The 559493-nt window shown below is 39.9% G+C and overlaps 11 protein-coding genes and 1 long non-coding RNA gene across 26 annotated transcripts; 5 read left to right on the top strand and 7 right to left on the bottom strand.

Annotated features, from left to right (window-relative positions):
- Nucleotides 1-42768: 42768 nt before the first annotated feature.
- On the bottom strand, nucleotides 42769-61133 carry SAAL1 (serum amyloid A like 1). Its single transcript, XM_058158506.1, has 13 exons — nucleotides 60729-61133; nucleotides 59208-59372; nucleotides 57482-57577; nucleotides 55382-55465; nucleotides 53878-53957; nucleotides 51776-51835; nucleotides 50609-50724; nucleotides 48519-48702; nucleotides 48131-48216; nucleotides 47843-48031; nucleotides 46325-46521; nucleotides 44797-44889; nucleotides 42769-43339 (listed from the first exon to the last, which is right to left on the bottom strand). The coding sequence occupies exons 2-13, from the start codon at nucleotides 59331-59333 to the stop codon at nucleotides 43247-43249; spliced, it is 1404 nt and encodes a 467-aa protein (XP_058014489.1). The 5' UTR covers nucleotides 59334-59372; nucleotides 60729-61133; the 3' UTR covers nucleotides 42769-43246.
- Nucleotides 61134-63184: 2051 nt separating this feature from the next.
- On the bottom strand, nucleotides 63185-109970 carry HPS5 (HPS5 biogenesis of lysosomal organelles complex 2 subunit 2). 4 transcript variants are annotated; one of them, XM_058158467.1, is made up of 23 exons: nucleotides 109698-109970; nucleotides 107629-107774; nucleotides 105675-105785; nucleotides 105003-105067; nucleotides 103998-104190; nucleotides 103146-103279; nucleotides 99057-99272; nucleotides 96635-96706; nucleotides 95562-95650; nucleotides 94223-94401; nucleotides 92515-92673; nucleotides 90315-90474; nucleotides 88304-88427; nucleotides 80231-80371; nucleotides 79687-79758; nucleotides 78201-78847; nucleotides 76586-76706; nucleotides 75749-75904; nucleotides 75223-75342; nucleotides 72356-72469; nucleotides 70193-70299; nucleotides 68872-69148; nucleotides 63185-65289 (listed from the first exon to the last, which is right to left on the bottom strand). In XM_058158467.1, exons 2-23 carry the CDS (start codon nucleotides 107725-107727, stop codon nucleotides 65229-65231), a joined length of 3417 nt encoding a protein of 1138 aa, XP_058014450.1. In that variant the 5' UTR covers nucleotides 107728-107774; nucleotides 109698-109970; the 3' UTR covers nucleotides 63185-65228. The 4 variants fall into 4 exon arrangements, with proteins under 4 accessions (XP_058014450.1, XP_058014466.1, XP_058014475.1 ...); XM_058158483.1 differs by having other exon boundaries at nucleotides 109702-109970; XM_058158492.1 differs by having other exon boundaries at nucleotides 109710-109970.
- A 207-nt stretch (nucleotides 109971-110177) lies between these two features.
- Nucleotides 110178-138362, top strand: GTF2H1 (general transcription factor IIH subunit 1). 4 transcript variants are annotated; one of them, XM_058158440.1, is made up of 16 exons: nucleotides 110179-110499; nucleotides 110712-110788; nucleotides 114812-114970; nucleotides 116944-117136; nucleotides 118094-118256; nucleotides 120311-120404; nucleotides 125661-125810; nucleotides 127113-127192; nucleotides 128054-128184; nucleotides 129600-129687; nucleotides 129783-129871; nucleotides 130982-131099; nucleotides 131721-131811; nucleotides 132633-132748; nucleotides 133606-133698; nucleotides 134299-138362. In XM_058158440.1, the coding sequence occupies exons 3-16, from the start codon at nucleotides 114817-114819 to the stop codon at nucleotides 134383-134385; spliced, it is 1647 nt and encodes a 548-aa protein (XP_058014423.1). In that variant the 5' UTR covers nucleotides 110179-110499; nucleotides 110712-110788; nucleotides 114812-114816; the 3' UTR covers nucleotides 134386-138362. The 4 variants fall into 4 exon arrangements, with proteins under 4 accessions (XP_058014430.1, XP_058014423.1, XP_058014414.1 ...); XM_058158431.1 differs by having other exon boundaries at nucleotides 110708-110788; XM_058158447.1 differs by lacking the exon at nucleotides 110712-110788 and having other exon boundaries at nucleotides 110178-110499.
- A 9789-nt stretch (nucleotides 138363-148151) lies between these two features.
- On the top strand, nucleotides 148152-164452 carry LOC131185671 (L-lactate dehydrogenase A chain). Its single transcript, XM_058158419.1, has 8 exons — nucleotides 148152-148287; nucleotides 151668-151802; nucleotides 152934-153051; nucleotides 155282-155455; nucleotides 155982-156155; nucleotides 161220-161337; nucleotides 161827-161950; nucleotides 163726-164452. Exons 2-8 carry the CDS (start codon nucleotides 151677-151679, stop codon nucleotides 163888-163890), a joined length of 999 nt encoding a protein of 332 aa, XP_058014402.1. The 5' UTR covers nucleotides 148152-148287; nucleotides 151668-151676; the 3' UTR covers nucleotides 163891-164452.
- A 4358-nt stretch (nucleotides 164453-168810) lies between these two features.
- Nucleotides 168811-207953, bottom strand: TSG101 (tumor susceptibility 101). 3 transcript variants are annotated; one of them, XM_058158405.1, is made up of 10 exons: nucleotides 207781-207952; nucleotides 205365-205449; nucleotides 203724-203789; nucleotides 197340-197503; nucleotides 196736-196862; nucleotides 192589-192655; nucleotides 189371-189468; nucleotides 176880-177082; nucleotides 173463-173702; nucleotides 168811-169140 (listed from the first exon to the last, which is right to left on the bottom strand). In XM_058158405.1, the coding sequence occupies exons 1-10, from the start codon at nucleotides 207820-207822 to the stop codon at nucleotides 169051-169053; spliced, it is 1182 nt and encodes a 393-aa protein (XP_058014388.1). In that variant the 5' UTR covers nucleotides 207823-207952; the 3' UTR covers nucleotides 168811-169050. The 3 variants fall into 3 exon arrangements, with proteins under 3 accessions (XP_058014388.1, XP_058014369.1, XP_058014379.1); XM_058158386.1 differs by lacking the exons at nucleotides 168811-169140; nucleotides 173463-173702; nucleotides 176880-177082 and adding an exon at nucleotides 183092-185920 and having other exon boundaries at nucleotides 207781-207953; XM_058158396.1 differs by lacking the exons at nucleotides 168811-169140; nucleotides 173463-173702; nucleotides 176880-177082 and adding an exon at nucleotides 183092-185917 and having other exon boundaries at nucleotides 207781-207953.
- Nucleotides 207954-218706: 10753 nt separating this feature from the next.
- On the bottom strand, nucleotides 218707-242946 carry UEVLD (UEV and lactate/malate dehyrogenase domains). 2 transcript variants are annotated; one of them, XM_058158364.1, is made up of 12 exons: nucleotides 242800-242946; nucleotides 236365-236485; nucleotides 235056-235121; nucleotides 233149-233312; nucleotides 231208-231343; nucleotides 227307-227425; nucleotides 226782-226887; nucleotides 226068-226238; nucleotides 224145-224318; nucleotides 220935-221013; nucleotides 220553-220676; nucleotides 218707-219786 (listed from the first exon to the last, which is right to left on the bottom strand). In XM_058158364.1, exons 1-12 carry the CDS (start codon nucleotides 242839-242841, stop codon nucleotides 219622-219624), a joined length of 1467 nt encoding a protein of 488 aa, XP_058014347.1. In that variant the 5' UTR covers nucleotides 242842-242946; the 3' UTR covers nucleotides 218707-219621. The 2 variants fall into 2 exon arrangements, with proteins under 2 accessions (XP_058014347.1, XP_058014358.1); XM_058158375.1 differs by having other exon boundaries at nucleotides 236401-236485.
- A 36111-nt stretch (nucleotides 242947-279057) lies between these two features.
- On the bottom strand, nucleotides 279058-301085 carry SPTY2D1 (SPT2 chromatin protein domain containing 1). Its single transcript, XM_058158286.1, has 6 exons — nucleotides 299095-301085; nucleotides 289856-289970; nucleotides 284971-286392; nucleotides 284190-284355; nucleotides 283450-283527; nucleotides 279058-281423 (listed from the first exon to the last, which is right to left on the bottom strand). The coding sequence occupies exons 1-6, from the start codon at nucleotides 299152-299154 to the stop codon at nucleotides 281327-281329; spliced, it is 1938 nt and encodes a 645-aa protein (XP_058014269.1). The 5' UTR covers nucleotides 299155-301085; the 3' UTR covers nucleotides 279058-281326.
- On the top strand, nucleotides 298214-309907 carry LOC131185645 (uncharacterized). The gene is made up of 3 exons (XR_009152203.1): nucleotides 298214-298882; nucleotides 309174-309243; nucleotides 309788-309907. It is a non-coding gene; the product is annotated as an uncharacterized LOC131185645 (long non-coding RNA).
- A 10373-nt stretch (nucleotides 309908-320280) lies between these two features.
- Nucleotides 320281-470327, top strand: TMEM86A (transmembrane protein 86A). 6 transcript variants are annotated; one of them, XR_009152199.1, is made up of 5 exons: nucleotides 320490-321090; nucleotides 369755-370019; nucleotides 370802-372251; nucleotides 374939-375002; nucleotides 470281-470327. XR_009152199.1 is itself a non-coding variant. In XM_058158330.1 (3 exons), exons 1-3 carry the CDS (start codon nucleotides 320427-320429, stop codon nucleotides 371227-371229), a joined length of 714 nt encoding a protein of 237 aa, XP_058014313.1. In that variant the 5' UTR covers nucleotides 320281-320426; the 3' UTR covers nucleotides 371230-373369. The 6 variants fall into 6 exon arrangements, 2 of the variants coding, with proteins under 2 accessions (XP_058014313.1, XP_058014290.1); XR_009152200.1 differs by lacking the exon at nucleotides 470281-470327 and adding an exon at nucleotides 402925-403389; XR_009152201.1 differs by lacking the exons at nucleotides 374939-375002; nucleotides 470281-470327 and adding an exon at nucleotides 402925-403389.
- IGSF22 (immunoglobulin superfamily member 22) lies at nucleotides 392178-441989 on the bottom strand. The gene is made up of 22 exons (XM_058161406.1): nucleotides 441878-441989; nucleotides 438548-438679; nucleotides 436385-436521; nucleotides 436040-436139; nucleotides 434508-434547; nucleotides 432030-432201; nucleotides 431072-431185; nucleotides 428550-428712; nucleotides 427453-427725; nucleotides 425050-425334; nucleotides 423289-423413; nucleotides 422347-422488; nucleotides 420024-420320; nucleotides 417473-417775; nucleotides 416194-416367; nucleotides 412511-412639; nucleotides 410855-411151; nucleotides 408223-408311; nucleotides 405229-405421; nucleotides 403663-403962; nucleotides 398133-398459; nucleotides 392178-396743 (listed from the first exon to the last, which is right to left on the bottom strand). Exons 1-22 carry the CDS (start codon nucleotides 441987-441989, stop codon nucleotides 396676-396678), a joined length of 3972 nt encoding a protein of 1323 aa, XP_058017389.1. The 3' UTR covers nucleotides 392178-396675.
- On the bottom strand, nucleotides 451146-522963 carry PTPN5 (protein tyrosine phosphatase non-receptor type 5). Its single transcript, XM_058158294.1, has 16 exons — nucleotides 522692-522963; nucleotides 520849-520927; nucleotides 519280-519418; nucleotides 493500-493681; nucleotides 493049-493168; nucleotides 492692-492733; nucleotides 489710-489793; nucleotides 486975-487213; nucleotides 484944-485133; nucleotides 478485-478569; nucleotides 475862-475941; nucleotides 474940-475077; nucleotides 470928-471038; nucleotides 465944-466104; nucleotides 453603-453716; nucleotides 451146-452204 (listed from the first exon to the last, which is right to left on the bottom strand). Exons 4-16 carry the CDS (start codon nucleotides 493659-493661, stop codon nucleotides 452108-452110), a joined length of 1623 nt encoding a protein of 540 aa, XP_058014277.1. The 5' UTR covers nucleotides 493662-493681; nucleotides 519280-519418; nucleotides 520849-520927; nucleotides 522692-522963; the 3' UTR covers nucleotides 451146-452107.
- A 934-nt stretch (nucleotides 522964-523897) lies between these two features.
- On the top strand, nucleotides 523898-548916 carry LOC131187091 (uncharacterized protein K02A2.6-like). The gene is made up of 3 exons (XM_058161287.1): nucleotides 523898-524001; nucleotides 546855-547721; nucleotides 548874-548916. Exons 1-3 carry the CDS (start codon nucleotides 523898-523900, stop codon nucleotides 548914-548916), a joined length of 1014 nt encoding a protein of 337 aa, XP_058017270.1.
- Nucleotides 548917-559493: the final 10577 nt, after the last annotated feature.

Below are 559493 nucleotides of genomic sequence, written 5' to 3'. Positions count from 1 at the left end.
CTTGGTGCGTATGGCTTGGTGGGTGTGGCAGGGGAAAGATACTGTAAAATCTCCATTCCCACCCCACTCCAGGGGAGGGCTACTGCAAAATCTCCATTCCCTTCCCAATCTAAGGGAAGGTTACTGCAAAATCCCCATTTCCTCCTGATCAGCTGGGACTTGAGAGGGGTGGGGTCAGTCAGAATTTTTACTACCGGTTCTCTGAACTACTCAAAATCTCCACTACCGAACCGGTCAGAACCTGCTGAAACCCACCTCTGATTTAATTGTGTCCAATTCTCAGAGACTGCCTGCACTGGTCCATGCAGTTTTCTTGACACCGTTTTTCAGAATTGATGTGATCTTGCCTATTCTAGAGCAGGGGTCTCCAACCTTGGCAACTTTAAGACTTGTGGACTTCAACTCCCAGAAACCTGGGAGTTGAAGTCCACAAGTCTTAAAGTTGCCAAGGTTGGAGACCCCTGTTCTAGAGGGTTGAGACAGAGTGACTGACCCAGGCTGGCTTTCTGCCTAAGCTGGGATTAGAACTCCCTATCTCCCTCTTTCTAAGGGTGATGCCTTAGTCACTGCATCTGATGCCTTAATCGCTATAGCAAACTGCTTCTTAGTGCATCTACTTTATCCCAAAGCTATCTACTCCATACAGCTGTTCTGGGGTGAACATAGATATTGGAAGGCAGAGAGTTCAGTATACTATCCTGAGTATTTGGAAGAAAGAAAGACTATAAACTTAACAATAACACATTGTAGAAAAATTACTATCTACTATTATTCTCACAGGCGCACATTTGGATGGATTTGGGTTTAAATCTATGGAACCACTCAGCTAAGTAACTGAAAAATGATGACTTATCTAAGCAACCCACTGAACACCAGACATGATAAAGAAACTTTTCTTATGTCTCCATCCCATAATAATAATAATTGATTCCACCTTCTTTCCCTCAGTCCCATCCTCTGAACTGTTATAATGCAAAAGTGATCATACGGGTGAGTCAAAACCTGAAAGCCAAAAATATAATTTCAGCTCAGCTACTTGAAGAACAGGATGTTCTCCACATCTTGCATTAGAAAATGCACTCGCTGAAATAGAACTCAGTTGATCCTGGAACCACATCTTAACTCCCTGACAGACAGGATGCAGAGATGCAGAAGCACTTACGTTCACTGAAATCACCTGGAATGCATACGTATTGTTCCCTGGGCATGAAGAAATTGCTTTATGAAATCCATTTGTATTCTCTTCTCTAGAAAGTATGATTTTTTTCCTCACAGATGGAAAAAAAGAAGGGAGGGAGGGAGGGAGGAGGGAGGGAAGGAAGGAAGGAAGGAAGGAAGGATTTCATATCATTTTTTTGTTGTAGGATCAATATACTTGCACATTGTTGTTCTTGTTTAATCATAAGCCAGCCAGCCAGCCAGCCTGCCTGCCTGCCTACCCACCCACCCACATTGACCCACGGTGGTTTGGTTGGGTCACTATTATTATATTTTCAGTCATCCCAGTGGCCACCTCAAGTGACAGAGCAAAATTAGAAGCTGCAGAGAAGAGCTTTTATTGCTTCTAGGTGCCCTACGTTCACTCAATGTCAAAGGCCTGCTTCATAGTGGCCCCCATTCCTCTCTCAGGAAAACATAAATATGTTCCCTGCTTACCACAGCATTGTCATGTGGACAAATTGGGGACTCCTCAAAAGAGAAATGGGGCAGGAAGAAAAGAAAAAATGCCAATCAGCAGTTTTAAGGTTTTTCTCCATCTTTCTCTTCTGCGGTTCTCCTTTCTTTATAAAGAAGGTTAGCATGAAAATCAATTTCTCGCCAAAATTGCCGATTGTTATTTTAAGATATTGAAAGGAGAAATTAGAGCCAGAAATTACCTGCCAAATGGTCCCCCTCCCAAATTAGAGCAGCGATGTGCCTAGCCTGAAATTTTGTTCTTCCTGTTCAAAAGTACTCATTGAAAGCTTTATTCCTTCAGGGGATGCATACAGATAGCCTCAACTTATAACCATCCATTTAGCGACTGAAGTTACAATAGCACCAAAAAAAGTGATTTTTGAACATTTTTCACACTTACGACTGTTGCAGAATCCTCATGGTCAAAATTTGGCAACTGGTTCATGTTTATGACAGTGTCCCGAGTCACATGACTACCTTTTGCAACCTTCTGATGAGCAAAATCAATGGGGAAGCCAGATTCTTTTTTTTTTTTTTTATTCAAAAAGTTTTACAAAATTTCCCCCCCCTTTCCCCCCCCTCCCCCCTCCCTTCGCAACCCCCCTCCCCCCCCCCCGACTTCCCGGAACGAGCACAAGGTATAGTTAAAAATAAAACAAACATATGCTAAAAATTTTCGTCCCAACTTAATTATACCCTACAATCATCAATTCCTAACTTCCCCAAAAGCAATCAAAATAATACATCATAATCATTCAAAAACAGTCTGATAACTCTTAGTCTGATATCTACGTTGAATATAGTCAATCCATTTTTTCCATTCCTTTAAGTATCTTTCTTGCGTATTGTCTTTCAAAAAGGCTGATATCTTCGCCATCTCAGCCAAATTGGCAACTTTCAATATCCATTCTTCTATTGTTGGTACTTCTTTTTTCTTCCAATATTGTCCTATTAGTAATCTTGCTGCAGTTATTAGATTTAAAATCAATTTAGTCTCAATTACTGTACAATCCGTAATAATTCCCAACAAGAAAAATTGCGGCAGGAACTTTATCTTCTTTTTCAGAACATTTTGTAAAATCCACCAAATTTTTATCCAAAAGGCCTTTATGTCCTTACAAGTCCACCAAATGTGAAAATATGTAAAATATATGGGGAAAATATATGGGGAAGCCAGATTCATATAACAACTGTATAACATCTGTGGCAACTGTAAAACAACTGTATTAACATCTGTGGCAAGAAAGGATGTACAATGGGGCAAAACTCACTTAAGTCTTGCTTAGCAGACTTTGGGCTCAACCTTAGTCATTAGTCAAGGACAACCTATATTTTCCCAAAAGCTTTTGGCACTGTTTCTCATCCTTTTTAATGCCGCTGCCAGCTTATCTGAGCTTTCCATCAAGATTTCCATACCAACAGTTAGTGAGTAATTTGCTGTTTAGTCTTTGTTTAGGACTTTGATTAGAATCAAATACATAGACAAAATAAATAGATAGGAATAAGGCAAATAGGAGGACATTCCGCTGGCATTATCTTGCCCAACTCGGAATACATTCAAAAATTGGAGCCTCGGCCAATTTTGTCCATATAGGTTCTGCCCAAAGCCAATACTGCATAACAAAAGAATTGCTCAAGAAGAGCAATTTTCAAAGAAAATCTCAAGCCAAGCATTTCACTGAATACAGGTAGTCCTCAACTTACAACAGTTCATTTAGTGACCATTCCAAGTTACAACAGCACTGATAAAAGTGACTTATAACTGTTTTTCACACTTATGACCACTGAAGTTGAAGACTACCTGTAACTACTGGTAGTAAATAGATCAAAGTCAGGTGATCAAAAGTCAGGTGATCAAAAGTCAGGTGATCAAAAGTCAGGTGATCAAAATTCAGACACTTGGCAACTGACTCACATTTATGACGGTTGCAGTGTCCTGGGGTCACATGATCGTCTTTTGTGACCTTCTGACAAGCAAAATCAATGGGGAAACCAGATTCACTTAACAACCGTGTTACTAACTTAACAACTACAGTCATTCTCTTAACAACTGTGGCAAGAGAGGTCATAAAATGGGGCAAAATTCTCTTAACAACTGTCTCACTTAGCAACAGACATTTTGGGCTCAATTGTGGTCGTAAGTCGAGGACTACCTACAACCCTTTCTGGGAGAAGTGAAATCAGCATTTGTGATCTAGAATAAAGCATCACATTAACATTTTAATGGTTTGTATGGGTGGAAGATAGGAACCCCTTTTTCAGGATGACTTGAGCTATTTTGTTATTACAGGTAGTCCTCAATTTATGATTGGTCATTTAACGACCATTCCAAGTCGGAAAGGGGGGGTGTAGCCCATAAAATATTTCAACCATCACAAAATATCTGCCTTATGACTGATTTCCAATTGTCCCATTACCATTTGCAATCTTTTCTGCTGGCTTCCCCAGAAAATCAGTGTCTCTGCTTGCCAAGATGATGCCCTCTTTGCTCCGGAGGATGGCTGAAAGAGCCTGCCAAGGAACAGAGAGGAAAAACAAAGCTAAAATCCCAAAGCTCATAGCTCCATTCCTGCAGCCCACTGAAGCAGTTGTTTCCATTCTTGGAAGGGAAATAAACTTGAACTGCCTGGTTCTTTCTCTCCATTTGCTTTATGACCTGAGAGATCACTTAGCAACCATAATTGAAAGTGCCAGGATTGTGATAGTAGAACAAGCAGTCATGTGGGCATCTCGCTTAATGACCACTTTTCTCAATGGCTAAGATTCCAGTCCCCAATTGTGGTCATAAGTTGAAGACTACCTGTAACTACTGGTAGTAAATAGATCACCTACAAACCCGGCCTAGGAACAGGTTTTGATGAACATGTCATAACCATATTCATCAGGTAATTTGAAAGTCTGTAAGAAGACGCACAATTTACAGATCGTATATTTTAATAATCTAAAAGGTTTTCACATTAGAAACTGGGGAGGCGGGATGAAAAGACAGAGACAGAGATTTCTGTAGTAGATGAAGGCATCGCAGCTATTCCTGTGCAAACAGAAAGACACAGGAGTCATCCTTATGGTGTTAGAAGGAGCTGTTCTTTTTTTCTAGGTTCTGAAATTGTTTCTCAGTCGTCATTGATTGCAATCAACCTAATCAGTGTTCTGCGCAAACTTCAATTTATATATTATGAAATCGCTGTACTAATAATATAAAGTAATGAATCTGTGGAAAGTAATTTATTCTATCAGTAAATGTTTTGTGTGTATAAAAGTCATTACTCTGCACCCCAGCTTTATTCTCCCTTTGCGTGATTTGCTTCCGTTTTCTTTAAATATTAATTTTACTTCCCTTTCCTTTAAATACAGCTATGTCAACAGTGAGAAAATAAGGCTCAATCAGATGCAATGTTTGCTCATTGATATGAAAATGAAGAGCAAACTAGTTACCCATTACAGCAAACATCTGTAATCCTAAAAGCATATCCTGCTACGTAGAATTTTCTGCCACTCACTTTGAAGCTAATGGGTTGGCCAGTTGGCTGAACAAAACAGTAGACTTCTGCAGTCTGTTGTTTCCCAGATGTTTAAGACTTCATTTCCCATATTCCCCAGCCAGAGGCCATGATATCTTAGAATTGAAAACCAACACACCTGAATATCAGTAGTACCAGGCTGAGAAAGGCTGAGAAAGAAAATGAGATGAAATATGTCCCCTGAGTCCTTGAATCAAATTAATACAGCTAAAAGGTAGTCCATATAAGCATTTTGGCTCACTAAATAAATATTAGCCACGCATGGGGGAAGATTATGAAGGGAAGAGAATTTCAAGCCCTTAATGTAATGCTGAAAATTTATATATTTTACAGAAGCATGAACATATAAGGTGTATACATTGTTGTTAAGATTTATATAGCATTTGATTCAAAATGAGTATTGGGCAGTTCACAAGTAAAAACATAAAAAAACAAGGAAAAATACAATAATAGACAAATTGAAGAACAGGTTGCAAAGATGACAAACAGTAACAAAAAAAAAATTCACGAGAGCCTTCACTCCCCTCATGTAAACAGCCAGGTCTTCAAGGCCCTTTGAAATGCTATTCCTATGGGAGTCATCTGGGAAAGGTACCTCACCCCATGTTGTAGTCTGCCAGTGGCCAGCAGAGCTGGAAGCAGATTCAGACAATGAGGAGGTTGGGGAGGAATGTGGACCAGTCCTGGAGTCTGGGGAAGGCTTGGACGAGGGTTCTGCGTCAGAGGCAGAGAGGGGGCCAGGGCCATCTGGTAGTTATGCCTCCAGAGCCTCCAGAATCTGACGTCAGCGAGGCAGAAGAACAGGGGGAGCCTGTTCCCAATGTGCGCGTGCACAGAGCTGCCAGGAGGCAAGAACAGCTAAGACAAAAGGGGCAACTTGGGAGTAAGGCTTGGAGATGATTGGCCTCTCCCATAAGACATAAGAGAGCAGCAAGTGGACATGAGCCTTTGCAGGAAGCAACTTTGTTCATTCTGGGTGGTTCAAACTCCGAGAAGCTCTGTTTGTGCTCCATTTGGCCTTGCAAAACTAATTAGCAATTAGGTCTCTGGCAGCATTTCAAGGGAGATAAAGATGGGTGCTTATCAGTATTATCTTGAAAGACTGTGGCAGACATCTGTCGAACTCTTCACAGAATGTTTGTGAATTAATACGGGCTGTGAATGACCCTAATTCACAGCCGCTTAAATAAAAGAGGGTTTTTTGGGACTAAGCGTGTGATTTAAGCTTTCTCAGGGAACCTAGGTCAGAACATCCCAGAGGGTTAGTGCTGCTATGAAAAGGTGTGCTTCTGGGTTCCTGATAGATGACATTGCTTGATTGAAGGAATCCAGAACATGCGAACACTGCAGATTGAATTGGCTGGGCACATATTAGATGAGACAGGTATTATGATCATTATTATTTTTTTAAAAAGGCTTCATAATAAGTAAACGTTTTTAAAGAAAAAAGAGGCAAGTGTCTTTTAGGGAGTGCCCCCCAGGCATGTCAGTAAATCCCTCTGCAGTAATACAGAACCATACTTATAAAGCACATGATTCAAGGACCAAGGGTAGATAAATATGTAGCTTTATTGCAGATCCCAAGTAATTCTCATGTCAATGAAAATCAGTTTCTCTAGGAATCTAATTCAGATATGTCCCAGGGTTCTGATTCAGAGTTTTGTTCTCCTGCTCCTTCCACTTGCTGTCTGCTTCTTACACTGGACTGTTGATGACTCCAAGCTGTGCTTACAAAAGAGTTTCTCCTATGTCTATAAAACAAACCTTGTTTTCTGCCTTGTCAGCTCCCATTCTCATGCCACATTTTCTTTTAAATTAAAGTTATTTAGCATACTTAATTCATAGATTGGTTTATGAATAATCATGTTGTTAAAAATTGGGAAGGTATTTCTTAAAGGATACTTTTAATTGAAATGTTCACATTGCTAAGCCACAATTTGGTTTCACTGTGGTTTGCTGAACAAGTCAAAGAGGTCTGATTCACACATAATATTAAACTATAAACCGTGGCTTACAAATTGTAATAATGTAGGTAATTCACACATTGTTGCTATCTCAACATAAAACAAGCTATGTTACAGTTCGTATAATGAATCAATCTAACTATTATTTGGGCAGAAAAAAAGCCATTAGCACATATGATATTTATTTTCATCCAGAATAGGGAGGTTGTTTCCTAGCATAGAAACATTCTTGAGCACAATCCACCCACATTTGGTTAAAAAAAAAATCCCATTGAGTCCATGGGATTTATTTAAAAGCTATCAAATGGACTCCTTAGAGTAACTTGAAACATGATTTGGCTCTCAACTAGTGGAGACCATCACATAAACACTGAAAAGTGCTTTTAAAATTGAGTTTTGAGAGTGGTGAGAGATAAAGCGAGGCCTTGTTAGAACTTATATTTTTAAAACCATAATCATATTCATTCAAATTACACCTGATTTTGAAAAAAGGTAATTTTAAATAAAATTTGATGATCCAGTTTGTTTATTAAATTTATGTACCGCCCATCTTGTCTGGAGGCATCTAGAAGCAACAATCTACAGAAAGCAGGAAAAAATTATGAAATTCACACACACACAAACAATCTAGTGGGAAAGTATCATCTTACTATCCATCAGAAAAGAAAGGAAGGAGACGCTAGTTACTGTCTCTTGAGCAATGTACTTCTCTACCTAATTGATCTCCCAGAGTTAGAGCTTTCCCCTCAGCTAGTAATTTCTTTTCTCTATATAAATTCATATGATCCCCTGCATTTTGATAAAGCCATTTCTACTATTGTTTTAGACCATCAGTCTTGAGTATCCTCACCCTAATACTATTAAATATAGTAATAATTAATAATGATTAATAATAATAATAATAATATAGTAATAATACAATTAAATATAGTAAATACTATACTATTTAACACTACCAACAATACAGCTACCCTTCAAAAAGACCTTGACTTTGTGTCAGAATGGTCAAAAATATGGCAACTCCAAATCTCAACCAGCAAATGCTCTGTTTTACACATTGGAAAAAAGAATCAGAACACTAAATACGAGCTTGATGGAAATTACCTTGTAGATGACCCTCACCCTGTTAAAGACCTTGGAGTTTTCATATCAAATGATTTAAGTGCCAAAGCCCACTGCAGCTACATCGCAAAAAAGGCTTTAAGAGTTGTAAACTTAATCTTACGTAGCTTCTTCTCCAGAAATATTACAATACTAACCATACAAACCATTTGTAAGACCAATTATTGAATACAGCTCGCCTGTCTGGAACCCACACCTCATTTCAGACATTAATACAATTGAGCGTGTCCAGAAATATTTTACAAGAAAAGTTCTCCACTCCTCTAAATACAACAAAATACCTTATACCACCAGACTTGAAATCCTGGGCTTAGAAAATTTAGAACTCTGCCGCCTTCGGCATGACCTGAGCTTAACTCATAGAATCATCTATTGCAATGTCCTTCCTGTTGAAGACTACTTCAGCTTTAATCGCAACAATACACGAGCACACAATAGATTTAAGCTTAATGTGAACTGCTCCAATCTTGATTGCAGAAAATATGTCTTCAGTAACAGAGTTGTTAATGCCTGGAATGCACTACCTGACTCTGTGGTCTCTTCCCAAAATCCCCAAAGCTTTAACCAAAGACTATCTACTATTGACCTCACTCCATTCCTAAGAGGTCTGTAAGGGGTGTGCATAAGAGCACCAACGTGCCTACCGTTCCTGTCCTAATGTTCCACTTGATCGTATCCAACTCGTATAATTATTTCATGCTTATGCTTATATATATGCTTATATGTGCTATAGTTATTTTATGCTTATGCTTATATATACCGTTGTGACAAAATAAATAAATAAATAAATAAATAAATAAACAATCTTTCTAGAATCTAGGTCAGCTACCTGATCCACCTGATGAAAAACAAATTTCTTTTACATGTGTGCCAGTTGGGAAACAGAGGATTTGGTCATAACCCACAACTAACACCCTTCCTGAGGTGGGTCAGTAGCTTTGCTTCTAATTACATTAGCTTTGATGCTCTCGTGTGAAAAGCCTCCTTTCTTAACTCCTTTTCCAAAATGTCATGATTTAGCTGCAGAAGGACTATCACTGCTGACTCTTGATCCATGGAAAGACCTTGATAGCCTAGTGTTTATTAAGCAACACTCATTTATACAACAGAACACTTTAGCCATTTGTACTTCTGCACTTAATATCAGTAACCCAATAGCAATTTTTTTAGTAAGTTGGAAAATAAACTGCAATTAGGGTTAGGAAACTGCCTTGGCCCATTTAGCCCAGTATTGCTAATTGTGACAGCCAGTCTCAGATAGCAGTTTCCCCATAAGGTAATCTTTGATCCATTCAATGACAGAGATTGATTCCGAGACCTCCAGCGTACAAAGCATGTATTCTAACCCACTGAACTCATGATTCTTCAAAAATTTGTTAAAAAATTATATGGTTTAGGAACATTGTAACAGCAACCAAATCCTCATTCCAATTTTCATTTTTTATATCATTCTCTTGAGCTTCACTCAACCATAGAATAGAGCTACATGTTGGCAGTGCCTTCTACGTCACATCCAGAGATGGGTTTCAGCAGGTTTTGACCAGTTCTGGAGGACCGGTAGCAGAAATTTTGAGTAGTTCGGAAAACCGGTAGTAAAAATTCTGACTGGCCCCGCCCCCATCTATTCTCTGCCTCCTGAGTCTCAGTTTATCAGGAGGAAATGGGGATTTTGCAGTAACCTTCCCCTGCCACACCCACCAAGCCACACCCACCAAGCCATGCCACGCGCACCAAGCCAAACCCACAGAACCAGTAGTGAAAACTTTTGAAACCCACCACTGGTCACATGCTGAATTACAACATCAAGTTACAATAAATACAGATCTGTGTAGATAATTCTTGAGATCTTCAATAACTCCCGTTTTGCCCTGGTCCTTAGACAGATGGGATCTCTTCCAAGTAATTCCTTCATACATACATTTATAAAGTTGCAAGTGAAAACAACATATTTAGCACAGCAGATAGCCTGGCCCAGAAATTCTCTCCATAGCATCCGTCTAATCAGTTACAGTGTCAGATTGCCAAGTATTGAAGGAGTTTATAAGTATAATAAAAGCAATGAATTAAACATTGTTGCAATCAATGAAAAATATGCTGGCATAAAGGACCAATAGAACTTTATGTTTTTCAGATTGTAGCTTTTCTCCAAGACTTCCACAGTTCACAACTTTTCCTAACCTAAAATTCTCATTTAGTATTCTGGGTGTCACATTCATGGATAGTTGAAGAAAGAATACATTTTATTAAATTTCACATCTATTTAATTTAATTTAAATGCAGTTTCTGTCAGATAATATTCTCCAGTCCCACAAATTTCTTATTTTGTCTCCTTAGAATTCAAATTTGACAATAGATAAAACAATGACTGGGCTAAGACCAGAGATTGTTTAGAATCTGAGTTTTAAAAGCAGTGAGTGGTATTAGAGAACCTTATAAGAAACTTAAAAAAAAAACAATAAACATTAGATTCCTTGTTTATTTATTACTCAAAATGCCAAAGGAAAATTAGCTCTACGAAGGCCAGTTTCAAATAATTCCTAAAGAACTTCAAATGTTAGCTCCTCACCAAATCTAAAACAAGGCAGGTAGTCCTCAACTTACCACAGTTCATTTAGTGACTGTTCAAAGTTACATCACTGAAAAAAGTGACTTATGACTTTTTTTTTACACTTATGACCATTGCAGTATCCCTGAGGTCCTGTGATCAAAATTTGGATGCTTGGCAACTGTTCGTATTTATGATGGTTGCAGTGTCCTGGGGTCACGTGATCCTCTTTTGCAACCTTCTGACAAGCAAAGTCAGTGGGGAAGTCTGATTCACTTAACAACCATATCACTAACTTAACAATTGCAGTGATTCACTAGCAACTGGGGCAAGAAAGATTGTAAAACGGGCAGAATTCGCTTAACAAATGTCTCACTTAACAAATTTTGGGCTCAGTTGTGGTCATAAGTTGAGGACTACCTGTATCTGAAATCAAAATGTAATACAGACTGTTGAAAAAGTAATGTTACAAATACTTCTAGTAACCATCATATTGCTAGTTCGTTCATGTAGTATTTTCAGTAATGCAAATCCAAATTTATCAAATGAGAGAAGGAAAATGAATATAAAGCAGATAAACAAGCTATCTTCTGAATTTAATTATCAGAGTGCATACTGTTGTATGCCCCAATATACTCTATTTTCATCTCCTCCATCCCTCAGAAAACAGGACCAAACTTTAACCAGAAGACAATATCGTGTCATGAAATGCCACAGACAAATTAGCTCCCAGGAATTTGGGTTCTGTATTTCATTTAACCCTTCTATATATGTTTATCTTTCATAACAACATTTATTTTGAGTAATTGTTCTACAATATTTTTTATTATGTTGCCAACTGAGCTAATAATGATTGCTTTTGCCTTTATAATATTTACCGAGCTTTAATAACTTCACTTTTGTTCTCTTTGGTTTGAATTTAAGAACCTGCTGTAAATACCAGATTATAACAATCCAGTTGATTCTGAATCTTGTTAAATTACTTCAAGATAAGTCCAGGATTAAAGACTAAAGGCGATCATGTTTGGTCAACCTGCATGTAATGTATTTTGAGGCTGGACTCTTTGGTTATCCTAATCCATTAATTCCGATTAAAAACAAGGGACTTTGGGACTTTCTCTCTCAAGCTACATTGAAGCTGGTGAAGCTTTTCCCTTGATAGAACTAACTTGAAGTTCTGTCAAGGCTAAAATGGAGATTCCCCAACTGCACCAACAACGACCTAACATATATAGATTTCACTGAAGAAAATGTTGAAAAAGCTCTTCACAAACTGAAACCATCCCTATCTATAGGACCTGATGGACTATGTGCATACTTCTTAAAAAAGCTTTCCACTAATATAGCAGAACCCCTAAGCATAATCTTTGGAAAACCCTTCACGACTAATTCCCTTCCCAAACTTTGGTCCCTAGCCATGGTCATCCTTGTCTTCAAAAAAGGAGACCCCAGTTTAGTTGAAAATTACAGACCAATCTCTCTATGCTGCGTCACCTATAAAGTTATGGAATCTATCATCAACCAATCCATTATCCTCCACCTAGAAACAAACAATCTACTCTCTAATAAACAATTTGGTTTCAGAAAAAAAACTATCATGTAACTTACAACTTCTTCACTGCAAAAACATATGGACTACAAATCTTGATCAGGGCAAAATAATAGATGCAATTTACATAGACTTCTGTAAAGCTTTTGGCTCACTGGTACGTGACAAACTTCTCCTAAAACTAAAATCCTATGGCATCTCCGGACCCCTCCACAATTGGATAACAGCGTTCCTGTCAAACAGACAATAAGTGGTCAAAATAGGAAGTGCCCTATCAAATCCTGTTCCTGTCAACAGCGGCGTTCCCCAAGGCAGTGTTCTTGGACCAACACTCTTCATATTATACATTAATGATCTCTGTGACCATATTAAAAGTAATTGTGTTCTTTTCGCTGACGATGTCAAACTATTTAACACTACCAACAATACAGCTACCCTTCAAAAAGACCTTGACTTTGTGTCAGAATGGTCAAAAACTTGGCAACTCCAAATCTCAACCAGCAAATGCTCTGTCTTACACATTGGAAAAAAGAATCTAAACACTAAATACAAACTCAGTGGACATTACCTTACAGATGACCCCCACCCTGTTAAAGACCTTGGAGTTTTCATATCCAATGATCTAATTGCCAAAGCCCACTGCAGCTACATCGCAAAAAAGGCTTTAAGAGTTGTAAATCTAATCTTACGTAGCTTCTTCTCCGGAAATATTACAATGCTAACCATACAAACCATTTGTAAGACCAATAATTGAATACAGCTCGCCTGTCTGGAACCCACACCTCATTTCAGACATTAATACAATTGAGCGTGTCCAGAAATATTTTACAAGAAAAGTTCTCCACTCCTCTAAATACAACAAAATACCTTATACCACCAGACTTGAAATCCTGGGCTTAGAAAATTTAGAACTCTGCCGCCTTCGGCATGACCTGAGCTTAACTCATAGAATCATCTATTGCAATGTCCTTCCTGTTAAAGACTACTTCAGCTTCAATCACAACAATACAAGAGCAAACAATAGATTTAAGCTTAATATTAACTGCTTCAATCTTGATTGCAGAAAATATGACTTCTGTAACAGAGTTATTAATACTTGGAACACACTACCTGACTCTGTGGTCTCTTCTCAACATCCCCAAAGCTTTAACCAAAGACTATCTACTATTGACCTCACCCCATTCCTAAGAGGCCTGTAAGGGGCGTGCATAAGAGCACAAACGTGCCTACCGTTCCTGTCCTATTGTTTCCTTTCATTATATCCAATTAATATAGTTATTACATACTTATGCTTATATATATGCTTATATATTATATAGTTATTTTCATGCTTATGCTTATATATACTCTTGTGACAAAATAAATAAATAAATAAATAAATAAAAATGTAGTTCAGCACTAAATGTGCTGTCTTTCCCTACTCCTCCTGTTGCCCCAATTAATCATCTATTCACTGGAAGATAAGATTAATCACCCGCCAGCTATAATAAAGAAGGAAGCTAATCAGATAGCTGTAAAATCTTCCCAACCCTCTCAAGGTTATTTGCGTTGTGTAAGCTTTATTTCACTTTCAAAAGAAGCCACGTTGTAGCATCCTTCATTTTATTAATATAGTGTTTTGTGGTTTAAAACGTGTTGTCGTTTATAAGTTTCCAAGCTGCCTAGGGAAAACCTTATTCCAAATATTATTTTTTTTCACCCATAAATAAATTCTGTCAGAAGGGAGCAGGCTTTGGGGGTTGTTTTGATCCCTCACTTTGTACATACAGTACTTATCTTTTTCAGCCTAGAGGAGTGGCACATGAGTAACTCGCTGTTTACGAGCGATTGCGTGCTCCGGCCCCCCAGGAATTTCCCGTGACCCGAGTGGCCAGGATAATCGGGACCTGGGCCTCCGGCTGATGTTATGTAATGCCAGGTCCGCGGTTAATAAAGCCCCCCTGATTTCAGATCTTATTCAGGAAGGGACCGCGGACGTTATGGGCGTTACGGAGACCTGGTTGGGCACTGAAGGGGGGGTTCCCCTAGTGGAGATGTGCCCACCAGGCTTCCGAGCATTCCATCAGCCGAGGGCCCAGGGTAGGGGTGGAGGGGTGGCGGTTATCATCAAGGAGAGTCTGGAGCCGAAGGAGACCACTGTGCCTCAGATAGCTGGGTGTGAATCCCTCTTCGTGAAGTGGGGTCGTAGAACTCAGGTGGGCTTGTTGATCACGTACCTGGCTCCTTGCTGCGTGACTACAGCCCTGCCTGAGTTGTTGGAGTTGCTGGCCGGGTTGGCAGTTGAGACCCCCAGACTGCTGGTCATGGGGGATTTCAATTTGCCATCAGCCGGCGTAGCATCCTCAATAGCTCAGGAGTTCATGGCTTCCATGACGGCCATGGACCTGATTCAGTTAATTGACGGCCCTACCCACGTCGGGGGAGGTACCCTAGACCTGATTTTTATCTCTGGCCAGTGGTTTAATGATCTGGTTTTAAATGATTTAGTTGTGGAACCTTTGTCATGGTCAGATCATTTTCTCCTTCGTCTAGACTTTCTGACCGCTACCCACCATCGCAGGGAGACGGAACCAATGCGTTGGTTCCGTCCCAGGCGCCTGATGGACCCGGAGAGGTTCCTGGCGGAGCTTGGGCGTTTCCGAACACCTGTCCCACGACTCGACTGAAGAGCTAGTTGCGGCCTGGGAACGGGCGCGGCTGGAGCTTTGGACCGTGTCGTGCCTTTGCGGCCTCTGACCCGGCGCCAGTCTCAACCAGCTCCTTGGTTCTCCGAGGAGCTGAGGAGATGAAGCGCCGGAGAAGACGCCTAGAGAGTGCCTGGAGATCCAGCCGCTCTGAGGCTGACGGACACTAGTTAGGTCCTATAGTAGGACCTACCTAGTGGCAATGAGGGCTGCGGTTGCCCACGCTTCCTCCCTCATTGCGCCGGCAGATAACCGCCCGCCGCCCTGTTTGGTGACCCGCTCGCTCCTCCAACAGGAGGGGCGGAGGACCCCTACAAGGCGTGCCGAGGAGTTTAACGTTATCTATACGACAAAATCGTTCAGCTTCGGGACGGATTGGATCAAAATTGGGTAGATCCAGGCGAGGGTTCGAGGACCGTCTTGTTGAGGTGGTTTGGGATGACTTTGATCCTGTGACTCCGAGGACATGGACAGGTTGCTGGGCAGGCTGAGCCACCACATGTTTACTGGATCCGTGCCTCCTGGTTAGTACTGGCTACTCAGGAGGTGACACGAGGCTGGCTCAGGGGATTACAAATGCTTCTCTGCGGAGGGGTCTTTCCGCGGCCTTGAAAGAGGCTGTGGTGAGACCCTCCTCAAGAAGCCTTCCTGGACCCAGCTGTTTTAGGGAACTACCGGCCAGTCTCCAATCTTCGCCACGGCGAAGGTTGTAGAGAGTGTGGTGGCATGTCAGCTACCCCAGTACCTGGATGAAGCTGTCTATCTAGACCCGTTCCAGTCCGGCTTCCGGCCCGGATACAGTACGGAGACAGCTTTGGTCGCTGGTGGATGATCTCTGGAGGGCCAGGGATAGGGGTTACTCCTCTGCCCTGGTCCTATTAGACCTCTCAGCGGCTTTTGATACCATCGACCATGGTATCCTGCTGCGCCGGTTGGAGGGTTGGGAGTGGGAGGCACCGTTTATCGGTGGTTCTCCTCCTACCTCTCTGATCGGACGCAGACGGTGTTGACAGGGGGCAGAGATCGACTCAAGGCGCCTCATGTGTGGGGTGCCACAGGGTCGATTCTCTCACCCTCCTGTTCAACATCTATATGAAGCCGCTGGGTGAGATCATCAGTGGCTTTGGGGTGAGATACCAACTGTCGCTGATGACACCCAGCTGTACTTTTCCACCCGGGCCACCCCAGTGAAGCTGTCAGTGTTGTCCCGGTGTCTGGAAGCCGTGCGGGTCTGGATGGGGAGGAACAGGCTCAAACTTAATCCCTCCAAGGCGGAGTGGCTGTGGATGCGGCACCTCGGTACAGTCAGCTGCAGATGCGGCTGTCTGTCGGGGGTGAATCATTGGCCCCGATAGAGAAGGTACGCAACTTGGGCGTGCTCCTGGATGGCGGTTGTCCTTTGAAGACCATTTGGCGACCGTCTCCAGGAGAGCATTTTATCAGGTTCGCCTGATCCGCCAGTTGCGCCCTTCCTGGACCGGGATGCCTTATGCACAGTCACTCATGCCCTTGTTACCTCTCGCCTGGACTACTGCAATGCTCTCTACATGGGGCTCCCCTTGAAGAGCACCCGGAGACTTCAGCTAGTTCAGAACGCGGCTGCGCGGGGTATTGGGGGAGGGTCTCGGAGCTCCCACATAACACCTATCCTGCGCAGACTGCACTGGCTACCTGTTGTTTTCCGGGTGCGCTTCAAGGTATTGGTTACCACCTTTAAAGCGCTCCATGGCTTAGGACCGGGCTATCTACGGGACCGTCTACTGCCGGCTTCTATCTCCCATCGTCCGATACGCTCCCACAGAGAGGGACTCCTCAGGGTGCCGTCAGCCAAACAGTGTCGACTGGCGGCCCCCAGGGGGAGGGCCTTCTCTGTGGGAGCTCCGACCCTGTGGAACGAACTTCCCCTCGGACTCCGACAATTACCTGACCTTAAGACCTTTCGCCGCGAACTTAAAACTTATTTATTTCATATGGCTGGACTAGCCTGATTTTTATTTTTATTAGATGGGTTTTTAAAATTGTGTTATTTTATAGGGGAGTATGTTTTTAACGTTTTGGGCATTTAAATCAGTTTTTTAAGGGTTGTTTTAAATTATTGTGTGTATTTATATTTTATCTGCCTGTTCACCGCCCTGAGTCCTTCGGGAGAAGGGCGGTATACAAATTAAAATATTATTATTATTATTATTAGGTGAGAAAAGGCACAAAAGGCCTTTTCTCTTGCACAACTGGCTTTGAATTCATCCTTTCACTAAGACCAGATTGCTGGAGATTGTTCAATACATTAAAGATAAACAAACATAAGGAATAAAAGGAAATCCTAAGCAATTTTTTTTCTCAGAGTCCAAGTCCCAATGAGTTTAGGAAGGGTTAATCCAAGTGTAATGTACTTTTAACACTCCTCTAGGTTGTACTACTTCCCACTTTACAAGTTCTTCTATGAAAAGAAGTGCATTTTGCTCTTTGGTTGTACATTTCCCTCAGTGCAGTACTTAAAAACAATAGGCAAAATGAAACAATTATATATATTTTTATATATATATATATATACACATCTCAAAATCACTGTGGAAATGGGAAAAAAATCATATATATATGATTTTATATATATATATATATTATATATATATATAATATATAAAAAATTATATATTTATTTATTTATTTATTTATTTATTTATTTAATCATATTTGTATACCGCCCTATCTCCCGAGGGACTCAGGGCGGTTAATATATAATTATATATATATATATAATATATATAAATATATATATATATATATATATATATATATATATATATAAAATTATTTATCTTTGGCAAGCAGAATTGTATACTGATCAGATGTGAACACAATGAATAAGATAGTTAGATTATTCAAAATAGTGTAAAAGTTTATTGCACATAAGGAGTCAGGGTAGAGTTCCCTTCCTCAACAAAGAGGAGAGATCAAAAAGAGAATTAAATGTGGAAAATTAAATAAAGCAGTCAAGTGGGAAGACAAACAGAAATTGGTTTTAAGTCCTGGCAGCGGAAATGCAATAGAACAGAAGCAGAAATAAAATTGTTCTGCGTTTTCTCAAAATGAGCAAAATAGGCACAATATTGTGGTCTGATAAGAGACATCACATCATCGGGGTTTATTTCACAGATGAAGCAGAAGTGAATGTAGCCAAAATATAACTAAGACATATTTTAAAAAGCAATATATCAAGCAATTGCATGTATAGGAACAGAAATTAATGGTCACCCATATGCATCTTTGTAATTTCAATTAAAAAAAAAAAAACCTCAGTTGCAGGCAGTAAGAGATTAGAATGCATAAATTAGGTAAATGGATAAATTGTTGCATTCTTGGTGGGATAAAACCTAATTCTATGGAAATGAAATAGATTATTCATGGTTAATAACTATAGACTGATAATAACTGGTGTTGTCAATCAAAGAAGAGAGACATAATATTAACCAAGAAAAGCACATCTACTCATGCCCTAATCATTGTTTGCACATTTGCCTTTGCAGCTGTTTGAAGAAGTAATTCTGACCTTTTCATGTGAAATAAAACAATCATTTATACAGAAATCAAATACCATTGGCACTGATTAGTGAAGGAACTACTCAGAGCAAACAAGTACATAGTCTATTTAATCACTGGCCAAGTTGCATGTTTTCTAAAGTGGAACAAAGGATTGGATGTGATGTGTGTTTTATAAAGAAAACCTCCATTGCTCTAAAGGGAAAAATAGTGGAAGGTGACCCAAGAGATAAATAGAATATAGGTAGTATCTGAACACACTTCTATTATTTCTCCCCAGCCACTTCCTACAACAATTGGCATCCATATATTTTAGGCACTCTATTGGGTTCTTGGTGCTTTCTGAAGTAGGTGTTTCCCTGATGATATTATGTAGTTTGGTAATGAAACATCTGCAAGAAAACCAGCCAGCTCAGAGAGCACTAAGGACCCCACAGCTCAACCCTGACTTACAAATATTCTATTCTATCAATAAAGCACTCCTTCTGTTGGAATTAATTCCGTTTCTCTGTCAAGACCATGGTAAGTCACAAAAACATATATGCTATGAAAAGTCTTTCTTAATTTTATTCCACTAGTTTGCCAATGGACATTGGTTGAAACAGTTTCCAGACACAAAAAGGATGGAGGTAATTTGCCCACCCTCAACACCTCCATAACATATACATATGGTTAGTTTGGAATCTGCAGGGGGAAAAGATAAGAAAATGTCTTATCTTTTGTGGACCTGGAATCTGGCTGCTTTATTTGCCTCATGCCTCATTCTCGTCTCACTTTGATTCAGTGTGTCTTGCTAGAAATGTCAAGAAGCAAGAGAAAGATGAAGAAAATCTTTTGAGGTGAGTATCTTCAGAACATGATACCATTATGTCAATAGGCAGGGAAGTAAGAAATGGCTACATTGTGATTGATGGCCTAAAACTGCCTTAACACACACACACACACACACACACACACACACACACACACACACACACAGTGAAGAAATAGAACATGAACTGGGGGGGGGATAGAATAGAATAGAATAGAATAGAATAGAATAGAATAGAATAGAATAGAATAGAATATTCTTTATTTGGCCAAGTGTGATTGAACACACAAGGAATTTGTCTCTGGTACATAAGCTCTCATTGTACATACAAGCAACAAAGTGATAAATCAGAAATCATAAGATGCAATCATAAATAATAAGATACAACCAACAAAGTGATAGTCATAACATACCAATAGGAGTAGGTAATAGGAAAGATGAGAAGGATAATAGTAATACAACCTTACTACATGGTTAGATATCCTTAGGCATAAGACAGTCCTATGGGAATTATGTGTATAGCAGAGTGATGGCATGGGGAAAAACTGTCTTTGTGTCTAGTTGTTTGGGCATGCGATGCCATATAGCGGAGTCCTGAGGAGAGAAGTTGAAACATTTTATGTCCAGGATGTGAGGGGTCCAGGATATTTTCTCAGCTCTCTTTGTGGCTTGTGCAGTATGCAGGTCCTCAATGGAAGGCAGACAGGTTGCACTTGTTTTTTCTGCAGTCCTAACTATCTGTTGAAGTCTGTCCCTGTCCTGTTTGGATGCTGTACCAAACTAGACTGATTTCAAGAAAAACAAAATATGAAGTTTAAAAGATGAAACTGTAGCTTGAGAACTATGTCCAGAGTAACCTGAAATATTTTTTCAGCCCACTCTCAATGCCCTCTTGATTCATGCAGCTCTTTTTCAGAGATGCAAAATAATCAAATTCATAATTACAGTAAATAACAGCTGCCGAGTGTTTTGCTGCAGTAGCCAAGTGGAAAATGTAAGCTGCTTATTAACATCAAGAGAAAGACGTTACAAGCATTGTGCAATTGGTCAGCCTTTGTAGTTTAAAAGATATGAGTAAGCAGTTTGGGGCTGCTCAGAGGGCTTTGAACAAAGGATAAGCTTCCTTGTTTTCATGTTCAGCTCCTGGTTTGTGTCAGTTCTTTTAGATTTAAACTTTAATCAACCCAAGTGGTTTTTTTTCTGTCTTTGCCCTACCCCACTCTCAAGCCACAATTCTGTACTGTCTCTCTGGCTAAGTATTCAGAGAATCTTTTTTTTTTTTTTTACATTTATATCCCGCCCTTCTCCGAAGACTCAGGGCGGCTTACATTGTGTAAGGCAATAGTCTCATCCTATTTGTATATTTATATACAAAGTCAACTTATTGCCCCCCAACAATCTGGGTCCTCATTTTACCTACCTTATAAAGGATGGAAGGCTGAGTCAACCTTGGGCCTGGTGGGACTAGAACCTGCAGTAATTGCAGGCAGCTGTGTTTAATAACAGGCTTCTTACAGCCTGAGCCACACCACAGCCCTTGCCTGTGGTCAAACACCACAAAGATGTCCTTCCTGTGTTTATTACCACCTCTCATGCTAACTTTCAGATGAACAGAGCTGAAGAAACATGAACTGCCAACTGTAGAATACCTATCAGAATAATACCACAAATAACAGGATAGCAGAGTTGAAGGGACCTTGGAGGTATTCTAGTCTAACCCCCTGTTTAAGCAGGAGACCCTGTAACCGTGATGGCACGCGGAGCCATATCTGTGGGCAGATCCAGTGTGCATGCACGTGCTGGCCAGCTAATTTTCGGACTTTCTGGGCCCACTGGAAGTCAGGAAATGGGCCTTTTCTGGTCTCCAGAGGGCCTCTGGGGGGTGGGGAAGGCCATTTTTGCCCTCACCGGGCTCCAAGAAAACCTCTGGAGCCTGGGGAGGGTGAAAAATGGGCCTACTGGGCCCACTGTGCCATCAAGTGCCAAAAGCAGGGGGAGTGCAGGTGGGGTAGCTCACACATGCACAGGGGATGGGGCACATTGAATTATGAGTGGGGGGCACGTGCATGCGCGACCTCCCCCATGCTCCTTTGCTTTTGGCACACGATGGCAAAAAGGTTAGCCATCACTGCCCTATACTATTCCGGACAAATGGCTGTCCAGTCTCTTCTTAAAAGCCTCCAATGTTGGAGCCACTCATAATTTCTGAAGGCAAGCTGTTTCACTGGTTGATTATTCTTACTGTCAGGAAATTTCTCCTTAGTTCTAGGTTGCTTCTCTCTTTGTTCAGTTTCCATCCATTGCTTGTCCCAAAGGTGCTTTTTCAGGAGGCAACTGGACTTTATTGTTTTTTCTTTTGAAGGCGTTTTGCTTCTCATCCAAGAAGCTTCTTCAACTCTGACAGGATAGTGGGGAATGGAAGGATTTATATTCCTTGCAGACTGCTGGTAATCTGCATCCTTTTGGAGGGTCGTTGAAGTACTTGTGTTATGGAATTTATGGATACACAGAGAATTCCTGGGTGAGCAGAACCGGTTTATTGTGCAAGGTTCAGTCGCATGAAAGATAAGCAATTCTGAGGTCTGATAGAGACATTCTTATACTCTTTCAGGTACAGGAAACATACAGGAAACAGGTAAGAGAAAAACAGTTTTCTATATATGGTTATACGGACACTTAACATATCATGACTGGTTATAATGTAGACAGCCCCCTGCTGTCCCCTTGTTGCCCCCCGTTGCCCCCCTTGCTGCTGTTCTCAGAAGCTAAATATCTTGTGTCCTATTACAAGCAAAGCTATCTAAATTTCCATCTAAGTAAATTTCCTGTCGTGCTGTGGTTAAGCTATGTGTGACTTTTGCTTCATGATGGTGAATCTGACAAACATGTTTTTGTCTGTCTCCTATAAGTCTTATATTAATGAGAGTGAATTATATATTAAACTATTGTGCCCTTTTTCAGCTTATTTCCATCTTATTCCATGTTATTCCATGTTATTCCATCTTACTTGGAGGTTTGTCTATGTCCCAGGGCCACCCGAGTAATGCTCCTGGTTCCTGTAGTCTGCAATTTTTCTCTAGAAATCCATTCCTACTCCCAATTGCAGATTACAGGAACCAGGAGCACTACTCAGATGAGAAGTGAAACATCTTCAAAAGAAAAAAAAGCAAGAAAGGTCCAGTTGCCTCCTGAAAAAGCATCTTTGGGACAACCATGACCTGGATGACTGAGAATCTCTACAGAATCAAAGCAATCATATCACTTCCAGTGCTCTTGATTCTAACCTTCTGTTAATTCAGCCTAGGATTGCATTGGCTTTTTTGGTAACTGCAGCACACTGCTGGCTCATATTTAAGTGATTGTCCACTAGGATTTCAAGATCCTTCTCACAGTTACCATTGTTGAGCCAAGTTTCACCTAACCTGTACCTGTGCATTTGGTTTTTCTTGCCTAAGTGTAAAACCTTACTTTTTTATATATTGAATTTCATTTGGTTAGATACGGCCCAGTGTTTGAGTCTATCATCCATCGAGAAATGTTAATGATGCACTGTATGGTAATGTGCAACAAAATTCTGGGCACTTGTCAGGTTTGTAGCCCCAAAGATTGAGCTTTTGCTTCAGTCTGCATCAGTGGTGAAATCCTAGTTTTTTTACTACCAGTTCTTGGGCGTGGTTTGGCGGGCATGGTGTTGCTTGGTGGGCATGGCTTGGTGGGCGTGGCAGAGGAAGGATACTGCAAAATCTCCATTCCCACCCCACTCCAGGGGAAGGATACTACAAAATACCCATTCCCACCCCACTCTGGGGCCAGCCAGAGGTGGCATTTGCCAGTTCTCCGAACTACCCAAAATTTCCACTTCCAGTTCTCCAGAACCTGTCAGAACCTGCTGGGTTTCACCTCTGGTCTGCATCTCATGTGGGTCTTTCGGCTCTTCATGGGAGTTATTGGAAATATATAGAAGTTACCCTTCACCACAGACACAAATCAGCACCTGAGAAGACATCCTCAAGGAACCTGGAGGGCATAGATAAGAACCTGGGAAATGTCCCAATGTGTAAATGAGCTCATTTTTCACTTGTGTTACTGTTATTTTCTCTTGCAATTCCAAATTTATGGATTTTTGCATTTTGTTTAACACTGTGGTTTAAAAGGGTTTTGGAGAGCTATGTGATGAAAAGCAGTAAAAATTGTTATGCTTTGTGCATCCCAGCTCTTGAAATGAAATATTATGTGATGAAGAGTAAGATGAACTGTCTCCAAATCTGAATGAATGAATGAATGAATGTGGAGTTTTGGAGGTCAATGTTATAAATTAAATAGCCTATATGCCATTGTATGCAGATGAAACATTTATTTGCTTAGAATAAATAAAGTTACAAAGCAAAATAAATAGCAAACATCAAAAGGGATAAGAGGCATTGGCACCCACCCAATTCCTAGTTTTCAGTATTTTTTTTAATCATTAAGACCAATGCTAATTGTAAGTCAGTTATAGTTACACAATTTAATCTAATTTCTTACCTTAGCCAGGATTTTATAATACCAAGCAATTGTTCATTTAGTCATTAAAATTGAAATCATTTCATGTAGTCATTAAAAATCAAATCATTTTTAATCATTTCAATTGAAAATGAAATCAGAAAATTGTCCTGTCATTAAAATTAAATTTTTTAGCAACAATGATTAAAAAGGAAGATAATGTGTTGTTATATTGACAAAGTTCAATGATTTGAAAAGTTCTAATTCATTTATTTTTGTTCCATTCTCTATAGATGCATCCTAGGAACAGAGGTTAATTTCGTCTTGTTATATTTACATTGTCATAAGAATTAGACAAGTTTTTTTAATGGGACAAATAAGCATCAAAGCAAACCTTTCTCAAAATGTGATGCAGAATGTAGTTCACAAAGCCGATTAGAAGGATTTGCCAGGTTCCTTTCAGCACAGGCAAAAACACATCACGAGAAACTCTACTTCTTGTTTTCAAATGACCAAAGTGGGACCAGTCTAACATTCAATGAAAGTGCAACAGCCTTGGTCCTAAAACCACTTATTGAATCTAGGAATGCTAAAGAATTGAATTAGCCTTCTAAGTAATTGAATGCATATATGAGTCATGCGTATGTAGCTGTAATTTATCTTCTTAAAATCCTTTGCCAGTTCTGAACAGTTCAAGAACAGGGCATATAAGGAGTCCTGGATCAGTTGATCCATAGAATGACTGAATTCCTTTTGGATCTAGTTTCTTTTGTGAAACAAGTAATTTGGGCTGTATTGTCTATACCAGGGGTCTCCAACCTTGGCAACTTTAAGACTTGTGGACTACTCTGGGAGTTGAAGTCCACAAGTCTTAAAGTTGCCAAGGTTGGAGACCTCTGGTCTATACCAGGGGTGTCAAACTCAATTTCATTGAGGGCCACATCAGGGTTGTGTTTGACCTTGGGGGCATGGCATTGCCAGGGGGCGTGGTCAGGGGCATGGCCAACTCGCCATCACTAGTGTAAGGGGCACCTGTGGTGGCCTGGACAGGACTGGGGGGATCCGGGAGAGCACCAAACCCTTGCATTCTGCTGGTGGCCAAGTGCTAAGGCAGGACTTCCCTCCCTCCCTCCCTTTTTCTTCTTTTTCCTTCCCTCTTCATTCTCCTTTTTTCTTCCTTCCCCTCTTTCCTTCTTTTCCTTCCTTGCTCTCTTCCCATCTTCCCTTCTTTGTCTTTCCTCTTTCCCTTTCTCCTTTCCTCTCCCTTTTTGGATACTCAAATGGAAAAGGGGAAGCCAGTAAAAACAGAGCATAAGTGCATGTGGCCCACCCAAACTCCATTTTTACAGGCAGCAGCAGCGCCAGGGAGTCCTTTGCTGTTTCCAGGGTGGCCCCAGGGGCCAGATCTAAACACCCCGTGGGCTGGATCTGGCCCACAGGCCTTGAGTTTGACACTCCTGGTCTATACATACATACTAAGACTACCAGATCTGCAAAAGTCCTGGCAACTACTAGGTGGTGACACGGAGATACAACAAACTGTTTTTAAAAAATAATTGAATTGTTATCTTGGATTTTTGCCATCTAGAGTGAGTAGCCCAAATACATACAATCTTGATCATTAAGATAAGCTCCTGGAGGTACTTAATACAGGAATCCTGTGCAGATCTGAGTCTTTATTTCCATCAGTGGCAAACACACACAATATAGAGACGAGGCAGTGGCAATATAAATAGCCACTTTGCTCTCTTAAGATGAGACTGCTCCACTATTTCAGGAGTATTTAACAGTCCTTAAATAAAGGCCTTCTTTCTATAAAAAATGGATCTAATGTAAGAAAATTAATTTATCAAATACAAAACTGCCATCAACCCAATGTCTGCCCAATTAGTAATTATATTTTAGTTTTTTAAAGTGTACCACCAAAAAAAACAACTGTAATTTCACCCCAAATTCTATTTAAAAATCGAACAGACTAGACTTTTCCTGTCAGCCAGTTACCAGTTGTCCTTCTTTATGATGCGATCCCAAAGTTAACTGGGTACATATTTACAAAAGGAACAGCATCTCACTGATATTTATTGCCAGCTGCTATATCACACATGCTCGTAGATTTACGGAGCTTATTTTAACATGTTCCTGCGCCCTGTTCCTCTTCGCCCCATCCTTTACGCATGTTGCACCTGGACGTCATATTTCCTTCATTACTCTTGCTTGACAGGAAAACAAAAAGCAGGGCTCCCATTATTTATAGCTTCTTTGTCATCTCCATGAAATAAGAAAGGGACTCGGACCATGTAAAGACAGGAAGGCTTTGTTTAATTTTAATTAATTCAACTTCTTTCAGATCTGAGTAAACCCCAGAACCAGAGCAACCAAGCTAATTATATTGTGAAAGCTCTCCTTCCCCCATTTTAGAAAAGGTAACATGGGGCTATACAGCACTTGACACGTTCCTCCAATGGTGAACTCCAGAGGTGGGTTTCAGCAGGTTCTGACCAGTTCTGGAGAATCGGTAGCAGAAATTTTGAGTAGTTCTGAGAACTGGTAGTAAAAATTTTGACTGGCCCTGCCCCCATCTATTCTCTGCCTCCCAAGTCCCAACTGATCAGGAGGAAATGGGGATTTTGCAGTAACTTTCCCCTGGATTGGGGACAGAATGGAGATTTTGCAATATCCTTCCCCTGGAGTGGGGTGGGAATGGTGATTTTACACTATCCTTCCCTTGCCACGCCCACCAAGCCGTGCCACACCTACCAAGCCGCACTCACAGAACCTGTAGTAAAAAAATTTGAAACCCACCACTGGTGAACTCGAATTGTTTTGAGTCTAAATAAATATTCCATCACCAAATTCTGCAAGGTCATTTTCCAAAGCAGGAGCTGATAACAAAAATCATGCATTTTGCTGATCCACTTAAGACCCACAGTCACAGCCTGATTCATGAATCTTCGGATACTTAATCCTGCATTCTCAGTACTGTAATTAGCTAACAGCAGAAGGTTCACTCAGTAAATTTATTTATTTTATTATTTATTTATCTATTTATCTATCAACTGTTTCTTTCTTTCTTTGTTTGTTTGTTTGTTTGTTTGTTTCGTCAAGCATGTATTAGATAACAGATATATGTATAAGCATGATTATGAATACATGAAATGGATATGAATAAAAGGGAACATTAGGACAGGGACGAAAGTTTCATTACAAACAAGAATTTGTCATATTCACACAGATTAACATTAGAAATTTTCAGAATCCAGGCATCTATATATGAGTGCATGTGTTAGCCCTGATTTTAAATCCTAGGTCTCTTTCTCCTTTCGTAATATTTTTGCTGCTTTTTCTAGAGTGGGATGTGGAAGGAATCTGCCCCACAATGACATAGGGTTTGTCTGGATTGAAGGTTTTTGTTTCCCTCCTTGCTAGCTTCAGCACTGATTCATTCCAAGAATACTGCATTAAAAATTAAAACTCTGAACCTAAATATTTCATCATCACCACCCTATCTCACTGCTAGCCTTTGCTTTCTATAATGGAATATCCACATAGGTGTACACTGTGTGTCTGCCCAACTAGCAATTTATATTTTATATTTTTAAAGTGTACCACAAAAAAAAACTTCTTATTTTTTAAAACAGGGCACATGCACCTTAATTTTACCACTTATTTAAATTAACACTTTCTATCTATGAATGGACCATAGATCTTTCATACTAATTCATATCAACCGGAACGCCATTTTCAATTAACACAAGTGACATATATTCATGTGAAAAGATAGAGGGGATTAATATTAATGGGTTTAGTTGTTAGACTTGTAGTACACATAATACAAATATTGTTTTCTATATTTGTAGTGATGTGATGGTGACCAATTTAGATGGTTTTAAAAGGGAGCTGGACAACTTTATGGAAGATCTGATTCTGATTCTGGAGATGGTTATTGGTGATTATTGGACTTCTTCACTGTTTGCCATCTCCAGAATCAACAGCAAGGCTGACAGGAACCAGCATTGGAGGAGACCAATCTCTTTTTTGCCTGTACTGGTGAAATTTGAGGGGTTACAAAGTGATATAGATGCTAGACCCATGATGGCAAACCTATGGCACGCGTGCCACAGGTGGCACACGGAGCCATTTCGGTGGGCATGCGAGCATTGCCCTAGCTCAGCTCCAGTGCGCATGCGTGCACTGGCCAGCTGATTTTCGGGCCTTCTGGGCCCACCAGAAATCAGGAAACAGGCTGTTTCCGGCCTCCAGAGGGACTCCAGGTGGGGTAGAAGGATGGGGAAGGCCATTTTCACTCTCCCCAGACTCCAAGAACGCCTCTGGAGCCTGGGGAGGGCGAAAAATGGGCCTACTGGGCCCACTGTGTCATTGCATGCCAAAAAGCAAGGTGCATTGAATTATGTGTGTGGACACATGCGCGTGCGACCAACCCCGGGGTCCCCCTGCAAAAAAGTTAGCCATTCCTATGCTAGACTAACAGTATTATCCTTATGTAGCATCATATTAATAACCACAAAAAGTACTAAAACATCTAGAGGACCGATGGCGCATCTGAATGGAGATAAGATTTTTTTTTTAAAAAAAAGCCTGTTCTGGTATTTTGAGATCATGACATTGTTCAGCTTACAGCTGTGAGAAACAATCATTCTGTATTAGGAGAATATGTATTTATTTGTTTATAAAATACAAAATAAGTTTAAAAATAGGGTTCAAATTTACAGACCTCACCTGAAATAGTGCACCCATATCTAGTCACACCTCAGATAAGATATTGTGAAGTTGGGAAAAATGCAGAAAAGGGGATGACAAAAATGATCAAGGCACTGGAATTGTTCCCTTCTAAATCACAAGAGCTGGGACTTCTGCATATACAAAAAGGGTGAATTGGGGGTAAGTTGACTGAGGTTCATAATAACATAGATGGATGGATGGATGGATGGATAGATAGATAGATAGATAGACAGACAGACAGACAGACAGACAGATAGATAGATACCCTGTTTCCCTGAAAATAAGACATTCCCTGAAAATAAGTCCAATCGCGCTTTTGAGCGCATGCGCTAAAATAAGCCCTCCACAAAAATATTTAAATGCATGCACAGCTGGTCCGTGCCATTTCATCTGGTTAGGGTTAGGGAGACAGAATGGAAAATCAGGCAAAATATGGCAAGAGGAACTCTGTCTTGCTCCACGAGCCCCAAAATAATAAGACCTCCCTGAAAATAAGGTCAAGCGCTTATTTCAGGGTTCAAAAAATATAAGACAGGGTCTTATTTTCGGGGAAATAAGATAGATAGATAGATAGATAGATGAGAGAGAGAGAGAGAGAGAGAGAATATATAGATATATGGTGTGTGGGTGGGTGTAGACTTTCATATATCCTCATGCCACTAGAAGTCAGAATTGACACTTGAGTTTCAAGGACAAACAAAAAGATTGCTCCGTCTAGTGAGATTGATACTTTACCCTTTGACGTCATTAGCTATTGAAGATTTCGCAGAAGACTGCATCTACAATGTAGAACAGCTGAACTTCCTTGTATGCACATCTCATTACCACCCTATTGACAGTAGTTACGGAAATTGTGCTACGAAAGCAGACCGGGAAATATCAGGTGAAGCATCTGATACAAAACACTTCCCTTTCAAGGAGGAATAGCAGATGGCCCATTAAACATATAACCATCCCCATGCACATGTTGTATGATAACAAGAATAATATTGATGAAAGCTTGGGGTTGTATTAAAGGGTGGCCTGTTGAGTCTCAGTTGGGACTCGGTTTCATTGCAACAAAAAATACATTTGATCATGTCTGAATTTTTATGGAAGAATTTCAACATGGAAAATAATAACACCAATGCTGAGCAGAACCAGAAGGAAAAACACCACTTGAAACAGTCTGATAATGTCTGGGTATTCTCTGACAGACTTCTCTTCTCTGGGGAAACACTAAGCAGTCTTTTTCTGCATCAAATGTATGTCTGCTCTTTAAATGAAATGCCAATCAAAAGGAAGTGAAACATACACACTCCAAGTTTAGCATACCTTTTCTCCCTCTCTAGGTGCAACTTGGGGAAATGGGTCATCTTTTGGTGCCAAGAAACTGTATTTTGATCCTTCCCTAATATGCATTCTCTCCTTCCCCAAATAGCAAAAGGAATTTTTTTTATCCCAATGTTCGTTCAAGAAATGAGGATGGTGAACATATCATTCTTTCCTCCCATTTTTCCTCTCTCAACAGCAATGTTTTCTTTTTTGATTGTTTGGCACAAAACAGTTTTAAAGTCCATTATATTAAGCATAAAGTTACCTCCTTTTCTAGGAAATATAGCTAATCAACTTAACTTTATATTAAAGCAATCTTTCAAAAGCATTCATGCAAACCATGTATAAGATAACATTGGGGAAAGCTAAAAAGCTTTAAATTTAAAAAATTAAATTAAAAAAATTAAAAAGTTAGCACCGGTGTTTTTAATTTCCATTTGTGTTCAAAGCAAAGACTACAAAGGTACCTTAACTATTAATATTTTATATATATGGAAAACTTGGATGCAAGATGATCATAAAGATTCCTTGTTGATCTGATATTTGTAGGTTTAATTTTTTTTACTCACAGAAACAGAAATCAGACTACAGGTAGTCCTTGACTTACAACAGTTCATTTAGTGACCGTTCAAAGTTACATTATTGAAAAAAGTGACTTATGACCATTTTTCACACTTATGACCATTGCAGCATCCCCATGGCCATGTAATCAAAATTCAGGCACTTGGCAATGGACTTATATTTATGATGGTTGCAGTGTCCTGGGGCCATGTGATCACCTTCTGCCCTTCTGACAAGCAGTCAATGGGGAAACCCGTTTCACTTAACAACCAGGTTACTAACTTACCAACTGCAGTGATTCACTTAACAACAGTGGCAAGGAAAGTCATAAAATGGGGCAAAACTCACTTAGCAAATGTTTCTCTTAGCAACAGAAATTTTGGGCTCAGTTGTGGGGGCGTTGAGGTCTACCTGTATTTTCATGTAGATTCTAACATGATATAGATTCCATAATATCTACCATGTTTCCCCGAAAATAAGACCCTGTCTTATATTTTTTTTGAACCCTGAAATAAGCGCTTGACCTTATTTTCAGGGAGGTCTTATTATTTTGGGGCGTGTGGAGCAAGATGGGGCTCCTCTTGCTGGCTTACATGATTTCCAGCTCTGTATTTAAATATTTTCAGGGAGGGCTTATTTTCGGGGGGGGGGCTTATTTTAGCGCATTCGCTCAAAAGCCCGATTGGGCTTATTATCAGGGAATGTCTTATTTTCAGGGAAACAGAGTACTAATACCATAACAAAGTGACAATTTGTAACAACGAGCTGCATGGGTACAGTGGTTTGAATGCAGTACTACTGCAAGCTACTTCTGCTGACTGCCAGCTGCCTGCAGTTTGGCAGTTCGATTCTCACCGGCTTAAGGTTGACTTAGCCTTCCATCCTTCCATGGTTGGTAAAAGAGGACCCAGATTGTTGAGGACAATATGCTGATTCTGTAAACCACTTAGAGAGGGCTGTAAAGCACTGGGAAGCGTTATATAAGTCTAAGTGCTATTGTTATTTCTCTTAGTGGCATCCCACAAATATTACATACGAAATTATATGTCAGGTTTATTTAACGTACACTCCATTAGCTTAGGATCACTGGAAATTCTATCTGACAGGATCGGTGCACATAGCTGCATAACGTATTCAAAAATTCTCAGGCTTTTTCTCCCCTTAACTTCCTTTAGCTTCTTTGTGGTACCTCAGAGGTATTTGGGAAATTGCATCATGTCATGGACAAATGAGTCTGGCTGAAGTAAAGGAAGCAAATTTCCCTCTTGTCTAAGGGTTGTTTTTCATATATGATATAATTATTTTTTGACTCATCACCAAATAGACTAGAAAGGATGGAATTCTTAAGCTGTTTGAAGAAGTTATGAATGCTGTAATTTTGACCAATTAATATTAGCAGGAGGTTGCCTTTGAATTTAAAAGGCAGCTTACTTCACTGCAATGCCCAAGAGCTGGTAGCCTATTGTATTTGCCATTAATCACAATGAACTGAACTTGAAGGAGTGCTACAGATAAGGGATATAGCCCAATATTATGAATGTTTTCATTTTTGACATTTTAGGTTCAGGCTCCACCATCTCTATTTTTCTCAGCCACTTGAAATGTTTAGCATATTCCCATTTGAATTTCTCATTATTTTTCGAACTGGAGTACAACTCAATTGTCTGCTGAAAACTACAATGACTGACCCAATTCCTGTGGCTTGTTTTCAGTATATATACATGATAGATTAGAACATCCATCTTTCTCCAAAGTTACGAGTGTAACCAATCCAGGAACATTAGGCTAAGCAGGACAGCTGGCTTCGCTTAAAATATATGGGACCTCCAGTTTCAAGGAATAAGGAAATCCCTTATTTAAAAATGTGTTGTTACTCTCTCTGGCAGACACGATACATTGTAAGGTTAAATCAGAGCAAATTAAAATCCCTTATTCTTGTCTACAAAATTTACATCTGTTACTATTTTTATTATATTTTTATCACACCACACACACACAAACTTAAGATGGTAAACATACACAATTATTCATGCCTATTTTCTCTACAAGAACAACCTTGTAAAGTAGCTTGGGCTGAGAGTGACTGGTCCTGGGCAGTTCACTTTGATATCTAGAACTCACCCTCGAAGGCAAGCACCTTCATCATATATTTTTCATCGCGTGTCATCGAATGGCCCCTGGTGGCCTGGCTTGCTCCATCGTATTTCCCTTTGTGGCCTTGGTGGCCTGGCTTGCTCCATTGTATTTCCGCCCCCCCCCTTACCGGACTATGGGTCATCTAAACTGGGCGGTCATGCATGTCCATCTGTGGGATATGGAGTGGATTGGACTGGATTGGACTAGCTTAGACTGGTCTATGGACTCGGGCAGACCGATAGCTACTTCTACCTGATTAAGTCCTATTGTAGAACTGTTCCCCATAGGCACACTATGGAGACTGCCGGCCTGTCTGTTCCTGTTTTATCATCGCTATCCGGTTCCTGCTCCATCTGTCCTTTTACCAACTGGACTCCCGCCGGAAGATTCACCATTTTTATTACTCTGGGATTTTACCATCTTAGCATCCCTCGCCGATTCGCACTTTTCTATGCGCTACACTGTACATGAACTCTTGCGCCTGCGAGGTGCCCCCGCCTCGCAGGAATGGCCCATATCGCTACCAAGGGCCGGCCTCTATGACGGGTCTTGGGACCCACAGAGGTGGCATGCGAGAAGAAAGAGCCTTTGGGGGTTTTTAGACAGGGCATTTTTAAGGGGTGGGAGGGGTAGGGCGGGTGATGGGGGTAGCCCGTCGGGAGGGAAACCAGTTCCAGCACATGCTCGTGGCGATTATCAAATGGGTTCGGAGGTTATGGGGGGGGAGGGTGTTCCTTTGTGTGAGGGTGAGTGTTGTGACCCAGGTTCCTGGACCCGGACTCCTGGACTCGGATGATTCAGAAAGTGAGGGAGAAGACCTGGCCAGCCCTGCTTCTCTTGAGCCCTTTCCCTCCCTGGCACCCACTCAAAGGGAGGAGGAGGGGCCGGCACAGCCTGATTCCATGGAGCCTCCTTCTGATTTGGCAACGCCCCAAGAACAGTTTTGGAGCAATGCAAGGTTATGTAGACGGGATCGCCGTGCGCAGCAGCGGAAGAGTTGGGACAAAGCCAAGTCATAATTGTCATGCAGTGACATCGGCAGAGACTATAAATAGGAGGCGGGACTTCCTGGTTTTTTGTCTTGGACAAAGTAATGAGTTGGCGCGAGCTAATGAATTGGCGCGAGCTAACTGTTTCAATGGAGGGAAGAATATATTCGTGAGTAATTCTGGCCTTATCTATAATTTCCTCGTTATCTCCAGAAACTTGGCAGGCCCGTGGGTAGACGTGGCCAGGACATGTATCTATGTAAATAAAAGGAAAAAAGGAAGGCCTCTGACGGACTCTTTGCTGGGAGTATTGGGGGAAGGGAAACAGAACATTTTGTCCAAGACCTGACTAAAACATCTTCCACCAAAGATGGATCAGCAGCAGGTACAGCAGCAGTTAGAGCAGCTACAAGCGGCTAATCAACAGCTCCAGCAGCAAGTGGCTCACTTGGCAGGCCAACTTGCTGCCAGGAATGTGCCTGCAGCCCCCATCCTCCCACTCCTCCTCCTCGTCGCAAGTGCCCGATAACCGTGCGGATAAGTTTTCTGGGCAGCCTGAGATGTTCCCGACCTTCTTGGGACAGTGCCAGCTCTACATGGCTATGAGGCCAGAGGATTTCCCAGACGACCGGGCTAAGGTGGCCTTCGTGATTAACCTTCTTTCCGGCTCGGCTGCTCGATGGCCACGCCCTCTTGCTCCAGGACAGCCCCTGCTGGCGGACCAACAGCATTTTGGCAGCACCTCGCACCATGTATGAGGACCCGTTCGAATGCTGACGGCAACCAGGCGCCTTAAGGAACTCCGTCAAGGAAACGCCCCTGCAGGAGTACATCGCTGAATTTCGTCTTTTGTGCCAGGACTCTGACTGGAATGATGCAGCGCTGGTGGGCGCGTTCAGGAGGGACTCTCAGAGGAATTGCAAGACGAGCTGGCCCGCGTGGAGGCGCCGTGGACCTCGACAACTTGGTGCCCTTTGTCTCCGCCTCGATGCCCGTCTGCAGCGGCGACCATCCCGTCGCACCCCGGGACCCGCCGTCGACATCTGCACCCCACTTCCTGCACCACCAGCACCCGGGTCGCCCCACGTTTTGTAACCGCTGCGGAAGAGCCCATGGAGTTGGGAGCGGCCAGACCTCGCCTGACAGCCCAGGAGCGGAACCGAGGCGCCAAGGGGATTGTGCCTGTACTGTGGAGAGCCCGGCCGCCGCTTCTTGCCCCAGAAAGCGGGGCACGCACGCCGGTCCCGAATCACAGCGTGACCAATCGAATGGAGCAGGCCCGACCTCGGGAAACCCTAGGTCGGGCACGTACTAAGCCCCACTGGGCGTTGCGGAAGTAGACTCTGGGCCCCTCGGCATCTGATTCTGGACACACGGATATGGTTGGGGAACCAGTCGGACGGGCTCCAGGCGCATGCGCTGGTGGACTCAGGGCCACAACAAACTTTATGGACCAGGCCTTTGTGACCCAGTTTGCGGTCCCGTGGTTCCGGTGGACCCTCCGATGCGGGTAGAGACAATTGATGGGCGAGAACTGGTGTCCGGCCCCATTAAATTCGCCACCCAGCCTTTGCGCCTGGCTATTGGGGACCATGAGGAGGCGATCCAGTTTTATGTCACGGCGGACCTTCATTTTCCCTTGGTCCTTGGGTTGGCCTGGCTTGGACCCACGATCCTCAGGTGGCCTGGTCGCGAACGCCATCTCTTTCCCGAGTCTGCAGTGCGTCGATCACATCCGCCACACCTGTGCCGCCAGAACGCCCCACCGCTGCCATCACCTTGCCTCCTGAGCTGACGGACTTCACCGGCGTGTTCAGCGAGAAGGAGGCGGACCGACTACCCCGCATCGGCCCCACGATTGCCCGTGGACCTTCTGCCCAACGCACCACTGCCTGTGGGACGCCTGTATTCCATGTCGGAGCCCGAGTTGGCCGCCTCAGGGACTTCCTGGACAAAAACCTGGCCCGAGGGTTCATCCGCCTTCAAAGTCCCTCTCTCGGCCCCGGTCCTCTTGTGAAGAAGAAGACAGGGACTTGCGCCTGTGCTGTGATTACCGCCGGCTAAATGCCATTACGGTGCGGAATCGCTACCCCTGCCGCTCATCCCGGAGCTACTGGAGAGGTTGCGGAGGCCACGATCTTCACCAAGCTCGATCTCCGGGGCCTACAACCTGGTGCGGATGCGAGAAGGAGACGAATGGAAGACGGCATTCGGCACCGATACGGACACTACGAATACACTGTCATGCCATTTGGGTTGACCAACGCTCCCGCCGTTTTCAGCACTTCATGAACGACGTGTTCCGAGACATGTTGGATCGGTTCGTGGTTATCTACCTGACGACATCCTGATTTACTCCGGTCCAGGAAAGCCACCTTCGACACGTCGGTCTGGTTCTGCAACGCTTGCGGGAGCAACAACTCAATGCGAAGCTGGAGAAATGCGTCTTCTTCCGGACTTCCATAGAATTCCTCGGGCATATCATCTCGCCCGAGGGCATAGCCATGGACCCATGTAAAGTAGAAGCTTTGTGTAGCTGGGAAGCCCCTCGTCGGGTGAAGGATGTTCAGCGCCTGCTGGGCTTCGCCAACTACTACCGGACCTTCATCCCGGGCTTCGCCACACTGACGGCTCCACTTACCCAGCTCCTCAGGAAGAAGGTTGCGTTCCGGTGGGGTCCCCCGCAGCAAGAAGCATTCACAGCCCTCAAGAAAGCCTTCGTCACGGAACCCGTCCTGAGGCATCCCGACCCGCTCCGGCCTTTTGTGGTGGAAACGGACGCGTTCAATGTGGCTCTGGGAGCGGTGCTGCTACAGGCTCCGACGAATGGTGGCACGCTTTTTCCCTGCGCTTACTACTCCCGGAAACTCAATCCTTCCGAGCGCAACTACACTATCTGGGAAAAGAGTTGCTGGCTATCAAGGCTGCATTCGAGGCTTGGCGACACCATCTGGAGGGCCCGACATCAGGTGGAGGTCGAGCGGACCATCGGAATCTCGAGCACCTCACCACAGCTCGGAAGTTGAACCAGCGGCAGATCCGGTGGTCGTTGTTTTTGCCCGGTTCAACTTCGCGTGACCTACATTCCCAGCGGTCACAACCGGAGGCGGATGCCCTGTCCCGCAAGCCAGAGTACCTCTGCATCAAGGACCCCTTCCTCCACGGACAGTGCTGCCGGCAGAAGCCTTGGCCGCAGCAAGGAGCCAGTGGACTTGCGGGCCCAGGTGCGAGGCGCAGCGCCAGGACGCCTGGTCGCAGCAAAGGAGAGCGGAGGTGGGCCCCACGTCTCCTTGGACCTTGGAGGAGGACTTACTCAAGTTTGGGGCGATTATATGTGCCCACAGGACCACTCCGAGCCCTCGTCATGACCCAGTGCCACGACAACCCTGCAGCAGGACATTTTGGGTTCTTCAACTCCCTCCACCTGGTGACACGGACCTTTTGGTGGCCCCGGGTGCGGCATGATATTCATGCCTACGTGACATCCTGCGTACCGTGCCGGCAAGCCAAGACCGCCACGGGGCACCTCCCGGCTCCTCCAGCCCTTGCCGACACCCGACAGACCCTGGGGGCGATCTCTATGGACTTCCTGACAGACCTGCCGCTGTCCACTGGGTACACCACGGTGCTGGTGGTGGTGGACATGCTCACCAAGATGGCACACTTCATCCCATGCCGCGGACTGCCCACAGCCGCAAAACGCCCGCCTCTTTCTGCAGCACATCTTCCGCCTCCATGGTCTACGGACAGGGTGGTTTCGGACCGCTGAGTTCAGTTCACAGCCCGCTTCTGGAAGAGCCTGATGGCGCGTTGGAGGTGCAGGTGTGTCTGTCGTCATCGCACCATCCGGAGACCGACGGGGGTACAGAGAAGGTCATCGGTATACTGGAACAGTATCTCCGTTGCTTCATCAACCAGCAACAGGACAACTGGGCCGACTACCTGTCCCTGGTGGAGTTTGCTTTTAACAACTCTCAGCACACCTCTACTCAGATGACCCCATTCTTTGCCAATGTGGGGTACCATCCGCGGCTCTTCCCTCTGGCACCACCGGACTCTCCTGTTCCCGAAACGCAGACCTTCCTGACGGAATTGCATGCGGTCCAACAGTTGGTACGTCAGCAGCTGAATCGGGCAAAGGAGGACTACAACGGTCCGCCGACCGCTCCCGACGGGCAACGCCCCGCTGGCAGTTGGAGACCGGTGTGGCTCTCCACCAAACACCTCCCGTCCGACCGCCCAGTAAAGAAGTTGGACCACCGATTCATCGGCCCGTTCCCTGTCGAGGCAGTCATCAACCCGGTAGCCTACCGACTGACCTGCCACGATCCATGCGGATCCACCCGTTTTCACGGTCCCTTCTGGTTCCTGAGGCCACACGAGTCCCTTCGGTGCCCAACAGCACCCGTCACTGTCGCCGAGGGCGGATCGGAGGAATCTGAAGTCCACAGCGTCTGAGACTCCCGCTGGCTGAAGGTCGTTTCCAATATTTGATCGCGTGGAAGGGATACGGGACTGATTTCTCCTGGGTAGATGCCTCCGGCGTTCATGCCCTGACCTGGTGCAGGCCTTCCATGAGCAGAACCCAGCCCGACCGCATCCCGATCGTCAGCCCGGGGAAGGGCCCTGCGGTGAGGATAGTGTTGTGACCCAGGTTCCTGGACCCGGACTCCTGGACTCGGATGATTCAGAAAGTGAGAGAAGACCTGGCCAGCCCTGCTTCTCTTGAGCCCTTTCCTCCTGGCACCCACTCAAAGGGAGGAGGGGCCGGCACAGCCTGATTCCATGGAGCCTCCTTCTGATTTGGCAACGCCCCAAGAACAGTTTTGGAGCAATGCAAGGTTACGTAGACGGGATCGCCGTGCGCAGCAGCGGAAGAGTTGGGACAAAGCCAAGTCATAATTGTCATGCAGTGACATCTGCAGAGACTATAAATAGGAGGCGGGACTTCCTGGTTTTTTGTCTTGGACAAAGTAATGAGTTGGCGCGAGCTAATGAATTGGCGCGAGCTAACTGTTTCAATGGAGGGAAGAATATATTCGTGAGTAATTCTGGCCTTATCTATAATTTCCTCGTTATCTCCAGAAACTTGGCAGGCCCGTGGGTAGACGTGGCCAGGACATGTATCTATGTAAATAAAAGGAAAAAAGGAAGGCCTCTGACGGACTCTTTGCTGGGAGTATTGGGGGAAGGGAAACAGAACAGTGAGTCTATTTGCACAGTAAGTGGGAGGGGCAGATATGGCGGAAGGGGGGGATCGTATCGACATAGGGGGTCACGCGTTCGATGTATGCAGGCGATCGCGTGCCCCGATCCCCCTGACTTTACCCGTTCCCCGGATGGTCAGGACCCTCAGAGCCTGGGCCTTCGTCTGATGTTATGCAACGCACGGTCCGTGGCCAATAAGGCCCCCCTAATACATGATCTGATTCAGGGGGGTGCCGCGGATATTATAGGCGTTACGGAGACCTGGTTGGGCACTGAAGGGGGTGTGCCCCTGGTCGAGATGTGCCCACCGGGTTTCCGTGCATTCCATCAGCCGAGGGCCCAGGGTAGGGGTGGAGGGGTGGCGGTTGTTATCAAAGAGAGTCTAGAGCCGAGGGAGACCACTGTACCTCAGATTGCCGGGTGTGAATCCCTCTTTGTGAGGTGGGGTCATAGATGTCAGATGGGCTTGCTGGTCGCTGCCCTGCCCGAGCTCCTAGAGGTGCTTGCCGGGGTGGCGGTGGAGACCCCCAGACTTTTAGTCATGGGGGACTTTAACCTGCCATCTGCCGGCTCGTCATCGACGGTAGCTCGGGAGTTCTTGGCTTCCATGACGGCCTTGGACCTGACTCAAGTAGTGGATGGCCCCACTCACATCGGGGGTGGCACACTGGACCTGATTTTTGTCTCTGGTCAGTGGTTGAGAGATCTGGACTTAAAGGAAATAGTCATTGAACCCTTGTCATGGTCAGATCACTCTCTCCTTCGCCTGGACTTTCTGACCGCTACCCAACACCGCAGGGAGACGGAACCATTACGTTGGTACCGTCCCAGGCGCCTGATGGACCCAGAGAGGTTCCGGACGGAGCTTGGGCCATTTCCTGAGGGTCTGGCTCACGGCACGGCAGAGGAACTAGCTGCAGCCTGGGAACGGGCTGCGGCTGGGGCTTTAGACCGTGTCGTGCCTTTGCGGCCTCTGACCCGGCGTAGATCCCAACCGGCTCCTTGGTTCTCCGAGGAGCTGAGAGGGATGAAACGCCGGAGAAGACGCCTAGAGAGTTCCTGGAGGTCCAGCCGTTCAGAGGCTGATCGGACACTAGTTAGATCCTATACTAGGACCTACCTAGTGGCACTGAGGGAAGCGAGGCGTTGCTACGCCTCCTCCCTCATTGCGTCGGCAGATAACCGCCCAGCTGCCCTGTTTCGGGTGACCCGCTCCCTCCTTCACCAGGGGGAGCGGGATGACCCGTTGCAGGGACGTGCTGAGGAGTTTAACGGTTATCTATACGATAAAATCGTTCAGCTGAAGGACGGTCTGGACCAAAATTGTGGCGATTCGGACGGGACGTCTGAGGGCGGTCTTGGTGATGTTGTTTGGGATGAGTTTGACCCTGTGACTCCCGAGGACATGGACAGGTTGCTGGGTAGATTGAATGCCACCACGTGTTTACTGGACCCGTGCCCCTCCTGGCTGGTGCTGGCCACTCAGGAGGTGACACGAGGCTGGCTCCAGGGGATTACGAGTGCTTCCTTGTTGGAGGGAGTCTTTCCGGCCGCCTTGAAAGAGGCGGTGGTGAGGCCCCTCCTCAAGAAGCCTTCCCTGGACCCGGCTGTTTTAGGTAATTATCGTCCGGTCTCCAACCTTCGCTTCGCGGCGAAGGTTGTAGAGAGTATGGTGGCATATCAGTTCCCCCTGCACCTGGAGGAAACTGTCTATCTGGACCCGTTCCAGTCCGGCTTCCGGCCCGGTTACAGCACTGAGACGGCTTTGGTCGCGTTGGTGGATGATCTCTGGAGGGCCAGGGATAGGGGTTATTCCTCTGCCCTGGTCCTATTAGACCTCTCAGCGGCTTTCGATACCATCGACCATGGTATCCTGCTGCGCGGTTGGGGATTGGGAGTGGGAGGCACCGTTTATCGTTGGTTCTCCTCCTATCTCCCCGACCGTACGAAGACGGTGTTGACGGGGGGGCAGAGGTCGACCCCGCGGCGCCTCACTTGTGGGGTGCCGCAGGGGTCGATTCTCTCGCCCCTTCTGTTCAACATCTATATGAAGCCGCTGGGTGAGATCATCAGTGGCTTCGGTGTGAGGTACCAGCTGTACGCTGATGACACCCAGCTGTACTTTTCCACACCAGGCCACCCCAATGAAGCTATCAGTGCTGTCCCGGTGTTTGGAAGCCGACGGGTCTGGATGGGGAGGAACAGGCTCAAGCTCAATCCTCCAAGACGGAGTGGCTGTGGATGCCGGCATCCCGGTACAGTCAGCTGAGTCCGCGGCTGACTGTCGGGAGCGAGTCATTGGCCCGATGGAGAGGGTGCGCAATTTGGGCGTTCTCCTGGATGAGCGGCTGTCTTTTGAAGACCATTTGACGGCCGTCTCCAGGAGAGCTTTCCACCAGGTTCGCCTGGTGCGCCAGTTGCGCCTTTCTAGACCGGGATGCCTTGTGCACAGTCACTCACGCCCTTGTGACGCCTCGCCTGGACTACTGCAATGCTCTCTACATGGGGCTCCCTTGAGGGGCATCCGGAGGCTACAGTTAGTCCAGAATGCAGCTGCGCTGGTGATAGAGGAGCCCTCGTGGCTCCCGAGTGACACCTATCCTGCGCAGGCTGCACTGGCTACCTGTGGCCTTCCGGGTGCGCTTCAAGGTGTTGGTGAATGTCTTTAAAGCGCTCCATGGCATAGGGCCGGGTTACTTACGGGACCGCCTGCTGCTACCGAATACCTCTCACCGACCCGTGCGCTCTCAAAGAGAGGGACTCCTCAGGGTGCCATCGGCGCGACAGTGTCGTCTGGCGACACCCAGGGGAAGGGCCTTCTCTGTGGGGGCTCCCGTCCTCTGGAACGAACTCCCCCCAGGACTTCGTCAACTTCCGGACCTCCGAACCTTTCGCCGCGAGCTTAAAACCTACTTATTCATCTGCACTGGACTGGGTTAGTGTTTTAAGTTTATGGGTTTTAATGGGTTTTAGTTTTAAATTTTAATTGTGGCCAATTTTAATAAGTTTTTTAACTGCATTTTAATTTGTATTTATAGTATTGTATTTTTACTTGGCTGTGAACCGCCCTGAGTCCTTCGGGAGAAGGGCGGTATACAAATTTAAATAATAAATAAATAAAATAAATATATCGGTTGTGACCGAGGCCCAAGACCAAACACAATTCAGTCCTGAACAAACTTATTTTATTAAAACAGCTGAGAATTAATCCATTCTCAGCTTAGTCCAAAACAAATTCTTCATAAACAGTCCTGCGGCCTTATCACCAATCTTTGTTGTCTTTGGCAGCCCGCCAAAGGCTTTTCTTGGCAAAACCCCATAAAATTCAAAAGACTCTGACAAGAAGCAATGGAATCAATGTTGCTTTTCCATAAAGAACCCAGCAGCTCGTTGGTGCTCTTTTAAGCCTTAGGGGAGTGACCTTCTGACCTTACTCCCAAGTCATCCTTTTTGCTTCAGCTGCTCTTGCTTTCTGGCAGCTCTTCTCATGCATGCACTAGGAACAGGCTCCTCCTGTTCTTCTGCCTCTCTGCTGTCTGCCTTTGGAGACTCTGGAGTCCACGCATCGCTCCCAGATGGCCCTGGCCCCATCTCCGATGCAGAGCCCTCATCCGGGCCTTCCTGACTCCAGGACTGCCCATTGTCCTCCCCAGCCTCCTCACTGTCCGACTCCACTGCCATGTCTGCAGGCTGCTGGCAGACCACAATATCTAACCAGGTTTTTGCTACATGTTATGTATATTATATGTTGTGTACTATATGAAAGTCATATGAACCTTCCTCCAATACTGCAATTTCCATACCAGTGGCAGTGGCAGAGAGTAGCTATTGCAGGTTGTTGCTGGCACTAGAAGACCTGTGACACATCAGTATAGTTGAATTATAATTTATTAAATGTAACAAAAATAATGCACAAGCAGAACATCTGTTGCATAGGTCCAAATATTGTTTATTAGTTATAAAACTCTCCAATTTTAGATGTTACTATAACTAAGCTTCACCTTGGTATAACTTTTTGAATTATTTTACTATAAGACAAACAAACCAAAGCAACCCAATTATTCTCTATAAAAAAATCTTAACTATCATTAATACAGGAAAAGGATGACCTTTTCAGACTTAGATGAAGGATTGCTCCTTTTTAGCTGAAATTTACAACCTAAATAGTTATTAAGATATAAAATTACATTGCATTTTGTCACCACCTATAGCACTTTAAAAATGCAGAGCTGCAGATGCTAAACAGTCTTCAGGGAGTTTGTTTTTCCAGACCATTTGCTATATCACCTCCATTTTAAAAGAATTCTCATATAGGTTTCAATTTGCTTGAAATTCTTCACTCATTGCTTTCTTCAAAGGGAAACAAATTATACACAGTCTCCTTGCAGCAAAACAGACACATGGACCTATGCCTGGAGTTTCAAACTTGGGAAGCTTTTACTCAAGTTGTCAGCAAGAGTCTGATCTGCTCCATGCAGCACTTCAAGAAAACTCTCCACCTGAAAAAAAAAGAGAAGTATATTTTGTCATATACTGTATAGCAAGTTGAATAAGGTAAAACATGGGAATTGCTAAGCAGAGTGAACTTATTTTGTCAAGCATCTTGACCCGGATATAGATTGTTGTCTAATTTCATGATGACTCTTCACTAGTTTACGGAACATCAAATAATAATTTCTACAGTTATATACACAAATGCCTTCAAAGCTTTCTAGGTTTTGAACTTTCCAAATATCAGTCAATATCACTTCAGTGACAATGGAAAAACTTCCTTTGTAATCTATTCACTGATGCTCTTCTACATATATTAAAGGTATGGGGAAAGCATTGTGTAAAGTGTTTCTTGGGTTAGAAAACAAAACAAACAAACAAGATTAAAATATAGGTAGTCTTTGTCTTTGAACCACAATTGAGCCCCAAATATTGGTTGCTAAGTGAGACAGTTTAGACCTTTCCTGCTACAGTTGTTAAGCAAATCACCGCAATTGTTAAATTAGTAACATGGTTATTAAATGAATCTGACTTCATTGTTTTTGCTTATTACAAAGTAAGTGTAAGCCAGTTGCCAAGGGTCTAAATTTTGATACCATGACTGTGGGGATGCTGCAATGGTTTTAAGTGTGAAAAATGGTCATAAGTCACTTTTTTCAATGCCACTGTAACTTTGGATGGTCACTAAACAAATGGTTGATAGTCAAAGACCTGTAGTTATTTCACCAAATTTATAACCCCATTTCTGAAGAACTATAGGCAGCAATAAAGAACAAAATTACAACACCAACGTGACAATAAAAATCCTCTAATCTGAATACCTAGAATTGATGCTCTCAGTCAAAGGGATTGGTGAAATTCAAAAGGTAGAAACTCTGAAGGCTATGTATGATTGTAGAAATTATACTAGAATTTACCCCCCAGGACTACAAGAAATCCCTCTGTGATCTGGTAGCTTATTCATCAACAGTTTTTCTGGCACTAACATGTTCCTTTATTTTACCATTGGGAACCCTAAAATATTGGCACAAAAATATATTCAGGGAATTTATTTATTGATAGATATCCTTACCTCTGGTTCAGGAGCTCAAAATTGTAAGACACCCTCCTATTTTTCCCTCACTGCAACAACCCTCTGAGCTAATTTGAGCAGAGGACTATAACAGCCCCAAATCACTTGGTGAGCTCCCCTGGCTGAGGGTGGACTCAAATATGGGTTTTCCCAGTAACAGCCCAACATCTTAACAATTTTTAAGGCATAGGTTATATAACTTGAAGCAGGGAGGGGAAGGAAGAAAGGAAAGAGAAGAGAGCCAATTTTTTATTCTACCAATAAAATTTTACCAATCATATTTTTGAATACAAATCTCTTTAAAAAATTTAAATGAAGCCACATGTATCAGAGATATTTATCCTTGACAACATCTCAGACATAGCTTTTGCTTATTTCAGAAATCATACATACCGAAGATGAATAAAAAGGAAGGAGATTTTGAAATGCACAGGAGCATTTCTCTTCATTTATATGACCTTGCTTGAGCCCCTCCAATATATTTTCCTAAAAATACCAGCAAAGAGTTAGATGCTGTTTGAATAAAGATTTTTTAATAAAGCTTAAGGTTGGTAACTCAACTGTGAAAGACAAACATAAACAGTATGTTCCAATAAAAAATGTGAGTCATGGCAACCCAGTGATCAAAGAAAACATTTTAATATTAATAACAATTCTGCATATGAAGAATGCTAATTGTTAAATATTGAACACTGAACTATTTAATATTCCACTGTGTTTCATGTGCAGAAATCAATCTATGAATCAGTTTGGGTGTAAAAAATGTGTTAAAAATGTAATATATTGCTAGAAGGGTTCTGTAGGGTAGTTTTATACAACAGCGGAAAAATAAGCACTTAAAACAAAAGGATGGATATATCTCAAACTAAAACAATTTATTTCATTAAAAAAATACTCATCTCACAGTGGACTGACATTCGGGGTCTACAATAACAATTTTCTACTGAGATTCTTGCACAAATTATAAAATGCAAGCCAGCCAGAGTTTTCCATCATTTTTAATATGGTGAAAATGTTCTATGCTTCTTACATGTATATGCTAATACACATAAAAATATAGGTTCCATTCCTTTCCATCCTAGAAGACAATTTTATAATTAGTAAGAAAACAAATGCTTCAAAAATTATTCAGAAGAACTTCAAAAAATGCGACAGGGCAAGTACAGCTCCAATATAATTACCCATTTCTTTTTTTAAGCATCTGTATGGCCCTTGGGGGACAAAGCTGCTTTAATAAAAAACACATTTTTAAATATTTCATAGCAGTTTTATAGCTAGAAAACAGGAGACCATGAGTTCAAGTCCTGTCTTAGCCATGAGTCAGCTGGTGTCAGGTCCAAGAAATAAGAAGCTAGGATACACTTCAAAAGTACTACGAGTTTATTCCTTGCTACCTACACAAAAAAATCTCATCTACTGTCAGTGAAGCAAAAATTGTGATAGATAACTGTCAATGTACTTCAAGGAGAACTGGACTTTTTTTTTATTATTATTTGCATTTATATCCCGCCCTTCTCCAAAGACTCAGGGCGGCTTACACTATGTCAAGCAATAGTCTTCATCTTCATCATCAGACTTAGCTCTCTTGCAAGAGCATAGTGAGTCCAAACTGATGATGTGTTTTACCCCACCCTCAATTCAGCCTAGTCATCTCCTACTTTCTCTTTCTCTCTCTCTCTCTCTCCCTCCCTCTCTCTCTCTCTCTTGTTGTAGTGGGGAACAGGAGCAGGATGATATGTTGGATATGTTTCTGGCCTTGATTTATTTGTAACAATAATAAAGGCAGGATATAAATAAATAAAACATTAAAGATATATTCCTTTACTGCATACATGGATACTTATTACTACACTACCATAGTGATAAAACCTGGGTTGAAACCATTCCTTAACTTTCAAGTTTATATGATTACTTTTTATACCTCTGATAATTCCTGGAGCATATTGGAGAGTAATTCACAACAGATGTCCTTCAAGATTTTTAAATGGAAATCTTCATCAACTACTTCCAATTTCTCACACTCTTCTGTCTGGGATTTCTTTGCGCTGTCTACAGATCTCTTCTCACATTCATCCATATTTTGTAACACTCTAATCACGCTGTCAATCAGAGCCAGATCTAAAATGCAAAAAAATTTAAAATTATGAATGAAAGTATTTCGGGGAAAAAGAGGAATTCCTAGTAGCGAAGTAGGTTTTAAAATAAGTAGACTTTGGAGTCATTGATGGTATCAGTACAATCTAAAAAAGATCCAGAACAGACAAAAGATGAACAAAGAGAAACAGTTCTTTCTTCACAAATTAACCTAATAACTATATTTGATTATAGATCAAATGAAAATATTTCCCATAAATATTTACAGACAAAACAGACCATTTAAAAGAAAAAAATATTAGAGGAAATGCACACGTCTTATAATATTCTATATTAAAAAGGACAGTGTCAATTTGTTAGAATGTTATCATTTCAGTCAAAAATCTATGGCCTCAGGCAAATTGGATATTTAGCATACATATTTATTCAAATAGAATATAGGAAAATTAACAACAGATTCAATTTATGTCCAAATGACAATAAATAAAATATTATGAACTATTTTTCTTTTAGTTCTTGAAACTGCAGAGAGAAATTTTAGATATTGGGAGATAAAAATGGGACCCTTTTACATCAATCTTTTCTCTTTTAGATGTATTGAAAAACATGTTCTTTAGAGAGATTTATTTCATTAAGCTTACTCAAGTACACAGTGGGCTATATCTCTAGCTCATTAATCAATTTTATAGATGTGCAAGTTGCTAGTTTCATTAATGCCGATCACAATCCAATAACTGTAAGACTGCTTAGAGGAACTTCCAGACCAATGAGAGTAGAGGCTGAATGGCCTATTATTATTGCAATTCAAGTAAACCGAAGTGCTAATGTGAATTAAGAGATTCTTACAAATCAGTTTACTTCTTGAGATTTCATAATCGACAGAGTGGGATTGCAATAAAGCATTCATGAGAGAACTGTTTATTTCTTTGGCATGAAAGAAAAAGAAAAACATTAAAGAACAAAAAAGCATATTGATGAATGAACTCAAGCAATTATAATCAAGATATAAACAGAATCCAGTCTTAAATTTAGAACAAAGTGATTCAAAATCAATTGGGCATAAAGAAAACGAATTATACTTACAAGATGATGACTTTTGCTAGCAGAAATATTAGGAAATTAATACCATTAAAAAAGGAACAACTCAAGCTACAGCAAATTTACCACTTGTGAGTAGCAATAGTCATGGTTCACGTGTAAACTGAACTGAATATAGTCCTGCAAATTTTTCAATTATCCAAACTCCACTCTGACCTATGCCATCCTTCAAATACTCCATTTTGAAATTCTGTGATTATATTCCCCACCATTTCGACTTTTGTAATATATCAGGTATAACACTTACTCTTTCCCATCTTGACATAGTCCTGATCTGTCCGTGAAGCAAAAATGGCTGATAGCACAGATAAAATAGAAGCCAATAGGGTCTTCTGTTCTTGAACAATAATTGGTGGATCATCTGGCTGGCAGAGTTCATTGCAAAAGAGATTATACAGCAAGCTCCATGTTTCCTTTCCTCTATCAGAAGATTTGACTGAAAAATGAGGAAAAAATTAGGCAATCTCTGAAAAAAAATTCTTTATTAAAGGACTCTCTACAAATACTTTGTCATTACATGCTTTAGAAAACATACCAATTGTTTGAATGCCTTCATCCACTGTAGTGAGCAGCTGTAGAATATGCATATAAACTTCAAGTCCTTCAGAATTGTTATCTGAGCTGCAGTAAAGCATTATGAATTTTAGTTAGAATTATTCATTAAGAAAGATTTGTGTGTCTCTGTATCCATATGAGAAAACTCAGAGTTGAAGGGGGACATTTTGCTGAAAAAAGCAAATATTTATTGAAATCTTTCTATCCCATTCAGTGATCTCCAAGAGAATAAAACTCCAACATTTCCATTTTAAAATCGACATGATTTGGTGGTCTTTTGCTACAAAAGGCAGGTAAAATGAACCTGAACATTACTTGTCCAATATGAAAAAGTACCTTATATTGCATGCATACTGATAGATGCTTACCAAACTTGTTTTGCAGCTTCAAGCAGACAAGGTAGAATTTTAAAATCAGGAACATCATCTGGAGAATCATCTGTGGGCTGTTCCGCTGATGGACAAGAATCTTTTTTAATCCAGTTTATCATTAATTCTTCATCCAAATCAAACAATTTATCAACCACTTCACCCACTTTCACCAGCAAGTCCACTGAAACAAAAATTAAAGTACAGTTAAATTAAGACCACATAAAATACAAAAGCAAAATATTTTAGTATGCTCTAGTATACTACTGTATAGTATTTACTATATTACTACTGCAATATACTACTATATTACTAATAGCAATTTGGATATATATGCTGCTTTGAGAATCTTTACACAGTATTGGTAAATCAAATATAATTTTATTTTCAGCTAAATAAATACAAAATGACCAGAAGTGTAACCCAAGTAGTGGTTTTTTCCCCCCTTTTCTTAACTTTTATATTTCTTTTTTCAACTCACTCTGCAGGAGTGTTAAAATAAAGCATAGCATTAAGAATTAGAATGTGGATTTCCAAACATCAGTTTAATGCTATTACTAAATATCAGAACAGCACTTTGGATTTCAAGGCCAAAATGTGCTTTGGAGTATGAAAGGGCATGCATATATCATCTATCTACAACTTTTCAATTGGAAATGTTACACATTTTCCTTTCATATCTTGCACTCTTCCCCTTTTAGCCTATGTTTACCTTTTAAAATATATTTAAGACAATTCAAAAAAATCAGAAAATCTGTGCCACTTATAGCACTCAAGGTCGTTTTACCAAAGACTTGGATTGCTAGAGATTCCAGAAAGATGTTTTCATTGTTCCTTCAGTTTGTAAATTTAATGCCAAGAGTACTTTATGAAGATCTAATCACATTCCTATTTTATATTAATGTAAATATAGCATGTTATGGACAACCCAAAGGTATTATAACCGTAGGAAAAGAAGGCACCAAAAACTACTCCACTGATTCACATGGTTTTGCCAAGGGTGAAATCTAAAAATTTTCCCTTCTGGTTCTGTGGGCGTGGCTTAATTGGTGGGTGTGGCTTGGTGGTTAGATGACTGGGTGGGCATGGCCAATAACAATAAATAATAAAAATAATAAACAAAGTATAAAAAACAATAAGAGGTACCAAAAACCAACTTTCACACTTTACACACACACAACACAACCCGACACACACACACACACACACACAAAATACTACATACAGCTTTTTGAGATTTTGTGTGTTTGTGTAGTTAGAGTGAAACACTACAGAAACACACCAAATCTCAGAAAGCTGCACAAATATTTTATTTTTTTATTTTATTTTATTTTATTTATATTTTTTAGATCAGGGGTCTCCAACCTTAGTAACTTTAAGGTTTGTGGACTTCAATTCCCAGAGTTCCTCAGCCAGCAAAGCCAGCCAGCATTAGCTGCTCAGTGATGAAATAGATTAGCTAAACAACTGATTCTGTCTAGTGCTGAAAGTGAAACTGGGGCTTTCGGGCTGGGAAAAAAGCCATGCGTTCGATCAGTAATTAGGCAAGTGCCTTAGAATCTCTTAAAAGGAGGTTTTCTAAATGTTTTCTACAGAAAACATGTTTTTTAAGGTTCTGCTGATGAGGAACTCAGGTGAGATCGTCAGAGGAGCCTTTAAATTTTTTTTTTAAGTTTAAAGGCTCTGACGATCTCAGCTGAGGGGCAGGATCCTCAAAGCCTATTTTTTATTTTTAAAGGCATGTTTCGGCTGAAAAAAAACCTGCTTTTAAAAGTAAAAAAAAACCCTCTGCTGATAGTGCAGCTCAGCAAAAGCAGGGGGGTGGGGCCAGGGATTTTTGCTACCGGTCCTCCGAACCAGCAGCCGCCATCGCTACTGGATCGTGCGAGCCAGTCCAACCCGGGAGCATTTCACCCCTGGGTTTCGCTATATCATGGATTCTTTGTTTCTTAACTAAAAATGCTTTAAGCCAAGTTTTCCCTACAAGTAATTTAAAAATAGTTGATTCCTGTATTAGGAGTTGTGTATTTTTCCTTACTTTAAAAATGCTCTATGATGCAATAAAATACATTCTTCATGTATTAGCATACCATTTGTAGAACTAGACATGATAAAGCAGAAACAGTTATAGACGGACAGACTTTGTTTGATTCTCTCCACCCATATATTAGCCACTTCAGATTGACAGAGGCAAGTCAACAGTAATCTAAAATACAAATGGAAATGTAACGTGAGATTTTTTTTTTTTTGAAAAGCCCAAATTTATATGCCAGCCCTATAAGCATCAAAAGTAAGCTCATTAAATCTAGTTCTAAGTTAACTTGTATAGGGTTGCACTCTTCAGTTTTTATCATGGTGTATGTTGATTAGATATACAATTAAAATTAGAATCCAATAAATGATATGTGAAATCAATTTAATTGTGAGGACCAAGTAAAGGGAAGGTAAGAATAACGTACAGAAGTCCTGGAAGCATCTTACTGAGTTCAGTAGCACTTCTCCCAAGTAAAATTAATAAAAAGGGAATCTACTAGTTTTCTAATTGCTGTTTAATTTGTATTGCTAATGGAGACTAAAGTAACAAATTGCTCTGGGACCAGTGGCCATGAGGAGGTAGGACCATGAAAAACAACAACAGATCATTAAAATCATTTACTGAAAGGAAGATTAACTAGATTCCTTACTTCAGCCTTTTTGCCAGCTAGAATACACAGATATCCATGACAGTTGCCAAGGACTGGAAGGATTAGAAGCAGCAAACTCCATTATCAGAATAATAATTCTAATACTATCTATTGTTCAAAAGTATAAGGACCAAAAATAGCCACTTCAGCAAGGCCTCTATGCATAGAGTAAACATATTGGTACTTTATTTTACTCAGACATTTGAACTTTAGAGCATTAGAAAATGGCCTCATTTACAAAATTATGGTTAACTTATAATCAAGAAGCAAAAATTCCATCAGTGGTTTATCTTTATAACCAATGCAGGCATGTCTGGCTTGTAATCTGTAGAAACAACTGAATGAATGAAACAGAAATCTTGGTTTGTATAAAACAACCATAAAGTTCACCAAATCAGAGAACTGCATTTCACTGCAACAGAAGCTACAAGAATTTAGCATTTACAAACTACAAGCATACAAGCGACTATTTCCAGATAAACCAGAACTCTATCATTCTAGCTTACCATTGCCTCTTACGCTAAAGGTATTTTAATCACTCAGAAACAAACAAATAAACAAAAACAAGCTTACCTGCTTGTTTCAAGCAGAGTCGGGGAATCAGAATCACATAAACGATGAAGCATTACTTGTCTGGAAAAATCATGTATCGGTTAAGCAGCATACAACATGAGACAAACATTATTTTCTATGCCTTTACTCAGATATCTGTCAATGTTCCCTGAGCCTTCCCGTGCTTAATATTTAGAGTTGCCAAAATCAAGTGCAATGGAGGATATTTTACTACAGGTAGTCCTCACTTAGCAACCATTCATAGTTGTGACAGACCCCCCCCCAGCTACTTGCGACTCAATTCCAGAATTCACATGCACACACAACCTGAAGTCACATGACTATTTTGGTTGCTTGGCAACCAGCCCACCTTTATGGCCAGTTGCAGCATTTCACGTGGCTGTGATTTATGACACTTTTTGCCAGTTTCTAGTCTTTACAGCTGGTTTCCAGCAAAAAAAAAAAAAATATCCACAGGAATATATGGATTCACTTAACAAGCGCCCCCAAAAAAGTCATAAAATCAAGCAAGGTTGTGTGTATGTCTTGGTTTACAACTGTCATGACTAAAATGCCTCGATCCATTACAGTCGTAAGTGGAAGATTACCTGTATAAACTACAGAAGGCAAACTTTTTCAAGTCTAGTCCCAATGTGCAGATAGTACATTTCTATCTGCACTACTATTAATCATCTCATAGTTCCCATCACCAATCTCTTTCCACTTATGACTGTATGACTATAACTTGTTGCTGGCAATCCTTATGATTTATATTGATATATTGACCATCAATTGTGTTGTAAATGTTGTACTTTGATGAAGGTATCTTTTCTCTTATGTACACTGAGAGCATATGCACCAAGACAAATTCCTTGTGTGTCCAATCACACTTGGCCAATAAAAAAATTCTATTCTATTCTATTTTTGATCTACAGAAGAATGCTTAAAACTGCTTTATAAATAAGTCTTCGAAGGTTAATGCCAGTTGGAGTTTTTAGACTGCTACTTTTTATTTATTATTGCTCATGCTGAATGAGATGCTCATGATGCTGTAGGGAACAGGGCCACACAAGTAGTGGCTGAGCATGCAGGCACAGCTCCACTTGTGCTCCCACCCATCACTTGTGCAAATGGACCTGAGCCCGCTTGTGCACCCGTCTGCCACTCACACAGAGCCATCTCCTCTCCCCCCATCAGGCCGCCAAGCCAGAAAGGTTGGTGATCGCTGCTATTTTTTATCCCTAGTTTGATTACATTGATTGGAGCAGCATACATTTTTATTAATACATACTTGACTTATTGAGTGATTCAGAGAGAATGATCTACAACATCAATCCAAGTACCCGGTTCTACACAAATATACTTGTAACATTTCTAATAAAATCTGTAGCAAAGCCATTCAGGAAGAAACAGTAAGATTTACTGCTTCTACTAATTAACAATTCAACAGCAAAGACATTGTCCTGTTTTGCATAATATCTTATATAGGAAACTGAAACAGGAATACAGGTAGACATCATTAATAGAGTTGCGTAGGGTAGGGCAGGGCAGGGCAGAATTCTTTATTGGCCAACTATGATCGGACACACAGGGAATTTGTCTCACAGTGAAGAAGCTCAGTGTACATATAAACAACAAGTAGTAGGTAATAATAGCAATAGCAATATCACTTAGACCAGGGGTGTCAAACTGGATTTCTTTGAGGGCCAAAACAACATTGTAGTTTTCTTCCGCGAGCCAGCTGGGGAGAGAGGAGGCGGGACAGATGCCTCCTGCAGCATCCTGCTGGCCAAAACGGGGCATGGGGGGGCCCACACGCAACCCTCCCATGCTCCATTTTCAGTCTGGATAGCATCCTGCAGCACTTTGCAAGCCAAAATGCCACCCCGTACCCCATTTTGGCTGCCAGAGGCACCATGGGCCAGTCCTTTGCTATTTCCAGGCCGGCCCCGCAGGCCAAATTAGGCACCCCGTGGGCCGGATCCATACCTTACAAACATTAACATCAAGTATATTTTTTTCTTTCATTCTACAGTATATTAATAATGTGTGTGTACTAAATGGTGTTTTAATAGCAACAGGAACTAAAACTGGAGTCTGAAAATCATGAAATAAAAACTTACCCCAGGTTCTCATCTTTACTAATAGATATGCACGTGTCTTGGCAGCAAGCCATATTTCCCAGAATACCTACACAGATTTCCTGCAATGAAAAATATAGTAAGTTAACCAAGTTATCATACATTAAGGCAAACATTATCAAGGAAGTATATGCTTAGGTGTTTTCTCAATATATGCAGTATCAATTTAAGCAGGAATCTAATACTCTATGCTCTCGTTTTTTACTCTCAGCAAATAGCCAAATCTTTTAATAAGGTTTAATAACATATTTATTAAGTATTACATTTCTCATACTGATAGCCTTTGCACAATACGACATTTTGGTATATATATTGTCATTTTCTACAAGCTGCATTACCTTATAAGCAAAGGAGGAAGTGCTGCATATACTGCCTTGAGCTCCTAAAGGAAAGGTGCAATAAATCTAACAAATCAATCAATCTCTTGCTAAGAATGTGACATGGTTCCACCTCTATCAAGATACTCCTTATTTTAACTATCCCATTGTGTAATTTTTTTATTATATGACAAAGAAGAAGGGGCAAGCAAAGCTCTACAATATCAAATCTGATCCAAAGTTGAACATACAATTGAAAGAAGCTGTGTTGGTCAGAGTAGCACGAAGAGCACTTGCTATTAAGACACTAAAAGTGGACACAACTAAATGGTTAAAAACAACAATTTTGGAAGTCATATTCAGGTCATTCAAAACCTTAGTTATGCCAAGTCATGGCCCATCGGGATATGTCAGTTAGTATTTTTTAAATAGAAGCACAGAAGTACACAATCCTGTGGTTCTATAACTGTTACTGTTTCTCAAGATTAGTAACATTAAGATCTATGAATGACCCAGAATTCTCATCCTGTTCCTGAATCCCCTGACGTTGAAAAATACTGCTATAACCAGTGATAAAATATTTAGAAAACTACAGAAGTATACTAAAAGTAATGGATCAATAACAAGAGGTAGTAACAACTCAGAAATACTAGCTGCATAGCTAGTCCTCGACTTACAACAGCTCTTTTAGTGACTGTTCAAAGTTGCAATGGCACCGAAAAAAAGTGACTTAGAAGTTTTTCACATTTACGAGTTGGCAGCACCCCTATGGTCACATGATCAAAATTCAGATGCTTGGCAACCAACTTATATTTATTACGGTTGCACTGTCCCAGGGGCATGTTATGCACATCTTGCACCCTTCTGACAAGCCAAATTCATTTAACAGCTGTGCTACTAACTTAACAGCTGCAGTGATTCCCTTAAAGACTGTGGCCAGAAAGGTTGTAAAACAGTACAAAACTCACCTAACAACTATTTCGGTCAGTAACACAAATTTTGGGCTCAATTGTAATCGTAAGTTGAGGACTACTTGTATTTAATGGCTTTCTTCTACTTTTTAAGATTGTATTTTTATTTGCTGTTTGTATTTTATTCAACTGCATAATTCATATAGGTCCAAATCTCAACTACACAAGTAATAAACATAAATTCATAATAGAACTTACAGTAAGTCGTGGACATTTGGACTTTGCAAGAAAAACCATGAATATGTCAGGGGCTTTAAATTCTTGTAAAAATAAAGCAACATCCTGAAAGGAAGAAAGTTGGATTGTTGATGTACATGAAACAAAGCTTATTTGGTGAGGAATAACATAATTTTTAAAAGTTCATTTTGGAATTCAAACTTTTCTGCTAGCACCATCACAAATATTTTTTTCTATTTAAAGTTTGAACTTCTATTGATGTTATCTCCTTTCTCTATTTATTCAAAAGACCAGCTGATCAAAAAAACAAATGATCTGAACATTAATGAATAGGTAGTACAAGACAGGTTATTTCTTTTGGAAGAGGTATATCAACAAAACATTTCAGTGCTTAATTTAAGATATGATCTGGAGAACACAGAGAAAATAAGATCATTGTGAGGAACTTCACATAGATTTAATAAACAATCTATGCCAAAGTTTCTTGGGCATCAATATGTCACTGCTAACTCACATAACAATAAATCTGGGTAGAAAATTATGAGTAAGTTTTACAGGGGCCAGGTTGAGGAAATAATAAATATACAACTTAAAAATACATTCACTTTTAATAGTTTTAATATGTATATCTCAGAGATTTTTAAATTTATTAACTTGTATAGGTAAAATGAGTAACAAAGCACGGAAAAAGATTTCATCATATTCCAATGCTGTCTATACAAACCTGATCAGGTGTAAAAGAAAAAAAAAACATTTTGAGAATCCCTGTCTCTTACAAGCAAATTTTGCTTAAAATCTTGCAAAGAAAGTTAGAGCAAACCAGACAGAGAAATGCCAGAAAAATAGGTGGGTTTCAGAGTAACACAACCCGAGATGGATAATGCCAAGAATGAAAATACCAAAAAAAAATTGACTTCATTGACTACAGCCAAAGATCATGTAGATTCTTATAATGTGAAACGTGTTAAGATGAAATGGCATAACAAAACATCTGATCCTCCTTCACAAATATTTAAAAATAAATTAGATATTACTGTAAAATTCTGAGTTTGCAATAAAAACATTGGAGTATATTAGACAAGAATGCATATCTTTTCCATATTTAGCAAATATATTACAAGAATGGAAAATTAGAAGAACTTAGAACTGAAAACTAAACTGGAGATAGACAATTTGAGATCCACAGAGGGTAACATTTTCTTAACCAAAAGTAAAAAAGATTTTTTTAAAAGTTGTTTTTGAAAGTTAAAAATGGAATATGAAATACCTTAAGTAAGACAAAGATAATGTCATCTGGCATGCTAAGCGAACTTGCAATTAACAGTGATAAAGTGAAAACAGGTAGTACACTGGACAATTAGAAAATCTGATACTAGGAAGAAAATGACAAACATAAGGCAAAATCCTGATGGAAAAAGATATTTCAGAATAGTGAAAACTGGCTTTTTTGGTTCTAAGCATATGAAAGCTGGAAATACCCTAAGAAAGAACAGAAAGAAGATACATGTTTTCAAATAATAATAATAACAACTATGGAGAGAGTTACAAAGAGAAACAAATAAAGGCAGATTAGAAAGCACAAGTTCATAGACTTTGGCATATGATAGAAGCAGATAATGGCCTACAAAAAAAGAATACCTGAAAAATTGAGGGATATAGAAGAATGGCAAGAGATTAAGAAATAGACCCTATCAAGGATATTACAGGATTGCTCTTGGAAGAATGACTAGATATTAGTAATTAAAGACAGACCAAGACACCAAATATTTGAATATGCAGAAGCTAAAGCCAATTTAAAAACATCTGCTTAATTCTAAAAAGTAATTCCATACATTTTCAACTTAAACTTTTCTGAAGTTTTTTCTGAGAGAGAGAGAGAGAGAGAGAGAGAGAGAGAGAAAGAGAGATGGATGTAGATAGATATAAAATAAATATATGTTTTTGCTTGAAAAAGATACCCCCCTCTCTGCAAAAAATTATTTCAGGAATCTTTAATTTATGACTAGCAATCTATCACAATGTCATTTCCATGGTTTTAATAGTTTCTAGTTAATATTATATATACTCAATTCTATTCTCAAATGATTTTAATATTCTACAGAACGTAGTTTTAACTAATACCTTATCCATTGACATGTCCCATACTTTGCAAATATCATTTTCCATCTCTTCATCTAGTTCCATTTGTTCTTCTTCATTGTTCAGTTTTGAAGTATCCTTTTAAGAGTTAACCAAGTTGTAGAGTAAATAAAAACATGGATATAAAATTACAAAGTAATTTTGAAAAGCCTACCAGTAGACGTAAGTAGTTATTATAACAATTATTGTTTGCTACACAAAGCATAACAAATATTTATGGTGCAATTTTTTTTTTTTTTTTTTTTGTTTACATTTATACCCCGCCCTTCTCCGAAGACTCAGGGCGGCTTACAATGTATAGGGCAATAGTCTCATTCTATTTGTATATATTTACAAAGTCAACTTATTGCCCCCCCAACAATCTGGGTCCTCATTTTACCTACCTTATAAAGGATGGAAGGCTGAGTCAACCTTGGACCGGGCTCGAACCTGCAGTAATTGCAGGCTTTGTGTTCTTAATAACAGGCCTTACCAGGCAGAGCTAAACCGGCCCCTTAAACTACTTAATTAAACTACTGTAGCAGTTATGGGAATGTTATTCATTGCAACCAGAGTCCACCCAGGTTATTAAAAGATCAGACTTAATTTCAATGTGATTTTTTGTTTTACATTTTATGTATTCTATATATAAAGCTACGTACGTATCCTTGCATCTATAACTCTTAGCTATTGACCTGGAGCACTGTGGCTCACATGGTTAGCACGCACGTTTGAGACTTGAGTGCTGCCATAGGGCAGAGTTGAGCTCCTATCCTTCACCAGCTGGGTGTCCCCCAGATAACAGTAATGTCACCGGCTAATCCTTTCAGCCTGGAAGTGCCTCCGTGTTTCTGACAGAAGTGCAGGCAAGCTATTAGCCAATGGTGATAATCAAATGATATTTATCACCTTTAAGATAATAGATTAGGTTTCATGGTCCTGTGCCACCCAAATTAATCTAATTGAGGATTACAAATAACCACAGATATGCTGACACTTTGTTAATGTGTACTTTGCTTACATATTCTGCTACTCTGTCTCTCTTTGTTCAAAGCTGTTACTGTTTGAAATAAGAGCATTTATTGTTTTTACTCCTATTGGTTCAGTTAATTAAATTAAAAGGAATTTCTCTGGAAAGTCCCAAACTTTACCATATCTTTGGACTGTTGACATTCACGCTTGATAAACCCAGGGTTGAAAAGTTTGAAGTTTACATATATATTAATATTAGTGCCATGATAGGAAATCACCTAACAGTTCAACATGTCTACGTCAGCACTACAGTAATGTACTACAGCACTACATACAATGGTTATCTTTTACCTAGGCCATCTGTATTTTGTTAAACAATTAACTCATTTAGAATATGCCCTGTGGATTTTTCTTTGTTTTGATACATCCTGAATTAATCATTGAATAATTGAATATTTTTAATTTATTTAACTTCCATTCAGTTTCTCCCATTAGAAAATTGTTCATGTTTTGACTGACCTTGTTCAAATTTTAACAGAAGACCCTTGGGTATCATTTTTTAACACTGATTACATCTTCACTATCTGCAAACTTGAATGATAATTTAAGCTATTTCCCAATTAGCTATTAAACACCTGTTCCCAGGGTACTGACTCTGATGTATAACCTGCCTTATATTTGCCACACTCCTATGAAAAGATTAGTTTCACATTCAGCATATAAGAAGTGCACACAAAAAAGATAATCAATAGAGTACCTCAATTAATTTCTCAAGCACACCAATCAGCCAGTGTTTGCTGTAAACTGTATTTCCAATGGAATCCCCAGCAGCCACGTCTTCCTCCTCTGAATCACTTGAGGGGGGTGAAGGATTTCTGTCCATATTTGTGCAATGCTATCCTATTAATAGATTAAAAGATTCCTAAAGAAAGGGTAGAAAACAAGAGTTCAAATGTTTTATTTTGAAAAGAGAACTGTCTTAAGGATAAGGCCAAAAAGCATTAATTTCATTAGCAAGAGATGTGCACTGGTTGAAGATATCCGTGGTCCCTCTCAATTTTAACTTTTCAAATTCCTGTGAATGATTTCTAAGTAATTTCCTAGGAAAAAAGTGCTGTTCAATATAACTAATTACAGGTAGTTCTCTACTTACGACCACAATTGAGCCCAACATTTCTATTGTTAAGCGAGGCATTTGTTGCGAATTAGGCCCCATTGGTGCAGTGATTAGAATGCAGTACTGCAGGCTACTTCTGCTGTCTGCCGGCTGCCTGCAATTTGGCAGTTCAAATCTCACCAGGCTCAAGGTTGACTCAGCCTTCCATCCTTCCGAGGTTGGTAAAATGAGGACCCAGAATGTTGGGGGCAATATGCTGACCCTGTAAACTGCTTAGAAACGGCTGGAAAGCACTGTGAAGTGGTATGTAAGTCTAAGGGCTATTGCTATTTTACAACCTTTCTTGCCACAGTTCTTAAGTGAATCATCAGTTGATAAATTAGTCACAGGTTGTTACGTGAATCCAGCTTCCCCATTGATTTTGCTTGCCAAAAGGCGATCACATGACCTTGGGACACAGCAACGGTCATAAGTAGGAGCCAGGGGATGCTACCATGGTCATTAAGTGTGAAAAATGGTCACAAGTCACTTTTTTCAGTGCCACTGTAACTTTGGACCGTCGCTAAATGAACTGTCATAAGTTAAGGGCAACCTGTACAAACAAATATAAAAGTGGAAAAGGGAAAACAAAGTCATAGAAATTCAAGGGAAATGCTAAGGGAAAGATAATCTTTGGGGTTTTTTTTCAACCTCTGGGGCAAATTAAGAGCCCTAGAACCGAAAACAGGTCTGAGCGGAGGTATCAGTTCAGTTATTGAATTGAACTATCAAGTTAAAGGCTTGGCCTCCTAGGGATTTTATTCATCCTCGGCCTCGTCTTTAGGAAAGTCCCCTTGCCAGAAAACCAATTTCCACAAGCACCAGATACGTGGACTCGCTTCTCCCGCTGTCCACGCCAACCTCCGCTAAAATCCCAGCGCCGCCACGCACCTTCCAGTTTCTACCTTATAACCCCACCCCCACCCCGTCCCCCGCCTCCGGCGTGCGCAATTTGGCTTCCCGCCGTTCCGGTGGCCGATTCTGATTGGCCAGTTTCTTGTTTTGTTCCTAGATGACTCCACCTCCTTCGTAGCTTCCCTCCTGTTCCCGCCTCCCCTGTGGGCTGAACCAACCCATCAGCGGCGTCGGGCCTGGGTTGCTCGGGCGGGCGGGGCGACAAACCTCGTTCCCTCCCGCAGTTGGAACAGAACCCGGGTCGGATCTGGAGCGGCTCCCGGGGCCGCCGCTCTTCCGGCGGTTGAAGGGGCTTCCTCTCGTAAAGGCCAGGATTTGGTAGCGTCCCCGTCTCGGAGAAGACACGTCCCGTCCTCGCACGCACGCAGCCCTTCGGCTCTTCTGACGCAGAGGCGAGGGCGGCCGCCCCCAGACGTTAGCGCCCTCCGCCGGCTTTCTCGGTGCAACTTCTTCCTCAGGGCTTTTGCGAGCGAAGCGCCGAGACGCTGGAGGACGGATGGCAGGTCGAATGCGACTCACACATTCTCTCCGTTCAAATGCCACGGCTTGGTTGCTTTAGAACAGGCGTCTGCAACCTCGGCAACTTTACGCCTGGCGGACTTCAACTCCCAGAATTCCCCAGCCAGCAAAGCTGGCTGGGGAATTCTGGGAGTTGAAGTCCGCCAGGCTTAAAGTTGCCGAGGTTGCAGACCCGCTTCAGGAAGTGACGGCGCTCGGCCCACCTTGAGTGCCTTCCAAGATATGCAAGGTTGCTTGGCCTCGTTAACATCTGGATTAAGGGCGGGGCGGGGGAATCACCTGGAGATTTGAAAAACAAAACGACAAAATCTCCTGGGGGGCGGGTGGGGGGAAGGCAACGGTAAGCCTAAAGCTGCCAAGCAAAACTATATGGTGGCAAGCACCTGAAATGTAGGTCAATTCAAAGCTTTTACCTTTGTATTTTTTTTACATCAAATAAAGTTGGAAAAGCCTGTTGAGTAGTGTGGCTTTTAAAAAAATTGTTCTCGGCTCCTTAACTGTAACTCCTCTGGGTCAGTCAATTCAAGGGTTTTTGTTTTTTATTAGCTTTGAACTTGTTTGGTTGCTTTTTTTTTTAACACATCAAATAAGGTAGGAAAAGCCTGTTGAGTAAAAGCTTTTAAAAATGCTTCTTGGCTCCTTAACTGTTAACTCTTCAGAGTCAGATGGTCAGGAAAGGTAAGAAAGATGAAGGTCCAATGGAGAAGCTGATAACACTGGAAGTCTATTCAGTTTCCTTTCAGGATTGGATAGTGGTTTTTCTTTCTCTGTAACCCTTATCTGGATTTAGCCCATTTTCAAACTTGATCCTTTTTTCCCCCCACTGGCTTCGGAGAGCAATTGAAACCTGACTCTTGGAAAATGTTGCTGTCTTTATTGCATACCCAAGAATCACTTATTGGGAATTTTTTTTTAAAAAAAAAACCACTTCAGACTAAGGCCACAGCAAACAGGTTCCATACATTTTCCAAGAAACCACCATGGGCATGTCTGTAATCAACCAAGTACAAGTAGTCCTTGAGTTACGACCCCAAAATTTATGTTGCTAAATGAAACATTTGTTATGCGAGTTTGCCCATTTTACAACTTTTCTTGCCAGTTGTTAAGTGAATCATTTCATTTATTAAATTGGTATCTCTGGTCAGCATCTCAATCATTTTCCACATCCATATACACACTTTAAGCAAGGAAATGAAAGATTAGGGATATATGACAAATAGATCCAGATAACACTAAGCAAATAGTGGAAGTAGCATTTTATTTATGTAATATTTTATCTATTTTTTCCTACATATATTTTATAATTCAGGTTACCCACTCATAAATATATTAAGTATATACTAAACAGGAGAGGTGTGAAAGAACTGATGTTAAAGCCCCTTCAGTCCAAAATGGGAAACTCAATTGCCTCCAATCGTATAGTTTAAAGCAAATCTATATATGCATAATAAATAAAATTTAGAAATATGTTATAAAAGATTGCTATTGCATCAAATCCAAGAAAATGTTTAACAATTAAAAATATTGGGAGAAGTGACTTGTTATTCACCTGAAAAAACCCTCAAAGCGGTCTAACAGATGTTCTTGACTTTAGAACAGTGTTTAAAAACTATGTTAGCAACTTTAAAATGTGTGGACTAATTCCATAGGCAGCCATGCCGTATTTTAAACTTGCCAAGATTGGGAAATACTGCTTTAAAATAATAAGATATGTAAGAAGAAATTTTCACATCGCACAGGAAGAAAAAACTTTTTAAGGATTGCAATCATTGCTTGGTTTCTTAAATTCTTCTCTTTTTATTCCTTAATAGATAACCACAGGAAAGTTTCTGATTTAGCTGCCACAACACAAAGACCAACTCTGGCATTACACATTTATTTGGAAGATTTGATTAAAGTCCAAGTGCCAAAATAAAGCTTTCTCTCTACTTTCTCTCTCTTTTGGGGAATCTTCGCTGAAAAGTACATGAATTTCAGTTTCATCAATTCTAAGCTTTCTATGTGATTAAATTTATTAGTCTTATTTAAGAAAAGTGAAATGTTTTTCAATGAAACACTTACATACATTATAAAAAGGAACTAAATCTGACATTCTATGATAAAGCTTTATCATTGGAAGTCCTGAAAAATAAAGAAGCAACAAGGAAATTGTATTAACTTTATTAAACATCAGGTTAGGTAAAAAAACAGAACATGATTCCAGATTTCTGTTAATATCAAAATGCTTACAAGTAATACTGAGTGCTTGTTAATCAATAGTTTCTTGTAAAAATAGAAGACAGATAAGACATACACTAAAAGTAATAATTTTGAAAATAGAATGCAGTGCAAAATATTCGTACTATTTCATGAACTCCCTGTGCATATGAATCAGTCTTAAAACAAACTTGAGGTAGTACTCATTTATACAACAGGGTGAGCCCAGATTTCAAGGGTTAAACAGTGTGGCTCTAGCTTACCCCCTGGTTCCATCAAAAACCTCCCCAAAATAAAACAATAAGCTGCTATGTGTCTATGGAGATGAAGCATAGATCAGCCACTGCATGTGGGAATGGGATTCTTTGGATTGTGGCTATAGTAATAAGGTCTTTTTTATTTAGCGCTCTGTAACAAATTTCCTTTCTTTTGCTTTATTCAACCTAAGAGAAAAAGACATTACTGCACACTTTCTACCCTGAAACACATAAGTAGGAGAATGAAATGTCTGTCCTTGAAATGCTGTAAACTAGACAATAAAGATGGTGCAAATTTAATTCAATTTAATAAAATGCAAGACTAATCATAATAAATTTATGATTAATCTTTCCCTTCCCTAGCTACCAAGACCAAAAATCATTACCTTAGCAACAAACAAAAATTTGTACAGTAGTACATGGTCCATGTCACGGATCATATAAAAGCATAATTTAGATGCTTATTCAAACCATTATAAGTGCATACATGAAAAACACAATCATATGCAAGGTAAGAAAGTTTCATTTATCTACTAGCAATATCTTCAATTTTTCGAAAATCCAAGTAAGACAAGTCCTCTTTCCTACCCCACCTCTCAGACATGTTTTTAGAAAAATGTGGGTATTTTTTTTCCTCATTCCACAGTGAATTGTACCAATTCACTAAATGCTGAAATAGGCAAATTATAAATATATGTAAGTTACATGAACGTCTGTTTGGAATTATATTAGTATTGCTGCTTAATTCTATTAATTACTTCTTTCATTTTTTAATATAACTAGTAACATATCACAATATTTTTACATATGTGGAATGTTAGATACAATCATAAAATGCTTAACTGAACAATGCACCATGCCAAAGGTTTCAGTTTAATTCAGAAAGTACATGTTTTTTAATGATAAAGTGGTTGTAATTATATTCATTTGCAAGCTGTTTTATTTAAAAATAAAACAGAAAAGTTGATAATAATTCAGTATTTTAATATAACCAAATGTAACACTTAGTACAGTGATGGTGAATCTTTTCAGCACCAAGTGCCGAAAAGAGAGAACATGCACGTTGGCGGCACCAAGTGCCAAAAAGGGAGCCCTTCGAACACGCTCATCAGGCCCACAACCAGGAACAGGAACTGCCCAGGGGGCATTCGCACGCCGGATAAGGTACTTCCGGTTTCCAGAGGGGGCGCATGCACACTGGCCAGCAAGTCGTCTGGTTACTGCCGCCCATGCGCAGGTGATGATCAGCTGGCCAGCATGCATGTTCACACCAGAAAATGGAAGACCAGCTCTTCCAGTTTCCAGCACTGCCACATGCACAAAGACCAGCTGATTGTCACATGCACAAGCGCATCAGAGAAATGTGCACATGCCAGGTGACATGGCTCCGTGTGCCACTTCCAGCACACGTGCCATAGGTTTGCCATTACGGACTTAGTACATATATAGTACATAATAAGAATAAAGAATTTCATCTTCATCTGCCTGTTCGCATTAGTTGAAAAAATACATATAAAAGCATATAATGATTTTCCGTCTTTTTCATAATAATGTCATGCAACACAACACTTATAAATAATTGGGAATATACTCTCTAATATTGAACAGATATATAATAAAAAACAAAGCTTTATTATATTCATTACTGCGCCTTTTCTATACAGGAAGATTTTTCTTTAAAATGATGCAACGTAAGAAAAATGATTCTTGTCAATCTTTACAATCCAGGGTGCTTTTATGCTTGTTGAGACCACAGAAATCGGTCACATCTTTCTAGCATGGACTGGATCAGGGCTCTGCCAACAGAAGTGAAGAATAAAAGGGGGAAATGGTAAAGAAATAAGTTATTTCCTCAAGCTAATTGACCCAGAAATATAACATACTTGTCACTACCACAGCTCCAAGTTTTTATGTGCTTGTAAAACCTTTCTATTATCCTCTGCTAAATTAAATAAAAATCCTAATTCAAAGTACTTTTTTAAAAACTCACAAAGAAAACACACAAAACAAAACTTCCTTAATTTTCTTCAAAAGCGATATATTTATTTAATCTCGTTTGAAGAAACTATAGCCAGGAAAGGCAACTTTCCATATTTTGTTTAATATCAAAGGAAGAAACTCAGTATTACATCAAATACAATAAAGTATCTTGGAAGTCTTTCCAAAGTATGGGCACTGGATTTGAGAATTTTTATAGTGAGTCATCAGAAACTGTCTATAATAGTAATGCTTAAATATAACCTTTAAAAATTACATATCAGTCAAAATCTTTCAAGACGTCTGGTGACAATACCTGTTTAAATATTAACTTTGATCAAATATTTTTCAGAAAATTGGGAGGGGAAATCACACAAAATTTCCCAAAACGTAAATCATAAATTTATACTCTCTTCAGAGTTGTTGAGGCTTGAGTTATTTTGATTGGCAGATTTATTAAACTGAAATCCTGGAAAACTTTCTTTTGATCAATGCTATTAAAAGTAGAAAAAATTCTAATGGAAAAAAATTGCCACAACAGGAAAAAAGCACAAAAGTGGGATTATTTTATTCGTGCAATTAAAGCAATATATCAGAAGCAAACAGCACAAATAATAGTAAATGGTGGGTTAACAGAAACTTTTAAAATTGAGAAAGGGACGAGACAGGGATGTCCCTTGTCCCCATTACTTTTTATTTTAACTTTAGAAATTCTTCTGAATAACATACGTGGTTCCGATCGAATAAAGGGAATTAGAGTTAAACATCAAGATTATAGATTAAGAGCTTTTGCAGATGACCTGGTTGTTACTGTATCTCAACCAATATACTCAGTAACTGGTTTAAAAGATATAATTGGTCAGTATGGTAAAGTATCTGGATTTAAGGTGAATCAGCAAAAGACAAAGATGATAACTAAAAATATGAATATACAACAAAAAGAAGAGTTAGAAAGAACTTCAGGTTTTGAAATCGTTAAAAGGTTAAATATTTAGGAATATATATTACAGCTTCAAATGTTAAATTATACAAAAATAATTATGAGGTATTGTGGCAGAAGGTATGGAAAGAAATGGAGAGTTGGAAGAAGTTACAACTATCTTTGCTGGGAAGAATAGCGGCTATAAAATGAATGTTTTGCCCAGGTTTTTGTTTTGTTTCAAATGATACCGGTGTTTAAGAATGATATTAAATTACAGGAATGGCAAAAGGGATTAGTAAATTTGTATGGATGGGCAAAAACCAAGAATAAAATTAAAAGTAATGCAGGATATAAGGAAAGGGGGTCTTAAAATGCCTAATTTAAAATTGTATTATGAAGCAGTTGTTTTATCATTTATTACTGATTGGATTAATTTAACTGAGGAAAGAGTTCTGAATATAGAAGGTTATGGTTTGTTATATGGGTGGCATGCCTATTTATTATATGATAAGAAAGTTGATAAAATATTTAAAAATAATATAATTAGAAATGCATTATTGAGGGTTTGGAGGAAATATCAATACAAATTAGATGGAAAGATTCCAATATGGGCAAACCGAGACACATGATAGAAAATATAAATATATATCAAAAGATGGAGGTAGTTACTTATAAAGAACTTCTTTGTATGGAAAAGGGGGAGTTACAATTAAAATCTAGAGAAAAGATGGGGGAAGAAGGGAAAAATTATACATGGTTCCAATATGGACAACTACAAGCTAGATGGAAATTAGATCAAGAAATAGGTGTTAAGCAAATTGAGGATAATTTGTTAAAACAAATGAGAGATCAAGGTCAACAGCATATTAAGAGGTTGTATAATGTATTAGTAGAAATAGATTCAGAGACTGATTTGGTTAAGGATTGTATGATTAAGTGGGCACAAAATTTTCAGCAACCAATAATGTTGGAAACTTGGGAAAGAATTTGGGTGAGGAATGTTAAATTTACACAAGCGCAAAATATGAGAGAAAATTTTTATAAGATGTTTTATAGATGGCATTTAGACCCCAAAAAATTGTCATGTATGTATCCTAATGTACAGGCTAAATGCTGGAGATGTGATTGTGAAGATGCTACTTATTATCATATATGGTGGACTTGCAAAAAGTTAAAGCATTTTGGATTAAAGTATGGTGGATCATGCAGAATATTTTGAAAAGAAGATTAAGTTTACCCAGTTCTTTTTACTAGGAATAATTATGGATTGTACAGCTATAGAGACTAAATTGATTCTGAACTTAATAACAGCCATAAGACTTTTGATTGCTCAATATTGGAAGAAAGAAGAATTACCTACAATTGAAGAATGGACTCTTAAAGTATCAAATCTGGCAGAAATGGCAAAATCTCTGCTTACTTGAAAGACTATACACAAGAAAAATATATTTTAGAATGGAAAATGTGGATTGATTATATTCAAAATAAGTATCAGATAAAAAAATATCAAATAGCATATGAGTAAATTTAGGAAATAATTTGTATTAGATATATTTTTGAAGGAGAGGGGAATTGAGAGTGTGAATAAGCGTGGAGAGACTAGAGATTATAATTTAGGAATTATTTTAGATTATGATTGTTAGTTTTGATACCCTGCATTTTGTTCTGGGAAGTCGGGGTGGGGGTGGGGGTAAAGGGAAGGAATTGGGGGTTGAGGTTAGTGATGGAGTGATGGTTAATGTACAGGGATTATTGAAGATGTATAAATATAATTAATGTAGGGTCGGGTCTGACCAGTTGCCAATTTAGAACGGTGGGGAGGGAAAAAAGAGAGAGTAGGAGGTAGGAAAGAGGAGAAGAGGAAGGAAGAGGGGTAGAAGAGGGAGAAGAGTGTAGGGTGGAGGGAGGAGAGGAGGTAGATAAGAGAAGGAGAGGAAGGTTTGGAAAGTAAAAGAAGGTAGAAGAGGGAAGAAGGTTAAAAAGGGGGGTGGTGACTGGGCAGGCCCGACTAATTGTATATAACTGTACATTGGATGAATTATTTGATAAGATTGTAAAAATAAAACTTTTTTTATAAAAAAAAAAAAAAAAAAGGAAAAAAGCACAAAAGTAAAGAGACTTGAATTATTAAATTACATATTGTTTATTCAAATTTGCTTTCTATTTTTAATTGTTTAGTCTAATGAACTAGTTTTGCATTTTTGGATAGAAATATTGAATATGAAAATGTAATAGTTGTACATTTGTCTTTAAAAGAAAAATGCTCATGCAACCAAGTAGTTCTTTCAAGTTTTGCTTTTGCATTTTATTATTTCATATTCTATTTGTCAGGGGAAAAAACATAGTACCAAAACCACTGAAATCATAGTACTTAAGAAAATTGATTGTGAAGCACTGATCTGTTGAACTGTTCACATTTCTAAATCATAATACAATATTCTGGATACAGTTTGTGAGAAACAATTCTCATAACACCTACCTTTGCCGTTTTTCAGCAATTCTTAGTATCTCACAAATCTTGGCAAATCTTTCTGATAATTCCGCTATCAAATCACATTCCTGTAACATCTGCAAAGAGCGATCTGGACCAATTATTCTGGCTGCAAGGAGTGCAACATTTTCAACAGTAATAGAATTTGACCATTCAGGAGTACCATTAGTAACAGCTGTGTCCCTTTGTGAAACATGGATGTTGTGATGACTCTTCACGAGGCAAAGAAGGAACTTCCATTCTTCTATTGTCTTCGGAATGGTTCCTAAATACAGATTTGATTATGGAAAAAGTTATTTACAGCAAATCACTTTTATTTTACCTGATGTGCAGCAAATACCTTAGTAACTCTTTGCATTATGGGACATGTCTCTCACTACATTCTGATCTAGACAGCAGTCAATGGATTTATAAAGTCCAATACACATCAGTGGAAGATACAAAGCCATACTAGCAACATGTTATCCTATACATCTTATCCAATGTATAGGATAAGATGGAATATGTTCAATTTCATTTTGCCTCTATATAAAGGAATTGATGGAAGGAGGGCCATATTCAAATCATAGTGACTGCTTTTTAGTTGTTGAAAATTGGAAGGAGACATTAAAATGAATTTGTTCACGATTTCCAAGTTAACACAGAAGATATGCAAATAGTCCTTGATTTACCATCACAATTAAGCCCAAAATTTCTGTTGTTAAGTGAGATCGTTGTTAAGTGATCTCAGTAATCTGGGGTCATATTAGATTGCCAAGGATACATTAAATCCTACATTTTTACATTTCCTCAACTTAAACAGAATGGAATGAATGTTGACTAATTAAAAGTAGAATACTGGATGTAACTTTTTTTTTAATACTGGACCCTAGAGGGAAGAATGGCAAAAAGGGACATCATCACCAATTACCACTTACTACAATTCTGGAGCCAGATGATTGATTTTATTTCTATAGCCGCCCATTTCAACAAGTGCCTCTGGGCAAGTTTTATAGCAGAACTATATTTTTTAAAAATCACATTGTGTGCAAAATTTATGTTCTAATGTCTCCTTAGATAGAATTCCAAAAAAAGGGGGGGTTTTGTTATATGAAATTGTTTTATTTCAGTGTTAATTGAATTAAAATGCAGGCCTTAGATCAGGGGTGTGAAACCCAATCACATCATGTGAGATAGCAGGATGTTTTCTGCCTTTGCTGAGCCGGGGTGGGTGTGGCCTGTGCGGGGCGTGTCTAGCCCATGGGCTACCAGTTTGATAGGCCTGACTTAGATACTTAATATTCATAATTGAGTCATAAATTAAACTAACCGTCTTTGGTATTCAATAACTCCATGTCATCCAAATGAACAATTTTTGTAAATACTTCTGATCTTCTATCCAACTCCAAACAGAGAGAAAGATATCCAGGCCAGAAGCTATAATAGTAAAATGAAACATTAGATTATAGTTCTAAATGGACATTCTCAACTTAAAATAACAAGTTGAAATAATTTATTTCTAATTTATTGCTCCAATTTATTAATGTCTGTGCATTTGACAATATATGGTATGATTTGTGATCTGTACTCTGAAGTTATATATACTATTAGATGAAATAATTAATGAATTGGAGCATGGAAATCATCTGAAGAATATTTCCATGGGGATAAAAGTGGAGGGGAAGGCAATATCATCATGGGAGTTTATTATAAATTGTCTGGACAGGTAGAAGATATGAATGAAGACTATCTGTGCCAGATGATCAAGCTTTCAAATATGTAGTATTCCACTGCAGTATTCCATTTTTACTGACATCTGAAAATCTACTCTGCCATAAGGCAGAGGTCTCAAAAATGTTCAGAAGGTAGAAAAAAGAATAAGGGGTCTGCTATCTTGAATGAAATCCTTACCAATAGAGGAACTGGTTGAAGAAATAAAGATGATGAAAATAACCATGTTCATATCAAGGGGAAGAACAGAGGAAAGTCAGATTTATATACTGGATTTCAGAAGACTGCAGTTTGGTCAACTTAGAAGGTAGGTAAAATCTAGTGGCTTGAAATCCTAAAGGGGAAGTGTCCAGAAAGGATGTGTTACTAAAAGTGTAAATACAAACAATTCCCACTAGAAAGGAAAACAGAAAAAATCTAAAGAGACAAGTATGGCTACAATAGGAGGCTTCTAAAACATTGTAAAGAAAAAGAGATATCTAGAAAATGGAAGGAGGGATATATAAGCAAAGGATACAAGGTAGTTGCCAGAAACAATGGAAATTTGATGAAAAAGACTACATTAGAAACTGGGATAATCAGCCTTAGGAGAAACAGGTGCTAGCTTTTGATTTCCAAGATGGCAACTCGGGACGCTGAGCATTGCACAAGTACTGACCATCTCCTTTATAAATAGGGATCATTTAAGTATTGATGCTGATGATCATATGTTAAAGAGTGTTTTAGATCAGATGTATTTTGTAATTTCCTGAAAAGGACTATGCTTTTGAGTTTTAGCCGTGTTGCTGCAGATAATTTGACTGTATTTAATTTTACAGCCTTGGAAAATTTCCTTTTTGTCTGTATTGGTTATAGCTCATGGCCTTACTGAGGCAAGTTTAATGTTATAGTACAGGTGGTGACAGGGACAGTTCTTTTAAAGAAAAAACAAAGAAGGAAATCCAAGAGATTGAAAATGTCCCTCTTTATGTAAGAAATAAACTGACTAGTTATAACAGGAAATGACTTAAAGTACGTACACTTTATAAGTAAACTATAACTATCTTTATAAAAAGGAGAGTCCAAACCAGATGCTCTCTTCCAAAAACATATTCTTATTGTATACTTTTGAGTGATCCACTAGAGAAAAAATATCTCAAAGTTCATTATCAGATTAAGAAATTAGGGTACAATGTAGTCCAAATATTAGACCCAACTGAGAGAAAGCAAAGGAGCTGAGAACCATTCATGTTTTTTCAGGGTTTTAGTTTTTACAGGTAAATTTAATTCAATTTTCAAATTTGGTCAAACTAAAATAGCAAATTACTGTATATAATTCAATAATATTTCCTTCCTCATTCTATTCAGATGCATCCAGAGAAAATCTATCTAGTTAAAAGTTGACAAATGGTTACACAAAATCTATTCAGCAACCATAATCAAGATTTCCATATATCACCAGCCACAAAAGAAATTCTACCAATGGCAATTATGGGCTGATTTTAAAAAATCTGCCAAGAAGGATGGAGGAGAGAGGAAGAAAGACATGTTTGTTTTAACTGATTTAATAAATTGTGATAGGTAAAGCAGCCAGATATTGTATCTGAATGTTATTAAGAATACAGAATACACAGAAGCAAATTAGTCACCATTAGACCACAAATATATAAGGAGAATGGTTGTGCTCAAGAATAATGCATATCATAAAAAAGGACAAAACAAATATACAATCATTATATGATTAAAATGAAGTTTTTTCAAGAATGCTTTAAGAAAATATTACCCATTGCTTTGACATATATCAGTCATTTTCTCCTTCCTTACAACATCAGTCGGAAGATTAAGTAAAAGTACAATCAGTTGATTATACCCCCAAGTAAACAAATGAGAATGTGGCCTGAAAACAATAATTGAAAATTATATTACTTTTTTTGGAAAAAAAAGAAGACTTTTGTAAATAATTGTAATCAAAATCTACACTGACAATATTTATTTATAGTTTTAATACCCTGCTCTAATCAGAAGACAGGTTGGATTACAGTGGAATAGGGACATGTTGGCTATTTTTGAAATGCTAAAAGAGAGGGAGCTACATTTTCCTGGATCCTGCTATCTATATCACCAGGGTGTATAAATACTATTAATACCTCAGATCAAAATTAATAGAGGAAATATTTTATGCTACCATTAACCAGATTAACCATTAACCATTAACTGGAATGCACTACCAGACTCTGTGGTCTCTTCCCAAAATCCCCAAAGCTTTAACCAAAAACTATCTATTATTGACCTCACCCCATCCCTAAGAGATCTGTAAGGGGCGTGCATAAGAGCACCAATGTGCCTACCGTTCCTGTCCTAATGTTCCCTTGATTGTATCTAATTTCTTATAGTTATTACATACTTATGCTTATATAAGTATTTAGTCAGCCACCAGTTGTGCAAGTTCTCCCACTGAAAAAGATGAGAGAGGCCTGTAATTGTTATCATAGGTATACCTCAACTAGGAGAGACAACATGAGAAAACACATCCAGAAAATCACATTGTCTAATTTGTAACGAATTTATTTGCAAATTATGGTGGAAAATAAGTATTTGGTCAATATCAAAAGTTCATCTCAATACTTTGTTATATATCCTTTGTTGGCAATGACAGAGGTCAAACGTTTTCTGTACGTCTCCACAAGGTTTTCACACACTGTTGCTGGTATGTTGGCCCATCCCTCCATGCAGATCTCCTCGAGAGCAGTGATGTTTTGGGGCTGTCGCTGGGCAACACGGACTTTCAACTCCCTCCAAAGGTTTTCTGTGGGGTTGAGATCTGGTGACTGGCTCGGCCACTCCAGGACCTTGAAATGCTTCTTACGGAGCCACTCCTTCGTTGCCCGGGCAGTGTGTTTAGGATCATTGTCATGCTGAAAGACCCAGCCACATTTCATCTTCAATGCCCTTGCAGATGGAAGGAGGTTTGCACTCAAAATCTCATGATACATGGCCCCATTCATCCTTTCCTTTACACAGATCAGTCGTCCTGGTCCCTTTGCAGAGAAACAGCCCCACAGCATGATGTTGCCACTCCCATGCTTCACAGTAGGTATGGTGTTCTTTGGATGCAACTCAGCATTCTCTCTCCTCCAAACACGACGAGTTGAGTTTCTACCAAACAGTTCTACTTTGGTTTCATCTGACCATATGACATTCTCCCAATTCTCTTCTGGATCATCCAAATGCTCTCTAGCAAACTTCAGACGGGCCCGGACATGTACTGGCTTAAGCAGGGGGACACGTCTGGCACTGCAGGATCTGAGTCCCTGGCGGTGTAGTGTGTTACTGATGGTAGCCTTTGTTACGTTGGTCCCAGCTCTCTGCAGGTCATTCACTAGGTCCCCCCGTGTGGTTCTGGGATATTTGCTCACCATTCTTGTGATCATTTTGACCCCACGGGGTGAGATCTTGCATGGAGCCCCAGATTGAGGGAGATTATCAGTGGTCTTGTATGTCTTCCATTTTCTAATTATTCCTCCCACAGTTGATTTCTTCATACCAAGCTGCTTGCCTATTGCAGGTTCAGTCTTCCCAGCCTGGTGCAGGTCTACAATTTTGTTTCTGGTGTCCTTCGATAGCTCTTTGGTCTTCACCATAGTGGAGTTTGGAGTGTGACTGTTTGAGGTTGTGGCCAGGTGTCTTTTATACTGATAACAAGTTCAAACAGGTACCATTAATACAGGTAATGAGTGGAGAACAGAGGAGCCTCTTAAAGTAGAAGTTATAGGTCTGTGAGAGCCAGAAATCTTGCTTGTTTGTTGGTGACCAAATACTTATTTTCCACCATAATTTGCAAATAAATTTGTTACAAATCAGACAATGTGATTTTCTGGATGTGTTTTCTCATGTTGTCTCTCCTAGTTGAGGTATACCTATGATGACAATTACAGGCCTCTCTTATCTTTTTCAGTGGGAGAACTTGCACAATTGGTGGCTGACTAAATACTTTTTTGCCCCACTGTATATGTTTATATATCGTATAGTTATTTCATGCTTATGCTTATATATACTGTTGTGACAAATAAAATAAATAAATAAATAAAATAAAAGATAAAATACTACAAAGGGGAACAGAAAGAAGGAACATGCTTAAGGAGAAAATAAAAAAAAATTACTGATAAACCTTTGAAAGCAAGCCTTGTTTTTAACAGCTTCCCATTACATGTGATCTAGGACAAATTATTTACAGGCAGGAAATATTCTGTTGGAACTTTTCTTTTAATCAAGCCAAACTTTTAGGGAACTAGTTTCAAACAGCTTTTTCTGTTTGAAGATAAAAGTGGTTTCTGATTCATGCAGTCTAGGATATGCAGTTATTTGGACTAGCGCTATAAAAATATTTGGAAGAAGATAGGGGAGCTTTTACTTCAAATAGTGGCATAGTTTAAATGCATATTTAAAAGCAATGGCTTATTGCAGCTCTATGATATTCATTTATCACTGAGGAGAAATTAAAAATGAGCAAAATATAACTTGTACATATTTTGTTTCCTAACACTAGGATTGCATTATCCAAACTGTGCCTTAGGAAAAATGTGTAAATGAAATCTAGGAAAAAGACTTTTGGAGCTATATAGCTAATCAGAAAAGCTAATAAATTACAACCGTGGATTTCCTTGAGCATCCATTGTGCTTGTTTTATGCGGGGCATCATGACACATTGCCAAACACAGCCACTCCAATTGTAACGAATCAGGATGGAGAAGAGATCTAAGGAATGACAAGCTAGAAAAAAAATCTATAATTAATTCATCTGCTTTATACTATCTAATTAGAACTCACATTTTTTTTTAATCTGGATTCAATATAATGTACCGTATTTACATATTTAACTAGCAAAAAGAAGCAAATATTACCACACTAAGTTTATTTAGTTTTAAGAATTCTGGAGTTTATAAAAACAAAGAAAATGCATTGTGTACTAGTAGTATTAGCTTAGCATATCTTTTTCAGCTGACAAAATAACTAGATCATAAAACTAATCAATATATTTTTTTCCTCTCAATTACTTATACCAACTTAGTACTACTTTCTTTCCTTAAATGTTACTAAAATGGGATTAATATTTATCATGTCCTTGTATCCCCATCCCTTGCATCCCTTCTCCAAATTAAGGAAACATAATACATACCGTTCATCCTCAGCCTTTGATTTTATAAGGCTGTCTAAATATGCTAGAAAATGTTCAGGATTATTTTTACAAATTTGCTTGATATCTGAAGGTCCAATCAAAGGGTAGAACCGGGTCAAAGGCCTTAGAGAAGTTTCTCTGAATTTTTTATAAAGCCTACATTAAATAAGACACAGAAGATAAAATTATTTAAAATACAATTCTTAGAGGAAGTAGCTTTAATAAATTTCTTGCACTACTTATGCAAAAATGATCAAAATAAAGTTTGCTTAAATATAATTTACAAAAATGTAAAGGAATATGATGATAACTCTACTGTTTGCAACAGCATGCTTACAAAAGTACAAGATTTCTTCAAAAACTACACAATTGATAATGGATCTTGAAAAGAATATGATTTTTTTCTGTGTAAATACCTAAGAATTAAACTACCGTATATACTCGAATATAAGCCGATCCGAGTATAAGCCGAGGTCCCCAATTTTACCCCAAAAAACTGGGGTAAACTGGGGACTCGAGTATAAGCCGAGGGAGGGAAATGAGGCAGCTACCGGTCAGGGAAAGCCTCCCTCCCTCAGCCGAGAAGGCTGGCGGCTCCCCCGCCCCGCCCTCTCACTGCACCGGCAGGGCTTCCCCGCGCTAATGCAAAAGCCCGCCAAGTTTGCACCATCCGGTATAATGTGAAAAAAAGAAGAAAAAACAAAACTCGAGTATAAGCCGTATATACTCGAGTATAAGCCGAGGGGACGTTTTTCAGCACAAAAAACGTGCTGAAAAACTCGGCTTATACTCGAGTATATACGGTATATGCATTCAAACAACTCTAATGCTTTATACCTTTCAGCATGTGCCAGCAAAACAGGAGCATCCCAAGGCCCTAAATCAACTAGCAACTTCAGTGTTTTAAACATATCTCCGTTTTCAAGGGCCACTGTCACAGGGCTAGTCAAAGTCAGTTCTGAAATCAATAATTGTTACAAGCATTATACTTAACAGCAACATTAGGAAATACAATAGTGCTAATCTTAAAGCAACTTTGCTGAAAAGGTAAGAATTTTTGTATTTTCAAAGTACATGTTTCATTGCAAATCCAAGCTATTGTAGTTACGATAACTAAATTATGGTCATACATACACAGCTACAATGATGGCTTCTTGAGTCCTAGCATTATTAATCGAAATGCATAGTATTATTTGAGATGATTCCCAGTCATAGTGGAATTTTATTCATTCCCCTCTACATCTATAAAATCTATTTTAAATTATTCCTAACCAAAGTATAAAGGAATATGGAGGAGCAAAGGAAAATTGATGTATTAGAAGTAGAGGTAGTCCTTGACTTGCAACCACAACCAAGTCCTAACTTTCTGTTGCTAAATGAGACAGTTGTTAAACGGATTTTGCCCCATTTTAAGACTTTTCTTGGCACAGATGTTAAGTGAATCACCTCAGTTGTTAAATTAGTAACCTGGCTGTTAAATGAATTTCGCTTCCTCATTAATTTTTCTTGTCAAAAGGTCACAAAAAGTCATCACATGACCCAGGGACACTGCAGCCGTCATAAATATGAACCAGCTGCCAAGCATCTGAACTTTGACCGGATGACCATGGGGATGCAGCAATCATTGTAAGTATGGAAATGGTCATAAGTCACTCTTTTCAGTACCATTGTACTGAACAGTCACTGAAGAAATGATTGTAAGTCAAGGACTACCTGCAGCATTTTCTTTGGGATAAGGATTGCACTTGGCTCTTGAATGGCATTCCTAGATTCAAAAAAAAAATGTGTAGGCTCAGAATTAAAACTGAATTGAAATTATTTAAGTAACTGAATAAATAAACTGAAATATTAAGAAAAACCTAATATGATTATATTTAATCTCTCCTTCATATCTTTGAGTCTGAGATGGTAATACAATTGGATCACCCCTTGGAATCAAACCTCTGCTTCAATCTAGTGCTTCCATCAAATCAGTCAATGGATTTTTGTATGTGCACAATATACGGTATTACTGACAGCTTTTCAAGTGGCAATTTCAAGTCACACTAACAATTTGAATTTGATTATTTATTAGCGACTTCTAATTATTGATTGATCAGTGGCAACTTTTAAAGATATTCTGGAGATGGGGGGATTGCACATGACACCATTCAGATCAATGTGTGACCATTCTCTCATAATTTTAATGAGTTTCATAGGAAAAAAAGACATAAAGTTTAGATGTAGGTTTCTTGCACTCACAATCATAGTGTGTACTTATATGCATTGGATAACAATAAATTTCTTCAAAGAATCCTGAACATTATAATTCAAATCAGAAGAAATTCCAAGGCTAGTGTGGGAAACTGCCAGTCCACAGATCTAATTCCAAAGATTTTCTACAGATTTCTCTGCAAGACACAACTCTACCAAATGGACAGACACCACATACAAGACCCTGAAAATTACTTGCCTTTCAGACCTTCCACATAGACATCCCAGACTTCAGGATGATTGTTATGACAGGTAATAATACACCTCTTCAACCTTTCTAAATCAAGGAGGAAAAAATAGTCTCTAATGAACTTAGAAGCCAGGGCACATGAACCATCGGGTAACACACCTGGCTCATTATTTACTTGTGAACTTTCATATACATTTAATTCAAAACATAAAGTTGTCAGCTCTGTCAGGTCTTTTTTAATGTTCTGTGCTATAAAAAATGGGGGATTAATCTGGTACGGCTGATTGAAAATGGTCTCTGTCCTCAAAGGCTGTTCGTGTAGTACATTATCAGCCTGATAATTTGTAACTGAATTAGTATTTTCTTCCCTAGTTTCACCCTGTACTGTATTTGGATTTTCACTTTCACCATTTATTCCCAATACTGTGTTCACTTCCTTATCTTTGGGCTCATTGTGTTGATCCTTTAGCGCATCTTCTTGAAACGTTCTGTCTTCAGATTGAAAAGGCCTTTCTTTGTCTCCCTCAGTTGTCTCGTTATTTAAAATAACAGCTGTTGTTAATCCACAGGTTTCTTCAAGAAATGGAATCCAATCCAGCAAAATTGCCCTCAAGTTTTGTGGTTGTAACAAAACAAGTGGATCCTGGAGTCTGGACCTTTTAAAAAATGAAAGAATATTCAACTTGTAGTTTAATGAATACAAAATTGTTGGCAAAGAATTCTGTTGAGCTAATACTGCAATTCTATTTCAGATTCTTCTAATGCACTACAACATTCAAATACCTTTTTTATTTTCTCTATCATAATTTATAATTATTCAAATAAACACAATTATGAAGCCTGCCACATTTTTTTCATTGACATTTTACTTATACTTTAATTATTGCAATTGCAATGATTGTAAATTGCAGATCAGCACAATCTGGCTACTACATGTAAAATTTCAATGGATGGATTCTCAAAGCCTCTGTAAAATATAGAAATTTATTTTTCCTTCTTTCTACAGCACTGAACTATCTGTGCAACTTCCATATTCTATTATGTGAAAATTACGATGAACTTCCATACTGCCTGCAACTTACAGAAGAAATTGAACTGAAAAAAATCTTTATATTCAAGCTGAATATTCAAGTTGGATTAACATCAAAATACAAGCCCATACAGATAGAAGTCCTTCTGTACTTCTGTTCAGAAGGGAAAAATGCTTTTTGTCAATTCCACCATCTCCCTATAAGCTATATACATGCCAGCTATCTGCAATCCGCTCTGAATGAAGAGAATTTTTTAAAATCATCTTTCCCCCCTTTTCTTCTAGCAAACATCTCTGCTGGATTGGAATTCCTTCCACAGAAAGATGTAGTTCATCTGTATGCAGAACATATGTCTGATCCCACCCAATATACCCTACAAATAAGTTTATTATATTTAATCTGTCATTACCCAAAGGAATACATAGCAATACACATTTCATTTTAAAAGACCTTGATTTACTTACAGAGTTTCTGTAGTTACTGCTTTGAGGTCTTTAAGGTAATCCTCTTCCGGAGACTGGCTCTGTAGCTCAACTCTTGACATTTTAATAAATAATAGGTGCATGTTAAAAATCCTCTCTTTTGTTTCATTTCTGTACAGTTCTGTAGCATTTAGAAGATCAGTCTGGTCTTGTGATTACTTCTACATTCAGTCTCTCACATTTCAACAGTACAAATACAGAGTTTAAAATCCAAATTTAAACATGCATTCTTAGAAGCGTTCTGAGTAGAGATTTAACCATGTTTGTTATCAAATATCTATTTTGTATGCTTGATGCTCTGCACTTATATTGCAATGTATTTTTTTTATCCCAGTTCAATTCCCACAGTAATTTTAAATGGCATTTTAAAATGGATAAAAATAAGAACTTTTAAGCATGCATCTGCAATATGAGAAGTCTAGCAAGGTTCTCAATAGCTAACTGATAAAGCAGTAGTTTGCCTAATTCATTATCATACCAAAAGAAAAAGAAGTTTGAGGACAGGGTGAAATATAATGGGACTCACTCTTTTTCCAGAGGCTGAGCTTCTAATCTGGTAGGCATTTCTGAGAGTGGCTCTTCATCTTTAACATCTTGTCTTATTCTATCAGGATTCAGATGACGAGTACCAATCTTTTCTGTGGTTTTCCGTACAAAACTAGAAACACTAAAAATCAAAATAAAAATGGTATGATTCTCAGAAAGAACAAAATGCTAAATGAAAGTGGATATCTTCAACACCACATTTGTTTTCACAGGCCATTAAGCAAATACGAAGAGAGTTTATTAAGTATTAGCATAGATTCTGAGTCACTAAGAATCATCCAATTTTCAATTATTAAAAGCAAAATATAGAAAAAAGCGCTGGTTCTACAATTAAGATGTTTAGCATTCCTTGATAAACGGCTGCTATCTTTCATCTAAATATTTAACAAAATGTCAAAACTCCACTATGAAAAATTAAAATACTAGCCAACGTATTTACGATATAAAAGCCACTAAGTCTTTTCATTATTTCATTTCTGAATAACTTGCTTAAAATCTAGTCTATTAAATCTAATTGCAATTTTATTGTAATTTCACATTTTACTGTTTGGGGGTGGGGGGGCTGGACCAAACAAAATTAAATGGAATACTGCAGGCAACAACTGCCAGAATTAAGTGCCCTACTTCTCTACCACTCATATAGATTTGTTAAACATGTATATTTTCTAAAATACACAAAAGTTGCCAGTATGTATAGATGTCCACTGTATTAATTTAAAAAGCAATACTACTAGCAGTATTGCCATCTATAAATGAAATAGCAATGATTAATATTTCAGTGTTTTCAGAACTATTCTTAGGATTTAAAGCTATATGACTGGAGGGGAGAGGTTAGAGAGAATGAATACTGGACACGACAGGACTATTTCAAAGTCTGAACTGTATGCTCAGCTAGACATATAGAAAAACATAAAGACTTCATTGACTGGATTTGCTGAGTGTAAAATATCCAGTAAGGATTACTTGAAAGGAGAGGGAAAAAACCTGCTGCTCATCTTTGGAAAAAAATCACCAGCAGTTTCTTCCATATACTAGAGTTAGATCTAAATAATTGTTGGTGATAATCTTTTCAAAGAAAAAGCAGTTGATGCATTTATTATAGCTTTCAGAAATAAAAGAATTAACCATGATTAATTCTGAGCTCAAGAACATACACTGTATGCAAATCAAAAAATAAATTCTGTAATTTTAGGTACACGCAAGTAATTAGATATCACTTTTATTACAACCGGTAAAAAAGTATTTTTTTTTCAAACAACAGCAAAAATAATAAAACACAGCAAAATCTAAAATAATTTGTTACCATCCTCAAAACAGCATATCACTATTTAGAGGGGGGGAGTAATAAAACTTTAGTTTCATTTTAATTGTTAAGTCACATTCATTTCCTATGTGGTTTCAACTGTTTGGTCTAACTGAATAGAATAGATCCAAAAGATAGCATACATGAACAGAGAGGAACTTCCATTAGGAAGTATCACCATATTCTTCTAGTTCCTCCATTGCTGCAGTTCTGACATCCATAACATATTGCGGTTTCTCTGACCTTCAAAGTCAACTTCTGGGAGGCTTTAGTGCATGGGGAAGATCTCATTTCCTCGTTCCATCACTAAACTGAAATGTCTTGAAAGTCTGTGGGGCATTACTCCATGAAACTAAATGATAGGAAGTTCAGAACAGATAAAAGGAACCATTTACTCTGCACAATTCAGCCAGCTTTAAGTCTTAATGTATGGAAGATAATTCTATTAAATAGTCATGAGAACTACGCTTCATACCAAGTAAAAGTATTACAATATTGATAACCTGTTTGTGAGTTTCCCGTTGACATCATTTGGTCACTAGCAGATCAGGGTCTGATCAGATGAATCTTTTTACCTTTTTAAGCTTGGTTTTTTATAGCCATCTTCTCCTATTAAGACTGTCTCTTCTGCCTTTATAATCAGGTTTTGGGTATATTGTAATGGAATTTGTTCCTGGAATATTTTTCTTTGGAACTGGTACAACTTGCTCTTCTGATTACATTCCATGCTCCCAAGTGTTTTGTATGTAGTATCAATCAAAAAGCATTTACTTATTTTGGTCTGCTTCCTGTACCTTTAACATTAATGTTTATATTATGGTATATTCTTTTGATCATTGGCCAAGAACTGATTCTTACTTGAGAATAAGACAAGAAGAGAATTGAAAGTGCTACAGAGAGTTGTTCCTCACAAGAAGACTGCAAGGCAGCAGTCTTCAGCCGATTTAGAGCTTTGGTTGATGAGGAAATAGCCAACTTTGCGCAAACCAAAGTTGCAACCTTTATGGACATTGGTTTTGCATACTTCCTTTTCCAATTACTTTTGGAAATTGCTTGTTAATTGCTTTGGATCAGCCCGTTTTACAGCACCAGATGAGTTTCATTCAATCCTTAGTGAAAGAAGTTTTAAATACAAATTTAAGAACTTTAAAACATTCTCTTTTTTTCAGAATTAAAGGGTTATTAAAACACTGATTTTGAAAAGTAAGATTTCAAAATTAATTGTAAGAATCCTTACCATGGAAAACTTCTGAGTCCTTAAAAAAAACAATTGAATGGGATCTTGAAAGTTGAATATTAGATGGAACCAAGAAGGAACTAAAAATTACAATTAAAGAACACTTAAATTTGACTTACTAATACAGAATAGGACAAAATACTTTAAACATTGGACATTACAGAAGGATAACTACGACTCAGAACTTAATTTTAAGAGTGCCTGACATCATACACAGATTATGTTTAAAAGATGTTACGAAAGAGGAACAAATTTTACTGGAAAAGACGGAATTGATCTGAAGGTGGATTTAAAAAAGATAGGCTACAAGAATGATATGGAAAAAGATGCTACTCTAGATATACAAATGAAACTGGTTGATGCCTTAATAATTAAAAAGGATATACAAATAACAGATGAAAAGAGTGAACTGGATAAGTTTCCTATACTGGATTTACAAAAGAGACTTCTTCAATTATTTTATGAGAAGAAAAAAGAAAAAGAAAAGATGAACTATCACGTTCTAGAACCTTATTTGAAGGGATTAAAGATCAAGACTGTTAAAAGTAAAAGGAGGAATATATTTTATTTTATGTTTTTATTTTATTTATTTTGTCACAACAATATATATAAGCATCACACAAAAGGATTATATAGTATATAAACATATATATGAGGAAATATTAGGAAGTATAAGCATATATATATATAAGAAGAAGAAAAAAGAAAAACAATAGGACAGGAATGGTAGGCACATTTGTGCTCTTATGCACGCCCCTTATGGTCCTCTTAGGAATGGGCTGAGGTCAATAGTAGAAAGTTTTTGGTTAAAGCTTTTGGGATTATGGGAAGAGACCACAGAGTCAGGTAAAGTGTTCCAAGCACTGATGATTCTGTTACAGAAGTCATATTTTCTGCAATCTAGATTAAAGCGGTTAACATTAAGTTTAAATCTATTGGTTGCTCTTGTATTATTGCAATTAAAGCTGAAGTAGTCTTTAACAGGAAGGACATTACAATAGATGATTCTATGAGTTAAACTTAGGTCTTGTCGAAGGCGACGGAGTTCTAAGTTTTCTAAGCCTAGGATATCAAGTCTGGTGGGATAAGGTATTTTGTTGTTTTCAGAGGAGTGAAGAACTCTTCTTGTAAAATATTTCTGGACACGTTCAATTGTATTGATGTCAGAAATGTGGTGAGGGTTCCAGACAGGCGAGCTGTATTCTAAAATTGGTCTAGCAAATGTTTTATATGCTCTGGTTAGCAGTGTAATGTTTTTGGAAAAGAAGCTACGCAAGATTAGGTTTACAACTCTTAGAGCCTTTTTTGCTATGTAGCTGCAGTGGGCTTTGGCACTTAGATCATTTGATATGAAAACTCCAAGGTCTTTAACAGGGTGGGGGTCATCTGTAAGGTAATGTCCATCAAGTATATACTTAGTGTTTGGGTTCTTTTTTCCAATATGTAAGACTGAGCATTTGCTGGTTGAAATTTGGAGTTGCCAAGTTTTAGACCAAGCGCTTAGATTATCAAGGTCTTTTTGAATGGTAGATGTATTGTCTGTGGTGTTAAATAGTTTGACATCATCAGCAAAGAGAACACAATTACTTGAGATATGGTCACAAAGATCATTTATGTATAGTATGAAGAGTGTTGGTCCAAGGACGCTGCCTTGAGGAACACCACTCTTGACAGGAACAGGATTTGATAGAGCATTGCCAATTTTGACCGCTTGTTGTGTGTTAGACAGAGAAGCAGATATCCATTTGTGAAGGGGTCCTGAAATGCCATAGGATTTTAGTTTTAGGAGAAGTTTATCATGTACTACTGAGTCAAAAGCTTTGCAGAAGTCTATGTAGATTGCATCTATTGTTTTGCCTTGATCAAGATTTGTAGTCCATATGTTTTTGCAGTGAAGAAGTTGTAAGTTACATGATAATTTTTTCCTGAAACCAAATTGTTTATTAGAGAGTAGGTTGTTTGTTTTAAGTGTAAGGTAATGGATTGGTTGATGATTGATTCCATGACTTTGCAGGTGACACAGCACAGATATATTGGGTCTGTAATTTTCAACTAAGCTGGGATCTCCTTTTTTGAAGATTGGGATGACTGTGGCTAGTGACCAAAGTTTGGGAAGGGAACTGGTCGTGAAAGCTTTATCAAAGATTATGGTTAGGGGTTCTGCTATATTAGTGGAAAGTTTTTTTAAGAAGTATGTACATAGTCCATCAGGTCCAATAGATAGCGATGGTTTCAAGTTATGAAGAGCTTTTCCAACATTATCTTCTGTGAAATCTATATGTGTTAAGTCGTCATACTCATTGCTGGTATGATTTGGGAATGTCGGATATGTGTCATCGCTGTTAACAAAAACTGAGCCAAAGAATATGTTGAAGAGGTTTGCTTTAAGTGTTTCGTCATTGCATTCTTTGCTGTTAGAATCTTTTAGTGGTGGGATGGATCTTGAGTCTTTAAGTTTATTGTTAACAAAATTATAAAAGGCATGATTGGAATTTGTGCGCAGAAAGTCCTCTTCTTGCTTGGTGTGGTAATTTGTGCATTCAATTTTTATTTGGTTGCATATATTTCTGTAGCAGTTTTTGAAATTTGCTACATAGCCTTTTTTGTTTCTTCTCCAGAGGGATTTTTTTTTTGATTGAAGCTTTTTTATTGATATGGGTAGTTTGCTTTTCCTGATCTTGGTGGTCGTTTGTGGTACGTATATTTTAATGAGTCTATTGATTTCAAGTAGGAAAACTCTATAGTGGTCTTCAGCAGTTATACAGGTTGCGAACAGATTTTGCCAGTCCAGAAATGAGAGATCTTTTTTTATAAGGTCATAGTTGGCTTTTTTGAAGTTGTAGTTAGGAATACTATTGTTATGACGATTTATGTAAGGGCGTATATTGAGACGAAAGTCAATCATGCAGTGGTCGCTGTTGGAAAAGGGTTCTTTAATTTGTAGTCCATAAGTTGAGTTTGTGTTGTTGCAGAAGATGAGGTCAAGGCAATTGTTGAGTCTTGTATTGTTAGTTACAAGTTGTTCAAGACCTAGGTTTGTAACAGCGTTGTATAGTGTAATATGGATTGGATCAGTTGTACATTCATTAATTATCCAGTTAATAAGAGGTAGATTTAGGTCACCCAGGAAGATGAGAGGATATGGGCAAGAGGTAGCCCATGTTAGCAGTGAGGTTAACATATTTGCATGACTAATGTCGTAGTCAGGGGCTCTGTAGCATAGTAAGAATCGAAGAGTGGTGTTAAGGGATAGGTCGCATACAATAGTTTCAGGAAGAGAAAGTTTATGTACAACTTGAATGTTTTTTAGATTCAGTGACTTTTTGTAAGATAGCCACTCCACCACCTCTTCGGTTTTCACGATTTGATCGATAAACTTGATATTCTTTGTTTGAGATAATGGAGTCAGGAAGGGATGAGTTCAGCCATGTTTCACAAACAAATATGATATCAAATGTACCACTGTTTAACAAGAGGATAAATTCAGGTAATTTGTTAACAATGCTTCTTGCATTTATCAATTTGCATTTGAGATCTGTAGTGATTGGTGTTGAAGAGGTAAGGGGCGTGCACACCTAGTTTTGGATGTTAGTTGGTTGAGGGTTGTGTACAACAGGTGGTTGTATAGGTGGTTGGATGGGTGGATGGATGTTTTGGGAGGAGAGTTGATTGTATAGTATAATATAATATTATAGAGTTGATTGTAAAGTATAACCAAATAAAACAGGCAAATTGTTATCTCTGGTAACCCTGAATGGACTTTTGCTGATCAGGGTTGAGCAATGAGGCTTTAAGAAATTGTTTATAGATAAGGTTGAGATATGGGAAGAAAAGATCATTTGTTGTATTTTAACAGAAAGTGATAACTTACTATAAAATTGTTTATAATTGTGATGAAGGGGGAAGCCATTTCTTTATACATTTTTCTTTTCCTTTACTATATTTTTCTTTTTCTTTTCTTTTTTTGTTTTCTGCACTTTCCGGTTTTTCTTTTTATTCTTTTATTCTTTTAGTTTGTATTAGTTTTTTATCTTTTTAATTGTAACATTTAGTAAAATCACTGTAAAAAAGGAAAGATGAGCAGTACAGAATAAAAAGTAGAGAAAAAAGTGTATGTTAAGAGACGTATCAGTAAAAAAGAAAAGTATTATTCCATAAATAAAGGTTCTTACCTCTAAAATAACTTCTATATTCAAGAAAATGTTCTTGTTAAAAAAAAATTTCATAAAATTAGCCATCTAGGTAGGGACAGTGACAGACTACTTCCCATGCCAAAAATATTATACCAGAAAAAGAACAGAGAAAAGGGGCACACATATTACGTGCAGCCTTGTTATCTGCAGGTTCACATATCTGTAGTTGTCATAGGCCAAATCTCACGTCAAGGTTTGCACAGTTAATGTTTTTGGTCCTATTTATTGTTACTTTACAAAATTCATAAAATGGCAGATGGGCTTTTGGAAGGCATAAAGTACCTTTTTCAAAGGATGTGCTCTTCCTACTACTCCATCAGGAGTGGCAGATCTTCCTGAGTCAGTCTAGTCACAACGTTCCATGCAGCCTCCTTGTGGCAGAAGATCATGTACTTCAAGGCAATTTACTTTGCTGGTGACGGAGGAAGTTGCTTCACTCACACCAGATAGTTCACATAGACTTCTCTAATTTGTGCAACTTTTTCACAATCTGGTGAAGGAGTGTCTTAATCACATCACTAACAGAATTAGTGCTGCCCACAGACCACTGGCAGCTTGTTCTAAAAATCCTGAGGTGCTTGTGGTTAGGACAGTCCTTTCTTTTGAAGTCTTTAATCACAATATTAGTGATGGTAGAAAGTCTATATTTAGCAAGCACAAGATGTAAGTGGGGAACTCCCCTTATCGCCAGCTAAACAAGTTGTCTCAAAGAAAACTAGCTAAACTATATAGTTTCAAGACAGGGTTGACCCACTGAAATTTGTCACAACCAAGCCAGAAGAAAGGAAAAATGGTACAAAGTACAGGCAGCTTCTCATGAAGGATGTTGATTCTAATCCCTATATTTCCTAAAGGCTCAAGATCTTTTAACTATTTAGTGATATCTCAAAACTCATAAGCAAAATACACCTTGGAGAAATCCATTGCTCATTCCACCATTGTGACATCTTTAAAAGAAATCTTAAGTCTCTATTACCCTGTTTCCCTGAAAATAAGAGTCAACTGGAAAATAAGCCCTAGCATGATTTTTCAGGATGCTTGTAATATAAGCCCTACCCAAAAAATAAGCCTCATTTAAGATTGTCAGCCAGACGAACACATTTAGTACCATATTTCCCCAAAAATAAGCCCTAATGTGTCTTTTGAAGCAAAAATTAATATAAGACCCAGTCTTATTTTCGGGGAAACACAGTAGCTAGCTTTGGGCAAGTTGAAAGCTAAGTTGGAAAAAAGAAGATATGGATTAATATGATATGTTTAAATTAAACTAAACAAAAAAATGTGATGTAATGGATAAAAAAATTCACACACAATTTTTACCTGTCCTTAACAGCTTGAAGGGAGACGAGAGGAGATGGGGAACGGAATGACAATGGAATACTGAATGGAAGAAAAGTCTCATTCCGAACATTGTCCACCACCAGAGAAGCATGAGATATGCTGTCTAATGAATAAAATTAAAATGTAAAGTCATAACATAAAACAACATTTAGGAATTTTGTCAAGTGATTTGACTATAATGTTTAGGAATGGTCACATGACATTCCCCATTAGTTTTTTCAGATTGAAACAGATTTTCAAAATAGCCACAACTGCCACCTTTTAAAATTACTATGGAAACAGGTCATTCATTTTGAATCTCCGAAGAATAGAGTTCTGAGAAACTTTTTCCCCGCAGAATGGTATGATTAGAATATGACAAACCATAATGGGAAAAAATCAACAGGATTTTCTGCTAGAATTCTTTCATTTTTATATGTCTCACAATGAAAAATGTCAGGAATGTAGTTTCTTCTTCATATTATAATTTATGCCATCTACACACCAATTATTAAAAGACTTTTTATATTCTAAAAGGAAGAGATTCAACTGAAACAAAAATAGAAACAATTTTCCATTGCCCTTTTATAAGAGAGCAGGTCTACATGAATTTGTATGTATAATTTTATATAGAAACATGCAAATCCTAGTTATCAATGAATTTTCACATTAATTATAATATATTATAGCTTACAAGATGATAGCACATAGCTGTCCTTATCTTGGTTTGAAAATTAGTCAGAGTCAAATCTAATTATTACTTGGATGGGAAAGCTACAGAATTCGTACAGACTCTTGACTTATTATATAAGCAGCCACTTATTATATAAGCAGCCACAAAGTGCTCACAAAACACAAATTAAATGTGATCTTACTCTATTCAGCAATTTAGGATTATGATATAACAAATAATTCAAACATATACAACACTACAGAAGATAGCTGACCAATCAATTTTTATTAAAAAACAGCTGTTGTGAACTGCCATTCAAATATCATATGTGGTTGCTTAAGTGAGGTGAAGCTCATGAAAGCTTATGCCTTTTAATAAAGTTTGTTAAACTAACAAGATGATACTAGACTCCTTTTTGGCCATGATAGAGTAACACATTTCTCTGCCAACAATGTATACAATTCTACAGTGTATTAATCTTGTTCAGCATGGTCCAGAGAAGAACATTACATTCCAGAGTTCTTCGGAATCAATGAGTTCTTCGTCAATCTATGGATTTGGTATTGATCTACTGGTGTGCAATGTAGATTAGCCTCCTCCAGGTACAGCCCTGGACAACGTTAATTTGTTATGGCTAAATAGCCTACACATTCTGGCTGCTGGACCTCACAAGGATTTTCCAGCAAGAAGCAGCACAATAAATATAAAAACAAAGGCTTTTTTAAGACGCAATAATGCTGTACTCTATTACACGATAATAATAGACCTGTTTATGAAAGCAATAGAGTATTAATAAGAAAGGGAAACTGTCCCAAATGTGGATACTCTGATATATTAAAATGTATCAAGTATATAAAAATTATCATGTCTAATTTTTAAGCCATGATGTTTTAATACGCCAAAATGGCCAGAGTCACATATACTGTGATTTACAAACCATAATGTCTAGACTCATGTAGCACACTAAATCAAAATGAAAGAAAGCATATTCTGCTTTGGAACAATGGAGCAAAGCTGATCACTTAATTAGCTAATCAGTTAACTTCTGACAGCTCATTAAAATTCAGAATTACTTACAGCTAAGTAAGAAAAGGGGACAAAATATATGGGTGAACACTTATCAAAATAGAATAGAATGCTGTCATTTTTATTATTTAGTTTTAATATGAAATTAGTATTCAAAAATCAATGCAATCCTATCTTGATGTCAATTCAATGTCATTTATATAAAGTCCAAATAATGGCAAATTATTGTAATTAGAGCAACCTTGTTCTCCAAATATTCAAAGCATGTCCAACTGCATGTTTATAAAAGTACCCAACAAACATTTAAATTACCTTGTTCAAGCTGTTCTTCTTCCTGCTGTATGTGAAATTCTTTTAGCCTTTCATCTTCTGATAAGGTTTGGCTATGTAAGGAACAAGAATCTTCATCAGACTGACTGTTTCTTCTACTAATAACACGATAAATTCCAGAATCTAATATGTTGAAACTCTCCTGTAAAAAAACCCCACAATATAAACTATGTATTTCCTCTTACAGAATTAAATGCACATTAAAATATTTATTTTATGATAAATCAAAGCCAAATTGCGTTAAAGGCCTATAGATTTTAACAAGAAAAATTACATTTTTAACTTTCAAGTAAATGAAATGTATAGATGGGGCTAGTATTGATTTCTACAGCCCAAGAATACATTACTATCCCAAACACATATATTTTTATTTTTATTTATTTTATTTTTCAAATTTATATACCGCCCTATCTCCCTAAGGACTCAGGGCGGTTCACAGGCAGTTAAAATACATATAAATACAGATTAAAAAACAACAATTAAAAAACTTATTCTATTGCCGAATTTAAAAAACAATATAAATAATAAAAAACCCCTTAAAACCAATAATTTTAAAATCTAATCCAGTCCCGCGCAGATGAATAAGTGCGTTTTAAGCTCGCGACGAAAGGTTCGGAGGTCCGGAAGTTGACGAAGTCCTGGAGGGAGTTCGTTCCAGAGGGTGGGAGCCCCACAGAAGGCCCTTCCCTGGGTGTCGCCAGACGGCACTGCCTAGCTGACGGCACCCTGAGGAGTCCCTCTGTGAGAGCGCACGGTCGGTGAGAGGTATTTGGTAGCAGTAGGCGGTCCGTAAATAGCCCGGCCCTATGCCATGGGCGCTTTAAAGATTGTCACCAACACCTTGAGCGCACCGGAAGGCCACAGGTAGCCAGTGCAGTCTGCGCAGGATAGGTGTAACACGGGAGCCCGAGGGCTCCTCTATCACCAGCGCAGCCGCGTTCTGGACCAACTGAAGCCTCCGGATGCCCCTCAAGGGAGCCCCATGTAGAGCATTGCAGTAATCCAGGCGAGACGTCACGAGGGCGTGAGTGACCATGCATAAGGCATCCCGGTCTAGAAAGGGGCGCAACTGGCGCACCAGGCGAACCTGGTGGAAAGCTCTCCTGGAGACGGCCGTCAAATGGTCTTCAAAAGACAGCCGTTCATCCAGGAGAACGCCCAGATTGCGCACCCTCTCCATCGGGGCCAGTGACTCGCCCCCAACAGTCAGCCGAGGACTCAGCTGACTGTACCGGGATGCCGGCATCCACAGCCACTCAGTCTTGGAGGGATTGAGCTTGAGCCTGTTTCTCCCCATCCAGACCCGTACGGCTTCCAAACACCGGGACAGCACATATATATTATATATATGATGTAAATATAGCAACTACATTGTTAGTGCTATTATGGCAAAGGTTATTTGCAAAAGGAAAACTGTTCATTTCCCGGATAATTTTTTATTAACGGAAAAATACATATTAAATTTCTCAGAAACCAGGGGTGGGATTCAGCCGGTTCTCTCTGGATCGCGTGAACTGGTAGCGGTGTCTGCAGGAGGCTCCGCCCACCTGCCCAGATGTAATATGCCACTACTGCGCATGCAAAGAAGGCTGTGACCATGTGCAGAGAGCACGCACACTCATTTGTGAACCGGTAGGGAAGGTAAGTGAATCCCACCTCTGTCAGAAACATATTATGCTCTAATTTTCTATCAAATCAAGTTTATCTTAGGATAAAACATACAAGCCAAATGTTAGTTTCAATTTTTAAAAATTGTAATACATACTACCGTATATACTCGAGTATAAGCCGAGTTTTTCAGCACGTTTTTTGTGCTGAAAAACGTCCCCTCGGCTTATACTCGAGTATATACGGCTTATACTCGAGTTTTTTTTTTTCTTCTTTTTTTCACATTATACCGGATGGCGCAAACTTGGCGGGCTTTTGCATTAGCGCGGGGAAGCCCTGCCGGTGCAGTGAGAGGGCGGGGCGGGGGGGCCGCCAGCCTTCTCGGTAGCTGCCTCATTTCCCACCCTCGGCTTATACTCGAGTCCCCAGTTTACCCCAGTTTTTTGGGGTAAAATTGGGGACCTCGGCTTATACTCGGATCGGCTTATATTCGAGTATATACGGTATATTTGACAACTTCCCAACATATCCAATGTAACACATATAATAAAAAAATGTACTGGAACATATTTACATGTGAAGAAATACTGCTTCTTCTGCTGCTGCATGCAGAATCTAAAGGCTCAAGTTTTGAGATCAGTTCTTCAAGTTGAGTAATGAGATCAGTTTCTGTTGACAGATTCAGCTGTGACTTTAGATGTTCCAGCTTATCTACAGGAAGAAGCTTTCTTGCCTAACAATACACAAAATAAATGTCTGAGGGGAAAAACACCAAGGCTTTATAAAATTATAGCAGAGTTTTACATTTATTTGGGGAAATATATTACACATCCATTATTTATAAATTATTCCAAATTACAGATTATTTTTATATAGTCATTATTAATAAATTATTAGTTATGACTTAATTATTTAATATATTATTATAGTTTAATAATTCCAATTTAATTCCAAGAGCCAGTTTGGTCTATTGCTTAAGGCAGCACTAGGATTTGCAATTCCTGGAAGAGAGACAAGCCAGGATATTATGAGTTCTTGTCCAGCACAAATTATATTTTTAGGTTTTTGGGGTTTTTTTATTTGAATTTATATCCCGCCCTTCTCCGAAGACTCAGGGCGGCTTACACTGTGTTAAGCAGTAGTCTTCATCCATTTGTATATTATATACAAAGTCAACTTTATTGCCCCCAACAATCTGGGTCCTCATTTTACCTACCTTATAAAGGATGGAAGGCTGAGTCAACCTTGGGCCTGGTGGGACTTGAACTTGCAGTAATTGCAAGCAGCTGTGTTAATAACAGACAGACTTAGTCTGCTGAGCCACCAGAGGCCCCTAGTAAAATTATACTGGTAGTTAACATACAGGAAACAAAGGAATTAAAATGATATGTATCTGATACTGAAGATATTAAAGAAACAATAAAATTTCATTACTTAAAAATTGATATTAGAAAGATTGAATAACGAATTGAAGAAACACAAACTATCTTAAATCATCTTAATTTATAAAGATAAAAATTCTAATTATTAAAAAATAACCCACTATATGCTTGGGAAATACCCATCCCATATAGTTCAAAATGATCTTGAAATCCCTAGAGCACAGGTGTCAAATTTGATCACGTCACATGATGTAAAATTTGATCACGTCACATGACGTATTGCAACGTTTTTTGCCTTTGCGGAGCTGGAGTGGGTGTGGCCTGTGCATGATGCAACCAGCCCATAGGCCACCAGTTTGACACTCCTGCCCTACAGAGTCTGAAAGAGACACAGGGAAAACAAGTCTGTAAACCTTAAAGGTAAAAGGTAAAGGTTTCCTCTGTCCAGTTGTGTCCAACACTAGAGGGTGGTGTTCACCTGCATTTTTTAGTAGGGAGAGCCAGCGTTGTCCAAAAACATTTCATTGCTGGTCATATAGTCAGCATGACTATATGCCAAGGCACATGGAATGCTGTTACCTTCTCACCAAACTGGTACCTATTTATCTACTTGCATCTGCATGCTTTCGAACTGCTAGTGGGCAGGACCTGAAGCGAGTAATGGGAGTTCACCCCATCACTTGACACTCGGGTCTCAAACCTGGGCTGGCAGCTTTCCAGCTGACAAGTTCAGTGACTTTAATCGCTGAGCCACCATGCCAGCTGTCAACCTTAAGATGAGTTAACTTTAAAAACAGCAATAAATTTGTATGGTTAAAAAAAAGGTATCAGAATTGTTTTAAATAAAATGAATATATTAAACAGTGAATAAAAACAACATTAAATAAAAACATTTATTACCCGACACAAAACAATAGAATTCTGGAAAAGACAGCACATTTTGGCTGCAAGAGTCCAAAAACTTCTTCTAAGCAATCGTTCCACACATTTTTCAATTGTCAGAAGGGAGAGATGAGAGACTTTTCCATTGGTATGTAAGCAGAAGAGTTCATTTTTATATATTGCAATATCATAGATGTCTAGAAAAAAAAATATCACAACTTTAGTCAAAACTTTAGTTCAAAACCAGGTTCAAATGCTGCACATACATCATAATTAAGAAAAAATTTGCTCTTCTCTTAAAACTGTTCTGTTTACAAGAAACAGACCATTTTCTATTGGGATATCTAGCCTATCTCATTTATTCAACACAGAATTTGGACTTTTTTCTTTCTTTAAAGGGAGGACTTCCTTTATGTAATTCAATAATTAATTATAATTTAAAGAAATAAATAAAAGAGAAAGCAAAAGGAGAGGGAAGATCACCAGCAATAAGTCAATCACTATTACTTGGCTCAAATAAGAACTGCAAATCACTAAGTCTTGAGTCCTTCAATACATGTCTGCATACATTTCTTAGGATGCAAGTTTACAAGACATAATATAGGTATAGTAGTCCTCCTTTCGTGATCATTAAGTCATTAACTCAATCATTAAGTGAAGCAGCCGCTAAGTGAAAAATAATGTGACTGTGACCGTCTTATGATATTACTTCAGTTTTCCTTTGGTTGACCCAAACAGCAGGGTGGGCCCAAACAGTGGAGAAGGTTCCTAGAATTTGACTCATGAGGGAACCAGGTAAAAGGACAAAACCCCACCGTATAATTAGCAAGAAAAGAATTGATGTTTGTATTTACGTTCATTGGAAAGGAAGGGATTAAAAAGAGTAAGCAGGCACAAATCACAAATAGAAAGGAATGTATTGCAAGCCTGTTTGCCTAATAGCTCAATGTAGCTGTTTAGGAGGCAAAGAAAAAGATGTGAAACTGATCAGGGTCTCATCAATTTCAGAAAACAGCTGGGAGCCAAAGTTCTAATCAATTAAGGTGTTTTGTGGTTAGTAGATTCCTATGCACAAGAGAAAAGTAGTTCAGGAAGATAGTGTGTTTAGGTAATCTGGAGGAGGGAGAAACAAATGGCTCAGGCACAGAACAATACATACTGACTGACTAACGACAAAGGAATGACTGAGAGAGAGGCTGCAAAGGTCACAGAGTTGCTTTTCCCTGTCATAACAGCAATCAGTTGTATTAAATTGTGATTTGTCATACAATAAATGCTTAAAACCTTTGTAGGAGGATATTTGGCCACATTAAAACTTCATTGGCATTGTTTCAAAAGCAATTTTATCTATATTTACCTTTCACTTCACTCCAGAGGAGAACTTGGACATTCTGAGGAATGAAAATATAAATGCCTCTTTCTGTCCATGTCATTATACAGTGCTCACTGTAAGGAAACAGAATGCTTGTAAAGAAAATGTATGTGACCAAAATGTTTTGTGTTTGTTTTTCACCAATATTATTCTTAATTTTTGACTATTCAAAAGAGGAACGCCCCACTGCATGATGAGATACATTCACTTCCTTAGAAACAGGTGGAGGGAAAGAGACTCTTTCCTCTCAAACCACAAGGCTGGCTTATCCAAGATTTGTTCTCACCTGCCCTCTAATCTGCAAATCCCCCACTGAACTCAAATAATTGTTACAGGCAGCCCAGAGTCACTTTCTCATGAGGCTCTATAAATTAGAAAATTAAATAAAATCAATTTAAAAATAATTGTTTCCACATAAAAAAGCATAGATGATAAAAATGTAATGTGAGACGCCACTTGTTTAAGACTGCAGCACAGAAACAACACACTGCACTCATACTTGTTAGGGCAAGAAATGTTTTTACTGCAATTAAAGGAGAAGTTTCTGTGAGTCATAAAAATTTACAGAAATTGCTCCTATGACAAAGTAGTTCTAAATCTTTACTATGTGGCACTTAAACAGTACATTAATCCAGTAAATCTGATTCTGATAAAAAAACAGTATGACTTTTAAACAATTACTAACTCTGTTCATACATCTTGCAAGTCCACAAGGTGATTTTATTTGACTTTTGGCTGCGTGAAAGGATTTATTTATTGTATTTTGTAAAGACAGTATTACAAAATCCAATAAATAAACCATGATTTAATAGCTTGCATGTTTGCAAACCCAGCCAATTTCCCTTTATTCAATAAACACTGGAGGAAAACCATGGATTAAACCAATATGTGAAGTGTCACTATCTCTTAACATCACAGTGTTGTTTTGGGGATAATACAAAATATATTTGGAGATGAATGACATATAAATACAATTCTTACATAAGCAAAAGAGATAAATCAAATAAAAATTTAAGAAATCTGAATTTTTAAAAATAAAAATGTTGCTTTACATTTACCTTAAATAAAGCAGCTTGGGGAATGCCAAGGACTGAGGAGAGCGTGCAGAAGCGTTATACTCTGGATCCTCCCTTTTAAAAAAAGCACATTTATGTATGTTAGGGTTTAGTTCTACTAATTGCATCAGTTTTATTTCATGCTTCAGAATTAATCTGTTAAATCACAATGAGCTGAAGATTTGGTACTCCTTATAGTTTTGAATAACTCTATTTTAAATTCTTTTCTTGAATCTACTCATTTACTTTCTTTACTTCAAACTTTACCTTATTTTTTAGAATGTTCCCAAACACCTAAACATATTTTTCCTATTTTAAAGCATTTTTCTAGAACAATAGAAAGAATATTATGTACAAATGTTACCCATAATCTATTTCTTGCAATGTTTCTACAATTGGATATTGTCAGGATTTTCTATATAATCACTGTATAAAAAGATATATCACTAAAACTAGCTCAGACTGTGTATCTTTGCCTGCCTGTCCATGTCACTTTTCTTAAATGGTTCTGTGAACAGATACCACAAGGAAGGAAGAGGAGCAGGACAGTACTTTTTCAAATACATTTTATTAAAAGTTGTAATCTTCTGTGAGCTTCACCACCAGATAGTTGATGTGAGGTGAAGCTTACTTACCAAAAGCTTCTGCCTTTTAATGAAATGCATTATAGAATAGAATAGAATAGAATTTTTTATTGGCCAAGTGTGATTGGACACACAAGGAATTTGTCTTGGTGCATATGCTCTCAGTGTACATAAAAGAAAAGATACGTTCATCAAGGTACAACATTTACAACACAATTGATGGTCAATATATCAATATAAATCATAAGGATTGCCAGCAACAAGTTATAGTCATACAGTCATAAGTGGAAAGAGATTGGTGATGGGAACTATGAAACGATTAATAGTAGTGCAGATTCAGTAAATAGTCTGACAGTGTTGAGGGAATTATTTGTTTAGCAGAGTGATGGCCTTCAGGAAAAAACTGTTCTTGTGTCTAGTTGTTCTGGTGTGCAGTGCTCTATAGCGTCGTTTTGAGGGTAGGAGTTGAAACAGTTTATGTCCAGGATGCGAGGGATCTGCAAATATTTTCACGGCCCTCTTCTTGATTCATGCAGTATACAGGTCCTCAATGGAAGGCAGGTTGGTAGCAATTATTTTTTCTGCAGTTCTAATTATCCTCTGAAGTCTGTGTTTTTCTTGTTGGGTTGCAGAACCGAACCAGACAGTTATAGAGGTGCAAATGACAGACTCAATAATTCCTCTGTAGAATTGGATCAGCAGCTCCTTGGGCAGTTTGAGCTTACTGAGTTGGCGCAGAAAGAACATTCTTTGTTGTCCTTTTTAATGATGTTTTTGATGTTAGCTGTCCATTTGAGATCTTGCGATATGATAGAACCCAGAAATTTGAAGGTTTCTACTGTTGATACTGTGTTGTCAAGTATTGTGAGAGGTGGAAGTATGGAAGGGTTTTTCCTAAAGTCTACCACCATTTCTACGGTTTTGAGTGTGTTCAGTTCCAGATTGTTTTGGTTGCACCACAAGGCTAGTCGTTCGACTTCTCGTCTATATGCGGATTCGTCATTGTCTCGAATGAGACCAATCACTGTTGTGTCATCTGCGAACTTCAGTAGCTTAACAGATGGATCATTGGAGATGCAGTCATTGGTATACAGAGAGAAGAGAAGTGGGGAGAGCACACAGCCTTGGGGGGCCCCTGTGCTAATTGTACAGGTATTTGATGTGATCTTGCTTAGCTTCACCTGCTGCTTCCTGTTTGTTAGGAAGCTTGTGATCCACTTACAAGTCTGTTCCGGTTGCTGGTCTGAAAAGATACTGGTCTGAAAAGTCTGAAAAGATACTGGTTGTGGATCTCTTCTTATATGAATCAGCAGAGAAATTTCATAAGCAATTCAAATTAGCATCACTTTAAAGGCACCTTTACATAATCTTCATGATCTTGTATATATGTCACTGGAATGACTACATCAAAGTCACAGACAGAATTTGCATTGATAACTTTAGGTTTTTGTTTCAGCTTCTCACTTTAACTTACATGTTGGAACACTGATGAAATCCTTTTCAAGTATTAATCAAGCCTGGCACACACCCCACTAGATTTCAAGCCTATACATCCCATGGTTGCAGGGCCTCTGGTGGCTCAACAGACTAAGACTGTCTGTTATTAACACAGCTGCTTGCAATTACTGCAAGTTTAAGTCCCACCAGGCCCAAGGTTGACTCAGCCTTCTATCTTTTATAAGGTAAGTAAAATGAGGACCCAGATTGTTGGGGGCAATAAAGTTGACTTTGTATATAATATACAAATGGATGAAGACTATTGCTTAACATAGTGTAAGCCGCCCTGAGTCTTCGGAGAAGGGCGGGATATAAATGCAAATAAAAAAAAATAGAATCAATACCTGATAGTAATTACAGGAAGAGGCGGCGATGACAACAACTGTTTGAACTGATGTGTACTCAGCACTTCCCCTTCAAAGTTCACTTCCCATATCCGTGAACCAGGCCGTGCACAATATATCAATGACTGTTGATTTGCCCCACTCTTTCCAACCGGAAAAAAACAAGCTCCATATTCACCATCTCTTTCCTTATTTCCAATTTTCCAAAACTTTTCCCTATTTAACCAAAAACAATGAGAATTTAGAAGAAAATTTACTGAACACTATTAAAAATCCCCAAAGATTTGAAGGCATCCACATCTCCATATTTTAAGATGTATATATAGTAGATATTATTTTTTATCTTATAAAATTCAAGGAATTACACCCAACAGCAGAAGAATGAAAGTACTTTAGGTTAACAAGATTTTCCTGTCTCCTTCCCTGACCTTCATTTTTCTATAATATCAAAAGCCACTCCTGAAAATTGAAGAACTTGCAGGAACAATATCAGAACTTGTCTGTGCTATCTTGGCTTAACTTCTAGGGAATGTGAAGGATGAGGCAGTCAGAGTTTACGTGAGTCTTACATTTTATTGTATTTACCCTCTTTTGGAGCACAATAAAAGCAAATTATTTATGAAACTTTATCTTGGATTGCGCAGAGTGAGTACAGAGTAAAATAAAAGAAAGCCTTGTCTGATACCCTTGGAAATAAAGTTAGTAAAGTTACTGCATTAGCATACTTCAAGGTTATAAAAAGTATTGAATAGGCTTTAACACTCTGAATATTAAAACTGAACATAAAGAAATCAGAAGGTTGTGAAATTAGCTATCTAAACTAGACAGTATTCCTGGAATATTATAAAGAGCAAATTTTTAATTTCAACTATACTTTTAAAGTAAAAAAAGATAATCCTCAACTTACAACCGCCATTGAGACCCACATTTCTTTTTCTAAGCAAGACAGTGGTTTTGCCCCATTTTCTTGTCACAGTTAAGTGAATCACTGCTTTGCTTGTCAGAAGTTTGCAAAAGGTGATCATATGAATTCAGGACACTAAGTGTCATAAATGCCAGTCCCTAAGAGTCCAAATTTTGATGACATGACTATGGAGATGCTGCAACAGTTGTAAGTGTGAAAAATGGTCATAAGTTACTTTTCTCAATGCCATTGTAACTTCTAACAGTCACTAAATGAATGGTTGTAAGTCGAGGACTACCTGCAGCTCCCTCTTCATAGAATTTTGCAAACATTGATTGAAAGCTGCTAACTAATTAATCTAATGAAGGAAAGGTTTTAATATTAAAACAATGATCCCCACTAGAGATGGTTACAAACAAAAGGGGTAGCCCACTAACTGAAATCAATCAATCAATCAATCAATCTATCTATCTATCTATCTATCTATCTATCTATCTATCATCTATCTATTTAATTTTGAACCTGCCTATCTCCCTCACAGAGCGACTCAGGGTGGTGTACAATAAAGTATCAAAACATAAAAAGAGTATATAAAAGTCAAACTTTAAAAAGAGGCAAGCTAATTAAAAATCAATGTTAAAAATTAATTAAAAAGTGAAGGGAGGGCTTTCAGGGTGCTAATCAGCCCCACAGCCCCCTCTGTGTTGCCCAAGCAAGGCTGCAGAGCCATGTTTTCATACCTTTCTGGAAAGCAAGAACAGTGGGGGCCCACCTCACCTCTGGAGACAGAAATGTTCCAAAGGGTGGGGCAATGGCAGAAAAGGCCCTCTTCCTGGATGCCACCAATTGGAATTCTTTAGCTAATAAGGTCCACAACATACCTTCTCCACCTGACTGGATGGGACAGGATAATATAGTAGTATAATATAATAAGACAGTACTGTAGGTAGCTCACATAGGGCTTTAAAGGTCATAACCAAAATCTTGACCTGGAGCCAGAAGCAAACTATTATACCTGTTACATGTGTGCCCTACTTTGGGTGCCCAGGATTGCCTGCTTAGACACATCCTTACACCAGTTGAAGTTTTCAAATATTTTTCAAGGGTAGTGCGATAGCTCAGATGAGTTGGCTCCGGGGACTTTGGAGGGGGGTGCAGAGCAGTGCCAAGAATTTGCCGAGGGCTTTGAGCCCGGAGTGGAGAGGCCAGGTTCAGTGGAGAGGTCAATGGAAGGATGACTGAATGAACAGAGGAAAAGGAGAGGCACAGCTGCAAGGAGAAGAGGCCCCACAGGAAGAGCAGGGGGGAGAAGGTGCACAGCTGCAATTGGCCATCAGGAATGAGGAGGAATTGCCTCCCACACCTGATCCATAAATGTGCAGGGCTGAGAGGAGGCAGGCACAATGGAAATCAGGGAGGCTATTCGTGAGGTGGCAGCATCGTCCCGCCTGATAACCTGCACCGGTCAGTGGCTATTTAACCCAGAAGATGGAGCAAAGCATCACTGGGAACAATTTATCAGGTTTTTGCCATGTATTCCTTCAGCCATCGTGATTCTTGTCATGGACTTAAATCTTGACACTACTACTGGACTTGGACGTTGCTTTTCAGACTATAGACTTGCTTCTTCGACTATGAACTTGAATTTTGGTGATTTGACTTTGGACTCTGAACCCGGTGAGTAGATTTTGTGGACTTGCTCTGTGTTGAGTCCAGACAGAATTGGACTCATTGGGTTTTGCACTAGTTCCTGTATGGAGGTGAATTCAGAGAAATATTACTTGGAGTCAAAGAAGCCCCAATAAAGACATCAACCCTTGGGAGGGGTGGAGCAGGAAGGAGCACTTTACAATAACCCAAACAGGAGATCATCAGGGCATGCATATGATGAAGCTGAGAGCCTTCCTATCCAGAAAAAGGGCATAACAAGCACATAATTGATATGAAACTGAACAAAGGCCCTCCAAGTCATGGTTCCAGGATGAACCCCTATTACCACCAGGTCTGTCAGGAGTAATGAAACACCGTCCAAGACCAAAGATAATAAACTCCCAGATGCAGAACAGTCCACCCACGCCCACTCAAAGCTTGGATGGGGAGGAACTATTTCTTTCCAGGTGCGATTCAAGATATTGGTCACTACATAGCACAGGGCCTAGTCACCTGAGGGACCATCTGTCTCCCATAGTATCATGTTCGATCTTGACATGATTGGCACACTCTGGGTTCCATTCCGATGTCAGAAGAATTGTTTTTCTGTAGCAACACCTGCCCTCCAGAATGGGCAGGTGCCAAATACGATCAGCTCCTACCTTGCTAGCACTTGGAAGAATCTTAAACATCTGGTTCATTGTCCAGACAAATGATATCCCTTTCTTCCTTTCTGCTTTCTTCTGGATTTATTTTATTGTTGTTTACTGTTCTTTCTTGTGCTGTTTTATTTTTGTACTATTGTTTTTAAATTTTCTAGGAATGGTAAACCAGTCACAGTTGCTAGGCGTTCGGTGGCATATAAAATGATTATTCACATGATCTGCCATAAATGCCGCTTCTGGAATGGCACCAGAGTCTCTTGACAGGGCAGCAGAGAGATGAGGTTTGGCCAAGGGAGATGAGCTGCGAGACTGGAGAAAAAGATAAGGTAACTAAGGAGAAGAAGGGCTGGATCTGGCCACCCAAATTGAGAATGTGAGCAAGAAACAGGAAAGCAATCAAGCAAAATCTCTCAGTGGAGGGAGGGAGGATTCTCCCTGACAAAGAGAGAGGGAATAAATGAAGGAAGATCTCTATTCAGCAAGAAGAAAAGTAGAAGCAGATTTATATCATGTGTTCTAGTTAATTAAAAATTGCTGCCAACTGAGTAGCTACAATAAACTATCTATGTTACAGCTCCGTTCTGCAATTTAAAGTATTTAACTTATATTTTATAGCTTATTATGATATTCCTTATTTTCAATATAGTTACAACTGTTACCTTAATGTATGCAATGTTGTAGCTTTCAGGCTAATTAACTAATCCTCCTGTAGAACTCATGACAATCTGAGTTTGAGATCCTTGAGCTAACACGTATAATTTGATGTTACCTGACTTATTTCTAAGTGCAAGGTATTACTTTCAAAGGTGCCTAGCAGATTACCTGCATGGCATCAAATTTACAGACAGCAATTAATAATATTTTAATTACCTCTCCGTGTCACATAAGTAAGAGCGTGTAAGAGAAGAGATAAGCAATCTGCCATCTAGATAATCAAGCTGAACCACACGAGAATCAACCGTGGTTATAATATGAATGGGAAACATCACAAATGCAGTAGCAGCCTATAGGGAAAAAATGAAAATGCACTTATATTTTTCATGCCTGAGTAATCCATTCATAGAAAACAGGAGTTTCAAAATTAAATTACTTAAATTGTTCATGAAAACCAAAGCAAAAGAAAACTTAACATATAATTAATCTTTTTTAGATACATTTCATGTTGCACTTGAAATGTCTGGAACTACACATCATTAATATCTAAGGATCAGTGAAAACATTTTTCTAAATATTAATATGAACTGGGGGGAAAAGAGTATGAGTATAGGATAGCTTCTTCTTTGAACTGAAATCTGCATCATCCTTTGACATTATCTTCTTACACAATTCAGAATACAAACGGATCCTCCACAACGATGCCACAATAACCCAAAATGTATTTTTATCTGTGTTTTTTTTAATTCAAACTGTCAAATTTGGCTCCAATGAGTTTAGACCAAAAAGTCTACCAGAAACCAGTTTCCCATTATATTGCAACTCACAAATGACCTCCTTTGCTCATCATGGAAGCAACCTATTTTACCCTGGCAGTTATCATCAGACCTGGGTTTGAAACTGAGAAGAATAAAGGGGAGATCCATCAAAAAAATTAACGTATTAACCTCGCAAAGTTGCAGCTTGTGCTTTCTTTAAAGACACTGGTACCTTGGAGATCAGAAGTCCTAACTGTTCAGACTTGCTAATGCTTAGCCCTTATGTTCAAAATTCAGTAAGAAAATATACCTTTCCTTGTTTGGAGGAATTAATCTTGATCACAGACACTTTCCCCACATGATCACCAACAAAAACACGGAGTGCATTAGTATCCCAACAAAGCGCTGTTACTTTTCTGCCTTTGTGCTCAGAAGAGATATAAATCCTCTCTGGCTTCCCACGACGCTCTTGATTTAATTCCCATACAACAACAAGGCCTTGACTGTAAAAATAAAGTTTATTATTTCTAAGCCACCATTCATTCATTATATTACATTCATTATAATATCAAATCCAATAGATATTAAAAGATACAAATAAGGTCAAATGTTAATTGTAAAATGAAGTCATTTCAAACACTTCCACTGCCAGCTGAAGATTAGCCCTTGCAAAAAAAAAATGCACTAAACAATGTTATTTGCAGACAGAATACTCTGAAGGACAAATAATATTAGCCTTGTTCTGACAAACCATGGTTTGATACCTGAATTTAAGTATTTCATCCTTCTCTTTCCCCTTATTTGTATAAAAGTTGAAGAGAACATAATATTCCACTTGTGATATTTTGCAAGTCAGAATTGATCACAGCATCCAATGTTTCTGGATACCACGACAAGCTGATAAGTGTACATATTTATTCTTGATCCCACGCACACAAATGAGTGATAGGACAGTGAAGCATCTGAAGTTCTAAATATACTACCGTGTTTTCCCGAAAATAAGATCCTGTCTTATATTTTTTTGAACCCTGAAATAAGCGCTTGGCCTTATTGCCATACGCTCAAAAGCCCAATTGGGTTTATTATCAGGGGATGTCTTATTTTGGGGGAAACAGGGTATTAAGTGAAAAGAGTATTAGTTAAATGGATTACCAGACTGGAAAAAAGACTGGACATCTCTAATTTTAACATTCATTTCACTTTCATTTTTCTCAACACATATATGAACATCTTGCCTGCATCACTGAAATAAACCTTCCCTTGCCAAAATGTCATGATGGACAGTACATAAATCATTCAATTAACATGTTGTTACCTGGTAGCGACAGCAACATAATCTTCATCATGTAAACAAAAGGCAACATAGGAAATGGCACCTTCCTACAAAGAGATAAAATGATCAGACTTATCCTAGGTAACATATTGTTTCCACAATGTCTGATTCCCCACATCACATACATTTTTTAAATTATCTACTCCAATCATAACAGCTGGTATTACTTATTTGTAATCTAAGTTCTAAGATTTTAAATGGATTTTTTCAACCTCTTAACACTCAAAAAACTCATACATGAGCTTTACAAATAGAGTATCAATGAAGAAGTAATATTGGTAGCAAATCTGTTCTTCCAAATGGACTTTTTTTTTTTGCTGAAAACTACCAAAAACAGCATGACCATGATAAACTGCAACCAAATATTCAGTATTGTAAATGTGAGCTGGTTACCAAGCATGTGAAATGTGATGGGGGGCTGGGAGTGCAACAGTATAACTTCAAGGTGTTCATAGGTAATTTGGGGGAGGGGGTGTTTCATCATAATAGGAACAGTTGTTAAGCAATAAGTAATTAAGCAATGACTACTGTATTAGGCCTCTAAAATTAATTTTGTTTTCTTTCATATTTGTTTTTCTGAATCATCCTTTCCAGTTCCTGCCCATTACAATTCATTCTTACACTAAAGTTGTTGCCAGTTTAATTCAGTCTTACCTTATGAGTGAGGAAAAGCCTCTGTTTCCAACAATCCTTCTGGATGAGATTTAGGCCTCCACCTGAACTGCCTAGTGCTAACCATTTTCGAGAAATTCCTATACATGTACACTTAAGGGGGGAAAGGAAAGTTGTTATTAAAAGGCCTCACTTTGTGTCTGATTCATATAATTAATCATATTTTTCACTTCCAAGAAACAGGCAGGGAAGATCAAATGTTTGCTTCTACCATATTAATTTTGAATTTTAGAATCCACAAGTCTTCTCAAGAGCTGTTTAGCATAAAACACATTGCCCATAAACTAGTAGCTCCTTGAGGCTTTTTGTGTGTCTCACATTCCCCTTCATGTATCTGACATTTTTTTATGTTAACATTTAAAAACACTGTAATAGACTGGGTAAAATAGAAGATGTAGGATACGGACATAACCAACATGAAAAATGGAAAGAGTTTGAAGACAAAATATATCTCCCTCTGGGCAGAGAGCCCATTACTTTGAGATATTTCCTTCCTTTTGCATTTCACCAGGTGTATCCTGATACATACCACAATGACTATATGCTGCCCTTGATCAAAAAAGAGGGTATAGTAGTCCAGTTCACAAACACCACCTATTATGTTTTAATGTTAAAGAATAACCCTTAGAATTTTGTATTGTGCATGCCTCTTCACTACCTGCAGAATATCAGATACTTCTGCTTTCTTTTTAGATTAATAAAGACAGTGTTTGTGATTGTAAATCTACTGCAGACAAAAGATCTAACATGAAATAAGCTATTGTGTCTTCCAAACTTTAAACAGGTTTGTCGAACATGCACGGTTAAAACAAACAAGGGTCAGAGACAATTTACTGAAATTGCCTTAATTTAAATACAGGTAGTCCTTGACTTACAACCATTTGTTTAGTAATCATTTAAAGTCACAATGGAACTGAAAAAGGTGAGATGATTATTTTACATATGACTGTTGCAGCATCCCCATTGTCACAAGATCAAAATTTGGGTGCCTGGCAACTGGTATGAATTTATGACAGTTGCACTGTTTCTAGGGTCATGTGATCACCATTTGTAACCTTCCCAGCCTGCTTGTAACAAGCAGCCAATGAGGGAAGTCAGATTCACTTAATGAGTGCATGATTCACTTAATAACTACAGTGACAACTGTGGCAAAAACAGTTATAAAATGGGGCAAAATCCACTTAGCAGTTTTTGCTTAGCAAAGGAATGGTAATTTTGGGCTCAATTGTGGTCGTAAATCAAGGTCGTAAATCCCTACCTGTGGTTTAGAATAACTACATAAAAGAGGCTTACACATCAGGCACCCAACAGTCTATTTTGGTCGTAAGCTGAAGCCCATCTGTAACCAATTTTGATGTTTATCATATTTCTGAACCCAAGATGCACTGGGGAAAAAGCCCTGTGGAGAATTATTATTTATAGTGTAGCCAGGATTTAACTTACAAAATTACAGCAGACTTACAAGAATTGCCAAATCATTCTTTGCTGATAGGTCTATCTGAAAAGCTGAAAGAAGAGCTAACATGAAAATGCACAAATTAATGATAGAGGGCATTTGTTTTGATAATTCCTAATAAAAAGTGAAACTAACATTCAAAATGCTTTGGCTGGCCATTAATCAAGTACAAAGCTGAAACAGGAAGCAACATTTAATCTGGCTAAATTACAGACGTTATGAGCAAAATATTACCCTTTCAGTTCCTCATGCAGTTTGCAATTCTTTAATTCCATTTATTTTATTTTTATAATTTGCTTTTTACTTTTATTTGTCCAAAACTGTTTCAGTTGCACACCAACTAGCATGATTACCTACCTACAAGAGACCAGTAACTATAAACGTTGCTTTACAATGTATTACATGCTACTAATATACAGGATGTCAAATTACAATAAAAAAGGGAGAAAAAGCAGAAAAATAGCTGTGACTCAAACACACCTTCAGACGACTGGAATCCAGCCTGAGAGCAGAAAGCAGGGGACTAAGACATTCAAACTCTGCCAACACATGGCTGTAAGGTTCAGGTATCGCTGCCATGACAATGGCCTCTCACAAAATGTTATTGTTTCATTTTTCTATTCCTCCTGTAAGGGCAAACGTGAAATACAATTTCATACTGTTAATTTGGCTTGCTAAACTTACAATGTTGATACTCAAAGTGTAAAATGCCCAACATGGCAGCTATATTTTAACCTAGTTCATCTGTGCTAACCTATATTTTGCTCCATAAACCACAGTAATTTACAGTAATGTAGTGAGTTAATCTAAAACTTATCTTTTAAAACAAGCTGTTAACTTATGTTTTGTTCTAAGTCAGAACTACCTAATCAACTTCAGGAAGATGATATAAACTTGTCAGATTATGGCAAGACCAGTTGCCTTTTGAATGCCTATTTTCCTTGTGCCATTGGGGAGTTGTATTTTATTCTGACTCTAGTTAGTATATCACATTTGTACTTTTAGCAAATTATATGGAGAGACTACAGGTAGTCAACTTATAATCATTCATTTAGTGACTGTTTAAAGTCACGGCACTGAAAAAAGTGACATGACTAGTTTGCACACTTAGAACTACCGCAGCATCTCCAGTCAGCTGATCAAAATTTGGGAGCTTGGTAACTGACATATATTTATAATTGTTGCACTGTCCTGTGGTCATATGATCACTATCTGTAACCTTCCCAGCTGGCTTCCGACAAGCCAAAATCAATGGGGGAAGCCAAATTCATTTAACTACCACAAGATTCACTTAACTACCACAAGATTCACTTAACTGCAGTGACTGGCTTAACTACGACAAAAAAAAATCATAAAATGGAGTAAAAGTTACTTAACTGCCTTGCTTAGCAACACGTTAGGTTCAATTGTGGTCGTAAATCAAGGACTACTGCGATTCATATAAATCCCTACCTGTGGTTTACACACAAACCACACGAAGCACCCAAACAGACTATTTTTCTCCTCAGTCTGTTTCCAAGGTACATTTTTATAGCATTTGGTGGATCTTTCCCAACTGTGTAGTTTTTATATAAAGCCCTTTAGTCATAAAAGGTGGCTTAATCAGGGGACACAATTAACTCTTCTCTTGGCACTAAATAAATAAATAAATAAATAAATAAGTTCCAGTGGAGGAGCAGGAAGAAAATAGAGGAGATGCAGAATGACTTAGGAACTGCAGAGGTTTTCAGGAACTGAAAGTACAAGTTAAATCACCAGCCCTCCAACGTTTAGCAGAGAAATGATCAAAACCACGGTTTCAGAACCTGATTAAAACTCTCACTTTAATCCACACTGTCTTCATCGTGTCTAATATACCCTAATATACCTTGAGAATGCTTTTTCTATGCATTCATTTTGTCTTCCATGCTGTTGTGTGGAACAAAGTGCCACCTTACTCCACTTCCCCAGCCTTTATTTCCCCACCTCAGTGTTGTTCCAGAACAGATGATCATTTAGCCTTATGAAGTTTTATCATTAGATGAATCAAAGGCAATTCACACAAAAGTATCAGAAACCCGCTTTGGATTTTTTTTTATTTTTACCGAAAATTACTCCTTTATCTAAAAGCATAGCTGAGTAAACAGTGGCTTTTTTGTAGATATATACATATAATATATAAGAACGTCCCTGTAATTTAAGCAACTCTGCCAAGTCGATTTCCCTTCCTGGAGGGGAAGGGGGGCTCTTTCTCAGCATGGGCAGCCCGAGAGAACTCTGTTACATTCGTTCAGAGAGATACCGTAGATCTGACCATCCCTTGTGAATTGAAGACGCGGCTCTGTTATTTCCAAAATCTCCTCTCGTGCAAAATCCAGAGAGCTCCGCACTCCAAGGAGCAAGACACAAGAAGTAGAATGGGAGGAAAATAAAAGCGAGGCTTAAGGGGGGGTCCCAATCGTCTTTTTTTTCTCCCCGTTACGCGGGAGACACCACTTTGGCGACAAGAGTCATACAAAAGAAACCGCAAGTGAGCGAGAAACGGCTTCAGTTACAAACATTTAACTCACCCACCACAATACCTGTCGGTGACAGTCTACAGATTTACACCGAGTCCGAGCAGAAGAGCCTTTGAGAGGGGCAGTCCGGACTTCAAAAAGGACTCACTCACCACAACTTAAGACCAAGTTGTCGTTTTCTTTTAAAACGCTTTTCGTTATAGAAAAAAAAACAACCCAGGCACCCGGAGCCTTTAAGGGATAACCGTTGAAGCCCGCAGAGATGCAGCCGCCGCGGCAGCAAGTCGAAACTCTCTGCCGCTCCACAGCCCCGCCTCTCGCTAGAAACCCCGGCGCGTGACAGCGCGAGCTCCCTCTTTCCTCCTGCCCAAGACCGCCTCCCTTTCCTAACCCCGCCCCCCGCCGAGACCCGCGTCATTTTTCAGCCGCCCCCCCCGTTTTCGCACCACGTGACCGCCGCACGTTTGCCCCTCCCCTCGCTGCTTTCCTTTCCCCCTCTTCGAATCCTGGCTCAGGCAGGATCCCCCTCCCCCCCTCAGTGAGGCGCCGGCAACCGACAACGGATCCATCCGAAGTACGCGGAGAACGAAGAGGTTTGGGAAGAAAAGCAAGGAAAGGCATCCGTTTTTACGGGACTCGCCCAAAAAAAAAAAAAAGGCTCGTAAGGAATGAGGCGGGAGCGACCGCGGCGTTAACTCTATAGTCAGCCGCCCCAATCCGTGTTTTGTTTTTTTGTGGGTTTTTTTGTTTTTGTTTTTTTTCCGGAAAGCTGTCATGGCGGCGGAGATGCGAAAAGACCGTTACGTGACCAGAAAAGAGGCCTGGGGAGCGACAGGTGCTGTCACGTGAGAGGGTGAGTGTCATGGCGCCGCCAGCCCGGGACATCACGTGACATGCTCTTCCTGTCGTGCGTGAACGCGCGGCTTCCGGTCACGTGCTCCTGGCCGCCCCATGGCCCCGGTGGAGGAGGAGGCGGCGGCGGCCGCTGAGTTTTTTTACAAACCGTGAAGTGAACGGCGTGGAGGCTTAGGACCGCCTTTCTTTCTTTCTTTTTTTTGAAGCTAGGGTGTGTGTCCGTGGGCCGAATAGAAAAGGAGGAGCCGTGGAGGCGACAGCACAAACACGATATAGTCGCCCTAACGGTAGGTTGATAGGACTCGCTTCAACGGTTCCGGGTTTGAGGCCCACCTCGCGCTCTCCCAGCCTTAAATGTTGAGATTGGGGGGAGTGAAATAAGTTGTCCTTTCATGTTAAGAGTTATTCTTCCTTCCTGGTTCCTCCTCGGGCTCTTCTTTTGCGTGATCGGGCATTGTGAACCTTACAGGCAAGTGGGAATAAGGTTAATGTAAGCGGGAGGCGTGTTTTTCAAATTCACGCTGCTCCTTAGAAATATTTTCATTTTCATTACCTCGCCGAAAGTGGGGTACATTTTTCTCTGCCCTTTAATGGGAAATGAGGTCTTCATGAAATACAAGTTTCTAGTCCTTTTTTTCCCCATAGATTCCCTTTCTTTATCTAATCCTTGAGGAAGAAGTATAATCAAGTCTTATTCTCCGGAATTGCTTCTGTAAGAGCAAGGAAAGGATTTGCTTAGTAATTTTGCTAGCGTGATGGGAGTAGGATTTGGGATGATTTTTTTTTTTTTACAGATTCACTGACCTAAAAGAAAATGGATATAGAATTAGATAATAACAGGATTTGTGCTATGGAGAAAAATATAAACAAAAATATAATCATGCTATTTATAACAATGCATTTTATAACTATTGCTTTATAAACTGTGGTTAACTAATGCACTTTATGAACTTAGACCACCGGCTCTCCTTGCTAGTAATATATTCTTTAAAAATGAAAAATCCATTTATACCTGGTTTAAAAAATATGTTTGCTTGCTGTATTACAGGATAGTTTATTTCAGAGCAGCACTGAATTTTGTTTAGTGTTGGAGGAGTCTATTTAATTGTAAAGTTTGAGTAGAGAATTACTGGAGAAGAAAAATGCTACAAAGTAAATAGGATTTGTACTTTTACTGGGCTGGAAAGGAATTTTCTTGGATGATATATGACATTATGGAAATGATAGAACATTGATTTTTTTCTCTATTTGGTGTAAAGAATAAGAATTTGTAAACTATTTACTTATAGCAGAAAATCTCTGCAATAATTTTTGCTCCCTGCTATGAAATAAAATATATTGCATTAATTCATCTTTGCCAATTTTGTGATTGTGTAGTTAATATAGATCCATAAATGAATATATTAATATTACAATTAGAAGTTATGTATTGTTAATTTACTTAAAGCTATCTTTAAATGCCACTTACACTTAAAATGTCTCTTCTCATTTAAAATCTCAAAACAAGTTATAGTAAAATTCAAACAGTGAAACATTTGATATTTCTATCAAATGTTTCACTGTTTGAATTTTACTATAACTTGTTTTGAGATTTTAAATATACAAAATACAATAAAACAATATAGAGATTAAAAGCAGTTATAAAGATGTTTGAAACATTATACCTGTATCAGCCCCTTTTTTAGATAAATGCTGCTTCACCTGGTATCAGAAAGAAAATATAACTCTGCATACTTTAGTTTAGTGGCATCCAAAATTCTACCTCCACCATTCTGACTCTTAAGAGACAGCACATGCTGTTGTAAATTAGTACTGGAAGAATGCCTTGTCTGAATATTCCCATTTAAAATAGTCTTGAATAAATACATTTAAAACAACATGGATATATGTTTCCCTTTCAGAAAGTAAGCATAAATTGTTTGGACTGACTATGCATGAAAAGATTATTCTCACGTGACAATGACAGCAAGAACATATATTTTTCTGGCATTGGGGGGTCTCCTTTGAGAAAATCTGCACAATATGTGCATATATATCTATATCTATATCTCTCTAGCCTTTTTCTATCTTTTTACCTTGGAGAAATCCTTGAATTTTTAGATACCAAGGAAGTTTTGCATAAAATAGCAAAAAAAAAAAAGTAAAACATCACACTAAAATTCATTTCTGGCCTACACAATCCAGATTTTACAGTATTTATAACAATAGCACAGTGGCAGTCTGGCACTTGAGAATGGCATATAAAAAATTCTCACCATTCTATGTGGTGCAGTCTTCTGTGCCCTGATATTGAATAGCTGTGAAATAGAATACATGGGGCATGAAGTACTCAAAGCTATGATTTTTGTTGCTTTGATCACAGTTTCTTGTAAAATCCCCAATAACTTTTGTGTGGAATCTAAAGTTGAAGTTTTATGCTGAAAAAGATTGCTCTACAACTTCAAAATGTTCAGAATTACTCAGCAGAATTTGAGGGAATACAGAGTAAAAAATTATGTCCTTGTTCCACACTAAAAAGTAGATTCCTGCAAGTAAGTAGAATTAATTCAATACCTTCCCTAAAACCAACTGTTCTTCATATAGTTCGCAGGCTGTAATGGACATGGGTAGATTTCATTGCATATACTATAGTGATTAGAATTTAACATGAAAGTACCAGTTTCAGAAACAGCTTTATAAATTCTCTTCAGCTCAGTTTGTCTAGACAGATTTTAATCTTTGATTAGCATGTTAGTTTTTTACATGTAATGGTCAGGTTCAAATCAGAAAGTTACTGGTCTGTTTTTTCAAAAGGGTATGATATAGCTAATTTTGTGTGCTCTCTGTCCCACAACAGCTAAGTGGTGGGGTTGTGTGTGTGTGTGTGTGTTCTTTTTTTGTTTTTGTTTTGAGAACCCTGGAAAGATAAAGGAGAATAAACATTTAGCTCTGTGCTTTCTTCTACTTTACAACTGTTAAATACAGCCAGCTATACTTACAAGATAATTGTAACATTCAATAGATTTGGTTTTCCACCTAAACCAAAGTGTGTTCCACATAGTTGATGGCCTTGTATGGAATATTTTGAGTAGAAGTTATAGTGGGGAAGGAGAATTGCATTTCTTACAGAAATTCATCTAATCTCACTTCTAGGTGAATTATTAGCAATGAGATTATTGGGAGGTGTTTTCTCTATATATTTTCATTTGTCAGATGAAGGTTTTAGAACATTCTACCTGGTAGCAAAGAAGTAATGCCTATGTTTAGAAATGTTTGGCCTATGTTGCGTTTAGGTCTATGTTTATTTATGAATCAATTACATGTTAGATAGACTTTCTTTGTCTTAATTATAGGTCATAATATCTTTTGAATGTGTGTATGTGTGTGTATTTAAAAAGTAAGGTAGGTACTAAAAGCACATTCCTTTGGTTTAAATTTAATGATAATCTGTTGCAGGAATGGCACTCCCATTGTCTTAGGTGACCCATGTCTTGTTGGATGTAGTCCAGTATATTAAGTTAATAATACCCAGATGCATACACATTTCATGCTGTCTTTGCAACTACTATCTCCCTATGCCCACATTGTATTCTGCTCTGAAATATACTTTTGAGGACAGAATCAACTGCATGTATAAAGAGAATATTATTTCTTCTGTGAATGGAAGCACTTAATATCATGAAAGAAATTGTGGTTTTCTTTAAAACATACATATATGAGGACTTGTGGAGGGCAAGCAGGGAAATCTATGCCTTTATATCTTTATTCTAAATGTAATATTTTCAGCATTTATACAAATGCGGTACTGGACATCTGCAGTTTTATCACAATAGATGCAGTATCTTTTCTCTTAAATCCTCTAACAATACAGTATGTCAGAATAATAGATATCTAAAATTAAGAGAAAATTGAAACTCCTGTAATAATTGTATATATCCAATAGAAAGGCTCAATAAACTATGCTGTGATACCTTAAACATTCTTATGAGATCCTGTACAATCCAAATCTTTACAAAGTCATGCAAATCAAATTAAATATAAAATATTACTGTTAGTGGTTTCCGACATCGGTAGCTAGGTTTATACCTAAAACTAAGTCATGGCTTCTTTTAACCATCATATGCCAAAAGCAAACAAACCTTATAACTTAGTGTGATTTGTTAATTTATTAAAATATCTCCAATTATGGAAACTAGGGAATATTTATTCTGCTCTTAATTTTTTAATTATATGCACTAATAAGTAACCAGTAGTATAAAATCACAGTATAAATTTGAATACTTAGCTATGAAATCAAATAACAAGACTATTTTTAATTCAATATCCTATAGTCATCATGGCAACATCATCTGAAGAAGTGTTATTAATAGTGAAGAAAGTGCGTCAAAAGAAACAGGATGGTGCTCTTTATCTCATGGCTGAAAGAATAGCTTGGGCACCTGAGGGCAAAGACCGGTTCACTATCAGCCATATGTATGCAGATATAAAATGTAAGTGAAAACTTCTGCGTTTTCTTTTTTTGTCTGATCATACATATTTTCTAAATATTGAGATTTTTAGTTACATTAATTGGGGGGGGGATTTTATTTTTATTTAGTAAGATTTATATGCTGTCTTTCATTCTGGGGTGCAAGAAGGTGTACATCAACAGTCTCCAACCTTTCTGACTTGGCAGCCCAGCATGGGGGGGGGGGAGGGGGAGGGTTCCATGAGTGGCATGGAATGGAGCTTTGTGAATGCAAGCACCCACCACTCGCACAAGTGGAGTTTCACACATGTGCTCACCCGCCACTTGCATGGCCCAGTTCTAAACAGGCCACAGCCTGGTAGTGGACCCCAGCCTGGGGTTGGGAATCCCAGTGTACATAATAAGCTTTCTACATCATACATTGCCATAAAACAAAGTCAATCCCATTTGTACTAATATTTTAAGAAATTCAGGGAAGAGATGAATATACACTACTAAATAAAAACAGAACACACTCTGTTGTGTCCCTCTCCCCACTTCACAGAGAAGACGCAGAGAAACACGTCCCACAGTCCTTTATATTTGCAGCAGACCTGATTTTTTGTAGTGAAAGCAAGACTTGGCAGCTACAGTGCAACGGCCTGCCAAGTTCCGAGTTCTTTATCTCTTATGGAGACAGAAGCCCACGTGTCCAAGATCCGTTGCCAAGAGCTCACAAGAAAAAAGCCTTTGCACAGTCCAGGCCTTTAACTCCCAAACGACCAATCTGCAGTTCGGATTTGGTAGCTTTTGTCCGTCATAAGCGCTAGATGGCAACTCCACCTGCTTTTATCCCCTGTGGGGTGTGGCTCAGTGACTCAGCAATCTCTGAGCCTGCCACACCTTTTCCTTTGCTGTGCGCGCTTATCTTTTCGTCGCTGCCTCAGGTCAATCCAAGATTGATCCTCAGCATCTGGAACTTAGGGCCGTTGCCAGGGAGGAGGAGGGTCCGGGAGAGGGAGGCCTTGTCAGCTCCTCCCCCTCACTCAGAGTCATCCTCCTCCATGAGGACAGGCTCGGGTGCCGGAATCACAACATAATCATTTTCATGCTTAGTTTTTGTTGTATTAATATACAGCATTAAATTAAAATGTATATAATTTTGTTGATTTGTTGGTTCATTCTCCAGGACATCCTTTGTAAAAATATTTCATGTACATTGTTCATTACACCAGTTATTTTCACTATTCAGTATTATTTGTTGTTATGTCAGTGGCATGTACTATTCATGGTGACTGTTTTTTAAAGTTAAATTCTGGGTTTTTTCATTGCTGTTTATAATTCTTTAATAGAAAAAAATTAAATGCCTTTTTCGTTTGCAACTGGATGACTAGCTAAAGAATTCATCAGTCATTAGAGCTGTAGAAGATAGACCAGGAGCTGCACTTCTGAAAGTTACCATTTCAAGATATTTGAGCCCCAGTGGATAGAGCAATGGCATAATGACACATAAGTGAACGGTGTCATTGTTCAATTTATGTATAATTTGCTTTTCCCAGAAGCAATGCCATTTTCTGGGAGCTCTAATGACTGCAAAAAATAAAGGTGGGATCAAAAGCAAATAAATATATAGAATTTTGGGACTCTGCGACCTATAAGCTGCTCACCTCTGATTAGGAAAATTCTATATACTGGTATTCTAGAGAAAGATTGTAACTACTATATAAGCCTAATGTGTACGTGCATTAAAAACAAGGATTGATATGCTGCTCTTTAAAGAGTAGGAGTTTCATGGAAGAGTTGGCCAGGCTTGATTATGGGTTATAGTAATTGAAATACATAATATGATTTATGTTGTAGTTTAATAAGTGTTCAGGATGACATTCAGGAAATTAAGTGCTATTTTCATAAAAACTAATTTTACACTAAAAAATGGGAGCGATCTGTAAGGCAGTTTCTTTAAGATAAATTACTAAACTATTTGATGTTAGATAATACATGTTCTCTTTAATATAGGTCAGAAAATCAGTCCTGAAGGAAAAGCTAAGATTCAGCTTCAGTTGGTATTGCATGCAGGAGACACAACTAACTTCCATTTTTCTAATGAAAGTACAGCAGTAAAAGAACGTGATGCAGTTAAAGATCTTCTTCAACAGCTACTACCAAAGTTCAAGAGGAAAGCCAATAAGGAATTAGAGGAAAAAAACCGGTAAGAGCCTTCAATTAAAAATAAATTTGGGCTAATCTGTTAACATTAACCAGTAGTAATAAAGACTGATTGTAGTTTAAATATCAGGAACTACTATTCCAGCTAAAATGCAACCCTAATTTTTTTCAATGTAGCTATATTTTCTGTTATTAGAAGTGAGTGTATCCTGTCTTTTGTTAGAGACAGAATATATTTTTCCACTATCTTAGTGAAAACCTGAAAGTCGTACAATCAGTTATAAATCTAAATGAGATTGCAATGTGTATGGGGGCATCAATACTACATTTGAGGCCCCATTGTATTTTTACTGAATTTATCATTCTGAAGAATTGATAAAATAAACTTTCTGGTTGGTTGCTAGCAATATAATAGAGTAGCAAGCACACTTAAATTTATTGCAACATATTTTTGTAGAATTGCACAAAAATACTTTTATGTGTGAAAATTAGGAATTTATTCAGACACCATATGATACTTCCTTGAAATATGCGCTTGTTTTTTATCCTTTTATCTGTAAATTAATGAATTCCTAACTAATTAATCAGAACATAATTTGGGCCTATGATGGCTTATATAACCATTGCTTGTTTTGATTCTCCCACTCAAATTTATTTCTTACCTGGTATATTTAGGATTTTGCTACATGTCTGAGAATCCTGAGGCTTGGATTGAAGTCTTCATTTTTTTCCATGTACTTTATATACATATCAGAGTTGACAGTTGAAGTTAGTTGCCCCAAGTTTTCATTGTCCCCTTTCTCTAAATTTGCTTCAGCCGTCTTGGTATGAGACAGGAGCAGTGCTCAGGTGTACAAAGTAAATAAAAGGCATGGGAAATCTTATTGTAAAACAGAAGCTTTCTTAGTGTACATTAGATATGACCATTTGATTATTTCTTTGATAAACTCTACTTCTTAATGCCTAATAAACAATAAGTTTTAAAATATCTTCTTCACAGAATGTTGCAAGAAGACCCTGTTTTGTTTCAGCTTTATAAAGACCTCGTTGTAAGTCAGGTGATTAGTGCTGAGGAATTCTGGGCCAACCGTTTAAATCTGAATGCTTCAGATAATTCTGCAGCACCTAACAAGCAAGATGTTGGCATTTCTGCTGCTTTTCTGGTATGTTCATTTGATTTGTTTGGTTTTTTAATAGGAGAAATGCAGGTTCCTATATTTCTTCAATCACTGATTTTATTTTTAATTCAACTCATACCTTTTGGTAAGTATGGGTTGAAAATGGGATTTCCATCTTAGATCACCTTGTTAGTAACACTTGAAAACCTTTGGGAGTTTACAGGAAAAATATATCTAGCGTACTACCTACTGAATGAATGTTTTACTTTAAAAATGCTAATTTAAAAAAAAACAAATTTGAAACCCCTAGCATGTTGAATATTGTATACAATTTTTAAAAAGGTAATGCAGCTAGTCATTGATTTATAATCTCTTAATGATGGTTTGAAATTACAAAAGCCATGAAAAACTAAAAATACTTCCTCAAAGTTATAATTGTTGCATTATTACCATCCAGGGTTGAAATGCTCCCGGTTCAGACCAGATTGCCCGATCTAGTAGAGATGGTGGCGGGTGGTTCGGAGAACCGGTAGCAAAAATCCCTCCCCCCACCCATGCCCAGCTGAGCCACGCGATCATCAGAGGTTTGTTTTTTGTTGTTGTTGTTATTGTTTTTTACTTTTAAACGCATTTTTTCTTCGACCGAAAAAATGCTTTTAAAAGTTAAAAAAAAAGCCTCTGATGATCGCATGGCTCTGCTTCTTCCCTTTAGAAGCATTTTTTCTACAACCTCTTCGGCTGAAGAAGTTGTAAAAAAATGCTTTTAAAAGATTCTGGCGATCAAGCAACAGCTGGGATCGTCAGAAGCCCTTTAAAAGCATTTTTTCTGCAACCTCTTCAGTTGAAGAGGTTGTAGAAAAAATGCTTTTAAAAGGCTCTTCTGGCGATCCCAGCTAAGTTTGCCTGAAAAAATGCTTTTAAAAGTAAAAAGAAAAAAAGTTGGCCACGCCCACCCAGTCACATTGCCCCTCTCACCAAGCCACGCCCACAGAACTGGTAGTAATACATTTTACATTTCACCACTGCTACCATCCCATGGTCATGTAATTGTAATTTGTGTGCTTAGGACCCAGTTTACATTTATAATGGTTACAACATCTTGTAATCATGTGGTCATCATTTGCAACTTTCCCCACCATCTTCTGGCAAGCCGAATCAATTGGGAAAGCTGTGGTTTCCTTACTGACCATGGTAGAAATGGTTTTAAAATCATCAAGGCACATGATGACTTGCTTAACAACCACATCAATTAACCAAAATTCCAGATCTAATTATGGTTATAGTTCAAGGACTACCTGTATACCAACCTTTTGATCAATAATTGAAGCAAATAGCAGAGTCTCAGTCATCCCCACCAAGCAGGAAGCAACAGCAGAAAGGAATGGGACATCCAAGCAACTGCCAGCTTAAGTAACAAAATGTCACACCTTCCAAAGCTATCTGACCAAAAAAAAAAAAAAGCTTGATAATGGGATGAAGGCAGTGGACAAATCAAGGCTCCTTAAGGTAGCAACAAGAGAGTCTCACTCATTTACCCCAAACAAATCTATATATTGGGGTTGATTAGACTCAACAGATCTTTAAAAAATTGTTTGTGTTCCTATGCTATTGATCCAATAGATTTGAAAGCATATTTATCTACATGATTCAGTCAGGTCTTATGGTTTCTCTATATTGATTGAATATTCTTAATATGGTGAGCCAGGTTTTAAGGAAAAAAGTTAAGATTTAATTGTGTTAATGTATTATTAAACCATGTTCCAAACATACATAATTTGTTTGTGAAGAACTTTGGGTCTTTGTGGTTAGAATGTTACAAAACATATATACATGTTCTTGGAAAGACAATTGTGTATCAGCATCAAAATGTGGCTTGACAAAATAAATGTATTATTAACATTTGAATTTACCCTTCAGTAATGTAATAGAAAGATTGGACAATATGATTCTTTGTACTCATTATTATTCATAAATTTATAAATTGAATTGAACTATTTTTTTAAATACATCTCATTTTAATTTTTTCCTTTTTTTGTTGAAATATTAGTAAACTAACAAAAATGATGGGCAACCATTTTGAAGATATTTTTATGTTGTAGGCTGATGTTAGACCTCAAACAGATGGATGCAATGGATTAAGATATAATTTGACTTCAGATATCATTGAATCAATATTTAGGACTTATCCGGCAGGTAAACCTATATAATAAAATATACACATTTATAATATTCCTGTTACACATATACTCCACTTTTCTTCTGAACTTTAAATGTGATTTGAAAGATTTATCCCTTCAATTAAATATGCCAATTATGCTATGTTCTTTGTGTATGTGTGTGTGTGTTTGTTTTCGTAGGTTTTCACGGGTATAGGTATGTAGGTCTTGGCATTTTCGGGTCTTTTCCCGTGCAAGGTTGAGAGTATCTTGGCGATGTTTCGACAAGGTCTCACTCATCATCTTCAGGCTGGTGTCTTCGGCTTCGTGCTTTTCGAGCAAAGAGTAGTCGGAGCTGCTGTCTCTCTATAAATACTGGTGGGGAGTGTTGCTGTGAGCGGGTTGGTTGGCTGTGTGCTGCATCTTGATTGGTAGATGGAGTGGGTGTTTGCAGATTGGTCGAGGTGGGGAGTGTTGCTGTGAGCGGGTTAGTTGGCTCTGTGGTTGCATCCTGATTGGTAGATGGAGTGGGTGTTTGCAGATTGGTCGGCTGTTTCGTAGCATCCTGTGTGGGTGTGGTCCTGGTCTTTTGTTCCTGAGCTTTGGTGTTGTGGCCTCTGAAGTTCTGTGATGTGATGTCTTGAGCAGATGGCTGTGATGCAGCATCCCGGGCCCTGGTTTGGCTCCGAGTCCGAAGTCTTGTCATGTGTTCCTGGTGTGTGTCAGCCTGCTTTATGTGGGGATCGGAGGGGGGTGCAGCAGCCAGTGGTGTCAGCATGGTCTGGCTTCTGGATGGTGGTTGTGTTTCGTCTGTGGGATGGGTTTGGGTTTGAATCTGGTGAGGATGATTGGTGGTGGCGTTGTGTGTTGTCCTGGGTCCAGAGTCAATTTTCGTGGCTGGGACTTGTTTGTTGACCAAAGCTGGTCAACAAATACACACACACAAACACACACACGCATCACATATATATATGTATGTCTTTGGTTATTTGGGTTTTTTCCCACGTAAAATTGGAAGTGTCTTGGCGATGTTTCGACGAAGTCTCATTCGTCATCTTCAGGCTGGTATTTACAGCTTCGTGCTTCTAGGATTTTGCTCCTAGAAGCACGAAGCTGTAAATACCAGCCTGAAGATGACGAATGAGACTGTCAACGTCACCAAGACACTTCCAATTTTACAGGGGAGAAAACCCGAATAACCGAAGACCTACATACAAACACCCGCGAAAACCTCAGAAATATGTGTGTGTGTGTGTGTGTGTGTGTGTGTGTGTGTGTATGTAGGTCTTTGGTTATTCGGGTTTTCTCCCGCGTAAAATTGGAAGTGTCTTGGCGACGTTTCGACGAAGTCTCATTTGTCATCTTCAGGCTTCAGCTTCGTGCTTCTGGGAGCATTGCAGCTGTTTCTTCCTTTTTAACTGCTAGTGGGGGTTTGAACTGATTGGGTGGGAGCTTGGCTGTGCTCTGATTGGATGGGGTTTTTTTGTGCTCTGGATGGGGGGGTGTCCTGTTTGGGTGGGGGCTTGGTTGTGCTCAGATTAGTCTGAGTTGCAGGGGGAGTTGAGCTGGTGAGCTGCATTGCTGTTGTTTGGCTTCGTGGTCGTGGTCGTGTTACATCTTCATAGTGGGTGTCAGTCTGCTGCATATATGGATTGGAGGGGTTTGAAATGGCTAATGTTGCAGCTGCGGTCTGGCTTCTGGTCCTTGGTCGTGCTTCATATCAGTGTGGGTTTGGGTCTGCTTTCTGGGTGGATGTGTGGTGGTGACATCCTGTGTGGATCTCGTGAGTGTGGGTCTGGTGTCATTCCTCGTGTTAGGGACACGTTTGTCAATAAGGGTGGGTTTCCAAATGGCTGGTAGGCGGGAGGTATCATCTCGTTTGTTCATGCTGTGTGGGCGTTTTTCTACCTCGATGGCTTCTCTGATTATTCTGTTGTTAAAGTGTTCAGTTGCTTATCCAACACATACTTCATCTATAACGGACAAAAATACAAACAAATAGAAGGAGCACCCATGGGATCACCCCCTCACCTGTCATTGCCAATCTCTACATGGAACACTTTGAAACCTAAGCTCTAGAAAAATCTGATCACAAACCCAAACTCTGGCTCAGATACATAGACGACACCTTCATAATCTGGCCACACGGGAAAGAAAAACTTGACAACTTCCTCACACACCTCAATAGCCTACACCCCAAAATACAGTTCACCATGGAAACAGAAGTTAACAACCAACTTCCCTGCCTAGATGTCTTAGTCTACAGGAAACCCAATGGCTCCCTAGGACACACCATCTACCAGAAGAAAACACACACAAACCGCTATCTGCACGCACTCTCACACCACCACCCAGCACAGATCAACTCCGTAGCCAAGACACTCATCTCCAGAACAAAACGCTTAGCTGACGAACAACACATTAAAAACTGAACTACACACTCTCACTAACGTACTAACATCCAATGGATTCCAGAGAAATAAGATTACCAAACTAATCCAAAAAGAACCTCCCACTAAAATTCAAGACAGAGAATAAGAAAACAGCACAGCCCTCCTCCCATATATAAAAGGCACCACAGACAGAATCAGCAAGATCCTCCACAAACACAACATCAAGACAGCATTCTGCACAAACCGAAAAATATCCACCATCCTAAGAAACCCCAAAGACAAAATTGAGTTAGAAAATCAAGGAGTATATGAAATCCCATGCACCGCCTGCCCCACCACATACATCGGACAAACCAACAGAAGAATAAGTGCATGCATTGAAGAACACAAGAACTCAGTCAAAAAAGAGAAACCAACTTCTTCCCTGGTCCAACACCTTAAAGCCACAGGACACGATATTGACTTTTAAAAAGACCAGAACTATCGCCAAAACTGAACACTTTAACAACAGAATAATCAGAGAAGCCATCAAGATAGAAAAACGCCCACACAGCATGAACAAATGAGATGATACCTCCCGCCTACCAGCCATTTGGAAACCCGCCCTTATTGACAAACGAGTCCCTAACACGAGGAATGACACCAGACCCACACTCATGAGGTCCACACAGGATGTCACCACCACACATCCACCCAGAAAGCAGACCCAAACCCACACTGATCATGAAGCACGACCAAGGACCAGAAGCCAGACCACAGCTGCAACATTAGCCATTTCAAACCCCTCCAATCCATACATGCAGCAGACTGACACCCACTATGAAGATGTAGCACGACCACAAACACGAAGCCAAACAACAGCAATACAGCTCACCAGCTCAAATCCCCCTGCAACTCAGACTAATCTGAGCACAACCAAGCCCCCACCCAAACAGGACACACCCCCAGCCAATCAGAGCACAAAAAAAAACCCCATCCAATCAGAGCACAGCCAAGCTCCCACCCAATCAGTTCAAACCCCCACTAGCAGTTAAAAAGGAAGAAACAGCTGCAATCACACATTGCTCCCAGAAGCACGAAGCTGAAGCCTGAAGATGACGAATGAGATTTCGTCGAAACGCCGCCAAGACACTTCCAATTTTATGCGGGAGAAAACCCGAATAACCAAAGACCTACATACAAAAACCTGCAAAAACTTCAGAAAACATATATATATATATGTTTATATATAGGCGACGTTTCGACGAAGTCTCATTCGTCATCTTCAGGCTTCAGCTTCGTGCTTCTGGGAGCAATGTGTGATTGCAGCTGTTTCTTCCTTTTTAACTGCTAGTGGGGGTTTGAACTGATTGGGTGGGAGCTTGGCTGTGCTCTGATTGGATGGGGTTTTTTTTGTGCTCTGATTGGATGTAGCACGACCATGAACACGAAGCCAAACAGCAGCAGTGCAGCTCACCAGCTCAGATCCCCCTGCAACTCAGACTAATTTGAGCACAACCAAGCCCCCACCCAAACAGGACACACCCCCATCCAATCAGAGCACAAAAAAACCCCCATCCAATCAGAGCACAGCCAAGCTCCCACCCAATCAGTTCAAACCCCCACTAGCAGTTAAAAAGGAAGAAACAGCTGCAATCACACATTGCTCCCAGAAGCACGAAGCTGAAGCCTGAAGATGACGAATGAGACTTCGTCGAAACGTCGCCAAGATACTTCCAATTTTACGTGGGAGAAAACCCGAATAACCAAAGACCTACATACAAACACCCGCGAAAACCTCAGAAAACATATATATATATATATATATACACACACACACATACATATTTATATACATATATGTGTATATACATACACACACACATACACACACACACACCACTAGGAATATATGGATCCCTCTAAACTACTATACAATATAAATTTGTGCTAAAGGTATACTTAATAATACTTTAAAATTCTCGTAATAAAAATAATGAGGCTGTTTAGCAATGTGAATTCAAAGAGAGAAAATTGAAAGTATGAGCATGCCCTCTGCCCTTATCAACACATACTTTAAAAGCTGTCTGGTCTTAAGCTCACTTTTCCCACTTGAAATACAGATCAATGCATACCCAATGAGTAATATGATCCATTAATTGCCTTTTAGAAGAAAATACCTCCACTTGATCTTTTATAACAGCTGAATCATTCATTTGGCAAGTATGCAGATGTAGTGGAAATGGAGACCAAAAAGTAATCCAGAGTAATTTTATTCTGTTTCATTATGGGGCAAACTCTGAACAAGGATCCTGGCCAATGCTTTCAAAGACATTGATGGAGCCTTTTTAAGTTGTATCGTCACACCATTATTAGGCAGAATATAGAAGCACCACAAATGGTTGAAGTTTGGAAAAGGGATTCAGTAGTGGAAATTCTTTATCCTGGACTAATTCCTGGCAACACAGTTATTCATTGCTTGCCTGCTGTGGTTTTTTGCCATGCTTGATAATCTTTTCCCAACATATCACAGATGACCTCATTGGGAAAGATCCTGGAATGATAAGGCCAAGAAGCAAGTCTACTCAAACTATATGCCTCAACAGGCACTGTAGATTTTGTAAGATAATGAGTATTGCTGTTATGATGTACAGTGATGATAATGTCATTCTTCATTTTGAGCAGAGAGTAGTAGTAAATGTTAGAAAAAAGAACTTAAACTGAACACTCTGATTTTCAGTGCTGAAATACTCAGTATCTTTATGTGAAATAAAGTACCATATTTGCCTCAGGAAACAATGCTAAAATCCTTTTTGTTGCGTTCCGAATGCTCTTATTTGATACATAATTCAGTATATTAAACTGATAATGTTTGTGATTACATGGTAACTATTGAGTCTTAATCTTTATGTTTATTATAGTAAAACTTAAATATGCAGAAAACGTTCCACACAATATGACAGAAAAAGAATTCTGGACACGATTCTTCCAGTCTCACTATTTCCATAGAGATAGATTGAATGCAGGATCAAAGGACCTTTTTTCAGAATGTGCCAAAATGGATGAAAAAGGTATGTATACAAGCATTGTGGTATTTATAGCCAACTAAACTATATGTAATATGAGACCTTAGAAATACTTATGTGTAGCTTCTTTGGAAGCAAGTAAGTCCTATGAAGTCACCAAGAGTTCGGTTTTATAATGAAAATTACTCAGATGTAAATCCTGTTTTTAGTGGGATTCACTGCCCATTTTTATATAGGCAAGGAGAGTGTTTTTCCAGATTTCTTTTGTCTTATGTGTATTTATCTATTTGTGTATCAAAATAATGGAAATTAAAGACCATATAATAATCATTGCAACCTCCTTCAGAAAAGGTTGCCCTAGTTTTGAGTCAGAAAGTTTTAATACATCTGTAAGAAAACAATGGACCTGTCATGAATATAAAGTCATTTTGGAGTGTCTTAACTTTATTATGTATAATAAAATAAAAATTTAGACTTGCGAATTAGTCTAAAAGGAGAGAAACTCTGAAATGTATGCATGTATATATTTATTCCCATCTTCTTTATTTCATATATAAATCAGAATGTCAAACATACCTAATGTCCCTTCTTGCTCTTAGCTTCCTGCAACCCTGAGAGGTAGGCTGGACTTGAGAAAGCAATTGGCCCAAAGTCACCCAGCTAGCTGTTAAGTAGGATTAGAACCAGCCAGTTCGCACCACTTTGGGAGAACTGGTTGTTAACTTTCTGAGCAGTTTGGTGAACTGGTTGTTGGAAAAAATCATTAAGGCAGAGAACCGGTTGTTAAATTATTTGAATCCGATCACTGATTAGAACTCACAATGTCTTAGTTTCTAGCCTGACGCATTAATTACTAGACTTGTCTACAAAAGACACCGGTCCAGTTTGCATGTATGATGGACTATGTCATGGTGAGAATAGCATATTGCTGCTTCCACTCTCTCACAGGCCTGGGTGGAGACTATTAGAATCTTCTCCTTCTATTCTTGGTTATTCACAATTGATTGTTTCATGTGAGAGCTGGGATGCAGTTATGAGGAAAAATCAGTGTGTTTCCATGAACGGAACCATTTCCACCACACAGTAATACACCAGTGGATTCTCCTCAGTATTTAATGTTAACTACATTATAATATCATAAATCATTTTGAAATAGTATTCCATGAATAATACTAAATTATTCATGGAATATTAATACTATGACAGAACTATTTCCTGACAATATTATTAAGCTAGATGGTGAAAAGTATATCTTGGGATAAGGTAATGTCCTGTGGTTCTTAGGGCTTTGGAATAGTTTATGCTTATATATCTGACCCAACTTAAATTTGGTTCATTCTTTTGTAGGGTTAAAAGCAATGGTCTGTCAAGGAGTGAAAAATCCTTTATTAGATTTAACTGCCTTGGAAGATAAATCATTGGATGAAGTAAGTAGAGGAGATTTGAAAATATAAAATAAATTCTATACTGAGGGTGAGCAGAAAGGATACTTAAAAAGATTCATAATTATTTAACCTTGACAAATATATTTTTCTTCTTTTATAATGATAGCCGTCCTTATCAGCTTGGATTCTCAAAAATAGATGCAAATTATATTTTTATTTGGTGGGGATGTTCCCTCACTTCTCAGTTGCTTATTGGAGAATTTGCAGTGAAATTCTGTGGGCTTTTTTCCAACATATGCTAGATTTTTATCTGAATGTGCATGGACATCATCCTATTCAAGCATGGATCTTTAAAAAATACCGATTGTTAGAAGCTCCTGATTAGGTAAATTTGTAACATACTGCTGAGCTAAAGAAACAGTTATACATCGGTGTAAGTGAAACCCAAATTGACTTACGTTTCAGTTTTATAAGAACTGATATTCACATTATTGAATATCATTCACATTAACTTTATTCCAAAATCTAAATGAATCTTGCTAGTTTTAAACTGCTAGTTTAAAAGCGGTTTTTGATAGCTTCAGAAAAACATTTCCCACAGTGATTTTAATAATAATAACATAATATATTATTTAAGGAAACTTGGCTTAATTGCACATAAATAGAAAAGGTGTGGTGGATAGGAAGTTTAGAACTGGATTTCTTTTCATAATCATCTTTTTATATAGTGCTGCTGACATTGTTAGACTTAAATTGTTTCAGTTTTATTTTTGTTCCAAGGCAGAAAAAATGAATTCCTATGAAAATTGTCAAGTATACTTTGGTACAGCCCATATTTTAATTAGTTCTTCATCCGTCATGAGTCAACATGTCTTTTAGGGTTTGCTTATTTCTTTGTGGCAGGGTTACGGTGTATCCTTAGCACCATCCACATCCAACTCTACAAAATCAATAAAGGAAAGTAGCAATGCAGCTATTATAAAACGCTTTAATCATCATAGTGCCATGGTCCTTGCAGCTGGGCTCAGAAAACCGTAAGTCTCAACACAGAGCAAATCTAGATATGAGAACTCGGAGCATGGGAATTTTCTGCCTTTGTATTGTCATGAAATCTCTGCAGCAATGATGCAATAATGTAGTGTTAAACTGTGGCATACTTATGATATAATTGGGGGGGGGAACTCACATCTTAAATTATCACTGTTAATTGACTCTTCTCCAAACACTTCTCAAATATACACCCCTCAAATAAGGAAAAGTAGGGGCATTTATCAGAGCAAATTTGAAAGCACAAAACAGAAGGATGAATCCTGTGCTAGGAAAGGAATGAGCAAAATTGATTAAACATGTAAGAAACCTGCTGTATAATTATTACAATGTTGTTAATATAACTAAAATAATATTTTAATTAAAGTGATTTTATCTAAGCTTAAACTTTTTAAATTTAGGAAAGTATTTAAAAAATCATAAAAGTAAATCTGTTGCTCAACTTCAGCATTTCAGTTTGCAGTTGCGGGATTATGTAACTGCATCATCTTTCTCCAATAAATATTCCTCCATATATGAATTTATCACATAGGAAATACCTCAGAAAATATTTATAACACTTTTATCCCATTGCAATCAAATGATTCCTGATGACTTACAGGCTATATAAACAAAGAGTATTGCATTTGTAACCCCGTCTTTCTTTGCTTCACGAATCAGCATTTGCTGATCCAGGCACCAACTAGATCTAAATCCGCTTAATCATATCTAAGATAAGTATGTCATATGCTGTCAGACAAGTATTGTTTAGCTCTGGATTTCTTGGTATTTTCATTTGCTAGGGACAGATGTGTAGCACATGTAAATACAAGTTAAGTATGTATAAGACAGATGCTTATGCATAAATTGAATGATGACTTTGGCTAAAACAGAAATCGGGGGGGGATTATTTTTGTTTGATCTTTGAAATGTAATCCTTTAAAGCATCATATAAAACTCATTCAAATTGTGTGAAGTGTGTTATGTTCTTTAAAGGAAACATAGCATTTGGCCAAGAGAGCTATGGAGTTGATTTTAAAGTAAATGTTGGAAGATTTTACTTCTTTTTCATTTTTCTTACTTCATTTTACTTCTGCATGAATGTGTTTTTTTCCTTGTCCTATGGATATAAAACATTTTACATGGAGTATAGTTCAGTTCTGCATGTGCATAGAGGCATTTCACACTATCTTCTTCCCAGGGTCAGTGAATATTCTGGGATGGCACCCCATGAAATTTTAAAAGCTCTTACTAGAACAAAACAAATCCTTCACTTACCCAGATTTTCCCATTATACATTTAGAGTTTTTTTCTGCTTTCATGCAGAAATGAATGAGTTTTATTCATTCATTGTGCAGATTTACCGGTATTAAACGTGTCACGTATTCAGAAGACAAAGCAATTGTAAATACTTTGTTTTCAGAGAAGCACAAAATGATCACTATAATGAGACCAGCAGTATGGATGGAAACTCGAGGGATTCAGATATCTTCCAGCCACCAGTAAAAAAGGTAAGAATATTATATAGATTTATCCTATTTTAATAATGCAAATCTTGTTTCTTATGCTAGGTTTTACAGAGCCCTGATTATGTCATCTCTTGTAGGCAAAGCTGCAAGAATCTATTGAATATGAAGATTTAGAACACAACAACAGCATTAAAACTATTGCACTAAATCTAAAAAAATCAGATAGGTATGTTGTGTTTATTGGTGTTTTTGAGCATCTCAAAAAAAACATCTTAACAAGATAAACATATTTTTATCTTATAATTATTACCCTTAAAATAAGAATAAGGTCATGCATTTATAGTTATAATTTAACAGACAAAATAGGCTGTGAAAGAGTCATGATAATGTTACACTAAATATTATTTGTGAAAATTGATATAACCTGTGATACCTTGCAGTGGAGGAGCCAATTTCTTATGTGTATTTATCTATTTGGGTATCAGAAGAAGAATGGAAATTAAAGATCCTTCAGAAAAGGTTGCCCCCATTTTATGATTTTTCTTGCCACAGTTATTAAATGAGTTGTTAAGTTAGTAACATGTTTTTTAAGTGAATCTGGCTTCTCCATTGACTTTTTTTTTTTTTAAATTGAATTTATATCCCGCCCTTCTCCAAAGATTCAGGGCGGCTTACACTGTGTTAAGCAATAGTCTTCATCCATTTGTATATTATATACAAAGTCAACTTTTATTGCCCCCAACAATCTGGGTCCTCATTTTACCTACCTTATAAAGGATGGAAGGCTGAGTCAACCTTGGGCCTGGTGGGACTTGAACTAGCAGTAATTGCAAGCAGCTGTGTTAATAACAGACAGACTTAGTCTGCTGAGCCACCAGAGGCCCTGGGTGACTTTGATTGTCAGAAGGTCGCAAAAGGTGATCACATGACCCTGGGACACTGTGACAGTCATAAATATGAGTCAATTCTCAAGCATCTTAATTTTTATCACATGATCATGGGGATGCTGCAACAGCCATGAATGTGAAAAATGATTATAAGTCACTTTTTTCAGTACCATTGTAATTTCGAACAGTCACTATATGAACTCTTGTAAATTGAGGATTACCTGTACTATATTGTCTGTATAAAGATGTAAGGTGATACATTTCTCTACTAATTTAGTGAAGAGAGGTGAAAATATGCTGTCTATACTAAATGAGCTAATATATTCATAGTTTTCTGAATTGTCTGTCCCATTTTTAGGGTACTAAAGTCTTTTAAAATAATCTGAAAAAAATGAAAACTAAGTTTTTATTCCCAGAAAGTTAATTATAAGCTCTTTTCTTTTCAACAGGTATTACCATGGTCCAACACCAATTCAGTCACAGCAATATGCAACGAGCCATGATATTATTAATTCTTTGTGTAGTATTAGAGAAGAAATGGAAGGCTATGCACCCAAATTAACTCAGGTAGGATAAATGTTCCTGCTTTTAAAAGAAATGCATTCAAAATGGAGTATCTAGTATCCTTAGGGTATGTGTCAATGCCTATTCTTTGGCAGATAGGTTGTTGCTTGAAACCGTTCGTTTATATACATGACTGGAGGGAATGTGAAATGGTTTCAAAATTATTTTCAACAAGCATGGGGTACTTGGCTTGCAGGCTAGAGGAACTGTTACTGTTGAGATTTCTGTGGTTACGTGTATCACCTATTTTTACTTATTTACTCACCATTAGTGCACATATTTTATTGATAACATGTTGTCTTATATTTCACTACAGAAAGCCAGCTTGGTTTAGTGATTAAGGCACCAGGCTAGGTTCTGATATCAGACTGATTAATTTTTGCCTTTCATTTGATGGATTTTAGCTGTGCCTTATGTTTTAATTGATTATATTGAAAAATAACTTGGCAGTAATTAAGAGAGATGAAGTATTCCAACTCTAACATGTACAAAAAATCCTGTCATTTTAGTGGTATAATAGCTGTTATAGCCAAGTCCTTATGATTCAAGTTCCATTGTCAACCTTTTTGGTTTTGTTGTACTACAAAACTAACTGGGGGGAAAATCTTTTAACTATTCTTCTAGGTTCTCTCAAGTGGTGCTGCCAGTAGTACTATCACAGCCCTGTCACCTGGAGGAGCACTTATGCAGGGTGGAACACAGCAAGCCATAAATCGTAAGAATTTGATGTCTTGGCTTATTTGTGACTAATCAGTTTGCAAAATCAACTCAGATGGTCATGTCTCTTCAAGCAAGGTTGGGGGAAATATGCAGAACAGCACTTCTGAAATTTGTTTCCAAGTTCTTAAAAGTAACTCCACTCTAAGAGTGCTGAACTGAATACCAAAGTTGTTAATGTAGTATCTTTAAACATTTTCTTTTTTTTTTTTAATTTGCATTTATATCCCATCCTTCTCCGAAGACTCAGGGCGGCTTACACTATAGGTTGGAAAGAGTAAAGTGAGAATTAAAATGCATCGTTATACAATCTTAACATTAGCCTAAGTATTGACAACTTTTAAAACAATTTGCTATCCCTCCAGTTTCTAATCTGCAGCACTGAGAGAAAATTCAAATTTCCAAGCATTCCTTATTATCTTCCACACTTACTTCAGCATATCCAAAATGATTTCAGAGCCATCCCATGACTAGTTTCTCTTTATATGGAATATCGTCTAGTCAAGATGTACACAGTATGGACTTAAATCCAGCACTTATTTCTGCCCAGGGAAAGTTTCCCTTTGCCAAATCATTCCTTTGTCTTGCAATTCTTGCTATGTATCCTAAAGAGCAGATTTAAGAGTAACTTTCCCTTTCTTCCATTGGAAATCATTTCCTGAATCAAAAGCTTTTTGTGACCTGAAAGAATCTCAGTGTCTGTGGAAGGAAGTTCTTAAATGACACTCTTGGCCTGAAAGAGAAACTTTTTGAGATCTTGATACTACATATGAAAGACCTTTTATGACTATGTACTTTCTTTCTTTATGTTAATTGTAGAGATGTTGCCAAATGATGTTCAGTCTGAACTGAAGCACTTATATGTTGCAGTGGGAGAATTACTACGACACTTCTGGTCCTGTTTTCCTGTTAATACACCATTCCTGGAAGAAAAAGTAAAAAGAATCTACATTAAGTGTTTCATAGTGGGAGCAATTAATTAAAAGCAAAGATGCTCCTTATAATGATTATATTAAAAAAAATATAGGGCACAAGGGCATTGATACTGATATATGGACATTGATAAATTTAATACTAATTTTCTAGCTTTTTGGTCATATTTTCTACTTGCTGCCGCTTGCTTACATTGCAAAGATTTTGAAATTGGAGTACAATATGTTATATAAATTATTATATCTTAATTGGGCACAAAGCCTGGACTGTGTATGCAATGTAGGCCAAATGCAGTGTTAGGTATAGCAAAACATTACATGCATGGGTGATGTTTCATCCCAGCATGGACCTAAAGCAGTCAGTGGTTTTCTAGGATGAGCAGGAAAAACAAAGATCTTTCAAGACAGCAATTGAAGGGCTGTTAGAGAAAGAAAAGTGTGGGGAAACGGGATGAGGAAACTGACTGAGCATGCAAGGTGGGGAAGCAGACATGAGAAGGGAAGAGCAGGAAGCTCAAGTAGCATTGCGCCCTTAGACCAGCCAGGGAAGAGAGAAGGGAACAGGGTGAGCCAGCCTTCCCCTATTCCCTATTATAAGACCTCTCCAGATTTGGCTCACCCCAAACATGGAACCACCAAGATTTCCAGGCTTTGAGTTGGCTGAACCACAAGTCACCTACCAACCTGGACCTTTCAGACAGTAACATTTTTGTTTTATGTACACAACAACACAGTTTTTGTTTGATTGGATACCCATGATACTTACTAAAATGTATCTGTTCAAATGATATTATTCTTGAAGGAATTGTGTGATTTAAGCCAAAGATGCCATGTGGTTAATATTTTATATCTCCTTTCAGGTTGTAAAAATGCAGAGTAATTTGGAAAGATTTCAAGTTACAAAACTCTGCCCATTCCAAGAAAAAATTCGAAAGCAGTATTTAAGCACAAATGTAAGAAAAGGCCATTCTTTGCTTTTATCCTCCTTAAAATGTATAAGTTTGTAAATTGCTTTGTTCATAAATAAATCAGCCAATCTTATTGGTTATTAGAAAATAAAATGGTTAAATTAGTGAGACTTTATAGGTTCAGAAACTTTTAACTGAATAAATGTTTCTGGATTGAATAATCACTATGGAGTCATAGGAACATTTCTATAATTATATTATAATTTGATATAAGATAATTGTCCTTCATTTGTAAAATCTATTGAAATTTAGTGAACTGGTATCCACTTATTGGGTAGTTTTCTGTAGATTCTCTGGAGGCAATTTTGATCTATCCATTGTCTCTCAAGAGAGAGATGTTTGATATAAATTGAAAATGAATATGGTGCCCTTTCCTATTATTTTAAGAAGTGTCTTCATTTTATATGCAATTGTTAGGCAGTGAAAATATATGACTTTAAAATGGCTAAAATAGTAAAATCATAGGATGGTGGAGAAAAGTCTTCAATTCTACTTTTATATATTTCTTAATGCTGCTTATTCATTGTGGCACATTGTTTCGTAGAAGCAGCATTTCTTTTTGCAATAAAGTCTCTTTTTTTTCAGCTGGTAAATCACATAGAAGAGATGCTCCAAACAGCCTACAATAAATTCCATACATGGCAGTCCCGACGTATGTTGAAAAAAACGTGAAGACCACAGTGTTTTCCAACAGGGGACAAATTTGCAATAGCTGTAGGAGCCACAACTAATAACTGTGTGTAGATCTTACAGAAATTGCAGGGGATGTCAGCATCATAAAGACTCTTTAAAATGATGCTAACTGAGCTTGCACCTTTTGGGAAGAACAGAGGTTAAACTTGAAAACAAAGGAGTTTAAAGGAACCAAATCAGAAAAGCTAAGTGGCAAACACATACACACACACACACAGACAGACACTGTTTACTGCAGTTACTCAGGAACTGCTTTTGATTTTCATAAGAGCTGCTTTCAGAAATAAAAACTTTAAGAGATATGTATTAATAAACTTCAAGGTTGTTCATCTAATTTTTTAAAATGTATGGCACAGGGTAGAACGTAATATTTCTGTTAATGCTGTTTCCTAGCATTTTACTGATTTCTGTTTGCATTTCTAGAAATAAGTTTAAAATTTTACACAGATTAACTATTTCAAGTTCTTAAGGAACCTACATGCAAGAGGACAAGTTTTTGTCATGGTTTCCTTATAAAATCAGTCAATGCACAGAAATACTTAGTGTTTGACGGAGACATACTTGCAGACAGTGCAGAATTTTCACCAGCCATTGTTTGCATGTTTTCTTTGGAAGGTGAGTGTGCTACTGCATTTTTGTTTTGTTTTTTAGCTTCGTTTGGAGGTAAGAAAGTCATTTGTAATGTAAGTGTAAGCACTTACGAAAATAATAACTTTTATACTTTTCACAAAACAATCTTAAATGTGCTTTCTTCAGTTCTTTCTTGACAACTGTTAGCGCTGTATTTGGCGACTAGATAATCATTGAAGAGTGAATATCCCATATCTTTAAATATATTGGGAATCCTTACAACATTTAGATACAAAAGAGAGGCAGATTACTCTTACCTAAAATGTACCTGCCATGTATTAAGTACTTGACTTACTAAAGCAAAAGTAAACTTGTTTTGCATAATCTGTGGAGTCAGACTCCTTATATTTGTTGTCTTAATGTCTTCCTCATTAACAATTCATTCTTGGACCAAGCAAATGGCTTAGTTTATATGTAATAAGATGTATCAAAATGATGAGCCAGAGGCTGATGATTGCATAAACAATTTTATTGGCAGACGTTGGAAACATGGGACCCTTCTGTTATATCCATGCCCCTCTCCATTAAAGAATACTAGAACTATATTACTAATTTACAGTGGATTGAGATGGTGGGTTGCTACCTTATCTCTACACTGTAGCACTGATCAGTTTGTGAGCTGCAAGAGTTACTTAACTCCTTATATAAGAGCATGTACTTGTATACATGCTCTTGGTTTATGCCAGTGATTTTGATAGATTGCAAGAAGTAAAACATTTTAAGCAGCTACTAGTCTGTATTATGGGGTAGATTTAAGGCATTAATTTTAAATTTGCTACTACTTTTGTTTTCAGGGAAGCTGCATGGTATGTACTACAAAATGATACTTTCATCCACTTACCCTTTTGGGGTGGAAAAAAGTCCCTTTGTATTTTACTTCAGTTGTCCCAGTTAAAATGATTTGTGAAAAGCTGAAATTAATCATGAAAAATAAAGAACTGATGCTGCTATGGGAATATCATCTTGCTGAAATATGATTCTGATGGTATATGATTACTTAAATTTATTTGGATAAGTTAATTTTTGGTGTCCTTGTCATTATGCTCAGTTACAGATGTTACAAGCAAATCTCAAACATCAATTCCGCAACAAAGAGCAAATTTGAAACAGATTCTAGAGCAAACATGTTATGATTGAGGCTGAGAGCTAGACTGACTTTTACAAACAAATTCCAGATCATGTTAGATCTGTGAAGACATACATTTGCACTGATAGTTCTTTGAGCAATAATTAAATGATGCAAGCTATAAATGTGGGGTTAATCAAAACTTGCTTAGGCAGATAACTAGATTTATAGTCATTTAGCAGAATAGAATAGTATAGAATTCTTTATTGGCCAAGTGTGACTGGACGCAAGGAATTTGTCTTGGTGCATATGCTCTATCTTCTTCCTGGTCTTTTATTTAAATATATAGGCTTTGAAGAATAAGTACAGTTGCAAAAATTCTAATTTTTTAGCTATATTATTCAACAAATAAGAACCATTAGATTATGGTAACTACTTTGCACTCTATTTATAGACAGCTCTTTTCTACATTTCCGATCTTACTGATCCCATTTCTGCTGAAGCATGGTCCAAAACAGATAAGTGATTTGATTATTAACTCCGAAATGTCTTTTGCTAACCATACAAGCATTGAAATCTGAACTTATATTTAACAGAAAATCATATAACTTGTGTCACTGGCATTGATAAAAACTGTAGAATAAATCTCAATTCTCTACTCAAGTGTTTGCTGGTGATTTAGGACGTATTTTATGATTTTCCTTACATACAAAGCTCTAAACTCATGTATCTGTTAGTGTTTTATGCACCTGAACATTTTAGAAAGCTGATTGTTTCTAATATATTGATTCATAACTGATTTTCAAATTTCAGTCTGCAAAAAAAAGGTTAAGAATCTATTTCTTGAACTTTTCTATTTTCTGACTACTACTTTAGATTTAAAAAATAACATTGCATTGGCAATCACAAGAACTAGTTAAATATTGTTATATCAGAAGAAATATTTTTCACTTTTTTTAGCTATGACATTCCTTAGGGAGAGACATTCTGTGACTTGGAATATTTGAGATAGGAAAGTACCACTAATACACAGAAGCTGCCTACTTTATTGCTCCATCTGCCCTTGAGTATTCGACTGATGTGGCTCCCATCCTACTGGTATTCTGTAAAGAGATTGAGGGCAAAAAAAGAAAGGGACGACAGAGAATGAGGTGGCTGGATGGAGTCACTGAAGCAGTCGGTGTGAGTTTAAATGGACTCCAGAGGATGGTAGAGGACAGGAAGGCCTAGAGGAACGTCGTCCATGGGGTCGCAATGGGTTGGACACGACTTCGCAACTAACAACAACAACAAAAGACTCAGTTCTAGACCTCGGGACAAGGTGGATGTGGTGTGAATGTGTGTATTTCTATCTATACATTGTGCCTGGATTCCATTTTGCTTTAATTTCTATTCTTTTGCCGCCAGGACTGCTTGACCTGACAAAAAAAGTGCCCTTGATAGATTTTGCATGCCTTCCTGAAAACAGCCTATTCTGAGAAGATACTAAGAGGCATTTATATTCTCTTATCTAAACCACAGACTTTAAATAGGCACCAGGAAGTCATCATAAGACCCTCTTCCACAAAGGTTAATCTCTTAACAATGTGAAACTTTTTTTAAGGACTAAAAAGCTAGATAAAAGGAGGTGGGAATTGCCCTATAAAGTGCAAGGCATGGGAGTTGAAGACTTCCTGCTAAAATAAAAGGGATAAATTATGCCATAGCCTTAGCATAATCATGAATCAGCCTGAAATTATGACTCATTGTGGCTGTTTTTACTTTCTTTGGGAAAGTAAAGTGGGAAGTGAAAGGAATCATACAACAGATAGAATACCAATCATAGTTTTGTAGATGAATATAATTGATTCAGTCTTCATTAATTTGTTCTTGTGTTCATTAGATCCATTCATTACTATGTATGCATCTTTTTTCAAGGAACTTGATGTACCACCTTCAATTTATCTACATAGCAATCTTAGGGCCGACAACTTAATGGAATCCAACCAGGTTACTTCCACAAATATATTTGGTTGGCCAAGAATGCTAGATGGTTGTTGAGTTTTTCAAAGTAGGCTGTATAATTTTTGTTGACAGCCATTAATGTCGTGATTTATTTCTTGTTCCAATGAAGAAACTTGGACCCAAAGAATAACTAAATACAAAACAAAGTATGTCTGATGACATTTGGCTTGTTCCAGGCATCAGAGGATTCATCTCGGGAGTAATGCAAACTTAACTACCTGCTTGTGATAAATGCTTCAAAAAAAATACCAACAGATAACATCAATCATATTGATCATAAACTTCACTGTGATGTTTTCTCTAAAAAATTACTCTAAAAAATTACTTGAAAGCTTGAGCAAACATTTCAGCTAATGGTTTTGTAGCTGGGTGACAGGATGCTCATTTCATTCTTTTCAGGAATGTTTGAAAATTCAGTTACTATTCAGCTACAAAAAAAGCCAAGATCACTTGTGACTAATTGTTTTGCCACAGCTGTCCTTCCAAAGAGCTCCCTATAGCAGGGGTGTTAAACTCGTGACATCATGGCAGTGTCACGTGACATATTGCAACTTTTTCCCCCTTCACTGAACTGGGTGTGGGTGTGACCAGCACATGGCGCAACCGGCCCTTGGGCCGCAAGTTTGACAGCCCTGCTTTATAGTATAAGTAACTTGCTGAAGAAAAAATACTTTATGGTCTATTTCAAGATGCCTCCTTAATAACTAAAAAGTTTGTGCCCATAAAGGGCCCTACAAAGTTATATCAATATTTTGCAATGGCAAAGCAGGCCATTCCTAAAGATAAATGGTTATGTTTTAGATGGATACATTTTGAGCAATTTGGCAAACTAAGCAACTTTTTGCTAGCTGTTTGACATGTTCTATTTATAGTCACCAAAAAAATTACAAACAAGTATTGTCATTACCACTGAGGTATCTTAACATGTTTATCCTGTAAAGACAAATAATAAATCCATCTGCTTTTATGTGATGTGTGTCCTTTGGAATTCTGTTTGTATCTGTATTCTCTGCAATGCTGCCTCTGAGCACCTGCTATAAGTCGAATCAGTTTTGTGAATTGAGGATTGACAGCAACCAGATGTTTAATGACGACATTAAATTCCTTTTCACATAAGTTCTAGCATTGTAGTATTTAACACCTCAAACTAAACTTAGCACCTATCTTTTTGTGCATAGTTTTGTCTGCAGCTATGAATGAATGAATGAATGCAATGCAAAAAATATCAAGGGATTACTGTCATCTTTTATGATTTTTATAATCATGCTATGTGTCATACACAGGAACATCACAAGCTAAATTCACTGTCCAGGTTATAATTTATTAATACAATATCTAATTCACCATTTTTTTTCCTTCTGAACGGTTTGCATTGCTGTTCCTCCCCACTTACTGCAACATGTTCAAGAGAGCACAGGAGCTAACATTTGGCAGGAATTTGGTATAATTAATGATTCCTAAAAGGTTTAGGACTCATCTTCTGACTTGGGAGCATTTAGAGCTGTTTGAATGTCCTTGGTGCTCTCTGAGCACCAAGTTACATTTCATTACCCAACTAAGCAACATTATTGAAAAAACCATACCCCCCAACAAAAATGGCAGGGCAAGCTGTTGTACTTCTATACTGTTGGAAGAAATATCCATCTGGGTTCAGTTCCAAGTGGGGACAAAGACACTGGAAACATGGAGGCTGCTTGGAAAGATGATTTAATGGTGGTCAGGATCACATGGCTTGAGTTCCTGAACAGAAAAGGGCTGAGATCCTGTGTGCTCCCTGGTTTTATGCTTTTTCTGAGCTTTGAACTTTCTGGGGCACAGGAAGAGTACCCTGATTGGCTGTCAAACTCCCAGGTGGTCTAGGGGTCTTAGTTAACATTGTAGGTTGTCCCTCAAGCTTGCCTGAGCCTTGCCATGCGGTGAGTTTCTGTTCTATTGTGTTGCAAATGATGGGATTGAGTGAGCTTGGTTGAGGCTTTAATGGCCCATTGACAAAGGTGGGGGGGAGTCAGGAAGTTGCAGGGAGCTGCTTTGTCTTTAAAACATGTTTCTCCATTTCTCATCCAGGGAAATATATTCTGCCTTTTAAATATTTTCCAAAATATTTCATTCTAGGAGGGGGGTGGGTGCTAAATTCCTACAATACACAGGGAGCAAATTCTACACCCAATATAGTGTTACAAGTTAGGTATTGAAATGTCTGCAAGCAAACAACCAAGCTTGGAGAGCACTATGAACTCCACAACCCTAACCTACATATTCTGTTTGAATTTTCTCTGTTCACTTGTGTAGGCTTTGTACCTCAGTGATGTGACCACCTACTGCTACATTTAAAGCACACACATTTATTGCATCACATTTAAAAGCTATAGTCTGTCAATCCCTGCAACACACACTCAAAATTTTGCAGATGCACTTCAGTGATGATATCTAAATAGCATGAAATTTCTGGACTGCCTTTTAGCACTTAGTCTATGGCTGTTGGCCAAAGTGCTGAAACAGACTCCTTTAAAACAAGTCTGGTTTTTGCTATGCATTTATTAACCTTGAAGATTGCAAGTGACTTTCAAAGTTAGGGATGGTATTCCTCCAAACACCAATTGCTTGGTTAACAGGAAGGAAGATTCTCCACCTGCTTGTAAGGACCTTAGGATTTCTGATTGATTTTCATGTGAAGCAAAATGCTAAACCAACATGGACTTTGGCCTGGTCTAGAAGGATATTCTGTTCCTGCAAACTTGTATTTCATATAAGCAACAATGCTGTACAAATTGGCAACATTGTACAGAAAGCAGTTAATATTTTGTCTTTGAGATTGATGATCTACCATCAATTTGATGTTGACTCAGCAACCATTTTCTTCATGATAATCTGCCCCAATCCTAATCCTTCAAATCTTACTGCATCTGTGACCTCTGAGCCCATCCACCTTGCTATTATTATTCCTCCTCTTCCTTCCACCATTCCCAGCATTAGAAACAGAGAAAACATGGTCTGCATAATGTATCCTGAAGTAAAGTAATTTGAGTTCTGGTCATTGGTGCTGAGTGAAAACATTAGATTGATTTGCCCATAGTATCCTCAGCAGTCTTGTCCAACACCAATGTTCAATATTCTTCCTAGCCTGCTTCTTCAAAGTCCAACATTTGCTTTTATTGAGCATCATAAGAAATATCAAATATTTTATCTTTGTAAGTATGGATACATACATACATATATATATGTATGTATGTATATATGTATATATATGTGTATGTATCCATACTTACAAAGATAAAATATTTGATATTTCTATATATATATACACATACATACATATACACATATACACTTTCTATAGCTTATCGTCATATACAAGTCCAGAAACAGATTCTTTTATAAATTAGACATTGTTCCCTAGAACAATGTAGGTAGGTAGGTAAGTCAACAAGATATTATCTGCTGTATCTGACAACTATAACATTTTATTTCCTTGACTGGCTAACACTTCACTCAGTCCTCAAAACTGGACAGTTGCAATTTGCTATATGTGGTTCTGCCTTTGAAGGCCATTCAGAAGTCACAGCTGGGTCAAAATACAGTGGCACAGGAACTAATAGATTCTCCTCATGACTTCATATATCACTGCAACTTTAAAAGTTGCAGTTTACCAGTTGGTTTCTGAGTGGAATTCAAGGTGCTGTTCATCACCCCTAAAGCTCTTCATGGCCAACACCCTGGTTATTTGCTCAATTAAATGTCATCTTGGGCTTTGGAAATATACCATTTCTGTTATAGTCCCTGACCTGGAATAGCATCCCCAAAATATGGATGCCTCCCACCCTTCAAATGTTCTGGAAGTCTCTTTAAGACTTGAATTTATTTCAAGGCCTGAAGTCAGGATGTTTGCAAAGCCCCCGTCAGTTTCTTTACTGAATGTTATCTATGTGATTTTATCTGTGCAATTGTCTTCCTTAAATTATATGTTCTTTCCAATATTTAAGCCACCCAGTATACTTTTATAATCAGATGACCTTGAAATCTAATAAACAAATCTTACTTTTTTTTGCTTTGCTAAATCTTGTTTTCTCCCTTGATCTTTTGGTTTCAACGAATTATTTTTAAGCATGGTCTAGCAAATCTTCAAGAGGTTCATTTTGCTGCCAATATTCTGAGAGTAGTTTCTAAATAATTCATGCATGCAACTGTATCAGTGATGAATTTATATTTGGTTTTTTATATTTGTCATGCAGTCTCCGCTATGAAATCAAATGCAGAAATATTCTCAGCTCTGAATAAACCCATAGCTGGATGCTAGCTAAAGCAAAACTGCGGTTTGTCTAACCCCAGTCTTATATGCACTAATTTTCAGAAATAAAATCCATGGAATTTGGCAAAGCAGAGTTCTAAATGAATATTCTGTACGCAGAATTAAACTGCATGCCTACAAAGTTCATCAAGAAGCTTGTAAACACCAATGCATCTGCCATTTTGGGGTTGTGGTTAAGGCATCAAGCTGGAGACCAGGAATTAGTGAGTTCTACTACTGCTTCAGCAGAAAGCCAGCTTGGTGAACTAACCAGTCACTTCTCAGACCTAGAAGGAACCTGAAAGCTATTTCATTCATTCACACATTCTATGTATTAAGTGCACAACCTTTCTCATCCAGTGCTTTGCAGAAACCCAGGAAGGTCATAATTGAAAATAATATGAGCTGTAAATACAGTAATTTTTATGCAGGCGTTTCCTGAGACCCTGAAAATTATTTCAACGGTTGCTCCAAAGTAAAAAGGTTGAAGAAGGCTAGTAGACACTGTATCAACTTCTAAAGAAATAAGTGCTACCCGAGGGCTACAAAAGTGCATTTTGAGAATACTTTTAATCTTTTACAGATTTTCTTCCTCTGGTTTTCTCCAGATGTGTTGGACCATAACTACCCTCACGATCAATACTGGCTTGGAAAATACAACAAAGAGTTACTTTTTTTTTTTAAGTTAAGCTCACTTGACAGACTAAGGCAAAACCAAACAGTACTATTTGATACTCTGGATATGTGACTCTGACATATTTGTAATCTATCATTGGGCTTTACCTCTTGTACAGACCCAGCAATTATAGCTTAATACATTACAAGTAGAAAGACTATCTTATAATAACCCAGTGAGATCCCCTTCATTGACCAGTAATCCTGGCGCTACCTTCCAGGTTCAGTTTTGCTTTTTTCTGTGTCAACATCCTAGGTTAAGAAACCTGGTTCTCTGCATGGTAGCATCTAACATAGCCCATCACTACCACCACTGGGATCTTTAAATAAAGAGTTCAATATCATCTGAATTCAAAGCTGCTGCCATTTTGGGTTTGCAGCAAGAGGAATTAGAACCTTATGCCAAGTCTTCAAGTAATCCCAAATGGTGGCTGATCTGACTTCTGATGATGCCAAAAGTCCAAGAGTTTGATTAAAGAGACGCTCAGGAGAGTAGGTAAGATGGAGGCACAATTGCTTGTTATAAGAATGTCTAGTCAAGGTTTCTGCCAATCAAATTGGCTGGGGAATTCTGGGAGCTGAAGTTCATACATTTTAAAGTTGCTAAGGCTGAGAAATGCTGATTTGGACCAGGACTCTAATTGAAGAGCCTGTGCAACACAGGGGGGAAAGGGGGCAATGTTTACATTGCACAATTGCAGGCATCTTCTTCAGTCCCCACCCTCAAATGGCCCTCTGGTCTTAGCATGTCATGCAAATGTTCCCCTGCTGTTTTCTTTTTGCAGATTGCCTATATTAGTATGCAAAGAATTTCCCCCAAGTAGGAGATTTATTTATTATTTATTTATTTATTTTATTTTATTTTTATACCGCCCTTCTCCCGAAGGACTCAGGGCGGTGTACAGGCAAAAGTAAAAACAACACAATATACAAATTAAAATACCATTTAAAAACTTATTAAATTAGCCTGAAATTAAAATTTTCCATACTAAAAACCCCATTTAAAATTAATAAAATTTATAATTAATAAAATTTGATTATTTATTGTATTAATAAAATTTGATTATTATTGTTCAATCAAATAAGATTGAACAGATAACCTCTTATAAGCAGTCACTTCCAATCTCTTGGACCAATTGTTTCTATTCTTTGCACAGGGATTGTGATTTCCACAGATTTAGCACTTACTTCCCCCTGACTCTCAAGCCTTTTTCCTGTTCTTTGTTTCCTTGTGTGGCTCTTGCCAAAGTGATGGTCATTTTCTGAAAATAGGGCATACATTGACTTGTTAGCCAACTGAAATAAAGGATGCACTTGCTTGATGCTAAACGCTGATTTAACTGGATAGGTGCAGTCACCAGGAGTTGGACTCAACATGAAGCCACCCAAAAAGTAAATAAAATAAAATAAAAAGCTTACCTGTAATTTCAGCTATAATCCTGCCTTCCAAATGTAAAACAAACCAAAAACAAAAGCCTTTTGAAGCAAAGGCTCAGCCCTACAATCATCACTCCTCCTATCAGTACCAAAGCAGAGGCGTCAATTTGATAAGCATGAATTCAGTGGCTCCTCAAGGTTCTATCAGTTGCAACAATGGATAACGCCTATTTTCCATGAGATAAAAGTAGGGGTGAAATCCAGCAGGTTCTAACAGGTTTTGGAGAACTGGTAGCGGAAATTTTGAGTCGTTCAGAGAACTGGCAAATACCACCTCTGGCTGGCCCCAGAGTGGGGTGGGAATGGGGATTTTGCAATATCCTTCCCCCAGGAGTGGGGTGGGAATGGGGATAGTGCAGTATCCTTCCCCTGCCATGCCCACCAAGCCACGCCCACCAAGCCACGCCCAGAACAGGTAGTAAAAAAAATTAGATTTCACCACTGGATAAAAGTATGAGGCCTTTGAGCCAACATTCAGAAAACAAAGCTAATAATTCTGTCCCATTAACACTGAAGAAATCTCAGGGCAGATGGCAGATACACTGAATGATCCCAACTTGTTTTAAGCACACCAAGTATTTTACAAGTGTAGGAAGTTAGCACCCACCCCTCTCCTAGAAGAGTGAAATATTTGAGAAGATATTTAAAAGGGCAGAATTTTATATTTCCCTGGATGAAAAATGGAGAAATGGTGTTTTGGGGACGGGGTGGCTCCCTGCAGCTTCCTGCCTCCCCCCACCTTTGTCAATGGGCCAGAGGCAGAAACTCATTCTCCCCACCTTTGCCAATGGACCATCATCTGCAACACAATAGGACCCATCTAGCAACAGAAACTCAACACATGGCACCTGGGAAGATTACATCAGCTAGCAAGGCTAGCTAAGCCCCCATCCCCTGGGAGTCTGACAACCAATCAGGATACTCTTCCTGTGCCCCAGGAAGTTCAAAGCTCAGAGAAAGCATAAAGCCAGGGAGCGCACAGCATCTCAGCCCCTTTTCTGTTCAGGAACTCAAACCATGTGATCCTGGCCACCATTAAACCATCTTTCCAAGCAGTCTCCATGTTTCCAATGTCTTTTGCCCCACTTGGAATTGAACTCAGATGGACATTTCTTCCAACAATTGTAAAACAAATTATATTTTAAAAATAGAAACAAAATCATTGCTTACTTTTTTCCATTCACTTTCATTTACTTTCTGATACCAATATCATATTTTGGATTAAATTCCACTGAATTCAATGAAGTTTAGAAACAGATCTACTAGACTTAAGACAGCAAAACTCTGGATGACCTTCAAACAGTAGCAAGAAAATCTAGAACACTCTAAATCTTTGCTATCATCTCATGATCATCTGGGTATTTGCAGCGGAGTTCTAGCAGCTTTACCTACCAACCAATGTGTTTATTTGCCTGGACAAAAAGAGCCTTCCTGCAACTGTAAATTAAGACTACAGAGGTTTTACAGGCAGACAGGAGGCAAGGAGAAAAGCCTTCTTGACCTTCCAGAATGCTATTCTTGGATGTTCAATATCTCTTACAGGAGTTATAACCCAGACAAAATGTCCTTAGTCAGTCTCTCTTGAGAATGCTATTAAGTATTTCTCAGCATTACATCCCTGATTTGAGAAGACATGAACAAGTTGGAATATTGAACAAGCAGTGTTCCAATATTTGAGGGGCTGCCACGAAAAAGAGGGGGTCAACCCTCTTGAGGGAGACCCCTCAAAGAAATACTGGCCCAGTTCACATAACATAGTAGGCTAAAGGGGGAGGCTGACTGGAGGATAAGGGTGTCCTACGAATCCAGCAAAGTAATGGTTCAGTGAGCAAACCCAATCAAGTTATATCTCAATAAACCAAAGTTAGAGCTCACATAAGAGATCGCACAAATCTGCAGGAACGCTGGGCAGCAACAGAACTAATGTATTCTGCCATCTAGCCATCAGGAAAGGGAGTTGCTTGATTTTCTCACCCTGAAGCATAAAGGGAAATCCTAGCCCCCGCCCCCCCAACCTCCCCCCCCCCAATGCCACCAAAAGGGAGCCCAAGAAAGGAAATGCATTCTTCACGCCTCTTCACTGGCATTAATGGCCCATCTGCTGCTTTCCCTTCACAAGCCAAGGGATGATATGGAGGTGACTGCTATCATGTAGCAGTCCTTTTCATTAAACTAGACATTTCCAGCATCTCAATACCATTTTTTTATAATATGGTGACCAAAATTCTATCTATTGGAGAGACACATTGTGAAGAACAGGACATTCACACATATAACATGACCTCAGAAGTACAGACATAAAAATCAGGTTATAGCACTGGGAAAGCAGCCTAAATTATTTGAAAATTCTTTTTTTCTTCATCCACTTAGGTGGAGTAATGGGAAGAATGCATAATTATTTGGCACGGTGGATGGTAATGGTCAGTAATCCACTAGGAACTATCTTCTACATTGCCCAGGCTGTCTCCCTTCCCTTGTCCTGAAGAGGCGACATGTGGAGCCTGCCTCTTTTTGCCACCCTCGGGGATTGGGTGATACAGTACAGGTAGTCCTCAACTTATGACCACAATTGAGCCCCAACTTTATGTCGTTAAGTGAGAAATTTGTGAAGTGAGCTTGCCCCATTTTACAGTTTTTCTCACATTTGTTAAATGAAACACTAGAGTTCTTAACTTAGTAACACGATTGTTAAGTGAATCTGATTTTCCCATTGACTTTGCTTGTCAGAAGGTCACAAAAGGCGATCACATGACTCTGGGACACAGCAACCGTCATAAATGTGAGCCAGTTGTCAAGCATCCCAATGTATTCACTAAATGTCTATGGAGATTCTCTGTCATCCAAGTCATGGTTGTCCCAAAGATGTTTTTTTTTTCAAGAGGCAACTGGAATCTTCTGGTTTTTGTTTGAAAGCATCCAAGAAGCTTCTTCAGCTGAAAAAAGCTTCTTGGATGAGAAGTGAAAAGTCTTCAAAGAAAAAAACAGAAAGTTCAATTGTCTCTTAAAATGTCCCTTTGCAGTGCTTCTCAAATAGTGGGGCGGGCCCCCCAGGGGAGGCGCGAGGCTCCGTAAAGGGGGGCGCGTTTGACCTCGGCAAACACTGTCATAACAAGCTAATGATACTATTTACAGTCGCGCGGGGGGCGCGAAAAATGTTTTCTTCTTCCTAGGGGGGCATGACAGAAAATAATTGAGAAGCACTGCTTTGGGACATTCAAGTGTAAATCACGTAACCATGGGGATGCTGCCAAGGTCGTTAAGTGTGACATATGGTCGCAGGTCAGTTTTTCAGTGCCGTTGCAACTTCGAACCTTCACTAAAGCAGGGGTCTCTAACCTTGGCAACTTTAAGCCTGGCGGACTTCAACTCCCAGAATTCCCCAGCCAGCAAAGCTGGCTGGGGGATTCTGGGAGTTGAAATCCGCCAGGCTTAAAGTTGCCAAGGTTGGAGACCCCTGCACTAAAGGAACTGTTGTAAATCGAGGACCACCTGTACAGTAGAGCGGAGGGACACTGCAGCCCGACCGTCTCCCACTGCTCCCACCCACCCACCGAGCAGCAACTAAGAAGCACCTGCGCGAAAGGGAAATCCGCGCAGGCCGGAGTGGTGGAGGGGGGAAACCCTCTCCTCAGCCAGACGTGAATCTTGGCACGTCTCCCGGCGGCCGCCCTCCCGAGGTCACGTGCGGAGTCCCTATTTAAAAGACCTGCCGCCGCCAAACCAGCCTCGCGGTACTGGAGCGGCAATTGGTGGGGTTGCAAGGGGCTTTCGCATAGACGACCAGGTAAGGGAACGGGCTGGAGGGCGGTGGTGGTGGGGCGGGTGGAAGCTCGAGTTTTTCGCACAGGAAAAAGCAAAATTTGGGGCGGAGGGGGGGGGAAATCCGTCACTCAGATGAAGGATTCGGAGTGTTGAGGAAGGGGATGCGCGCCCACGCAGAAACGACGCCCGCGCGTACGGATTAAAAAAGCGTGGACGCGGTCTTCCCGAGTGGGATTTGGAGGGTCGGCCGTTTTCGTTGCCGGATGGCTGACTGGCTTGGGGAAGGAGGGCTACTGAATTGCTCCCTTCCTCGGCCTCCTGTCCCCTTGCGAAGGACAGCGGAGAGCCCCGAGCTCTGGGAGGGCGGGGTGGGGGGGGAACGGGAAGCCTCGAGATGTAGGGATCGTCCATGGGAGGGAGATGGCCGGATCATCGGATCGGATCGGACCGGTAGGGATCGGGGAGAGGAGCAACTGGTTGTTCTGAAAGAGAGGCCGGTGGTGCAGTTGCATCTACGTGGATGCAACTGCAAAGTTGCACCCACGTAGAGGCGTGGATGCAACTTTGCAACGTCCCGAAAAGGCAGCGGGGTCGTTCGTCGTCCAACGAAGCCTCCGCTTGGAGGTACTCATTGCTGTACGACAAACCCCCCCCCCTCCACCCGCAGCAGTCGTATCTTTTTTTTTAAATCGTCTGGCGAGAACCGGCTTCCCTTTCTAAGGCTGCGTTTGTCGCCTCGAGGCCCCGCGGATCACTTCGGCTTGGCCCCTCGCGGTGAGGCTTAACAGGCTTCCCGAGCGATCTAATCCAGTTTGGCTCCATCCTCTTCGCCGCTCCTGGAATGAATTAGTTTTCCTATGTCCCCCAAGGCTGGGGTCTCCAACCTTGGCAACTTTGAGCCTCGTGGACTTCAACTGTAAATATGATTTTTAATCGGGGTTTTATTATTGTTTTATGACTAATTTTAACGGGGTTAGCCAAATTGAATCAGATTTTTAAAATTGTTTTTAATTTTATTGATAATATTGTTTTTATGTTGGCTGAGTCCTTCGGGAGAAGGGCGGTATAGAAATCAAATAAATCTAATCTAATCTAACTCCCAGAATTCCCCAGCCAGGTTGGACTGGAGGACCTCCAGAGATCCCTTTCAACTGTTATGCTGTATTTCGCAGTCTCCAGACTCTTCAGCCCTGAGTAACCTCTTTGTATTGATTCTCATCCAACAAGCTTCTTCAGCTCTGGCTGGATGGTGGGAGATGGAAAGGTTTATATTTATTATTACATCCAGTCTGAGCTGAAGAAGCGACTTGGATGAGAAGTGAAACATCTTCAAAGAAAAACCAGAAAGTCCAATTGCCCCTTGGGGAAAAAAAAGCACCTTTGGTAAATCATGCTGTGGATGACTGAGAATCTCCATAGACATTTAGTTTTCCTATGCAAGCATCCCAGGCATCTCAGGCAGGCTCTGAGGCTCCTGGTCTCATCCTCGAAGCCCTTTGTCTTCTGGACAATGCTCATTCCCCTCCTCTTTGCTTTAACCCAGGGGCATTTCCCAGGGAAATGTATTTCAATAAATTTCAATAAATGTAAACTCAATAAACTATTGAGTTTACTCTGTCTCAGAATTTAGAATTTAAGCTCAGGAAAGTAGAAGGAGGGGTGGAGAGAAAGGATATTTTTTGGGGGGAGGTTGGGTGGTTGTTGTTGTTGTTTTGCTCTGTATAGAAATATAGGCGGCTGGTGACATGGGTTTCTTTCATCCCTATAGCTGGATGCGATTGTTCAACAGTTGCACTCTTTCCCTGGAACAGTGGGGGGGGGGAGGAGACAGTGCAATTAATTTATATGGCCCTGCAGGAATGCTGAGCAGGAGAAGTAGGTTTTATGGCTACAGGGGTTAAAAACCGCATGCTGATGCCATGTAGAATAATCTTCCTACTGTACATAATGAAACCATTTTTTCCCACCTCCTGATACTTACAGAAAAATTTCCTGGCTTGCCTTGTCCTTCCTGCTGGAAGCTTAGTGGAGCCAGTTAGTCTCCACTTTTTCCAATATTACTGTTTTTTTTCTGTTTTGTTTTTTTAATTTACCGGTACATAGTCTCATTCTATTTGTATATTTACAAAGTCAACTTATTGCCCCCCCAACAATCTGGGTCCTCATTTTACCTACCTTATAAAGGATGGAAGACTGAGTCAACCTTGGGCCTGGTGGGACTAGAACCTGCAGTAATTGCAGGCAGCTGTGTTTTAATAACAGGCTATCTTACAGCCTGAGCCACCACGGCCCTTACAGCCTGAGCCACCACGGCTGTTGCAGCTGCCCCATCAGGTGCACTCAGAAACGGACTTTCCCAGGGCCCCTTATGGAAAAGTGCAACTTCCAAAGGGTGATCAAAACTGTGCAAATGCAAAGATGTAAGAAGGCCTCTTTATTGGATCAGTATGCAGGGTCACTGGAGTTCATGTCCCTAAGTGAAATTGTGTATCAGATTGTACCCTGAACCAGACTGTCTTTCAAGCCACAGACTTTCTGGACTTTAACTTCAAACAATCCATTTCATACTGTCTGTGATCTTTATGTCCATAGTGCAGTTTGCCCATGGCAAACCATACATTGTTTTCACTGCTTTTGTTTATATAGGTCCTATCTCTCTGAGTTTCCCAGTTGCCATCTAGGTTTGGTGTCTGAATGTGCAATGAGCAAGTTGAAAAGAGGCCATAGGACAATGTCTGTCCTGAGGCTGCTCTTGCCAGATCCTAAGATTAGAAAGAGTAAAATGTTGACTATGTAGGTTATTGTGCTGCTGCCTCAGAAATCGGTGTGATCAAAGACATGCCTCAAGGGACTATGGGACTAATTCAACATGGACCTCGTGTTGAAGATTGTACAGCTTCCATGGTCAATGAGGCAGTGGTGAAATTCAATTTTTTTTACTACCAGTTCTGGTGGGCGTGACAGGGGAGGATATTGCAAAATCTCCATGCCCACCCCACTCTGGGGCCAACCAGAGGTGGTATTTGCCGGTTCTCCATACTACTCAAAATTTCCGCCACCTGTTCTCTGAACTGCTCAAAATTTCCGCTAACAGTTCTCCAGAACCTGTCAGAACCTGCTGGATTTCACCCCTGCAATGAGGACAATGTTACTTTTGTTCTGTTGCATCCACATTTCTTGTGAAAAGAAAATCTGGTAAAAACCAAACTGAAAATAAACAAATTCTGGCACATTCCCATAATTAAATTGATAAATCTGGTACCAAAATACCACCACACATATAAGTGTGATATATCAGTGCGGAGATAAGGCTAGACATCAACTCTGACAGCAGATGTAATAGTACCGTACAGCAAATGACAAATGTAAGATAAGGAGCTTCTTATCAATTTTTTCTTCCAGAGTTACAAGATGTCTCTCAAAGAAAAACTGATTGAACATGTCCATAAAGAAGAACAAGAACATGCCCACAACAAAATCACTGTGGTTGGGGTTGGTGCAGTTGGCATGGCTTGTGCCATAAGTATTTTGATGAAGGTAAGTGCTGTCTGAATTTCAGGGAGGGTTTTTTTGCAGTATTTTGCATCTTTGCAATTTGTTTGAAATAGACTTGGCTGTTGTGGATCCAAAGCATAGATTGGGAGCACTACAGATGTAATCAGTATATTTAAACCGGAACGTCTGCTTCTAATCTGTCTCTGTTCCTTCAGTTTTTGTACCATTGCCTTCAACAGTGCTGTGTCTTGTTTGAGGTCACATAGCATTAATAAGACTAATGGTAACATAACATGTTAAGTCATTTTTAATGCAGCTGAGAGAAAAATATTCCTTTAATATTAAGTACAAATAGAAGATGTTTTTGAACTACGCGGTAGAAGCAAACTACATTTCACTATAGTTTCTGTGTATTTGTGTTTTACACACTACTAAACTGCTGAGAGGGCTGTAAAGTACTGTGAAGCAGTATATAAGTCTTAAGTGCTATTGCTATATGTTATACTGCTTATTTTTAAAATGTTAAGAAGCCAGTCCTGTCTGCCTAGACGAATAGATCTATGGATAAAAAGCTTTTCTTTCTGTTGAAAATATTAATGCTAGGTTACTAGAATTAATCCTATTGGAAGGATCTGAATTTAACTAACAATACTTGTACCAAAATTCATCTTATGGGATATATTATATGAGTGATGTCATCCAGTGGGATCCAAGAAATCGGCCCACTGTGTTGCAACATCTGCTCCCTTGGACATCATCCCTTTGGAGATTTGTTAACTTGCTTTCAAGTGAGCCCTAAAGCATCATTCTTCCCTCAGGCCTTGATTTAAGTATCTGTAGGTTGGGGGTAATGGGGGAGGTTATTATTTTTTATTGTTCTCTCAGGGTAGTTTCTAACATGTTTGGCTTGTATATAATGTTGTGAAGTTGGCTTTTGGGCAGCCTAGTAATTGGACAAATAAGTCTGATACCAAACATAAGCTACGCATGAGAGATTATTGGGGGCTCAGTAAATCTCCCGGCTTTGCCCAGGAAAGTGATAAGATTACATTTGGTACTGCATTTCACTACCTAGGTAAGTGCTAGAGAGAATCTAATGTCAGTAAAGATATGTGGGATGCCATCCTCTCTCTCTCTCTCTCTCTCTCTTTTAACCTTTGACCCTTTTTTAAGGAATTGGCTGATGAACTTGCTCTTGTTGATGTTGTGGAGGACAAGCTGAAGGGAGAGATGCTGGATCTTCAGCATGGCAGCCTCTTTCTCCGAACACCAAAGATCGTCTCTGGCAAAGGTTATATAATATTTTATGTTACAGAAACCCTCTTTTGTTTTAGGGAAGTGGCAATATCTGATATTTCATGGAAGTGAATGGGACTTTGGCTATGGGAACAAATACAATTCTTTTTCTTTTTTTTACTAAGATAGCTCTGAAGTTGGTGCTTCTTAATTTTGCTTCTCTTATGGGTAATGAGCTGCAGATAGTGGATTTAATCAGTCACAGACCTGAAGGTGATTTACAAATTGGTTTGGTAGCTGCTCATTGTTAATATGCTTCACACATACAGACCAAAACAATACCAACATGGCTAGAATCATATATCACATGGTATATTTATTACCACAGTTTTGGAAAAGTTAATCATATCTAATAGTGATTTTAGTGGGATTACTTAGAGCAATTAGTAAATTTGGATCCTTCTCACTTGGTTTTCCAGAATGGTTAAAAAACAGATGCACTTCACTATCCTTTTCTCCTGATGGCAGAAGTTTTAAGCCTTACATTTTTTTCTGCTCTTCTTTTGGCTGTACTGGCAGAAACCATCTCCAATAACCAAAATAAGTTTATTTCTACACTGTTCCATTAAATTATTTTGTAGTCAGACTGCCATGATTACAAAAAGAAATAAATGGATTGTAGCCAAATTAGACTGTAACTTTTTTCATTCATTATCAAAGATAAGCAAAAATAATTTTTACAGTTATGTGAAAAAGAAAGTATACCCTCTTTGAGCTCTATGGTTTTACGTATCAGGACATAATTTAAAAAGTCTACTCCATAGCCAGTTCTTAAAAGTAAGTAAAGTACAACCTCAGATGAACAACAACACATGACATATTGCACGGTGTCATCATTTATTATACAAAAAGAAAGCCCAAACAGAAAAGCCATTTTGTTTTCAGGTAACTGCAGACAGAAGCAACAGAATCAGACCCCTCCCCTTCATTATTCCAAGTTTAAAATGGAAATTTTTAGTACTCTTTCTATATCATAACAGCCCTTCAGGCTGGTTCTTAAAATTCTTTAGCCATCATGCATTCCTTCTTTGGAATGTGCAAGGTCATATGCAAGCTGATTGGCATCATGTTGATTGTATGCATGTGGTTCCTGCATGTGGTTCTTTGCTATTAACTGATTCCTGTTATAGCTATTAAGAAAAGTGAGATCCTGTTGGACTGGTTTATGTGTGAAGAGCAGATATATGACTTTACCTGTTAAAGGTTACATTAGCTGGGAGATTCAGCTTTCAATTGGTTCCTTTGGCAAATCTTAGATATGAGAAATTTGGAGGAAAAACAGGGAAGTGACCCTTGCTTCTAGATCCAGAAAGCTATTAAAGAGTGTAGAACATAATCTGACATTGAACACTGGACAAATCAAGAAGGGTTAAAAAAATCTTGGTGCGTGTCCAGAAAAGATATCAAGCTAAGTTTAGAAATAGACATTTTGGCCCCAGAATGGTCTTTGGCCCACAAATAAATTGTGCTGCCACTAAGTGCATGGATTTATGGGGCAGATGATAAAATAAAAACAGAGATTCACAAATCAGAATTCTAAAGACCAGTGAGCTAACTACTGAATAGAGCAAGCTACTGATTCAAATTGATGTTTTCTTTTTGCTTCATTTAATCACACCCTTGCCTGTGTTAGCAATGTAGGTCATAGCATTTCATGACAAGCTATCGCCGTCACTCATGTCAGTATCATTTTTATCAAACCCAAGAACTATGGGTTTGGGTTAATTATAGCTCTGCCTCTGAGGCTAGAGAAGAGACTTGGGCCCTTCATGACTGGTTGAAAAGAGCTAGCAAAAATAAAAATAACATGATAGTTAGTTTTGTTTTACCTCCCATGCTTTTTTTTTTACTTGGAAACTTGGGCGTTCTTGCAATCATGGGAATTTGGGGATGCCTGAAGACAAGTTTATACTTCCTCTTGGATACATTTAGGAACACACAAAGTAATCCTCTTCAATCAACTTTCAGCAATGTTGGATTGGATTCTAAAGTCCCAAAATTTACAGACTTCAGGACAGGGAAGGCTGATGTAACTATTTATTTGCAACTTGTATGTCTAAATGAATAAATGTCACCATAGGGCATAGGTTCCCTTTTCGTAGTTTTGCAATTCTCGTTCTATAGGCCAATTCTTCTCTGGCATGAAAGATTTCATGCAATCGATTCATCCGTTGCACAGGTAGATGCTGAAATTTATGTTGAACGTACAATTTCTTGCTTGGCAGATTATGCAGTGACTGCACACTCTAAATTGGTCATCATCACTGCTGGAGCTCGTCAACAAGAAGGAGAATCTCGTCTTAACCTGGTTCAGCGTAACGTGAATATCTTCAAATTCATCATTCCCAATATTGTCAAGTACAGCCCTCACTGCAAGCTGCTTGTTGTTTCCAATCCAGGTTGGCCATCTCCTTTTCTGAATGTTTACAGTCTGTTGTTTATAGTCCAGGGATTTTAATGGGAGAGGGACATATGTTTCTTTGATGGAAATGTAAAGAAATTCTGAGTTTTCTCTTGCAGAAACTAAATCCACATTTGTACTTATTTGCAAGCATCTGTCAAGGTCCAGTACAAATGTAGCAATACCTTTCTTCATAATGAAACTGAAAGTCAGTCTTGGACGTTTTGCTAAAAACGAGGACCTGGATTGCTGGGGGCAATAGGTTGACTCTGCAAACCACTTAGAGAGAGCTGTATAGCACTATTTGGGGTATATGAGTCTTAAGTGCTATCACTATTGCTATCTTGGCCTTCTCATCATTGAGAAATCCCTATGTACAAGTGAAAATAAATGGACAAACCTGTGTAACTTATAATTCTGATCCTGGGACAAAATCTGCTAATTTTCTATAATGATTAGCAATCTTTCTTCACAGTTTCTGGCCTTAATATGGCAGGTGTTTTCCTTTTTTTTTTAATCAACAGTGGATATTCTGACATATGTGGCATGGAAAATCAGTGGCTTTCCTAAGCACCGTGTTATTGGAAGTGGCTGTAATCTGGACTCCGCCCGTTTCCGCCATCTGATGGGTGACAGACTGGGTATCCATCCTCTCAGCTGCCACAGTTGGATTATTGGAGAGCATGGGGATTCCAGCGGTAAGCAATAATTTTTCTCTTAGCATTAAGCCTAATTACATAACAAGCAGAATGGAGAAATTATTCTGGAAAAAGTTGCAACATTTTAAAAAAGAGCCCAAGATTGTAGAAGCCTGTATTGTGTAATCTACTTGCTGAAACCTTCTGACTTCTTTCACATTCTTGGTGTGTGTGTGTGTGTGTAAAATTTTAACAAAATCCTTTTGATCTAACTAGAGTTCTGTTGTATTAGAAGTACATTTGGCTCCTGAATGTTAGATTTATATGCTGAGCAAAGCTAAAGGAAGCTTTCTCTATTCCCTTCTCAATATAAAAGTTAATCTACCCTGCCCTGCTACATGAAGGTAACACTAGATGAGCTATATTTGGCTTTTAGTTCTGTTCAGAAAAGGTCAGTTCTGTAATCCAAGTAGGCCAAACTCTATCAATCTGAATTCTATACTTGTAACATGGGAGTTCAAAATAAATCTTGTAAGAGACTCTTGGAGGTTTATAAAGGAAGGCTTGGGCTTTTTTAGAGTTTCTCCTATTTGACCCCCTGGCCATCCTACACAGAAATCAATGTAATAGCTCGCAGTAACTAATTTAACAATCTAATTTAACATATATGTATGTATATATATGTAGCTAAGTGGCTCAGTGGCTAAGACGCTGAGCTTGTTGATCGAAAAGTCGGCACTTCAGCAGTTCGAATCCTTAGTGCCACGTAACGAGGTGAGCTCTTGTTACTTGCCTCAGCTTCTGCCAACCTAGCAGTTCGAAAGCATGTAAAAAATGCAAGTAGAAAAATAGGGACCACCTTTGGGAAGGTAACAGCATTCCATGCGCCTTTGGCATTTAGTCATACCAGCCACATGACCACAGAGACATCTTCAGACAGCGCTGGCTCTTCGGTTTGAAACGGAGATGAGTACCGCCCCGTAGAGTTGGGAACAACTAGCACATGTGTGCGTGGGGAACCTTTACCTTTGCTTTTATGCATAGATAGAGTATTAAAAAATATATTAAAAATTACTTACTTTAGGGAAAGGTTATGTTAATAACATCTAATTGTATTATTGTTTTTCTTAACATGGTATAAAGGCTCAGATTAGCACTTTTTACTCCCTTTGTGAGAGATGATTTTCCTCCAGCACAGCCAGCACATTTTGCATATGGAATAGCTGAAAAGATGCTGATGTTGCTTTCAATGGAAAGATATATCAGCTTCCCAGTTCCATCATTGCATTGCTTCACAGGGCACACTAGCCTGTCAAGAATTCCCTCAACTTTGGCACATCTACAGCACCTTACTGTTTTCCTTTCTTTTCTTTTTTTCTCTTAGCACTTGATTTTTCCTTTCTTTTTTCTTTACATACCTCCTATAAACTCAGTAGACCTCCAAATATAGCTGCCAAGCATGCAGATAGCAATTTGTTGTCCATAGATATATTTGTTTCAACTTACTGGAGTAGAAACAAGACTCTGGACACCATCTGGCCTTAAAATCCATTATATATTTCCATCCCTACCATTCCCACTAATTCCCTATGTTTCTGGAACTAGTGCGAGACAATGGAGCTGCGAGTGATAGCTCTCAATTGGCCCAGGAGACATAGGTTCTTAGACCTATTTACCTACTTGACATCCAACTGGGGAGTTTTTTAGCATCATCAGACATATTGAGTCAAGGGAGATTGAACCACTTTGGTTACGAAGGACATGCTTGGAGATTGACTTGGACTATTTCATCAGCTGAGGACAATAAATCCATATAGACCAAACCTTATTTGAACCCTTCTTTGACTCAACCGTGGAGCACCTGGCATGGGAGGTGATATTTATAAATTGTCATAACTTGGGGCCAAAATGTCAGCAATTAGGCACTTTCTACAAGAAGGATTTCTGCATCATCCACTCTATTGAGATCCAAAGTTCATGAATTAGGTGAACTTGATCTTTCAATAGAGTCAGGAAAAAATGCTCCCCTCTGTCCCAGTCCCCAAACCAAGTTACTACAGTAAAACTGTACAATAGGCGAGTTATTGAGATTTATCTGAGCAAAACAGGAATTCAGATCTAGTGCTATTCCAAAAACCTCACCTGGTCTACAGGGTGTTTTGACCATTATGTCCTGGTGGATCAAGACATATATGTAAATAGGTACAATGGTCAGAACAATTCTGTCTTGTGAAAAATTATGGGCCATTCCACTAGAGCAATGGTAGTCAACCTGGTCCCTACCACCCACTAGTGGGCGTTCCAGCTTTCATGGTGGGCAGTAGGGGTTTTGTCCAATACTGAAGCACTTTCCTTTTTTTAATTTAATTGACTTTTTAAAAAAATTTCATAGCATTATTTAAAAACATTTTCATTAAATTTTCATAAAATTCCCCGTGACAATTTAAATTTCTGAAAATATACTATCTGTATCGCCCGTGCATAAGTTTAGTTCATGTTATATAAGTGAAACTAAATGGAGCTATAGTGCGACCGCAAACAAAGAGCCTTGTCCCAGAATAGCTCATGCATCTCCCTCCACACCACCCAGCTGTAACAGACAAGCAGAGCTGGTAGCCGGCGCCCCTAACCCCAACCCCAATCCACAATGCATGAGAGGCATACGCAGACGACGATACACAGCGCATTACTGTGGAACCGGTGGGCGGTTAGAAAATTTTACTACTAACAGAGATACAAAAGTGGGTGGTAGGTATAAAAAGGTTGACCACCCCTTAATAAGGCACTGAAAGCTTAGCGCTTGTGCTTTGGTTAACGTCACCTTTGGCAGAACAATACTGCAAAAAGTAGTTCAGGACAAGGACCTAGGATTCCATTTTACTATAGAATGTTTTATTACTACCATTAAGGTCTTTAGTGTGTCATGTCTCTTCTTTGTTCCAGTGTGTTTCACGTTTTCCTCTTCATTTGAGCTCTTTTTCTAGTTTGCCATTCCAAAACTAGGAAGGGAGCTCCTTCACTGAAAGAGAAGTCAGAACTTTCTAATCTTGCATCAGGAGGAGGAGGGAGTTACTCCTTGTAGAATGTCCTTATCTTCATTGTAGACGAGGGATTTTCATACTTGAATCCAATAGATCATTTGATGAGATTTGAGGTTTCTTACAAGTGCCCAGGAATATCTATTTTCAATAATATTGTGGTGTTACATTAAGCGTTGATAATGCAGTTGTGTAACCCTGTACACAGGAAGGTTTGCTTTAGTTTGCACTTTGTGACACAATACCTACCTACCACTATGCCATATATTGCAAAATACTTGGTTAGCTACTCTAAACAAAAAGTACTTGTTAATCATTCTTGCTTTGGAATACAGTGTTGGATCCTTTTCACTTCTCCTAGTCCATTCCAATAAAATTATCAGGAAAATGTTAGTCAGATTTCATAAATTTGCATTTATTGCTTGGGCTCCTTTTCATTTTGGTATCAAGATAAAATTGCTACAAATTCTGCCTTGTCCAGTAAACTCTTACGTAATGAAACTAAGCAAAAATAAAAGATCAGAAACAGAATAACAGAGTTGGAAGGGACCTTAGAGGTCTTCTAGTCCAACCCCCTGCTTAGGCAGGAAACCCTACACCACTTCAGACAAATGGTTATCTAATCTCTTCTTAATATAATACCTTAATAAAATATAATATCCAACTTTTTAAATCTGTTCCTAGTTTTCCTGTACCTGAAAGGAGCAGTGCTTGCTGTTCCACAAGCTCTGCAGGATAAATTATACATAGTACATGGTGTCCAAGCCAAATTCTAGCTGTAGAAGCAGAGAGGACTATTCACAGCTTGCTTATCACGTCCAAGCCATTTTGTATATAATTGCCATGACTAATAAGAAAATCAATTATGTCCACATAGTTACAGCAGCACGAATAGTCTACGCACAGAACTGGAAAAATAACAATATACCATCTGAAGAAAATGTAATTAGAAAAATCATGAAATGTGCAGAAATGGATAAGCTTACGAGGGAGATACAAGAAAAAGAGGAAACAGAATATTATTTAGTATGGGAGAGATGGTACACATGGTTGGAGGAAAATAGGGGGGAGGGGAGTGCAAGGAAAGATTAAATAACGGATAAACTAGGAGTAGAAATAGAAGAACAAATAGAAAGAAACAGAAATTGTGGAAAGGAAATTGGGTACACGTATATATCTAAGTATATATGTAAATAAAATAATTAGAATAACATAATATAGTGATATACATATGAAATATTAGAAATATATGTATAAAAGATACATTAGGATAAGAGAGAAAATTTATAAGTATTGATCACCGACGCGAAACTGTTGAAAAGAAGAAAGTATCAATATTACTTTTTCGTTTTTGTCTTTTTTTAAAAAAAATCTGTTTAATAAAAATTATTTTAAGAAAATCAGTTATGTCAGTATCTTTGGGCTTCATTTAAAGGATTAAAATGATTAATTAAACTGATTCTGAGGAGGATGAACCTCAGGGATTTATCTCATTCTGTAAAGCTAGTCACTTATTAATTATACAAGGAACTTGTGTTCTGAAGATAAGGATAAGGTTGATGGACACGGATACAGAATTTACCAAAAAAATGACAGTACTTTACCATCTCAAAGAGAATGAAATATGTTTGTGCAAAGGGTATAAAAGCTGGAGGAGCTTCACATTAATTCCAGTTCTGTTCAAAAAAAAGATCCAAGGTCCACAATAAAGAGGCACTGATTGGTCAGCAAGTCAGTATGAAAAGGAGCTGCTGTTAAAGATTTACTCACTTCTTTTCCTGCCAAAGTTGTTCATTCAAAAATGAGGGTAAGTTTGGGTCCTGATTATCTGGAGCTAATCCAGTATCGCTTTCTAACCAGGTCAAAGGCTCAAGCTGTTCCTTTACAGTAAATGGATCTTAGTTGCTTATTAGAATGAAGGCCATATTTGGAACCAGCTCATCAATTTTCACTTGTTTCAGAGCTTTCCTGAGGCTCATGTGTGGAGAATTAAAGTGGTAGTTTTTTTACACTAACCATATAATTTTGTAAATATAATGAGCTTGTGTTTTGAAGGAATAAATAACCTGGAAAATCTTTTATTTAGTGCCTGTCTGGAGTGGTGTGAACGTTGCTGGTGTCTCCCTAAAAGAATTGCATCCTGAAATGGGTACTGATGGAGACAAAGAGAACTGGAAAGAAGTCCACAAGCAGGTGGTGGACAGGTAACACTTCAAATTTATTTGGCTAAGAATCATATAAAACAGACACAGTGCATTAATGTGATAAAATATACCGTATTTTTTTGCACTTTAAGACACACTTCCCCCCCCCAAAAAGAAAGTGAATGAAAATGTATGTGTGTCTTATAAAGCGAATATTGCGGTGGGGAAGAGGTGGGTTGGTGTGGTGGCGGCATTCGCCACTGTCACTGCTGCCACCAGGAACACTGGAGCCTTCGCTGCTGAGCAGCTGATTGGCGGTTGGATCGGCCTCCTGGAATACCGCCAATCAATTCCTTCTAGGAAGCAGGAATCGCTGGCACTGTTGCTGATCGCTGCCGCCAAATGGTGGCAATAGGCTGCAGCAGCAATCCTCGCTACCTAGAATTTTAATTTGCAAACTAGTTTGTTGTGTTTTAGATCATTTCCTAGCAACATCATGAGTGCTGTCATAGTTTTGGAGACCAATCTTAATGTTGTAATCCATTGCAGTGCTTATGAGGTGATCAAGCTGAAGGGATACACATCATGGGCAATTGGTCTGTCTGTGGCTGATCTGGCTGAAACCATCATGAAGAATTTAAGGAGAGTACATCCAATTTCTACAATGGTGAAGGTAATCTACTCATTAAGTCATTATGGTTTTATAGTCTGCCTATTTAGCCACGATTCAGTTCCAACATCCTGGATCCAGCAGGAATTGGAATGCAAGCAACACTAAACTAAAGATCTGACATATTCTACACATGCCAGAGTGAATATGGACCTCAAAAATACCATTCCTGCATACCTCAGAAAGGGACTGGATTTTGTTGAGAAACAGCCCGTGAATGTAGAGAAAGGGCAATGAAAGACACACATGCAGCAGAAAAATAGCCTTTGCAATAATAGAGAGGTGAGGAAATAGCAATCTGAAGGCAGAAAACATTAATGAAGCACTTAATGGGGAAAAGAACAGTCATGGAAGACAAAGTAGAAAGAATAGCATAGAATAGAATAGAATAGAATAGAATAGAATAGAATAGAATAGAATAGAATAGAATAGAATAGAATAGAATTAGAAACACTGTAGAAATAACATTCAGGGGGAAAAACATGTAAGCAGTACCGGGGAAAAAACAGCAGCAAATAATCCTTAAGAGTAAGAACGGGTAGCATGCAGGTTTTTTGGGAGAGAGTAATAGAAGCCCACTTTTTTTTGTCTTGCAATATATGTCTGTTGAATATGTAGAGAGGGGGTACTGTGTTTGCTTTGGGATTTTGGAAAGAGACAAGAGGGACTAAAAGATAGCTCATGTTTAATCATGGTAGACTGGAGGGGCAGGAAAATAGGGAAAGCAGGTAGATCAGGATTAGAAGAGGAAGGCTTGGATGCCCCTCAGTCACATGATTGTGGTTCTTAGGAAGGCGGAGGGTCCCTTTCAATTCTGAAACCATGGTTCAGGCGAATTGAGAGGATGGTTCTTGGCATTCTGTTCCTTTGTCTTGATCTGGACGAATAAGGCAAAGTTGGCTATTTTATTTTATACTGCAAAACCCAGTTCTGAAAGGGCAGCTCTAGAGATCTGGGAAGGCTGTGCTTACAAGGCCTGAGGCAATAAAGCAAAAAGAACTGCAAACCTAGTTGATCTGACAATCCCGTCAGCATTCTCTGCTTCCTTCCTAAAGGTCAGTCCATTAAGGAGTCCTCTCTTCACAAGATGCTCCCTGGTGTAAGGATATCTTTGCAAGGTGGGATGTGGGGTGGCTACCTGGTTCTGCAGTTCCCCCTCAAGAGAGTTCAGCTAAAGGTGGAAAGAAGAGTTCAATATGAGCCCCTTTCCATTATTTCTCTTTCTGCTCAAAAAGTCAAATTTTTATACTGTTTTCTCAACCTGTCAGATGACTACTGCTGTCCCTTAAACAAATTTGAAAAAGGCTTCGCATTTCTAATGATCTCAGATAGTTCTGCTGGCAGTATGGATTTCAAAATGGGCAACACCGCAGCTGCAGGAATGCAATCACTCCTGTGTACAAATTGATATATATGCAAATGGGCTGGGCTTTACCAACTATGCTGCAGCTACCATCTTGATTGTTTTTGCTGTCTTCTCCTAGGTATATTGGTGATCTTAAAACATGTGCCCTTCCATTTTTCTTTTATTCAAGCAAATTAGTATCTGTGGTGTGGTGTGTGTGTGTATCAAGCTTCTTAATCACTCCTCTCCCTCATAGAGGGAATTTTTAATCCAAACACAGCCCACATAATTATTTCACCTGTTCTATTTGAAGCTTTTTAGCATATTTTCCCCTATAAATTATGTGGCTTTCTCTAATTTCTTCCAGTGATGGTAAAACGTCCATTATATTTAAAGAAAAATGGTATTTCATGGCCATATTTTACTTTTCCAGGGTATGCATGGAGTTAAAGATGACGTCTTCCTAAGTGTTCCATGCATTCTGGGCTCTTCAGGCATTACAGATGTGATCAAAATGACTCTGAAGACTGAAGAAGAAAATAAATTGAAGAAGAGTGCTGAGACACTGTGGGGAATCCAGAAGGAGCTTCAGTTTTAAGTCTCTCTTTGCCGTTTACTAATGTGAAACAGGCCTTAGTTGATGGTTATTTGCACTTTTCAAATGAGACAATTCCTTTACAAGTATGTATCTGATGCATCAATGGTTAAATTACAACAAAATTCCTGTTCCTCATTTAGAAACAGAAGCTGCGAGATTCTTGTCTTGATCTGTGACCAGAATAGGAATATAATGTAGTTTTATGAAGGGATTTAATCAATCCAGCATCTACTTAAAACACTACTAAATGAAATTCTCCTGCTTTTTCCCAGTTAATATCAGATCAGAAAATAAGTTACTTGGTTTTCCAAAGACTTTGCTATCAAAAATGATTGGCAAATTCACTGACCAATATTTTCTGCTGACAGGTGACTTAAATTTCCACTACTGAGCAATGGTAAATGTATTTTTCCTGACATCACTGCTTCAGGTCTTTGTGTATATTTTTCAAGAGAACTCACTGTACTCTCCTGTGGGAACTGTGTATGCAACATTTCGAGTTGATGCAATTGTCTAGCTTTAGTACCAGCCCAAAAGAGCAAAATAAACATCAATTACTTTTGTCTGCCTTCATTCATTTCATACACACCCACGATTCTGGAAAGTGCTCAAGACAGCTAACATCATTTTTAAAAATGAGCTAAAATTAATGCCAAAAATTAGTTTCAAAATTTGATGAAATGGACGAACCCTTCTGAATGCCAAGAGTGTGGACTGGATGTATCCGTTACTGAGAAGCATTACCTGAAAAGGCCGCAAAAAGATGGTGCTCTTGAGACAGCCTAGGATCTTTAGTAAGGACCTTCTTGCAGAACTTGCAGTCAGATGCATTTGTAATGGGAAAGACTAAGATGTTTAGGGCTTCAGAAGTAACATCACATAACATCAAAACCTTAATTATATAAAATTATGTCCTGTAATAAAGTTTCAATCTATGCTTTTTTTTTAATGCTGGGATTGGATACAAGCCACAGTTATGAAGATAAAGCACATTATGATGATCAACATGGGGTCCACCCATGGCATGACATTTGCCTACTGTAGAAGGGCTGAGCAACAACCATGCCACAATTGAAAATCAAGGAGTATGTTGATGATCTACAGCAGTTTCATGTACGTGTTGAACAGTGGAAGATGAGATGGATTCCTCTTGTTCAACAACAGAGGTGCCCAAAAATAATCCTGTGCCACATTCTGGATATGGCTTAATTGGAAATTCTATTACAAAAGCAGTTGCCTTGTCGCAAGATGGGTGGCAACTTTTAATTACCATACTTTTCAGAGTATAAAAGAGGGTGGAAATGGTGGTGTGTTTTATACACCGAATACAGCCATTTTTGGCCTCCCGAAGCCTCGCCCCACGCGTCCCATTTTTGCGAAAAATGGGCCCATTTTTTGCAAAAACGGGGCACGCAGAGGCTTAGGGAAGCCTGCAGAGGGGGGCTGTGGAGGGCAAAAACAATGTTTTTGTGAAAAACAGGCCTGTTTTTGGCCTCCCAAACCCCCCACATGTTGCATTTTTGCCTTCCCCGGCCCCCAGGAGCACTCTGCAGTCCTCCCAAACTCTGCGTGCCCGTTTTTTTGCGAAAAACAGGATGCACAGAGGGTTTGGGAGTCCTGCAGAGTGCTCCTGACAGCCGGGGAGGACAAAAATTTTTTTTTCTTGCCTCTTCAAAATCTTGGTGCATCTGATAAACCGTGCGTTTTCTAGTCCAAAAAATACCATAATAAAACACTCCCCATACAGTTTCATCTGGTTGAAACATTAAACAAGAATTAGATTATACAGTTATCAGCAGGAAGGTTTAGGAAAAAGTATAAGCCCATTTAAAATTAGGTACTATAGTAAATAAGCTTAGTGTTCCTGGTTTCAGCAGAAAGAAACTCATTGAAGCTTTGACTACACTACGGTAAATCCATATTTGCTTGAAATAGGGTAAAGAAAAAGCTTTGGTTCTTTTGTAGGATTGGTTGAGAAATATTTTCTAATAGTTAAATGGACATTTTTTATATACATGGTCTCAACCAGAGCACAATACCTTCCTTACAAAGGCAGTCCATGTATTTCTAAATATATGCAAGGATTTGTTTAAGATTCAAAAGAATTTGCCTGCTGCTAGTTTATAAATTAGCATGAACTGAATAATACCAATGTAACGGGAACCAATGCAATACATAAGTGAAGAATTCAGAGCTGATCTTAAAGAGTATTATTATGAATAGCAGACTGGCTAGAACCATTAATATTTGAAAATACAGAACAGACTACCCGTGTTTTCCTGAAAATAAGACTGGATCTTTCGGGCCCCAAAATAAGCATTTTCAGGGGATGTCTTCTTTTTCCCATGTACAGGAGGCCTACTTTGCTTGCTCGCAGTGAGAGGGGGTCATGGTGTGCTACTGCCACCGCCCTAACCCTGCACCAGCTTACCTCAGGGCTCCTGCAGCCAGGCCACCCATGTCCCAATGCCTTGCCTTGCCGAGGCGGCTCCAGCAAGACCCTGCATAGCCCACCGGCCCACTTCTTGTGCTTGCCCACAGCCACAATGGACCAGGAGGTAAAATAACACACCGGTGACATGACCATGAGGTGAGGTGAGGGGTGGAGCTGCTTTGCGCACCGGCTTACCTCAGGGCCCAAGCAGCCGGGCCATCCACACCCCTACACATGCCACACCTTCTGGCTGCGGCACCAACACCAGCACACCACTCTGCCTCCTGCTCTGTTGGGGCTGTGAGGAAGCAGAAGTGGACCTGCGGCCATATGGGCTCCTGGACATGACAGGAATTGGAGCATGGCTGGCCTGGCTGCAGAGGCCCTGAGGTAAGCCGGTGTGGATGCGTGAGGCAGCTCCATCCCACCTTGTCGCCAAAGCACTGCAAGCAACCAGGTAAAATGGGCGGCTGTGTGGCTGTGCAGGCTCTTAAGTAGGGCTTATTTTTGGGATAGACCTTATTGTCAGGGAAACAGGTTTTATATAGGCATGCACAGAATTTACGTATCACTATAATGGCTTGGGGTTAAGCACTTCTGCAAATCCCAATGCATTTACTGAAGAAACTTAATAAAACATTTCATATTTGATCCCTATTCCTATCTGAGTGTGGGAAGCTAAAATATTAAATGTAGTGATAGGGGTTCTTTTGTCTAAAAGCATGATTTAAGTCTTGGAATCAGTCTGTTTTTCCAGGAGGACATTATTTCAATGTTATTAAAAACAAAAACAAAAACTGTTTACCAGTAATTCATAGTTATTTAGTTATTCTAGGCATTTAGCAGATAAAGTCTGCTGAAATCAGCTCATAGCTGGACTCCAGCTGGGCAGGATCTATGGAAATTACTGAGGTACGATCTTGCCTGGTTATCAGGGAAGTTTCAGCTGGTTGGTCCTGCGGAAGCAGGCAAGCTCCTTGCTACTGTGAATTCTGCCACCTGTTTTTTATATTCATGTTGGATTCAAGCAAGTGAATGCTTTCTTGCAAGGGTGTGTGTATGGGATTTGCCCTGTCTTGAAGCAGCCCATCCTCTCCTCAAGAGGTAATCCTTGGATTTAGGAGAACTGGTTTAAGTTTCATCCAGCTGCAAACTTCCCTTTTTGTTGGGAAGGACCCCTTTTGAAGTTCAATTCATGCCAAGTTACATCACCCAAGATGGCGTAGTGTGTGTTTATGGATGACTTCTGGAGGATTCAGGATGGGGGTGGGGCTTCTATTTTTGTCCTCCATGCCTGATTATATAGTAAGTAGTCCTCACTTACTAACCACAATTGGGACTGGCAACTCCCTCACTAAATTTATTTATTTATTTATTTATTTATTATTTATTCATATTTTTATACCGCCCTTCTCCGAAGACTCAGGGCGGTGTACAACCAATAAAACAACAAAAAATCCTAAACAAATTAAAATACTATAACAAGTTTAAAAATCTGATTCGACCGCTGTATACTTAAAATATTAGCTAAAATTTTTCAAAATTTTAAATGACACCCATCCCATCAAATCCAGCATGAGAGGCATGTTATAGGTCCATCCATGAAGGAATGTCATCAGACAGGACCCAGGAAGAGACCTTTTTCTTACCCTGATGCCTATCCTTTGGATCATCTTTCCCCTAGAACTTAAAATAGCTCCAGCCCTTCTGGCCTCTAGGAAAGGTCCGAAGACACGATTGCATCATTAGGCTGGGGAGTCTGGTAGTAGCGGGCTAGAGGCATTTAAAGGATTACATTGTTGAATTGCACTCTCAAAGATGCTATTTTCCATGGACTTAATAATTTTTATTGTTTTAAAGGTTTTTAGTGTATGAATTTGGTTATTTTTTAATATGTGAGACTGGTGGCAAGACAAGAAAAGAAATTCTCCCTCTTACAAAATCAGTTCCAGAGGCTTTAGAGGTCAACGATGAATATGGGAGGATCAAAGCATGTAGGATTCCTGTGACATAAGAATACTGCTTCATAGAGTTCAATCATAGCTAATAGTGAATTAATCTACGTATCTTTCATTGGTTTATTTGGTTATAGTTCTCCTTTAAAGTAATTCAAGGTAATCACCACCATCAAATTTGTTATTAATTCATTAAATTAATGGCACATTTTAAGAGACATCCTAAAGAATTAATCTGATTAAAAAAATAGGTGATTTAACAATGAGAAAATATACAGTATTTATGGTTAATGGGGAGAAGTGATAGTGTTTTTTCAATGCTAAGAAGTGTCTACTAAACAAGCAACAGATCAGATCATACAACAATTTTTAAATAATGTAAACACATTTTAGCCTCTTTCCAGCTATCTTCTAGGTTTTTATTACAAATTGATCTTAAAAGCACACAGATAACAATTCCAACTATATTCTGCAGATGTTAAATGAAAAGAAAGACATGCTCACTGCACAAATATCTATAGCACAAGAAAAAAAGGTTATGCAATGTATTTTATTTAGCCATCAGTCCATCAATGCAAAAGGATTACAGAAAATTGAAAGTGCATTCATAAAAGCTAGTCCTTACCAAAAAGAAAAGAAAGAAAAATATATTATCCATTCAAAATATCTTACAGTTGAATGATGTAATAACTTATTTTTTTCCACCTACATATTCAAAGGAAACTCAGAATATGACCATTTGGCCCCCACTACACTTTCTCATGCCGTCAATTAGTAGAGATCACTGAGTCCTGCAGTCTTTCTTGCTTTCTGCATAAGTGCCCTCAGTTGGAATTGCTTGCGAGACAAGAGACGGACATGCTGAAAAGAAGTAAAACAGGATAAATCATACAAGACTGATAAAACAAACATGATATACATGTATTTGAGATTATCAATTATTCCATTATTGAAATAAATATTTATAACTACTAGTCCAGATTTTGATTTTGAAAAGGGCTGGTCAAAATAAAATGTACTGAAAAATTGTTTGATTTCCTTCCCCAATGGATTTTAAGTTTACTTCCTAATATTTTCAGGAGGCTTAGCTTTGCACAATGTATATTGAGGTTTTCACAAAAAGACACTTTATATTGTCAACTACATATTGATAAACCCATAAAATCAACAGGAAGCTGCTCTAGTTAACAGAAATGGGACAATTTTCTAAGGCACTATATGATGTAAATGTGGATCATTCCTATCCAGATAGTCCTTGATTTATGATTACAATTGACCCAAAATTTCTATTGCTATGTGAGATAGTTATTAAGTAAGTTTTGCCCCATTTTATGACCTTTCTTGCCACAGTTGTTAAATGAATTAATGCAGTTGTTAAGTTAGTACAAAGGTTGTTAAATGAATCCGGCTTTCCCATTGACTTTGCTTGTCAGAAGGTCACAAAAGGTGATCCCATTACACTGCAACTGTCATAAATATGAACCTGTTGCCAAACATCCAAATTTTGATCATGTGACCATGGGGATGCTGCAGCAGTCATAACTCAGTGCTTATGCAGCAATCAGTGCTGTTGTAATTTCAAACGGTCATTAAACAATGTTGATAAGTCAAGGACTACCTACAGTCATGGCCGAAATTGTTGGCACCCCAGAAATTTTTCCAGAAAATCAAATATTTCTCACAGAAAAGTATTGCAGTAACACGTTATTCCCTTTGTGTGTATTGGAACAAAACAAAAAAAGGCAGAAAAAAAAGCAAATTGGACATAATTTGGCACAAAACTCCAAAAAATGGACTGGACAAATTATTGGCACTCTTAACTTAATATTTGGTTGCACACCTTTTGGAAAAAATAACTGAAATCAGTTGCTTCCTATAACCATCAATAGTTTCTTACACCTCTCACCCGGAATTTTGGACCACTCTTCCTTTGCAAACTGTTCCAGGTCTCTCTTATTGGAAGGGCGCCTTTTCCCAACAGCAATTTTAAGATCTTTCCACAGGTGTTCAATGGGATTTAGATCTGGACTCACTGCTGGCCACTTCAGAACTCTCCAGCGCTTTGTCGCCATCCATTTCTGGGTGCTTTTTGACATATGTTTGGGATCATTGTCCTGCTGGAAGACCCAAGATCTCGGATGCAAACCCAGCTTTCTGACACTGGGCTCTACAGTGTGACCCAAAAGCCTTTGGTAATCCTCAGATTTCATGATGCCTTGCACACAGTCAAGGCACCCAGTGCCAGAGGCAGCAAAACAATCCCAAAATATCATTGAACCTCCACCATATTTCACTGCAGCTACTGTGTTCTTTTCTTTGTAGGCCTCATTCCATTTTCAGTAAACAGTAGAATGATGTGCTTACCAAAAAGCTCTATCTTGGTCTCATCTGTCCACAAGACGTTTTCCCAGAAGGATTTTGGCTTACTCAAGTACATTTTGGCAAACTGTAGTCTTGCTTTTTTATGTCTCTGTGTCAGCAGTGGAGTCCTCCTGGGTCTCCTGCCATAGCATTTTATTTCATTTACATGTTGACGAATAGTTCGCGCTGACACTGATGCTCCCTGAGCCTGCAGGACAGCTTGAATTTCTTTGGAACTTGTTTGGGGCTGCTTATCCACTATCCGGACTATCCTGCGTTGCAACCTTTCATCAATTTATCTCTTCCGCCCACGCCCAGGGAGATTAGCTACAGTGCCATGGGTTGCAAACTTCTTGATAATGTTGCGCACTGTGGACAAAGGCAAATCTAGATCTCTGGAGATGGACTTGTAACCTTGAGATTGTTGATATGTTTCCACAATTTTGGTTGTCAAGTCCTCAGACAGTTCTCTTCTCCTCTTTCTGTTGTCCATGCTTAGTGTGGCACACACAGACACACAATTCAAAGACTAAGTGAACGTCTCTCCTTTTTATCTGCTTTCAGGTGTGATTTTTATATTGCCCACACCTGTTCCTTGCCCCAGGTGAGTTTAAAGGAGCATCACATGCTTGAAACAATCTTATTTATCCACAATTTTGAAAGGGTGCCAATAATTTTGTACAGCCCATTTTTGGAGTTTTGTGTGACAATATGTCCAATTTGCTTTTTTTCCTCCCTTTTTTTGTTTTGTTCCAATACACACAAAGGGAATAAACATGTGTATAGCAAAGCATGTGTTAATACAATACTTTTCTTGATTTTCTGGAAAAATTTCTGGGGTGCCAACAATTTCGACCATGACTGTATATAATAAAAATTAATATAATAATATGTTTTCAAATACCAATTTGGAATGTATTAACTTAATGAAGCAGGGATTATAATTGGTTGTGTTATCAGAGAATGCTGGAAACTGTAGCCCGAATTCTATAAAACATTAAATCCATTATTGCCCAGTCTTTAATTGACTGTACTACCTCTTCTCATCAGAGATAATACACAAAGAACAGAAGATGCTTTTTTATAAAGCATGGTGTTGTTGTGTATGTGTGAACTGCAAAGCACTCTACTGATTTTGCTCTAGTGATTCCATTTTCTTCTCTCAATAGATCTCACTGTTGAAAAAGCTTTATTTTATGCAACAAAAGTAAGTGGGAGAGGCCAATAGCCAAGCCTCACTTGTGGGGGTGCCGCAGGGGTCGATTCTCTCGCCCCTTCTGTTTAACATCTACATGAAGCCGCTGGGTGAGATCATCAGTGGTTTCGGTGTGAAGTACCAGCTGTATGCGGATGACACCCAGCTGTACTTTTCTACACCGGACCACCCCAACGAAGCTTCAGTGCTGTCCCGGTGCCTGGAGGCCGTAGGGGTCTGGATGGGGAGAAATAGGCTCAAGCTCAATCCCTCCAAGACAGAGTGGCTGTGGATGCCGGCATCCCGGTACAGTCAGCTAAATCCGCGGCTGACCATCGGTGGCGAGTCATTGGCCCCGATGGAAAGGTCCGCAACTTAGGCGTCCTGGATGAACGGCTGTCTCTAGAAGATCATTTGACGGCCGTCTCCAGGAGAGCGTTCTACCAGGTTCGCCTGGTACGCCAGTTGCGCCCCTTTCTGGACCGGGATGCCCTATGCACGGTCACTCACGCACTCGTGACGTCTCGCCTGGATTACTGCAATGCTCTCTACATGGGGCTCCCCTTGAAGGGCATCCGGAGGCTGCAGTTAGTCCAGAATGCGGCTGCGCGGGTGATAGATGGAGCCCCCCGTGGCTCCCGTATAACACCCATCCTGCGCAGGCTGCACTGGCTACCTGTGGCTTTCCGGGTGCGCTTCAAGGTGTTGGTGACCACCTTTAAAGCGCTCCATGGCATCGGGCCGGGTTACTTACGGGACCGCCTACTGCTATCGAATATCTCTCACCGACCCGTGCGCTCTCACAGAGAGGGTCTCCTCAGGGTGCCGTCAGCTCGGCAATGTCGTCTGGCGACGCCCAGGGGAAGGGCCTTCTCTGTGGGGGCCCCCACCCTCTGGAATGAACTACCCCCCGGTCTTCGGCAGCTGGACCTCCGGACCTTCCGCTGGCTTAAAACATATTTATTTAATTGTGCAGGGCTGAGCTAAATTTTAAATTACTGGCTTTTAAATTGGCTTTTATTCTATATTTTTAATTTTAAATTAACAGGCTTTTAGAATAAGTTTTTTAATTGTTTTTATATTCTTTATATTGTATTTATGTGTTTTTAAATGCCTGTACACCGCCCTGAGTCCTTCGGGAGATAGGGCGGTATATAAATTTGATCAATAAATAAATAAATAAAGCCAAGCCAAGCCAGATTCATAAGATACCTCTCTGGAACTTCAGTGTATACAGATAGATATTAAGTATTCCATTGAAAAGTAGCGAGATAATAGTCTGAATATCCAGGAGCAGAGAATTGATTACTGGCAGAATACTGGTGGCAAAAATCAATTGCAAAGTAAATTAGTTGAAAAAACCAAAGATAAATATGGGAGAGAGAAAGTAAACAAAGAGATGAAATACAGAGCAAGTTGAATCACAGCATATGCTTGTACTGTATCTTTGTAGTTACCATGTGGGCGGTGGGTCCACAATTGCAGTCTACATACTATATTAGATCAGGAAAAGAAAACTCTGCATTTGTGTATCACATTTACTAAATAGCATTGAAGTTCAGAATTAAGGTGGATAAGTGGAATGGCCAGTATATTCATGTATATTTGGATATTTCATTAAAACTACCTTGAGAAAGATGTCAAGGTCTATAACTCCACGTCGCAGTGCTTCCCCCAGATAAAAGATGGTATCTTCAATAGCATTTTCCTCCGCATACAAGTTTAGTATCTGTTTGTAAAGTGGTGCGGTAGGAACAATAACTTCATCTATGTCATTGTTTTCTGACTGACTTTCCATTTTTTCCAAGGCAGAACTTAATTCTTCATCTTTCTTTTTCAGGAGATCAATGTTTTTGTCAACTTCAGCCTAGACGGACAGACAGTAAAATGACTTTATATCAATTTAAAATTAACATTCTAAATTTCACCTTTTACTTTCATCTACTGAGTATTGTACTTTTTTTGGGTTGTTGTTCCTTTGAGTGAGTCTTCACCCAGACAAGTCCCTGTTCTTGGCAACATTTTGGGAACTGGTTTGCCAAAGGCTCTTTCCCAAGGCTGAGACACAGTAGCAAGTCCAAAGTCATCCAAGTTTCTAGCCTGGTATCTTTAATCATTGGCTGTCAACACAATTACTAATATAAAATAGCCCAAGGGAATTAAGAAGAGACTTAACAGATTTGAATTAAATCCTGTATTTCTACATTAACTATTTTCCTCTGTGATTCAGTAGTGATATCAGCCACATGCACATTGCCACTATTCTTAAAAAGCACTTATGTTTTTTGCCTTGCTGCTGATAATCTTAACTATATATTATTTCATCTACCTTGAATCATTTATCATTAATTTACCTAGATTACTTTAGTTTCAAGTATAATATATAAATAAGAAAATGAATAATCGATTAACTTTCTCAATGCCCTCATAATTTTATATGCTCATTTATAAACTTATTAATCTAATTGAGAAAATTAAGTTATTAATAAATCTAGTTGATAAAGTTAATAAAGTTAATAAATACAATACATTCAGTTGGTATTGGGTACAAAAAAAATGATTATGTATTTATATAGCTATCACCACAACTCTGTATTGTTTATTAACTAAGTTTCTTAAATAGATATATTTTTATCAGAGTGATTAAATATATATATTTCTAAAAACTAAATTTATAAACTATAGCCAGCTCTAAGAGTACTAAATAATATTACAAACGTATAAAATGGGAGAATGTTAAGCTATAAAAATTGAATGTTTGAATATTTTTAATCCCGTTATTTTCACTGTTGCATCAGCTTCCGTTTTACAATGTCAGTCTCTCTCTGTCTGCACAGTCACTCTCTCACAATCTTTCCTTCTCGACTGTAAGCTTTTCGTTTCTCCGTTGGAGCAGAAGTTTCTGAATTTCGAAATACAGTTCCTTTATTTGCAGTTCCTTATTTATCTCAAGGAGTGAAACTCTGCTCCTTTCGCTTTTTAACTGTTTACTGTTCTCTTCTGCTCACTCTACTGCTCCCGATGTCAGAATTCATTATGCTTCCTATACTTGTCTTCTCTCCTCGTTTCCCTTTTCTTTGGCACAGCTGGAAACCGCACCTTTCCTCGCTGCCTCTGAGACTTCCTCCTTCTATTGTTTGTCCCTCCAGGACAAAACTTTGCCCCCATCACTACAAATCTGGCACAGAGAACAGAGCTCTGCCTTATGAACCACCAAGTACGACATCACCACCCAATCATGAACTCTTTTATTCATCTTTTCCTTTAACTCACTAGATATTATTCTAGATCTGAAATACATTTGAGTATTTGACTACATTTTTTCTACTTTTTCCCAATGTTACAGCAGTCATTCTGAAATGCAACAGTCTGGCCTATCACATATTTATATAAAAGCATATTATAATAAAAATAATTTTCAATGCCCTTCTTAATAATTCCTGAAGTAAATTTAATTTCTGTAACTGCTTGTCATGACTTCACATCCATTTTGTGCTCAATCCATTGTGTAGGAATAGTGCATTTTCCCCACTGGACCTGCCCATTTTGATGGTGTCATTGTTTCATTATAGATATGTGAACTCCCCAAATAATTAACAACTGCTCCTTCAGATTCAGAGTAAATCACATGAATGTTATAAAGCAAAAATTATTTAAGCTTGTCTTCTTATAACAGCACATACTCAGGTGCTTCCTTCCAAGATTTTCCAGATTTTAAAATATATTTGTATGTATATATCATTTTTGAGATTTATTAATCAGATTACCAGCCATACAACTCAAACAATTTGGGGTGTCTTAACTATAAATAAAATTCTAATCTCCATCGGAAAGTTAAAAAAATGAACAGAAAGCCCCTTTTCAAAGGTTTGCAGTCACATGAATTTCCAAGGGGATGCTGTTCCAGAGGACAGGTGCTGCAGTGCAGAACGCCTGCCTCCTGGGTTCTGCTAGGTCAGGGGTCTGCAAGCTTGGCTCTTTTAAGACTTGTGGACTTCAACTCCCAAAGCTGTCTGAGGAATTCTGGGAGTTGAAGTCCACAAGTCTTAAAAGAGCCAAGTTTGCAGACCCCTGTGCTAGGTGATACTGCTTACTGGATGGGAGCAGGAGTGAGTTAGCTCTATCAGATTTTACTTGGTTGGCATAGACTAAAGGAAACAGATAACTAGGCTCTTTGCCATGAAGGACTTTAGAGATGACCACCTGCACTTTGAGGCACATCCGAAAGCCAAGTGGTAACCAGTTCACAGAACATGGGTGTTACTAAGCATGGTTCAACCTGTCTATCACTGCTGATGAGTTAAAGAACTGCAACAGTATTCCAGATGCAACCACAACATATAGATTTATATGTTGCTATGTGAAAGGAAAAGCATATAAGCATAAAAGAGAGAGAGAATTTCTTTCACAGGAAATCTTTACTTCCCGGATAGTGTGTTTTATTTCTATCCAGATGCCTTAGTTCAGTGATGGCGAACCTTTTCGGCACTGAGGGCCCAAACTGGAATGGGTGTGTGCGCATGAGCATACTGGAGCACCAGAAACCCTAAGACCAGATGGCCAGTGCACACATGCATACCAGGCAGCTGGTCTTCGGGTTTCCGGCATGCACAAAGACCATCTGACTGACGCACATGCATGCACCGGAAACCAGAAGACCAGCTGGCGACAGCACACATACCCACAGAGGGCTCTGCGTACCACCTCTAGCATGCGTGCCATAGGTTCACCATCACGGCCTTAGATCATTTTAGTAAATGATCCTTCCTTTTCACTGAGCTTGTCAATAACCACAGATGTAATTGTAGTTACTACATCTCTAAAATCTAAAGTTAGGAATAAAAAGAAATGTACACACTCCATACTCACATATGTTGCTGTTGGTTTTTTTGCAATTTGCCTTTCCCACCATTATGAAGATAGGTTTGACCACAGGTCATGTGCTCTAAGCAGTAGAAATAGATGGAGAGGTGGGTGGGGAGAAAGATACAAGTACTAAAGCACAACCAAAATTATTCAGGGAAGAGTCTTTCTTCCTGCTTACCACCTCTTGGTCTAGACGAGTTACCATCTCTTCAAGCTTCTGATGGCCCTTTTTCAGATCCTCTTCCGTGCGCTTCAGGGCATTGAGCTCTGCCTGGGCGCGATCCATTTCTTCCTTCATTCGCCATCTCAATTTATCACTGACTGCTGATATAAGGGAAGCTCGAATAGTGTCTTCACTAATTGTGCCGTCTCTGCTGGGACCTACAGAATAAAAATCACAGTCACAGAAGTGCTGCTGTCCATGTCTTCAGACGGACCCTTAGGCATGACCGCTGAATATTTTAAAGAAAAAAAACACACACCAAAGGAATACCACCTCGTGCTAACTTGGAAAAGTCATACTTTAGAAGGTATATCTGTGAACTTTCAATGCATTCAAGAATACAGATAGTCCTCGACTTACAAGTTTGTTTAGTGACTGTTCAGTTACAACGGCACTGAAAAAAGTGACTTATGACCCTTTTTCACAGTTACCACCTTTCCAGCATTCCCAGGATCATGTGATCCAAATTCAGATGCCTGGCAACTGACTAATACTTGTGACCATTGCTGTGTCCCAGAGCCATGTGATCACCTTTTGCAACTTTCTGACAAGCAAATTCAATGGGGGAGCCAGATTCACTTAACAACCAGGTTATTAACTTATCAGCTAGAGTGATTCACTTAACAACTGTGGCAAGAAATGTTGCAATATGGGGCAAAACTCACTTAACAAATCTCTCACTTTTTAACAACACAAATTTTGGGCTCAATTGTGGTCGTAAGTCAAGGACCACCTGTAAATGGATCCCTGGCCAATTTAATATGGGTTTACTTATCTCATCATAGTTTATATGAGTATAAAAACCTCAACCAGTTCTCTAGTTTTCATCTAGTGCAAAAAAGATTCATTATGCTCCCATATATTTATTAATTTAAAATAAATTTTTAATAAATAAAATAGCAGGCCTTTTTTAGGAATTCAAACTTCATAAGCCATCTAGTGCACTTGAATTACTCCGATGTAGGTGGATACACCATAAGTACAAATTTCTATTAGGAAAAGTTAAGATGTGCCTACCTCAGACTATTACTGATCATTATTGCTTGATGTTACTTATTTTTTAAAAAAGAATGGTAAAAGAGCTATATACTGAAAACAAAGAAACCCTACTTTATTTTTATACAAATGTTCTTTTCTTTCCATCCTAATCGTAAAAAGCTACAGGGCAAATATTATGATCATTTGACATGTGATGCCAGGTATTTGTCATGCACAAATGATTTTTCTTATTTTAATTCTTCTCCTCAAATATTCGGGCTAAAAATTCACACACATTTCAATCTAAAGGTTTTCCATCATCTCCTGTCTGATAACATTGACTAAGGAGTTTTCTTAGATATAAATTTTGTAACAAATGCCCCATTCTTAATTGGTATCATTTACAAAAGATTTTTTTCAGTTAAGTGTTTTTTTAAAAAAGTTGTTAAGTTACATGTATTACAACAGTATCCAAAATAGTGAGAATTAGGAACAGCCCTTTATGATAAAAATTGTGTTTTACCTTAATACACCAACTCAAAGTGCCACAGGTTTCACATGTAGTCTGAGTTTGCAGCATCCATAAATGTTCTTAATATTAACATTCTTCTTCTAAATCACAGCCTTTTTTCAAAATCATGAGTCCTTTTTGTTTCTTTTAAGATTTCCATTGCTGAAGCAGCATCCAGATTATGAAAGGGATTCTGATATGTCCATTCCAGTAATACCAGTCATTAATACATATCAATACAATACCAATATTTTTGAAGTGTCCACACAATAACAAAAAAATTACTGAAAATGTCTATTCTTCCCACAATTTCCATTCTTTCTTGTCAACTTCATTTATTCTGGTTTGATCTTCAGATGAAATTGACTTTCAGGGTCACAGATTCTGATCCAAATTTCTTCATTTTGAACTTCATATGATGCTGAACAATATACTATAATTCATTTAAAAATTTTCTTTCTTCTGGCTTTCACTTTTCTAAATTCAGGTTTTAATGATGTGCAACAAAAATGAATATAAAATCCTCAGGTTCAGAATCTAACGAAAGGTGGCTGAACAGTACAGTTTCTATATTCTTTTCAATGCATTTAAAGTTCATTTATGAATTTCAGCATATATCAAAGTATTCTTATTCTTTTTCATACTTTCATTTTGAGTCTTAGGAACAAGTTTAATCAAGGTTCTGAATGTCTATCATGCTGATCACTGTTCCCTAAAATCTCTCTTCTCTTGAAAATAAGCAAGCCTGCCATATATAAAGAACTCTGAAAATTGGTATCAAACTAAGAAATCTTTCTGCATAACAAATGTTACATAAATTAAACATTTTTAGAACTCTAGTAGACATTTTCCACTAATAAATACAATTTTTCTCAAATGCCAATATTATGCGGTGTATTAAAAATACAATTTACAGACTATATTGGATAGAGTGATCAGTTTGCCAAGAAACATACTAAAAATCTCATAAAATTAATATCATAATGAAAAACCACAATTTTCCACATTACTTGATATTAACAGTTTTATTGTAATACTTTAAAGGACATGCATATTTTGAAGAATGAAATGAAGTGGAGAAACTGAGGCTGATAATGCTGCTAGATGCATTCTGTTTGTATGGGCAAATAAAAGAGCTCCAAACTGGTTTTAACTATTTCTTTAAGCTCCCAAGCAAAAAGACTAACAAATGGCAAACATAGAAAACAAATAAAGAAAAAGAACAATAAAGGGCAATTATGTATGTTTTTCAACAAGTCACTTTTACACACATGAAAGTGCTGTTGGAGTTTCAGTGTTAATGTGCTTAGGTGACAAAAAAATAAAATTCAATTAGAATAGAAAAGGAAAGGAAAGAAAGATGTAATATAGAATTTCTCTTAAGTTTAAAAGGGCACCATGATTTACAATAACAGAGTGAATGCAAAATTGTATGCAACAGTCTTATTTCAAATTCACCTACCTTTTGCCTTAGAGAATCTGGGCTCATTTTTCCTAATTAACAAAGTCCATTTTTGTTGAAAGGCATACTCTTTTGTGAGCTGCAGTTCACAATTCAGATGCAGAGTGGCTAGACTAATGTAGGATTTAAACTGGGGTACGGTGTGGGAAAAAGGAGGAGAAGGATGCAGGTTTCACAGAAGTGAAATTCTGTACAATTTCAGTATCATGTTAAATTTCAGTACCATGTTAAAAACCCAGTGTGCTTCTTAAGACCTGATGTATCCCATCTCAACAACAACGTGTTTGATGTGGCTGTTAAATTTACACTTTTCCAAAACAGGCCCTCTGAGGTCTCCTAAGGAGTGTCTATTCTGCCAAACCTTGACAACATAAACTTGCATGTCAGAATTTTCTCTCTCAGATTTTCCTCTTGCCCATCCTTGGCAGTGCAAAGGACAGTGAAGAAACAATTCTTATCAAAGAACGTCAGTATTTTAGCTAAGATAATTACCACCTAAAACTACAGGATACTATCCAATCTCTATACTGACAAGACAAACACAAATTGGATTTCTTAGTCACAATTGCATATTTATGAAGACCTTGCATACAACTCGAGTTGAAGGCCAGAAAAAATAACAATTGTGTATATAACTTTGTGTGTGTGTGTAATTTATGTGTCTAAAAAAAGTGTTGAAAATGCAAAGAACCAAGGAAAATTATAAATTCCAAACAAGAAAAATATATTTACTCCTTTAAGAATATGAGTCTTAGCACTTTCTCCTTCCTTCTTCCATAATTAGCCACACACTGAGAAGATACTGTGGCATGCAGCCATTTATTACAAGGAATACTTGAAACATTTAACCTTTACCATACGGAATCTGATTTCAGAAGTGACCTTAAGGTACTGTGACCTTACGGTATATAGGCTACCAATTAAGCCCAAAAGACAAGCAGCCCCCAGGACTGAACTTGGCTGCTGAATAAACTGACATTTAATAGAACATAAATATGTATCACTCATAAGACAATATTTTTCTCTTAAAATATTAACACTGCTCAATTATTTTCTTAATTTGATCTAAATAGATTAAATTGCTACCTGTGGCAGAAATTTTATGTAAGACAGTGAAATACATTTAATGTTATAAATTAAGACGGGAATCGCTGAACAGGTGATTTGCTGACTTCCAAAGAATGCTATGTGCTAAGTCTTTCTTTAATTCAAGTTCAGAATGAATGGTCTTGAGACTATCTTGGTATAATAAAGTCACTTTTCTAATCTAAAAGAGAGAACACTGACAACAAACCATCACTATTGATTCCTTCATTAATTTGTTCTGGCCTGAAATGTCCCTTGGTCCTTGAGAAAGGGAGAACAGCTATAAATCCAAAATAACAGCCACAGTCATAAACAGCATTTTCAGTCTACAAAACTGATATGTGGAAACCACCTAGAGCATTATGGTGAGTAAAGTTTTTGTTTGCTAAAAATAAATAGGAACAATTATCTTTCTTTTAATGGGAATTATTTTCTGGAAAAAAACAGTATCTTTTGATTTCTTCATCACTTTCTCCTAACCTGCTCAGAAGAGCTCAAGTATTTATAAAACTCATCTCTTAGAGAGAAAACTATTTGGGACATATAAAATATTTATTAGCTAATAAGGTGATCTTGAAGACTAAACAACAACAATCTTGCTTGCCACATCTGCCAAAACTTCTTAGCAAATGCAATATCATCTTACATTTTAAAGAGAAACTAATTGGGGAATATAAGTATTTATTTCAGGTAAATACACATCACCTATCCAGAATGCCACCAAGACTATTCTTCACCCTCTTTCAAATAAAAGCTTAAAAGGACTTCATAAACAACACAAAACATTTCAAATCCAATCCATTTCAAGTCCAAAATAACCTATTTCAAGCTGGTAACTGTTTTTTAATTCATAAAACTTTCACGTGAACTGAACCAAAAGCTTTACAAGTGATCTCATTACAGATGAGATTTAGGAACAGAGAGAAACAGTGACAAGCCCAGCTACTTGTCCATCTATCCCAGCATTAGCCAGGCTGCCTGGAAGAAGCTCTTTGAAGTATCAGGCTGTAGTCTGACTCTACTACCTGCTGTATTTAACTAGAAATGCCGGAAACCGAATCAGAGATGTTATGCACGCACAACAACGTCTCTTCTTTTCATCCCATCACCAACATAGCTCCTTCAAATTATGAAGTACAAGAGTCATCCAATGCAAGGAAACATTACCAGTGTAGAATATCAAAGTACTTGTCCCGTGAGGTTTAGTACCTGGACAACGTATAACATTTACTTTTGTGTAAAGGACTCTGACATCTTTAAAAATTAATACTAGTACCAACCAATACCAACTAGTGTGATGCTGAATTAAAATGTTTGTGTTTGTGCTACAGAGCTCTGTGAAACTATGCTCACTCAGGGAATCCTATGAAAGATATTATTAGGTTCATACTGCTGTAGGTAATTATCTGCCAAACGTATGTCTATTATCAAAATCTGAGATATATAGAACAACATATTGGTTGTGGACAGAGAAACTATTCCCTAATATTTAAATGCAATAGTAGGTCTTTTACTGATGGCAATATTGCTTATTCACAAAGAGAGAATGAACGCTGTAGTTGTTTCTATGATTTCATACATATTAATCAAATGTAAATATATATTCAGTATTTGTGACTGAAAAACACCTATTTCTAATAATTTTAACAAATTATTCTCCAAAGAAGAAGAATTCACTGTATTTGTGAAACAGGTCAGCCCCCATCTCTTCTTCTTTGCAGAGCCCAGTGCCCCTCCGGCACAAAGCCAGTTTGGCAAATATGTATCCCAAGAGTGGAGCACAGGGATGAATATCTGGAGAGGAAAAATTAGGAGACTACCATCTGCAAATCGAAGGCATTTTCAAGTCCTGATAAAAACAAGCTTGAATCAAAGTCATTATGTTTAGCCATAAATAATGGCCATTAAATAATGGCACTAACATTTACTTTCAGCTTTTGAAATACCATATGGTTGCTTTATTTTCAAGGTAGCCAACATAATTGAAAATGCAACCATTTCCAGTATATCTGATATTAGACTAAGTGCCATGTCAGCACATGATTGTTAATGGCTCCAAAAACAGGATTTGGAGAAAAATAAATTGCAGGATATTACTAGATGCCCATTAATACCATACAGTACAAGAAAACAAAGGCTAATGTTTTATTATTTTTAAAACAGAACCCTCCAAATTATAGAAATCAGATGATTCAAACAGATGTCCAATGTCAATAGTTTATGAAAGATAAATTCTGACAAAATACGAACTTAAAGGCTCTTTTACAAGCAAATATACAAAAGGTAATCTGTAAATTGCTGTTTTTAGCAGTTGTGCTCTTAAACCCTCACTGGAAAAAACTGAAGCATGCCATATACATTTGAACACAGTCCTATTTGCTCTCACAGATAGTATAATTCTCCTCGTGTGGCTGGAAACCTCAGAGATATTTAAAATAAATTACAAAAAATAAATCTGCTCAAGTGTTTCACTCTATGAAGTTAATATTTAAAAGATGGAGTCTCTGCACCTCAGTCTTCTACATTCTATTCCTGTTGTCTTATTTTCAGTCATTCAGTTCATTACGGAATGAAGCTTTCAAAGTCCCTCTCCTAGAGGCTGAGCAGACTTGGAAGTCTTTCGAGTAAGGAACTCACTTCAGAAATGACAGAAAATCGACCTAAATGATTAATAGTGAATTCCCTCTTGCTTGTTAAGAAAATTAAAGTCACAATACCACATAAATGCAGTGTTAGTTGAATTCAATATTGAAACACAAATTGAGTCTTGATTTGTTTGCAAAATGGTTTCCTCCTTAATAACCAAATTGTTATTGCACAGTAGGTCAGGTTTTTGGGGAGGGGGTTTTTGAAAAAAAATACACATCTCTGTATTTTAAATTTTCCTTACTTACTTCTAAAATTGTACTTCTCTTGAACAATCCTTCAAAGCAAATTGTGGTTCAGATCAGTGATGCCAAAACATGAAGTGGCATTGTTCTCTTAATAGAGCTACTGTCAAACAGTTTAACAATACCTTTGGGATAAGCAGAATATCTACCTTTATGCATTTGGGATCAAAGAAAGATTTTCTTCAAGCACAGCAAACAAAAGCTCTAAAGTGCTTTGTTATCCCAGGGGAAATATTGACAGAAAAAAATTACAATTTCATTTTAATTATCACAGAAATGTATTCACTCAGAGTTAACAAAACCATAGCAAAAATATTTTTGTAGACCCTCATTTAAAATAGCATTTTACAAGTATCATAACTGCTCTAAGAAGCATATAATACTATTTTGCATGCATTAGGAAAATGAATCATTGAAACCCTTCTTACAAGTCTAAGAGCCATATCTAGAACAATTACTCCACCAATTCCAAAGGAGAAGCAATTCTTAAGTCCCCATTTTTAAACCAATTTTCCATTATGCCAAAAATAGGGAGATATGGTTCAATGCATATTATTAAGAACTCAGTAAATGAAACAATTTTATACCACAGTTCAATACTAACAGATATTATGATTTGGATCAAAGCTGGTACAAAAGGCAGAAAGGTGGAGAATGTGTGGGACTAAAATGGTATTCCTAGCTTAATAAATTATGCGTATTAAGTTGGAATACTACATTTAAACCAGCCATTAATTGCTGCTTATAAGACATGCAATTGTGAAATAGAATTGCTTAACTTTTTAACTAGGAAAAGTATTTTCAAAAACCAATGTGTCAGAAACTAGATCTTAATTTGATCTTCCAATTATATTTAAATAATCTTCCCCTTTTTGAAAAGAAGAAATGTTCTAAGGTGCAATGCTGAATTGGTAATAGTTGGCTATAGCCAATATATCTTAGCTGGCTTCCGTTTGTGTAATGGGATTTTCCTTCCTGTCCCCTCCTTGTGCATGATCCTCAATGTATACACAAAAGGGCTTGTCAAACTTCTACAGGAGAACTGGAATGACCCCACTAACTCTAACCCCAATATGATAACACTTAATAATTAGTCCCATCTGACTCACCTGAAACAGCTTTGTAAACCGTTACTTATACTGTAGATTGATATAATCATGCTATATTCACTTTGGGGAGATGGAATCAATCAAAGATTAATTTGTTTGGCAGTCTCATTCAACATTCATGAATAGTGAATTAAAGTAAATGAAAAAATAAACTGTATTTGCAAAAAATAGTTAAAACGTATTACCACAAAAATTCTTTGCAGATTATAGAGCAATGTCACAGACAACCGCATTAGCAATCAGTACCCAGCTAAATCATAGGCTAAGTCTGTTATCTATAAATTCATGTTATCACGCTGTTCGGAACTTTCTCTATTTGTAGAAAGTGTCCACAGTTGTTAAATACATAATGGGTATCATTTTTCTTCCAATTAAAAATCAAATCAAAGTTTCTAAAGCACTTTGTAAATCCAGGTTGAAGATATCTGTGCCACTCTGAGATAAGAGTACACCATCTAGATGGAACAATCCAGGAGATTCTGGTACAAGTAAATCATGTTGGATCACAGTCCCTCCAATGTATTGTATAAAATAGCCCATTTCCTCATTGAGTATTCTTCTGCTTCTCTCCATCACTTTATGGGGTATCTCTTGATTCCATACTTTCCGGGGTATGATATTAGACCAGACTAGAATGGTATTCTTGAATATCTGCTTAAGAAGTCCAAAATCTTTCTTCATTCGGTTTATGACATCCAAATTACTAGCTGTCCCCAAGTCATTGCCTCCTAGATGGATCACCAATATATCAGGATCTGTTAGCCTCCGTCGTGTATGCAACAGGATGGGTACTAATTGATCCCACACCATTCCACTCTTTCCTAGCCAATGTATTTTGGCATCCTCCAGTCGAATTCCCAATTGTGGACCAAAGCTTCTTTCAAGTGCCCGTTTTTCTGCCCAGAAAACATAAGAATGACCACAAATCCATACCTGTTTCTGCTTTCTTCTGCCATCTGCTATTAAGAGAACAAACATACATTAATCCTTCATAAACTTTGTGGTCAAAGCCCTTTCTGAAAACTCTATCCAGAGTAGTTCTCTGTATTGCTCCATGTAAAAACAATCAAAACATTAGACATAAACACACGAAAACCTTCCATATTGCCAATTTGATTTGAACACTACTTCTAACAACCATTAATATGTTGGTGTATTCAGTTTACAGGATAAATGATTGCATCTAAGTTATATAACTACAAAAAGAAAACCATACTTACCCCCCATTCCCCCTATCTATTGACATTTTCCAAAGCAACTCAGAGCCAAATGAAGATTCTAGTACACATTTAGCTCTTCTTGAAAGAGCAGTTAACATTGTTAGCTTTCAATATTCAGAGTGACCAATTATGGATAGACTGAACCTAGACATAATCCCAAAACAATTAAGAGATTAACAGAGATAAGAAAAAATATAATTTCATAGGCCAAAAAACACAGAAAGTAACTGAATGCCAGAATTAATTGAGATCATCAAGCAGGGCAGATAGTGGTTGAGAAAGCACTGCAGATAAAATACTTTTTTTATTATATCCCTTATAGTTATGTATCTATGAAGCCATGTTACAACTTTTTGAAGGAGGATCAATATTGTTTTGCTGAATTACATGCAAATGCTTAGGTTCCTCTTTAAAACAATAAAAAAAAGTGTGACTAGAGTACAGATTGCCCATTAAGATTTTGAGTCTCCCAAGACTTTTCTTCCTCAACTAACTATTCTGGTGTCTCTGCATTTTGTTAGGCTTCTTGTCCACAGGAATATTCAGTGAATGTGCTGAAGTCACCCAGTAAGAAACAGTACAGTATTTCCAGATTTGGGAACACCTGTCCCCACTAATATCAAATTCCATACATGGAACAGGATACATTCTTCATTTGGCATTCAGTTCAAGAAGAGTTGGTAATACGAGGTTCAAAGAGTCTGTATGAAATGTTCAGAGAAGATTATGAATTGCTGCAGGTATGATAGCTTAAAAGTGTCTGTTCCAGGCAGTTAATAGATCTGAATGACTGCGTAAATGCATTTTTTTTTCCTGAGCCTCTGAGCAATAATGTTAAAAAAAAGTCCTGCTTGATCTGTAGAATATAAAATAATCCCAAGCAATGGACACTGTTGATTCAAAGCAATCTTCCCTCTCTTACAGACTTCTGATTAAGTAGGCGGATGCAAATGATGAAATAGGAGGCATGACAGTCTGAACATTAATAAAGAAATCTCAGGAACCTCAGGCTGAGCAGGTACTAGCATCTATTTGCATTCTGTAAAGTGAAGATAGCAAAAGGAATAATATCTTTGCATTCTTATTGTGCCAGATCCAAATACAGGTAGTCCTCGACTTACAATCATAATTGAGCTCAAAATGTTTGTTGCTATGTGAAACATTTGTTAAGTAAATTTTGTCCCATTTTACGACTTTTATTGCCACAAATGTTGTTAAGTGAATCACTGCAGTTGTTAAATTTTGATTCTACTTGTCAGAAGCTTGCAAAAGGAGATCACATGATCCTAGGAAACTGAAACTCTCATAAATATGAGTCAGTTGCCAAGCATCCAAATTTTAATCATGGGACTATGTAGATGCTGAAATGGTTGTAAGTGTGAAAACCAATCCTAACTCGTTTTTTTCAGTGCCTTTGTATCTTTGAATGGTCACTAAATGAACTGTTGTAAGTTGAGGACTACCTGTTGCTGTTTTCCCATACTGAATAGCATCTTCTTCTTTAGTATGTGGAGGAATAGTAGACAATGAACAATGCAGCAGCAGATAAAGTTGACTATTCATTGTAGATCTTGAAGATGTGAAGGTCTTGATGATCTTGTTGTCCCCTTTAGAATTTCCACTGTTAATTTAAGTAGCCAAGGTGTGACTATCTTCATGCTTAAACACAATGACCATCCTCTGGCTTCAAAGAGGCAATTATAAGATATTTTTTTAAATTATAAAAAAATCCTACATCCAAAAGATTTGTGCAATTACAGACCAGTATCCACTATACCACTTTTAAAGCTATAAATAAATAGTTCTGGCAGATACTGATTAACCTGAACAATTTCAAGGGTTGGGCTAATGCTCCGATTGCACCCAAAAGTCTTTGAGAAAGTCCTCCTTTTTTCTTTTTTTTTTTGAGACACGAGTTCAGAACGCAGGAGAGGCTTCTTCCATGATGTTCCCAAATTAGGGAATAAATTGTCTTGGGCGCCATATTTAGTTCCATCTATCTAAGCTTAAGATTTACTCTTTTTCTGAAAATTTTATAATTATTTTAATATTAGGTATTTAATTAAATCTTTTTTTTCTACATTAGCTGCCTTGGTAATCTTGGCTAAATAGGAAAAGGGAATACATTCTGGCTTTTCAAACTTACATAATGGTGTTGGACAAAATATAATTACAAGGGACTTAACATGTCCTGGACTGCTCTCTGTACTAAATGATGCTGTGCCTTCTAAACAAATCTTTGAGTTTCAAGATTTCTGTTTACTTCTTGGGAAGGCGAAGTCCCAATCAGATGAACAGCCAAGGTGTGGTCATAGCTTCCAAATTTCTAGGAGTTTTTATAAATGGACTTAATTGTAAAGGCACCATTTAGTCCAATGCAGTAAGGAATTTTTAGCAATGTATGGAGTAAGAAACAGCTACTGATCTGAATTTTTATCTGACAAAAAGTACAATTTACATACAATAGTCACACATCTATTGAGTATACCCATGAAACTGGATATTCATGCTACTTCTAACATAATGTATCTGTTCAATAATACATAATGAATAGAGATCTGGAGGCCTGAAAATGAATTGAAGAACATATTGAAGATACCTAACTTCAAGTCTATTCAAACAAATTTTCAGCAACCTTGACTGTCAAGGTTTCCTGTTTATCTGTAATTATATTCTTTACTATGCTATATTTAGCTGCAGCATCACTATTTGCATTGTAGTGATTACACTCTCGGTATTCCTACGTATTTGTTAGCATGTTAAAACTTCTCCCAAAATCTAAATGTCAAAACTAAGATTAGCTGCCCAGAATAAGATTAGAGAATAAAACAATTACGTAATTTGTTCTATTTGCTTTTTAGCTTTAATTCATGTTCGACTTGCTAAGATGACAGTTTCAAACACATACAAAATTTTTATCACATACAGCAATCAATTAAAAATAAAGACTCTTCATGAGTGAAACAGCAGAAGTCATTCATTGTTTTGTTAATCAAATATTGGAGGAAAAACAATACATGTAATATATGAATTAGTAAAAAAATATATCAAACATTGCTTTTATCATAGGCCTCTTTTGTTGCTATAGTCAAATTAACCATTTCTGTAAATTTAAGTATTTTGGTTTGTACATTTGCAGATGCAAATCTCGTTTCCCACCTTTGAAATGGTTCTTTTGAAATTACTCACCCACAGTGGTTACAGGAGGCTGAGAAGGATAATGTGGTGTGCTGGTTGTTGCTGGAAATGGTCCACTAGGTGCAGGATAAGGGTAGCTTGAATAACCACTTGACCAGGAAAATGAAAGGGAAAACAAAACAGGATTATTGAAGCTTAATGGATTCAGCTATAATCAGATTACTATTCAATCTAGTGATAAATGCATTGATGCTGAATATATTTGAACACTACTTCATGCTATTTTTATTTTTATGAATTAATGTTACATTTACAAACTTGTGCTCAAAACATTTTAAGGAAAGACACTGAACTCAGCTATTCAAGGCTTAGTCTCTTGTTAACTGTTTTCATTCTGCTCTGAAAAGAAAACTGTGTAATCTTTTAAATTATAGCATGGACACCAAGCAGATTCCTGTATCTCCCGGAAAATAAAATTATTGGGGTTTTTTGCATTCTGTATTTCACATACAGGTGATCAAAACTAATTACCGTATATACTCGAATATAAGCCGATCCGAGTATAAGCCGAGGTCCCCAATTTTACCCCAAAAAACTGGGGTAAACTGGGGACTCGAGTATAAGCCAAGGGAGGGAAATGAGGCAGCTACCGGTCAGGGAAAGCCTCCCTCCCTCAGCCGAGAAGGCTGGCGGCTCCCCCGCCCCGCCCTCTCACTGCACCGGCAGGGCTTCCCCGCGCTAATGCAAAAGCCCGCCAAGTTTGCACCATCCGGTATAATGTGAAAAAAAGAAGAAAAAAAAAAAACTCGAGTATAAGCCGTATATACTCGAGTATAAGCCGAGGGGACGTTTTTCAGCACAAAAAACGTGCTGAAAAACTCGGCTTATACTCGAGTATATACGGTACTACTTTTTAACAGAAAAGTACACAGAAGAATGCTACAAGAGGACAAAGAAAACCAATAAACTGAGTATGTTGCAGGATTTACTGTAAGTACTGAAAACATCCCTAGTAATTCACCTTATTGTGTAGCCATTAATTAATAATTAAAATGAAAGGATATTCAAATGAATACAAATAATGCAGTCCTTCGCTTCCTTAAAAAATACTTTAAATTTGCCTAGTGTTGTAGTTCTTGGATGTTGCTGAATTAGAAGGCTGAGCAATGTAATCTAGCATGATCAGTAGTGAAAATGTTCTAGTTTTACCGCAAAGCCACAAATTTGAGATATCCTTTATACATTTCAGAAATTCATAAGAAAAGGAATAGCCTTGCATTTCCCAGTACTTTTTCTATAGTGTCCACCGCTGACTCTATCCCTAGATCTACAGGTGAGAACTGCTCACATATGGGAACCTCATTTGCCTTCTTGTTGTGTACATTTGCATATGCATTTGCATGTTAGTGTGGCATAGCAGCAAGAACTGGGACAAGGATCTCTGTTACAGAGCACAATCATTTTCCCAGACAACTGTGCCTTACATATACATGAATTCAACACAGATACATACATTTTCTGACACTGAACCCTACCTGTTTAAGGGAAATCTGGCATTCCTCCGAATATCAGAGAAAAGTTCGGAAGGCTTGTTAAGGCAACTGAAGCAGTTTAAAAACATATATTGGGAATGATAGTCAAACACTACACAGGCCTTGCGAATAGAATAGGGGGAATAAGGATCACATTTAAAACACAATAATCATGAAAGATGGTAAGGAAGATCCAGTGAAAATAATGTATTCCTGTTGAATACAAGCTTCAAGAAGGTTTGGAGAGACTGGGCTTGCAGTGAAAATATAAAAACAGCAGGCAAAGAAGATATTAATTGGCTTCTTAACCAACTACTGGAATTAATGCAGAACAGGGATCTCCAACCGTGGCAACTTTAAGACTTGTGGACTTCAACTCCCAAAATCCCTCAGCCAGCAAAGGTTGGAGACCCCGATGTAGAAGAAACCTATCCTAACTTTTCTTGGATGTGATGAAAGCTTCTTTAGAAGAACGGGAGACAGAAGGAAAAGAAAGTTGGGCTTGTTCACTTGAGCACTAAGAGTACCTTTCTGTTCTGTTTCCCTTCCCCCAATACTCCCAGCAAAGAGTCCGTCAGAGGCCTTCCTTTTTTTCTTTTCCTTTTATTTACATAGATACATGTCCTGGCCACGTCTACCCACGGGCCTGCCAAGTTTCTGGAGATAACGAGGAAATTATAGATAAGGCCAGAATTACTCACGAATATATTCTTCCCTCCATGAATTAGCTCGCGCCAAATTCATTGCTTTGTCCAAGACAAAAAACCAGGAAGTCCCGCCTCCTATTTATAGTCTCTGCAGATGTCACTGCATGACAATTATGACTTGGCTTTGTCCCAACTCTTCCGCTGCTGCGCACGCCGATCAAGCCTTCGTAATCTTGCGTCCCTCCAAAACTGTTCTTGGGGCGTTGCCAAATCAGAAGAAGGCCCGGGAGAATCAGGCCTTGCCGGCCCCTCCCTTTGAGTGGGTGCCAGGGAGGGAGAGGGCTCAAGAGAAGCAGGGCTTGCCAGGTCTTCTCCCTCATTTTCTGAATCATCCGAGTCCAGGAGTCTGGGTCCAGGAACCTGGGTCACAACACTTTCCTCAAAGGCGAATGATGCCTCTCCTATATGCCTGCTGGCTTTTCTTGCAAGCCACTTATCGATTGAATATCAGCTCAGCATGAGATGCACCACTATATGTCTGGTTACCACAAACCACAGAATGAAATCATGATCTACAGGTTAATTTAGGATGCAGATGACATAAAGGCTATTTCAAAAACATGCACAACTAACATGGAAGCCTTCTTTCTCTGAGTGACTGCAGAAAGGACTACCATAACCAAGTAGATCACAAGCTTGCTACTTAAACATTTTAAGTGTGATATGCAAATGAGGTTTCAGATTTCCCTACAGATTTTCTACCAATATGCAAAGTTCTCAAGGTGGAGCTACTGGAAGTGAAGTAACACATCTTGTTCAACCTTCTGCTCAAGCAACATCTAATTTCTGAAGAAGATTCTTGTCTAAAGAAAAATTAGCAAAATAAAGTTACTGGTAAATTTATTTAAACAATTAATTGATCTAAACTTAATAAATAAGCAGTGACTCAAAAAGAAAAGCTTCATAGGTCCATTTGGAAGTGTGCATATTTTTGAAACGTATGTTTAGACTAAGATTCCATCTCAGAAATAGCACAACAGGGCATAATCAAATCACTATGTTTCTCACCGTGCAAGCAGATTTATTTTACCTTGGGTTAGGAGTTTGTCCAGGAGGAAAAGAAGAGATTCCACTTGGCATTACCGGCATATAGGGAGCTGAGTACAAAAGCAATTTTGCAAACGTTATCAGTCTGAGATAACTTTACACATTAAAATGTTACTTTTATCATGCAGAATGTTTTGAAATATTCCATTTGTGAATATTTATAAAAATAAATGCTTCAAATGTTTATGACATATTCTACAGCAGTAAAAGACAACATGATGCCCTCTGAAACCCCTCTGGCATCCCTATGTCCTTATTTTCAGGTTCAGTGAATAAGAGCAGGATGTTTGCTGATAAGCCAACTAGCAGTTTCTAGCACCATCTTTATTTATACAAATGTATTCGCCCAAAGGAATTGTGAGAAAATAAAAATGATGTGTGGCTGCAGTTCGATGCTTTACTTGGAAATATGTCCATCTACCCAGGAAAAAAAAAGTCAAAAGACAAGTGGAACTGATAGAGATTATATTGGCAGATTGGAAGGAATGAAATGAAGCAGCTACGCTAGTCTTGTCCACATTTTAAAAATTGCAAACATCTACCAGACCTAAAGGCTCATTCTTGGCCTATAGCACAAAACCTAGAGCTGTACATGCAAAAATTTGGCAATATAATGAAGTTTTCCTTTTAATTTTTTCCACTGCATTTCTTAAAATCTTGTTTTATTTAACATCTAGCCTGAATAAATTTCTGGAAAATTTAATTGCTTGGTCTTTAATGTGCAATATTCCGATAATTTGTAAAACTTCACTTTTGTATTCAAAGTTTATTAACTAGAAGTTTTCAAACTAGTGGATAATAAATGTTTGACTGACATCTACTGGCAGAGATAATAAATTCATTATGCAGGTGCTTGGCAGTATGCATCTTGAAGATTTTACTGCTGAGGGATCTAACAAGAATATATTTCTACTATATGTAACATAGAAACATGTTTTCCTATGGCAATTAATTATTAAATTAGTAAACATACAATATATTATGAAAATAAACCCTACATAGCCTACAGTAGAAATTACAAGACTACTAACATTTAAAACATGGAACATTAAAAGCATGGAACTCACACACTTTGGACATATGACATAAGTGGATCATATCGAAAAAATATTCTTGGCCAAATTGAAAGAATCAGAAGAAAATGAAGACACTGGATAAGTTAAGGAGGAGCATCCACAACAATGTTCATTGGCTTTGAAATATCAGGTGCAACCTCACCCTTTTTTAGTACGTGTTCAAGAAAATGAAAACCACCATTATTATACCAAAACTGTAACTGATAGAGAAATCCTAATTATTTCATATTTATTATTTTCATAGAAAAAAAATTACTGTAAATTTAACAAGCTGTTTAAAATATTTCAGTGGAACAAACATAAGCAATGTCCCCCCAAAATTCAGGTAGTCCTCAACTTACAACAGTTCATTTAGTGACCGTTCAAAGTTACAAGGGCACTGAAAAAAGTGACTCATGACCATTTTTCACATGTATGACCGTTGCAGCATCCCCATGGGCACATGATTTACATCCAGATGCTTGACAACTGATTCACATATATGACGATTGCAGTGTCCCAGAGTCACGTGATCCCCTTTTGCGACCTTTAGACAAGCAAAGTCAATGGGGAAGCCAGGTTGTCTTAACAACCCTGTTACTAATTTAACAACTGCAGGGATTCACTTAACAATGTGGCAAGAAAAGTCGTAAACTGGGACAAACTCACTTAGCAAATGTTTCACTTAGCAGCATAACTTTTGAGTTCAATTGTGGTCATAACTCAAGGACTACCTATATGTAAAAATTGATGAATTTCCCCCACATTATGTCTTCTCCATAACATTAGTTTCAGCTACCTATTAATATTGTTTTTCATTTGGTTAATGACACAGAAATAACATTACCAAATCAACATATTTTCCTGGGATAATAGCTCCCCAGGTATTTAACAGATTATGGGCAAGAGATAATGTTTACCTATATCCAGCAAGAATTTCTTACCAAATTATATAATACTTAACTTATTTCATTTCACTATATACGCAGAATATTTAACATGTAATTCTATCATGTTAGAGGGTGTCTCCATTGGCCTTGGAGGAAACTGGGGAAGGGCAGAGTCAGTCTGGGCAAGGCTTTTCAGGATTATAAAGGCTTGCAAACACGGAGGAGGAGAAGAGACAAAGCTCAGGCTAAGAGCAAGGACCACCTCCTCCTGAGCACAGAGAGAAGAGAGAAGGCAAGACCAATGCAGACTGAGCTGGCTACAAGGGAGGAGAGTGCCCTGCCCCCCTTCACAAAGCACACCTGGGGACTGAGATGTAAAGAGGTGCCAGTGGCAGGGTATTTGTCGGGAACAAGCATTGAAGCTGTGGAGCCTCATATGCACTTGCCGACACCCGGAGATTACTGTGGTCTGTCTTGTGGGGCTTGCCCGGTTTGCCTGCTTTGCTGAACTTCTTGCTCTAGTTATTGTTTGGCTAACCTGGCTTACTGGACTGCTGGCCCTGGTTACTGTTTGGCTAACCTTGTTTACTGGACTACTTGCAACCAGAGCCTGCTGAAGGTGTGTGAGAGCTTTGCTCTGAAACGTGTAGCAAATGTGGGGACGTTTTGGGGTAAAGTTGAGCAATAAAGGGGAGTTAGACCTGTTCTCAGACTGCGTTGCTTTCATGCCACACCCCGGGTCATCACAAATACTTTCTATAACCTTCTCACTAATGTAGCTGTTAAAATCTTAGCTCATGGTTTAATTGAGATATCAACCAAGAATTTGTACAATGATACGGTTATCAGACTTTAAAACTAAAGCCATCATAACATGAAGCTGACACAATGTTGTTTATATAAGATTCCCAATATAACTCCCAAAGTATGGCAACTATTCTCTAAATTTTTTAAAATCAATTTATATGTTTTTCATAATTGTCCTGGAGGCCTCTGAAATTTATTCAATTTAATAATTTTATAGTTTTCCTATAATATAATAGAGGGAGCTAAGTCCCCATCTGTATAATGAAGATTTCTGGAAGCTACAGAATTTTTAAATCTCATTAAAGAAGTATCCATCTGCTCTCTGGCAATATTGGCATTTGCAGAAGTAAGGAGCACTGAGTGTATTGGAAAAGTCTGATACACAATTTATTACTATCCTAAAATATAATATAATCTTATTAGCCTGCTATTTCTATTAAAATTTCTCTCTCACCATTTTCTTTTTTATTTTACTTTCTTTGGGATTTTTAAAAGTTAATTTAGATTAAGGTTTTTTTTTTAGCATGATAGGTTATCATTTTTAAAAAGTTATATTCTGGACTGGGCAACTGTCAATAACAAGACAGAAACCTATTATGGATGATCAACAACATTCTTCTACTCAAAGTAATAACAATTTTAAAAATCTTTCTTTTAAAAAACAAAACAAAAACCCTACTCTGCTTGGAACTGCCTATATTTTTAGATGCTACTTTAATCATTCTTAGGTTCTTGATTTGGACTTAAATTATTAAACTTCCAGCAGGCATATGACTGTGACTCTAATTGTAGATTAAATATATGTAAGCATCACATGAACACCATTAGTAATGACAAAATCACTATCACTCAATTGCCAAAAACAGCTTTACTTTGAGCAGCTTATATCCTGCGACATTACCTTTAATACTACAAAACTTACACATGCCTATTCCAGGCCGTTAGGAAGGACTCGATATGTGGATAAAAATGCCAAAAATAATCTAAATAACTGGCTAATCATCCAGAATAATAAATAAACACACTATTTATTGATCACGTCTTTGATATTTTTGTAAATATCCTATTTCCCCCACAACCCTGTGAGCTGAGTACAGCTGAGACAGAGTGACTGGCCCAGGGCCACCAGCTGGCTTTCATGCCTCAGAGAGGACTAAAAGGAACTGTCCTGTTCTCTAGCCTGGTGCCTTAGCCATTAGACCAAAACTGGCTCTATTATAACAATTAAAGTTATGAGAATAATTTTTGCAATTATTGTCATTTTTTAACAACCCAAATAAAATGTCAAAATAGGAGGACTCTTTCAGAGAAGCAACCCAAAAATTACATGTTTGCACCCACGATTATTCACATATGATAGTGGATATAAGAGGCTTACTGTTTGGTGGCCCTGTTGCTTGATAAGGTGGATAGGAAGCTGAAATGGTTGGTCGAGAAAAGACGGGAGGTTCCTCTCCAAACACCACAATCATAACTTGAATCAGTCCTATTAAATCTGATTGTGGCTGGAAGTTAAAGCAGAGAAGACAGTTACTTTTTTTCTTCTAGAAAAATAGTTTTGTTGCTCATTATCTGTACAGATAGATTCATCATCTCATCAGTTGCTGAAAATTTCCTTTTCTTCTATGTTAAGATTTCACTTCCCTTTGTTGTCATTCAATTAACAGAACTGAATGTCAAAACTGAAAAAATAAGATACCACAGGGAACATGCTTCATGATACTGTCAATTTCCATCAATGAATTATACTAATTACAGGCAACAACAACGGTTATTTCAGTTGCAATTCTTAATAACACCAAAGGAAACATTGCAAAATTATTAATATTTAAACTTTTAGGACTCTATTATATTCAACAGAGCTCCAAGTGTCCAAGTTCATTTTCCGATTATATTAAACAGCTAGAGGAATATGAAATGAAATCAATATTTTTATCTCAAAACAGTTTATTAATGCTTAAACACCTTAAAATTATACTTACATGTTTCCATTCATGTAGATATGGAAGATATATCCTGCCATTTGCATCAACATGCTTCCCAGTTTTAATTGTCATTGAACTAGTTGGCTTAACAAAACAGATTGGGGGATTGAATGGATATGTATCCAGTAGCCACAGGCATATTGGGATGTTGTAAATGTTGCCTAGAGAGATTTTTAAAAATGATGTTATATATCCTTGTTGATAATAAATGGTTCTGTGATAAAATACTGAGGTGGCATAATTGTTACTATAGTATATTTAAGTGCATAGGAATGGTCTTGAAACATAAAACTGAAGTATTTTTATAAGCACATACAACATGGCTTTGGAAATTAATAAACAAAGTATTAGGAAAGCAAGTCCATTATACCAAGGATCTGATACTTTGTTACACTGCATATAACAATCCTCCTCAATTTTGTCCACTTTTGATACTGGTGGATTTATTTGCATTTTATCGCACTGAATCTTCTAATCCTCCTCAGCCCTGAGAAACCAAAATAAACATTTCAAGTGTTCACCACCCCTCCCCACTTTCCATTATCTGTTCCAGACAGATGATGAAGAGCCAAAGTTTTTGAGGAGCTAATTCCGAGTGGATGAAGATGAGAAGGGGAAAAATGTTATTTACACACAATACAGAAACCGGCTGAGAGTTCTGGGAAGTTAGGTATAAGCATGCAACCTGTTCTGGAAGAGTAGACTTCTATTTAAACATTGAACTTGCATCAGATTGCTTGTAGAGAATCAAAGGAATAGGTCCTAATGTCTTTTGTAAACATGTCCCTGAAAACTGGAATTGTTATAATTGGTTCAGAGCAGCAACATCATATGACATAGCTAACTTTGGAGATAGTCATACAAATCTGAAACAGACAGCTACAGCCAAGGTATCTCAGAAGCCTTTTGAGAGGTCCATTGAATTATATATGGGTAATTTTTTAATTCAAACTGATTGGATGTAATTTGCCCTGATGTAATTTGCTGCTGATCAGTCATCTGAAGCCAGGGAATGTTCCGGGGGATTGAGATTATTAAAAAAAAAGTTAAGTCTTGATACTGATATCTCAACCCAATCTTCCCTACCTGCATGGCACCTATCTACACAGAAATGCTCACACACCCTTCCCAACCTGCACAATACCACAGGTACCCCCTTGCACCCTCCCTGACCCAGGCGATGCCTCTTGCTCAATTGGCCACACATTCCCCAAATTTCACTCTCACGGGACTAATTAGTCCTGACATTCTGTAAATTAAATATCTTGGTTCAAAAACTGTTGCCCTATTATGCACAGTTTTGCCCCACTGAAGGTTACAAACAGACAAGGGAGTTTTAGTAATATATAAGTATTAACATCATCCCTCAAAATTAGCAAATAAGCATTCAGCAATATCAGCAATACAACACTGATAGTGCTTTTATCACAGATAAAAATTTAAACTTAAAATAGGATTAGGATTTTAAAAAGCAATGAGGATAATAGTATTATTTTTGTACAAAACACTTGCTAAGAATTTTGGGACATACACTCCTATAAAATGGAAGTAGTGAAATCTCTAAGTCCAAGTCTTCTTATATTCTTATCATTACAGAAATTTGATGCAGATTAATAGCACATTATGAACAAACTCTCCCAGGTGAGAGTTCTGCGTTCAACATCTATCTGATCAGGATTCAGAGATAACTACAGCAATACAGTCAAGTTCACCATAGCAATTGGCAGAATATGCCAGCAATTACAAGCAATCAGATTTCCTTGTGCCATGAAAGTTCAAAACGTTTTTGTAATAGGGTATTACTCAAAAATCCTGACATTTCTCACCACCTGTCGTTGAGCTTCTTCTGCTATGTTAGTGGTAAATGAATTATAACACATTTAAACTATTTTAATGCTATTGCATTGCTATGCTAACTATATTGGTATCTGTGAACATCATGACAGACAGATATGTAGAGGTTATGCAAAGCATTCAAATGAGATGCTTCATAATGTGTGGGAGCATGAATAATAGGATGTGTCAATTTTTTCAACTTTCAATTTCTAAACATTAGGGGTGCTCAAAAGTTGTAACACACCTTGGGGATGTTTAACCTTTAGAGGTGCTTGGTAAATAACTACATAAATATTGTAACTTTTTAACATTTTGTGCATTTGACAGGTTCAGCTGTTTTTCTTTTTGTTAAACATTATTTTGTCTGAGAGTATTAATACCACTGGCCTCGTTTCCTGTGAGTGTGATAACTCATCTGTAATGGTTCTAAAAAAAGAACAAAACTGGGAACATTCACTCATATGAGCAATGTAATTGGGCCTGGCAGAAACTTGTTGCCATCTGAGCTCCCAACACTGCAAGTCATTCTCAGATATGGCCTATTGTTAAGAGAACAAAGTAGTGATGATGCTAGAAACTACCGTGCAGCCAGTCTTGCAAGAGACATATATCCAAAACTGCTTGAAAAGTGGAAACGAGTGAACAGTTCTTTTGTAACCCATCGTAAATTCACGAGTGACAATCTTGAACAAGATCCAAGAGAACTGGGATCAAGCCAAAAACATATCATCTTGGTAGAGGAAAGCTAGATGTCAAAGAGACTTTCACTGTGAAACTTGACAAACTGACATACTCAACTGCAAGTAAGAAATTGTTCTGTGGGCCGAATTTGATGAGCCTCTCATTTCATTGAGAGACAATGTTCTAAAGGATCTCTCTACTGAACAAGCGTATGGATATAGGATCACACAGGCAATAAGGACAAGAGAACTTCCCACAGATCTGGCTCTTCTGGAAATTGGTCCTGTAAGCCATTCATGCTGATTGACAACTGCAAATAGGCTTTGTCAAATATGGATTTCAAACATGGCTTTAAAGGCAAAACTCTCCAAAACTTAAGAAAGATAGTTGAATACAACATTGGTATGTACGATCCTTGCTGGTTCAATATCAAAGTAAAACATTCCTGGATTGAAGGCCCGTCTTGATCCAGCTGCAGCAAGTCAGACTGCAAAAGAAGGCTATAGTAGATGTTTTGCCAACCATTCAGAGTTCATCCTGGTATGCTTTCAGTGAAATAAGCCAGACATTTTTGTATTCAGATAACATTCAAGAGAGGACAGCTGGTGACTTCCGGGTGGCGCCACCTTTCTCGCTGGGTGCTAATTTATGGCACTCCGCACTGGATATGGTAAAAGCCGGTGAAAACAGCAACGAACAGCTGTTCCCGGCTTCAATTTCCCTCTCTGGTTGAAAGAGAGAGAAAGAGCAGGGGGGGGGGAGTGGTAGATTCCCCTAGGGGCTTTGTTTTTGTTATGCAAAGTCCCGGAAAGGTCGAATCCCATTGAATCCTCCCTTAATCTCCAGTATTCACTGCGCTCCTGCAAAAGCAGGAAAAGAGGAAGGTGTCCACTTCTGCTAACAATTGATTTCTTTATGTGGATTTCTATAAGCAGACAGAAGAAGCATGAGTGAACAATTATTGGTTTGCAAGTATTTTTGATTTCCTGACTTCCACCTTTTTTAAAAAGAGAAATTTCCCCCCCCTTCTTTTAATTGTTTAAATTGCGTTTGAGAGCAACTGAAAGCAGAGCGATAAATGAAAGGGAACCTGTGCTGCGGAATCGAAACTGAATGGAGATTTTATCTTATTGTGTTGGACTGTGGATTGTTGGATTATATTACGTTGTTTAAGTATTTTACAAGGGGATTCTCAGCAGGAACTTTGTCATGAAGCTTCTTTCAGAAGAATGGATTTGTGACTTTATACAGGATTACACAGAAAGAATGTATTTAATTATTCAAAAATACGAATTGATAAAAAATGGGGACGTTTTGGATGAGAGCTTGGAGGAAATTAACCAGTGCAATCAGGACTTGGAAAATGGAATGGAGGAGATACAAACAAAAGTGGATAAATATGAAGATATGATCGTGAATAAACAAGTTGATGTAAAGAAGTTTTCTTTAAATAGTTTGGATGAAATGCCTGAATTTGTGCTACAGGAGACTGTCTCCCGAACCGAAAAACTCACAGGGTTAATGCTTTCCAAGAGTTCTCTTTTATATTCTGATGGAATATACGGCAGTAATTTGTGGATTCTTGGACATAAGGAACTACTAGGAAATATTGTGACTGACTTTTCAAAAGGAGTAATGAAGGAAAGACAGAGATTAATGCATCAAAAAAAATGGCAAGAGACAAAAGTATTATCCTTGAAACAAGGTGTTTTTTGAAATATTAACAGACAAAAATATTAGTGACCCGGAAAGATATGTGAGGAAGATCTGGAAGAAATGGGTTGATTATATGTTTTATATCTATCATAAAAGACTAGATATTTGGATCTATACTGGATTTTGACGAGGAAGGACTAAAGTTGAATAGATATTGTAATTTTCTGTATTGAAATTTTATAATGTGTTGCACTGAATTTTAAATAGAATATTCTCGAAAGATCTTATGTAAGAAAGACCTGGGGGGAAAATTATATGGTTATAGAAGCTATAAGGGAGATATTCTCTGAATTGGATTGGATTTTTATGCTTTAGCTGGTTTTAAATACTTTAGGATTAATTTGTTCTATTGATTTATATATTTTATTACTATTAATTGTTAAAAAAAATTTATTATTTTTTTGAAGGATTTTGGTTATGTTAGGAGGAAGTCAGAGCTAGAGAGGGAAAATTGGTATAATAGTTTTGGGGAAAAATTTTCTTAGCATATGTTTGTTTTATTTTTAACTATACCTTGTGCTTGTCCTGGGAAGTCAGGAGAGAGGGGGGAGGGTATTAGTGAAGGGAGGGGGGTTGGGGGGAAAGGGGAAAAAAATTTTTTTATTTTTTTTTGTAAAACTTTTTGAATGAAAAAAAAAGAGAGGACAGCTGGTGTGCAAAAGATCATTGACTTGAGGGGTACAGACAATGACGTGCTGGGAGATTTTTCTGTATGTGCAAGAAAATCGCCTTTAATCAACACTAGAGCATCCACTTTGCTGGAGCTGACTGACTGGTCTGAAAGTGTACATGAGCCACCTTTGATGTGCAAATTGATTACAGGAGAAATAAAAGTAGTTCATTGATGAACCAATGCAAGTACCACAGTGGCCCTGTCATGCCAAATCTATAGAGAGATGTATGAAACAGGTCACAAAGGCAGCAAGCAGAGTGTATACACGTGAGAAACGTAAGGCTTATATCAGAGGCCGAGAAGCAAGTTGGCAGCTGATGTTGAAGAACGAATCAAAACAAGATTTGATGAAACTCACTTACATATTTTTGTAACTCAGATAATTGCTTTCTGATCTTAGTTTATGATTGCATGGATTTTTTTTTCTTAGCTAGATAAGATTCATGCAGAAAAAGACTTTAATTTTGGTAGCACAAAGTGTAATTTTGAGAAATTTTTAACAGTATTTGGGTTACAAGGGACTGATGTGGGGCATATGATAAGACATGGATTTACCATACCAAGCTAAATGTTGTGCAATTGCAAAAATAACAGCAGATTTGAATTCTTAGTGTAAAAATAGTTATTTTTAGAACCCTAACTGAAAAAAATTGCAAAAATTAATTTTCACTCCATTAAATGACACGCCCTAAATTAGATAATATGTCTTTGAATCACCATCAGCCACATCTTTTGAACAACATGAGAAGCTCTTTCTAGCTGATACTTTGGGTATGCATATGCATAGCTACTTTGCTTTCAAACCATCTCATTCAAATGCTTTGTATAGTTATGTTATAGAAGCTTGTATCTACCTGGATTTTGCCAACTCTGTTCCAAAGTAATGCCACCTAACCACATGAGAAGAGATAGGAAACTATAAATTCTTTTGCTTTGAGTTGGTAATTTTTAGATCGCAATAAGTCTGTGTTTTAGTTTTGCTTTCATTGTTCTGACTAATTTAAAGCAATGTATCTGAAATACGCAAACAAAGTACAATGTTACAAAATGAAGGATACAGTTCATGGTAGTCCTCGACTTACGACCATAACTGAGTCTGGAATTACAGCTGTAAGTCATAGCAGATGTCAAGCAGGATTTTACTACCTTTTTTGCACTGGTCATTAAGTGAACACCATGGTTATTAAAATTCATTTTAGCCAATGGCCATTTTTTTTGCCAGAAACTAGTAAAAATGCCAAAAATTAGAATGCTGCAAAGGACTGTAGTCAATTGCCTAGCACCGAAATGTGATCATGTGACTGCAGTGCACGCATGTACATGTGGTCATCAGAACTCCAGAACCAGGTTATAATACTCTTTTTTTGGGGGGGGGCATTGTAACTTGCTAAGCAACTGATCATTAAGTGAGGACTATATGTACAGAGACAGTGGTTTCAGATAACCTATGCAAACAGTTCAAAATATATACATACCTCTGTAATTTACAGGAATGGTTCCAGTAAGGCTCATCAATTCTCTTGATGAACCATCATTAAAAACTGAAAAGAAGCATTGATTTATTCAATATATAGATCACAGACATTGAGCACATTAACAAAAATAAGAATATCAACTCAGTATCAATACTTCATTCTGACCAGAAATAAGTACACATCTTCTAAGAAAATAAATTCTGTACAATATAATGTGTTTGGTATGTCATTTTGTGCCTTTTATAGATAGCAATGACTTCTTCACTATAGGTTCTATGACAAATGCTGTTTGCCAGATACTGCAACTCAAGAAAACTATACTCTTTTAAAAATGAATTGGTTATAGAAATTTTCAAAACAGACATCAAATTTTATTTATTTATTTATTTATTTATTTATTTATCCAACTTATATACCGCACCATCTCCCGTAGGACTCAGGGCGGTTCACAGGCATATTAAAACAATATAATAAATAACCATTAAAACCCAGTTAAAACTAAATATTATCTTGGCCTGATCACTAAAACAATAAAAACCAATAAAACCCCCATTAAAATTTAACTAAAACATTTTATTCTTAGGCTAGTCCCGCACGCTGGAATAATAAAGTCTTCAGTTTCAATATATTATTATGAAAATAATATATGGTCTAAATGAAGAATATATTATTTATTTCTACCTTACTTGAACATTTTCTTCCTCAAACGAGTGACTACTTCTACCAGTAGAAATAATGACTACCGGTACTTCTAATATTAGAAAGCAAAACAAGATTGTGTGTTAGCTTCACGATCTGACATCGCTCACTAAAATACCTTAATTATCAGGTAAGGACATAATCCTGTTTCACTTCCTCAGTATAGGTAATCCTCACTTAACAACCACAATTACAACCGGCAACTCCATTATGAGTGACACAATAGTTAAGTAAAGCATCATGTGACTATACCTGGTTTACAATGTAAGTCATGTTGTGGTTATTAAGGGACCACAACAGTCATTAAGGGAATCATCAAGTGACTGCAATTTGTGAGTTCATTGTAGCTCCTCATTGACTTTACTTATGGGAAGCCAACTTGTGAAGCTTGCAAATGGCGATCATGTGATTAGGGGATTCCTCTATGGTCATAGGTTTGAGGAACAATTTTAAATCACTTTTTCAGTGCCGTTGTAAAATAGTTCTTGACCTATGAGCATTCATTTTATGACTTTTCAAAAGTGACTTCTGAGTAGTCTTCTCACTATTATCTTGATGTCCCTTGGTCACATGATTTTGATTTGCACCTTTCCATCTGACTTCCAAAAACAAAGTTAATGGGGAAAGTCACAAATTAAGATCACTTGTCTTCTTAATGATTGCAGTGATTCACTTAACAACGGCAAAACAGGTATAAAATTGGGTGCAGTCACATGATTCCTCACCTAATAATTGCATAACTTCAACAATGAATTTTCAAATTCCAATTGTGGTTGTATGTCAAGGAGTAACTTTAACTTTGAGTGGTCACTAAACAGGTTAGTTGTTAAATAAGGAATAGCTCAGTAAAACTATTTCCTTGCAATGCAATAAACTGACTAAATATTACTATATAATAGCTAACAAAAACCATCCTGCAAAATACAGAAAACAGCAAGTTACCATAGTTATCCATAACAGGTTTGAGATCTTTGTACTGGCCAGTAACATTGACAGTTTCCTGAACGGCCAAGTCTCTGTACTTGTACTAGAGAAAAGAAAAATAATGTTTTAAAACACTTCTAACAGCAAACCCATATATCAGCTTACTAGTGTTTGGAATCTTCAACTGCAGGTTATGACATATGAAGTTCTATGATCACAATGTGCCTTACTTTAAACATTTTTACTTGTGAAATTGTTCTATTGGATTATCAACAGGAATTGCAAAGGAAGCATGATTAATCGGGGACAGTTATAATCTCATGATACAAATGTGAAATTAGAATGACCCTATTCCATGTTACTTATATGGAGCTCATAAAAGAAAAGGCATTTTCTAATGAAAATCAACATTAGGAAAATCACATTGCAATTACATAACATGTAAGTAAATTACGTAAGTTGCTGAATTCCCAGTACTCCTTATCACTGTTCATTCCTGTGTGGTGCTGGAAAAGGAGCCTGGAGATACCTGGAAGACCACAGACTTCCAATCCTTAAGGTGGCAGAATATGGGCTTTATCCAATGGTGCCATTCCACATACAGAATGGTTTCTAGCACTTGAGCCTATATTATTCCTTTCCTCATAATTGCTTTGGAGAGTTGGGTGATTTGCAAGAAAGAAAATGTGGGTATAAAAATAAGAAAAATTCCTGCTACATGAACAGAGAGTTGTACTTCCATAACATCAGAAACAGTATATACAGAGACACATATAGAAACATGTATGTGTGCAATACATATCATTGTTGGACAGATCAGCTGACTGTGGAGATAGATAGCAAGATATAAATACCATTTCCTAGTAAAATTGTCACTGTTTATGGGATAACAAACAAATATTAAAAGCACTTAAACATATTTAATTCTGCTTGGCCCACAAATATGTGTGTTTGCAAACATGCACATATAAGTTACCTTATGGTTTAAAAAAATATCCACAAACTTTATAAAAAGTTGATAAACATCTTCTACATACAATACGTAATAGTCACATTGGATACATATCTCTTACCAACCCTTCAAGATGCGTTATCCAAAGTCAAGATGATGCCAAAATGACAACATTCATGTTCTAACATCTAATACAGTGAGTTGTAGCATTCTCATGATGACAATTGCATGCATTGTCATCTACCCTTCTCAACCTATACTGAAATGGCATGTAAGGATTTTTATATGCTACTATATCCAGGTGACAGAGAGTGCACATAAAAGGCAGAAAATCAAAAAGAAGAAAATCCTCAGATATTAAAAAGCATATTTATTGATGTGTAAGAAACCTAAAAGCAGCAATTCTTGCACCAAATTCATCTAAAAGAAAAACTTTTAGAAGGTTTATTTCTACTTCCTTGTATTTCTTTAAGTTAAGTCCTACTATGCAGCTAATTTTAAAATAATAATAACAGAAAATAAGGAGTGGCTAATTGTAAAATGTTCTTGGGAAAAAAAGAAATAAAACACAACAAGGGGAGACTAACTGGAAACTTGGAAAAGGCAAACTAAGCAAAGGGTTACAGAGGGCTATGTATTTGTCCTGAATGCAGACAATTTATAGCAGACAAAACCAATAGTATATACAAGACTACCAAGTGAAAATGAATATACAAGACTATACAGTTTTGTATATTCACTTTCAAATAAAAGGAGGGACTCCAAACTTCCTATAACCTGGTTCAATCTAATGGGGAAAAAATTGCTCCAAGACTTCAGAGACCAAACTCAGCTCATATCTTTTTCTCCTGAGATAACTAGTCTCCAGCAGTCCATAACACAAGACTATCTGAGAACTAAGAAGAGGGTAATCATATACAGAACGAACATTTGTTTTCTTTTCAGGACTGTAGAATAAGTTTTGAAAGAAAATTCAGCCTTTCTCCCAATAAAGACTACTTGGGGAAGAGAACTACCGGCCTGCAGAAATTTAGTTTTTATTTTAAGGCCCATCTTATCAGTCAGGGACGCAAGGGTGGAGAAGTAGAAGAGCCCAAGAAGCCTTATGTTTGGGGAGAACAACCGTCTAATTTCAAGATTAACAGCCGACTTGCAGGAGATTGCTTCTCAAATAGGAGCCAGTTTTTTCAAAAAATTATGGACCGCTTATAGGTTAGTTAGATGGGCTCGCTGGCGAGGAAGCGGCGAACACTGCCAGTTCAGGGGGGCGGGGGAGTGAAAGGCGAAAGCCTCGGAAGGACCTCTCTTTCCCCAAAGGCAGGGAAGGCGCTTTGGCTTTTTGCTCTATCGTCGTCGTCGTCGTCACCGCCCCCCCACTCCAAAAAAAAAAAAAAGACCAGGCCTTCAAAGAGCGCGGCTGGGCTGAACCGACTCAAAGGCTGCTTTGAGAAGCGACGCTTCAGGAGCAGGCGGGCCTTTTACCTTAGCAAGCATTTTCTTCAGCTGACTCTCGGACAAGGCCATGGCGGCGGCGGCGGCGGTCCCACCCTCGGTCGTGCTACCCTTCTACGACCTCCACTCCCGCCCCCTACTCTCAACTCCCGGACCAACAAGAACCTTTCGCAGCTCCGCTTCCGCCAACCTCCGCGATCCGTTTCCGCTCGGCGATACTGCGAAACGTCACTTCCGGCGGCTAACTGGTTTTTATTTTTTTTTCCTTTCTCCTCCCCCCCCTCGACCAGAGGAAAAAAAGTAGTAATAGAGTTTTCACTTTAGTCCCTCTGCGAAGACAAATCATAGAGAGGGTCGGAGGACCATCCGATTTTACAGTCTGTTCTGGGTTGTAGTTAATTGGATAGAAACGGGGGTGGGGGATGTATTAATCACTAAGATACGCGACTAAGAACAGAGAGGCTCAGATTCTAATCCTCCCTCAGTTTAGGGGGGAAAAAACTATTCGGTGAACTTTCCTAACAGTGAGGACAATTTAGCCAGTGGAACAGTTTGACTTCAGGCGCTTCATCGCTGGCGGTTTTTAACAAAAGGCTGGACAGCCACTTGTTTAGTTTAATTTAATTTAATTTAATTTAATTTAATTTAAATTTAATTCAAACCAAACCTTTATTGTCAATTTATTTATTTATTTATTTATTTATTTATTTTATTAGATTTTTATACCGCCCTTCTCCCGAAGGACTCAGGGCGGTGTACAGCCAGAATAAAATACAGAATATATACAATTAAAAGAATTTAAAATAAAACTATTACAAACGGCTGATAATTAAAAAGTTTTAAAAATTTAAAATATTAATAAAACCTCAATTTAAAATCAACTATTTATGCCAGTCCTGCTTGAATGAATAAATATGTTTTTAGCTCACGACGAAAGGTCCGAAGATCAGGCACTTGACGTAAGCCAGGGGGGAGTTCGTTCCAGAGCATCGGTGCTCCCACAGAGAAGGCCCTACTCCTGGGGGCCGCCAGCCGACATAGTTTGGCGGACGGCACCCTGAGAAGGCCCTCTCTGTGAGAGCGTACGGGTCGATGGGAGGCATAAGGTAACAGCAGGCGGTCTCGTAAGTACCCGAGTCCTAAGCCATGGAGCGCTTTAAAGGTGGTAACCAGGATCTTGAAGCGCACCCGAAAGACTACAGGAAGCCAGTGCAGACTACGGAGCAGCAGTGTTACGTGGGAGCCATGAGCAGCTCCCATTACCACTCGCGCAGCTGCATTCTGGACTAACTGCAGCCTCCGGGTGCACCTCAAGGGCAGCCCCATGTAGAGAGCATTGCAATAATCCAGCCGAGACGTAACCAGAGCGTGAGTGACTGTGCATAAGGCATCCCGGTCAAGGAAGGGACGCAACTGGCGGACCAAGCGAACTTGGTAAAAGGCCCTCCTGGAGACGGCCGCCAGATGTTCATCAAAGGACAGCCGACCATCCAGGAGGACGCCCAAGTTGCGAACCACCTCCTTTGGGGCCACTAACTGCTTCAACAGCCAGCTGCGGGTGCAGCTGACTGTACCGGGGTGCCGGCATCCACAGCCACTCCGTCTTGGAGGGATTGAGCTTGAGTCTGTTTCTCCCCATCCAGACCCGTACGGCTTCCAGACACCGGGACAGCACTTCGACCGCTTCGTTGGGGTGGTCCGGGGTGGAAAAGTACAGCTGAGTATCATCAGCGTACAGATGATAACTCACCCCGAAACCACTGATGACCTCACCCAGCGGCTTCATATAGATGTTGAACAGGGTAGGCGAGAGAATCGACCCCTGAGGTACTCCACAAGTGAGGCACCTCGAGGACGACCTCTGCCCCCCTGTCAACACCGTCTGCGGCCGGTCGGAGAGATAGGAGGAGAACCACCGATAAACGGTGCCTCCCACTCCCAATCCCTCCAACCGGCGCAGCAGGATACCATGGTCGATGGTATCAAAAGCCGCTGAGAGATCTAATAGGACCAAGGCAGAGGAACAACCCCTGTCCCTGGCCCTCCAGAGGTCATCCACCAACGCGACCAAAGCCGTCTCCGTGCTGTAACCGGGTCGGAAGCCGGACTGGAACGGGTCTAGATAGACAGCTTCCTCCAGGTGCCGGGGAAGCTGCCATGCAACTACACTCTACAACCTTCGCTAAAAAGCGAAGGTTGGAGACTGGACGGTAATTTCCCAAAATAGCTGGGTCCAGGGAAGGCTTCTTCAGGAGAGGTCTCACCACCGCCTCCTTCAAGGCGGTGGGGAAAACCCCTTCAACCAAAGAAGCATTTATAATCCCCTGGAGCCAGCCTCGTGTCACTTCCTGAGCAGCCAGTACTAACCAGGAAGGACACGGGTCCAGTAAACACGTAGTTGCATGCAACCTCCCCAGCAACCTGTCCACGTCCTCGAGAGCCACAGAATCAAACTCATCCCAAATAACCTCAACAAGACGTGTCTCTGCCACCTCGGCTGAATCATCGCAATCATGGTCCAAGCCATCACGAAGCTGAACGATTTTATCGTATAGATAACCGTTAAACTCCTCAGCTCGTCCCCGTAGGGGGTCATCCCGTCCCTCCTGTTGAAGGAGGGAACGGGTCACCCGAAACAGGGCGGCCGGGCGGTTATCTGCCGATGCAATGAGGGTGGAACGAACGCCGCCGCCTCATTGCCACTAGGTAGGTCCTAGTAAAGGACCTCACTAGTGTCCGATCAGCCTCGGAACGGCTGGACCTCCAAACACTCTCTAGGCGTCTTCTCCGGCGTTTCATCTCTCTCAGCTCCCCGGAGAACCAGGGAGCCAATTGAGATCTACGCCGGGTCAGAGGCCGCAAAGGCACGACACGGTCCAAAGCCCCAGCCACGGCCTGTTCCCAAGCCGCAACCAGTTCTTCAGACGTGCCGTGGGTAAGATCCTCAGGAAACGGCCCAAGCTCCGTCAGGAACCTCTCTGGGTCCATCAGGCACCTGGGACGGAACCAACGCATCAGCTCCGTCTCCCTGCGGTGGTGAGCAGCGGTTCGAAAGTCTAGGCGAAGGAGAAAATGATCTGACCATGACAACGGTTCTTTCACTATATCTCCTAAATCCAGATCATTTACCCACTGACCAGAGATAAAAATCAAGTCTAGCGCGCCTCCCCCAGTGTGTGTAGGGCCATCAGTTACTTGAATCAGGTCCAAGGCCGTCATGGAGGCCTGGAACTCCTGAACCACCGTTGATGACAAGCTGGCAGATGGCAAGTTGAAATCTCCCAAGACCAAAAGTCTGGGAATCTCAACCGCCACGCCAGCAAGCACCTCTAGTAGTTCAGGTAGGGCTGTAGTCACGCAGCAAGGAGCCAGGTACGTGATCAACAACCCCATCTGATTTCGATGGCCCCACTTCACAAGGAGAGATTCACAGCCAGCTATCTGAGGAACAGTGGACTCCCTCAGCTCCAGACTTTCTCTAATCACAACCGCCACCCCCCCACCCCTACCCTGGGCCCTCGGCTGATGGAATGCACGGAAACCCGGAGGGCACAGTTCAACCAGGGGTACACCCTCTTCTGTGCCCAACCAGGTCTCCGTAATGCCCATAAAGTCCGCGGACTCCCTCTGAATCAGATCACAAATCAGGGGAGCCTTATTAACCACGGACCGGGCATTGCAGAGCATCAGCCGTAGACCCAAGCTCTGAGGATCTTGACCATCCGGGGAACGAGTGAGGACTGGGGGGCCGGAGCACGTGATCGCCTTTAAACATCGACCACGTGCTCTCGAAGAATGATACGGCCCCCTGCCTCCGCCATATCTGCCCCTCCCACTTACCGTACAGATGGGATGATACTCTCTGCTCTGTTCAGACCCCTCCCCCTGTCTTCGAACCAGTTAAAATAGTGTCGTGAGCATGCGCTAGGACTGGACATACCCTCCCCGACGGGTTTCCCCCAACACCCGCCCTTACCCTTCCCCCCTTTAAAAATTCCCTGTTTAAAAATCCCCAAAGGCTCTTCCTCGACGCATGCCACCTCTGTGGGTCCCAAGACCCGTCATTGAGGCCGGCCCTTGGTAATGCAGTGGGCCATTCCTGCGAGGCGGGGGCACCTCGCAGGCGGAGGAGTTCATGTGCGGAGTATCGCATGTTGAAAAGTAGAGACAGCGAGAGAGAGTCATATCCTCAGAATGGACAAGGCAAGAATAGATGGTCCGACCAATGGGAGGCCACTTTGTCCGATGGTAAGTCAAAGATAGGCCAACAGACCCAAATGGCAAGTAGGTGAGTAGCGTCATTATCTCCACCATCGCTGGCACTGTCAATTCCCGGAAAGGGAATCCCCCGATAGATCTTACAAAACCAGGTGGAATCTCCTCCCCCGCCTCTTCCAAACAGGGCGGGGGGGTCCAAAACCCGTCAAAACAACAATGACCCAGCAAGGAGAATAGTATATGGGGCCAAAAAAGGACGCCGTTCTCAAAGCTCACCTCCCCGCGGCCTTATTTCCATGCCGTGGTCTCGTCAAAACTTCCAACACCGATGATAAGGGTAGGCGTAGATGTAAACTCAGCAGACCAGGCACCAATAGACAAACGCGGGCGTGGGCCATGTCCTTCCACTTGTCACCCCAACCACCTGCACCATGGCCGCCACCGTCTGCAAACTCCCATCAGGCCTGGTCTTCGTGTCCGCCACCTCCGCGAAGGACACATACCTCAGCAGCCCAAAAGAACAATCCCGGGCTGCTGGGAAGATGAAAGCTGTCCGGTGTCGAAGACGCCAGGGTGTCAAAGACGTCCAAGTCAGGAAGATTGCAGGCCGAAAAGCAGCAGGTCGCCAGCAGGCCGCAGGCCGAAAAACAGCAGGCCGCCAGCAGGCCGCCCGCAGCAGGCTGCATGCCAAGCAAAATGGCCGCTCGCTCGCCGCTCGCCGCATTGCTGCCCCCCCGCCCGTTCTCCGCAGCCGCTAACTCGAGAGGGTCCAAAGACCCCTCCTGCGGCTGCTGGGATGACGATCCAACGGGTCAGGGGGTATAGGCGGCTCGGCGAGTCTCAGGAAGCCTCCATTCTAAAGAAAAACGTCCCTCGCTGTCTCCCGTCTCAGCCGCGAGCCTCCATTCCCCACGCATGCGCAGAACCTCTCAGAATTTATTGTCAATTTATTGTCAACATGTGTACAATGAGATTGGATGAGCACCTCTCAAAACACAAAATACAGCTCAGTAACTCATAAGTGGGGGGGGAAAAAGAAAAAACCCTCTAACCCAATAGATCATACTAACAGACACACAATCCTATATACATATATGTGCATAACATTATATTATATTATATTGCACCAGGGCAGACATGTTGCACGTTGTGCTGGCCCTGCAAGTTTATCATACTAAATAGTTAGGGTGTAATGTTGCATTCAGAAGTCTGACAGCCCACGGATAGAAGCTCTTTTTCAGCCTGTTCGTTGGACTGGCTATGCTTCTGTATCTCCTGCCCGATGGTAGGATAACGTCTCAAATGGTAGAGTGTCTCCTGCTTGAGCGGAGGAGGGGGGGTGGACTAGAAGATTTCCAAGTTCCCTTCCAGCTTTTATTCTGATAGATTGGTGACAATCCTATTCTCTTGACCAATTGTCAGGTGCAAACAACCAAACTCATACTTGAAGAGTTAAGTTAACAATTTTATTGCCTGGTATACACAAGAATCTTTTCAGATTCAGTTTGCACCTGGGTGAGATTAAATAAGGTTCAACAGCATTGTGGGGGGGGGGGAGATCAGACTTCACCCTCTAAATTAAGTCCGTCCCCCCAACTTGGCCAGTCTGTCTTGTACACTAATTTTAGAGCAGTGGTCACCAACTGGTGGTCCACAAGAAAATTTTGGTAGTCTGCAGAAAAATTATTTTGGGCAAATGCTGGAGAGAAGTACTGCTGGTGGCAAAGATTGGGCTTGTTCCAGTGGGGACTCTATCATGGCCTGGAACTGGCTGTCCATCTCAGCCCGCTGAGCCTCCAGGCGCCGGTACCTAGCCTTGCACTCCCGCAGGTCTTCCCTCTGTTTGGAAAGCCTATGCTCGTAGTCCTCAGTGAGATGCTTCATGCTTCTTGCTTCTTGGTCAGATCCAATTTGAACCAAGTCAGCTATTTTGCCAACTCTTTTTCGTGGTGGCTGCTTATCTCCAACAACTGCTTCCTATTGGGGCCTAAGGAGCCTGGGTGGGTAGGTGAGGAGTGGCTCGGAGGGGAGGGGCGAGTAGAGACCGGCAAGGTGCCTCTTGAAGTAAGTGATATCAAGTTGGCCACACCCAACCAGTTACATGACCACCTAGCCACGCCCATCCAGCCAGTCATTAGGCAGAAAATAATAGTGGTCTGTGGGATTTAAAATTATGAATTTAATGGTCTCTGACGTTGAAAAGGTTGGGGACCCCTGTTTTAGAGGGCTGTAGGGAAAAAAATATTGGGGGACCGAGTGCCACTTTGAGTTCCTTGATCAAAGTTGGTGTATAAATAAATAACACCAAGAACAATGTACAAACCTTTTAAGTGAACTCATTGTTGGAAGAAAAATCAGATCCAGTTCCAAGCCGGGAGAAAGATGTTGAAATAAAATGGAGGCAGGCTGCAGGAAAGAAGGTCTCTGTTTAGTTGGTAGCAGAAACTTCAGGGACAGCCACACGTTTCCGGGGTGGCTGATAAAATGGGGTTTGTTAAGTTCGGGAAGTAACGAGGCTGGAGACCAGGGTAGTGACAACAGCTCTTTAATATAGGGTGAACCCAGCAACAGGCTGGGGGAAAAACCTCTCCTTTTATACAGTTCTACTGGAGGCTTCGTCCAATCAGCAACGTGCTGATTTCCCGCTCAAATATTTAAAGGTACAAACATGAATACATAACACTCCTCCCCTCCCAGAAAACACTTTGCCTCTATTTACATATTTATTTACATGTTATTTTTCGACGTAGTCACGCAAATAACCTGGGCGTCTCCTAGTTCTTTCTGACCTGCGGTTCAGTTCTGGGTGGTGTTTTGAGCTGGTCGGAGGGCTGTTTTCTCCTCCCAGCTCTTTCTCTGAGCCAACGGGCTCCAGATTATTGGCTGACTCTTTTCTTGGCCATCCGCCTTGGATTATTTTGAAACCGTCCCTGCTGTTTCCCTCGAACCTGATGGCGTCGCTGGAACTCTGGGACCTCAGCTAAGTCTTGCGCCCCCGGTCATTGTCAGCTGTGAATTCAAATTGGTATTGGTCATGTTCTGTTTCATTTGGTTCGGTTTGATCAGTTATTCGCTTCCTTAACTGATCTATGTGGCGCCCACACTCGGTTGTCTGGTAGCTCTACCACGCACGATTTTGGGCCGTTATCTTTATTATTTGTCCTGCGAACCAACTAGGGCCGTCCCCATAGTTTCGGCCCACACCCGTCGCCTATGCTCATTTCCTTGTCTTTTCTAGTTCCCCTTGTAACCTCTGGTGTGTAATGGGGATTCAAGCGGTCAAGTGGGCACCGGAGTTTCCGTCCCATTAGTAATTCGGCTGGGCTTTTCCCGTGGCCGTGCTTGGGGTTCTGTGCTGACGGCTAGGAAAAGTCTATTTTTGTTTGCCAGTCACCTGGCTTGAGCCTGGACAATGCCTCCTTAGCGCTCCGGACGGAACGCTCTGCAAGGCCATTCGACGCAGGGTGGAAAGGCGCAGAGAGGGCATGTCGGATGCCCTCCTCTGCCAGGTATTCTTCAAACTGGGCTGCCGTGAATTTTGGCCCATTGTCGGACACCAGAGTGTCCGGCAACCCGTGAGTTGCAAATAGGTGGCGCAGGGCTGCGATTACTGCTTCGGCCGTAGTGGATTTCATGAGTATGATCTCCAACCATTTAGAGAATGCATCAACAACCACTAAGAACGTTTGGCCGTGGAAGGGGCCAGCAAAATCAATGTGGATTCTTGACCAGGGCCCTTGGGGCTTTTCCCATTCCCTGACTGGGGCCGTTGGGGGTAGAGGTCTGGACTCTTGGCAAGCCTGGCATTTCCCTACCCTCTCAGCAATCTCTGTGTCCATGAGTGGCCACCACACATAGCTTCTAGCTAACCCCTTCATCCTTACGATCCTGGGTGACCTCGTGGAGGAGGTCCAATACCTTTCCCTTAGTTTATCAGGAATTATTACACGATCACCCCATAACAGGCAACCCCTTGAGCCGAGAGCTCATCTCGCTTTTTAACAAATTCTTTGAACTGCTCGCCCGCGCAGCGGCCACCTCTCTGTACCCAACCGAGTACAGTCCTTAACACAATGTCCTGGTATGATGCCCGAGCCACTTCCTTAGATGTGACTGGGCCAGAGTCCAAAGAGTCAATAAGTAGGATGGGCGTCCCGGAGTGGGGTCTTCGGTCGCCCTGGTAGTGGGCATCGGCTTAACGCGTCCGCATGCCCCACTTCTTTTCCTGGTCGATGCTGCAGCTTATGCGAATAAGCGGCTAGAATATAGTCCAACGGGTCAAGCGTGGCGAAAGTGCCACAGGCGTTGGGCGTCGCCAGCCAGTATCCCTAGTAGCGGTCTGTGGTCAGTCACGATTTCAAAATTCCGCCCAAAGACATATTCGTGGAATTTTTAACCCCTGACACAATGGCTAGTGCTTCTTTATCTAGCTGGCTGTAGTTCCTCTCTGGGAGGACATCGTTCTAGAGTAAAACGCTATAGGGGCTTCTGTGCCGCTTTGGGAGTCTATGGCTGAGTACAGCCCCACCCCATAAGGGAGGCATCGCAAACCAACACTAGGGGTAGTGAGTTGTGATATTGGATGAGCAGGCTATCACTTGAGAGCAGGTTCTTTACTGCTTCAAAAGCCCTATTTTCTGACTTTCCCAAGACCAAACAGTATTTTTCCTAAGAGCCTATGCAGCGGTTCCATAGCAGTTGCTTTGTTCTTTAAAAGACCGCGTAAAATTCACCAATCCCAGGAATGCCTGCAGCTCTGCTTTGTTTTTGGGCGCTGGAGCCTTCTAATTGCCTTAACCTTGCTCTCAGTGGGTGAATTCCTTTCTTGTCTATCCGGTAGCCCAAGAAATCGACGGATTCGACCCCTATCTGGCATTTGTTTGCCTTGACTTTTAATCCGGCTGTCCGGAAAATACCCAAAACCTTTCTTAACGCTCCCCAATTCCTCCATGTTTTCCCTGAAATTAGGACATCATCAGTAGGAACTACCCTGGGAGCCCTGCAGTAGTCGTTCCATTAGGTTTTGGAACAGCCCTGGTGCCACACTAACCCCAAATTGCAATCGGGTGCACTTGAAGGCCCCCTGTGCGTTACAATCGTTTGGGCTTCGCTGTGCGGCGTCTACGGGCAGTTGTTGGTAGGCTTGGGCCAAGTCTAACTTTGCAAAGACTTGCCCTTGCCCCAAAGAGTGCAATAAGTGTTGCACCACGGGAACCGGGTAAGCGCTTTTCTGTAAGGCTTTGTTAAGCGTCGCCTTGTAGTCAGCGCAAATTCTAATTGACCCGTCCGGCTTTATTGGGGTGACGATTGGCGTCTCCCACTTTGCGTGATCGACTGGCACCAAAATCCCCTGATTTATGAGCTTGTCCAGCTCCTTATCGATTTTTGGTTTTAGGGCAAAAGGGACTCTCCTTGCCTTAAGCCTAATGGGGGCTACCTGGGGGTCTAAGTTGAAGGAAATAGGGGTCCCCTTGTACTTGCCCAGGCAGTCCTTGAAGACATCTTCGAACTCGTTAAAGAGAATGTCTTTCAGGTTACAGTCACTTCTGTAGATGCCAGTCACTCCCATGCCCAGGGCACGAAACCAGTCTAGTCCCAACAGACTGGGCAGAGTTCCTTCGACGATCGTGATGGGCAGGGTCTTCTTGTGTGGACCGTACTCGACTCGGACGGAGGTGGTCCCTCGAACAGGGATGCGATTCCCCTGGTAGTCATGGACTCGTAGCCGTTGAGCTTGCAGGTGGCGCTTCGCGACTCGGCAGCGATTTCGCCAAAGTGTCCCAGGACATGATGGTGATCGCTGATCCCGTGTCTACTTCAAGCCGGCACCGTACTCCCTCTATTTTGGCTTGGTGAAGATCTTCTTCTCCACTTTGGTCGAGGCGCGCCTATGACCACAGTTGTTTGGTTGAATCCGCCTTTTTGTTTGAGCCAATCGCGGGTCGCCTTGCCGATTCGCGCTCTGATTGGCGATTTGAATTTTCGGCGGAAGGTTGGGCGCTCGACAAACTTGAGCTAGGTGCCCTTTCTTCCCACACCGCCGACATGTCGCGTCCTTAAACTTGCAGCGTTGGCGCTGGTGTTGACCTCCGCAGCTTCCGCATTCATCTCTGTCCCCTTTGTCGCGTTTCTCGGTTCGGCAGACCCTTCCTCATCTTCACCGTCGGATTCGGTCTGAACCTCCTCCTGGTGCACGGGTTGCCTTTGCGCCGCCTTTGGTGGGATAAATTTAATTTAATTTATTATTGTTATTATAAACAAGCACAATTAATCCCAAAAAAATTCACAAATATTTACTCTTTATTACTGTTATTTGTTTTAAAATTAGGATAGGTGATTTCACAACCTGCTCTTTCTGCCCTGGTTTTTTTTTTATGTGTTTTTAAATCAGCTGGCGATTGCCCCCTGCAGTTTCCTTGGCAGCATTTTTCATTAGTGGCTTGCCAATTCCTTCACTGGAGTGTTGAGGGAAAGTAACTGGCCCAAAGTCACCCAGCATGTGTGCTGAAATTCTGTAGGATATTGTTACTGCTGATTCAAAATACCAGCAATGCACCCATAAAATTGTGCATCACTTCCTCATTAAATCTTTACCTCTGAAAATCATAGAATTTAAAGCAAAAGATGTACATCAGATACCATTAGCTTTATTAGTATCTCATTAAGAAGTTTTTTTTTCATATCGTAATTTTTAGAAAAATAATCTAAGGAAAAATGGCAAAAATCACTGCAGGCATACATAATTACACAATAACATTTTATTAAATTTAGTGAGGCAAATCTTTATGTATTGCTAAAAGCTTAGTGCAATATTAGAACTGAGCAGCCAAATTCATTGAAACTTAACTACTGCATAAAATTGAATAGTGCATTTACATGTTGTTCCTGTCCCTTTCCAGGAGCATGGATCCAGCTTCAAGAAAAAGACTACTTTGGTAGGTCCTCCTTAGTTTTAGGGTGGGATAAAGGAGGATAAACAAAGCATGTTCTGTGCCTAAAACAGAAAGAATCCTGTTTTCTCTCTGGGTCTTGGGAGCCAAAAGTGCAGCAACGTATTATGCTAATATTTTTAATGGCCTTCGCCCAAGACTTTCCCTTAAATCTTTAAAATCTATACAGAACTCTATTTAGACATATTGAGCCTAAAGTAATATTTGTGCAATATAATGGCAACTTCAGATGACTGATTTGGTAGTGTAAACATTTAAAAAAACATAAATATCAGTTGAATCATAACATTGATTTTAGACAATACTGTGCTGCTGTTTCTATCTAAGAAATGTATATTATTTATATACAGTCAATAATGTATGGGAAATAACAATCTAATGGTGATATATTACCTCCGACTGCCTAACATCTCAGATTAAAATAAAAAATTACTTAAGAGAACAAAGTATTGAAGGCCACAGCATGAAGAGGAAAGGGCAAAGAAGTACAGTAATTTATGATTAGAAAATTTCTTACGTGTAAGGCCATGGCCGTTAACACCTTCCCTAACCTAAATGTTTTTGTCTACTTTTAGTTTCCATATAATAATATTCACTAAAGTTTCCACACTGTGAGAATTTGATGTTGGACCCAGTTGGTCATTAATACCTTTTCTGCAAATCTCAAATATTTTGAGAACAAAAATCTATGGTTCCTTGGCAGTCAGAGCTTCAGTTGCTGTTGAAGGTCATTGACAGATGCAGCACTGGTTTGAAGTTTTTCAACTACATTATCCTCTTCCACAGGCTTCATCATTTCAATTACACCACTGATTCCAAGTACACAAGGCATACTTAAAAATACATCACTGTTTATATTATAACACCCCTAGGAAAAAAACATAAGCATAATATTTTTACACGTATCACAATTTAGGTGTATTTTTATCTGAGCTATAAAATCCCAGATTGACACTAGATGGCAGCAAAGAGATAGAGAAACTAATTCTTTGCTCTTACTTAGTGACCATCTGGAACTACCGTATTTCAAGTGATTTATAGCATACAAACCACAAAACCAAAAGTGAACATTTTCTGCTTTAAATGACATTGGCTGTTTAAACCATATTAGTTATCAAAAGTTATAACTGAGGTAAGCCAGCAAAAGGACTAATCATTTTAGTGTCTGACCTTTGTTGCCGAGAAACATAATTTATTCTGTTAAAAGTTATATTTAGAATTGTTTTTTCAATTGTATTAAGTATTTTTAAAAAGTTTTTTAAAATGGCTGTAGAGAGACGCTGACAGCAACCAACAAAGAGGACCTTTGACACCTGGAATGAAAAGGTGCTGGACCAATTTCTGATGCTGCCATGGTGGCCACTGTAGCAACACAGACCATGAAAATAGCAAATTTATTGTCAGATGAAAGTTGAAAATATTTCCACGTTGGATCAGAAAAACCCAAAATCAGCTGGCCTCTGCCATGGGATATGTAGGACAAGAAGAAATGGTTAGCCAGGCATCCTCAAGCCAAAGTCAGGAGCACCTGTAGAGTCATAATCCTTTTTTTCCTTTCTTCTCCTGGTTTTCAATTGTTACCTATAGACTTAATATTCAGTCTTTTTCAAAAGTAAAATCAGTTTCCTGCTTACCTTCACCGTGGTTGATACAGAATGTATTTTTCTTTTATCATTCAATATAGTGTCAGTCAGATCAGCTATTGACAGACCAACAGACCAAGACCTTTGGCCTTTTCCTTTCAGAATTTCCATGGCTCTAAATACAAGAAATACATCTAAGACCTAAAAAAGACTTTTCCAACAAGTAATATATTCTTTTCAATATCCACATATTTTCACCAGAGCTGTTGTTATACTCAAATATAAATGTTTTATAGTTAAATAATGTAGATAGAGGTGAACATTTGGGCTAAAATCCTATACCAGCTTATATAGAAGTCCCATTAAAATAAGTGCTATTTCCTACTAAATAGATAGAGGGATAGATGTTTTGATAGAGGCATAGATGTTTTACCTGTTAGTCAACACCTGTTGATCATTTGTTAACTTATCACCAGGATGATTTATCACTGAATTAGAACTCCATGCTGCCACTGTATAAGACAATTGCAATTAATTTTCTTTTTCAAACATTTGGATAGTTAGATAATGTGTCTTGGTTTTCAACCTATGTACTTTGTAGTCTATCGTGTCATGCTAATAGAGGTACAATGCTCTCTGTAATTTCTCCTATTAGCTATTAATTAAAACAGAAGTTGGCAAATGTTCTAAAGTAGACTTTGCTTACCAATTGCCTCGATCAATTGCAGCAACCATTTTAAGTTATAATGAAAAAAATAAGTCTGCAACCACGGCAAATATTTACAATCTTTGCAGTGTCCCTCAATCATGTGATCACCATTGTATTCAGAATATGTTGTTCTGTGCCTGACCCATTGTTTATCTTTTTCCTCCTTGCGGAGCAGAAAGTTTAAGGAAGGATTATAATTATATAATAATTATAGCAAAAATAATTGCTACCAACTTGCCTTCCATTGAGGACCTGTATACTGCACGAATCAAGAAGAGGGCCGTGGCTTCTGGGTGGCACCACCTTTCTCGCTGGGTGCTAATTTATGGCACTCCGCATTGAATATGGTAAAAGCCGGACATAACAACTGATCCCGGCTTGATTTCCCTCTCTGGTTGAAAGAGAGAGAAAGAGCAAGGGGGGCGGGAAAATGTGGTAGATTCCCCTAGGGGCTTTGTTTTTGTAATGCAAAGTCCTGCAAAGGTCGAATCCCCTTACCCCTCCCCCAACCTCCAGTATTCACTGCGCTCCTGAAAAAGCAGGAAAAGAGGAAGGTGTCCACTTCTGCTAGCAATTGATTTCTTTTTGTGGTTACTAAAGCAGGCGGAACAAGTGTGAGTGAACAATTATTGGTTTGCAAGTATTTTTGATTTTCTGACTTCTACCCTTTCTTTTTTTTAAAAAAAAAGAGAAATTTTCGCCCCCCCTTCAGTTTCGTTTTAGAGAAACTGAAAGCAGAGCGATACATCAAAGGGAGCTTTGCTGTTGAATCGAAACTGAATGGAGATTTTATCTTATTGTGTTTGACTGTGGACTGTTGGATTATATTATGTTGTTTAAGTATTTTACAAGGGGATTCTTAGCAGGAACTTTGTCATGGAGGTTCTTTCAGAAGAATGGATTTGTGACTTTATACAGGACTACACAGAAAGTATGTATTTAATCATTCAAAAATACGAATTGATAAAAAATGGGGACGTTTTGGATGAGAGCTTGGAGCAAATTAATCAGTGCAATTATTCGGAAAATGGAATGGAGGATATACAAATAAAAGTGGATAAATATGAAGATTTGATCGTGAAGAAACAAGGTGTTGTAAAGAAGTTTTCTTTAAATAGTTTGGATGAACTGCCTGAATTTGTGCTACAGGAGATTGTCCCTCAAATGGAAAAGACTCACAAGCTTAATGTTTCCCAAGATTTCTCTTTTTGGACTGATGGAATATACGGCAGTAATTTTTGGATTTTTGGACATAAGGAATGGAAATATTGTGATTGACTTTTTAAAAGGAGTAACGAAGGAAAGACAGAGATTAATACACCAAAAAAAATGGCAAGAGACAAAAGTATTATTCTTGAAACAAGGTTTTTTTAAAATATTAATAGACAAAAATATTAGTGTCCCGGAAAGACAATTTGTGAGGAATCTGGTTTGGATCTATACTGGATTTTGATGAGGAAGGACTAAAGTTGAATAGATATTGTAATTTTCTGTATTGAAATTTTATAAGGTGTTGCACTAAATTTTAAATAGAATATTTTCAAAAGATCTTATGTAAGAAAGACAAGGAAATTATATGGTTATAGAAGTTATAAGGGACATATTTTTTGAATTGGATTGGATTTTTATGCTTTAGTTGGTTTTAAATACTTTAGGATTAAGTTGTTCTATTGATTTATATATCTTACTATTGTTATTCTTAATTTTTATTTTTATTTACAATTTTTTTCCAAGGATTTTGGTTATGTTAGGAGGAAGTCAGAGCTAGAGAGGAAAATTGGTATAATAGTTTTGGGAGAAAATTTTCTTAGCATATGTTTGTTTTATTTTAACTATACCTTGTGCTTGTTCCGGGAAGCCAGGGGAGGGGAGGTATTAGTGAAGGGAGGGGTTGGGGAAAGGGGGAAAAAAAATTTCTGTAAAACTTTTTGAATAAAAAAAAAAAAAAAGAAGAGGGCCGTGAAAATATTTGCAGATCCCTCGCATCCTGGACATAAACTGTTTCAACTCCTACCCTCAAAACAACGCTATAGAGCACTGCACACCAGAACAACTAGACACAAGAACAGTTTTTTCCCAAAGGCCATCACTCTGCTAAACAAATAATTCCCTCAACACTGTCAGACTATTTACTGAATCTGCACTACTATTAATCGTTTCATAGTTCCCATCACCAATCTCTTTCCACTTATGACTGTATGACTATAACTTGTTGCTGGCAATCCTTATGATTTATATTGATATATTGATCATCAATTGTGTTGTAAATGTTGTACCTTGATGAACGTATCTTTTCTTTTATGTACACTGAGAGCATATGCACCAAGACAAATTCCTTGTGTGTCCAATCACACTTGGCCAATAAAATTCTATTCTATTCTATTCTATTCTATTCTATTCTATTCTATTCTATTCTATTCTATTCTATTCTATTCTATTCTATTCTATTCTATAAGAGAGTAAGCAAGGGAATACACATCAAAACGAATGTGCTGGCAAACATCCAGTGTATTTCCCATTTTTTGCCTCTAACTCTCTTGTAATCTCCTCTCCAATCTCCCTATTCCATGAGGGAAAGAGAGAGAAAATGGATCAGGCACAGGAGAGATTGTTTAAACATTAATTCCTTCTCAATAATTATCCCAGCACCAGGGTGAGCATTCCAAAAGGTGGAAAAGTGAAGAAAATCAAAGCATAGTTGCGGTCACTTGATTTCTCACTTAGTGATGGCTTTGTTTAACGACCAATTTCTAGTCCCAATTGTGATCAGTAAAAAAGGACTGCCCTACATTTTCCATTTATAAAATTGTACCTTCAGCATAAATTTCAATGTTTTCTCAAACATATATAAAAGTGCTCATTTATGTTCTAATTCAAAGAGGAAAGAAAATCTAAAATGTAGATTCCTAAATCATACAGTAGTTAATGTTTTACCTTTGTTTACTCCTTGTTCACCGATAATCCAATTGTCTTTACTTCTGCTTTGGGCTTTTAAAAGATTTGTAATAACATACTGGAATCTTGCTGAATCCAAATTGCAACCAATTCCAATAACTCTGCTTTTGGGGAATCCACTCAGCTTCCATGACACATAGGTCATTATTTCTACTGTAGTTGTGATTTAAAAAATAAGAAGAAAATCGACAAATATTATTAAATGAGTATCAAATAGTGGTTTAAAGTGTCTTGTAAATATTACTGATTTTTAATGATTTTTGTATTTACAGTAAATTCCATTTTTAACCTTAAGAAAAATTAAACTGTTGTTTGGACAACTGTTTGGGATAAGTGGAATGGTACAGAAGGCACATACATCTATTAATTTCTATGATTGCTGAGGAATCAGAAGTTTTACTATTTCTTTGTGAACAGCTGCAGGATGTCAATAAAGGGTCAGGGTTTCTTGCATAATGAGAAGCTTTAATCACCATAAAGATTTGCTTGTGTTGGAGAAAAGATGTGAAAGGACTTTTAGTATTATTTATTATCTATCCATTAGACTTTGGATAAAACATACTATTGAGGTTTCTTGTATCGTCACCCATTCTCATTTATAGCACAGATATAACTCTGTCTGCACAAACACATCAAAGCAGGCACAACAATATATATTTAGAAGAGCCAACAACATCCACAGGGAGTCAAAAAGTCAGTATGTTTTGTTGCAATGATGCAACTGAAGCCCTGTTCCTTTTGTATGTGCATCAACACTCTTTATATCTACACTTCCTTCTACGGATGCCCTGAATAAAGCACATAGTAATTGGTCTTTTTAAGGCTCCAAATAGCAAGATCTGTTCCTATGTTATTGGATTTTTAAATTATTCTTTCCAGAATTTACAAAATTTATGTAAATATTTTTTTACGATCGTCAAAATTCCCTTCAACATCAAAAATTTGTCCTTCCCTATTCTGCTGATGCCTTCTTTCAAATCTCAATTGGTGCCACCCACTGCTTTCATCAAACCCTCCCAATAAATTAGGCAGTCTTAAAAAATGTTAATTATGCTTTTTAATAGGAGGCAAACTGAAAAAAGGTCCATTTTTCAATACTAAACATGCAGAAAATATTTGAAAAGACTCTCTGAAAGTACAAAAATGGTAAAAAGACATTTACTCATCTGTTATTGTTTCATTTTGGCTTAATATCCTTAAGTTTTTAATATAATATTACAGAGATCAGCATGATTTAAATATGTTAATTGAACTGCATGGACTAAACTCAAAACATATGACTACAAGTAATATGGATTTATGAATTTATCAACCATGGAAAGCAGCAAAAATATTACTCTTCAATGTTAGAAAAGTAGCACAGCCCCATCTTTACAGTCTTGGATTGTCAGTGTTCAGTTTTTGTATACGAACAGAACAGAAAGAATTATTATACCAAAATAATTAAGGTGTTAACAAATTAGCCTGGTTTTTTTTGTAAGTGGTATACCATGTTTTAGCACTTTATTTCCATACTTGGGCTTGTATACTTTTGTTATTTTAAAATATTGTAATCCTGCTACTACCTCATTGGAGATAAGCAATGGAGCTGAATCATGCAACAAATTACACAACCTTTATACAATATTTGGAATCAGAAAAATCTATTGAGGTTTTTAAATTGCCTAAAAGGAAATTTCCAATAACAGTTCATCACATAGAACAAAATAAAACAACCAGCAGATTTTTTTTTTAAAAAATGACCTAATACTTGATACTGTTATTTTGTGGCTGAGAATTATGACAAAATAAGATACCTCTTAATCCTCATTAAGAAGATATCAAAAAACCCTAAGATAATATCAATTGCAAATCTTGTGATTGAAACTTCATAGAATTATATTAATCTTTGCCATACAGTACCTGGCTGAGAAGCAACAAGCAATACACTGTGTTGACTGTAATGAGCTATTGAGGGAATAATGCCTCTGAACAACTCCACATTGCTCTGTACAACCTCCAAGTAGGACTGAGCATTGCCTAAAGAATTAACGGTAAGCACCACCAATTTTGAGTCCGCTGATGCAGAAAAATCTACAAAAATACAAAGAATTGCAAATTATTGTTGAATATGTCTTATTTTCAAGAATGGCATTTTTAATAAATAAATAAATAAATCTATGATAATATAGGGCTTATTTTCCTGACTTATCACTTCCAACCACTTCCCACTTATATGGTTAATAGAGGAATTATTATTAATACTACTGAGATTGAAAAAATGTCAAAAATTCGTAGAGAATTCAGTCTATTATGTAGTAATGTCTCTTTACCCATAACCCTTGCTATGTTCTGCCGATTTTGGAATGCAGTTCGAAATCTCAGGAAGAATATAACATGAATTAATATTTCATTTATGTAAATAACTGAGTATGCTTTGTCTGTATTTGCTGAGATCTGAGATAAGTACATTAACCATTTTACATGCATGTAGGATTATCCATGCAGTACAATCTATGCCTAAGACTGAAGCACTGAAGTGAAAGAAGCTTCCAAAACTTTTTGCACCCTGCAGAGCAGCCCAGGTGCATACTTCAGTTTGCAATATTACTAGAAAATACTACACTGTAATATTACCTCGACTAATTTCCACCTTTGGCAAGTCAAAGATTTCTAGGTCCATTGTTCCTCCTTTCATTGTAGCTTCTGAGCAGTCCAAGACAACCACTTTGTCAGCAACATCCTAAATTGATTCAAAAGAAAGAAAGAAATGTTTTTCATTAAAGGAAATATGAATTGCATTCTGAGAAGAATTCTGTGGGATTCAATCCAACAAGAATAATAAGTAAAGCATCTTTTTTGAAAAATACCACATTCAAATAAACTAAAAAGAAAGTAAAAGTTAATTCCTAATACATTTAATCAAAAATTACAGAGTTCATAAGTATTTATTCTGAGATTAGATGGAAAACATCTCTTAATGAACATACACAGAAATGCATTATTAATCTCTAATAAGGTAATTCCTCCAGCCATAATTTAGAAGTCTTTTATGGAGCAAATATTCTGTGAATATGGTCTCAAATATTCCCTGCTCCAATTATTTTATTACAATATAAATTTATTACAGAAACAAGCATAACAGTAACAGAAAGTGCATACCTTTGCTGAAATAGCCAAAATACAAGCAAGGCCCAGATCTCCAGCCCCAACTATTGTAACTTTGCGTAATCCTCCATCATTTTTCTTTTCGTCTCCCTTTGATTGTCCATTGTTTTCACCTAAAAACCATATGCTATTTATATAAACGATTATGCATTGTTGTAAATGCTGATGCTCAATAAAAAATAATGTTTAAAAATGCCTTGGTCTGGATAACTGTAATTATGATACTTTGGAAAAAAAATGTTATGCAGACAAATCCTATGCATGGATGTTTACTTAAACGTAAGTTTGCTGGGTTCTGGTTATCTTACCCCCAGAAAACATGCAAGGGATTGCAACATGATTTTTTTTTTAGGTGCAAAGAGAAATATTTGTTGGAACTAATGGGAGATTTGTTCCCATTCCAGTCCAAGCTGTGGGAAGGGCAAAGACTTTCATCTCCATATGTTCCAATTTGGCAAAGGCTCTTCCACTCTAACCATTTGTTACACAAAACATTGATCAAATCAAGCAATACCAAACTCAAAAATATATTAATAACCTGGTCCTAGGGTTAGTAGATTTAAGAAAGGAAATTAAGATTTCTTAATTTTTTCAGAAACTATATGGCATTAACAATGGTGGGATTCAAATAATTTAACAACTGGTTCTCTGAACTAATGACTGGCTGGGTGGTCATGTGACTGGGTGGGCGTGGCCAGCTCGACATCACTCACGTCAAGGGGTGCCTCATCTCCCCTGGCCTCTCCCTGCCATGCCCCACCATGCCTCACCCCTCCCTGCCACTCCTTCTTCTCACGCCTGGCCACTCACCTCGCCCTAACAACTAGTTTTCAAAAAAAAAGAATGCTCACCTTGTGCAAATAAATAATAAACATCTTGACTTCAGGTTTGAAGCATCTTGCAAAAGCGTTACTGCTCATTCTAGTCTCCTTTCCTATTAATAGGTCCATCTCAGATTGTAATTTGCTACAACCTCTCTTGTCTTTTGCATCATTCTATGGGAGATTATTCTGAAATGTTATCTGTGATGTTTGCAGCTTTACAAGTTTGTTTTCTCCAATCCTGTTTTTGCATGCAATTCTTACAAGTTATTTTGAGATTCCTTCTTCCTTTTTAAGCAAAGTACTGGTTACGGTGCTGGCCTAGAAACCAAGAGACTCTGAGTTCTAGTTCCATTTTAAGCTTGAAAAAATGGCTGAATGACCTGTCACTCTCTCCCAGCCCAAACCACTTCTTAGATTGTGGTTGTGGAGAAACTAAGAGGAGGAAGGAATATTAGATAAGTTCTCCACCTTGAGTTCCTTATAAAGTAATAAAGACGGGATAAACACCTAACAAAATAAATAAATCATTTGTGAGAACTACTGCATTTACTTCATTTTTATCCAGAGGTGGGTTTCAGCAGGTTCTGACCAGTTCTGGAGAACCGGTAGTGGAAATTTTGAGTAGTTTGGAGAACCGGTAGTAAAAATTCTGACTGGCCCTGTCCCCATCTATTCTCTGCCTCCCGAGCCCCAGGTGATCGGGAGGAAATGGGGATTTTGCAATAACCTTCACCTGGAGTGGGGAGGGAATGGAGATTTTATAGTATCCTTCCCCTTCCACCAAGCCACGCCCACCAAGCCACACCACGCCCACCAAGCCACACCCACAGAACCGGTAGTAAAAAAATTTGAAACCCACCACTGTTTTTATCCACTTCATTTTTTTCTACTTTTTGGTTTATTCTTCATTGATGACATAGCCTGTGAAATTCTTACCTGCCTCACATGCCAGTGTTACGTGGGAAAGCATCAGGAACACATCCATGTGACTGACAGGCAATAGCAGCAGAAATCATTAAGCAGCTACATTAAGACAGAAAGGTGGAGGCACCAGGGTGCAAAAAGCAGACGATCTCAGGGAGAAGAGAGCTGAGACATCCACCTTTCATCAAACTGGCACAACGTGGTCAACTACAGAAAGGTAGGAAAGTCATCAATGCCTCTTTTACCTCTTTCCATTGGAAATTTTGAGATTGTTTCAGACTGAATCGCCCTAGCAAAATTGCCCAAGCTCTACAATACTGGTGATCTTTTTAATTATCTTTCACTTTTTATCTAGAGAAGATTTAAAAAGCAAACCATGCCCCATCATTAAGAGGTTAACCCCATCTCTAGATGGGTGATTGATGGGTTTCCTGGTGTTTCCTTACCCTAATCCTATCTGACAGTCAATTTCTGTTGTTTATTGACGTTTTTCAAGGCATGTGTTGGCTATTATCGCAACTAAGTAGCCTGTTAAGTAGTTCTTGGCTGTCTGCCCGGAGCTATTAACTGAAGGGAGGGGGGGAAACTCTCTTGCACTTTATTGTCAACCAGTTCTCCAAATTGCACAATTAGCTAATGATTTGGGTGAACTGGTGCGAACTGGCTGAATCCTACCACTGGGCATTAATGAATTTTATTCTCCAGCAGCCATTTCTAATTTTTGCTATTTTTCTTTACTTTCTAGTAGTGCACAAACCTACAGTAGGATTTCTGTTTTTGTATTTGCATATTTCTTCAGATGAATTTCTGGAGGTATTACACCATACAGTCTTATTACAGGCAGAGAAACTGAACAGGTATGGAAGTTAATCAACTCTATACCCTTATGCATAAAATATTCTACAATCTGCCAAATCTCTGCCTGTCTTTGAACCTTTAGATACACAGAGAATTCATCAAAATGAATTAGTAATTCTAAGAATAAAAAAAAGGTGGGCAGCTCAATTAAAGACTCGGGTGTAGAAACCAATGCAGAGTGTTCATCACCCAGTTTATGTGATTACACTCACATTGCCTTTAAAATACTTTATAGATAATGACAACTTATTCTATATGCCATTCACAAACTCTCTAAATCTCCTTTTCCTGCCTGACACTGGAAAGTTCATTCATCAGTGCTGGCTCAATAATAGCTTGATAATGGGGAGGGAAAATTGGCCCAAGAAGCCTTTGAGATATTTTTCACGGCGATAGGGGAATAGGAATCACCAAAACAATGAAAAAATACAGATTGCCCCATTTTCAAAAAAGGATAAGTTCCCCCTCTCCCATCAAAATAGCAGGGAGAAATGGACAAGAGTTTTGACAGCATAGATTGCCTATACATAGGCATCTCTTCTGAAAGTATTTGCTGGAATTCTTGTATATCTTGAAATTTATTTTAATAAATATAGTCACTTAAGAGTCCTTGGATTTTTGTTCCTTGATTAACTGTTTCCAGTTCAGACTAAAAGGACTGGAGTATGATCAAAAGAAAGGCTTTCTACTGTGCCAAATTTGTTTTAGATCAGACATGTCCGATCTTTTGACTTGCCTGAGTAGTACTGAGTGAAAAAGAATTGCCTTGGCCTGCATATAAAATATATAATATAGTCAATATCTATAAATATCACTACAAAGCACATAATGTTAAAAGTTACAATCTTGTGGGGCAATATAACTAACTGGCCAGAGCCTCATATAGGCCTTTGGCCGTGGGTTGGACACACCTGTTCCAGATCTTATGCTTTGCTAGAGCCATGGTGGCACAGTGGTTAGAGTGCAGTACTGCAGACTACTTCTGCTGATCACCGGCTGTCAGCAGTTTGGCAGATCGAATCTCACCAGGCTCAAGGTTGACTCAGTCTTCCATCATTCCGAGGTGGGTAAAATGAGGACCCAGATTGTTGGGGGGGAATATGCTGAGCCTGTAAACTGCTTAGAGAGGGCTGTAAAGCACTGTGAAGCAGTATATAAATGCTATTGCTATTGCTGCAATATAATGTAATAGTTTACTGATTTGGACTCTTCCAGGAAAATCCAATATCAAGATATTATAAATTATACATACAAATAACAGATGGTAAGTTTCCAGAAAAGATTAATACCTTCAACAATTTTTGTGATATATGAAAGTAGGTCCATCTGTCTGGCTTCATCAGAAGATGATAATGCATATAAAGGAAGTTCCTCTTCAAATTTTATGCTCATTTCCTTTAACAACCCTATAATTACTGACTGTGGCTGCAATAAATACAGGACAAATTAGAATTTATTTATATAACAGATATACCACTTAAAACATTGTCTGGTAAATTTTTAAGATAGTCCACTAGATATCTAAACTGCTTGGGAATATGAGGCATGGATATTAATCATTGACACAAAAATATTGGAAGACTTGTCAAAACAATATTTTTTTCATTGTTTCATGATCCATTTTCCAATGTTTTCCTAGAGACTAGAATAATAAAATAAAAGCAATAGAAGCAGGGCTATACAGATGGAAGGGCCCTGACTAACATACCTAGATTTACAAAAAGACAAGAGCATATTTTAATATTGTTGCTGATGGATTCCTTCATTTTTTAATGACTGAGTTATTTTATTCATTCAGAGCTGAGAGGCCGCTGAAGTCCCATCTTGGTGCCTGAAACTGTGAGGGTTTACTGGAAGAAAACAGAACCCTAAAGAGGGTGTGAGGGTTTAGAGGAAACAGAGGGAACAGAACCCAGGTTTTGTACACTGGGGGTCTCTTTCAGCTCTAGTGATTACTGTGAATGAAGAGACACCATTTCTGAAGAAGATCCACAATTTACAGGCCCTCCTGGACATGGAGCTCCTGTTGAGCCTCAGGTGATGGATATAGTCAAGAGGGTTGTTACCCAGCTTTGGTTGATGTATAAATTGTGACCTTCCCAGGCACAAGAGGACCTTACAACATTGGCTCATGATAGATACCATCTATCTACATTACTACAATGCACTCTACATGGGGCTGCCTTTAAAAACTATCCAAAAGCTTCAGTTGGTAATAATGGAGTAGCCCACATGCTTACCGGCAAGTATTGCTGGGGACCTATCATGCCCGTATTAGGAGCCCAATGTTGGTTGTTCAATAGATTCTGGATGTACTGTAATTCAATTATTGGGGTTAACCTTTACCTTCGTTTATGGGTTCCTACCAGACCATCTACAAGCCTGCATCTCCTTACAGAAGTCAGACCATTATAACTGTGGTGGAAGAAGCAACTGATGGTTCCCCACTTTTGGAAATTCTGGGAGTCAGTGTTCAAAAGGTACCCAGTCTTTTAGAGTGGCCTTGAAATAAGGCCCAAAGGTGTTTTTTTTCAGGAGGCAACTGGACTTTCTTGTTTTTTTTCTTTTTCTTTTTTTGAAGACGTTTTCGCTTCTCAGAAGAAAAAACAAGAAAGTCCAGTTGCCTCCTGAAAAAACACCTTTGGGACAACCATGTCCTGGATGACTGAGAATCTCTACAGACCTTGAACTTAAGGTTAGATCTGCTCTTGCCTTCTTCAACTTTTGGAAGATGCTGGATACCAGTTTTTTTCCAGAGGTATTTGAGTTGTAACACCACTTTGGTATTGTATGTTTATTGCTTTTAATCCTTTCCTGTATTTCTGTATTTTTATTTTGTTGTATTTGTAACCTGTTGTATTTGTAAAGTTGGTTAAATAGTAGTGAAATAAAAATCAAATAAAAGATGGATGGATTGATGATGGATAAAAAAAGGGCATGGTTTGGGGATGAAATCTTCATCCACTCTTGAGTAACACTGGTTAACTTGACTTTGTTAATAAGGAACCTGAAAACCTAATACTACCAACCATTCTACGTGCATTATAATAACCATTTTCTATTCAAATAAATTGTATTTTATCTCATATTGCACATATTTATGTATGTAATTGTATGTGGAAAAATGATAACTGCTATGAAGAGGTACAAAGGTATCTTACCTTTAGATAAATTTTAATAAGATAATATGGTACATATAATTTTATGTAATGTGTTTATCTAATTCTTACATGGCTCCAGGCTTGTAGATATGGCAGGTAAATCCTTCCACGGACATCGACATGTTTTCCAACAGAAATTCCCATATTAGCAGTCGGGTTTAGAAAACAAATGGGTGGAGTAAAAGGATAAGAATCTAAAATCCATATGCAAATTGGAATATTATAAATGTTACCTGTCAAAATACAAAATAAAAATCTGTTTAGCAAAGATTCCATGTAGATTCTGCTTCTCATTTCAGCTAGCAGAGAGAATGAATCCCCTACCCTTCATGACGGGGATGGAAAATCAGTGCCCACCCTCTGAAATGCTTCCCCCTCCATCCCCAAGTTAAAGCTGCTCCTTAACTCCTGTTGATTTCCCAGGAAGAGAGGTTAAAACACTACTCTTCTAAAGAGACATATGCATGGAGCATATGTTACGTATGAGTTGTAGATTTGTTATCCAGCTACGGTAGTATTTACTATTGGACTTGTATTAAATTGTTAACTTTTGATGCTGAAAACTGATTTGCTGACTTGATAATTACTGGCTGTTATTTGTTGTAGATTCAGTTTAAGATGATAACAAACCCAGACAGGTCCCATGAACAGAGTAGTTTGATTGGGATGGGAATAAACTTCCTTCCTTTCCCAGGCTGCTTTATGAGGGGCAGGGTGCATGCTGCTGTCTCCTCAAGTCTGGGTTGATGTGAGGTCCCTGTAGTTCCTCTCTGAATTACTAGGGTTTATCATTGAGCTTGCTACTTGGGCTACGTAACCAAGAGGACCTAGTGTCATCTCTAACTTGGGGTTCTTATTGCACGCCCTCTTCCAGGAAGTTTCAGCCTCTACTGCTGGACTTCTTTGGTTGGGCATCAGTTGTAGCTTCTTCAGCAGGTCTTTTCTGATTGATCTTTTTGATAGCTTTCCTTTCTTGGATAGCCCCGTGAATTCCTCCAAAGTCTATTGCCAGATCTTTGGGATAGCTGCTGACTAATTACAACCAAGAACTGATTTATTTATTTTTGTTTTGAGATTCCATCCATGGACTTTCTCTGGACAATGTCCATCCAGAAACCTCTGCTGCTTCTATAGCATTGTGGCAGGTCTGTTACTTTAACTGCTGCTGAATCTCCTCCTGACCTTTACACTGCTTTATCTCCCCCTATTTCCACTCTTGCAGTATCAGCTTCATGCTTAGCCAGCTGCAGATTTTCTGCTGCTTAATTTTCATCATTATAGCTTAATCAAAAAAAGTCTTTCCAGCTCCCTTGCTAAGAAACTTCAGCATTCATTTTACTTACCTTGCTACTTAGTAGATTCATAAGCTGTCTAGCTTAAGTAATGTGACTTTTTGTCCCAAAGGTGCATTTTTTTTTCAAGAGGCAACTGGACTTTCTGGTTTTTCTTTGAAGATGTTTTGCTTCTCATCCAAGAAGCTTCTTGAGCTCTGACTGGATGGTAGAGAGCTGAAGAAGCTTCTTGGATGAGAAACGAAACGCCTTCAAAGAAAAACCAGAAAGTCCAGTTGCCTCTTGAAAAAGCACCTTTGGGACAACCATGACCTGGATGACTGAGAATCTCCATAAATGTGACTTTTCGTTTCTTATTTCAGACTTCAAGGGAAAAAAGACCTCTAATGATGTCTCTAATAATAAATTCCTACTTTTTATTTTATCAGAGCCATCCACATAAGTAAGGAGACTAGGAAGGGAGGGGTGGCAAGGTATTTCTTCCCATGCTGATCCAGACCCTTTTCTTGAGAATATGATACTAAAGTTGCTTTATTTTATTAGCTGCTCATTGTGCTAGTAGTAAGCTGTTTATAGCCTGTGATTGAAGCAACATATAATTTTTGTATCTAAATACATTTCAAAATATATTATTTGGAATCTTCAAATAACAAGAAATACAAAGGAAACATTCCTTGAACTCACCTTTATATTTTACTGGAACAGTACTAGTAAAGTTCAGAAGGTCTTTCTGGGATCCATCCTTAAAAGCTAAAATTCAAAACATTAAATCACTAAGGATTTAATTTTTCCTTTTACAATTGTCTTAATTTAGTACTGATGATACATATTGTTCCTAATATTTCAAATTAGCTAAAGCAGTCATCTATTTTATTAATTTTTTAAAATGTGTGTCTGTGTGAGTATTAAGGCACTGAGCTAGAAAGCAGGAGACCACGAGTTCAAATCCTGCCTTGGCCATGAAAGCCAGCTGGGTGACTTTGGACCAGCCACTCTCTCTCAGGCCAATCCACCTGACAAGGTTATTGTTGTGGGGAAAAGAGAGGCTGAAGGTGTGTTGGATATGTTTGCCACCCTGAATTATTTGTAAAAATAATAAATGCAGGAAATAAATAAATAAATAAAGCATTATACACACATATGCACACACAAATAGAAATTGCATAGAATTTCAAAGCATCATAATAGAACATAAAAAGTAAATTCAGCAAACACAGATTTTCTAAGGCAACATAATGCTACAGAAAATCAACTCAAAAACTACAGGGATGCTAATTTAAAAAATAGCAGCATATAAATATACATTTTTCTCAACCATGCCATTGTTGTAAAGGTTATAATAGTAAAAGTGATCCATTAATTGCTGAAAATTTAAGAAAAGTATAGAGTAAGATTGCAATCCCATGCATACTGCCCAAATAATTGAAAGGAAACAATGGGTGTAATTCCTAATAAATACATTATAGTATTAATTTGCAAGTTATACTATTATACTGTTAATGCAGAACACACTTCAGGTGCTAAATAATAGCCACATACAGTATATTAATATTAATATTCAGCATTTATTTCACTTTATTCATCTGATTTATCAGTTTTATACTTTAAAAAATTGTCGGTACAGGTAGTCCTCATCTTACGACCACAATTGAGCTCAAAATTTATGTTGCTAAGGGAGAAATTTGTTAAATGAGTTTTGCCTCATTTATTGTCTTTTATTGTCACATTTGTTAAGCGAATCACTGTAGTTGTTAAATTAGTAACATAGTTGTTAATTAAATCTGGCAGAAAATTGGAAAAGGAGATCAGATGACCCCGGGACACTGCAACCATTATAAATGTGAGTCAGTTGTCAAGTGGCTGAATTTTGATCCCATGATCATGGGGGTTGCTGCAATGGTCATAAGTGTGAAAAATGGTCATACGTCCCTTTTTTCAGTGCTGTTGCAACTTCAAATAGTCACTAAGCAAACTGTTGTAAACCAAGAACTACCTGTAATATATTTATCCCCAAAATAGGAATTCTTACTGTAGGTGCTCATTGTGAACCTGATGTTGGGATACAACTCATTGATGTGTTTCAGTTCTTCTATGGTCAGATCTCGGAATTTATACTGGAGACATAAGAAAGAGAGTTTTGATCATCTTAAACATGAACTACAGGGCCACGTGAAGGAAAATGTCTAAACAGCCACTCGGATTACACAAGAATACCACACACATATATCTGGAATTCTTCATTGAGCAAATTTCCTAAGGAATGTGGGAAAGGGACATGAAAGGGTGATTTGATGACAATATTCTCTTATGGCAATATTCAATACACAATCCTGTGGCATGTTTGCTGCAAATCATGTTCCGACCATAGACTTCACAAGCAGCAGTTAGCAGTAGAAGATACACTTTCATTGCAAAGTTCCCATTATATAAAAACATCATCCTAATCCATAAAGGGATATTTATGGTTTGGGTTTAGAGCACTTAGAGAGCTGTCTAATCCACAGGTTTCTGAGCTTGCAGAAATAGCATGTCAGCATAAACTGTGCTCCTATTCTCTATCCTTACTCAGCAATAGTAACAAAGCTGTCTTTATATACTGCAGGCTAAATTAAGGAAAAGGATTGGCGGATGCCCTCGGATTTGTTTTCCCTCCCTCTTGCAAGCAGAGGATCTACCACCATTCATTCTCCTTAACATAAGACAGGGTGAGTCAGGTAAATGAGGTTGGTGCTTACAACAGTGAATTTAGTCAACTGGCCAGTTGCCTTAAAGCTTGTGAATGTGCAGTGACATGCCCTTACTCAGCTCAATGCTTCAATCGCTTAGGTTATTTGTGAATAGAGGCTCACTTTCCTCACTGCTATACGGGTACCAAAACAGAGAGGACATGGGCATGGAGAAAGGGTACAGGATCAAGTGGGAGATAATAATGCTCAAGCAATGTGCCTCACCCATCTTGGAAGAACCCAGAGGTGCTCTTTCAAGAGGCAACTGGACTTGCTGGTTTTTCTTTGAAGACATTTCACTTCTCAGCCAAGAAGCTTCTTCAGCTCTGACTGGATAATGGGGAATAGAATCCTGAATGGTGGGGAATGGGGGATTCCATTCCCCACCATCCAGTCAGAGCTGAAGCAGCTTTTTGGCTGAGAAGCAAAAGAGGCAAGCATGTCCCATTGTAATAATGATGAATCTGCGATTTCAATTCCCAGAAGAAAAGGAAGGTGATGGGATTCGATGGTATATTAATTATGGAGGAGGAAATAGCTTTCCTTTGAAGGGGAAAGGAAAAAACCTAACTCTTGAGGAAACTCCGCAAAAACATGCACCATTCACTGCGGCTGAACAGGGAAGATCAGGTCCAATAGCTTATGCACCACCAAACGGGAAGAAATCGACCAAGAGGGTGAGGGCAAAGGAAGCATGATCCAACGCAATATTTTTCAATAAAGGAGAATATTTATAGCTCAGGGTTGAAATGAGGTGCTGTTGGAAGAAATATCCATCTGGGTTCAGTTCCAAGTGGGGACAAAGACACTGGAAACATGGAGGCTGCTTGGAAAGATGGTTTAATGGTGGTCAGGATCACATGGCTTGTGTTCCTGAACAGAAAAAGGGCTGAGATCCTGTGTGCTCCTGGTTTTATGCTTTTCTGAGCTTTGACCTTTCTGGGGCACAGGAAGAGCACCCCGATTGGCCGTCACACCCCCGGGGGTGGGAGTCTTAGCTAATTGTGTAGGTTGTCTCTCAAGCTTGCTTGAGCCTTGCCGTGTGGTGAGTTTCAGTTGTATTGTGTTGCAAAGATGGTCATTGACAAAGGTGGGGGATTGAGTGAGCTTGGTTGAAGCCTTAATTGCCCATTGACAAAGGTGGGGAGAATGAGTGAGCTTAGCTGAGGCTTTTAATGGCCCATTGACAAAGGGGGGGGGAGTCAGGAAGTTGCAGGGAGCTCCTTTGTCTTTAAAACATGTTTCTCCATTTCTCATCCAGGGAAATATATTCTGCCTTTTAAATATTTTATAAAATATTTCATTCTTCTAGGAGGGGGGTGGGTGCTAAATTCCTACAATCCCTACTTTTTTTTTTTTCAAAACATGAGAGTTTTGAAACATGCTGTTGGCAAAAATTAAAATTGATCAAATCAGTGGGTGCTTTTAATTTTCCTGATGCAAAGGAAGCCATTGATAGAGACAACAGAAAAAAGATTCCTTCAGTGGCTCCCAAAAGCTTTCAACCATGAAGGTCTAGCAGCCAGGGGAAAAGTTCTGGTAAGAATTTTACAGTATCCAATTTTCTATGCCAATTAATTTCAGCTGTTAGATATCACTTTCTGAGAGCTTCCAGTCAGGTCAAGCAAGCACACATCCCAAAATTTTCACAGCCATGGTTTTCCTTTAAATTACAGGCTGCCCATTTCCAAGGGTTGGTTACTGAACCTGCCCTAGCTCTTACTTTAGTCTATCCAAGATTTTTTTCAGTCCAAATTGAGGTTAATCAGTGTGCAATCCAGGCTTTTTCCTTTCTTTTTTTTAAAAAAATATATAAAAAAAATTACACACAATGAGCCCTGGGACTTCTACTCATGAGACCACCAGTGCAACATATCTTGCTTTACTGGGCAACTGGGCAGCATCATTTGTGAGTCATAGTCAGGGCTTGGGTTTTGGATATCACTTTTTCTGCTATCTCTTCAAGAGAGGAATTGCCTGAGGGGGATGCCCCTCCCCCATGGAATTAGCAGGGAGATCTGACTCCTTGGGCTTTTAGTGCCACAGAGCAAAATCAACCTAGGAGAAGCCTTGTGTGGAGGTAAGTGAAGGGAATAGTTTCAGTCTAATTCTGAATGGTGTGTCTCTCTGTGTGTGCCTGTGTATGCAGCTACCTTTACAATTCAGGCAATACAAACAATACAAACATGCTGGACAAATTTCCCTACCATTAGACAGAAATCTCAGGTGTTCAGAACTTGCTGTGGTAGCCACTCAAATACAATCCTTACATGAGTACTTTAGACTGATTACAATGTAAATGAGACAAGAAAGAAAACCTTACAATGAATTTTCTACCCTCCCGCCATAGTCTTTCCAGTTGTCTTCTGGGAATTGAAAAGAGTCTTTTAGTCTTTACTTGTACATCTCAGGGTCCTTTCTTTCATATCTTTTGGGTGGCATGCTTGTTGGTCAGTCAGGTTTGGAAAGGTCTGCTCCAATCTGGTTGCTGTGATGACTTTCAGTGGGGGCTGGATTCAAACTCAATTCCTGACTCCAACAAATGGAAGGTCTCCTCTGGAGGCAGCATCTGGAACCATGTGCTCTGCTTCCACAGTTGCAGAGTCATCTTTTCAGGGCTGAAAGACATTAGAACAGGATCTCCTCCCCACTTTTGTGGGTAATCTTCTCAGGAAAGGCATTGTAACAGGATTAAAAAAGGAGGGGGGTAGATATCTTGCAGGCAGAGTTTGAAAAGAAACAACACATCAATATTGCAGTTACTAAAAGATAATGCAGTTTCAACAAAATGCAGTTTCAACAACTGATGAGAAAGAAAAAACTGGATTCACATGCTTCAGGAACAGGTAAAATCATTTAAACACACAGTAAATGCAAGACTGAATTTTTTTTTTCTCTTGTAAGTGAACTTAAAACGTTTCCTCATAAACTTATCTTGTAAGTGAACTTAAAATGTTTCCTTATAAACTTGAGTTGTTACTTTAAGATAGAGAGGAGAAAAAAAAAACAGAAATAGGATGAAAAGTCCTTTTTACTATTTTGTTGGCCGGACAAAGACAGGAAAAAGGCTCTTTCCTTTTTTTTTTTCTCTCTCTCTTCCCCATTTTCATTGCTTCAACCTTTTGTTTTTCTCTAACAATTTAAAATTCTTGTCTCTAGAGATCAGATACATTTTACAGTTACAATTACCTCAAGGGCCCACAAAGACAGACATACACACATAAAAAACAAGGAGGACAAAGAGAGGAAAACAAAACTCTGAGATTTACACACACACTGATCATTCCCATAAATCTCAGTTAAATTAGGGAAGGCACAAATCTTAACAGACAGACCACGTGGTTCCATAGAAGACAGAGAAAGAGACAAACAAACAAACAAACAAAACAAAAACCCAAACATTCCTATTTATATATTTCCCTTTTCTTTTAAGTACCTTTATTTAGCCAAATTTGTCTTCCTGGTGTTATCTCTTAGCAAAGCCCATTTTTTTACACAATTTCTTCAATTTCTATTCTCGCATGCCAGTCAACACTGGCACCTGCCTGGCGTCCCAGGCCCCAAGCATGTCTCTCAGGGGATTTCCCTCTACCCTCGAGCTTACGCTTCCCATGATCCTCGGAATGTGAGGCTCACTTTGTCATAGCCGGGCACTCCCGCAGTTTCGGAAAAAAAAGGTATCCGCGAAGGACTCCGACTCCCTTCTGTCGAAGTATGGGCCCCTTCCTTAAGGGAACTCTTATTTGAAGATCACCAATAAAAAAAATAGTGATCCCGGAGGACCTTGCTGCCCCTACAGCAGGTACGAGCACCTCCTCTCACTCCACATGCTCCACTTTAGGCTTTGCTTTCCTTTTTAGATACACCGATAGTTCCTATATATTTCTTTTTTCCCCCTTCACACTTCTTTTCCTTTTGCTCAGCTTCCGTTCCTCGAAAACACAAAGTTCCACATTTGGCTTCCCCCCCTTGCTTTCTCTATCCTACCGGTCATGGCTCGGTGGAGCTAGCAGTAGGCAGAGGTGCGGCTAGAGGTTGCTCAAAGAGGTGGAATCAGACTGTTTCCTTAGATGGAATCCCACTATCACACACTTCCTCCTTCCCTAACAGAAGGTCCTGTGCTCTGGCAAAACCCCCATGCTCTCCAGACTTTTGGTCTTTCTGCGGTTAGGAAATGCACAGAGGATGCAAGATCCAGCTGTGATTGGGAGCAGGGCTCTCTCATTCACACACATGCAGGCATACACATATTTCCCATGCTTTTCCATGCTTAAAATTAAAATTTAGAGGTACTCACCTTCTTTCCAAGCAGTCTTTGAGCTCAACACTCAAAACCCCTTTAAAACCTAGTTCCAAATGGCCAAGGTCCAGGAAAACTTACCCACAGACTCAATGGGTCTGCTGCTAGCAAGGGAGGCTTACCTGGGCCAGGTCCATTGGTTAGGTTAGCTTGGAGTCCCATCTGTGGGTGCCAATTGTTGGAAGAAATATCCATCTGGGTTCAGTTCCAAGTGGGGACAAAGACACTGGAAACATGGAGGCTGCTTGGAAAGATGGTTTAATGGTGGTCAGGATCACATGGCTTGAGTTCCTGAACAGAAAAGGGCTGAGATCCTGTGTGCTCCCTGGTTTTATGATTTTTCTGAGCTTTGACCTTTCTGGGGCACAGGAAGAGTATCCTGATTGGTTGTCAGACTCCCAGGGGGTGGGAGTCTTCGCTAATGGTGTAGGTTGTCTCTCAAGCTTGCTTGAGCCTTGCCATGTGGTAAGATTCTGTTGTATTGTGTTGCAAAAGATGGTCATTGACAAAGGTGGGGGGGATTGAGTGAGCTTGGTTGAAGCCTTAATTGCCCATTGACAAAGGTGGGGAGAATGAGTGAGCTTAGCTGAGGCTTTTAATGGCCCATTGACAAAGGGGGGGGGAGTCAGGAAGTTGCAGGGAGCTCCTTTGTCTTTAAAACATGTTTCTCCATTTCTCATCCAGGGAAATATATTCTGCCTTTTAAATATTTTATAAAATATTTCATTCTTCTAGGAGGGGGGTGGGTGCTAAATTCCTACAGTGCTCTCCGAGTTTGCTTGTTTTCTTGCAGACGTTTCATTCCCTACCTAGGTAACTAGAGCACTAGTTATGGTAACGTTACCCAGTAACTATAACTTGTTGCTGGCAATCCTTATGATTTATATTGATATATTGATCATCAATTGTGTTGTAAATGTTGTACCTTGATGAACGTATCTTTTCTTTTATGTACACTGAGAGCATATGCACCAAGACAAATTCCTTGTGTGTCCAATCACACTTGGCCAATAAAATTCTATTCTATTCTATTCTAACTAGGTACCTAGTAAACATGTTACCTAGTTAGCGTAATGAAACGTCTGCAAGAAAACAAGCAGGCTCAGAGAGCACTTAAGGACCTCTTCCTGTTTTTCAAACTTAGCAACTTTAAAATATGTGGACTTCAATTCCCAAAAATCCCCCAACCAGCCATGTTAGCTGAGGAATTCTGGGAGTTGAAGTCCACACATCTTAAAGCTGCAGAGTCTGGGGGGGGGAAAAGATTGATTTAATGGATTCAGCTCCCTCTCCCTTCAAGCCAGAGGGAGGGAAGGTGCTCCAGAATTGGGACGCCGAAACCAGAGCTTCCATTAGCTCGCGCTTCTTAAAACTCTTCCTCCTCCCCACTCTCGCCGCTTGCCTTCCTCAGCCACTTCCGCAACTTCTCCTCCGAGAACTCCATGGCTCGCTCTCCCAGCGGGTTCGGAGGCGCCGGCAGCGCTTCCCGTTACTGTCAGCCAGAGAGAAAGACGGCAAGCGGCAAGGTCCAATCAGTCGAGCAATTTGGACGGCAGGGCAGGGCAAGACAGGGCAGGGCTAGAGCGGGGCGCGTCTGTTCTGTTCGCGCCGCTCAGGTGAGAGAAGCAGCTACGCGCAGATCTTCTCCTTCTGGGAATGCTGCAAAGTCAGGCTGTGCCTCAGGTGGCCGTACAAAACGTCGGAGCGAATCAGCTGCTCGAGCTATCTTGGTTCGAGTCGAACTGGGAATCGTTCCCTTGCGGCATTCTTCACTAGACGAACTGCATACCAGCCCTAATTAAAAGATCATTACCTGGCATAGCATTTCCCCCCCCCCCCCCCCCGCGGACAGCTACCTTTGAAAGAGATACTCCGTCTGGCCAGGCTGTATGTAAAATAATATATAGGGAGTCCTCAACTTACACAACAGTTCATTTAATGACCGTTCAAAGTTAACAATGGCACTGAAAAAAGTGACATGACCTTTTTTCACTCTTACGACTCTTGCAACATCCCTATGGTCACCTCATCCAAATTCAAACTTGGGCAACTGACTCATGACGGTTGCAATATCCCAAGGTCATGTGATTTGCCTTTTGTGACCCTCTAACAAGCAAAGTCAGTGGGGAAGCCAAGTTCACTTAACAACAGTGTCACTAACTTAACAAGTGCAGTGATTCACTTAACTGTGGCATGAAAGGTCATAAAATGGAGCAAAATTCATTTAACAAATGTCTCGGTTAACCACAGAAACTTGGGGCTCAAGTGTGATCATACATTGAGGACTTCTTGTATTTAAAAGGCAGCCTCCCTAACCAAGAAAAGTTAACCACAGTGGTGGGTTTCAAATTTTTTTACTACTGGTTCTGTGGGTGTGGCTTGGTGGGTGTGGCATTGCTTGGTGGGCGTGGCATGGCTTGGTTTGTATGGCAGGGAAAGGATACTGCAAAATCCCCATTTTCTTCTGATCAGCTGGGACTCAGAAGGCAGAGAATAGATGGGGGTAAGGTCAGTCAGAATTTTTACTACCGGTTCTCCGAACTACTCAAAATTTCCGCTACCGGTTATCCAGAACTGGTCAGAACCTGCTGAAACCCACCTCTGGCTGCTTGGTATCCTCCAGGCATGTTTGACAACAGTTTACACAGTTCTTTATAATTGGCCAAATTAATTTGAGTTGAAGGGCACAAAATTACCTATCTGGATAACTTTCAAGAGAAATTTATCATGGTTTTCTTGAAAGCAAGTCTGGATGGAAATGGTAGGATTTGACAAAAGACTTTGCAAATGATGGATGAGAAAATCACTTGAAAAGATGAGCTGGGAATAAGTGCTTATTTGATTGGTTGGGTTGGCACTTAAAATGTGGCTTGCTAGGTTTTGGCTTAGCATTGTAGGGACTTTAGAAATTATTGCAGTATGTAATCCTAGACAGTGGTGATTAATCAGGATAGATTATAAAAAGAAGAGCCAAGGTATAACTTGAGACAGTTTAAAATACTTATAACTGCTATGCAGAAGATTGGAAGCTATTTCTTTATATTTTCTTTTTTGCACTTCTTTTTCATTTGTTTCTCCCTTTCTCCATCTTGTTCTACTTTAGTTTGCATAATATTCTTTGACCTTTGTTCCTCTGGTTTCCTCCAAAGGAAATGTCTGATTCCTGTCAACTTTCCAAATGTTGAGTATAAACTGATAACACATCCGTTGAGTTCTTCAGCTGTTTGATGTTGTATACAGATGAGAAATTGCTTAGGTAATGAATTGTCTAGTTACTAATATTTCCCATTTTACTGGTGTTTAATTGCCGGCTGGAACTTAATTTGCTTAGCTATCCTTATTCTTTAATCTTGGCAGAACTATATCAGTATCATTAAGGATATGGTGCTAAATATTTTTGACCCATTTGAGAGGACAACTGGGGAAAGATTAAAGAGGAAGTGGATATTTTTTGTCTTGCAGGAGTTTAACACATTCCTTCCCATACTTATTTTAAAATAAAAATCCATGCATCTAAAATTTAGTCACTGATTTCAGTGGTGTAATCTTGGTGAGCTCTTAGGACAGCAACATAGAGACTCAGGGTTGCATGTGACCTGCATTATTTAGTTGTATGAAGACAGCCATTATGTATTATGTATGAACTCATCCCTCCCTGACTCCATTATTTCAAACAAAGAATATCATGTTTTTCAGTCAGATCACGAAATCCGCAGAGGAGGTGGAGTGGCTATCTTTTACAAAAAGTCACTGAATCTAAAAAATATTCAAGTTACACATAAACTTTCTCTTCCTGAGACTATTGTATGCGACCTGTCCCTTAACATCACACTTTGATTCTTACTATGCTACAGAGCCCCTGACTACGACATCACTCATGCAAACAAGTTAATCACACTACTAACATGGGCTACCTCTTGCCCATATTCTCTCATCTTTCTGGGTGACCTTAATCTAGCTTCTATTAACTGGATAACAAAAAGACCTTGACTTTTTATCTGAATGGTCTAAAACTTGGCAACTCCAAATCACAACCAGCAAATGCTCAGTCTTACATATTGGAAAAAAGAACCTAAACACCAAGTACAAGCTTGATGGACATTACCTTACTGATGACCCCCACCCTATTAAAGATCTTGAAGTTTTCATATCAAATGATCTAAGCCCACTGTACAGTGCCAAAGCCCACTGTAACTACATCGCAAAAAAGGCCTTAAAAGTTGTAAACCTAATCTTGCGTAGCTTCTTCTCCAAAAACACTACACTACTAACCAGAGCATATAAAACATTTGCTAGACCAATTCTGGAATACAGCTTCATTTCATTTCATTTATTTCATTTATTTGATTTTTATACCGCCCTTCTCCCGAAGGACTCAGGGCGGTGTACAGGCAAATAAAAACAAACAAGACACTATATCTAAAATGTAAATTAAAAAACTTATTATAATTTGCCTAAAAATTTAAAAATATATAAAAACTAAAACCCCGTTTAAAATTAATAATAACTATAAAATCCATAAAAGTTAACCCAGCCCTGCGCGAATAAAAAGATGTGTCTTCAGTTCGCGGCGAAAGGTCCGAAGGTCAGGTATTTGGCGTAAACCCGGGGGAAGCTCGTTCCAGAGTGTGGGAGCCCCCACAGAGAAGGACCTTCCCCTGGGGGCTGCCAGCCAACATTGCTTGGCGGACGGCACCCTGAGAAGTCCCTCTCTGTGAGAGCGTACGGGTCGGTGGGAGGCATATGGTAACAGTAGGCGGTCCCGTAAGTACCCAGGCCCTAAGCCATGGAGCGCTTTAAAGGTCATAACCAAAACCTTAAAGTGCACCCGAAAAGCCACAGGGAGCCAGTGCAGTCTGCGCAGGAGAGGTGTTACATGGGAGGTACTCCCTCTATCACCCGCGCAGCTGCATTCTGGACTAGCTGAAGCCTTCGAGTGCACCTCAAAGGGAGCCCCATGTAGAGAGCATTACAATAATCCAAGCGAGAGGTAACGAGTGCGTGAGTGACTGTGCACAAGGCATCCCGATCAAGGAAGGGGCGCAACTGCCGAACCAGGCGGACCTGGTGGAAGGCCCCCCTGGAGACGGCCGTCAAATGATCTTCAAACGACAGCCGCTCATCCAGGAGGACACCTAAGTTGCGCACCCTATCCTTTGGGGCCAATAACTCGCCTCCAACAGTCAGCTGCAGCTGCAGCTGACTGAATCGAGATGCCGGCATCCACAGCCACTCCGTCTTGGAGGGATTGAGCTTGAGCCTGTTTCTCCCCATCCAGACCCGTACGGCTTCCAAACACCGGGACAGCACTTCAACAACTTCATTGGGGTGACCTGGGGTGGAGAAGTACAGCTGAGTGTCATCAGCGTACTGATGGTACTTCACCCCAAAGCCACTGATGATCTCACCCAACGGCTTCATGTAGATGTTGAACAGAAGGGGTGAGAGAATCGACCCCTGCGGCACCCCACAAGTGAGGGCCCTCGCGGTCGACCTCTGCCCCCCTGTCAACACCGTCTGCAACCGGTCGGAGAGATAGGAGGAGAACCACCGATAAACGGTGCCTCCCACTCCCAATCCCCCCAGCCGGCGCAGCAAGATACCATGGTCGATGGTATCAAAAGCCGCTGAGAGGTCTAATAGGACCAGGGCAGAGGAGTAACCCCTGTCCCTGGCCCTCCAGAGATCATCCACCAATGCGACCAAAGCTGTCTCCGTGCTGTAACCGGGTCGGAAGCCGGACTGGAACGGGTCTAGATAGACGGATTCTTCCAGGTATTGGGGTAGCTGACGCGCCACAGCACTCTCTACAACCTTCGCAACAAAGCGAAGGTTGGAGACTGGCCGACAATTTCCCAAAATAGCCGGGTCCAAAGAGGGCTTCTTAAGGAGGGGTCTCACCACCGCCTCTTTCAAGGCGGCAGGGAAAACCCCTTCCAACAAAGAAGCATTTATAATCCTCTGGAGCCAGCCTCGTGTCACCTCCTGAGTGGCCAGCACCAGCCAGGAAGGACACGGATCCAGTAAACATGTAAGCCTCTCCAACAATCTGTCCACGTCCTCGGGAGCCCAGGATCAAATTCATCCCAAACAGACTCAACAAGACGTGCCTCCTCTCCCTCGCTTGGATCATCCCAATTTCGGTCCAGACCATCCCGGAGCTGAGCGATTTTGTCGTATAGATAACCACTAAACTCCTCGGCACGTCCCTGTAACGGGTCATCCCGTACCTCCTGATGAAGGAGGGAACGGGTCACCCGAAACAGGGCGGCCGGGCGGTTATCTGCCGACGCAATGAGGGTGGAATGCCTCGCCTCCCTCATTGCCACTAGGTAGGTCCTAGAATAGGACCTAACTAGTGTCCGATCAGCTTCGGAATGACTGGACCTCCAAGTGCTCTCTAGGCGTCTTCTCCGGCGTTTCATCTCCCTCAGCCCCTCGGAGAACCAAGGGGTCGGACGAGATCTGCGCCGGGTCAGAGGCCGCAAAGGCACGACACGGTCCAAGGCCCCAGCCGCGGCCTGTTCCCAGGCCGCAACTAGTTCCTCAGTCGTGCCGTGGGCCAGATCCTCAGGGAATGGCCCAAGCTCCGTCAGGAACCTCTCAGGGTCCATCAGGCGCCTGGGACGAAACCAGCGTGTAGGTTCCGTCTCCCTGCGATGGTGGGTGGCGGTTCGGAAGTCCAGGCGAAGGAGAAAATGATCTGACCATGACATTGGTTCTGTTACTAAATCGTCTAGTATCAGATCATTTAACCACTGACCAGAGATATAAATCAGATCCAGCGTGCCTCCCCCCATGTGCGTAGGGCCATCATTTACTCGAATCAGGTCCAAGGCCGTCATGGAAGCCTGGAACTCCCGAGCTGCAGTCGATGATAAGCCAGCTGATGGCAAGTTGAAATCCCCCATAACTATCAGTCTGGGGGTCTCAACTGCCACAGTGGCAAATAACTCCAGCAGCTCGGGCAGGGCTGTGGTCACGTAGCAAGGAGCCAGGTACGTGATCAACAAGCCCAACTGATTCCTATGGCCCCACCGCACATAGAGGGATTCACAGCCGGCAATCTGAGGAACAGTGGCCTCCCTCGGCTCTAGATCTTCCCTAATGACAACCGCCACCCCTCCACCCCTACCCTGGACCCTCGGCTGATGGAATGCTCGAAACCTGGGGGCACAGTTCAACGAGGGAACCCCCTCTGGCCCCAACCAGGTCTCCGTAATGCCCATAAGGTCCGCGGACTCCCCCTGAATAAGATCACAAATCAAGGGGGCTTTATTTGCCACGGACCGGGCATTACATAACATCAACCGAAGATCCAGGCTCTGAGGATCATGGCTGCCTGAGGAACGGGTAGGGACTAAGGGGCCGGAGCACGTGATCGCTGTCAGACATCGAGCACGTGCTCCCCACACTCGATACGCCCCCCCCCTCCGCCATATCTGCCTCTCCCACTTACCGTACAGATTGAACCACCCTCTCGTCCTGGAACAAACCCCTCCCCCCCCGCCTTCAGACCAGATGTAATAGTGCCGCGAACTGGCACCGGGGCTGGATCCCTCCCCGACGGGTTCTCCCCTGCACCCGTCTTGTCCCTCCCCCCCTTTAAAAAACCCTTGTTTAAAAATCTATTTAAAAAACCCCATACATTCTTCTTAGCAGCATGCCACCTCTCTGGGTCCCAAAACCCTTCGTTGAGGTAGGCCCTCGATAACTTGGAGGGCCATTCCTGCGAGGCGGGGGAACCTCGCAGTCGAAGGAGGTCAATAGGCGAGTATCTCATGGAGAAGAAATAATAAAAGGCAAAAAAGGGGTCCATCCCTAACCGGTATAGGCATCACAATCCTTCAAATGACCCAGTCAAGACACGCTGTAAGATGTTAAAAATTTAGAAAGTTCACTCTCGCCAAGCTGTTAATGGTGATAAAAAAGAAAATGCGGCCAAAAAAGCCACCAACGTGCCTAACGCGGCCGAAGATGACGCAGCATAAGAGGGTAAGCGCGGCCAAAACCAAGGCCGCCACATATCGTCGATGTCGTCGATGGAAATCGTGGCCGATAACGGGGCCACTAACATACCTCCACTGCAATTAAAATTCGCAGGCCGCGGCCAGGAACAGGCTGGGAACAGGCTGGGGGGTCGGCCGATGTCCAGGTGGATTAAAAGTCCGAACTCATACCGCCGCTGATGGTAGCCGCGGCGCAGGCTGGGGGGTCGGCCGATGTCGAAGGCCGATTGAGAAGACCGAACTCATACCGCCGCTGATGGTAGCCGTGGCGCAGGCTGAGAGGTCGGCCGATGTCCAAGGCCGATAGGAAGTCCGGAATCAGCTGATGGTAGCCACGGCATGGACGCCGCAGATAGGTGGGCCTCAGGCCACACCAGGCCGGAAAACCCCCCCCCATCGCCCGAAACTGGCCGCCGCATCCGCTGCCCGTCCACGGCTCCGTTCTCCGTTCTCGGCAACCGAGGGTCTTCCAAAGCCCAAAGGCCTCTCCCTCGGTTGCCGACATGCTGCTCTCCCGGAGCCAGCTGCTCTCCCGGAGCCGGAACCAGGCCGGAACACCCCCCCATCACCTGAAAATGGCCGCCGCCATCCGCTGCTCGTCCGCGGCTCCGTTCTCAGCAACCGAGGGGCTTCCAAAGCCCAAAGACCTCTCCCTCGGTTGCCGACATGCTATTCTCCCGGAGCCAGCGATCCAAGCAGCCCGGCGGTCGGCAGAAGCAACGCCTCGGCCAGGGAATGCCCCGCTCGCCCTCTCCGCGAAATCAGGTCGCCGCCATTTCGCGCATGCTCAGAAGAAGTACTTGACTGTTTGGAACCCGTACCACATTTCTGACATCAATACAATTGAACATGTCCAGAAATATTTTACAAGAAGAGTACTCCACTCCTCCGAATACAACAAAATACCTTATGCCACCAGACTTGAAATCCTGGGTTTAGAAAATTTAGAACTACGCCGCCTTTGACATGACCTGAGTTTAATTCATAGAATCATCTATTACAATGTCCTTCCTGTCAAAGACTACTTCAGCTTCAATTGCAACAATACACGAGCACACAATAGATTTAAGCTTAATGTTAACCGCTCCAATCTTGATTGCAGAAAATATGACTTCAGTATGAGTTGTTAATGCTTGGAATGCACTACCAGACTCTGTGGTCTCTTCCCCAAATCCCCAAAGCTTCAGCCAAAAACTATCTACCATTGACCTCACCCCATTCCTAAGAGGTCTGTAAGGGGCGTGCATAAGAGCACAATCGTGCCTACCGTTCCTGTCCTATTGTTTCCTTTCATTATATCAAATTAATATAGTTATTACATACTCATACTCATATATATGCTTATATATTGTATAATTATTTCATGCTTATGCTTATATATACTGTGTGACAAAATAAATAAATAAAATAAATAAATATAAGTGTGAAAGCTGGTTCTTACACTGGTTGGGACCTTACTGAAATACTGTATCTTCTTTTGAGCACTGCAATGCAGAATGGACAGCGACAAATTGCACTTCAAAAATCCTATTGAAATGATGAAGGATTTGGAAACCAAGTACTATGTGGAATGAATACAGGATCTGAATCCTATACTGAGTACAGAATCCAGAGAGTACTGAGAGGACATGATTGCTGTCTTCAGACATTTGAAGGACTGTCACATAGAAGACAGATTCAAATTATTTGATGGCTTGGGGGCAGGACCAGAGTCACTATGTCAAAACTACAAGGAAGGAAACTGAAACTAAATGTCAGAAGGAATTTCCTACTTGTAAAATTGTCAGTCAAACAACAGCTTCCACATAAAGTGATAAGTCCTCCTTTGCTGAACCAGGCAGTGGGCTGGGGACTGGATTAGATGACTTCTAAAGTCCCTTTCAACTTTATAATTGAATATTTGAATGCAATTGTCTTTAACCTCTGTGCCCTATAGAGTTTCAGACTTGATCTCCAAAATTCCCCAAGGAAGTTACAGAGAAGTCCACACATCTGAAAAAAAATTAGATTTGGGTAGTCTAAATTAGTATCTTATGTGAATACAGCCTAAAAGTAATGGAAGATCCTTTTAGAGGCTATGGGAAAAAAAACCCTTAGTATGAGTGTCTCTACCATCACTTATATTCTAAACTAAAAGGAAAGAAAAATTCATATTGTGAAGATGACTCTTTTCAACAGAAATCACTGTACTAGATAACATCATATCTTTCAAAGTAGATAGCATCAAAACCTCTGACTGCTGAGAGTGGTAGCAGTGGCTAAGAATACTTTTAATAAACTTTTCTATAGATACTTCCATACACTACTTGAGTTCCAAAGTTGTTTTTTATTTATGTTTATTGTTTTAAGCATTTCATTGGTCACATACTGCTTTAACTGCTAGTTGCACGCTGCTGAGAATCACATGAAATGAGAGGAGCAGCCATATAAATTTGCCAAACATACAAATAAATTAAGTTAGCTTTTTTTTTTAATAACATTCTGGCACAACAAAACATAATTTAAGTTAGAGAAAAGAAAAAAGAACCAAGAAAAATTGTAATAGATTCAGTAAGTAATAGAATCAATTGTAAATGAGGAATTTACAAATGTGATAAACCTATGACTTTCCAGATTCATAAATGATTCAATATACCTAAATATACTTGATCCAAAAAACCCTGGTAAACGGTACACAGAATAAAATTTTTGTGGAAGTCATCCCTGTACATGAGGAAAGTATGTAATGGAATGCTTTTATTTCTTCCCTGAGAGTTTGCACAAAACAAAATAATAAAAGTGTACAGATGGCAATTAGAGTATAATTCAGCATGAATTTTAAGGATCTTCCAAGCATCAAGATATGGGGGTGTGTGTCTTATCCCCAAATATGCCCCTGGAAATGCCAGACAAATGCATTTACCATTAAATTCTTTTTTTAAAAAATTACCAAGATGAGGTTGGTGCTCTTCTATCTGCTATATGTAGTCCAAATATTCTCTGTGCAAAGCATGAGAAACTGGAGATTCCTGCATTCTGTTGTCCAGGTTCCCAAAAATTTGCCAGCTGTTGTACTGGAGATAAAACTAGTTTCAGTGGAAGGATAGGTCTGGTTCTTTAAGATTTGGCCAAAGTTTACTTTCATGTAATCAGCTGTAAATTCTAGAATTCATGCAATTCTAGAATACAGATTAAAGTGCTTGGAAGAGAACCCTGGAAGAAGAACATTGGTTCTGTTTTCCTTCAATGATTCATGGAAAACTCACCCAATTTCAATGCCTATGATTAAAGAGGATCTAAATGAGTTTGTTAGTTCCAAATCAGTCAGGGGTCTCTTGCACCCAGACAAGCAAAAAGCAAGAGCTAGAGAGATACATAGATCTTATTTCAAATGTTGATCAAAGATAGTTCAACATGCGTATTCACTACCAGAAGAACTGAAATACAGAAGTAGTTGCTTTACAACTAATAAGAAAACAAACAAACTATAATAGCTATAAAGAGAGACATGTGTATTCTTAATGGTAAGAAATAACTACAGAAATATTCATAGAAAAGAATCTTAGTAGCTTTGATATATGAACTGAGACAAAGTCCAAATTGTTATTTTAATGGATTGACCCTGTGTTTGGAGCAGGAAGAGATAAGGAGACATGGCAACATAAATTCTTGAAATTTCAAGGTATGAACTGTACAGTTAATCATTAGCAGGTACAAATTGGACAGCAAAAGAAATTTCTTTCCACAAAACTCATTAAAACCCATTAAATAAGAGCCGTGGTGGCGCACTGGTTAGCATACAGTATTGCAGGCTAATTCTGCCAATTGCCAGCTGTTCGATCCTGGAGTTCAAGGTTGACTCAGCATTCTATCCTTCCAAGTTTGGCAAAATGAGAATCCAGATTGTTGGGGGCCATATACTGTAAACTACTTAGAGCAGCTGTAAAGCACTATGAAGCAGTATATAAGTCTAAGTCAGGGGTGCCAAACTCGCGGCCCGTGGACCAGATGCGTCACACACTGGCCAAGCCTACCCTCATTTTAATGAAGGGGGAAAAGTTGTGATACATCACATGACAACAATGTGATGCCGCAAGCTTGACACCCCTGGTCTAAGTACTCTTGCTCTTGCTAAATGAAGGGTAATTACAAAAACATATGTAAGCCACCTAATATGATAAACAGTGTGACAAGTTGATTCAAGCTAAATTTTAATTCCACCCACCATAGTGGCTATCTCAGGCTTTGAAACTGCCAAAAGAACAATTAGGCAATATATTTAAGGCTCCGGTTTACAAAATAATTTGATTTCACTTTCCAGTAATTATACATCTTTGCCAGAAACCCCAGTTTATTAATTAAGCATGAATGCTCCATGTTTGCTGAATATTGATATACTGTATTTTTTGGAGTATAAGACACACCTTTTTCCCCAAAAAAAGAGGGTGAAAATCAGGGTGTGTCTTATACTCTGAATGTAGCCCCACCCAGCTTCTCAAACTTAGGTCTCAGAGGCTGAAAGAAGCTTCAGAAGAGAAGCTCCCAGCTTCGGAGGCTTTTTTTCTGAAGTTCTGTTTTGGAGGCTTTCAGAGGCAGAAAAAAGTTTTTTCTGAAACAAAGTTTCAGAGGCAGAAAAAAAAGCAAAAAAAAAAAAAAAGCAAGGCACAGAGCTCACAACCAAGGAACCTGTTGCTAAAATTCACCTCTGGGAACAGCTGATTGGGGGTATTCCAGGAGGCCAATCCATCTGCCAATCAGCTTTTTTTTTATTTTCCTCCCCAAAAACTAAGGTGCGTCTTATACTCCGAAAAATACAGGTAGGTAGATAGGTAATCATATAACAATATTTGCCCTAATCAATAGGACCTGGAGAATTCAGAACAAAACCAGAAAAAGAATACTATATAATCTTGAACATAATAAACAATGTTCACTCTACAATTATACAGTGGGACAAATACCCATTGGCCTAAAACAATGGGTGCCTTTCTGAAACAAAAGGAGAGCCAATCACAAGCCATCCATCCATCCATCCATCCATCCAGGGAGGAGGGGGAGACAAAATATTCCAGAGTATGGGGACGGCTACTGAACAAGCCTTTTTTCTTATCTCAGCCTCATGGATCTCTTGCAAGGCAGAATTCAGAATAGGACTTCTCCTGATTGAAGCAGAAGGGCAGAATCATGTTTGAAGCAATCTCTATCATATCCCAGTGCCAGACCATACAAGATTGTCTTTGTTTAGTGGTCACAATTGGGACCACAATGGTCATTTGTCCCGAGGACATGGACAGGTTGCTGGGTAGATTGAATGCCACCACGTGTTTACTGGACCCGTGCCCCTCCTGGCTGGTGCTGGCCACTCAGGAGGTGACATGAGGCTGGCTCCAGGGGATTACGAGTGCTTCCTTGTTGGAGGGAGTCTTTCCGGCCGCCTTGAAAGAGGCGGTGGTGAGGCCCCTCCTCAAGAAGCCTTCCCTGGACCCGGCTGTTTTAGGTAATTATCGTCCGGTCTCCAACCTTCGCTTCGCGGCGAAGGTTGTAGAGAGTATGGTGGCATATCAGTTCCCCCTGCACCTGGAGGAAACTGTCTATCTGGACCCGTTCCAGTCCGGCTTCCGGCCCGGTTACAGCACTGAGACGGCTTTGGTCGCGTTGGTGGATGATCTCTGGAGGGCCAGGGATAGGGGTTGTTCCTCTGCCCTGGTCCTATTAGACCTCTCAGCGGCTTTCGATACCATCGACCATGGTATCCTGCTGCGCCGGTTGGAGGGATTGGGAGTGGGAGGCACCGTTTATCGGTGGTTCTCCTCCTATCTCTCCGACCGGCCGCAGACGGTGTTGACGGGGGGCAGAGGTCGACCCGCGCGGCTCACTTGTGGGGTGCCGCGGGGTCGATTCTCTCGCCCTTCTGTTCAACATCTATATGAAGCTGCTGGGTGAGATCATCAGTGGCTTCGTGTGAGGTACCAGCTGTACGCTGATGACACCCAGCTGTACTTTTCACACCGGGCCACCCCAATGAAGCTATCAAGTGCTGTCCCGGTGTTTGGAAGCCGTGCGGGTCGGGATGGGGAGAAACGGGCCCAAGCTCAATCCCTCCAAGACGGAGTGGCTGTGGATGCCGGCATCCCGGTACAGTCAGCTGAGTCCACGGCTGACTGTCGGGAGCGAGTCATTGGCCCCGATGGAGAGGGTGCGCAATTTGGGCGTTCTCCTGGATGAACGGCTGTCTTTTGAAGACCACTTGACGGCCGTCTCCAGGAGAGCTTTCCACCAGGTTCGCCTGGTGCGCCAGTTGCGCCCCTTTCTAGACCGGGATGCCTTGTGCACAGTCACTCACGCCCTTGTGATGTCTCGTCTGGACTACTGCAATGCTCTCTACATGGGGCTCCCCTTGAGGGGCATCCGGAGGCTACAGTTAGTCCAGAATGCGGCTGCGCGGGTGATAGAGGGAGCCCCTCGTGGCTCCCGAGTGACACCTATCCTGCGCAGGCTGCTGTCATGTCCCACTCCTCCGCTGACAGCTGGGTCAGGGAAATCCGAATCAGGCTTGCCTCTGCAGCTCTGCCCAAAGTCCTAGCAAAGTCCTCAGAGCAGGCAGGAGACCAGTAAGTGACTTCAGCAAGATAAGTTCGACTTTTGCCTGACTCAGAGACTGCCAGAAAGTAGATCCTTTATATAGGCCATGGGGTGTGGCTCCATGACTCAGCACTCATTAAGGCCTGCCCCTCCCTTCCCTCTGTTGCCTCCGCCTATCCAATCTTCTGATGCGAGGATTACTCCAATCAGCTGTTGGGAATAAACCCTCCTCAGGCTCACATGCTGTGGAGGAGGGGGAGGGGTCTAGCTGCTCCGTTTGCCTGGGCATGGAGTCAGGGCTGGGGCCGGGAGATTCTCCTTCTTCTGCAGTTTGTGTGGGCATGGAGCCAGGACTGGGACCGGGAGGCATACATTCCTCAGTGTTCGGGAGCAGGTAAGAAGGCCCCGGCTGCTCTGAGGGCGGGCAAGACACAACAGCTGCACTGGCTACCTGTGGCCTTCCGGGTGCGCTTCAAGGTGTTGGTGAACGTCTTTAAAGCGCTCCATGGCATAGGGCCGGGTTATCTACGGGACCGCCTGCTGCTACCGAATGCCTCTCACCGACCCGTGCGCTCTCACAGAGAGGGACTCCTCAGGGTGCCGTCGGCGCAACAGTGTCGTCTGGCGACACCCAGGGGAAGGGCCTTCTCTGTGGGGGCTCCCGCCCTCTGGAACGAACTCCCCCCAGGACTTCGTCAACTTCCGGACCTCCGAACCTTTCGCCGCGAGCTTAAAACTCACTTATTCATCTGCGCTGGACTGGGTTAGTTTTTTAAGTTTATGGGTTTTTTAATGGGTTTTTATTTTTAAATTTTAATTATGGCCAATTTAATAAGTTTTTTAACTGTATTTTAATATTTATAGTGTATTGTGTATTTTTTACTTGGCTGTGAACCGCCCTGAGTCCTTCGGGAGAAGAGCGGTATACAAATTTAAATAATAAATAAAATAATAAATAAATAAATTTAGCAGAAAGTCACATGGCTATAGGATGCTGTGGTAGTTGCTAATGGAAGGATTGGTTTCAAAGCTGGATTTTTTTTTTACACCATCATAACTTAAAGTGATTGCTAAACAAGACAGTTAATAAGTGATGGCTACTTGTACAGGGCTATAGAGGTGATAACCAGCACTTTGAGTCATGCCCCAAGCCTTATTGGCAATCAATATAGCAATCTAAGAATAGGGATATACTTTCAAAAGCAATTTTCCCAGCTACCAAATTTGCTGCAGCATTATGAACCAATTAAAGCTTCCAAGTCATCTTCCAAGTTAGCCTCTGTGGTCTACAGTGTAGTAGTCCAGTAATACGATGATTAGAGCATAGGTAACTGTCAGCAAAACATCCTGCTTAATATAAAGCCACAACTGACATACCAGCTAGAGTTTATGTAGTCCTGTCTTGGATATAGTTTTTGATAAAACTCATATAGAACTAAATGCTTAACAGACACAGCTGAAAAGAAATGGGGAGAAATGATATGTTAAAATTGGCACCCGAGATTAAGCAGGATGGGATCCTTTCCTACAGAAACACAGGCTGTTGACTATGAGGCCATTATACTTTCAGGTTATGGGCTACGATCCATAAGGGGCAAGGAAGAGTTTTACGGAACTCTAAGTCAACAAAAATAAAATGAACCTAAATCTCTCCACAAACACTGAAAAGCCAATCTCTTTAATAAGAGAGCAAAAAGCTGGGAACAAGGAATTTATGTTGCTAGAGGAAAAGAGAAAGAGACATTTTGTCATAGCAAAAACTGCAGCGCGTTACATGGAAATAGAAGCCAAATAAAGCAGAATTACAAAGCTGAATCAATTTAACCCACATCATCACTGGGAGTTTTAAGCAGATATAGATTCATAATGAAAGGCCAAAGTCAAGACAAGCAAACAGAGTTACGTGTATCAGAAAGTGAATCATAAACCAGGCCCCTAAGGCCAGATGTTTTTAACATTTGTGGGGCAAATGAGGTGGAAATTATGGACCAGGTTCCTCCTGTCATCTTTTTTAATGACATTGATTATACCCCTTTTAAGATGTTTTCCAGGAAGCTAATATGCATTTTATCTTTCTTATCTCCTGTCAGATTAAATATTTGGTATCTCCAGCAGCATGGCATCATTTTTCCATATTGCCTGTCTCATCTGGTTTTAATATTTAAGACACTAAGATTTGTATGTCTTTTTCTTTTTTTTCTTTTATTTAGGTTCTGTACAGATTGTACAAGCAAAAAAGAAAAAGGGGAAAAAACACAGATTGTGTTTCTTCTGTGGGTTTGTCTGTTATTCAATATTGTATGCACTGATCTTTTAATGATAAACTAAAAATAAACTGAATAATCATGGTCTGCCCTTTTGCAGGGATGGCAAGGTGGCAAGGTTTCTGGTTCAAAAAGTGTAGAATAGGGGTAGTCAACCTTTTTATACCTACCGCCCACTTTTGTATCTCTGTTAGTAGTAAAATTTTCTAACTGCCCACCGGTTCCACAGTAATGTGCTGTGTATTGTTGTCTGCGCATGCCTCTTGTGCATCGTGGATTGGGTTTGGGGGAGGGGGGGCGCCGGCTACCAGCTCTGCTTATCTGTTACAGCTGGGTGGTTTGGGGGGGAGATGCCTGAGCTATTCTGGGACGAGGCTCTTATGTTTGCGGTCGCACTATAGCGCCATTTAGGTTCACTTGCGTAACATGAACTAAACTTATGCGCAGGCAATACAAATAGTATATTTTCAGAAATTTAAATTGTCACGGGGAATTTTATGAAAACCTAATGAAAATGTTTTTAAATAATGCTATGAATTTTTTTTAAAAAGTCAATTAAATTTTTTAAAAAAGGAAAGTGCTTCAGTATCGGACAAAACCCCTACCGCCCACCATGAAAGCTGAAACGCCCACTAGTGGGCGGTACGGACCAGGTTGACTACCACTGGTGTAGAACTTTTTGTTTTGCAGCCAAGTTGTGTAGCTAAAAATGGTTTTGTATTTTTTTTCTCTAAAAATGGCCTCGAAAAACAAAACAAAGAGAAATGTTATATTTTCAACCTTCCCCATACGTACATGCACACATGGGCGCACACACCCACACGCACCAGAATATGTGCAGAGATAGTTCAGGGCAGATTGTCAAAGCTCAGATAACTTTCAATGTGGTGCTAGCACCAACAACGCCAACAGTTCCTGAACTGAACTTCTATTGCTCTATAAATCCTGATTCCCATTCGTTCAGTAACTATTCTCCTATAAGTATCCTTTTCTTTTTCCATACTCATTTCTTTTCATATCAGTTCTGTTATTTTCTTTTAAGCAAAACATTATGCAAAGTACAGAAAAAGGAGTAGCAAGTAGTAAGCCAAAAAATGTAAGACTTGAAGTGTTATAATAGATTCTTAAAGACCTTATACAGTTCAGACTTATGGCACAGTAAGAATTCTACTTAACTAGCCAGAAGCTTGATTATTAGCAGAGTATATTCAGCACACACGTGTACACACACACACATATTCACTATCCATACATTGTATGTACCCAGCCCTTCCTGTAATTAGCTAAACAAAAGGGAATGGGAGGCAGATCAGCTTATTTCTTGAGAAGAACAGAGGTTAATTTCAGTTTTGCGTTAGAATTTATTCATTTGAATATTATTATGCCATTATCTCTTGACAAATTAGATACTCCTGGTTTTGTGCTCTATCCACACTGTCCCAACAGCATCATATATATCTCGTATATATCAGAGCATCATCTGATGATTGTTTACATTAACGAACATGTATTTCTTCTTGTTTTGATGTATTTGTAAAAAAAAATTTTTTTGGCCAAGTGTGATTGGACACACAAGGAATTTGTCTTGTGTGTCCAATCACACTTGGCCAAAAAAAATTTCTATTCTATTCTATTCTATTCTATTCTATTCTATTCTATTCTATTCTATTCTATTCTATTCTAAAATCTCTGAACTGATAAGTAGTGACTTTAGAATAGAATAGAATAGAATAGAATAGAATAGAATAGAATAGAATAGAATAGAATAGAATAGAATAGAATAGAATTTTTTTTGGCCAAGTGTGATTGAACACAAGACAAATTCCTTGTGTGTCCAATCACACTTGGCCAATAAAAAATTCTATTCTATTCTATTCTATTTTGTCCTATCCTATCCTATCCTATCCTATCCTATCCTATCCTATCCTATCCTATCCTATCCTATCCTATCCTATGTCTCTACTTATTAGTTCAGAAATTCAAGACCTGTCATAATGCTGAGTGCTCCACTTCTGACTCTTGAGATGCAGCTGTTTATCACTATGGTCTGGTATTTGGTACCAGTCTTCAAGTGTGTCGCCTGCTGGTCCTTAATAATGAGTGTAATAAAAATATGAATGGATGGACAGATGGACACAGACATACATACAGGGGTATCTGAAAGTGGTTTAGAAAAGTGAAAGCCTACATCAACACAAATGAAACCTCATCCTTTTTTATGAGTGTCAGATATGTCTGATATGTACATAAAGGTAAAGGTAAAGGTTTACCCTATCCAGTCATGTCTGACTGTAGGAGGCAGTGCTCATCTCCATCTTCTAGCTGAGGGAGCTAACAATGTCCAAAAATTATTTTTGTGGTCATGTAGCCAGTATGACTATATGCCAAGGCACACAGAATGTTGTTACTTTCCCAACAAAGTGGTATCTATTTATCTACTTGCATTTGCATGTTTTCAAATTGCTAGGTGGGCAGGAGTTGGGGCAAGTAATGGGAGTTCACCCCATTGTGCGGTACTTGGGTCTTGAACTTTGACTGACAAGCTGACAAGCTCAGCTTTGCAAAGGATTCGATAGGTGGATAAAAATGCCAAATCCAATCTAAACATCTGGCAAACAGTGTGACCAGACTGTAACTTTGTTGCTTGTATCCTTACAATTTATATTGATATTGTTTCCTGATTGCTTATTTGTACCCTACGACTATCATTATGTGTTGTACCTTATGATTCTTGACAAATGTATCTTGTCTTTTTATGTACACCGAGAGCATATGCACTAAAGACAAATTCCTTGTGTGTCCAATGACACTTGGCCAATAAAGAATAAAGAAAGAAAGAAAAGAAAGTTACTAAATTCTGGGTGACTCACAACAATCAAAGAAATTACAATAAATTAAAAGGTAAAATATGGAAGCGCAGTGAAGTGAAGTGCCTAACTCTCCTCTTGCCAAAGGCCAGGATGAAAATCCTCTTTCCATTTAATGGAAAGCATTTCATGCAATCTAAAAAGAGACTACACATTTTGAGGATCCAATGTCCTCCAACCTCTAAGCAAAACTAATAATTTGATTAAACTATTTTTATACCAAATATATTCATATTATCTCTGCCCTTGCAAGCCCAGGAACTTGTGTCTGTTGACTGTGCAAAATGTGAGAATTGTACTTTCTATGGGTTTTTTTTTCATTTGTACCAGCAGTTATTTTCATGACTGAAAAATCACATGTGATCTGATATCAAAAACACCTAATAATGACTCTGCCCATCAATTCCATCTCGGGACTGCCTTCACACTGCTTCAGACAGCCTTCCTTTGAACATCTGCCTAATTACTCTGTGAATCTGCCTGATCTGATGAAAAACTTGCACATTTTACTGGGCAATCCAAGATGGACCTATGAGATCTATCAACTAGATAGAGATTTCAGGTCTTTAATTTTGAAGGCCAGCGTGTGTTGTTTACTTCCTTGTAAATGTTTTATATGCTATTTAAAACAAAAGCTTCATAAAAAAGTGACTATTAACCTGCTACCTGATTGGCAATATTAATACTTACCTACAACACCTTTGATTCTATCAGAGAAACTCTTTTGCTGATATCATTCTGCTGCTGGAGCAATTGTTCTGTAACAAGTGATGTCACAGTCACATTCATTGCATAGGCTGGTTCATCATAAACAGTCATCAAGCCAGAGTAGTGAGCTACTTAAAAACAGTTGAACAGTGGTTTCCATTTCAGTTCTTTTTTTTTCTTTAAAAACTGATCATACCAAATCACATAGGAAAATCCTGTGAGAATTTATACAATGATTGTCATTGGTTGGCTGCTATTCCTTCTCACTTTGCATCTAATACAAAGAATTCCACAAGCTAAGGTGAGTACTTTTTAAAAATATATTTGGAATTTTACCTAGGTTATTGTTGGATGCAGAAACAAAGGAATTGGCTGTGGTTTTTTTGTGGGATGTTACTCAAAATATGTATGGAATTTATATCACAAGCAAAATTATTCATAAAGAACTCTTATATGTAAGAGGAGAAAAGGAAGCCAAGCTATTGTAAATATTTCCACACTTCATGAATTACTGGATCATTTGAGAGAAGGGTGAAAGGGACAGTTTACTGACTATTTAATCCTTCTACTGGAGCACATTTTCTATTATATTTTCCCAGGGTTCTGGACTCATGTAAACTTCCATTTAGATCCATGTACTTCTTGCAACTACCAGTGACTGAAACCATGACACAAAGGCATCAAGAGTGTGGCAATATGCTATATGATGTACATAATACTTGTTGCAATGTTGACAACAGTAGGTTGGTTTGTGGGTAGTATGAAAAAATTAAAAGTCCTGGCTTCCTTGATATAGCATGAGGATGCTTGAGAAAAATCCGGTCGGTTGTTATACAGGTCACATTCCACATGGCATAAATGTAACTAAGACTGGTAACCTAGTCCAGTGGTTCTCAACCTTTTCTTCACCATGGACCCCCTTTAAATATCTTTTGTGGCCACGGACCAATATCACGGACTCCCAAGTCTTAACGCAAGATTTAAATTCTACCATTTCTTCAAGCCGTCATGGACCCCTTGTGATGATATCGTGGTCCCCCAGGAGTCCATGGACCACAGGTTGAGAACCACTGATCTAGTCTATACCTTAGCTACCTTATTAAAAAGCATTATAAGAAAGTTGTAAGGTGATGGTCAGTAGAGTTTGGTATCTTTGAGCCTGTCTGGTGATGGTCAATGCTTGTGGAAGATTACAGTTTGAAATATAAAAAAACAAGTCTATCCAACAGAATACAAATTAAAAGATGAAATTAAAGAAATAACCAAAAAAAAGACATATCCATGAAATTATAGAAAAGAGGAAAGGTATAATATAAATCTGAATGAAGGTGCTCTGATTTTGCAGAAAGGAGTTGATGAATATATGCAGGAAGTTAAGATATAGTTTAATTAGAATGAAAGGGCTAAAATGTCAGATAGAGTTGTGGTCCGTCAGCAGCCTGTGAAGCTGGCAACAGAGTTGGACAGCGATGAGGCTGAGGAAGAACATGGGCCAGTCCTGGAGGCGGGGGAAGGCTTGGATGAGAGCTCTGCGTCGGAGGCAGAGGTGGGGCCAGGACCATCTGGGAGTGATGTGTGGATTCCAGAGCCTCCAGAGGCTGACAGTAGTGAGGCAGAGGAACAGGAGGAGCCTGTTCCTAATGCACGCATGAGAAGAGCTGCCAGAAGGCAAGAGCAGCTAAAGCAAAGAGGACGACTTAGGAGTAGGGCCAAGAGATGATTGGCCCCTCCCATAAGGCTTAAAAGACGAATGATGGCATTTGGACTCTTTGCCAGAAATCAACATTGATAGAATTGCTCTTGTCTGGCTACATTTATTTCTTGTCGGCGTCTTCTGCTTTTGAATTTTTGCCAAGAAAAGCCTTTGGCAGTTTGCCTAATATGAGGTAGAATTAAAGGTTGGTGATAAGACTGAAGAATTGTGTTATGAAGAATTTGCTTTGACTTAGTTTGGACTACGCTGAGAATGAGTTAATCTTCAGCTGTTCTAATAAAGTCTGTTGGTTTTTGAACTGTTTTTGCATCTACTATTACCTACTTGGGCCTGGGTCACAACAGATATATGATTTGGTGTCACCTGGGTTGTTATAGATACATATTATGAATGTAGCAGTCCATAGACTGATGATAGTTGCATTTTATGTAACAGCAATGGAAATACCTTAAAGTAATTTTGAGGAAAAAATATGTGCAGTGTTCTGAAGGAACACAGGAGAAAAAAGAAATTCTGATAATTGACATGAGTGGATTGGCAGGAATGAGATAAGAATGCAGAAAAAAATGGGCCATTTATTTATTTATTTATTTATTTGTCACAACAGTATATATAAGCATAAGCATGAAATAACTATACAATATATAAGCATAAATATAATCATAAGTATATGATAACTATATGAAATTGGATACAATCAAAGGAAACATTAGGACAGGAATGGAAGGCACGTTGGTGCTCTTATGCATGCCCCTTACAGACCTCTTAGGAATGGGGTGAGGTCAATAGTAGATAGTTTTTGGTTAAAGCTTTGGGGATTTTGGGAAGAGACCACAGAGTCTGGTAGTGCATTCCAGGCATTAACAACTCTGTTACTGAACTCATATTTTCTGCAATCAAGATTGGAGCGGTTCACATTAAGCTTAAATCTATTGTGTGCTCGTGTATTGTTGCGATTGAAGCTGAATTAATCTTCAACAGGAAGGACGTTGTAACAGATGATTCTATGAGTTAAACTCAGGTCATGTCGAAGGCGGCGTAGTTCCAAATTTTCTAAACCCAGGATTTCAAGTCTGGTGGCATAAGGTATTTTGTTGTAATCAGAGGAGTAGAGAACTCTTCTTGTAAAATATTTCTCAACACGCTCAATTGTATTAATGTCCAAAATGAGGTCTGGGTTCCAGACAGACGAGCTGTATTCAAGAATTGGTCTAGCAAATATTTTATATGCTCTGGTTAGTAGTGTAGTGTTTCTGGAGAAGAAGCTACGCAAGATTAAGTTTACAACTCTTAAAGCCTTTTTTGCGATGTAGTTGTAGTGAGCTTTGGCACTTAGATTATTGAATATGAAAACTCCAAGGTCTTTAACGGGGTGATAGTCATCTACAAGGTAATGTCCATCAAGCTTGTATTTAGTGTTTAGATTCTTTTTTCCAATGTGTAAGACAGAGCATTTGCTGGTTGAGATTTGGAATTGCCAAGTTTTTAACCATTCCGACACAAAGTCAAAGTCTTTTTGAAGGGTAGCTGTATTATTGGTAGTGTTAAATAGTTTAACATCGTCAGCAAAGAGAACACAATTACTTATAATATGGTCACAGAGATCATTAATGTATAATATGAAGAGTGTTGGTCCAAGAATGCTGCCTTGGGGAACGCCGCTATTGACAGGAACAGGATTTGATAGGGTACTGCCTATTTTGACCACTTGTTGTCTGTTTGACAGGAACGCTGATATCCAATTGTGGAGGGGTCCAGAAATGCCGTAGGATTTTAATTTTAGGAGAAGTTTGTCATGCACCACAGAGTCAAAAGCTTTACAGAAGTCTATGTAAATTGCATCTATTGCTTTGCCCTGATCAAGATTTGTAGTCCATATGTTTTTGCAGTGCAGAAATTGTAAATTACATGATAATTTTTTTCTGAAACCAAATTGTTTATCAGAGAGTAGGTTGTTTGTTTCTAGGTGGAGGATAATGGATTGGTTGATGATTGATTCCATTACTTTGCAGGTGATGCAGCATAAAGAGATTGATCTGTAATTTTCAACTAGGCTGGGGTCTCTTTTTTTGAAGACAGGGATGACCATGGCTAGTGACCAAAGTTTGGGAAGGGAGCTGGTCGTGAAAGCTTTTTCAAAGGTTATGCTTAGGGGTTCTGCTATATTAGTGGAAAGCTTTTTTAAGAAGTATGCACATAGGCCATCAGGTCCAATAGATAGAGATGGTTTCAGTTTGTGAAGGGCCTTTTCAACATTATCTTCACAAATTATCTATTTGTGTTAAGAGCTAAGAAGGCTAAGAAGGCAACTGTTTTGTGAATATCTGCTGGAAGTAAAGCATAGAGGAGAACAAATAAAAGATTTATCAAATTATTCAATACTGACAGTGTACAACATAAAACAACAACAAAAGAATTAAAAACAATTAAAACCACGCAAAATAAATGTTTCTAATCTAATTGGGAATGTGAATTTACATATAGTTTTGTATAAAACTGATATTGTAAGAATCTGAATGATTTGCAAATATTAAAGATTGTATGACGAGTATAGATCAGAAAATTAATAAATCAGGACTAGGGTTTTGACTGGAACCAGTGTTTGACAGAGATAATGGCACGAACAATTGCAGGTTATATAAAAATCACTAAAAACTAAAGCATTGTTCTTTAAAGAGAGGTAATAGCCAGATTTATTATGAAATAAACTACGTAAATTTCTCTAGGTTTGCAAAGCCATAAAGCAGATTAGGCAAAGTGTATAGTTTAATCTCTCCCACATTTTGGAATTGCTTTTTAATAAAGAATAAAATGATCCATTCAAGGTAAACACAAAGCGTACCTGAATATTCATGTCTTTATGCTGTTATATTACTTTTTCACAGCAAATTTTATTGTCTTAACTCTTAAAACAATGAATGGAAGATGAGGACTACTGTCCATCTTCTGCTCTGTGACTGTCCAGCCCCTTCCCCTTCCTTCCAAACCTTGTTAGAGGATCAGGAAATGCCTTTGAACAAGTCTTCAACCAAAAGCTGTCTACTATTGACCTCACCCCATTCCTGAGAGGACTATAAGGGGCGTGCATAAGAGCACAAAAGTGCCTACCGTTCCTGTCCTATTGTTCCCTTCATTATATCCAATTAATATAGTTGATGCATATTTTTAAATATATATATATATATATATATATATATATATATATATATATATATATATATATATATATATATATATATATATAGGTCTTTGGTTGTTCGGGTTTTCTCCCGTGTAAAATTGGAAGTGTCTTGGCGACGTATCGACGAAGTCTCATTCGTCATCTTCAGGCTTCAGCTTCGTGCTTCTGGGAGCAATGTGTGATCGCAGCTGTTTCTTCCTTTTAACTGCTAGTGGGGGTTTGAACTGATTGGGTGGGAGCTTGGCTGTGCTCTGATTGGATGGGGTTTTTTCTGTGCTCTGATTGGCTGGGGGTGTGTCCTGTGTTGGTGGGGGCTTGGTTGTGCTCAGTCTGGTCTGTGCTGCAGGGGGATTTGAGCTGGTGAGCTGCATAGCTGTTGTTTGGCTTTGTGGTCGTGCTACATCTTCATAGTGGGTGTCAGTCTGCTGCATGAATGGATTGGAGGGGTTTGAAATGGCTAATGTTGCAGCTGCGGTCTGGCTTCTGGTCCTTGGTCATGCTTCATGATCAGTGTGGGTTTGGGTCTGCTTTCTGGGTGGATGTGCAGTGGTGACATCCTGTGTGGACCTTGTGAGTGTGGGTCTGGTGTCATTCCTCGTGTTCCTCGAGAAAACCCGAACAACCAAAGACCTATATACAAACACCCGTGAAAACCTCAGAAAACATATATATACATATACATATACATATACATATACATATACATATACATATACATATACATATACATATACATATACATATACATATACATATATATATATATATATATATATATATATATATATATTTTCTTCAAGATATGCTGTTTTATCTATGACATTTGTTTGTGTATACTGTTGTGACAAAAAGAAATTTAAAAAAAGGTAGAACATGATAGCTCTATCAAGAAAGGGTGAATAAGACTCAGTTTAGCAGAGACATTGTCTTGGCAATTGTGATGGAGGGTTTTTTGCAAATGTCCATGCATACTTAGAAAAGGTAGGGAAGTCCTCCTCAAAGCAGGCATGTTGATCTTCAGGGGAATTGATCTTCAGGGGAATGTTGATCTTCAGGGGAATGGAGCATTTTGATTCTTCAAATAGTGATTTGGATATATATAGAGCAGTGGAGGTTTTCAAAAAATTTTACTACCGGTTCTGTGGATGTGGCTTGGTGAGTGTGGCTTGGTGGGCATGGCAGGGGAAGGATACTGTAAAATCTCCATTCCCTCTCCAATCCAGGGGAAGGTTATTGCAAAATCCCCATTTCCTCCCGATCAGCTGGGACTTGGAAGGCAGAGAATAGATGGAGGTGGGGCCAGTCAGAATTTTTACTACCGGTTCTCCGAACTACTCAAAATTTCGGCTACCGGTTCTCCAAAACTGGTCAGAACCTGCTGAAACCCACCTCTAACATGGAGGAATGTCTGTGTTTTGGTTCTCTGCAAAACACCTTTTTCAGTGGCCGGGTCTGAGCTTTTGCTTAGCTGTGTTGTATGAAAAAAGAAAAACGTTTTTAAATCTTCCCACAATATGCAGCGAGAAATGCAGTAAGATAAGTAAGCTGAGTGGTTGGAAATTGTTATTATTTCTGAGCTGAATATTTTGAGATTAAAAGAAATTTAAAGGAAAGACAAATATATTAAAAGTACTTATTTACAAGCATGGAACTGGAACAAAACAGTAAAAAAAAAATTATCCACTAAAGGCTGATCATTAACTTTTGGTAAAAGCAAGCAACGAGGTCACCCATGGCTCGTAAGGTCTCTCCATCTTCTGATCCAGAAAAAGAGGTCTGGTTGTCATTAGGTGTTTCATGAGAAAAACATGTAGGCACCTAATATTATTTAATCAAAAATTAAATTAAAGGATGGAGGGAAGAAAATATATATCTGAAATACATTAAAAAGCCTGATACGTGAGCAAATATCTGAAGACTTGGCTTGGGTTATCTCAAGGCATGTATTTCCCATTTATCTGCTGGTTTTTTGTTTTTTGTTTTTGTTTCTGCAAAGAAAAAAAAGTCTCTTTTCTTGAGGGTAAAATATAACATTGTGTCTATTAACTTTAGTCTGCTATGCTGTTTCTTTAAAAGCCAATTAACAGAAATTGTTTAGCTATCAATGCAGAAGAAAGAAAAAGAAAAGAGCTCAACTTTTTTATGCCTTGATAAAAGACAACTGGGAAAGAAATATGAACATGTGTAAGGGTGTCACAGTGAAGAAGGAAAGGATTTTTATCTATCGTTCCCAAATGTAGGACTCAGAATAAATGGTTTCAAGTTGCAGGAAGGCAGGTTTCTAATTAAAGAACAGTTCAGCAGCAAAACTAATTGCCTGTAGAAATGGTGAACATGTTCAAGCAGAAGCTGGATAGCCATTGGTCACGAATGTTTTAATCAGGAGCTAAGCTTGGGCGTGGTGGCTCAGTGACACTGAGCTTGTTGATCAAAAGGTCGGCAATTCAGCGGTTCAAATCCCTAGTGCCGAGTAACGGGATGAGTTCCAGTTATTTGTCCCAGCTTCTGCCAACCTAGCAGTTTGAAAGCACGTAAAAAAATGCAAGTAGAATAATAGGGACCACCTTTGGTGGGAAGGTAACAGCGTTCCATGCGCCTTTGGCGTTGAGTCATGCCGGCCACATGACCCCAGAGATGTCTTCGGACAGCGCTGGCTCTTCAGCTGTTCTGTCCCCCACCTCAGTCCAGGAGGCATGCAAACTGACTCAATTAGCCAACAATTTAGTCCACGGCAACTATCAGCTCTGGCAACAAACCAGTGTTCATCTGCCAAGGTTTTCTTATCTCCTTGATGCCGGCGTTGCAGAGCTCGTTACAGGAGCAACCAGGAAGTCAGGAGCAAACAGCAATTCAGGCCAAATGCTCAGTCAGATAGTTCAGCTCAAGTGGTCTCCAGTCAGTTGATTTGTTCGTCACAAAGTAGTATAGCAGCCCCTCCTGCTTTTATACCCTGTGGGGTGTGGCTCCGTGACTCAGCACTTTCTAGGCCTGCCCCACCCCTGTTTCTGTTGTTCCCGCCTCTCTAGTCTATGAAACCTGGGATCTAACCAGGGCTGATTGTCCACAGCTGGGTCTGAAAGCGTTTCCTGGGCAGGGGAGATACAGGAGACGGAGACCTCGTCACCTCCTCCACCTGGCCTGCCTCTGGCTCCTGGAGCTGAGCCAGAGAGACCGGCCCTGCAGAAGGGAGCCCTGATGGCCCTTCCCCCTCACTCTCAGAGTCATTTTCTGGCAGTGGGCCAGGCCCGGTGGGGTGCTGGAGCCACAACATCAGCTTTGAAATAAGCATTTCATTTCCATTGAGGATCAGTATACTGCACGAATCAAGAAGAGGGCCGTGAAAATATTTACAGATCCCTCACATCCTGGACATAAACTGTTTCAACTCATACCCTCAAAACGATGCTATAGAGCACTGCACACCAGAACAACTAGACACAAGAACAGTTTTTTTCCCGAAGGCCATCACTCTGCTCAACAAATAATTCCCTCAACACTGTCAAATGAAAGAATGAAGAATTATCAGCATTTTGTGATAGCCTGATCTTGCATGAAATATTATGTAACCTTTTCAGTTTAATTTGTCTTTTTAAAAAATGTTTTTGGTATCTGTGGTATCACAAAAAATTGTGGTGCATATTGGCTGAAAAAAGAGCTGACCTCTGGTTTCAGGATGCTCTTATTTCAGAATAAGGGAAAGATTTGCTGGTTCTTTCTCTGCAGCTTTTACGTTCTTTAGACATATGACATATGTCTAAAGCTTTAGCTTTAGCTTTAGCTTTAGCTTTAGCTTTAGACATATGTCATATAAAGCTAAAGCTTTAGCTTTAGACATACGACATATCTTACTAAATATTTAGTTTTGCTTTTTCAAAACAATGTTGGTAACCTGCCCATTTGTAAGGACATTAAACTTGAAAGTATGTGAATGATGCTTGGGGAGATTTTGGAGATAGTTTCCAGAGATCAAGGATAGTTTTCATTGCCTTGTACAATCTTTTTAAAAACCTCCTTATTCCTGGAAATAAATGATGCAAAGAGAAAGAGAGAAAAAAGCACATGATGGAGATAAAAGCAGTTGATTCAATGCAACAAAGTTAAATAATTTAATGCAGACTTTAGATTTCAGTTTCAATAGGATAGAATTAAATATAACTATAGTTGCTAAGTAAGCAGGCAACAAAAAGAATAGCTCCTCAATTTAATCTCCAGTTGGGATCATGGCCTCTTGCCTAAGTTAGACTTCTTACTTCCATTCCTTTTCTGTATGAACACCAATAAAACAATATATGTTATTTCTTTCTTCAAATACTTGAGTGATACCTTCTGTGTTTGGTTGCAGGGGGAACCAGCAAAGAACGAAGGTGAAAACAAGCCTTAATTGGCAGGCTCCCTTAGACAAACATCGCCTAGGATAGAATTTCCATCTATTTTAAGAACGATGGTCCAGTTTGGAAGTGCAGTTTAAGGCACCGCCAAGAAAGGAGATTTCCTGCTCATGAACTAATAGTTAATGAAGTACTGAAGACAATGAAGCCTTTTGTTCCTGTTGTTGGTAACTCATAAAACCCTTGCGAACATCATGTTATATGTTCATGACCTGGACTTTCCACATACGTTACTGGGCTCCACTAAGCACAAAGCAAAGCGCATTTCAAGTGTTCTGTATAACAGTGTATTTGGAATAGATTCACTTTACGCTTATCACTTAGAATGTTTGAGCGCTGATGCAACTTTTGATGGATGAATACTTTAAAAATTGCCTACTAGCTGCAGTGGTAAAAATTTACATAACATTTAAAAATATATCATTTGTGGGGACATCCTCACATAAATATAAGTATCAGCACAACTGGGTATTTTTGGTAGAAGTATTTATTTTAAAAAAATTAAATACCATCTTAAATTACAAAATTATAACTAGGAAAGCCAGGAATAAAAGAGCAAGTGATACAATAAAACTGCAAAGAGGAATAACTATTTAAACAGCTCAAAATTGAAAATATTTAGACTGCAATCCTACCTTGTCTAAGCATGAGTCAAACTCATGGAATTCCACTGGAGTGAATTCCAGATTAGTACTGCAGTATAGTACAATACTATAGTATAGCAACTTGGATTGCAGACTAAGAAGTTTTAAATGCTTCAGTGAATTTAAAAAAAAAAACTTATGGTACTTTACCTTTCTCACAGTTGTTATGTACATGTGTCTATATCTCTGTATAAATAGATAACCTAACCTCCATTTTCATCTTCTCAAAGTTGGACAACACATTAAAGTGCATCAGAGCAATAATTAGCACACTGCTTTTGCAATATATTCACTTCAATTTTATTTTATTTTTTGCTTTTGAGATCTTATTGTAACTCTTACAAAAAATAAGAGTGTGGAGAAGGATAATAAGATCCATCACTGTTATAAAGTTATAAACAGTTATAAAATATATGTTTTTATGGATGTATCTGAGCATAAGAATTAATGTCATAATTTATAATTTCTTGAGCAGACTTAGGGAAAAATAAATAAATAAAGACAACATAATTCATGATGAATTTAAATAAATGCTAACAACATGTTCTTGACACAAAAAAACCCACTTCAGAATAGGAACAAAATAATGTAATTTACTTCTTTTTCAAATTTTAGCATTGTTGCTCTATTTCTATCTGAATGCAGAAAGAAACTTCAGGCACATTATTTCATAGGTATTAGGAAATGTTATTAATGTACAATGAAAGCCAGGCTTATAAAACCATATGTAGTTGTATAGGAATTGCTACTAGTCAGCCTATGCCCATTCAGACCGATAACTACAAACTCTTTCCCTGGAGCAGAGGTATTTTCAATATCTGTTCTGTATTAATAATAAATCCACATAAAAATAGTTTGGGGGGTTGGGCTAAACCTCTCTGTCTCTCTCTCTCTGTCTCTCTTTCAATCTTGGACTGGAATTTTTAGAGCAGACTTCTCAAAGAAGGAAGAATAAGAGAATGGTCCCCAGAAAGATTCAATGCTTCTTTATTCAAAAGAAAATTGGGCATCATCTAAGTTCAAACTGGGTGGTCTAGTAGCTATGGTTTGTGTTCCTCCGTTGCCCTCTGCTAATTGTGCAACTTAATTCAATAAATAAAAAATTAGACAGCGGCTCAAATCTCTTCTGCAGTTCTTTGAGCTACCCTCACTTCTCCCAAGAATTACGACAACTCCTAAATAATCTGAGTTAAACTGTGTGGGATTGCATGGAGGGAGCTGTAGGCAGGGACAATTACTTTAAATCATATGGTAAGAAGTTACTTCATTTAGTTCAGTGGTGGGTTGCTACTGGTTCTCACTGGATCGGGCGAACCGATAGCAGTGGGAGGCTCCGCCCACCTGCCCGGATGCTTCTGCGCATGAACGCAAGCGTGTGCGAGTGCATGAGCGAACTGGTAGCGATGCAATTTGGAACCCGTCCCTGATTTAGTTGCCATTGAAGTCCTATTTGACAAATCACATTGTTAAAAGGATCCCCTCCAGTAATATATATAGGTAAGCTCAAAATGAGTCAAGATAGAACAGAGATACGAAGGAGGGTAAAAAATTAAAAGGACATATTATCAGTTAAAGTTTGATACAAGTATGCTTATGCTAACAAAAGAAGAGTAAGTCCGGTGATTTCACCCCTTTCTTCTCCCTCACAATGCTTTTCATGTTGGAAATAATTACGGCAAGAAAAAGTAATTACTTACCCAGATATGGTTACCTCAAATTCTATGAACAAATTAAAAACACAGCAAGAACTACTGAGGCACAAGTTGGAATATGCCATGGTTGATATATTTACAAATAGCCAGAAGGATAAAATCAGAGCTCAAGAAGGAAGGAGGAACATCCAGAACAAAATAAAAACAGAATTTGAAAAACTCAAATAAAATCAACACCATATATTGCGGCACATATACCGACTTTTAGATACAATACAGAGATAGAACAAACAAAAAGGTTTATGACAAATGGATGTAAAATTTTAAAGAAACAGTTATAATACATCAATGAGAAAAATTATGGACTAAATCTATAAAATTTACACCAAATTATAACTTAAAGGAAAATGGGTCCAATTATTTTATAGATATTATATAACTCCATTAATATTATCTAAGCTAGACAAATCACATGGTAATAACTGTTGAAAAGGCCATGAAACAGCAGGAACATTTTATTATATGAAACAGTCATGTAAAAAAACCCTCAAAAATAGTTGGAAAAAATATAATGATGTAATCTCAGAAAAAATCAATAAGAAATATAATTTAATGAGATAATACTCCTTTTGCAAGAATAAACTTAGGTCAACCTGGAAAAAGACACAGTCGAAACCAGTATCTTAACTGGGAACTTTAACTTGGATGATACACAATAACGGCAAAAAAAATTAACAAATTTAACTAAATTTAAACAAAAATGGTTCTCATACATGCAACACATCATGCAGCATGGTGAATATAACCAGTTACTGTCTAGCTTCTAAGGGGGCTAAACATCCACAAATATTACAAATTAGCAAATGTATAAAAGTGGGGAAATTAAACCAATAGTCACTTTTATTATTTTCCATTTTACTTTAAAAAAAAGGTTTAAAGAATTTTCACTTTTGGTTCATCTGTCTGTCTGTCTGTCACCTTGGGCGAGTCACTTTCTCTCAGCCCTAGGAAGCAGGCAAGGGCAAACTATTTCTGAAAAAAACATGGGAAATAACCAGGGGTGAAATGCTCCCGGTTTGGACCAGATCGCGCAATCCAGTAGCGATGGGGGCGGGTAGTTTGGAGAACCGATAGCAAAAATCCCTGCCCTCCCCCACTGTCCACGATTCGCTGTTCCTCTTCTCTGTCCCTGAAGCTCTCAGTGGTGATATAGCTGCAAACGGCCTTAAATGACTGCCGTGGTGCTTCAAAGGGCCGCACTACAGCTGATCAGCGCTGTAGGCGGCTAGTAGACCGGTGCCTCTATTTTTAAAGAAGGTAGACTGGTGCCTCCCAAAAAAAGGCAATTGGTAGACTGCTGCCTCTATTTTTAAAGAAGGTAGACCGGTGTACTCTCAGGTTTTGTATACTTTATAATTTTTATAATTTATTATTATTGGCCATGCCCATTCAGTCACCTGACCACCAAGCCATGCCTACCAATTAAGCCACACCCACAGAACTGGTAGGGAAAATTTTTAGATTTCACCCCTGGAAGAAACCTGCAGGTGACGTGCCCAGCCAGTCACCAGGGGACAACAGTGGTTCAAAGGCACCCCTCCCCAAAAGCAACAATACAATTATTCATTCATTCATGCATCCGTCCATCCATCCATCCATTCATTTTTGTTCATTCATGTTCCTCCTTTATTATTTTTGTAAATAACTCAAGGCAACAAACACATTCCATACTCCCTCTTCAGTGAGGTGAGTAGGGCTGAGAGAAAGTGACTGGCCCAAAATCACCCACCTGCTTTTCATGCCTAAAGCAGGACTAGAACTCATACGTCTAGCTTCTAGAGTAATAAATAAATTAATTAGCTGAAGCTTGACAGTACTGACATATAATCGATACTTTGATGTGAGTTGCAACAGTTGTTTTTTTAATGTAATATTTAACTTTGGATAAAAAAAACCAAATAATGGTATGCTTGTAATAGTGACCTCCTAAATTGTAGTTAATACTGACAGAACGTTTTATTTCCTTTCGCTATTTTAAGCTACTTAAGTAAAAAAAAAAAGTTAATTTTTAATCAGATCATATAAACGACAAATTAAAATTCAAGATGGTGGTTGCACCTATGTGATCAAACTCCCATCCATTTGTATATACATAGGGTGTCAACACATGTACAAAGGAGGTAAGGCTTTATTTGTATAGTTATAACTACCTCCTTGACTTTTGAGTATCCCTCCCTGCAACTCTGCCGTAAACCCACTTTTGGGAAATGGTTCCTAAGAGCTACAAAGAGAGGAGAGCAAGATAAGTATTAGCTATACAAGCTGCCTGCCTTCTGCTTGCATATCTATTGCCATGCTATTAGCTTACCAATATTACAGTAAAGAATATTTTTTTTCCGTTTATAAGTGTTTTATATTATAAAGCATAATCAGAGGGGCATCTTATTTTAACCATGGTTAGCATCTCATTTGCACGTCCATACCCAGATCTGAAGGCAGGAAAAGTTTCAAAAGTCTATTAGGTTGCTCCCAGCAAGAACACACCAATATTTGAGAAACATGCCTACTTTCCCTTTAGTTATTGACATGATTAATTAGCCCTCTTATTTTCAATCACATTTACAATCTATAGCCTTTCTACAAGGCAGCTGAATGATAGAAAGAAGCAGCAATATCACACTGGCTTTAGGACAATTGAGTTTGCCCCACTAGGGCCATTTTTTCAGATAGGTTCTACTATCTCATTGCTCCAGAGACACCCATAGGATTTGTTCAAACAAATCAAGATGGTGGCCATGATAATATGGTTAAATGTTTTTTGATGTATTGTATGTGTGCAGGAAAACCTGTAAGCTATGAAAAACTATTGTGTTACTAAATTATTCATACATGCAAATAGTATGTTTCTTGGTCTTTGCTGAAGCTGTGGATATTTTTACTCCAGAGTTGCCACCTAGGAGTGCAGCATAACTGCTCAGGAGTATCAGCCTTTTAAAATTAGTTTTGACATCTCAGTAGCAAATCATTTTTCTCTTGTGCCCAGATTCAGACAGACAAAAGACAACTTTTATATCTGCACACTCAAAAGAAAATGAAGAGTAACTGATTGTTTTAAAATTGTACTTTCCAGATGCTCATTGTGGAATGATGGAAACCTATATTTCCACTATGGAAACTTAGAACCATCTTAAGTTTTTCAAAACAGTTCTTTATGCTTACTGTTTCAAAATAATCAGTCTAGCATTTAGTGCCACCATACTGTAGTTTGATTACAATGTACTAATCAGAGTCAGCCTAAAAAATGTCTTGAAAACCACACCTAGGACAAAATAAAATTGCCCAGGAAGAATGAGATTTAAGTTCTAGACATAACCTCAACAATATCACTTAATTCATGAGTCTTTGTGATTGGCTCTACCCAGAATAAAAGGAATTTTATGAACAGTGAGCATTGCCCTAGCACTTGCTTCGTAAATCAGTGAATTTGTTTTTAAAATTTAAGAAATTGTTTTCCATGCCATGCAACCTAAGCCTTCAATGGCATTTACCTAAAAAAAACCTCTGATTTTATTAGCGATTGTTATTTTACCATACAAATGGAAGAACACTATGCACTTTATTTACTAAGTCCCTAAAATATTCCAGCCAACTGGGGACTGTTTCTGCATCTCAAAAAAGGCTATGAATTGTAAGACACGGAGGCGCATTTGCTTACATGTCTCACAATTCTTTTTAACCCTGGCAATTCCAGAGAAGATTCTATAGAATAATGCTGGAAAAGATTCAAAAAACTGTAAAACCATCTCTCTCAGAAGGGTCCCATAATGTGTTTTGTTTTGAAACCATAAAACCTTCTATCCACAGTTCTACAGATGGTTAATGAAAACTCTGAGTCACAAAATGAACAAAGAATTTCAAGTCATAATATTTTATAGAGCTCACTTGGAAGATTTTGGACAATTCAACAATTATCAACATGATTAGCACATTGTAAAAACATGTATTATTCCATTATTAGTTATTTTACACTCTGTTACAGTTCTTTGTCCCATTTTTCTCAGAAATACTTGGAAATTAGTCTTTTAGAAAGATGCTCAATGGCATCTCAACATCTGCTACAAATTAAAGCAAACCAGCAAAAATCTCAATACAATATTTAATGTCCGCAATTTTATTATATACATCATTTGTTTCAGACTGTATTCGGTGCAAAAGCATAGAGTTTAATTGAACCAGAAAAAAGTTATGCCTAACAGTTTTTACCTGAATTGTCACACTGTTAGATATAATAAATTTAACAAAAACGTAAGATGGACAAACTCTAAAAGTATCCTCAGTTATATCTTACACTTGATTGTATCACTCTGACTCAACAAAATAAATAGAAATCTAAACATAGTTATAAGAAGTTATTTACTCAGTCTGTTTAAGACTGTATTTCTTTCCAGTGTTTTGGTCTCCTGCTGCATATTATAGAAATGCACTTTAGTTGTAAAGGTAATTAAAGTTACATAAATGAAAAAGCCAAATAAGTAGTTATGTGAGATTAAAAAATGGGAGTTTATAAAAATAAGTTTTTATACATTCTTATAAGATTCTGCTTTAGAGAGAACAAATCAAAATTATTTACTAGGGCTTTTCATGATGCACATTTGTTTTCTGGTAATTTTCTGCTGTAAAAAGTGTTAAGTACAACTGAAATATATAGAAGATAACTATAAAATGAAGTCTTCATAAATACAAAGTGCCCTTAAGTTTTATTTAATTTTAATAAACATTAACTAGTTGTGCAAAGCAAGGCCTGGAAGGACTTGATGTAAAACGACTTTATTTCATATTATCAAGCTGCAACACAGCATCTTCGACAGCACAATTAATTTTATATTTGTTTTCTTCCTACATTCATAGAAAGGTTATATATGTAAAAAAAGGCACATCTTCCAACCATTGATCAAAATCTGCAATTCAAGCTAAGAGTTTTCTTCAATTACACAGAATGGATGTTATTTAAATTTTCCTCCTAATGGCCTCTGTCAGCTGAAATGGTAGAGCTAGAGCGGCATTCAATCCATTCATAGCCCCTAGAACTAATTTTGGGAAAGAGTCCAGAGTAGATTGTGGGAACATATGGAGTGTTGCTTTAGGAGTAGAGAATGATTTAATATCATGAAAAATGGCATATGCCAGTTATTCCATTTTTTTTAATATTCATACATCATAAAAGAATCCTTATATTCTACTTCCCTTACAAAGTCACTAGCCAATTTATGTAAGGTTTTTAGACTGTTGTAATTCTATGACTCTCAGTTTAGTTTTTAAAAATGAAAAATATTTTGCTAAAGTGAAATAATGCAAACAGACAATTTATCATAAAAAGAACGTACAATTTTGGATGCTATCTTTGGAATGCCAGATAACTTTGCCATACTATATCTGTATATGTGAATTTTAATAAGCAATATACTTACTAAAAAGCAATAAATTATATAAAAATGAAGAGATCTATATAGGTTATCTTCTAGTTAATTATCTTCCAGTTATCTTCTACATGACAAATAACATCCAAATATTTAAAAATATACTAGTTTTGAATTAAACTTGCAAGAAGCAGTCAAAACATGCAGTGTGTATTGGGGAATTCCCCCCCACCTCCAAAAAAAATTCAGAACTGAACACAAGGGTGCCATTACAATTTTTTTGCTAAGTCAGAGGTTTGTTGAGGACATCATCGACACAGATATCAGAGAGGCGCTGAGGAGGATTTCAATACTTCAACATTCAAATTATAAAATGAACAGTAACTTGGTCATGTTTCAACAGTCATTATCTTGGATAAAAAGATTCATGAGTGCACCTGAACAAAGTAGTTTTTTAATAATACACACTTCTGTAAAAATAGCACTAGTGATCACAGTAAATCAAAAATTGAAAATTCCTGTTTTGCATGCTGATTATTAGCAATTGCTAAACTATTTCATTTTAGCAAATACAATGCCTTACTAAATTGAGAAAAATAAGTTTCATAAACAAAAATATCCATTCTTTTCTTTGTATTAATTCTGAAGTTTGACCTCTTTGTCATATTTTAATAGCCAAATCCATCCTTTTCTGATAAAAGATTTTATCTCTAGTGATTAATTAGTACATTCTTTCCAGGATATTCAATTTCCAATTCTGTGTGTAACCTGATAGTCTTTTAACTAAATAAAATTTCTTGGTAGGATTGCATGATGTGTTTTAAGAAATATTTAGACCTTTTATTTTCAGTGACTTCATTTTGCATAAATTCTTTATGAATTAAAAAAATATTGAATTGGATATTCAAATATTAAACTGAAACTGCAAAGCACAATTTTTGTAGAGCAGAATGATCTGAGATTCTCTGGCAACTATGAAATGAACATCCCTGTTATTGTGCATAGCTTGAAATCAGTGTGCAACCAAAGTTTTTAAAAGTAAAAACCACTTGTTAAATCATACCATTTGGGTTTCTGTTAGAAATCTTTTCAGCAATCTTGTTAGGCAATTAAATGAAGCAACTAGAAGATATTTATATTTACTAAAACGTAGATAGCATCTGAATGAAAGCAGAAATAAACTCTACTGGCAGGCTTTGCAGTTTTTATAAAGCATGCAGTTAACCTAAGAAACTTAAATATTTAAATTTTAAATCGAAGACGTAGAATTGAGCTATAAACCACTGCAAACTAGTCTTTTCCAAGATGATTTATTATGACTGGCAATGAAATTTAAGCCCCGTATGCAAACAATTCATTTATTTGGTCATATTTCTTACAATATAAAATGTCTGACTGCCACTAATAGAGGCCATATTAATTTTCTGCACTGCAAAAAAGAAAATAATTAGTCAACTGGGTTTTCAGTGATACTTCAACCCAATGTAGACAGAACTAGGAGGGGTTCTCAATTCAAGAGTGGGGAGAAATATCCCTGGGTTGAGTGTCAACAGCACATCTTTTCAAGGAAGTAGAAGGAAATTCATATTGATGGCCATGTTGCTGCTGCCTCATTTCTTCTTACTGTTTGTTACTATGTACTTATTCCATGAGAGTTATTTTCAGGGAACATCATCTTTCTAGCAGCTCGTGATGTCAAAGCTTTGTAATATTAGTTTTGGTTTTTTTACATAATCTTGTCAAGCAGGAATCAGAAAATATTAATATTGCTTTCAACATCATCAGCTACATTTTTAAATCTGTGCTTTATAGGAAGAGAAAAAGTGACTTAAGAATCTTGACTCAGGACACCTCTTTTGAAAGATAAAGAACATAAACATTTTTCTAATTTTTATGGAATGAAAACAGACTGTATTGTTATTAGAGCCCACGTTGTAAGCCAGTGCATAGTCAATCAGCAGTCTGCTGGCATTCTTGAATTACTTTACATCATAGAATAATTAATTTTTATTTTTACTCCGACTAATATCCTCCATTAGTGCATTTATTTCTGTTTCAGAAAAGAAACTTGGCAATTATTAAAGGTCAATATATGAGCGCCAAACTAAAGAACATAATTTTGGATCCAGAGTTGCCTCCCTGCGAGCACAGAAAAATCATTTCTGTTCATGATAGGGATTGGGTTCCAATAAAAACTTTCTGCTGAAGGAAAAAGCCAGACCAATGTTTTCTCTCTATTTCCTCTTTTGGGGCAGTTCCTAATTCCCATCCTGCCCTGGAAAATATCCCAGTATTTCCACAGTATGGGAAGTGGTGTTGAGTGCTGAGGAAAAGCAAAAAATCAATCCCAAATTTTCCTTCTCCAAGGCCTGCAGAACTTTGCACCATAAAATCTGGCACCAAGTCCTTATTTTCTATATGTCCATTTTCTACATGATTTCTTATTCTTTCATATGCAAGTACTACTAAAGCTAAACTTTGGAACAAATAGTAGAGTAACAGTAAACCCAAACTGGCAAATTGGTTAACGCGTTCTCAACTTCTTTGTTTGCTTCCTGCTTTTCAATTCTTCCTCTTCACGTTTCATTTCTTCTAGATCTTCTTGCACTCCGAGTCTCAAGCTGGAAAATAAAGTTTTATTCATTGAAAAATTAAAAAAACCCAACAATTTAAAACCAACCACGGGATCTAAACATTTTTACTAAAATGAATTCCAAGCAACAACTCTGTTTTATAATGATTGCTTATTTATTTTCATATCTAAGTTTTTTCATTCTATGAAAGAAACTACTTTTCTTGGGATTGAACCAATGTTTGAGTATGATATAATTACATAACCAAAAAAGAGTAAGATGGAAAAGATGGTTATTATCTATAAAGTAGAGAATGTTTACACAAAAATATAAATATAAACAATATATAACAATATAAACACAATTCTGCTGTTAGAACAATATTCAGAAAAGAGAGGAACAGTTCACTGCTGATCTACAAAAAGCTGCTTTCTAAGAGAGCACAGTACAGTAAGAGTCGTGGCTCCAGTAGTATGGTACTACCAGTACTATTACTACTACTAATACATCCAGATTACCTATACTGCTATTAGTAACTTCCCATGCACTCAGATCACATCATGAAAATTCATGAAAAAAATGTAATAATTTAACTTTGGTCACTTTTTTTTAGTGTTACAATAATGAGCAAAATATGTGGTTTACCTCTCAACCCCTCCAAAGTCCATAGTCACTGTATCACCACATCTCAGTAGTTGAAAAACAACACATACCCCAAATGCTAAATGTTTGCCTACCAGTGTATTACAAGTATAGGCAAGTATGGCAAGGATTATACCACAATGGTTTCTACCGAAATGGCAAAAATTAAACTATTGAATGATGTAATTTCATTATAAATTTCTCATCCTACACGTGTAGAATATTCACACATTCTGAACAAGAGACTTTCCTTCACTGGCAACAACTGCTTGCAGACATCTGCTTTCCTGCAGCAGAAAACCAAAGACTTGTAACTAATGTGATTGAGAAAGAATTTTGAATTCTACTTCACTCATTTGTGAAAGTAATCTCCATTTGCTATTATTATGATTCTGAAGTATCAGTGTTTCGTGATGGATATTCTGTGTTTTATAATGGATATTCTGATCAGGTTACTGAGGCATGAAGATATTTTGCTCTAAGAATATACTGCTCAAAATAGGCAGAGGCACTGCTTTTACTCTACAGGTAGTCCTCAACTTACAACAGTTCATTAAAAGTTTTTCACATTTAATGACTGTTGCAGCATCCCCAGGGTCATGTGACCAAAATTCAGACACTTGGCAATTAACTCATAGTTGTGACGGTTGCGGTGTCCTGGGATCATGTGATCAGATTTTGCGATCTTCTAACAAGCAAAGTCAATGGAAAGCCTGATTCACTTAACAACTGTGTCACTTACTTAACAAGTGAAGCAATTCACTTAACTGGAGCAAGAAAGGTCATAAAATGGGGCAAATTTCAGTTAACAAATGTCTTACATAAATTTGGGGCTAAATTGTGGTTAAGTCGAAGACTACCTGATGTCCATTCCTGCTGTAGTTTCTTGTCATGTCTTGATCTCTGAAAGTAAATACCATAGTATCTGCCAATAGGGACAAGAAGTAGGAAGCAGCTGAAGCAAGAAAGGAAAAGAGTTTGAAAAGAGCAATTCTCTTCTGCCCAGCCTGAATTGCCATATTACTGCTTATTTCTTGTTGCTGAAGACAGATAACAGTGTGATTGAGGTAGAAAGGTTGCAGTAGGAGGAGGAGCAGGTGGCCAGAAAGTACACAGAGGAAATCAGACAGGTGGGCAGAGGAAGGTGAAATGTAGTAGAAATAAGTCAGCAAGCAGCAGACAGATATACTGATTGGATGAAAGAGAGAGAAAAGACAGTACTCTTATGCAATCTTGTAACAGCTGATGAAAAAGTACTGAATAGCTTGTGATTACCGTTTTTGCACTGAAGCCTTATATAATTTTATATAAGATGACATGAAAACCCCCAATTTAAAGAGCTATTACTCTTCAAAATCATTTTAACAGGTTTCCTTTTCAATGAAGGATTTCAACAATGTGTAAGAGTGAATCAGATTATTTTAATTTTTACCTTCTGGCTTCCTCTTTCTGCTGTTCTTTCCAAGTACTTTCCATGTAACGTAAGGCATAGTCACTTTCATCTTTGTATCTAAAAATAATGAAGTTAAATGCAATGCTATTTCTCTAGCAGAATCATTTTGCCTTGCACAATATTATTATTTCTTGGGCCTGCATAATCGGGGGGGGGGGGGGGGGGAAAAAGGAAGTTCTGTTGTATATGTGGCTTTCTTTAGGTAACAGTAGACATTATGCTAATCAATCAATATTAATTATTAATTGCAATATATATTTAGAACTAGAATTGTGTATATTTAAATAAAATAGAAACATGCCAATTGATATTATAATTGCAGGGCTAAACTAAACCAGTTTTAAGCCACAATAAAGTTAACTATCCTTTCCTAAAGCAAGCAATTAAGTATCTTGCACTTATAGTACAACAATCTCTTTCCTTTCTGCTAAAATTATTGCAAGTCACAGAATATTCCCTGAACTTTCTGACTGTAGTTTTGAAAATAGCCATTCACTCAATACAATATAGAAGATCTACTGATAATTTTGGCAGAAATACAATTTTCTTGTACGGTTGTTGCAGGCAGAGTGGTGCAACAATATTCGTTTTTAAAAAATGCCTGTTACTTTTTCAAACATCTTTTAAAACTTTTTATCTATGTTATAGAAATTCATGTGAATGTTATGGATTGGTATAGATATACAACAGTAAAATTACGTTAAAGCTTATTTTCTCACTTTGACCGATCATAACCAAATATCTCTCTGATATGTTTCGAGATCTCTTCTTGAGGCTCTCCTTCGTCATCAATAAAATCTTCCATTTCAGAATCGTCTTCATCTTCATCTTCAAACTTTCTTTTATAGCTACTGGTAATAGGTGGAAGAGATGGTCTTGGAAAACCTAGGTCAGAAATTTAAGACATTATATATAGAGACTTAACTCTTCATAAATTGCCTACTTGAAAGTAAACCAACAGTCTGTACCTAGGACAGAGAATGGGGCATGAGGAAATTCTATCTCTGCTGCAGCTGTGCAGCCTGGAAAATCCTAAAGCACACTAGCCGCTCTTCTGTGTGCCAAAGAGATTTAGGGCTTGTCATTTCTGATGCATGCTGTAGGACTCGGTTGCCTGTATTGCAGCTGCCCAACCTGCGAATTGCTCCAACACACATGGAAAGGCTTCAGGATAGATGCCGTTGGCATGCAACAACACAATCCGTCATATGGTTTAGGAATACCTATTCTAAAATCTTATTGAAGCCAGCAGAATTTATACCCAAGTCAAGCAATAGGTTAGAGCAGTGTTTTTCAAACTTGGCAATTTTAAGATGTGTGGACTTCAACTCCCAGAATTCCACAGCCTGCATCTTAAAAGAGTTCACGTTTGAAAATATCCGAGTCAGAGAGTTCTTATTTTGTGGGGCAGAATATTTTTGAGGATGCAATTTTAAATAGTTGTATTGAAGCCATCTCTAATATTCAATACATATTCAAAAGCACAAACTCTCAAGATACCTTGTGGGGTAATCCCAGGCCTGTGATTAGGAAATGGCCTCATTCCATTCATCTGTCTCGGGACCAGATTTTTGGATGAGATTGTTTCTGATACAACAGTGCACTTTGGCTTTAGAGTTCCAGCTGCAGTGATACTTGGCCGACCTGGTCCTGAGCTGCTATCCCTTCCAAGTCCAGGGTTTACATTGGAATTAGGCCGACCAGGTCCTATGCCTTGGCTACTGCCTAAACATACTGGTCTTGAAGTGATGCTTGGTCGACTAGATCCCATGCTTAAGTTATTACTGGCACGTCTGGGTCCTGTGCTTTGCTGTCCTTGCCCTGAGCTGTTTTCTGATCTCCTGGGTCCCATGCTACGTGATTCATGCCCAGTAATCGAAATGCGGCTTGGCTGCCCGGGGCCTGAATTCAAGCTGCTCTTCAATCGTGCAGGAGGTCCTCCTGTAACTGAAATGTTGCTTGCTTGCTTGGAGCTGGAAGTTTTATAAGTTTGTTGCTGGGTAGAAACCACACTGGTTGATTTTATATGGGTGCTATTTTTTTTCAAACTCGGTTCTTTATTAGATGATGGTCTGAGAGTTCCATTTGCAGCCGTTTTCAAGACTACAGTTTGGGATTTAGATCCAGTTTTCCCTCCTCCACTGGGTGCAGGTTTAATGTGATTATTGTGAGGAGGGTTTTTTAAAGGTACTTTGGATGCAGATTTTACTTTTTCAACGTGGCTTGCTTTGGAACTAGACACCAATTTGGAAGATTTTTCACTTAAAACTGGCCCTTTGGTTTTCTTATCATTATTTTGCGAGGGATTGCTTCCTTTAGAAAAGGCAGGTTTGTCTGCTGAATGCCTGCTAGCTTTAGCATTTACTAAATCCCTCTGAGAAATTTCCTTTTTGGAAGAACCTGATGCAGTTGTATGTTTCATTTCTTTCTCTGATCTCTTTTCTTTTAGTATAACCCCTTTTCTGTTTCTCTTCTCTAAGTAGTCTCGCTCTCTTAATTCTTCTGCGGTCAACGGTCTTTCTTCAGTCTTTTTTACAATTTTTATTTCAACTGGCTCATACTGTTTTTTTTCAGCCAGCTTTAAAAGATCATTAAAATTCATTGCTGGAGGTGCACTTTTGGCTAGCACCTTTGGTTTTTCTGAACTTTTGGAGGGTTTCTCTTCATATTCCTCTGATTCCTGCTCAGACTCTGACATATTATAATCTACTTCATTCATTTCATCCTGTGTCCTACATTCTGTGCTTCCAGAACTTCTATTTTCATGACCCTGCTTCTTTTTAGGCTTCTCTTCCATAGGAATGCCATTATAGCCATGAAAATTATCCTTTGTCCGTGAAGCCATAGCTCTGGCTTTTCGGTCATGTTTCATTTCCACACGCCTAGCCAGTAGTTCTTGTTTTCTTCTTTTTTCCATAAGTTCTATAAAGAAAAAAAGCTTTAGTATATAAAAAAGACTGCAAATATATATCTTGCATATAGATAAATCCTATACAGGTTAATAGGTTTAACCTATATAGGTTAAAAATTTATATTCTAACTATATATTATATAAAGTATCATACTACAGATTCAGCATAAAAACATAGAGTAGGAAATACCACCACAGATTTTAACTGAAACATCTTTTTAAGTAAGAGGACTGGTACCAGGGGTAAAATGCTCCCGGATCAGACCGGATCACGTGATTCAGTAGCGATTGTGGCCGGTAGCGATGGTGGAGCAAAGCTCCGCCCACCCACCCGGATGTCATTACTTCCTGGTTTTAACCAGGAAATAATGTGTTTTTTAACCTTCTGCGCATGCACAGGTCTGTGCATACATGTGACACACCACGTGCGGTGCATGCGCTTCCAAACCAGTAAGGAAGGTAAGTAGATTTCACCCCTGGCTGGCACCAAAAAAACCTGTACATCACGTCCAAGAGGCATAGGTTTCAATTAAGCATGAGCTTCTCACTCTACTTTGAAACTAAGAGGACCATTAAGGAATAGTTCTATGTTAAGAAATGGGAGGACCTTCTTGTTGTGTCTTGCCCGCTCTCATCGCAGCCGGGGTCTTCTTATCTGCTTCCGAACGCTGAAGAATGTCCTAGTATGCCTCCCGGCCCCAGCCCTGGCTCCATGCCCAGACAGGCTGAAGAGGAAGAAATACCTCCAGCCCCCAGCTCTGGCTCCATGCCCAGGCAAACGGAGCAACTAGACCCCTCCCCCTCCTCCACAGCATGTGAGCCTGAGGAAGGTCTATTACCAACAGCTGCCGACTGGAGTGACCCTCGCGTCAGAAGACTTGATAGGCGGAGGCAACAGAAGGAAGGGAGGGGCAGGCCTGGATAAGTGCTGAGTCATGGAGCCACACCCCATGGCCTATATAAAGGATCTGCTTTCTGGCATTCTCTGAGTCAGGCAAAGTCTAAACATATCTTGCTGAAGTCACTTTCTGGTCTCCTGCCTGCCCTGAGGACTTTGCTAGGACTTTGGCAGAGCTGCAGAGGCACACCTGATTCGGATTTCCCTGACCCGGCCGTCAGCGGAGGAGTGGGACACAACACTTCTGCTCTGAGCAAGTGCAAGCAATTCTTGACCTACAACCATTATTTCAACAACTGTTCAAAATTGCAATGGCACTGAATAAAAGGACTTACGACTCATGCCCAAAGTCTTCAGGAGTCTTAGCCAGCCGCCACCAGGCCCTGACAAGGCTTAAGACTTTTGTTTCTATTGACGTGCTTCTCAAGGTGTACAAGGCTTGTGAAATGGTGCGATTCCCCTGAAACCCAGCATTCCCCATGATCTGCAGGGCACTGCCCACCTTCAGCTGTTTTCTCCAGCTGCTGAGAGATATATGCGGCCTATTCAAAGCACCATCAGGCCTTCTCTCCAAAAGCCACCTTGTAGATTCTCCAATGCTTACAAAGGGCTCTGGGGGTGGTGGCAGGTGGGCCTGAGGCTGCTGAAGGCCCCGGGCCTCTATTTCAGTGCTGCATGGCAGGCAAACATAAGCTTTGCATCACACTGGGGTACCCCCCCCTTAACTCACACATGGTCTCCCAGGGCCTCCCCCACTGTGGTAGATTGTACTGGTCATGATTCCCAGGAGAGAGGAAGTAGGTTCGAAGAACAAGAAACAGTTCAGTCCATATAGTTGGTGTGAGAGAAGGAAGGTGAAGACAGCCCCTCTCTAATAGTTCTCTGAGTATAGGCTTGTGTAGATAGAATAGTGCTTTCGTTTTGCAAGATTCTGTCAGGATGTGTGAAACAATAATGAAATATACTTGGAAGAATCACCATGAGTTTTGGTTTTGGGGGCCAGACAGCTCCCCCACTCCTTAGCTAGGACTCCATCTGCTTAATGACCATAGTTAGGAGATTGTGGTTGTTGAGCTGATAGGCTATCTTGCTTTGCTCAACAACCAATATTCCAGGCTCAATTGTGATTGTAAGTCAAGAACTACCTGTAGCATTTTGTAAGATGGCAAAAGAAAATCAATACACTATTATTTTTTAAACTGTATTTGCTTTTGCTTTTAACTGTATGATATCAAAACTAACTTATTTCTAATTACTTGTATATAGATATAAAACTAAAATGGTTATGTCAGAAAACTGGTCCTGCCTGGTGTACAACGCCCAATGAAAACACACACCCAAGTGGAGATTGCAAAATACTTTATTCTGCACAGGACACAGGGGGATCACTTCCACTAGGCCTGGGCAAAGGCCCCACCTTAAACAATATAGGTTTATAAATTTACTTGTTCTTATGCCCCATAAATCATACCCTAGGGCCACCCAAAAGACCAACCCACCTTCATTCTCTATATTCAGCAAATTGTGTATATGTTTTAGCATAATCATCATCATTTTCACAATTCTTAGCAATTGCTACCCCCAGCTTCCTTTTTTCTTTGGCATCACCTTCTTCCCAGACTATATTTGGGGTTTCATCAGAGCAACCATTCCTGAGGGTTTTATTGACCAAGATGTTTTCATTACCCCTTATATTCTAGCAACTAACTGCAAAATGTCTGCGAAGCTAAAATAAGGATTTCTTATAGACACAAATGTTTAGAAGAAGGGATTAAAGGGAACATATATACTAAAATACTAGAATTGTTTCTTGCAACATATATACTGATATCTTTGTATACCTGCATTTCCTTTCTCATGAAGAACATACTTACTACTGTAAAAGTACATCCTTCCTGCATTAACCTACATTAAGATCTAAAAACTTTCATAAAATGCCACTCTGTTTCCCACAAGATCTCAACTAGCAGAAGCAATCTACACACCTTTGTAGTGCTCACCTTTGTAGTGCTAATAGGGGACCAAGTGGCTAAAGACAAAAGAAGGAAAAGATAACACTACAGAGGAATGCAAATTCAGAGTTAAATTATATCACTGACCTTTACTATGGGATACACAAACCAGATTCCAGGATATACAGATGCCAGTTGATGGTTTATGACATCCCTAAAGATACTTCAAAGACCTCCTTTTGGTATAAGAGGACATGCTTTCTATCATGATTTTTTGTAGTTCCTTCCTTGCATGTATGCACATCTATATGTTTGGAACGACTATCCATTTGAACCTGATCAGGATTAAATGCTATTTTACTCAAGCCTCTGTTTAAGTCTCTTGATTGGCAGTTATGAGCTTAGACATATTAATAAATGAACCTTACAGGATTTTCTGCCCTTTACTTCAAAACAATTTTAAAAATGTCAGTTTTGTTACTGCTTTTGTCTGTGTCAAGATGACATCGAATATGTAAAAGTAAGGAAAGCATGACAATGATTTTCAAAAGGAAGGCAGAAAAAAAAGTTTTTTTAAGAATAACTAATAATAGCTTTTATAGAAAGAAAAATACTTAATGATACCCTTTTTCCTCTGTTCCTCTTCTTGCCTTTTGAGAAAGGCTTGCACAGCTGCTGACTGAACACCTTTAACTTTTGGATCCTTTTTGGGAGGGCCAACCGCCAAACTGTATCTCTTCTGCAATGAAACAAAAGTTTCACAAAGATGAGAAACAAATATGAACTCATTGTGCAACTGTTTTCAGCTATGTCCAAGAGGATTATTAGTATGTAAAAATTTCCTCATGCATTAGAATAAGAATTTATTAACTAAACAAAAACAAAACAAATGCAATGTATGACTTAAAGAAGAAAATTTAAATTCAGCACTGTATCTCATCTTCTTTATATGGAATCTAAGAGATTTTCAAAGATCAAGTACTGAGGTAAACCAAAAAGGCATGTAACATAAAATGATAAATAAATAAGGACATCATTTCTATTGGACTGTAATTAATACAAGTGACTGAATTCCTTTCTACAGGGTTGGGATCTTATCACGAAAAAGTTCCCTTAAAAGAATCAAATTCATTGAGAAAAGAATCACTACTCATAGCTCTTTCAAAGAGATTCTTCTAAACGTTCAAATAAAAAAATGAGATATTTGGGGATAAAATAGCAAATCAAATAAGAAACTTTTGCACAGATACAATTTCTGCTAGTGAAAGGCTATAAAATGTAAGGTTTTCTATGCGCCAGTTCAAAATATGACATTTTAGTTACCACCACCACCCAAATAAGGGGAGGGGGGAAAAACAACTGCTTCTGACTTAAAAAATACTGTGGTGCTAAATAATGTTTTACTAACATTAAAGTAGAACAATTAAAGATTATATAAAACATTAAAAGAATCATTTTAACAATAACTTTTCCAGATGTACTTAGCCCTACACTTTGAATATCTATTGTTTTAGAATAAAAACTTAGGTATATTGATCGATCAATTCACTTCCTAATATTGGGTAGATTAGGTTCAGATTAATTTGGCACTATGAGCAGTCATAACCCATAGGCTATGTAACCTTATCACCTTTTGCTCATATATATAAAGAAATGGGTGAAAAAATACCTTACTCTATTATATATTTTTTGGGTCATTTATCATTTTGAAAGAACTCAGAAAGCCATGGGTAGTTAAATTTGTACACAAACCAAGACCTGAAAACTGGTGGAAAGTGAGGTTTATGACTAAATGTTGCAGCAACATGCAAATTATATATTGCTTTTATTACAAAGTACCAACACAGAGATAAAATGAACAAAAATCTCGAACGCCTTTAGGAATGGTTTAAAAAGCTGAATGACACTACATGCCCTAAATGTAGGCTTAGAAATAATTTAACAATGTAAAAATTAGCATTAATTCCCTTTCTTATAAGCATAGGAGAAATATTTTAAAATCTCATCCTCCCTATACTAAGAGTGAAAATAGCACCTGGTTTCAGATCTATTATAAGTCATTCAACAATACAATGAAGAAAGCTCTCAATCTCAGCTGAGCAGACTTCATATTCAAAATAATCAGAACATATTAAGTACAATGAGTTTGTGCATGAATATAATATGCCCTTATTCCAGGATTTCTACCGATAATTCACTTAAACTGTGCATGATTACTATATAATAACAAGATGTAATTTTAAATATACTTAATACACGCAAGTATATTAAATCTTGAAATTTCTGCAGTAATAGCTGAACTATTATTATGATCTATCAGTCAAGCAGAACTAGCCTACTATTTCAGTTTAAAAACAGCTAATTAATTGTTAGACACTTTTCCCAAGGGAAATGAACTAATAGGCCAACAATTTTAGTGACACATGATGCAATACTATAATTGGTTTTGTTTATTATATAAATTGTCAAATACAAATGTCATCTAACACATCTTTCTTAGAAAGCTGGACCATTTCAAACTTTTTCTTACTTAACAGTGTTTCAAATTGGCCTGCAATACAACACATGCATTTTATAAAACTCTATTCATGATTATAAAATTAATGAGATGGTTCCCACAGCTATGAAAAGAATTGAAGCTGAAGAACCTGCCCAATGCTGTCTGGTATTTGGAAAGAAAATATCCACCAGCATTGCAAACCTGTAAGAAGAGTGCAACATCCAAAATCAACATTAAAGCTCACATTTTAATGAAAGCTTCACATTATATTTGATGTGGAGCCTTCTTTATGAGTAATTTTGGAATAGGATTTAATTACATTTTTATTGTATTTATTTTTCCCCATCAACCCATATTATTTTATTTAAACATATGCTGAAACTCCAAGACAGAAAGACAGTGTGCTCTATTTTAAACTTGCATGAGGGGCTAAATTCTCAATTCTTTTAAGGGCATTTTATTAATACAGAGTTACAAATGAATTGTTCAAAATGTAAAAAGGTATTACTTGATGGTATCTATGGGAACTTTCTCCTATATTATTCCATAGAAACTGATGATCACATACAATTAATAGTTTTGTTGGGTATATGGATAGTTCTGAGGTCATTTGAAAATTTGAATAAGATGAATGTATTAAAGTACATTGTATTTATGATGCTAAGATAGTAAAGGTAGGCAATCTGTGCTGGAACTTTTGCTGAAAAGTAGTACATAAATATTCTAACTACATATATTTGTTTCATCAACCTTTGGCCCAAATTGGCCAACAGCTAAATATGATAAGAGTCGTAAAAATTTGAAATGTACATTTGATTATTTTTATAATATTATAAATATGTAATTTAACACAATATTTACTATGTTAATTACAGTAAAGCCATTCACTGAATTTTGAGAAAATTAGTAACTTGTCAACAAAAACACAACATGAAAACAACTGATCAAACTGAGAAACTTTGTTGTAGAATTACAAGTAGAATATGGGGTACAGTTCTTATAATAGATTTTTATTCCCAATATATTTTACTCATAGAAAACAAATACACCTTAGGCAATTTCCTTCTTTCTCAAGACATGTAATGGAGCAAGCACCTAGACTATATAGTCAGGGAAGACCAATACAAAAGGACTTTACAAAAAGAAAGACTTCCAATTCCTTTTAACAGTCCAGCAAAATGATTTCACCTTGATATAGTATAAGAAAACGAGACAAATGAAATTCTTGGATTCCTGTCTGGCAGAGGAAAATAACTTTACGACCTTCACATGTTTTGAACTGTGTGATCAATGGCAGACAAAGAACTTCATACTTCAAATTATTTGAAAGACCACCAGGGTGTCTCCTGCTGTTTTACAGAATCCCTGTATGCATTGGATTAAGCCTAAAGTATCTCATTTGTTCTCCACAACAATAGCTTCAACAAAAACTTTTGAATGCTAGATCACATTTTAAAAAGCAGAAAATTCACAAATTTTCACAGTCTAGTATATGAAGTTCCTTTATGTTGCAATAATTTGCTCCAGTTTAGTATTCCAAGGTTAAAAAATAGTGTCTCCCCACCAGGGAAAAGATTTTGATTAATCCCTTGTATTATCAGGACACTTCTGCAGGAACACAATCCTTCTACTCCCCAACTGCTACAGCTATAAAATTAACAGACTGTCAGAAATCACACGGGAAGAAAAAAATCAGGATCCAAAGCCCTATAATATGCTCTCGACGTGTAAAATAATGGTATTTAGACTACCACTTCAGCTATTCTAAATGAATAGCTTTCTAACCTAGGTAGGAAAGGAAGGCAACAAACTTGTCTCCATCCTATTAGTTGGCTCATTGCCAGGATTATATTCCATTCTTCAAAACCTCCAACAGAAAATCTTCAAAAATGGTAAGAGGCTATTTAGGTTCTTCCTATAACTTAATTTTACTTCCTTAATCCCAAATAATTAGCGTTGAAAGGGGAAAAAGCATTGCAGCGAAATACAATACATATTTTAAATATAGGAATGGACAAGCGTATTTACAGCTATACCTTAATTTTCAACTGTAATTGAGCCAGGAATTACGGTTATATGTTATGGTGGTCATTAAGTGGATTATCACATAACTGCACCTGATTTTATGACTTTTGTTGTAAAGCAAACACTATGGTAATTAAGTGAACACATTCTTCACAACGGGCATTTTTTGCAGAAAACTGGAAGCAAACACCAGTTTCAGCAAAAAAAAAAAAAAAAAAAGCCATAAATTGTGATCATATCACCGTTGGACAACACAAATGCTTCAATGTTTGAAAACGCCAGTTGCCCAAATATGATTGTATGACCTGGAGGTGGGGGGGAATGGACCAATCTTCAAAACCAGATTGTATGAATCTTTTTTTTGGCGTCCAGAGTAACTTTAAACTTTACGACCTGTGCCCATAACACATTTTCTTACATTGAAACCATTTAAAACATTAGCTGATTATGCTGGCTTCTATGAAGAAATAATTTGACCAATTGCTGTATTCAAAGGCTTATTGGACTCATGCAGGCAATTGGAAAAGAGAGTCTCCCTAGATGACAGGAAGATGATATTCTTCAACAGAAAGATACCAGAGAGCAAGCTAGCTGCACAGAAGCCATGGGAGACAGGTGGTCCCTCAAGTATCCTGGCTCTATGCCACACAGGCCCAACTCCTTTTCTAATCTTGCTTCTACCCGTGTTTCTCCAAAAAGAAGGCCAGGTCTTATTTTCTTTTGACCCCCCAAAAAACAATTAGGCCTTCTTTTTGGTGGGTTCTAATTATTAACTCACCTCACGGTGATGGCACTGACAGCCCTGCCCAGCAGGAGCCCACTGCTGGCCCACTTCTTCTGCGGCCGCTTGCCGTCACTCCACACATCGCCCCGGCCACCATTTCGTTTTCAGATCAAACGGGAGTTCTGTTATCGGCTGCAAATGCCTTCCGAAAAGCCCTCTGCAGCCAATAATAGAGGTCCGGATCGATCCAGAGCTCTGTTATCGGCTGCAGATGCCTTCCGGCAAGCATCTGAAGGCAAAACGGAGACCAGGGCGATCTGTGCAAGTGGTGGCAAGCAGCCACAGAAGCGGCTCCAGAAGAAGGCAATGCAAGTGTCAGGGTGTGCAAGGTCTGGTAAGTAGGGCAGCTCCACCCCCTCATCCCCACCCTAGCTTATTTTTTACCTGTGTGCCTTGCCCCACCCCCTGCACCCTGGGGTGGGTGGGGTCTTTTTTTTTTTTTTTTCAAAAAGTTTTTATTGGTCAATAAAGGTTTATACAAATACATATCAGGTATGGTAAATTTTCATTTTTCTTATCCAAAATAAGAATTTTACTCAAATTTTTTAACACCTACAACAGCCATATGGCGAGCAGGTGACACGAAGTAGCTACGTTTACAAATCTTAAATACGTAATAAAGAAGGGTCAAGAATAAACAGAATATCGTACAAAAGAGAATAAGGAAAACCAACACAATCCCAAATATCTTTATCACTTCCTAGTTTTGGATCTCAGAACTCTGGGTTCAGCCTGACCCAACTCCAGGGCCGCAACAGCGGCAGCCGCCTCCGCCCCATGGTCTATAACCTCCCTTCTTCAATTCCTGGGTCATCTGATTCCAGGAGGGCTTTGTGTTCCTCCACGAGGCCGTAGCCTCCGCAATTGTACTAATTTTTTCGTAATGCCCTCCCGGAAAATCATCAATCCTCTGGCATCAGCCATCTGAAGCCCACTCCTTCTGGTACAATTTGCTTGACAAAAGTAATATTTCTTTCTCATTTCACGTACCTGTCTGGGAATCTGCCTCAGAATGGCTATCTCCTGCCCCTGTAAATCAGTGCCCCACTCCTATGTTTTCTAAGAATTTCATCTCGTCTCTCTTCTCACAAATTTGACATGAACCTCTCTGGGAACTGCATGCGTGCATATTGTGAATTAACTCTATAAACTCGATCCACATCCCAATTCATGAAATCAACACCTCTCCCAAGAAATTCTCCCAACAATTTAGTCACAACATCTCTCAAATCTTCTTGGTCCACTTCTTCCAAATTTTGAAACCTAAGGAAATAAGACATTTTATCCATCTGTAGTCCAAGCACAGCATTGCCTGTCTTCTCCTCTCTTTTCTGCACTGCCCGCATCTCACCCTCCAGACCTTCCACTTTCTGCTTGTTTTCTGCTGAGACTTGTTGAGTATCCTTTAAATCCTTTTGGATAGTCACAATTTCTACTCTTATTTCCGTTTGGCCTCTTTGCAAATCATCCAGTTTCTTGTCCATATTAGATAACTTTTCCAAAATTCTCTCCATCTCTCCAGCAGTTGGTCTCTGACCTTTTGCCATTGAAAAAAAAAATACAAAATCCTCAGGCAGGCACAGTATCCTTGTAATTTCCTCCGGATCCACCAGGGGGCACTCACAGGAGCAACGAGTCCAGAGTACAGTTAGTCAACCAGGAAGCCGAAGGGAAGTGATGTCATCAAGATTCTCATAGTGAAGGCGGAAGCTGGACTCCACCACTGTTCCCCAGAGGGAGGGGGGGCCTCAAACCCTCCCTCCTAAATTTCTCCATCACCTCTTCTCTCCAGAGCTCCACAAAACCGGTAATCTTCTTATTTTAAGTTCTCCTCTCTCCAGAATGACTCGTGCTCCTTCCAACCGCAGGGGGGAAAAAAACCCCCGCACTCCGGAGCACTCCACTCGCGTTTACCGATATCTCCTTCCCTTCTCCATTCCTCAATTCTTCTCCGTTCCCTGTTCACCACCAGGCTGCTGCAGTTATAAATCCAAAGCCCCGGTGTCACCGGGCACAGCGGCCCAGGCGACGACCAAAATAATGGCCGTGGCCCGTGGCCTCCAAACCCCGCCGAGCCTAGGACGCGCCAGCATCGGTCCCCACAGTCCTGTATGTCGGCTGGGAGACCCCTGGCGAGCCGTCCGTGCGGCAGGTGTCCTTTTCGGAACACCTGGCCCCTGAGGGCCTCGGCGGCGGCCGGATTCGGGCGCTGGAGGCAGGAGAAGCCTTCCAGACGACCGTTGCCGCTGGACACCGGAAGTCGTCTCCGGGTGGGTGGGGTCTTAATTAGGGCTAATTTTGTGGGTGGGGCTTAATTTGATTGCATGTGGTCAAAAACGTGATAGGGCTTCTTTTCAAGGTGAATCGTCTTTTTGGAGAAACACAGTACCAAAGGAGTTCTGATACTGGAAAGATAGGAATCTCAGATATTTACAAGGAGACTGGGGACAGGGCTTCTGCGGTAAATTCTGCTTCTCTGAACATGGACCTCTCCTTCTGCTGTTGGAGGATATTACAATATATTCTTCAAGATGCCCTATTATCAAGCCTCTTGGTGGTCCTAAGTATAGTAAGTTTAATAAGGCTTGATTCCAACAATATGCAAATTTATAATATGACTTGCTTGATTTATGGCTTAACAGGATACACACACTAGAAGAGCTATAAGCAATGCTTTAATAAAAAAGTGGGTTTTGGAAAATCAAAAGATTTTTTATTTTAGAATGAAGTACGTTCTTCACCTTATTCAATGCTTACCCATAAAACACTTTAATACAGGTAGTCCTCAATTTACAAGACTTTGTTTAGTGACCGTTCAAAGTTACAATGGCACTGAAAAAAATGACTTATTACCATTTTTCACACAATTGTTGCTGCATCCCCATGGTCACGTGATCAAAACTCAGACACTTGGCAACCAAGTCATATTTATGACGACTGCAGTGTCCCAGAGTCATGAAATCACTTTTTGCAACCTTCTAATAAGAACTATCAATGGGAGACCATATTCATTTAACAAGTGTATTACTGAGCTGTGGTGGCTCAGTGGTTAGATGCAGCATTGCGGGCTAATTCTGCTGATTGCCAGCAGTTTGAATCTCACCCACTCAGGGTTGACTCAGCCTTCCATCCTTCTGAAGTCAGTAAAATGGGGACCCAGATGTTGGGGGCAATATGCTGACTCTTTAAGCCACTTAGAGAGGGCTGTAAAGCACTGTGAAGCGGTACATAAGTCTAAGCGCTATTGCTATTAACAACTGTAGTGATTCACTAAATAATTGCAAACAAGGTCATAAAATGGGCCAAAGCGCATTTAACAAATGTCTCACTTAGCAACAGAAAATTGGGGCTGAATTGTGGTCAGTCGAGGACTACCTGTACATACAGCTGATTAACCTGAACTTAAAACAACAGAATTTTAGTCATAGAATAGGAAATCTCAACTGCACTCCAGGCACAAGCTTTCTCAGAACACCTCAACAAAACCACTAAAGATTTCTAGCTGAAGATGGATATGTTCTATCCATTTTATCCTGTTTTTTCAAGGAAAGAACTCATCATATTCTACTGCTGGTTTGTGTCCTGAATGCTATCAAATTCCACAGCATAACCATCTATCCCTAAGCCAAATAATAAAACAGCATTGCAACTTGAATACCATACGGTAGATTTTCTGAAATGTTAGGGCTGTTAGTCAGTTATGCGAAATACAGTACACGTGTACATGGATACAAAGGCAAGTAAAGTTTGGAAGAATGTGTCTGCCCGATTACTACTCATTACTTAACTCTGTTTAGTACAACTGCATACCGTATATTTAACTCAAAGAGTATGGAAAAACCTGCATTGAACACTCTTGGCTCAAACGCAACAAAGACAGAAAAATAAATGCAACTAACAGCTCCCTTGCGACTAAGGCTCGCTCTTTCTTTCTTTCTTTCTTTCTTTCTTTCTTTCTTTCTTTCTTTCTTTCTTTTTCTCTTCCTTCCTTCCTCTCTTTCCTTCCAGACGTATTTCTGAAGCCAATTCCCTCACCCCAAATATGTACATGTATTATGTACAATATGTACATAACCAGGAGGAAGTTCGTTTTCACTTCACTGACACCCTTGAACCACCTTTCCGGGGGTTGAAAACCGCCCTCGCTGGTTCTAGGTCTCTCTCTCTCTCTCTCTCTCAGGATTTCAAAATCCGAGGCCGGTGGGGGAGGCGGGGAGAGAAGATCTTCTGGCTATTATTTCTCTCCGACCTTTTGCTAAACAGGCTGCCGAGCTGAAAGGGCAGGAGGAGAGGACGGTCTGGTCTGCGACCCTGCCGCAAAGCCTGGGCGGATGCTTACACAGTGAGTGTGTGTGTGTGTGAGAGAGAGAGACGGAGTGGGAGGGATGGCGAATAATCTCTCGTTTCAAATACTCCGGATATAGGGCTAGCTTACTCGGGCGAAGCGTCCGGAAAGGAAGAGTTGGGCAACAGCTGGCATCCACGTCAATCCCAGCCCACCGCGTCCTTCCCCCCCCCCTTTCCTGTTCCCCCCCTCCCGTCTTTCCTTCTTACCGACATGGCGCTCGATCCCTGCTGTTCCGAGGCCTTCAAGAGGACTTGATGGAAATCCATGACGGGCTCTCCAACGGTTCTTTCTCCCCCCCCCTCCCCACCGCGAAGGCGCTCGGGCGGCGAGGAGCGCCCCTCCGGTTTCTTCTCGTGTCTCTCTAGCTCTCGCTCTCGCTCTCTTTCTTCAGACACGCTCCTCGCCCAGCTGACGAAAAAGTTGCTCGCGACGCCCCTCCCCTATCCTCACTTCCGGCCCGCGGGCCGCTCTTGCCGTCCCTTTTTAAATATCTCCTCGGAGTTTTCGACCGAGTTGGTGGTGGGTTTTTTTTTCGTTTTGTTTTTTTTTTGTTTAGACAAACGTCACTTCCGTCACTCGCAAGCGAGCACGCACGCACGCGCCCTCCCCTTCCCGAATTATAATTAATTTAAAAAAATAAAAAAAAAGATGTGCCTGTACGTCACATGATCGGGCTTTTTTCGGAAAGTCGGTCAGAGCGGAAGGTTCCACGTGTATTGTGGGTGGAGGCGCATCGAGGGTTCGAGTCGTTCCGTTCCTCTCTTACGGAATGATATGGAGGGCCGGGCTGTTGCTTATACGGGCGGGTGTTGGTTGCTTTTGCTGCGGTCTTCTCTGGAGTCGGAAGCTTAGCAGCGTCGGGCCAGGTTGGGGTTAGGGTTTACCGTACGCTACCTAGACTGAGCATCACGATCCACCGGCGAAGAAGGGAATATTTAGGAGCTATTCCCCTTCTCTTGCAATTGCCTGTAGTTGCATGGGTGTGTCCGGGTTGGTCGCTGGGAGTCGAAACTCGAGGATTTCACTTTTGTATGGCTTTTTGTTTTGAACTCCCTATGAATTAATTCACTTTTCATCACGCGTGTATGTTGCAGTAGAAATTTCTGTTATTATATTTTTATTCTGGCTTTGCTATAAATAACTAAAGGCTTTGAAAGTACCTGATGCAGGTAGTCCTCGATTTACGACCACAATGGAGCCCAACATTTCTGTGGTTAAGTGAAACGTTAAGTTTTTCCCCATCTTTTACAACCTTTCTTACCACAGTTGTTAAGTGAATCACTACAATTGATGAAGTTAGCAACCTGGTTGTTAAGTGAATCTGGTTTCCCCGTTGATTTTGCTTATCAAAAGGTTGCAAAAGGGGATCCTGTGACCTTCGGACACAGCGATGGTCATAAGTATGAACCAGTTGCTAAGCATCTGAATTTTGATCACGTGATCCTGGGGATTCTACAAAGGTGCTAACTATGAAAAATGATCATGTCACTTTTTTCAATGCCATTGTAACTTTCAACGGTCACTAAATGAACTGTTGTAAGTTGAGGACTGTTTGTATTTGCATGAGTGTGTCCAGGTAGTTGCTGGAGGTCTAAACTCGAGGGTTTCAATTTTGTCTGGCTTTTTATGTTTAAGTCACCATGAATTCTTTTTATCATGCATGTATGTTGAAGTAGACATTTCTGTTGTTATATTTTTATCCTGCCTTTGCTATAAATAACTGAAGGTGTAGAAAGTACCTAATACTCCTCTTATTTTCCCCTCAATCCTGTGAGTGGCTCTGGCTAAGAGAAAGTAACTGGCCCAGAGTCCCCAACCATCTTTCATGCCGCAAGTCTCCTGGTTTCTGGGTCAGCATCTTCACCGCCACACCAAACTGGAACTCTTCAAACATCTTGATAAGAGTGATTGGCCTTATTTTTATTTGTAACATGCTCCAAATTGTGGAATTAGTCCCCCGGGTTTACGCCAAATACCTGACCTTCGGACCTTTCGCCGCGAACTGAAGACGCATCTTTTTATTCGCGCGGGGCTGGCTTAAATTTTATGGATTGTATAGTTTTATTATTAATTTTAAACGGGGTTTTAATTTCTATATATTTTAAAATTTTAGGCAAAGTATAATAAGTTTTTTAATTTTGCATTTTATAGATTATTGTCTTGTCTGTTTTTATCTGCCTGTACACCGCCCTGAGTCCTTTGGGAGAAGGGCGGTATAAAAATCAAATAAATGAAATGAAATGAATGAAAAATTTTCACATTTTTGTTTCCATGTAAAGGTTTCTCTAATATAAGGTAAGGTAAAGGTTCCCCTCGCACATACATGCTAGTCGTTGCCGACTCTAGGGGCGGTGCTCATCTCCGTTTCAAAGCCGAAGAGCCAGCGCTGTCTGAAGACGTCTCCGTGGTCATGTGGCCGGCATGACTCAATGCCAAAGGCTCACGGAACACTGTTACCTTCCCACCAAGGTGGTCCCTATTTTTTCTACTTGCATTTTTATGTGCTTTCGAAACTGCTAGGTTGGCAGAAGCTGGGACAAGTAACGGGAGCTCACCCCGTTACACGGCAGCACTAGGGATTCGAACCGCTGAGCTGCCGACCTTTTGATCAACAAGCTCAACATCCTAGCCCCTGAGCCACCGCATCCCCTTTTCTCTAATGTATCAGTACCTAAATAGGAAGTAACAGATTTTCTGGCCTGCCTGGTTTGCACTTAACATATAACACTATATGTTGTAGTCTGACTTGTGGACTTTCTATTCTCCGATACAGTTATAAAGGAGAGATTGAAAACCTTTGTTTCTTTGTTTTGGTATCTTGGTAGGAATGGCTAACTAGTTCATTGCAACAAAATTTTGTATAATCTTCATTACGTTATTTTAATAAAACATAGTCTTAGTATGTTGTTCAGCCTTAGATATGAAAAGAAAATATGGTTCATTGAAAATAAAGGCGGAAATGTCTTATCTCCCCTTTATAAGTGCTTGGTGATGAGGACAGGGATGCAGGAACTAGATGTGTAGATTTAATAATAAACTTAGTTATAGTTTAATATTGTTGTAATCAATATGTAACTGCCTCAACTGGTGATAGCACCTGATTAGCCTTGTCTGGATAGAGCCAGGTCTGATTATCTTCAAAATTTTCAGTGAACACTAAGTCTATAAAATAGGCTAAGAATGAAGCATTCCAGAAGACAGCAGTGGCAAACTAATTTTGCATTGCTGCCAACTACATGGATGTGTCTGGGAGGGGGGGGGAAACAGTTCATCTTATTTGTTTGATTTATTAGAAGTTTAAAGTTTTACAACATTCACTCCTCATGCTTATCTTTCTGCAGTCCTGTGAGGTAGGTTGTGCTAAGAGTCATTGGATCAAAGTTATCCACTGAGTTTTGTGGCTGAAGGTGGACTGCAATCTGAGTTTCTTTGATGCCAGACCAACAAGTTAATACAATGCTATCCTAACTAGAAGGAGATTTCATTTTTATATAGCAATCATTGATATTATAAGGTTCAGGTATCATGGAATAAAATATCTCAAAAGTGTTTAAGGGTCAGTTGTAGCAGTAAGAAAGAGAGCCAGTTTACTCTAATGGTAAGGCACCATTCTAGAAACTAGGAGATTGTTAGTTCATGTTCTGCCTTAGACATGAAAGCTAGCTTGGTGACCTTGGGCCAGTCATTCTCAGCCATGATATTGGGCTCTAATAACAAGTCTGTTGATCAATTCCTTTCATAACCAATGAATTAATTCTTGCTTGAGACAAAAAAAAGTTGGCCTTACAGGAAAATTAGAGATGCCCACCTAATCAAAAATCAAGGTCCACCTTAGGATGTTTTTAATTTTAATGAGAAAGGAAGAGTTATAAAAATAATGGGATTGGAGTTGCCAATACTGTTATTAGTAACTTCTCAGCAGCTTAACCATCGGTATTTGAGTAAGTAGATGCTCCATTTTACTGACTGTGGTGTAACCTTTGTTGAAAAAGTTTTTGGTATCATGTAGGAATGGTATAGAATAAAAAAGATGCAAATCTGCTGAATGAGATCTAGATCATTTACAGATTTAAAATATTGCTATAGAAAAATTCCATGTACAATGGTACCCAGTGTGCTGCCTCCCTCCCCTCCATCACACACAGCAAGAGTTCTACAGGTGTTTATTCAACACCACCACCCCCAAACAGGTCCTCAGAAAGAACCCCTATTGCACAGGTCCAAATTCCAAGCTCAGTACAGCGACAGTCACTGGGTAACCAAGTCCAATAGGCACACACGAAGTCCAGGAAAGCAACCCAGAAATCCAACAGCCCAGGATCACGGCATGGGCACAGCACGTTGCTCCAACAACACTAAAGTCCTCAGGGCAGGGGCAGGGCAGCCCTTCATGAGAGGCAAGGTTGCCTCCTTGTGAGCAGTCTAGCTGATCAGCATTGTGCCTGCCTCCTCTTTGCTCTATGTGTGTCCTTAGATCCAGAGGAGGTATGGACTCTTTCTCCTCCTCATTGCTAAGGGAGGCAGCTGCTCCTGGTCCTAGGTTGGAGCTTCCTTCAGCCTCAGCCTCCCTCAGTCTAAGACTGTGGCTCCTCCTATTGACCCATCTGAGGCTACTCCAGAAGGCTAGCATTCTCTGAGCCCCAATCCTGATCAATACTTGGCTCCACACTTTCCTCTACAGACTCAAACTCACCCTTTTTCTCTGAACTCGCATCTGGAGAGGGTTCCAGGGGAAGATCCGTGACACCCTATGCCTGTGAAACAAATGCCAAGGAGATCTCCAAAGTCCTTTTCAGCCCCATGATTCTATATATCTTATTACGGTAGTTTAAAAAGCAAACAAGCCAAATGTTCAACTAAGTACATGGATGCTCTCTTTACTTCAAAACTTCCCTGGCGTGCTGCTATCTTTATTATAGATACAAATCAATAGATTTTGGATATGGGTTTTTAGTGGCAAGTAATTTTTCTCAATCATTTATCCTGATTTAAAATATGTTTTTGTTTATGGAGGTACAATATCAACTGACAGTTATTTTACTTTTATGAAAACCAAAAAATGACTGTAATAACTGGTGAATCAGTAGATGGCACTCTATCCTCTTAGTCCTGATCTGAGGCACTAAATGTCAGCAAACCGTATGAGTTCTTTGTGTTTTATCACATTGTGATAATTCTTTTTAGAAAAATAAATACTATGAAATCCTAGATCGTTGATGTCTTGCCAAATGTGAATCTAAATAAAACTAAGCTTAAAATTTGCCGTATCAAAATGCAGATACTCCTTTACAGTCATTCGATCATCTGAAGTTACAAAAGCATTGAAAAAAGTGACTTAGTCATAGCAGTCCCAGAGTCACCTGATCAAAATTAAAATGCTTGACAAGTCTGTACTGCAATAGTTCTTTCAATTCAGGATGAGGTATAAAGGTAGTCCTCAATTTACGATCACAATTGAGCCCAAATTTTATGTCACTAAGTGAAACATTTGTTAAGTCAGTTTTGCCTCATTTTATGACTTTTCTTTCCACTGTCTTTAAGTGAATCACTGCAGTTGGTAAAGTTAGTAACCCCGTTATTAAGTGAAACTGGTTTCCCCATTGACTTTGCTTGTCAGAAGGTCGCAAAAGTTGATGCACATGATTCCTGGACATGGCAAGTGTCATACATATGAGTCTTACCAAGCATCTGGAATTTGATCATGTGACCATGGGGATGCTGCAATGGTCGTAGGTGAAAAACGGTCATAAGTCACTTTTTTCAGTGATGTGATTTTGAACATTCACTAAATGAACTGTTGTAAATCGAGAATGGATCAATTTTCTTGTACCATTTAAAACTACAGTCCTTGAAAAAAGACATAACAGGCTTGGAAAAATTACTAAACAGTAGAGTCAAAGATTGGGGACTTGAACAGCTTTCTTGTGTGGAAGAAATTAGATTGTGATTCTTTTGCTTGAAGACAATTTAGGGGAGAAATGATTGAGGTGCATACAATCATGCATCGAATTAAGGAAGTGACAAAGAAATTTTTTCCCCCTATCTCCAAGCGCTAGGCCTGCCAATGAACCTGGCAGGAAGAAGATTCAAAACAGGCAAAATAATTTACTGCATACCCTGTTTTCCCCAAAAATAAGACATCAGGCTTTTGAACGCATGGCAATAAGGTCAACTGCTTATTTCAGGGTTCAAAAAAATATAAGACGGTCTTATCTTCAGGGAAACATGGGTAGCAAATAATGAACCTCTGGAATACATTACTGCAATATATAGTGATGGCTACTAACATGGATTACTTTGAAAGGGGGTTGGGCTCCTTTGTGAAAGTAAAATCTATCATGTCTGTTATCCTTAAACACTCAGTATTTCCATTGGCTAAGAGTAGCTTGTCTATAACTACTGTTGCAAAGGAACAATGGCAGGAGGGAAGTACTGTATATCTCCTGCCTGATTGGCCCTTAAAGAGGTCTGGGCATGATCCAATAAAGATATTGCTATATTCTTGTAGAAATATAGAAAATCTAGAAGTTTAAAAAATTGCTATTTTTTTCTTGTCGAGTCTTGAAATGTGACTTGATTGCATCCTCCGAATATTTTTTATACATTTACTTGTATCTCATCTTTATTATTTTTATGAATAACTCAAAGCGATGAACAGATCCAACATATCTTCCTCCTTCTATTTCCTCCCACAACAACAATCCTGTGAGGAGGGTTGGGCTGTTTATCTTACTGGCTGGTTATCAAATAATGTCAGGGGAGAAGATTTATTTTAATAATCCTGTAAATCCAAAACAAAATGCATATTTTTATATGGTTTGTTTGCTGCCCAAAGTTTCATCGGATAGATAGGCAACCTTGCAAATTTAACAAACAAATAAATAAATTGATAGGTCCATGTAAATCTGAGTTCAGCTCAAAGGCAGCTTTGTTCTCCTTGTATATTGCTACATGTATCTGCTCTGTATCCAAGCAATAAAACCTTTCAGGCCTGAGGGCACTTGTTTAGTATTTAACTTCCTTGATTGGAGATTTACAGTGTTTGGGCTTCTATTTATTCATATATTCTGGGTAAACATAAAATTTACAATTCATAGTATCAGCAGTCTAACAAATTTCTGCTTTTGCTCATTTCTTAGAAGAAAACTTCTTATAGAGCGAAGTCCTCTCTCCTTTCATGCACAGTTTTTATGTGAAAAAAAAAGATCTCTACCTATCTTTGACCTTTCTACGTTTCTTCTAAGACCACTAATATGCCTCATTTACCAGCTTTTGAAAATTAGATCCCTGCGGGGGAGGGGGGGGCTTCTCCCCATGGTTGAATCAAAGTGGTATCGGCAGTCCTTGTGCCACCAGTAAGCAATTGCTATAAAATTTGCTTCCCTCTTAAATTAGGACACAGCTATAACAATACCAGGAAATGTCTTTACGGGTAGTCCTCACTTAATGATTGGTCACTTAGCAACTATTCAAAGTTAGGATGAACTTCTCCCCCCCCCAAAAGTACTTATGACCCAGATTAAAAATTCTTATGGCTGCCCCACCCTACATTTCCTTGATTGCATTTTGGGTGCTCAGCAGTTGGCCTGAATTTATAGCTGTTGGCAGTGTCCCACAGTTATGTGAACCACAATTTACAATATATATTTTATTTATTTTTATTTTATTTATTTTTCACATTTATATACCGCCCTATGTCCCTAGGGACTCAGGGCGGTTCACAGGCAATTAAAAATACATATAAATACAAACTAAAATGACACGTAAAAAACTTATTCCATAGCCAAATTGTTAAAAACAGTATAAATAATAAAAACCCATTTAAAACCAGTAAATTTAAAATCTAATCCAGTCCTGCGCAGATGAATAAGTGTGTTTTAAGCTCGCGACGAAAGGTTCGGAGGTCCGGAAGTTGACGAAGTCCTGGAGGGAGTTCGTTCCAGAGGGTGGGAGCCCCCACAGAGAAGGCCCTTCCCTTGGGTGTCGCCAGACGGCACTGCCTAGCTGACGGCACTGCCTAGCTGACGGCACCCTGAGGAGTCCCTCTCTGTGAGAGCGCACGGGTCGGTGAGAGGTATTCGGTAGCAGTAGGCGGTCCCGTAAATAGCCCGGCCCTATGCCATGTATATATATCTTTTTGTCATGACACGCCGACAAAAAAATACTCATTGCAACCAGAAGGATCGCTTAATGACTGCCAGGTTTGCTTAATGACCACCACGTGCATGCGCATGCACGCACACACACACACAGAAAATCAGGTCACTCACAATATGACCCACTTAACTGGCACTATCTACAACCATAATTCTGGATTCAATTACAGCCATAAATCAAGGAGTACCTATATCTATAGCATATAGGGAATGTTAAAGAATTGGGAATTGCCCTCCCTTCCTAAAAAGTGTTTTTTTATGGGTTTTTGTACACTTGCTATTTTGTTATCAGTAAATGGGAGCAATAGCCTAGTTTTCAGCAATCTGACATGTCAAAAAAAATTACCTTGAACAAAGAGCAGGCTTTATAGTGTGTAGAAGTTACTGAAAAATTATGTTTAGGCTGTGTGTATTTGTGATTTATGTGTTAGAGACACTGGTTTTTAAATCCATGAAGCTATGGGATTCTCCCATTGCTGAATGAACTTTCAATGTGGATTGAAAGATATTTCAACTGGCCTATTTGTTAGGGAAGAAATGTATGAACACATCATCCTTGTGAAAATGCATGAAGGTGAGAAAAGTAGCTGCAGGCAAAATCCATAGTTTTAGAAGCTGGGAATACTATTGTTTTTTGTCACAGTAGATAATTATGTTACAGCTTCAGCCAATAATGTACTGGAAAATTACAGCTGAGCTGTTTTAAAGCATTCCAAAGGCGAGTCATTATGAGTCCTGTAGAGAAATTCTGGAACAGCTTTTGTTCTTCTATGCATTCATCCTGCGCTCCTAAATTGACTACAGTAGCTGGGCATTAGATGTATCAATTAAGAAGTTTCTTGTCGCTTTTAGTGATGCAAATGATGACTGTCATAGGGCTGGAAGGTGGAGGACTGTATATTCACTGCTGGAACTCTCACATATGATGATGCTGTGTACTAAAATAGGAGAAGTGCAGGATATGCTACAACTCAGTTTTTACTCGTGACTTTTCAGAGATGCTGAGCTGAACTGTACACAGACATAAACATTTCTAACTTCCCTCATCCCTGCAAGTCAGAAACATGTTATTATCAAGCATATGTGTGTTTTAATTCCTCTCCCATTTTACACTTTAATACAATAGTAGATGGTTTAGGCATACTATAATAGTGTAATTGTATGAGGTTGTTATGGTTTTTTAATATCATTTTATATTTTTTTTTAAATAGTAAGAAATAACCCAAGTTAATATAAAGTAAGGAAGAAGTAAAAAGAAATCAAAGTGAAGGCTAAAAGTTCAAAAAAGAAAGAAAAGGAAAAGAAAAATATAAAAGAAAGAGAAAAATAAAAAGATGAGGCTTTCAATTGTTTTTATAGCATTCCGTATGCCTTGGCATAGAGTTATACTGGCTGCATGAGCATGGAAATGTCTTTGGAAAACTCTGGCTCCTTTGGCTAAGAAACAGAGATGAGTACTACCCCATAGAGCAGTTATGGTTAACCTTTTTGGTGCCAAGTGCCCAAAGCACGCACATGCGATTGTACATGCGAATGCATGCACATGTGCCCGAACCCCCAAAATGCAATGCACCCTGCTCCTGCGCATGTGCATTCGTCCCCTAGGCATGCGACCCGCCTCCCGTTTTGGTTTCCGGATTGGTGCAGGAGGCTTTCCAGACCCCCGCGCCCCGTTTTAGGCTTGGAAAGTCTCCTGCATCAGCCTGCACCCCACTGCACATGTGCACACGCATCCCCACATGCGCCCGTCCCCCCATGCATGCGTGGCAGAAACTTGACCAGCCAGCCGGTGGGAGGCACGCGCGCATGCATGGTGGAGCTGGGCTGGGGCAATGGCTGGCATGCCCGCAGACAGGGCTGTGCATGCCACCTCTGGCACGTGTGCCTTTGGTTCACCATCACGGCCCTAGTGTAAGATACAACTGGACAGGGGAAACCTTTACCTTTTTACAGCAGTTATAAACTGCATTAAGTTGCTGAGTGTGGAAACATGGAACTTCTCAAATTCCAGAGCAGGCAAGGGAACATCTGCTTCAGTGATGAAAAAGTTTTTGAGGTGTGAATGTCTTCCTATCGTGCTATCTCAGCCAATGCTGAGTCACCTGAACTGCAACTATCTTTTGGTTCAGAGAAAGGAGAATGAAGAGAATGAATGGAGATGCTGTGGATCTTACTTCCTCCCCACCTACTACAAGCAAGGTATCCAGCTTTTTTTTTAAAAGATCCACTAATTAATGCTCTGTATCTAGAAATCCTAATGCATATCAGCTACATTTATTATTGAGCCAAATTAATAAATAAAGCAGCTATGGGAGTTGGCTCTGTAGTAACAAACCTACCAGGATTCTAATACCTGACAAGCTATAGACATTTGAAAACAACAAAATAATTTGTCATGCAATGAACCTATATTCCAAACCAGGAGGTTTGTTGCACCATCAGAGGAAATAGGTTATCATATCACATGATTCTGTTCACCGTTGGTGCCAATATCAGGTAGGTGAGTTAATTTACTTCCGATGGATCTGTGGTGCACAATGGACCAGAGGTTTTTTTTGGGGGGGGGTTGGTTGGTTTTTTTTTTGGAGATACTGCAGCTTAGGGACAGCTTCCCATTGGCAGGAATTCTTATCCTATGGTATTCTGCTTCTGGATGCTGATCTTAAGGGGAACATCACTAAAACCTATCAGTTTAGCATTTGTATATGTTGAATTATGAAATATTTTTATTCTGTATCCATAGATGTTCTCTGAGTGCTGAAAGGACAAAGATAAAAGCTGAAGAATGCACACTATAACATTCAAGTGGCACTATTTGGAATATATAAATAAATCAACACTTATCTTTCACAAACGCATAGCTAGTACTAATAGACAAGGCCATTTATTGCTTTTTTCCTTGAGAAGGAACTGAAAACTTCAAGGTCCTAATCTGTTAAAGGAGTCCTTCACTGTAGCAGCTCTGAAACTGCGTACAACATGTAAGAAAAACACCAAAGATAACGGTTGATAGGGGCAGGACTTTTGTGTTCCATTATTGTTTAGCCACGTAGTGTTCTCATGTACTAGTACAAGGATGACAATGGGAAAAACACTGGTAGGTCTGTTATAAATCATTTTGTAGACCTTGCTGGGTGAAAAGTTGGTGGTACAGAAGTTTCTTGGTAGAATATAACTATATAATTTTTCCCTCCTGAAGCAGAACATACCACATAATTTCCCTGCTAGTAGGAAAATCAGATGAAAATTCTTGTTTAAAATTCTTGTTTATCTTTGCCCAAGCTTTTAAGAGAACTGCATCTGCGATAGTCATGAAAACCTCATAATACAGATTGCAAGATGAAAGAGTTATGCTCATTTTGCAAAGTGTCCATTCCTGGTTATAGAAACGTTCTGTTCATAGCCGCAGTTTTGTAGAGCAGTTGTCTAACTAGCATCTTCTGCTTCCCCCACCCCCTGAACAGGAAAATAGTAAATTTTGAATCAGGAGCTAAAGATACTTTAAAAATCTGACGCCCACTTCCCCAGCAGCATTATATGTACCTGTATAAGGAGAAGTGGCTCTTCCCTCCAGCGATAACATACAGGTAGTCCTTGCTTAACAACCGCTTGACAGTTACGACAGTATTAACTGAATGGTACTTTTGTCCACTCCTCAAAGTTCCAGCCATCCCAGCACCCCATGATGATTTGAGTGCAATCTGGGTGCTTAGCAACCAGCTCCCATTTACAACAGTTGCAGCATCCCAAGGTCAGATTATCATGATTTGCAACCTTCCCTGCTTGCTTCCCACAAGCGAAGTCAATGGGGAAACTGGCAGAGAAGATTTGAAATTGCTTGGGTAAGTATCCCCAGCCCATGTAACCTCCCTGAGCCTCACTGCACTTGTTCTGTTGAAATGTTTTCAGTGGGTGCCCTGGCAATCTAATAAAGAATTGGTGGTAGAAAGATTACTTTTCTCATGGTAGTTGTAGCACCCTTAGCAAATAAATTGGGGGCAATTGTGGACTTCGTAAAAAGAAAGTTTGTCCTGACCTTGGTCTTCTAAGTAACTGTTGGTAGAACTGCACTGTCCATCTTCCAAGAGCATACATTTCTTTCATCTTCTTTCATGTGTAACTCTGCCAATAAGTTAAAGCAAGAACTAAAACACTGGGAGCAGAGAAGCATTGTATCCAATTTTTGTCCAGGCTACTTATCATAGCATGGCACAGTCACCTCAAACTGGGCGCAGTAAGAATCTTTGAAACCTCTATTCAGCTAAATGAGACGATCCATTCATTGCTTACAATGAAGCATTTGTCTCTTGCAGTTGAACTATCAATGGAAGTTTATGGGAGAGATTTAGTATAAACATTAGCTAAAGCAAAGACAATGTGAAATGGAAATTTGAATCAGCAATACATCCAAAATATCCATAGATACACAGATTTATAGACATCAGAGAGCAAAACTGACAAAGAAGTTTTGTGTAAGAGAAGAATTTATGCAACAAGTTCTTTTGAAAAGCTTTCTGTAGGCATGGCCTGAATCTGCTTTAAGTTGGCAAAAGGAAAAAGCATTACATTTCTATTGTAAAATGGAGAATTACAGGGAAGTAATATCAATTAAAATTATTCCACAAATACATCAATTTAAATGACAGATTCTCACACAAGATGCAGCCCAGAACTGTTTTGGCTTTTTTAGCAGCTGCTGCACACTGCTGGCTCATATCTAAATGGTTATCCACTAGGACTCCAAGATCCCTCTCACAGGTACTACTATTGAGCAAGGTACCACATATACGGTACCTGTGCATTTTGGGGTTTTTTTGCCTAAAAGTAGAACCTTACTTTTTTCACTGTTGAATTTCATTTTGTTAGATAGCGCCCAATGTTCAAGTCTGTCAAGATCTTTCTGTAACTTGAGCCTATCTTCTGGAGTGTTGGCTATTCCTGCCAGCTTGGTATCATCTGCAAATTTGATGAGTTCCCCATCTATCCCCTTGTCCAAGTCATTGATGAAGATGTTGAAGAGTACTGGGCCTAAAACAGAGCCTTGGGGTACTCCACTGCATACTTCCCTCCATGTGGATGTAGTTCCGTTGAGGACTACACGTTGAGTGCGGTTGGTCAGCCAGTTACGAATCCATCTGGTGGTGGTGCTGTCTAACCCACATTTTTCCTAGTCCGGGGGGGGAGGGTAAAGTGGTTAGAAACCTTTTTTCTTGCTCTATTCTATATGCTTCCACCCCTTCTAGATATGTATAATCTGTTCTTTGACTTCATTATTTCTTCCTTTTTTAAAGTTTAAGTTACCCAGAGTTGTCTGGAATTGGACAGCCTCTAAGTCATATAAGTAAAGTGCCTACATAAAGCCATTTGTAGATTTGGCTAAATTTTGCTTCTCATCCAAGAAGCTTCTTTAGCTCTGACTGGATGGTGGGGAATGGGGGATTCCATGCCCCACCATCCAGTCAGAGCTGAAAGTGGTTCTTGGATGAGAAGTGAAATGTCTTAAAAGAAAAAAACAAACTCCAGTTGCCTCCAGAAAAAGCACCTTTGGGACAACCATGACCTGGATGATTCAGAATCTCCATAGACTAGATCAGTGAGATTGTTATTATGAAGCATTTACAGTCAGAATCAGACTGTGGAAGAAGCAGATAAGAATAGGGTATAGAGAGATTTTTAGAAATTCAGTTTGCACTGAAAGTTTGGTAGAAAAGATGGAAATTAAAGAAGTAAGCCAGAAATCTCAAAAGAACTTAGATTTTCATAAAATACCATGATCTAGCAAATTATTTATTCTTCTTTCTCCTTGGCTGCTTCTATTTTTGGAATAATGTCAAGGTGGATTGCTTGGCTGACTGAAAGCAAGGCAGAATATTATGCTGATGGATCAGAGACTGCAAGTAATCCATAGGAAGATATGTGGAGAAAATCCCCTTTTGAGTGATCAACCTTAATCTTGAAGACTTGGAACTATTCAAAGATATTGTGATGTTGATGAACAAGGACAGAGGTCAATGATAGGAAGGCCTGGAGGCAAAATAAGTGGGTTGGCATTGGATAGGTTATCATTTGAGATAGTTGTGAATGTTCAGTATGAGTACAGCAAGCAAATGGAAGGTATGAGATCCAAAGAAAGAAAAATAAAATGGATGCCATTAGAATAAGGGTAGTGAGACTTACAGGATTTGAAGAGCTCACCCAAGAAAGTTGTGAAGATGCTGGGAACAGACCCTTGAGCAACAATAGAGAAAACGAACATTTATGAACGAGTTAATGGTTTTGGAAATACTAAGCCATGGCAGAATTCCAAAACAGGAGAGGATGATCAATTGTAAATAAGGGAAAACTTAAGAATAGAAATACTTGAATTTGGTGCTAAAAGCTATGTATTTATCATATAGATTTATAAAGGTGGCCCAACTCAGCACAGATTAGGTGGCATATAATTAAAACTGATATAATGCCTAAAAAGAAGCAAATAACAACACAGAGCAGAACATAGGTGGAACCAGGGGTGAAATGCTACCGGCTTGCCCCGGTTCAGGTGAATAAAAACTATTGGTTCGGGTGAACCGGTAGTAAAAAAAAAAAGTTACCAATTTGATTGAACCGGCAGTTTAAAAAGCTACCGGTTCAGGTGAACCAGTAGATAGCTACCAGTTCGGGAGAATCGGTAGTTTAAAAAAGCTACCAGTTCCTCCGAACCGGTATTTCTGATGATCAGCTTTGCTAGGAAATCCTGTTTTCAAGTGAAGTTAAATTATGCGCCACAGCTGATCTCCCCCCCCTCACCTCTACTTACCTTCCTAAGCCTCCTTTTGGTGTGCAATGCACATGCGTGGCCAGCGAATCAGTAGCAAACCAGTTTGGATTTTACCACTGGCTGGAACAAATATAACCAAGGCAAACTACATACTGATGGGCACAGCACCAATTTATCCTAAAGCTTGGAAAATATATCACACTTGTTTTAAAATGTCCAGAGTTCAGATGGTCCAATCTCTGGAGGGAAAATGTTATTCCAGAGTGCCAGGACAAAATACTTTGCCAGGGGAATTTCAGTGGACTATTAGAAAGCTGAAACCAGATTGTCAGATGCCCCTAAAAACAAGAGCAAAGAAATAACGCTTATTCACTTGCACATGGCATTGACTCCACTACCCAGTCCACCAAAGCAATTTTGAGGTTTATCTGCCCACCATCTTCATTTCTGCTGAATTTGAAAAACAGAGAAAAGAATGAGCCAATCAGCATTTCCACTCAAGTTGACAAATGGGAGTGTACAAAAAATGATCATTAAATCATTCCCTTGTTCACGCTACTGCTAATCCTGGAAAAAGAAAAAGTCCCTTCATCTCCACCCAAAGCAAACAGGAAATAATAATGTTAATGCTTGCTTCCCATCCACATTTTCAGTATATGGTGTGGGTGCTTGATAGTTTGCAAATAAGGATCTGAGCATCTGTACAGCAATAGGACGAAACTGCCAGGATCCCCACCCACATCTCCTCTATTAAAAATCTCACCAAGAGCTGTAGAGTTGATGTGATATTGTGTCATTGACTTTATAATCCTGTGCCTCTGGCTGCAGCAGCGGAGGCTAAAATGGGGGAGAGGAAAGTTCTCCACAAAATATATTATTTTTAGGATGCAGGAACTGGTCACATTTTCAGGTGGCTATGATTTACCTCAACCAGACTTCTCTACCTACACTTAATCCACATATATACACTATCCCAAAATGGAACTTAGGCACACAGAAGTAAATTTGGTTGCCTGCCCAACAAAGCTTATGTGGGATTGCCAACGTCCAAAGTGGCTTTTGAATTTTTATAGAATCTTCCAGTGGAAATGCCTTTTGTTAAAATATAAGGTTAGATCAAGGGGAGGATTTCTTTGTGTGGAGATGAATTGTATGCAAATATAACACATACTGAATTCACAACAGCTCACATTGTTTAGCACCTCTCTCTTGATGTTTTCAGGTTTAGGTAAGTAGGACAAAAATTAAGTTCAGATCCAGATATTTAATATTATAATCATGCATCCTATATTTTACTCAAGTTCATGGGTACCAGTGAAGAGGTAATGCTCCTAACACTACACTAGCAAATATGTTAATAGCAAAGGGATACTTCCTTTGCATGTCACTGTGTGGAAAATAATATGTAATCATTTTGCTACTCCCAGATAATTGCTTTACTGCATCTTCAGTTACTGCATCAGTAACATCAGAATTTTCTTCTGAACTGTGTTTCTAAACTAGGTTATGATTCTTTAATACCTCAACTCTTGTTTTTGAGATAGATGGATCTTGACTGTCTTCTTTACTGATTCCATGTGAATTATGATTTTAGGTTTTATGGTGGTCAGCTTATTCTTAGCTAAGCTTATCAGGATGTGGAACTGTTAGCCTTTTCCAAACAGGTGTCCTCCATGAATATTGAACTACAGTTTTTATAATTCCTAATCAGCAGAAGAGTGGGAAATTAGCTGTTCCCCACTCTACAATTCAGAATTTCTCTCCATGTGTTGACACAATGGAAGTAGCTAAACTGGCCAAGTCTACAGTATTAACATGCAGTGTGTTTGGAGCCAAGTTCTAGAATGGTGCCACAGTTCTTGGTTACTATGGAGACTAATCTGTGAAAAGACATGAATACAAAATAAAATGTTAAATTGGGACCCCAAGCATGAATTTCCTTACTCTTTTATCTCTCTCTTGCCCTTTGTGTGTAAAGTACCCATGGAGATAGAGGAATGTAACTGAGAAAAGTCTACCAAGACTCCATTATATATATATAAAAAAAACTTGATGAAAATTCTTTGCTCCTACTACAGCCAAACAATCAGCAATAGCTTTTGATAGCAATGAAGACAAATTTGTCATAAAACCCATTAAGGTAACGTCCATTCAATAGTGTCCACCTTTCAGAGACTACTGGACAAGCCCCTGCAGTTTTCTTGGCAAGGTTTTTCAGAAGTGGTTTGGCATTGCCTTTTTCCTAGGGCTGAGAGAAAGTGACTAGCCCAAGATCACCCAGCTAGTTTGTACCTAAGGCAGGACTAGAATTCAGAATTTCCCCAGTTTCTAGCCTGATGCCTAAACCACTACGCCGAACTGGCTCTCAAGGATTATATGGCTGTTGCTAAATCTAGTTAATAATAATGCTCTTTGTTCTTGCATCAGTTACTGTCAGGCAAAAAGAACCTTGTAATCCTAGCATTTATAGGAGGTTTCTAGGGCGTTCCTGGGCTAAAGTGGTTGCATTCCCAAAACATGCTTAATATGTCTACTAACTTAATCCATTTTATGGGTTTGTGCAATAAACTAATCCAATCAGTTGCATTTGTGCAAGACATTAAACTTTCAAAAGGAACCAAGTTTAACCTTATATATAAATTACAAATATAATTGCTAGGATTTTACTGAATGTTTACACGACTGAATTGTGTGACATGAACATAGCCACCGTGATAAAAGGAAGACCAAATGAACTGGAATATCAATAGCTCACTCTGCAGAATTGCTGATGATGCTACAAATGAAGGCCAACGGCAAGCCCAAACGTTTGGAGTGAATTAGATTTAGTTTTAAAAGTAATCATCATTGAATTATAACTGGAAGGTTTTTCATGTACACTGAGTGGATATAAAAACACCAGTTCATATATAGACAAATTTGAGATACTTGAAAGACTCATTTGTTTTTGATTCTATGAGACATGGTGGCACAGTGGTTAGAGTACAGTACTGCAGTACTGTATTTCTGCTGACTGCTGGCTGACTACAATTTGGCAGTCTCACCAGGCTCAAGGTTGACTCAGCCTTCGATCCTTCCGAGGTAGGTAAAAGGAAGACCCAGACTGTTGGGTCTGACTCTGCTGCGGACAATCTGCTGACTCTGTAAACTGCTTAGAAAGGGCTGTAAAGCACTTTAAAGCAGTATATATGGGTAAGTCTAAATGCTATTGCTATAGATAGGAATGATCCCTATTGAAACCTCCCTCCTTCTCTCCCTCCCTTCCTGATGGAAAGATTAGTATACCCTTGCAACGAGTAGAGTTTTTTCAAGCATTATGTAGGTCATACTCCAGTCATCTCTTGCAACCCAAAACTCCATTCCCATTCACTGCTGGGGCTTGCTGGCTGAGCTTTATATTCATGTCATGCAATGGAAGGACTGAAGTAGGTTAAACCCTTATGACCCCCAAAAGCTCCCCTGATATCAACTCTTGAAAATTTGTGCCATCTGGAGATAGGACATACATTCAAAATGGTGGGGTAACCTTAAAGCACCCCCCCCAAACTCAATAATGACAAGAAAATCTTAGGTGTGCCCATGATTATGATGTGGCATCACTCACTTTGCTTCATTACCTTGCTCACATCAGCTTTTTTCTGCCACAAACAAGGTAAACTTCATCTTTCATCTTTCAAAAGATTCCCACTCTGATTAAGTCTGCCACTGAGCAAGATGGGAGTTGTAGTCTAACACACCTCACCCGCTTCCTGTTTCCATCCACAATAAGAATAAAGGTCAAACTAGTTTTCTATTGCTATATTGGCAATGCTGCCAGCTTTAATAGAAGGGGGGCTATTTTGCCCAAGGGGATCAGGACCCTTTGTCTACTTCTATGAATTAAGAGTAAAGCCACTACTGAAGCTTGCATATATTTGAATAAATGGAGATGTAAACATACAGGGAGAACCTATTATTTTTTTGGAATGCCGCTGAGCTTATAATAGAATTTCCTTTGCTAGTGACTGGTTGTCTTTGCATAAGAGGCCCCATTTTAGCAGCATCTCTCTGGGATGTCTCAATCATACATAATTAATAGGGAGGTTAACACACCCATTAAATATTTAGATAATATGGCTGATAGAAATAGTGACTTTATCTCCAAATGAGCTCAAGTGTTGTTTGGGGCCAGGGTTAACTCCCTTAGGGTTAATTGTCTGGAGTAGCTAGATTATGGAGTTCATACCTTCCCAATTACACAGTTCAGACTTGGGCAAACAGAATCAATAAAGCAGATGAGCTCCCATACATCGGCATTTACAGTTTGGTCTTATAAATCAGAGGGGTGCAAACTAGTGGTGCTTGTGAGCAATCTGAAGGGGCAAATGTGGCCTTAGAGATTTTCAAATTCAACTCCCAACTTCAGATGCCACAGGGCTGTACAAACGCTCCACCTGTCGGTCTCAAATTTAGTTGTGGTTTTCCATCTATTATCTTCAATAGCACTTCCTGCTTCTCTGTCCCATTTCCCATCCCATAAGCTATACCCATATCCTTTCTTTCTGTTCCAGCCACGGCCTTTATCATGCCTGACCTTCAGATTACACCCCCCCTATTTTTGCTTCTTCCTTGACTTGATCTGACTTGTATCTCCCCCCCCCCATTTGTATGTGAGTGTTCTAGCTTGTTTCAATTTCTTTGAAAATGTTTCTTTGGGGTGTTGGTGGTCAGGGAATGGTGTGTGTGTGTGTGTGTGTGTGTGTGAGAGAGAGAGAGAGAGAGAGAGAGAAAAGCAACGGGGAGATTCAGTTCACCCTCTAGTCCTTTTTCCTGTTGGATAGGAGAAATTACTTCATTTTTTTTTATTGGTTGATTGGATTGCAAAGTGGATCCTGTTTGTAGCAGATTTGTGACTTTTTCAGTGGCGGACTAGCTGACTAATAAAGAATGGATAGACTAATAAATAGTAGTAAAGTAATGAAATATTTGACTATGCCAGTAGCAGCCTGCTAGCTTTCTCAGTACCTGGAGTTTGCAGCTTCATGATCATTGGGGGTGGGGGGAGTGCTAGAAATCACTGGTTGAAGGGTGGACTAGAGTTGCCTTTCCTTCTTTAAGACCTCCTTCAAATGTAAACTCCATGTGGTTTCCATGTGTGTGATGGAAAAAGACAGGAAAAAAAAAGAATGCTATTTCCATGCTTTTCCTAAGAAAACTATAAATTTATATCCATGCAAATAATGCAAAGGCATCCTTACTTTCAATGTTTACCATTTAGTTATGTTAAATTTCAGTTAACATTAGTATAATTTTTTGCTGTGGTCCTGCTCACACTGGGAAACTAGCCCAGGTGCATTATTCAATAGTGTGTCTCTCAGCCTGCCTAAACCTACACAGCCCTGCTGTAGATAAAATGATAGATAGAATTTTTATTGGCCAAGTGTGTTTGGACACACAAGGAATTTCTCTTGGTGCATATGCTCTCAGTGTACATAAAAGGAAAGATACCTTCATCAAGGTACAACACTTACAACACTTAATGATAGTCATAGGGTACAAATAAGCAATCAGGAAACAATATCAATATAAATAGTAAGGATACAAGCAACAAAGTTACAGTCATACAATCATAAGTGGAAGGAGATGAGTGGTGGGAACGATCAGATTAATAGTAGTGCAGATTTAGTAAATAGTTTGACAGTGTTGAGGGAATTATTTGTTTAGCAGAGTGACGGCGTTTGGGAAGAAACTCTTCTTGTTTCTAGTTGTTCTGGTGTGCAGTGCTCTGTAATGTCGTTTTGAGGGTAGGAGTTGAGATAGTTTATGTCCAGGATGTGAGGGGTCTGTAAATATTTTCACAGCCCTTTTTTTGACTGGTGCAGTATACAGGTCTTATTTACAAGTATGCCTTGCCTTGGCGTCTTGCAGTGGGATTACTTAGAGATAAAGAGGCATTGGACTGAAACCTTGGTAGCTACTTTGTGTCTGCACAGTCTCCACTGAGTACAGTATTGTACAACTTCCAGTATGTATTCAAGTGTAAAAAAGCTGCAGCCTGCGTACTCTCTCTCTCTTTTTGTTTTGGTTCTTCTGTTGCCTCCGATAAAGACAGCCGTAGTTTTATGTTTTGTTTCTAGTGAGCCACAGCGACAGCTAACCTTGTTCTTAAATCGGCAAAAGCGATCAAGGAAAGGATTTAGATGAAAAAGATTTAGAACCGGGGAAAAAATAATAATAATAGAAATTGGCGATCGACGCAATTATATATGCTTGCTGAGAAGAGTTCAACATCTTTTTAGGGGAACGCAGTTCTTAACATTCGGACAACTCCCTGCTCCCCTTATAATACGCATTGGGACGGGTCAACTCACCAGCGAGTGCAGCCCTTCATAGGAGGAGAGCGGGGCGGAGACGTATTTGCTGCAGGACCGCCCCCGCCCCCCTGCTCTCTTCCCTCGCTGCACATTCGCTCTGAGCATTATGACGTCACGGCGTTCTTTAAAAAGCCCAGAGAAAACAATCGGCATTGAGAAAAATAGATGCCCTCCGATCTCATTAAAAGCGGTAGCTGTCTGACCCGCAGTTAAGAGCGAGCTATATAAGCAAACGCGAAGAACTACCTATAGAAGTCGCCTCGGCAAACATGGTGTCCCCGGTGACCGTGGTGAGTTCAGTCAGTTGTTTTTGTTTTCTTTTGGCCGGAGTAAAAAAAAAAAAAAAAGACAGGACAAGATATTCAGATAGTATCCTCTGATGGAAAGGAGGTGCGGTATCTGCAAGGCGACTTTATGATCCCCGCAGGAGTCTTTTGATAGATAACAATAGATAATAAAGAGTCGCTATGCGGCAAGTAAAGACTGCCTCCAGCATGTTTGCTGTTTAATTAGACTCCGGGGTTTCTCCTCCTAGTGCGCACTCGCTCTTGTTTCCAGACCTTTTCTTTCTTTCTTCCCCCACCCGGCTTTGTTAGAAAGAAAATGTGGCATGCCAAGTGTTGCTTTTCTTAGCGCTTCCCCCCCACCCCCGCTCCCCACCAAAAGCATCTGAAAGCTCGATTGGATGAAAACATTAAACATGTGACAAGAAAGCGTGACTTTGTTGATTTCATTCCTTGGATCCGGTCGGTTGGGGGGTAGGCAACAGGGAAGATGTTTTAAGGAGGAGGGCGGAACGGAGGAAGAAAGAAAGACGGTCCAGGGTTAATCTCCCTTTAAATGTCTGGCTTCGGAAGAGAATTCGGTGCACTGATGTTTGGCGCTTTTGCTTGCCAACGCTTGGGTCTGACTCTGCCCCGAGGCTGGCCTATAGTAAGTAGAACGTGAGCCGTCTACATGTAGATTCTCGATCACGAGTTGATGCTGCCTTTGCGGAAGGAAGATCGGGGAATTCCTGTGAGAGAAAATCGGTATCAGCATAAGTTCTGTTTCTGTCTTTCCTTTGTCCCCTCTCCTCCCAAACACCAACCATCAGATTGGCAATAATGAAACAAAAACAGAAACGAGAGAGCGACAGAAGTCAACAATTGCTCTTATGTGGGCAGAATAATGGAAATGAAGTAGATTTAAATTTAGAATTTAAATTTAGGATGAGCCAGTTTAGCCTACTGATTAAGGTACTACTAGCTCAGGAACCAGGAGGCTGTAAATTCTAGGCATGAAAGCCAGCAAGGTGACTTTGGACCAGTCTCTCTCTCTTTCTGTGTCCAACCAATAGTGGGTTTCAAACCCCATCGCTACAGGTTTGGTTCGCTTGTGGATGAACCTGTAGCAATCCACCACTGGGTCCAACCCACCTCACTTGGTTGTTGTGGGGAAAATAGGAGGAGGAAGGAGTGTTAGGTATGTTCACGGTCTTGAGTTGCTTATAAAGTAATAAAGGGAAGATACAACAATCTAATAAATAAACGTTCCCTCCCCCCAATAGATGCATGTACTGAAGGAAAACACTGGCCAGCGGGTATAAGTAATGTGAAATTAGAAAGTCAGGAGATTTCAGACTTGTGACAGTTTTACAGTTTGGGAAGGTGAATTGAATTTGGTTCTCTGGTCAACTGTGAAGCATCTTGGAATTCTATTTTGCAGAACTAATTAGAAGGATAATGTAAGCTTTCCTTAGGAAATCTTTTCCAGACTTCCTGCAGGAGCAGAATAAATGCATGCCATTTTCTGTTAATTTGAATATGTGATACACAGTTTGTTCATTTTTATCATCGAATAGGGTGGAGAATTCTTAATGACATTGCAACTGTACAGGTCATGAACTATCAGCAATAATAGGATAATTTGTGATTGATGCCTTTTAGAAAGTTCCCTGTATCATGCTCTGATTTGGATTACTGTAATTTATTTATGGGTATATCTTGTTTTTGTGCTCTAGGAATTGTTCATATTAGCTAACGGAACTGAAAAAAAAAGACTTGGAATCTAAAAAGTTAAAAACTTAATTAATTAATATTAATTTAACAAAATTAATATTGTAATTAATACTGATGCCATTTAATAATTAAAATATTGGTGAAAGAAAAGTGTTCTTATCTAAATTAATTTATCTATCACAGAATGTAGGGATGTGGTGGCTCAGTGGCTAAGATGCTGAGCTTGTCAATCGAAAGGCCGGCAGGTCAGTGGTTTGAATCCCTAGTGCTACCGTGTAACGGGGTGAGCTCCCGTTACTTGTCCCAGCTTCTGCTAACCTAGCAGTTTGAAAGCACGTAAAAAATGCAAGTAAAAAAATAGGACTACCTTTTGTGGGAAGGTAACAGCATTCTGTGCGCCTTTGGTGTTGAGTCATGCCAGCCACATGACCATGGAGATGTCTTCGGACAGCGCTGGCTCTTTGGCTTTGAAACGGAGATGAGCACCGCCCCCTAGAGTCGGGAACAACTAACACAGATGTGCAAGGGGAACCTTTACCTTGTCACAGAATGCTGAGATACGGGAACTAAAAGCCAAAAAATCCCCCATTCCATAGTTTGGAAGCAACAAATGAGAAGCCTTCATGCCAGAAAAACAGACTTGTGGTAGCAGAGGTATCTTCAGAAGAGATATTTCTGCAGATTCATCAGTTGAACAGGGCTGGTAACAGGAGATAAATTCTTAGTCTCTAAGTGATTTAGGACATTAAAGTTTAATATCAGCAAATAAAATATGCCTGGTATAAAATTGACAGCGAGAACAGATTTTTCAGTATTGTAAAGGCGCCATTGCGCCTGTTAGCAACCAGGCTGCGTCGTATTGCATCAACTGTAGTTTCTGGCTGCTTTTCATGTGCAATCCCCGGTACCACATATTGTAAATTATGCAACAGTAGAGATACTGCCTGGGAATTCAGTGACGAATTACTTCCCAAAACTGAGAACCTGCTTTTTCAAGGAGAGTATAACTTAATCTAAAACAAGCTGAAGCTCAATTCCTACATTCATATTTCTAATTATAACAGTTAATTGCAGTTGAGACTAGAAAATAGAAAGAAAAATGTCTTTTCAGCACATTACTTTATAAGTTTAAAAGTTGATCTTTGGGGTGACATGTAGGCTGATGAACGTGCTTGGAGCTATCCTGAAAATTATGTTATTATTTTGCCTTCCATAAAGAAACAAACTTCTGGCTATTTGTTTTTTTAGTCCTGATAAGAACTGCAAAAGAACAAAAGCTAATTTTCTCTTATGGAGAATTTCTTCCTGAGGACTGCATTATTGCAATCTGAATGTACAACATTGCTGTACATTTTGCTTTTATTATTTCTCAGGAAAAGGGTTCCATTGTGTAAAATAGGAATCATATTATTATTTCTTGATTTATCTGATTGATTATTGTCTACACTGACTGGCAGCAGATTTTTCCAGGGATTCCATCCAAAATCTTTTTCAGACTTACCTAGAGAATGAAACCTAGAAATGTTGACATCAAAGCAAATCTCTGTTGATTTACATCCCTCTACTTCAGAGATGTCAAACTCAAGGCCCGGGGCCCAGATCTGGGGGCCATCCTGGAAACAGTGAAGGATCGGCCTGCGTGCCTCTGCCAGCGAAAACGGAGCACGCGGCCCTTCTGAGCTCCATTTTCATTGGCAGAGGGTTGAAGGAGGCAGTCACAGACAAAAACAGAACTCACGAGGGCTGCCTGCAGCCCTCTCTAGCTCCATTTTCCATCAACACTGTCAAACTATTTACTGAATCTGCACTACTATTAATTTTCTCATAGTTCCCATCACCAATTTCTTTCCACTTATGACTGTATGACTGTAACTTGTTGCTGGCAATCCTTATGATTTATATTGATATATTGACCATCAATTGTGTTGTAAATGTTGTACTTTGATGAATGTATCTTTTCTTTTATGTACACTGAGAGCATATGCACCAAGACAAATTCCTTGTGTGTCCAATCACACTTGGCCAATAAAAAATTCTATTCTATTCTATTCTATTCTATTCTATTCTATTCTATTCTATTCTATTCTATTCTATTCTATTCTATTCTATTTTCACTAGCAGAGGGTTCCAGGAGGCCGTCGCAATCGAAAATGGAGCTCGGGAGCCCATTTTTGCTGGCAGAGCGTTTGGGCCACCACAGGCACCCCCTACCTGAGTGACATCAAGCTGACAATCCCCCCCGGCCACACACACACACCCCGAGGTCAAACACGTCCCTGATGTGGCCCTCAATGAAATTGAGTTTGACACCTCTGCTCTACCTCATCTGGGAAATATATATGGATATTTTGGGATATATTGGAAATTGGGGAAATAAATGTATGCAGCAAGGATTTCGTGCACTGTTTTAATTTCACAGTGCTGATTGATCTCTTTTTCACCAGTCAATGTAATATAATGTCTGTATTATTTACAACTAAGAGCATCATTTTACTACTGTTCCTGGATCTGGGGCCTCTGGCTCAGACTGCTAATGCAGTCTGTTATTAACAGCAGCTGCCTGCAATTACTGCAGGTTCTAGTCCCACCAGGCCCAAGGTTGACTCAGCCTTCCATCCTTTATAAGGTAGGTAAAATGAGGACCCAGATTGTTGGGGGGGCAATAAGTTGACTTTGTAAAATATACAAATAGAATGAGACTATTGCCTTACACACTGTAAGCTGCCCTGAGTCTTCGGAGAAGGGCAGGATATAAATGCAAATAATAAAAAAAAAATCTATAGGTATTTGTTCCTGAACTGCAAATATTATATCTGGTTACACATTTAATTTTTTTTCAATACTTGATAGTGTCAGAATTTTACCACTTTTAGAGTTTTCGTAACCTATCAGATTAGGAAATGGGTTCATCGTTTGATCTTGAGCTGCTTAGATAGTAAGATTAACCCTGTATTTTCCAGTGGGTAAACTAAATAGAATAGAATAGAATAGAATTTATTGGCCAAGTGTGTTTGGACACACAAGGAATTTGATTTGGTGCATATGCTATATTAAATCTTTATGCCTTGGTTAAAAGCCCAAAGGAAATTGTTAAACAGTGTGTGCCTTCAAGTCAGTTTTTGACACCTGGTGAGTGCCTGGACTAGTCCCTGCTGTTTTCTTGGCAAGGTTTTTCAGAAGTGATTTGCCATTGCTCACTTCTTACAGAGAGAGAGGGAGAGACTGACTTAAAGTTATCAAGCTGGCTTTCTGACAGAGGTGGGACTAGAACTCACTGTTTCTAGTCTGGTACCTTAGCCACTTTTCCAAACTTGTTCTCCTAATAAAATTAAAGAACTAAAGAAGGAAAAGTAAATGTATGCTTAATCCCGATTAGACAGATGTATTCTATTTACTCATGAGGTAGACTGAGAATTTAATGGAAAGGAGAGAGCACTAAATCTATGTGAAGCAGAATCAGTTGTTTGCTTTCAGTTATCAGCTAGTCAGCATCCTATCTCTTAGTCTACAAAGGTCTCTGCCACATCAAATAATCAAATACTTTCCTTGGCTTCCTTCAATTATGTAATGCAGCTTGTAACCCACCTCTAAGCTCTGTTCTCTAGGTAACAGAGTCACAGCAAAATTCTTTAAATATTTGGACACTAATTCTGAGTAGTTACCTGCCAAGTTGTCTTATTACCAATGGCTGCTCTAGGAAAGAAGATTTCCATTCAAAAGGTAAAAGAAAGGAATACCTGGAGTCTTGCTTAACACTATGTTTTTATCACACTATGTTTTTATCTAGGGCATTTCATCAAATCCTTAATGGCAGCAGTACTACAGTAAATCTTCCATACAGTACATTTAGGTTTTTTTATTAAAAAGGGCAACATGTGAAGAAACTACATAAGACACACTGACCTGCTTTGCATCCTCTTCTCCTTGTTCAAATGAACATACTACTATTATTTTTGCAAGGTGGGAAAACATTTAGAGTCTCCCCATCACCATCCTACTTTTTGCAACAAGTACATTAACCACTAGTTTGGTCTAGTGGTTAATGTGCAGGCATAGGAGTCTAGTCTAGTCCCGCCTTAGGCAGAGAAATCAACAAGATGAAAAGTGATCTCTCACTTGTAGGAAGAATGTAATAATAACAAGCCACGTTTCAAAAACGTTGCCAAGAAAATTTCGTGGAAGTCCATGTCCTGTCCATGTAATCACGAGATGCCAGGTTTGACATGACACACAGGCACATAATTATGATAACATTACTATAACATGTCATTTTTTAAAAAAATGTTTAGAAACTCAGAAAAATCATATTTCAAACAAATCTGTTAGAAATATTGCAAATACCACTCTTTATTCATATGAAAAGAGGTTAATGAGGAATCATCCTTTGTAGGCACAGCTAGAATATCTGAAGTTGGCAATGTGAAGGCAACGTATTGCTTACCAATCTCCTTGCTCCACTTAATTATAACAATAAAATCCAAAGTAATTAACTTTAGCAATAACATTAAAATGAATTGTTTTAATTAGAAATACACCATAAGAAGCTTACATAGTCCAAACACAATACAAACTCCCCATGCTAATTGATTTTCAGGAATGGAAAGGTTCTTAAAAATAGCAGTTGGGGGTTGCAGCCTTCGTCTTTGTCTGGAAGTGTGCTCACCTATTCAGCTTTGGAACAGAAAGTAAACAGGAAACCTAGATTTGAGGTGGTTGACAACATCCTGGAGTTGAGGGTTAGATGAGATGTTGGGCAGTAATTTCATCAGTTTGCCTTACTGATAATTGAATTACTGGCTATGCGCCACTTTAAATCAGTCGCTTTATATCAAGGTGTTTCCATCTCTCTTAATCATTATTTTGCCCCACCCTCAATCAATCAATCTTAAGTGAGTAATCCCCTCCTGCCTTATTTATTTATTTATTTATTTATTTATTTATTTATTTATTTATTTATTTATTTATTTATTTTGTCACAACATCATACAAAAAGATTATATAGCATATAAACATATATATGAATAAATATTAGGAGGTATGAGTATATATATATATAGGAAGAAGAAAAGAAAAACAATAGGACAGGAACGGTAGGCACGTTTGTGCGCTTATGCACGCCCCTTATGGTCCTCTTAGGAATGGGGTGAGGTCAATAGTAGAAAGTTTTTGGTTAAAGCTTTTAGGATTATGGGAAGAGACCACAGAGTCAGGTAAAGTATTCCAAGCACTGATGATTCTGTTACAGAAGTCATATTTTCTGCAATCTAGATTAAAGCGGTTAACATTAAGTTTAAATCTATTGGTTGCCCTTGTATTATTGCAATTAAAGCTGAAGTAGTCTTTGACAGGAAGGACATTACAATAGATGATTCTGTGAGTTAAACTTAGGTCTTGTCGAAGGCGACGGAGTTCCAAGTTTTCTAAGCCTAGGATTTCAAGTCTGGTGGGATAAGGTATTTTGTTGTTTTCAGAGGAATGGAGAACTCTTCTTGTAAAATATTTCTGGACACGTTCAATTGTATTGATGTCAGAGATGTGGTGAGGGTTCCAAACAGGTGAGCTGTATTCTAGAATTGGTCTAGCAAATGTTTTATATGCTCTGGTTAGTAGTGTGGTGTTTTGGAAAAGAAGCTACATAAAATTAGGTTTACAACTCTTAGAGCTTTTTTTGCTATGTAGTTGCAGTGGGCTTTGGCACTTAGATCATTTGACATGAAAACTCCAAGGCCTTTAACGGGATGGGGGTCGTCTGTAAGGTAATGTCCATCTAGTATGTACTTAGTTTTTGGGTTCTTTTTTCCTATATGTAAGACTGAGCATTTGCTGGTTGAAATTTGGAGCTGCCAATTTTTAGACCAAGCGGATAGATGATCAAGGTCGTTTTGAATGATAGAAGTATTGTCTGTGGTGTTAAATAGTTTGACATCATCAGCAAAGAGAACACAATTACTTGAGATGTGGTCACAAAGATCATTAATGTATAGTATAAAGAGTGTTGGTCCAAGGACGCTGCCTTGAGGAAGGCCACTCTTGACAGGAACAGGATTTTATTTATGGTAGAAAAGACTGAGCTAAGGGTCTGAACTGCTGCATAGGAATAAAAGATCATATTTACCTCGTAAAGAGTCAACCCCTCATTTCAGGGCTAGGATTTTTTTTAGAACCACCCAAAAAAAAAAAAAAAGATGAAATATTTATCTTGGTCACAGAAATGTGGCAATCCCGGAAATTGTATGTGGGGTTGTAAATATATTTTCATTGGTGCTACAGAAGAAGAATAATGATTAAGTTCATTGTTCTAACCTTCTTGGTTTTGGCTTTATTCCCCCTTTTATTATTATTTATTATTATTTATTATTTATTGAATTTTTATACCGCCCTTCTCCCGAAGGACTCAGGGCGGTGTACAGCCGGAGATAAAATACAAAATATGTACAATTAAAACAAATTAAAACATATCAAAATTACAAAAACGGCTAATAATTAAAATTAAATTTAAAATATTTAAGAATATTAATAAAACCCCAATTTAAAATCAAACTATTATGCCAGTCCCGCTTGAATAAATAAGTATGTTTTTAGCTCACGACGGAAGGTCCGAAGATCAGGCACTTGACGTAGGCCAGGGGGGAGTTCATTCCAGAGCGTCGATGCTCCCACAGAGAAGGCCCTACCCCTGGGGGCCGCCAGCCGACACTGTTTGGCGGACGGCACCCTGAGGAGACCCTCTCTATGAGAGCGTACGGGTCGGTGGGAGGCATAGGGTAACAGCAGGCGGTCTCGTAAGTACCCGGGTCCTAAGCCATGGAGCGCTTTAAAGGTGGTAACCAAAATCTTGAAGCGCACCCGAAAGACCACAGGAAGCCAGTGCAGACTACGGAGCAGTGGTGTTACGTGGGAGCCACGAGCGGCTCCCATTACTACTCGCGCAGCCGCATTCTGGACTAACTGCAGCCTCCGGGTGCACCTCAAGGGCAGCCCCATGTAGAGAGCATTGCAGTAATCCAACCGAGACGTAACCAGAGCGTGAGTGACTGTGCATAAGGCATCCCGGTCAAGGAAGGGACGCAACTGGCGGACCAAGCGGACTTGGTAAAAGGCCCTCCTGGAGACGGCCGCCAGATGTTCATCAAAGGACAGCCGTCCATCCAGGAGGACGCCCAAGTTGCGAACCACCTCCTTTGGGGCCACTAACTGCTTCAACAGTCAGCTGCGGATGTAGCTGACTGTACCGGGGTGCCGGCATCCACAGCCACTCCGTCTTGGAGGGATTGAGCTTGAGTCTGTTTCTCCCCATCCAGACCCGTACTGCTTCCAGGCACCAGGACAGCACTTCGACCGCTTCGTTGGGGTGGTCCGGGGTGGAAAAGTACAGCTGAGTATCATCAGCGTACAGATGATAACTCACCCCGAAACCACTGATGACCTCACCCAGCGGCTTCATATAGATGTTGAACAGGGTAGGCGAGAGAATCGACCCCTGAGGCACCCCACAAGTGAGGCGCCTCGCGGACGACCTCTGCCCCCCTGTCAACACCGTCTGCGTCCGGTCGGAGAGATAGGAGGAGAACCACCGATAAACGGTGCCTCCCACTCCCAATCCCTCCAACCGGCGCAGCAAGATACCATGGTCGATGGTATCAAAAGCCGCTGAGAGATCTAATAGGACCAAGGCAGAGGAACAACCCCTGTCCCTGGCCCTCCAGAGGTCATCCACCAACGCGACCAAAGCCGTCTCCGTGCTGTAACCGGGTCGGAAGCCGGACTGGAACGGGTCTAGATAGACAGCTTCCTCCAGGTGCCGGGGGAGCTGCCACGCAACCACACTCTCTACAACCTTCGCCACAAAGCGAAGGTTGGAGACTGACGGTAGTTTCCCAAAATAGCTGGGTCCAGGGAAGGCTTCTTCAGGAGAGGTCTCACCACCGCCTCTTTCAAGGCGGCGGGGAAAACCCCTTCAACCAAAGAAGCATTTATAATCCCCTGGAGCCAGCCTCGTGTCACTTCCTGAGCAGCCAGCACTAGCCAGGAAGGACACGGGTCCAGTAAACATGTAGTTGCATGCAACCTCCCCAGCAACCTGTCCACGTCCTCGAGAGCCACAGAATCAAACTCATCCCAAATAACCTCAACAAGACGTGTCTCCGCCATCTCGGTTGGATCATCGCAATCTTGGTCCAAGCTATCCCGAAGCTGAACGATTTTATCGTATAGATAACCGTTAAACTCCTCAGCCCGTCCCCGTGGGGGGTCATCCCGTCCCTCGAGATGAAGGAGGGAACGGGTCACCCGAAACAGGGCGGCCGGGCGGTTATCTGCCGATGCAATGAGGGTGGAAACGTAGGAACGTTTCGCCTCCTCATTGCCACTAGCTAGGTCTTAGTAAAAGACCTCACTAGTGTCCGATCAGCCTCGGAACGGCTGGACCTCCAGGTACTCTCTAGGCGTCTTCTCCGGCGTTTCATCTCTCTTAGCTCCTCGGAAAACCAGGGAGCCAATTGAGATCTACGCCGGGTCAGAGGCCGCAAAGGCACGACACGGTCCAAAGCCCCAGCCGCGGCCTGTTCCCAAGCCGCAACCAGTTCTTCAGTCGTGCCGTGGGCAAGATCCTCAGGGAACGGCCCAAGCTCCATCAGGAACCTCTCCGGGTCCATCAGGCGCCTGGGACGGAACCAACGTGTTGGCTCCGTCTCCCTGCGGTGGTGAGCGGCGGTCCGAAAGTCTAGGCGAAGAAGAAAATGATCTGACCATGACACCGGTTCTTTCACTACATCTCCTAAATCCAGATCATTAACCCACTGACCAGAGATAAAAATCAAGTCTAGCACGCCTCCCCAATGTGTGTAGGGCCATCAGTTACTTGAATCAGGTCCAAGGCCGTCATGGAGGCCTGGAACTCCTGAACCACCGTTGATGACAAGCCGGCCGATGGCAAGTTGAAATCCCCCAAGACTAAAAGTCTGGGAATCTCAACCGCCACGCCAGCAAGCACCTCTAGTAGCTCAGGTAGGGCTGTAGTCACGCAGCAAGGAGCCAGGTACGTGATCAACAGCCCCATCTGATTCCGATGGCCCCACTTCACAAGGAGGGATTCACAGCCAGCTATCTGAGGAACAGTGGACTCCCTCGGCTCCAGACTTTCTTTGATCACAACCGCCACCCCCCCACCCCTACCTTGGGCCCTCGGCTGATGGAATGCACGGAAACCCGGAGGGCACAGTTCAACCAGGGGTACACCCCCTTCTGCGCCCAACCAGGTCTCCGTAATGCCCATAAAGTCCGCGGACTCCCTCTGAATAAGGTCACAAATCAGGGGAGCCTTGTTGACCACGGACCGGGCATTGCAGAGCATCAGCCAAAGACCCAAGCTCTGAGGGTCTTGACCATCCAGGGAACGAGTGAGGATTGGGGGGCCGGAGCACGCGATCGCTTTTAAACATCGACCACGTGCTCCCAAAGGACGATACGGCCCCCTGCCTCCGCCATATCTGCCCCTCCCACTTACCGTACAGATGGAATAACACTCTCTGCTCTGTACAAACCCCTCCCCCCTGTCTTCGGACCAACTGAAATAGTGTCGTGAGCACACCCTGGGACTGGACATACCCTCCCCGACGGGTTTCCCCCAACACCCACCCTCCCTCCCTCCCCCCCAACCCACGCCCGTCAATTTCCACCCTCCCGTAAAATTCCCATTAAAACTCCCTTAAAAACGGTTAAAACAATTAATTAAAATCCCTAAGTCTCCTATTCTTGGCATGCCATCTCGGGTTCCAAAACCCGTCCTCAAGATGGGCCCTCGATAACGAGGGCCAAACCCACGAGAGAGGGAATCTCGAGGGCAAGAAGGTCAGCCGCTGAAAATGTCCACATGATGAAAAAACACGGCAAGCAGACCCATCCTGGACGGTCAGGATATCTCCGGGTGGGAAAAGTCGATGGAAATCCATCTCAGTCTCAGTCTCAGTCTCAGTCTCGGGCGGTAGATGAAATAGTCACCGCCTTATACAATCACTCAGCACCGCAACGGATCACCCCCGTCCCCATCGAGTCTCGAAAATTGCAGCCTAATTTGGCTGCCGATGGCAACAAACTGAGGCTCGATGATGTTCTATGGACAATCCAAGGGTGGTGGTGGGGGGAGGAAAGGGCGAGTCCTCCAATTTCACGGACTCCATGGGCTCCATCTCGGCTCCACCTGGGGGAAACTCCGCTGCCAACGTCCGAGCGTCATCTTCATCAACGACCGATGTCAGGGCCGCCAACGCCAGCGCCACCTAACCAAACCAGGGCACCGCCGGAAGAGAAACGCTCTAGTTGGCCCTCCCGATGAGGCCGTCCAGAGCCCTCCTTACTCTCCAGGTTGGGGGGGCGCTCTCACCCAAGGTGGGGAGGGGACCCAAGATCTCCACAGGGTCCCCTCCACCGGCTCAAGCTGCCAACGCCAACGCCGGCCACCGAACCAGGCCAGGCCACTGCCAGGCCAGGCCAGGCCACTGCCAGGCCAGGCCAGGCCACTGCCAGGCCAGGCCAGGCCACTGCCAGGCCAGGCCAGGCCACTGCCAGGCCAGGCCAGGCCAGGCCACTGCCAGGCCAGGCCACTGCCAGGCCAGGCCAGGCCAGGCCACTGCCAGGCCAGGCCGCCAGGCCAGGCCACTGCCAGGCCAGGCCACTGCCAGGCCAGGCCACTGCCAGGCCAGGCCAGGCCAGGCCAGGCCAGGCCACTGCCAGGCCAGGCCAGGCCACTGCCAGGCCAGGCCACTGCCAGGCCAGGCCACTGCCAGGCCAGGCCAGGCCAGGCCAGGCCAGGCCACTGCCAGGCCAGGCCAGGCCAGGCCACTGCCAGGCCAGGCCAGGCCAGGCCAGGCCACTGCCAGGCCAGGCCAGGCCAGGCCACTGCCAGGCCAGGCCAGGCCACTGCCAGGCCAGGCCAGGCCACTGCCAGGCCAGGCCACTGCCAGGCCAGGCCACTGCCAGGCCAGGCCAGGCCGGGACGGACCAGGCCGCATCAGGCCGACCAGGCCGGACAAGGCTGCATCAGGCCGCCGCCGCCGGAAATGGAATGCCGCCGCCGCTGCCGCTGTGGGAGATCGCCCTGGGCCGCCCCGGGCCGCCCAAAACCCACCTCAACATCCCCGGGCTGAGGAGACGTTCATCCACCCGGGCGGGGGGACCCAAGGTCTCAAAAGGTCCCCCCACATCCAAAAACGTCCAGGAAGGCTCGCTGCCGCATTTCTCAATCAGCGGCGCGACGCCATCTTGGACATGCGCCAGATGATGATGAATAGTACAGTGCATACAATAATATACAATATATGATAACTATTGTATGTTATTTTGTCACTATATTGTTTAAATACAAAACATTGATGAGCAATTCTGCTTTACTTTAATTTCCAAATAAAATTTCAGAACTTCTCCTACTACAAGTTAAAAAGCTTGCTTGGAAACAAAATTCCTAAATAGGGATTTACCTTACCCTATCTGTAGACTTGACATTCTCTTTACTGTATATGCTTAGCTGTGTAGAATATACAAATTCAGCATCCATTAACATTGTTTTTAAAAACTCTAACCACATTGTATCCTAACTGTGAGAGAATGCTTTGAAAAGTGAGCATGGACATATTCTACCATTTTCATCATTCTGTCTCTAGATGTTTCCATTTATTTCTATTTTTTCCTGCTCTTTGAACCTGCAAATGAAGTAGCCTGTTTTATTCGGTTTCACAAAGTTGACTGTACTGCACCAACAGAATAATGGGGATTCCGTGTAGGCTAAATGCAGTAGGTATATATTTGAATGATGCTAATACGAGATTTCTGCAGATTTCAGTTTCTGCTATTAGAACTACTACAAGCTCTCAGAAATGTTTGGGTAACGCATTTGTGTTCTTTATTGATTCTAGCCCCAGTCTCATATGAAAGAGAAGTGTTAAATTCCATTAATTTCCATGGAAAATATTTAAAACCTTCAGTAGCAGTTATTAATAAAGCTAGGCTAGGAAGGATTTTGCTGTGTAATATCTAATACATACTATATTGTGTGCTTTTAAAGGGTTGTATTATGCTAGCTAGTGTGATTGGGGTGAGCCATAAACTTTGTGGATAAGAGAATTTCCCAGAAAAAAATGACAATAGTCTATTCACAGCCACTTCTAGCCTAAAACCCAGTAGAAAGGCTGCTGGGAAGATTTCTAATATCAGTTACAAGAAAACCCTGTGTTCTTAAGCCCAGTATCATATATATAGATGATATTGTTCTCTATTAAATAGTTATGTGCTGTCAAGTCATTGTCCATTCTTAGTGATCACCTCATAGATTTTCTTCATGATGATCAATCCCTGACCTGGTCCTTCATGGTGCATTTATGGTCTCTACAACTGGATCCATCCACTTTGCTGCTGATCATCCTTTTCTTCTCTTTCTTTCTACTTTTCCCAGCATTAGAACCTTCTCTGGAGAGCAGGTCTTTGTATAATGTGATTGAAATAGGGATTTGTACCTCAGTGTGAGAAATTTGGGTTGATTTATATCTGCTTATATGAAGCTTAAGGGTAGAAACTCTTAGAGAAAAATTAAAACTATCCACAGAGCAAGAATAGATTAAAACGATGTAATCTCAGGCCTGTTGTTGTTAAAAACCGTTGCCGTTTGGATTAATTGTATAAGAAGCTTCATCTCTGATGAAATCGTGTAAGAAGCTTCCTTTCTGACGAAATGGTCTAGAGAGCCAATCTGATACTGTCTTTTTGGTGATTCTGAGTTTACATTATAAGAGGACTCGCTAATTCTGACTAGATGGGTTAATGTAAGAAAAAGGCTAACAAAAGGATACCTACGGGGAATAATTTTTTCACCAATGTGATAAATACTCTGGGAGCATTTGTAGATCTCTGCCAAGAGTCTGTCATAATTAATGGAAGCAACAAACATATTTCACATTTTAAATGTTAACCAGAAGAAAGTAGTTTAAAAATCTTAAGAGTACTATGTTGCCAGTAGGAGAATCCCAAGTGAATCAATACTTTTGTCTGCTTCTTGTGCCAAGCTTCACTATTGATCATTGGTGGTAAATGGCTGATAGTGCTTTTGGAGGTGAAATAATATTGGCTTTGTTTATATGCTACATTATGTTATCAATCATGATTTACAAATGGCAGTGTCTGGGATCACATGTCAAGCCAAAACCAAACCACCTTTGGATCAGTATGATGTATGAACCAGGGGTGGTATTCACTTATCTTCACTACCAGTTGGCAAATGTGAGAGTGCGTGCCTCCTCCATGCATGCACAGAGTCTTCTGTGCATGCACAGAAGGTCAAAAATGGGATGTGTTGACATTCGGGCAGGTGGGCAGAGCCTCCCGCCAGTGGCACTACCAGATCACGTGATCCAGATAGAACCGGCTGAATTTCACCATTGCTATGAACCAAGTCAATAGTAGATGGGAGAAGTTGAGAGGGCTGTCATTGCATATAGATTGAAATGTTATATTGATAACTTTTAAGTTCCATTTTTAAGTTCCAATTCCCTACTGCAATTGTTTTCTTGGGTTAAGCATCAAGTGCCAATTATCCTCAGAAAATGTCTGAGGATTTTGAAAATGTCTTGGAAATCTTTAATGGGAACATCCTTATTAGATCATAGGAAAAGAGGTCACTTTTCATTTTAAATGTTCTGCTTGTTCTTGTTGACTTCGTTAAAGATGCAGAACAGAAAAAAAATGGACTAAAAAACCTGCCTAGTAAGGAGCAATTAACAAGGATATTCTGTCCTGTTCTGAGAAATACTATCCGGTGTAGCACAGTGTTTTTCCTTTTCATTCAGCCTTCCATATGGCCAAGTGTCAGGAAACAAAATTTTCTTGGAAAAATATTACCAAGCAGCCTAATGAAATGCCCTTGTTTACTTCCTTGTGAATAAAAAAGGAAAAACAATCCCTCTTGTTTAGTCTTACAAGACAGCTGTGTGTTCCATTTCCCTCTTAGTGGTGCTTTGTCTACAAAGGCTGCAAAAAGTGTTCCTTCTACTTTCCTGGACAAGTTTATCAAATCCCCAGTGTCTTAATTCCTCTTCTTAAAAAGGCAAAAAAAAAAAAAGACTATTGGGGGACATTATCAAATGTAAATTCCCATCATCCCTAACTGCCTGCTGCTTAGGAATAATAGAATTATTATATAATAGGAATCATAGCTCAATGTACTGTATGTAGAAAGTATTCAGGAGAGAGGACTCAATGTCTTGACTAGCCGTATTGGGTTGTATAAGCTCTGGGAAGAGAGTATGTTTGGTTGTTTTGAATGGAAATGCTGGATATTGTAGCCTCTGTTGTGTTTCGGCTGGAGAACACATGACCAGTAACCAGCAGTTGATTGGTTAACCGCCAATGCTATAGCCGGCGGGAGAATTAAGGAGCTGCTATTGGCTGAGCTGTTTACAGCTCCAATATAAAAGGGCTGTCAGTTTAGAGCTTGCTTGCTTGCTCACCTCAGTTAATTGTTTGTAGTTAATAAAAGAACTGTTAATGGTTCTCCTGCGTTGCCTCACTTCTTGCTGTTGTTTTGCGAATACAACAGCCTCCATATTGAATCGGAATAGAGCTGGAAGAGACCTTGAAACTCTTCAAGTCCAACCTCCTGCTCAAGCAGGAGACCCTATACCATTTCAGACCATTCCAGACTCTTCTTTAAAAAACCCCAGTGATGAAGCACCCACAACTTCTGAAGGCAAACTGTCCCGCTGGTTAATTGTTCTCACTGTTAGGAAGTTTCTCCTTAATTCCAGGTTGCTTCTCTCCCTGATTAGTTTCCATCCCTTGTTTCTTGTCCTGCCCTCTGGTGCTTTAGAAAATAAGTTGACCCCCCTCTTCTTTGTGGCAGCCCCTCAAATACTGGGATACTGCTATCATGTCATCCCCTAGCCCTTCTTTTCTCTAGACTAGCCATACCCAATTCCTGCAACTGTTCATATCCGGGGGATATGACCAGAACTTTACTGATACCATTTTAAAGTTGTCCAAGTTATTATTAATTGTCAGGTCTTGGAAATGATTAAAATTTTAATTATCCTCCCCAATCCATTATTGAGTTAAATTCTTTATTTTTAGTTACAATTCAATATACGCCTGGACTACGCCTCCTTGGGCTTCTGGTTTCCAGCTTGTTGGATCATCTCTCCCACTGAGGGTGGGGGCAAGTGATGGACATGATGACCATGTTGAGGCGTGGGGCAGGAAGGTGTATTCTCCAGCTGACACTGTGGCTACCCTTTACCCCCACCCCCGGACCTCCTTCCTGGACTGCTGGAACATCTCTCCCGCAGACGGCATACTCCGGTCCAGCGGAACATCTACCTGGTGGATGGGTTGAGACGGTTTACGATCTTTTGTCTGCTAATCCATCAGGATATAATGGATTTTACATCTCTTTAGGACGGACTGCCTGTCTCTTTTTTCCATCTCTTTTTTCCATCCGTTACCGGACTCCAGAATGACATCCCAGTATAACATCTCGGCTGCCAAATGGGACATAGTCAGCTGATGGTTGATTCTATGCGTTATTCGCCACAGGAACTCTTGCGCCTGCGAGGTGCCCCCGCCTCGCAGGAATGGCCCACCACATTATCGAGGGCCGGCCTCTATGACGGGTCTTGGGACCCACAGAGGTGGCATGCTAAAAAGAAGGGTTTATGGGGTTTTTTAGAAAGGGAATTTTTAAGGGTGGGAGGTAAGGGCGGTAATGGGGTAACCCGTCGGGTAGGGGGCCAGTTCCTGCACATGCTCGCGGCGGTTTTTCTTTATTAGGTCCAGAGGTTATGGGGGGAGAGCGTGTTCCTATTTGTGAGGGTGGTTCTATTGACACGGTAAGTGGGAGAGGCAGGTATGGCGGGCGAGGGTCATACCAAGTTTCGGGAGCGCGTGCTCGATGTTTGAAAGCGATCACGCTCCGACCCTGGACTTCACCCGTTCCCGGATGGTCAGGATCCTCAGAGCTTGGGCCTCCGGCTGATGTTGTGCAATGCCGGTCCGTGGTGAACAAAGCCCCTCGTTTGTGACCTTATACAGGGGGTTCCATGGACCTTATGGGCATTACGGAGACCTGGTTGGGCACTGAAGGGGCGTGCCCTGGTTGAGTTGTGCCCGCCGGGTTTCCGTGCATTCCATCAGCCGAGGCCCAGGGTAGGGGTGGGGGTGGCGGTTGTGATTAGAGAGAGTCTAGAGCCGAGGAGACCACTGTACCTCAGATTGCGGGTGCGAATCCCTCTTTGTGAGATGGGGTCATAGGTGTCAGATGGGTATGCTGATCACGTACCTGGCTCCTTGCTGCGTGACAGCTGCCCTGCCCGAGCTCCTGGAGGTGCTGGCTGGGGTGGCAGTTGAGACCCCCAGACTTTTAGTCATGGGGGACTTTAACTTGCCATCGTCCGGCTCGTCATCGACGGCAGCTCGGGAGTTCATGGCTTCCATGACGGCCTTGGACATGACCCAAGTAGGTGATGGCCCTACTCACATTGGGGGTGGCACCCTGGACCTGATTTTCTCTCTGGTCAGTGGTTGAGAGATCTGGACTTAAAGGAATTAGTCATTGAACCTTTGTCATGGTCAGATCACTCTTCTTCGCCTGGACTTTCTGACCGCTATTCACCACCGCAGGAAAGCGAAGCCGACACGTTGGTTCCGTCCCAGGCGCCTGATGGACCCGGATGGGTTCCGGACGGAGCTTGGGCCATTTCCTGAGGGTCTGGCTCACGGCTCGACTGAGGAACTTGTTGCGGCCTGGGAACAGGCCGCGGGGCCTTGGACCGTGTCGTGCCTTTGCGGCCTCTGACCCGGCGCAGGTCCCAACCGGCTCCTTGGTTCTCCGAGGAGCTGAGAGGATGAAGCGCCGGAGAAGACGCCTGGAGAGTCTCTGGAGGTCTAGCCGCTCGAAGCTGATCGGACACTAGTGAAGTCCTATACTAGGACTTACCTAGTGGCATTGAGGAAGCGAGGCGTAGCTACGCCTCCCTCATTGCATCGGCAGATAACCGCCCAGCCGCCCTGTTTGGGTGACTCGCTCCCTCCTACACCAGGGGAGCGGATGACCCGTTGCAGGGGCGTGCTGAGGAGTTTAACGGTTATCTATACGATAAAATCGCTCAGCTCGGGATGGTCTGGACCAAGATTGCAGTGATACGGGCGAGATGCACGAGGGTGGTCTTGGTGACATTGTGTGGGATGAGTTTGACCCTGTGGCTCCCGAGGACATGGACAGGTTGTTGGGTAGGTTGAATGCCACCACGTGTTTACTGGGCCCGTGCCCTCTTGGCTGGTGCTGGCCACTCGAGAGGTGACACGAGGCTGGCTCCAGGCGATTACGACTGCTTCTTTGGTGGAGGGTGTCTTCCGGCCGCCTTGAAAGAGGCGGTGGTGAGGCCCTCCTCAAGAAGCCGCCCTGACCCGCTGTTTTAGGTAATTATCGTCCGGTCTCCAACCCGCTCATGGCGAAGGTTGTAGAGAGTATGGTGGCATATCAATTTCCCTTGCACCTGGATGAAACTGTCTATCTAGACCTGCTCCAGTCCGGTTTCGGCCCGGTTACAGCACGGAGACGGCTTTGGTCGCGTTGGTGGATGATCTCTGGAGGGCCAGGGACAGGGGTTGCTCCTCTGCCCTGGTCCTATTAGACCTCTCAGCGGCTTTCGATACCATCGACCATGGTATCCTGCTGCGCGGTTGGAGGGATTGGGAGTGGGAGGCACCGTTTATCGGTGGTTCTCCTCCTATCTCTCCGACCGGTCGCAGTCGGTGTTGACGGGGGCAGAGGTCGGCCCCGAGGCGCCTCACTTGTGGGTGCCGCAGGGTCGATCCTCTCGCCTTCTGTTTAACATCTACATGAAGCCGCTGGGTGAGATCATCAGTGGTTTCGTGTGAAGTACCAGCTGTATGCGGATGACACCCAGCTGTACTTTTCTACACCGGACCACCCCAACGGTTATCAAGTGCTGTCCCGGTGCCTGGAGGCCGACGGGTCTGGATGGGGAGAAATAGGCTCAAGCTCAATCCTCCAAGACAGAGTGGCTGTGGATGCCGCATCCCGATACAGTCAGCTAACCGCGGCTGACCATCGGTGGCGAGTCATTGGCCCCGATGGAAAGGGTCCGCAACTTAGGCGCCCTCCTGGATGAACGGCTGTCTCTAGAAGACCATTTGACGGCCGCTCCAGGAGAGCGTTCTACCAGGTTCGCCTGGTACGCCAGTTGCGCCTTTCTGGACCGGGATGCCCTATGCACGGTCACTCACGCACTCGTGACGCCTCGCCTGGATTACTGCAATGCTCTCTACATGGGGCTCCCTTGAAGGGCATCCGAGGCTGCAGTTAGTCCAGAATGCGGCTGCGCTGGTGATAGATGGAGCCCTCGTGGCTCCCGTGATAACACCCATCCTGCGAGGCTGCACTGGCTACCTGTGGCTTTCGGTGCGCTTCAAGGTTTTGGTGACCACCTTTAAAGCGCCCATGGCATTGGGCCGGGTTACTTACGGGACCGCCTACTGCTACCGAATATCTCTCACCGACCCGCGCCTCACAGAGAGGGTCTCCTCAGGGTGCCGCCGGCGCGGCAATGTCGTCTGGCGACACCCAGGGAAGGGCCTTCTCTGTGGGGCCCCACCCTCTGGAATGAACTACCCCGGACTTCGCCAGCTCGGACCTCCGGACCTTCCGCTGGCTTAAAACGATTTATTTAATTGTGCAGGGCTGAGCTAGATTTTAATTTATTGGTTTTAAATTGGGTTTTACTTGATATTTTAATTCTAAATTTACGGGCTTCTTAGAATCAGTTTTTTAATTGTTTTATATTGTATTTATATGTTTTTTAAATGCCTGTACACCGCCCTGAGTCCTTCGGGAGATAGGGCGGTATATAAATTTGAATAAATAAATAAATAAATAAAATAAATAAATATAATAATTATTTTAACATTTTATAATGAATATGATAGAATAGATAAATTAACTATTTTAATTTCCATAAGTATTTTTTTACTGTTTATGAATCAAGTGCTCGTTTAATTTTAGATAATCTTGAATAGCTTTGAATATTCTGAGAGGAACAGAGAACATTTTATTTCCCTTTTTTCTCATCCCTGAAGATTACAGTCTTAAATATACTTACTATCAAGTTCACCTGTTTAATTATGTATGAGCGAAATATCCATAGGATTATATTATACATGTTGATTCTATTCCCATTTAAGTGGTTGTTCGTTAGGTTTTGTAAACTATCCTAAATATTTTAGAACTTCCTCACTAGGAAGTCTAGTTTTTTATTGCATCTTTTTATATGTAAGTTTTTTTAATAGTTGAATAAACAAACATTAGTAACCGTGTTTCCCCGAAAATACGACCTACCCCAAAAGTAAATCCTAGCTTGATTTTTACACATGAGCCCAACATAAGCCCTACCCCCAAAATAAGCCCTAATTAAGAGCCTACCCACTCCAGGGTGCATGAGTAAAAATTAAGTTAGGGTGGTGATCAGGGTGGGTAGGGGCTGGAGCTTCTGTACTACTTACCTTCAGACAGTTGCAGCCAGGCCTTGCACACGCCAACACCTGCCTTGCCAGCCCATTTCTTCTGCACCTGGCAAGGCTTTCCTGAAGGCCTCTGCAGCCGATAACAGAGCTCTGTTAAGACCGCAGAAAAAGTTCCTGAAGGCCTCTGACAGCGAAAAGGAGGCTGGGGTCGACGCACACAAGTGAGATGACTCAGTGGATGACATCTCCCCTCCCCTGGAAAATAAGACCTGGTGCCTTTTTTGTGGCAAAAAAGTATAAGACGGTCTTATTTTCAGGAAAAACACAGATATTTACAAATATCTTGGAATTTTGTTATCTCTTTCCCAGTAACATTTGCCGTTCCTATAGTTGCTATGTGCTTTCAGTGAGTGTTCTACTTATCACCTTAAGATTCCCCTTTCTGATTAGCCATTACCAGTCTTGAATCTTATGCTGTTAAGGTATTGAAGATTGCTGTTTCAGAGCAGAACAGAAAAACTGCGTATAGAAGCTGCTTGTTAAAGCTTTTGGGTTGATAGGAAATAAAAATATAATTAATATATTTGGGTGGATATACAGTATTAAGCCATATTCTATATTTGCACAACATGAATTGTTAAGTACAGTTTATAAATATGAGTACTGTGGCAAACTTACTATTTCAGTTTATATGTCACCTATAATACAAACATATATTTTGTTCTTTATTTATTTTTGCCTTTGATCTCACCACTTACACTTGATGAAATTACATTTTAAAAATGTAGCATCTCTTCCTCCTCCCAAAACATCTGGAATCAGTCCTCGGATATGTAGATTAATTGTGGAGCTTCCAGACTGAAAGGCATCTAGTTGGGCTGTGCCTTGTGTAGCAATTAGGAGCTTAGCTTGCTTTTGAATTAAAAGCAAGCACCCTTTTCCAGTGCAATTGCTCCTGAAAGAAACCATCCTTTTTCTGCACTGTATTTCCCATGGGACTATTTTGCAAATGCTATCATCCCCAAAAGCATCTCCTCTTTTTTACAGCATTCTTAGAAGTGAATAGATGGATTGGAATCTTAATGTGCTCATTCATTCATTATGATAATTTTGCTGTTAAGGAGTAATCACTTTGCTATTCCTGTTTTATGGAGTGGAAGCCATCCTCAGCATGTGATCTGAATGATGATGTGTTGGAAGAAATATCCATCTGGGTTCAGTTCCAAGTGGGGACAAAGACACTGGAAACATGGAGGCTGCTTGGAAAGATGGTTTAATGGTGGCCAGGATCACATGGCTTGAGATCCTGAACAGAAAAAAGGCCGAGATCCTGTGTGCTCCCTGGCTTTATGCTTTTTCTGAGCTTTGAACTTTCTGGGGCACAGGAAGAGTATCCTGATTGGTTGATTGACTCCCAGGTGGTCTAGGGGTCTTACCTAACATTGTAGATTGTCCCTCAAGCTTGCCTGAGCCTTGCCATGTGGTGAGTTTCTGTTGCTAGATGGGTCCTATTATGTTGCAGGTGATGATGGCCCATTGACAAAGGTGGGGAGAATGAGTTTCTACCTCTGACCCATTTGACAAAGGTGGGGGGAAATGAGTGAGCTTGGCTGAGGCTTTAATGGCCCATTGACAAAGGTGGGGGGGAGTCAGGAAGCTGCTTTGTCTTTAAAACATGTTTCTCCATTTCTCATCCAGGGAAATATATTCTGCCTTTTTAAATATTTTCTAAAATATTTCATTCTTCTAGGAGGGGGGTGGTTGCTAACTTCCTACAGATGGATACTCACTGCAAATCTGAGTTTAGGAAAGGAATAACCGTTGTGCCTCCCTGTGTGGCAAAGAGGAACTGAGCACGTCCTATATGCAGTTTCCACCAATCCCATGAACAATGAATAATTTATTTATTTTATTTATTTATTTTTATTTGTCACAACAATATACATAAGCATCACACAAAAGATTATATAGTATATAAACATATATATGAGGAAATATAAGGAGGTATAAGCATATCTATATCTATATCTATATCTATATCTATATCTATATCTATATCTATATATATATATATATATATATATATATATATATATATATATATATATATATATATATATATATATATATATATATATATATATATATATATATATATATATATATATATATATATATATATATATATATATATATATATTTGTTTTCTGAGGTTTTCACGGTGTTTGTATATAGGTCTTTGGTTGTTCGGGTTTTCTCCCGTAAAATTGGAAGTGTCTTGGCGACGCTTTCGACGAAGTCTCATTCGTCATCTTCAGGCTTCAGCTTGTCTTCTGGGAGCAATATATATATATGAGGAAATATATTCTGCCTTTTAAATATTTTCTAAAATATTTCATTCTTCTAGGAGGGGTGGTTGCTAACTTCCTACAGATGGATACTCACTGCAAATCTGAGTTTAGGAAAGGAATAACCGTTGTGCCTCCTGTGTGGCAAAGAGGAACTGAGCACGTCCTATATGCAGTTTCCACCAATCCCATGAACAATGAATAATTTATTTATTTATTTATTTATTTATTTATTTATTTATTTATTTATTTATTTATTTATTTATTTATTTATTTATTTATTATTTATTTTATTTGTCACAACAATATACACAAGCATCACACAAAAGATTATATAGTATATAAACATATATATGAGGAAATATATTCTGCCTTTTAAATATTTTCTAAAATATTTCATTCTTCTAGGAGGGGTGGTTGCTAACTTCCTACAGATGGATACTCACTGCAAATCTGAGTTTAGGAAAGGAATAACCGTTGTGCCTCCTGTGTGGCAAAGAGGAACTGAGCACGTCCTATATGCAGTTTCCACCAATCCCATGAACAATGAATAATTTATTTATTTATTTATTTTATTTGTCACAACAATATACATAAGCATCACACAAAGATTATATAGTATATAAACATATATATGAGGAAATATAAGGAGGTATAAGCATATATATATATGAAGAAAAAAGAGAAACAATAGGACAGGAACGGTAATAATAAGAAAGGTTCTTTATACTGTAGGACAGGAAGGGTAATGTTTGAGGGATCAGGGTCTGCAATTCAATTTTTGATCTTTTACTGTGCTGCAGGAAGGTGCCTAGTGACACTGTGACATTACCAGAAGAGACAACTTGAATGAATTGGAAGCAAAGAATTTAGAATCTAGTGTCACAAACAATGAAAAGACCACCCCTATTATTTACTGTTTGTATATCCACATTGAAATGCCCTTACTAGAACTTTTCATGGTAAGGTTCCATTGACATCAGTAGATAAAAAAGTTGTGACGGATCATATTCTTTTACATGGAACACTCATGTTTAATTTAAAAAAAACAACCTCCCAGTGGTGATAGTATGACTTGCCTCCAAGGTGCTTCTGAATAGATGACTCTAAGTCCTGTCAATCTAAATATATTATAGAACTCTCCTTCCTTCTCCCCTAAATGGATTTTGTGTAGGAAATAAACTTGGGAAAATACAGGACAGTTTTAAATCCAGGTAATTTGAAATCTCCTTTAAAAACCTTCTGTAAATAAGAAAGCTTAAATGCCTTCATTTGATGCTTTTATTGTGTAAAGATAAACAGGCATAAAAGTACATCCACAGCGATTACCAAATTTATTGCAATGGGAACCTTACATTCATTTGTTGCCTAAAATGTTTTTTTTCTTTCTCTTGCTAATTATAGTTCCCCAACTAAATATTCTTATGCTATTTTATTTCAGTATTTGTCTTGATTGATTCATTCATTCTAAATCAATAATTCTAACTGTTCCAAGCTTTGGATTTTCCTTCTATTTCTGGTTTCTCAGTTGAGACCTTTTTAACTTTGCACCCTCAATGTGGAATTTTATCATGTTACAGTGGTAATTAGTATTCCTTGTTTAGTCCCGCCCCAAACTTCAGCCATATTATCTTTGTACCTGTTCAAATCATATAAATAATTTTCATCAACCAGTGGGAGCTATTAAAACAAAGGGAACTTTTCTTAAATAGTTTACAGCTAGTCTTTGGCCAACCCAATTTTATGACCTTTTTTGCAGGGGTTGTTAAATGGATGCTACAGTTGTACAGGGGCCATTGTTAAGCAAATCAATGGTTAGTTATATGCGTGTTTTTGCTGAAAAACAGAGATAAATGTGGGTTTTCAGCAAAACCATTATAAAACCTGACAGCAGCAAATGGCTGTAAATGCAGTCTGGTTGCTGAGTGCCTACAGTCCAATCATGGTGACCGTTAGAACTTTTGAATCCAGGTAATAAGTAGCCCCAGGTAGGTCTGTTGTAACTTTAAACGATTGCTAAGTAACTGGTCATATGTCAAAGACTCTCTGTACCCTCAAGAGGTTCAGTGGTTCATCCATGGGTAAACTAAATCCATTCACTTAAATCATAATTGTGGGTGATTGATTCTTGGAACCTGTCACCTTCAAATTGTATTCTCTTGGATACATGGATTCAAATCCTCCTCCACTTTTTTATTGTAAATCTGTGGGCAAGACTTTTTTTTAAAAAAAAACTTACTATGCAACATGTATTGCCTGATATGCTTTGTAAATAAATCCCCCTTTGCTGTTTAAAATGCAGAGTCAGAGTCAAATCTATTGTAAAATCAAAGCAAAGAGAAAAACCAATTAAGAGGTTGTTTACTCAATTTAAGAACCCTATCCTATCCTTAACATTGCTTTATTTCATTCAACTTTCCAGTAATCTTGCAATGCAGCTCAGGCTTATCATTCAAAAGGCAGTGCTATAATGTCTTTGTTAGAAGCTGAGGGTTGAACATTTCATGGTCTGTGGTCAGGAAAGCATATTTCATTTATTGATTTATTTATATCCTAACCCTGCCTTGATTATGTTTATAAATAACTCAAGGTGGCAAACATTCCTAATATCCTCCTGCCTTTTCCATAAAAACAAACCTGTGAGGTGAGTTGGGCTGAGAGAATGACTGGTCCAAAGTTACCCAACTGGTGTTCATGCCTCAGGCAGGCTTAAGAATCACTGTCTCCTAATTTCTAGGTCAGCTCCTTCACCACGTCATTAATCTTCCTTTTGTTTGTGACTGGCCTTGTGAAGTGTTCCCATCTCCCTTCAGGTTCACAGAAAACCCAAGATCTGCTCAAAATGTTGATATTTTTCCCCTCCACTTTGTGCCTCTTTCGGTTTTAGAATCGCTTCCTCTAATTCATATAATTGCAGCAGGTTTGGAATTAAATGGATGGATGGGTTGCCATCAGGTTGAGTACATCAATAGCAGCAACTGCAGTGTCCTCTCGTTATATAACTTGTAACCCATTAGCCTCACCCACCAATGGGAGAAAAGCAAAAGGGATTGTTAAACTTTCTTATCTCCAAACCCTGTGTTTTGTCCACCAAAAGATGCTGGCTGAAAGGCAATGTTTTGGTAATAAAGTGAGGCATGTAAGGCATTTCTGTATCTTTCTAATCCCTCAAAAAGGGACACGGTGGCTCAGGGGCTAGGACGTTGAGCTTGTCGATCGAAAGGTCGGCAGCTCAGCGGTTCAAATCCCTAGTGCTGCTGTGTAACGGGGTGAGCTCCCGTTACTTGTCCCAGCTTCTGCCAACCTAGCAATTTCGAAAGCACCTAAAAATGCAAGTAGAAAAAATAGTGACCACCTTTGGTGGGAAGGTAACAGCGTTCCGTGCGCCTTTGGCGTTGAGTCATGCCGGCCACATGACCTTCAGACAGCGCTGGCTCTTCGGCTTTGAAACAGAGATGAGCACCGCCCCCTAGAGTCAGCAACGACTAGCATGTATGTGCGAGGGGAACCTTTACCTTAATCCCTCAAAAGTTGATCTACGTTCATTTATAGAGAGGTGTCCATGGGTTATGGTAAAAAAAAGTGCAAGCCGGCAGCCATATCATTTTATGGGAGAATGGCAGGGAACGATAGCTTTGGTATATTCTTAGGAGAAAGTAATCTGTAAATAGGGGGAGCTTCAATTGCACCATTACAGCTGCCATCTTGTCTTTCTAGATCATGAAAACACCCCTGCACTTAACACCTTTGCAGTTTGTGCAAAGAAATTGGGCTCATTAGTGCCACAAATAGGCTTGGAGGAATAAATCACTGCTCTCCCCTTTCCAACAAAGAGGGAAAAAGAAGGGGTGGGGGAATAAGACCCACCTTTCGCTAGCTTAGTTTCCGTTGCTTTTGGTGCTTGTGGGCTAGCTTTCTCCTATAAAATACTGAGAAATAAAGAGCAGGCAGCAGTCGCCCAACAGTCGTGATTCATGTGGAGATAACAAAATAAGAGAGTTGGAAGGGGCCTAGGAGGTCTTCTAGTCCATACCCGTGATGGCGAACCCATGGCACAAATGCCACAGGTGGCACACGTAGCCATATTGGTGGGCATGAGAGCTCAGCTCCGGCGCACATGAGTACGCTGGCCAGCTGATTTTCAGGCCTTCTAGGCCCACCAGCAGTAGTACTGGAAGTGTTTCCTACTTGCCAGAGGGCAGGGGGTGGGTGGGGAAGGCCTGTTTTTTGCTCTTTCCAGGCTCCAGAGCCTTTCTAGGAGCCTCAGGGGGGCCTTCCCCATCCCACCAGAAAATGGCCTTCCCCATCCCACCAGAGGCCCCCGTTTGCCGACTTCCAGTGGGACTGGAAGGCCCATTTTTTGCTCTCCCCAGGCTCCAGAGCCTTTCTAGGAGCCTGGGGAGGACCAAAAGGGCCTTCCCCACCAGCCCCGGAGGCCCTCCGGAGGCCGAAAGTGGCCTGTTTGCTAACTTCCAGACTGGAGGTTAGTAGACGGGCCGTTTCCGGCCTCTGAAGGGCCTCCGGGGAGGGGGAAGGCTGTTTTGCCCCCCCAGCAAAAAGTAGGCCTACCGGGCCCACCAGGCTAAAAGCGGGGGCTGTTGCGGGGGTGGGGTGCATAGAATTATGGGTGTGGGCACGTGCATGCACACACACCCCGCACTCCTCCCGCTTTTGCACGTGATGGCAAAAAGATTCGCCATCACTGCCCTACACCATTTCAGACAAATGGTTGTCCTCTTCTTAAAAACCTCCGATGTTAAAGCACCCACAACTTCTGGAGGCAACTTGTTCCAATGTTCTTCTAACTGTCAGGAAATTTCTCACTTAGTTCTAGGTTGATTCTCTCCTTGATTAGTTTCCATCCATTGCTTCTTGTTCTGCCTTCAGGTGCTTTGGAGAATAGGTTGACCCCTTTTTCTTTGGGCAGTTCCTAAGAGATTGAAGCTATCCCTAAGCTATTCAGTGTAATATTAGGAGTAAGTTTTCCTGTGATCCACGAGAAGGAAACAATACTGGATTCTGTACTCCACAAGGAATTTAGATTGAAGATTGTATTGCATAGTCTAAAGCAGTAGCCACCAACCAGGGGTCTGTGGACCACTGGTGGACCGCGAGAAAATTTTGGTGGTCTGCAGAAAAGTTATTTGCATTTTTTATATTGCACTAAATACTAATCATCTTTTTAAAAAATTAATATTAGTGGTCCTCGGGATTTAAAATTATGAATTTAGTGGTCCCTGAGGTCCGAAAGGTTGGTGACCCCTGGTCTAAAGTCAGTATAAGAGATGCAATCCCCATCCACCATCCTGCACTCTGGCCCAACTCTCCTCCCCACTACAAAATTTATGCAATGTATAGGTTGTGTTATTTCCAACTAATAATACAAAAGTCTTCTCGGAACCTAGTTGCCTTTTAATTATTTTTTCTTTCATTATGCTGCCTGTTTTGCCTATCTTTTTTGTAAATTCTTCTTTTTCGGGACATTATTCACTCTGCCCACCCCTTCAATTCTCCAGTCATATTCTTCCTCTAACTTCCTGGTGCTTTGACAGGGCATGATTACATTCAACTCTGACCAACAGAGCCAGCAACTAATATTGTCTCATACCAGCTCAAGTTCCTGCTCGCCTCTCTCTTCTTTCCTCGGTGAAATAAGAGAAGACAAATGTCTAACACCCATCCGTCCGTTTGCTTTGTATGCATGGCATGCTTCTGTGCCCATCAAGGCGAGTGATATCCTGTGAGGAATAGTGCATTTGGGTTGTTTTGCTCAAGCCTATAAGAAGGCAGTCAAACTGTGGCTGTCCTCCAAAGGAGGTAAAAAGGATGTAATATCTTGTAATTTGGGCAGTCACGCTCACGGTAAACGAAACGACTGTTCCTGAGAAACAGAAGCACAAAAGATGATCAGAATTCCTCCTCCTTACAAGCTTCCAGTTGTGGCAGCATCTGATTGGTGATGGTGGAGATTGTGGCGCTGGTGTCTCATTGCAGTTCCTTTTAACAGTTGTATCGATGAAGTATAACAATCAAAATGATGCATCAGCAATTATCCAGTAAGAAATGTATACATTACAGCTAGTTCCGTCGCTGACTGTGGGGGGCGAGTCACTGGCCCCCAGGGAGTTGGTTCGCAGCTTAGGCATTCTCCTGCATGCATGGCTGTCGTTAGAAGAATACTTGACGGCCGTCGCCAGGGGAGCTTTTTATCAGGTTCGCCTGATCCGCCAGCTGCATCCCTTCCTAGACCGGGATTCGTTATGCACGGTCACTAATGCCCTCGTTACCTCCCACCTGGATTACTGCAATGCTCTCTACATGGGGCTCCCCTTGAAGAGCACCAGGAGACTTCAACTGGTACAGAATGCAGCTGCGCGGGGGATAGAGGGAGCGTCTCGGAGCTTCCATATAACACCTCTCCTGCGCAAGCTGCACTGGTTGCCGGTGGTCTTCCAGGTGCAATTCAAGGTGTTGGTGATCACCTTTAAAGCGCTCCATGGCATGGGACCAGGTTACTTACGGGACCGCCTACTGCCGCCAATAGCCTCCCATCGACCTGTGCACTCCCACAGGGAGGGTCTCCTCAGGGTGCCGTCAGCTAAACAATGTCAGCTGGCGGCCCACAGGGGAAGAGCCTTCTCTGTGGGGGCACCTACCCTATGGAACGAACTGCCTCTGGGGCTACGCCTTCTTCCCGACCTCCGAGCCTTTAAGCGCGAGCTCAAGACTTTTTTGTTTTACCGAGCAGGGTTGGCCTAAGGGTAATTTTTAATGGGTGGTTTTATTACTTGTTATTTTAATATTCGGCCTATGGATTCAGATTTTTAAATTCAAATATTGTGTTTTAATTTTTGTATATGTCTTTTTAACTTGGCTGTAAACCGCCCTGAGTCTTCGGAGAAGGGCGGTATAGAAATGTAAATAATAAATAAATAAATAAATTACAGCAATTAAAATAAACTAAATGTCTTGGGCAGAAAACAGAATCTAGGCAAATAAAGAAAACAAAAATTACATATTTATTTATTTTTATTTATTTATTTATTAAATTTTTATACCGCCCTTCTCCCGAAGGACTCAGGGCGGTGTACAGCCAGAAATAAAATACAAGATATGTACAGATTAAAAACGAATTAAAACATAGCAAAATTACGAAAATGGCTGATAATTAAAATTTAAATTTAAAATATTTAAAATATTAATAAAACCCCAGTTTAAAATCCAACTATTATGCCAGTCCATATGATGCAATATAAAATTAACTCTGCCTTTAAACATATTGTTAAGCCAAACCATATAGAATATTGCACCGTCTTCTCATTTTTAATGAGAAATACAAAAGCATTTTGAAAATGGATAACAATATGTTGAATCCATCCCATAACATTGGGAGGTTATACATTTCTTTCTATCTGTATCTCACAATCCATAATCTGATCAGCCTCCCATCTGGAAATCCCCATATTATTATGCATTTCATGGGTTGCTCAGGAGAGGACAATGTAAACTCTACTGCATCTATCAGACTTTGGCAGATTCTTCCTTGCTCCAGCTGCTTCCTGCACCCAGATAAGAAAAGGGAGAGTAACGAGTAATTTGGCCTTGCTGCCAACTGGCCTAAAGATTAGAGGAGCCAACTATTCCAAATGATTTGTTTTGAATGTGGTTGAATTCATTTCAAAGGAAAACACTATCACTTCGTCCATGACAATGGTATCACATCCTTACTACATTTTACATGCAGATATTTTTTAAAGCTTGATTTTTAAAAAAATATCTAGAAGTGGCTTTTAGTTTAAAAAATAAATAGGGGAAGGGCAGAATCTTGGGGAAGACTTTTGGTCATATCATATGCCATGATTATGACAGTCAGATCCATTGATATGTAAACTGCTGGATTTCCTCTGCTAACTTTAGCTTACATGTCTGGACATTGTTTTAACTTTGGGCCACAATTTAAGCTAAATGTAGGGCCTTAATGATTTTCAGCTCAGTTGCATTACAAGGTCAGGTCAATATTTTGTAATCTGGTTCAGGAAGAAATTACTATGAATGGCATTGATTGTCTAGAAACTTGCTGCTATTTTCTGTTTGTCCTTGAGATGTTCCTTTCACTTAAACTAGACAAATCATAATCATAACATGCTTCTGGGATGCTTGGAACATTTGTTTTAGAAATGAAAGCGGTAATCTGCCTGAAATATAGCCAAGATCCAACATTTAATCTTAATAGAAATGTCCTTACTATGCCTATTTTTTCTTTTTGTTAATGCTTTAAAAACCAACAATTTTCATCTCGGGGAACTAACTGCATAAATGGTATGAGTCAGTCTAATGCATCTCTTAAAATTGTATTATAGAATTTCTGAAGAGAATTCAAAGAAATAAGAGTCTTTTATCCTCTCTACGGGAAAGGGAGCTTGCTGCAATCTTAAATAAACCATAATTTCCCATTAAGAGTATAACACAGTTACTCTTTTTAAATCGTTACTGTGCTCTGAATATTTTACCTGCCAGAAAATGTCAGCTAGCAGAAGAAGATAGAAAAATAGACCGGCAAAAACAGCTGGGTGATTCCCCTGGATCCTTATGTTAAGCCATTAGTTCTTGAATCAATCAATACAAATTAATAATGTATTACATTGTAAAATGTAGGTCATATATTTTACTACAGGTATAATGTAAATTTTATTCCATCCATGTTGAATTTTAGTATCTTTCAAGTATAAGTCAAGTTTTGTTTCTCTCAGCTTTAATTTCTTTTATACCATTTCTATCCCAACAGTTTAGGACAAGTTTCTTCCAATCAATAAAAACTGTAGTAAAGTTTGAGCTTTTTTTAAAAAAATACGTTGTTTTGCATTCTTAAACAAGTTCAGAGGACAAAGCAGCAACAACATCTACCACCCGAGCCACAAATATTTTCCACCATTTCTCATTCCCATTTTCCACAGCTACATTTTTCAGTTATAATGTTTTCTATCCAGGGCTTGGACCTATACATTTTTACCCCAGGATAAGTTCGAAAGAGCTAAAATATGCTAGGTTTTTCTAATGCTTAAGAGCAAACCAAATGAATTAATTTCTGGGCTAGTGAAATCAATTTCTGTAATGTAGGGTGAGGGTATTGTTGTCAAGATCAACATAGTTTTATTAAGGATCATACCTATTTTTCACCACACACCCTGATGTGGACGTTGTAGGTAGCGACTTTCTTAAGCTCCAGTGTACCAAGGTTGTTCCTGTACTCTGAAAATCCACATTCACGGAGGCAGAAGTAAAGGTCTAAACTACCATTTTTAGTACAAGAGAAGAATAGTCTTTCCCCACTATAATTTCTTTGCCCAGATATTGAGTGTGGAAGTCTGTGTGGAATTAGATGAGGAAAATAAGGGGCAGGGCAATGGTGGGATTCAGCCGGTTGAAGCGAACTGGTAGTTAAATTGCTGGCTGGCTTCACCCTGCCCCTTCCAGGAGTCCCCACGCGCCCCATTTTGGCTCCCAGGTAAGTGCAGGGAGGCCTCCTAGGCCCAAAACAGGGCACGGGGGCTGCGTGCCCCCCACAGCCTGTTTTCATTCCCAGGAGCCTGCAGGGAAGCTTTTGAGACCCAAATGGGCTGTGGGGGGTGGCACCCCTCCCCCACGGCCCGTTTTTGCTCCGAGGAGGCTGCAGGTAGGCCTATTAGTCCCAAAATGAGGCACGGGGGGGCATCCTCCTGCAGCCCGTTTTTGCTCCCAGTAGGCTGCAGGAGGCCAAGTGCTGCCTGTCACACCCCCTGGCCATGACCACCATAGCCCCGCCCATCCAGCTGGTCATTAGAGCAGAGAACCGGTTGTTAAATTATTTGAATCCCACCACTGGAGCAGGGGGCTTTGGAGGCCATCTACTCCATTTATTTATTTATTTATTTTTCAAATTTATATACCGCCCTATCTCCCTAAGGACTCAGGGCGGTTCACAGGCAGTTAAAATACATATAAATACAGATTAAAAAACAATTAAAAAACTTATTCTATTGCCCCAAATTTAAAATAGTATAAATAATAAAAACCCCTTAAAACCCATAACTTTAAAATCTAATCCAGTCCCGCGCAGATAAATAAGTGTGTTTTAAGCTCGCGACGAAAGGTTCGGAGGTCCGGAAGTTGGCGAAGTCCTGGAGGGAGTTCGTTCCAGAGGTGGGAGCCCCACAGAAGGCCCTTCCCTGGGTGTCGCCAGGCAGCACTGCCTAGCTGGCGGCACCCTGAGGAGTCCCTCTCTGTGAGGCGCCGGTCGGTGAGAGGTATTTGGTAGCAGTAGGCGGTCCCGTAAATAGCCCGGCCCTATGCCATGGGCGCTTTAAAGATTGTCACCAGCACCTTGAAGCGCACCCGGAAGGCCACAGGTAGCCAGTGCAGTCTGCGCAGGATAGGTGTAACACGGGAGCCACGAGGGGCTCCCTCTATCACCCGCGCAGCTGCATTCTGAACTAACTGGAGCCTCCGGATGCCCCTCAAGGGGAGCCCCATGTAGAGAGCATTGCAATAATCCAGGCGAGGCGTCACGAGGGCGTGAGTGACCGTGCATAAGGCATCCCGGTCTAGAAAGGGGCGCAACTGGCACACCAGGCGAACCTGGTGGAAAGCTCTCCTGGAGACGGCCGTCAAATGATCTTCAAAAGACAGCCGTTCATCCAGGAGAACGCCCAGATTGCGCACCCTCTCCATCGGGGCCAGTGACTCGCCCCCAACAGTCAGCCGAGGACTCAGCTGACTGTACCGGGATGCCGGCATCCACAGCCACTCTGTCTTGGAAGGATTGAGCTTGAGCCTGTTTCTCCCCATCCAGACCCGTACGGCTTCCAAACACCGGGACACCATGGATCCACTACTATAGTATCCTCGACAAATAGCCATCCAATCTCCATTTAGACCCCTCTACCGCTTCCCCAGGATGTTTGTTGTTGAGCAGCTCCTTTCAGATATCCAACTGAAAACTATTTCCTTGTTGTTGTTGTTCTTAGTTGCGAAGTTGTGTCCGACCCATCGCGACCCCATGGACAACATTCCTCCAGGCCTTCCTGTCCTCTACCATCCTTTGGAGTCCATTTAAACTCATGCCTACTGCTTCAGTGACTCCATCCAGCCACCTCGTTCTCTGTCGTCCCCTTCTTCTTTTGCCCTCAATCTTTCCCAGCATTAGGCTCTTCTCCAGTGAGTCCTTTCTTCTCATTAGGTGGCCAAAGTATTTCAGTTTCATCTTCAGGATCTGGCCTTCTAAAGAGCATTCAGGGTTGATCTCCTCTAGGACTGACTTGTTTGTTCGCCTTGCAGTCCAAGAAACTCACAGGAGTCTTCTCCAGCACCAGAGTTCAAAGGCCTCAATTCTTTGGCGCTCAGCCTTTCTTATGGTCCAGCCTTCACCGCCATACATTGCAACTGGGAAAACCATAGCTTTGACTATACACACTTTTGTTGGCAGGGTGATGTCTCTGCTTTTTAATACGCTGTCTAGATTTGCCATAGCTTTCCTCCCCAGGAGCAAGCGTCTTTTAATTTCTTGGCTGCAGTCCCCATCTGCGGTGATCTTGGAGCTCAGGAAAATAAAATCTGTCACTACCTCCATTTCTTCACCATCTATCTGCCAGGAATGGAGAGGGCCGGATGCCATGATTTTAGTTTTCTTAATGTTGAGTTTCAAGCCAACTTTTGCACTCTCCTCCTTCACCCGCATCAAGAGACTCTTTAGTTCCTCTTCGCTTTCTGCCATTAGAGTGGTATCATCTGCATATCTGAGGTTGTTAATATTTCTTCCGGCAATCTTAATTCCAATTTTTGATTCATCTAGCCCCGCCTTTCTCATGATGTGTTCTGCATATAAGTTAAATAGGCAGGGTGATAGTATACAGCCTTGCCGGACTCCTTTCCCAATTTTGAACCAATCAGTGGTTCCGTGTCCAGTTCTCACTGTTGCTTCTTGACCCGCATACAGGTTTCTCAAGAGACAAATAAGATGGTCTGGTACTCCCATCTCTTTAAGAACTTGCCACAATTTGTTGTGATCCACACAATCAAAGGCTTTAGCATAGTCAATGAAGCAGAAGTAGATGTTTTTCTGGAACTCCCTAGCTTTCTCCATGATCCAGCATATGTTGGCAATTTGATCTCTAATTCCTCTGCCTCTACGAAATCCTGCCTGTACTTCTGGTAGTTCTCGATCCACATACTGCTGGAGCCTAGCTTGTAGGATTTTAAGCATAACCTTACTAGCATGTGAAATGAGTGCAATGGTGCGATAGTTTGAACATTCTTTGGCATTGCCTTTCTTTGGAATTGGAATGTAAACTGACCTTTTCCAATCCTGTGGCCATTGTTGAGTTTTCCAAATTTGCTGGCAAATTGGGTGTAGCACTTTTACTGCGTCGTCTTTTAAGATTTTGAATAGCTCAGCTGGAATACTGTCTCCTCCACTGGCTTTGTTGTTGCTCAGATTTCCTAAGGCCCATTTGACTTCACATTCTAGGATGTCTGGCTCAAGGTTAGTGACCACCCCATCGTGGTTATCAGGGATGTTAAGCTCATTCTTGTATAGTACTTCTGTGTAATTTTGCCACCTCTTCTTAATCTCTTCTGCCTCTGTTAGGTCCCTGCCATTTTGGTCCTTTATCATGCCCATCTTTGCATGAAACGTTCCCTTCATATCTCCAATTTTCTTGAATAGATCTCTGGTCCTCCCTATTCTATTGTTTTCTTCTATTTCTTTGCACTGTTCATTTAAGAATGCATTCTTATCTCTTCTAGCTGTTCTCTGGAATTCTGCATTCAACTGGGTGTATCTTTCTCTTTCTCCCTTGCCTTTCGCTTCCCTTCTTTCCTCAGCTATTTGCAAAGCTTCCTCAGACAGCCATTTTGCTTTCTTGCATTTCTTTTTCTTTGGAATGGCTTTAGTTGCTATCTCTTGTACAATGTTGCGAACCTCCATCCATAGTTCTTCAGGCACTCGTGTGTCTATCAGATTTAATTCCTTAAATCTATTTGTCGTCTCTGCTGTATATTCATCAGGGATATGATTTAGTTCATACCTGAGTGGTCTGGTGCTATTCCCTACTTTCTTCAGTTTAAGCCTAAATTTTGCAAGAAGAAGCTTATGATCTGAGCCACAGTCAGCTCCTGGTCTTGTTTTTACTGACTGTATAGAGCTTCTCCATCTTTGGCTGCAGAGCACATAGTCAATCTGATTTCTGTGTTGACCATTTCCTTGTACAAGTAGTCCTTTTACATTTTTTTTTACATTTTTTTTTACATTTCCTTGTACAAGTAGTCCTTACTTAACAATGCTATTGAGATCAGCAACTCCAGTGGTAAGTGAAGTGGTCATTAAGTGAGTCATCATGTGACTGCTCCATTTAGCAACAGCAGTCCTGGTTTAAGTTGTTAAATGAATCACCCATTCATTTAACAACTTAATCTAAGATTTCTGATATTTTATTTTGGAACCATTCTGCCCTCATGACAGTCTTTTACCCTTTTGAAGAAGGATACCCTGTCTCCCCGCAGTCTTCTCTTCTCCAAGCTAAACAAATCCAACATTTCCAATATTTTTTAACATTTTATCTTCCAGGTGCCTTATCACCTTGGTTGCTCTCTTCAGGACATGCTCCAGTCTGTCAGTGTCTTTGCTGAAATACAATGCCATAACTGGCCCCATTATTCTAGTTTCAGTCTGACCAATAGAAAGAAATGATAACTTTGATATGAATATTAGTATCTTAGCAAGTAAGTAAATTGTAGGCTTAAAGATTTCTTGCCATACGGTTCAACAAAAATGAATATTGTTGCATGTTTGCATAACTTGCTTTCCTAGTTTTGAAATTGATAAATGGGTAATTCTGCTGCAGGTAAACGTAATTTCAGATGTGTTTCTGTGCAAAAGAAGTAATTGCAGGAAGAACAGGCAACATTTGTTTTTTGTTTTTAGTTTCCTTGTCTCTTATATAGTTTTTTTAAAAAATTGTTACAATGTGGAGGGAATGGTTGGAAAAGGACATAAAATCACAAGAGCCAACTGGACTTTCTTCACCAGAAACTCCAGTTGCCTCTTGAAAAAGCACCTTTGGGATAACCATGACCTAAATGACTGAGAATCTCCATAGACATAAAATCACAATATTGTAATACATAAATCAATTTCTTCTCTAGGACAGCACATGATTCCCAGAATGATCGATGCAGCTTTTGTAATCCCCCACAAATTGCTACTAAACTGAATTTTTTTAATGGATGGAAGAACTTTAGTAAATATAGGAGAAACACCAATTAGTAGTGTTTAATTTAAGAATTAATTAAAAGCCACTTTGATCCCATCCTTTCCTTCTTTTTCACTCATTTGCAAATGAAAGGACAGCTGTTACCCACATCTAGATATAGACCAGCCACCGTGGAAGCATCAGAATTGGTTGCTGCTGAAGCATGCTGGCTGGGGAATTCTGGGAGTTAAAGTTCACATACCTTAAAGTGGACAAGGTTGAGAAGAACTGCACTAGAAAAGAGGGTTGCACTAGTAGGATGGACATATCTTTGTCATTGGTTTCCTAAAAGGATTGGTAATATTCAACAGCTTTTCCCAGCCTAGAAATTTTGGATACATTAGGAGATAAAAATCTGCATTTCTAAGTGTGTTGCTGTACAATAATCAGCATCATTTAATTAGAAACCCCAGGATTCAAAATCTGCTTAGAAATACTGGCAGTTGTATTCCCTTCATATTACTAGAAACTAGGTTGGCAATAGCTGATAAGTTGAAAGGATAATCACACAGAGACAGTACATTCTGATATCAAAATGATAAGTTTTGCAACTCAGTTTCCCAGACTTACAATGCAAAATGTTCCTGAATTGTTAGGAGGCAGAAGTTCAGAGGGAGACTACACTTGGGGAAATGTTGTACTGCATGCAGCTATAATGGATCAGGTCAAAACATTTTTACTTCTGTACCAAAAAAGAAATCCATATTCATTTCATAATGAAGTATTGGACCTAACCTCAGCTTAAGGATACCTGCAACAAAAACACATACTTTTAAGTTCATTTGTACTTTACTGTTATATTTTAGAGGTGGGACTTTAACTAGTTTACTCTAAATCTTAGAGTTCTTTGCATGTACCATGTTAACTCTAGTTTCGCTAAAGTAAGATCTTTCCTACAAATTTCCATTGAATTTTGCCCCAGGTGATATTTAATTCCGACTTTGATTTTCTCAGGTCAGTATGTCAGAATATTCATGACTGGGAAGACATGGTAACAAGGTCAGCCAATGAACAGGCATAGCAACTAAGTCAGCCAGTTGGGAGCTGAGACAGAGTGGAGCCAGGATGTGTCTTAGTCTGCAGCTTCTGATTCTGTGCAGAAAAGAGAAACTGAAACCATTGTGTGCATGCTTGTCTGCCCTGCTGAAATGAAGCTAACTGTTCTCTCCTGCCTTGTGTTGTAACTGCTACTACGTTGAAGAAGAATCTATATTGGTATTTTAAATACTTCATCTGTTATTATGTATATAAAGAAGTTAATAAATCCAGCTGAATCAGTTTATTTGTGTGTGCTTCTGGATTTGATTTTTGTAAGAAACTCTGACACCGTATTTGCTGTTGGGTAGTTTTGTGGAAACCACAAATTGATTACTGTATGCACATTATGGGTAATCTGTAAAGGTGCACACATCACCCTTGCCCTTCATCTGCTGCTCCCTCCATCACATAATTCAATCATCAATAAAGCTGTCACATAGAAGCTCTCATCTCAGTATCTCATTACCAATTCTTTCATCTTGCTAATTTTTCTCCGGCAAAAATACAAATGCTATGAAATGTGACATTATACCTTGGCTGGTATAATGGACAATCCATATTCTTTCCATAGAAGATTGTAGAATAAATGATTAAGTGGCCTCTAGAGAAGCTATGATTTGAAGCATAGAAAGACCCAGAGCCTTTTCATTGTAGATGTTTTGGGCCATCTTTGTTTGACTAACTATGTCAGAGCTATGCCGTGATGGAGCGAAAGGGGGAGGATGGTGTTAAAAATGAAGATGGTGACCACAAGAGTAATCAGGGCTGCCACCAATAACATTTTTCATGCTCTTGCAGATGCTTTGGTGCCCGAGGTAGAAAATCCAAATACTGTAAAAATATAGATAATAAAATAAATATCGGTGGTAAGACCATTTTTTTTATTTTTAACTACCGTATGTCCTGTTACTAGAAATAAGCTGGATCTGAAAGTCAGTGATAATAGAATAGAAAAGAACATATTGTAATTAATTTTGTGCCTTCAAGTTGTTGTTGACTCCTAGTGACCATTCCATGGCAATATGTATGCGTGTAAGAATGGAGGAAGGTAGGTAGATACACATTACTCACATACTGTATATACTGTAGTTGATTTCCATTATTATCAAAGTATGTTCATAAAGCCATCTCATGCATAGAATTTCCTGTTAAGGGTCTTTTTCTAAAACACAGCTTTTTCTCCATTTCTACCTTCCCTAGCCCTGAAACCAATAAGAAGCAGATCTTTAATTGTCTTCACTTCTGCTAGGAGAGATGGGCAGCATATTAATCGAATGAATGAATGAATGAATGATAAAATGATGGCAAGGGACAGGAGAAACCAGGATCCAATCCCTTCCCCTCCACTTAACAGATGAAAGGGTTCAAAAATGAAACCCAACTGGGGTCCTGCCTTTTGAGCATCACAACACCTTCTCACCCTTGCTCCTTAGAAAACAAGATTAAAATATATTGGTAGCCATCCCCTTAGCACTGCAGGAAGGAACCATGTTTTCTGTTAAAAAGATGTCTATCTGCCCTACAATAATGGAAGGGCAGGATGGCAGCAGTCTGCTGCAGGCACTCTTCACAATGGCTTTAACTATGGTGGTAGATGGTAATTCAGAGCCTCTGCTTTTCTGTGGCCTCCTTGATCTCTGGAAGGAACAGAGACCAGCCCTATGCAGTGTGAAACTGCTCAAATCCAGCTAGTTAGTAGAGGAATTGAGATCAAAATTTCTGATACAGGTTGCTTATGTAGGCAGGAAAAATCAAGTGCTGATTGTGCAGGGCTTATGAAACATCATTTTTTATTTTATTTATTTATTTATTTGTCATATATAAGATAACAGGTAAAAGTATAAACATAATTTGGATACATGAAAAGAGTAAGTAAAAAAGGAATATTAGGACAGGGACGGTAGGCACACGGGTGCACTTATGCACGCCCCTTACAGACCTCTTAGGAATGGGGTAAGGTCAACAGTAGACAGTTTAAGCTTAAAGTTTTGGGGGTTTGGGGAAGAAACTACAGAGTCAGGTAGTGCATTCCAAGCATTGACCACTCTGTTACTGAAGACATATTTTTTGCAGTCAAGTTTGGAGTGGCTTACCTTGAGTTTGTACCTATTATTTGCTGTGTATTGTTGTGGTTGAAGCTGAAGTAGTCATTGACAGGCAGGACATTTTGGTAGATAATTTTAAGTACTATGCTTAGGTCAGACTGAAGTCTGCGTAGTTCTAAGTTGTCTAAGCCCAAAATTTGGAGTTTGGTGGCATAAGGTATTTTATTGCGAGCAGAGGAGTGGAGGACTCGTCTTGTGAAATATCTCTGGACTGTATTTATGTCCAATATGCAGTGCGGGTTCCAGACAGATGAGCTGTATTCAAGGATGGGTCTAATTTCTAATTAATAATCTAATTAATTGGTCTAATCGTGAATGTGGAGGCTTGCCTAAATTCCTTTCTTTTCGCAGTTAAATTTCAGGGCTACTGAATTTGCTTGCATCCATGAACTTGGTGGCATGGTGTAGTAGTAGAAGCAAAGGCAGTAGAAAGATCAGAGCATCCATAAACCCGATGATGATGATGAAGAAGGAGGAGGAGGAGGCCATATTTTCTCCAGTTTTAGATAAATTGCCAGCCAGCCAGGCTGCCTCAGCCCTTAAAACGAATCAGCTTCCTGGGTCAGTAGGACTCTAGCTAATCTGGGAACAACACAAAGTGTGATTGTGCCAAGAAGTGCCCTCACTTATTCTCCCCTCACTGTGGAAATCAATGAGTGGTATGCTTCTTAGGCAAAACCAGCATTTCTTTGCGTGACGTGTTCTCATTTTTCATTCAAGGGTAGCAGAGCTTTAATAAGGGGGCATGAGTATTAGGTCAGGAAATGACTGGTTTCTTTAAAAAAACTGCTGATGCTATTGAATGAAGAACTTTGGGGTTAGGGGGAAGGGTCCACAATCAGAAGGAATGTTCTTTGGACTTAACACGTTTATTCAGATAATTCTGAACTTGGTTATTTTTTTTGAAGATGTTTCATTATCCAAATTAGGTAACTAGATGTTGCCTAGTTCAGGTAATGAAATGTCTGCAAACAAACAACCAAGCTCGGAGAGCACCAAGGACCCCTCATTTCAACCCTGAGCTACAAATAGTCTCCTTTATTCAAATAAACTGGGCTTTATTCACTTCACTGAAACTTGCTCTGAGGTTACTGTTGATAAGACTGCAGGTTTAGGGGGGCATTTAGGCTCTCTCCCCCCCCCCCCAGCAATGTCCTTCTCAATCCTGGGTTGCCAGGTCACTGGTCATAAGTGTATTAATTTGGAAAGAGAAATGGGAACTACTTGTTAGTTTGTACTTCATTCTGATTAATTTGACCCACTTACAATGGAAGTTGAGGTGAATTTCTTAGATCTACGGTGGTTTCCTGAATGAGCATTTTTAGCCTTGACTACCTACTAAATTCCAGGGAGCAGGCTCATGGTATTGCTGGTTACTCCTCCTCAATTGTTTAAATCAGAATTCCTATTGCCTGTATCTACTTCAGAGATCTAGCATTTGTGATGGGTGTGCGCATATTTATTTTATTTATTTATTTATTTACTTACTTACTTACTTACTTATTTAATTTATTTATTTATTTATTTGTCACAACAGTATATATAAGCATAAGCATGAAATAACTATACGATATATAAGCATAAATATAATCATAAGCATGTAATAACTATATGAAATTGGATACAATCAAAGGGAACATTAGGACAGGAACGGTAGACACGTTGGTGCTCTTATGCACGCCCCTTACAGACCTCTTAGGAATGGAGTAGTATAGTAGATAGTTTTTGCTTAAAGCTTTGGGGATTTTGGGAAGAGACAACAGAGTCTGGTAGTGCATTCCAGGCATTAACAATTCTGTTACTGAAGTCATATTTTCTGCAATCAAGATTGGAGCGGTTCACATTAAGCTTAAATCTATTGTGTGCTCCTGTATTGTTATGATTGAAGCATATCACTATATTCTGCTTACAAGGAAGTAGGGAAAAGTTGAATGGCCATGTTGACTGTATCCTTTTCCTGATCTCTACCCTACTGCCAATGACTTCCTGTCAGCATTATTTTACACACAATTTGTGCTTAATCTGCGTTTAAAATTTTTTTTAAGGAATAGTGCCTGCAGCACATAGCATATGGAATATTTCTTCCAAGTCAACTCTGGTGCAGTGAAGCTATAAATTCTTTTTTTTTTTGTCTGGGTGATTTCTTAGGTAAGAAATTTGCCTACTTTTTTTCTTTCCTGGCTTTCTTTCAAATTTTGCTTCTGGATAGTTCTGACCACTTTCATAATCCTCCTTGAGCTGACCATAGGGGAATCCTTGTTTTCATTATTTCTCATTTAGGGTACTTATTTTACTTGCAAGAAGCTGCCTTGAATTTTTTTCTGAAATTTCAACATGCCAAACACAATATGCCTCATCAATCAGAAGGCTGGGTTGCTGGGTCATTATGTTGGCTCTGGAACATCTTCAGAGTTGGCTGGTCCCTGTATGCATTGGAATTATGCAGTAAAATAAGTGGACTTCTTGAAGCAGTAGAGGTCTGAAAAATGTCAGGCTAATTTAATGAACAGCAGATTGATACTCTGCTTGCATAAGATCCAAAGTAGTTACACCCCCCCCCCCAATCAAAGGGTACACAGCCCTAATAAGTTACAATTTGTATGTCTAAACTATGCATACATTTGGGAGGGAGGGTCAAGAGTTTATATGTACTATTAATAGCAGGATTTATTTTACCCCAGTAGCATATCTGGGCTGCAAAACTCCAGATATTTAAATAATATAATTCTTTGAATAGATGTCTCAAGTTTCTGGGGATAAAGGCACATGCTAATATATAACTCTAAGGAATTTATACCTCCTTTGGTAGTCCGATTCTTTTTTAATGCTGACTTGATTAATTTTCATTGACTCATTCATTCTCTGCACCTTTATTATTGTGCCAGGATTCTTGTTTTTTAATGCCAAATTAAATCAGTGACAGGTTCAGTATGAAAGGTTTTAAGGGCCAGTTGCCAAGTGTTTAATTATATTTTTCTGGCAAATGTTCTCTGTTTGCTGTTTCAAAAACTCAGACTTTGCTGGATATCAACTCTGCAATTTCCCTCAGCTGAGGAGAGATGCTCTGTCTGAGGTGATGCAAGAGGCTCCTTTTGGTGAAAATTGGCAGTCAGAAATGTCAGCTGTGAGACAAACCTAGACATATATTTGATTTAAGAAAACCTCATGGCCTTATTACCAGGAAATTTTATAAAATAGCAATTTACATGGGATCCAGTGTCCTCAGATAATTTTGATTTATGTGAAGAAATTGCAGCAGTTCCTCATTACAGTTACCAGATATAGACTGCATAATCTGAGGTTAACATATACTGTATGGCAATACAATGTTAAGAGTTTTCAGTATCTGTGCTGCATTCTATTAGCTAACTAGATTTTTGTAGCCCAGATTTTGTAATGCACCATTTTAATGAATTTCTTAACAAATATAAAAATAAAGCAAAAAAGCTGAACCTGCAAATGTCATTTAACCAGTTCAAAGTAAAGTCTCCCTTTCTCTCAAACTCTGAATATTACAAACTACAAGAGAACATAGATTCAAAAGTGCAAATAGAGGGAATAAGATTAAAAAGAAAGACATAAACAATGACATTTATCTAATTTTCTACAATACATTAGGCCACACAGAATCATATTTTCTTATTTTTCCCTTGTTGCTATAGAGCCAATTCAAAAGCTGAGAGTTGGCAAACTTTATTAAATTACCCTTAGACTCTGGGGAGTCTAAGGGTCTGGGGAACAAATATCCTTGAAGTAATACATAATCACATTTTTTTTGCAGGAGCATTGTTCAAGTGCAAAATAACCAATGCTTCTCATACATAGATACATTTCAAAGTTCTGAATATAATTTACCAATATTTATTTATTTATTTTGTCAAATACATATTAAATAATATATATAAGCATGAATTGAATACATAAAATGAATACAACTAAAGGGAACATTAGGACAGGGACAGTAGGCACTCTGGTGCTCTTATGCACGCCCCTTACAGACCTCTTAGGAATGGGGTGAGGTCAACAGTATAGACAGTATATATATCAAATATATATCAATATATATCAAATGGTTTTATTTCATCCCAAACACCTGCTCCACCAAAGTGGTAATGTCAAATTAAATCAAATCAAAGGGCCTCTGGTGGCTCAGCAGACTAAGTCTGTCTGTTATTAACACAGCTGCTTGCAATTAGTGCAGGTTCAAGTCCCACCAGGCCCAAGGTTGACTCAGCCTTCCATTCTTTATAAGGTAGGTAAAATGAGGACCCAGATTGTTGGGGGCAATAAAGTTGACTTTGTATATAATATACAAATGGATGAAGACTATTGCTTAACACAGTGTAAGCCGCCCTGAGTCTTCGGAGAAGGGCGGGATATAAATTCAAATTTTAAAAAAAAATCAGAAAGGAGCATGGCCAAATCATGTATATTAAAGTGCCTTCAAATTTATTACAGTTCCAATGTAAGAAGGATGGTGGCTAAACCTACCCCCTCTTCCCAATTTTTATTGAATTGGTTTAGCCTTTAACTCATAAGGAATATTTGGTATTCATGAAAAATGGGACCATTGATTTTGTAAGGCAGGACACTCCAATTTGTGTCCTGACACTTGTGTCTTGTATGCTATCCAATTTTTTAAAAATTTTTTAGCTCAGATCTAATAGCCTTATTGTAATGCTGTACTGAGAAAAGAGTTAGAAGTGAAGAGGTAAATCCCAGAGTCTGGATTAAAGCTTGCTCTGTAATGAAGGCGGTGGCCAACCAATGGGGCAGAAATTAAACTGAGAAGAGTAAGAAACAAATGAAGAGTAGTATGCTTGGGAAAAGATCCCAGATTTAGAAAGATACAAAAAATTATTTTAAAAACACTCAGAAAGATAAAATCCACTCAACACAGCCCAGTTATTACCACTCATGCTTTGAAATGTAGATTAAGCATTGGAAAACTAAAATGTAGATTAAGCATTGGAAAACTAAAATGAAATACCAGATAGTCCTTGACTTACAACAGTTTGTTTAATGACCGTTCGAAGTTACAGCAGCACTGGAAAAAGAGACTTAATGACCCTTTTTCTTTCAGAATGGTCACTATGACCATTGCAGCATCCCTGAGATCATGGGGATTTGCATTTGGATGCTTGACAACTGACTCGCATTTATGACAGTTGCAGTGTCCCGGGGTCATGTGATCACCTTCTACGACTTTCCTACAAGTAAAGTCAATGGGAAAGTCAGATTCACTTAACAACGATGTTACTAATTTAACAGCTGCAGTGATTCACTTAACAAATGTGGCAAGGGAAGTTGTAAAATGGGGCAACATTCACTTAACAAATTTCTCACTTAGCAGCATAAAACTTTGGGCTCCATTGTGATCCTAAGTTGAGGACTACCTGTATAGGAAGAATGGAATGACCTGTTGGGCAGGATGGGCTCCTCTTTTAACCTAAAAGAGGAGCATTCCATTTGGTTGAAGGAAAGATGGCAAGTCAATCCTGTGTCTTCCATCTGTATGTCTCTATTCCTAAGCTGTTTCTCTATGTCAATATTATTAGAATAAATCACTCTCTGTCACAGGCCCCCATCAGTGGTGGGATTCAGCCGGTTCGCACCACTTCAGGAGAACCGGTTGTTAACTTTCTGAGCAATTTGGCAAACTGGTTGTTCGAAGAAATCATTAGGGCAGAGAACTGGTTGTTAAATTACTTTGAATCCCACCACTGGCCCCCATCCATAGAAAATACCCATTTTCAGTGAAAATACCATCATTTCCAGGTTGTAGAATTTCTTCTGAGTAACTTGCATTTAAAAAGTGTTCTCATGCCTCTCTTTTAAACAAGTTGGTCAATGCGTTATTTAAAAATATTGATTTGAATGTTTTCCAGAACTTTTATAAATGGGAATAGTATTTATTGTCACTGAATTAGAATCTGTGGTGATGGACAATGTCAGTTTAAATCCGTGAATCATGTTTTAGATAAAATACTCAAAGATTTCTCAGTTCAGCAATACATTTTTTTTGGGGGGGGGGAGACCAAGCAATACTAAAACAACTGCTTAGTAAACTTTTTTCTAGTAGGCTATCCTATCCTACAGCAATTGTAGCAGATGTTATTGCTCTTGTAGAGATCAGTGTGAAATGATACATTTTTAAGGGCCAATAAAAGTGAATTGATTTGGAAAAGCCTTTTGAAGGAACACCTTGTGCTATTTCTAAATATTTACACATTTATCCAGCTCATGTTAAAAAAAAAAAAGGTTCTTTCATGCAGACTTATTAAGGCCGATCTTTTGTGCACTTATTGAAAAACAAATTCTAACCCATATGCCTATAATTTCAGTGTTCGAGTACAAATTTAAAATTGTCCTAAGGATGGTATCTAACAAATAAAATATGATGAGGTAATGCAAAATGCTTTGTTATTCATCGAAAATGTAGAAGGTTTGGGACATAATTTGCCAAACAAATCATAGTGATGGGTTTGCGTAGAATCAGCTCAGAAATGGGCTTGACCTGTCATGGAATCATGGATGTATTATAGCCAAAATTAAGACCAATGTTTATTTGGGTCACTCTGAATTTAAATTCCTAATCGTTTGCAGTCTTAATCTTGCAAATTGATGAAAAATGAGGTTGAATCACAAATTAACATTAGCTGTCATGTATCAGCAAAATGCTAGGACTATCCATATTTCTAAAGCAATTAAAAAGAAATTGTAGGGAAGGTAAATTCGCACAATTAAGGGAATGCACATAATTCACACTGTCAGGAAATTTGATTCTACCTAGTATGTTGAGAAATATTTATTGAATGACAGTGGATGAATGGTTATAACTGTATGAGAATCCTGAGGATGGTAAGGACATGTCGAAGCCTTTTGTAAACTTCTTAGGGAAGGCTGGGCAATCCATGTGTGAAATTCTATGCTGCTTCCTACCCATTTTGTACCATAACATTTGGCTGCAAAATGACTGACCATTGCTAGTTTGTCCCCCTATTTTCAAGCAAACTTAAGTGGAGAAATACACTTCATCTCCATGCATTTGATGGCATTACCACATCACTGCACATACAGTCTTGCTCATCTTGGAAGCCAAAGTAATTTAAAAAGTCATTCTGATCTTGACTAAAAATCATTGACTGCTCTTGATTTAGCCTAATATTCCCTAATCCAGTGCCCTTCATGCTGACCAGAGAATTTAAAAGGGTAAAGGCCCACACATCTGGAAGGACTCCTTACATCTTAAGACTTTCCAAGATTCTGTCTTCCTGTATACGCATATAAATAAATGAATGCTGCCGGGAACCAGCTATAAAGCAACATTATTCCCTGCTGATTATATTATTCTATGACTGACTATAATTATATTTGTTTGAGCATATATAGTATATGCAGAGTAGAATATACATGTGTTATGTATGAGTGCATGTTTGTGTGAGAGAAAACTAAACTTTGAAACTGATTTAGAACACATTTCACTCCTGTATACAAACACATGTATACAGTACATATAAAAACCCTAATCATAATCAGACAGATGGATTTCCAAGATGCTGATACTTTGCAGGAAGTAAACTTCTGTTCTTGGCATGGAAAAGTTCTGAGGCTAAACAGCTGATGACATATGGAGAGAGCGAAAGTATGGTAAAGTTCAAGTTACTTTTGTTTTCGAAAACACAAGATCAGCAAGATTTTTGAACAACAGGGGAAGTAGGCTGTCTTTATTTATTTTATTTTATTTATTTATTATTTAAATTTCTAGACCGCCCTTCTCCCGAAGGACTCAGGGCGGTTTACAGCCGTATAAAAAAACAGTATACAAAACATTAAAATAATTTAAAACGAAATATTTAAATTTAGGCTACTCCTTAAAACCCGTTTAAAATTCCCAATTAAAACTATCAGGCCAGTCCTGCGCGATGAAACAACCATGTTTTCAGCTCATTTCAGAAAGTCCGGAGATCGGGGAGTTGGCGAATACCAGGTGGTAATTCGTTCCAGAGGGCTGGAGCCCCCACAGAGAAGGCCCTCCCCCCGGGGGTTGCCAGCCGACATTGTCTAGCCGACGGTACCCCAAGGAGGCCCACCCTGTGGGAGCGCACTGGTCACTGGGAGGCCGTCGGTCGCAGTAGGCAGTCCCATAAATAACCAGGTCCCATGCCATGAAGCATTTTAAAGGTGGTAACCTTTTAAAGGTCTAGTCTCTGAGGAAGGATTTGGCCCTGTTGTTTACCGCTGCTCTTTGGGACTCAATGGCTATTGAATAGACCTTAACAACCACTTCTTGTTTCTTCTAGGTGAAGAGTGAAGGTCCTAAACTCGTGCCCTTTTTCAAAGCCACCTGCGTCTACTTTGTCCTCTGGTTGCCAACCTCCAGCCCTTCCTGGTTCAGTGCCCTGATCAAGTGTTTGCCAATCTTCTGCTTATGGGTCTTCCTGTTGGCACATGGGATCAATTTCCTGACAGCCCATCACAATGCCTGTAGGATCTTTGCTGGTTTGATATTCTCTGCCTTGGGAGATGCTTTCCTCATCTGGCAAGAGCAGGGCTATTTTATTCACGGTTAGTGGGTTTGTCTGCTTTGAAGGGAACATAGAACCTTTTGGGGAAAATTCCAAGTTGCTTGCAAGGGTAAATGAGTGGAATCGACACCCAGTTTTGGTACTAGAACTGGTCTGTTTCTGGGTGAAGCATTAGTATACTGTATAACTAGAGATGTGGAGAGCAGTAACAAGAGGCTGGGATGAGAAAATGTCATGTGCTACATGGAGGGATGTCACTGCCTGCCCTAACCTCTTTACCTTCAGTCCAATTGCCCTGATTTGAGTTGCAGAATGTGGAGAAAGTAGATTAAGCCTGGGTACCATATGGCTCATACAGGAATAGATCTATTGGATAGTAAGGGATCTTTCCCCTGAAATCTTTTCTGTTGTCTGTTCCTTTTATTTTTGGGTCCCAGGATGCATAAATGACAAACTAAAAGTACTACAGATCTCTGGCACCTATTGTGATTATGAATTTGTTTCTTGGTTTATTAATTCAACATCTGAGCAGGAGTGATTTAGAAAAATGAGTTCAGGGTACAAAAGGATGACAAAGACTATAATGAAACTATGAATTTCATCCTGGGACCAAAAAAATAAAAGGGACAGACAACAGAAAAGTAACTTTATTGTCACAGTTTTTTGTGAGGTAAATGGTGGCACTTGTAGAAATGAATTGGACACAGCATACACGATTTTTCACTTGTAATTTTTGCTGAGCATTGTTTCAAAATTATCATTGTGACTTATGCGAAGTACTTTGTTCTCTACTAATTCAGAGCATTTGTTCTCCTTCCCCAGGCTTGTTGATGTTCGGTATTACACACATACTGTATTCCTCAGCATTTGGAATTAAACCTTGGGACCTGAAAGTTGGCTTTGGGATTGGCTTGGTGTCCAGTTTCTTCTACACCTTCCTGTATTCCTACCTGTCAGGCCCATTTACCTATTTGGTAGCTGTCTACATTGCCTTAATTGGCTTTATGGGCTGGCGGGCTATGGCTGGTGTGCAGCTCTGCAACGACCTGTGGACTTGGACCAAGCTTTCTGCTTGCATCGGTTCTGTGCTTTTCATGGTATCTGACCTGACTATTGCGGTCAACAAATTCTGCTTTCCTGTCCCCTACTCAAGGGTCATCATCATGGCCACTTACTACGCGGCTCAAATGCTCATTGCACTTTCTGCGGTGGAGAGCAAGGATGAAGAAGTTTTCAAAAAGAGAAAATAAGAGACTGATGCCTACACACCCATCAGCTCTGTTGGGGATGCTACAGCTGCATTCATCCTGGAGGATGTTTCAGAATCTGTGACTGCAAATCTTGCTTCTTTGAAGCTTCTCTTTATACTATTTGGGTGGTCTTGTCTAGTCCTGATGATTGGAGTATGGAACTCACAGTGGAGGTTTAGATGGTTTTGGAGTATTTACTTCCTGACCCTTGGAAACCTCTCTTAACACATTGGTATATTTGTATAATACAGAAACTGGTGCTGAACATTCCAGACAAAGCTCATTTCAGGACAATATTACTATTAAATAGGGTAGGCAATACACTGGAATTTAAGAGCTTTGCCTTCAACATGGAATGTGCAAAAATCACACAAAAAAAGAGTCTCCATGCTGCCTAAGCCCCTGTTTTGCATACATTGCATTAGAACTGTAAGCCATTGTGAGTCTACACAGAAAAATCTTTGGGACCTGAAAAATAATCACAGGATGTAGGAGCACTCATGTCAATCACTATGCGTAATGTAACTTATGTTGTCCTTGGGAGAAATCAGTTTAAATTCCAGATTCGTGAAATTATGTATTTATAGGCCATGCATAGCCTTTATTTTTATTTTTATTTTGGTGAATGTGAATCCTGCAGAGCATCTATTTTTCTGCAGATTTTAAAAGCAACAACAAAATGCAATGAACATTCTCAGGCTGGTAGAGGTTGGAGGCAGGGAAAAATGTGGGAAAAAAGAGGTTTAACCATAAAACAAGTCATGCTGTTTAGTGAATCGGCGCTTCCAAGCGAAAATGTTCAATATTATTAGTACTGAAACACTAAGAAGGACATTTGGGCATTTTTAAGATACCAGCTGCTTTGTAGACATAATCGATTGGTCAAAAAAATCACCTTCTTGTACAAGATTCTTAGCCTCTTTTCCTCTCCACAATCAGTGCCAGAGTGTCTTGGAAGAGAATGCACACGCAAGCATCTGAGCGTGATGTCATGAAGAACGACTGTGAAATGGATTTCTAAGGTACATTTGCAATTCACTCTTCACCTGTGGACTATTTAAAGCAAAGCCAGTGGCTTCCAGGCATTTGCTGTCTTCTTTCTGTAGATGTGCACATCAATATTTCCCCATCACGTCCAGCCAGAGCTGTAGACTTTGCCTTCATGCCTGCAGCTGCAGCATGGATCATGCTGATGTGCACAGCCAATCACCAAAGTGCTGAGAAATTATCGCTTCACCATGCTCCAGAGCCACTCATTTGCTCATTTTCCTCTGGCAACAATGAACTACCGCCGGTCAATCTGGGTGGGAAGTCCAATTGCATGCTGGCACTTTTCCTTGTTTTGTGGCATCCAGCATACAAAACAGGTTTTGTTGACTTGCACTGCAACAATCAGTGTGAAATCCCTTGGGTCCACCCCCTTCTGGTTTTCCTCAGTGGCATTTGGGGGGGACATCATTTCCCCCACTTATTTTTCTTACTACATTTTTTCTTCTTCACAATCCGTTATATATGATCATGTCAGTGTCTGTTTCTTAACATTTTGGTTGTTTGATGCCATTCGGATTTGCTAGAACTTCTGCCACACTCAGAATTCTTTGTCAGCATTAACAGCGGTAGGACCATTGGAGCTGTAACACTCCCTGGAAGACACCAGGTTGGGGAAGACTGATGCAGAATGTAGAGCAGGGGGCCCCAACCCTCAGGCTGCAGCCCATTCAGAACCAGGCTGTGCAAGCGGCGGGCGAGCGTGTCCACGTGCACACCTCCACTTGCACGAGTGGCAGGTGTGTTCACTCGTGCATGGAGCTCTATTTGCATGGAACCATCCCCTCCCCCGCCCCCGCTGCTGCCAGTCCACAAAGCTGGAAAGGATGGGGACCGCTGATGTAGAGCATCTCATTAGATTTCCCCCATCATATTATTTCATGATGATTCTCTTTCTGCTTGCAAAAGTAATTGTGTAGAAATGTAGTCACCGGAGTTATATTTTTTATAACTTCTATGCAAAGTATTCATTGTGAATATTGTTGGGAATTCTAAGCAATCGACATCTGAAGGCTGGTTCTCATTCAACAATCACTTGTTCAGCAAGTATTTGAACTTAGGATGGTGCTGAATGAGTGGTGTGTATGTGTGCATGTGTATATATATATATATATATATATATATATATATATAGGTCTTTGGTTGTTCAGGTTTTCTCCCATGTAAAATTGGAAGTGTCTTGGCGACGTTTCGACGAAGTCTCATTCGTCATCTTCAGGCTTCAGCTTCGTGCTTCTGGGAGCAATGTGTGATCGCAGCTGTTTCTTCCTTTTGCGATCACACATTGCTCCCAGAAGCACGAAGCTGAAGCCTGAAGATGACGAATGAGACTTCGTCGAAACGTCGCCAAGACACTTCCAATTTTACACGGGAGAAAACCCGAACAACCAAAGACCTATATACAAACACCTGTGAAAACCTCAGAAAACATATATATATATATATATATGTGCAGGTTTTGGTATGTTTGGGTCTTTTCCCGTGTAAGATTGAAAATACACAGGAAAAGACCTGAACATACCAAAACCTGAATACATATACCCATGAAAACCTACAAAAACATATATATATATATATATATGATATATATATCACAAATGGCAGCCACATAAGATCACTATTTGACATCACGGCATTATGAGATTTGCTTAATAGTAACAAGTGCCAGAACTGCTGTCAGAAAGCAACACAGTTATGTGACATTGCTCTTTACAGCTGCTTCACTTAGCAATGGGAATGCCAGTCCAAATAGTTGTTGTTAACCGAGAACTATCAGTATTGAAAATATTTCAGCTTGCTCGTATCATCCATCCCCCTTTACATAGCTGTGTCCTATTAATCAAAAGTAATCCCAGACATCCATTCCATAATCTCAGTGATCCCATGTTTCCCAGAGATGCAACTATACTCCAGATTTTAACCATGAAAATGAAAGAATGCATTTTAAGACTTTCCCTAATTATTTCAGCAATACATTACTGTCAGTTCAGGAAACTGGGAATTTTTGCCATGGTATAAATTGATGTCTTTACTGCTGTTTCATTATAGCAGCATTTTTTGCAGATAGCTGCTAGAATAGGTTTAATTCATGGAAGGAATTATTTAAGGAATAATTCAAAGTCAAACCATTCTGAAATCATTTTGTTCCTTTATCCCGTATTCAAAGATGAGGGAACAAAAAGTAAAAGTGACATATACCGGTAGTTTACACTTTAGGTAAGACTTGAATGAACCACTCAGATTTTCAATGGGCATTGCTTGCTGATAGCTCTCTGAGGAAAAAACCCTCTCTGATTTTACATTGGGGTAGAAATCTGGGAAGATTTTAAATCAATATAGCAATAAGGGACATGGTGATATCCAAATTTTCTAACTGCTTCTTTAAAAGTACAGAGCTCCCATTGCAGAGCTGTTCAGTGAACCAGCCACAGGGGAACAAAGCTGCTTCTCATGTATTTGTATTTCATGACTGATTTGTTTTTTGTTTTTTCCTTGAAAGAATTCCCTGATTGTATGACATTTTTTTACGTACCTGTGCAGTTTGGCTGATTATGATCTCTTCTGAATTAAGACATTTGACCTGGGACTGCTTAGGCAGCTGCTCATAAAACAAACTGATTCACATGTGACTTTGCCTTTGAATCTCTTTGATACAATTTAGATACATTCTTGTTAATGTGAAAAAGAAGAGGAGGAGGGAGAAGAAGAAGAGAAGAAGGAAAGATGTGAGTGAATATGGATATAGATGAGCCAAACATGGATATACATTTTCTAGCGGAAGCATTTTACATTGTGTTCATCTATAGGTGATCTTGTAATATGCCCTTCCATAGTCTTTTCCATATGTGCTCTCTTAAGTCTAACACTGTGTTTAGTTAAGCTGTTACTCTATTTATTTTGATCTATAGAATTCCAGAATTTTAAGAGAAACTAATGGGTGTAACAGTAAATGCATTCCAGGATTGGTAGGGACCTAAAGTCTCATTTGCCACTGAAGCCTTGATAAATGGTTAACTGGTTTCAACATTTACACTTAATAATAATAATAATAATAATAATAATAATAATAATAATAATAATAATAATAATAATAATAATAATAATAATAATAATAATATAAATAGAAAAAGAACTATTGTGGCAAAAGAAAGCAACGATAATAGTGTCGAGTGCCTTGGATGCAATCCCAAAGAAAAATCTGGAGCACCACCAGTTAATTGCAAAAGGCAGCTTTACTTGAAGTTGCTCACATCCTGTGACAATACTTTTAATACGATTAAACAACAATATCTGCATAGCCCAGGGTTTTGGGAAGGACTCAATAGAAGGACAAAAATGCCATACCCAGTCTAAATATCTGAATGACTGTGACCAACCATGATAATAGTAAGCACCTCTTTTGGAGATAAGTCTTTTATATTGTCAAACACCCCATGCTATCAGAATGTTCTTCCTAATACTGAGTTAAAGTCACCATCCCCTGTAATTTAAGCATAGTATTTTGCCCCTGAACAACAGAGAACATGTTTGTTGCATCAACCCTATGACAATCTTTTGAATGTTTAAAGATAGCTATCATGTTCACTCTTCAATCTCTCTTTGCCAGGTTTGGCTACCAGCCTTTAACTATCTTTGTCATCCTTCTCTGGACATGATCCAGTTTGTTGATTGCTATCATACAACCCAGACTTAATTAGTAGTGTTCAAGACATGGATTGGTTTCAGAACTGCATTGAAGTTGCAGAGTAAAAAGAAGGTACTTCTGTTTAAATAAAGGTTAAAATATTTAGGGTTTTTTTAAAAAAAACAAAACAAAACGAGGTGAATTAAAATTTCTCAGCTTAATCTCATGCAGTTGAGAACTTTTCAGTTCATCTACCGGTGTAGTAAACAACAAAAACATTTTTGGTTGTCCCTAGCTTCCTTACCCAGATGTTATTTTTTCCAAGCCATCATTGCCAGGCAAATTTTTTAGAGTTTTTGGAGTTGCTAGAGACCTTAACTGATTTTAGTAAGTACCATTTTTTTTAGAGAAAGCTACTTCCTCAATGACCATATGAGATTTTTTAAAAATTTCAATCTACAACACTTTTTCTTCTGAAAATATTTATGTAATACAGTGCTTGTAATACATTTTAAATGCTTTATACTTTACCAGCAGTATTTCCCAAGACATATCCTATAAAATATGGTATGTATGTGTAAATATGAGTGAGAGGGATTTTTTTTTTAACATTGGACATGTTGACTTAACATGTTCTCTAAGATTGTTCTGCTGTTCTTCAAAGATGCATCATAAAGGAATTGTTGGCTCAAAATGGAAATTATAGGTAGTTGTTAGGGTCTTCTGCTTTAAAGTATAATATATAAAATTCAACTGTGATACCGAAAAGTTGTCCTTGGGAAAATCTGCCAGAAATCTGAACAGGCATAATAGCAGTAGCAATAGCACTTAAACTTATATACCGCTTTACAGCCCTCTCTAAGCAGTTTACAGTCAGTATCTTGCCTCCAACAATCTGGGTCCTCATTTTACCAACCTCAGAAGGATGGAAGCTGAGTTAACCTTGAGCCTGATGAGATTCGATCTGCCAAACTGCTGGCATATGTAGTATGTAATTTTATTATATTTTTAAAAGAAATCCCACATTTTTATATTTAAAAACTATTAAATATATTTAACAATCAGTTAAGTAATAGCGTTGGGTTGAGAAAAAATAGATTTATTTTTTCATGATAACTTTTAAATTTTTCTATTAGTTTGGTTGGCTGCTTTCTAAGAACAGCTACGAGAACTGGGATGGAAAAAATCCACATGTCCACAAGAGGTTAATCAAACTCTGGATTTTTAAATTCCAGTACAGTCCACAAGAAAAAGTTGTGAAGGATGCCATTTCCTAGAAATTAGGGCAGGCTGATAGGCTTAAATGAAAGGCCTGATTTGAATGTCAGAGCATGGATAATGTATAATGTTGTTGGATAGTATAGTCAACATTTCATTCCTGATGGAAATTGTGACTCATCTGGGTGGAAGTGCAATAAGAGGATTTAGCAAACTGTTGTCTCAACTCATCCACTCGCAGTATGAACTCTGTTCTGATCATCACAGAAATATGAAGTTTCTCCAAATTATTCCAATTCTGCAAAATACGTTTAACATAAACAATCCTATCTTTTTTTTATTGAAAAAGTTTTACAAAAAAAAAGCTTTCCCCCCCCCCTCGACTTCCCGGAACAAACACAAGGTATAGTTAAAGATAAAACAAACATAGTTGATGGGCCCTACTCACATTGGGGGAGGCACACTGGATCTGATTTTTATCTCTGGACAGTGGTTAAATGATCTGGATTTAGGAGATTTAGTTACCGAGCCATTGTCATGGTCAGATCATTTTCTCCTTCGTCTAGACTTTCGGACCGCCACTCAACACCGCAGGGAGACGGGACCAACACGTTGGTTCCATCCCAGTGCCTGATGGACCCGGAGAGGTTCCTGAAGGAGCTTGGGCCACTTCCTGAGGATCTGGCCCACGGCACGGCTGAGGAGCTAGTTGCGGCCTGGGAATGGGCCGCGACTGGCGCTTTAGACCGTGTCGTGCCTTTGCAGCCTCTGACCCGGCGCAGATCTCAACCAGCTCCTTGGTTTTCCGAGGGTCTGAGGGAGATGAAACGCCGGAGAAGACGCCTAGAGAGTGCCTGGACATCCAGCTGTTCCGAGGCTGACCGGACACTAGTTAGGTCCTACAGTAGGACTTACCTAGTGGCACTGAGGGAAGCGAAGCGTTCTTACGTTTCCTCCCTCATTGCGTCGGCAGATAACTGCCCGGCCGCCCTGTTTCGGGTGACCCGCTCCCTCCTTCATCAGGAGGTGTGGGATGACCCCTTACAGGGCCGTGCCGAGGAGTTTAGTGGTTATCTATACGATAAAATCGTTCAGCTTCGGAACGGATTGGATCAACATTGGGTAGATCCAGGTGAGAGGCTGGAGACATGTCTTGTTGAGACTATTTGGGATGGATTTGACCCTGTGACTCCCGAGGACATGGACAGGTTGTTGGGGTGGTTGAATGCCACCACATGTTTATTGGACCCGTGCCCCTCCTGGCTGGTGCTGGCCACACAGGAGGTGACATGAGGCTGGCTCCAGGGGATTATCAATGCTTCTTTGATGGAGGGGGTTTTCCCCGCCGCATTGAAAGAGGCGGTGGTGAGGCCCCTCCTCAAGAAGCCCTCCCTGGACCCGGCTGTTTTAGGAAATTATCGTCCGGTCTCCAACCTTCGCTTTGTGGCGAAGGTTGTTGAGAGTGTGGTGGCACGTCAATTACCCCAATACCTGGATGAATCTGTCTATCTAGACCCGTTCCAGTCTGGCTTCCGGCCCGGGTACAGTACGGAGACGGCTTTGGTCGCGTTGGTTGATGATCTCTGGAGGGCCAGGGACAGGGGTTACTCCTCTGCCCTGGTCCTATTAGACCTCTCAGCGGCTTTTGATACCATCGACCATGGTATCCTGCTGCACTGGTTAGGGAGTTTGGGAGTGGGAGGCACCATTTATCGGTGGTTCTCCTCCTATCTCTCTGACCGGTCGCAGACGGTGTTGGCAGGGGGCAGAGATCGACCGCGAGGCCCCTCACATGTGGGGTGCCGCAGGGGTCGATTCTCTCACTTCTCCTGTTCAACATCTATATGAAGCCGCTGGGTGAGATCATCAATGGCTTTGGGGTGAGGTACCAACTGTACGCTGACGATACGCAGCTGTACTTTTCCACCCCAGGCCATCCCAACGAAGCTATCGATGTCTGGAAGCTGTACGGGTCTGGATGGGGAGAAACAGGCTCAAACTCAATCCCTCCAAGACGGAGTGGCTGTGGATGCCGGCACCCCGGTACAGTCAGCTGCAGCCGCGGCTGACTGTTGGGGGCGAATCACTGGCCCCAGTGGAAAGGGAGCGCAACTTGGGCGTCCTCCTGGATGGGCGGTTGTCTTTCAAAGATCATCTGATGACCGTCGCCAGGAGGGCTTTTTACCAGGTTCGCCTGCTTCGCCAGTTGCGCCCCTTCCTTGACCGGGATGCCTTATGCACGGTCACTCATGCTCTGGTTACCTCTCGCTTGGATTTCTGCAATGCTCTCTACATGGGGCTCCCCTTGAAGAGCACCCGGAGGCTCCAGTTGGTTCAGAATGCAGCTGCGTGGGTGATAGTGGGAGCCACACGTGGCTCCCATGTAACACCACTCCTGTGCAGTCTGCACTGGCTACCTGTGGTCTTTCGGGTGCACTTCAAGGTTTTGGTGACTACCTTTAAAGCGCTTCATGGCTTAGGGCCAGGGTACTTACGGGACTGCCTGCTGTTACCGAATGCCTCCCACCAACCTGTACGCTCGCACAGAGAGGGACTCCTTAGGGTGCCGTCCACCAAGCAATGTCGGCTGGCGGCCCCCAGGGGGAGGGCCTTCTCTGTGGGGGGCTCCTACCCTTTGGAACGAACTTCCCCCTGGACTTCATCAACTGCCGGACCTTCGGACTTTCCGCCGCGAGCTGAAGACCTATTTGTTTGTTCGCGCAGGACTGGCATAGGATTTTAATTAGTTTTAATGTTTTAATATTTTATAATTTATGGGGTTTTATTTTAATGTTTTAATTCGGCCATTTGTGTAATAAGTTTTTTAACTCATGGTTTTATGTGTATATTGCTGTCGTTTTTATCTTGGCTGTAAACTGCCCTGAGTCCCTCGGGAGAAGGGCGGTATAAAAATTTAATAAATAATAATAATAATAATAATATGCTAAAAAAATTTCCCTCCTAACTCAGTTATACTCCTACAGTTCTCATCAATTCCTAACCTCCCCCAAAACAATCAGAAATAATACATCCTAATCATTCAAAGGCAGTCTGATAACTCTTAGTCTGATATCTGTTTTGGATATAGTCAATCCATTTTTTCCATTCATTTAAGTATCTTTCTTGCGTATTGTCTTTCAAAAAGGCTGAGATTTTTGCCATCTCAGCCAAATTAGCAACCTTCAATATCCATTCTTCTATTGTAGGTACTTCTTTTTTCTTCCAATACTGTCCTATCAGTAATCTTGCCACTGTTATTAGATTTAAAATCAGTTTAGTCTCAATTACTTTACAGTCCGTGATAATTTCCAGAGACAATCCTATCTTTTGGTTGATGTTTCTTCTGGGGATGAAAACCTGAAGGAATGGAATGGGACTATTTCAGAAAGGGGGATGTGGAATGTTTTTTCACAGTTAACTCATATTTTCTATGCTCTAGGACTCAGAAAGCAGGTAATGATTACACAGGTAGTCCTCAACTTATGATCACAATGGAGCCCAAGGTTTATGTTGCTAAGCGAGAGATTTGTTAAGTGAGATTTGCCCTATTTTATGACCTTTCTTGCCACAGTTGTGAAGTGTATCATTGCAGTTAGTGACATGATTGTTAAATTAATCTGGCTTGCCCATTTGGATTTTGCTTGTCAGAAGGTCACCAAAAGTGATCACATGATCCCAGGGACTCTGCAACTGTCATAAATATGAAACAATTGCCAAGAAACGTGACCATGGGTATGCTACAACGGTCATAAGTGCGAAAAATGGTCATAAGTCACTTTATTCAGTGCTGTTGTAACTTTGAACGGTCACTAAAGGAACTGTTGTAAGTTGAAGACTACCTGAATAGTTCCTGAGTTCCTTTCCAAGTTATTGGAAAGATGCTTCTCTTCTTGGAATATATGCACAGGTCTGAGAAAGAAAGTGACTGAATGAGAGAAAAAGGGCTATCAATCTAATATAGGAAAAATTCACTGCATTCATATAAATGTCTTTTATTTTGCTACTGAATCAACCAATTTTCTGGGCTCTATTACATTAAATCATAAAGAGGGTGGGTTCTCACGACATATTAGTCCACAAAAAGCCTGACTTAAAATTCATGCTAAGATTAGTGTTTTATGCAAATGAACTATGAATTCTTTGCCACATCTTGCTAAGTATCTTCTGTAGCCACCAGCATCCCTCTTTCTTTCTCATTAAGTTATCATAACTATCTTAAAATGTGCCTGCTCAGTGAGAAATAGACTTGCTTCTGGATACATGGCGATCTAAAAGGGGATCTTTTAAAGTTTTGAAAGATTTAAGAAAAGTGAATAAAATCAATGAGAGGAGCACATCTGATGGTAGATAAAGAAATCGTATGTTTAAAAGATTTTTTTGGGGGGGGGGGAACCTCCATTATTTCTTCTGAACCAAAAGGAAAAAAAAAAGCAGATCACAAACACATTACTATGATAAACCCCGACAAGGGAGAGAAAAACCTGGAGTTTTAAATATCAGATACAAGGTTCCAGGACATATGATCTTTCAGTTTGGAATGTGCAAATCCTTCCCTCCTTGCAGGAACACTTTAGATCAGTTTGTGGAAAATGCAATATACATCATTGAATCCAGTTCCTTCAAAGAGGCTGGTTCATTGCAAAAGAGAAGATAGCAATGTTGATAAGTTGTAGTGGCATTTGCAGCACAGATTAAAATAATTCTTGTCAAACTGGCTTTAATAAAGAGTTCCTGGACTGCAGTTGTATGGATCCTTTATCACTTCGTCAAGCTTCATCACTTGAGACTTTCAAGAAAAGATTGGACTGCCGTTTGTCAGAAATGGTGTAGGGTCTCCTGCTTGAGCAGGGGGTTGGACTAGATGACCTATAAGGTCCCTTCAAGCTCTGTTAATCAGTTAAATCCTAAAGGTCCACAGGATGTGTTAGATTTGTCCTTCCAAAAGACCTGAACTGAGAAAGGAAATTCTCACATCTCTTTTCTATTCTCCTATCCCTTCTTTCAGCTTTCTTCATGGCATCAGAGGTCAGAGATTAGACAGGAAAGATTGAGACAGATCAGGTTGCTTGTAGGAGCAGATGAGTGAACACAACCCATTCAGGGGAACCATACCCTTTCCATCTTGCAACATGCCTCAACAAAGAGTACCGTATATACTCGAATATAAGCCGATCCGAGTATAAGCCGAGGTCCCCAATTTTACCCCAAAAACTGGGGTAAACTGGGGACTCGAGTATAAGCCGAGGGTGGGAAATGAGGCACCTACCGGTTGGGGAAACCCTCCCTCCCTCAGCTGAGAAGGCTGGCGGCTCCCCCGCCCCGCCCTCTCACTGCACCGGCAGGGCTTCCGTCCGGTAAAATGTGAAAAAAAGAAAAAAAAAACTCGAGTATAAGCCGTATATACTCGAGTATAAGCCGAGGGGCTTAAAAAAAAAAAAACTCGAGTATAAGCCGTATAGACCCGAGTATAAGCCGAGGGGACGTTTTTCAGCACAAAAAACGTGCTGAAAAACTCGGCTTATACTCGAGTATATATGGTAATAAGTAAACCAACTCTGGAAATCACCAAAATGTTTTTCCTCCTTTTGTTTGCATTCTTTTCAAAAGGAAGAAGTTCTTCATCTCTTTTTGCACATCTGTTCTCCCTGGATGGGACCATTAAGGTGCAGGGACTGTCAGAGCCTCTAATGTCAGAGACTGCCAAACTTTGCCACACTTCCGGAGTTTTCTTTTCTTTTTCTTTTCTTTTCATTTAGAGGAGCTGGTCTCCCTGCAATAACATCTTTGCCTTTCTGAATGCTTGCCTATCTACCTCGCAGGGGTAATATATGAAATGTGTGGTGGCTTTTCTTCAAAAATGGAAGTCATGTGTGTGTAAGCACATGCATTTTCATATATAAAGCATTCAGTTCATGTTCTGGAGTTTGCATAACTGTTTTAAAGAATGCCATGTGTTTTCAAGCAACATTTTAGAAAAAAATGTGAATGCAGTGGCCAGCATTTTTAAAGTATTGTTTATCTGTACTGAAAGTAACAGAGTGAAGGGAAGAAAGACACTTGGGTTTTAATTTGAGATCATTCAAATAATTATCCCAAATTATTTGCAAATGTTGGCAAATGTTGCTATATAATTCATGTACCGTATATACTCGAGTATAAGCCGATCCGAATATAAGCCGAGGTACCTAATTTTACCACAAAAACTGGGAAAAACTATTGACTCGAGTATAAGCCGAGGGTGGGAAATGAGGCAGCTACTGGTCAATGTAAAAATAAAGATAGAGCCAAGTAAAATAACATGAATATTTATTTGAGCGAAAAACAATAAAAGTGCAAAGGGGTCCCCAAAAGAATATGGTATCAAAAATACAGTATCTTTAAAAGTAACAGCAACCAAGCTAACGAGCTAAAATCCCTCAAAACTGGAGTTCTCCTCCTCATCATCTGTTTGTCCAAACAGAGCTTCAGCTACTTCAGCTTCTGTGATGTTATCCGCATATCGTTGTCGTCATCACTGAGTTCACAGTCGTCATCATCACTGCTGTCACTCTCATACAATGCGCTGTCTTCACTGCCATCCATAGCATTACTAATGCCACATTTCTTGAAGGCACGTTGCACCATGTCCTCTGGAATATCTTCCCATGCATCACGAACCCACTGTGCTATTAGTTCTATGTCTGGCTTTCTCAGATTTCCAACTTTTGTCAGACGAGCTTGACCAGATGTCATCCATTCATGCCACATCCTTCGCACATGGTCCTTGAAAGGTTTATTTAAACTGACATCTAGGGGCTGCAATACAGATGTAAGCCCACCTGGAATAACGGCCAAAGTGACTTGAGATGACTTTGCCAATTTTTTTATGTCATCAGATGTGTGGGCTCTGAACATATCCCAAACTAACAGTGATCTTCTAGTCCAGTCCCCACTCCTCAAGCAAGAGATCCTATACTGTTTCAGACAAAGGATTGTCCAGTCTGTTCTTTAAAAACCCTCCAGGAATGAAGTGTCCAATAAGGTTCAAATTGCAAGTACCGGTAGTCCTCAATTTAAGACTGCAATTGAGCCCAAAACATTGTTTTGTTATTTTCCCTAACTGTATGTATCCCCTGCCCCCATTTCGTCAGGCTGCCATCAAAGCGACGCACGGCTGAATATTATTATTATTATTATTATTATTATTATTATTATTATTATTATTATTATTATTATTATCATTATCATCATCATCATCATCATCATTATTATTATTATTATTATTATTATCATTATCATTATTATCATTATTATCATCATCATTATTATTATTATTATTATCATTATCATTATTATCATTATCATTATCATTATCATTATTATCATTATCATCATCATTATTATTATTATTATTATCATTATTATTATTATTATTATATGATGATGATGATTTTTTTGCATTGGACAGAGCGAGCTTCAGTTTACCAAACTTTGTATCTTTTAATGAAACGTGTTAGTCTGGAAGGGACTGTTTGAACTCACAAAACACTTGCAACTTTTAGTTCCGTGCTGAGGATTTTTGGAAAGCAGCCCAGCAATATTTATTTATTGCTCGGACTGCTCTTATTTTCACTCCCCCTTTTCTTTTCTTTTCCTTCCCTCCCTCCCTCCTTCTCTGCCTCTCTTTCGTCCCCCACCTCCCGGGATCCTTGCGGGTCGAAGGTTCTGCCCTGCCTTACACCAGCCGCCCACCTATGCCAAGGTCTCCCTGGCTCTTTCGCTCTCTGTAAGCAGCGGCTTCTCGGCAGCGTCGCCCCCCTCCCCTCCATGGATCGGCTCCTTCCCCAGCACTGAAGGCATCCTTAGGAATACACCTCCACCTCCAGGAAAATAAAAAGAGGCAGAGAAGGTAAATCGCCCGCCCCGTTCGGAAAGGAAGGGGAGAGGACTCCAATGGAAGAAGGAGAATTACCAATAACAAACACAAAGCGCTGGGTTAGAGGTGCCTTGTCATGTACAAGGAGATCAGAGAGGGCAACCACCATGAAACAATAATCAGACTCAAAGCAGGCTGCTTATTTGCCATTTGCTCTGGGTAGAACGGGTTTTTTAAAAAATTGGTTTGGAGAAGGAAAGCTAATTTGCTGATCTCTGCGAGGTCGGTTTCTTTTGCCTCCTTCTTCTTCCTCCTCCTCCTCCTCAGCTGAGAAGGCTGGCGGCTCCCCCGCCCCGCCCTCTCACTGCACCGACAGGGCTTCCCCGCGCCGTCTGGTAAAATGTGAAAAAAAGAAAAAAAAACAAAACTCGAGTATAAGCCGTATATACTCGAGTATAAGCCGAGGGGCTTAACAAAAAAAAAAAAACTCGAGTATAAGCCGTATAGACCCGGGTATAAGACGAGGTGCCCAATTTTACCACAAAAACTGGGGAAAACTGGGGACTCGAGTATAAGCCGTATATACTCGAGTATATATGGTAATAAGTAAACCAACTCTGGAAATCACCAAAATGTTTTTCCTCCTTTTGTTTGCATTCTTTTCAAAGGGAAGAAGTTCTTCATCTCTTTTTGCACATCTGTTCTCCCTGGATGGGACCATTAAGGTGCAGGGACTGTCAGAGCCTCTAATGTCAGAGACTGCCAAACTTTGCCACACTTCCGGAGTTTTCTTTTCTTTTTCTTTTCTTTTCATTTAGAGGAGCTGGTCTCCCTGCAATAACATCTTTGCCTTTCTGAACTATAATGCTTGCCTATCTACCTCGCAGGGGTAATATATGAAATGTGTGGTGGCTTTTCTTCAAAAATGGAAGTCATGTGTGTGTAAGCACATGCGTTTTCATATATAAAGCATTCAGTTCATGTTCTGGAGTTTGCATAACTGTTTTAAAGAATGCCATGTTGTTTTCAAGCAACATTTTAGAAAAAAATGTGAATGCAGTGGCCAGCATTTTTAAAGTATTGTTTATCTGTACTGAAAGTAACAGAGTGAAGGGAAGAAAGGCACTTGGGTTTTAATTTGAGATCATTCAAATAATTATCCCAAATTATTTGCAAATGTTGGCAAATGTTGCTATATAATTCATGTACCGTATATACTCGAGTATAAGCCGATCCGAATATAAGCCGAGGTACCTAATTTTACCACAAAAACTGGGAAAAACTATTGACTCGAGTATAAGCCGAGGGTGGGAAATGAGGCAGCTACTGGTCAATGTAAAAAATAAAGATAGAGCCAAGTAAAATAACATGAATATTTATTTGAACGAAAAACAATAAAAGTGCAAAAGGGGGTCCCCAAAAAGAATATGGTATCAAAAATACAGTATCTTTAAAAGTAACAGCAACCAAGCTAACGAGAGCTAAAATCCCTCAAAACTGGAGTTCTCCTCCTCATCATCTGTTTGTCCAAACAGAGCTTCAGCTACTTCAGCTTCTGTGATGTTATCCGCATATCGTTGTCGTCATCACTGAGTTCACAGTCGTCATCATCACTGCTGTCACTCTCATACAATGCGCTGTCTTCACTGCCATCCATAGCATTACTAATGCCACATTTCTTGAAGGCACGTTGCACCATGTCCTCTGGAATATCTTCCCATGCATCACGAACCCACTGTGCTATTAGTTCTATGTCTGGCTTTCTCAGATTTCCAACTTTTGTCAGACGAGCTTGACCAGATGTCATCCATTCATGCCACATCCTTCGCACATGGTCCTTGAAAGGTTTATTTAAACTGACATCTAGGGGCTGCAATACAGATGTAAGCCCACCTGGAATAACGGCCAAAGTGACTTGAGATGACTTTGCCAATTTTTTTATGTCATCAGATGTGTGGGCTCTGAACATATCCCAAACTAACAGTGATCTTCTAGTCCAGTCCCCACTCCTCAAGCAAGAGATCCTATACTGTTTCAGACAAAGGATTGTCCAGTCTGTTCTTTAAAAACCCTCCAGGAATGAAGTGTCCAATAAGGTTCAAATTGCAAGTACCGGTAGTCCTCAATTTAAGACTGCAATTGAGCCCAAAACATTGTTTTGTTATTTTTCCCTAACCGTGTATGTATCCCCCTGCCCCCCATTTTACGTCAGGCTGCCATCAAAGCGAAGCACGGCTGAATATTATTATTATTATTATTATTATTATTATTATTATTATTATTATTATTATTATTATTATTATTATCATTATCATTATCATCATCATCATCATCATTATTATTATTATTATTATTATTATTATTATCATTATCATTATTATCATTATTATCATCATTATTATTATTATTATTATTATTATCATTATCATTATTATCATTATCATTATCATTATCATTATTATCATTATCATCATTATTATTATTATTATTATTATCATTATTATTATTATTATTATATGATGATGATGATTTTTTTGCATTGGACAGAGCGAGCTTCAGTTTACCAAACTTTGTATCTTTTAATGAAACGTGTTAGTCTGGAAGGGACTGTTTGAACTCACAAAACACTTGCAACTTTTAGTTCCGTGCTGAGGATTTTTGGAAAGCAGCCCAGCAATATTTATTTATTGCTCGGACTGCTCTTATTTTCACTCCCCCTTTTCTTTTCTTTTCCTTCCCTCCCTCCCTCCTTCTCTGCCTCTCTTTCGTCCCCCACCTCCCGGGATCCTTGCGGGTCGAAGGTTCTGCCCTGCCTTACACCAGCCGCCCACCTATGCCAAGGTCTCCCTGGCTCTTTCGCTCTCTGTAAGCAGCGGCTTCTCGGCAGCGGCGTCCCCCTCCATGGATCGGCTCCTTCCCCAGCACTGAAGGCATCCTTAGGAATACACCTCCACCTCCAGGAAAATAAAAAGAGGCAGAGAAGGTAAATCGCCCGCCCCGTTCGGAAAGGAAGGGGAGAGGACTCCAATGGAAGAAGGGAGAGGAGAATTACCAATAACAAACACAAAGCGCTGGGTTAGAGGTGCCTTGTCATGTACAAGGAGATCAGAGAGGGCAACCACCGCGAAACAATAATCAGACTCAAAACGGGCTGCTTATTTGCCATTTGCTCTGGGTAGAACGGTTTTGTTTTTTTTTAAAAAATTGGTTTGGAGAAGGAAAGCTAATTTGCTGATCTGCGCGAGGGTCGGTTTCTTTTGCCTCCCTTCTTCTTCCTCCTCCTTCTTCCCACCCTAGCTTGCAATGCCCCCATCTCTCCTCCTCCTCCTCCTCCTGCCCCCCTCTCGGGGGGAGAAATTGTTTGTTCTTGCCGTATTTCTCCGCTTTCCAAGAGGCTTTTCTTTTTCACCTCTTTCTCCCCACCTCCCCAATTTCCATAGGGAAAAAAACCCTAGGAAAACTTGGCAAAAATAAAATAAAATAAAAAGTACTGAGTGCAAATGTTTTTTTATACTGTAGTTGGAGTTTTCCACGTTTCTTTTCACATTCAAGGCAGCATTCTCCCCATCCTCGCTGCTTTTCCAAAACATGCTTTGAAACCTTTGCATTTTATTGGGATGTATTCGTGACAACGCCCCTCCGCCCCTCCGAGGCGAGAGGAGGACAGTAAGAGGAGGCGAGTGACAAACAAATAAAGAGAGTTCTTCGCCTTGGCGTTTGACACACTCGCCGTCCTCTCCGGCCGAAATTGAGTGCGGCGGCAGTGGGGTGGGTGGGTGGGTGGGGAGGCCGCCGTGAAGTGCCGGCTGGGGAGCCGGGATTGAAGTGCCGGCATGCTTTGCCAGCTCGGCCGGCTCGTTTTGGGCGGCGGCTGGCCTCGGCGTTTTCTTCCGCCGCTTTTGATGGCGGCGGTGGTCGGCGGAGGCGGAGGGGCGTTCGACATTTCGCCTCTCACTCGTCCTCCTCTTGCCCGCGGTGGGCGGAGGCGTTGTCACCTCGCCTCCTCTCGAAAGCCGAAATTGAGTGCGGCGGCGGAGGCCGCGTGAGTGCCGGCTGGGGAGCCCAGGAGCCAATCCCGGCTCCCCAGCCGGCACTTCACGGCGGCCTCCCCACCCCCACTGCCGCCGCACTCAATTTCGGCTTTCGGAGAGGAGGGCGAGTGACAAACGCCAAGCGAGAAGAACTCTATTTGTTTGTCACTCTCGCCTCCTCTCGAAATTGAGTGCGAGCGGCGGAGGCCGCGTGAAGTGCCGGCTGGGGGAGCCCAGGAGCCAATCCCGGGCTCCCCCAGCCGGCACTTCACGGCGGCCTCCCCCCACCCCCACTGCCGCTTCGCACTCAATTTCGGCTTTTCGGAGAGGAGGGCGAGAGTGACAAACGCCAAGGGGCGAGAAGAACTCTATTTGTTTGTCACTCTCGCCCTCCTCTCAGCCGAAATTGAGTGCGAGCGGCGGAGGCCGCGTGAGTGCCGGCTGGGGAGCCCAGGAGCCAATCCGGGCTCCCCAGCCGGCACTTCACGGCGGCCTCCCCACCCCACCGCCGCCGCCGCCGCACTCAATTTCGGCTGGAGAGGAGGGCGAGAGTGACAACGCCCCTCCGCCCCCACCGCCGCCGCACTCAATTTCGCCGGAGAGGAGGGCGAGAGTGACAAACGCCAAGCGAGAAGAACTCTGTTGTTTGTCACTCTCGCCTCCTCTCCAGCGAAATTGAGTGCGAGCGGCGGAGGCCGCCGTGAAGTGCCGGCTGGGGAGCCCAGGAGCCAATCCCGGCCCCCAGCCGGCACTTCACGGCGGCCTCCCCACCCCACCGCCGCCGCCGCACTCAATTTCGGCTGGAGAGGAGGCGAGTGACAAACGCCAAGGGGCGAGAAGAACTCTATTTGTTTGTCACTCTCGCCTCCTCTCCAGCCGAAATTGAGTGCGGCGGCGGAGGCCGCGTGAAGTGCCGGCTGGGGGCCAGGAGCCAATCCCGGGCTCCCCCAGCCGGCACTTCACGGCGGCCTCCCCCCACCCCCACTGCCGCTTCGCACTCAATTTCGGCTTTTCGGAGAGGAGGGCGAGGGTGACAAACGCCCCCTCCGCCCCCACCGCGGGCAAGAGGAGGACGAGTGAGAGGGGGGCGAAAATGTCGAACGCCCCCTCCGCCCCCCGCCCCCTCCGCCGACCACCGCCGCCGCCATCAAAAAGCGGCGGAAGAAAACGCCGGAGGCCAGCCGCCGCCCCAAAACGAGCCGGCCGAGCTGGCAAAGCATGCCGGCAGCATTTGGGCTCGTCCTGCCGGCCCAGCTGTTCCCGAGGGCAAAAAACCCTCTCCCTGGGTCGGCTCTGCAAGGGTAGACTCGAGTATAAGCCGAGGGGGCGTTTTTCAGCACAAAAAACGTGCCGAAAAACTCGGCTTATACTCGAGTATATACGGTAATTATCTTATGCTGTAAAAATGACATTTTGGTTTGTAAATGAGATGATTTCATTTTTGTCAAACTTGCATAAAGTGTATATATATATACAATAATAGCCATCATGTGCTTCTTTAAAACTTGGTCTCCCCATTTTGTTGCAGTCAATAGAATAGAATAGAACAGAACAGAACAGAATAGAATCACAATCTTGCTAAATCCCTTTATAAATCAAATTAACACTTAACTGAATTGTCCAGTTTTCCCTGCATTGCCATCATAATGGAAGAACACAATCAGGTGAAAACCTTTATTCACTTCCCCTAAGGCATCTTTTGATTGTATTAACAACAGTAATAAGGCCATTCCCAAGGCAGATGAAAAACAAATCCTATTTTTGTGCCAGTCTTTGCAGAAGATGCAATTCAGGGCAACAGTGGTACTACTAAAGACTTTGCTTTCAAAGGTGCTATAAACTATTTTCAATAAATATGGTGATGTAGATCTAAGCATGGCCTGTTTGAAATGTTACGTAACAACAGAGTTATTGTCAAAGGTATATCCAATACCTTTCAATCCCCTTTCTGTGATTTGTGGATCTGTTTGAATAGATAAATTTGCCAGCATGTGCTTTTTCTATTCACATCTTACGCTTTTAGGTGTACATTTAGAACATCTTTCATGTGCCTCATGAAAAAGCAAAGCAGTGAAGTATTAACAATCAAATACATTTATTATAGCATCTGCTACTATAGACAGGCTCACTTTCTCAGATGCGAAAATTTTCTTTTGAGAAAATGGATATTCTCAAATAGAATTGATTCGATGAAATGACTGTCAAAGGCCTTCATGCCTCTAAGACAGGGGTGTCAAACTCACGGTGTCACGTCACGCAACATATTGCAACTTTCTTCCACTTCGCTAAACTGGGGTGGCTGTGGCCAGCACGTGACACATCCGGCCCATAGGCTGCGAGTTTGACACCCCTGCTCTAACACATACAGCTACTTCTCTGAGTTGGGTCCAAAGATGATACATGCAGGACTGAGAACAATTCACCAGCCAACATTTCGTGGCCAAAGACAAAAATCCATCTGGGATTTCTATTCCTGTTGTGTATTAGCTGCTGCAACACTTCCATCTACATTTCCCACTATGTTTCTGAAAGACTATACATTAGGAGCTGGTTTATACTGTAGAACAGTGTAGAAAAAACTAGACACAGTTGAATTTAATTCCTCAAATCAAGTTCTGAGAAGGGACAATGATTTGTATTCCTCCATTGTAAAGAGGAGGAATTTTGGGATGAATTATGCTTACGTTAGTAATTTGCCAGTTATTGGCAATCCCCTACTCCCGGAATGGCAAACCTATGGCATGCATGCCAGAGGTGGCACACACAGCCTTCTCTGTGGGCAAGTGTGCCATCGCCAGCTGCTCTTCTGGTTTCCAGCATGCTGGCTATCTGGTCTTTGCGAATATAAAGCTGTTTTCCAGCCGTTTTCCAGGCTGTTTTCCAGGCAGTTTCCAGACCATTTTTCAGGCCAAAAACAGCTCAAAAAATGGCCCGTAAAATGGCCTAAAATGGCCAAAACCAGGCATGCACACGCTGGCCAGCTGGTCTTCAGGGTTCATTGCATGTGTTTGCACGTGTGTTCCGGTTTGGGCACTCTGTGCCAACAAGGTTCACCATGACTGGCCCTACTACATCCCATTCAATTCCCTGAGATGAAAGACATCAAAAAAAAAAAAAAAAGAATAGAGCAATTTTGGAAAACCGATGATGCTGAAAATGCAATTTCCCTTACTGTATAGTTAATGCTGCAGCTATCAGAATGGCATTATTACTATGATCGTGAAAAAAAGGGAAGAGATGTGAGGGTCTTCCTAACGTAATCCCTCCTTTTCCTGCTGGTTTCAGACATGAAATGTTAAGGCACTATTGAATTTGAACTGAAAGATGTTTATGAACCCATTAGTGAACCATAGATTCAGGAGTTAGACTCCTGAAGAGATGATTGCTGATGCACAAGAAAGCATGAAGTGTAAGAGAATTCGAAGTTTTGGGAAATTCTGTCTGGAGATATCATGCAGAACCCTCAATAATGATTCTTTTCTTTTAGACGTTTCAATGGTTTGTGGATATGGGGGGAACTCTGTTACAATGCAAAAGCAGTCCTGGAGTAAAATGAAATAATGAGGGACAACTTAGTAAATAATTAAGAGATTTGCATAAAAAAACTAATACCATTTTTTTCCCTTTAGTATTTATTGGAGGTTATTATATGGTGTTTAATAGTCAGCAACTCTCCAAATTGAATGCTGGTTTCCATTTAATATTGTGTGATATGAGTCGGATTCAGAAAACATCTACTGTATTACAAATTATTCTTTTTCTCCCTAATCAACAATGATTTCACCACTATACAAAACCAGGATAAATCCTGTTAGATTCCTAGCAATTCTTTCTTTAAAAATCCATGTAAATGGATATCTGTGGATAATAACTGTATAGATACTTACGTTAGGATCAACTCAGAAGCAAATGCAATGCAAAATTTTCTTTTGTCCTTAGTTTAATTTCTTTTAATTTTCAGTTTCAAGAATGCTCGGTTGTGGGTACATTTGTGCATGTACAATGTATATGTGGTTGTATATATATGTATATATATGTATATATATAAATTTTCAGTATAAAATACTGTATATAACATAAATAAAGTAAAAACTAGGCAAAAGGAGCATGTGTGGTGCATTATTTGGTAATTCTTGATAAAACAAAGCAGGGGAAGTCCATCTTTCATGCAGACATATATTTTAAGGAAGTGTGGAAAGCTACTGTAACTATACTTATCCTGGTGAGGAGTAGATTAAGGAATGACAGCATAATTTATTAGGATGCCAGGCAGAAAATGTATTTACATTTTATATTCTGTTGGTTCAGAGAGATATATGGAATGAATAGATAAACAAAGGGAAGCATAAGGTGTCCTAACACTGAGACTGGTTTGGAAGGTCCTATTCTAATAAACTAGTGAGTTGGAGTTTTGGGAACATCACATTAGTGTCTCATTATTTTAAGATGTAATTAATGCAACAGTTGGTTTGTTTATTGGGCATGCTATAGGATATGTTATCTAGGGACACAGTGGCTCAGTGGCTACAACGCTGAGCTTGTCGATCAGAAGGTCAGCAGTTCAGCGGTTTGGATCCCTAGTGCTGGGTAACGGGGTGAGCTCCCATTACTTGTCCCAGCTTCTGCCAACCTAGCAGTTTGAAAGCACGTAAAAATGCAAGTAGAAAAATAGGGACCCCCTTTGGTGGGAAGGTAACAGCGTTCCATGCACCTTTGGCATTTAGTCATGTTAGCCACATGACCACGGAGGCATCTTCAGACAGCGCTGGCTCTTTGGCTTTGAAATGGAGATGAGCACCGCCCCCTAGAGTCAGGAACGACTAGCACATATGTGCGAGGGAAGCCTTTACCTTTTCCATAGGATATGTGCAAGGTTTAAGTTGAAAGTGTAATGTTTTGGAGTGGACACTAAGCCAAGTATTTTCTCTATGTCCTATGGTGGCATCATTTGATTCATTCTTAAGATTGGTAAAAGAAATAAGGGTTAAAGAATGTGATATCGAATTATATTCTAAGAACATTGAACCTATCAAAAAACAAAGAGCTTGATTTACTGTGCATGAGCTATAGCTAAAAATATTGTTTTATTCTGGAGAAAACTATTACACATGATTTAAAACCCTAGAGAGAAGACATGTGTTCAGTTTCTAGGTATGAACGGGCCTTTACTGACAAAATGGAATGTCTAGTCACATTATTCTCTGCTGCCAAGGTTTACTTTAAGATTTGAACTTTTAGTTCTGTTTTGAGAGGGATTTTCTGTCTTTTCATTTTTGTTTCTGCCTTTGCATTTTTCTTGTCATTCCTATGCGCGCGCACACGCACACACTCTAATTGATGGATTTTTTAAAGTTATAATTTTATTGAATAAGCTATAATTGGGTGGGGGGCATACTTTTGGTTATGCCCTTAATGGTGGCTTACAAACCACAATGACTACATTCCTATATTATATCTCTCACCAAAACCAACCTTTTCACAGCCCTTTTGAAATAACACAATTTGTGAACCTATTTCTGAGAAATTCATAACAGTAGGAATGGACTCTGGGACGGGATAGTCTGCCCTGGAATATTTTAAGCAGAAATCAGATTTTTCTGTGAAGCTTTAGCATGTTGAAATTGTCTTAACTGTAATTTATTTATGCTTTGCTATTGTTGTTAGTTGCGAAGTTGTGTCCGACCCATCATGACCCCATGGACAATGTTCCTCCAGGCCTTCCTGTCCTCTACCATCCTCTGGAGTCCATTTAAACTCATGCCTACTGCTTCAGTGACTCCATCCAGCCACCTCGTTCTCTGCTGTCACCTTCTTCTTGTGCCCTCAATCTTTCCCAGCATTAGGCTCTTCTCCAGTGAGTCCTTCCTTCTCATTAGGTGGCCAAAGTATTTGTTATTTATGCTACAATTTGTTTATAGTTCGCTTGGATGCCCAAAAATAAAAAAGAACCATAAGGAGATTCCTGCCAATCAAAATGTTTATTTTCCTGTATGAGATTAAAAATTGGTTTTACTCACTGTTGAGAACAGGAAATTATTAGAAAGGCTGCAATTATAAACTCTCTGCTGGATACAAAAGGTCTAATGCCTGACTCACAAGTTCTAGGTTTGGCTGTTACATTTCCCCAGTTATGTAGAGGCAGTGGTGGGATTCAGCCAGTTCACACCTATACGGGAGAACTGGTTGTTAACTTTCTAGGCAGTTCAGAGAACCTGTTGTTGGAAGAAATCTTATTTTGGTTTTCTCCACTTTACAGGGCTAATCCTATAAGGAAGGCAGGAAGGAAATATTCTGGTGTTGTTTCTAGCCTAATTTTTACTCATGGTAGCAAGTTTCCATTAATTGAACTTTTCTGCAGTCCTGAAGTTGAAATGTTTTATTATTATGTTAGCTTTCTGGTTGACTGCTGCCACATTTTTATACTATTGTTGTAATAATGGCAATAAAGGATTCAATATTGGTCACATTTAAGATATTGGGTTTATAGATTAAATATACATTATGTCACTTGCTTAAATAAATATAGCACCTTTCCATAATAAGAAAAGACCCATAACAAAAGCATGTTGGCAGTTGATACTTTGAGGATAATTCCAAAAGGCACTTCAACCTAAATGTCCTACTTCCAACTGGATAAGCTCTTAAGCATTTTTTGCTATGTGTGCTTTACCAATTTTACACTGAAATTCTGATTAGGTACAGTTGAAATGATCATTCTTCTATTCCAGCGGTGACAAACTCAAGACCCAGGGGCCAGATACATCCCCCGCGGTACTTAGATCTGGCCCGTGGGGCTGCCCTGGAAACAGCAAAGGACTGGCCTGCGGTGCGTCTGCCAGCGAAAATGGGCTCCCGAGCTCCGTTTCCAGCTGCAATCCTCTACCATGTGATGCCCTCCTGAGCTCCGTTTTCACTGGCAGAGGGTTTGCAGGAGGCCTTGGCAGCCGGAAACGGAGCTCGGAGGCCCATTTTCACTGGCAGAGTACTTGGGCTACCATAGGTGCCCCCCGACAGGAATGATGTTGAACTGGCCACACACACCCTGCCCCCCCCCACCCCACCCCCCGAGGTCAAACACAACCCTGATGCAGACCCTCAATGAAATCAAGTTTGACAGCCCTGTTCTATTCCATTAGATAATTGCAAAATATTGTTAGCAAAGTGATAGATTTTTGGTTTGTGTGTTTGTGTACAGTAGCATTATCTAAGAAGATGATGCAAGCTTCCAGCAGGGAAATGAATGGCAGGTTCCAGGATTTAGGTAAATGAGAAAAGAAATAGAATGAAGGCACAAAAGTATATTTGTCTCATTTTAAATTTTTCTGCTAAATAAATACTAAATAAAAGCCAGGTATTATTAAATTACATAATAAATTCCAGGTGTAGGATCTCCTGCTTGAGCAGGGGAGTGGACTAGAAGACCTCCAAGATCCCTTCAGAATCAGCTCTATTCTGATTCTGATTCTAATTACAACTAGAATAATCTACATCTTCTTAATCTTCTGATGGGAAATCCATTGTCCCAATGACAGCTTGACTACAGCATCTTATTTGCATTACAAGACTACTAATAATTATACAGTTCCAAAGAGCTCAAGCCATGCACAACCCAAAACAGTCTGAATGATGCTGAACCATACTTGAAATATATGTTTGGTACAGTATCTGGTTCACATGAGATGCTTTGATTTCTGCAGGCTGCCAATAACTGTATCCAAAATGCTTCTATCATCTTTTTCTAAAAGAGAAAGGAAAATAAATATTAACCGATGCCGCATTATTGAATGTTGCCACCTAGAATTACTTTTGTGATATGGGCAGCTGTACCAAATTCAATAAATAAAGAGAAGTTTATTACTGAACTACAGGAAAATTCTGTTCATAGTCAAATTCGCAGGGCAGCATTCTTAAGGTCAGAACTTGATAATGGGGTGGGGGTGGAGGAAATTTTTAAAAAAATTAATTGCATGTAATAACTACTTCCTGGCTTGCAATAATTTTAGGCAAATGTATGTGTTCAATAACTTTCTAAAAACAAAAAGTAAAAAGGCCTTCCACAATAAGATAAGGGAGAGCAGAACTTTTGTGGATCCTGAAGAACTGAACCTGTCTAGAAGTGTCTTGATAGGCACTGGCTGAAGCAGTGACTACATGCAACAATGAAACTGAATGGAATAGGCTTCTCTTCTGGATCCCAATCAGAGGTGGTATTCAGCAGGTTCTGACCAGTTCTAGAGAACCGGTAATGGAAATTTTGAGTAGTTCTCAGAACTGGTAAATACCACCTCTGACCGGCCCCACCCCCAACTGTTCTCTGCCTCCCAAGTCCCAGCTGATTGGGAGGAAATGGGGATTTTGCAGTAACCTTCCCCCTGCCTCGCCTACCAAGCCACGCCCACCAAGCCATGCCACACCCACCAAGCCACACCCACAGAACCAGTAGTAAAAAATTTTGAAACCCACCACTGATCCCAGTGTGTTACTACCTCCATTCAAACCCCCTTCTTCTTCTGTAACTGAGTACACTAACTCCCAAGATGTCAACTTTGACATCTCTCTCTTGACATTAGGTGACTCAAGGCCTTCATCAAGGGCTTTATAGCATTCCAAGAAAAGCTCCTTTGATACTATTCCTTAAATTCATGATATAAAAATGTCACAATTTTTGAATTAAGTGATCTTGCAGCCTCATCAAACTTTTGAAAATTCCCCTAGCTGTGGCCCTCTCTCTTGTCAGGAGGGGAAAAAAATATTCAAGTTCTTTCCCTGAACTGGTACAAAAAGTATCAGCTTCAATAGAAGTAATTCTCTGAGCAGAAATTATATCTTATCTGACTTTAATTACCTTATCAAGTCAGACTTGATTCTAGGCAAGATTCTAGGCAGGCCCCTGCAGTTTTCTTGGCTGGGTTTTTGAAAAGTAGATTGCCATTGCCTTATTCCTAGGGCTGAGAGTGTGTGACTGGCCTAAAGTCATTCAGCTGACTAGATTACACAGTCTCCCAGTTTCTATCCCGATGCCTTAACTACTGCAGCAAACTGGTTCTCTTCTGAGGCTGAAACATATTAAATAGAATGGGATAGTACCAATATCTTCAATCTATGCTGAAGAGGAGAGATAACTTACCATATACTGTCAAGGTACAACTGCATTTTTCTTTCCCAAGCTCATTCTCAATTAGTATGGAGTACTCGCCGCTATCCTTGGCAGTGCATGTGGGAATCATCAGTGTACAGACACCACTGGTTGAATTGTACCAGAATTTGGAATGGGCTGTGATATTGATATCGCCCTTGTACAACGTAACCACTGGGCGGGGGTTTCCTAAGAAAGCACAGCTCATGGTACAGTCATGACCTCGCCACACTAGGTGGTTCTTCAGTGGAGTTATAAAATGGGGAGCATGGCTCCAGTCCCGCTCATGGTACTCCTTCATCTTGACATGGAAAAGTTCTGTCAACAAAACAACGAGATTGATTATGGGCTTCAAAAGAGAGTTCGTTTCATCAGCCATATCCCTGTTTGTGTACATCTCTGTTATAGATGGACAGGAACCCTATGCAAAATCAATCCTCCACTTTTTTTTTAATTTATTTAATTTTGTCACAAGAGTATACACAAACATTGTCATAGTAAAAAAAGAAAAACATATCATGAAATATATATATATATATGTAAAGGATATGCATAACTATATTAATTAGATATAATAAAGAGAACAATAGGACAGGAACGGTAGGCACTTTTGTGCTCTTATGCACGCCCCTTATAGTCCTCTTAGGAATGGGGTGAGGTCAATAGTAGACAGTTTTTGGTTGAAGATTTTGGGATTTTTTGTAGAGACTATGGAGTCAGGTAATGAGTTCCAAGCATTAACAACTCTGTTGCAGAAGTCATATTTTCTGCAATCAAGTTTGAAGCGGTTGACATTAAGCTTGAATCTATTTTTTGCTCTTGTAATATTGCGATTGAAGCTGAAGTAGTCATTTACAGGAAGGATATTGCAATAGATGATTTTGTGTGTTAAACACAGGTCATGTCGAAGTCGACATAGTTGTAAATTTTCTAATCCCAGGATTTCAAGCCTGGTGGCATAAGGTATTTTGTTGTTTTCGGAGGAGTGAAGAACTCTTCTAGTAAAATATTTCTGGATGCGTTCTATTGTATTTATGTCAGAGATGTGGTGTGGGTTCCAGACTGATGAGCAGTATTCAAGAATAGGTCTGGCAAATGTTTTGTATGCTCTAGTTAGTAGTGTAGAGTTTTTGGAAAAGAAGCTGCGTAAAATTAGGTTAACTACTTTTAGAGCCTTTTTTGCTATGTAGTTGCAGTGGGCTTTGGCATTTAGGTCATTTGATATGAGAACTCCAAGATCTTTGACAGGGTGAGGGTCGTCAGTAAGGTAATGACCATCAAGTTTGTACTTGTTGATAGGATTCTTTTTTCCAATATGTAAGACTGAGCATTTGCTGGTAGAGATTTGGAGTTGCCAAGTTTTAGACCAATCGGAAACTAAGTCGAGGTCTTCTTGAAGGGTAGAAGTATTGTTAGTGGTATTAAATAGTTTGACATCATCAGCAAAGAGAACACAATAACTTGAGATGAGGTCACAGAGATCATTTAAGTATAGTATGAAGAGCGTTGGACCAAGAACACTACCTTGGGGAATGCCACTTTTGACAGGAACAGGATTTGATATAGCGTTACCAATTTTGACCACTTGTCTGTTTGACAGGAAGGCGTTTATCCAATTGTGAAGAGGTCCCGAAATGCTGTAGGATTTTAGTTTGAGCAGTAGTTTATCATGTACTACTGAATTTCCTGAAAGGTTTCTTTCCTGAAAGGTTTCTCCCCACCCCTTATAACAGGGGTCTCCAACCTTGATCCCTTTAAGACTTGTGGACTTCAACTCCCAGAGTCCCTCAGCCAGCTTTGCTGGCTGAGGGACTCTGGGAGTTGAAGTCCACAAGTCTTAAAGGGACCAAGATTGGAGACCCCTGCCTTATAAAACAGACTCCTTTCTTTTGTCTTTATTTTTAGGTTGCTTTAGAATTACTTTATTCGTTAAATTCATTTCCCACCTTTCTTCCAGGCCTACAAGATGACACAAACAGGTTTTTTTTAAAAAAATTAAACAGATTATTATTGTATCGTTGGAGAACTACCAGGGCCTGAAGGAAGAATGAGAGAGGATGTAGAAAATAAAGGCCAGAGTGGTTCTGATGGGCATAGGGCTGTGACTCATAAGCTGGGAGAGTGGCTCCAACAGATCCCAGGAGCAACATCAGAATTGTCTGTCCAGCAGAGTGCAGGGTAGAGCAGCGGCCCTCAACTTTTCTGGTACCAGAGACTGGTTCCATGGAGAGAGGTTTTTCCATGGACCGGAGGGGGCCTGGTTTCATGCTCTGACTGCTTCCTGTGAATGGGGCTTTGCTTGTTTGCGTAGCCCAGTTTCTGGCATGCCTTGGCCCAGTGCTGGTCCTCAGACCGGGGGTTGGGGACCCTGGTATAGAGAACAGATAAGATCCTATGCGGAACCCTCAAATAACAGGAGATTGAGAAAGATACATACTACCCACAAGTGTAAAAAGGGAATTTATATATACCTACACAGACACATATTCATTTTACCACTCTGTCTCTGTGTCTCTCTTTTTGTCTCTCTCTTTCTCTCTGTCTCTGTCTCTCTCTCTGTCTCTGTCTGTCTCTGCCTGTCTTTGTCTCTGTCTCTCTCTCTCACACACACAAAAACAGTCAAATCAAATTTTCTCCAAAGCAACAACCCAGCTATCATGCCTAAGGCAGCCATAGAATTCACCATCTTTTGCTTTTTTTGCCAGCAGCTTCACCACTACCTCAGACTGGCTCTCTTGTATCGCCACCCTTCTCACCAAGGACTGGACAGTTGTTCCCATGTTCCTGTTTGGTAGTTTGGGCTGAAAGAGAGTGACTGATCAAAACTCATCCTCTGACTAAGAAGACTAAGGATAGCCTCAAATGTGGGTCTCCAAGTCCAGTGGTGGGATTCTACCGGTTCGCACCAGTTCGTTAGAACTGGTTGTTAAGCAGTTAAGCAGTTTGGACAACCGGTTGTTAGAAGAAATTTCCTTTTGTTTTTTCCCCACTTTACAGGGTTAATCCTAAAAATCTTTATTGCCCTGCTTACAGAAACTGCCTCTCTGTTAACCCTTATTATATTTTTACTGTGGCTCTGGTTCTGGAGCTACTCGGAGGTTCTTTTTTTTCTTGACTTTCTTAAAGGGGAAGAGTTGTTTTAAGCTTTTTACACTGCTATTGGGAGGAAATACTCCCCTGTTGGAGTTCTTCCAGCCAGGATGCAAAGATCAGCACTCATTAAGATGAGTGACATTCAGAAAGGCTTATTCGCTAGCTAGAAAGATTGACATTCAAACGTGAGTTTACATACCCTTTCTGACTTTTGATCTAAAACTGATTTTTGGTGAAGTTTAATTCTGTGCTTGGTGATGTTTAATCCTGTGTTTAGTGATGAGATAATTTTCCCTATTCAGCTTTGTTTGGAAGGAAAAATGTTAATCTCTGTTCCTGAAAAGAAGCAGCTTTGGAAATCTGACTAGTTCCTGTATCTATTTGTTCTGGTAATTGGTTTAACAAGCAACAGATGCTCTGTTTGCTCCTTTGCTTCATTCTGGAGAGCTTAAATGACCTCTCTGCTAAAGGGTTTCACTTTATGAAACTGCTGATGATTATCATTGCATTTTAACTATTTTAATTCATCAAGGTGCTCTGGCACACTGCCTGATTTGTAACTCCAGTTTGCAAGTATTTCTAATCTAATGATTGGTATTTAGGGCAGCTTTTTGCAAGCAAAGAAGCTTTTTATATTTTTGTACAGGTAATCCTTGACTTACAACAGTTACAATGGCACTGAAAAAAGTGACTTATGACCATTTTTCACACTTACGACTGTTGCAGCAAACTGTCATTAGGGCAAAGAAGTGATGTCACATGACCACCAGGCCACGTCCACCTGGTCACATGAAGCACCACAGTTGTGAGTGACATGGTTGTTAAGAATGCTGCAACAGGCATAAATGATGACCAGTCATATGTGTGAGGACCGGTCAAAAGTGTGAGGACCTGTCAGAAATCACTTTTTTCAGACCTTTGGGTAGTCCCAGGGACTACTCAGAGGGCTGAAAAAGTTATTTTTGACTGGTCCTTGCACTTTTGACTGGTCCTCGCACTTACGACTGTCCTCACATTTTATGTTTTGCGCCCTATTTTGTAACCGTGGTAAAGAGAAGCAGTTTTGAAATGAGTGACATGGTTGTTAAGAATGCTGCAACGGGCATAAAAGTGAGGATGGTCATAAGTGCGAGGACCAGTCGGAAATGACTTTTTTTCAGCCCTCTGAGTAGTCCCTATGCACATAGCCACACCTACCCGGTCACATGACCACCAAGCCGCACCCCAAAATAAACCATGCCCACAGAACTGGTTGTTAAAAAATTTGTATCCCACCGCTGTCCAAGTCCAACATCTTAAACACCACCCCACATCGGTTCTGATTTCTTTTGGGTAGTTTGAAGCTTATCTTACTGCTGCAAAATAGCAGAATTTATTTGTTGCTATTTTTTCCTTGATAACGTTGTTGCTTAAAGGAATACAACATTGCAGTTCCTATCATACTTTATAATCTAAAAACCTCCTTCTGTTTGGATATGGTTTTCCTTTCAGATTTAACTGAAGTGTGAAAAACCTGGGAGACTGCAGCCTGCAGAGTGAAAACCAGTTATTTATACACATCCCTCATCCCCTTTATAAGAAATGTATAAGACAGGTATATCCCACTGATGAAAATTTGGCTGAAATATCCTTGTCTGAAAAAAAAACACCAAATCATTCTCATTATTATTATTTTTTTCTATATACCCAGCTTGAGAGTACATGGCTTAGGACCGGGCTATCTACGGGACCGTCTACTGCCGGCCTCTATCTCCCATCGTCCGGTGCGGTCCCAAAGAGAGGGACTCCTCAGGGTGCCGTCAGCCAAACAGTGTCGACTGGCGGCCCCCAGGGGGAGGGCCTTCTCTGTGGGGGCTCCAACCCTGTGGAACGAACTTCCCCTCGGACTTCGACAATTACCTGACCTTAGGACCTTTCGCCGCGAACTTAAAACTTATTTATTTCGCATGGCTGGACTAGCTTGATTTTTACCTTTGAATTTTAATTGAATTTGATGGGTTTTTAAAGTTTTGTAATTTTATGGGGGAGTGTGTTATTTTAACATTTGGGCAAATTTAAATTAGTTTTTTAAGGGATGTTTTTAACTATTGTGTGTATCTGTATTTTATCTGCCTGTTCACCGCCCTGAGTCCTTCGGGAGAAGGGCGGTATACAAATTAAAATATTCATTCATTCATATTCATTTGGCAAAATGATTATTCAGTCATAACACCTTCATCTCTAACAAACTAAATAACCTATTATTTTAAACCAGCAGTGTACACCAGTAACATTGCTATTGTCAGCTATCCAACAGGTCCTTCCATTTCCACTTGCACGAAATCCAAGATAAGGATGCAAAACGCAGTTAGATCCATGGAAACAGGCCACCAAAAAAATAATAATAATCTTTTGCTCTAAGTATCGCTACAGAGACATCCATACCTACCTATATCTTTATCGATATGCCAGGAATCTTTTGAATCCAAAGGATCACTGTCACCAATATCATTGCGGGCGATCACTCGGAAAAAATATTTCCTGCCAGGAAGCAGAGCAGTGACAGTATACTTGTTGCTGTACACTTTTTCTGCTGCGGTGAACCAAGTGGCAGTGCTGGTGTCACGCTTTAGAATGACGTAATGGGCATTGTCATCCTCCTTCACATCTGGAGAATGGTCCCACTTGAGTGTTACAGTGTTTGGCACTTCTTCGTAGAGGTTCAGATTAGTTGGTGGCATTGGGAAGTCTAAGATAAAAATACAAAAGGTGAACCAGAATTTCTTTTCTCTTTCTACGCATCCATCAGCTAGTCCCTGGCAATAATTATAAGATATATTTTTCTTATTTATTTCTTGAATTTGTTTGCCACCCATCTCATTGTGAGGTGACTCTGGGCAGCTTACAACATTAAATCCTTGTTTTTTTTTAAATATATCTTTGATGACCTGGCTTTGAGATATTAAGTCGTAAAGAGTGGTAAATTATCCAAAACAAGCATTGTAATGTATACTGCCCTTCCCTGATTGGCTGACATTATGGGTGTTTTATACTGTTAGTCCATAGTTCATGAGCAGAAATATAGACCGTAGCATTAGCTACTCGGAATCATAAAAATCAGAGAATGTAAAATGCTCACTAGAGCTGAAAAAGACTGATTAAAACAAATTAAAAACAAAAATAATCAATATGTCTTGGATTATTGCTTAATCAGTAGTATCTAGCCATTCTTAATCAATCAGAATAGAGCTGGAAGGGACCTTGGAGGTCTTCTAGTCCAACCCCCTGTGCAAACAGGAAACCCTATGCAATTTGAGACAAGTGGATGTCCAGTCTTCTTAAAAACTTCCAGTTATGAAGCACCCACAAACTCTGACGGCAAGCTGCCCCACTGATTAATTGTTCTCACTGTTAGGAAGTTTCTTCTTAATTCCAGATTGCTTCGCTTCGAATATGTGTTTTCTTAAGCTTCTATAGTCTCATCCAAAAATGAAACATTCCCTGCCCTCATCCTAAAATGTGGTTCTTGAAAGAGAAATAAAACAAGAGTGGGTGTTTTTGCTTAAAAGGACTTTTGATCTTGGATCTAATAAATTTCTGGGCTGAGATGTTATCAGAGGCGGCATGGACTTAATATTTAGTGCTCATTGGTCTGCAATTATTATTATTTTTTTTGCCTAGGAGAGGAGAGAAATAATAAGAGTAGAGTAGAGTAGAGTAGAGTAGAGTAGAATAGAATAGAATAGAATAGAATAGAATAGAATAGAATAGAATAGAATAGAATAGAACAGAATACTGTAGTTCTTTATTGCCAAGTGCGATTGGACACACAAGGAATTTGTCTTTAGTGCATAAACTCTCAGGAATCGGGTGGGGTGGGGAGAGAATGCCTGAGTCAGAAATTCTATTTCCCTACCTCCTCAGCATGGACAGTGAATTTTCACTGCCCCCTTTGGTTAAACCAATAGATGGGCAGGATACACCTCCCCACTTTCCCCTACTTCTGATCCTTTACCTGTCACTCGGACATGGATGTCGTAGTGGGCCTCTCCAGAGTCATTACTCAGCACGATCCGATAGAGTCCAGAATCATAGCGTTTGGTGCTATGGATGAGGAACTGGGAGTGATGCTTGCCTTTTGTAATGCTTTCTCTCCCCTTTGTGGGAACCCCCTCTTTTTGCCACACAACATTGGGAGGAGGAGAGCCCTGTTGGAGACAAAGCAGGTTGAAAGGAAGCAGGAGAGGGACCTTCTCATGCTAGGGTTTTTTCCCCTAGTCTTTTAATCAAACATTTTCTCTGTTTAGAATTCTGCTCCTTTATAAGGAGGAAGATGGAGGAAAAATAGGAGAATAAGATGAGCAGGAACGTGTCTGGATCTTGCTATTTCCACATTGTGGGTGGTTGTTGTTTTAAAAAATGCATCCTACAGGATACTGAAACTTTTACGTATTCTCTCAAGAGAGGAAATCTTAGTGTGGGGAAGCTGAACAATCAGGGCAGATGGAGGAAAAGTCATCAATTAATGGACTTTCTTTCTTTCTTTCTTTCTTTCTTTCTTTCTTTCTTTATCTCTCTCTCTCTCTCTCTCTCTCTCTTTCTTTCATCCTCCTCCTCCTCCTCCTTCTCTTTCTCCTTCTCCTTCCTCTTCCTCTTCCTCTTCCCCTTCCTCTTCCTCTTCCTCCTCCTCCTCCTCCTCCAACTGATTTTATGTCATTTTCCTAATCCCCTCCTTGTCCCCTTCATCCAACATATTGTCATAAGAAAAACAAATTATTTTCCCCAGGAAATTATTTTACAAAGAATTTATAAGCCACCAGTGCTTCAGTCCTGTTTTCAAAAAACTCTCAGCTGAGCATTATCATCCCTAACCACCAAGTAGGTTCTTTGAGGCTATTGTGATTAAAGGACCACCTGAAGCAACTGTTACATCCTTACATCCAGTCAACTACTCTGTGAAAGAAGCAGCAGAGTAACAAGGACTCCTGAATAGTGAAAACAATTCAGGCTAAAATTGGAGAATAGTAAGGAATCTCTATGGTGGCCTGACCCAACAATGAAGTCTCCTGGTGTAGATTTGAGCAGCAATTACAGGGTTCATAAAACCCTAATTAGTCCAATATCCCAACTGGCATTAGTCTCTCTTACAGATTAGGAGTAGAAAAAGCAGCAGCTTGAATATGCATAGCTTCCCATTAAAATAGCTATACACATACAAGCTGCCACCTCTTCTTAACAAGCTTCTTTTTCTGGCCTGAATAGGTTTCCTATATGAACCTGTCAATCTCAGAAATTATACTTTATATCACACATATCTGAGATTTTTATCTTTTAAGTAGCAACTACAGTGGCATGCTGTTTAAAGCAAGAATGAAAACATTCACTGTCAAATTAAGACCAATCACAGTAACAGTAACAATAACCACACAAAACTATAAAACAAAAACATAAGAAACAATATAAAGAAAAAAAGAGCAATGAGAACAAGGTGCCATCATTCAAGAACTTATGAAAAGATTTCGAAAGTAATCCAGTTTTTAACATTTTCTGAATATCCAGCAGGGAAGTGACCAGCTTGATCACCTTTGAGAAGCTCCTGCTTTCTAGCCTGGTGCCTTAATTACTAGATCAAACTAGTTTCTATATCTCTATGGTGTATATGGCTATATCTTAAGATATATCCAGTCGTGACCAACTCATGAAGCTGGTGCTCATCTCTGATTCTCAGCTGACAGAGCCTATCTTGTCCCATCATCATGTAGCCAGCATGAAAATATGGAACGCTGTTATCTTCCCACCAAAGTGGTACCTATTTATCTACTTGCATTTGCATGCTTTCGGATTGCTAGATGGGGAGGAGCTGGGGCAAGGAGTAGAGCTCTCTCTGTCATGCGATGCTTGGGTCTCAAACCCAGGCTGTCAGCTTTCCAGCTGATGCTCAGCATCTCTAACCATTGAGCCATCGTACAGCCAGATCAGTGGTGGGTTTCACTTACCTTAGCTACTGGTTCGCTCACATGCGCTCACTTTGCTGACACATATGCCACTTCTGTGCATGCGCAGAAGTTTTTGTGCATGCACAGAGCATATTTGATGACACCCGTGCAGGTGGACGGAGCCTCCCGCCGCTACTACTATCGGTTCGCCCAAATCGGGGCGAACCGGTAGCAACCCACCACTGAGTCAGATATAAGATAGATATAGATATACAGATGTTGATGCGCTTATAGATCGTTATATAGATATCTATATAGAAAATAGATGTATCTGTGGGATCTATCTATATCCTATATCTATATAAGTTATCTATATCTGACAATGGCACTTGAGTGTCTCAGGCCAAATACCTTCAAATATCTCCTCCAGGGGTGAAATGCTCCCAGATCGGACCGGATAGCGTAATCTGGTAGTGATCGTGACCAGTAGTTCGGCGATCCAGTAGCGATGGCAGAGCAAAGTTCCTGCCCGGTGTAATGACACACCTGCCAGGAAGTAATGTGTATGCACAGAAGGTTTTGCACATGTGTAGAAGCTCTGTGCGCGCATGTGAACCGGTAAGGAAGGTAAGTAGATTTCACCCCTGATCTCCTCCCATCATTTTCTATTACAGGTAGTCCTCATTTAGCAACTACAATTTGGACCAGCAACTTGGTCATTAAGTAAAGCGGTCACTAAGTGTAATTGTGATTGTGCTTACAATCTTATTTCAGATTATCTTTGTTTTATAGGCCTATAAAGGTTGCAAATGCGAGGATTCGGCACAAACCTAATTTTCACCACTATTATAATTGCAAATGGTTTCTAAATGAGGCAATCAATAAATTAGGACTACTTCTAACCAGAGATGCCAGAAATTGAATCCTGGCTCTTTTCCATGTACATTATTGGCTATACTAACATTCCAGCTCTTTACGCTCAAACTCTCACTAGTCTCAATTTGACTAATTTCCAAATATATGGAAATGCAACATTTTTAAATGTAATATTCCAGATTAAAATAAAAACTTACAGTAAAGCAAGCATGAATACAGAGGGCAGTCCCAGCACGAACCACCATATGATTCTTTAGTCTGACAGTCAGATCAAACTTTGGAGCAGCTACACCGGGGAGGGGGGGAGAGAAAAAGGGGAGGGAGGGAGGGAGAGAGAGAGAGAGAGAGAGAGAAGGAGAGAGAGACAAAGAGAGAGAGACAAAGAGAGAGGGAGGACGGAGAGGGGGAGGGAGAGGGAGAGGGAGGGAGAGGGAGAGGGAGAGGGAGAGGGAGAGAGAAAATGAGAAATTTGGAACATTGAAAATCCTGAATCAGATTATTGACTCATTTAGGGCAGTATTGCCAGTACTTGCCTAATAGTTTGGCCTTGTGGGTAAAATTTAGGACTTTTTGTATGCACAGCAAATAGCCTACCAGTGAGATGTTCATCAAAAAGATACCTAAATAAATAGTACGGTCTATTTGTACTATTACTATCATTTATATTCCTTCCATTCCAATGGCAAAATTGTCAAATTTATTAAGGAAGGACATTTAGACTATATATTCAAGGGTTATCACAACTGATCCGCAATGTAGATGTAGACATGTAGAGATGGGGGACAAACTAAGGGACAAACTAAATAAGGTTGTGGGCACACAAGTATTTTTCCACTAGTTTTTCTGTGTGTATTTTTACCTATTCTTGGCCTAACATGAATTTCATTAGAATTTGCTTGTTTGACAAGATAGAAATATCCTTCCCATGTGTAGAGGCAAAAATAAACCTAGCTGATTTTCTATTTGAGAAAAAGGAACAACTTTGAGAGAGAGAAGAAATGAGCAATGCTTTTTATTGATAAAGAGTATTTCCCATAGTGGCCACATGTACAGATACAATCTAAATACCATGAAGATGCCAAAACATATGGTTTTTATAAAGAACCAGCAGAATTGGACTGAATTTAACAGGACCAGAGGATAAACTAATTTAAAAATTCTATAACTATTTATTGAGTGTTAGAATGGAAGAGGAGCAAGTAAAAGAAACTGTGATAGCATAGGCTAAAAGTTTTGGGTATTCCATAGAATTGGACAAATGGCAAAAGTTGTGGGACAGAAACTATAAATTGACATTGTCCCCTGCATCTAAAGAAAATTTATACAATTTTTTTTTATAGATGGCACTTTCCACCAGCAAGATTAGCCAGAATGTTTAAGGATATGTCTGCCAAGTGCTGGAAGTGCAACCAAATCCCGGGCACATGTGGTGGACAAATTCAAAGCAAAAAAATACTGGACTAAAATACACACCTGGCTAGAAAAAATGATAAAGGAACATATAGATCTAAAACCGGAAATATTCCTGTTGGGCATCGTATCAGACAAATATAGTAAAAGAAACACATATTTAATAGTGCATGTGTTGACAGCGGCCAGAATCATGTTCACACAAAATTGGAAGGGCGAGGAAATCCCCACAGAAGAAAAGATAATAGCAAAAATTTTAGAATGTGCAGAAATGAATAAACTAACATTTGAAATTAAACAAAGGAAGAAATGTTGAAGTATGGGATCTGTTCTATCAATGGTTAAATGAGGGAAACAGGAGTTAGAATCTCAAAGATCACAAGAGAAAAATTAATCTCACTATTAGGGTTGTTTATTGTAACTTCTTAATTTTGATTAATTTTGATTAGTATTACTAATTAATATGTATTAATGTTATAAGGTAAAAGCACTGTTATTATGAAATTACCATTAGAGAATACTATTATGACCATGACAAATATTACGCCAAAGAGGTGTAACCAGGTAACACACGGTATATATGAATTTTAAACACGTTGCTCTTTTCTTATCTATATTAATAAAAAAAAAATTTAAAAAATTTCCTTCAAAACATATGAATGTTAGGATGTGGAACATCATTTATTTGGATGAACATAACTTAAGAAGGAAAAAACCGAATGCATTAAGAGAATAATAGAGTTGGAAGGGACCTTGGAGGGCTTCTAGTCCAACTCCCTGTTCAAGCAGGAGGGCTTATACCAGTGCTGGCGAACCTATGGCACGTGTGCCGGAAGCGGTACATGAAACCATCCCTCGAAGAATGGCTTCTATTCCACGTTCCTGTGATCACACGTTTTCCGGTCAGGTGGCCATTGTGCATGCGGGAGTGGCAAAATCAGGAAGAGCAGCGTTCCATCGCGCATGTGCAGGCTGGCACCCGAACTTCCGGGTTGACATCGCGCACATACGTGATGGTCAGCTGATCATTGGACATGCATCCATGCTAGTATCCGGGGGTTTGGGTGCTGGCTCACGCATGCGCGACGGATCACCGTTCTTCTGGGTATTGGCACTCCCGAGCACGCAAAGGCCAGCGGGGCCGCACATACCTTACGGGATGGTTTCGTGTGCCACTTCCGGGACGCAAACCGGCACACAGTGACGTCAAAGGTTTGCCATCAATGTCCTATACCATTTCAGACAAATGGTTGGCCAATCTCTTAGATTTGTTGACAGAATATTTTCTGGATTGTAAATTTCATTCATACGCTGTATCATCTTCTAGATCAAATTCAGTATCTCTCACTGTCTGCAAATGAGTTAACATGCCAGCAATCAAGGCATGCTTGTATGAAGGCTGAATTGGGCAAGTTTTACCTGGAGGGGGCATGGCCAGAACACCTTCTTTCAGCTCAATTGGTTCTCCCACTCCAGCTTCATTGACAGCTCGGATGCGGAAGAAATACTTCTGCTTCTCCTGTAGACCTCCCACTGTGTAACTTTTGCCAGAAATTGGGATCTTGGTACACTTGGACCATTCCTTGGTGTCCTCAGGTCGCATCTCCAGTATGTACCCTGAAGGTGGATCACCCTCATCAGGTGCTTGCCATGCCAACGAAATGCTGGATTGGGAAGAATCAGCCACGTGCAATCCCTTCACCAGTCCAGGAGGCTCTGGGTCAATAGCAAACACCAGTAATTAATACACAGTTGTAAGTTATTGAAAAAAAGAAACATGTTATTTGAATGGATGGACCATTCAAGCTTTCAAATCCAATGGAGTTGGTAGAGTTTCTGCCTGTCAAATTCATGAGAGTCATCCGGTCCAAGACATTTTGTGTGTGAAGAATTGGTAAATTTACAGTTAAAACTTACTGAGCCTTCGGACCAGCTTATATAGCTGTAAGCCGCCCTGAGTCTTCGGAGAAGGGCGGGATATAAATGTAAATAAATTTTTTTTAAAAAGGTATATTCTTGACTTGATATATTAAAAGAATACCGGTATATTATCAGGTCTGTGAACTACTTGAAAAATTGCTTGAAAAAAGACAGTGGAAAAGAACACAAGAATGGCTTATAAATCAGTGATGGCCTATTTCCTCATTTTTACATGGAAATATAGAATAGATGCCAATTTTGCTCTACTAACAGACATTCTTTAAAGCAGTCAGATTTCATGGGGAAATTGGACATTTTAGCAGGTGGCAGGATCTTTCAATTCCTGGAAATTTCCAAAATGGAAATTTTACCCTTAGATGCTAGTATCTGCAGGCTCTGCCTAGCAGGGAATTTTGGAAAGCTAGCATGAAACACACAGTGTCCTTGGAAATGACCATCAGAATGTTAGTATTCACCTCTTAGTTTAGTTTATAACCAAATACCCTATGCCTCTTGTGTCATGTTCCAATCTTCATTTCCGATGGCCCACCAGGTGTTGCTGAACTATAATAACCTTCAGCCCCAGCCTGCAATGATGAATGACAGCAATTTTAACAATTGCTGGACAACTCAGTCTTCTTCTGTGCCTTAAACCAGGGTAATAGCCATCATTAGGGGACAGATTGATCTTAGCACCATTAGTCTGAGCTTGGAAGATATATCAGAGGTCAGGTAAAATGCTTTAGGAAATATTTATTTCAGGAGCCTGGAATCATTTTGCCATCACTTGCATTGTTAGTTTATTGTTATTACAAGATCACAGACTTACAATAAATAGATATTGCAGTAACTGTAATAAAGATTGATTGATAGGTATATAATTGGGCCAACAGCCCTCTTAGGCCAACTCAATATTATTTGAAAGAGCATCACGTTGTCACATGTTGAAATTAAAATGTGACATTACAAAATGGAAATGAAGCAATCAGCAGCAAGTAACAATAAGCTGCCACAATCAACTTCCCTGATTATCCCATTATGTTCTGCTTGAATAATGAACCTCATAAATTCTATTGCCCCCCCATACCTCCAAACACAAACACACCATACATATACATATTGGACACTAGAAATAAATGAAAAGTAGAACCATACTGATGGGATCTTTTGCTACAACTGCGTTGGAAGCACTGCTGGGATGGCCAGGCCCTGCTCGGTTCACTGCTATGACATGGAACTCATATTCTGCACCTTCCAGTAAACCATCCACTGTACACTTAGTATCTGCCAATAAAAACAAAATTTTTGAAAGAATTTAGCTTTCAAAATAAGTGACAGAAAGGATTCTGAATTTAAAAAATATTCAAATAAACATCCCACTTAAAATCCTGGTTATAACAAATTAGTATCTATATTCAAATGTAGATGGATGATAAATGATGATTATAGGTAGAGATATAGATAGACAGATGATAGATAGATACAGACTGACAGACAGACGATAGAGAGAGATATATAGAGAGAGATTATGTACTATCAGCTTTTAGTGACCACAAAAATAGATCCCTCCCCAATTGGAAGACTCCACATTCTGTGTAAGTAAATCTATTCAATTTGCTGCTTGTCATCATCTTTTCTCCTTCTTCTTTTCACTTTTCCCAGCATTATAGACTTTCCAAGAGAAGCTAGGTGTTTATCATATTTTGGACGTGTTATTTGTGTTCTCAACTGAGAATTATTTTTTTGATGCATTTTTTTTAAATTTTCCTGGCTATCCATGATATTCTCAAGAGTCTTCATCACGAACTTCTAAAGAGACCATAGATTCTCTATTGAGCTTCTACAAAGTCCAACTTTTATTTTCACGTATCATCATAAGGAAAACAAATTTCCTGCACTTTTCTGATCTTTGTAAACAGAGATATTTTCTGGCATTGACCTATTCTAGCATCTGAATATTATTTCCATGGATTTCATTGCTACTCTACCAAGTATAGGTAGTCCTCAATTTACAACTACCACTGAGCCCAAAATTTATGTTGCTAAGTGAGAAATTTGTTAAGTGAATTTTGTCCCATTTTAGGACTTTTCTCACCACATTTGTTAAGTGAATCACTGCAGTTGTTAAATTAGTAACACGGTTGTTAAGTGAATCTAGCTTCCCCATTGACTTTGCTTGTCAGAATGCAACAAAAGGTGATCACATTTATTTATTTATTTTATTTATTTATTTATTTTGTCACAACAATATATGTAGGTATCATCAAAAAGATTATATAGTAAATAAACATATATATATATGGGTAAATATAAGGAGGTATAAGCATATATATAGGAAGGAGAAAAGAAAAAAAAACACAAAACAAACAAACAAAAAACAATAGGACAGGAACGGTAGGCACGTTTGTGCGCTTATGCACGCCCCTTATGGTCCTCTTTGGAATGGGGTGAGGTCAATAGTAGAAAGTTTTTGGATAAAACTTTTAGGATTATGGGAAGAGACCACAGAGTCAGGTAAAGTATTTCAAGCACTGATGATTCTGTTACAGAAGTCATATTTTCTGCAATCTAGATTAAAGCGGTTGACATTAAGTTTAAATCTATTAGTTGCTCTAGTATTATTGCAATTAAAGCTGAAATAGTCTTTAACAGGAAGGACATTACAATAGATGATTCTGTGAGTTAAGCTTAGGTCTTGTCAAAGGCGACGGAGTTCCAAGTTTTCTAAGCCTAGGATTTCAAGTCTGGTGGGATAAGGTATTTTGTTGTTTTCAGAGGAATGGAGAACTCTTCTTCTAAAATATTTCTGGACATGTTCAATTGTATTGATGTCAGAGATGTGGTGAGGGTTCCAAACTGGCGAGCTGTATTCTAGAATTGGTCTTGCAAATGTTTTATATGCTCTGGTTAGTAGTGTGGTGTTTTTGGAAAAGAAGCTACGCAAAATTAGGTTTACAATTCTTAGAGCTTTTTTTGCTATGTAGTTGCAGTGGGCTTTGGCACTTAGATCATTTGGCTCCAGGACACTGCAACCGTCGTATATGTGAATCAGTTGTCAAGCATCTGAATGTAAATCATGTGACCATGGGGATGATGCAATGATCATGTCTGAAAAACGGTCATAAGTCACTTTTTTCAGTGCCATTGTAACTTCACATATTTCTTGACTGCTATTTCCTTTACTGTTTGATAGTTGATGCTGTAAAGCAGACCTATGCCCCACTTTAATATTCTATCAATTTTAAAGTTGTTTGCTATTGTCATTAGTTTGGTCTTCTTTGTACTTAATCCTTATCACTGTTTCTTATTGTGATGTTTGATTTTCATTGCTGGTAGATAGTTTGCCTTTTTAGCTATCAGAGTATTGCCATTGGCACAGAGTGGGTTTTTATGCCTATTCCCCCATTTTAAAATCCATGCTCCGCTTCTTCCAACCCAGCTTTCCTCAATATATTGTACATTTAGCATATAGGTCCGTGATGGCGAACCTGTGGCATGCGTGCCAGAGGTGACACGCAGCACCCTCTCTGTGGGCACGCGAGCTGTCACCCCAGTTCAGCTCTGCCACGCATGTGCGCATGCCTCCCGCTGGCCAGGTGGTCTTTGGGTCTCTGCCGTGCATGCACGGGGGGTGGGGCACGTGTGAGGGGGCGGGGCACTTTCAGGGGCGGGGCACATACGCGAGGGCTGCACATGCATTGCATTTTGGGGGTTTGGGTGCGCACACATGCATTTGTGTGCATGCGCGCGCTTTGGGCACTCAATCCAGAAAAAGTTAGCCATCACTGATATAGGTGGAACAAGTAATGAGAGAGTATGCAGCTTTGTCTCACTCCTTGGGTGACCTAGAACCAGTTTGCTTTGCCATGTTCTATTTAGATTGTGTTTAGAAGGCCCATGTCTGGCACTATAAAGCTAACCACTCTATATTGGCTATCCATGCGGTAACAACAGGACAATCAGAGTGAGGTGAATGAAGTCAATTAGAATGGCAATACATGCATTTTAGAAGATCTGTCTATATGAGAGACAGATCACCCTGGAGAGGATCTATCTGTGTGACTGCTGGGAGTTGACATTGATTTGAGGGTCTGTTTGTCTGTTTGTTTGTCTGTCTGTCTGCCTGCCTGCCTGCCTGCCTGCCTGCCTGCCTGCCTGCCTGCCTGCCTGCCTGCCTATCTATCTATCTATCTATCTATCTATCTATCTATCTATCTATCTATCTATCTATCTATCTATCTATCTATCATCTGTCTAATCTATTAGAATCTCTAAATTATATCACACTGTGACATTTTGCTGCCACCTGCTGGGTATAAACACACATAAATGAGAATATTTGTAGCTCAGAATTGAAATGAGAGGTCCTTGGTGTTCTCTGAGCTTCCTTGTTTTCTTGCAGAAATTTCATTACCCTAACTGGATAACTTCACCTAGTTTGGGTAATGAAATATCTGCAAGAAAACAAGAAAGCTCAGAGAACACAAAGGACCCCTCATAAACACACATTTAAAATTTTGATGAACTTTCATGCTATTCACTGTAATTTGGAAGCAAATATGGAAGAGGCTTAGAAAGCTAACTTAATAAAACAGTAGAGTTTCCTGAGTTTTTGACTCTTGGCAAGTGCCTGGACTAGTCCCTGTAGTTTTCTGAACAAGATTTCAGAAGTGGTTTGCTATTGTTTCCTTCCTAGAGTTGAGAAAAAGGGACTGGCCAAAAGTCACCCAGCTGGCTTTGTGCCAGTGGTACTAGAACTTACAGTCTCCCTGTTTCTAGCCTGATGCTTAACCACTAAACCAAACTGGGTCCCGTGTTACACAATGGAAATTGCTGACCTTGAATTGGTTCCTTGGATATAGGCACCCAAAGGTTGCTACCTTTCTTCCTTCTTTCCACAATGTAACCTGTAACCGGAGAACCACCGTCGTTAGCTGGAGGATTCCAAGTAATGGTAATAGCCTCTTTGGAAACATCTGTAACTTGAGGTTGAGACGCTTGTCCTGGAGGATCTGGAGAAAAAAAAATGGTTTAAGCTTGATGAAGCAGAACACAAGTAGAGGAGATTCTTTAATTCTTAATTACTTTTCTATATTTGTTTACACACAGACCTGATATAGAAGCAACATTCAAATGTATAAATAGAAACTATCCTGAGATAGCCCTAATGTCCTAACCTAGAGGAACTATAGTAGCATAGAATCATAGGATTCCAGATCCATTAGAGTCACTGACCCAATCTTCTGCTCCAAATTAAAGCAGACAGATGGGTGTCTTTTGAAGGGGAGCCCGCCATATATCAACAAACAATAGAACTCCTGATAAAAAGGCCTATATTCTGCATCATCTACTTCGCTGTCAGCCATATCAGAATTCTGTAGGCTACCAATGTAAACTTGGCAACAGCAAGCATTATCTTGGGGTCTTTAGCTAACAGAAGAAGATGCACCTAGAATTCTTCAGTCCAAACTGAAAATGGGTTAAGAAAAGGGCTTAGTAATTCATGGTGGGTGCTTTAGTAATTACTGCAATACAGTGAAATATGATCACATCCAGTGGTGGGATGCTGCTGGTTTAACAACTGGTTTGGTGATTGCGTGCTTCACATGCGCATTTTTACAATACTAACCTTCTGTGTTACCATTTGGGAGTAATATAGCTGAGGTGCGGCAATACACTCTGGCGCGCCAATCAGCTGAGAAGATAAAGGTAAGTAAAGTGTAGGGGCGGGGGGAAAGGCCGACCTGATTGTTGGAGCGAATTGGTTCATTCCCAGCTGATTGTCGGAGCTACCAGTTCGCCTGAACCGGTCTGAACTGGTAGAAACCCACCCCTGATCACGTCATGCTGTCTTTCCACTGATGCAGGGACAAGCTTTTCAGCATACGAGGTTAAATATTCTTTCTCAAGGAATGTGGTTATCAGATTTAGACTATTAAAGACAACTGTATCACTGAATTCCTTTTTGAGTGTCCTCACCTGGCCTTAATCACAAATAAATGACCCTAATTAAAGTAAAATTTTGAGGAAGCTCAAATGCCATTATTCAGTTCCTAGCTTGGCTCAGCAATTCTATCAAATGTGTCAAATGTGTCACATCAAATGTGAGATGCTTACCAATTGGATTCCCGGCAGAAACTTCGTCTGTTTCTAGGGGTTCACTTGCACCTTCAGAATTCACAGCCAGGATTCGGAACTGGTAGGCTTTCCCTTCTTCCACCTTATCCGTGGCAAACGTGGTATGCTTGCTTTCAATTTCCCCAACTTTGATCCAGGATTTTTTCCCAACTATTTTCCGTTCTATAATAAAGTGGGTCACTTGCTTGCCTCCATTGTCCTTTGGGGCCTTCCATTTCATTTTGATACACTTCCCTGATGCCTCCAAGAATTCCACTTTTCCTTGGGGTGGTTTCGGTTTGTCTGAAGCACAAGGATATCAGTGGTCATGAAATGAAATGATCATTGGAATAGAATTCTTTAGAATCCTTTATAGAATTCCTTATTGGCCAAGGGTGATTGGCCACAAGGAATTTGTCTTGGTGCATATGCTCTCAGTGTACATAAAAAGACAAGATACATTCATCAAGAATCATAAGGTACAACACTTGATGATAGTCCTAGGGTACAAATAAGCAATCAAATCAAGCAGTCAATATAAATCGTAAAGATACCAGCAACAAGGTTACAGTCATACAGTCATAAGTGGGAGGAGATGGGTGATAGGGACGATGAGAAGATTAATAGTAGTGCAGATTTAGTAAATAGTTTGACAGTGTTGAGGGAATTATTTGTTTAGCAGAGTGATAGCGTTTGGGAAGAAACTGTTCTTGTGTCTAGTTGTTCTGGTGTGCAGTGCTCTGTAGCATCGTTTTGAGGGTAGGAGTTGAAACAGTTTACGTCCAGGATGTGAGGGATCTGTAAATATTTTCACAGCCCTCTTTTTGGAATAGCTGAGCTTAGTGTTTGGGGACTCCCATTGATGTTGAGGCTTGCCTAATCTGCCTTAACTTCAACATACAGAAGCTCCTCATTTGATCACAAGTTGGTTTTAAACTTTTGATTGAACATCTGCAAGTTCCTAGACCATCAGAACATCGAAGAGCTTAATAGTATAAAATTGAGCAGTTGATCTCCCCCAGAATCTGCTGCTAATACTTGCTCTGAATTTCATATGCTAACATTCTCCTTCTAAAATTAATTTTACAGCATTAAGAAGTCCTTGTGTTTTGGTTTTAGTCCTTTTCTATTTCTGGTTATTGTCCATCCATTCCAGTTTTCCTGAACAATTGCATTCAAATGTGCTATATAGTTATAGCAACTATAATTCTCAGCCACTCAGAATTACTTCCAAAAAGAATTGCATAGAATCACCTATTTCTTTCCTACAGGGACCACCTGGGTATCCTGGCAGGGGAGTCTGCAAGTAAGATGGCAGAAGCAGTGCCATGATCCAAGTCCTGCACCTTTTTTATTTGGAATATATTTTGGAATTAGGTATGGCTAGTCTAGAGAAAAAATGGACTAGAGGTGACATGATAGCAGTGTTTCAATATTGAGGGGCTGCCACAAAGAAGAGGGCGTTCTGGCACGCACAGGCCTGGCATAGTCTGGCCGAGAGTCAATCTATTTTCCAAAGCACCTGAAGGCAGGACAAGAAACAATGGATAGAAACTAATCAAAGAGAGAAGCAACCTGGAACTAAGGAGAAATTTCCCAACAGTGAGAACAACTAACCAGTGGAACAACTTGCCTTCAGAAGTTGTGGGTACTCCATCACTGGATGTTTTTAAGAAGAGATTGGACAGCCACTTGTCTGAAATGGTGTAGGGCAGTGATGGCTAACCTTTTTGCCATCGCATGCCAAAAGCGGAGGGAGTGCAGGGGGGTTGTGCATGTGCGTGGCCACACCTATAATTCTATGTGCCCCATCCCCCGTGCATGCGCACGCGATACCCATACTCCCCCCGCTTTCGGCAGACGATGGCCCAGTGGCCCAGTAGGCCCATTTTTCACTCTCCCCAGGCTCCAGAGCCTTTCAAGGAGGCTGGGGAGGGCAAAAACAGCTTACTGGAAACTATCCCACCAGAAGTTGGGAAATGGGCCATTTCTGGCCCTCCGGGTGGGGGTGGGGAAGGCTGTTCTTGAAAGGCTCTGGAGCCTGGGGAGAGTGAAAAACGGGCCTTCTCCACACACACACCCGGAGGCCCTCCGGAGACAGAAACAGCCTTTTTCCTGACTCCCAGTGGGCCCAGAAGGCCCAAAAATCAGCTTGAGCTCACGTGCCCACCGATATGGCTCTGCGTGCCATAGGTTCGCCATCACAGGTATAGGGTCTCCTGCTTGAGCAGGGAGTTAGACTAGAAGACCTCCAAGGTCCCTCTGTTATTCTATTATTCTGTTATATGTGCCTATGACATGAAGGCTTGTACAAAAGAGATGAGGCTTCAATTTTGGCACCAGTTCTGCTAATCTGCCTCTTTTGCCCTGTGGTCACCTCTGAACCCTGGATTTAAGTTTAGAATCAAATATCTATTTAAAGATCACAGATCTATTTAAATACTTCCAAGATTGTGATAAGGTAGTAAATTAAAACAATTTAAAAAAAAAAGCACTTTTGATAGTTCAGTACTTTATATATGGCTGCCCAGAGTTATCATCCCGAACTTACCAATAACATTAAGGAATAATTGAGCAGTGGCTAATCCACAGTCACTTTTCAGCTTCAACATGATGCTTCCCGTGTCTTCTCTCACACAGTTTGTTATGGTGAGCATGGCCTGATCTTGGGACCTCTCCATGGTGACTCTCTCTTCTTCAGTCACCTCAATGCCATCTTTAAACCAGGTGACTTTGGGCAAAGGCTTGGCCTTGAAGGGTACTTTAATGAAAGCTGTCTGTCCCGCCTTCACAGTCACTGGATGGGCAGCCAAAGCTTCCAGGAGAGAAGGGTCAATAAATGGAGGGTCTAAAGAGAAGAAACAATGGGAAAATAAGTTAGATAGCTCAGGGCTCTCCAACCTTGGCAACTTTAAGACTTGTGGACTTCAACTCCCAGAATACCTCAGCCAGCAAAGCCAGGAATTCTGAGAGTTGAAGTCCACAAGTTTTAAAGTTGTCAAGGTTGGAGACTCCTGAGATAGAAGATGGCTATCAGGCTTATGCAAATGTGTCTGTTTCACTGTTCAGTCTTCACCAGTGACAATGATAGACTTTGCAGTACAGGTAGTCCTTGACTTATGACCACAATTGAGCCCAAAATTTCTGTTGGTAAGTGAGACATTTGTTAAGTGAGTTTTGCCCCATTTTATGAGCTTTCTTGCCACAGTTGTTAAGTGAATCACCATAGTTGTTAAATTAGTAACACGCTGGTTAAGGGAATCTGGCTTCCTCATTGACTTTGCTTATGTTCCCAAGGCATAAATACATGCTAGTTGCCAAGTGTTCAAATTTTGATTACATGATCATGGGGCTGCTGCAACAGTCGTAAATATGAAAAATGGTCATAAGTCACTTTTTTCAGTGCTGTTTTAATTTTGAATGGTTACTACACAAATGGCTGTGAGTCAAGGACAACCTGTAATAGAATTCCTGAGGTAAAATTAAGATTTTTCTGGGGAAAAAATTACAATGCATACAAAAGTGAGATCTGAGTGATTTCAACCACTTTATACTTCACATAGAGCATGTCAAATGAGTTGTGGCGGTCATTTCACTTATTAACAGGCCTTTTAATGTGACAAAAGAGCTATATATTTATTGATGGAATTTTTATATTATATTAAGCATAATAGCTTTATTTGACTTTGGTATTCTGTAATTTTAGAGGTTAGTATGGCTTGCCAAAGGGAATGGATAAACAATTAAAGGGAAGCACTGAGACTGGTTTGGAATGTCCTGTTCTAATAAACTAGTGAGTTGGAGTTTTGGGAACATCACATTAGTGTCTCAGTATTTTAAAATGTAATTAATGCAACAGTTGGTTTGTTTATTGGGCATGCTATAGAATATGTTATCTAGGGACGCAGTGGCTCGGTGGCTAAGACGCTGAACTTGTCGATCAAAAGGTTGGGAGTTTAGCGGTTTGAATCCCTAGTGCCCCGTAACAGGGTGAGCTCCCATTACTTGTCCCAGCTTCTGCCAACCTAGCAGTTCGAAAGCACGTAAAAAATGCAAGTAGAAAAATAGGGACCACCTTTGGTGGGAAGGTAACAGTGTTCCATATGCCTTTGGCGTTTAAGTCATGCCAGCCACAAGATCACGGAGACATCTTCAGACAGTGCTGCGTCTTCGGCTTTGAAACGGAAATGAGCACTGCCCCCTAGAGTCAGGAACAACTAGCACGTATGTGTGAGGGGAACCTTTATCTTTACCTTTATGGCTTGCCATTTAACATGTTATGCAAACCCAACTGTTCTGATTTATTCAACAATGTTTAAAATATGGCTTAGTATGTTGTATGACTCAATGTTGCATGATACAATGTTCAAGCAGAAATTGCACTAAGATCAACAACGAGGCCTGGACTCAGCATATCAAGCAGAATTGTTCTGCTTGATTGAATTGCTCCCATTTTAAGAGTCTAAATTTATAGTATTTAACAGTCAAACCATTTTCTGTATTCCATATCATAATAACTGTTCTTAGCAAAAGATTTCCTATAAAACTTCATATAATGTACAATTTCTTTCAATCTGATTAATGCATAATGGTGAGCCAAGATTTGTTTAGTCATGGTCTATTGAACAAACTACAGTTGCCTGGCTTCATACTTCAGGCTAAGCAAAACGCATACTATTCAGGACACATAAATACAATTTTGTATTATTCTGCAGCGGATAACATTTTGGTAACTTTAAACCAGGTGGATATCTACCATGCTTTTGTAATGTAAGCCCAAGAAAACATGGAGAAAGAAGTCATTGAAGACAAGGACTAACTGAATTCTAGAGGAAAACCAGAAGTACAATCCCAGAACAGCAAGAATCCTATACCTGCAATGCTGACGGTAGCCTCGCTTTCTGCTCCTTTTGCTCTGAAAGTATACTTCCCTTCAAATTCCTCACCCATCTTGTCAATGATCAATTTGTGCACAGCTCCTTGCTTGACAATCTGGATTCCTCTCATATCTGTGATCTGCAGAAAGATTTTTTAAAATAAAATACATGTCTCAAAATATGCTAATCAGAAACAGGAACCCTCTGCATGACTATTAGGCTCAGGTCTCCCTGGGACCTATTCAAGTATCCTAATTTAGCATGATGCCCGTTTTATCATAAGAGTCCTCAGTTGAGCCCTGAGATATGAACATGCTGTGGTCTGCCAGCAGCCTAAGGAACTGACAACGGAGTTGGACAGCGATGAGGTTGAGGAAGAACATGGGCCAGTCCTGGAGGCTGGGGAAAGCCTGGATGAGGGCTCTGTGTCTGAGGCAGAGGTGGGGCCAGGGCCATCTGGGAGTGATGTGCAGACTCCGGAGCCTCCAGAGGCTGACAGTAGTGACGCAGAGGAACAGGGGGAGCCTGTTCCTAATGCATGCATGAGAAGAGTTGCCAGAAGGTAAGATGATTGGCCCCTCCCATAAGGCTTAAAAGACCAGCAATGGCATTTGGGCTGTTTGTCAGAAAACAATGTTGATAGCCTTGCTCCTTGTCGTGCTGCATTTATTTCTTGTCGGCATCTTCTGCTTTTCAACTTTTGCCAAGAAAAGCTTTTGGTAGTTTACCTAATTAGATCAAGGTTGGTGATAAGATGGAAGAATTATGTAATGAAGAATTTGCTTTGATTTAGTTTGGATGACGCTGAGAATGAGTTAATTCTCAGCTGTTCTAATAAAGTCTGTTAGTTTTTGAACTGATTGCGTCTACTACCTACTTGGGCCTGGGTCACAACAGAACATTATGATTCTAGAAGGCCCAGGTTTCTTCACCACTTACCTCTTTGCCATCCTTCAGCCACACACCTTCCACTCTCTCATCATTCAGGACTACACAGAGCTCCGCCGGGTCTCCTGTAGCTGCCTGGACATCTGATAAGCCACTCTTGACTGTAGCAAATCTCTCTGAGGATGGAGGAGGAAAGAAATCAGAAAACAGGGAAAGCCAAAGATGCAGTTATGAATGAGATAAGCGTGGGGAGGAACAACTCTCATTAAGCTAGTGTGAATTAATTGGGATAAAGCTATCCGTCTTGGTGTACCTCCATACCACTTCTGATTTTGCAGCAGTCTTCTGGGTTGTTAAAAGTGTAGTAAAAGAAGTATCTAAAAGCATTGAGACCAGAGCTGGATCAAGATATGGCTAGCCTTAGGCAATGGAGAAGTTGCTTCCCTCTTTCCCATGTCACAGATGTCAGGCAAATAATCGGAGAGCAACCATCCCCAATTTAAAGGACCAGGACTTCTGTCCTGGGGCAAAGTGTGTGTGTGTCTGTGTGCATGCGCACATGTGTGTATTATCAAGAACTACTGCTAGAATGATTGTAACTCACTGAGAAGCTTCTGGAGAATTCAGTGTGAATGAGCTTACGCAACACAGACTTTGTTTGCTACTGGCACCAGCATTTTGTCTACATGCAATTACCATAAGAAAACCAGCAGCTTTGCTGTCACTCCCCAAGTCAGAAACAAAAGGAAGCACGCAACCAGTCAAGGACTGGTTGATGCTGCAATCAGAATCCAGAAATTATGGTAGCCCTTTGGTCAGAACCAGGGAGGCCAAAGCCCATTCAGTCATGAAGTTCTCTGCGGAAAAGGCACGGGTGAAATGCTCCCGGTTCGGACTGGATTGCCTGATCCAGTAGCGATGGCAGTGGATGGTTCAGAGAACCAGTAGCAAAATTCCCTGCCCCCCTCCCATGCCCAGCTGAGCTGCGCAATCATCAGAGGCTTGTTTTTTTACTTTTAAAAGCATTTTTTCTTTGGCCAAAAAAATACTTTTAAAAGTAAAAAAAAAGCCTCTGACAATCGTGCGGCTCAGCTGGGATTGTCAGAGCCTTTTAAAAGCATTTTTTTACAACCTCTTCGGCCAAAGAGGTTGTAGAAAAAATACTTTTAAAAGTAAAAAGAAAAAAGTTGGGCACACCCATCCTGTCACGTTACCCCCCCCAAGCCACGCCCACAGAACCGGTCGTAACAAATTTTACATTTCACCACTGGGAAAAGGCTTGTCCCGTTGTTTTACTTGGTGCAGATTAATGGGGAGGGTGGGGATGGCAGAACTACACCTGCTACTTGCCCTTGTAGAAGAAGAACTGCCTCTAGTTGACTAACCAGGAGAGGTATTGTTGACTGGGGAGGGGGGAACTGTCCTTTTTTATTTCAGATAGTTGAGATGCCACAAACAATCTTTATTGTGGATAGAGTGATGAGTTTATAACCAGTACACTCTAGTTTTCTGAATTGGTTTCTCTACCCAAAAACTGCATTGTATCTTTTCATGGGCAAATTGGCTAAATTTCCAGGTTTACTTATAAAAAGAGAATGCACTGGATGTATCTTTTATCTTCACCTTTACCACTAAAAGTTGCCATTTTTATTCAGAAAAGAACATGGGATATAGTTGGGTACTTGTGAACCAACTAGCGTCATCTGTACTTTGAGATTGAAAGTCACACAATGCCTTCTTCTCATTTTCATCTACTCAAAGCTTATCACTCATAAACAAAGGCAATGCACACAGATCGTCTCGAGCTCTTACCTTCCACAGTTACATTACAATTGCTGTAGTATTCTGTAGGATCACCTTCTTGTGTGGCAATTACCATATATTCTCCTGAGTCACTTAGCTCGGCATCATCTATGATCAATTCTGCCATCTTCCCTTCACGGGTCATGGTAAATTTGGGAGATCTTTCAATCACCTTCCCATTCTTCATCCATTTCAACGTCACATCTTTACTGGTCAGCTCACATTCCAGGCAAGCTTTGCTTTTCTCCTTGACTCGGACGTTCTTCAGGTTTCGGACAAACTTAATTGGTGTTCCTTAAGAGAGAGAAGACAGATGTTGGTTGCGTATGGTTCAATGCTATGCAAATCATCTATGGGAATCAAGATTGGTAACTACAAGCAGCATGCTGATATGCAGCAAAGTAAGAAAATGGAAAAGTGCCCAAGGCTTGGAAATGAGGAAGCAATTTATGAAAATATGAATGTGGAATCTTAAAATAGTCTTATTGCCCATAAATACTTTTGCTTTCTCTATAAACTCAAAGGCATACTTGTAATCGTTTTTTAAAGTTCCCCTTAGGGCGCTTCCATATTCATTCAGAAAACACTGGTGGTTTTGTAGCAAAAGGTTATATGTAGATATCTATCAATGCTACAGTAGCTAATAAGGTTTCCCTAACCTCCAAATACTTTGTTTTACCCAACAAATTCTTTCAGATATTCAGTATTCCATTTTCACTGTCATGTGATTTAATTAATAATAGTTGGTAAAGCCAAAGATTCATCTGCTATTCAGTACTAAAAAAAAAGGAACAAGAAACGAGGGAAATTTGGTAAAGCAAATTAGAAATCAGTCTCAGGAGCATATAAAGAGATTGTATAATGTGTTACTTGAAATAGATTCTGAAAGGGACTTGGTAAAGGACTGTATGATAAAGTGGGCACAAAATTTTCAGGAGCCAATATTATTGGAAACTTGGGAAAAAATTTGGGTTAGAAATGTTAAATTCACGCAGGCACAGAATCTGAGGGAAAATTTTTATAAAATGTTTTATAGATGGCACTTAGATCCTAAGAAATTATCGTGTATGTACCCAGATATGCAAGCAAAATGTTGGAGATGCAATTGTGATGATGCTACATATTTTCATATTTGGTGGACTTGTAAGGATATAAAGGCCTTTTGGATAAAAATTTGGTGGGTTTTACAAAATGTTTTGAAATAGAAGATAAAGTTCCTGCCGCAATTTTTTTTGTTGGGAATTATTATGGACTGTACAGTAATTGAGACTAAATTGATTTTAAATCTAATAACAGCAGCAAGATTACTAATAGGACAATACTGGAAGAAAAAAGAACTACCTACAATAGAAGAATGGATATTGAAAGTTGCCAATTTGGCTGAGATGGCGAAGATATCAGCCTTTTTGAAAGACAATACGCAAGAAAGATACTTAAAGGAATGGAAAAAATGGATTGACTATATTCAAAGTAGATATCAGACTAAGAGTTATCAGATTGTTTTTGAATGATTATGATGTATTATTTTTGTTTGTTTTTGGGGGAAGTTAGGAATTGATGATTGTAGGGGTATAATTAAGTTGGGACGAAAAATTTTTAGCATATGTTTGTTTTATTTTTAACTATACCTTGTGCTCGTTCCGGGAAGTCGGGGGGGGAGGGGGGTTGTGAAAGGAGGGGGGAGGGGAGGGGGGGGAAAGGGGGAAAAAATTTTCTGTAAAACTTTTTGAATTAAAAAAAAAAAAAGGAACAAGTGAATTATCAGAAAAAGAAAACAGAGCATCCTATTTTCACCTTCAATTCAGTACTAAATAGCATCATTTTAATGCTATTAAATGCTATTAAGCACATAGGCCCGTGATGGCGAACCTATGGCACGCATGCCCCAGGTGGCACATATAGGCCTCTCTGCCAGCACACGAGCCCTTGCCCCAGCTGAGCTGTATATACATCCAATAGGAACAGGAAGTGCCTCAAAGGAGCAGATAGAGGTACCGATAAATCCTAGAGAGGCAGGAAATGCATCACTGGAGATTAGAGATGAATGCTAGAGAGGAATAAAACTGCATACAATGCCAACATAACACCTGTAACAGTGTAGGCATGCGGGGGGCAGCACGCCCCCTGTGTCCCCCACCTGTTTTTAGTCCCAGGAGGCTTCAGGGAGGCCTGTTAGGCCCAAAACGGGGTGTGGGTGGATCACGCAGAGAGGGCATATGTATGCACAAGGGGGGGGGATGTCGTGTGCACATTGTATTATAGGTGTGGGCACACACATGTGTGCTCTCATGCACGCAGACACATTTTTGCCACGCAAGGACAAAAAGGTTAGCCATCACTGATATAGGCAAAGCACCAGCTGCTTGCCTGAAACTCAGGCAGTAGGAAATAGTTAACCCTGGCATCTCTTACTCTGAATGAAAAGCTCAGTTTCTGTCAACAGGCCTCCACCTTCAAAGCTGACCTTCCCCATGTCACTCGGGCGGCAATCTTTAATTTTCAGAGTGTGTGTCAAGCCATCTTCAGAGGTGATGATCTCGTACTTGTCATCCCGCTTCAACTCTTTTCCATTCAGTTTCCAAACAAAGTTGGAGACCTTTTTGGAAAGCCGGATCTCAAGCACAGCAGTTTGCCTTTCGTTTACTTTCAGGGGTTTCAGATCTGACAAAAATTCCAGAGGCTCATCTGTCAAAAGAAGATAAAACTCAGAATGAATGCCGCTGGTTATGTCGACGCTTGTCGATGGAGAACTTTTAAAAATATAGTTTCCACAGCTCAGTTCTGCATAATGATAGTCCTTGATGTTCAACCACAATTGTGCCCAAAATGTCTGTTGCTAAGCGAGAAAGATGTTAAGTGAATCTTGCCCCATTTTACAACCTTTATTGCCACTGTTGTTAAGTGAATCACTGCAGTTTCTAAGTTAGTAACATGGTTGTGAGTCTGGCTTCCCTATTGACTTTGATTGTCACAAGGTTGCAGAAGGGGATCACAGGATCACACAACACTATAACCGTCATAAATATGAATCTGTTGTCAAGCCTGAATTTTGATCACATGAGCATGGGGATGCTTACAATGGTTGTAAGTGTGAAAAATGGTCATAAGTCACTTTTTTCAGTGCCATTGTAACTTCGAACGGTAACTAAATGAATTATTGTAAGTTGACTGCTACCTGTATTTCTGCAGTAGAACAGGATATGTGCCTCGTCTGGGAGCTGAATGTACCCTTACCCCAAAAATCCTGACATTTTTTGCTCCTCCTAGAATTTCTCAAATTTTTCTAGAAGCTTGTGATGTTCAGTGTAACATGTTTTCTTTTTAAGAAAATATAAGAAAATATTAAGCTTTCTAGTAGATTTGTGACGTCTTTCATGACAAGCCCCAAACTTTTCAATGCAGCTCCCAGCTCCCTGACTCCCTAAAGAAAAGATAAAGATGATGACTCATACAAGTGGAAGACATGACCTTTCATCATCCTCATATTAAATGAAAGAAATCAAACTTACCAATTACATACAAATTTGCAGAGAGAACTTTATCTTTTATGACAAAAGAGTAGGCACCTATGTCACTTTCGTTGACGTTAGAGATGTACAGCAAAAACTTAGTGCCTATCTGTTTTGTCTCATATTTTCCTAAAGAATATTGAAGACGCAGGGGTTCGTCACCCTAGAATGAAGAAAATGTGAAGTTTTTGAAAGGTTGAGTAAACACATGGCAAACATGTGTTATTAAAATAAGAAAGAGGGCTTTGTAAGATAGCTATGTCTATCTCTATCTATCTCTATTAATGCTTCCCCGCCTGGTTATGATTGGCACCCTCAAGTATGAATTAAATTCATAGCACAATACCTGTTTGAGCTCTTAGTATGAATGTTCTGTCTTATTAAGGCTGTCATGTCTCATTGAGCAATGACAACCTTCAGGTAAAAATTGCACATTCAGTAACTGGCTCCAAGGTAAGTAAAATTCAAATTTCCAAACAGTGAACATTTACTACAAAATCAATGCATGGATTCAGCTGTACATTTCATAAAGCAATAATTACTTTAGAGGTAATTGTAGCTAATTCATTCTGTAAAGTAGGTAAAACAAACAAAATGAAATGAAACCCAGAGCATTTTCCTCTGGGCATGCATTAACAAAAAGCCAGTGTGGTAGCTCAGCGTTAAGGTGCTGGACTTGTTGGCTGGAAAGCTGGAAGCCCAGGTTCAAGACCCAAGCACTAAGTGATGGGATGTGCTCCCGTCCTCGCTCCAGCTCTTGCCAACCCTATCAGTTTAAAAGCATGCAAATGTGAGTAGATAAATAGGTACCACTATGGTGGAAAGGTAATAGCGCTCCATGATGTCATGCTGGTCACATGATCATGGAATTGTCTTCAGATAGCATTGGCTTAATGGCCTTAAAACAGAGATGAGCACTGCCCCTATAGTTGGTAACGACTAGCAGAGTAAAATCCGCAGGGTCACCTTTATCTTTTTTCTTATGTATTACAGTGCAACTAATTCTCCCACTTCACCTTTTCATGGAATATAACTTTTCTTGCTCTTAACTTTAATTGCCTTGCAGAAGTCTTTCCTCATCAAGGTGGCTTTAAGCCACCAGCCGGGCAATCCAAAGTCTATCTTTGACCCTTGATTGTATCACTTACAACCTATAAGGTGCAGCTGTGTCCCCTTGTTGCATCTTTATCTGATCAGGCTAAAGTTTGTTTAGATAAATTATTGACAGAGCCACCCATCTCATAGCAATGACTCTGGGTAGTTTACAACAATAAAAAACATCACAAAAGTACAAACTCATGATGCTCCAATTAAACAATACCTCCTGGATAAAACTACATCACCATCACCAAGATTTGCTTGGTTGAAATGCCTAGAGCAGCCATGTCTTCAGGGCTTTATGAAGGGCAAATAGGCTCAGGATGCAGGAGTGAAATCCAGCAGGTTCTGGAGAACCGGTAGTAGAAATTTTGAGTAGTTCGGAGAACCAGCAAATACCACCTCTGGCTGGCCCCAGAGTGGGGTGGGAATGGAGATTTTCTATTTCTCTATTCTATTTACATTTATATCCCACCCTTCTCCAAAGACTCAGGGCGGCTTACAGTGTGTAAGGCAATAGTCTCATTGTATTTGTATATTTTACAAAGTCAACTTATTGCCCCCCCCCCAACAATCTGGGTCCTCATTTTACCTACCTTATAAAGGATGGAAGGCTGAGTCAACCTTGGGCCTGGTGGGATTCGAGCCTGCAGTAACTGCAGTAATTCGAGCCTGCAGTAATTGCAGGCAGCTGTGTTTTAATAACAGGCTATCTTACAGCCTGAGCCATCACGGCCCCTGAGCCACCACGGCCCCTATTTTGCAATATCCTTCCCCCAGGAGTGGGGAGGGAATGGGGATTTTGCAGTATCCTTCCCCTGCCACACTTAACAAGCCACACCACACCCACCAAGGCACACCCACAGAACCAGTAATTTTAAAAAAATGGATTTCACCACTGCTCAGGAGGTAGGGAGAGACTTAGTGTAGGCGGGGGAGATACTTTACTCAGTCCCTCCATTGATCTTACTCAGTATTGTTGCTCCTTAACATCAATTAGTTGTGGGGAAAGCAGTGATTGATAGCACTGTTGCTAGGCCAAAAAGCCTTATCCCTTATCCTCAAAAATTAGGTTTTGTTTTCCGTCTTAGCAAATTTACTTAAACTGACTGTTGTCCATTGGTCCTCACAATAGACTCACAGAAACCTGAAGAGAAATGCTGAGATACAATGAGATAAGGCTTTCTGACCTGCAGTAACTGTGAAAGTGTATGTAAGATGTCATCCATCTTATTGTGCTGCTTGTCAACATATATTGTCAACATATATTGTGCTGCTTGTCAACATAGATGCAACTTCTAACCCTCAATCAAACACCAGATTCAGTTCCCAGAATGGAAGAGATTCCTCATCTTGCTGTAGACAAATATACAGGGCCTTTTGCTCTCACCCACTTCAGTTACAATAAATAAAAATATAGTTACTTTTAACCACATCATCTTTAGATTGGCATCCCTGAGTTCCAGAATACAATCAAATATCGCTGTAGAGTCCACTTTAGCAGAAACATCTTCCAAGGGTTTTAGAATCTTTATAGTCTGAAACATAAAAGTAGAGCAATCTTTAGATCATTTGTTTATATTTATTTTTAACCTTATTTATTGCTACATTTACTTATTGCAACTTGTGTAATACTCATGTTGGATACATGGATCTGACCATAAATCTCTTGAGTCTGTGATCCAATATTTTTCTTTTAATGTATTTCCAATATTACTTGTAATGATGCTGCATTGTTAAGCCTCTGACCAAAACAGGAACAGCTGAATTTAGCGAGTTTATATTTTGTTGTATATATAAGAGAGAATCAGTAGCTAATAGTCTTTCAGCATCTTCAAGCCAACCAATATATTCTGGCAGACATTTTATATGTATCTTTTGTATTGTTGCACTATTTGCACAAGTGATGGGCACTTGCACTCCAGCGCAGTTCCATTTGTACGAGGGGTGGGTGCACATGTGCACTGCAGCTGCCATTTACATGAAATCATCCCCTCTCCTCCCCCCACCAGTCTGCCAAGCTGGAAAGATTGGGGACTGCTGGCCTAGAGGTGAAGATGCTTGCCTCACACTCAGGAGGCTGAGAGTTCAATCCTAGCCAGCAACAGATGTTTCTATATCAGGGTGCAAAGAGAAAAGATCTGCTGCGAAGTCTGCATAGGCATCAAGAAGGGCATCCAGCCAGTAAATACTCAGCTCCATTCATTTGCCTTGATTCCACCTCGATGTAAGGGATTATAGGGTCAGAAAAAAAATCATTTTCCCATAGCAGACAGACAGCATATATATCCTTTTAAAGGAAAATTATTGCCCTATATTTAAATTGTGATGCACACCTAAGGCAACTCAAGAATCCAAGGACTGGGTGGATCCATCACTGACCTCAACTTCTTTTTTCTTCATCTCCTTCAGCTTTTTAAGAAGTCCTCGAAAATCGGTGAAACCATACTCCATGCAGACCCTCTCAAAGTCTTTCTTAGGCACCTTGGAGAGGATCTCCAGCATTTCCTTTTCATCAATCATTTTTTTCTCCTTCTTTGGAGTAGGAAGCCCCCTACATACAGACAAAATCATTGAGCTTGTCATAAAACCACATACATTCTTTTGTGGAACCCCTTCTCCCTTAACCCCCAGTCAGAGTTACAATTCCATCTTTAACTATAGGAGGAGAGCCTGGAAAGCCATTAATAATTTCATCAAGTACTTTGATAAAACCAGGGGTGAAATCCAACAGGTTCTAACCGGTTCTGGAGAACTGGTAGCAAAAATTTTGAGCAGTTTGGAGAACCGGTAAATACCACCTCTGGCTGTCCCCAGAGTAGGGTGGGAATGGGAATTTTGCAGTATCCTTCCCCTGCCATGCCCACCAAGTCACGCCCACTAAGCCACACCATGCCCATCAAGCCACGTCCACAGAACCAGTAGTAAAAAAATTTGGATTTCACCACTGCCCCAAACAGCTACCCAATTGCAATATTATTCTCTATATTATCTTGATGCTACCCACTAAAGTATCATGAAAAAGCCTCTTCAAGCAACTTGGTTCATGAAATTAGGTGAAAAGCTTTTATGTATTAACCATCTATGTGTTAGCACTTGGCTGATCTCAAAAAATGAAGCATGATAGGATAGGTTAGTACCTGAATGGGAGATTACTAAGACACCTCAGGACTCTAAATGACATTAGAAGACCTTTTCCAGCACAATGCCATTTTAGAGGATTCCAGTCAGTTTTCTCTTCCCTGACTATATTCAGAACCAGATAGATGGGTTCCTTGAGACAGTAACAGAAATGGACCTCACCAGGCTAATTTAGGCAAAAAAAGGCTTTCCTGTACTGCTACTCTGACTTTGGAGACTGTCCTGAAGAAATTAAATGGGCTCCCAATAGCCTTTTCAAGGATAAGTTACAGGTGGTCCTCAATTTACGACCACAACTGAGCCCAAAATTTTTGTTGCTAAATGAGACATTTGTTAAGTGGGTTTCCCCCCATTTTACAACCTTTCTTGCCATAGTTGTTAAGTGAATCACTGCAATTGTTAAATTAGTAGCCCGGTTGTGAAGTAAACCTGGCTTCCCCATTGACTTGGCTTGTCAGAAGGTCACAAAAGGTAATCATGTGACCCCAGGACACTGCAACTGTCATAAATATGAGTCAGTTGGCTAAGCAGCTGATTTTTGATCACATGACCATGGGGATGCTACAGTGGCCATAAGTGTGAAAAATGGTCATATGTTACTTTTTTCAGTGCAGTTGTAACTTTGAATCATCACTAAATGAACTAAATTATAAGTCAAGGAATACGTAGATTGCCCAGGCAATCTAAGTGGAGTTGATTACCTTTGCTTGCATTTCTACCATAGGACTGAGGTGTTTGTTTCTTTGTTAGGTACTCCTCAGTAGTGGGTTTCAATTTTGTTCGCTACCGGTTTGCTCGTGGGTGCACGCACATGCACGTGTGATGCTTCTGCACATGCGCAGAGCCGTCCAGGCGGGTGGGCGGAGCCTCCCACCGCTGCCGTTACTGGTTCACCCGCTCTGGGACGAACCGAAAGCAACCCACCACTGGTACTCCTGCTGTTTTCTTGAAAAGATTTTGGAAGTGGTTTTCTGTTGCCTGCTTCCTGGGACTGAGAGAGAGTGACTGGTCCAGCTGATTTCTAGCCTGTAGCCTTAATCATTATACCAAACTGGCTTTCTTTTCCTTAGTTACCTCTTCATTTTATATGTGCTTTACTGTTTAGGATGAAAGGAGACTCAATATATAATTAGCTTTTTGGGAACAGCCCCACTTTGCCCATTCTCTCTAGGACCCAGAGGATTGTGTTATTCTAGGGGATTGATGTCATTATTCTCCAGAGAACTAGGGAAAGTCCCTTCTGAGATGTTTTCTCTACTCCCATTCCTTCTGTGGGCTGAGATATCTCTTTTTTGTCTGTTGTCTAGGCCAGGGGTCTCCAAACTTGGCAACTTTAAGACTTGTGGACTTCAACTCCCAGAATTCTGGGAGTTGAAGTCCACAAGTCTTAAAGTTGCCAAGGTTGGAGACCCCTGGCCTAGGCTACGGATCTCCCAAGGTTATTTTCAATCCCATTACACCTGGGGAAATGGGGAAACTATTGCAAACTGATAGGAGTTTTCCAGAGGAGGCAAGGAAATACGTTGGATGGTACAAATCTGGATGTTCAGGTTTGGTAAGTAGCTGAATATAGGAGAAAGAAAAAATGACAGACCTTATCTGCTTTTTGTAAAGTCTTAAAGACATGATTTTTCCCCCATTGGGACTGAAGACTTTCTGTGATCCGGTCAGATATGACTGTTTTTTATGGCTAAAGGTAAGAGATGGAAAGCATCTCACCTCTTTTTCAGCATTTTTTTGAAATCCAACTTTTCTTGGCCTTTAAAAAAATCATGAAAAAAAAGAGGAAAGGGAGGATTAGTCCAAGCAGCCAAAAGTATAAGGCAGGGTTTCTCAATCTTACCAACTTTAACGTATGTGGACCTCAACTCCCAGAATTCCCCAGCCAGCAAGCTGAGTGAATCATTTAGCTGGGGAATTCTGGGAGTCAAAGACTACAACATCTTAAAGTTGCCAAGAAACTCTGGTGTAAAAGAAGCAAGATGTAGATGCTTTGGATATCTCATGGCAGTCTTTCATTACCCTGATTCCCAGATACATTGGGATCACTACTTCCAGAATGTTCAGCCCAGGGGTGGGATTTGGGCCAGTTCGGACCGGTTTGGGTGAATTGGATGTTAATTTTAATCTGGTTTGCCAAACTGGTTGTTCCAAGGACTGGATGACTCTGCCCCCCTCCCCCATCCCATGAGTCTCCAGTCGGCCTGTTTTGGATGCCAGGTAAGTTCATGGCATGTGCAGAGGCTGTGGGAGGGTGAAAAATGGGCCTACTGGAAGTCTGGAGGGTCTCCAGTGTCCGGGGGAGGCCATTTTTGCCCTCCTGGAGGCTCCAGGAAAGCCTCCAGAGCCTGGGGAGGGCAAAAAACTGGAAGTACCAGAAGTCCGGAAATGGGCCCATTTCTGGCCTCCGGAGTGCCTCCGGTGCCCGGGGGAGGCTGTTTTCGCCCTCCTGGAGGCTCGAGGAAAGCCTCCGGAGCCTGGGGAGGGTGAAAACACCCCCCTCCCCTGGCTGTGGTATAGGAGGCCAAGTAGGCCATGCCCCCATGGCCACACCCACCCAGCAACCGGGCAGCGAATCAGTTGCTGAAATTTTTGAATCCCACCTTTGGTTCAGCCAGCAAAATTGAAGGGAGTATCAATTCTAACACATCAAGAATTGGTGAAGTTGAAGAGAGAGGCCAGAGATCTGTGGTCCTTATTATACATTGCCCCAGAGCATCCAGTTCCTTTATTCAAGGAAAAGCTACAGGATTGTTCTAGTTTGAAAATGGGATAAAAGTCTGTAAAGATTCTCTTAAACCTTCAAGTGCTTTAATGACAGGGTGGGTTCTACTTACCTTTACTACCGGTTCGCAACGGGAGCAATCGCATGCGCTCACACACTTCTGTGCATACACAGAAGCTTCTGCGCATGTGCAGATCACCCATGATGACCTTGTGGCGGTGGGTGGAGCCTCCCGCCAGTTTTACTACCGGTTCTATAGAACCGGACCAAACCAGGAGCAACCCACCACTGTTCAACAATCCTCTAAAAGGATGCAAATTACCACCTGTTAGCAAGGACTATACAGTAAATCCTTCCATTCTCCGCTATCCAGTCAGAGCTGAAGAAGCTTCTTAGATGAGAAGCCAAATGTCTTCAAAGAAAAAAGAAGAAAATCCAGTTGTCTCATGAAAAAAAGCACCTTTGAGACGATTGCAAATGGGATATTATTTTTCTTCCCAGCTCTGAATTTATGCTTCTTGTTTACCTTCAGTTATAATCAGGGACACCGTATAGATAATGTCAGCATGCTTGTTGGAAACCACACACTTATAAAGATCAGCATCAGCACTTGTGAGGTTTTCTAACTGCAACGAAAAAACAACACAGATCAAAATGAAAGTACCCTTAATGCTCTAGAGGTCAAATGGGGCCTATGTCTGTAGCACTTAGAGAGTGGACACTTTTCAGTTCAACAAAGGCGAATTTAAAGAAAGTTTTAATAAGATGATAGAAACACCCTTGGATATTTTTTTTTAAAAAAGCATAATTTTGCAAGGTAGAGAAAGAAGCAAAAGAGAGAAGCAACTTTTAAAAAGCCACACATTTTTACCTTGAGGACGTATTCTTTATTGATGCTGTCGAAAAATACTTTTGATCCCTCTTTGAACGGCATCCCACTTTCTCTTTTCCACGTAACATGGGGCTTGGGGTTACCTATCACTTTGGCTCGGAATATAGCCTTATCTCCTGTTGGCAAGCAACACAGAATGAGATTTGAACAACAAATGAGTTTGAATGTACCAGATTTGCACATTTGGGGACAATTTTCAGGCTGCCTCAAGATGCGATGCTCCTCTTTAGCTCCTCTAGCAATTAAATGAGATCAACGACAGGTTAGCCATCTATTTGGAGTTGGGTACCACCAGCACACTGATGATAATAACTGCCCCAAGATACTTCATACTCAGCAGTACTCAGTACTCAGAAGTACTCATCTTGACTTCTGATTGTCTAAATGATGCAGGCACAATCTGATCTCAGTATCTGGAGGTTGTTGGTGCCTGGATGGGGAGGAACAAGATCAAGTTCAACCTGAGCAAGACTAAGTGCCCATGGGTGCTTGATTCTCCCAGTTCTGGGGAGGACCAAGTTTTGGGGAACTTCCACCTTTGATCAGGACTGGGGAGCAATCTGGGGTCTTTCTGAACTCTCAGCTCTTGCTTGAGAAGGAGTGGAAGCCATGACCAGAAAGGCCTTCGCACACCTTCAACTTGTACATCCTTTGAGCCCATTCCTGGAATAAGAAGCTCTCTTTATGAGATTCATGGCTTAGTTACCTCATGGGGGAATTACTGCCTTACAATGCACTTAATATGAGATTAGCTTAAAGATTGCTGAGAAACGACAGCTGGATGCAACAACGACAGAAAAGACTTACTTCGCCCATGTAACACCCATGCTAGGTGAGCTGGGCTTGAAAGTACAATTAAAGATGCTAGTGATTACCTATAAAACCTACATAGTCTAGCTATGTTTAAGATAACCTAGCTATTTGAAGGACTAGCTTTCTCTTGCATCATTAACCTATCAACTGCGCAAAATCCAGATCTGCATGCAGAAATTCCAGATAACGTATTGTTGAAGTCTATGGACAGGAATCTTCTCAGACTAATGGTTAGCATCTGGTTAGAACTAGATAATAGTCAATGGCATTCAAGAGGGATTAGACTTAGTTTGCTTGTGGCTATGTAAAAATTCATAACCAATGACTCTTTTAACTTCTTCCCCTGGGTCTGCCAGTCATTCTCCTATATCCCGTGAATTTATGGAATACGTGCCAGAAGTGGCATGCAGAACCATCCCACGTGGGATGTGCAGCGTTGCTGGCTCCTCTTCCGCATTCCTGCGTACACATATGTATGTGCCTGTCAGCTGGCCTCCGCGTGCGTGGGAGCGCCAAAACCCAGAACAGCAGCATTTCATCATGCATGCCCACTCCGGCATATGAACTTCCAGGTTTCTGTCACATGTATGCATGATAGTCAGCTGTTCAGGCCTCCGTGCCTGAAACCGGAAGTTCAGGTGCCAGTGGATGCATGCATGACAGAACGCTGTTCTTCTGGGTTTTGGTGCTCCCACATGCGAGAAGACCAGCGAGGCTGCGCGGTCCAGGCGGGATGGTTTTTTGTGCGATTTCCGGCATGCAAGTTGGCATGCAGTGACGTGAAAGGTTAGCCATCACTGATCTATCCTATGTGTTCCAACAGAATTGGTTTAATTGTGCTATACATGAAGCAATATGATTTAGAAATGAGGCCACTCTTTTCCAGCACTGGCATTGGTATTGGTATTCTACTTAAGAATAAGACTATTCTACTTAAGAATTAAGACTACTTAAGAATTCTTATTCTTTCCTCTTGAACATAAATGTAACAGAGAACCAGGCAGTTATGGTGTAATAAGGTAAAGGTAAAGGTTCCCCTCGCAGGGTGCTCATCTCCGTTTCAAAACCGAAGAGCCAGTGCTGTCCGAAGACGTCTCCTTGGTCATGTCACCAACATGACTCAACGCCAAAGGCGCACGGAACGGTGTTACCTTCCCACCAAAGGTGGTCCCTATTTTTTCTACTTGCATTTTTTACGTGCTTTCGAACTGCTAGGTTGGTAGAATCTGGGACAAGTAACAGGAGCTCACCCCATTATATTTGCAGATGTAATACATCTGCAAATATTATATTGGGGAAGGTTAATATGGAGGGTGAATAAGAGGTTACCTTCGGGAGCTGTCAGTGGCTGAGGTTTCTCTGTAAATTCAGGAATGCTTTCTCCGGCAGGGATTTCCACAGAATGAGAAACCATGCTGAAGGACGCTACAGAAGAAGAGGATTTCTTGGAAACCATTTCCTCTGCAGATAAAAGCAGGCACACGTCATACAGAATAATATTTTTCATTAATCTGTTCGAGAATTAGGTCCACAAATATCTCCAGAAAGCAATAATTAAGGGAAAAAAATGGCTCATGTTTTTTCCAGCAACGGATGGCTAAATACCAAAGCACTAAAAGAAAAAAGTCTGTCATGATTTCAATAAACTTTAGAACAGATCTCACAGTTCAATATTCACCACAAATTCTGTTTAAAAATGAAAAAGGATCCCAGCTCTCCCAGCCTTCTTTCCTTTGAAGTTATCATTATGTCATCCCCATAACCTTCATCAAAGAACAAGTAAGAAGGCAAAAATTATCTATTGGATTTATTTGCTGCTGATGTAATCATGCCCCTCTCTCGTGCTTTGGACCCTTCCCAATTTATGAAAAAAGAACATCAAGAATTTTCTTGATTCTGTATTTAATAATCAATTTTTTAAAAAACTTATAATCATTTGCATTGAAATTCTGTCTCATAAGCAAACAATTATATTGAATATTTTACAGGTTGCCTTTAAATGCAAAAACTTTAAATATCTAGAGATTTTTATTTTTATATTTAAATATAATTTTTTAAATAAAATATATAAATGTATTTTATATTTAGAGATTTAAATAATCAAGATTGCAAATAAGTTATTCAATAACAGTTATGACTCTATGAAAAAAATAATTATGGCTATATTAAAAAAAATAAGAGGTCATGAAAAAATGAGTGATTTTAGGATTTTAGGCCTTTTACAAGTAGTCCGCAATGTACAACAGTTTGTTTAGTGACTGTTCAAAGTTACAATGGCACTGAAAAAAGCGACTTATGACCATTTTTCACACTTACGACTGTTGCAGCATTCCCATAGTCCTGTCCTTTACATTCGGATGCTTGACAACTGACTCACATTTATGACGGTTGCAGTGTCCTGGAGTTATGTGATCCCCTTTTGTGACCTTCTGACAAGCAAAGTCAATGGGGAAGCCAGATGAACTTAGCAACAGTGTTGTTAATTTCACAACTGCAGTGATTCACTTAACAAATGTGGCAAGAAAAGTTGTAAAATGGGGCAAAACATACTTAGCAATTTTCTCACTTAGCAACATACACTTTGGGCTCATTTATAGTCGTAATTCGAGGACTACTTGTAACAGCAATCAGAATGTTATCCTCCAAACCGATGTATTTTATGCTTAGTTCAAATTAGGGTAGAATTGGGGGCATACCTTGTTTATACTACCAAGCAGCTCAGCTAATAGCAGTAGCACTTAGACTTTTTGCCACTTCACAGTGCTTTACAGCCCTCTCTAAGTGGTTTACACAGTCAGCATATTGCCCCCAACAATCTGAGTCCTCATTTTACTGACCTCGGAAGAATGGAAGGTTAAGTCAATTTTGAGCCAGTCAGGATCGAACTCTAAGCCTCTATTTACGGGACTGCCTGCTGCCACCGATAGCCTCCCATCGACCTGTGCGCTCACACAGGGAGGGTCTCCTCAGGGTGCCGTCAGCCAAACAATGTCGGCTGGCGACCCCCAGGGGGAGAGCCTTCTCTGTGGGAGCACCCACTCTCTGGAATGAGCTTCCTCTGGGGCTACGATTACTCCCTGACCTCCGGACCTTTCGCCGTGAACTCAAGACCTTTCTGTTTCACCGCGCAGGGCTGGCCTAATACACTTCGGTTTTAATTGGGGTTTTTTATCATTTTTTATTATAATTTTTAAAGGGGGTTAGCCAAATAGAATAAGATTTTAAAAATGTTTTTAAATCTATTTATCAAATTGGTATTATTTTGGCTGTAAACCGCCCTGAGTCCTTCCGGAGAAGGGTGGTATAAAAATCAAATAAATCAAATAAATAAATAATAAATAAATAAGCAGAGTTAGCCTGCAATGCTGCATTCTAACCACTGCACCACCATGGCAAATAATGGATTGAGATGAAGAATGTTCAGTTGTTAGGTAAGAATTGGGTAAGAATCTGTTTTTTCCATTCCAAGTGGACTTTCATAAAACAAATGAATTCAATAGCAACTTTATATAAGTCATGTGATGAATGTAGAGAAAGATGTTTCCAGGTTTTATTTTAGGTATCAGTTTAGTCTTAATCAGGTTTTAAGTTTTAATCAAGAAATATCTATATCCATTGTTATCATGTAGGAAAAAAGGCCTCCATAGAGGAAAGTATTTTTATAATAACACAATACTTTATAATTTGGACCAGAACAACAGTGAGAATATAGGATGCCATCACTTCTGTATTGTTAAATCAATTTATAATTGCAAAATTGATTGGTAGCAGAGATCTGTCTAATGTTGAAAAAATTATTTATTCAACATTAAAGCTATAATCTCAAAAATACATCAGGCCTTATTTGAAATAAATTTTGATGGAACTAGCACTTTCTACAGTGGCTTGGGGGATGCTTATAAGCAACTCTACAAGAAATATATATTTTTTTATTTCAGTGTCATTTCTGCTACAGGTTCTCTAGAACTGGTCAAAACCTGCTGAATACCACCTCCATGTAAGACTGATGGTGATATCACATAAATGGGAACCTAGACTGTTGAGGGTAATATGCTGGTATTGTAAACTGTCCAGACAGTGCTGTAAAGCTGTATAAAGTGGTATATAAGTCTAAGTGCTATTGGGGGCAGGCAAGTATCAAAGCAGCCTAGAAATATCAAAATAAATAACAAATATAAGACACCAAGAGACTTCCCATTGGTTTTGAATGGCAGAATTAGAAAGGCAATTGGCTTTTGCAATTGGCACTCTGCAATAACAGTTTGTTAGGACTGCAGACCATAACAGACCATCACCTTTGGAAAACATTAGATTCAGGAAGTTAAACATAATTGTGAATTACAGTTCCCATACGCTAAGCCTGAAGCAAGCAAAAGTACTGAGTATAACAATATTGATGGGTGGTTGTCAAAAGGAGATTCCACCCCCTTTTTGGGCACCGAGATTTAACCAACTTGTCTACATTAGCTGACTTAGAATTAATTAATATAACTGTATTTAGTTCCTTCTTTAAAAACAGCTATAGTATTTTTTTTTAATATTCTGACCTCCTGGAGATAATTATCCAACTACAGCAGGGGTCTCCAACCTTGGTCCCTTTAAGACTTGTGGACTTCAACTCCCAGAGTTCCTCAGCCAGCTTTGAACTACAGTACTTGCCTTCTGTGATTTTGGTTGTCTGAGTCATATGCTGCACTGAGCTGGAAGAGGAAACCTCAGAAGAGTAATGTTGCTGGACCTGCGATTTCATCTGCAGGGCTGCAGTTGCCATAATGACTTTGATGTTTTTACAGGTTACAGAGTTTATAAAAGCTGTGGAAAGGAGAAAAAAAAGTCATTTTACTTATTTAATGTAAGCACCTCTTCTATTTCACTTGGTCTTGATCTAAACCAGCGGTTCTCAACCTGTGGTCCTGGGGGCCCACAATGTCATCTGTGAAGGCTTGAAGAAATGTTATGATTTAAATCCTGAGTTAAGTCTTGGGAGCCCATGGCCATGGTCCTTGGCCACAAAAGGTATTTAAAGGGGGTCAGTGGTGAAAAAAAAGTTGAGAACCACTGACTACCAAGCCTATATTTCTCAGCCTCAGCAACCTGAAGATGTGTGGAATTCAGCTCCCAGAATTCCTCAGCCAGCCCTCATGTCCATATATCGTCAAGTGATCAAGGTTGAGAAACAGTGGTCAAGGAAGTTCAGGGAGTTAAAACCAGTGGTGGGATTCAGCCAGTTCGCACCTATTCGGGAGAACCGGTTGTTAACTTTCTAAGCAGTTCGAAGAACCAGTTGGAAGAAATCTTATTTTGTTTTTTTCCAATTTACAGGGCTAATCCTGTAAGGAAGGCAGGAAGGAAACATTCTGGTGTTTCTAGCCTAATCTTTATTGCTCTGCTTACAGAAACTGCCTCTCTGGTTAACCCTTATTACATTGTAACAGCTAAGGCGAAGCGCCCATCGATGTGAGTGACGTTGAATTGGGCATTCCCACACAGTCACATGACCACCGAGCCACACCTACCCAGCTGGTCATTAGGGCAGAGAACCGGTTGATTGATTGATTGATTGATTGATTGATTGATTTATAATCCAATTTCTATACCACCCTTTTCCCGAAGGACTCAGGGTGGTTTACAGCCATATTAAAAAACAAAAATACACATAATATAAATAACAAATTTAAAAACATTTAAAACGAATATATTAATTGGCCAAATTACTAAAACGGTCAAAACCGACATAAAACCCTTTAAAATTTAAAAACTATAATTAAAATACATTTAAAATACATTTAGGCTAGTCCCGCACGATTAAATAATAAAGTTTTTAATTCCCACTTGAAGGTTCGGAGGTGGGGGAGTTGGCGTAACCCCGGAGGTAACTCGTTCCAAAGAGCCGGTGCTGCCACAGAGAAGGGTCTCCCCCTGGGGGCCACCAACCGACATTGTTAGGTCAACGGCACCCTGAGCAGGCCCACTCTGTGGGAGTGCACAGGTCGTTGGGAGGCTATCGGTGGCAGAAGGTGGTCTCGTAAATACCCCGGTCCTAAGACATGGAGCGCTTTGAAGGTGGTCACTAACACCTTGAATTGCACCCGGAAAGCTACTGGCAGCCAGTGCAGGCCACGCAGGATGGGTGTTATATGGGAGCAACGTGGTGCTCCCTCTATTACCCGCGCAGCCGCATTCTGGACTAACTGGAGCCTCCTGGTGCTCTTCAAGGGGAGCCCCATGTAGAGAGCATTGCAATAGTCCAGGCGAGAGGTAACGAGGGCGTGAGTGACCTTGCGTAAAGAGTCCCGGTCAACGAAGGGGCGCAACTGGTGAATCAGGCGAACCTGATAAAATGCTCCCCTGGCGACGGCCGTCAGGTGCTCTTCTAAAGACAGCCGATCGTCTAGGAGAATGCCCAAGTTGCACACCCTTCCCCTGGGGGCCAATACTTCACCCCCAACAGTCAGCAAGGGCGAAAGCTGGCTGTACCAGGACGCCGGAACCCACAGCCACTCTGTCTTGGTTGGGTTGAGCTGGAGCCTGTTCCTCCCCATCCAGACCCGTACTGCCTCAAGACAACGGGCCATCACCTCGACAGCTTCATTGGGGTGGTTTGGAGTGGAAATGTACAGCTGAGTATCATCAGTGTACAGATGATAATCTACCCCAAAACCACGGATAATCTCACCCAGCGGCTTCATGTAGATGTTGAACAGGAGAGGCGAGAGAACCGACCCCTGAGGCACCCCACAAGTGAGGTACCTAGAAGTCGATCTCTGCCCCCCTGCCAACACCGTCTGTGTCCGGTCAGAGATATAGGACCACCCCCAATCCCTCCAACCGTCGCAGCAGGATACCATGGTCGATGGTATCAAAAGCCGCCGAGAGATCTAAAAGGACCAGGACAGAGGAACATCCCCTGTCCCGAGCCCTCCAGAGGTCATCCACCAACGCGACCAAAGCCGTCTCAGTGCTGTACCCCGGTTTGGAGCCGGACTGGAACGGGTCTAGAAAGACAGATTCCTCCAGGTATTGGGGGAGCTGATATGCCACCACACTCTCAACAACCTTCACCAAAAAGTGAAGGTTGGAGACTGGACGATAGTTCGCCAATATAGCTGGGTCCAGGGAAGGCTTCTTGAGGAGGGGCCTCACCACCGCCTCTTTCAAGGCGGTGGGAAAAATGCCCTCCAACAAGGAAGCATTGGTAACTCCCAGGAGCCAGCCTCGTGACACCTCCCGTGTGGCCAGTACCAACCAGGAGGGACACGGGTCCAATAAACATGTGGTGGGATTCAGCCTACCCAACAACCTGTCCATGTCGTCGGGAGTCACAGGATCAAACTCAGCCCAGGTAATGTCCACAAGACTCGGCCCCGTCATCTCGCCCGGATCTATCCAATCAGCATCCAGACCACTCCGGATCCGAGCGATTTTATCATACAGATACTGTACAAAATCCTCAGCACGACCCTGCAATTATTTGAATCCCATCACTGGTTAAAACCCTAGCACTGTGATGGCGAACCTATGGCATGAGTGCCAGAGGTGGCATGCACAGCCCTCTCTGATGGAACGCGTGCTGTCGCCCCAAGTCAGCTCTCTGTGGTGTTTCTTTCATGAGCTCCTATTTCCCTGCAGACAATGAAACAGAAGCTCATGAAAGAAAAAGATTTTATCTCTTGCCGCCCTGCCAGTGTTGGGATGCCCCACCTCCCGCCAGCTAGCTGGTCTTTGGGTCCCTGCTACGCATTCGCTCATGTCCTCGCATGCACACGCATGTCCTCGCATGCACACGCATGTCCTCCCATGCATGCGCATATCCATGCATGCACACATACATGCACGTCCTCGCATGCATGTTCATGCACCTTTCACTTTGGGCATGTGTGCATGCGCAATTTGGCCACTCAGTGTCTAAAAGGTTCACCATCATTGCCCTAGCATCGGGAGGGCACTGACGTTGGAAAGGATGGCTCAGTTTATCCCCTATCTTCAGCCTAAATGTTCTTATGATGGATAACAAAGGAATAAAAACAATACTAGTCAGTTAACAAAATAACAGAGGCAAAGCCAACGATCATAATTCATAATTTGCCACGTATAAGGAAGGGAAACATATCTGAAAAAGATTGGACTGTCCAGAACACAGGGGGAAAGAAAAAACATCGTTTGGCTTAATATGGACGTATAATTTTAAGAAATGTTGGTGAACTTGTGAAATTCAAACATCTGGAAATTTGCAAATGTGGCCTCTGTCTTTGGAAAAAGACAATCCAAGGAACTATAGACCAATATGCAGGGTGTTAATATCTATAAAGTTTCTATAGCAATTCATAAAAGAAGCAGTGTGGAGAAATGGCTAAGCGCATAGCATCATAGGCCACAGATCTCAAATCTCTGCTCCCAGGACTTTCTATCAGGCATCTACCTCTCAGTCTGGGGTACCTACTTGGAGGTCCTGCTGCTACCACTTTCAGATGGCTTAACTGGCATCTTCCCCCTAGCCCCAGTATATGAGATAAAGGTGGCTTTCATAACCTGTACTGCCCTTCTGCTGATTAAAAGACTAAGATATAAAAAACTGAAATAATTTCAATAATACTATCTCCTGGGCTCATTCATATTGAAATGATATATGACTGCAGGCTTCAGCCCTTTCTTTCAATTCCACCACAAATATACAAAACCAAGCTTATTTAAAAAGAAAAAAACAAAATATAAAAACACTGAAAATTACAAAATAAACTACAAATGGTTTCCTATAAATGAGTATTTTTAAATAAATTTATATGGTCGCTCAACTTGACTCCAGGCAACTTACAAAATTAAAAACGCACATCACGGTACCCATAGTTCTTCCCACCCACCCCCACCCACCCCCAGTGATATCAACAAACACAATCACACCAACCACTTGATTTGCTTTGTATCCATCTACAGTCCCTAGGCCTTTAACAGAACCACGTCTTCAATGCCTTCAGGGGCTCCCTGAAATATGCAATACTTTATATAGTTTTTGATACTATTTTTTCCGAATTGAGAGATTCGAACAGGTTCGGATGAGGACAACATGGATGATCATCTTTAAGATTTGAGATCAAGCCTTATAAGCACATGCAGAAGGAATTTGGGATGTGAAAAGAAAAGAAGACCGAGGGGAAACATGTTACCAGTACAGTGTTCAGATATGTAAAAATGAGCCATAGGGAAAATGATTGGGAATTATTTTCTATTGCCACATAAACTAAAACTAGAAATATTGGGTAAAAGTTGTAGTTATCTAGGTTTCACTTAAATTCAAAGAAAAAAACTTCCTGATGAGCACTGTCCAAAAGTGGAGCAGATGACATATGGAGCATTCTCATAACTTTTGTAGAAGTTTTTGGTTTGTTTGTTGTTGTTTTTTTAAAAGCAAAGAACTGGGCAAACCCTTTTCAAGGATAATTATATGGTTTCTTGCACATTGTGGAAGGTTGAACTAGGTGATCTTTATGTTTCTTTCCATCCCTGTAAATGTATCATTCTATGATAGTTGGCAGTTTTGAACTTTAATCAAAACTGTATGGAATGATCATAACTATATGTTTTCTTGGCCTGGTTCACAGCTTCTCCCTCAGATATCCTCCTCCAGAGTCACCTTTTCTTTTTCAAGGATTTAATTTTTCTATTCCTGTATGCATGACAGAGAGCCAGTCCTCCTGAGAATTTGTGTTTTGTATCTGGGTAGCCTTGAAAGATGGATTTGATAGTCCAATTGCAATAATCAGTCTGTAAATAAATTGGAAACAACAGCAATTCTGAAGCCAGTGCAAATTTGTCAAGAACGAATCTTGCCTTATCATATTATTTAATTAGGTAACTTCCTTAGTAGATTAATGGAATGATGTATATTCCATTAAAATAGATTCCTCCCCCAAAAAATCATTTGACAAAATATTCATACCATTCTGATTAGCAAGTTCAGTAGAGATTGGGTAATATTACAGTGACATGGATACATAGCTGGTTTGAAAATCATACGCAGTGAGTGTTATCAAGATGGAATAAAAGATGTCAGAAACTCCAATTGTGGAAAATTCAATTCTGGAAAATTCTATTAAAGGTATCAATTTATATCCTGCATGAAGAAGTAGAGGATTTGTTGCTCAAATGTTTCAAGATGATATAACGTTCAGTGAGATTAATATAATTCTATGAGACTTTGGTAAGTTAGAGTAATAAGCCAAACATAATGGTATAAAATCAATCAAAGCTTTTCATTAGGAAACAAAAATTAAATGCTCAAATATAGCCCGAGGAATACTTGGCTTGACAATAATGAAAAATACGATGTAGTAGTATTTGATTATAAGTAAAGTAAATCAATAGTGTCACATGCCTGCAAAAAAAAGGTTAAAAGCTATTTTAATTGCAGAAAAAGAAATACAATTTCTTAATCACAAGATGTAGTAGTTCCTCTATTTTCTGCCCTTGTCAGATCCCACATCTAATGTTGTATTAATTACTATACAACCTACAAAGAGCTCAGCCAGACTGAAATAGATTCAGTGGGTGATAAGGATTATTATGACGCTAGAAGCTAAATGCTATGAAGAGTGATGGAAGGAATTGGGAAAATTTAGTCTTAGGAAGAGAATGGACAAATACAATGGACTCTCAAAATACCTGAAAGAATGTCACCCAGAAAAAAAAGCTGTCTATATTTTCAGAGTTTAGGATGTGGAATCAGATTCCAGCTACAGGAAGGCAGATTTCAGATGAAGATAAGGAAAAAGAATACAATAAGAGCAGTTTCAACAATGAGACCCTGAGAAATGATGGACTCCTAGTTCAAGTGGAGGATAGCTAGCCATCTGTATGGGATTTGGATGGTGCAAATGATTGAATCGAATGGCTTGCACTGTCTTTTCCAGCTCAACAAACACCTGATTTTATTGCGATAAAAGTCAGTCTGAACTGTTCAGGATCCTGGATGCTATCAAGGATATATTTAAGTCTGTTTGGAACCGACAAGAACATTTTGCATCCTGTTGTTTAGGTGCTGTAGGGGAGCTTGAATGTTACTTATTCTTAGCCTCTATCCATTAACTGTAATACAATGTCATATTTTCAAGAATACATCAGATTAGGTGACATATTCAAAAGAAAGAAAAACGCATCTGAAAGCAATTAGAACAGAAGCACCTGTATGATATTGCAAATACAACAGGCAAATAAAATGGTGCGCATGTAGTACGGTACCTTTCCTTTTTCTGGCTGAAAAGACCACTGACGGATGCTGTTTTGAAACAGATCTTTGTGAAGCATCAGTGAGCTCTTCGGAGTTCTGTAAGCAGAGATGAACTGGCTAAAGTGCCTTTACACAGCCTGAGCTGGATCCCTCAGCATATCTCAAATATGGCTCTGTGTAGCTGAAACTTTAAATAGACACTGGCCCCTTGTGGGCGATGCGGTTACATGTGTATTTCTGCAGCTTCAACAATTTCACTTATTTAGAGACAGTATTACAGAGGCACCACTCAAGGACACACAACAGTAATTAAAAATTAAATTCAGCAGACAGCAGTCTTAATGTTTAAGTTTGTTTTGTTTGTGTGTGTATGTTTATTTGTTAAATTTACATGCCACCCACCTCACCCAAGTGACTCTGGGCAGCTTCTAAACTTCAATGTGCAAATGAATTCTATTGTGGTAACATTTTCTGCCAGCTCAAGGACTGGTGGACAGCACTCAAAACTCTCATGGTTTCATTGGTTTCATTATTATTTTTGTCAAGAAATAGCTCATTTTTAGAGTGGAAGCCTCAAATGATTGCTACTTTCTCTAATATGAGGAAATCAAATTATTACTTCTGGCTTTGCTTAGTAGGTATTTATTGCACATCCTTTATGCTTCTGGATGTTTTTAGCTCTCAGAGCGTATTTTCCTCCTGCTGATTTTAGCAGGAAGCCTCGATCACTATGCAAAGCAGGATGAATTCCTCAAGCCTTCTCTCTTGTCAGATCTCTGGGGATGGCTTACCATCAAAAGACGTTTCCTTATAAGAGTAATGGAGAAGTCTTGAAGTTGCCACTGGGACTTGAGCTTAATTCAAACTTAATAATAAAACATTGACGCAGGCAAGTATTACAACTTCCCACAGGAGAAATCTTTTATATAAGGCATATGTTGTAACAGGAATTGCCTCTCCCTCAAATTCTGCCATGTAGCCTGTTAAAGGTAGAATCAGACCACACTCTCCTTCCCTCGTGCATGCACAGTATTCACACTATTATTATTATTATTTTTATTATTATTATTATTGAATACACAGTCTTCAAGCAATGTTCCTTTTCCTCTTTTTTCATTGGGGTGGGAATGGAGATTTTACAGTATCTTCCCCCTGCCATGCCCACCAAGCCACACCCACAGAACCCGTAGTAAAAAAATTTGAAACCCACCATCAGTTGGATTAGAAGATCTCCAAGATCCCTTTCAACTCTTCTGTATTTTGTTATTCTGCTTCCTTGAGGTTCTTGTTTGCTATGCTATGCTAATACACAGTCCTCAATTTACAACTGTTCAATTAATGACCAGTCCAAGTTACAACAGCACTGAAAGTCACTTATGACTGTTTTTCACATTTTTGACTGTTGCAGCATCCTCATGATGGTCACGTGATCAAAATCCACACACTTGGCAACTAACTCATATTTATGACAGTTCCTTACGCAACCTTCTGACTAGCAAACTCAATTCGTAAGCCAGATTCACTGCAGTGATTCACTTAACAACTGTGATCAGAAAGATTATAAAACAGGGCAAAACTCACTTTAGAAGTTTCATTTAGCAATAGAAATTTTGGGCTCAATTGTGGTAAATCGAGGATTATATATTAATAGATGAAATTAGAATTACTTGTCTTGATATACAGCTCTTTATTTGACATACTGAGTGAAGGAGATCCTTATACCTTTTTACTGTGAATATTTTTTAGACCAAGTATTTTGCATCCATTGCAAGAAGTGACATTTCTTCAGCCTCCTGCTTCCTATTTTTTAAATTAAAATAGATTCACTGGAATTCATTCAGGGGTAAGTTATAAGAATAAAACCTTGACTCGGACAAGCATGATGATTCCTCATTGAAATAAATCTTTTTTTAGGACATATATGTTGTGAATGGGCGGCACAATGGCTCAGCAGTTAGACATTGTGTATATCATCTGGAAAGCTGGCAGCCTGGATTTGAAACCAGAGTGCCATGCAACAGGGTTAGCTCTCATTATTTGCCCCAGCTCAAATGTCGCAGTTTGCAAATGCAAGTTTGCAAATGCGAGTAGGTAAGTAGGTACCACTTACTGCATTCTGTACTTTCATGGTGATCACATGATGTAAGCACCTCTCAGACAACACAGGCTCCTTCGGTTGAGAATCAGATACGAGCACCTCCCCCTTGAGTTAGTCCTGAGTAGACCAGGGAAATCTTTAAACCTATGTTGTAAGTGGAGTTGCTTCTCCTTCAGCTGCATACAGTAGATGGACACTGCATATAGACATGCGTAAACACATTCTCTTCTCCTATGACTTCCAAATTTACTCAAGAGCCTTTAATGAAGGGATTTTATTGATGTGGAAGAGCCCCAGCTAACTTCAGGAATATTTTATTTATGGATTCAGCCGGAAATATTACATATGAGAGCTTGTTACTCTCTTATACAATTTTATTTATTTACTTACTAGCATTTTTTAAATTACTATAATCTACGTTTGTACTACCTCAAAGAGGAACTCTAAATCCTTGCTTCCAATTGAACCATGATCTGATAAAGTAGGATTTAAACTGTGTTAGGAATGTGAAGAAGCATTATCATAAATACATAACAAACAACAAACTCCTCCAGAGTGACAATACTACAACTATAATTATAATTTTATTCGTGGAACTGATCCAGGGACCGTAAATTTTATCCATTAAGTCTCTGCAACAGAAAACTCCAAATAATTTCCCCTTTTAAAACATCAAAAGAAAGTTATACCAAAAAGGAAAAATTACAAATAGATTCTATATTTTCCATTAATTGTTTGCTCATTTCTTTATTCCAACAGCAACCATCATAGCACCTAACTGATACTATATATCATTTTAAAACTTTAAGTACGTGAGTTTTTACTTGCTTTTCAAATACTTGCTCTTTATTTTCTGCTTTTCAGTTAACCTAAAAAAAAACAACTGGCCTTCTATGGATTTTTTTGTTTGCAGCCAAGATGGGTATCTTCACTTTGTGTTTTTGTTTTACAATGACACTACAGTCACTATACTTTGTAGGACTGAGTGTTTTCAACAAGTAAGTACACAAGGCACAAAACATGGTTTTTTTCTTCAGTATGAATTCACTTGAATCCTTTAATGCAGAGGCCCAGAAGATTTTATGATATACACAGTATCCGGTAGTTTAAAATGTAAAAACAATCATTCAGAAAAAAGGCAGAAAAGTTAAGTTTTCAAGCTTAGTAAACATACATTACAGACTTCAGCAAGACATCTATCAAAGAGATTCACATTGTATTTGGATCTAGTAGCAAGGGTTTGGATTATTTTTTTTAAGTAGCAAAAGTGACGATGATGTTTTAAATTTTTGGAACAAATGAAGCTATCAATTTTATTTACAGTATAAACAGGCCTTTTTTTAATTTTAAAGTGAAGATAACACCCTGTCACATGTTGAAGAAAAGCAGTATCTTAATTCTCAAATGCAAAATAAAGCAATATGAAAGTAAAACTATATATATATATTTATATTTATATGTATAAATAAATATCTTTGCTCTGAAATTCTGAAATCTTCTCAGCTCTATCGTACATGTGATTCTGATCAGAGTTCCCTTGGTCTTTATCATAATAAATGGTTCTGAAACTTCAGTCTTCTGCTGATGCTCTAACGAATTGCTTTTCATACAAGCTCATGACATGGTGGACAAACTGATATTGTTCACTAGTCTGGATCATTCCTCCCCTGGAAAGAGAAGCACAGAAGAATTTAGATTTTAAAAAGATGTGGAAATTGGTTTTACTTCCAAAAAAGATATACAGAACAGTCAGTGGTGGGATTCAAATAATTTAACAACTGGTTCTCTGTCCTAATGACCAGCTGGGTAGGCATGGCTCAGTGGTCATGTGACTGTGTGGGCATGGCAAACTCAACGTCACTCACTTTGATGAACGCTTCACCTTAGCTGTAACAATGTAATAAGGGTTAACCAGAGAGGCAGTTTCTGTAAGTAGGGCAATAAATATTAGGCTAGAAACAACACCAGAATGTTTCCTTCCTGCCTTCCTTACAGGATTAGTCCCGTAAAGTGGAGAAAACCAAAATAAGATTTCTGCCAACAACTGGTTGTCTGAACTGCTTAGAAAGTTAACAACCGGTTCTCCTGAATAGATGCGAACTGGCTGAATCCCACCACTGATTACAATACTGTACAGTACAGTACAGTCCTTGACTTATGACCACAAGGGAGCCCAAAATTTATGTTGCTAAGTGAGACATTTGTTAAGTGTCTCATTTTACGACTTTTCTTGCCACAGTTGTTAAATGAATTATTGCAGTTGTTAAGTGAATCTGGCTACCCCACTGACTTTGCCTGTCAAAAGGTCACAAAAAGTGATCACATGCCTCCGGGACACAGCAACCGTCATAAATATGAGTCAGTTGCCAAGAGTCTGAATTTTGATCATGTGACCATCTGCTGCAATGATCGTAAGTGTGAAAAACAGTCATAAGTCACTTTTTTCAGTGCTGTTGTAACTTTGAACAATGACTAAACAAACTGTTGTAAATTGTAAGAACCCACAACTGAAAAAAAAAACCATAATGATTCATTCTAAGATTAGTTAAAAGTCCATCTCATCCATTGTGTTCTTAGACAATAAAAACAGAAACAAAGTGAATAAAATTAAGTGGAATAAAATCAGTGCTATACAGAAAAAAAAATCAAAAATCAAGAATTTTAACACTTTTTTCAAACTATAATATTTTTATGATCAAATCACTGACTTTTCCCATGTTTGTACATTCAGTTTTATTCTGAAGCAAATACCTGCTTACATATTATAAAGTAATAAATGTTATTGACTGCTGGATTAAATATGCAACCTTCCACAATCCAATGCCTACAAAATACTCTGGATTATAATTCCCATTATTCGTGACCAATTTTAATATCTAATGGTTTTGTTCCTTTGTATTTAAGATGTTTGTAAATGATCCAGAGTTGCTTGATAGTGAGATGGATGGCATATCAAGTTAATAAATAAATAAAATAAATAATAAATCAGGTGATCAAGACATTTGGGAGGCAGCATTTAGGGGAAGGCTACATTAGACTTGGTTTTAGAAGAAAAATTATCTTACCTGTCTAACCGTAGCTGGCAAGTTGTTCTGAGTATGTCAACCATGCCCTCATTTTTCCACTGTTTGCAGCAAATGCTGGTAGCAATAAAACAGCCTGTTCTCCCAATCCCTGCACTGGCCAGAGAAAGAAATAAAAAGTGACAACAAAGATCTTCCAAAAATTAAAACATTGTTTAGAATACTTTCTTCACATCTGGGACTGAATTTTCCATCTAGGACTGACTTCATGAGCTTAAGGTCAAGGGGATATTATAGCACCATTCAGAAGTCAAGAGTCAAAGCAGAGAACTGAACATAACTGAGGGGGTCCTTGGTGCTCTCTGACCTTGGTTGTTTTCTTGCAGATGTTTCATTACCCAAAATTAGGTAATGAAATGTCACGGGTGCTAGTAAGGAATGGGGTTTGTTCTCATTTTATATTTTAGTAGGCTTGCCCTGTCAGTGTTGGTGAGGGTGGTCTTAAGAGATTCTTTGGTTGGGCTGTTTACTGTTAACTTGTTTGGAAGTTCCTTGACTGGGATATGGAGTATTGTTTACTTCTTGATTGTTGGTCTGATGTTTATCTTGGAGTTAATCTATGCTCATCTGGGTGCTAATTGCTGGTGGGGAGGTGTTTTGGTCTTTTTGTTCCCTTTTGGGCTTGTTGATTGCTTCTTTTGAATAGTATAGACCAGGGGTCAGCAACCTGTGACTCTGGAGCCGCATGTGGCTCTTTCATCCCTCTGCTGCGGCTCCCTGTTGTTGGTGATCTCCACAATTGATAGGGCTTTCGGTTAGGACAGGTAGAGGAAAACGGATGCCTTGCTAGGAGAAGATTCTATCGTGGGGGAACTGACTTCCAGTCGGCAGAGGAAAAAGAGACTCTATGGTGGGGGAACCGGACTTCCGGTCGGCTCCAGAATTGAACGGGGGCTTCCAGTTAGGACGTTTGTGGCTCTTTGAGTGTTTAAGCTTGCCGACCCCTGGCATAGACATACAGTTATATCTATGTGTCTATTGATGGTTAATTTATCAGAGAGCCAGGCCTCTGGAAATTCCTTAGCATTTTGGTCTTGGTCTAGGATGGTCACATTTTCCCAATTGAAACTATGGTTAAGTATGTCCATATGTTGGAGTTTTCATCAAGTGAAAACTCATCATTCATCAAGTATGTCCATAAAGAGTTTTCATCAAGTGAAACCAGGGACTCATTTGAACTCTGAGCTACAAATATTCTCCTTTATTGGTACTGAACGTATGTCAGCCCCAGCCCTGCGGCAGTACTTGGGGCTGCCATTTGTATGGGGATCGCCATTCCGCTGCTGCACGCTTTTGCTGATTACCCTTCCTGTGTGCCTGCTCTGCTGGGACATCAGCCCCGAGGCATGCCTCTCAGCCACATGCTAGATGACTTCAGGGGCATGCACTGAAGCAGCTTCTCACCATCCACTGCGGAACTGGAGTGGCTTGCGATGGATTGGGGAGGGAAAAGAAGGATACGGGTTATTTGGATAACTGAGTGATTGCACTGGGATGGAGCTGTATGCTACTTAAAGGGTGATGGGAAGCAAGGAGTGTCAGCTCCAACAATCTTGTCGGGTTCCGTAAAGTATGGGGAAAAACCCTCAGCACGCAAAAGCAGTAACCAAGTTTGTTTATCCTGATATTGGTACTAACTGACCACCTTAAAGTGTTATTGTTTAGCTCAGTGGTAGTCAACCTGGTCCCTACCGCCCACTAGTGGGCGTTCCAGCTTTCATGGTGGGCGGTAGGGGTTTTGTCCAAAACTGAAGCACTTTCCTTTTTTAAATTTAATTGACTTTTTAAAAAAAATTCATAGCATTATTTAAAAACATTTTCATTAGGTTTTCATAAAATTTCCCGTGACAATTTAAATTTCTGAAAATATACTATTTGTATCACCCACGCATAAGTTTAGTTCATGTTACGTAAGTGAAACTAAATGGCGCTATAGTGCGACCGCAAACAAAGAGTCTTGTCCCAGAATAGCTCGCGCATCTCCCCCCACACCACCCAGCTGTAACAGACCAGCAGAGCTGGTAGCCGGCACCCCCCCAACCCAATCCATGGTGTGCGAGAGGCATGCGCAGACGACAATACAGGGCGCATTACTGTGGAACTGGTGGGCGATTAGAAAATTTTACTACTAACAGAGATACAAAAGTGGGCGGTAGGTATAAAAAGGTTGACTACACCTGGTTTAGCTCTACCATGTGTTCTGAAGTTTTAGGAAATTATTATTATTTTATTTCAGACAATATTGGTTGTGTATAGGAACAGAAGTCTTTACTAGACTGAAACTCTTTGCTTGCCAAAGTGATTCCTTGTCCATGTGTACAAATGTGGTGGCCTTCTGGTTTCTCGCATATTATCCCCTGACTGTAAACTACTGGTAGGTATGTGATGTTGTTGTTAGTTGCGAAGTCGTGTCCGACCCATCGCGACCCCATGGACAACATTCCTCCAGGCTTTTCTGTCCTCTACCATCCTCTGGAGTCCATTTAAACTCATGCCTACTGCTTCAGTGACTCCATCCAGCCACCTCGTTCTCTGTCGTCCCCTTCTTCTTTTGCCCTCAATCTTTCCCAGCATTAGGCTCTTCTCCAGTGAGTCCTTCTTTTTCATTAGGTGGCCAAAGTATATCAGTTTCATCTTCAGGATCTGGCCTTCTAAAGAGCAGTCAGGGTTGATCTCTTCTAGGACTGACTTGTTTGTTCGCCTTGCAGTCCAAGGGACTCGCAGGAGTCTTCTCCAGCACCAGAGTTCAAAGGCCTCAATTCTTTGGCGCTCAGCCTTTCTTATGGTCCAACTTTCACAGCCATACATTGCAACTGGGAAAACCATAGCTTTGACTATACACACTTTTGTTGGCAGGGTGATGTCTCTGCTTTTTAGTACGCTGTCTAGATTTGCCATAGCTTTCCTCCCCAGGAGCAAGCGTCTTTTAATTTCTTGGCTGCAGTCCCCATCTGCGGTGATCTTGGAGCCCAGGAAAATAAAATCTGTCCCTACCTCCATTTCTTCACCATCTATCTGCCAGGAATTGAAAGGGACAGATGCCATGATTTTTGTTTTCTTAATGTTGAGTTTCAAGCCAACTTTTGCACTCTCCTCCTTCACCCGCATCAAGAGACTCTTTAGTTCCTCTTCGCTTTCTGCCATTAGAGTGGTATCATCTGCATATCTGAGGTTGTTGATATTTCTTCCGGCAATCTTAATTCCAATTTTTGATTCATCTAGCCCCGCCTTTCTCATGATGTGTTCTGCATATAAATTAAATAGGCAGGGTGATAGTATACAGCCTTGCCGGACTCCTTTCCCAATTTTGAACCAATCAGTGGTTCCGTGTCCAGTTCTCACTGTGGCTTCTTGACCCGCATACAGGTTTCTCAAGAGACAAATTAGATGGTCCGGTACACCCATCTCTTTAAGAACTTGCCACAATTTGTTGTGATCCACACAATCAAAGGCTTTAGCATAGTCAATGAAGCAGAAGTAGATGTTTTTCTGGAACTCCCTAGGTTTCTCCATGATCCAGCGTATATTGGCAATTTGATCTCTAGTTCCTCTGCCTCTACAAAATCCTGCCTGTATTTCTGGTAGTTCTCGATCCACATATTGCTGGAGCCTAGCTTGTAGGATTTTAAGCATAACCTTACTAGCATGTGAAATGAGTGCAATGGTGCGATAGTTTGAACATTCTTTGGCATTGCCTTTCTTTGGAATTGGAATGTAAACTGACCTTTACATCCAATCCTGTGGCCATTGTTGAGTTTTCCAAATTTGCTGGCAAATTGGATGTAGCACTTTTACTGCATCGTCTTTTAAGATTTTGAATAGCTCAGCTGGAATATGGTCTCCTCCACTAGCTTTGTTGTTGCTCAGATTTCCTAAGGCCCATTTGACTTCACATTCTAGGATGTCTGGCTCAAGGTTAGTGACCACCCCATCGTGGTTATCAGGGATGTTAAACTCATTCTTGTATAGTTCTTCTGTGTAATTTTGCCACCTCTTCTTAATCTCTTCTGCCTCTGTTAGGTCCCTGCCATTTTGGTCCTTTATCATGCCCATCTTTGCATGAAACGTTCCCTTCATATCTCCAATTTTCTTGAATAGATCTCTGGTCTTTTCCATTCTATTCTATTGTTTTCTTCTATTTCTTTGCACTGTTCATTTAAGAATGCATTCTTATCTCTTCTAGCTATTCTCTGGAATTCTGCATTCAACTGGGTGTATCTTTCTCTTTCTCCCTTGCCTTTCGCTTCCCTTCTTTCCTCAGCTATTTGCAGAGCTTCCTCAGACAGCCATTTTGCTTTCTTGCATTTCTTTTTCTTTGGAATGGTTTTAGTTGCTACCTCTTGTACAATGTTGCGAACCTCCGTCCATAGTTCATCAGGCACTCTGTCTATCAGATCTAATTCTTTAAATATATTTGTCACTTCTACTGTATATTCATCAGGGATATGATTTAGTTCATATCTGAGTGGCCTGGTGCTTTTCCCTACTTTCTTTAGTTTAAGCCTAAATTTTGCAAGAAAAAGCTCATGATCTGAGCCACAGTCAGCTCCTGGTCTTGTTTTTACTGACTGTATAGAGCTTCTCCATCTTTGGCTGCAGAGCACATAGTCAATCTGATTTCTTTGTTGACCATCTGGTAATGTCCATGTGTAAAGTCGTCTCTTAGGTTGTTGGAAAAGAGTGTTTGCTATGACCATCGTATTGTCTTGACAGAATTCTATCAGCCTGTGCCCTGCTTTATTTTGTACTCCAAGGCCATACTTGCCTGTTATTCCGGTTATTTTTTGGCTTCCTACTTTAGCATTCCAATCTCCCATGATGATAAGGACATCATTTTTTGGTGTTAATTCTATCAGGTGCTGTAGGGCTTCATAGAACTGGTCAATTTCATCTTCTTCAGCACCAATGGTTGGGGCATAGACTTGAACTATTGTGATATTGAATGGTTTGCCTTGGATTCGGACTGAGATCATTCTGTCATTTTGGGGATTGTATCCCAGTATTGCTTTTCCTACTTTTTTATTTATTATGAAGGCCACTCCATTTCTTCTGAGGGATTCTTGCCCACAGTAGTATACCTGATAATCATCTGAATTAAATTCGCCCATTCCTGTCCACTTTAGTTCACTGATTCCTAAGATGTCGATGTTCAGTCTTGTCATCTCTTGTTTGACCACATCCAGCTTGCCTTGATTCATGGATCTTACATTCCAGGTTCCTATGGAGAAAAAATCTTTACAGCATTGGACTTTCCTTTCACCACCAGATACATCCACAGCTGAGCGTCCTTTCGGCTTTGGCCCAGTCGCTTCATTCTTTCTGGCGCTACTAGTACTAGCCCTCCGCTCTTCCCCAGTAGCATTGTGTGTGATGGGGAGCTGTTATTCTAGAATATGTGGGGAGTGGATAGAAGTGCTACTCAACCCGCAGACTGAATGTGGACCGAGCATATGAAAAGACACACTTATGTTTTCTTTATCTGCCTCTAATTTATGCACAAAAAACCAGCAGAATATCTTTTACCATTGGCCCTGTATTATTTCAGAAAAAGGTTAGCAGTTTTATTGGATAAAATGTTACAGGGTAAAATTCCAGAGAGATGTTATGTGAGGCATCTGGTTTCTGTCAGCTTTTATATGTCAACATGTCATTTTAAATAAAGAGAAACAGCAAGTAACAATTACTTCATGGTCCAAGAGCATCTTGGTTTTGCAAGTCTTTAGCTCTGCTGAAAGCTTCTTAGATGACTTTCCATCATTGTCACTTATATTATTTGGGCCATCAGCTAAGCCCCCAGGAAGAAGAAATGCAACTTGTGTAGTCATTCGACCCAGATCTACAGATGTTATATTTGATCGTGTTTTTTCCCCTTGGTAATATGTATAGGCATACCCATCATACTATTCTTTATTGGATATTACTTCAGAAATATATATTGCTTCATTAAAAGATTTTGTGTTGTATTTAATTTCATATTAATCCTTCCTATTATTCTCATTACTATTTCATCTACTGTATTTCAAGTAAGAGTCCACCTAGATTATAGCATTCTTTTGGGCTAGTTTGAGGGGGGCAGGGTTGGCAGCAGGAAGTATGGTTTTGCAGTAGTTCTTCTCCATCTTTGAGATTGGTTTCAGCCAAGGTTAGGAGGGGGGAGATCCAGCCCTAAATTCTTACATTCTGAGACCATTACTTTCTCCCCACTCCTATTTAACATCTGGTGAGTTCATTTATCAACATGAGGTTAAATACCATCAATCTGTTGATGATACTCAGCTGTACTTCTTTGCTTTGAGTTGTCCAAATGATACTGTTCAGATTCTTTCCCAATGCCTGGAGGCTGTAACTGTCTGGATCAGAAAGAACAGGCCTTAACTCAATTCTAGCAAGCTCAAGTAGCTGTGGGTTTTAGGGCCTCACGGTTGTGGAGACTTTCTATTTTTGATTTGGACGGATAGCAGTCCCCTAGACACAGCTGACACACAATCAGGGGTAGAGGTCTTTTTGGGCTGATGGTCAAAGAACAGATGGCAGCTACGGTCAAGAGGGCCTCCATATTGGGACTTCCGGTGGCGCCATAGGCATTGAAGACGGTCCTCTGGATGGCCAGCTGTGATCGCGTTAAAAGCTGCCCAGACAGCACAAATCAGCTGTCTGGCGGCTTGGAAACCTTTCCCTCAGGAGAAGAGGGAAAGGTGAGCAGTCGGGTTTAGGTAGAACTTCCCGAAAGCCCCAGGAGTAATTCTTGGGGCTTGAAGGGTGACAGCTCCCTGGAAAGCCCGACGGAGCTCCAGATCTGGGACGCTTCTGCTTTTAAGCAGAACAAAACGCCGCGACAACCTCTGCAACCAATGTTAATTTTAACCTGATTTTAAAGCAGACGAAGCAAAGACAGGAGCGCTGGCAATTGCAACTGCAAGTACTAAACTTTAACTCTGTATCTATACTGTTTCCTTCTTAAACAACTTAAGAAGAACAAAGGAAATGGCGCCTGTGTTTTAAGAGGGCGTGAAAGTGAAAGTAAAGAAAATTCCTGTTAACCTCATTAGCGCCCTTAGCGCTGCTTAAGGAAGAGTGGAAAGTGAAAGGTCTATAGATTATAGAATTGACTTACTTAATCTAATTACAGTGTTTTTGAAAAGAGTTAAGAAGAATTGGACTTATTGAATTTATTAAACTTAAAGTAAGAAATGGCCTCTAAGCAACTAAATCTTGGTGTTTCTAAGAGTGCTGGAGGTTCGCCAGCTCATATGGCTAATCTACAACTATTGAATTTGGAAGCTTTACAAGAATCTTTGAAGGAATTTTTAAAGGAATTTTTAGAGGAAGCCTTAAAGCTCCAAATTGGCGTTATGGAGGAAAAATTTTAAGGAAATTGCAGAGGAGATGTTGGAAATTAGAGACGTTGTTGAGGTGCGGAATAAGGACATAAGAGAAGATATAGTATTAGCATTTCAAGGTTTGGCAAAAAATATGATCCAGCTGGATGAAAGAGTGGAAGAAATTAATCAACTTAATTTAAATTTGGAAAATAAAATGGTGGAGGTCCAAACCAAGATGGAGAGGGCAGATGAAGAAGTAGTTTTGTTACAATATAGATTGATGGAATTTGCCCTGAGAGTGAGAGGACTGAAAGAAGATAATCGAGAGAATTTAAAAGAGATTTTTGTAGAGGCTTTCGCACAGATGATTGGAGAGCAACCAGCAGACCTTGTAATTCAAATTGACAAAATCTATTGTGTTAACTCTTGGGTTGCTAGACAGAGAAAACTGCCAAGAGATGTGATTTATTTTACGACGAGAAGGATCAGAAATGAAATTTTACAAGCATCTTATAAGAACAAAATTCAAATAGTAGGACAAGAGGTATTAATCTTGAAAGAAATTCCTCCTAAAATGTTAAGAAGCAGAAAGGAGTTTGCTTTTTTGGTGGATGAATTCAGAAATTGACAGATACAGTTTAAATGGGATGTTCCAACTGGACAAATAGTAACCTATACAGGAGAAAGATATCGTCTTAATACAGTTTGGAAGGCAAGAGATTTTTATACCAATATATTAAAGGCTGGAAGCCCACCATCGCCAGAAGGAGAAGAGAAGTGGAAACGGCAAAAAAGTGGGAGAAGGAAGGAAAGCAGAAAGCACAGGCTGGGACTGTAACTATTGAAGAAAATTTACTCCAATTTCTGGCTACTCCCCAAATTCTAGAATCAATGGAAAAAACAGGAGATGTAAAAGAGCAAAGATTGACCCAAGCAGCCACTAAATGTAGAGAACAAGAAGCAAAGATGCAACAATCTCAAGCGACAATTTAAGAAATTAACAAAACAGAAGTTGTGGGGAGGATTAGGCTGAAGAGGAGGATTTAGGAAGATCTCCAGCTGATGCTTCAAAAGCTTCAAGGTGCCAAGAATAGCAATTAGATTTTTAACATCGATATGATGGAGGATTTGGAGTTGAGAGACATTTGGCGAGAGTGGAATGTTGAAGAAAAAGATTTTACTTTTTTTTTTCTGACAGATACCAAACTTTTTCTAGGATTGATTTTATACTAATTATTAATGATTTGTTTTCTAGGGTAAAGAAGATGAAGATATGTTCAAGAATCTTGACTGATTATAGTCTGGTATGGGTGGAACCTGACTAGGAAAAGGATGTTAGGAGATCTTGGAGGTTAAATGAAAATTTGTGTAGATATGAAGAAGATGTAAAGGAATGTAAAAGTCAAATGAAAGAATTTTTTGTTTTGATTATAATAAAAAAGAAAGAGTAATTACTCATATTTAGTTCAGGAAATAAAAAAGTTAAAGAAATAATAAATATATACGAGGGTAGTTTAATATGTTGATAGTAGACTAGGTGGTAACTAATTTACAACATGTTAAGCATATTATATTTTGTAAAGTTAACAAACTAGGTAGGTGGTTAGTATATGCAATAAGAAAAATAAAAAAAATATTATTGGAAAGATAGAATATAAAGATAAAGAGCTATATTAACAGAATATGATCAAAAAAGTCTTTTCAGAATTTTATACAAAGTTATATGCTAGCGACCCAATTCAAGGTACAGATATAGATAGATATCTAATTGACTTCAAATCTAATATCAGCAGCTAGATTATTGGTAGCACAATATTGGAAGAAGGAACATTTGCCTACTATTGAATATGTATGAATAGAATGTAAGAATTGTATCTGTATTTCTTTTTTGTAAAAGGGGAGTTAAGGTTCCAGGGGAGGATGGGAGTTTATGGATAGTTAGCGTATTTTAGCTTATGATTGTTAGATGTTATACCCTGTATTTTGCTCTGGGAAGTCCGGGGGATTGGGAGGGGGGAGGGGGGAGACGTTGAGGAGGGGGGTGGAGGGAGAAGGAGGGGAAATATTTATAAAAACTTTATAAACCTTTTTAATAAAAAAAAAAAAGAGGGCCTCCATATTCATGTCTGTGCACCCATTCCTGAAGGAGGTGGTTCTGCTTTATTCACATCTTATGTAGTTCTCAGTTGTACATTGTTCTCCATACGATGCTCATTAATTGCTTTCAAAAGCTGCTATTAGTCCAGAATGTAGGAGTGGTTTGGAACAAATCATGGTTTGTCTATATAGCATCACTGTTTTGCAAGTCACACTGGTTCCCAGTGAAGAAATTCAAGGCATCAATGAAGTGAAAGTAATGTAAACTATATTCTTCAATATTATTAAATGTGAAAGCCTTGACTGACCATGTCCCCATTTGATAATGATCATGGTTTATGGAAACTTGTGGCTTGGGCGTGGAACGTATCAATAAAGGAGAGTAATTGTAGCTCAGGGTTAAAATGAGGGGTCTTGGTGCTCTCTGAGCTTGCTTGTTTTCTTGCAGATGTTTCACTATCCAAACTAGGTAACACATCATCAATGCTAGTCCATCAGTCCACTAACCCTGATGATGTTACATAGTTTGGGTAATGAAACGTCTGCAAAAAAACAAGCAAGCTTAGAGAGCACCAAGGATCCCTCACTGTGGAAAGTAAGCGTAAGGAAAGAGACTGTGGAACTTGATTGGAATACAGTGAGAATTATATTGCAAAGTGGCAAGACATATATGGGACTACATGAATGGGAAGCATGAAAATGGATGTTTGGTGGAATAATGAAGGGGAATAGGTTAGAGGTGACTTGCAAAAACCGAGTATGAGAGAAATATATTACATAATGTTTACAGAAATAAAAGTTAATTGTGAGGAATGTATGTGAAGAGAGCAAGGAAGAATTAAGATTAAAAGAGGCAGAACATTTTGACAAGATATTTAAATTTGTTTTAGAACTGAGTGAAGAAAGCTAAACAAAGAGGCACAATCAGAGAATAGAATTAAAATTAGAAGTGACGAAATAATTTCGGAAGAAATTAAAAGCAAGGAAATGCTAGATGCAGCATGTTAATGATTTGTATGGGACTGCTATAATATATGGGAATATATAGAAGAATGGAAATAAATGCTATAAATGTAGTCTCCAAGAAAAAAAATGATAAAAAGGAATACATACACACTGGAAGCAAGTTGCAAATAATATGCCTTCACGTAGAATGTAAGAATTATGTTAATGTAAATTTAAAGCAAACTGTTAAAAGAGAAATGCTGAATTTAGACAGCACAATAATACAGCTACCTGACTGCATTATAACAGAAAAAAAATATACTTTTAGAACGTTCAGAAAAAATTGTACTTTATTACTTTAGATTATGATAGTGCATTATATTCTCATATGGTTTGTGTTTATGAAAAATGCTGTAGAGACTCATTATACCTTTATCCCATCATCCATAATCTGCTTGTACAAGGGGTACTTACCACAATTTTGCATAACAATATAAATATTCTTTTTACAAGATTTCATTTTGTAATCTTACTAAAAATGAATTTAGCTTTAAAATGTAAATGCTCCTTTATGCTACCCAAAGTCAAATTATATGAAAAATAATTCAGAAAATTATTTGCAATGGTTATGCTTCAAATTATATAACTCTGTTCAATATTTTCCTGAGAGTGGAGTTAACCAGTAGGTGGTCACAGGCCCTATAAAGATTTCTATGAAATCTGCTTATTGCATTTATAATCAGGGGCTTCCTTGGTACACTCAGTAGTGGCAATATGTTGTGTAGCATCATAGACAGCTCCTCCAAAGAGTCAGGGTCCTGTTAGAGCGGAATGGGACTTTTCGGCTGGAACCCTTCGCCTTGCCTGTTTCTCCCTCAAGGTTTTTGCCTCTGTGTTATTAGCCACAAACTTTTCTCCTCGGCTGGCCCTCCCCCAGCCTTTCACCCTGGCACATCAGCCACGGCCCTTCCGTCCCAGTCCCTTTGCTGCAGCCCATTTGTCGAAGTACAGTTTCCGGCGGGCTTTTGGCTGCCCAGGACAATGCACAGCCAGCCAATCGGTGCAGGGATTTGGGGGCTTTGGGAGTGGAAGAGTGGGGGCTGCAGTTCAGAGGGAGGCTCAGGAGGGCCAGCAACACCCCCCTTTGTCCAAAGTGCCTGAGACAAGGGCTGGTTTGCAACTCTTTGCCACAAAAGATGGGGGGAGAGGGCTGTAGCGTGCGAGGGATCCATCAAATGGGGTTCCCAGAGCCTCTCCCTGTGGAAGGGGGGGGCTGGGAGGGGGCAAAGGTATTTTGTCCTCAACCAGGGCTCTTCCACCCCCGCTCTTCCACTCCCAAAGCCCCCCAAATTCCTGCACCGACTGGCTGGCTGCGCATTGTCCTGGGCAGCCAAAAGCCCAATGCAAACTGTACTTCGACAAATGGGCTGCAGCGAAGGGACTGGGACAGAGGGGCCATGGCCAATGTGCTGAGGCAAAAGGCTGGGGGAGGGCCAGCCGAGAAGAAAAGTTTGTGGCCAATAACACCTTGAGGAGAAACAGGCAAGGCGAAGGGTTCAAGCCAAAAAGTCCTAGACTCTGTTAGAAAGTAACACATCTTTAGGACCCTATACCATTTCAGACAAATGAAATGGCTGCATGGTTCACATTTCATCTGCACTGTGTAACAGGCACAAGACAGCCAGATCATGCCCTGGTTACAGTGAAACCCAATGTGGAAATTTTGATTCCTCTGGATTCTACCAGCTTAAATGCAAGGGATATTTCTTGCTAGAATGTTAAAGAGTGGACACATAGAAAAGGTGTGTTTAAAATGTCAAAGAAAAAGTGAAAGGTAAACTCAGTATTGTATATAACATTAAAAGCAAAGGACGTTTCAAATGAATGTCAGGGATATAGGAAAATTACCTAAGTATCATTTTCCCCCTCATTTCTTTCTAACTATGTTTAATAATTTACCTGCAATGAACAATAATTGGAGCATTCTTTTCTTCTGCATGGTGCATGGCTTCTTCCACTTCTTGGACCAGTTGGAGCAGGGGTGGTGCTTGATCAGGGGTCTTCTGGTCTGGCCAAGATGTATACCAGTAGTGCTTCAGATTTCTTGTTTCTTCCCCATTCTATAAGACAGTGAGCAAGAAAATCGGGAGCAAGAGAAATTCAACACATGAATTTCTTTTCAAATATCAAAAACATCTCTCATTAGAGAAATCACAAAAAGCAGCCCAGAATTTTCAAAGATAACAATTTCAATGACTCTGATTTTTAACACCTTTCCTTGATATATGCATACTATTGGCATTTGTTTGAAGATTCCTGAAAATATGGCACCATATAATTCCTTGATTTGCACTCCCAAGTTTTAGGTAAAAATTAACTGCAGGTTTCAATACCTTAGGTTATTTAGGTGAGGAATTTTTGAATATTGAAAATTCTGCACAGGAAGCTAACAGGGGAACAAACCAGGAGAGATGTCTAGCTAGATAGGGAGACCCTACTGGTTGTTATTAAAGAGAGATCCAACCAAGAACTAAGGAGAAATTTTCTGACCCAGAGAACAATCAATCAGTGGAACTGCTTGCCACCAGAAATTGTGGGTGCTCTTGTCACTGGGGATTTTCAAGAAGAGATTGGACAGCCATTTGTCTGGAATGGTACAGGGTCTCCTGCTCGAGCAGAGGTTGGACTAGAACAGGGGTGTCAAACTCAATTTTATTGAGGGCTGCATCAGGGTTGTGATTGACCTTGAAGGGCTGGGAGGAGTGGCCAAGGGGGCATGACCATAGTGGGCATGACATGGGACTCATGTTATTATTATTATTATTATTATTTATTAAATTTTTATACCGCCCTTCTCCCGAAGGACTCAGGGCGGTGTACAGCCAAAATAAAACACAATATATATACAATTAAAACCAAAATTTAAAATAAAGCATATTACAAAAAGGCCAATATTTAAAATTTAAAAATTTAAAACCCCACAACAATAAAACCCAGTTTAAAATATTAAAAAACCATTATGCCAGTCCAGCTTGAATAAATAAGTGTGTTTTTAGCTCACGGCGAAAGGTCCGAAGATCAGGCACTTGGCATAGGCCAGGGGGAAGTTCATTCCAGAGCATCGATGCTCCAACAGAGAAGGCCCTACTCCTGGGGGCCGCCAGCCGACACTATTTGGCGGACGGCACCCTGAGGAGACCTTGTCTGTGAGAGCGTACGGGTCGGTGGGAGGCATAAGGTAACAGTAGGCGGTCTCGTAAGTACCCGGGTCCTAAGCCATGGAGCGCTTTAAATGTTGGAGGTACCTATAGTGGCGAAGTGCTAAGATCCGGCCCGCGGGCCTTGAGTTTGACACTCCTGGGCTAGAATGTCTCCAACGTCCCTTCCAACCCTTTTATTCTATATTCTATGTCTCTTGTTCAACAATTTCCATCCCTGCAACTTACTGCCTTTTTTTATTAACATACTGACAACTAAAATAATTCAAGGGCAACAGCAGCTGTAGCAACAACAAAACATTGATACAATTTTTTTTATTAAACTGGCTCATGTTAACATCATACAACTGGCAAGTAGGAATAATTTACATTGCAAAGTTGCTTTGTCCATTAATTCAGATTGCACTACTATATTAAAAAAGATAAAGGAGTCCCTGTGGATTTTATTCTGCTAGTCATTGCTGACTATAGAAAGCGGTGCTCGTCTCTATTTCAAGGCCATTGAGCCAGCGCTGTCCAAAGGTACTTCTGTGGTCATGTGGCCAGCATGACACCACATGCTGGTTAACTTCCCGCCAAAGAGGTATCTATTTAACTACTCACATTTGAAAGCTTTTGGGCAGGAGCTAGGGAGAGGACAGGAGCTCACTCCATTGCATGGAGCTTGGGTCTCGAACCTGGGCTGCTGGCTTTCCAGCTGACAAGCCCAGCATTTTAACTGCTGAGCCCCCACACCACCTACTAAATACTGGAAAAACTGGTAAGAAAAACACAGACACTGGGATTATGTATTCTAAAGTGGCATGGCTGAACCACTTACTCCTTCTCTGTTGTCACTTCACTTAATTTTGTGACATGAAACTATATGGAGTTGCATCCCTTTAGTTTTTTTAAATGTAAGAACTGGTCCATTCAAAATACAGGCACAGATCTTTAAATATTTTAAATGATTTGATCATGAGGACCTTGGGAAAGCTGCCCTGTGAATTCCTTCAGCTAGATCAGGAGTGTCAAACGCAAGGCCCCTGGGTCGCATCTACCCGCTGGGTGCTTAGATGTTGTGGCTCTGGCCCCCGGGCCGGGCCTCCTGGAGCCGGATGACTCAGAGAGTGAGGAGGAGGAGCTGGCAAGGCCTCCTTCCGCCCCTGGATCTTCCTCCTCCCTGGCACCATCTCAGATTCCAGCTGCAGGCCAGGAGGAGGAGGAGGAGCTGACAAGGCCTCTTTCCCCCAACCCCTCCCTGGCAACGCCCCAAGAACCAGCTGCTGAGGATCAATCTTGGCTAGATGCGAAACAGCGACGCCGAGACAAGCATGCGCAGCAGAGGAAGGTGTGGGCAGGCCCAGGAAGTGCTGAGTCATGGAGCCACACCCCACAAGGGATAAAAGCAGGGAGAGTGCTCCATAGGCCCTTGTGTTGGACAAAGTTACGGACTACTGGCTCTTTGACTGCTTTGGACTGAAGACTGGGATTACTTGTGAGTGCTTTAACATCATCCTGCAGACTCCTGGTTGCCCTGGCAATGACCTGTCAGCACGCTGCTAAGTGATAAGGACTTGAAGGAACATTGCCAGAACTTTTGTTGCCAGAAGGAACCCAGCCAAGTGTAAATAAATTGCTGGCAGACCACCTCGGCTGGTGTATTGTTTTGGGAAGGAAGGGAGGTGACAGAACATTAGATCTGGCCCATGGAGTCGCCTTGAAAACAAGGAAGGACCATGGACCCGCCTTAGAAACAGCTAAGGACCAGCGGTGCCTCTGCTAGCGAAAACAGGAGCTTGGGAGGGCCACATGCGGCCCTTGCAAGCTCGATTTTTGCTGACAGAGGTTGCAGGATGCTGTCACAGCTGGAAACGGAGCTCGGAAGCCCGTTTTCATTGGCAGAATGTTCGGGCCACCACAGGCACCTGACACGAGTGATGTCGAACGGGCCACACCCACCCTGCCACACCCACCCTGCCCCCCACACCCAAGGTCGAGCACAACCCTGACACAGTCCTCAATAAAATTGAGTTTGACACTCCTGGGCTAAACTGTGTTCCTCAAGGGAAAAGTGGTTTCTTTGTGGCGCCAATGGGAACATACCACTCCCTGGGGAATTTTGTAACACTCTTTGTTGACCTTTATTTTGACAGGTAATGTATCTATTTTAGTTGATCTTTGGAAACTGAAGTGAATGGCACATTAATTATTTAATCACTATTTTGCTATGTTGGCCTCTCCATCTTATCCCGGTTTGATTTTTCCAAATTGCTGCAATTCATTTAATGAATATGGCACATAAAAAACAACAAACATTCTGTCACAGTAGCACTCTTTCTATTGTTACTAAAACAACACCAAAGCAAACACAATGTAGTTGCCAACACTACATTGTCACAACTGCTGCATGCTTAATTATATTGTCCAGGTAGACTGATAGAAATTGTCTCCTGATAGAAAAATAACTATTTCTATTTGCATAAACCACATGAGCATGGCAGAAAGTATAAGGTTTACATTCCTTTAAAAAAAAAAAAGAAATCATGCTGAATCAATCAATCAATCAAATAAACACACTGCTCAGTTGGCAAGCACACTTATTAATTGTGAATGCTTCACTTCTTATTGTAGTTGAAGTTAAAGGCACTGGAATGTTTGCTTCAACTTTCTACGATACTTGTTGCATAGAATGTTACACTGTGCTGAACATTCAAAGGAAATGGGCTGTTTGAATTAAAGTTATGAATTAAAGCTGTATCTTTAGATTTCCAAAACAAAACCATAAGCTTCTCCCCCCCACAACTAAATTTGATTTAGAGCCTTCTGTTTACTTATATCTTAAAAGCATTATATTCCATGGGATTTTCTGGGGGGGGGGGACTTTGCTAAGAAATATACATATTAGAAATATATATTTAGCTGGTTTTTAGAATGGCTAAGCATTGAAATGTTCAACTTCTCGAGGCAAAAAAGGCTGCTAAAATAATAGATTAATTCTGTAATGTATTATTATTATTTTGTTTCTGTACTCAACTTACTTTATAGAAACAGTTTTAGAGAAAGGCATAAATTATAAATATTTATTTCTCTCTTTAGATGGATTGATCTTTTGTTGCTGTCTGGGAGAACCAGCACTGAAACTTGTATGAATGTATCTGCAGAAAATAAGATTTCCATGGAAGGTTTTCTGGCAATTGGCGAGATCACTGCAGAGTGCAGATACTTCCATATTGTGGTAGCCACATAGGTTCAATAATAGTAATATCAGTCACACCAAAGATCTTACCAACCTGATTTACAATGTCTAACCTGCTCAAATATATGAATCTGTTAAAAAAATAAAGATATGATACAAATACTAAAGTTGCTGTAAAGTCAGTACATTTAGGAAGTCTTTTAACAGATAATAAAAGCAGATCAGAAATGCCTATTGAGAAAACACGTGGTAATAAATTGCCATTGGAATGGCTCATAATTCTAATTGTTCTACAAAAAGCTTGATGGCCTTCATATCAGACGTATTCTTTCTATGAGGCTTATCAACTTTACTAAAGCCTCCTTCAATCTGGAGCTCTGTAAATATGTTAGGCTATAACTTTTGGATTTCAAGCTGCACATTTAGAACAATGTGCTGTGCACCTGAATGAAATCTAGAGAGAACAGCACCAGCATGATCATGAAAAGAATATTTCTTAAAAATTTTATTGAATTGTCTATGAGTAATCTCTTACTTTATATCTTACCTTTAGGGTAATAAGCCTTAACCGATAATCATCTGCTTGTATGACTCTGTTGACTGTAATTTCAATTCCTTCATAGGTAATTTGCTCTTCTGGCCAGTATTCTGTACATTTCTAGGCAAAAATTAAATCACAGATATAAAGGCAGGTGTCTGCAAAAAGTAAATGTGCTCTAACAAGCTTAAGAAAAATATATTGTACATGTGAATTATTGCAGAATGTTTTCAGAAATCAGTTATGCTAGAAGTAAAAATATTAACTGATATAAAGTGGTATTTTACTCAAGTCAGAATATTTGGCTCTCTCTCCCCCTGATTCCCCATTAAACCATATATTTTTCAATATTTTTCTTGGTTTAAGAACTGCAGAAATGAGAAAACCCTATCACATTCAATTTTCTCATGTCATTATTACAGCAACAAAGGAACCAGTAGGGATTTGCAAAGCTTCAATTCAATTCAGATTTTAACTTTGATGATGACAAGATTAAATTCAAATGTAGGACTCAGGGTTCAAAAACAACAAAATTAAATTCAGACCCATTTGAGACTATAATAGAAAAGCACCATCATGCCGGAAGCTATTTGATTTTTGGAAGAATGAGATACAGATAGCAAGGCTAGAATATTTACAGGAACTTGTTTTTTAAAAAAAATTAAAACAAATTTATGTTATCGCTGTCATATGTATAATACAAGGATACAAGAAATAACTTCATAGACAATTCAGAACTTTCCACAAGCATATAAAGTATACTTCCCAGGAGCCTCAGACAAACAAAGAACAGAGAAGAAAATAGGAAGTAGAGGATTAAAATATGTGAAGGACAGGAAGCTGAGATGCTGCAATGGTTGTAAGTGTGAAAAATGGTCATAAGTCACTTTTTTCAGTGCTCTTTGTAACTTTGAATGGTCACTAAATGAATGGCTGTAAGTCTAGGACTGTCTGTAGTGAATAATGCCCTTATTGCCACTCATTTTGAGAACTATAATGTCCCCTATTTGGGTTGGCTTTGAAGATGACTTGAAAACTGCAGTTGGTGTGAAATTTGATAGGTAGATGAGAAATGTTATTGTCATATAAGGCCAACTATTCCTTCTGCTGAATGTTCAGTTTTATCCTTCCATCTGCTGGAGTCTACTCGTTCATGTTTGTCCACTGTCAAACAGTATTTTTGCCAAAGTAAGGAAAGCATCCAGATTTTTTCTACAACTTAACTAATAGCAGCTATAGGGGGTATCTGTATACTTTGTAATGAAGAAACATTTTCATCTCTTTGTACATATAGTTTCTGTTCTATGAGCTAATCAGGGAACGTGCACACCTATTTCCTACATGTATATGTATACAAGTGTATCTGTGTACCTGTGCTGTATTCGTATGTTTTATCAGTTTTTGTGTGTATGTGTGCACTGAGATGCACAGGATGGGCTGCGCACTTTGGATGTCCTGGGCCATGTGACTATGGGAAAGTGGGCTTGGATTGCAATATTCATAAATCATCCAAACCACTTCTTAATTACATCCCCCTTAGGAGTGAATTTAGGAGATTTTTTTTCCTGCATAGCCCTATGTTCCTTCAACATAGAACAGAATGAGATATAATTTGATATGGAAGGAAAAGCAAAGGCAATACAGATTGTGTTTAAAAACCCCTTGCTTGAGGGCTATTCTGTTCTATGTTGAAGAACTATCCTGCTGATGAACCGACAGAATCCTAAGTTTTTCTTTCAACATTCATTCTATGGGTTTGGGGGGGGTGTAAGCACACACACACTATCAGAAGTGCTAGCAGCTATCTATAGCTCAGTCTTGGAACAGCTGAAATGAACACCCACGCATTTCTGCGGGCTGTCTGTCAGTTCACATTACATTTTATAAGAGTGCTAGAATACTGAAGCCTTAATCTTTGCATTATTAGAATTAACATATATAGCATGAACACAAATATTCTTCCTGCAAACTATATTTATATTTGAGTCACAACACAATTCTTTTTTTAATGGAAAAATTGTGAAGCATCCCAGAGTCTTGAACAATAATGAATGACTTCATTAAGCCACAACTCTCTGATAAAGCACAAGTGTGTACAGAGATCTCCAGACGTGCAAGATTTCCATTTCCTTTGTAACAAGTCTATAATATTGCAGCTTTAAATTACGATGAATAGAAAGAAAACATGACAGCTGTCCCAAAGCTTTCTAGATTGGTAAGAGCTGACTTATGCTACTTTTCTAGATGATTGGCCAAACGTTTTGCCAATTAAACTTTAGTTTTCTTAAAGCTACCCTCCTGTGCCGTGGCTCAATTGGAAAGGGCAGCAAGGAGACAATTCAAAAGACATTCTAAGTTGCTAACACAGAACTAAACAAGCTTTCAACAGGTGGAAACAAGGGCCACAAAATTTGATGGCAGGATACTCTATTAGGGCCTTAACATGGCATTAGCCCATCACTGCTCATGTACTTGTCGAAGTTGTTTTTCTAGAAAAACTAGCTGCTACTGCATAACTCTACTGCAAGGGTGTCAAACTTAAGCCCACAGGCCGCATCTGGCCTACAGGGTGCTTAGTTCTGGCCTGCGGGGCCGCCCTAGAAACAGCAAAGAACCGACCCGTGGTGCCTCTGCCAGCAAAAACGACGGTCTCCTGCAGCCCCGTCAGCAAAAATAGAGCTCAGAAAGGCTGTGTGCAGCCTGCCATGGTTCAGTTATGGCCTCATACAGTCCTCTGCCAGCCAAAATGGTGCCTCCTTCAAGCGTGGCCCCCTCCCTCAAGCTCCATTTTCGCTGGCAGAGGGCTGCAGAAGGCCGTTGTGGCCGAAAAGGGAGCCTCGAAAAGTGACGTTGAGCTGGCAAGCCCCTCCCCTGGCCACACACACCCTCGCCTCCCCAAGGTCAAACACAACCCTGATGTGGCCCTCAATGAAATTACATTTGACAGCCCTGCTCTACTGCAATCACATTCTGATCAGTATTCAGCTGAAGCACTAACAGGACAAGACTCACATTTTCCTAACGACAAAAATAAAATGAATGTGCAACAGGAACATTTCAAAAGAGAGGCTATAGCCCCAAAAGAAAAATAGGAAATGTACTTCGGGAGTGGCTCAAGTATAAATCTATGGAAATTCTCAGTCATCCAGATCATGGTTGTCCCAAAGATGCTTTTTCAAAAGGCAACTGGACTTTCTTGGTTTTTGTTTAAAGACATCTCTTCAGTTAGAGAACTTCTTGGATGAGAAGCGAAACGCCTTCAAGCTGCACAGGTTGCCGGTGGCCTTCCGGGTGCAATTCAAGGTGTTGGTCACCACCTTTAAAGCGCTCCATGGCATAGGACCGAGCTATTTACGGGACCGCCTGCTGCCTCCGATAGCCTCCCACCGACCTGTGCGCTCACACAGGGAGGATCGCCTCAGGGTGCCGTCAGCCAAACAATGTCGGCTGGCGACCCCCAGGGGGAGAGCCTTCTCTGTGGGAGAACCTACCCTCTGGAATGAGCTTCCTCTGGGGTTACAATTACTCCCCGACCTCCGGACCTTTCGCCGTGAACTCAAGACTTTTCTGTTTCACCGCGCAGGGCTGGCCATACACTATGATTTTTAATTGGGTTTTTATCATTTCTTATTATAGTTTTAAATGGGTTTGGCCAAATTGAATAAGATTTTAAAGATTTTTTAAAATTCTATTTATAAAATTGTTTTATGTTGGCTGTAAACCGCCCCGAGTCCTTCGGGAGAAGGGCGGTATAAAAATCAAATAAAAAAAATAAAAAAAATAAATAAATAAGCAAAAAACCAAGGCAGTCCAGTTGCTTTTTGAAAAGGGACCTTTGGGACACCCAAGTAAATATTAAAGTTTTTATTTATCAAAATTTTATACTATATTTCAACTTTACCTTGATTACTGATGTTACAAAGCAGACTAGTTTTATGAATGGAATAATGTTTTATTTAGGAATACACCGAAGGCACAAAACAGAATTTTTTAAAAATAGAAAATAGAGATTCAGCATTACCTCATTCATCTCTTCTATATTGGTAATCATGACAATGATTGGAGAATGCTCCTGCCATACCATTCTCCAGAAATCACTGACAGTATTAACTATGGGTCCCTGAGTAGCAATGTACACCTTTTCTTCTCCTCTATAGCCCTAGCAAAAAAACAACAAAAAAAACCCAACAAGGTTCATGAGTGCTGAAATGTACGTATACCTCAGTCCTTCAGTTTTCATTCAGAAACTGTTTAGTAAATTAGAAAGAAATATTCTCATACTCACGCTTCACATGAAGTGAAACAAATAAGCACAAGCAGCGTAACTTTGATTTATACAAAAAGTAATGGTTCCTATGTCAATAGGAGCAATTTATGCTATGTAAGATGTATAATTAAGCTGAAATTCATTTGAGTAGGGCTACATTTGGCACCCCATTTGGGGGCCTTGGTGGGTTCTAAAGGTTATGGTGGTAAACATGACTGTCATTTACTCAGATTGCTAGCAAGTCACACTTTAAATCACCTCATGTCAGTGGTGAAATCCAATTTTTTTTACTACCAGTTCTGTGGGTGTGGCTTGGTGGGCATGGTGTGGCTTGGTGGGCGTGGCAAAGGAAGGGTACTGCAAAATCTCCATTCCCTCCCCACTCCTGAGGAAGGATATTGCAAAATCTCCATTCCCACTCCACTCTGGGGCCAGCCAGAGGTGGTATTTGCTGGTTCTCCAAACTACTCAAAATTTTTGCTACCAGTTCTCCAGAACCTGTTGGATTTCACCCCTGCCGCATGCATATTTTATAAGGTTGAAATCTGAATCTGTGTCTCTGTCAGCATGCTGGAAGGACTGAAATGATTGTGGAATTCTGCAACTCTATTGAAAAACAATGGAAGCCTAACAAAACCACTTATATAGAAAGATTTTCTGGAACTGCCAGTCTTACCCTGATGTAATTAGCATTAATGTAAGAGCTGAGGGGATCATCTTCATCATCTGAGGTAAGGCACACTCTGCTGTGAGGATCTGAAAAATGGAAAGCCGCAATGATGAGTTATAGACTGGAAGGAACAGAAAAGGTTTTCTCTCTCTCAACATGAATTGTACACAAATATTACACAACAGACCTTCAATCTGGAATTCTGAGAATTGGCCAAAGGTTTGACTTGAAGAAACACAAGAGTGACCCTGATGGTTTTAGCTGAAGATCTGCCTAATTCAGAACCTAATTCAGAATTCTGCTTCCCACAGTGACAATCCAGATGGCCTGGAGAAAGCATTCATTGCTTTTGCTGACCCACAGCTAATGTTCAGTGGGATATAACCCTAGGGTATTTAGATGCTATTACTGGTACCCATTAAGAATCTTAACATCCCTTTCTAATTCCCCTCAGAATCCATATTAGTCGATACTTTTACCACGCTTTGTGGCAGTGAACAAAACATAGCAGTGCTGAAGAAGCAGGGTGCTGCAGTACCTTTCACAATTCAGTGTTCTTTCTTATTGCAGAACTAATCATTATTAACGTTGCATGTAGCCTGGTCTAAATGCCAGTGCAAAGGCAGAGATCTGCTATAATTTTACAGGATTTAATGTTGCGCTGCCTTTGAGCAGTAACTTTTTTTCCTGAAAATTCTGAAATCAACCATTTTGATCAACCATGGTTAGGGTGGAATTTTTGAGACAAAAGGCTTAAAAGAAATTACCCACAACAAATCTGTAAATCTGCAAAAGAAATGCAGTATACATTAGCTGAATTAAAGACTATTATCATTTCTTTCGCTAACTGCAATTAACTATAGTGTTGCAAGCAACTAACTGATCATTAAGTTAAGTGCCTATTTATCTTTCAGTTCTAGCTGGAATGAACATCTATTTTTGAAATTTTAAAATATTTTATTTTATTTTATTTTCAGAACAACGTATTCCATTTTGTGGGCAACTTTTCTAATTGAAAACTGTTTTTAAGCTTTTTTAAAGAATGGAATTGCAACTAAAGTTTAAAGTGTAAAGTGTTAAGACAGACCAAATGTTTCAGTGCCCAGAAATATTTCAAATAGAACACATCTCAGGAAGCATTTTAAACAGTTGATATAATTTTTTAGTCCATCTCATCAAAATAACCAGAACAATTATTGAGACCAGATAAATTGTAAAAATAAACATCCATCATAACATTTTCCGTATCAGAAACATAATGCAGTCCAACTGAATAACCTTGGATCCCTCCAAACAGAAAGTCTAACAACTGGTCAAAATGGTATGAAATAGTAAAGATTTTGACCAATTTTTATCTCAAGCTCTGAGAGATACTGAAATCACTGAACATTCAATTTGTGAGATTCATAGTTACTACCTGGGAATGTCATAGGTACTGGCAGTTTTTGACTTACAACAGTTCATTTCGTGACAATGGCACTGAAAAAAGTGACTTATGAATGTTTTTCACACTTACGACCATTGCAGCCTCCCCATGGTCACATGATCAAAATCCAGATGTTTGTCAACTGACTCGTATTTATGACGGTTGCAGTGCCCCAGGGTCATGTGATCATCTTTTGCGACCTTCTGACCAGCAAAATCAATGGGGAAGCCAGCTTCACTTTTAACAACTGTGTTACTAATTTAACAACTGCAGTGATTCATTTAATAATGGTGGCAAGAAAGGTCATAAAATGGAGCAAAATTCACTTAACAACTGTCTCGCTTAGGAACAGAAATTTTGGGCTCAATTGTTGTCATAAATGAGTACTACTTTTACAGATAGTCCTCAATTTACAAGAGTTCATTTAGTGACCATTCAAAGTTACAATGGCACTGAAAAAAAGATGTAAATGACAAATGGTTCATATTTATAATAGTTGCAACGTTCCCAGGTCATGTGATCCCCTTTTGCGACCTTCTGACAAGCAGTCAACGGGGAAGCCAGATTCACTTAACAAGTGTGTTACTAACTTAACAGCTATGGTGATTCACTTAATAAATGTGGCAAGAAAAGTCATAAAATGGAGCAAAACTCATTTAACAAATCTCTCACTTAACAACATAAATGTTGGGCTCAATTGCTGTAAGTCGAGGACTACCTATACTGCATTGCTGATCTTAATCCATATTCTTTGTGGGAATTTGGTGAACAACTCCAAAATGCTTCTGTAACTTTAGTGATCTTTCCTGACATTCGGAAATAGCTATCATAACCCACAACTCACCACTATGGCAAATCCCATCCGGTTTAAACTGTTTGTAAGTTCACAAACATATAAATTAACACATAGTTCAAAATGCTTCTGTACTAAAAGTCTAAAATGGATAGAGCTGCAGTGGTGCAGTGGATAGAGTGCAGTATTGCAGCTACTTCTGCTGATCACCAGCTGCCAGCAGTTTGGCAGATTGAATCTCACCAGGCTCAAGGTTGACTCAGCCTCCCACCCTTCTGAGGTGGGTACAAAGAGGACCCAGATTGTTGGGAGCAATATATGCTGACTCTGTAAACCACTTAGAGAGGGCTATAAGAGCACTGTGAAGCAGTATGTAAGTCTAAGAGCTATTTCTATTTCTATGTACTTACTTGGGAGAATTGTTTTGTAACGATTCTTTCGGACTAAACCTGGAATGTCATATTCCTTTGGATCAATAAAGTTCATTGGGATTTCCTGTTGAAAGATGCATCATAGAAATATTAGACATATTACAATCCTAATAGTTTTCACTTAAAAATGAAAGTGGATTTTTTAAAAAAAAGAATGCTGTAATACTTGTGAAAACACATTCAATGCCGATTCAAAACCAATGAATTGAAGAATTTGAGTACTAAAGGAAGTGTGATGGAGCTGTGAGATATATTGAAAGCCCTTTTATTTTAGTTTAATATGAATGGGATTAAACTGTAATATTGTTATTTTTAGATTTATATTCTATTTTTTTTCCCGGAAGAAAAGCCAGTTTATTTTGGGGCTCTCCCTTTTCTTTATTAAAATATTCCTGTGCAGCACATTGCACTGAGACAGAGTGAATTTCTATGGCTGAGCTTTTTTTATGAACCTGAATCTCATATTTGTTGTACTAATATTTGTCCTACTGGCACTTTTTAATAATTTATTGATCGTTGGATAACCTTGTAACAGCTCAAAATATAGTTACTCCTCTCCTAACAAATAAAAAGAATCCTCTTATTCTTCTGGCTTATCAAATAAATCTATGTTAATTTTATGCGCTTCATTACTCAAGATAAGACCAAGGGGAATGCACGTCATTAAAAGCACCGCTATGCAAATAGTAGTAAAACTAATGAATTTATTTTAATTACTGTATGATATTTTAATTACTGTATGATATTTATAAATGACTGTGCGTGTTCTGATGATGCAGAAGTCCCATATGGTGGAAATTCAAATAACGCTGGAAAGCACATGCTACTAGGAAGAAACCTGCAAGGTTTCATAAAAACAGGTGCAAGAATATGTAGATTTTATGTGTGTGCAATGGATCATATCTAAATTAAGTTAGTCAATACAGTGAGTTTAAGCTTAGGAAATTACATTACCAAGAAATGTTCCCGGAATTCAGCCATTTTTTCTATCCTTCAAGTCACATTTCCATTCTTTCAGAACTTACTATATGCCCCTACTCTCCAATAAATGAATAAAAATCTGGTTCTGATAGAGATAAATCAGGGGTGAAATCTAAAAATTTTCCCTATTGGTTCTGTGGGAGTGGCTTAATTGGTAGGTGTGGCTTGGTGGTCAGGTGACTGAATGGGCATGGTCAATAATAATAAAAATAATAAAGTATACAAAACTTGGGAGGCACCAGTCTACCTTCTTTAAAAATAGAGGCTTCACCCTACCAATTGCGTTTTACTAAGAGGCTCCGGTCTACCTCCTTTAAAAATAGAGGCCCCGGTCTACCAATTGCCTTTTATTGAGAGGCACCAGTCTACCTTCTTTAAAAGTTGACTTTGTAAATATACAAATAGAATGAGACTATTGCCTTATACACTGTAAGCCGCCCTGAGTCTTTGGAGAAGGGCGGGATATAAATGTAAATAAAAATAAAATAAAAAAATAGAGGCCCTGGTCTACCAATTGCCTTTTATTGAGGCACCAGTCTACCTTCTTTAAAAATAGAGGCCCCGTTCTACCAATTGCGTTTTACTGAGAGGCACCGGTCTACCAAGTGCCTTTTTTTCGCAGACACCAGTCTACCTTCTTTAAAAATAGAGGCACCGGTCTACTAGCTGCCTACAGCGCTGATCAGCTGTAGTGTGGCCCTTTGAAATGCCACGGCAGTCATTTAAGGCCGTTTGCAGCTATATTACCACTGAGCGCTTCAGGGACAGAGAAGAAGAACAGCGAGGCGTGGGCAGTGGGAGGGGGGGCAGGGATTTTTGCTATCGGTTCTCCGAACTACCTGCTCCCAACGCTACCGGATCGCGGGATCCAGTCCGAACCGGGAGCATTTCACCCCTGAGGTAAATGCTGTATGCTGGTGTACTGTATGGATTTCTTTTTGTTTTTGTTTCTATGAAATATAGAAAGAATATTTGCTTTTGCTTCCTTTCAAAGCTATTCTGCCTTACTAAGGACATGTCTCCTAAATCTGTTCATATTTCCTCCCTATTCAGCCATAGGTGGGATATATTTGAAACTTTCAAAATGCAGAGATTGATTTGAACAGAAAGTTCAATGTGCCTGCTGAATGCGGCACTCTCTGTATCGAGAGTTGGGAGCACGTGTTCGATGTCTGAAAGCGATCACGTGCTCCGGCCCCTCAGTTCCTACCCGTTCCTCGGGCGTCCATGATCCTCAGAGCTTGGATCTTCGGTTGATGTTATGTAATGCCCGGTCTGTGGCTAATAAAGCTCCCCTGATTTGCGATCTTATTCAGGGGGAGTCCGCGGACCTTATGGGTATTATGGAGACCTGGTTGGGTCCAGAGGGGGGGTTCCCCTTGTTGAGCTGTGCCCTCCAGGTTTCCGAGCATTTCATCAGCCGAGGGCCCAAGGCAGGGGTGGCGGGGTGGCGGTTGTCATTAAGGAAGATCTAGAGCTGAGGGAGGCCACTGTTCCTCAGATTGCTGGCTGTGAATCCCTCTATGTGAGGTGGGGCCATAGGAATCAGCTGGGCTTGCTGATCGCGTACCTGGCTCCTTGGTGCGTGACCACAGCCCTGCCCGAGCTGTTGGAGGTACTTGCCGCTGTGGCAGTTGAGACCCCCAGACTTATAGTCATGGGGGATTTCAACCTACCATCAGCTGGCTTGTTATCGACTGCAGCTCGGGAGTTCCAGGCTTCCATGACGGCCTTGGACCTGATTCGAGTAAATGATGGCCCTACGCACATGGGGGGAGGCACGCTGGATCTGATTTATATCTCTGGACAGTGGTTAAATGATCTGGAATTAGATGATTTAGTAACAGAACCAATTTTTTTATTATTATTATTAATCACATTTATATACCGCCCTATCTCCCGAGGGACTCAGGGCGGTTCACAGGCAAGTAAAAGACATATAAATACACACTAAAACATTTAAAAAACTTATTCTACAAAGCCGAATTAAAAAGCAATATAAATAATAAAAACCCATTTAAAACCAATATAAATTTAAAAACTAATCCAGTCCTGCGCAAATGAATAAGTGTGTTTTAAGCTCGCGACGAAAGGTTCGGAGGTCCGGAAGTTGACGGAGTCCTGGGGGAAGTTCGTTCCAGAGGGTGGGAGCCCCCACAGAGAAGGCCCTTCCCCTGGGTGTCGCCAGACGGCACTGCCTAGCTGACGGCACCCTGAGGAGTCCCTCTCTGTGAGAACGCACGGGTCGGTGAGAGGTATTCGGTAGCAGTAGGCGGTCCCGTAAATAGCCCGGCCCTATGTCATGGTCCGATCATTTTCTCCTTCGCCTAGACTTCCGAACCGCCGCTCACCATCGCAGGGAGACGGAACCTATACGCTGGTTCCGTCCCAGGCGCCTGATGGACCCCGAGAGGTTCCTGACGGAGCTTGGGCCATTCCCTGAGGATCTGGCCCACGGCACGACTGAGGAACTAGTTGTGGCCTGGGAACAGGCTGCGGCTGGGACCTTGGACCGTGTCGTGCCTTTGCGGCCTCTGACCCGGCGCAGATCTCGTCCGGCCCCTTGGTTCTCCGAGGGGCTGAGGGAGATGAAACGCCAGAGAAGACGCCTAGAGAGCACCTGGAGGTCCAGTCGTTCCGAAGCTACTATTCTAGGACCTACCTAGTGGCAATGAGGGAGGCGAGGCGTTCCTACGCCTCCACCCTCATTGCGTCGGCAGATAACCGCCCGGCCGCCCTGTTTCGGGTGACCCGCTCCCTCCTTCATCAGGAGGTGCGGGATGACCCTTTGCAGGGACCTGCCAAGGAGTTTAGTGGTTATCTATACGATAAAATCGCTCAGCTCCGGGATGGTCTGGACCGAAATTGGGATGATCCAAGCGAGGGAGAGGAGGCACGCCTTGTTGAGTCCGTTTGGGATGAGTTTGACCCTGTGGCTCCCGAGGACGTGGACAGGTTGTTGGGGAGGCTTCACGCCACTACATGTTTACTGGACCCGTGTCCTTCCTGGCTGGTACTGGCCACTCAGGAGGTGACACGAGGCTGGCTCCAAGGGATTATCAACGCTTCTTTGTTGGAAGGGGTTTTCCCTGCCGCCTTGAAAGAGGCGGTGGTGAGACCCCTCCTCAAGAAGCCCTCCCTGGACCCAGCTATTTTGGGTAATTATCGTCCAGTCTCCAACCTTCGCTTTGTTGCGAAGGTTTAGAGAGTGCTGTGGTGAGACAGCTACCCCGATACCTGGATGAAGCCGTCTATCTAGACCCGTTCCAGTCCGGCTTCCAACCCGGATACAGCACGGAGACAGCTTTGGTCGCATTGGTGGATGATCTCTGGAGGGCCAGGGCCAGGGGTTATTCCTCTGCCCTGGTCCTATTAGACCTCACAGCGGCTTTTGATACCATCGACCATGGTATCTTGCTGCGCCGGTTGGGGGGATTGGGAGTGGGAGGCACCGTGTATCGGTGGTTCTCCTCCTATCTCTCCGACCGGTCGCAGACAGTGTTGACAGGGGGGCAGAGGTCGACCGCGAGGTGCCTCACTTGTGGGGTGCCGCAGGGGTCGATCCTCTCGCCCCTTCTGTTCAACATCTATATGAAGCCGTTGGGTGAGATCATCAGTGGCTTCGGGGTGAGATACCAGCAGTACGCTGATGACACCCAGCTGTACTTTTCCACCCCGGGCCACCCCAATGTAGTTGTCGAAGTGCTGTCCCGGTGTTTGGAGGCCGTACGGGTCTGGATGGGGAGAAACAGGCTCAAGCTTAATCCCTCCAAGACGGAGTGGCTGTGGATGCCGGCATTCCGATTCAGTCAGCTGCAGCCGCGGCTGACTGTTGGAGGCGAGATATTGGCCCCAAAGGATAGGGTGCACAACTTAGGTGTCCTCCTGGATGAACGGCTGTCGTTTGAAGATCATTTGACGGCCGTCTCCAGGAGGGCCTTCCACCAGGTTCGCCTGGTTCGGCAGTTGCGCCCCTTCCTTGATCGGGATGCCTTGTGCACAGTCACTCATGCGCTCGTTACCTCTCGCTTGGATTATTGTAATGCTCTCTACATGGGGCTCCCCTTGAGGTGCATTCGGAGGCTTCAGTTAGTCCAGAATGCAGCTGCGCGGGTGATAGAGGGAGCTACGCGTAGCTCCCACGTAACACCGCTCCTGCGCAGGCTGCACTGGCTACCTGTGGCCTTTCGAGTGCACTTTAAGGTTTTGGTTACAACCTTTAAAGCGCTCCATGGCTTAGGGCCTGGATACTTACGGGACCGCCTGCTGTTACCGCATGCCTCCCACCGACCCGTACGCTCTCACAGAGAGGGACTTCTCAGGGTGCCGTCCGCCAAACAATGTCAGCTGGCGGTCCCCAGGGGAAGGTCCTTCTCTGTGGGGGCTCCCACACTCTGGAACGAGCTTCCCCTGGGTTTACGCCAAATACCGGACCTTCGGACCTTTCGCCGCGAACTGAAGACATATCTTTTCACTCGCGCAGGGCTGGCTTAAGTTTTATCGATTTTAAATTTCTTATTACTAATTTTAAATGGGGTTTTAGTTTTTTATATATTTTAAAGTTTTTAGGCTGATTATAATAAGTTTTTTAACTTGCATTTTAAATTGTATATTGTATTGTTTGTTTTTTACTTTTGCCTGTGCACTGCCCTGAGTCCTTTGGGAGAAGGGCGGTATAAAAATCAAATAAATAATAATAATAATAATAATAATAATAATAATAATAATAATAATGATAATGATAATGATAATGATAATAATAATAATAATAATAATAATAATAATAATAATAATAATAATAATAATAATAATAATAATGCTGTCCTAAAGGGAAGGTTGTTTCCAGAAATCCATGCTTGAAATGAGGGGGTGGGGAGGTGTTGAGCCATCCTTGAAATATTTCCAGATCTAGATATCCAGGGCACCAAAAACGTATTTTCCTTTCTTTTAACTAGATAACCCCTAGAGCAGGGGTGTCAAACTCAAGGGCTACGGACCAGATCCGGCCCACTGGATGTTTAGATTTGGCTCATGGGGCCACCTTGGAAACAGTGAAGGACCAACTTGCAGTGCCTCTGCTAGCAAAAATGGAGCTTGCGAGGGCCAGAGGTTTGCAAGAGGCTGTCACAGCTGAAAACTGAGCTCAGAAGCCTGTTTTTACTGGTAGAGCACTCAGGCCCCCACAGGCGCCCCTGACATGAGTGACATCAAGCTGGCCATGCCCCCTGGCAACCCCCACCCCAGCCCATCCCCTGAAGTAAAACACAACCCTGATGCGGCCCTCAATGAAATTGAATGACACTCCTGCTTAATGAATTTAATTTTTTAAAAATGTTTTTGTTTTAAATTATTTCAGTTGATTTCACTGAATATTATACTTTTCTTCAATTCATTGTGAGAACTGATGTGCTCAAGTATGGGTAATGCTACTATAAACGGGGACACCAAAATACTTACAAAAAATTCCGTCTGGAGAACAAAAGAATCTAAAGCTTTCTCGTGCAGCTCCTCTTCTGTGAGAATGTTTGATGCTGCCTGGAGGTATTCTTGAGCTGACTCTTCCCTGGGAGACATGATATAGCCAAACCCTTGTTCAGTACAGCCAGGAGTACACATGTCCAACGTGAGCGAAACATTTGAACCTCGCCTGGATATATAGAGGTAACTGTTAATGGCTATGAAACAAATCAGCATGAATCACTCACTTCCCCTATTTGTACGATATTCACCCTGAGATCCAGATAACATAAAAAATCCAAGATATATCTTCATAACATCTTTTCAGCCTTCTGGATGTATTGTATTACATTTTCCTTCACATACTGTACTTCTAGTCAATAAACTATGACCAGGCTAGCTGGGACCTTCAGTCAAATAGTTCTAGCGTTCACCAAAAATTATACAGGTAGTCCGCAGTTAATGGCCCTAATTGGGAATGACAACTCCATCACAAAGCAATGTGGTCCTAAAGTGAGAAATTGTGTGATTCGACTAGCTTACAACAACGAGTTCTGGTTGCAGTTGTTAAGTGATTCACATGCAGTTGCTAAGCACAAGTCATGAATGTGACTTGTGACTTTCTGACAGTTTCCTCCCTGATTTTGCTTGTTGGAAACCAACAGTGAAAGTAGAAAATGGTGATCATGTGACTTTGGGTCATAATTGTGCACCAGTTGCCAAGTACCAAAATTGTGATTATGTGACTGTGGGGACACTACAATGACTGCAACATCAAGGCCTGGTCAAATGTTTCCTTGTTCACTGCTGTCATAACTCTGAACAGTCATTGAACAAGTGATACTATGCAAGGACCACCTGTATCATATTATCCTTCTGAGTGTAGAATGTTGAAATAAGGAGTTTGATGCTACCTAGAGAGAAAAACATGCTAGTTAAAACAAATACTTCAATTTAAAGCAATAGCACTTAAACTTATATACAGCTTCAAAGTGCTTTACAGCCCTCTCTAAGCAGTTTACAGAGTCAGCGTATTGACCCCAACAATCTGGGTCCTCATTTTACCGACCTCAGAAGGATGGAAGGCTGAGTCAACCTTGAGCTGGTGAGACTCAAACTGCCAAACTGAGGGCAGCTAGCAGTCAGCAGAAGTAGCCTGCAGTCCTGCACTCTTAACCACTGCGCCACCATGGCTTCTTTAATAAATAAAGGTGGTTAACCTAACACTACGTCAGCTAGAAAATATTGGAATGGAGATTCATGCCCCAGACAGGTCAGGGAAAGCATATTTATTTATTGGAAGAATAACAGACAATATAATAATTTAAGTCCCTTATCTCAAAATTTGTCAAAGGTTTTAGATTCACAAGCATCCTAGAATTACTTTTTTTTGCCTTTTCTAAGGTTTTTTTTGTTAGCTGATTTGCCTTGAAGGTCAGAGATATGGAGACCTAGAAGATAATAACTCACCCTGTCTAAGGCATTTCTCAGTTCATCCCTCTCAGCAAGAGAAAAGAGGCAAGAATGCAATATGCACTGCCTTTTCCATGGCATTCCCATGAAGATAATTGTGAGGTTTGGAGTAGTAGAGGAATGACTATATCTGAGAAAGTTGGTATGAGGATAGGGTTAAATAACCTTCTCAAATGACATATTCTTGCTTTCAAAGCTATCTTTTATTGCCACTGATTATCAAAACAAATAAAAAACTGTAGGAAAAGCATCGGTGGCAAATGAACTCTATGAATAACAAATGGATCATTTTATTCCAGGTAAGATTTATTTTTGTTCAGTAGCCAGAAATTCAACAATTTAAGAAGATGAATACAGTTTGAGAAATCCATTAATAGTTTCATAGAATATATTCATAAATATTAATTGGGAATTAATTAATTATTGAGCTGAGGGGGGACTTGCTTATTTTTGAAAGAAAATAAGTTTATTTGGTCCAAATTAAGTTGATTGTTCATAATGGCTAAGCTTTTCCTGCCCTATGATGAGCTGATTGCATTTCTTCACATGCTGCCTTACCTTTCCTGCAGCCCTACAGATTTAACTGTAAGAGTTGCTGGATCTGTTTCTGCTTTTATATCCATCACACAGTCAAAAACAGGTGACTCTGGTACAGGATCTAAATCAAGGAAGTCATCATCGTTTTTATCTTCCGTCCACTCAGAATAAGTGAACGATGGTTGACGGCTTACAGACTGTCGCCTGTCCTCTTGGAGGGGAAATGAGGGATCTGGAGGAGCTTTCACAAGATGCCAAACCTATGAAAAAATAAAGCGTACTGCATTTAATGCTCTCTAGAGAGAAAACCGATGGGTTCTGCTGAAGAGGACAGGAAGAGAAGAGGAAAATGCTATGCAGCGCCTCTGTATGTTACAAACAAGAGAATTGTCTATTATAGTTTTGCACTTGGGGTGGAAAGCTTTATGCCTAGTAGTTTTCTCAGTAGAATTACCATTGAATACAGTGGAGACCCTGGAAAACGTGCAGAGATGCTTACATGTATTTTACACAGTGATCCACTATCATGAGATGCACAACCACCACATGTGAACTAGGTCATTATCAAGAATCATTCTTAGATTCTGAAAACAACTTTCCCCGCAATGACAGAGATGAAGGCTTCTTGAAACCAGAGCTCCCTTGACTTATTCCATTTTTTAAAAATCAAATGGTTTTTGTAAAATCTGTGAAGACCAAAAGAACCAAAAAGGGACAAAGGGCTAAAGAAATCTGTGCATAAGCATCTTTGCAAGAAATGTAACATTCAAATAACTTCCATCAATAATTATTCTGTTTCCACTCAAAACCTGGCATTAGGAACAAGGCTGTGTTCAATAAGGAAAAAGGAAAAGGATGGGCAGACTGAAGGGAAAAAATGCTCTATTTTAGAGGTGTGCATGAATCCTCTTGACCTTTTTTGCAATGAATCCATGGTTCCCTGCTGACTTTTCTCCACAGTTCAGCTGTCTGTTGGGTAGAGGAAAATATGTCCTATGCTCTACTTCTTTTTCTTTATTTATATAAAATCACTGAATTAAAAAGGTATGTCTGTACTCTTAGTTTAATGGGGGTAGGAGGGAAATCCACTCTCTATTTCAAATATAGCTATTGGTTTGTTTCTGATTTCATTATCAAGTTTTTTCTTCTTTTTAGGCATCTGTTTGTGTGCAGATTTTTTTAACCTTACCCCTAGAACTTTAGACAGCAATATAAAGTAATCTAGACTAATTAGACTGATCAGTTGATTCCCCCCCATGCTTCCTGTTCCTCCTTCTCCTATCTTTTAATTCATATTATTGTACTTTCCTAGTTTATTTTTATTGTTTCATTGCTTTGCTATTGCTATTTTTTCTGTTTTATTGTTGTAAGCTGCCCAAGTAGCCCCATGGCGAGATGAGCAGGAAATAATTTTAACAAATAAATAAAAATAAATTCTGTAGTTGGCTTAACATTTAGCATTCCTGAAACTCAGGTTTCAACTCATACATACTTAAGCATACTTAAGCAGGTTTCAACTCATACATACTTAAGCAAAAATCCCCTTGCACTTGATGGAACATATTTTGACAATGCTCTCAATCTAGTTTCAATCAGAAGTTTCCTTGAATTCATTTTATGTAGTTAGTCATGGTGAACCTGGTAGGGTGGAGCATGGACAGAGGAGACTGTAAGAAAGGAGGGATCAGACTTAGGAACTGTATAGCCATTTCCAAAACATTGGCTTCCATAGCAGATATGATTACGTTGCAATACACTGGCCAATTTAAGAAAACATATTGCCTTGCATATTGTGGAACTCTCAAGAAAATCAGAGTAATGGAAGTTTTGTTGCTTGAAATGTAAGGGAGCTTCCTCACAAATATTGAAAATACGAAAAAGTAGTGTATGGGAGAATTTTAAACTATAAAAGATAAGTTCTAAATAATCAAGATATGTCAACTCTAGGTTCTTCTCTATCAAGTAGGACTAAGAAACATTTTAATCGTATAAATTAGGTTGATCCCGGTTTCTATTTAACACTGAATAACTTCGCATAGTCAAGTATTTTCATAACGTGGCTGATCATCTGAACTATTGAATGTTAAGACTTCAAAATATTTTGCTAATATTTGTGTACATCTAAACTTACACCGTAAGAATCTTTCCCTGTAATTTTTTTGTTACTTTCTGATGTTCTTAATTAAAAATTAAATAGAAAAAAAATGTAGAATTTGTTGGAAAATTCAGTTGGACTAATCCCACTGTTCTTATTCGGACTGTGTTTGCTCTGCAATAGTGAATATCTCATTGTTGAAGTGGTTTGAATCTTTTACAGTTCACTGTCAATTTAGAGGCTCGTCCTTTGCATTTTAACATGCATGATTATCCTCCTCTACAGTAACACCTTATTATTTGATCAAACAATAAATCTGGTGAATAAGAGCTTTGCAAAGAGCAAATGAACTGTACAGCAAAGCTAATCTTACTACCCACATCAGTCCTCTTACTGAGAGAACTAATTAGACTCTTTAGTAAATTATTTTTTAAAAAAAAAACCCACTTCTTTTTCCAAAAGTAAGAGAGGGCACTCTACAATTGTCTAATTCCCAGAATCTATCAGAGAATAATGTTTATGGAAATGTACATGTACATTGCTAGGGCTTACTTAAACTTATTTTTCACCAAATGTACCAGTAGAACATTCTAAGGAAACTCATTAATTTATTCAGCAAACTCTTCAACTGAAATGAAATGCTTCCAAGATGTCAGCTTACCAATGTTGCTACGAGTAGCAAGCCAAGGGAGAACAGAGACAGCAGGAGGTAAGACACTGTGATGCCTTCATCTCTGATCAGATTCTAAGGAAGAATATAAACCTATAGTTATTTTAGGGTAGTGAAAGACCCAGAGAGGCATATAAGAAAATGTAATGTAGGAAATTGTTCTGAAGGTGGCTGTGAAATTATGTAAATCATTTTAATTTTTTGACCAAACATTAACAATTCAAAACTTGAAAATAAGTAATTTTTCTCACTCATTGAAATAAAAATGTTTTCCTATTCATTGAATTACAGCATGCCCTCCCCTGGGTAACTAAGGGCTAAGGGCTAAGTCATTTATGATGTTCTGAACTGATTCAGAAAAGCAATGTGAAATTGTGAGTTTCTGAAATATGATCAAAAAATGGGAAGACACCAAGGAAAGGATAAATGTCAAAAACTTGCTAGTTTCACATCTGTGTTAATTAAGCATACCTTTCTCTTGACTTCTGAAATAGATAATGAAAGGTTCACTCTGTAGAGAAAAGGCCCTGAGATGAGACAATGGCTAAGGCTTAACTTCTGGAGAAGGTTCCATTAGCAACTTTAAAAGGGGCTGTAGTTTGCCACTCCTTGGAGGTCTTCTCCAAAGCCAGACACCTTTCATAATTATTACTCAAGCTATAACATGCGCTTGGTCACTGAATAATTCTGGAGTATGCTGGAAAAAGATTATCTAAATCCTTTGGAATCCAGATCCATATTTGGGCATAGGACAAAGATAGCATTGATCACTCTTATGAATTAATTGTTGACATTAGTCCACTCCCAAGAGAGCATCTCTGTTCAGCATAAGCCATTTGTCTTTGTTACCATTCCTCCTTGACTTCTGAAAGCAACTTGAGAATAGACTTCTGTTGAATGTGTTTCACGTTCTTGAGTTCTAACTCTTGAAAAGGTAAACCAGACCAAGAAACAGATGCCACATAGGTTTAAAATTATTTTTATTAAGATGGGCTATAGTAACAAAATCTATTTGTTCCCGTGATCATTGATCTTCACTTTCTTGTCAAGACCATCCTCTTTATTCTCTACAGAATCACTTCTATCATCATTGCTACTCCTAAAGTCACCCAGAAATGTAGCAGAAAGGAAGAACTAGACCATGTGGTTGAAGCAGAGCTCAGAGAAGTTTTGGTGGCTTCGCCAATTCTCATTCCTGGCCACTATCTTGTAAGTCTTCTGTTTGGTTCAGTCCTACGGCTGCAATAGGAGCAGCAGCAGTAGGAAACAAGCATCTGTGTGTCTTATTTTTCTCCCATCTATCCATCATTTGCCACAGCCTAGGAGGAGCTCAGCACCTGAGCAATCTCACTCATCCTATCTAAGGTGATCTACCTAATTTGTTTTGAGGGACCAGAGAGCTCTTATTTACATTCCTGTTAGCATTCCTGTAAGCCATCTTTTTTGTTGGATCTTCAGGCCTACCACATTTACTACTGTGGAAGACTGGTAGAGGGGATTGTGTGGAGCCAGGGTGATATGTAGTCATAATAACATTCCTTTCTCAGAGAGTCAAGGACATCTTGCCCTGCACCTGGAGGGGTGTGACTGGGAGGCATCTCCAGTTGGGATGGGGCTTTGATCGGACCATGTGATAGACATGTGGGTGTTGGGCAGGGACTTGAACTTTCCTTTGGGTGGGGAAAACCTGGAAACTTTCAGATTCGTGTTTTCCCAAATGTGCCAATATGACATCTCTAATAAAATGGAACTCTGAGGAACTTTAAGCCTTCGAGTCTTATTTTGTTGGGGGTGTTACTTGGAACCCTAACATTAAGCTCCATACTCTAGGGAGAAGGGGGCAGAAGACAAATTGTAATTGTTTCTGTTTAGGTCCTGAAAACAAGATACGAAGTAATGGATGGAAACTAATCAAGGAGAGAATCAACCTAGAATTAAGGAGAAATTTTCTGACAGCTAGAACAATTATTCAGAACAACTTCCCTCCATAAGTTGTGGGTTCTCCAACTTTGGAGGTTTTTAAGAAGAAATTGGACAACTATTTGTTTGAAATGGTAGAGGCTTTCCTGCTTGAGCAGAGGGTTGGTTCCAAGGTCACTGCCAACTCTGTTATTCTGTTATAAGCCTATTGCTAATGTTCTTTTTACAACACATTACTGTCTACAAAGAAAATGGGCCCTGCAACAGCAACTATAGTGGGAAAAGATGTACAATTAGAGTTTGGAGAAAGGAAGTGATTATGATAGGACTGCCAATCTGTATGGTGGCATAAGGCCAATAAAAGAGAAGAAATGAGTCAGAAGTATAGCCAAGAGCAATGAATAAAGAAAAGGGACTCAGATGAATAAGGATGTAGCAATAACTCAGAGCACTCCAAGCTATTAAATCTTTACAACACATCATAGAAAATGCAATCCAATTATACTTTAGATATTATCATTGTGATATCGTTTTCAGATCGTTTTCCTGAACTGACATAACTCAGGTATGAATAAAGCAGTTTTACACAAGGAGTAAAACAATGGCATTTATAACTTATATACCGGAATCGTGATGTTCATTGGTTTTTTTTAAGTTCAGGAAATTATAATAAGTTAAATTCCGTCATGACTGATGAAATTCCTCTTTCACTCTGGTACGCCCTTGAGAGCCCCAGATCTGCTCAGGGGGATCTTTTGAAATGGATCTGGAAAGCACACAGGATAGACTGAGGAAGCCAGGGCATAAACAAAAGGAAAATGTCTATGGAGATTCTCAGTCATCCAGGTCATGGTTGTCCCAAAGGGGTGTTTTCAAGAGGCAACTGGACTCTCTGGTTTTTATCTTTTTTTCCCTCTTCTTTGAAGATGTTTCCCTTCTCAAGTGAGAATGAAACGTCTTCAAAGAAAAACCAGAAAGTTCAGTTGCCTCTTGAAAAAGCATCTTTGGGACAAACAAAAGCGAAGTACGGTTTGCAAATAGAAATTCAGTCACCTGATGTTGACTGTAGCTTAAGAGCTTCTGTTTCCAAACATCCTTTTGAGAAAAGGGGAAGAAATGACACAAATGTTCATTCTAAGCAAATATCCTTGTATGTCTTTTATAAACATTGTGGTGCATTTAGCAGGAAATATGCAGTTTCCATTTGTTCAATGAGATCTGTACACTGCTAATGTCAACTTCAGAACTGCTCTTTATTCCTCATTTAGCTAGAGAAGCTATTCATAATGTATAACAAACACTACTTTATGTATTACATCCATTATTAATATTCCATCCAAGAAGATATTAGCACTATCAAGAAGATCATTGATACACCACATTTAAGCGTACTGAAATCACCGAACATACCTTGTTAGAATTTGAGTCCAACAGTTGTGAGGGATGAACAAGGTTGGACAAGACAGCCAAAATATCCTGAATTGCTGGGATTGTCTCACATCCACCACACCAAAACATAAAGATGAAAACCTGTGGTTTAAACAGATCATGTATAGTGAGGTTACTGCACTTTTTAAATGTTAAATAGCAAATCCAAGATTTCTATTAATAATCTTCTATTTATAACCATGTCTATTTTTAAAGCACAGAGGCTTTTTGCAGCTGCAAAATTAATTTGAATAAAAAGACTGAGTTACCTGATGTAACACGGCACATCTTTTGATTTAATTTCAGCTATATCAGCATTTATGACGTGGGAAATCTGCCCCTAAAATGTATGAATCTAAAAAAAACAAAAGCAATGTTTTCCTTTTCTTTTGTCAGAAAGCAACGTCCATACCAATTAAGATAGAAGCCTTACCAAGAACAGTGAGAGGATAAAGAGATATAGATTTCCGCCTGTTGTCATCCCATTCCACCAGGTCGCCCAGCGATGGTATGGAGACACTTCAACACTTTTCAGAGGTGATTCTGTCTTGCTTTGTTCTTCTGGCTGGCCATCTGTTCCATTCAGCGGTTCCATTTCTGCTGGCTTGAAAATACCTTCAAAAATAAAAATGATACAATCAGGAGATAAGTAGCTATGTATCTCCCATGTTCCTACTGAAAAAAATCAATCAATTCTGAAGGTAAAATTACTACATGCCAAACTTGTAATCACGATTCTTAAATGCACTTGTAGATATGAATAGGATGCCATGGAAGTCTTAGCAACCTTCCTTAGAAAAAAGATGACTGGAAACAGTACTGCACTTTTTTTTCTAGAGCAACAAAATTGGGGCTTTCTCTTGTTTCCTTTAATCATTTAGGATGATTTAAAACATATGCATCAGTCTTTGATTTTCTGATTTGATACACTGTAAAAGATGAAAGCATTATTTTTTGCTTATGTTATCTTATTCTTATGTTAAGAATCTTATGATTCTTGACGAATATATTTTATTTTTTTCTTTATGTACAGAGGGCATATGCACCAAAGACAAATTCCTTGTGTGTCCAATCACACTTGGCCAATAAAGAATTCTATTCTATTAATTATTTAACAAATTAAGGAATTTGTTTTAATTCCTTAAACCTTTTATAAAGATTATTTAAGGGCATCATTTTAAGATGCTCATAAAAGTTATCTGAAAGTATTTCATAGGTTCCCCAGTATTCACTTTAAAGCAGTTATGGTTTTTATTTCATCAAAACAATGCCTACTGGGAAACTGAACATACCACACACATATGGAGCTTGGATACCATTGTGAAAATGAAGCATTTCTGAGCCATAATGTAATAATATTCCCCAACACCAATGCCAATTTCTAAGAGCAAAACAGCTACATTGCTTCACTTTGATTTATTTCAGAACATGCCTTCTTTGGCTATTTTGAAATGCTGGAGAAAGATTTGGCAATGAGGAAGAATGAAGCGAGTCTTCAAGATAAACCATGTCTCCTCACTGCTGTCCCAACTGTGTGGCAGGACTGTTTTCTGGCAAATCCAAGCTATAAATTCAAGAAAGTATGTGTTATGTATGTTTAATTGAAAGCCAATTTCAATTGGGATTCAGCCACAGGTCTATGTGCCTAAAAATTAAGCCAGATAAAATTTTATACCCCATTGAATTCACTTCTGAGCAAGCTCACAAAAAGGTTTGACTGGAAATCTTGGACTTTTTTTTCTATAAATGTACCAACAAATCCAAGAACAAACATCATTCTCAAGCCATGCATTTATTTCAGAATAAAGAACAACACAGGTAATTTCTACCTAAAGATCAAAGAGACATAATTCACAATTGCATTAGTATACTTCTCCCTCCCCCGCAAAAAAATCCATTACTAAAATATGTGTGGGTTACACATAGAAATGGATTGTGACTATCACAAAGGGAATCTGCTTGTTAGAAATTATCGACCTGAAATTCACAAATGGCTAGAAATACAAATGCAGGTTTCCTCTCCTCAGCTGAATCCATTTTCATTTTAATATGCTGAACGTTCTGCCTCAGTTCTCAGCCCTCTTCTCCTACCTATTCCCTCCCACAGATGGCCTATTGCCCTGTCTGAGCAAACTGAAGAGAAGCCATGTGCTAAAACACTGGAGAAGAAGGCTTGATTTTAAACAGTCTCCGGTGAGTCACCATGTCTTTCCACACATTAATTTCCACATTGCGCCCACTCAGTCCAGCTGTCATTTCATATGGAATAAGAGACGGGGCAAGTAAAGAAACATTCTCCATTATGTCACAGAGGATGGCTTTTATGACGGAATGGCATCTTAGTCAGGGGAAGAAGGTAGAAGACGAAGGACTATAGCTTTGGTGCCTGGTTACATACTATTCTAGTCTTTCCTGACCTCCAGACACATTGAAAGCACAAATATATGGGACCATTCCCATAATTATCAATCCAAATGACCAATTCGGAAGCTGTACATGCATCTGGCAGCTGGATGAGGTAGGCTCCTTTGCACACATGTCAATTTTTCCAAGCAATGACTAAGGGGACAGGTGAAATATTATCAACTCTGACAGCCTCACTTAGCAAGCTATGAATGTACAGAATATGCTATCAACTCCCACCTTTTTCTACCGCTTTCTTAATTCATATTTTCCTGTAAAGAAGAGAAGAGATAAACTGCTTCAAGAGGAGGAAAAATACTAAATCAGAAATCAGCAGCAGATTGTCATGGAGACATACAAGTACAGGTAGCCCTTGACTTACAACAATTGAGCACAAAATGTATGTTGCTAAGTGAGTTTTATCCCCATTTTACACCTTTTCTTGTTACATTTGTTAACTGAATCACTACAGTTGTTAAGTCAGTAACACGGTTATTAAATGAATCTGGTTTCCCCATTGACTTTGCTTGTCAGAAGGTTGCAAAAGGTGATCATGTGACCCCAAGACACTGCAACCATCATAAATGTGAGTCAAATATTAAGCATCCGAATATAAATCACATGGCCATGGGGATATTGCAGTGGCCACAAGTGTGAAAACTGGTTGTAAGTCACTTTTTAAACATTTTTTAAACATTTACTAAATGAACTGTTGTAAGTCAAGGACTACCTGTAGTATAATGTTTCACTCTGAAGGGCATTTAAATCATACTTGTATAGTTAAATATGGAAGAAAACATGTAGCTTCAATTTTACAAAGGAATCTGGGACATAATTAATTTGGAGCCATAGATTCCAAGTGACAGGATGTCATAGACTGGAGCATTTTGTACTTAAAATGTTTCCTAACCATATTTTTATTAATAGTAAACGGCACGTAACAGAAACAGCTGTGAACATCTGATGTTGAATTGTCAGTCAGAGCTGAAATAAAAGCATACAACTTAAGTAGTGCTCTCAATCCAGTTTACAAACCAGTTGGGTTTTTTTAATTCTTCACAATTCAGTAGGGTAGACTAAATGAAAAACACTAAACTATTAATCATATAACTGAAAGTAGCTTGATCCTGATCAGAGGAATATTTGTTTGTATTGTACATGTCTATGGTTATTGAACAAAAATTCAAATCTACCTTCATTTTAAACAAAATTAATTCAGGAGAAATTTGAATGTATATATCAATAGCAAACAAAGATTATACCAAACCAAACAAAAAGCTCTCTACAACTTTTCCAGTAAGCAAAGACACCAAGCAAAGCTGACCCCTTTCTCTCTTATTATTTGAAATTGCTTTAGAAGTTTTAGCAAACAAGATTTGGAGAGAGAGAAATACTTAGGATTAAAGTGCAGGGAGAATAAAAGTTGAAATGCTATGCAGATGATGTAGTACTAATGCACCATTATTCAATTACAGGGAATTATAAGAAAGATCATGAAAATAAATATAGACTTGGTGAATTCTCCAGATATAAAATGTGAAGAAAAAACCAAGATAATAACAAATTATTTAATCCTATAAGAAAAAGACTATGAAAAAAAAAAGAGCCCAGTTATGAGATAAGAAAAAAAAGTGAAATATTTGGGCCTCTGTTTGGCAGGAACTAATAAAGACATATAATATTTCAGAACAATTATGATAAATTATGAATTTTTAAAAAAATATTGGAAAATTTAAAACTTTTTTGGGTGGGATTTATCATAACAGTAAAAATGAACTCACGAACTTTATAAAATCCAAAAATAGTAGAACATCAATAATAAAAGAAGCCAGACTAGCCAAAGGACTTCATTGGTCTTTATGGTAAAAGGGAACAAAAGAAGAAAATAATTTGAAAGGATAGAATATTAGAGGAAGTTTGATAAAAAATATATATGGAATATTTTAATATCAAAAATAAGTCCAGCAAGTTCTCCATCATCAAATGTCATTTACTTTAAGGACAACTATTGTAAGAAAAATTTAATCATATAGGCCAATATCAAGATTCAGGAAACATAGGAAGAACAACTATTCAATGAAGGTAGGAATTTGCTTGATGTATTTACAAATTGCCAGAAGAATAAAAAGTGACCTCAAGATGGAAGGAGTTATTTTGAAGAAGATCATAGAATTTGTGACTTTTATACAAAACTATTTTGTTAGGACAAATAAACAAATTGTTATTGAAATATGACATGAAGATGGAACGAATAAAAAATATGATGAAGTTAATGCAAAACTTAAAAAAACATTCATAGTTGCAATAAGGATGATACAGTATATAAATCCATCATCAATTACCAAATTAGACAAATCATAGAAAAATAAATATTTGAAATGCCATAATAGAGACCTTTTTATTCTATGTGGTAGTTGTGTAAAATAATTAAAAAGTACTGGAAAAAAGATATCAACATGTTCAGAAAATCCTAAAAAAATCATATTTTAACTAAAATTACAAGATTCTTGTTAGGTATAATTCAAGAAAACTTTAAAAAAATATCACTATATACTAAGATAAATGGTGACAGCTATAAGAGCTAATTTGCTACAATACTGGAAAAAAGGGAAGTTTGTTGGTTATTATCAGATTGTAACACCAACCATTGGATAATATGCAGCAATGGCAAAATTATCAGTATATATTCATAGCTCTTGTATATATTAAATATTATACAGCAGGGCAAATTGAAGCACTTGGAATATGATTTTAAAGGAAAACATAATGAGACCGGTCAAAACTAATACATGAAAGGACTTATATATACTAGCAATAATCTTTCACTTTTAATGGAAATATATTTAGTTTGTGTTCAGCAATTGGGGGAATAAACAAAAGGAAAGGGGCAAGTGTGCTTCTAGAAAGTTTTGCAAAATGTTTTTACAAATGTCTTACGTATGCTTAGTAGTTGTTTTTGTGATATTATCCAGTATAGATCTTGTTTTCCTTTGTATTTCATTATTCTAAGAATAAAAATATGAGCCTATATTCTCACCAAGGTTCACAGCCAGGTAGACTGCCCTTTCAACTTATGATGCATCACGTGATATAGATCTAGTCACCTGTACCCTGTATCTGCAACCCATTGTGAAGTAAGATGTGGCCTTCTGATAATGTGTGAATCCAGTCAATATGCTCATAGGATGAGTGAAACCGGTATACAACATAAAATTGTTTTAGATATGGAAAGTAAAGCCTTAGAATTAATACTACAAACGGTCTGATTCAAATATTGATTTCTATCAACATAAAAAAGCCTCTCTGTTGGTAGATGGGGTGGCTCCCAGGACAAAGTGTGTGTAGACTTCATCTCTTTTTTTAATCCCTAAAAACAGACACCAAAGTCACCATATACCCGTGATGGCGAACCTATGGCATGCCGCAGGTGGCATGCGGAGCCATATCTGTGGCCACATGAGTGTTGCCCTAGCTCAGCTCCAGCCTGCATGCGCAGGCCGGCCAGCTGATTTGTGGGCCGAGTCTACCAGAAGTCGGGAAATGAGCTGCTTCCAGCCTCCAGAGGGCCTCTAGGGGAGTGAGGAAGGCCGTTTTCGCCCACCCCAAGCTCCTAGAAAGGCTCTGGAACCTGGGGAGGGCGAAAAACATGCCCACCGTGCCATTATGTGCCAAAAACGGGGGGAACACAGGGGCGAATACATGCATGGGGGCGGGGCGCATTAAATTATGTGTGTGGGCACACATGCGCACAACCCCCCCCACACTCCCCCTGCTTTTCGCTCGTGACGGCAAAAAGGTTAGCCATCACTGCCATATACCATTTATATGCAAAGTTTAATTCTGTCCAGCCACTCTTTGATGTCCAGCCACTCTTTGGTATCCAGCCACAGCAAAGCTGCTGCTAGAACAGCCTGGGAGGTAAGCAATCATGGTATATTGCCATTCTCACCACAGACCACTAGTTTCTCATGTCCCAGGAATATGAAAGAAGTTGAAAGATTGGTTGCCTTCAGCTTAAAGGATCCCACAATCCAGTCTCTACTTACTGTGCCTTATTCTCTCTACAAGAATTTGCTTCAACATTTTTTAACTTAAGAACGCAATTAAAAAGATAAAAAACTAATGCAAACTAAAAAGATTTTAAAAAATTAACATGAGAAGATAAAAACTACAAAAAATATAATGAAAAATAGAAAATACAGATACAATGATGTAGAAAAGAGAGAAATGTATAAAGAAATGAATTTCCCCTTCATCACAACCAGCACAAATAATTTCAGTAATTTACCGCTTTCTCTGAAATATGACAAAAGATCGCTTCTTCCCATATCTCAACATAGGAATTTGCTTTTTAATGAAGCCATCACTCACACCCTGGCAGAGGCAAAAGTTGAAAAAATAATTGCTGTCAACAATGTATACCTACGCTTTTCTAATAAATGGACTAGGCTGTGCTTAAATTGCGTTAAGCTTCATGTTCTTCTTTCAGAGTGGTTCCTTGCCAAAGAACAGAACAGAACAGAACAGAATAGAATTTTTTATTGGCCAAGTGTGATTGGTGCATAAGCTCTTGGAGTACATAAAAGAAATGATATGTTCATCAAGAATCATAAGGTACAAGACTTAATGATAGTCATAGGGTACAAATAAGCAATCAGGAAACAATCTATATCAATTTAAATCATAAGGATAGAAACGAAGTTACAGTCATAAGTGGAAGGAGATGGGTGATGATGATAAGATTAATAGTAGTGAAGACTTAGTAAATAGTTTGGCAGTGTTGAGGGAATTGTTTAGCAAAGTGATGGCGTTTGGGGAAAAAAGGTCCTTGTGTCTAATTGTTTCAGTGTGCAGTGCTCTATAGCATCGTTTTGAGGGTAGGAGTTGAAACAGTTTATGTCCAGGATGTGAACGGTCTGTAAATATTTTCACAGCCCTCTTTTTGACTCGTGCAGTATACAGGTCCTCAATGAAAGGCAGGTTGGTAGCAATTGTTTTTTCTGCAGTTCTAATTATCCTCTTAAGTCTGTGTCTGTCTTGCTGGGTTGCAGAATTGAACCAGACAGTTATAGAGGTGCAGATGAGAGACTCAATAATTCCTCTGTAGAACTGTATCAGCAGCTCCTTGGGCAGTTTGAGCTTTCTGAGTTGGCAGAGAAATAATACTCTTTGTTGTGCTTTTTTGATGACGTTTTTGATGTTAGCTGTCCATTTTAGATCTTGCGATATGGTAGAACCTAGAAATTTGAAGGTCTCTTACTGCTGATACTGTGTTGTCTAGTATTGTAAAAGGTGGAAGTATGGAAGGGTTTCTCCTAAAGTCCACCACCATTTCTATGGTTTGAGTGTGTTCAGTTCCAGATTGTTCCAGTCGCACCACGAGGCTAGTTGTTCAACCTCCCGTCTATATGCGGATTCATTATTGTCTCGAATGAGACCGATCACTGTTGTGTCATCTGCGAACTTCAGTAGTTTAACAGATGGATCATTGGAGATGCAGTCATTGGTATACAGAGAAAAAAGAAGTAGGGCAAGCACACAGCCTTGGGGGGCCCCTGTGCTAATTGTACAGGTATCTGATGTGATTCTTAGCTTCACCTGCTGCTTCCTGTTTGTTAGGAAGCTTATACAGATACACACAATTAGCATCAAATGAATATGAAAGCGTGTTCGTTGTGCCAATATCCCTAAATCTTATATTGCTCTGATGAGTTGTGTGTTTGCTGCATCAGTTGTTTTCACACTGTAATGAGGTGTGCAGCTCATGGCTTAATAGCAAGAAGGTGGCAAAGCACCTACTCATGAGTTCTCAAACATCTGATTGTTCTCCTTACAATGTTTCTACTTCAGGCAAGCAGGAGCTCTTAGCATTGTCAAGAACACAAGTTTTCAAGAAAGTCTTAATTAAACGGAAGAACAACATTAAGCCAAAATTTGAAGGTCACACCGTGTATGTTTATTGTAAAAACAACAGCATGTAAAAGAGAAGAACATAATTTATTTTACTTGTTTCTCCTTTCTAGAGCACAGCGATATTTCTTTGCCTTTAAAAAGAAAAACAGGAGGGATTCTATTTTAACATGAAAATGATTCTAGTCTTTGAAAAAGAAATATGTTAAACAGCAATAATGTACAGCAAATATTTAAAAGGCTGCTTTTCATACATATTAGCAATTGTATTATATACTGCATTCCTCTGCATGCCAGTGTATTATTAGAATGTTACATTTATTTTTCTTTTGAAATCTCACTGGAGGACTCCTTAGTAAGAATTCCAATAGAAGAGAATAAATGTAGTTTGGGGTTAAACTTAATAATAAGAATTTAACAGTAAGAAGTTAACAAAAAATAACTTACATTGCCTGAGTAAAATAAATCACACTTGAATTGCACATACTTAATTGTATTTGCAAATTAGAACAGTGCAAATTATAACTGAAGTTGTGAAATAATTTGCAGAATTGAAAATGTAACCAACTTTTTAGAAAAAGAACATTCTTTGTTGTGCTTTTTTGATAACGTTTTTGATGTTAGCTGTCCATTTTAGATCTTGCGATATGGTAGAACCTAGAAATTTGAAGGTTTCTACTGTTGATACTGTGTTGTCTAGTATTGTGAGAGGTGGAAGTATGGAAGGGTTTCTCCTAAAGTCTACCACCATTTCTACGGTTTTGAGTGTGTTCAGTTCCAGATTGTTCCAGTCGCACCACGAGGCTAGTTGTTCAACCTCCCGTCTGTATGCGGATTCATCATTGTCTCGAATGAGACCGATCACTGTTGTGTCATCTGCGAACTTCAGTAGTTTAACAGATGGATCATTGGAGATGCAGTCATTGGTATACAGAGAAAAAAGAAGTAGGGCAAGCACACAGCCTTGGGGGGCCCCTGTGCTAATTGTACAGGTATCTGATGTGATTCTTAGCTTCACCTGCTGCTTCCTGTTTGTTAGGAAGCTTATACAGATACACACAATTAGCATCAAATGAATATGAAAGCGTGTTCGTTGTGCCAATATCCCTAAATCTTATATTGCTCTGATGAGTTGTGTGTTTGCTGCATCAGTTGTTTTCACACTGTAATGAGGTGTGCAGCTCATGGCTTAATAGCAAGAAGGTGGCAAAGCACCTACTCATGAGTTCTCAAACATCTGATTGTTCTCCTTACAATGTTTCTACTTCAGGCAAGCAGGAGCTCTTAGCATTGTCAAGAACACAAGTTTTCAAGAAAGTCTTAATTAAACGGAAGAACAACATTAAGCCAAAATTTGAAGGTCACACCGTGTATGTTTATTGTAAAAACAACAGCATGTAAAAGAGAAGAACATAATTTATTTTACTTGTTTCTCCTTTCTAGAGCACAGCGATATTTCTTTGCCTTTAAAAAGAAAAACAGGAGGGATTCTATTTTAACATGAAAATGATTCTAGTCTTTGAAAAAGAAATATGTTAAACAGCAATAATGTACAGCAAATATTTAAAAGGCTGCTTTTCATACATATTAGCAATTGTATTATATACTGCATTCCTCTGCATGCCAGTGTATTATTAGAATGTTACATTTATTTTTCTTTTGAAATCTCACTGGAGGACTCCTTAGTAAGAATTCCAATAGAAGAGAATAAATGTAGTTTGGGGTTAAACTTAATAATAAGAATTTAACAGTAAGAAGTTAACAAAAAATAACTTACATTGCCTGAGTAAAATAAATCACACTTGAATTGCACATACTTAATTGTATTTGCAAATTAGAACAGTGCAAATTATAACTGAAGTTGTGAAATAATTTGCAGAATTGAAAATGTAACCAACTTTTTTAGAAAAAAGGAACATTCACACCAAGCAATTTTTGTAACCTTTATAACTATAGATTTGTGATTGTTTTGCCACTTTGTTCTAAGTATGAACAAAGTGCCAAATTAACTATGCCCCACTTCCTTGAATACTAAATGGTTAGTAATGGCAGCGCTGCAGGGCTTAGTTTTCTCATGAAATCTTACTGGTGTCTTCAAAACATTCTGCACATTAGACAACACTTTCTTGTGTGGTGCTAGTCAGCTGTAAGGGAGTGCAACATCATATTCTCAACAGTTGGATAAGTTATTAGCTAGGAGAATAGCAGTTGTAGTTGAACACTTCTCAAATACAATATATGCAGTGCCATGGAATGCAGTAATTTATGTCAATTAAAACCAACGAACTCATAACAGCTTATAAAATAGATTTTCTAATACCGTATTTTCATTTTACATATATTTATTACACTTTCTTTTCCAGCTCATTCTGTCGGTTCCTGTAAAGGAAGGACCGGCAGAACTCGGGAGCAAAATTAAGAGGGATCAGCCTAGGATCCCTACATAGCCACAAGCAGCCTAACTTCACTTGAATTCCGTTGACCCTCAACTCCTAGCAGATGCTAACCATTAGTTGAGAAGATTCCTGTGCCTAGGCAAGAGTAGCAATGTCAGCTTTATTACACCTCCACACACTGACTTTTCTGCCTGACATTTCCAAAGTTTTTCTGTGACCTTAGCTAACAACCCTTCCGATTCTATTTTCTTTCAAAACGTCTGTAACATGTTAATTCCACATTGAGAATTACTGACTAGGTGATTCATGTAGCCCTAAGCCATAATGAATGTGTTTTACATACAAAAAAAAAACTATTTAAATTATGTGTGAAAAGGTTATTGTATTCTTTTTACTAGAATCAATTGAGAGGTCTCTTGTTTCTTGCAGTTGTAGAAAGACTGTGAATACAAAGTTGGTAACTTGAACTTCCATAACTCCAAGAATCATCCTGTGCTAGAGGCCTTCACGCAACTCTGTGCAATGGCACAAGTCACCCATTAAAAAAGAATCTCGCAAACATTCAATGATTTTATTCTACAATCTACTGCGAGATCATCAATATTTTGCAAGTTCATAACCAAATTTCAGATTTTACTTAAAAATATCAATCTCTCAGCTGATCAGCGATATAAGAGATTTAGGGAGGTTATTTTTAATTTTTAATTTTTTTTCCTGTAATTGGAAAGGGAGTTTGCCATTGGCACTCATGGATGACGTTATTGCTAATCCTGATCTTGGAGATTCTGCATTTGCTTGCATGTTATAATAATCAAGTCAATAATTTCTGAGAATGAGGATGACTTGATTTCAGAGAAATTGAGATCCAAACTAAAATTTCTCCATAGTTATTGAAGAATACTAGCAAGCTATCTTCTAACTTAAATTCTCTTGTGATTTTCTTTTTTAAAGTTGGATTTTTATTTTTAAATATACATCAATATCATTACATGAACAGTGGCCTCTGGGTATAATTCATTTCGATACAAACAGCAGCAATAATAATGATGATGATGTTACATTAATCAAACTTATATAATCCTAGTATTGATATACATGTTTGAGTGTATATCATTACTAGCTGAATAGTAATGATATACTATTTGATCGGGCTTGATAAATTGACACTTAAGAGTTTGAAAATTAATGAGTGGTTACTATCAGCATCTCCTCTCCCCTTCTCTCCCTCAGGCTTGCCCCATAGATCGTCTCCTCTCCCCTTCTCTTCCTCAGGCTGGCCCCACAGAAGTTTCTCTTATCCTACTCCCTTCTCCCCCTCAGGCTGGCCCCATAGATCCGCTTCACTCCCCTTCACTCCCTCAGGCTGGCCCCATAGATCCTCATCTCTCCCCTGGCCCCATAGATCCTCATCTTTCCCCTTCTCTCCCTCAGCCTGGCCCACAGAAACGTCTTCTATCCTATCCCATTCTCTCCCTCAGGCTTTCTAGCCCCTTCTCTCCATGAGGCTTGCTCCACAGAAGCCTGTCCTGTGCTATCCCATTCTCTCCAGTTATTTTCAAGTTGGAAGTGGGAGTAGAATATCTAACTAATTAGGATCAGAGCGTGTTATAATAATATAGGAAATACTAATGCTCTGATGATCATTTTGAAAAATCCTTCCTTAGGATTTTCCTTCCTTCCTTCCTTAGTGAGCACCTAGAAGCCAAGAGGAACATAAATGGCAAATTTCAAGTTTGTTGGCTTTAAGGTTCTGGAGATTTTGAGATTAATGCATGAGTGGTTTTTGTTTTTATATATATATAGATTTCAGTGTTCCATTTTAATGCCAATGATATTATTAAGCATACATAGTAATACCATCTTTCAAACTCTAATCTTTCCATCTAATTATTATTTATATTTTATTATATAAAAATTATATCTACTAATATTCCCCCTATTTCTTATTTCTACCTCTATTCTAGAGGCCACCTTTACTAATCCTAGTGTTAATACATTTGTTTATATTAAGACATAGTCCTTCATTAAGACATAGTCCTTCATTCACGCCGGAGTAGACGCCTAGAGAGTACCTGGAGGTACAGCCGTTCCGAGGCTGATCGGACACTAGTTAGGTCTTTCTCGAAAACCTACCTAGTGGCACTGAGGGTGGCGAAGCGTTCCTACGTTTCCACCCTCATTGCGTCAGCAGATAACCGCCCGGCCGCCCTGTTTCGGGTGACCCGCTCCCTCCTACATCGGGGGGGCAGGATGACCCCTTGCAGGGACGTGCTGAGGAGTTTAGTGGTTATCTATACGATAAAATCGCTCAGCTCTGGGATAGTCTGGACCAAAATTGCGATGATCCGGGTGAGATGACTGAGACGCGTCTTGTTGATGTTGTTTGGGATGAGTTTGATTCTGTGGCTCTCGAGGACGTGGATAGGTTACTGGGGAGGTTGCATGCCACTACGTGTTTACTGGACCCGTGCCCCTCCTGGCTGGTGCTGGCCACTCAAGAGGTGACACGAGGCTGGCTCCGGGGAATTATAAATGCTTCTTTGTCGGAGGGGGTCTTTCCCACCGCCTTGAAAGAGGCAGTGGTGAGACCCCTCCTCAAGAAGCCTTCCCTGGACCCAGCTATTTTGGGTAATTATCGTCCAGTCTCCAACCTTCGCTTTGTGGCGAAGGTTGTAGAGAGTGTGGTGGCATGGCAGCTTCCCCGGTACCTGGATGAAGCTGTCTATCTAGACCCGTTCCAGTCCGGTTTCCGGTCCGGATATAGCACGGAGACAGCTTTGGTTGCGTTGGTGGATGACCTCTGGAGGGCCAGGGATAGGGGTTGTTCCTCTGCCCTGGTCCTTTTAGATCTCTCAGCGGCTTTTGATACCATCGACCATGGTATCTTGCTGCACCGGTTGGAGAGTTTGGGAGTGGGAGGCACCGTTTATCGGTGGTTCTCCTCCTATCTCTCTGACCGGTCGCAGACGGTGTTGACAGGAGGGCAGAGATCGACCGCAAGGCGCCTTACTTGTGGGGTGCCTCAGGGGTCGGTTCTCTCGCCTCTCCTGTTCAACATCTACATGAAGCCGTTGTGCGAGGTCATCAGTGGCTTTGGGGTGAGTTACCAACTGTACGCTGACGACACTCAGCTGTACTTTTCCACCCCAGGCCACCCCAACGAAGCTGTCGAAGTGCTGTCCCGGTGCCTGGAAGCCGTACGGGTCTGGATGGGGAGAAACAGACTCAGACTCAATCCATCCAAGACGGAGTGGCTGTGGATGCCGGCACCCTGGTACAGTCAGCTGCAACCGTGGCTGACTGTTGGGGGCGAGTCATTGGCCCCAACAGAAAGGGTGCGCAACTTGGGCGTTCTCCTGGATGGACGGCTGTTGTTTGAAGATCAGTTGGCGGCCGTCTCCAGGAGAGCTTTTTACCAGGTTCACCTGGTGCGCCAGTTGCGCCCCTTTCTTGACCGGGATGCCTTATGCACAGTCACGTTTGCTCTCGTCACTTCTCGTCTGGATTATTGCAATGCTCTCTACATGGGGCTACCCCTGAAGTGCACTCGGAGGCTCCAGTTAGTCCAGAATGCAGCTGCGCGGGTGATTGAGGGTAACACCGCTCCTGCGCAGTCTGCACTGGCTACCTGTGGTCTTTCGGGTGCGCTTCAAGGTGTTGGTTACCACCTTTAAAGCGCTCCATGGCTTAGGGCCCGGGTACTTACGGGACCGCCTGCTGTTATCTTATGCCTCCCACCAACCTGTACGCTCACACAGAGAGGGTCTTCTCAGGGTGCCGTCCGCCAAACAATGTCGGCTGGCGGCCCCCAGGCGAAGGGCCTTCTCTGTTGGAGCACCCACCCTCTGGAACGAACTTCCCCCCGGTTTACGCCAATTACCTGACCTTCGGACCTTTCGCCGTGAATTGAAAACATACTTGTTTATCCAAGCGGGACTGGCTTGATTTTTAAGTTTTCAAATTTCTGGTTTTTTAATAATTTTAGATTGGGGTATTTTAGTATAGGTCAATTTGACGGTTTTAATTTTCAGCCATCTTTGAATATGTATTTTAATTGTTATTTTAATTTTGTATATTATTGTTTAAATTTGGCTGTACACCACCCTGAGTCCTTCGGGAGAAGGGCAGTATAAAAATCTAAATAAACTAAACTAAACTAAACTTCATTATTTGGTTACTCAAAGTCACAATACAGCCATTCAAGTACTAATCATCCTATTATTTAAACATACCTAATAATACAATCTTTCAACCGCCAATATTTCCATCTAACTATTGATTTATGTAAAGGTGTGTCTTCTTATTTCTACCTTTATTCTAGTTTTTAATCAGGCCATCATTATATTATGGGGAAAAAAGAAAAAAAATTATTTTTTCTATTCATCATCAAGGGTGCAGAGAAGAGCAACAAAGATGATTAGGGGACTGGAGGCTAAAACATATGAAGAACGGTTGCAGGAACTGGGTATGTCTAGGGGAAGGACTAGGGGAGACATGATAGCAGTGTTCCAATATCAGGGGTTGCCACAAAGAAGAGGGAGTCAGGCTGTTCTCCAAAGCACCTGAGGGTAGAACAAGAAGCAATGGGTGGAAACTGATCAAGAAGCAACTTAGAGCTAAGGAGAAATTTCCTGACAGTTAGAACAATTAATAAGTGGAACGACTTGCCTGCAGAAGTTGTGAATGCTCCAACACTGGAAATTTTTAAGAAAATGTTGGATAACCATCTGACTGAGATGGTGTATGGTTTCCTGCCTGGGCAGGGGGTTAGAGTAGAAGGCCTCCAAGGTCCCTTCCAACTCTGTTGTTGTTGTTGTTGTTGTTGTTGTTATCATCTCTTGCCCATTTTAATACTTCAATTCTTATTCATTTTTTAGCTTGCCTCCCATACTCCTCTCTTGGATCTTTGTCTCTATCAAAATCTGTGTTTTCACCATTCAGTCTGAATATTTCTCCCATCTCTATCCTCCTAAACTGCTAGGTCTCCAGAGTGTCCACCCAAACCCCTATCTCCCTTTCAAAAGTATCTTCCAGGTTATCCGATTCCATTTTTAAATTTCTTAAAGTACTTTTCCCTTGGTTTATTTCATCAGTCATTATTCTCTTTATTGTCTTCTCCTTCTCATCTTCTTGCTAATTTTTCTTTGTTGCCTTGGCTGTCCCAATTTCATGACAGCCATGATGGCTGCCTCTTCTCATCATGGATTAGAGGGAAGAAACCCTGGGTCAAGCAGAATTGCTGCTCTCCACAACCTGTAGGGCACCCATCTTTTCTTCACCACCCCTACAGGATGGCTTTAGCTCCTTTTGGAGCCCTCCAATGGGGAGAACTCGGCACGGGAGCATGAAGATCATGTCCAATCTCGCAGCGACATCAGCCGGAAGTCCTCTTGTGCTTTTCTAAGATTATCTATTTCTTTTCTTTATTCTTCAGAATTTTTGTTAGCCACCTCCCTTAAAATGAGTTCAGGATCTTGAATATGGGCTGAAAATTGCTCTACTTTTAATTTCTGCACCATTGATATCTCTTACAATTAAGTGTAGCTTTGCTAGGCTAAGCTACTGAGGCCATGGCCTAAACTTTCACTACTCTCTAAACAGGGTAGAGTACATTGGCATGGGGGAGAGGAGCATGACAGGTGCATTATGACAGTCTATGCAGATTATTACAAAGAACATAATCTGCATATATATGATCTCATCATGAGGCATGAGACATCATCATGGGTTGCACAGTGTAGTATGGTGAGACAACGGACTACAAATATCATTTTTCTCATATCTATTTCTATGATATTATAATTTATAATATCATCTTGCTTCAGGTACTTCTCATTAGTATTACCAGAAAGTCTTGTTTTAATATACAGAGAGAAAGAAAAATGCAAAAAGGGAAAAGAAAAACAAGCTAGGGAAAAAAAAAAAAGGACAGAAATAAAGATTTTTAAATACAGCATTATTTAATAATATGGAATCAGTTTTTCCATTGCATCTATAAAAAGTCAGTTCGAAAGTGGAGAATCAACACATAAAACCTGGAGCAGAGGATTGTTTTCTATACCTCATATTCAATAAATCTACATTTATTCAGATAATGATGAATTCCAAAGTGTTGATATAAAATTGAAAATCGTATTTAGATCTTAATGTCACATTCATAAAATCATATTAACAAACTTAAGGATATTAAACCAAATAGTGGGATATCTTTCCTTTACTCTTCGATATTGATAAAATTCACAATCAATCCTTTTAAAATATTATGTTAGGTGTCTAATAAATGGGAAAAAACAATCATTTATTCAATTATTCTCATTTTAAGACAATAAATATATTTAATGCCTTTAACTGTTTATTTATTAATATCGGCTATTCCAGCACTTTATTTTACTCATATAATTTTTTTTCGCAACTTCAACCTTTAACCATACTCTATATTTGTATATGCCCTTATGGCATCTAAATAAAACTATGAAACCAAAGATGCTTGAAATTGAACACTGCTATTCTGCCACTTGAGATAATCTAACTTCCTCTTGCAATATCTCAAATGGTTTTAAAACTTGATTAGCTGATTTTAATCAATTAGAACAGGAGGGAGAATCATGCAAACAGCCTACATGATGCTGATATACAAGATAACAAATACACTTTGTTATTGCTTATTCTTGTGCTTTTAAAAGCCACAAAACCAGCTTTCTTCAGCTTGGAACCATTTTTACATATGTTTAAACACTGATGATATGTACAAGCCAAGAGTAGAGAACAAACCAAAAAAACAAACAAATATAGATCAATTTTAAGAGAGCCTGGAAAAAATCCTTCTAGAAATAGAACTCTTAAACAGCTAAAGAGAAATCAGGACAACAAATATGTTTCCTATGAGCCAATAAGAACACAAGGATTATTACTCAATTTCTAAGCAGTCCAACGATTTATCAGGTTTTAAATCTGGGTTTTAAATTTATACAGTATTGTTTGTCAGAGAAAGTAAAATCAGATTTCCTGTCTTCAAATATGAATTTGAAGTAGTAAGGGGTTAAATTATTCCGGATGCTTTAATTGGTTGGACATGGATGGTTGTGGGTGATTCACTTAAAGAAAATTCAGATAAGGAAATAGAATTCTATGTGTTGTTTTTTAAACTCCAGTGGAGTTTCATTATGGTATTTAAGACAATTCCAAGAAAAAGAATTGCAAAAATTGAGCTCTTGTTGTACCACCCCTTTTCAGCTGCCTCATTTCATTTAGCACAGTAAGATACCGTTATATAAGCTTTGTAGAAGAAAGGCTAATAATTAGTTCAGTAAATATTCAATTTGCCAAGTGTTTTTAACAAACTGTTTGGTGTTATTGTTGTATATATTATGTTTATCTATGTAGTTTAATCAGGATCGAGATTTTTTTAAAAAATGCAAACAAGCACAGTTGGGGGGAAAAAAGAGTATTAAAAGTTGTCATATATTCACCAGGTTAAATTCCAGCACAGAAGCTTGTAACGTATTTTACATAACAGAAATAAATTTAGATGGAACTATATTACAATACAATAAATCTAAAACTTGATTAACAGTTCTATCCACAATTATTTCATTGCAGCTAAACTAAAAAGATATATCATATGCTTATTTTAAAAATTGGACGGTCCACAGTAGAGCCATAATAATTAATAAAAGCAACAAGATCACTAAAATGTTAAAGAACAGCTCCAGAAGGACCTAGAAGAAACCGATTAGTTGGACCCCTTTCAATCAGGATTCAGGTCTGGCCATAGTACTGACAGACTAATGATTGTACTTGTTGATATCCTTTGGCAGGGGATAGCACATCCAACGGGTGCTCCTTAATCCCTCAGCAACTTTTAGACAATCAGGGCTGGCTCAGAGAATTGGGAATGGAGGCACTGTATGAGGATGGTTCACCTCCTTTCTCCAGGATTATTTCAATCAATATTGATGGGAGAAAGAGGTCAAATCAGAGGCCTCTATTCTACGGACGTCCTTCGTGGCTTTTCTCTCCCTCTCTATTTCTATTTAACATGTACATGACATCAGTGGGTCACATAGAAGTGCCAGGGGGTGCTTTTACCAGTTTGCTAATGCCTACTTACAATTTGCTGAGGACAATCGTCACAATGGATCCTCCGTTTTATTTGCAGCCTACAAATAAGGCAGGCTGAAACCAGCAGGAAAATGATTTTCTATGTGGAAATAAAATGTAGCCGTTCTACGGTATGTCTTCAGAGGGTTGGCAACCAGCTGGGTTCCAATTGGCCACTACAGGACCTTCCTCTCTCACATAAACACAAGGGTCCATCCTTCTGTGGCCACTAGAAAGACTAGGCATGTTTCTTCTGCAGCTATTTCTTTTCCCTTCCTTTTTTTTTTTTGTGGTTTGATGGTTGGAATTATTGACCTTGTGGAAGTCGAAAATCAAGACCTAACATGGTGCGTATTCCCATTGGTATCCCAAAAGCTGTACGTCATCACCACCTTTATTTAACTGAAGTTTGACTGCTTCTCCATACATACTAGCATGAGATGGTTAGAATTTTATTTCTCTCTGCTTCATGCACATATGTACGTAAAAAAATAAAAGTACCCATCTTTTATGGAATTTTTGCTGACACTTGAAAAGAAATTACAATTTTTGGATTTGTGAATGGATACGGTGGGGGTATATTTATGAGAAGAAGTAAACCACATATGTAATTTCATAGTTGGGTATGGAAAAATTAACTTGCCTGTATTTGTTGCAAGGAAGATCAGGAGCTGCTTCATTAAGTATTCCTCTTTTCTATTTTTTTTCTTTTATCTTCTTTTTCTCTTGCACTTTGAATTTCTTTTCTTTCTTTTTTTATGATTTCACTCAATATTATGTTTTAGCATTGCGAAACTTTAATAAAAAGCATTAAAAAAAAAAGTAAAGGTACCCATATCAGATATGAGAAAAACCCAAAATATATATATTCAGGCAATTCAAAGTCACTAAATAAGAGTCACAAAGTGTGAGCAGTCCCAACACTAAGCCTTCACTCAGTGATCATCCACAATCAGCTGAAAAGTGGGCAAAGAAAATCAATGGCACTAGTAATTGGAGTTAACCTAAGATAAGTTGGAAGTTTTCTACTTGAGAAAGCAGAAAAACATTGCTACTTTCTATAGCCTACACTTTGATTATTTCTTCCACACATGCTGTCCTCCTTTTGTTATTTACACATAATCCACATCATTCCATGTATAAAGGTCTATGACAAGAAGTTTTATTCAGTTATTCAAATGTTCTCGTATCTCAAGAACATTTGTTGTTCTATTAGCTCCTCAAGGGACAATGAATCAGTCAATGCAGCCTTCTGTTCAACAGTGGCACTAGAATATATACTTCTCTCTTCAAACAAATGGTTACGCGTAGGAGTTCCTCATTAATAATGAATACAATCCCAAAGAAGGATAGGTAAGGAGCATTACAGAAGACAAGTTCCTGACTTGTTCTTTGTTTCTGTATGTGATAATAATCAGCTGCTTAAGATGCATCTCTAATTTGTTTTACTTAATCTCACAGTGAACATTGTCTAGCTGCATATTAGTCACTATATTCTATGTTCAAACACTTGCTAGGTATCAAATGGCCACAGTTCATCAGGCACACAAGATCCAAGAGTTGCAAATCTGTGAAAAAGGAAATAATTCACCAGAATTATGATAAAGAACATTTAAATCTATATTAGAACAGAGATTTTTTTTATTTTTCTCTATTTGCTCTATATATCAAAATATAATTTACAAATCGATATATGGTATCACAGAAAGTTAATTAACACAGAGAACAAAAACTGTTTTTCTATTTACCCTGCCATCTCTTATGTTCAGAACTGAATTTGTAAAATAATAATAATAAACAGTCATCACCAAAATGGAAGGTCTGGCTGGAAAATAAGACCAGCATGCTAAGATCAGATGCAAGCAAGCTAGAACAGGTGAAATAAAAGAAACTGAACAGCAAAAAGAATACCTGATCAAGAAATATCACCAAGAAACAAGTAAGATTAAGGAAGCATTGGAAATAACAAAACAACAAATAACAGTTATACCAAGAAGGTATATAGGAAGAATCTCCGATTTCAGACAAATCAGAAACCTTTCTACCAATCCATCAGTGGAAAGACTGATCTAGTGAACTAGTCAACACCTGACAAAGAAGAAACAGTGCAGTTCGGGGCAACCCAAAGAAATATAATAATATAATAAGACTGCAGTTTGGATAAAGGAGGTGGGTGAGAATAAAGAAAAGAGTGAATAAAAGAACTTGTAATAACAGTAGCAATTGTGAAGAAAAGGGAGAAGATGACCAAGAATTAGTCAGCACCAGGTGAAGATTCATTGCATGGTTTTTGGTTGAAACATCTGATTGGTCTACACCTACTCGTTGACAAGCAGTTTAACAACATATTGGTGGGGGGGGGGAGTGAAACTGAATATTGCTAACCTCTGGCAAAACCTACCGTATTTTTTGGAGTGTAAGACACACCGGCATATAAGACACAGTTTAGTTTTGGGGAGGAAAATAGGGGGGAAAAATCTGTCTACCAGGTATTCATCTGGCTAGTGTCCTTAGTCAGGTCAGCTTCAGCACATTAGTTCACTGGTTTTGAGCGCGTGTGCGTGTTTTTTATCCCCTATTTGGGAATAAAAAACAGCTTCTAAAGCACAGCTGATCTTTGGAGAGAGATGTTCTCGCTAGTGCCTCATTAGGGCTGAAAAACAGCTTCTAAAGCACAGCTGAGAGGAAGCAGCAATGAGAAAAGCAGGCAAAGCCCGAAGATCGCTAGCGTATTACGGCTGAAAAAAAGCTTTGAAAAAGCTACATTTGGAGTATAAGATGCATCCAAATTTTCAGCCTCTTTTGGGACGGGGAGTGTGTCTTGAACTTTCTTGAAAGTTCAAGAAAGGGCTGGGGGCTAGTTCTGGCTGCACAAGACGGAGCCTTAAGAACAAATGCATTTGAAGCCAGAATTGGATGCTAAAACCTTAATTTCCCAGCATTATAAATTATCAAAGGGAGGAGGTTTGCAAAACTGAATCCTTATTCTATGATTTCAAAATGCATAAGAGTTGGAGCATGAAGAAAATATAGAAGAAAAATGAGAGATAGACAAGAGCAAGTAAATGTGCATTTAACATTGTTCTTTGAACTTCCTTTTCATCATCACTGTTAGAAGCATTACCCAAATGCAACTCATGATAAAACCAAAGATGTTGAGGTCTAGATTTTTTTCCATGCTGAAATCTATGGTTATGCATCTCTTCTACAGCATTAAAATTCTGGACAGGGCACTATAGGGGACATATACAGAATTTTAAAATGACCAGCTGCCCTGTGAAACAGAAGCACAATGAAGAACTGTCACCTTCACTTGCTGTTACTATGACAACTGGAGCTGGGGCACTGTCTTTCCCGAAGGTGAAATTGTTATCTGGTCTTCCCTTTCATGGTGTGAATGAAATAGAAAATAGGCTTTGTTTCAAACCTAGAACAACACACACTTGCATTCCAGAAATTCTATTAAGCTATTTCAGGTCAGTTATGGATGGATTGTTCCAGGTTCCAGATGAAATAAAATTCATATAAGGTGAGTACAGCAAGGGTGGTATGCATTGCCTTCTTCTTCTAGTTTGTACCCATCAGTTTCCAGCATGGCATAGCTCCCAGTGTATCCAGTTTCAATCTTGTCAGTGTTTTTCCTTCCCTCCCTCTCCTTAGCTGTACCTATTATGGTCCAACCACAGCAATGTCTCTTAATCTTGGTTACTTTAGGAGTGGTGGATTACAACTCACAGATTTCTCCAGCCGGCTGGCTGGCTGGGGAATTCTGGGAGTTGAAGTCCACCTCTCTTAAAGTGGACAAGGTTGAGAAACACTGCAATACATTATATATCTCACCAGGCCACCTTTCCCAAATTGTACCAACACTGTCCCTTCTCCTGCCTCCATCTGCCAACACAGATATATTTGGTTCCTACCTACTGTCATCCTCCCTCCCCCCAATAAAATCCCTCATTTCATTCTATGCACGTAAGTAGATAATACCATTTCGTTCTGTGCACTGACCAAACTATCCAAAGTATTGGACTACAAGGCCGAGAGCAAGCACCACTTTTTATAACAAATTCCTGTTTTGAGGCTGAATGGCTGAATGAAGGAATACAAATATTGAAAGAATGAAACAAAGAAAATAGATTTACTTTATAATGTGTGAGTCACAAAGTTAATTTACTCCATTTACCAGAAAGAGAAATCCTGAAAGGTATACTTTTCTGCAGCTCTTTGACCCTGGAGAACTATTTAACTTACAAAACTATTACTTGTGAAATTGATAAATATTCTAGTTCTCTCTGAAGTTCTTATGTGCAAGTAGTCCTGGCCACCCACACAAAAATAAATAACTTAAATTAGTACGTGGCCCAGGAGGCCCACATCAATTTCATTTTCTACCACAGTTACTTTAATGAGCATCCAGAAGACATAAAAGTTTAATTTACACAGAGTGTTCTGATTCCAAACCCCTTTCCTAGGTCTTGTTGGAATAACAATGAGCAACAAGCTTGAATATTTCATTTCTTTCATGTTCTTAAACCACTGTTTCCCATAAAATCTGCACAAGCAAACTACTTTCAGATACCTCTTGCAGAGTATTTTGATGCAGGCTTCCAGAGCATACTTAAACTGTATTTTCCTTGTTCAGACATTATAAGAAAATAGTTTAGCTAAGAAGGTAATGTCTGCTAGTTCTTATCTGCACTTCTTTCCAATCAGTACCAAAACAGCATTAGTTGCATTTCTGGATGACTTCTGGAGGGTGATACACCCGATCGACTCTCCTGGATTTCTCAGCAGCTTCTAAAACAGCTCAGGAGGTTGAGAGACCCAGTTTTACAGTGCTTCTCTTTCCTCTAAGTAGGAAAGTTCTAATTGGCATTGGAGGGAGAGATAACCCTAAACCCTAACTGAATGGGGTGACTCAGAGCTCTTTTTTCTCCACTGCTATTTAACAGTGACATGAAACAACCAGATGAGGACTTCTGTTGGCATGGGGTGAACTGAATCCTCAGCATGCTATGTTACAGATCTCTGCCCTGGGTTGTATAAGTGTTGCTTTAGTTCAGGGCTGGGGAACTATGGCCCTTTTATGACATGTGGACTTCAACTCCCAGAATTCCTGAGCCAGTCATGTTCTTCTTTAGTTGCTTATCCAGTACATAGAGGCAATAAGGGTCTGTATAGAGGTGAACAGGTTGTGTCTGTCGGCCTTACAAGGTAGTCCAGACAAGAAACACACCTGGATGAATTAATCCTTCTTTGCTGTAAGGTTATTATATGAACAGAATCTTGCAAGACTGAAAGTATTTTTCCCCTCTTCTCTTTTTAGCCTCTGGAAAACTAGGGTCTCTTCTAAAATGCTTCCCATTTACCACCCCCAACCGGCAAACTGAGCTACCTCTTATCAGACTATTGCCTAGGCTACACCTCCCACTTAATGATGGCAATTAAGACTACTAGAATTGCCATCATTAAGGGTGGTAATGTGACGCCATACTTTATAACTTCCTTACTTAGTGACCAAAATTCCCATCATAATCACTGTTGTAATCTGAGGACAAACAGTAGTCTTTCAAAATTTTCACTAATGTGATTTTTTTTTACCAGAGTTGAATATTACTAACTGTAATTCTAAATTAAGAATATTCTGTCGTTATATGCACAACCCTTTAGTGGAAAAACACAGAAAATAAGAATGATTCCCATCTGTTACCAGCAAGCCTGATATAGTCTGGATCAAAATCAATAACAAGGAACATACATAATCAATTTAAAAAATATTGTTTGTATTCACACTTTTTCCAATGAGTTTTTAGCAATGTACCAATTAATAGCTTCTTAAAGTGCATTTCTTAAAAATCAACAACAATTAGATTAGATTTTAAAGGCAATTATTCCAATTATCCTTACAGGCATAACATAAAGATCCCCAGGTGATTGACACAATACAAGACAAAATCTAATGCCACAAACACAGAAGGAAAACTTTGTGGATGTGGTAATAATACTTTGAAGTTCCCCTGGCTTCATATCTATATGAAGAACAGCACCCCTTAACAGCATTCCTGAAGCTCCACTTATTGGACTTGCTATAAATAATTGTTAAAATCCATGTATTGTAAACTAGAGATGAAGACTAAGACATTATTAATTCAAACTCCAGCCTACTGTTCTTGCTGATTTGATGACAAGTTAATTTCCAATTGCTGATCCAGTTGCATTTTAAGCAAGAGCAAGTAAAGTGTTTTGTGAAATCTAACCTTAAAAGAGCATCTGAAGATGGCAATATATGAAAGGGTTGCAGTTATTTCTTGGACATACATATTTTCTAGATATACATTTGTCTAGAGACGAAGAATTCTAGCTTCTGTTTGCATTTTGAAACTGTGCAGTTACTTAGTTATTAAAGAATTTACATTATAGACCAAAAAGCCCAAACCCAATCTTACTTTTCAGTTAGGATTTAGGTTATATGCTGTTTAATTCTGTCCCAAGAGCTGGTCACAAGCAAAGGTAACGATGTACAGCACAAATCAATTTTTATTAAAATATTTATCATGTTTTAAGAGAAGCCATGGTATTTGCAGTTTGGCCAATTTAATAAAGTCAGATTTTTTTGATATTATTCTAAACATAAATGAAATCATACATTTGATGAACATTGTCCCAAATTCTGCTTTAATCACCCCTATTTCTGTTGTTCTTGCAGTAATCACAGATTTCTTCATATTTCATTCAGCAAATGCAACACAGCCTCTTAATTAGGTTCAAGTAGATCAATTATTTAATCAATGCTGCAGTAATACAACTAGGGTCATTATTTAGTTGTACATGGTTCTCAAAATGTGAAAATAATCCTAATCCTTTAGAATTGTTTTAAACCTTTCTCCTTTCGTGTGTGTGTGTGTGTGCGCGCATGCGCGTGCCCATGCACATGTGTGTTTGTGTAAGTTAAAGATAAGCCCTTCAATATTGACACGTTGCTGTCCAAGGTGCTGATATTTTATTCCACTTAGATAAAGCTCAAAGGTGTGGAAAAGGATAAAGAACCCATAACTCATGAGCTATATAAATTCTATATATGCTGGCATATTTTGGATCCACATTTAATGTCTTGTCAGAACATTAAAGCAGAGTGAATATAAATGTTTTTAGTTTCTTCTAAACTTGTTGTTTAGTTAGGATCCTTCAAACTAGTTATCTTCCAAAAGCTTAATAATGCACAGGAAATTTAGCTGAAGTTACTGGCTGAAGATTGGTGGGAGTGAGTATTCACAAAAGGTTGACAAAATAATGAATCTTCTGAAATATCCATTCCTATAACATCAAGGATATTTGATATTCGGGGTTTTTCTTTAAGTAAAACAGAAATTGTGTTATTTTTCAGAACCGTGACAATGTACTCACCATCTGACAAGCAGCTCAAATTCTCAGTCACATGATTAATTTTCCCAGTATTTCCTTTAGTCTTCTCCTGACAGAAACGGTATTCTCTAAAACAATACCTTGTATTTTAAAATGGTAGGTTTCTTTTTAAAAAACACATCTTTGTAAAGAAAAAAATGAAGAATTTATTTATTATTTATTGCAACATTTATTTAGTAGAAATAGCTATTCAAATAACTTCTGTTTAAGATAGTCAAAGCAACAGCAAAAGGAGAGGAGAGATTCATCCCTTCTTGTGGAGGCCCGCAACTACTGTGAGAAATTATCTTTTAAAACAATAGATCCAAATGTCCAGTTACAAAAAAGGGAAGGGAAAATAAAAAAGAATAAGGGAATGTAGCAAATTATGAACCTAGGATTTTAAATAAAACAGTTAAAGTCAGCCTAATTTACATGCTAGATTTTCATAATTTATGCAGAAAACATCTGTTTGAACATTTGATCCTAGCTTGCTTTTTTCTCCTCTCCGAAAGCAAAAGTCTCACAGACATCCTAAGATGAAACAACTTTCTTTGTTTATCCACTCAAGTGATATATATAATTTCAGAAGTTGTGAGCCTAGTCTTCTAGGCTTAACCAATCTTTTCCACACAGTACAGCTAGCCACTTCTAACCACACAAGAACTTAAGTTACAGATGGTTACAGCTTATTCAAATTTCTCTAAACTCTATCAAAATACAAATATTTGAACACATTTTTTGAAAAGCTGAATTGTTGCATAAATACTACTCTAAATTCTTGAAAAGCCATTGATCAGTTTTGATACTACTGAGCTACAGTAGCTAATGATCAGATGAAAATGTACAGCAACTTTCTATATTCATATATGTGCCAACCCTGTGGATAAACAAGTTCTACTGAAAAATTGCTGGCATTGATATAATATGACCTACAGGGAATAAATCTCTTTATAAATTTCATTTCCAGCAGTGAGCTTCCAAATGTAATAATTCTTTCCTTTTTAAAAAATCACACAATGTTATTGTATACCTTGTTATACTACATTTCAATTATTTCAATATATAATCTAAAAGCCAAATATTTAACACTGTAATATCCAGTTTAGGAAAATGTTTGTCTTTAGACATTTATGGAGAATGAGAGCTAGAATTTCATGTTCTAAAATAGAGTTAATGTTGAGAAACATATCCAATTCCGTTACAGTAATGGGAAATAAAAGCATATGAGTCATTAGTCCAACACTTTGGCAGTTTTTGCCTGTGTGGGAAATTCAACCATTCAATTTCAGGTTTCCACAGTCTTTAAATAATGCAATCCAATGTGCAAAGAACATCTATTTAGCACAAGTGACTGCCTCTACAACATAGCAAGCAAGAATATTCTATTATTTAAAATATGCTTGCAATAATTATTTAAAAATGTAGGAGAAGATTATCTGACCCAATAATTAACAATAAAATCAAAGTAAATATCTTTGACTTGGTCCCACATCAGATCAGCCTTCTATTGCATATATTTAAACAATTTGCTTCTTTTACACAAATGTATAGCAAATGCTATCAACTTACTTAGCAGTCAGTAATTCCATGCCATTCTAAGAACCACAGTTCTGACTTCCACAGCTGAATCAGTAATTATCGACTTCTCCTAAAGCATGAAAGAAAAGGGAGGGGAAAATGAAAGTATTCTTCAATGGATATGAACGAGAAATGTATTATAAAATTAAACACAGCCTTATACATAACTAAATTAATACTTCTGTGCAATAATGATGGAAGAATGTTAAAACAACAGAAGGGACTAAAGCAAAAGAACAGCGCATATGCAAAATCAAGAGATCATTTCTAGAAGAAGAATCAGACAATTACCACCCAGCAGTCTTCTAATTGATCGCATTATATATACCATCAGATCAGAGGTGGGTTTCAGCAGGTTCTGACCAGTTCTGGAGAACCAGTAGTGGAAATTTTGAGTAGTTCGGAGAACTGGTAGTAAAACTTGACTGATCCCGCCCCCATCTATTCTCTGCCTCCCCAATCCCAGCTGATCAGGAGGAAATGGGGATTTTGCAGTAACTTTCCCCTGGAGTCGGGTGGGAATGGAGATTTTACAGTATCTTTCCCCTGCCACGCCCACCAAGCCACGCCACTCCACACACCCCAAGCTACACCCACAGAACCTGTAGCAAAAATTTTTGAAACCCACCACTGCATCAGATATATATAATATATATTTGAACCAATGTTTCCATCATGAAGCTCCAATTGTGTTTTGATTACACAACTAAGTTTCTTGAAAACTGATCTCAATGGATGGCAGAGGTTGGCAACATTTTCTAGTTGAAAGATGAGTTTCCTTGAGAAGAATATGCAGAGGGGCATGTGACAAAGATGAGCAGAATTAAAGCAAATTGTGGGTGGAAGAAGAGTCAAAACTGAGCAGGGTCACTGATTTTTTCTCTAGAATCATTTTGTCCCCTTTCCTCATCATAGCTTGTTTCTTTTTACATCGGCCTCCTCAGGATGCACGAGACAGAAACTATTCAATGCATTACATGTATTATACAAACTTTTTGAAGTTAGGCCAAAAGAAAAATTAAATTAGACTTAAGTTATATGTGCCCCAAAGATCACAGGCTGACTTTTCCTTCTCCTTATGCAGTACTTACCCGTAGTACTTACGGGACCGCCTGCTGCTACCACACGCCTCCCACCGACCCGTACGCTCCCATAGAGAGGGACTTCTCAGGGTGCCGTCCGCCAAACAATGCCGGTTGGCGGCCCCCAGGGGAAGGGCCTTCTCTGTGGGGGCACCCACACTCTGGAATGAGCTTCCCCCGGGTCTACGTCAAATACCTGACCTTCGGACATTTCGTCGCGAACTAAAAACACATCTCTTTATCCGCGCGGGGCTGGCTTAAATTAGTTTTAAGGGGAAATTTTATTAATTTTAAATGGGGTTTTTTAGTATGGAAATTTTTAATCTCAGGCTAATTTAAATAAGTTTTTTAAATGGTATTTTAATCTGTATATTGTATTGTTTTATTTTTGCCTGTACACCGCCCTGAGTCCTTCGGGAGAAGGGCGGTATAAAAATCAAATAAATAAATAATTAAAAAATAAATAAATAAATAATACCCACAGCCTTAAAGCAACCAATGGGCACTTGCCTATTTCTTTTTTACAATAGAGATTTCCTCCACTGAACCAATAGTCCCTGTTTAAACACAAACGTCATCTTCATACAGTTCACAGTCCTTCATGCAGTTCCAGATAAATATGAATTTTAAAAAATATTAAAAGTCCTTTAATTCTACAGAGAAAGAACTAGCCTTTCCAAGACACACGTTACAAGAAGTCACAAAATTAGATTTTTTTAAACGTGAGTCATACAATTAATGGAATATATTACCTTGAAGTGATCAACTATGATGGATTTTGCATTATAGGATTTTGCTAATACTACATCTAGATAAAGAAAAACATTTTATAGGAAAATGGTTCTGCAATAAATCCATTAGTAATACTTTTCTTCACAATTCTTCATCAACATAGCAGCAATTAGGGTGGGGTGAAGAATTAAGGAGGCAGATTGTGCCAAATCCATTTAATGATCTATAATAATTAAATTAGAGTTGTTAAGATACAGTTTGTAAGAATCAGCTGAAAACAGGAAGATATTTACTATGTCCTCCCATTTACGCTGATTTTAATATAAATGACAATAAAGTGCTTAAAACTGATTTATCAGAATAAAATAATATAGACACCATCACATATATCCTCTTCTTTTAAAAAAAAAACTTAGCCTACATGTAGACTTTCAGAATTAGTTGGATGACCATTATTAGAAGTAAATGGAAAAGCCACCAGATCTGGTTAATACCTGGCTATGATAACATTAGGGCAATTGGCTAGACAAGGAATTTGAAAAAACATTCCCAAAAAAGTCAGTGTCATGTTGTTGCCATGAAAAGTATATCTATGAAGTCACCAGGAGGTGAGCTTGACTTAAAAGAGACTTTGTGATGAGAACTTACGTAGTATTTGATGAATCTTTGATTTTAATATCGTTTCCTACAAAGGGAGGCCACGATAGATTGTCCTACCTAAACTTGGAATCATCATAGGAAAATTTCTTCTCATTCTGACCAAAATTAAAACTCCTGTTTTGCCAAAGAAAAAAATTAAAAATCTTGTCCCCATCAAGCCACCTTTTCTCATCAATGTAAGTTGCCATGGCTAAGGATAATATGATAGATCACCTCCCATTTCCTTTGCTCCCTGCTTAGTATGGTTCTGATTATCTGATCTGGGAAGACGGGTGCTTTGTAAATGGGGATCTTTGTGGTTAAACATGGTTGCTATATATATGTTCACGCAGGAAATAGGGAAAACTATTTGAAGCAGGCTAGGTAATCTATTTAGTTAATGGAGTTCTAATCAACCTGTATGACTTCAATCACCTAAAAAACAGACTTAATTCAAAAGTTATGATTCATACCTCAAGATGGTTTCTATTTAACAGGAATGTTTTTACCAGATAAGTCGTGACTGTTCCACACACAGGGCCAATTAGACAAGCAAGGCTGAGTAGTCTCAGTGCCTGGCTGACATAATGAAGCCAGGAGAAAAGGTTCATGAGGCATTGGATATCTTCTGGGATAAGCCAGGTCTTTACAAAAGAATGGGTGGCCTGAAACAAGGTGTACCATACTGTGGGTACATGTCAGAAGAGTGGCATAGCAACTTTTAAATTAATTTGGGGGGAGCAGAAAGATGACAGAATGCAAAGAATCTTAGAGAAGAAGGATGACTTTTTATTTGTAATCGTTCAAAGAAAAATACGTAATTCTAGGAAATGAGCACGAAGGAAAGCCACAAGGACAAGTACATTATATATCCCAATAAGACAGTTGGAATGCTTTTTGCTGGACACAGCAAGCATTAGAAATCCACAGAACAAATGAAATATTCTGCCTGGAATAGCTAGTCGAAGAATCAAGGAGAGACACACTAGAATCTTGCCCAAAACCCAAATGTTAACTACACCGATTAAGAACACTGATTAAAACATTAAAACCTTCAACATACATGTACAGACTTGTTTAAAATCTCCAACATGATCACATTTCATTTCAGAAGAAATTTCTAAAAATGAGATTATTAGAAGAAATGATAATGTAAAATGGATATGAGATATCGAGCTTCTTGATTTTAGTAGAAAATAAAGCTGAAAATGGCATAACACCATGGTTTGTTTGTTTTTTAGACTGGACAGTAATAAACTGAAAGCAGTGATAAGTAAAATTTTGTGACAAGAGAATCTAAACTGAAAAGGTTTCCAAAAAAAAAAAGAGAAACACTAAAAGCACAATTACAAATAATTCTAATGAGGAAAAATAGACAGCAGCAAAAGCTAATGTGATTACAGCATAGATGATTTGAAGAAACTTTAACAGAAAAAAAAAATCCGACCTATAGGAGTCAGAGAAATGTTACCAGAAAGTGTACATAAAGGTAGTATGGAACTAACAGTACCAGGAAAAAAAGCTATGGAGAGATACAGAAACAAACAAACAAACAAACTGGGCATTAGACTAAAAGGGAAATTAGTAGTAAATCTCCATATATCTGTTATCTCTCATTCCAAAGTATAGAAGGCAGAACAATAGAGTTCAGTTTTAGAAAGCAAATTCTGATTCTGTTCCTTAGATGTTCCTTTTATATGGAGATTAGGAAAAAACATATTCTGCCAATAACTGCTAGGTATCCTGGCCGTTCCGACACTACCTATCTTCAGTGGTTGCTTAAGAATGAACAGTCCATAGCTACAGCACAGATGGCCAGATTCTCTGTAGCAGCACTGGGGATTCGTCGCAAATACGTGTCTTCTCCACCATAGCGATGTATATAACAATTGTGGCTAACCCTTTGCACTGCTTAGTCATTTCACTTTTAGCGTTGAACCCACAACGGACCACACAGTTTAGGGATTGCAACTATCGTATAGCCAGACCATGTATAATTGACACTGGATTTTATTATAGATTTTAGTTGTAATTATTTTATACTAAGTGTATATATACTGAGTGCTTTTATTTGTTCTGATCTAATACTGTAATAAAAAATTGATAGGAAGAATTGATAGGATCAGATGTTAGTTGGTTTTTTTTTTAACAATACTGTTCAGCCACAAAAGAGGGAGATTCTAAAGGTAGATAGATGAGATAATCTCATCAAATCCTCTCTGTTAGCTTGGGCCAGAATCAGTCTTAACGAGTCCCTATCAAGGATTCTGAAATACGCTCAACAGTACAACTGCAGAGTCTGTCAGAACAGCACTGAAGTCCAACTGAGTATCAAAAGGCAGAGAAATGCTGAATATGGAAGAGCACCTCATGAATAAAACGTGCGGCACCTGAGACTAGTTCAATGCACTCAGGAGGTTTGCAGCCACATTAGGCTTAAAGAGGACAAGTTACATTAGAGAATAATAGCTAGAGCTACAGCTTTAGTATGTTTTCTGGGAGCAATTAATGGCTGGAAGGAAATTTATGGGGCGTGCTGTCCTGCAGGCCTCCTAACTACACCAGTTCTTTATTGCCTGGTTCCAACTGCTTTCTTGCTTTTGACTTTGGAATTAATTTATTGACTATGCTTCTGTGTCTCCCTTTGATTGTGAGCAAATCTTTTGCAATTTGATTCCAGACTGTTCATTTTTGTTCTTGTTTCTCTGCTTACTTGGAAGACAATATGCAGCTTGAAAACCCTTACACTGATTTTACAGATAGCCCTTGTAGATAGCTTATCAACTGGGTTGATAAGCAAAGCAGTCACTGAGTAAAGTTGCAAGGGTGCTTATGATCTTCAGTTTTTCCTTTGCTTTAGTGACCTGTAAATCACACACGCAAAGATTGTTTGCACAGTTACTTTTTCAACACCCTTGTAACTATGAACGATTGGTAAACAAGGCAGTCAGTGAATGAGGATTACCTTATTTCTAAATCTGCTCTTATTTCATTTTTGCCTATAATGTCATACTATTCAACTGTAAATCAGAAAATAAACTACATGGCACATTACGGGAGAGAAGAATTCACATTTTCAAATAGAATAGAATTTTTAGAATAGAATAGAATTTTATTGGCCAAGTGTGATTGGACACACAAGGAATTTGTCTTGGTGCATATGCTCTCAGTATACATAAAAGAAAAGATACCTTCATCAAGGTACAACATTTACAACACAATTGATGATCAATATATCAATATAAATCATAAGGATTGCCAGCAACAAGTTATAGTCATACAGTCATAAGTGGAAAGAGATTGGGCCACCACTGGATTGATCATACTGGACAGTAGTTATGCTTGCTTAAATAGTTTGAAAAAGAGGCAACAATTTGCAAGAGAGACAACAGGATAGTTAGTCCTCAACTTACTGCCACAACTGAGCCCACAATTTCTGTTGCTAAGTAAGGTATTTGTAAAGTGAGTTTTGTCCCATTTTACAACCTTTCTTGCCACAGTTAAGTGATTCACTGCAGTTGTTAAGTTAGTACCATGGTTATTAAGTGAATCTGGCTTCTTCACTTACTTTATCAGGTTACAAAAGGTAATCACATGACCCTAGGATACTGCAGTCATCATTAATATGAGTCAGTTGCTAAGCATTTGAATTTTGATCATGTGACCATGGGGATGTTGCAATGGCTGTAGGTGTGAAAAGCTATCTTAAGTGTCTTTTTTCAGTGCTGGTGTAATTTCAAAAGGTCACTAAATAAACTATTGCAAGTTGAGGAGTACCTGTACATTCTTGGACTCTGGGTAAGGAATTTATAATGAACAAGATGTTGATAAATATTGTAATGTTTGTGTTTCAGGATTCATGAATAGAACTTCAGTAAGTTCACAAGACCAGGAAAAAATTCCTCTGTTATTTGTCTGATATAGTGTTCTTTCAAAAGATGAATGGCAAGTGCAAACCCAACATTAAGCTACTTTTTCCCTTTATAGAGATGAAGTAAAAAAGAAAAATCTTAACTTGAATTTTTGCCAGTCAGGCAAGCCATTACAGATTCCTGGAGGCAAACTGCCATACAGATAGTAATTCTGAACTTTCTTCTGATTGACATATTTGGCCTAATTTAGCTACCTGTGAGTAGATTCAGATAATTCTGATTTCTTAGAGAGAAATCTTTATGTTTTTCCGACCATAAATCATATAACATTTTACATATCAGCTAGACATTTTCTAGGACGAAGTTGGCTCATCTTGGGAGCATCTAGAATTCTGCAAATAAATTACTTTCTGCTTGTTGTGTCTGTAAATGTTAATTGTAATTTGGAGGAGTTGAAACCACTCATTCTTGCAACATTGGGTACCTACCATCATCATTTTCAGAAAGCGGGTTGGTATTAATAAAAGTAACTCCAGTAAGTGATGAATCCTGGAGTATCTCTGAACAGTCAACCTGAACCTTAGTACAATGTCACAAGTCTAGGCCAAATCCCCTTTGTGCAGACTGACAAATAACCTGTTAACAACGCCTCTATCTTGTCTGAACTCTAAATTTTTTTGTTTGACCTCATCCAGTTTATTATCGCATACCCATAGAATCAAAGCTGTTAAAAGGCTATTTAAGTTCTAGTTCAATCCATTATTCAGTGTGGGAACTCCAATTAATGTATCATCAAGTATGACCATTAAGCTTCTTTTCTGAATTTACCGAAGGAAAAGGAACTCAATGACGCTCTGGTTAATTAGTTACATTGTCAAATTGTTTTTATTGTAACGATTAAAAAAATTAGTAGGATGTGAACAAAATATTTTCTAATATACTTAATCCTTTTCAAAAGGAACACTGATGTCAAATTGAGCAGATAAGCTAAAGAGGGTTATATAACAGAAAGAGGTATTTTTAAGTAATGACAACTTCTAATTTCATACGCTAACTCTCTTTAATATATTAACTTACTGGTCTTTTTAACATCTATTAGAATTAATTAAATTTAGGATTATTAGAATAGGGTTGTGAAAATCAGGGTGACCACTAAATGGCAAGGAAGAGAAAAATTGCTGCCATCTACCGGTAATGGTTTTCTAAATTTTTCACCCAAGGTCTGGTAATTCTAAATTAACTAAATTGGTTTCAAAAATATTATTGGAGCGTGTCTATATGTTGCAAAACAAACCAAAATACTTGGAAGGGAATTCATGGAAAAGGAGATGAATCAATGAACAGAGAAAGGGCCTAATGATTAATTAAATGATTAAACAGTCAATAAAATAAGTTCATTACTAGCTCAGTTCAGGTAGCTAAGACTATATAGAAAATATTGTCATACAAACACAAAGGTTGGGACACAAAGTAATTTAAGGTATCTTTTCTGCCATCAACTTTTTTCCATAACATATTTTAGGGATATTAAATCTGGCTAATGCCCAATAGTGTGTCTATATGTCCAATCTGAAATATTAGCTGCGTAATATTTGAGGAATATACACCTAACAACCAAGCTATCACTGGCTTGATTCAAGACCAGTTAGGCTGTATAAAAAATAATTGACTTAATCAATGCAGTACAGTAATTCAAGTATTGAATTCTAAGAATATATCCCTCCTCGCTCAACTATTTTCTGTTTGACCAGTCAGTGGTATTTATGGTTCTCATGAAAATGAACAAAAGATCTATAGCCTCTCTACCACTGACTTTAAAAAAAGGGGATAGTTTATAACAAGTACCATATCATATGTCATTTGGAAACTATAGCTAAACAAGGTTTTTGCAATGTATTTGCAAATATGATAAGCTTTCTGAGGTTAAGTAAATATAATTAAAGTATTTAAAAAAAAAAAAGAATCAGTACTTCTAATTCAGGCAATGCATGTTCTCCACTGTTTAGAACTCCAGGGAATATAAAGTATAGGTATTTACATCTACGAATCAAGATTTCACATTACCTAGGATCTCCCTTGTGTTAAGAAGAATGATTGCTCATGCTTGTACTCTTTATGCAAAATCTGTAGAGGTTACAAGAAGTCAACAGGAATTGTAACAGGCTAAGTATAAGATTTTAACAATTTGGCTTCAAGTCTATCAAGGAAAGTTCTAATTCTACTGTTACACAAATGCAGATATTTACTCTGTTATATTTGGTATCAATTAATCTTTCAGCAAGTTCCTCCCTTGCTTTTCTTCTCCCTACACACAGATTTTCCTACTGAATGGAAACACCATTTGGTGATGGCATAGTGTGAAACTATCAATGTGCAAATGTACTAGTCTGCCAACATCTGACAGAAGCCCAACTTTTCCTGAGTGACATTGTGAACCTATTTACTAGAAGACATGATAAATTTACTATATTTATGGCTACCAAAGAACCAACATGCAAAAAGTGAAACTCTCTCATTGAATTACAAACTTGTGATTCAAGTTTGGAAAATATTGATAACTTTCAGTACCACACATCAAAATCAAGCTTCACCAGTACTCTGGGAATACATGAAACTGTTTATGATGCTTCCCTTTGTCAATATCTGGTGAGGTAGGTGCCACACCAATAGCCTGAAACATAACCTCTGCAATATTCATTCTTATGTTAATGAGATGAAAAAAATCCAACTTTTCTAAGCACGTTTGTAGGGTTGATTGATCCTCTGGGGTTCTCTAAGCATCTTTGTAGGGTTTACAATTCTCAAATTATCAACTTCCCATTATTCAATTTTATACAAAGTATTATTAGTACTATCACAGCAGGTGGCATCACCTCACTAGCTAATCTCTATTAAGTAAATCAGAATCAATACTACTTAAGAGGTTGGAGCCAGTGGTGGGTTGCTACCGGTTCACACTGGATTGGGCAAACCGGTAGTGGCGGGAGGCTCTGCCCACCCACCCGGACGCTTCTGCGCATGCACAGAAGCACCATGCACACAAGCAAACTGGTAGCATCAGGATTGTTGGAGCCCACCAAAAAACAGTAGGATTTTTTAAAAAAAAATTCCAGAAGGTTGCAACTTTCATATTGCTGCTCAAGAAAACAGTATAATACCCACCCTTCTTAACTTTACATATAATGGCCTTAGAGGTAAAAATTAGCCTTAATATCATCTCCATTCTCTGCATTAGATTCTGAAGCTTTTGAACTTAAAAGAGGCTTGCTAGGATCCATTAAATATCTTCCACAAAGCGGTAATACACAAAATGGTTTGTCTGGATTTGGGTCAGTGTGATGAGTGATCCCCACCATTGTGTTTTTGGATTACAGGTGAAACAGACATAGAATAAAGCAATCTGTCCAATAAGTTATGATATTTATAAACAAATGAACAAATAAATAAAATATCCCTATGCCACTGCATATCTGAGCACACCTATGAATGGTTAATTCACATATTTGAAAAGTAAATGTGATGAATGTATCTATAGATAATTCATCTGAGAACTGGAATTGATTTTGCTTTTTTTTTTTTAAAGAAAAAAAAGGTAAATTTGGATTTACTGATGTGTGGAATAGCATTTGGATATTCAAAGTAAGTATTTAAAAACTAAGTCCTGGTAAATGGCAGTAGCAAGACAAGGTACTCAAGAATACTCAATCAGAATAATAAAGGCCTGATTCATTTTGCTAAATGAACTAGAAAAGCAATGGAAGGTTACTTAATATAACATGCTTTACTGGGTCATGGGTAAAGCCACCATATTATGATACAGTGACCCAGAAACCTAACTCAGAGGGAGTTAGTTTGACCTAAAACCACACCAGAGCTGTTTGGAGAGAAAGCAACCCACTGCTACGATGGAACTATCCCCTTCCCAGAAAGCAATGAAATCTTAAGAGTGCTAAAATAAGGCTTTGCTAGGGATTACTACAGTGATGGGATTAAAATAATTTAACAACCGGTTCTCCTGGCCTGGCATGGCCAGGCCAGGAGCAGGACAGCACTCAGCTTCCTGCAGCACTCTGTCAGTCAAAACGGGGCACAGTGGGGCCGCGTGATGACATCCTGCACCCCGTTTTGGGCATAGGCCTCCAGCACCAACCTGGAAGCCAAAACGGGGCACAGGGAGCCATGCAATGTCCCCGTGCCCCATTTTGGACCTGGAAGGCCTCCTACACCTCCCTAGAAGCCAAAATGGGGCACGGGGGGGGCGCATGATGCCCCCCAGGCCCCATTTTGGGCCTGGATGGCCTCCTGCACCAACCTAGAAGTCAAAAGGGACCACGGGGGAGCTCCTGGGAGGTGCGGGGGGTGGCAGCTAGAGGTGGGATTAGCCAGTTTTCCCAACTGGGCAAAAAGTTAACCAGTTCACCCGAACTGGTACAAACTGGCTGAAGCCCACCTCTGGATAACTATCTGTATTTTATTTCCATTCCTGAAGGCCACACAGGAGAGGGGTGGGAAAGGAGGAGAAAGAATTGAGAGGCCTATTGGGCCCCAGGCTACTTCAAGTGGCATAAACTTCAATCAGGCCACTACAATAGTAACCTTAACAACTGTCGATAAGAAAGACCAAAAAAAAAATCTGGATAGTTGATGTGGAAGCACCTTGAAACAGCAGAACAGAAGAAAAAGAACTGAAGAAGATAACAAAATACAAAGTTCTGTAAACAGAAATAGAATGACTCTGGCAAAAGAAAGCAAAGGTAGTACCAATAGTAATAAGTATCTTGGGTGCAATGCCAAAACAACTGGAACACTACTTGAAGATCATCAGCATTGACAAATTCATTATCAGTCAATTGCAAAAGGGAGCCTTACCCAGAACAGCTTACATCCTGTGATGATACAGCTAACACCATCAAGCATAAACATCTGCCTATCCCAAGCACTTGGCAAGACTTGATAGGTGGATTAAAATGCCAAATGCAGTCTGAACATCTGGTTGACTGTGTAATGAACCATTAAAAAAAACCTAGGAGTGGGGCACTAGAAAGTGATATCATCCAAAGCATCCTTTGCAGCAGTTGGTAAGACAGAGAAAACAACTCCCCCCCCCCCACAAGTGGATCATCAGCACCATTAAACAGGAGAGAAGAAAAACTGGTAATTAATTATTTTACAGCCAATGTATCACTATATTCACAGACTGCATAAAGCTATAATGTGGTTTGCTTGGCTTTGGCTTTACCTTCTGTTCTGAATCTAGCTGCTGTAAAGTCATATAGAGCACTGCACACCAGAACAACTAGACACAAGAACAGTTTTTTCCCGAAGGCCATCACTCTGCTAAACAAATAATTCCCTCAACACTGTCAGACTATTTACTGAATCTGCACTACTATTAATCGTTTCATAGTTCCCATCACCAATCTCTTTCCACTTATGACTGTATGACTATAACTTGTTGCTGGCAATCCTTATGATTTATATTGCTATATTGATCATCAATTGTGTTGTAAATGTTGTACCTTGATGAACGTATCTTTTCTTTTATGTACACTGAGAGCATATGCACCAAGACAAATTCCTTGTGTGTCCAATCACACTTGGCCAATAAAAATTCTATTCTATTCTATTCTATTCTATACCTTATGGGTAAAGTTGTCTAAAAATTCATCAAATCATGTTAGTCAACACAGCCATCCCTGGTGCCAGGGTTCCAAGGAACATCCCCAACGAAAAAACTGACACCTGGGTTAATTTAAATGGAAAGCAAGTTTGGTGTAGTGGTTAAGGCATCAGGCTACAAACCAGGAGACAATGAATTATAGTCCCGCATGAAGTCAACTAGGTGACCATGGTCTAGTCACTTTCTCTCAGCTCAAGGAAAGAGGCAAACTACTTCTGAAAAACCTTGCCAACGAAACTGCAGGGACTTGTCCACAAATTGTACACGACTGAACAAAAGAAAAAAAAAATGGCAATAGACTGAAATGGGAGAAAATAAATCAGTGGGGAAAAAATGATTTCACATTATGCTGGAATCCTGATTGCAAGAAAATAAGCTTGGATCACTTTATATTAGCAATTCCAAATCTTGATGATTTGGATTATTTTACACTGTGGTGGAGTACTTGCAGATTATGTGATGTACTTTTTGATCTCACATAAAAAAATATATATTCTAACTACTCTCTTAATTCTGCAGTAGTTAATAATGAAAATGCAAGCTTTTACACCGAGTTATCCAAGTGTCTTCATCCCAAATATTTCCCAAAACTCCACCATGGACATTTGCAATGATTCATGCAATGTAAGCAGTAAAGAATCACAGGAAGCTACCTTATTGGTCGTCTGGTCCAATACAGATAAGTCCTTGACTTACGACCACAATCAAAACCAACAGATTTTATGACCTTTTTTGACAATCCAGCTTTCTCCATTGACTATACTTGTCAAAGGTTGGCTGGGAAGATCGCAAATGACAATGATCATGTTACCCCCTGGATGCTGCAACTGTTGTAAATTCATACCTGTTGCCAAGTGCCTGAATTTTGATCACGTGACCATGGGGATGCGGAGATGGTTGTAAGTGCGAGGACCAGTTTTTCATTGCTGCTGAAACTTTGAACACTCACTAAATAAATGGTTTTAAGTCAAGGACTATCTGTATTATGTAACATATACCTTCATAACAACTATTCAGGATTTCAGATTGTCTAGCCATACATAGAGTCTAGATTTAGATCCAAGATTTTTTGCATGTGAATCATGTTTCTACCATAGAGTTATTGTATACCCTTTTCCTTCTCCTAATCTTTTGTTACTGTTATGTCTTGTCCGCTCTCACCGCAGCCGGGGTCTGCTTATCTGCTCCCGAACACGGAGGAATGTATGCCTCCCGGTCCCAGTCCTGGCTCCATGCCCAGACAAGCTGCAGAGGAGGGGGCACCTCCCGGTCCCAGCCCTGGCTCCATGCCCAAGCAGGCTGCAGAGGAGGGAGCATCCCCCGGCCCCAGCCCTGGCTCCATGCCCAGGCAAACGGAGCAGCTAGACCCCTCCCCCTCCTCCACAGCATGTGAGCCTGAGGAAAGTTTACTTCCAACAGCTGATTGGAGTGACCCTTGCATCAGAAGATTGGATAAGCGGAGGCAACAGAAGGAAGGGAGGGGCAGGCCTTAATGAGTGCTGAGTCATGGAGCCACACCCCATGGCCTATATAAAGGATCTGCTTTCTGGCAGTCTCTGAGTCAGGCAAAGTCGAACTTATCTTGCTGAAGTCACTTTCTGGTCTCCTGCCTGCCCTGAGGACTTTGCTAGGACTTTGGGCAGAGCTGCAGAAGCAAGCCTGATTCGGATTTCCCTGACCCGGCCGTCAGCGGAGGAGTGGGACACGACAGTTACACATTCTTCAACAAGCTACAATTCCACAATCCCAAAGGTTCAAGAATGTCTTTCTTTTTATAAAAGGTTTCTGCCATATTTCTAAACATCCTGGCAGAAATTGTTTAATGAATGTCTCCCAAAGAGTTGTTCCATTGTGATGTATGACGTCTTCCTTTGCCTGCTGATCTTGAAGAAAGAAAGTCTCCTTAATTTAGTACTACGCCTGAAAATGTTCAGCAACAGTGCTGAAAAGTTGGTGTAGTATTTGGAAGTTCTCATAGAATCCTTAATTTAAATGAAGGTTTTATCTGCTATTCCAATTCAACCCAATTTAATCCAGCCACTACTATATATATGAGATTGATTTTATTTTAAATATCTGTAGTTAATCTTTTAAGTTAAAAATCCATTTAAGGCATCTTCCAATGTAGACATATATAACATATTAACTTTCAAATACCATGAAATCATACCAGCAACATACAAAAAAATCTTGCCTAGTGATCACATTATATATACACATACATACCGTACATACACACACACAACACACACACACAACACACATACACACACATATATAATTATTGAAAGTACCCACAAGGGCTAGTGATTAGAATATAAATGCATTGTTGGTTTTTTTACTTTATATCATAATGCCTTTATCCACTCCATTAAACTGACTCTCCTATGGGATATATGAGGCAGCGTTCCTGTTATCTCCAAAAACATTTTAGACACCAAAGTCAAAAAGATTTCGGTGTGTAAGCCAGTGCCAACCTCAAACATCATAGATCTTCATACACCAAGTCTACCCCTTATAGAGTTATGTAGAGTCTACTTGATTTTCCCAAACACCGCAAAAACAATCACACTGCCAGAGATCATCTCTGCATCTGGTGAGATTATTATTAATACGATAAAGCCAAGAATAAGTTATAAGAGATAGGATGTTTCGAACAACTTTCACTGGATAATAATGCTTAAGACTTACCTTGAAAACCAAGAAGTAAACGATATTATGGCTGACAGCTTGATTTGATTGCGGCAGGAAATAATTGTGATAAACAGAATAAATATAAAGGAATATTGCAAAGAAGTAATTTCTCTAAAATAGTTTTCAAAAGATCTGTTTATTATAAAGGGTTCCTGTCTCATAAAAACCTATGCAGCTCTGAAAAACATTAATGTATAACCATAACACAGCCAAGGAAATTGTTCTGTTTAAATTGGATTTAAAAAGAATGACCTAATTTTAGTCTATCACAAGAACATATGTGGTTTCTTTACAAAACAAAAGGCTACCAGACTTTCATGCTCCATCAAGTACTATGTCCAGATTGCAGTTCTTATTGGAAAAACATAATGAATGGGGTTTAAACATCTTAATTACTAGAAACAATTCCACATTTATTTTTAACATCAGTAATCAGCAATAAGTCTAGTTTAGTCAGCTATGCCCTTTCCTTCCACCCATTTGGATTGTGTTCTTCAAAATAAAGGAATGTCTGGAGTAAAGGAGTATATTCAGCAAAGTCAAACTAATAAAGTCTCAGCATTATTCTCCTGCAAGCTTTCCACCAAAGTTAGATTTTTTTCCCAAGTGGTCTGCGGTAGATCCAAATTGATGTTACAGATAGAACACACTGTTCAACCAGATACCTATCTATGCCCATGTACAGTAGATGCATGTAAGGTGCTGGAATATACTATTTGTAAGATTGTGCAATACAAAAAATTAGAACAAGTACCTAATGATTTTTCTATCTGCAAATTCTTACTTGCCTCAACATTAAACCTCTGACTTAATCCCAGTTTTAAATCCCTTTATTTTTCAGAATACATGCTATCTTCGGGAAAAGGCAACCTCATTAAAAACTTTCTATAAAAACTGAATAAAAGACTATATAAAAAGGTTTTCCTTGTTTCCCAAGAAACAAGACACCCTCAAGTCAACCAACTAACTGGTGACTGCATCCATTTTAGTTATGCTATTTTAAATCCTGATTTGCGTCCTGTGGCAAGAACTGTAAAACAAGCACTTATATATTCCAAAATGCTGGTATCTAGTAACAAGGTAAAATTCTTTTGAAGTTCATTATGCATCTAAGAGAGATCAACAGGAACTCTGAATCAAGATGTACTCATCCAATAAAAGTCATAAATAAATAATGTAAAAGAATAAATCATCTGTCTTGGGGGGGGGGGAAATCCACAGGTTTTTTTACAGCTATAGTTAACTCCAAAAGTCAGATCAGCTGTAAATTTTCTCAATTTGCCAAAGATGAAATATTTTAATTAAAAATATTATTCATGGAGAAAAAAAGAAAGTAAATACATGATGCTATTCTTTTCCGAATGAAACACAGGAGACTTTATCAGAAATAAAATGAGAGAGAATGAGAGAGAGAGAGAGAGAGAGAGATGGAGAGAGAGCAAAAGAGACAGAGAAAGAGACAAAGAGAGAGAAAAAGCAAGACAGAGAAAGCAAGAGGCAGAGACAGAGAGAGCAAAAGACAGAAACAGGAAAAGAGAGAAAGCAAGAGAAAGAAAGAAAGAGAAAGAGGAGGGGAGATGGATGGATGGATGTCTTTGTAGATAAATAAAATAAAGTAAATTGAAGCAAGAAATACGGAGTTTGGCCTCAAGTAGCTAAGTGTTAATCCTGCTGGCTGGAAAGCAAGTTCTTTAGAACAAGAACCATACAGTTCTCAGCACAGCCATTTAGACTTGTGATGAGGTTGCTGCGGCCACTTGTGACTGCCTCATCCTCAGCTCGGACTTACTCCGCGTTATCCCAGAAGAACATCATGGAAAGAAATAAAGAAAAACCGCTGCTGGCCATCGTTAATATTCTCCCGCCGTCAGGGAGGCGAGATCGAGTTAAGCTATTCAATGCAGGGGCAGCGCCCTGACGCCCTAACCTCGGGCTTTCCGAAATCCCTCTGCTCTCTTCCAATCAAATAAGCACTGCTGGCAGCTTTCGCCCTATTTACTCCCCCCCGTCCCTGAGTTGTTTGTTCCCAGCAGGCACACGGGGTAGCATGTTTTCCCCTTCACCGAAGGGTCACGTCTAGTACCACCTCCCGGTCCTCAGGAGGGCGAAAAAGAAAAAAAGGACGGGACCATAAAATACAGAATCCGCGAGTTTTCCTCCTGGCAGGGGTTGCAAGAGCACATAAGAGGGGAAGACGAAAGGGAGCACCGGCTCCGCAGGGATGGCTCCCGGTGGCCTCCCATCGACTTCCATTTAACAACGCCGGTACCTCCAGCTCGAGCCGCGCAAAGGGAGACGCGCGTGCGTGCTTGCCTGCCATTCCCACTTACCCACCCCCGTCCGTGCGCGGCGACCCTCCCCCCACACCACACACCCAAGAGAGCGAAGACTGCGTTTTTGCTCCAGCCCGCCCCCGTTGCTGAATTTCGCCGCCGCCTCCGCCCCCTTGACCGAAAGCCGATCGTGGGACCTCTCTCGTCAAGTGCCAGCCTCGGCGTTACTCGCTGAAAGTGAAAACAAAAAACAAAAAACAAAAAACGCAGAGGCGAACCAGCGGCAGTCTCAGTAGTAGTAGTAGTACCGGTAGCAGCAGCGGCGGTTTCTGTGGCAGGACTCACACCCCCACCCCCCGGCCATCAGCGCTAAAGAAGCTGGCGGCGCCGAGAGAATCGGCCAGCCAGGCGCGCAAAACCGCCCGCACTTCTCCTTTCTCCTCTTAGCCCGTCCTCCTTCAGGGGCTTCCCACCCGCCGCTCTGCCTGCTATGTTTCGCCGCTCTGCCCGGCTGCCTCTTTCCTACGCTCCTTCCTCTCAGCGGTTCAGTTCAGCGGTCTCCCCCTCTCCGCCCGTCCTCCCCACACCTGCTCAATCCCACCCAGCCTCAGGTCATGAAAGAGACGAGCGAAGGAAAGGGGGTGGGACTCACGCTGCGGAAGACGCCACCCGCGACGGCAGAAAAGGCCTGGGAAGAATGGAAGGAGGTTTTGCGCGCGCTCTCTTCTGTTGTCTGCAAATCCCCCCCCCACCTTCTTCCTCCCGGCCCTGCCAGTCTAGTCTGCAAAGCCCCCCCCTCCACCTTCCACTCCATGCTGCAAAACTCGTCAGCCCCCCAAACGCTGCAGAGCTCCACCCCGCGGCATATTGCAAAGCTCAACCTCACACTCTTCCCGCCACCCACCCCCCACGCCACTGCTCGCCACGCTCCGCACGGCAACCAGCGGAAAGCGAGTCAAATGCAGCTTTCCTTCCTCCTTCAGGTTAGGGAGGGACGGGGGGAAAACCTTCCACTCGGGTGGTTCGCGCCCTGTGGAAGCTCCTCCGCTCGCCGCCTGCGCGAGCGAAAACGCCGCGCCGAGCTGTTACATCTGACTCACCTCGCGCAGAGGGCTATTCTGTCCGGTTTCTGCGCGACTGTAGGTAGTTATTCAGTGATAAAGGGGTAAAATGCACTCTGCCCATGAACAGAGGGGCTGTTTTTATTCATTCGGAGAGTTTCCTACCCTTTCAATGTCCGCGTATGTCTCTGTGGGAACTAAACCTCCAGCTGTTCCGCTCACATCTTCAGCCTCATTTGCCACAACCTCCCCATTGATAAAATGTTCTCCCTCTCCTCCATTAAGCCCAGCAGAGGCTCAGCCCAATAACGCTGTTACTAATAACTCGGTTCTATGGAGTGTAACTATCTCCTTCCTCATGGCAAACTTGCAATGCCGTTGTCCCTGCTCTCTTTTAAGTACCCCAAACCTCACAGACCGCAAGGTGATCTGCAATACAAAATCCCTCTCCTCAAAAAAAAAGGGGAAAAAAACCAGCATCCCACATGGGTTAGCTTTGACCCTCCTCGGCTATACTGATTTTTCTGGCATACAACTACTATTCCCACTCCTAGAGTGTAGAAACCCTGGGGTAAGAGAATAAGCGTGCACAGCAGACGTCAAAAATACTCCTCTGGCTGGGTCCTTCTCCCTTCCCATTTCTCTTTATGGCAGGTGATGTGACGTGCGTGGGCGGGCAGGTCACTGGAGCAACTTTGGAAAGTATTCCTCCTTCCCCATTTTTAGGCAGGTGCCCCAGGGAAGGGCTTCAAGGTCGGTTTGGTGGCTGGCAGTGGCAGCAACAACAGCCGCCCACACTCCCCATTAAAAGTACTCTTTCCCCGTATCTCTTGTCTCTTTTCAGCTCAGTGGTTGACTGACAGAAAGCCTTTCAAAGGCCGCCCACGCACACGCTTGCACAGAGACATACACAGACATGTTTCTCTGAAAGGCAAGAGAGATTATTGGGAGGGGGGGAGAAACCTGAATGAAATATTGAAACAGCAGAAGTGCCCAGCAGCAAGGAAGAGCTTTGGGATTGCTGGGGCAGCGGAAGAAATCCACTGGCTGTCCAGAAACCAATAGGGCTTTTCTTTTATTCCTGAAGAAATCAAACGCCTCTGAAGCTGTACTTTTTTTTTTTGTTTTGTTCTGGGAAGAAACATGCATTGTGTTGTTGAGATAATCTAGCTATGTTGCTGCACTCAAGGACTGCAAAGCAAGAATGTCTACAGAAAAGGTCAGGAGCACTTCCTCTACATACAATTACTGGGAGAATGATGCAAACATGCTTGTGTAAAGCTACAAAACTGATAGCCAACAACCAACCAGATTAAGGATTAACTCAGTTTTCCCCCTCATCACGTAAATGTTTTTTCAGTGGCATGTCAGTGTCTATGAATGGATAACTATGAACTATTAGCGAACTGTAAGAAGCGTTAATGAGAGGCATATGTACACATACACATAGACACATTGGGTAGGTAATATGAATAATTATAATCTTCAATGTAACTTAATTTAAAACATCTTTTACATTTCTACATAGCACTGAGCACACAAAAAATTCAAAATTCCTTACCAAATTTATTAAAAGAGTAATTGGGTAAATTACTTCTCTAGGGCAGAAGTTTGATCTCAAGACCCCTTGGCATTCTTAAAAAAAACTTGAGCATCTCAAAGAGCTTTAGTTTATGTGGATTATATCTATTGATATTTGCTGCATTAGAAATTAAAACTTAAGAAATTTTAAAATATTTATTCATTTGATTTTGCAGATTTCTTGAGTCTTGGGGACCCCCAAGTGATTTGAGAATCATTGCTCTAGAGAAAAATAAAATTATCCCAAATTTCTCAGCACTGGAACTTTTTCTATGTACTAAGTTGCTTCGTTGTTTTTTGCTTTACTTACTTCGTTATTTTTACTTTAAGTAAAAAGTTCATCAGCCACTTAGCAAAACATTTTCCCTTTTAACCGCTTCAAACACTGGTCAAAAGTAATTAGCAGATATGAAAAAATTAATAGAAAAAGAATGTATCTCCATAAATATTTCTAATGTATGTATTTTCCCACATTTTTAGCAAACAGTGCATCTATCTCTATCATTCTCCATACATTTGCTAATTTGTAACTACCAAAATAAGTTTTAAAATATTTAAAATGTAAGGTGTTTTATGGGTACCTACCTCGAGGATATAGAGAATGGCCTATAAATATTGATGTCTGTTAAATTGAGCTTGTTTCTGAATCAACAAGCACAGATTTATGCTGCAAAGTAAAAAGCATAGCTTGAATTATTATAAAACAAATTCATGTGTTCCTTCTTATCTGTTTGTGAGGAAAATATATTGCACTATAGTAAAACTAAAAATATACATACAACTGCAGCAGCAGTCCTAGCCACATGGCTGCAAGTTCTTTTTAGTGTTTTTTTTCAGGAATGCTCAAAACACCACATAAAGCTGCAAAGCCATGACAATTAAAGAAAATGGATAATCTGGAAAACTACAGACTCCTGTTTTGCTAATAAAAGTGTGGGGGGGTGTCTCACCAGTATACAATGTAAGCCTGATAAATTCAAAGCTTGGTCCCTGGCTAGAAAATACATAGGCAGGAAATGTATAGTTGCCAAAGTAATCCTTTCTATAGGAAGGCAGGTAAGGCAGGCAGGCAGGAAGGAAGGAAAGAAGGAAAGAAATATGCTTTATAGCTGCCCAGTGTCATTGTTGTGAGATTGGGAGCCATATAAATGGATTAAATAAATAAAGCGCAATATCATAAAGACAAAAAGATTTTGCGGACTAAAACTGATTTCCTCAGATAAGCTTGATATTGATTGAAATGTAGTCTGTGTATAGATACTAATCTGCACAGAGGGAAACAGCTTGTCACTTTTTAAAAACATCTCACAATTCTATGCAGTCTAATGTAGCAGGATAATAATTCAAAACGCTGGTATTTAGAATTGCTGCGGTGTTTGTGTTAGTATATTACTGAGCATTCCCGTAACAGGATGATTGGTTCAACTACTATTGGAAGGTTTCTTCTAACATTCAGCTCTGCCTTCCCGTTTTAAATACGTTACTTCATGTCCTGTACTCTTGAACAATGGAGAGCTGGTCTTCACTTTTTATGTAACATCATTACAGGTACTGGAGTGTTGCAATTATATCCCCTCTCAGACCGTCCTTCTCAAGGTTAAACACATTGCAAAATTTCTCTATAGGGCTTAGTTTTTAATCCCCAGGTCTTCATCATTGTTGTGACTCAGGTCCAAATAGGTAGTAGGAAACTCAGTCAGTGAAAAAACAAACAACTTTATTCAAACAGCTGAGAATTACTTCATTCTCAGCGTAGTTGTAATGTATCTTTAAAAGTTTTGGCGGGAGAATAGCACGTTGCTGATTGGTTGAAGCCTCCGGCTAAACTGTATATAAAGAGAGGTTTTTCCCAGCACTGGCTGCTGGGTTCACCATATAGTAAAGAGCTGTTGTCACTATCCTGGTCTCCTGCCTCGTTATTGCCCGAATCTAACACTGGCGCCGAAGGTGGGATCTCGAGGCTAAGAGCGCCAGGAAAAGAGCTGAACTCACCAGGAAGACGCGAACCCAGCAAACAAGGGGCGGAAAGCAGCGATGTCCGGCTACACACCGCCAGCGCCATTCGACCCAGCTAAGGAAAAATGGGGGTCATACATGGCTCGTTTCGAGTGTTTCCTCGAGGCGAACGAACTTCAAGGAGTTTCAGACAACAGGAAACGAGCGTATTTCCTGAGCCACTGCGGTCCAGAAGTTTTCGACACCGCAGAATCCCTGGCGGAGCCAACGCCGTACAGTCGGTACCGTGGCAAACTCTGCAGACTTTATTGAAAGCCCATTATGCACCAACGTCCAAGTATGTGCAATGGTTGAATTTGGGGCGCAGACAGCAAGAGGCGAGTCCATCAGCGCATACATGGCCGCCCTGAGGAAAGCCTCAAAACATTGCAGTACCGAGACTTGGATGAGGCATTGCTGGAGCAACTCATCCAGCGGGGTCAGGGACATCCGTTTGCGAGGCGGCTGCTGTCTAAACGCCTTGGGCGAAGCCAGGGCTCACGAGATGTCTACCCAAGCGGCGGAAACCCTACAAAGCCGCCGCACCAACGGCTGGTGCGAAATCAACCCGGTCCACAACGAGGAGATCCAGGCTGAGTCGGACGGTGAGGAAGAGGAAGGAGTCTTCCACACGGGAGGCGGAGATAGAAGACCAGGGTGACTGCGCAAGTTGCGGAGGGCAACACCAACGACAACAATGCAAATTTAAGGATGCGGTGTGTCGGCGGTGCGAAAGGAAGGGGCACATAGCACAGGCCTGTCGAGCACCCCAACCTTCCCGCCAAAAATTCAAACCGGCCAATCAGAGCGCGGGAACGGCGAAGCGGCCCGCGAGTGGTCAGTTCAAAAAAGGCGCGAAGTTGAATCAGACTGTCGTGAGAGTGGGTCACGCATCAACACGCCTAGAGAAAAAAATCTTTACAAAGGCAAAGATTGAGGGGGTGCCGTGCCGATTGGAGGTGGACACCGGCTCATCGATCACGATCATGTCCTGGGACAATCTCGTGAGAGCCTTACCCATCGCAAAGCGCAAGCTGCAACCACAGAAATTAAAGGTACAAGACTACCAAGGGAATCGCATCCCTGTTCGAGGGGTAATGTCCGTCCACGTCGAGTATGGACAATACAAGAAAACTCTGCCCATCACCATCGTCGATGGGACCCTGCCAAGCTTATTGGGTCTGGACTGGTTCCGAGCATTGGGCATGGGGGTGACTGGAATCTTCAGAAACGAAGTCGACCTCAAAGACGCACTCATGAAGGAGTTTGGGGACGTTTTCAAAGACTGCCTGGGCAAGTACAAGGGGACCCCTATCTCATTTAACTTAGACCCACAAGTCGCCCCTATCCGTTTAAAGGCTAGGAGGGTCCCGTTCGCCCTAAAGCCCAGGATTGACCGGGAACTGGACAAGCTAGTAAACCAGGGAATTCTAGTGCCAGTTGACCATGCTAAGTGGGAGACCCCTATAGTCACCCCAGTCAAACCGGACGGGTCGGTCCGGATTTGCGCTGACTACAAGGCAACGCTCAACAAAGCATTGCAAAAGAGTGCTTACCCCGTTCCGGTGGTACAGCACTTACTGCACTCATTGGGGCAAGGGCAAGTTTTTGCCAAGCTAGACTTGGCCCAAGCCTATCAACAGCTACCCGTAGATAGCAGCACAGCCGAAGCACAGACAATTGTGACTCACAGAGGGGCTTTTAAGTGCACCCGGTTACAGTTTGGGGTTAGTGTGGCTCCAGGGTTATTTCAGAACCTCATGGAGCGGCTATTGCAGGGACTACCAGGGGTGGTACCATACTTTGACGATGTACTGGTATCCGCTGAGAATCTAGAGGAATTAGGGGTAAGGTTGCGAAAAGTTTTGGGCATTTTCCGGTCTGCCGGTCTCAAAGTTAAACTGAACAAATGCCAGATCGGGGTTGAATCTGTGGAATTCCTGGGCTACCGAATAGACAGGAAGGATTCACCCCACTGAGAGCAAGGTACGGGCCATCAGGAAGGCCCCAGCCCCAAAGAACAAACCGGAGTTACAGGCATTCTTAGGTCTGGTCAACTTCTACGCGGTATTTTTAAAAAATAAGGCAACAATTGCCGAACCGCTGCATAAATTACTAGCAAAGACGGCTGCATGGTCTTGGGGAAAGGCGGAAGCTAGGGCATTCGAAGGGGTAAAGAATCTCCTATCGAGTGATAGCCTCCTTATCCAATACAATGGCACGCTGCCATTAGTGTTAAGCTGCGATGCATCTCCCTATGGGGTGGGGGCTGTGCTCAGCCACAGGTTACCAAATGGCACAGAAGCCCCTATTGCATATTACTCCCGAACCATGTCATCAACTGAAAGGAATTATAGCCAACTTGATAAGGAAGCCTTGGCTATAGTCTCCGGAGTAAAGAAATTCCATGAATATGTATTTGGTCGTGATTTTGAAATCATCACGGACCATAGACCTTTGCTAGGTCTGTTGGCAGGCGACCGCCCAACGCCCGTGGCACTTTCGCCCAGACTGACCCGATGGACTATCTTCCTGGCAGCGTATTCTTACAAATTACTACACCGGCCAGGAAGGAATTAGGGCATGCAGGCGCCTGAGCAGATGCCCGTTACCAGAGACTATCGAAGACCCCACTCCGGGATACCAGTTCTGCTAATTGACTCTTTGGACTCTGGCCCAGTCACATCCAAGGAGGTGGCTCGGGCTTCGTATAAGGACATTACAATAAGGACTGTAATTGGTTGGGTACAAGAGGTTGGCCGCTGCGCCGGGCGGCGTTTTAAAGAGTTTGTAAAAACGTGGGGAACTCTCAGCTCAAGGGGTGCCTGCTATGGGGGATCAGTGGTGATCCCGGAGAAATTGAGGAAAAAGGTATTGGATCTCCTTCACGAAGGCCACCCAGGGATCGTGAGAATGAAGGGTCTAGCGAGAAGCTATGTGTGGTGGCCCTTAATGGACTCGGAAATTGCTGAAAGGGTAGGGAAATGCCAGGCCTGCCAGGAATCCAGACCGCTACCCCCAACGGCCCCGATTCGGGAATGGGAGACCCCTATAGTCACCCCAGTCAAACCGGACGGGTCGGTCCGGTTGCGCTGACTACAAGGCAACGCTCAACAAAGCATTGCAAAGAGTGCTTACCCGTTCGGTGGTACAGCACTTACTGCACTCAATGGGGCAAGGGCAAGTTTTGCCAAGCTAGACTTGGCCCAAGCCTATCAACAGCTACCCGTAGATAGCAGCACAGCGAAGCACAGACAATTGTGACTCACAGAGGGCTTTTAAGTGCACCCGGTTACAGTTTGGGGTTAGTGTGGCTCCAGGGTTATTTCAGAACCTCATGGAGCGGCTATTGCAAGGACTACCAGGGGTGATACCATACTTCGACGATGTATTGGTATCCGCTGAGAACCTAGAGGAATTAGGGGTAAGGCTGCGAAAAGTTTTGGGCATTTTCCGGTCTGCCGGTCTAAAAGTTAAACTGAACAAATGCCATATCGGGGTTGAATCTGTGGAATTCCTGGGCTACCGAATAGACAGGGAAGGGATTCACCCCACTGAGAGCAAGGTACGGGCCATCAGGAAGGCCCCAGCCCCAAAGAACAAACCGGAGTTACAGGCATTCTTAGGTCTGGTCAACTTCTACGCGGTATTTTTAAAAAATAAGGCAACAATTGCCGAACCGCTGCATAAATTACTAGCAAAGACGGCTGCATGGTCTTGGGGAAAGGCGGAAGCTAGGGCATTCGAAGGGGTAAAGAATCTCCTATCGAGTAATAGCCTCCTTATCCAATACAATGGCACGCTGCCATTAGTGTTAAGCTGCGATGCATCTCCCTATGGGGTGGGGGCTGTGCTCAGCCACAGGTTACCAAATGGCACAGAAGCCCCTATTGCATATTACTCCCGAACCATGTCATCAACTGAAAGGAATTATAGCCAGCTTGATAAGGAAGCCTTGGCTATAGTCTCCGGAGTAAAGAAATTCCATGAATATGTATTTGGTCGTGATTTTGAAATCATCACGGACCATAGACCTTTGCTAGGTCTGTTGGCAGGCGACCGCCCAACGCCCGTGGCACTTTCGCCCAGACTGACCCGATGGACTATCTTCCTGGCAGCGTATTCTTACAAATTACTACACCGGCCAGGGAAGGAATTAGGGCATGCAGACGCCCTGAGCAGATGCCCGTTACCAGAGACTATCGAAGACCCCACTCCGGGGATACCAGTTCTGCTAATTGACTCTTTGGACTCTGGCCCAGTCACATCCAAGGAGGTGGCTCGGGCTTCGTACAAGGACATTACAATAAGGACTGTAATTGGTTGGGTACAACGAGGTTGGCCCGCTGCGGGCGGCGTTTTAAAGAGTTTGTAAAAACGTGGGAACTCTCAGCTCAAGGGGGGTGCCTGCTATGGGGGGATCGAGTGGTGATCCCGGAGAAATTGAGGAAAAAGGTATTGGATCTCCTTCACGAAGGCCACCCAGGGATCGTGAGGATGAAGGGTCTAGCGAGAAGCTATGTGTGGTGGCCCCAAATGGACTCGGAAATTGCTGAAAGGGTAGGGAAATGCCAGGCCTGCCAGGAATCCAGACCGCTACCCCCAACGGCCCCGATTCGGGAATGGGAGAGACCCCAGGGCCCTTGGTCTAGGATCCATATCGATTTTGCCGGTCCCTTTCACGGCCAAACCTTTCTGGTAGTAGTCGATGCCTACTCCAAATGGCTGGAAATCATTCTCATGAGATCCATGACAGCCGAGGCCGTGATTTCAGTCCTACGGCACCTATTCGTAACGCACGGGCTGCCCGACACGTTAGTCTCTGATAATGGCCCGCAATTCACGGCAACCCAGTTTGAAGGATATTTGGCAGAAGAGGGCATCCGGCATGTCCTCTCGGCGCCTTTCCACCCTGCGACGAATGGCCTTGCAGAACGTTCCGTTCGGAGCGCAAAAGAAGCATTGTCCAGAATCAGGCCAGGCGACTGGCAAACAAAAATCGATACCTTCCTGGCCGTCCAACACAGAACCCCCTGTGTCACAACTGGCAGAAGCCCGGCAGAGCTATTAATGGGTCGGAAGCTCAGGTGCCCACTAGACCGTTTAAACCCAAACTACACACCAGACGGTTACAAAGGGGTACAGGGTAAAACAAGAGGGATGGCAGTAGGCGACCTAGTGTGGGCACACAACTACAGCGAGGGTCCGACCTGGGTAACAGGAAAAATCCTAGAGATAACAGGACCAAAATCATATCTAGTAGAGATAGAGGATGGCGGGTATGGAAGCGCCACATAGACCAGATAAGGAAAGCATAACGGTAAATCAGAAACAGGCGAAACAGGCCCTGACTACCCAACGAATGAATCCACAACTGACTCAAACCCGTGGCAACGCGAGACTTATCTGAGTTCCAGAAGGTCCAGCGACACCAACCGGCCCATCCTGAAAACAGCGGGGCGACTCTACAAATAATCCAGGGCGGATGGCTAGAGGAGGAGCTGAGAGGAACAAACAGTCCCTCCGGTCAGCTCGACTCACTCCCAGAAAGTGAATTGCGCAGGTCCGAAAGAGTCAGGAGACGCCCAGTCTACCTGCGTGATTACGTAGAAAAATAAGATGCTAATTTTATGCAAATATTGGTAAAGTGTTTTCTGGGAGGGAAGGAGTGTAATGTATCTTTAAAAGTTTTGGCGGGAGAATAGCACGTTGCTGATTGGTTGAAGCCTCCGGCTAAACTGTATATAAAGAGAGGTTTTTCCCAGCACTGGCTGCTGGGTTCACCATATAGTAAAGAGCTGTTGTCACTATCCTGGTCTCCTGCCTCGTTATTGCCCGAATCTAACAGTAGTTCAACTAAATTAAAGCAAATTCCTCCCAACACAAATTCCTCAGTCCTATCACCAACCTTGGTCCAATTAGGCAAACTACCAAAGGCCTTTCTTAGCAAACGTTCAGAAGACACCGACACAAAAATAAATGCAAGAAGATGAAGCTATCAATGTTGTTTTCCAGCAAAGCCCAAACGCTGTTACTGGTCTTTTTTAAGCTCCTCCTGTTCCTCTGCCTCACTACTGTCAGGCTCTGGAGTCTGCACCTCATTCCCGATGGCCCTGGCCTCACCTCAGCCTCTGATGCACAGCCTTCATCTGGGCCTTCCCCAGCCTCCAGGACTGGCCCATGTTCTTCCTCAGCTTCATCGCTGTCCAATACCACACAGGCTGCTGGCAGACCACAGCAATCATTGATCTTCCTTAAATCTTTTCTCATCTATTGGAATTCTTAAATGCGGTACCTGCTCAGAAATGGACACAGGTCTTGATGTATGGATATAATAAAATGAAATATTATATAACTTATGATTTGAATTATTTTTGTTCTAAATCAGTTTACATCTTCTAAAACAGTCAGCACTGCCACTTCCATGGCTTAAGAATCATCCTTGAATAAGAAAAGGAAACAAGGTGATGAGGGTGACAAACTATTCTAAAAAGCACCTGAAGGCAGGACAAGAAACAATGGATGGAAACTATGGAGAGAAGCAACCCAGAACTAAGGAGAAAGAAAAATCAGTGGAATGACTTGCCTCCAGAAGTTGTGGGTGCCCCATCACTGGAGGCTTTCAAGAAGGGATTGTACAGTCATTTGTCTGAAATGGTATAGAGTAGACTCTTCTGCTCAAGCAGGAGGTTGGTATAGATGACCTCCAGAGTCCCTTCCAACTATGTTATTCTATATTTCTAATTTGCATCCTAACAAGTTAGGCATGGGCATCAGCACTAAAGCATAAATGCTAAGGTGCTCAAACATCTCTTGATAATAGTCAAAACTTACACTACTTCAATTTGTATTGGAATAAGATTATGGCTTTGGCTAATGCTTTTGATTGTCACTGCTGCTGCTTGTGATGATGCTGTTGTTATTAAGCATTTGCAACTTTGCTCGGAAGTTGATGCTGGTGATGCTGATGACAATGCCCTTAATTCAAAGGCACAACTCCTCCCATTTGGGGATGAAGGTAAAACAACAACCATTGATGGCCAAGTGTCTAATACTCTGATCATCAGAGATATTTTTAGTGGCTTTTAGGCAATCTTTCTGTACAAGGATTCAGAGCACAATACGATGATACCATCCTGCTGTTTCTATTCACCTATCACTTAGTTAGGTTGAAGCAAGGTAGGTATATTTCTAGCCTACTTTTCCATCAAAAGTTACCCCAAAACAGGGTACAATGAGATATAAAATTTAATAATGGTAAAATTATTCAAAAGTACATAAAGTAATGAGGAGTAATTCAAATCAGCAACTGGGTTTGTGTATAATAGTGAGAGGAAAACAAAGCCACATTGTGGTTCAGCAAGTTGTGTGAATCCACACATTGCTGGTTACCCAATTAACAAATATAAAAAATTTTTTAGTGAACCACAAATTCAGTCAGTGGCTTTGCTGGTTTAAACTACCATATCTACAGAATCCTAGTTAAAACATTTTAACAGTTATTAAATGCTTTTAGGATTCCTGAAGTAAAATTTAGTATTTCAATATTTTTGAACAGCAACAATATTTTATCCTAAACTATCATCATTTTACTCTTCTTCCCTTGTGCAGAGTAGAGTACATATTCAACCCTGAAGATGTAATCAACGTTCTGTTAAGATAAATGGCAAAATTTTGATTTAATTTAATTTAATTAGTGCCGCAAGCATAGATGTGATTAATCAACAAACGTTTAATCTCATATTAAAATTGACCTTAATTAATCAGAGAGCTTGGTTATGAGCAAAGAGCAACCATATGAGGTTTTTCACAGTTTCTACCATGTTGGCCACCTTGATTAATTAACATCCTCTGTTTCTCCTCACTTTGGATTTTATTAAAGCATATTTAGCACAGGGCTGCATGATAGAAATGGCATATAGCTGCTACTAATAACAATGGTCGTGACTTTAGTTGCCTCTTCCTCATCCTTAACTTCTTGCTTAACATGCCTTGTTTAACATGCATATGATCACTATGGCAACTAAATTGAAACTCCATTCCCAACTGCAGTGTACCATTGAAGAGGAACTATTGAAGACAGTCAACGGGGAGGGATTGTTACTTCCAGAGTGTGATTTGAGATAAATCTGTCCATATTTGAAATGGAAAACTGTATTAAAGAACATCTGCATTAGTCCTGTAGATATATATGTCTACATTCTTCCTTATACTCAGTGTGCTTTTTAGCTTGTGGTGAGAACACTGATGGGGCATGTCTTCCCAAACTCCTCTCCAAAATGAGTATCATAAAAACTAGAAACTTGGTAGACAATGAAAAGATTGCTCTCCTGACACTTTGAAGATCCCTCTCCTGAGTTATCCATTAAAAAGCTCTTCTCCCTTCACCTTGTCACTCCCTTCACCTTGGCATTTCATCTGTGCCAGAACCCATGCTTGCCTATTGGAATGAAGTCATTTAACTATCAAGTCAGACTGTTCCAGGTAGAGGACGCTTCATTCATATCTCTCCCTGCAAGATTCAATAAGAAATATTGACAAGTCCCTTGAATTGAACAATACTCTTAGTTCCTTAATCCGAGTGAACAAATCTCCCATTCGGACAATTCTGAATCTTGCTTTACTGGGAACTCTCTATGGTCCTGAATCTCTGTTGTCTTGGTGTGCACCTGGCTTTTAGTCTGCAGAAAGGTACCACCAGGCACCAGAGAGGAGCCTCAACGAGTGATTTCAAAGCGTTGTCATTACATCATGTGATACTGTGTTTCCCTGAAAATAACACCCTGTCTTATATTTTTTTGAACCCTGAAATAAGCACTTGGCCTTATTGTCATGTGCTCAAAAGCCCGATTGGGCTTATTATCAGGAGATGTCTTATTTTGGGAGAAACGGTAGTATGTAGCCAACTTTGGCTAATCTCAACAAAAGTTCAACACCAACAAACGTGAACATTTGTAGCTCAGGGTTGAAATAAAGAGTCCTTGGTGCTCTCTGAGTTTGGTTATTTTATTTTACTAGCACTGATGATATTATCTAGTTTTTTATTATTATTATTATTTTATTTGCATTTATATCCCGCCCTTCTCAGAAGACCCAGGGTGGCTTACACTATGTTAGCAATAGTCTTCATCCTATTTGTATATTTATATACAAAGTCAACTTTATTGCCCCCACAATCTGGGTCCTCATTTTACCTACCTTATAAAGGATGGAAAGCTGAGTCAGCCTTGGGCCTGGTGGGACTAGAACCTGCAGTAATTGCAAGCAGCTGTGTTAATAACAGACTGTCTTAGCAGCCTGAGCCACAGAGGTTTAGTTTGGGTAATAAAATGTCCGCAAGAAAACAACCAAGCTCAGAGAGCACCAATGACTCCTCAAAATTCAACATGGACAGAAATGGGTACTTGAGTACTGGACTGGGAAACAGACAGAAAGATAAGCGTGTAGATCTCATTCAAGACATCAGTGGCAAACTTTTGCTAGAAAAACATTTCACTGTAGTCACCAGGAGTCAGGCTGTTGAGAGAAATGCTAACCTTAATGAATGAAAAATTTGTGACTTAATCAAAAGAGTATCATATTAAGAATTAGATAAATATAATGATAACAACCTTCTCAGCTTGCTGCATGCCAGATAGGGCACTATAATTACTGAAATCCTAAATCCAACAGTATAGATTCTTGGATTTAAATTGGGAAGGACCTAAGTTCCAATTCCCCATTCATTTCAATAACTCATGATAAGGTTCATATTTCAAATTAATATATTAATATATTAGTTTCAGTTAATATGTGAATTCTGCCATTTTGATTTGTAAATCATGGTTTATCTGTGTATTGTGTAAATCACAACAAATACAGATTAGTCAATACTGTATGGTTATAGAAATTAAGGGTTTGTGCAATGTGCTAATCTACCACTAGGTGTCCTTGGATGAGTGATTTTTCAACCTAAACTTCCTTACAGCACAGGATTATATTAATGAAGATAAAATGGAAGGAGAAACGTAAAATATACCAAATAAGATGTGATATTTTCAAATAAATGCTAAAATACATATATTATATAATCTCTAATGTCTTCTATATTGGTTCATTGTTACATTTAAAGTCAAAAATCCTAAATTGGTAGATGTGTGTGTTAATGTGTGTGTGTTAATGTGACTTTTGTAATTTTTTAAAGAAGAAAAGTATTATTAGTCATGTCCAACAGTAAATATGGAAAATGTGTCAAACCAGGCAGTAATGGTGAACCTTTTTGGCACTGAGTGCTGAAAAGGGAGCACACGCACGTCTGGGCTGTAACCCAGAAGAGGAGCTGCGTGTGCCTGAAAATGAACTTCTGGTTTCAGCTACTGAACTTCCGGTTTCAGCCAGCTACTCTTCCATGTTTCTGGCGAGCATATGCACAACGATCAGTTGGCCAGCGCGCATGCTCACACAGGAAAATAGAAGACCAGCTCTTCTAGTTTCCGGCACTGCCACATGCAAAAAGGCCAACTGATCATCATGCACGCATGCATGCCAGAAACCCGGAAGAGGAAAGGGCAACGCCATGCATGCCGGGCGACATGGCTCACGTGCCACTTTGGGCACATGTGCCATAGGTTCGCCATCACCGGTATAGATAAAGATTTCCCCTGTCCAGTCATATCTGACTCTAGGGGGCAGTACTCATCTCTGTTTCTTAGCCAAGGGAGCCAGCTTTTTCTGAAGACCCTTTCCATGGTCATGTGGCCAGCATGGCTATACACCAAAGGCACACAGAGTGCTGTTACCTTCCCATTGAAATGGTACCCATTTATCTACTCACAGCTGCATGTTTTTGAACTGCTAGGTTGGCAGGAGCTGGGGCAAGAAAGAGAGCTCATCCCGTCATGTTGCATTTCAGGACTCGAACCAGGAAGCCTGGTATCTTAATCACTGCGCCATAATCCCCCCCCCAAAAAAATAATTAGGCTGTACTTTATACAAATATGCTTCTTATTCCACTGATTGCACTTCTAATATTTACTTCTTAATTGCTTGTCCCTCTTTCTCCATTTAATATCTGCTTTTAAACCTCATTTTCAAGTTTATTTTTCATTTTCAACACATGTCCCATGCGTATAGTCAAAAAAATATTAAATACTAATACTTTCAGGCATGAAAGGCCTGTTTTTCAATGGTACTTCAACATTAATTTATTTGTTCTTCTGTTAGCTAAAGCTTGATGTGGTTACTTTTGCATGTTGCCAGAAAGTCTGTATTGCTTTGCGTGTTTTAGTAGATATATTATCAGTTATATTATTCTAATATGCTGGTCACACACACCTTTTTAAAAAGCTGTTCTCCTTTCTGCAAAAAACCCCACCCTCCTATGAAATCTAATGGCAGAATTTTCTAATTTATTGGATAAATATTGATTTTTGTATGTATAAAGGTTATTAAGGTTTAATACTTTAAAAAGCTATTTTAAACTATTTCTGTCCTCAAGTTTCAGCAAAAGCAATTTTATTTCCATAAAAAATGGTTTCTCCAGCATTTAATATCAGTTCATTTGAACTCATTTATACTGATTGTTTGCATGTGTCATGCTGTATATTGTTCTTTGGTATATTGGAGGTATACATATAATTTGGTATTAAAAGTAGATGTTTATTTTAGTAATATGTTCCTTACATATATTAGGCAAACATCTTTATATCTATTTCAGTTTGCAACTCTGTTAAACTACCTTATTAAGTACTGTGAATTAATTCTGTTTTGCCTTTCCTTGCTTTTAAATATTTCAACATTTCAACTGGGTTTTAAAATTTGTACAATTTTTGATGACTTTAATCGGTAGACTTTCATATTTATCTTAGTATTTTGTGGTCTGGTTTGAAATATGCTTTTGTATCCAGTGTGGCCTACTTGACCTTCGCCTAACTTCCATCCTCTCCTAAAAGACCCTTTCCCATATCAATTAGAGGGTGTGTGTGTGGGAAACTAACATCTTTCAAAGACTGAGTAATTCATGTCTGGATGGGAAAAATCCATATATTTAGACTGGTGTTAAATAGTAAGTTTGTGAAAATGACCTAATAGCTTCTGAAGTTTATGAGGATTGTATGCTCTGAATCTTTACATCTTCTATCACAGACACATACAAGGACTGGTAACTAGAAGGAGATTTTAAAAAACAAAAACAAAAATAAGAATTGTAATGAAGGAAATGGAATTGGGATTGCTTACTTTTTGCATAATATACTACCCAACTCCCAGCAACTCTGGGTAGCTTACAAATTGTTAAAAATTTGTAAAATTTTAAAGAAGAAAACATATGACCTAACAAAAATGGAACAGACATGGCAGATTTTTTAAAAAATCCAAATAGGATCAAAATAAAAAGAAGAAAAGGGGTTTCAATCATACTCGTGAAGCAAAGGTATTATATGGACATACTGAGAAATACCCATTCCTGCCCATGTTGCAGTAAGAAAGAATTATTAGACTGTAATTGTGGATATAAATAAAAGCTGGGAGCAGTTAGAAACAAGTGGAACATTTAGGAGTCACTTCACCAACTCCTCGGTTTTCCAGTTTTATGTTCATATAGGTGTAGCAAGATGACTCATCTTCAGCATATACTGTATATTACTACCAATGCTGTTGTAGACATTGCTCTGAGTCACACAGTGAGTCTTTGGCAGATAACTCTGGTGAGCCCAATTCTATTGATTTTCTGCCTAGGACATATGTTGTTAGTAAGTATTGGCATGCTCTGAGACAGAACTCAATGCAGTGAGTGAAAGATAAATTTTGACAAGAAAGATGACGGTTTTGTTATTCAAAGGCCATTGTAAATTGAATAGCATGTAATATGAACTGTTCAATGCAAAAAGAAAAGAAAATTAACCCAGCTTTTGCAGTAATAAAATATGCCCAATGTTTTTTCAAAGCAGCACTAGGTGGCTCAGTGGCTGAGCTTGTCGATCAGAAAGGTCGGCAGTTCGGCAGTTTGAATCCCTAGTACAGGTCTCCTGCGTGAGCAGGGGTTTGGACTAGATGACCTCCAAGGTCCCTCCCAACTCTGTTACTGTTACTGAAGCAATATACATACTCAAACAAGCAAAATTTCACAAAATGTACTCATTTCCAAACACCCAGTTTGGAAAACATTTCAGGATACTAACTATGTTAAATTTGCCTTTACTGTTCATGATTATTGTGACTATTTGTAATTCCCCGCTGTGTAATGCCCATGTTGCAGCAAGAAATATTTGTAATTTGTAATTCCCCGCATTGTAACAAACATTAATGCAACCAATGCAATTTTTGTCCTATAACCAGATAATCTATTTCTTCTAGGAACTCTGTAACTGGAGTCCCATAATCGTTTCAACAATCTCCCCTAAGTAGAGAGGCTTGAAGAATGTGTACAAGTAGTCTAATGTGGTTGGATCAAAACACTTTTTTCCTCAGGAAGATGTGCACTTCCACCTGGAAAATAGCCGCCATTGAGTTCTCTCTCTCAAAATAACAATCACTTTCCAAATTCAAACATGCACATGCATAGTCTGGATCGAGCCCACAGATGACACAGCTCATACAGGAGAAATGTTTACCTCAGCTCAAACCCACAGCTGGAATGAATCCCAGATAACACTGCAAGACATTGCCTCAGTCACTTCAACAGAAGTTGTGCAGGGAGCTGTCAAAGTAACATCCTGTCCATCTCTTCTCCGCAGGGAGAATGCCCCTAAACAGTAGGTAACTTTCTGCTGATTCAATGAGAAGAGTGCTGTTGCCATTCACAACTCTTACTGCCACAATACAGGCCCACATGGGCACTAACTGAATATCGATCATAATCACCCTCATCTTTCTTTAATAGTTCTCTAGGTATCACAGGATTTCTTGAAAGACTTCAGGAAACCAAAAAGCTCTTCTTCAAGATTGGTGTATAGAGAAAGGCCTCTTGGTTTAATGAATTCCTGCACTGAGCAGAGTTGGCTTGGATGACCTATAAAATCTCTTACAGCCCATAAATTCAATTATTCCATAAGATTTGAGATTCAGTTAGACAAAAGATAATGAGGAGCATTGAATTGCCTGCAGCTGCTTCAGTCTGTGGCAGAATACGGGAAAATACTCCCCAGTTTAAATTAGATACTTTTAAGTATCTACTGCAGCACAGTGAAATGCAGGTAATCCCCATTTAGTAACTGTCTCATTTAATTCACAGTTATGATGGTAATGCAAATAAACTTTGCAACAAATTCCTACATTTACGACCTTCACAGCAAGTAAGCACAATCACTGTTTCGCTTAGTACATGCTGTTAATAATCAGTTGCTGGTTCCAATTGTGGCTGCTAAATGAGGATTATCTGTATTCATCCTGCGCCTTCTTTAAGGCACAGATGAAAGAGACAAGAAAGAGATAGCAAAATTACCTCTGAGTTATCCAGCAAAGAAGCTAAGGTGTCCATAACCAAAGCTGGAATTATTCTACCCCAAGCTAAAAAAAGAAAAAGAAAAAGAAAATACTTGAAAAATTTTAAAACACATAAGATCCTGTTTTGGGGGTAGGTGTACCCAACTAAATTTAATCCTGAAGAATGTGACAAAAAAGGTGGGGAGGGGAAGTGCTTTAAGGCCTCATGAGTTGTGAGTAGGGTTGCCATGGCTGGTTGCCAAACTTGGTTTGCCTTGGTTTCAGTATAGTGTAAGACAGGACAGGACTGAGGGGCAGAAGCAGAAGATAACTTTTTAGGGCAGAAGGGTTCAGAAGAATGACTAGTCCAGGGCAGGCGTTTCTAAATTTTTTACCATCACACCTTCCTTTAGTGTAATCTTAATATACATACCTTTCCTAAAAATTCTAACACCAAAATGAACAAAAATGACAATGAAAACATCTCCTGCTTGAGCAGGTTGGAATACAGTAGAAGACGTCCAAGATCCATTCCAGCTCTATTCTGATTGATAAAACAATGCAACTTTGGTGAAAGTGGTGTGTGTAATGGTATAATTAAAAGATTCTTCACATCCCTCCTAGAATCTCTCTGCACCTCCCCGAGAGAGGTACACCTCAAAGTTTGGGAAACCGCGGTCTAAAGGGTGGGTTTTGCTATCTCTGTTCATAATGGAGGAACAAGAAGATTAGTACTGTACTATTTTTATTAAATCTGTTTCCTCATCATGAGTGGCAGGATTCAACTATGTCAGGGTAACAATACTCTGATGGTTATCTGGCAGTGGCAGCAGAAGCTGGTTGGCACAGAGATACAAGACTATAAAGAAAGGCAGATTATAGAGAAAAAGAATGGCACAAATGAATTTGCTTTTGCAGTTCTCCTATCCCTATTCCTAAAAGCAATAAATGTTCAAACAACAGATATAAATGTGGGCCATTAACTCATTGCCCGTGCACTTAAACCACATGGAAAATGTAGAAGTAATGTTTGACTCAAGAATGCATATGGATCAGTTTTGAGCCTATATTCCAGATGCTGGCTGAGTAAGGACCAGCACAGAATTGTGTCATTCCATGAACAAAAGAGATGGAAATGCTGAGGCAGGCCCCTTTAAAAAAGTTAAGAGCTGAGAAAATAAACAAAGTCCAAACTCCAGAAGATTTTTGCAAGGCAGAGCTTAAAAAAAAACCACATTTGTTTAAAGCTGATTCTTCATGTCAGTGTCAAAAAAAAAGCCATTACATCTATTATTAAAAGCTATTACAGTGTCCTTCCTGGCAAAGACTACTTCAGCTTCAATTGCAAAAATACACGAGCACACAACAGATTTAAGCTTAATGTTAACCAATCTTGATTGCAGAAAATATTACTTCAGTAACAGAGTTGTTAATGCTTGGAATACAGTACCTGACTCTGGTCTCTTCCCAAAATCCCCAAAGCTTCAACCAAAAAACTGTCTACTATTGACCTCACCCCATTCCTAAGAGGTCTGTAAGGGGCGTGCATAAGAGCACAAGAGTGCCTACGGTTCCTGTCCTCTTTTTTCCTTTCGTTATATCCAATTAATATAGTTATTACATACTCATGCTTATATATATGCTTATATATTGTATAGTTATTTCATGCTTACACTTATATATACTGTGTGACAAATAAATAAAATAAATAAATAAATAAAATACATCTCCTTTAGCATTCTCTTTACATGGAAGTGAAGGTGCAACATGATACATTTTCTGTTACAAAAACAGAATTCCCAATGCCAGTTACAGTATATATGTAAAGAGCTTGGTGTTGTGGTCCGCCAGCAGCCTGCGGACCTGGCAGCGGAGTTGGACAGTGAGGAGGCTGGGGAGGACAATGGACCAGTCCTCGAGTCGGGAAGGTTCAGATAAGGGCTCTGCATCAGAGGCAGAGATGGGGCCAGGGCCATCCAGGAGCAATGCGCGGACTCCGGAGCCTCCAGAAGTGGACAGCCGAGAGGCAGAGGAACAGGAGGAGCCTGTTCCTAGTGCACGCATGCGAAGAGCTGCCAGAAGCCCAGAGCAGCTGAAGAAAAAAGGACAACTCAGGAGTAAGGCCAGAAGATGATTGGCCACTCCCATAAGGCTTAAAAGAGCAGCAATGAGGCGTTGGATTCTTTGTAGGAAGGCAATGTTGATTTCCGTGCTTCTTTTCAGTGTCTCTTGAACTTTGTGGGGGGTTTGCCAAGAAAAGCCTTTGGCAGGTTGCCAAAGACATCAAAGGTTGGTGATAAGGCCGAGGGACTGGTTATTAAGAATTAATTCTCAGCTGTTTTAATAAAGTAAGTTTGTTGAGGACTGAATTGTGTTTAGTAATCACTACTTGGGCTTTGGCCACAACACTTGGAAAGCATATGAAATACTGATTTGCTCCTTTATGTATCTGTGCCTGATTTAGGTATCTATATTCGTCAAAATGGGGACACGGTGGCTCAGGGGCTAGGACGTTGAGCTTGTCGATCGAAAGGTCGACAGCTCAGTGGTTCGAATCCTTAGTGCTGCCGTGTAATAGGGTGAGCTCCCATTACTGGTCCCAGCTTCTGCCAACCTAGCAGTTTCGA

The sequence above is a fragment of the Ahaetulla prasina genome, chromosome 1 (assembly GCF_028640845.1).
Source record: "Ahaetulla prasina isolate Xishuangbanna chromosome 1, ASM2864084v1, whole genome shotgun sequence".
NCBI classification, from domain to species: domain Eukaryota; kingdom Metazoa; phylum Chordata; class Lepidosauria; order Squamata; family Colubridae; genus Ahaetulla; species Ahaetulla prasina.
Note: the sequence above shows the minus strand (reverse complement) of the source record. Positions and strands in the feature narration are given on the sequence as shown.

Coding starts and splice junctions, on each gene's coding strand:
- SAAL1 (XM_058158506.1), bottom strand. CDS start 59,333: ATGGACAGAAATCCTTCACCCCCCTCAAGTGATTCAGAGGAGGAAGAC. Junction 51,836..53,877: donor AGTAAAGATGAGAACCTGGG/GTAAGTTTTTAT, acceptor TGATTTTTCCAG/ACAAGTAATGCTTCATCGTT. Junction 50,725..51,775: donor ACTCTGCTTGAAACAAGCAG/GTAAGCTTGTTT, acceptor TTTGTATTTTAG/ATTACTGTTGACTTGCCTCT.
- HPS5 (XM_058158467.1), bottom strand. CDS start 107,727: ATGGCAGCGATACCTGAACCTTACAGCCATGTGTTGGCAGAGTTTGAA. Junction 103,280..103,997: donor ATTCCTCCAAACAAGGAAAG/GTATATTTTCTT, acceptor TTTTCCCTATAG/GCTGCTACTGCATTTGTGAT. Junction 72,470..75,222: donor GATGCTCAAGGAAATCCACG/GTTGTAATTTAT, acceptor TATTGTTTTCAG/GCCACATTCTCATTTGTTTA.
- GTF2H1 (XM_058158447.1), top strand. CDS start 114,817: ATGGCAACATCATCTGAAGAAGTGTTATTAATAGTGAAGAAAGTGCGT. Junction 114,971..116,943: donor TATGTATGCAGATATAAAAT/GTAAGTGAAAAC, acceptor TCTTTAATATAG/GTCAGAAAATCAGTCCTGAA. Junction 125,811..127,112: donor TGCCAAAATGGATGAAAAAG/GTATGTATACAA, acceptor ATTCTTTTGTAG/GGTTAAAAGCAATGGTCTGT.
- LOC131185671 (XM_058158419.1), top strand. CDS start 151,677: ATGTCTCTCAAAGAAAAACTGATTGAACATGTCCATAAAGAAGAACAA. Junction 156,156..161,219: donor AGAGCATGGGGATTCCAGCG/GTAAGCAATAAT, acceptor TCTTTTATTTAG/TGCCTGTCTGGAGTGGTGTG. Junction 161,951..163,725: donor CAATTTCTACAATGGTGAAG/GTAATCTACTCA, acceptor TTACTTTTCCAG/GGTATGCATGGAGTTAAAGA.
- TSG101 (XM_058158386.1), bottom strand. CDS start 207,822: ATGGCCTTGTCCGAGAGTCAGCTGAAGAAAATGCTTGCTAAG. Junction 205,450..207,780: donor TGAAGAAAATGCTTGCTAAG/GTAAAAGGCCCG, acceptor TCTTTTCTCTAG/TACAAGTACAGAGACTTGGC. Junction 185,921..189,370: donor GCCTCCTGTAACCACTGTGG/GTGAGTAATTTC, acceptor TTCTCTTAATAG/CAGATGGCAGAAGAAAGCAG.
- UEVLD (XM_058158364.1), bottom strand. CDS start 242,841: ATGGAGTTCTCGGAGGAGAAGTTGCGGAAGTGGCTGAGGAAG. Junction 233,313..235,055: donor TGTTCCAGTAAAATATAAAG/GTGAGTTCAAGG, acceptor GTATTTTGACAG/GTAACATTTATAATATTCCA. Junction 227,426..231,207: donor TATCACAAAAATTGTTGAAG/GTATTAATCTTT, acceptor TATGGTTTTTAG/GTGAAAACAATGGACAATCA.
- SPTY2D1 (XM_058158286.1), bottom strand. CDS start 299,154: ATGGATTTCCATCAAGTCCTCTTGAAGGCCTCGGAACAGCAGGGATCG. Junction 286,393..289,855: donor AGAGGAACAGAGGAAAAAGG/GTATCATTAAGT, acceptor TTTTCTTTATAG/AACTTATGGAAAAAAGAAGA. Junction 281,424..283,449: donor CAGAAAGAGGAAGCCAGAAG/GTAAAAATTAAA, acceptor TTTATTTTCCAG/CTTGAGACTCGGAGTGCAAG.
- TMEM86A (XM_058158307.1), top strand. CDS start 320,998: ATGTCTGGCTTCGGAAGAGAATTCGGTGCACTGATGTTTGGCGCTTTT. Junction 321,091..369,754: donor TGCCCCGAGGCTGGCCTATA/GTAAGTAGAACG, acceptor TGTTTCTTCTAG/GTGAAGAGTGAAGGTCCTAA. Junction 370,020..370,801: donor GCAGGGCTATTTTATTCACG/GTTAGTGGGTTT, acceptor CTCCTTCCCCAG/GCTTGTTGATGTTCGGTATT.
- IGSF22 (XM_058161406.1), bottom strand. CDS start 441,989: ATGGCAACTGCAGCCCTGCAGATGAAATCGCAGGTCCAGCAACATTAC. Junction 423,414..425,049: donor TTGTAATGTAACTGTGGAAG/GTAAGAGCTCGA, acceptor CTCCATCCTCAG/AGAGATTTGCTACAGTCAAG. Junction 405,422..408,222: donor GTATTCATGCTTGCTTTACT/GTAAGTTTTTAT, acceptor TGTCTCCAACAG/GGCTCTCCTCCTCCCAATGT.
- PTPN5 (XM_058158294.1), bottom strand. CDS start 493,661: ATGGAACCGCTGAATGGAACAGATGGCCAGCCAGAAGAACAAAGCAAG. Junction 489,794..492,691: donor TAAGCTACAGTCAACATCAG/GTGACTGAATTT, acceptor ATTCTTCCTTAG/AATCTGATCAGAGATGAAGG. Junction 471,039..474,939: donor ATATAGAAGAGATGAATGAG/GTAATGCTGAAT, acceptor ATTTTTGCCTAG/AAATGTACAGAATACTGGCC.
- LOC131187091 (XM_058161287.1), top strand. CDS start 523,898: ATGAAGCCAGGAGAAAAGGTTCATGAGGCATTGGATATCTTCTGGGAT. Junction 524,002..546,854: donor CAAGGTGTACCATACTGTGG/GTACATGTCAGA, acceptor AACGTGGGAACT/CTCAGCTCAAGGGGGGTGCC. Junction 547,722..548,873: donor ATAACAGGACCAAAATCATA/TCTAGTAGAGAT, acceptor CTTCTAAAACAG/TCAGCACTGCCACTTCCATG.